Below are 475832 nucleotides of genomic sequence, written 5' to 3' on the forward strand. Positions count from 1 at the left end.
TGTTTTCTCTAACTTTTTATTTCTGCTGTGATTTTTGTGTGCCCCCAAAGTTCATGTGTTGGAAACTTAATTCCAAATGCAACAGTGGGGGGAGGTGGGACCTTTAAGGGATGATTAGATCAAGAGGGTACTTCCCACATGAATGGATTAATACATTATTGTGGGAGTGGGTTCGTTATTGCAGGAGTAGATTGGTTATAAAAGTGAGTTTGTCCCCCTCTTGCACATTTTCCCTTCCTCCCATGTATGCCCTCTTGTCCTTCCACCTTTCACCAGGTGATGAGGCCACAAGAAGGCCCTCACCAAATATGGGCCCCTTGACCTTGGACTTCCAAACCTCCAGAGCAGTAAAAAATCAATCTGCATATTTACGTAAATCACTCAGTCTCAGATGTTCTGTTATAGTAGCACAAAATAGACTAAGACAATATCCATTCAGTTTTATGTTTTTTATTGATTCATTTTGAAACAACCTTTGAATAATTTTCAAACTAAAACAATATTATTTTTTATTTTAACAAAAACCCATCTTTTCTGTCTCATAGTTTTTTTGTTTATTCATTTTTGTTTTTTTAGAAAGAGTCTTGCTTTGTCGCCCAGGCTGGAGTGCAGTGGTGCTATCTTGGCTCACTGCAACCTCCACCTCCTGGGTTCAAGCGATTCTCCCACCTCAGCCTCCGGAGTAACTGGGGTTACAGGCACCTGCCACCATGACTGGCTAATTTTTGTATTTTTAGTAGAGACATGGTTTCAACATGTTGGCCAGGCTGGTCTCGAACTCCTGAGCTCAGGTGATCCACCGCCTCAGCTTCCCAAAGTGCTGGGATTACAAGCATGAGCCACCGTGCCTGGCCAGTATATTTCATAGGTTTCAAAGAAAAAATACACCTTATTTTTCTGTTATGCTTTGCGTATAAAGTTGCTTCCCCTAATATTTCTAGAAATTCCAATTACATTAATATGATTAATTAATAAGAATTGTTAACTTTTAGTGTCTTTAATTTCCAGTGAACACTAGAGAACTAGAAGGTATGCAGTCATGAACTGTTTTCTTCCAAGTTTGCAAGCACACGATTTCATACTTTCTAGAAACACGATTCCTAGTCCTATGACACAGGACAGGAAATGGCAGAGGAAAGGTTTAATAGGCCCAAATATCTTTTGTTCTTCTGTAATAGGTAGGCAAAGTAAGTTCTAAATTTATGTTCAGCAATAAATGTTTCAGTATCATATTAATATCTTATTTGGAAATGATCTAGATATTCAATACATATTGCTATGGTTTGAATGTTTTTCTGCTCTGAAAATCATATTAAAACTAAATCCCCAATGTAACAGTACTCAGACGTAGGGGCTTTAAGATGTGATTCCATCATGAGGGCCCTGCCTTCATGAACAGATTAATCCTTCACAGATTAATGGGTTATCGTGAGTGTGAAGTAATTGCAATTTGTGCGTGATATGGTTTGGATCTGTGTTCCCACCAAATCTCATGTTGAATTGTAATCCCAGATGTTGGAGGTAAGGCCTGGTGGGAGGTGATTGGGTCGTGGGAGGCTTCTCATGAATGATTAACCACAATTTTGTGGTGCTGTTCTCCTGATACTGAGTGAGTTGTCCTGAGATCTGGTTGTTTGTAAGTGTGTGGCACCTTCCCCTCTCTACCTCCTGCTCTGGCCATGTGAGACAGCTCACTCCCCCTTTGCCTTCTGCCATGATTGGAGGCTTCCTGAGGTCTCCTAGAAGCAGAAGCTGCCATGCTTCCTGTACAGCTTGCAGAACCGTGAGCTAATTAACTTCTTTTCTTTATAAATTACTCAGGCTTAGGTATTTCTTTATAGCAATGCAAAACAGACTAATACAGTGTGACTCTGTTGTAAAAGGCTGTTTGTCTCTCAGTGAGTCCCCTTGCCATATAATTCCTGCACCAACTTGGGACGCTGCAGAGAGACTTTGTATTAGTTTGTTCTCACATTGCTATAAATTAGTACCAGACACTGGGTGATTTATAAAGAAAAGAGGTTTATTTGGCACACAGGTCCACAAGCTGTACAGGAAGCATGATGCTGGCATCTGCTTGGCTTCTAGGGAGGCCTCAGGAAAGTTACAATCACAGCAGAAGGCAAAGGAAGACAGCACTTCACATGGCCAGAGCAGGAGGAAGAGAGAATGGGGAGGTGCCACACATTTTTTAACAATCAGATCTCATGAGAACTCACTCACTGTCAGAAGGACAGTACCGAGAGGAATGGTGTTAAAACATTTATGAGAAATCTGCCCTCATAATCCAATCACCTCCACCAGGCCCCACCTCCAACACTGGGGACTACAATTCAACATGAGACTTTGGTGGGGCCACAGATCCAAACCATATCAGAGCCCATTAGCAAGAAGGCCCTCCCTAGATTTGGCCTGTTGACTGCCCTTGGACTTCCTAGCCCCAAGAACCATAATACATAAATTTATTTTCTTTATAAATTACCCACTCCCTACTCTGAGGTATTCAGTGATAGCAACAGAAAACAGACTAATACAAATAACCATCATTTAACTTAGGTTAATATAAGATTTTTAAGTTACCAAAAATTAAATATAAAAATATTTAAAAGTAGACATCTTGGCTAGGTGCAGTGGCTCACGCCCATAATCCCAGCACTTTGGGAGGCCGAGGTGGGTGGATCACGAGGTCAGGAGATCCAGACCATCCTGGTTAACACGGTGAAACCCTGTCTCTACTAAAAATACAAAAAATTAGCCAGGTTTGGTGGTGGGTGCCTGTAGTCCCAGTTACTCAGGAGGCTGAGGCAGGAGAATGGTGTGAACCCAGGAGGCGGAGCTTGCAGTGAGTGGAGATCGTTGCCACTGCACTCCAGTCTGGGTGACAAGAGACTCTGTCTCAAAAAAAAAAAAAAGGAGGTAGACATCTTATAAAAATATCAAAAATACACAAACATCACATAACATAAAAAAACACAAAAATAAACACATAAAAACACACAAAATACAAAGAAACATACATTGAAAACATATGGCTCTTTTCAATCTTCTTTTTCTTTCTTGTGTTTCATATATATCAAGAAATTTATCTTTTCCTTGTGCATTTTGTTCTTCAGTTGAATTTACAGTTTTATGATCTTAAAGACACATAAGTGTTCTTTTTTTTTGAGTCGGAGTCTCGCTCTGTCACCCAGGCTGGAGTGCAGTGGCACGATCTCGGCTCACTGCAAGCTCAGCCTCCCAGGTTCACGCCATTCTGCTGCCTCGGCCTCCCGAGTAGCTGGGACTACAGGCACCCACCACCACGCCCGGCTAATTTTTTGTATTTTTAGTAGAGACGGGGTTTCACCGTGTTAACCAGGATGGTCTTGATCTCCTGACCCTGTGATCCACCCACCTCGGCCTCCCAAAGTGCTGGGATTACAGGCGTGAGCCACCATGCCCGGCCACACGTAAGTGTTTTGATTAGTAAATCCAGGTAGAAGTTGTATGTGTGAACTGTAAATAATGTTGACAACTCTTAAGAATTGTCTGTTTTAATTAAACCAAGAAACTTAAACTAGCTTTCTATTTACTAAAGATTATCTCAGATCACGTGACCTTGAAAAACATTTAGATGGGCTCCAGTTTTTCTAAGAAAATGCTCCATTTATGGAAGCAATTCTTTTCTTTCTTTTAACCAAATCTTTGCATAGGTACCAAATAACACATTTGTTTAGGATGAGAGCTGCCCACTGCCCCCGCCAAAAAAAAGTACTTTTATATACAAAAGTCCAAATTTCCAAAGGTATATGTACTTTAATTGTGACTTGAACTCAAGGTAAATAAATTAAATAATTAATAAATTAACCTTAGCTTACTGGACGGCCACCATCTTATATGCTGTTCCCTTGACTGAAATGTTGTGGGGTAAATGACTATATATGAAATGGGACTTATTGGAGGAATTAATGCATCTGATAATGGAGGTTGAGAAGTTCCACAACAGGCCATCTGCACAGCAGAGACCCTGAAATGCTGGAAGCAGGACTTAATCCAGCCCAAAAACCTAAGACCCAGGGAAGCCGATGGTGTAATTCTTAGTTCAAGGCCAAAATCCTTAGATCCTTCGGGAGGCCACTGGTGTATGCCCTGGAGTCCAAGGGCTAGAAATCCTAGACTCTGATGTCCACAGGCAGAAGAGTGTCCCAGCTCCAGGAGATCAGATGGATTTGCTTTTCCTTTTTTTTTTGTTTTCTTCTATCTTGCTCCCCAGTCTGTCGGACGGTGCCCCCCCAAATTAAGGGTAGGTCTTTTCCACTCAGTCCACCCGATCGCATGCCAATCCCCTCTGGAAACACCCTCGAAGACATGCCCAGAAATAATGTCCCAGAAATAATGCCTTACCAGTGTTCTAGGTGTTCCTTAATCCATTCAAATTAACACCTCCAATTGACCACCATGATAAGGAAACACACGGAGGCCAGCTCAGGGGAGAACCAGATTTTCCTTTGGCATGTGAGCCTCAGTCGGGCAATAATTCTTTCAAGTTTATTTTATTTTATCTTGAGACAGAGTCTTGCTCTGTGTCCCAGGCTGGAGTGCAGTGGTGCAATCTCAGCTCACTGCCTCGTGGGTTCAAGTGATTCTCCTGCCTCAGCCTCCCGAGTAGCCGAGAATATATGCACACACCATCACATCCAGTTAATTTTTGTATTTTTTTGTAAAGACGGCATTTCACGATGTTGGTCAGGCTGGTCTTGAACTTCTGACCTCAAGTGATCCACCCGCCTCAGCCTCCCAAAGTGCTGGGATTACAGGCATGAGCCACTACACCTGGCTAAGAATTTACTTTGTATACATGTTAAAAAAAAAAAAAACCTAATATGTATTAACTCCTAACACCTAAGAGGAAACCTCTGGTAAAAAGAGTCTTTCACTCCAAGGACACGGCAGAGCCTGTGCCATCTTCTAAGTAGATGAACTTTCCAGAGTCCACCAAGAGGTCCTGAATCTTCTCTCTTGCATGTCTCTCTTCCATCCTCTCCAAGGCATCCAGCAGGGTGTGGATCGAGGCGTTCCGTCCAGTTTTGTTGACCCATTTCATCAGCATTGCATACAAGGCATCCCCTGGGCCTGCTGTACCAGCTCTGACCACATCGATCTCATTTTTCGTGAGGTCCAGCTGCCTCATGAGCTGGTCCCAGGAGTCAAAGGGCACGATGTTTGCAAACTTGTCAAAGAACAGCATCAGAGCTGGGTGGAGAAAGCCACAGAGACAGCCAGATGAGTTGGGACTCAGTTCAGAAGGGGCAGAGGATCCCACATCAGGCCCAGAACCCAAGGAGAGAACCTGGAGAGCCCCCTGCATGGGCAAACCTGTTGCTCCATTGCCCACCCACCTCCCATCCACAGAGAGCCCACCCACACTGCCTGGCCTCTGTGGCCCCCAAGGCGCTGACGGGCGTCAAGGTCACCAGAGAATCTGCCCTCAGAGAGGGCTGAGAACCCACCTGGGGAGGATGGATTGACCCTACGGAGGCAGAAAGCAAAGTGGGTGAGAGCCCGAGGGAGGGAGGGAGAGTGGCTGCAGCGGGAGCTCAGAGGATGCGGGCTGCCTGGGCTGCGCTTGTCATGGGAGCATGTCCCAGGGTGGCCACTTCTGCATCTGTGGAAAGTGCAGGGTCTGGGGCAGGGGACCTCTGCCCTCCCTGAGGCTGGGGCAGAGCTAGGTGGGGGCAAGCAGGCCCTGACCAAGAAGCAAACCTGAAGACAGAGCAAACCTGCCCAGATCTCAGGACTACCAGGGATTGAATGAAATGAGATGTGTGTGCAAAGCACTGCACACCACCATCCACAGGGATAGAAGGGGCCAGGAGTACCAAGCTATGTTTTCTAACAGCCTCATTTAAAGAACATAAAAAGAAAAAAGTGACATTCATTTTAATGTGTGGTACTGAATATGTGTAAAATATAATTTAATATGCAATGAGTATACAAAAACTGAAACTGACCCAATTGTCCCATAGAAAGGTTTTTTTGATAAACAGAAATTGACCCTTCTGGTCCTTAACGACTGGAAACTTAACATTTGTTTTATCTGAGTTACTTCCTCAGGAAAGACCTGCAAGCATCTCAAAAAAAGTAGCAAAGAACTGAAACTCACCAGATCACTACATCCAGACCATGATGGGATGTGGGACCCCTCATTCATCTTGATTGTTTCCTTGCCCCATTCTAGCTCCTACTTTCTTACACATTGTTACATTTCTTGCCTCCTATATAAACCCTTAGTTTTAGTTGGTCAGGGAGATACAGTTGAGACTGAGCTCCCATCTCTTCCACTGCAGCACCCTATTAAAGCCTTCTTGGCAATACTCATCATCTCAGTGACTGGCTTTCTGTGCAGCGAGCAGCGGGACCTAGACCAAACCCCTGAGGTTTTGGTAACAGGTTTTGGTTCCCTGGCTGGGAAAGTGTTGCTCATGGCTCTGCTGCCATGGGCCAGGAGACTCAGAAGCCCTCCCAAGCAGTTGCCCCGCTAACTTTGGCTGGAGGTGAGTTTCAGTCTCTCTCAGGTCCCACTGCAGCCGGCCCCAACCACATTCCTGATTACTTCCGAAGAACTGCCTTTGAAATTTGACATTTGCATCCAGACAGGTGATTGTCCTTTGTGGGCCCAGACAGCAGGATCTGCTCTTCTCAGTTTGAGAAATTTTTAAAGGAATTTCCATTTGCAGGTTGAACAGGCCCAAGTGACTGTGAGAGGGAAGCACTCTGCCTTTCAGTCTGGACACTCTTGGAGGCTTGTTTGTAATTGTGTGTTGTTTCAGGGCAAGTGAGTGTCTTTTGTGGGTACCAGGCAGCACGACTGGCTCCTCTCAATTTGAGAAATTTGAAAGCAATTTTTGTTGGCAGGTTGATCAAACCTAACCAATGGAGAGAGGAAGCACCCTGCCTGTTTCAGTCTGGACACTCTTGGAGCTTGTTTGTTGCTGCAGCAGTTGTATTATGTTTTGGTGATTATTTCTATGTGTTTGCTAGAGTCATGGGAAATTGGAATTCAGTAAACTTGGTATTCTTTTGTAATACTGTTTGGCTCCAATATTGCTTGGAAACTGAAGTTTGCTGCTGAATGAGAAAGTAGGATGGAGTTCCTGTATCCAGGCTTTTATGTTGCTGTTCTAAGCAGCATTGGGCCTGATTAGTTGGTTCTAGGTGGTGTTCTCTGCGATGCTGTTTGGAGTCTGCAGAGGTTTGGCCTTTAAAAATCAAACTGCCATGGAAACTGCTTTACCTAAAATTTGGGTTCACAACCTTCACTGAATTATCTATTGGAGCTAACAAATTTCAGCCATGTGAACATATTTGTAGACTGGTGAGTTTGTATTACTGTCTCATGGAGAGAGTTCAAAGGTAAAAGCTATTGGATCTTTGTGTGTGCATATAGGTCTAGATGTGTTTATGTGTATGTACATTTATTATTAAGTTACATGTTGTGTCTACCAAATTGACTTATAAGTAAAAGAGTACTCATAAATAAAGTAAATAATTCCAAGCAATTTTCAAGTTCATGTGACTTAAGTAAATCCTTACTAAACAAGTCAGCTTTAAAATTATTGGTAAAATAAGAAAACAGAAGTGTCTTCAGAATTGTCAGCATACATTTTTGTCTGGGCTTATATTTGTCTTTGCTAGATATTTTGAGATATCAGTTTGGCACAAAAACTTAAGACTACAAGCCCAACCAAAACAAAATGATCTTTGAGTCAAGCTTTTGATAAGTAAGATTAAATTAATGTTGTTGGTTTAATGAAAACAGCTGAGTCTTCTGACTTATTGGTGAAAATATCTATATATTTAACTTTGAAGCTCTTAGGTGAGCACCTGATGTTCACTGGCTATTAAAAAAATGGCTGACAAAGAAATTAACTAACTTTAAATGATGGTGTCTAATATCTCAATTTTCAGAAGCAATCTGGATAAACTTAAAAATGAAAGAATTGAGTAAATGTAAATGGGATGTTTTAAGTAAATTTTTCATATAATTAAAAATTGTTGTCATTGGATTACAGAGAAAACTTCCAGTGCAGTAACTGAAAGACCAATGTGTGGCCAGGCGCATTGGCTCATGTCTGTAATCCCAGCACTTTGGGAGGCCAAGGCAGGCGAATGTCTATCACTTGAGGCCAGGAGTTTGAGACCAGACTGGCCAACGTGGCAAAACCCTGTCTCTACTAAAAATACAAAAAGTACCCAGATGTGGTGGTGCACACCTGTGGTCCCAGCTACTCAGGAGGCTGAGGCGTGAGAATTGCTAGAACCCAGGAGGTGGAGGTTGCAGTGAGATGAGATTGCACCACTGCACTCCAGCGTGGGTGACAGAGTGAGACTCTGTCTCAAAACAAAAAAAGAAGAAAGACTGATGTGTTCATAAAGATTGTGATTGTTAACCAAACATGAAGCTGGGCAGGAGCTGATTGAGTGGACTGAACTAATAGAGGACTGAAATAATTCGTATGGCTTTTGTTGGTTTGAAATATTGCTGATTCTTTTGGTTTTGTTTTCCAGTCTGGAGAACTTTTTTCTTCTTTGCTATTTATAGCCTTTAAGTATACTTTAAGTATATTGAGTATACTTTTGTAAACAGAATTTGAGGCATATTTCTCTCTCTGCCTAATTTCTCTAGAATTTTTAAATTATTTGTGACTATTAATTCATGGCAATGTGTTTGCTTACATATGGTTAATAACAACGTTTTCTTTTACAATGGAACACAGTTGGATAAAATGGTTATTTTCTCAGGGCTTTGATTGCAATGGCCTCGTGAGAGGTTCCAGCAAAGCCAACTTAGGAGAGCCTATGTGGACAGTGATTTTTGCTGCACTTTGTGTGGGTAATCAGGCCACGTATATGGAACTAAACTTATTTTGCAGGTACATTGGTCCTGCTATAATTTGTCTTTGGTGGAAGTGGGGCCGAGAGAGAGAGATTGTGTTTCAGAAGAAACACAATCTTTTAGTATTAAATTAACCTTTGATTCCTGGGTGGCCATGAGGTCACCCATGGTATGTGAAGCTTCCCATGATGCCCCTCCTCAACCATGAAGCAGCCAGAAAGATCCAGGACCAGACTCTCTGTGACTGTGGGATTGATAAATAGAAAGGGAGAACTGAAATCAACCCAATATGTCCATCAAAAGGTTTTTTTGTTGTTGTTGTTGTTTTGATAAACATAGAAATTGACCCTTCTGTTCTTAAAGCTCAAATCTTACATTTGTTTTATCTGAGTTCCTTTTTCAGGAAATGACCTTCAGGCCTCTCAAAGTATCAAAGAACTGAAACTTACAAATCACTACATCCAATGGGATGCTGGACCCCTCATTCATCTTGATTGCTTCCTTACCCCTCCCTAGTTCCTGTTTTCTTACACATTGTTACTTTTTTGTTTTTTTGAGACAGAGTCTTGCTCTGTCACCCAGGCTGGAGTGCAGTAGCGCTATCTTGGCTCACTGCAAGCTCTGCCTCCCGGGTTCATGCCATTCTCCTGCCTCAGCCTCCCGAATAGCTGGGACTACAGGCGCCCGCCAATACGCCTGGCTAATTTTTTTTTGTATTTTTAGTACAGAAGGGGTTTCACCATGTTAGCCAGGATGGTCTCGATCTCCTGACCTTGTGATTCGCCCGCCTCGGCCTCCCAAAGTACTGGGATTACAGGCATAAGCCACCGTGCCCGGCCCACATTGTTACATTTTATCCCTACTATATAAACCCCTAGTTTTAGTCCATCAGGGGACATGAATTGGAGACTGAGCTCCCATCTCCTTGCCTACAGCACTCAATGAAAGTATTCTTCCTTGTCAATACTAATTGTCTCAGTGATTGGCCCTCTGTGCAGTGAGCACCAAGACCTAGACCCAACACCTGGTGTTTCGGTAACAAAATAATGAGTGGAATATTTTCCATTCTTTCTTGCATTAAGTCTTTGGAATCAGTATGTAGTTTATACAACAGCTCTGCAAATTGGGCTTAGGCACAGATAAAGAGCTATTAGCCCACTGAAGTCAGTGGTGCCATGCAGGACAGGGCAGCCCCTCAGGGCTGTTGTTCTCCTGAACAACAAAGGAGAAGAGAGGAGGTGGAGAAGAGGATAGACAGAGTGGCTAGTGTCATTAATAGGGTGCAGAAAGGATGAGGTAGAGTGGGAAGAAGAGATGGGAGAAGACAATTTAGGGTCTTGATGGTCTATAGCATAGGACCCCCAGTTTCTGGCATGGAATGCTCTGGAAGAGCACTCTCAGCAATGGGGACACCAGTTAGGACACCGTCCCTATTCCCACCATTTCTGCTGCATCTCCAGGAGCAAAACACTTACTCTCAGTGGGGTCAGCACCATTTGCTGGAACCAGCAGCCTCCTCCTCTGAGACCCTTCAGCTTCTGCCGGTCCCTGTAACACACAGTGGGGAATGCCTTGGTCTGAGTCAGGGGTCCTGCAGTCTAGTACTGACTCTGACCATCAGCCAGCCCGGAAACCTGCAGCACATCACTTTCCCCCTTGGGTCACCATGGAGATGGTGAAAAACCTCTGGTCCCACATAGCTCACAGCCACTCCCCATTGCTGGCATTACCACCTCAGCTCCACCCGGTCAGATCAGTGGCAACATTAGATTCTTATAGGAGTGCAAACCCTATTGTGAACTGTGCACGTCAGGGATCTGGGTTGCATACTCCTTATGAGAATCTTATGCCTGATTATCTGTCACCGTCTCCCATCACCCTCAGATAGGACCATCTCGTTGCAGGAAAACAAGCTCAGGGCTCCCACTGACTCTACATTATGATAAGTTGTATAATTATTTCATTATATATTATAATGTGATAAGAATAGAAATAAAGTACACAATAAACGTAATGTGCTTGAATCATCCCCAAACCATCTTCACCTCCCAGTCCATAGAAAAATTGTCTTCCACAAAACTGGTCCCTGGTGCCAAAAGGTTGGGGACCATTCGTTAATAATATAATGTCTTTTGTATACACATACACTGATGCATAGATTTGGACAAAGAATCACAAGAAATGATATCTCATAGTTACTTGAGGAAAAAGACCCAGGGCACTGCAGAGTGGAGGATGCTCTCTTTACTTACTGAGTACCTTTTGATAGTTTAAATTTTCTCATTTTAAATATATAAACTATTTGTTCATGTCAAAGCACCTTATCAAGCTGGAGATTATTGACCTTTTTAATGTTTGCCTTCTTTTTTTTTTAATTACATTTTTGGTTAGAATAAATGGGTACTAATGCAAGAAAGGAACTGAATGGAACAGTCTAGGTGGAAGGAGATCATTGTCTAGATGAGCATTTAACCTGTGATTAAGGAGGGACCCAAAGCAGAGGGAAATGGGAGAATCGGCAGCTCAAAGGGGTTGGAAAAACCAGACAGTGACTAGAACAATTCAGGGAGTGCCTCGCTTTGCACTGAAACACAAAACAAGTTCCATTTAGATTATAAAGTTATATGCAAAAATCACATCATTGAAAAAAATATCTCCATAAGAAGTTAGAGGAGTTCGTCTTGTGTTGGCAAAAGGTCTTTCTACAGTAGTGAGCAATGAAAAGGTAAAAGTATCTACAGATTTCACTGGTTAAAAATTAAAGCTTCTACACCTGAAAATATTAGAACAAAAAGGGGCAAGAAGAAATTAGGAATCTACTGTCTGAATGTGAGAAAAAGCATGAGTAGGAGAGCAGGCCTTCTCATAAAGACTCTGAGAGACAAGACACTGATCTTACGCAAAAACAGTGAAAACAAAGAAATGTTCGTTTAAAACAATGTTTTCCTAAATAGCAAAAAAAAGAAAAAAAAAGAAAAGAAAAAGCCCTTCAATGTCAAATCAAAATACATGAACTGGTACAAACCAACACTAGGGGGCTGTGTGCATGTGTGTACCTGTATGTGTGGGTACGTGCATGTGTGTGTGCATGTGTGTACATGCATGTGTGTGCATGTGCGTGTATGTGCGTGTACACAGTAAGCAGCACTGTTACAGGCTGACTTGGAAATTGTGCTTCTTCTTGGAATCCTCCATACAACCATATGCAGAAATTTGGGCAGAGATTTAGATCCAAATATGTTTAATGCAATAATAATTTCAGAGTAAATTTAAAATCCCTGCTGTTATGAGCAAGGGCTCCCTAACTTCTGTAGGAGCACACAGTGGAGACCGTGCAGCCTTATTCAGTCATCAACAAACCCTGTGACCCCCACTCTATTCCTCTGGAGCTCCAGTTTCTGAGGACATGGCAAGGACAGGACAGGGACTAAGAAGCAGACATTTGGAAGAGTGCCTGTCCCCTTGTGAGGGTGGCTGCTTTTTCCCACGCAGCCCCGTCCCCTGCAGTCCCATCTCCCTCAGGCTCCACTTCCCCTTTGACCAGGAGAGCCGAGGCATGGCCTTCACCCCCTGCCTACAAGGTCTTGGAGGGGCCTGTCCCCAACTCACCAGCAGACACTGTGCCTCCCCTGGGGACTGTACAGTGACACCTGTCAAATCTGCCGGCTCCTGGCTTTCCATTTGCTGCTCAGAGACGAAAGTGGACAGCGAGTCTGCGTTGCTCAGAATCTCGTTGTGAGCATTGTCCTCAGCCCCAGGCCCTCGTAGGAGACCCAAGCGCCAGAAACACACCTTAGGAAGGCAAAGAGCCAACTCAGAAGCCCACACCCAGGGCTCCCCACGGGGTCCGTAGGGCACGGCTGGACCTGCTGCCACCACCCCCTCCCAGTGAGGTCACTCCAGGAAGTCCATGCTCAGCACATCCAGGACCTGCTGCTGGGGCCAGGCCCTGGTGCTGGGCTTGGGGGCTCACCCCATCCCCAGGGTACAGGCTGTGGGGTAAGGGTCTCACCTGGGCTGTAGGAAGCACAGGGCTACAGAATGGCCCACCAGCCTGTATGATGCTCAAAAGGGCCTGTGTCCCCCATAGTCAATGCACAGCATCCAGGCCACTTCAGAGACTCAGGGCAGCCATGAGAGCACGGGGACCCACCCACCTGGACTACACTGTGGGCAAGAAGCAGTTCCTGAGCCCCTGATGCCCCCAGCTCCTGGAGAAATCAACTCACCCTGTCCATGCACTTGGGGTCCCCTCCACAACCTAGAAGAGAAGACGGTTCCCTTAGTGGCCAGGGAGGGGCCCATGCAGCACTCCTTCTTAGAGGGCAGTGTTGGGCAGGGGTGGGCTGGGGGCTGGGACACTGGACAAAGATCCCCGGGCCTGGGGATCCACATGAGGCCCTGCTAACTCGGGAGATCCTTCAGGAGCGGGGAGCATAAAGGGAAGTAGGCTAAAAACAAACAAGTGGAACATCACTGTTTTCTGCTCTGTGTTTTGCTCTGAACAAAGCTACATAAATCCCACAACCACTTCTCGTCTCGACTCTTGTCATCCAGTTGAGGAGCTGACTGCCCCCTGCCTGGATGGGCCTGACCAGTGGAGGAACTGGCCCTGCCTTCCCAGACTTGGCTGGGAGATGAGGGGACCCCCAGCCTTGGGAGAGGGACGGATGACACCAGGGCCCTAGGGTTGCACAGGATGGGAGGATGGGGGGTGATCACAAGGAGGAAGATAGAGCCCGGCCAGAGACACTAGGACTTGGGGCAGGGGTGAGCGTTTCTGTCTGTGGGAACAGAAGAAGGCAGGGCAGAGAGTGCCCAGAGCCCTTGCCCTCAGCCAGCACCTACCTGAGCCGATGCAACAACAGACAATCAGCACAGCCACCAACAGCAACGGAACAACCAAAGTCACAACCAAAATCACCCATATATTATGTCCATTGCCTGAGAAAAGACAGGAAAAGACAGGAGTCTCGGGCTGCTGGTCCCTGTCTCCTCTGCAGCTGGGGCTTCCCCAGTGGGCTTTGTACCTGATTCTTTGTGGACACACTCGATGTCACTCCAGGGCGTACAATCCTTGACCTTGACCATCCCTCTGGGGCACCTGGGTACACACAGGGAGGGAGGGGGGGGACTCTTGATGGAAAGCTGGCCAGGTGGGATGAAAGAGGAGCCACTCTCCCTGCCCAATGTCCCTGAGAAGGCGTCAGGGGAAGGATAGTCTCCTCGTATCTGCAGGGGGTCCCCCTATGCTCCCTTGTTTAGGCTGGGGAAGGGTCTGAGCATGCACACTTTACCCCCTTGGCCTCCCTGCTCTGGGGTCAGAGCTGCAGTTCCAGGAGCCTTCTGTGCTGGGCACACACTAATCTTCCCTGGGCTGCAGGGGAGGCCTGCGTTAGGAGGAATCACACTCCAGGGGAAGATCACAAGCCCGTGTGGCCACAAGCTGAGCCCCTTCCTCCAGTTAACCCACAGTACAAGTGAGCCCTCGCCCCCACCTGTCTGCTGGTTCCTCTCAATCACAGCAAACACTGGAGGACCAGAGAAGAGCAATTACTCTTTGCTTCCAAAACCAAAATAGGAAAAAGACAGGACTTATTGAGAAATCAGGGGCCAGGGGTGAGGCTGGCTGGGTGGGCTCAGGTCCTCATGGGAACTTGAAGGAGCTCCACCCATGGCCTTATTATGATTTTTGCGGGCTGTGGGCATTTCTGTCTTCTTGAATTAAAAGCAAATATTAAAAATTACATTTTATGACTCAATTTGTTTAAATATAAATATAACCCCAGCTGGATTCTATACCATTATTTTCTTATGATTTCAAGATAAAATATTTCATGTACCTCTGTTGTGGGCCCTAAGTCATGGCCTCCTGTGCCTAGTGAACAAGTCAGCCTGGCCAAGGGGACTAGTGCTGGGGAGGGGTGAGAAGGGGCCACTGCAGGGGACAGGGGTGGGGACAGGCAGATGGACCAGGAGGGGCAGGTTGCAGGCTCAGGAGACGCCACAGGCTCAGGGACACCTATGGGGGTGGAGGCACCATGGGGTCAGGGCTGATAGATACGGGTACAAGGAGACTCGGGTCTTTTTAGGGTTCCTTGCTTCTGTGGGTTCTTTGAGGCTGCTGGGAGCCCCTTGGCTGTTGTCTCACCCTCTGCTGCACTTCCGGCACATCTCAGCAGAATTGTCATTCCGGAAAGTTCCTGGTTTGCACTGACATGCTGTGTTCCTGGTCGTGGTGCAGGGACTTCTCTCTTCTTCATCTGATGACAGAGTACAAGGTTTTGGGAATGTGTTTCCCTGACGTGTCCCTTGACCTTTCCTCACCACCCCAACTCCCTCCCCCTCAGCTCAGCTCAACTCAGTTTGCCAAGGAGTTCTGAGGGCCAGATTCTGCACCAGCACACTCGGGCTCACACAGGACACCCACCCTTCAGCTGTCACCAACACTTGGAGTCATACAAAAGGACCATGATTCATTATTTATTACATCAGATTAGGGAAAAAGCACCATTTAGATCGCATGGTCAGTAGCAAAGGAGGCACATGGTATGTGAGAGAGTCTGCAAGAAGAGGAGCCCTTGGGTGACTTCCCAAAAACCCAGCCTGCTGAGGAAGAGGGAGGCGCCTGAGAAACTGAAGGCTGAGTGAGCCTGAGAACCTGCCAGGAGCACACAGCCCAGGGGGAGCGTGGCCCCAGAGCAGACCCGTACCACCGCTGAAACTCAGCCCTGTCCACTCAGCCAGGCCTTCTTTGTGCTGTAATGATGCCCCTACCCTCTTGGAGCTGATAGTTTGCACTACCAGGTGGCATGCATTATAAAAATGATTTCTTTCTGTTTCATTTTATGGACCTAAGACATAACCATGGAACAGGGTATGATGAAGACCAAGTTGGGCTGGAACTTGGTTCCCTGACTCACATTGGCTACCACTCCCACCTCACTGCCCCTCACTCCACCTCTGGACAAGAGGTCCACACATTCTGTACCTGATTTACAAGCTGTACATGGGAGGCAAGCAAACAAATTGTTGGAAGCATTGGTGTAACCCACACCCTCTGTGCACCGGTTACAGGCTCCAGGATGTTCTGATCTATGAGATCCTGGGAAGGGAGAGAAAAGCCAATGAATGAATTGCCACAGAGTTCCCAGAGGATCGTGGCGGTGGCTAGGAAACTCTTCTTTTGGCCATCAGTAGACCCCAGACAGAGAAATCCCATCTTCTTGGCTTGGTCTTGTCGTCAATTCTGCATCTATACACACCTCTGACTGGCGCTGCTGACAGAAATACAATACAAACCACATGCAAAATTCAAATTCTATGAGAGCCATATTAAAATAGTAAAAAGAGAATGAGGTCAAATTAATTTTAACAATGTACTTTTTGGACCTAAAATATCCAAAACATTAGCATTTCAACATGTAAACAAGATAAAACATTGAGATATTTTCTTTTATTTTGAATACTAAGTGTTCGAAACCCAGAGTGTATTTTTCACTCACTGCACATCTCAATTCAAAGTGGCTGTGTTTTAAGTGATTAATGGCCACATAGGCCTAGAGACCAGGGCAATGCCACCTGCATCCCTGGAAACTCACAAAAAGTCCTAATCCCTGCCCTCAGTGAGCTCTTGGTCAGTAGAAGGTACAAACAGGCGCAGAAACAATACAGCGATGAGGGGAAGGCTTCAGATACAGCCCATGCCACCTGCCATGGGAGGAAAATGGAAGGAAAAAGGGTCCTCCCTATACAGAGTCAAAGAATGATCCACAGAAAGAAGGCCTACCTCATGCTGCCCTGGATTGCAGAGGGTCTCCAGGCACTGAGGTGACAGCCTGCAGGAGCTGTCGCCAGCGGGAGCCCATGTCTGGAGGCTCGACCTTCACCTCCAGGGCTTCGCCCCTTCAGGTGACCTCACTCTCCCCTTTCAGTGCCCATTTATTTATCCCTCTCCTCTGATTCATATTTACTGATATTGAAAGATACTCTTAGAAAACCCAAACTGTGGAAAAAAAACTTCCTTGATAATGTGTTACGATGACGACACTACCAATTATAAAAATGTGGTTATTGAGTAATAGTGCTGGGGCAACTAAGGTTACTACTGAAAAATAATAAAGGCTTTTTTTTTTTTTTGAGATGGAGTCTCGCTCTCTCACCAGGCTGGAGTTCAGTGGCGTGATCTTGGCTCACTGTAACCTCCGCCTCCTGGGTTCAAGCGATTCTCCTGCCTCAGCCTCCCGAGTAGCTGGGACTACAGGAGCGTGCCACCACGCCTGGCTAATTTTTTGTATTTTTAGTAGAGACGGGGTTTCACTAGGTTTCACCAGGATGGTCTCGATCTCCTGACCTCATGATCCACCTGCCTCGGCCTCCCAAAGTGCTGGGATTACAGGAGTGAGCCACCGTGCCACTGTGAAGGAAAAACTTCCTTGCTGATGTGTTATGATGATGACACTATCGATGATAAAAATATGATTATTCAGTAATGGCGCTGGGGCAACTAAGGTTACTGCTGAAAAATAATAAAGCTTCTTGCTTATGCTCTCCCTATAAGGAAATAGAGACTAGGTCTATCAAGGTGTCAACTGTAAAGTATGAAATCACACAAGTACTGCATGAGAAATTTTTCTTACAAGTTTGGAGAGAGAAAGGACCTTCTCAGTCTCACGAGAAACTAAAAAGTTGCATAAAGTTAACTATATGAAAATTAGGAAGAAAACTGCATGGAAGAAATCTTGACTAAGATGAAAACAAAGTAGGAGAAAATACTTGCAATGAAAACCACACTGCAAAGCATAGTTTCCTTAACCTATAGGAATTCATACCAAAAAAATCTAGAAAGAACATCAACAAGAAAGTAGTAGACTTGAACAACACTATTAACAACTAGACTGGACAGATGTCTATAAAACACTCTACTCAATCAAAACAAGATACACATTCTTTTAAAGTGCACATAGAACATTCTCCAAAATAAACCATATGCTTGGCCATAAGATAAACCTCAATACACTTAAAAGGATAGAGATAATACAAAATACACTCTCCTACCACAATGGAATAAAATTAGAAATCAATAGCAGGAAGAAACTGGGGAACATCACAGCTATATAAAAATTAAATAGCACACTCCTAAATAACCAACTGGTCTAAAAAGAAATCAAAAGAGAAATCAGAAAATAAGACGAATGAAAATGAAGACACAACATACCAAAACCTATGGGATACAGCTAACGTAGCTGAAGTTTACAGAGAAATTGTCTATTAAGGAAGAAGAAATATCCTTCCTAAATGTCTATTAAGGAAGAAGAAATATCTCAATCTATAACCTAATAATCCACTCTAAGACACTCGAAAAAGAAGAGCAAACTATAGATAAAGCAAGCAGAAGGAAGAAAATAATACAGATTAGAGCAGAAATTAATGAGACGGAGAACAGAAAAACAACAGAGTAAATTAATGAACTCAAAATCTAGTTCTTTAAATAGATCGATATATTGGCACAACTAATTGTGTTAAAAAATTAGCACAGGGAAAAAATAAGACTCAAATTATAGTCACGCACTGCATGATGACGTTTCGGTCAACAATGAACCACATATGTGACGGTGGTCCCATAATATTATAATGGAGGAGGAAAATTCCTATCGCTTAGTAATGTCATAAGTCAATGCGTTACTCAGGTGTTTGTGGTAATGCTGATGTAAACAAACCTACTTCACTGCCAGTTAAAAGTATAGCACATATAATGAAGTTCTATATATAATATTTGATAATGATAATAAATGACTTACTGATTTATGTATTTTTGATACTATACATTGTAATGTTATTTTAGAGTGTACTCCTACTTACAAATAAAAAAGGTAACTATAAAACAGCCTCATGCAGTTTTCCAGAAGAAGGCATTGTTATCAGAGGACATAGGAGTTGACAGCTCCATGTGTGTCTGCCCCTGAAGATCCTCCAACGCGACAAGATGTGGAGGTGAAAGACAGTGATGTTGATGAACCTGTCCTTGTGTAGACCTAGGTTAATGTCTGTGTTTCTTTTTTTTTTTTTTTTTGAGAAGGAGTCACACTCCGTCACCCAGGCTGGAGTGCAGTGGCGCAATCTCAGCTCACTACAACCTCTGCCTCTCAGGTTCAAGCGATTATCCTGCCTCAGCCTCAGCCTCCCGAGTAGCTGGGACTACAGGTGCCTGCCACCATGCCCAGCTAATTTTTTGTATTTTTAGTAGAGACAGGGTTTCACTGTGTTAGCCAGGATGGTCTCGATCTCCTGACCTCGTGATCCGCCTGCCTTGGCCTCCCAAAGTGCTGGGATTACAGGTGTGAGCCACTGCGCCCGGCCAATGTCTGTGTTTCTATCTTAGTTTTTAACAAAAAAATTTTTAAGTAAAAAAAAGTTTAAGTTAAAAATACAAAAATGTTTATAGAATACGAATATAAAGAAAGAACATTTTTTGTACAGCTGTACAGTTTTTGTTTTTTAAGCTAAGTGTTAAAACGAGTGAAAAAGTTTTAAAAATTAAAAAGTTTATAAAGTAAAATAGTTACACGAAGTTAATATTGAAGGAAGGAAAAAAAAATTTACAGATTTGGTGTAGCCTAAATGTACAGTGTTTATAAAGTCCATAGTAGTGTACAGGAATGTCCCAGGCCTTCACATTCACTCACCACTCACTGACTCACCCAGACAAGATCCAGTCCTGCAAGCTCCATTCATGGTAAGTGCCCTAGACAACTACATCATCTTTTTTAACCTTTTATACCATATTTTTATTGGGCCTTTTCTATGTTCACATGTTTAGGAACTCAAATACTTATCATTGTGTTACAATTGTCTACTAGTACAGGTTTGTAATCTAAGAGCAATAGGCTATATCACATAGCCTAGGGATGCAGTAGGCTATATCATCTAGGTTTGTGGAGGTACACTCTATGATGTTTGCACAATGATGCACTTGTCAGAATGAGTTCCCATCATTAACTGAGGCATGACTGTATTAGAATCAGAAATGAGAGAGAGCACATTACTACAGATTATATAGAAATAAAAAAATTATAAAAGAATACTATGAAACCTGTACAACAAAAAATTAGGTACCTTGGATGAAAGGGGCAAATTCCTAGAAAGACACAAACTACTGAAACTGAATCAAGATGAAAGAGACAATGTGAATAGACATATAGCAAGTAAAGATTTTGACTTAGTTATCAAAACTACTCCTAAAGAAAAGTCGTTTTCACAAGATGGCACTGAAAGCAAAGAAGGAAGCTCCTGCCCCTCCTAAAGCTGAAGCGATGCAAAGGTTTTGAAGGCCAAGAAGGCAGTGTAGAAAGGTGTCCACTGCCATGAAAAAAAGAATATCCATACATCACCCACCTTCCGGTGGCCCAAGATACTGAGACTCTGGAGAGCACCCCCAGGAGAAACAAGCTTGACCACTATGCTATCATCAAGCTTCCACTGACCACTGAGTATGCCATGAAGAAGATAGAAGACGACAACAACACACTTGTGTTCATTGTAGATGTTAAAACCAACAAGCACCAGATCAAACAGGTTGTGAAGAAGCTCTATGATGTTTATGTGGCCAAGGTTCAACACCCTGATTAGGCCTGATGGAGAGAAGAAGGCATATGTTCGACTGGCTCCTGATTACCATGTCTTGGATGTTGCCAACAAAATTGGGATCATCTAAACTGAATCCAGCTGGCTAATTCTAAATACATGTATATGTTTTCACCAGAAAAACAAAGTTGAGGCCCAGATGCCTTTACCACTGAATGATACCAACCATTTCAAGAAGAATTAATACCAATTATTCAGAAACCCTTTTTAAAGACAGCAGAGGAAGGAGCACTTTCCAATTCATTGTATAAGGACAATATTACTGATATGATTTGGCTGTGTCCCCACACAAATCTCATCTTGAATTCCCGTAAGTTGTGGGAGGGATCCAATGGGAGGTAATTGAATCATGTGGGGCAGGTCTTTCCCTTGCAGTTCTCATGATAATGAGTAAGTCTCATAAGATCTGATGGTTATTATAAGGGGGAGTTTTCCTGCACAAGCTCTCTTTGCTTGCTGCCATCCATGTAAGACATGACTTGCTCCTCCTTGCCTTCCATCATTATTGTAAGACTTCCCCAGCCACGTAGAACTGTAAGTTCAATTAAACCTCTTTCTTTGTAAATTGCCCAGTCTTGGGAATGTCTTCATCAGCAGCACGAAAAAAAAAAAAAAAAACTAATACAGTAAATTGGTACCAGTAGAGTGGGGAGCTGCTGAAAAGATACCTGAAAATATGGAAGCAACTTTGGAACTGCATAACAGGCAGAGGTTGGAACAGTTTGGAGGGCTCAGACGAAGATAGGAAAATGTGGGAAAGTGTGGAACTTCCTAGAGACTTGTTGAATGGCTTTGACCAAAAGCCTAATAGTGATATGGACAATAAAGTCCAGGCTGAGATGATCTCAGATGGAGATGAGGAACTTATTGGGAACTGGAGCAAAGGTGACTCTTGTTATATTTTAGCAAAGAAAGCAAAGAGAGTGGTGGCATTTTGTCCCTTCCCTAGAGATCTGTGGAGCTTTGAACTGGGAAGAGGTGATTTAGGGTATGTGGCAGAAGAAATTTCTAGGCAGCAATGCATTCAAGGGGTGACTTGAGTGCTGTAAAAGGCATTCAGTTTTTTTGTTTATTTGTTTGTTTCTTTGTTTTTAACCAATGTTGCATTCCTAGGATAAAACTTACTTGGTCCTGGTATATAATTCTTTTTTTGTTTTGTTTTGTTTTTTGTTTTTGAGACAGAGTCTTGCTCTGTTGCCCAGGCTGGAGTGCAGTGGCATGATCTCGGCTCACTGCAAGTCCGCCTCCTGGGTTCACACCATTCTCCTGCCTCAGCCTCCTGAGTAGCTGGGACTACAGGCACCCACCACCATGCCTGGCTAATTTTTTTGTATTTTTAGTAGAGACGGGGTTTCACCGTGTTCGCCAGGATGGTCTCAATCTCCTGACCTCATGATCCACCTGCCTTGGCCTCCCAAAGTGCTGGGATTACACGCATGAGCCACCGCGCCTGGCCGGCATTCAGTTTTATAAGGGAACCAGAGCATTAAAGTTTGGAAAATCTGCAACCTGACAATGTGCTAGAAAAGAAAACCCATTTTCTGAGGAGAAATTAAAGATGGCTGCATAAATTTGCATAAGTAATGAGGAGCTGAGTGTTAATCCCCAAGACAATGGGGAAAATGTCTCCAGGGCATGTTAGAGGTCATCATGGCAGCCCCTCCCATCACAGGCCCGAAGGCCTAGGAGAAAATAGTTTCCTGGTAGGAGTCCAGGGTCTTGTGCTGTGTGGAGTCTAGGGACTTGGTGCCCTACATTCCAGCCACTCCAGCTGTGACTAAAAGGGGCCAAGGTACAGCTTGGGCTGTTGCTTCAGAGGTGGAAGCCCCAAGCCTTGGCAGCTCCCACATGGTGTTAAGCCTGCAGGTGCACAGAAGTCAAGAATTGAGGTTTGGGAACCTCCACGTAGATTTCAGAAGATGTATGAAAACGCCTGGATGCCCAGGCAAAAGTTTGCTGTAGGGGCAGGGCCCTCATGGAGAACCTCTGCTAGGGCAGTGTGGAAGGGAAATGTGGCATCAGAGCCCCCACACGGAGTCCCTACTGGGGCACTGCCTAGTGGAGCTGTGAAAAGAGGGCCATTGTCCTTCAGACCCCAGAATGGTAGAACTGCTGATAACTTATACACCGTGCACCTAGAAAAGCTGCAGACACTCAACACCGGCACGTGAAACCAGCCAGGAGGGGCGCTATACCTTGCAATGCCACAGGGGCGGAGCTGCCCAAGACTATGGGAACCCGCCTCTTGCATCAGTGTGACCTGGATGTAAGACAAGGAGTCAAACGAGATCATTTTGGAGCTTTAAGATCTGACTGCCCTGCTGGATTTCAAACATGCATGGGGCCTGTAGCCCTTTGTTTTCGACAATGTCACCCATTTGGAATGGATGTATTTATCCAATGCCTGTACCCCCATTATATCTAGGAAGTAACTAACTTGCTTTTGATTTTATAGGCTCATAGGCAGAAGGGACTTGCTTTGTCTCACATGAGACTTTGGACGGTGAACTTCCGAGCTAATGCTGAAATGAGTTAAGACTTTGGGGGACTGTTGGGAAGGCATGATTGGTTTTGAAATGTGAGGACATGAGATGTGGGAGGGGCCAGGGGTGATAGGGTTTGGATACATTCTCACTCAAATTTCATGTTGAATTCCCACATGTTGTGGGAGGGACCTGGTGGGAGATATCTGAATCACAGGGGCAGGTCTTTCCCATGCTGTTCTCATTATAGTGAGTAAGTCTCATGATATCTGATGGTTATTATAAGGTGGAGTTTTCCTGTACAAGCTCTTTGCTTGCTGCCATCCAAGTAAGATGTGACTTGCTCTTCCTTGTCTTCTGCCATGATTGTGAGGCTTCTGCAGCCACATGGAACTGTTAAGTCCAATTAAACCTCTTTCTTTTGTAAATTGCCAGCTTTGGGTATGTCTTTATCAGCACCATATAAACGGACTAATACAATTAGCTTAATATGAAGACCAGAAAAGGACCTCATAAAGAAAGAAAACTACAGACTAACGATTCTTATGAATATTGTTGCAAAAATTTGCAACAAAATACTAGCAAGTTGAATCCACAAGCATACAAAAAGAATTATAGGCTGGGCACGGTGGCTCACGACTGTAATCCCAGCACTTTGGAAGGCTGAGGCAGGCAGATCACAAGGTCAGGAGATCTAGACCATCCTGGTTAACACGGTGAAACCCCGTCTCTACTAAAAAATACAAAAAATTAGCTGGGCGTGGTGGCAGGCGCCTGTAGTCCCTGCTACTTGGAAGGCTGAGGCAGGAGAATGGTGTGAACCCGGGAGGCAGAGCTTGCAGTGAGCCGAGATCGCGCCACTGCACTCCAGCCTGGGCAACAGAGTGAGACTCCATCTCAAAAACAAAAAACAAAACAAAACAAAAAAGAATTATATACCAGGACCAAATAAGTTTTATCCTAGGAATGAAAGGTTGGTTCAACATCCCAAAATAAATTGATGTAACAAATTATATCAATAGAATGAAAACCAAAAGTCACATGATTATCTCAAAAACACAGAGAAAGCATTTTACTAACTCCAACACCCTTTCATGATAAAAATCACAAAATAATCTAGGAATAAAAGTGAACTTCCTCAACCTGATAAAGAATATCTACAAAAACCCACAGCTAACATTATATTTAATGGTGAACAACTGAAAGATGTTCTCCAAAAAAGATATCTGTTTTCACTACTTTTATTCAATATGGTACTGGAGGCTCTAGCCAGGACAATTAGGTAAGAAAAAGAAATAAAAAGCATCCAGATTGGAAAAGAAAAGGTAAAACTTTCTCTATTTGCAAATTATATTTTCTTATATAGAGGAAATCCTAAGGAAGCCATTATAAAAACATTAAGAATAACAAACAAGTTCTGCAAGGTTATAGAATACAAGATCAATGTACAAAAATCAATTATATTTGTATACACTCACAATGAATCCTAAAATGAAATTAAGAAAAGGTTTTATCCACAATAGCATAAAAAAGTATTAAATATCTAGGAATAAGTTTAACAAAATCAACCCAAAATTTATAGTCTGCAAACTACGAAACATTATTTTAAAAATTAGAGATGATTTAAATAAATCAAAAAAACTCATGCTTTGGGATCAAAAGACTTCTCATTGTTAAGATGCCAGGAACCTCTAAACTGAGCAACAGGTGCAACACAATCCCTGTGAGAAACTCAGCTGATTTTAGAAATTGGCAAGCTGATCCTAAAATTAATATGGAATTTCAAAAAGCCCAGCATAAACAAAATAATTCTGGAAAAGGAAAACAAAAAAGAAAGATTCATACTTCCTGATGTCAAAACTCACTACAAGACTGTGTGGCACTGGAAAGAGGACAGATATAGATCAATGGAAAAGAATTGAGAGTCCAAAAATACACCCATACCTTTATGGTCAATTGGTTTTTGACAAGGATGCCAAGGCCATTTAATGGGAAAAATCATCATTTCAACGAATGGCAACTGGATAGCCACATGCAAAAGAATGCAGTTGGACGCTTATCTGATGCCATTTACAAAAATTAACTGAAAATGCATCAAGAGTTAAAGTACAAAACTCTTAGGAGAAAACATGGGGATAAAGCTTCATAACCTTGGATTTGGCAAAGGATCAATAAGTATCTGTTGAATAGAAGAACCAGAAACTGTAGGAAACAGAAAACTTGAAGAACATGGAAAAGGAATGTTATTGATGAATTTTGAGATAATTTTTGTATATAGTATAGGGTAAGGAAAAGAGAGGTGTAAAGGATTAGAGATCAGTCTTAGAATGTACCTGGTGGACACAACTCTCCCAAAGGGCTATGTTCCCATTGCTGTGTGCCAATTGATTGATCATGAAGTTTGATGGTTGCAGCTGAGCTAGGTACGACCTGTGGGGACAAAGCAGGGACTGGCATGAGTGGCTTCCAGATCTCACCCATTACAAGATCAATCTCACATTCCATTCCCCCAAGCCTCCAAAATTAGACAGAACTTGCATCTTTCTCCCAGTTCTAAAACTCAACCATTTGTTTGTGCTCATCTTTGTCTCTTTGTCCCCATGCCCCCAGCCTGTGGCAACTACCATTCTACTGTCTGTTTCTATGAATTTAACTACTCTACATACTTCATATAAATGGAGACATACAGTATTTTATGGTTTTCTTGAGGCTGTCATATTTCAATTAGCATAAAATCATCACGATCCATCCATTCGGTACCATGCATTGGAATTTCATTCCTTTCCATTGTGTGTATATGTATTACGTTTATCCATTCATCTGTCAATGGGCACTTGGTTTGTGTTCACATTTTAGCTATTGTGAATAAAGCTGCTATGAACACGGGTGTACAAAATCTCTTTATGCCCTTTCTTTCAATTCTTTTGGATATATACCCCAAGGTAAAATTGCTGTTTTCTTACAAGAGTTGTATAATTCTTATAGATCTTACATTTGGAGGCCACATATGAAAAGCCAACAGCTACCATCCTACTCAATAGTGAAAGACTAAAGGTTTTTTCTCCAAGATCAGGAACAAGACATGGAGGCCTCCTTTCATCACTTCTATATTATCAGGGTAATGCGGGGCCCACACGAAGAGTTAGAAAGTGTTCCCTCCAACTCAGTTTCTTGGAAGAATTTGAGAATTCATGTTAGTTCTTTAAATGTTTGGTAGACGTCATCATTGAAGCCAACTGGTCCTGGGCTTTTCTTTGCTGGGAAGTTTTGGATTATGGATTCTATCTCCTTACTATAGTTCTGTTCAAAATCTCTATTTCTTCATGATTGAATATTGGTAGGTAGTGTGTTTTTAGTAATTTACCAGTTTTATCAATGTGCTCTAGTTTGTTGACATGCAATTATTTATAGTATTTTTTATAATCCTTTGGATTTCTGTAAAGTTGTTTTAAATGTCCCCTCTTTCATTTCTGGTTTTGGTTATTTAAGTTTTCTGTCTTTTTTCTTAGTCCATCTAAGTAAAGGTTTGTACATTTTATAGATCTCTCTTAAGGGTCAACTTTCAGTTTCTTTGAGTTTCTCTGCAGTTTTTCTATTCTCTATTTCTGTTATCTCTGATCTATTTTTTGCTGGTTTGGGCTTAGTTTGCTCCTCTTTTTTTTTTTTTTTTTTTTTTTTTTTTTGAGACAGAGTCTCGCTCTGTTGCCCAGGCTGGAGTGCAGTGGTGCGATCTTGGCTCACTGCAAGCTCCGCTTCCCAGGTTCATGCCATTCTCCTGCCTCAGCCTCCCGAGTAGCTGGGACTACAGGCGCCCGCCACCATGCCCAGCTACGTTTTTTGTATTTTTATTAGAGACAGAGTTTCACTGTGTTAGGATGGTCTCTATCTCCTGACCTCGTGATCCGTCCACCTCGGCCTCCCAAAGTGTTGGGATTACAAGCGTGAGCCACCACGCCCAGCTGTTTGCTCTTCATTTTCTACTTCATTATGTAAAAGGTAGATTGTTCATTTATTTCTTCTTTTAATGTGGTGAGCATTTACAGCTATCATTTTCCATTATAACACTGCTTTCATATCCTGTAACTTATGGTATATTGTTTTCATTTGTCTCAAGATATTTTCTTTTGAAACATTTTTCTAATTTCCATAGGTTTGAGGGTACAGCTGCTTTTTGTTGTTGTTGTTGTTACATGGATAAGTTCTTTAGTGGTGAGTTCTGAGATTTTAGTGTGCCTGTCATCTGTCTCAAGATATTTTCTTTCTTTTTTGAGGGGGGTGGGGCCTCCCACAATCTGCCCACCTTGGCCTCCCAAAGTGCTGGGATTATAGGCGTGAGCTACAGAGCTCAGCCTCCCAAGACATTTTCTAATTTCCCTTTTCATTTATTTTTTTACCCATTGGTTGTTTTAAAATGTGTTGTTTAGGCCGGGCGCAGTGGCTCATGCCTGTAATCCCAGCACTTTGGGAGGCCGAGGCAGGCAGATCACGAAGTCAGGAGATCGAGACCATCCTGGCTAACACGGTGAAAACCCGTCTCTATTAAAAAATACAAAAAATTAACCGGGCGTGGTGGCGGGTGCCTGTAGTCCCAGCTACACGGGAGGCTGAGGCAGGAGAATGGCGTGAACCTGAGAGACGGAGCTTGCAGTGAGCCGAGATTGTGCCACTGCACTCCAGCCTGGACGACAGAGCCAGACTGTCTCAAAAAAAAAAAACAGCAAAAAAGTGTTGTTTAATTTTCACATATTTGTGGATTCTCCAGTTTTCCTTCTGCTATTGATTTATAATTTCCTTTTATTGTGATTGGAAAAGATAGTTTGTTTTATTTCAATTTTTAAAATTGTATTAAGACTTGTTTTGTGGCCTAACATATAGTGTGTCCTGGAGAATGTTTCATGTACCCTTGAGAAAAATGGATATTCTCCTGTGATTGGGCAGTGTTCACATACACACAGACATACACACGCTTTTACTAATGAGGGTTAGGTGATGTGTAAATTTTTTAAAAAGCAGGATACTGAATCAAATATTAAATAATGAACTTCAGGTTTAAAAAGGCACTTTACAAACTGTCCCCCAAAACAGCCTGCCAATGTCCCATGAAATACTAGAGTCAGAAAAAGATGAAAGAGCAGTATAGTTATTCAGGACAGGATTTCTGTGCAATAAATTACATTATAAAGACAAGTGAAAACCATTGGGGTCTGAGGATTAGCTGGTAGTAATGTACTGATGCTTACTGTCTGATATTGAGGATTGTATTGTGGTTATACGGGAGAATGTCCTTATTTGTTGGAAATATCCACTCAAGTGTATAAGGGTGATGTGCGTTCTGTGGGTAGCTTGCTCTCAGGTGGTTCAAAGTAAAGGGTATAGTATAATTTTTGCATCTTTTCTGTAATTGGGAGATTTTTTAAATTAGAAAGTTAAATTAGAAAAGGAAGAGCAGGGGGGCCGGGCGCCGTGGCTCACGCCTGTAATCCCAGCACTTTGGGAGGCCAAAGTGGGCGACCACCTGAGGTCAGGAGTTCAAGACCAGCCTGGCCAACATGGTGAAACCCCGTCTCTACTAAAAATATGCTGGGCGTGGTGGTGGGCACCTGTAATCCCAGCTACTCCAGAGGCTGAGGCAGGAGAATCACTTGAACCCAGGAGGCGGAGGTTCCAGTGAGCTGAGATTGCACCACTGCACCCCGGCCTGCATGACAGAGCGAGACTCCGACTCAAAAAATAGCATAACTAAATAAATAAATAAATAAATAAACAAACAAAACAAACAATGAATTCCAATTCATAGACAGCTTTAGGAATATTTAAATTATCTTTATTTCTTGTGGCTATTTTGCTAAGTAGTGTTTTTTAAGAAATTTGTCTATTTAATCCAAGTTGTCAAATTGATTGGCATAAAGTTATTCATAAGATCCCACTATTTTCCTTTTAATGGCTGTAGAGTTTGTAATAACATCCCATCATTAATTCTTGATATTGGTATTTCATGCTGTTGTTCTTTTTTTCTTTTAAAGTTTGGTTTATTACTTTTTTTTTTTTTTCCTGAGATGGAGTTTTACTCTTGTTGCCCAGGCTGGAGTGCAGTGGCGTGATCTCGGCTCACTGCAACCTCGGTCTCCTGGGTTCAAGCGATTCTCCTGCCTCAGCCTCCGGAGTAGCTGGGATTACAGGCATGTGCCACCACGCCTGGCTAATTTTGTATTTTTAGTAGAGATGGGGTTTCTCCATGTTGGTCCGGCTGGTCTCAAACTCCAGACCTCAGGTGAATCGCCTGCCTCGGCCTCCCAAAGTGCTGGGATTACAGGGATGAGCCATCTCGTCCGGCCAGTTTATTACTTTTATTAATTTTGTTGATCATTTCTGAGAACCAACTCTTAGCTTGTTGATTCCTTTTATTGTTTGAATTCTATTTCATTGATTTCAGTCTTATTATTTCCTTGTCATGTTGTTACTACCTTTGAGTTTAATTTATACTTATTTTACGGGTAAGTAATGCACACCTCTGAGTCATTGATTTTGATACCATTCTTCTTTTAATCCTTAAGAACTTTACTGAGATATACTTTATATATGATGTAATTCTTTCCTTTAAATATATTTATAGAAGTGTATAACCATCAATAAAATCAATTTTTGAAGATTTTCATCATCATCCCCAAAAGAAACTCCAGGCCAGGCACGGTGGCTCACGCCTGTAATCCCAGCACTTTGGGAGGCCGAGGTGGGTGGATCACGAGGTCAGGAGTTCAAGACCAGCCTGTGCAACATGGTGAAACCCTATCTGTACTAAAAATACAAAAATGAGCCGGGCGTGCTGGCAGGTGCCTATAGTCCCAGCTACTCGGGAGGCTGAGACAGGAGAATCACTTGAACCCGGGAGGCAGAGGTTGCAGTGAACCGGGATCACGCCACTGCATTCCAGCCTAGGCGACAGAGCAAGAAGCCAATTCAAAAAAAAAAAAAAGAAATATTTTGAATTCTCTTTGATTTCATTCGTGAACTATGAGTTATTTATAAGTATGTTGCTTAATATTCACATTTTTGGAGTCCTTCTAGATATTGTTATTGCTTAACACTTTAATTTCATTGAGATCAGAGAACATATTTTATATTATTTTGTTTTAAATGTATTTAGATTTGTTTTATAGTTCACAATGTGGTCTATCTTGGTGAAGTACCATGTTCATAGAAGAGAAGGAATCTCCCATAGATGTTGCATATATGCTCTATAAATGTCAGTTAAGTCAAGGTGGTTGACAATGTTCAGATCTGTTATTTTACTGTTTTCATCTGATCGTTCTATCAGTTGCTGAGAAGGGGGTGACATGATCTCCCTTTAATCCTTTTGAGCGTTGCTTCATTTATTTTAAAGCTCTACTATTAGACATATACACATTTATGATTATTATGCCTTCTGATGAATTCATTTTTTTTTTCTTTTTTGAGACGGAGTCTTGCTCTGTTGCCAGGCTGGAGTGCAGTGGCACAATCTCTGCTCACTGCAACCTCCGAATCCCTGGTTCAAGTGATTCTCCTGCCTCAGCCCTCCCCAGTAGCTGAGATTACAGGCAAATGCCACCACACCCAGCTAATTTTTGTATTTTTAGTAGAGATGGGGTTTCACCATGTTGGTCAGGATGGTCTCGATCTCCTTGACCTCGTGATCTGCCCACCTCAGCCTCCCGAAGTGCTGGGATTACAGGGGTGAGCCACTGCGCCCGGCCTGAATTCACTTCTAACACTAAAAATAGTACCTTAAAAAAAAATCTCTACTAATAGCAAGTGAAAACCTGACAACGAGCTCCTGGTGACTCTGGACCTGGACAGTGCTCAGCCTTCTGTTCAGCTGTTCTTCCCACCTCTCACATGAAACATGTCTATGAAAGGCTGAGGACGTCACATCTGCATTGGTGCGGGCTTCCTAGAACCCATGTTACTCATTCATCCAAGGAGGGCATGTCGGCGCCTGGTAGAAACGCTGTGCAAGGAATCGTGGGGTATCAAGAAAAAGGCACGACCCTCCCTTTCCTTAGGACAGTTCCAGTTCCCAGGGAGATGAGGCACAGCCATCAATAACCCGAGTCACGAGGGGCTGCCCAGGCAGAGGTGACAAATGCCACTGGTGGCAGGGACACCGGTAGACATAGAGGGAAAGGTCCACATAGAGGGAAAAGTCCACACAGGCAGGTTCCTAGGCAGATACGAAGTCAAGGCAGTCGGGGAGGGCAGTCAAAACAAGTGATGCTGGGACACAACTCTGAGGTTTGTGGGCGTCTGATTAAGGGAGATGGAAGGTGAGGTCAGAGAAGTGAGGTTCTCAGTTCACAGATTTGGGCTCATGGGGGTGTGAGGTTGTGTGTGTGTTTGTGTGTGTGAGAGAGAGAGAGGGAGAGAGAGAAAGAGAGCAAGAGAGAGAGGTCTTGTTCCAGGTCTTCTCCTCCATAGACTCTCCTGACCCTGCCCTGCCTCTTCCTGAGATGAGTCATTCACCAGGGGGTTTCCTTGCCTTGTTCCTCTCGGATTAGCATTGTGTTAGGCTGTTTCAGAGGTAAGTTTGATATTCACACTGATTTCCTCTCTCAGGCATACACACCCTAAAAAAATGCCTTATTGATCTTAAAATGAGCAACTCAGAATTGTTCTGAGGTTGGCTGTGGTCGAAAATCTGCTTCCTTTGAGTCTTTCGTGGCTTTTTTATTTCTTTGTTCTTTTGGTATAAAAAGACCCCTGGGTTAAGAAGCAAGCCATCTGTCTTGTAGTCTCGGGCCAGCCTCATGGTCTGGGGGAAGCCACTTCTTCTCTAAACATGTCTATCATTCTGGAAATAAGAGGTGGCTTTACATGACTTCTCAGGTACCCCCAGCAGTGACCCAGCGCTGGGTGAATGCAGGCCTCATGAAAAAGCACCAAATACTCCCCTGGGAAAGGTCAGCAGAACCCAGTGACCCAATCACTGCTGCTGCCCCGAGGGTTGCTCATCCTCCTGCCCAGCCCCTCTACTGAACAAATGTTCTGAGTCTCATGCTGTTTGTCTAAAACAAAGACAATGAGGGTTCCTGTACAGTCTGGTTGTATGAGGATTAAGTGTGTTCATTTACATATGAAGTGCTAAGAACAGAGCTTGGCACACGCAAGTACTGTATTTCAGCACATGCTGTTGTTAGTACAATCATTCCCCTCAATGTTGATTTTAATGAAACCACATCCTCTAAGCCACCAATACCATGACCTGGGGCCTTGCAACTGCTGGAGTCAAGTAGGGAGGGATGGCATCCCTGGAGCCGGCACAGCCTCTCTGGAGGTGGGGGGTGGGGGAGGTGGCCCCCATGCTTCCTGATAGTTATTTAGGTCCCTAGTGACACCTCCTCCACCAGACTGTGGGCTTCAGGGAGCAGGACTGACACAGGGCTCATTTGTCCTCCCACCACCACCAGGCGCAGACATTCTCAGAGTAAAGTGCTCATCACCTACTTCCTGGGTGAGTGACTTTCCCTCCAAGCCCATGAGGTGAGCCCAGTGGTGGCCTCAGCTCACCGCCTCAGGTCACAGGTTCCAGGCTACAGCACAGGGATGGGACCCCGAAGAGTCCTGTGGACTCTGCTAAGGAACCCTAGGAGCTCCCAGAGGCCAAGTGCAGGGCAGAGATGTGGAGAAGCAGCTGCTCAGAGGACTTTAGCCCTGCAGAAGCCAAAACACGGCTGCTATTATACAGAAGGGGAGACCAAAAATGCTACAGACATGGCTCCGGCAGATTATTTTTGCCACCATCGAAGTGCTGAAACCACACTGTTAAGGAGAAAATCTTAAAAGCAGCCAGAGAACAAAGATCTCCTCCCCACAGACAAGCCAGGTGAGAGGCGCAGCCTAAGCCCTGAAAAACCACACAGGAAGAGGCAGCGGCAGAGGCCCCACCCCAGCCGGTGCTGCTCCCCTCTCCTCTTCATCAGGACTGTCCCCGCTCCCTCCACCCAGTGCTGAGACCAACAGCAGACATGGGGGCGAGGGTGTGATGCACTTAACATGACCTAAGCCACACAAATATATTACCAACAAACTCCAATGACTTAACTTTGAGATTCTCTTCATCTAAGTTTTTAAAGTGGTCATTCCTAGTTTCTCTCATTCCTACCAGTGCTCTGGACAGACTTGCCTGTGGCCAGGTGCACACACGTTCCCCCTCTGAGCTGCACACACTTTCCCTCTCTGAGCTTTGGTCCTCTCCTCTGTAAAATGTGATGATTCACATCCCCTCCTGGCCACAGGCGAGTGTCTGAGGTGCCGAGTGCACCCTGCTCTTCCCTACAAAGCAGACCCTTTCTCCTTTCCCCATTATCACAGATACCTGCCTGGGAATCCGGAAGAGGCCCTTCCCAGTCCAACAGGCAGCTGCTATTATCAAGCAGGCCAGGTCCCAAATGCTGGGGACTTCCTCCTCCTAAATCTCATTTTCTCCCCAGACAAAATGAGAGCAACAATCCCCACATCCCTGGGTTAGGAAAATACCCTGAATGAAGATGTGCAGTCTCTGGCTGGGCTGGCCCAATCTCTATGCCAGGTCCTTCCACCTCACCTCTCTCTTTAGCAAAGTAGAAATTGAGAAATTCTGAAGGCTCTGAAGCTTAGACACTCAGGCTATCAAAGAGCCCAGAGATTGGAGGCTGAAGACTGCCAGGGTTGGCCGTGCTCCTCTTCAGCTGTGACTCTGCTGTGGCCCCAGCTCCTTCCTATAAACTAGGCAGATATAAAATCTGCAGCGGCCCTTTATAAACCACAGTGGTCTGTGTTGGCAGATGTGTGCTGCCGTGTAGGAGGACAAATCACATGCTCAGGGCTGGTGTCAGTCACTCATGACTCTGGATCCCCAGGGCACCTGTCCTAATGAACTTGAAAGAGAACTGAAGGCACTGGCATTTTTCCAGACTAAGTGACACCAACTGCCCAACAGCACAGGCTCAGGGCATGGCACTGTCCCCATCTCCGACCTGGAAGCTAAAGCCTTGCTGCCCTGTCACTCCTGGATACAGGACAGAGGACCAGAACTGGGACTGTTGCCTCTCAGTAGGGGCTGGGTGAGCAGCCATCTGCAGCCACATGGATGGAGACCTTTCCTGCTCACTCTTCAAACTGCAACCAGTGCCGGGTGCCCACCAGAAGGACAACTGGAAGGAAACGTGGCAGGTAAGCCAGGCTGTGGCCCTGCAGTGACATCTTTGTCCTAACTTGAAGTCTGGCTCCTCTGTTCCTCCACGGCCCCTCCCCATGGCGCTCCACCCCATTCCTTAGAACCTTCTGCCCCAAGCTCAGAGAGCCAGTATGGAGGTGCAGGTGGGAGCAGGTGCAGCCTCTGCTGGGTAGAGGACAGGTGCTCTGGGGATCCAGAGTCCTGAGTGACTGACACCAGCCCTGAGCATGTGATTTGTCCTCCCACACGACAGCACACATCTGCCAACACAGACCACTGTGGTTTACACAGGGCCGCTGCAGACTTTTATATCCACCTAGTTTATAGGAAGGAGCTGGGGCCACAGCAGAGTCACAGAGCTGAAGAGGAGCACGGCCAACCCTGGCTGTCTTCAGCCTCCAATCTCTGGGCTCTGATAGCCTGAGTGTCTAAGCTTCAGAGCCATCAGAATTTCTCATTTCCTACTTTGATAAAGAGAGAGACGAGACGAGGTGGAAGGACCTGGCACAGAGATTGGGCCAGTCCAGCATTGACAGAGCCAGGACCTGGGGTGAGAAACTGAGCTCAGCTCCAGGCTCATCTGATGTCATCCTGACAGTCTGAGGACAGAGACATTATCTCCATTCACAGGCATGGCGGGTGGCAGGAACTGGCCCCAGCCGACCACAGTTTCCTAAGTGCAGAGGTGCGACTGCAGTCTTCCCTGCTCCCTCCCCAACGGTCTAATCTGGAGTCTCTAGGTCATCTACTCCCAGTCTCAAAAAATTCCTGGATCCTTGAAAATCTCTAATAACACTGAAACAAAAAATACAACATTGAGGTCTATCATTTTTTACCTCTTAGAGTAGCAAAGAATGAAAGTTCCATGTAGTAAGGGTGCAGGGACACGGGCACGCTTGTGTATTCTTTTTTTTTTTTCTTGAAACGGAGTCTCGCTCAGTCGCCCAGGCTGGAGTGCAGTGGCGAGATCTCGGCTCACTGCAAGCTCTGCCTCCCGGGTTCACGCCATTCTCCTGCCTCAGCCTCCCGAGTAGCTGGGACTACAGGCGCCCGCCACCGTGCCTGGCTAATTTTTTTCAATTTTTAGTAGAGACGGGGTTTCACCGTGTTAGCCAGGATGGTCTGGATCTCCTGACCTCGTGATCCACCTGTCTCGGCCTCCCAAAGTGCTGGGATTACAGGCGTTAGCCACCGCACCCGGCCACACTTTTGTATTCTTGGTGTGAGAGTAAAACTGGCACAATCTTCTCCCGAAGTACAATTTAGCAATATCCAAACAAAATTCTACATTGATGAGCTCATGTACCTAAAAATTCCTCTTCTAAAGGGCTGCCCGATACTTCAGGGAACATTGACATATGGACATATGACACATACAAGGGTTCTCACTACAATGCTGCTGGAATTAGAAAAAACAAAAGCAGGACATAATGTTAACAATTGCCCATGGGATGGAAGATTAAAATTAACTGTGGTTCACGCCATGTGTTTCACCCATGCACTAAATATTATGATGCTGTTAAAAAGAATGAGATACTTGCATGTACTGATAGAAAACATCCAATGCGATTTGTTCTTCAGTCAGAATTTTAAAAGTTAAGGTGCCTATAAATGCACAGGAAGAAGGCTGAGGGATGGTGGGATGAGAGGGTCCTGTGGGATGGCAGAAGGCCTTGGTGTCTGCTACGGGTCCTTTGTCCCTGCCAGGGCTCACGTTGAAATCTGAACCGTAATGTAGCTGGTGGGGCCTGTTGGGGTTTGGGGTGGATCCCTCATGAAAGGCTTGGTGCCATAACCGCCCCCTCCCACATTCCCCCAGGAGTTGTCAATCTTAGTTCCCCATGACACCTGGTTGTTAGAATGAACCTGGCCCCTCCCCGTCTCCCTTCCGGATCTCATCCCCCTCCTCCTGCCATCCTCCCCACCCCTTCCCCTGATGGGCAGAATCCAGCTGTCCTTCCCCTTCACCACCAGTGGAAGTTTCCTGAGGCCTCACCAGAGGCAGATGCTGGTGGCATGCTTCTTGTACAGCCTGCAGAACCATGTGCCAAATAAGCCTCTTTTAAAATTATCCAGCGTCAAGTTTTCTTTTTTATTTTTTTTCTTTTCCGAAACGGAGTCTCCCTCTGTCGCCCAGGCTGGAGTGCAGTGGCGTGGTCTCGGCTCACTGGAAGCTCCGCCTCCCAGGTTCACGCCATTCTCCCGCCTCAGCCTCCCGAGTAGCTGGGACTACAGGCGGCCACCACCACGCCTGGCTAATTTTTTGTATTTTTAATAGAGACGGGGTTTCACCGTGTTGGCCAGGATCGTCTCGATCTCCTGACCTCGTGATCCGCCCGCCTCGGCCTCCCAGAGTGCTGGGATTACAGGCGTGAGCCACCGCGCCTGGCCTCAAGTATTCTTTTATAGCCACACCAACGGACTGTGACATTTCCAAAACCACCAAATTCAGATGTTTCACCTTGTCTATACAGGTGAGCCCTACATCCACCTGGAATCGCACTAGCCTGTCAAAAAGAAAGCCATTTAATAAGCGTATTAAAAATAAGAGTCAAACGTGGGTTCCACCTAACATAAACTGACGTTTAAAACATAAATTCTGTAATTATTTGGAGATTTCAAAATGCTATTGGATTCCTGGATTTTGTTTAGTTTGTTAAACAAAAACACGTAAAATTTCCTGACACTTGTAAGACTGGTTTATCCTTCAGGTACTTAGCTTTCGTTTTGTTTTTCCTTAACATAGAAGGAATCTGGATGAGAACAATTGGTAGAGCCTTAATGAACTTGAAAGAGAACTGAAGGCATTGGCATTTTTCCAGACTGAGTGATTGCTTTCACAGGAAACGCTGCCTCCTGAAGGAAGGGCGTGCCCCGCTCCTGGCTGCCTGCCTCGTGGTGGTCAATTCGCTGCCCTGTACCTGTTGATGCGCAAGAAAGTGGCTGGAAGGAAACTGCTGCCGGTGTGCTCAGTGGACTCGAAACGGAAGACAACGAGCAGAGGAGAGAAAGTTACTTTTTCCTGCCGGGCTGCGTGTTTAACCAATTTGTCTAAGAAAAGAAGGATGGAGGGCCGGGCGCGGTGGCTCACGCCTGTAATCCCAGCACTTTGGGAGGCCGAGGCGGGCGGATTTGGCTAACACAGTGAAACCCCGTGACTACTAAAAATACAAAAAATTAGCCGGGCGTGGTGGCAGGAGCCTGTACTCCCAGCTACTCGGGAGGCTGAGGCAGGAGAATCGCTTGAACCAGGAAGGCGGAGCTTGCAGTGAGCCGAGATCGCGCCACTACACTCCAGCCTGGGCGACAGAGAGAGACTCCGTTTCAAAAAAAAAAAAAAAAAAAAAAAGAAGAGAAGAAAAGAAGGACGGGGGTGGGGAGGGAATCAGGGAGTGGGGAGAATGGCGCTCCCCTTCACGCAGCTGGTGTGGCTGGGAGTTGGCTTGGAAGTTTACACACTTGAGCTCTATCGATTCCGAAACTTCCCGATACATCGTGAGGTGTGGGCAGGAGGGAGACGCGCCAGGCAGCAGCCAACGGGGTGGAGTCCCCGGGCCCAGCCTCCTGCGGGAGGGGGCTCTGCTGCCTCCAGGCCCGGGTCGCTCCTGCCTGGCCCCGGGGACCCCGTTCTTCCTCCGACTCCGACGACGGGCTCCTCCTGCCCGGACATGCCCCGCCACAAGTGACCCGGGCCAGGCACCCCCGCCGCGTCCCCCTCTCTCTCTGCCCCCTCCCGGTGCCAGGCGCGCTTTTCCCCAGGCAGGACCGCGGTGGGGACTCACCTGCAGCAGGACCCCGACGACGACAAACTTGAAGGTCTTGTGGACCCGGAGCCGAGGGCTGGCTTCCCGCGCCGGCCTGGGTCCTGGGGCGCGCCCTGCCCGGGCCCGGGCACTGGGTCCGTGCTGTCCCATGGAGGTAGGGAGCGCTCCTCGGCCCCCGCCTCGTGGTTCAATCCTCCCCGCGGAAGAGCCCCACACTTTGCTGGGTGTGGCCGCGGCTGCCTCTGTCCCACTCGCTGCGCTCCCGGGATTCGGAGTCACTGCCAGGAACGCACCTAGATGTACTCTAGCTGGTGGTGGCGCCATCCTGCCAGGTCAATCCAAGAAGCAGCGTGCTTGGCTATGACAAGACAGAACTTCGCATTCGGAGTTCAGGGCACCCCTGACCCCGCCCCCTTTTCGGGGCACCTGCGGCTCCTGTTGGCTAACCCTGAACTTCCTTCCTCTGTGACCGCCCTTGCCGCTCTCAGCTTCTGTTCCTCAACCACGGCCGCCGCGTGGATGCCGCTGCATTCGGAGTCGTTTTGCCACTTGGTCCCAGCGCCAGGCTTCTCGGTCGGGAGTTGACCTCAGCCTTTCTGTGACCCAGTTCCTGGCACCCAGCAGGCGCTCGGTGGACGGATGGGTGGCGGAATGAAGGACACAGAGGCCACTGCGGGGTCTGGCCTCTAAGAGGCTTTTACGGCCTCCTCCGTCACTACCGGGCGAGTGATTCAGCCTGCCTTTTTTTTTTTTTTTTTTTTTTGAGATGGAGTCAAGCTCTGTCGCCCAGGCTGGAGTGCAGTGGCACGATCTCGGCTCACTGCAACCTCCGCCTCCCAGGTTCAAGCGATTTTCCTGCCTCAGCCTCCTGAGTAACTGGGATTACAGGTGCCCGCCACCACGTCCGGCTAATTTTTTTTCTATTTTTAGTAGAGACGGGGGTTTCACTGTTTTGGCCAGGCTGGTCTCGAGCTCCTGATCTCGTGATCCGCCCGCTTCGGCCTTACAAAGTGCTGGGATTACAAGCGTGAGCCACCGTGCCCGGCTCATCCTGCTTTTGGTTTCAGGTCTCCATGCCAGTGAAATGTCACCTCAACTCCACCGTCCCTGGTGTCAGGCAAGCCCGAGGGACCCAATTCTGCCTTTCTTCTGGATTTTCCTAACCTGTTAAGAGTCTTGAAAGTCCTTAAACCACGGGAGACTATCTGGCACATGACACGGGATGAGACTTGGTGGGGGTCCCACGGGGGACAGGTCCTTCCAGCGGTTCCTCTGCACCCAGCGCTGCACGGGCATGGGGCGTGGGTAATCAGCCTCCCGAAAGCCACGCGAGTCACGGTCCTGCCTGCGAAGAACTCCCAGGGCGACCTTGGGGCTGAGGAGTGGGTAAGAGAAAGGGGGCGCTGATTGATGTTCATTTTTCTCCATATTTTAATGGTGTTCCGGTACCATTTGTTGAAAAGACTCTTTTCGACCGGGCGCGGTGGCTCACGCCTGTAATCCCAGCACTTTGGGAGGCCGAGGCGGGCGGATCACCTGAGGTCAGGAGTTCGAGACCAGCCTGACCGACATGGAGAAACGCAGCCTCTACTAAAAATACAAAATTAGCGGGGCGTGGTGGCGGATGCCTGTAATCCCAGCCACTCGGGAGACTGAGGCAGGAGAATCGCTTGAACCCGGGAGGCAGAGGCTGCGGGGAGCCGAGATGGAGCCATTGCGCTCCAGCCTGGGCCACAAGAGGGAAACTCCGTCTCAAAAAAAAAAAAAAAAAAGACTTTTTTTCCTTATCCAATAGCCTTATCACTTTTGTTGAAATTAAATTGACCATATATATGTATGTGTCCATTTCCGGACTCTATTCTGTTCCGTTTATTTATTTGGCTATTCTCATGCTAATTACCACATTGTCCTAATTATGAGCTGTATAGTCAGTCTTGAAATCAGGCAGTTCAAGTCCTCCCCCTACTACCCACCTCCCAAATGGTTTGCATTTCCGTATATATTAAATATAGAATAATTTTTTTCAGTTAAAAAAGCCTACTGGAATTTTAATTGGGATTGCATTGAATGTAGAGATGAATGAGAATAATTGACATTTTAACAATTTTGAGTCTTTCAATCCATGAAATTTATTTATTTAGATATTTGTTACTTAAGCTTGACAATATTTTGCAAACTTTCCATGTACAAATCTTTCATATCTTTTGTAAACATATTTCTAACTATTTTTGTTACTATTGCTAATGGAATTGATTTAGCTTCCCTTATTTTCAAATTGTTTGTTGCAACTATACAGAAATACAGTTGATTTTTGTCCATCGGCCTTGTATGCTATGGTACTGCTAAATTGATATATTTCTAGTTGTTATTTTATAGATTATTTAGGATTTTCTATGTAAGCAATCCTATTGTCAGTAACCAAAAACTGTCTCAGTTCTTCCTTTCCAATCTTTATACCTTCTATTCATCTTTGTTGCTGAATTGCCCTGGATAGGATTTCCAGTACAATGTTAAATAGAAATAGTTAAAGCAGACATGCTTATCTTATTCCATATCTTAGAACACATCTAATTAATCACCATTAGATATGATGTTAGTTATAGTTTCCTCATAGATGCCTGCTGTAGTTTGAATGTCCTCTCCAAAACTCATGTTGAATTTTTTTTTTTTTTTTTTTTTTTTTGAGACAGAGTCTCACTCTTTCGCCCAGGCTGGAGTGCAGTGGCCTGATCTCGGCTCATTGCAACCTCCACCTCCTGGGTTCAAGCAATTCTTCTGCCCCAGCCTCCCCAGTAGCTGGGACTACAGGCACATGCTGCCGTGCCTGGCTAATTTTTGTATTTTCAGTAGAAACGGGGTTTCACCGTGTTGCCCAGGCTGGTCACAAACTCCTGAGCTCAGGCAACCTGCCTGCCTTGGCGTCCCAAGGTGCTGGGATTATAGGCTTGAGACACCATGCCCGCCAATTTTTTTTTTTTAGATGAGTCTCGCTGTGTTGCCCAAGCTAGACTGCAGTGGTGCGATCTCGGCTCACTGCAACCTCTGTCTCTGGGTTCAAGCGATTTTCCTGCCTCAGCCTCCCCAGTAGCTGTCAGTACAGGCACGCACCACCACCACACCCAGCTAATTTTTGTATTTGTAGTAGAGACGGGATTTCACCATGTTGACCAGGGAGGTGGGGCCTTTAAGAGGTGATTTAGCTTATGAGGGCTCCATCTTCATGAATGGATTAACGCTATTGTCTCAGGACTGGGTTAATTTTCATGTGAGTGGGTTCCTGATAAAAAATAATGAGTTTGGCATGATTTCCTCCCTCTCTCTCACCTAGGCCTGCTTCGGCCTTCTGCTCTTCTGTTGTGTGGTGACCCTCACCAGAGGACAGCTTCATGCTCTTGGACTTCCCAGCCTCAAGAACTGTAAGAAATAAATTTCTTTATAAGTTGCCCAGTCTGTGGTATTTGGTTATAGCAGCAGGAAATGGAGTGAGACAATGCCCTTTACCAGATCAAATTCCCTTTCATTTCTACTTTGCTGTTTTTACCATTAATAGAATGTGAAATATAACAATAAACAATAACGTTTGACACTTTGAAACGTATCAAATGTTATTTTTTGGCGTCTATTGAGATGATTATATTGTTTTTCTCTTTTATGCTATTCAAATGTTTAATCAAATTGACTTTCAAATGTTGCATCTAACTTGAATTCCTGGGTCAAATTTCACTTGTCATGATGTATTATCTTTTTTACATATTGCTAGGTTTGATTTGCTAATACTTTCTTAAGCATATTTTTGTGTCTGTATTCATGAGAGATATTGATTTATCATTGTCTTTTTCTGTAATGTCTTTCTAAGTTTGGGTATACTCATTATTCTGGCTTTATAAAATAAACTCAGTTTCCTGAGAGTCTTATAAGATTAGCATTATTTCTTCTTTCAATGTTTGATACCATTCACCAGTAACACCATCTGGACTTGGTGATAATTTTTGTTGTTTTTCTTTTGGGGTATGTATGTGTCTGAAGGTTTTTGATAATAAATTCAAATCCTATAATAGATATGAGTTTTTCAGATTTTCTATTATTTTATATGTCTCTTTTGGCAAGTAAAAATTTTCAAGTCATTTGTCTCTTTTATCTGAGTTCTTAAATATATTGGCATAAAGTTGCTCACAATATTCCCTTATTATCCTTAGCAATCATAGTGATGTCCTCTCTTTTATTTTGATAACTTAGTTTTGTCTCTCTCTCTTTGATGAGTTTCGCTAATGATTTATTATTCTTTTCAAATAGCCATAATGTCTGTGTTAACTTTATTACTTTCAGGGTTTTTCTGTTTTCTATTCTATAGATTTTCTCTCATTATTGCCTTTCTTATACTTATTCTGGGTTTATATTGCTCTTTTTTTTTTTCTAGTTTTTTTGAGACAGAGTCTCACTCTGTCGCCCAGGCTGGAGTGCAGTGGCGTGATCTTGGCTCACTGCAACCTCTGCCTCCCAGGTTCAAGCGATTCTCCTGCCTCAGCCTCCCGAGTAGCTAGGACTACAGGCGCCTGCCACCACGCCTGGCTAATTTTTTTTTTTTTTTTTTTTTTTGGTATTTTTAGTAGAGACAGGGTTTCACCACGTTAGCCAAGATGGTCTCAATCTCCCGACCTTATGATCCGCCCGCCTCAGCCTCCCAAAGTGCTGGGATTACAGGAGTGAGCCATTGTTCCCAGCCTGCTCTTCTTTCTTTAGCTTTTAAGTGGAAACCTAGATCATTGATTTCTATCCTTTTTTGTTTACTAATACGAGCACTCATACTCTCTATGTCCTTCTGTAGTTATGTCCTACAAATTTTGATATTTTGCATCATCATTTAGTTTGAAATATTTTCTGATTTCTACAGGCTTTCTCCTCTGACCCATGGTGGTTTAAACTGCAAATATGAAAGTCTTTTTTGTATTTCTTATTGACTTCTAATTCAATTTCACTGCAACTAAAGAAAGTGTTCTGTATGATTTCAATCCTTTTAAATTTATTAAGACTCTTCGTAGGCCCAGAATAGGGTCTACCTTAGTAAACATACTATGTGCACTCAAAAAGAATGAACATTCTACAGTTGTTGGGTATAGTATTCTATGAATGTTTATTAGGTCAAGGTGGTTGATAATTTTTTCAGATTGTCTGTGACTTCATTGATTTTTCTTTTTTTGTTTTTTTGACAGTCTTGCTCTGTTGCCCAGGCTAGAATGCAGAGGCACCATCTTGGCTCACTGCAACCTCCGCCTACCGGGTTCAAATGATTCTCCTGCCTCAGCCTCCCGAGTAGCTGGGATTACAGGCACCTGCCACCATGCCCAGCTAATTTTTGTATTTTCAGCAGAGATGAGGTTTTACCATGTTGACCAGGCTGGTCTTGAACTCCTGACCTCAAGTGATCCGCCAACCTCGGCCTCCCAAAGTGCTGAGATTACAGGCATGAGCCACCATGCCCGGCCTCCATCTTTTACTTTCAATCTATCTGAAGCTTTATATTTAAGGTGCATATATTTTAGACAGTTAATAATTTCAGCTTGCTTTTTTTTTTCCTAGTTGGGGAAACTCTGCTTTTTAATTGGATTGTTTATTCTGGTTACATTTGTTGTTGTGGTGAAATTTGGAAAGTTCAACCTGCCACAACGTCTTCACTTACTATTTTTAAAGGATATTCTCAATGAGTGTGAATAGTGAGTCAACAGCTTTCTTTCACCATTTCACACATCCTGAGCCTCCATTGTTTTGAGTCAGCTGTCGTTCATATCTTTGTTACCTGTGAATGCACAAAATTTGCTCTGTATGATGACTATGATGTGTCCAGGTAGGGTTTTCTTTACATTTATTTTTATGAGGGGTTTATGAACTTTTTGAATCTATAAGTTGATGTTTTTTCACTACATTTGAGACTATATCAACTTTTTTTTTCTTTCATCTTTTCCAGCCATTTCTTCTTGGTTCTGGTTCCGTGTGTACTGCATGATATTGTACCACGTGTCACGGAGACTCGCTTCCTTGTTTTCTTTCAGTTTCATTTTCCCTTGCACTTCAGATGGAATGATATCTATTGATCTCTTTTCAAGTTCACTCATTCTTTCTTCTGTAATGTTCAATCTCTCTTAAGAAAGTCCAAATAAATTTTTCATTTCAGAGAGTGGAATTTTCGGTTCTAAAATGTCCATTTGGTTCTTGTTTATAGTTATCATATGTATGCTGAAATAGCTTATCTTCCACTCATGTCAACAATCTTTTCTGTAGACCCAACATATATTTTGTAGCTCCTTAAAAGAGATTCTATTATGAATCAGCATTAAAAACCACTGTGAAGACAGAAACTCTACCTAGAAGAATGAGGTTTTTATGGTTTGGCTTTTGTTTTTTGGGATAGCGTCTCACTCTGTCACCCAGGCTGGAGTGCAGTGGTGCAATCATGACTCATTGAAGCCTCGACCTGCTGTGCTCCAGAGATCCTCCCACCTCAGCCTCCTGAGTAGCTGGGACTACAGTCATGGGCCCCCAAGCCCAGCTAATTTTTGTACTTTTTCTAGGGACAAAGTTTTGCTGTGTTGCCCAGGCTGGTCTTGAGTTCTTGAGCTCAAGTGATCAGCCTGCCTCAACCTTCAGAATTACTGGGATTACAGACGTGAGCCATTGTGCCCGGCCAGGAGTGAGTTATCTAATGAAGAGTAACAATAACAGAAAATGTTTATGAGCTCCTGCATACAATAATTTCACAAGTATTTATCGAAAATTGATTACATACCAGGCAAAATGTATGCAAAGATTAAAATCTGCAGTACCTGATCTAGGGGACTTGCACACTAGTAGGGAGACAGTAAAACAACTGTAATAAAATGTGATTTGGCAGAGCCTATTAAAAATGATTCTATCAGCCGGGCGCGGTGGCTCACGCCTGTGATCCCAGCACTTTGGGAGGCCGAGGCAGGCAGATCACAACGTCAGGAGATCGGGACCATCCTGGCTAACACGGTGAAACCCTGTCTCTACTAAAAATACAAAAAAATTAGCCGGGCATGGTGGCGGGTGCCTGTAGTCCCAGCTACTCGGGAGGCTGAGGCAGGAGAATGGCATGAAACCGGCAGGTGGAGCTTGCAGTGAGCCGAGATTGCACCACTGCACTCCAGCCTGGGTGACAGAGCGAGACTCCGTCTCAAAAAAAAGAAAAAAATAATAATTCTATCCCCAAGAACCTGTATTTTTAGTTTGGGGAATAAAATGCTTAGGATAATTAGGAGAAAGAAGGTAGGAGGGGAGAAGAGAGTGGAAGAAAGTGAAATGGGGAATGTCTCAGACCTTATTTACAAAGAAATCTTAAAGAAAATCCAAAGACAATAGGGAAGACAAAAAAGGAAAAAAAAAAAAAAAAAAGACAACAGAGGAAATTTTAGCCTATGACGGCCGGGCACGGTGGCTCCCACCTGTAATCCCAGCACTTTGGGAGGCCAAGGCGGGCGGATCACGAGGTCAGCAGTTTGAGACCAGCCTGACCAACATGCTGAAACCCCGTCTCTACTAAAAATACAAAAAAAAAAAAAAAATTGGCCGGACATGGTGGCGCATGCCTGTAATCCCAGCTACTCAGGAGGCTGAGGCGGGAGAACTGCTTGAACCCAGGAAGTGGAAGTTGCAGTGAGCAGAGATCGAGCCACTGCACTCCAGCCTGAGCGACAGAGGGATACTCCGTCTCAAAAAAAGAAAGGAAAAGAAAAAGAAATTTTAGTCTATGACAACAATAGCTACAGCACACAGTAAACACTCCGTAACTCCTAGTCAGAAATAAAACCTCCTACTAAAAGTTCTGTTTCACTAAATTCCTTTTATCCAATCCATCATGTTCATAATACAGGAAATAAACAGAATTGAAGGCAGAAATTTGCACTACTATAATAATAGTTGGAGACTTCAATTGTCCCACTTTCAAAAACAGAACCATCAGAATGAAGATCAATAAGGATGTAGCGTACTTGGACATCACTATATACTAATGGAAACTAAAAGACATAGAAAACAGTTCACCACAAACAGAAGCATACAATTTTTCTCAAAGATACATGGAATATTCTCCAGGATAAACCATAAGTTAGACCACAGAGTAATTCTTTATAAATTTAAAATAACTGAAAGTATCTCTTCTGATCACAATATGACACTAGAAATCAGTATCAGAAGGAAAAGAGTAAACTCCTCAAACATGTAGAAATCAACAAGCTTTTAAATAACCAACGAGTCAAAGAGGAACTCATACAAGAAATTAGAAAAGATCTGGAGATAAGTGAAGCAAAAAACACAACATACTAAAACTTATGGGATGCAGTAAAAGCAGTGCTAAGAGGAAATGTTATCATGGTAAATGCTTATATCAAAAAGGAAAAAAGACCTAAAATAAACAATCTACACATTAAGAAACTAGGAAAGGAAGAATAAACTAAATCCAAGGTAGCGGAAAGAAGGAAATAAAAAAAAATAGAGGAGAGATTATTTTAAAAAGAGAATAGGAAAACAGTAAAGAAAATCAATAAGCCCAAAAGTTGATTCTTTGAAAAGATTAACAAAATGGAGAAATCTTTGGCTTGATTTATTAAAAAATAAGAATCCTCAAATTACTAAAATCAGAAATGAAAGTGGGACATTATTGCTGATTCTACAGGAATAAAAAGGGTTAGAAGAGAGTACTATGAAAAAATGTATGCCAAAAAAACACATTTATCTAGCTAAAATGAACAAATTCCTAGAAACACACAACCTACCAAGACTGATTTATAATGAAATAGAAAATTGGAACAGACATAACTGGAAGGAGATTGAATCAACAATCAAAAACTTCCCTGGACCAGATTTGTGTCCAGCCAAATATTTAAAGAAAAATCGGCTGGGCACGGTGGCTCATGCCTGTAATCCCAGCACTTTAAGAGGCCGAGGTGGGCAGATCACAAGGTCAAGAGATCCAGACATCCTGGCCAACATGGTGAAACCCCGTCTCTACCAAAAATACAAAAATTAGCCGGTCGTGGTGGTGCACGCCTATAGTCCCAGCAACTCGGGAGGATGAGGCAGGAGAATCGCTTGAACCCAGGAGGCGGAGGTTGCAGTGAGCCGAGATTGCGCCACTGCACTCCAGCCTGGCGACAAGAGAATGACTCCGTCTCAAAAAAAAAAGAAAAAGAGAAAAATCAACCCCAAGTTTTCTCAAAGATGTGAAAAGGAGGGAACCCTTCCTAACTGATTCTATGAGGCCAGAATTGTCCTTACACTAAAGTCAGGCAAAGATACTACAAGAAAGAAAACTACAGACCAATATCCCTTATAAATTTTGCTGCAAAAATCTTCAACAAAATAATAACAAACTGAAACTAACATTTACAGATTTTTATTATTTATTTATTTATTTATTAAAGACAGTCTTGCTCTGTCAGCACGCTGGAGTGCAGTGGTGTGATCATAGCTCACTGCAGCCTTGAACTCCTGGGCTCAAGTTATCCCCTTCCCTCAGCCTCCCAAGTCACTGGGACTTTAGCTGCCTGTCACCACGCCCAGCTAATTTCTTGTTTTTTTTTGTAGAAATGGGGTCTTGCTATGTTGCCCAGGCTAGTCTCAAACTCTTCGGCTCAAGCAATCCTCCTGCTTCGGCCTCCCAAAGGGCTGAGATGATAGGTGTGAGCCACCATGCCTGGTTCTGAATCAAACATTTAAAAAAGTATTATACACCGGTCGGGTGCAGTGGCTCACGCCTATAATCCCAGCACTTTGGGAGGCTGAGGCAGGTGGATCACCTGAAGTCAGGAGTTTGAGACCAGCCTGGCCAACATGGCAAAACTCCATCTCTACTAAAAATACAAAAATTAGGCTGGGCACGGTGGCTCACACCTGTAATCCCAGCACTTTGAGAGGCCGAGGCTGGTGGATCACCTGAGGTCAGGAGTTCGAGACCAGCCTGACCAACATGGAGAAACCCCATCTCTACTAAAAATACAAAATTAGCCGGGCCCGGTGGGCATGCACCTGTGATCCCAGCTACTTGGGAGACTGAGGCAGGAGAATCACTTGAACCCACGAGGCGGAGGTTGTGGTGAGCCGTGATCGCACCATTGCACTCCAGCCTGGGCAACAGGAGTGAAACTCCATCTCAAAAAAAAAAAAAAAAAAAGAGCCAGACGTGGTGGCTCACACCTGTAATCCTAGCACTTTGGGAGGCCGAGGCGGGCGGATCACGAGGTCAGGAGATGGATACCATCCTGGCTAACACGGTGAAACTCCATCTCTACTAAAAAATAGAAAAAGTAGCCGGGCGTGGTGGTGGGCACCTTAGTCCCAGCTACTCGGGAGGCTGAGGCAGGAGAACAGCCTGAACCTGGGAGGCGGAGCTTGCAGTGAGCCAAGATCGCACCACTGCACTCCAGCCTGGGCGACAGAGCAAGACTCTATCTCAGAAAAAAAAAAAAAAAAAAATTAGCCGTGCTTGGTGGCAGTTGCCTATAATGCCAGCTACTGAGGAGGCTGAGGCAGGAGAATCACTTGAACCTGGGACGGGGAGGTTGCAGTGAACTGAGATTGTGCCACTGCACTCCAGCCTGGGCAAAAAGAGTCGAGACTCCATCTCAAAAAAAAAAAAAAAAAACGGATTATACACCATAATCAAGCGGGATTTATCGCTGGAATGCTGACATGGTTCAACATATGAAAATCAAAGTAATACAGCACATTAACAGAATGAAGGACAGAAACCACATAATCCTCATCTCTTTTTGTTTGTTTGTTTTTGTTTCTGGGACAGCGTTTCACTTTGTTGCCCAGGCTGGAGTGCAGAGGCTTGATCATAGCTCACTGCAGCCTCCACCTCCTGGGCTCAGGCAAGCCTCGTCCTTCAGTCTCCCCAGGAGTTGGGACTATAGGTGTGCCACCATGCCTGGCTATTTTTTTTTTTTTTTAGTATAGACAAGGTCTCCTTGTTGCCCATACTGATCTCAACTGATGCAGAAAAAGCATTTGACAAAATTCAATACTGTCTCATGATAAAAATGCTCAACAAACTAGGAATAGAAGGAAACTAGATAGACATAATGAAAAACATATTTGAAAAATGAAAACCAACATAAGGATGAAAGACTAAAAGATTTTTGTCTAAGATTAGGATCAAGACATGGATGCCTGCTTTCACCACTTCTATTCAAGATAGTACTAGAAGTCTTAGAGCAGTTATGCCAGAAAGAGAAATATGCTCATTCAAATTTGAAAGGAAGACATAAAATTATCTCTATTTGCAGCTGCCATGATCTTATACATAGAAAACCCTAAAGATTTCACAAACATTTATTAGAATGAATAAACAAATTTGGAAAAGTTGCAGAAAAAATCAATACACAGAAATCAGTTCCTTTTCTATTCACCAACAATAAACAATCTGAAAAGAAAATTAAGAAAGCAATTCCATTTACAATGGCATGATAAAAATACTTAGGAATAGACTTCACCAACAAGGCAAATAACTTGTACACTGAAAACTACAAAATGTTCCTGAAAGAAATTAAAGAAAACATCAATAAATGGAAGGACAGTCTGTGTTCATGGATTGGAAGACTTAAGATGCCAACACTACTCAAAGCAATCTACAGATTCAATGTGATCACGATCCAGATACCAATGATGTATTTTTGCAGAAATAGAAAGATCCATCCTAAAATGTATATGGAATCTCAAGAACTCTAAACAGCCAAAACAACCTTGAAAAAGAAGAACAAAGCTGGAGGATTCATACTTCCTCTTTTCAAAACTTAACTAAAGCTATAAGAATCAAAGTAGTGTGCTACTGGCAGAAAGACAGACATATAGACCAATGGAATAGTATAAAGTGCCCAAAATTAAACCCTCACAAATACGGTCAAATGATTTTTGACACAGATCTCATAACCACTTGTGTTAGGCCATTTTTGCATTGCTATATGGGTAATTTATAAAGAAAGGTTTAATTAGCTCATAGTTCTGCAGGCTGTACAAGCATAATGCTGGCATCTGCTTGGCTTCTGTGAAGCCTTAGGGAGCTTTTAGCTTTTATTCATGGGGGGGAAGGTGAAGTGAGAGCAGGCACATTATTTGGTGAGAGTGGGAGCAAGAGAGAAAGGAGAGAGATGCTGTAACCTTTGAAATGACTAGATCTTGCACGAACTAACTGAGCAAGAACTCACTTATCACCATGGGATGGTGCTAAACCATTTGTATTAGTCTGTTCTCATGCTGCTAATAAAGACATACCCAAGATGGGATAATTTATAAAGTAAAGAGGTTTAATTGACTCACAGTTCCACATGGCTGAGGAGACCTTGCAATCATGGCAGAAGGCAAAGGAGAAGCAAAGGCACATTTTATATGGCAGCAGGCAAGGAGAAGTGCAGAGCAAAGAGGGGGAAAAGCCCTTTATAAACCATCAGATCTCATGAGAACTTACTCATCATCATGAGAACAGCATGAGGGTAACCACCCCCATGATTAAACTACCTCTCATTACAAATCAAGATGAGATTTGGGTGGGGACACAGCTAAACCATGTCATTCCACCGCTGGCCCCTCCCAAATTTCATGTCCTCACATTTCAAAACACATAATCATGCCGTGGCAACAGTCTTAACTCATTTCAGCACTAAATCAGAAGTCCAAGTCCAAAGTCTCATCTGAGACAAGTTAAGTTCCTTCCACCTATGAGTCTGTAAAATTAAAAGCTAACTAGTTACTTCCTAGATACAAGGGGGTATAGGCATTCAGTAAATACACCCATTCCAAATGGGAGACATTGGCCAAAACAAAGGGGCCACAGGCCCCATGCAAGTCCGAAATCCAGTAGGGCTGTCATTAAACCTTAAAGTTTCAAAATTATCTCCTTTGACTTGATGTCTCACATCCACGTCATGCTGGTGCAAGAGGTGGGCTCCCAAGGCCTTGGGCAGCTCTGCCCCTGTGGCTTTGCAGGGTACACCCCCTTGTCCTGGCTGTTTTCACAAGCTGGTGTTGAGTGTCTGTGGCTTTTCCAGTTGCATAGTGCAAGCTGTTGGTGGATCTACCATTCTGGGGTCTGAAGGATGGTGGCTCTCTTCTCATAGATTCACTATGCAGCACCCCAGTGGGGATTCTGTATGGGAGCTCTGACCCCACATTTCCCTTCTGCACTGCCCTAGCAGAGGTTCTCCATGAGGACTCCACCCTGCAACACACTTCTGCCTGGACATCCAGGCATTTCCATACATCCTCTGAAATCTAGGCAGAGGTTTCCAAACCTCAATTCTTGTCTTCTGCACACCTGCAGGACCAACACCATGTGGAAGCTGGCAAGGATTGGGGCTTTCACCCTCTGAAGCCATGACCCATGCTGTACATTGGCCCCCTTTAGTCATGGCTGGAGTGGCTGGGTTGCAGGGCACCAAGTCCTAAGGCTGCAAACTGCAGGGGGACCCTGGGCCTGGCCCAGGAAACCAATTTTTCCTCCTAGGCCTCCAGGTCTGTGATGGGAGAGGCTGCCATGAAGACCTCTGATATGCCCTGCAGACATGAAGACATTTTCCCCATGGTCTTGGTGATTAACATTTGGCTCCTCATTACTTATGCAACTTCCTGCAGCCAGCTTGAATTTCTCCTCAGAAAATGAGATTTTCTTTTCTATTGAAATGTCAGTCTGCAAATTTCCCAAACTTTTATGCTCTGCTTCCTTTTGAATGCTTTGCCATTTAGAAATTTCTTCCTCCAGATACCCTAAATCATGACTCTCAAGTTCAAAGTTCCACAAATCTCTAGGGCAGGGGCAAAATGACGCCAGTCTCTTTGCATAGCAAGAGTGACCTTTACTCCAGTTCCATCAAGTTTCTCACCTCCATCTGAGACCACCTTAGCCTGGATGTCATTGTCCATATATCACTATCAGCTTTTTGGTCAAAGTTATTCAACAAGTGCCTAGGAAGTTCCAAACTTACCCACATCTTCCTGTCTTCTTCTGAGCCCTCCAAACTGTTTCAACCTATGCCTGTTACCCACTTCTGAAGTCGCTTCCACATTTTTGGGTATCCTTTGTGAAAGGAAAATATCTTGGGCCCCCAAAATCACTAAGCTAAAGTGAAAATTCAAGCTGGGAACTGCTTAAGGCAAAACCTGACTCCCATTCTATTCAAAGTTATCCCTCTGCTCACTGTGATAAATGCATATCTGATTGTCTCCTTTGGAAAGGCTAATCAGAAACTCAGAATAATGCAACCGTTTATCTCTCACCTATCTGTGACCTGGAAGCCCTCTGTGATGATTAATACTGCCTGTCCACTTGATTGGATCGAGGGATGCAAAGTATTCATCCTGGGGGTGTCTGTGTGGGTGTTGCCAAAAGAGATTAACATTTGAGTCGGTGGGCTGGGGAAGGCAGATCCACCCTTAATCTGGTGGGCACAATCTAATCAGCTTCCAGTGAATATAAAGCAGGCAGAAAAACATGAACAGGAGAGATGGGCCTAGCCTCCCAACCTACATCTTTCTCCTGTGCTGGCTGCTTCCTGCCCTTGAACATGAACGTCTGACTCCAAGTTCTTCAGTTTTGGGACTCGGACTGACACTCCTTGCTCCTCAGCTTGCATACAGCCTATTGTGGGACTTATGATCGTGCAAGTTAATACTTAAGAGACTCCTCTTTATATATATCCTGTTAGTTCTATCCCTGTAAGATAACCCTGACTAATACATCCCTTTTCCGCTTTTAGTTTTCCTGCCTTTGCTTCAAGTTGTCCTACCTTTCCAGACCAAACCAATGTACTTCTTACATATATTGATTGATATCTCATGTCTCCCTAAAATGTGTAAAACAAAGCTGTGCCCTGACCTCCTTGGGCACATGTCCTCAGGCCTTCCTGAGTCTGTGTCATGAGCACACGTCTTCAGCTTGGCAAAATAAACCTTTTTTTTTTTTTTTTTGAGATGGAGTCTTGCTCTGTTGCCCAGGCTGGAGTGCAGTGATGTGATCTCCGCTCACTGCAAGCTCTGCCTCCCAGGTTCACGCCATTCTCCTGCCTCAGCCTCCCGAGTAGCTGGGACTACAGGCACCTGCCACCATGCCCGGCTAATTTTTTGTATTTTTAGTAGAGACGTGGTTTCACCGTCTTAGCCAGGATGGTCTCGATCTCCTGACCTGGTGATCTGCCCACCTTGGCCTCCCAAAGTGCTGGGATTACAGGCGTGAGCCACCGCGCCCGGCCAGCAAAATAAACTTTCTAAATTAACTGAGACCCGTCTCAGATATTCTGGGCCCATATTTAATAACCATAAAGGGATTCTGAGTGGAATGCTCCCCACCTCTGACAAATCTAGCCTCTGACAAGCTAGATTTGACAAGCACCTATTGGTGCTTGGTACCAGCATGAGCTTACTTTATGGCTCAAACCTATGGGACAATTTGCTGAGGTCTGAGAGCAACCCACCCCTCACCCCTCCGCCCCACCAAGAGAATTACTATCTTCCCAAATTTGGTTGAAATCTAAAGTTTATTTTGCTATACAACTTTTTTTTTTTGGAGTTTTACTTGCTTCCAACAAGAAAGGCAAGTTTTCCTGCTTCCATGATGATGGAAGATAGGTAACTCCTTTATGGAGTTTGAGCTCACTTCCAACAGGGAAGGTGAGTTTGTTGTTGTTGTTGTTGTTGTTGTTGTTGTTTTGTTTGTTTTTCTGCTTCTAGGATGGTAGAGAGTGGTCTACAGCCTGAGATCCATTCCTAGATAAGCAACTGAATTGGGGTTTATCTTGGCTAAAGTTAAGATTAAAAACCAGCTGGTCTTTATTTCTCCTTACCATTACAGTGCTCAGGAATTATGTTAAGTTGTGAGATTGTTTGTTTTGCTTAACTTTTTTGTTGTTGTTGATGTTTATTTGTTTCTGTTTTTGTTGTTTCAGTCTTTCTCCCGTTGGGTTTGACCAACTCTGTCCAACTCAATCAAATCCGAAGGAAAGTTCCAAATTATGAGGAACAAGGCCTCTAAAGTGGCTAAATTCCCATACACAAAAAAAGGTGGTATAGTGAGGGGAGAAAAACGGCCAACAAAAGAAAAAAAATAAATAAAAACTTTTTTTTTTTTTTTTGAGACGGAGTCGCTCTCTGTCGCCCGGGCTGGAGTGCAGTGGCGCGATCTCGGCTCACTGCAAGCTCTGCCTCCCGGGTTCACGCCATTCTCCTGCCTCAGCCTCCCGAGTAGCTGGGACTAAGGCACCCGCCACTACGCCTGGCTAATTTTTTTGTATTTTTTGGTAGAGACGGGGTTTCACCGTGTTAGCCAGGATGGTCTGGATCTCCTGACCTGGTGATCTGCCTGCCTCGGCCTCCCAAAGTGCTGGGATTACTGGCTTGAGCCACCGCACCCGGCCGGCAAGAAAAATGTTTTATTTTTATTACTTAAGGGGTTTTATTTACATAACAAAGCCTCCTTTTTGCTAACCAGGCCAAACTGAAAGCAATGGCTGTCCCCCTACTCTGCAGTTCAATAGCTAAGGTTCTGCCTTTTTTTTTCTCCTGTCTTCATGACAGCCTAAGTTTGGTTCCTAAATCAAGTCCTTTCTGGTTTGATAGTTGGTACTTCTGCTTTTTTTTTTTTTTTTTTTTTTTTTTTGAGACAGAGTTCCGTTCTTGTTGCCCAGGCTGGAGTCCAATGGCGTGGTCTCAGCTCACCGTAACCTCCGCCTCCCGGGTTCAAGCAATTCTCCTGCCTCAGCCTCCCGAGTAGCTGGGATTATAGGCATGTGCCTTTTGAATTTCTTAGTAGAGATGGGGTTTCTCCATGTTGGTCAAGCTGGTCTCGAACTCCTGAGCTCAGGTGATCCACCAGCGTCGGCCTCCCAAAGTGCTGGGATTACAGGTGTGAGCCACCGCGCCGGACCAATACTTGGTACTTCTGAAATAGCAGCAATTTGTCCTAGCTGAAATATAATAATAAAATTTTGAATTTTTTTTTTTTGAGACAGAGTCTTGCTCTGTCGCCAGGCTGGAGTGCAGTGGCACGATCTTGGCTCACTGCAAACTCTGCCTCCCGGGTTCAAGCGATTCTCCTGCCTCAGCCTCCTGAGTAGCTGGGACTACAGGCGCGTGCCACCACACTCGGCTAATTTTTGTATTTTTAGTGGAGACGGGGTTTCACCATGTTAGCCAGGATGGTCTCCATCTCCTGACCTCATGATCCGCCCGCCTGGGCCTCCCAAAGTCCTGGGATTACAGGCATGAGCCACTGCACCCAGCCCAAGATTTTTTATTTTTAAAGACACTCAATAGTTAAAAGTCAACTTAATTAAAAGCTAATATTTAAAATGTATGTGTATGTGTATGTGTGCATAAGTGCATGTTCATATTTAAAAGGCCTTCATGGTTTTGTTTTTGTTTTTCTCTGCTAGGACCTTGTCTTTTTTTGAGCAAAAACTTTTTTTGTTCTCAATTGACTCAATTCTGTTTCCACTCGATTTTTTTTTTTTTTTTTACTAAAATAGTTATTGCAACAGAGGCTACTCTTGGGTTTTTAAGAAAGAGTATAGTTTAGACACTTAGAAATGCTTTGTTTACAAAAATGTTTTAAGTGCACTGTAAAAGCATCATGTGGTCTAGCCTCATAATAATTCTCCCTTTTTGGAGACCCAGGATTCAGTGTGGGCTCTGCCCAGAGCTCAGAGATCCAGTTAAAAAAGAATTGGTAGTCCCTATCTAAATAACAGTGGTCTCCTTATACAATCCAGTGATAAATTTCTATAATTTTATGTTCAATTGGCAATTAAATCTGTTTTAATTTCCCTCTAGCTCACAGAATTTCTCTTCAGACCTTATAATGTAAATTTTGCTATCTGACTTTCACCTGAGTTGTTTCCTTTAATATGCAAATTTAAGACTATTTAGCTGACTACTGCCTAGCACTGTGAAACAGGTTATCAAGAATCTGAAAGTCTAAGATAAAGAAAAAAGGTTTTTATGAATCTGTAAGATGTACTTCTTCTATCAGCATGCCTAATACATCTATGTATTTATATGTTATGTATACAATGTTGCACTCCTGAAAATATATCAAAGAGCTCTAATTAATTGTCTTAAAAAATAAAAGCATTTACATCAAATACTTTATTAGAAAAAGGAAAGACTAGTCAAATGCTTTTTCAAGTTATGTGACTTAAGTAAAATCTTTAATAAATAAGCTATCTTTAAAATTATTGGTAAAGTAATATTAGAAATGTCTTAGGAATTGCCAGCATACATTTTTATTTGCGTTTATTAATCAAGCAATTTCATACTTAACCCTGCCAAATACTATTAGGTGTCAAAATTTGGCACAGGCTATAAACCCAGCCCAAGACAGAATGATCTCTGCTCGTGTAACCATTAATAAATAAGACATTGATACTGGTTTAATGAAAATAGCTACATCTTGATTTAGTAAAATTACCATAACTTCTAATCTTGTGGCAGTCTAGGCAGTCTAGTCCACAGGCAGTAAGGAGTTTTGTTTTGGGAAAGGACTGTTATACTTTGTTTCAAAGTTAAACTATAAGTAAACTTGCATGGGAAGAGAATGTTTAATTTTGTGAAAAACGACCAAACTGTCTTCCAAAGTAGCTCTTAGAGACAACCTGTCCACAGAAGAACGCAGCAAGCCCCCTCCCCTAAATGCCCTGCAGCTTATTTCTTCTGAGATGCTGCCCCTACTTCACGTTACCAGAACTTAGGTACAGCTGTATCCACCCCCAGGCCAAACCACATCCTGGTACTCTAAGCCAGGTGGGGCAAGAAGTGACAAACAACTGCAGGATGTAGACTAACCTCAGAAAGCCCCTAGGCCCTCAAAGCCCTATATAAGTCCCTCACCTTAAACACCCTGGGCTGCCTCCTCTGACTGTTATGCAGCAGGCCGGCAGGTCAATAAACTTGCTTGCCTGACTTTGAGTATACTCGTCTTTTCTCTTGGCCAACCTTACGGTAGCTGTACCAGTTTGCATTTCCACCAGCAATGAATGAGAGTTCCTGTTGCTCTGCATCCTCACCAGCATTTGGTGTGGTCAGTATTTTGGATTTTCACCATTCTAATAGGTGTGTAGTAGTATGCTATTCTTGTCTAATTTGCTGTTCCCCAATGACATATGATGTTGGGCATATTATCATATACTTATTTGCCGTTGGTAGATCTTCTTTGGTGAGAGGTCTGCTCAGATCTTTTATCCATGTTTTAACTGGGTTATTCTTTTTCTTTTTTTTTTGAGTCTTAAGAGTTCCTCGTGTGTTTTGGATAACAGTCCTTTATCAGAGATGTCTTTTGCAAATAGTTTCTACCAGTCTGTGGCTTATCTTCACATTCTCTTCACAGTGTCTTTCAGAAAGCAAATAATAATAATAATAATAATTACGTCTAATTTATCAATTATTTCTTTCATGGATTATGCTTTTTGTGTTGTATCTAAAAAGTAATCATGATGCCCAAGGTCATCTAGATGTTTTGTCTTCTAGGAGTTTTATTGTTTTGTGTTTTTACATTTAAGTCCATGATCCATTTGAGCTGGCTTTTGTGAATGGTGTAAGATCTGTACCTGGATTTGTTTTTGTTTTTGCATGTAGGTGTACAGTTGTTCCAGTGCTCATTGTTGAAAAGACTCTTTGAACCATTGTATTGCCTTTCTTTTTTCGAAAGGTCAGTTGACTGTATTTACATGTGCCTATTTCTGGGATTCCTATTCTGTTCCATTTATCTATTTGTTTATTCTTTAACTAATACCACACTATCTTGATTACTGTTGATTTATAGTAATTCTTGAAGTTGGGTTGTATCCGTCCTCTGACTTATTTGTTCAATATTGTGTTGGCTCTTCTGGGTCTTTTGCCTTTCCACATAAACTTTAGAATTAGTTTGTTGATATCCACAAAATAACTAGCCATGATTTTCACTGGGATTTCACTGGATCTACAGATCAATTTGGGAAGAATTGATATCTTGATAATATTGAGTTTTCCTGTCCATGAATATAAAATGCCTCTGTATTTATTTAGTCCTTCATAGATTTCTTTCATCAGAATTTTGTAGTTTTCCTTATGTAGAATTTGTACATACCGTGTTAGATTTATACCTAAGTTTTATAGGGGGGTGCTAATGTAAATGGTATTGCATTTTTAATTTCATATTCCACTTGATCATTATAGGTATATGGGAATTGACTTTTATACATTAACTTTGTATCTGCAATCTTGTTCTCATTGCCTCTTAGTTCCAGGACATCGATTTGGCAATTCTTTCATAATTTTCTGCATGGATAATTATGTCTTCTATAAAGACAGACCATTTTATTTCTTCCTCTTCAGTCTGTACAACTTTTATTTCTTTTTCTTGGCTAACTGTGTTAGCTAGGATTTCCCGTACAGTGTTGACTAGGAATGGTGTGAGCAGACATTCTTGTGTTATTCCTGATTCCACTGGAAAACGATCTAGGTTTTCACCATTAATTCTTATGTTGGCTGTAAGGTTCCTGTTTATGTTCTTTATCAAGTGGAGGATGTGTCCCTCTATTCCTAGAGTGCCGAGACTTTTTATCATGAGCTGGTGTTGGATTTTGTCAAATGCTTTTTCTGCATCTAGCAATATGATCATATGATTTTTCTTTAGTCTGTTGGTGGATTATATTAATTGATTTTTGAACATTGAACTAGCCTTGCCTAGCTGTAATAAATTCCGCTTTAACCTGGTGTACAATTCTTTTGATACATTGTGGGTTTCAATTTGCTAACATTCTATTGATGATTTTTGCATCTATATTCACAAGATATATTGTTTTGTGTTTTTTCTTTCTTGTAATGTCTTTGTGTGGTTTTGGCGTTAGGGTAATCCTTGCCTCATAGGATCAGTTGGGAAGTATTCCTTTTGTTTCTATCTTATAAAAGAGATGGCACAGAACTGGTACAACTTTTTTCTTAAATATTTGGTAGAACTTATCAAATGAAACCATCTGGGCCTAATGCTTTCTGTGTGGATGTTGTTAATTATTGATTCAATTAATTAGATATAAACATATTCAAGTGGTCTGTTTCCTCTTGTGTGTTTTGGCAGAGTGTGCTTTCAAGAAATGTGTCCATTTCGTCTAGGTTATCAAATTTGTGGACATACAGTTATTCATAGTATTCCTTTATTATCATTTTCATGCCCATGGGATCTGCAGTAATGTCCCTTATTTCATTTCTGATATTGAGTATTTGTTTTTTCTCTTTGTTAGCCAGGCTAGAGGTTAATCAATTTCATTGACCTTTTCAAAAAATCAGCTTTAGGTTTTGTTGATAATCTTTTGAGTTTGTTTTCAATTTCATTGATTTCTGCTCTTTTTATTATTTTTTCTCTTCTGTTTAATTTGATCTTAATTTGTTCTTCTTTTATAGATTCCCAAGGTGGAATCTTAGGTTATTTTAGATCTTTCTTCTTTTCTGGTTTGTGCATTCATTGATATAAATTTCCCTCTATACAGAGATTCACGGATCCATCCGGGTGGTCCGGGCACCACTGGCGCCCCTCTGCGGCTATTCCCCAGTTCCATTTTCTGAAGCCACAGGTCAGAAGCCGCTGTACAACGCTTTGCCGAACTCCAGAATCTTGAAGGAGACGTAAGGTGCAGCCACCTGCCGCGCAGGCGCAAGCCTTTCTTTCGGCACAAAGACCGTGGGAGGAGGGGTCGGCGCAAGCGCTCGGTGTCTCTCTGAAAAGAACTTCATCATACTGCCTCCTGGCTGACGGAGCGCAGCGCAACGCATGCGCCTTGAAGACTTATGGAACTTATTTCACGCTCAGGGCGGCGGTGACGTGTGAACGAGAAGGAGGTGGTCAAGGAACGGAAGCCGGGAGGGAACGAGGGCGGAAGCGGACCAGGGCCAGGCTTGTGTTCGCAGCCTTGCCGGGGCTGGGGTTCCGATGTGGTCCCCGGAGCGGGAGGCCGAGGCCCCAGCCGGGGGAGACCCGGCGGGCCTTCTGCCCCCCGAGTGGGAGGAGGACGAGGAGCGCATGTCCTTCCTGTTCTCCGCTTTCAAGAGGAGTCGCGAGGTGAACAGCACCGACTGGGACAGCAAGATGGGCTTCTGGGCGCCGTTGGTGCTGAGCCACAGCCGCCGCCAGGGGGTGGTGCGCCTGCGTCTGCGGGACTTGCAGGAGGCCTTTCAGCGCAAGGGGAGCGTCCCGCTGGGGCTGGCCACGGTGCTGCAGGACCTGCTGCGGTGAGGGGCGGGCTGGGGCCAGGGCCGCGAGGGCGGGCGGGGGCAGCTCTCGGAGGGCCGGGCCCTGGTCCTGTTCTCTGCACAGCGCACTGCGCCCAGCCCAGTGTCTGGCCCAGAGAAGGCATCCAGTGTGTGTTCAGAAGGCGAAGAAGGAAAATAAGGAGGCTGGGCTAGGGAGGCTTGGAGGGAGAGGAAGAGGGGATCTGGGGGAAGATTGGGGGGCGGGGATAGTCCGATTAGACGAGTTCCAGAGAAGCCAGCCTAACAGAGGTGACAGTAATTTGCCTGGACTGGGACCCCGTTATGTTGTTGTTTCCTAAGGGCCTCCAAATTTGAATGGCCCGTGGAGCAGAAGGTCTAAGAGATAGGATTCATTAACCTAGGGAAGGTTAGAGCTAAAAAGCGGGCATTCGTGGGGAAGAGGCCTGTAGGCATCTTGCCAACAACCCCTGGCACAGCTCATTCGTCTGGCTTGTCCTTGGCACAGGCTTTTTGGAGCAGAGAGGACGTGAAGGAGAATGAGGGCTTTGCTGAGTATCTGAGTGCCCTTAAAAGGTCTGTAGGAGATACGTGTGCGACAGGTGCAGTTTTGGCGGTATCTGAGGGTAACATTGATAACTAATACATGTACAGTACTTCCCAGCATGCAGATACTTTGCATGCACCATTTGACCCACTCAGCGGTCTTGTGGTGAGGTGATAGAATTATCCTCAGCAGACAGAAGAGGAAACTGAGTTTCAGAGAGATCAAGTGACTTACTCAGAGTTACACAGCTAGTTAAAGGTGATACCGGGACTGGATCCCTGGTCTTTGGATAAGTCATTTGCACTTCAGTGTACTTATCATTCTGAGACCAGCCTAGCGTGATACCTCTCTCAGTGAGGGAAGGAGAAAGTCAACTCTGATGTTTTTTGTTTGGTTGGTTTTTTTTTTTTTTTAGTTTGCTGCTCTTTCTGATTAAGAGATCTCCCTTCTCTACTTTTGTTCCCAGTACCTTCCCATTGGACTGGACATTGATATTGCCCAGGATGGTCTCGAACTCCTGCACTCAAGCGATCCTCCCACCTCAGCCTCCCAAAGTGTTAAGATTACAGGCGTTGAGCCACTGCACCTGGCCAACGAGGCTTTCTGAGATGGCATACAGTGGAAACCGTTTTCGTTCATGCCTGAAGCAGGGAACAGGAGAAACAGTAGTTGAAGAAGTCAGTGAGGGAAGGGACCAGAATGGGCCTCCTTACTGTATTGGAAGTGGATCATCTTCCACTTCCAATTCAGACACTTTAATACCTCTATGGTGGTATTAAAGTCTCTTCTCCTGACTGCTGGTGCTCCACTGAAGCTTCCTGGTGCTTGCCTGGGTCCTGAAGAATTTCTGAGGATGATACTTCTCCACGGAGGCGACGTGGCATAGTATTAGTATTAAAAGCAGTGTCAAAAATCACAATTACTTTTGCACCAACCTAATAGTTAACAGCTTTTGCTTGAGGGCCGGCTGGCCTAGGCCTGAATCCTGGCTCTGCCATTTGCTAAATTATGTGGCCCTGCACAAATTTTATGCTGTCTTTAGCAATCAGTTTGACGAATTCTAAAATGGTGATGATAATTGTACCTAGGTTTATTGTGAGGATTTGAAGAGATATTCCTTATATAGCCTTCAGCGTAGTGACTGGCCCGCGGCAAGCATTTAATAAATTGAGCTGCTGTTACTGTTACCAGCACCACCAAATAGTTACATCGTATCCTCACCCTTGCCTTGGAAGAGCAAGAAGTCCTTCTCTGTACATCTTTGTTTTCTTTCTTATGTCTTGCACTCGACAGTGATTTATTTTCATTTTATTGTTTTGAGCACCAATTGTAAAAGGAGATCTCACCGAAGGCCCAGAAGCCGCCTGTGTTTCTGTTGCCTTAGTGGAGCACTTGCCTTTTGGTTCCAGACCTATCATGGTGTAAATTTGGCCTCTCTGCTTACCTTCTGAGTCCCTCAGTTTTCTCATTCGTTAAAATGCTCATAATACCGCCTCCCATGCAGAAGTGTTGTGACGCTTAGAGCTGGAGTATAAACAATGCTGCGTGTCGTTGGCACAGCGTAGGTGCTTAACAAATGGTCGTGATGATAATGATAAAATTCCTCTTTTAGGGTAAAGGGGGAGCTAGAGACTGGAATGGGACATTGCATTAAGTGCTACTACACGCCCTTCTTTTTCTTCCCTGCAGTCGAGGGGAGCTGCAGCGGGAGTCAGACTTCATGGCCAGTGTAGACAGCAGCTGGATCTCCTGGGGGGTTGGGGTCTTCCTGCTGAAGCCTCTCAAGTGGACTCTTTCTAACATGCTGGGAGATAATAAGGTTCCAGCTGAGGAGGTCCTTGTCGCTGTGGAGCTGTTGAAGGTGGGTACTCAGAAGGGGGTGTCTGGGTGTCACCTGGTGTGATCACAGCATCCTCCACGTCCCTTGTGTGCGTTCTTGAAAAAAGACCGTCTCTTTTTTTACATGGCTACTGAGTTGATAACTGAGTTTATCTGCTCTCCCTTGTACTTGCACTTTGTAATATTCATTAGTGGGACTTGTACATTTCAAGGGGTTAGCCTTTGTGTCGGAATTTTCAGTTAACAGTGGATTATTTTCTAGTATCTGTAGGGATTAATGTTAAGCAGCAGTTTAGGAAATGCTTTGCCTTCTGTAGTTTACTGACAAGAGTTTCTCAGGATTCCTGAGGACCTTGTGGCTTTCAGCATTGCCACCTCTAAACTGGCCCACTCAGCTCCACTTTCCTACTTTGTGACCGTGCCCTTTCCCCTTCCAGCTTTCTGATGGCCTGCCTTCTGCTGCACATGCTCTTCTCCCTCGAAGAGGCCACTGGGGCCATGGTCCCGTCCTAGCCTCCTGGTCAGTCAGCCTCCTCCCGGCCTGCCTTTCCCACAGCCTTGATCGCATGGCTCATTGCTCCACTCCCTTCCTCAGCAACACCCTCAGCTCCTTTGCATCTCCTTTGGTCCACACCAGGAGACTCCCAGCAGATCCGTAGCCCTCGATCAGCCACATGGGGTTTACCACCCCTGCTGGAGAAAATCGCCTGTCATCAGACTGCGGTCCCCTTCATGGTCCCCAGCTGTGGGAGGCCCTCGGAGCCACACCACAGCCTTATTTTTCTTTCTCTCTGTCCCCTCACACGCTCATTCCATCCTGTGTCCTCTTTGCTCTCTGCGGGCACTTCACTGAGAAAGTAGACTCAGCATTCCTGAGTCGGTCTACAGTTTTCTGTCCTCTTACCCCAAGCCTGACCTCCTCAGAGCCCACCTCCTCCTGTGCTCAGAGTGTAGTGTCCTTCCTCTGCCTCTCGTCTGCTCTGCGTCTACCCTGCCCCTCTTGTCCCTTTGTCCCATCGGCTGGCCTCTTGCCTGGTATGTTCCATCTCACTCTCAGCCTGTAAACCCAAACCCACTCAATGCTTTTCCGAACACCGATTGTCTCTTTTGTGGTACCTGGGCCCTGCCTAGTGACTGCTGTTTCCTTCTCAACCGACCTTTGTGTCACCACTTCCTACCTCCCATTCACTCTGTCATCTGGTGCAGACCTGCTTCAACCACCCCCTCCACCCAGACTGCTGTGGATGAGGTGATAGGGGCCTGTGTGTGTGTGTGTGTGTGTGTGTGTGTGTGTGTGTGTGTGTGTTGACTGAGCACCTGGTGACCAAAGGACACTGCAGAGAATAGTTATTTTTGAAATTCACAGACCAAGCCTGACCTCAGGGCCCTTGCATAGCCCTAGAGGCTTCACACAGCTGGAGCCAGCCCAGAATCCCCACGCCTCACCCCGGGAGAAGCACCCATTTCTCCTCACCTTGAGAGACTCCAGCCCACTCTGCCTCAGATTGAGGAAGAGGTCTCCAAAATCTGCCAATCTCTCCCTGTCTCCCAGGATTGTTGACTAAGCAGCCCACATTTTCTTCAGGGCAGCCCCTCTGCTCCATCTGCACCCCTTCCCCGCACCCATGCAGTTATTCCCCTGCCCAGTGGCCTGGTCTCCAGGGCTCAGTCAGGGTCCCCGCAAAGACTGCAGGATGGTTTGGGTGGTTCTGGGCCAAGCTCAGGTCCTCTCTGCGGTCTTTCTGTCATCTCACATTGTCCTGCAGCCTGGGGCAGAGGAGAGGTAAACCCATGGATCCCCACAGATGAGGTTTGTACTGGCAAACAAAGAAAGCCTGCTGTTGAGGTAAATTTTTTTTCCCAAGTCCAGACAGAGAAACAGCCAGTAACTTTTTACTTTTGGATGGTATTGAAAAATAAAAAAAGCAAAAATTGTCCATTATTTTGTTATTTAAAAAAAATACAAAGAAATGAAAGTTTTCTTTCTGTTCATCCAACTTTTCTCTCTTTGGGTACTCTCTTCCCATTTGTGTGAGAGTGCGTGAGTGTGTATGTTTACAGATTTATGTTTCCTTAATGGCTTTGTCAACTCTAGTTCTTCCTGAAAATCTTATTCACTTGTTTCTTGTCTGTCTTTCCTACTAGAAGGGAACAGTGCCATGGGCCCTGGGACCCTGGGAGCAGTGCCTGATACCTGGTAGACAGTCAATAAATACCTGTTGAGTGAGTGAATACACACGCACAGACACGTGTACACATCACTCCATTTTTTTCTAGAAATGGAATTGGTGTGCACCCTGCTTTGTTTTCTTTCCATTGCATTGTATCAGGTGCCTCTTTCCAGGCCCTACACAGTATGGATTTACTCGATTCTTTTTGATGCCTGCATGATAATCTATCGATATGCCACAATTTATGCAACAGGTGCTCCGCAGATGGACATTTCAATCATTCCAATTTCTCTCTCCATTTTTCCATTACAAAAAAATGCCACTTGTGCAGAGATCTATGTACTTCTCCCTTTATTTTTATGGAATTGATTTTTCGGAAATGCATATGTGCCTTTTCAATTTTAACAAAAATTGCCAAACTACTTTTCAAAAGTTTGTAATAAGTTGCACTTTCATCAAGACTGTATTAGGGAGTCCAGTCTCCCCACATCCTTGTCAGCACGGGATGACATCAGTCTTTTAAATCTTACCAACTTATTGGGAAAAAAAAAATGATACGTCCTGTTTGTGAATTGAGCATTTTTTTCACCTATGTACTAGCCATTTACATATCTCCTTCTGTGAATTGTCTGTTTATATCCTTTCCTGTTTTGTATTGTGTTATCTTTTTTTTTTTTTTGAGATGGAGTTTGTCACCCAGGCTGGAGTGCAGTGGCACGATCTCCGCTCACTGCAAGCTCCGCCTTTCGGGTTCACGCCATTCTCCTGCTTCAGCCTTCCGAGCAGTTGGGACTACAGGTGCCGCCACCACGCCCGGCTAATTTTTTGTATTTTTAGTAGAGATTGGGTTTCACCATGTTAGCCAGGATGGTCTCGATCTCCTGACCTCGTGATCCACCCGCCTTGGCCTCCCAAAGTGCTGGGATTACAGGTGTGAGCCACCGCGCCTGGCCTTATTGTGTTATCTTTTATGTTAATCTGTATTCTTTATGTGTTAGAGATAGATATATATAATGTATTTAGTATTAAGGATGTAAATATTGTTTCTCAGTCTGTTGCTTGCTTACTTTTTATTTATGATGTCTTTTACCCTATAGAAGGTTTCATATTTCTGTAGTCAGATCTCTCAGACTTTTCTGTATGGCTATTGAATTTCAGGTCTTGTTTAGGAAGGCATCTTCTGACTCAAGCTTAACTTATTACTTTGTACTTTAATTTTTTCCGTTTACATTTCCTTCAATACTTATTTTTGTGTATGTGGTGGGGAAAGCTCTATTTTCTTCCAAATGGATAGCCAGTTGTCTCAGTATCTTTTCTTGATGTCGTGTAACATTAATTTATTTGTGTGTGGTTACTGTGCAGTTACTGCAGTGGTTGCATATCTGGTAGGGCAGTCAAATCAATGAAAACTCGATGTCTGTGTCTTATTAGGCTCTTTTCTACCCTTTGGCACTGTTGACGAGTCACTTCTTGAAATGTCCAATTTCCTTGAATTTGTTTACATGACGCTGCAAGTTCTCCTTGATTCCCCCAAAGCAGTCCTTCTGTCTCTCTTTTGTGGCTTCCTTCACTTCCTAAACAGTGGTCTTCCTTCAGCTTATTACTTTCCTCCCTGAATGTCCTTGGGATCTTTGCTGTGGATATGCTGAGGACTTTCAACATTGTATCGCTGTCCTGCTGTCTCCTTTGAGTTTCAGATTTGTATATCCACTGATAGGTTGTATACATAATCTTGGATATAGCTCAGACATCTTATTTATGTATTTATTTATAGACAGAGTCTCACTCTGTTGCCCAGGCTGTAGTGCAGTGGCACAATGTTGGCTCAGTGCAACCTCCGCCTCCTGGGTTCAAGCAATTCTCCTGCCTCAGCCTCTCAAGTAGCTGGGATCACAGGCGCTGCCACCATGGCCAGCTAATTTTTTGTATTTTTTTTAGTGGAGATGGGGTTTCACCCTGTTGGCCAGGCTGGTCTCAAACTCCTGATCTCAGGTGATCCACCCACCTCGGCCTCATAAAGTGCTGGGATTAGAGGCGTGAGGCACACCGTGCCTGGCTTCTCTCAGACATCTTAAAACATCATAACCAAGATGGGATATTTTGTCTTTACTTTAAACTAGGCTTTTCCTCCTGAATTTTTTCCTATTAATAGCATCACATCCACCAGTCACTCAATCCATAGTGACTTTCCACTAGACTTTTTCTTCCAACCCTATATCCAGTTACCAGTGTTATCTTCTGAATTTTGTTTGTCTCCACCACTCCTCTTTCTATGTTTATTATTCAAATAGCCTGTTGTTCAGACCCACATAATCTCTTGTGTAAATGGTCTCCTTGCCTCTAATCTTAACTCTACAATCCATCGTCTCCCAATTGGCAGTTAGCTTTCTGTTAATCTAGCCATGTCAGTTTCCTTCAGTGACCACCCACCATCTACAGAATAAAGGATCATCATAAGATATTACACTTTCTATAATATAGGATATTACACTTTCTATAATATAGGAGTGCTTCTCCTCTCTCTCCTTTCCCCTCTACATTTGTACACGTGCCGCATTGACCCACCCTTCTATGCTCATGTTCCTCTCTCTTCCCGAGATACCCGTTTCACCTCTTCACCTAGGAACTTGCTCACTCTTCAGAATTCTGCTCAACTTTTTTTTTTTTTCAAGAAATCCTGAATCCCCAGGCAGTCCTTCCCTATATTTTCATAGCATCCCATGGACACCTCAGTCTTTCTTGTTTCTGGTAGTAATTTCCATGTATGAGCGAAATGGTGACATTATTTCTTGGAACTTATATTTCTTACTCTTGTCACTAATCTTATCCCATCTGTTTATTATGTACTTTTCTTTGTTTTTTGTTTTGTTTTGTTCTGTTTGAGACAGAGTTTTGCTCTTGTCGCCCAGGCTGGAGTGCAGTGGCGCGATCTCGGCTCACTGCAACCTCCGCCTCCCAGGTTCAAGTGATTCTCCTGCCTCAACCTCCCAAGTAGCTGGGATTACAGGTGCCCGCCATCACATCCAGCTATTTTTTTTTTTTGTATTTTTAGTAAAGACAGGGTTTTGCCATGTTGGCCAGGCTGGTCTCGAACTCCTGACCTCAGGTGATCCTGACCTCAGGTGATCAGCCTCCCAGAGTGCTGGGATTACAGGCATGAGCTGCCACGCCTGGCCCTTTTCCCTTAAGGCTTTTTACAGAGTCAATAATGTTTGTGTTTGCAGTATAGCCAATTGGCAGGAAAATGGAGAGACTACAATTGGAAGGGAATTAGATGTCATTTCATCCACCCTCTTCAGAGAGTGATACTGAGGACTAGTGAGGCTGTGACTGGCCCAAGGTCACCCAGGCTAGGCTGGAAATCAGGCCTCAGCTCTCGTTCACAGCTGTTCTACCTCACCTCACCTCCTCAGTCTTCCCTTGGGAAACCACAGGCCAGTGAGAGGCAGGAGTGTAAAATCCCCGATGGGCGTGCAGCGCAGAGCTGGCTCCCAGCATCTCATGTGCCTCATTTCATGTGGAGTCACCAAACTTTCCTCCAAGGCTTAAAAACACAGATCCTTCCTCCTTTTTGAAAAGCCGCTACTTTGGGGAGGATGGGGTTGGGATTCCCGGGTGCTTGCCTTGTGTGATCATGGTTTTGAAACTCAGGGTCAGGGTCCCTGCATCCCATGGCAGTGGCCAGGGCCTGTCAGCCAATGTTGCCTTTCCCACAGGAAAAGGCTGAGGAGGTGTATCGTCTGTATCAGAACTCGCCCCTCTCCTCCCACCCCGTGGTGGCCCTGTCAGAGCTCAGCACCCTCTGTGCTAACTCCTGCCCAGATGAGAGGACCTTCTACTTGGTGTTGCTGCAGCTGCAGAAGGAGAAGAGGGTCACAGTCCTCGAGCAGAACGGGGAGAAGGTATGGAGGCTCATCTGTTCATTCACTGACTCAGCAGTGATTGATTAAGTACATAGAGTAGTGAGCCCTTATCTCAGATTTTGGTTTCCAGAGTTTCAGTAACCTGCCGTCAACCACGGTCCAAAAATAATAAGTGGAAAATTCCAAACATTAACAGTTCCATAGATTTCAGTTGTGCACTGTTCTGAGTAGTGTGATGGGACCTCGTAGTATCCCGCCTGTATGCGCATCCCTGCTTTGTCCAGCATCTCCCCGCCTGAGTCACTTAGGAGTCGTCTCAGTGATCAGATTGACTGTCACAGCATTGCAGTGGTTGTGTTCAAGCCACCCTTATTGTACTTTTTTTTTTTTTTTTTGAGATGGAGTCTTGCTCTGTCGCCCAGCAATGGCGCAATCTGAGCTCACTGCAGCCTCCGCCTCCCGGGTTCAAGCGATTCTTCTGCCTCAGCCTCCCAAGTAGCTGGAATTACAGGCATGCGCCACGGCCCCTGGCTAATTTTTGTATTTTTAGTAGAGAAGGGGTTTCACCAGTTAGCCAGGCTGTCTTGAACTCCTGACCTCAAGTGATCTGCCTGCCTCGGCCTCCCAAAGTGCTAGGATTACAGGTGTAAACCACCGTGCCTGGCCTATTATACTTAATAATGGCCCCAAAGCACAAGAGCAGTGGTGCTGGCAGTCCAGATTTACCAAAGAGAAGCGGTCAAGTGCTTCCTTTAAGTGAAAAGGTAAAAGTTCTGGACCAAATAAGGAAGACCAAATATCATTTGCTGAGTTTGCTAGGATCTACAGTAAGAATGAATCTTCTATAGGAAAAATTGTGAAGAAGGAAAAATGTTTACATAGCTATATGTATAGGGTTCAGTATTCTCTGAGGGTTCAGACCTCCACAGGGGATTCCATTCACTGGAACATATCCCCCATGGATAAGGGGGGCCTGCTGTTCTCACATGCCCACCACCAGCGCTCCTGGTTGGGAATTTCTCAGCCTTTGTGGTAGCAGCAGTAGTAATTTCTCCCTGTCCCTCAGATTGTGAAGTTTGCCCGAGGGCCACGTGCCAAGGTCTCTCCAGTCAATGACGTAGATGTTGGGGTGTACCAGCTGATGCAGAGTGAACAGCTTCTCTCACGCAAAGTGGAGTCCTTATCCCAGGAAGCAGAGAGGTAACTTTTAACCCTGAACTGAGCCTCCTCCCCACTGTTGCTGGCCCCCAGAGCCAGCAAAATGTTAGTATATGTGGGCTTTTAAAAAATAGGTGGGTTTTTTTTTTTTTTAGCTAATTACAAAAGTACTCACTGCTCAATGCAGAAATCATGGAAAGCACAGAATATCACAAAAGAGAAAAAAAAATGAGGCCTCTTTTTTTTTTTTTTTTTTTTTGAGACGGAGTCTCGCTCTGTCACCCGGGCTGGAGTGCAGTGGTGCGATCTCGGCTCACTGCAAGCTCCGCCTCCTGGGTTCACGCCATTTTCCTGCGCCAGCCTCCCGAGTAGCTGGTACTACAGCCACCCGCCACCACGCCTGGCGAATTTTTTATATTTCTAGTAGAGATGGGGTTTCACTGTGTTAGCCAGGATGGTCTGAATCTCCTGACCTCGTGATCCGCCCGCCTCTGCCTCCCAAAGTGCTGGGATTACAGGCGTGAGCCACCGTGCCCGGCCTTTTTTTTTTTTTTTTTCCTCAATTGAGACAGGGTCTTGCACTGTCCCCTAGGCTGGAGAGCAGTGACATGATCTTAGCTCACTGCAGTCTAACTCCTGAGCTCAAGCAATCTTCCCGCCTTAGCCTCCTGAGTAGCTGGGACCACAAGTGTGCACCACCATGCCTGGCTAATTTTTAATTTTTTGTTGAGATGGGGTCTCACCATGTTGCCCAGGCTGGTCTCACACTCCTCGGCGCAAACAAGACCCCCACCTCAGCCTCCCAAAGTGCTGGGATTACTGGGGTGAGCCACTGTGCCCAGCTGAAAACGTGAGTCTTAATGCTTCCCCCACAGACCATGACTGTGAATGTTATGTTTATGCTCTTCCTTGCCAGTGTCCATTCAACTAATATTTATTGAGCCAGGCATTGTCTTAGGGACTGGGGATACAGCCGTGGACAAGACAGGTCCCTGCCTTTGCAGAGGTCTTTCTGAGGGGCTCTTCCCCTGCCCTTCCCCCTGAATGACTGTACAAGGAATCCCTAATAAAGACACACCCTCTGGCAGGAGAACACAGACATTGAAGTCTGTCTTCCAGGTGGGAAAGTCTAGCCTTGTTGGGAGGCAGAGGATATGTCCGAGGTCATTGTTGGTGTTAACAGTTCCTTCCCTGTCTCCCCAAAACAGGAAGATGTGTATAATGTGCCCTGTTTGCATGTTCTGTCCCTGTGGGTTGAAAAAGCTTATCCTTAGTCAGCCTGCTTGAGCCTGCCACAACAGACTGTCAACAGACTTGCCACAAGAGTTTTTGCCGTCAGCATCAGTTTTCTTGCCACTGGGTATTGGGTTTAGTCTTCAGATTTAAAACCACCTTAACTGAGTGCTGCTCTCAGGGACCCTTTGGGACCCTGCCACTCCCATCCTGTGGCACAGTAATCTTATCTGTCCCTTTGTTTCCAGGTGTAAAGAAGAAGCCCGCCGGGCATGCCGAGCAGGAAAGAAGCAGCTGGTGAGTTCTTGTCTCCTCCAGACCCATAGCAGTGCCCCAGGCAGGCCTGGAGCAATGCCCAGCAGTTCAGAGAGCAGCTTGCTGGGGTTTTGAGGGGGGTAGAGTCTGCAGGGGGCCCAGGCACCACAGCTTATTTTACAGATGGGAGGGAAGAAAGCTGGGACATCCTTAGCGTCTGGGAAGGGCTGTCTTCCTCTTGCCCTTTGGCTCGCCCAGTTCAGCACTGACCTAAGTCTCCATGCCTCCAGGCACTGAGGTCTCTCAAGGCCAAGCAACGGACAGAGAAGCGCATCGAGGCCTTGCATGCCAAGCTGGACACTGTTCAAGGCATCCTGGACCGGATCTATGCCTCCCAGACAGATCAGATGGTAGTCACTCCCCTCTACTCCAGCACTTGGCTGGTCTCTCCGTGTGTGTTGGTCACTTGCAGCTTCGGCTTGGCTGTTTGGAGGATCCCTGGGTTCTTTCGGGATGTGGCTGGGGTTGCCTTTGCCTTTCCAGTCAGGAGGTTTGGCCTCGGTGGGTATAGGGTAAATTGAGCTTGGGTGCCAAAAAAAACACCCCAAAGCTGCCTTTTGGAGTTGAAACAATATTGTATGTATTTTGCCAAATGTCTGTCATTTGCACTGATAGCTTTGCTTTGTCTTTAGGTTTTTAACGCCTACCAGGCTGGGGTAGGAGCACTCAAACTCTCCATGAAGGATGTCACAGTGGAGAAGGCAGAGAGCCTCGTGGATCAGATCCAAGAGGTACAGAAAGGGGCCAGGGAGGGACACACAGAGAAGGAGGTGACAGAGGACAGATTTGACTTCATTGCACATCCTCTTTAACGAAACCTGACTTGTGACCTTGTGAACTTGAGGAAGCTTTCCTTGATTCTCACTTGGGGCAGGATTGCTTTGTAACCCTAGATATTTTCCACCAAAGACTGAGATGCTCAGAGCCACCATGCCCAGCTCAAGGCTTTGCACTTGTCTCTTACAGCTCTGTGACACCCAGGATGAAGTTTCTCAGACTCTGGCTGGTGGGGTAACAAATGGCTTAGGTGAGTGGACAAGGTGGTTATTTTTATTTTTATTCATTTTTTTTTTTTTTTTTTTTTTTTGAGACGGAGTCTCGCTCTGTCGCCCAGGCTGGAGTGCAGTGGCGGGATCTCGGCTCACTGCAAGCTCCGCCTCCCGGGTTCACGCCATTCTCCTGCCTCAGCCTCCCAAGTAGCTGGGACTACAGGCGCCTGCCACTATGCCCGGCTAATTTTTTGTATTTTTAGTAGAGACGGGGTCATTTTTTTTTTTTTTAGATGGAGTCTCACTCTGTCACCTAGGCTGGAGTGCAGTGACGCATTCTCGGCTCGCTGCAACCTCCGCCTCCTGGGTTCAAGTGATTCTCCTGCCTCAGCCTCCTGAGTAGCTGGGATTATAGGCGCCCGCCACCACGCCTGGCTAATTTTTGTATTTTTAGTAGAGATGGGGTTTCACCTGTTGGTCAGGCTGGTCTGGAACTCCTGACCTCGTGATCCGCCGGCCTCGGCCTCCCAAAGTGCTGGGGTTACAGGTGTGAGCCACCACACCTGGCCCAAGGTGAGTGTTTCTTCCTTTCATCCTGGAAGACTTCGCTTCCCTGTGCTGTGATGAGTTTGACAGTAGATTTGCTTTTCCGGGTGCAGGCAGGCCTCTCCTAGCCTGCCCTCCCTGGGGCTCATCTGCGGGAGCAGTCAGGGAATTGCCATTTCCTCCTCGACAGCTGTGCTCATGACCCATCTGTGCTGCGGCATTCCTCATTCACAAGGCTTCTGACTGGAGGATCCTCCTTCAAGGGCAGTGGGAATCAGGGTCAGGTCCATGGTGTTAACAGAATACACCTCCTTGGTGACTTAGCTTGGAGTGTGGAAGAATCATCTCTGCTTGAAGCTACCCTCCTGACTTCCGGGATTTTTTTTTAATCTGCAAGGAGGCCTGGCATCTTTTGTAAAGCTAAGCGGGTTTTGGTAACCTCAGTCCTGTACTCATTAATGCATTTCTCCCTTGAGTTTATGCATCTTTATGTTGTCTTTTCTTTCCAGATTTTGACAGTGAAGAACTGGAGAAGGAATTGGACATCCTCCTTCAGGATACCACCAAAGAACCTTTGGATCTGCCTGACAACCCCCGCAATAGGCATTTTACCAACAGCGTGCCTAACCCTAGGATCTCAGATGCTGAACTTGAAGCTGAACTTGAGAAACTGTCCTTATCAGAGGGAGGTATGGAGCTGTTTTCCAAGGCCTTTGGAGGGCATATGGCCTTCTGGCTGACAGAGTTGATGGGCCCAAGCCCAATTACTCCATTTGCCAGAGTACCAGAGCCCTGTAGGGAGTTGAGGGTTGTTTATATTAAGACTCAGTCTCTTAATCACTGGAATGCCTTCATCTTCAAGATTTTCCTGTTATAGTGTTCAGTCATTTCTTTGCCTTGCAGGTTTGGTCCCAAGCAGTAAATCTCCAAAAAGGCAATTGGAACCGACTCTAAAGCCATTGTAGGACCCTCAAGTGAAGGACCCTCATGTAAAAGAGAGACCAGGCTTGCTGGGTGTGTACATAGTTATTTAAACAAGAAACTCTCAGAATGTGTTTGGAAGAGGAGAAAGGAGAACCACTGATTTTATCTGGATGCTACTACTTACTACAGGACAGATAGAATTTCTGGAAGCGATGCTCCAAAGGCTTGCTCCCAGCTGTATCATGGACCTGCCTTCTCATCTTTATAGTGCCACGATTTATACAGTCCTGTGTCTGACCTGTCATTTCATAGCCTGCAGTTCTTGCCATTGGCACACTTAGATTTGTCTTCACCCACCAGCTTCGTTCCAGCCCATGAAGGGGAAAGATTTGCAGCTTTGCCAAATCTGAATCAGTTCCCACTCCCCCCTGCGGTTTTTTAGAGGGGTTTATCCTGTCGCTAATGTCAGTTAAATAGCTTATTCCTGTCCCACTTGATTTCACTGGTAAGAATGAGAATGAAATACTTAAAGGTTTTATTTGAGGGGACTTAGCTGCCATTTTATGGAAAAACATGTAGTATAAAAGGTTTTTCTCCAGGGTCATTTGACAGAATTCTCCAGGTGTTCAGAGAAAGAGGTCGCCCCAAGTGGCCCAGAGTCGTGACAGTCCGGAGGGGCTGGTGTGGCCGGTGGGCGCTGCCTCTTCATCTGATGGAGCCAGGAGGTCCGCCGGTGGGGGAAAGGCTTCTTCCGAGGCTTCTGCACTCGCCTGGGAAGAGGCCCAGTCACTACAGGACCCTGAGATGTCCAGACCCCTTATGCAAAGAGGCAAAATTGTTGCCTTGGCCCCATCATGGAGTAACTTAAAAATACATATCTATCTTCCAGAACAAGCCACACAACAACACACCTCCCCTCCTTGAGCCTGGCACACAGCACCGGGCTCTCTGAATTTGGAAAGTGTTTCATTTTGTGGCCTACTGCTCGGGGCAGGGGGGCTGAGCCAGGATGTGCAATAGAAGCAGGGGTTGTCCCCTCTGCCAGATCTGTGGGGAGCTGCCCAGGCCACCCGTGCACCTGTCCTGCTTCCTGCAGTCCCCACTCCCTGCCTCCTTTGAGGGACTGGGGGACTTGGGGTAGGGGGACAGACGGGAAAGGGTCTGAATGCTCTGGCAATGGCGAGAAGAAGCGATCGCCACACTGCCACTCTGCTGCCCAGCCACCAGGATTTCTGCCTGGAGCCCTTTGCCCTGTCCCTGCTGCCTGAGGTGGCGTAGAGCAGAGGAGAAGAATTTGCTCCAGGCCAGGAGCACAAATCGTTGTTCAATGAATTTCTCTCCAACTCGACCTTGGTAAACGGAAATGTTGGGGGTGAAGAGAAACAATCACTATTTTTTTCTTTTTTATCTGGTAAATAATTAAAAGAAAAACCGAACACTTGTCCCGTCTCCTCTTTAGGTTTTATCAAGCGTCTTGTTCCTTGGTGCGTCCCCACGCTTCCAGCTTCTGCACACTTTGGTTCTTTCTCTTAAGGCCACAGGAGAATATGGAGAGCCTGACCGTGTGAGCTTTAAGCTGCGGCAGCTGCTGCTCCATCCAAGTGGCCGCTCTCACTGAGCTCCCCTGGGGAGGACTCATTCTTTGAATGGCCTCCCTGGTTTTAGCAGTGTGCCATTGCTACTGTTTTCCATTGCCTGGGCTCTGTAAGTGGCCTAATTTCTTCTGCCCATGTGATTGTATCATATTTTAGTCTGGCACTGGTATTTCTCAGCCCCTCCTCCAGGGATGGTGTTTGCCACACCCTGTGAGGGAGAGGGGCTTTGAGGCTGAGGGCAGCATTAGGAATAGGCTAAACAACTGGCCGCAGCACTAGGTCTGCAGCTCCAGGTAAGGCAGAGGTGAACTGGCCAGGAAAAGGTGGTGACAGCAGCGGCTCAGAAAGCCCTGGGAGAATCTAAAGGACCTGATGAGAAGGGCGAGGGACTGGAGCTCACAGGCCCTGCGGAAGAGAGGGCAACCGCTCTTCCATTCCTTCTGCTGGAAGGAAGTGGCCTGGACCTGGTGAACCTTGTTAATCTGATTTAAGGTTACTTTTTCTTTCACTGTCCTGAGCCACTGAAGAATCCTTGTTAAATGATCCAGACTTACTCTTTGCTGTGCTACAGGAAATTAAAAGGAGCTGTTGAGTCTGCTTGGAGCAGAGAACAAGAAGGGGTAATCTACAGGACTCTGGTGGTGGCGGCTACAGCTGCCAGCATGGAATTCCCATAGCTGGACAATCAGGGCTGAGTGGCCTCAGGAGTCGGCGCCATGGAGGGATTCACTCCTCTTGAGAGTTTTCTTTTTTAGTGTTTTTTTTTTTTTTGAGACAGGATCTTGCTCTGTCACCCAGGCTGGAGTGCAGTGTGAGATCAGGGGTCACTGCAGCCTCGACCTGGGATCAAGCAATTCTTCACACCTCAGCCTCCCGAGGAGCTGGTACTATAGATGTGCCACCACACCTGGCTAATTTTCTTTATTTTAGTAGAGATGAGGTCTCAAACTCCTGGCCTCAAGAGACCCTCCCACCTAAGCCTCTCAGAGTGCTGGGATTACAGGTGTGAGCCACTGCACCTGGCCAACTTCTCCCTTCTCTTGAATCCTTGCTGCCTCACGACAGGTGTCAGAGCGGCACCACCACACCGCAAAGTGAAGAGATGATGCCGTGCCTGGGAGGGTGGCTGGAGAGTCCCCCATCACTGCTAGTATGGGAACGGTGATGGTATGCAGAGAGGAGGTGTGGTTAGAAGGGTAAGTGGGTATTTGGAGGTGAGGGGAAGGGTGCTACCTGGGAATCTCCTGGGCCTGCCTAAAAGGGTTGTGTAACCAGAGTCCTGGGACCGGGGTGGGCTTTGCAGTCAGACATGCTGTTGTGAGAGAGACGAAAGGGTTACACTGCGGTTCTCACTGCCTGCCTGAAGTGACAGCCGAAGGCTGAGCAGACCTCCGGGAAGTGGTCATGAGGATCTGGCTCGATCTGCTGAAAATATAATCTAGGCCATCAGAAAAGAGGAGGGAAGAGCTGGAGCTGTGAAGAAAGATGAGATCACTGAGAGCTGCTGAGTCCCAAAGAATCAAAACGAAGCCCTGCTCTGAGGCTTGTGGGTGAGCCTGGTGACCTTCCTTTCTTTTGAACTGTCTTCATGTCTTCTCATTTTTACGTAGTTGTGGCTACTCTTTGGGGAAAGTGTGGCTGCTTTTCTCTGTCTGCACAGAAGCAATGCAAGGTTATAGACTCCGGAACATGAGAGCCAGAAGGAGCCACGAGAAGGGTAGGGGAAACGTCTGTTTTACAGAGGAGGACCCAAATCTTAGGCAGCTTGCTGAGGCCACAGAGCTCACAGGGGAATTTAGTTTGTTGACTTCCAGCTTGGAATTCTTTGTCACACAAGTGTTGGGGCTCATAAAATAATGCCCAAAATGTGGCACTTGACGAGCTGAACTAAAGCAGCAGCTTCAAGGTTTCTCTCTGGCTTTCCCCCGCCATCGTGTGTCTGTGACCCTTTCTTTTCTTTTCTTTTTTTTTTTTTTTTGACCCTTTTCTAAAGCACCAGGAGCATGCTGTCTCTCTGACCTTTTTCTTTTCTTTTCAACCCTTTCTTTTCTAAAGCACCAGGAGGACCTCTTTCTCTGGAAGTTCCCTTACCTGATTAAGAACACTTCTAAAATAAATGCAGCCGTCTTAAAGCCCCCTCCCTATGAATCTCATTAAATAACCAGGAATGATTAATCACCCAAGAAAAGACTGAAAAAGAAGCTACAGCCAGGATACCATACCCAGACAGACTTTTCGTCTTTTCTTCTGAGGGAGGTTCCAAGAGATAACCTGGGAGACTGTATCTGCATAATAAGACAACCTTAGTTCACAGTGCAGTACCACCCCTCACCTTCCATGACTTGTCCACAAGCTATTGTTTGTCCTTCAGTCCCATTCAGCATCCAAAGAGAACCATTTGCAAACCACTGTCAGGTATTTGGGTCCATTCATTTACAGCCCCCCAGCTCCCTTTCCCTAGTGAAGAGAGTATTTAAGTGCCAACCATTGGGCCTTTCTGTGTATGTTCATATTTTTTATATGGCTTCCCTGCTTCATGCATGTTAATAAATTTGTTATGATTTTCTCTTGTTAACCTGTCTTTTATTATAAGGGTGTTGGCTGTGACCCTTAATAAGGTGGAAGAAAGAGATCACCCCTTTCCACTCCTGCACCAGGCTACTCCTAACCACACTCTCAGAAACACATTCTCATGACCAGGTGCAGTGGCTCACACCTGTAATCCCAGCACTTCGGGAGACCAAGATGGATGGATCACTTGAGCCTAGGAGTTCAAGACCAGCCTGGGCAACATAGTGAGACCCAATCTCTAAAAATGGAAGAAGAAAAAAGACACTCTCAAAAGATAACTCCAAAAGTACTTTCTGTGGTGGGCATGTGCCCTGACCCCATGTCAGTGCTTTCAGTTGGCAGACCAGCTTCCTTTGGCTGACATTTGTGCAGTTTCACAGACTTCTACAGATTGGAAATTACAGGCTGGGTGCGGTGGCTCATGCCTGTAAACCCAGCATTTTGGGAGGCAGAAGCGGGCAGATCACTTGAGGTCAGGAGTTCCAGAGTAGCCTGGCCAATGTGGTGAAACTCCATCTCTACTAAAAATACAAAAATTAGCCAGGCGTGGTGGCGGGCACCTGTAGTCCCAGCTACTTGGGAGGATGAGCAACGAGAATCGTTGAACCCGAGAGGTGGAAGTTGCAGTGAGCTCACATCGCACCACTGCATACCTGCCTGGGCAATAGAGTGAGATCCCGTCTCAAAAAAAAAAGGAAATTGCCTCCCAGGAGATACTGGGTAGGGCTGTGCCTCAGAATCTCCCCATTTTTAGGGAAACCAAAGAAAGTATTAAGATTGTTTTGTTGTTGTTTTGCTGGTCTGCACCCTGTAGATAACGTTTTCATTGTATTTTGCAGCAGGCTCTTCAACTGTACAGAAAAGAGCTGGCTACTGGCTGCACAGCACTTCCTGCAGGAGTTGGTTCACAAAAGCAGTAAAGCTGTCTTTATTCACAGGTGATACAATTGTGTATGTGGTAATCCAAGGAACCTATAGAGAAACTACTTGAATGGAAAATTTATTTTAGCATGGTCACTGGATACAAGCTCAATATTTTAAATATTGAGTAGTATAGTTCAGTATTAAATATTGACTATTTAGTATAGTTCTATATACTAGCAAAATTATAAAAATTTAAAAGAAATGATCTATGCTAGCCCCTAATATATTGAATTCTGAGAAAAAAGTTTAATACCCTTTACCATGGCTTCTCAACCTTGGTGCTACTGATATTTTGAGCCTATAATTATTTGTTATGGGAATTGTACATTTTGGGATGTTCAGAAGCATCCCTGCCTCTAGGCACAAGACTCCATTAGCACTGTCCATCCCCTAGCATAACAGCCAAAAATGACTCCAGATACTGCCCTGGGGGACGGGGAGGATGGGAGCAAAATCACCCCTAGTTAAAAACCACTGCCTACACTGAAAACTATAAAATATTATAGAGAAAAAAAAAGTTAAAGATGTCCATCCATTCTTCCAAAATTTATCTATACGGTCAATGAAAACCCAGTCAAAATGCCAGCAGATTTTGTGCATGTGTGCACGTGTGTGTATGTATAAATTAAAAAGCAACTCTAGGCCGGGTGTGGTGGCTCACGCCTGTAACCCCAGCACTTTGGGAGGCCGAGGCGGGCGGATCACTTGAGGTCAGGAGTTTGAGACCAGACTGGCCAACATGGTGAAACCCTGTCTCTATTAAAAATACAAAAAATTAGCTGGGCGTGGTGGCTTGTGCCTGTAATCTCAACTACTCAGGAGGCTGAGGTGGGAGAATCACTTGAAACCGGAGCCGGAGGTTGCAGTGAGCCGAGATTGTGCCACTGCACTCCAGACAGACTGGGCGACAGAGCGAGACTCCGTCTCAAAAAAAAAAAAAAAGAAAAAAGAAAAGAAAAAGAAAAGACATTCTAAAATTACATAGAAAGGCAGAGAATGAAAAATAGCCACAGCAATCTTGAAGAAGTGAAATAAAGCTGGAGGACTGCTGGGCGTGGTGGTTCATACTTGTAATCCCAGCACTTTAGGAGGCCAAGGTGGAAGAATCAGTTGAGTCCAGGAGTTCAAGACCAGCCTGGGGGAACATAGGGAGATCCCGTCCCTACAGAAAATAATTTTTTTTAAAAATTTAGCCAGGCATGGTGGTGTGCATTTGTGGTCCCAGCTACTTGGGAGGCTGAGGTGGTAGTATTGCTTGAGCCTAGAAGGTCAAGGCTGCAGTGAGCCATGATTGCACCATTGTGCTCCAGCCTGGGCAAAAGTGAGACTGTCTCAAAAAAAAAAAAATAAAATAAAAAGCTGGAGGACACACTTTTCTCTATGTATGCTGTACTTCAACTTTTTAAAAAGTGAATAACACTAAAAGATGTTGAATGAATAACTTCCCAACCACTAGTGGGTATAAAAGGGCAATAAGAATAACAGTACAGGCCGGGCGCGGTGGCTCACGCGTGTAATCCCAGCACTTTGGGAGGCCGTGGCGGGCGGATCACAAGCTCAGGAGATCAAGACCATCCTGGCTAACACGGTGAAACCCCGTGTCTACTAAAAATACAAAAAAAATTAGCCGGGCATGGTGGCGGGTGCCTGTAGTCCCAGCTACTCGGGAGGCTGAGGCAGGAGAATGGCATGAACCTGGGAGGCGGAGCTTGCAGTGAGCCGAGATTGCACAACTGCACTCCAGCCTGGGCCAAAGAGCAAGACTCCGTCTTAAAAAAAAAAAAAAAAAAAGAATAACAGTACAAAGTACAATAGAAGACAGGAAAAATTTGAAACAGAAGTACAGAAACTCTTGTTTAATAGAAAGTACTAAATTAGACAGTAAAAGTTAATAAAAATATGTCAGTAATCACAAGGAGTGTAAATGAATTGAACTTGCGAGATAAAAGACAGATGTTGGTCCGGGCGTGGTGGCTCATGCCTGTAATCCCAGCACTTTGGGAGGCCGAGGCGGGCGGATCATCTGAGGTCAGGAGTTTGAGACCAGCCTGGCCAACATAGCAAAACCCTATCGCTACTAAAGATACAAAAATTAGCTGGGAATGGTGATGCACATCTGTAATCCCAGCTACTCGGGAGGCTGAGGCAGGAGAATCACTTGAACCTGGAGGCAGAGGTTGCAGTGAGCTGAGATCATGCCACTGCACTCCAGCCTGGGCAACAGAGTGAGACTCCATCTCAAAATAAAATAAAATACAGATGATTTTAGGTTTAAAAAAATACAATTAAATCCTGAGCTATTTGTAAGAGATATATTTAAGTTCATACAAAGATTTTAAATAGGCTGGGCACAGTGGCTCACGCCTGTGATCCCAGCCACTTTGGGAGGTCGAGGTGTGTGGATCACGAGGTCAGGAGATCGAGACCATCCTGGCTAACACAGTGAAACCCCATCTCTACTAAAAATACAAAAAATTAGCCAGGTGTGGTGGCGGGCGCCTGTGGTCCCAGCTACTCAGGAGGCTGAGGCAGGAGAATGGCATGAACCTAGGAGGCGGAGCTTGCAGTGAGCTGAGATTGCACCACTGCACTCCAGCCTGGGCGACAGAGTGAGACTCCGTCTCAAAAAAAAAAAAAAATAAAAAGATTTTAAATGAAAGTATCAAAAAAAGGACTGTATCTGAGGTAGGAAGTGGGATTGGACTCCAGAGGCGGTGTTTGGGTACTGGACCAAGTTGAGGATTAGCTAAAACAGGGACGAGGTGGAAGCAGCTTTTCATACGACATGTCCACCAATGTGCCATGTCAGTTTACCACTGCCATGCAGACACCCAAAGTTACCACCTCTTTCCATGGCAACAACCCAATGACCCGGAAGTTACAGCTCTTTTTCTAGAAATGTCTGCATAACCTGCCCCTTGATTTGCATATAATTAAAAGTGTGTGTAAATGACTGCAGAACTGCCTCACCTGACCTCAAATGATTTGCTCCCCTCAGCCTCTCAAAGTACTGGGATTACAGGCGTGAGCCACTGTGCCCAGCCCAGACATAATTTTTTAAAAGGTGAAAACGCAAGCCTAAAACCAGAAGGAAACAGTTTCAACTCATAATTGACAAAGTCCTACAAATCTAAAAGAAATAGAAAACCCCAAAGGGGATAGGGGGCCAGCAAGGTGCACGAGCAATCGATTCTCAAAAGGGAAAAGGCAATTTTCAGAGTGGGAAGCGGGAAGAGTGGTGAGGAGGGTGCCTTAGTCAGGTCTGGCTGCCTTAACACAATACGGAAGACTGGATGCTTAACTGAAATGCACTCTTTCACAGCCCTGGAAGCTGGCAAACCAAGGTCAAGGTGCTGGCAGGGTCGATTCCTTCTCAGGCCTCTCGTTGGCTTGTGGGTGACCACCTTCTCCCTGTGTCTTCACGTGGTCTCCCTCCTGTGCCAGTCTGTGTGCTAATGTCCTCTTGTAAGGACAGCAGTCATACTGGATTAAGGGTCACCCTAATGACCTCATGTTAACTTCATTACCTCTTTAAAGCCCATATCTCCAAATACAGTCACATTCTGACGTGCTGGGGGTTAGGACTTCAGCATATGATTTTTTTTTTCTTTGAGATGGAGTCTCACTCTGTTGCCAGGCTGGAGTGCAGTGGCGCGATTTTGGCTCACTGCAACCTCTGCCTCCCAGGTTCAAGTGATGCTCCTGCCTCAGCCTCCTGAGTAGCTGGGACTACAGGCGTGCACCACCACGCCTGGCTAATTTTTGAATTTTTAGTAGAGACGGGGTTTCACTGTGTTGGCCAGGATGGTCTCAATCTCTTGACCTCGTGATCCGCCCGCCTCTGCCTCTCAAAGTGCTGGGATTACAGGCGTTGAGTTACCACACCCGGCCACACCATATGATTTTTTTGGGGGGTGGGGAGACATCAGTCCATAAGAGAAGGTTTGCCTAAGTAGAGAGCTATAGGAGTAGCCAGTTCCCAGGTATACACTGGAGCCAGAACCCACAGGTTCCCGAAGGCTTAAGGTAGGGCGGGAAGGGAGAAATAAAGGGTGATGGATACACTGTGGGCTTGAACCAGTGGGTGGGCTCTGGTGCCATATATTGAGATGGTGAGAACCTGGGGAGGAATAAACTTGAAGGTCGGCCTGGGATGGAGCCTGAGGCATTCCAGCTGTTAGAGGTTGAGTAGGAGAGGAGGAGCCAGAAAAGAAAACCAAAAGGGGCTGGGGAGGAAAATGGAAACCCAAACCTGTAGGGTGATGGAAACTAAAAGAGAATGGCCATCATTGAGTTCTGCTGAGAACCAGGCAGTGGGAGCCCTCTGTTCCAGGGGCAGGCACAGAAGGAGGCATTGTTTGCAGATGACAGAAAAACAAGAAGAGAACCCAGTCTGCTTTTCACTATCACCGTGTGCTGACAATTCTAAACAATGTGGGTGATTTATTGTTCTAAGTTCCAAATAACTACTGTGGTTATCTGAGCTTCAGTGGGCACATTCCTATCTCTTGGGCTTTACTAACCCTTGTACTTGGAAGTTCATCCAGAGAACTCACAACGATACTGGGGGCTGCTCTCACATACTCACTTTGCAGGTAAGTTCTTAACGGTTTGGAATCACTAGAGCTCATTGTGGTTGCAGCTTGTGTCTTCAACACTTAGGATAATACGTATTCCTGTGTTTAAACAGTAGATTCAAAGTAAGCCAGGACAGTGTAGTAATTGTAAAGACCAAAGACACAGAGCATGAGTTACTGTAATTATGTCATTCTCTATGGCCACTTGGAGTTTTGCTTGTGTTTAACATTTAAAACAGTGGGCCGGGCGCGGTGGCTCATGCCTGTAATCCCAGCAGTTTAGGATGCTGCGGCAGATGGATTACTTGAGTCCAGGAGTTCAAAACTGACCTAAGCAACATAGAAAGACCCCATCTCTACAAAAATTAAAAAATTAGCCAGGCCAGGTGGCACACGCCTGTGGTCCCAGCTACTCAGGAGGCTGAGGTGGGAGGATCACTTGGGCCTGGGAGGTTGAGGCTGCAGTGAGCCATGATTGTGCCACTGCACTTCAGCCTGGGCAACAGAGCAAGACCCTATCTATCTCAAATAAATAAATAAATAATAAAACTGTGGAAAAGAACTAACCATGTGGTATACTTTTATTTGGTAAGTGAAAATTTTAGTTCATGCATGAAATATTTTACCAAATTTGAATATCTTTAAATGGAAATTTATTCTTTTCAAAGTGTTCATTGTTGTTCAGCTAAAGAACAAATCAAGACAGTGCTGATTATTACTTATTACTATGTAATTATTACCAAAAATAACTCTGTTGTATGGAGGAGGAAGATGTTTAAAAATGATCAGCTCCCCTGGTGTCAAATATGCTAGTTATGCCACCAAAATAGTCAATATTTTATCTTCAAATATAAATACATAAAGGCAAAGCTTACTATCTTCTGGAGGGGTATTTATCCTTTTATTTATTTGCTTATTTATTTTGAGACAGGGTCTCACTCTGTTGCCCAGGCTGGAGTGCAGTGGTGCAATCATAGCTCACTGCAGCTTCTACCTCCTGGGTCCAAGTGATCCTCCCACCTCAACCTCCTAATTAGCTGGGACCACAAGCATGTGCCACCTCACCTGGCTAATCTTTGGTATTTTTTTGTAGAGATAGGTTCTTGCTCTGTTGCCCAGGCTTGTCTCAAGTTCCTGAGTTCAAGTGATCCACCCGCCTCAGCCTCCCAAAATGCTGGGATTACAGGTGTGAGCTACTGCACCTGGCCTTATCCTTTTAATTGCAGAAGTTGGTGAGGAAAATAATTCAGAGGTTATTCTGGCCAACACAGAGAAATTCTGGGTGAGTTGAGGAAAACGTCATATGAACTGTGTCAGCGTTCATATTAAATTAGCTGATGGCCCCATCTGTATTTTCACAGAAATGACTCGTGTGGTGTTTTAGTTTATTGAGTTTCCTTGAATATTTTCTCTTTTTCCAAAGCTATAAAAACTAGTGATTTCCTAATATTTCCCTCTCAAAGCAGTAAAGGGGCTTTAGGAAATTGAAAGGAGGGAATTGGAAAGTTGGTCTCCAAGCCTCTCAGCCCAGCTTCCACCAGAACAAACCCCATTTAAACATTAAAGTCCAGGTGTTATGGGCTAAATTGTGACCCCTCAACATTCACATATTGCAGCCCTAACCACCCGCCAGTCCTCCTCCACTCAGAATATGACTGTATTTGGAGATCAGGTCTTTAAAATGGTGATTAGGTTAAACTCAGGCTATTAGTGAGAGGTGACAGCGTGCTGGCAGTCCTCAGAGCCTTCGCTTGCTCTCGGCACCTCCTCTGCCTGGGCTCCCACTTTGGCGGCATTTGAGGAGCCCTTCAGCCCACCACTGCACTGTGGGAGCCCCTTTCTGGGCTGGCCAGGGCTGGAGCCCACTCCCTCAGCTTGCAGGGAGGTGTGGAGGGAGAGGCGCGAGCGGGAACCGGGGCTGCGTGCGGCGCTTGCGGGCCAGCTGGAGTTCCGGGTGGGCGTTGGCTTGACGGCCGGCACTCGGAGCAGCCGGCCAGCCCTGCTGGCCCTGGGCAATGAGGGACTTAGCACCTGGGCCAGCGGCTGCGGAGGGTGTACTGGGTCCCCCAGCAGTGCCAGCCCACCGGCGCTGCACTCTATTTCTCACCGAGCCTTAGCTGCCTTCCCGCGGGGCAGGGCTCGGGACCTGCAGCCCGCCATGCCTGAGCCTCCCACCCACTCCATGGGCTCCTGTGCCGCCCGAGCCTCCCCGACTAGCACCACCCCCCGCTCCACGGCGCCCAGTCCCATCGACCACCCAAGGGCTGAGGAGTGCGAGCGCAGGGCGCGGGACTGGCAGGCAGCTCCACCTGCAGCCCCCGTGCGGGATCCACTAAGTGAAGCCAGCTGGGCTCCTGAGTCTGGTGGGGACGTGGAGAAGATTTATGTCTAGCTCAGGGATTGTAAACACACCAATCAGCACCCTGTGTTTAGCTCAGGGTTTGTGAGTGCACCAATCAACACTCTGTATCTAGCTGCTCTGGTGGGGCCTTGGAGAACCTTTGTATCTAGCTCAGGGATTGTGAATGCACCAATCAGCGCCCTGTCAAAACGGACCTCTTGGCTCTACCAATCAGCAGGATGTGGGTAGGGCCAGATAAGAGAATAAAAGCAGGCTGCCCGACCCTGCAGTGGCAACCGGCTTGGGTCCCTTTCTGTATTGTGGGGGTTTTGTTCTTTCGCTCTTTGCAATAAATTTTGCTGCTGCTCACTCTTTGGGTCCACGCTGCTCTTATGAGCTGTAAAACTCACCGCGAAGGTCTACAGCTTCACTCCTGAGCCAGCGAGAGCACGAACCCACCAGAAGGAAGAAACTCCAAACACTTCTGAATATCAGAAGAAACAAACTCCAGACGCGCCACCTTAAGAGCTGTAAGACTCACCTGGAGGGTCCGCGGCTTCATTCTTGAAGTCAATGAGACCAAGAACCCACCAATTCCGGATACATTAGGGTGGGCCCTAATCCAATAAGACTGGTGTCCATATAAGAAGAGGAAATTTGGGGATCCGGCATGGTGGCTCACACCTGTAATCCCAGCACTTTGGGAGGCTAAGGCGGGCAGATCCCTTGAGGCCAGGAATTCGAGACCAGCCTGGCCAACATTCCCCGTCTCTACTGAAAATACAAAAAAATTGGCCCAGCGCGGTGACTCAAGCCTGTAATCCCAGCACTTTGGGAGGCCGAGGCAGGTGGATCACAAGGTCAGGAAATCGACACCATCCTGGCTAACATGGTGAAATCCTATCTCTACTAAAAATACACACAAAAAAATTAGCTGGGCGTGGTGGCATGTGCCTGTAGTCCCAGCTACTCGGGAGCCCGGGAGGCTGAGGCAGGAGAATCGCTTGAAACCGAGAGGTGGAGGTTGCAGTGAGCCGAGATCGTGCCACTGCACTCCAGCCTGGCTGACAGCGAGACTCTGTCTCGGGGGAAAAAAAAAAAAAATTAGCCGGACATGGTGCATGCCTGTAATCCCAGCTACTCAGGAGGCTGAGGCACGAGAATTGCTTGAGCCCAGGAGGCAGAGGTTGCAGTGAGCTGAGATCGCGCCATTGCACTTTAGCCTGGGCGACAGAGCAAGACTCTGTCTCAAAAAAAAAAAAAAAAAAAAAAGGAAATTTGGATACAGAGAGACTCCAGTGGTGCACGGTGCACAGAAGGACCACCAAGTGAAGAGGCAGCAAATGGGCAGCCCTCTGCCAGCCGAGGAGACAGGCCTCAGAGGAAACCCAACCCTGCTGACATCTTGATCGTGGACTTCCAGTCTCTAGAACGGTGAGAAAATAGATTTCTGTTGTTTAAGCCACCCAGCCTGTGCACTTTGGTATGGCATCCCTGGCAAGCTCATTCACTAGGGTAATATTTGAGCAGAGGATTCCACAGCTAGTAACTGTTGGAAATCACTGGAATTGAGCACAAGCTTTGGGATGTTCACGTCGGTTGGAAGCACAGCATTGCTGTTTAGTAGCACATTAATATTGGGACCCAATTTTTATGTCTGTAAACTGGGGTAATAACACCTACTTTGAGGGATTTCCCTGGGGATTCTATGGGGTAATGGGTGTAAAGTGCCAGGTGCACAGTAGAAGCCCAATTAATGAGGATGCTAACCCTAGCCCTCCCCAGGACCTGGGCTGGGCGGACACTGCCCTAGTGACTTTAGTGACGTCATGTCCTGCCCAATGGGACTGCGCTGGGGAGGGTGGAAATCAGTGCACTTTGCAATTAAGGGAGGGTCACTTTAAAAAATGTTTGCTGAGTTAGGCCGTCCGAGGTGGCTCACACCTGTAATCCCAGCACTTTGGGAGGCCAAGGTGGGTGGATCACGAGGTCAGGAGATCGAGACCATCCTGGCTAACACGGTGAAACCATGTCTGTACTAAAAATACAAAAAAACTAGCTGGGTGTGGTGGCAGGCGCCTGTAGTCCCAGCTACTCGAGAGGCTGAGGCAGGAGAATGGCGCGAACCCAGGAGGCGGAGCTTGCAGTGAGCCAAGATCGCAGCACTGCACTCCAGCCTGGGTGACAGAGCGAGACTCCGTCTCAAAAAAAAAAAAAAAAGAAGTGTTTGCTGAGTTAATAAATTTTCAAAATTTTGCCAAATTTGCAAGTAGTGCTACTTTGAATGATTTGGGAAGAATAAAAAATAGGTATATCCTGCAGCTTATGAAAATCACATGCCTATATTATACATGCACTATAGAGATATACATTTGGATACATACATTACAGACAATTTTATGTGAAAAGAGCAGGAGTCTAGAGAGGAAACAACCGATCATCATAGCACTCAGAGACAACCACTGCCCACATTTCAGTATATTTTCCTTCACTGTCTTTTCTATTGCCTTTTTTTTTTTTTTTTTTCCTTGAAACGGAGCCTGGCTCTGTCACCCAGGCTGGAGTGCAGTGGCTCAATCTCAGCTCACTGCAACCTCCGCCTCCCGGGTTCAAGCGATTCTCCTGCCTCAGCCTCTGAGTAGCTGGGATTACAGATGCCATGCCTACCACCACACCTGGCTAATTTTTGTATTCTTAGTAAACATGGGGTTTCACCATGTTGGCCAGGCTGGTCTTGAACTCCTGGCCTCAAGTGATCCGCCTGCCTCCGACTCCCAAAGTTCTGGAATTACAGGTATGAGACACTGTGCCCAGCCTCTATTGCCTTTTGTTTAGTAAATGAGATCAATTTTGTTTCATTTTTTTCATAACCTTTAAACTTTTAAACATAGGTACTTTTTATGCCGTTACAAAGGCTTAATATTCATTTTTAGTATCTATTTTTCCTCCATCCCCTTGGGCCCCAGTGTGGCCACAGACAGGCTCGATGTGAGGTTGGCTTTCGAGCTAGGGAAAATAAATCTGGATTTTTTAAAAAATTATTTTATTTTATTTTACTTTTTGAGACGGAGTCTCACTCTGTCACCCAGGCTGGAGGGCAGTGGCACGATCTTGGCTCACTGCAATCTCTGCCTCCTGGGTTCAATCAATTCTCCTGCCTCAACCTCCTGAGTAGCTGGGATTACAGGCACCCACCAACACGCCCGGCTAATTTGTATTTTTAGGGGAGACAGGGTTTCACCGTGTTGGCCAGGCTGCTCTCGAATTCCTGACCTCAGGTAATATCCTTGCCTCGGCCTCCCAAAGTGTTGGGATTACAGGCATGAGCCACCATGCCGGGCCATAAATCTGCATTTGGAGGTAGTGTCCAAATTTCTGCAAAGTCATTTCATTGTAAGGAGACCTTCACAGGAGATCCCCTCACTCCATCTGAGTTCCCATGACTCTGCCCTTTAAGAAGAGGCTAGAACTCTGGAGAGGTTGAGGTCTCCTGGGAACTGAGGGACAACAAAAGTGTCAGAGATTTGGGGGGTGTGGCGGGGACTCTCCTGGCTGGCATGGCACACACACACAGGCTAATCAGGTAGAGCGAGAACTAGGGAAGATGACTCATTCCCCTCTCCCACCAGCCCCTGCGCCTCCGCACCCTCCCCTCTCTCCCACTTTCCCTCTCTAGTTTTGGCCCTTTCTCCACCATCTCTGCCTTTCTCTGCCCTTTTATCACTCCCACCGCCTTGGCTCCAGAATGGTCTTCACTTCTGGAAACAGCTGTGGCTTATAAGAGTTTCTTAGTTGATTTTCTTGGATTTTTTAGGTTAAAAAAAAAAAAAATCAAAGGTCGGGTGTGGTGTCTCATGCCTGTAATACCTGCACTTTGGGAGGCTGAGGCGGGAGGATGGCTTGAGCCAGGAGTTCAGGACCAGCTTGGGCAACATAGTGAGACCCCCGTCTCTACAAAAAATACAAAAATTAGTCTGGTGTGGTGGTGTGCATCTGTAGTTCCAGTTACCGGAGGCAGGAGGATGGCTTGAGCCCAGGAGTCCAGGTTACAGTGAGCTACGATCATGTCACTGCACTCCAGGCTGGGTGACAGAGGGAGACTTTGTCTCAAAAACAAACAACAAACAAACACAAAAACCACCAAAAACACAAATATTCTGCAAACAATGAGAAGTTGATCACCTCAAATGTCTAAACTTTCCAGTTTTTATGTCTTTTTGTCAATTTGCTTTTGTTAATACCTCTTTAAAAAAAGGTAAACACTAGAGGCATGGGTACATAGCCTTGACTTGTCCTGAAGTGAATATGGTTCCTCTGTGCTTCTCCATTTAGCCGTGTGTGGTGTTTTGATCATTTTATTTAGATCCTTAAATGAATTTGCGTAGAGTTGTTCTAACTGTGAGTTGGGTAAAGAACATATAATAATGTTTCGCTTTTTGAAACATTCTCTCTGTCACCCAGGGTGGAGTGTGCAGTGGCGCAGTCTCGGCTCACTGCAAACTCTGTCTCTTGGGTTCAAGCGATTCTCGTGCCTCAATCTCCCCAGTAGCGGGATTACAGACGTGAGCCACCACACTCAGGGTTTTGCCATGTTGGCCAGGCTGGTCTTGAACTCCTGACCACAAGTGATCCGCCCGCCTTGGCCTCCCAAAGTGCTGGGATTACAGGCATGAGCCACCACGCCCGGCCTCTTTTTAATCCATTTTAATGTTTGTAATATAATTGAATTATCCCACGTCTGGTTTGCTTGAAACACTTTGGTGTTACTTTTTTTTTTTTTTCTGGCTTCCTCTCCCTCCCCAGTTATATTTTTCTATATGGGCAGTGTTTCTTTCTTAACCAACTTCCCTAACTTCTGGCAATTATTTGGAAAACATAGCATTTACTGACTTTGCCATAGTTATACGCCTCTTCTCCTCCCCACCATACTTTGGAATGTACTCTGGGGTTCCTGTCCCAGTTTATGGCGATAAAGAAATTGCTTTTGTTTTTACATTCTGTAGTCTTCCTTTCAAGATTTATAATATTTGTATACCATTTTGTTGCTCTGATTATTTAAGTTAATTGAATGTTTTAAGTAAATGAATTATTTAGCACAAGGTCTCTTCTCCCAGGTCATCCCAGCTTGTGAGTCATTTATTTGAATTCATCTCTTGGTTGTGGGGACCATGTCTTCCAGTGGCTTTCTAGGAAGGACCGTGAATCTCAAAGCATAACTCAGAAATATTTCATGAGCTGGGTAACTAATTCACAAGCACACCAAGGAGACAGACATTAGATTCTTACCAAGGCACAAAGACCTAAATAAATAAACAAACAAACCAGTGGGAGGATTTATAAAGACAGAAGAAAAAGGTGCCAGCCTAGGCAGGGTGATTTTTCTAATGATTAGCTGGAGGCTATCAAAGAGGCTAGTCTGGGTGATCTGTTCTGGAAGAGATTGAAGAGGTCACTAGAGAAAAAAAAAGTTATCTGTGGATTTTGCAAGATGTCTTTTGAGTAAAGCTGTGCAGTACACGTGACAGGCTGTCCCTACACAGTGTCTGCCAGTATGGCCTGGCATCCCCACCTGACAGGCCAGCATCACTCCATTTCTCTTGGCAGAATGTGACTGCAGGTTTGAGAATATCTTTCTATTGCCATCACATTTTATAGAATTTCCCAGTCTTAACATTTTCCATCTAAAATTCTACAGATATTGTTCCATTGCTTTCTGGCAGATGAGTTGCTAGGAAAATCTATCAGCCACTTAATTTTTTTCCTTTGAATTTTGCCTAAATCAAAATTCATTTTTTTAATTATCAGAGAAAATATTTTTACCATAATCTGGATCAACCTTTTATTTATATATTTATTTTCTAGAACACCATTTTAATCTGTAGATTCACATTTTCTTTTGTTTTAATAAAATATTGTTGTATTTAACATTGTGTGTGTGTGTGTGTGTGTGTGTGTGTGTGTGTCTGTGTGAGACACAGGGTATCACTCTGTCACCTAAGCTGGAGTACAGTGGCACAACCACAGCTCACTGCAGCCTCAACCTCCCAGGCAAAAACGATCTTCCCACCTCAGCCTCCCAAGTAGCTGAGACTATAGGCATGCGCCACCATGCCTAGCTAATTTTTTTTTTTTTTTGGACGGAGTCTCGTTCTATTGCCCAGGCTGGAGTGCAGTGGCGATCTAGGCTCACTGCAAGCTCGGCCTCCTGGGTTCATGCCATTCTCCTGCCTCAGCCTCCTGAGTAGCTGGGACTACAGGTGCCCGCCACCACGCCCAGCTAATTTTTTTGTATTTTTAGTAGAGATGGGGTTTCACTGTGTTAGCCAGGATGGTCTCGATCTCCTGACCTCGTGATCTGCCCGGCTCGGCCTCCCAAAGTGCTGGGATTATAGACGTGAGCCACCGTGCCCGGCCATGCCTGGCTAATTTTTTAAATTTTTGGCAGAGACGGGAGTCACTCTGTTGTCAGGGCTGGTATTGAACTCCTAGGCTCAAGTGATCCTCCTGCCTTGGCCTCTCAAAGTGCTGAGATTACAGGTATGAGCCATCGTGCTCAGCCTGCATTTAATTTCTTTTTCCTGTAATTTTGTTTTTTTCCTCAGGTATACTAATTGTCCACGTGTTAAATCTCCAGTGTATGCCCCTGTATTTATGTTTTTGTCTAACTGCTTTAATCCCTTTGGCCTTTTCTTTGAATTCCATGTAATTTTCTACGTGGAGTTTTTCTTTTTCTTTTTCTCTTGTTTTTTTTGAGACGGAGTCTTGCTCTGTCGCCCAGGCTGGAGTGCAGTGGCGCGATCTTGGCTCACTGCAAGCTCCACCTCCCAGGTTCACGCCATTCTCCTGCCTCAGCCTCCCAAGTAGCTGGGACTGCAGGCACCCGCCACCACGCCCGGCTAATTTTTTTTGTATTTTTAGTAGAGACATGGTTTCACCGTGTTAGCCAGGATGGTCTTGATCTCCTGACCTCGTGATCCGCCTGCCTCGGCCTCCCAAAGTGCTGGGATTACAGGCCTGAGCCACTGAGCCTGGCCTCTATGTGGAGCTTTTCATGTCTGAGAGTGGCTTTTGTTCACAAAAGACTTTAGTTACTCAGATTTTAAGTTATATTAGTTTATAAAAATAACAAATTTAAGTACCTAGTTTTTACTCTGTTTTAAATTTTAATTTATAAATATTATAATTTTATTTATATATCTAATTTTTTTATAAAATGAGAGCAACTTTGACAAACTTAAGGTGACAGAACAAATTTCACTTAAACATTTGGTCCCAGTTTTATTATTAAACATTTCAACTGTATTTATAAATGTGATATATTTGATCTTTTTCCATTGAAATTTTTATTGAGAAACTTAGAGTCCCATGCAATTGTGAGAAATATACAGAGAGATCCCATGTACCTTTTACCCAGTTTCCCCCACTGGTAACATCTTGTAAGCTGTAGTATAATATCACAACCAAGATATTGACATCAGTGCAATTTCCTAATCTTACTCTGTCAATCTCCCCAACACACCCTGCCACTCACTACTCCCTGTTCCTGACCCTTGCAAACTCTAATCTATTCTCCATTTCCAAAATTTTGTCTTTTCAAAAAGTTTATATAAATGGAATGACTAAGTAGCACTCTAGGATTGGATATTTTCACCAAGTTGTCAAATGAATGTATGTAAAGTTCCTTATCAGACTTTTGCTGTCTGCAAGGTCTGTAATGATATCCCCTGCTTCAGTTCTGATATTTGTAATTCGTGTCTTCTCTCTTTTTTTATGTCAGTTTTATTAGAGGTTTATTAATGTTACTGATCTTTTCAAAGAACCAGCTTTTGTTGTTGATTTTTTCTACTGCTTTTCTGTTTCAATTTCATTGATTTCTGCTCTTTTTAACATTTTCTTCCTTCTCCTTTCTTTAGGTCTATTTTGATCTTTTTCTTTTGATTTGAGACTTTTCTTTTTTTCCTATTATATGTATTTATACTACAAATTTTCATCTTAGCACTGTTTACCTGTGCCCCACAAATTTTGATAAGGTCTATTTTCATTTTCATTTTATTCGGTGAATTTTCTTATTTTCCTCAGGATTTTCTCTTTGACTGATGGATTGTTTAGAAGTATGTTGTTTAGTTTCCAAGTGTTTGGGAACATTCTAGCTACCTTTCTGTTATTTATCGCTAGTTTGACTCTATTGTGATCAGAGAGCACACTCTGTATAATTTCAATTCTTTTAAATTTGTTGAGGTTTGCTTTATGGTCCAGGATATTATCCACCTTGGAGTATGTTACATACGCACTTGAAAAGAATGTGTATTCTGCTGTTGTTGGCTGGAATGTTCTATACATGTTGATTAGATCCTGTTTATTAATGGTATTATTGATTTCTTCTATATCTTTGTTGATTGTTTTCTGTCTAGTTGTCCTGTCCATTGTTGAGAAAGTCTTTAACTGTAATTATAGATTTATTTACTTCTCCTTTGAATTCTCTGAGTTTTGGCTTTACATACCTCGCAGTTCAGTTTGATGCTTATATATTTAGGACTGCTGTTTTCTTGGTAAATAGACTCTTTTATCATTGTATAATGTCCCTCTCTGTGTCTTGTAATTTTCTGTGTTTCTAAGTCTACCTTATCTGATATTAATATGGCCTCTCCTGCTTTTGTTTAATTAATGTTTGCATGATAGATCTTTTTGCATTTTTAAAATTTCAACCTGCCTATATTGTATTTGAAATGAGCTTCTTGCAGATAACATATACTTAAATTTTGTCTTTTTACACGACTATTCCAACCTCTGTCTTTTAATTGGTATATTTGGAACGTTTACATTTTATGTAATTATTGATATGTTAGAGTATAAGTCTGCTATTTTCTTTTCTGCTTGTTGTGTTTTTCAATTTTCTGTTTTCATGTCTTCCTGTGGGTTACTTGAAAATTTCTTTTAGAATTTTGCTTTGATTTTTCTTTTTTTCCTTTGTTTTTTTTTTGCTTTGATTTGTCTATTACTTTCAAAAAATATCTATTTATATCCTTTTTAAGTGGTTGCTCTAGGTATTACATGACTTATCACAATCTTTTGGTGTTGTCATTTTACCAGTTTGAGTGAAGTCCAGAAAGCTTACCTCCCTTTACATCCTTTTACCTTCCCCCATTTATAATTGTCTTAAATATTTTCTTGACATACATTTAGAACCACATTAAAGTTATATTTTTTAACTAGCAAACATAATGTAGAAGATTAAGAAGAGAAAAAATCTATTGTAATTACCCATATTTTTGCCTACTTTGTTCTTTCTTCCTTCCTGATATTCAAATATTTTAAAAAATTGTTTCTGTTTAGAGAACTTCTTTTAGCCATTCTTTCACGATAGGTCTCCTGCCAACAAATTCTCTTAGTTTTCCTTCATCTGAGAATACCTTGATTTTCTCTTCATTGCTGAAGCATATTTTCATGGGATATAGGATTCTGGGTTAGCAGTTGTTTTCATTTGGCACTTTCAAAATCTTATACCGTTTCTTTTGTTCTTCTGGTTTCTGATGAGAAATCGACAGTCATTCAAATAGCTTTTCCTCATAGGTAAAGTAAGGTAGGTTTTTGTTTTCTTTTTTTTTCTGGCTGCTTTCAGTTTTTTTTCTTTTGCCATTAATTTTCAGAAATTTAATAATGCTACATCTTGGCATGGATTTCTTTGGTTTTGTACTGTTTCAGGTTCACATAGCTTTCTAAATCTGTTGGTTTATTTTCCAAATTTGGAAAGTTTTCAGCCATTGTTTCTCTGAGTATTTTATTAACCTCACCCTCTTTCTCCTTTCTTTTGGGGTGACCAATCACAAGAATGTTAAATCTTTTTTGTTATGGTCCCGTGGGTCCCTTAGGCTCTGTTCATTTTTGTTTTCAGTCTATTTTCTCTCTGTTGTTCTGACTGGTGATTTCTATTGGTCTATTTCCCAGTTCACTGTTTCATATGGTTTGGCTGTGTCCCCACCCAAATCTCATCTTGAGTTGTTGCTCCCATAATTCCCAAGTGTCATGGGAGGGACCCGGTAGGAGGTAATTGAATCATGGGAGTGGGTCCTTCCCATGCTGTTCTCGTAATAGTGAATAAGTCTCCTGAGATCTGATGGTTTTATAAATGGGAGTTCCCCTGCACTTGCTGTCTTGCCTGCCACCATGTAAGACATGCTTTGCTCCTCCTTTGTTTTCTACCATGATTGTGGGGCCTCCCCAGCCATGTGGAACTGTGAGTCCATTAAACCTTTTTTTCTTTATGAATTACCCAGTCTTGGGTATGTCTTTATTAGCAGCATAAGAACAGACTAATACACTATTTCTTTTATTTTCCACTTCCATTTTGCTACCGAGCTTTTTATTTGTGATTGCATTTTTCAATTCTAAAATTTCTTTTTAGCTCTTTGTATCTTTCAGGTCTTTGCTGAAACTATTTTTACATTTGTTTCAAGGGTGGTCATAATTGCTTGTCGAAGCATTTTTATTGTGGCTGCTTTAAAATCTTTGTAAGATAATTTAACATTTCTGGCATCTCAGTGCTAGCTAGTATCTATTGATTGTCTGTTTTATTGAGTCCGAGATCTTTCTAGTTCTTGGTATCATAGTTATTTTTAGTTGAATGCTGGACATCTTAGGTGTTATGAGATGCTGGATCTTACTTGTACCTTCTGTTTCAGCTCTCTTTCTCTGACACTACCCAAGCAGAGGAATGGGGGGCAAGCCTTGTTACTGTCAGGTGGGATTTAAAGTCTAGGTTCTCCATGCAGCTTCCTTTGACACCTGAATGGGGGTTCCTCATTACTGCTGGGTGGGAGTGGGAGTTCTGGGTCCCCACTAGACCTCCACAGATACCTTCCTATCTGGGAGGGGTAGAAGCGCCTTGTCGTTTTTCCTCATGTGGCCTGCACTAACATCAAGAAGGTAAGGTGGCCTCTTGATTACTAGGTGGTGATAAAAGCCTTACTGTCAGCTAGACCTCCTCTAATGCCACCTCAAGGTGGAGTGGGAAGGGAGTTTTGTTATTGCCGGGTAAGGGGTGGAAGTCCAGGTTCTCTAGGGGTCTCTACCGACGTTGCAAGGGGCGAGGCTCATTAGTGCCTGGAGGGATTGAAAATCCCAGCTGCTACTTGGCCTTCTCTGACCTCGTCCTGGTGGACAGATTGTGGTGCTCATTACAACCTGGTGAGGGCAACAACCTAGGCTTCCCCTTGGCCCATGTTCACGTGGCTGGGGATGCTGTCTGGCTGGGGTAGACCAGTCATTTTTGCAGTGTTTTCTGTCTTGCTTGGCTGCCCCTTTCCTCACCCATTTCCTACAGGGATAAAGAGGGTTTTTATTGGGATTTTGCTTTTGGAGGGTTACTTGTGTTTATTTAGTCTGTATCCATTGGTATTGTTGAGTTTCTGGCTTCCTCAAGCTGCAAGTCTGGTGATTTAGGGCATAAAGAAAACCCAGGAAACTTAGCACTTTGTCATTCCTTGAGCCGTGAGGTCGCTCGCTGACCTGCTTTCTTCTCTCCACCTTTCAGAGTCTTCTTATGCTTGTTTTACATATGATATCCAGGAAGTTTAGTTGTATTTAGTGGAAGGAATAGGAAAAAGTATGTTTTTTCCATCTTCTACCAAGTCTTGATTTCCTTTTAAAACGCATTAAATGGAGCACCCAGCGGCTATGAAGCAAGACCTTCCTATGTGCCATACTCAGCAACCCTCACTGATTTAAAAATACTGTAAATCTAGTTCTCTTTAGTATTATAATAGTATTTACAACTTCATCAAATTCTTTTATATCTGCCCATTTAAAACTGTAAGCCTGAGATCCATTTTACTTTTAAAATTGAATCACTACCTAATGTATTAGACAGATTTCACTAATATGCCAAACACATGTGAACATTACAATGACGTCAAATAACAAACATAAACTGGATATTCATAAACCTAACTTTCCTGGGTTGGAAAGACACTTAAGCATGAAGAGAACAATTTGTCTTCTCAAACAAGCTGAGGTTACTGCATGGACAGTTCAATGCCTGTATTCATTACCTTTTCAGGCAGGCTGTGTTTGCTTAGAGTGAGGAGTTGTTAGACTCAAACCACAGACTTCAGAGCTGCAGGTGCCCAAGGTGATCCTGCCCACGGCAAGGAGAGTGTGCTGGCTTGTCATTTAGGGTCACTATGGCAGCGGGGGACTCCAGGTTCATCCCCTCAGCTGAGGCCGTTTGCAACCCCATGTGCCCTGGATTCAATCCTTTCATAATCTTTCAATCATACCTCCCATTTTGGGTAAAATTCTATAGCTCACACCCAGCCTGCTTCTCCCACTGATAAGGTCCATCTAATTTATTTAATCCCTGACCTTGGTGCCTGGCTATTGGCCACAGGATTAGGACAATTCTAGGCTGGCCACGGTGGTTCATGCCTATAATCCCAGCACTTTGGGAGGTCGAGGTGGGCAGATCACCTGAGGCCAGGAGTTCGAGACTAGCCTGGCCAACATAGTGAAACCCCGTCTCTACTAAAAACACAAAATTTAGCCAGGCGTGGTTGTGCATGCATGTAGTCCCAGCTACTCGGGAGGCTGAGGCAGGAGAATTGCTTGAACCCGGGAGGTTGCAGTGAGCCAAGATTGTGCCGCTGCACTCCAGCCTGGGTGACAGAGTGAGACTGTCTCAAAAAAACAAAACAAAACAAAACAATTTTAATGACATGCTAAAGTTGGAGAGTCTTCACCTTGCAGTGTTCAAGAGCAGGGGGTTGACAGGCTAGATCTGGGTTTGAGTTCCAAATCTCTGGGTCTCCCTTGGCTAAACCTCTGTTTATCCCCATACCATAAGGTTAACAATTTTCATCTGAGAGGGCTGCTACAAAGATTAAAGTGCAATTTGGTTTTTTTTGTTTGTTGTTAGTTTGTTTGAGATGGAGTCTCGCTCTGTCACCCAAGCTGGAGTGCAGTGGTGTGATCTCGGCTCACTGTAAGCTCTGCATCCTGGGTTCACGCCATTCTCCTACCCCAGCCTCCTGAGTAGCTGGGACCACAGGCGCCCGCTACCGCGCCCAGCTAATTTTTTGTATTTTTAGTAGAGACGGGGTTTCACTGTGTTAGCCAGGATGGTCTCGATCTCCTGACCTCGTGATCCGCCCGCCTCAGCCTCCCAAAGTGCTGGGATTACAGGCATGAGCCACAGCGCCCATCCCCACTAAAGTGCAATTTGTTTAGCAAGCTTTATGTCAATAAGTAGTAACTATCTTGATTTTTTGTAAGCCTTTACTCCATATCACTGATTTGTTTTCAGCATTGTTGACTCTAGCTTTGCTGGTTTGATGATGAACATGATTGCCTCTTTCACGTCTTTCCATAGCTCTGACAGTTCTCTTTCATCTCAATTCATGGCTTACCCATTGAACATGGAAATCAGGCTTTGACTTCCTTGAGAGTGTGAAGCAGTTATTAACTGGAAATTTCTTGTTTTCTCAAGAGAGTCTTCCAAAATATTCTTATCCTGTATCTGTTCCCTGCTCTGCTTTCTTGCTTTCTCTATCTCTTTCTCTTTCTTTCTTTTTTCTTTGTTTCTTTCTTTTTCTTTCTTTCTTTCTTTCTTTTTCTCTTTCTCTCTTTCTTTCTTTTTCTTTCTTTCAGTAGAAATTCTGCCCATCCTTTGTGCTGCTTTTGTTGCATTTACTCACCTTTGATGGGGACCATTCTACCTTATCTGCTGTTTGCCCTCAAAGGTGTGGGTAGATGTGCTTTGACTCCCTTCCCTGTTTATCTAGGAATCTCTAGATAACATCCACCCATGATGGAGACCTGGACACTGATACCTTTTTTCCTGTTTAACCTCTGAGTTGCCTAAAGAGGGTTTGGTAGAAACTAGATTCCTGGACAGCCTTCCCCCGGTGCTTGTCCCTACTGAGTCTCTCTCTGAATTTGTTGAACACCTCAATACCATGACCCAGCTCTAAAGAGGTGGGGACATGGCTTGCTTCCTGGGTTTTGGGTTTGTTCCTCCATTTTGGGGAGGTGCAGCCACTTTGTCGAAAAAGCTGGGCCTCTGTTTTCAGAGACAGCATGTGGTGCTAAGTGGACTTGCCTCTCAGCCTCACGCTGCCTAGTCCAGGGACCCTGGGCAGACAAAACAATGCCATGGTGTGGCCTGCTCCCACTTCCATTAAGCCAGCATGGAGTGTGGGTAGGGCTGGTGGAACCAGAATCCAAACGGGTGCTCTCTGCTCATCCTTTTTCCCCAGGAGTTGAATGCCCTCCAGTCTAGGGACTGGGGACCTGTCAGATCTCCCGAAACTCCTCTCACAACCATGCCCAGAAAGGAAATTCATGACTCAGCTCCCTGAGTTCTCTCTGCATTTTGGTTTTGTCTTTATTCTAGGTCATTTTTTATTCTTCTTGCTGGGTATCTGGAAAGATAGGTTTTGTAATATAATATAATGCCACTGTCATTTTTAGAAATGCGTTGGAAAAAATTGTGAGACAGCAAAATGCATCTAATTTTTTCTCCATTTCTCCATCCCCAAGCCACTTCTCCCAGTCAGCTTTTTGAGGGACAGCCCTCCCTCCCCCATCCCGCCTGTGCTTTATGTCAGAGCCCACTCAGACTGCCCCACCCCTGACCAAAACCTAGGTCTTAAGTGCCCTTAGGTCAGTGCTTCCGGATTCAGAGTGACCAAGGGACTGCATTTTAATTACTTTCAGGGAGCAGAACGATTTCAACCCTGGTCTCCTAGATTATAATCATCCATCCCACAGGCTGTCTGATGGCAAGAATTTTAAGCCCCATTTAAGGTGGACGCTAGAATTATTTCTGGATGGAGCAGAGTAGCACAAGCTGCTGAGCTGCAAATCACCGTGATAGTGGCTGCCCAACCCAGTAACCCACAAGGCTACCACGCCTTGTCAGTGCCACTGTGGTGTGAATTAGACCTTTTTACAGGTTACATCAATGCGGGAGAAGGAAGGGCAATGATGGGCAACAGTGCTGAAATATCTGGTGCTCAGAAACTTCCTTCCTCTTTATTCCTCTGTTAGGTCCCTGGGGAGGGGAACAATGAATGGGAAACCCTAGCACCGCCGTTAGCTAGCTTACAGTGCTATTAGGTTGGTGCAAAAGTAATTGCGGTTTTTTACTTATTAGCAAAACCACAATTACTTTGCACCAACCTAATAGTAGCTGAACAAAAGTGTTTGTTGAACTTAATTGATCTTACAAGACTGTGCCAACATGGAAGAAAAAAAGAAAAGAGCCCATCTTGGAATCAGACCTATCTTTGCTCAAAGTAAGACTCTAGAATGTACCATCTGTGCAACTTGAGGCAAGTTATTTCACCTGTCTGGGTCTCGGTTTTGCCATGAATATGAAAGCTAGTCGTGTCACTCTAGGAGAAGCGGTTTGTGTTGGTGGCAGGTGCGCCCCCTCCCAATAGGTGACAAGAACACGCACTCTCCCGTTCCTGCGTTACCTCCCCCAGGCCGCGCGGTGGCGCTGCGTCTCTGCAGCGGCCCGGGTCTCTCTAGGGCGCTCGGGCGCGCTGGCCCCTGGGGACGCCGAGGGCGGCTGCGACGCGCCGAGAGGCCGCGGTGAGTGCAGCAGCACTGGGGGGGTGGTCGTCCCGACCCCCGGGCTCCCGGGTGGGAAGGAGCAGCTGGGCTGCGCGGAGCAGGCCCCCGTGAGCCCCGGGAAGGAGCGCAGCGCAGGGTGTGGAGCCACCCTCAGCATCCGACCGCAGGCGGGGACGAGAGCCTTGGGCAGGAGCCAGGAGACCCCTTCCCTGACCCCTGACTTGCCGGGGGTCCCTGGCATCACTTCCCCGCCACCGAGCCTTGGACCAGAGGGTTTCTAAGGCCCTTTCGGTGCCGGCGTTGCGGGGTCGCGGGAGATCCGGGGGTCTGTGCTCTGATTCCCGGCCCTGCCCGTCTCTCTTACAGGCTCTCCCACCTGTCACCCTGGCCCTTCTCTGCTTGGATGGTGTCTTCCTCTCCTCAGCCGAGAATGACTTCGTCCACCGGATCCAGGAGGAACTGGACCGCTTTCTGCTGCAGAAGCAGCTGTCAAAGTAGGCTCATGTGAGGGGCGAGGGTGCCGCCTTGCTGGGAAGGGCAGGGTTCCCGAGCCGCCTGTGTGCCCTCCCCCAGGTGGTGCCTGGCAGCTGGCTCTGACCTTGGCCTTTAGTCTTTATAACGCCAGCTGCCTCTTTTAGCTGCATCTTTGTAATTGTGAGCATCACCCCCAGACTGATGGGGCCCGGCACAGGGATTGGGGATGGGACCTGTGGGTCCCTGCGATCACCTCTATCTATGCTCAGATCCTTTGCAGTCCATCTGGGACCCAGAGGGGCAGAAGGGAGCCCAGTGTTAATCCGCGATTAACCTGGGAGTGGACCTGGTAGGGGCCAGGCCCTGGACACCTGCTCAGCACTTCTTCCCCTCCCTCCCCAGGGTTCTTCTTTTCCCCCCACTCTCCAGTCGCCTCCGGTACCTGATCCATAGAACAGCAGAGAATTTTGATCTCTTGAGCAGCTTCTCCGTTGGGGAGGGCTGGAAGAGGAGGACGGTCATCTGTCACCAGGACATCAGGTGTGTAGCCTCCCACCTTGAAGTGCCTGCAGCGGTGGTGTGTGGGTGGCCAGCTAGCTGGTCAGCCTTTGGAAGGGCAGGGCTGGGGGGAACCAGGGCTGGGACCCCCGGCTGCTGCCATTCCTAGCTGCAGCTGCTCAGCCAGGGCTGCCTTTTGCATCAACAGTGGAGCAGATATGCAGTTTGTGGAATTCACTTGGCAAAATCAGCTATATGGTTGGGCCAAAAGAGAGAGAGAGATCTGTTTAAGTAGTGGGTGTGTGGCGGGGGGCCTCCCTAGCATTCCTCTCAGTGAGCTTGTGTCCCACAGAGACCAGAAAAGCACCTGCTGGGCTTCGGTCCCCTCTGTTCCCATGTGCGTCTCAGTGAGCATCTTACTTTAATGACTGTGATCCTAGTGTTTGAAGTGACATGTTTTTCTGATAGCATACTTCTTAAATGCAAGAGCTTACCTCCCCTGGTGTGTAACTGAAGATGGACTGATCTCTAATTTGGATCACAGCACTAGAGGGCAAGCTGGCTGCTCTGGGCTCATGCAAAAGTGACAGCCTCCACTGTGATGCCTTCCTAAGGGATTTTCGAGGGTCATTTTGGCTGTGGTTTTTGCCTAATGCTGACCCGAATGTCTCTCCTGAATGACAAGTGGCTCTAGTAAATCATTTTCCTTTGGGCCCCTACACACTCTGATTACCTCCTCCCATTCCTGCTCCAGGGTACCCAGTTCGGATGGCCTCTCTGGCCCCTGCCGCGCTCCTGCCTCCTGCCCCAGCAGGTACCACGGTCCTCGGCCCATCTCCAACCAAGGAGCAGCTGCGGTTCCCCGAGGTGCCCGGGCTGGCCGGTGGTATCGTGGACGCAAGCCTGACCAGCCTTTGTATGTGCCCCGGGTGCTGCGCAGGCAGGAAGAATGGGGGCTGACCTCTACCTCGGTGCTCAAGAGAGAGGCCCCAGCTGGCAGGGACCCAGAAGAGCCTGGAGATGTTGGTGCTGGAGACCCCAACTCTGATCAGGGACTCCCTGTGCTGATGACTCAGGGAACAGAGGACCTAAAGGGCCCAGGACAAAGGTGTGAGAATGAGCCACTGCTGGACCCTGTTGGCCCTGAGCCTCTGGGGCCTGAGAGTCAGTCAGGGAAGGGAGACATGGTGGAGATGGCCACACGGTTTGGGTCCACCCTGCAGCTAGACCTGGAAAAGGGGAAGGAGAGTCTGTTGGAGAAGAGGCTGGTGGCAGAGGAGGAAGAGGACGAAGAGGAGGTGGAAGAGGATGGCCCCAGCAGCTGCTCGGAGGACGATTACAGTGAGCTGCTGCAGGAGGTGATGAGGCTCTTGAGCCCGAAAAGGGAGGGCGGAGGTGAGGTGGGTGTGGCCGTGGGTGGATGGGGACCAAGGGTTATGGTGTGGAGAGCAGGGGATGTGCAAGGGGAGGTAGGGCTGGGTGTTGGGTGACAGGGATTCCTTAGGGAACTCAGGAGATGAGGTGTGGATTTGGGTCCCAGCCCAGCCATGTAGGAGCTGCTTGACCCTGGGCAAGTTATTTTGTTTGGCTGAGTCTCAGTTTCCTCATCTGAAACTAAAACCAGTTGATAATACAGCCTTCACTAGGTCATGGAGATGGACTCTGTGTGCAAGTACATCGTCTTGTGTTACGGATGCCAGTCATGGAAATTACTCTTTAGCCTGAAGTTTTATCTTATAAATCTTGTTTTCTTGGGACCGTGCGACTGCCCCTGAGACTGGCTGTGGGTTCAGTTGGGAGGGTGGCATCTTTTATGGCTATTTTATACATGAAGAATGCAGACCACAGACCTGCCAAATATCACATCACTAGTAGAGGAGGGAAAGTTCTTGGACTTGCCCAGCTCTGCCTCTTACTGACTTTGCACTTTGGGAAAAATTACTTAACTCTTGGGCCTTCAGTTTCCCCATCTGTAAAACAGCTTTCTAAAATATAGTTTTCAGGATTCTATGGAACATTATGTGTGTAATTGCCAGTCACTTAGTGGGGACTCCATACAAGTAAGTGCCCTCCCGTAAAACCCATGCGTCTTGACGTCTTGACCTTGCAGCCCAGTCTGCCTGCTGCTGCCTTTCCCAGACTTTTGCCAGGTGGGCCCCTTCTCCCTGCAGAGCTCTCAGCGCGTGGGCTAGTGGTTTGGGAGCTCTGCGTGTCCAAGCTCCCCTTGCTAAGGGTCCGATCTCTCCTAGATCACAGACAACCTGACGAAGAAGGAGATTCAGATAGAGAAGATCCATTTGGACACATCCTCCTTCGTGGAGGAGCTGCCTGGAGAGAAGGACCTTGCCCACGTGGTAGAGATCTATGACTTTGAACCAGCGCTCAAGACGGAGGACCTGCTGGCAACGTTTTCTGAGTTCCAGTGAGTGGTGGCTGGGGAGGTGCTGCCTTCAGAGAGGAGCTAAGATACTTCTCTGTAGCTGGGGGTGCTTGCCTGCCCCACACCCAGTGCCTAATGCTTCAGCAAGAGAGACAGAAAGTGGGTGTGTTGCCTGGGCTCTGTATTCCTGGGCAGTTCTCCCTGCCGGCCGTCCCTCGGGAAAGAGAGCACTGATTTGTTGGTTGTAGACACACCCTGCAGGCCCTAGACCTGGGCTGCCCCCCTGCATGGCCACACGCCTGCCAGGATGCCATGCGCCCTCCCTCAGTCTCAAGGGACATGGCAGCCTCCTCTTCTCCTCTTGCCTGCCTCCCAGCGGCTGCTCAGTGTGTCTCCAGCAGGCTACGGGCCAGCTCCATGTGGGAACTGTTTCTAGGGTGCACTGAGCAGCCTGCTGGGGCAGAGTGGAGGTCGGAATGGTGGCCAGAGGCTGTATTGAGAGACACGACTTCCCTCCTCCTCAGCTTCCCCACATGCCTTTAGATCCACCCTCCTGTCTTTCCTTCTTTTTTCTTTTCCTTTTTTTTCTCATTTTGCCTTCTCCCCTTCCCCTTCTTTGTTCCTGCTCAGGCTTTCTTTCTCCTCTTTTTTTTTGAGACAGGATCTTGCTCTTTTGTCCAGGCAGGGGTGCAGTGGTACGATCACAGCTTGCTGCAGCCTCAACCTCCTGGGCTCAAGTGATCCTCCCACCTTCGTCTCCCAAGTAGCTGGGACTACAGGCATGTGCCACCGTGCCCAGCTCTGCCTAGGCTTTTAGAAACCCCTTTCTGTGGCTGGGCACGGTGGCTCACGCCTGTAATCCCAGCACTTTGGGAAGCTGAGGAGGGCGGATCATGAGGTCAGGAGATCGAGACCAACCTGGCTAATATGGTGAAACCCTGCCTGTCTCTACTAAAAATACAAAAAAATAAAATTAGCTGGGCGTGGTGGCAGGCGCCTGTAGTCCCAGCTACTCGGGAGGCTGAGGCAGGAGAATGGTGTGAACCCGGGAGGTGGAGCTTGTAGTGAGCCGAGATTGTGCCACTGCACTTCAGCCTGGGTGACAGTGCGAGACTCCCTCTCAAAAAAAATAAAAATAAAAACAAAAAGAAACCCCTTTCCACGTGGCCCTTGTTAACTCTGCTTCCTAAAGCCTTCCGCTGTGCTCTGCTCCTGAGCAGGAGAGCCGAAGGGGTGGCTAGGGGCAACACGTTCTGCTCTTCTGTTCTCTACCTTGATGGTGCAGCCAGGCTGGGGCCGCTGTGCCTTTCTCTGCCCGGGTGGGGCCACACTGCCTTAGGCCTCTCACAAGCTGCAGGGTAGGTGGCACCTTCCTGAGCAATAGGAATAAAGCTGACAGGAGCATGGTGGCCCTGCTGGTTTGAGGTCCTATACCCCTCCCCCACCACAGAAACCCTTTCTTCCCCAGCCTCAGACACCATGGCCTTGGCTGGGCTGAGACAGGCCTGGTGAAGAGTCTCTTCCTCCTTGGTGTCGTGCCATATGAGCTCTTTGAGTCCTGGCTTCTTTAGTTCTAGAAACTGGTGACCTGCCTGACATTGACAGGAGTGACATTTGTCTTTCTGAAGCCAACCATATGGGCTTCAGAGGAAATTTGCTGCAAATGATTGTCTCCGTCCCAGAAGAGATGGGACCTTGCCTCAGGCTGGTGGCATCTGCGGGCTGGAGGCGAGGGGGTGTGGCTGCGGGATTCGAAGAGGAGTTTGACTGCTTGCTTTCCTGAATGTGCTGTCTCCTCTCTCGCCGCACAGAGAGAAGGGGTTCAGGATTCAGTGGGTGGATGATACTCACGCACTCGGCATCTTTCCCTGCCTGGCCTCAGGTAAGGCACCCCCAGTGGGCCCAGCCCTTGCTCGGATCCCTGTTGAGAGGGAGGACCCTTGGTTCCCTGGGTAGAGGCCACCATCTCCTGGGCGCAGGCTCAGCTGAGCCAGTAGGCTCTGGGGGTTTTGTTCCCAGCCTAAAACCCAGGGGGAGCTGAGCGGTCTCTGGCCCATAGTAATGCGCCTTAATGAAGAAGCCCTTCCTATTGTGTTAGTGCTTTCAATGAAAAGGCATCAGATTCAGGCGACCTTTGCTGAGGAAGGTCGTGAGCCAAGCCCAACGGATGTCCCTGTGTTAAATGAAACCACAGCAAAGTGCTGCTTTAACGGCCAAAAGCATTTGAATTCTGGAGATTTCATGTGGTTCAAGTAGACACATTCTTACTCGATTTTCGCTTCAGCCTCAAGATGTAGGTCAGGTTACCTCCATTGTACAGCTGGAGAGACTTAAGGGTCCCAGAGTGTCAGGGGTACACTCCAAGTTACACAGCCTCTCAGTGTCACAGCTCGGGGCACCACACTGCCTCATGACTCCAGTGCTCCTGTCTCCCTCAGTCACTTGCCTGCATTGCCCTGCCACACCACCGTGCTTACATTTGGTATAATTTATAGTTACCCGCGCCACGCCCCCTTTACTGGTCTTCCCAGAAACAGCCTTCTGAAAACCCGAGCTGGGGCCTGGGAGCGCCATTGCTGCTGGGGCCCAGTCCTCAGGAGGGAGGGCCCTGGCAGCATTTAGGGAGGGAACAGGGCAGGGTGGGGTCTCAAACCCCAGAGAGGGAGATTGTGGAAAGGAAGGCAGGGAGGGAGGCCAAGAGGCTGCCCTGTGCTGCGAGAGGAATGAGCTGTGGCTGGGGTTGGCCATGGCGTTCTGATCTCCACAGACTATGGTGAGAGCAGGTTCCCTTGCTTCAGTTTCCTCTTCTGTAGAACAGTGGGCAGCTTGGACCTGAAGCCTCTCCCAGCTCTGCTCTGCCATACTCTGTAAATAGTCGGGGTGCTGCAACACCAGGCATGACTCAGGGCAGTGAACGCATGTTCCCTGGAGGGTCTTGAGTGGTGAAAGGGGGAGAGGTTGTGTTTAGCCCTGGGGCTTTGGAAACTGGGAGCCCGCCTCTTCTGATGTCAGAATCACAGCCTCCCCAGTGCTCTCCCTGACCAGCCTGGGGTGGGAGTGTCCTCTGAGCGCAGGTGTCCCTGTGCGGGCCTGTGGGGCTCTGGGGGATGAGGCAAGCAGGCGGCAGTCGTCTCTTGCCCATCCAGGGCGGTGTCGGAGCAGCCCTGCCCTGAGCTTTGAATAGGTGCACAACACGGCTGCAGGGGTTCGGGGTGGTGGGTGTGCCGCGGGGTCCTGAGGAGGAGGGAGTGGCTCCACGCCTGCTTTCTTTCCACAGCTGCGGAAGCCCTGACCCGGGAGTTCTCGGTGCTCAAGATCCGGCCCCTCACACAGGGAACCAAGCAGTCAAAGCTCAAAGCCTTGCAGAGGCCAAGTAAGGAAAGCGCATGTCCCTGAATAGGGAGGCTGTGTGTGTGTGTGTGCGTGCGAGCATGTGTGTGTGTGCGTGTGTGTGTGTCTGGTTTGGGCAGGGTCTTCCCCTCTGTTAATTCTTCCCGCTTGACTTCTCTGCTCTTAGGGAGCCCTGGGCTGCAGTAGCCAGTGGGGCTGTGTTCCCCCTCCCTAGCAGGCCTAGGGGGGGTCTGGGGCAGGGGTCTCCCTTGGGGAGTGGCGTCTGCCAGCTGCTGTGCAGGGAGGCTCTCCTGCTCATACCCTCTTCTGGGCACAGGGAAAAGCTTGGTCCTTCTTCTGGAGGGCCCTGGAAACCGTATCCCATAGGGCCGGGAAGGGCCTGGGCTTTGGGGTCCGCTCCGGGACCCCCAAATGGCTCTGTCAGTTACTTCAGTTGGTCTCAGTGACACTGAGGAAGTCACTCAGTGTGTGAGTTGGTTTCTTCTTCTGTAAAATAAGCAGACTCTTCAGTCTGAAGGATTGAATGAGAGCCTGGCATACCTGCCTGGAGCCCTGAGGGCACATAGAAGGTACCAGATAACCGTTATAGCGCCTCCTTTTCCCCTTCTACTTCCAGAAACCATGGTGAGAGATTTTAGACACGAGTTTTCCATGACTTCAAAGTAGTAACTAGTAAAATGGACCTGCAAGAGGCCTGCCGAGGCCAGCTGTGCTCTCGTGGGTGGTTACGTAGCCAACATGGTCCAGGGTTTCTTGGAACAATAAATATCCTGTCCGTAGGTCTGTGAGCTCTGGGTGTTCCATCCTGACTTGATACCCCTCCCAAAGGACCCTAAAAAGCAGGGAGGTGTGCAGGATGAACCCCTCAGCCCCCTCACTGTAGAGACAGAGAAACAAGGGCATGTAGAGGCGACAAGTTTGGGTCAGCATCCCCTGGGGGGCCAGGATCCCTAAGTTGGCCCCCTCTCATGAGCATCCGGCCACACCACGGGCACAGCTGGGCCGAGGCCCCACATGTGTCACATGAGAGGCTGGCTCTGATGGCTTGTACGGCTGCTGTGTTGCTGGGGGAGAGGCAGCCACGACCTTGTGTTTAGGTCCCCACTGTGGGGCTTTCCTTCTAGAACTCCTGCGTCTGGTGAAGGAGAGGCCACAGACAAATGCGACTGTGGCCCGGCGGCTGGTGGCCCGGGCCCTGGGACTCCAACACAAAAAGAAAGAGCGGCCTGCTGTCCGGGGTCCGCTGCCGCCCTGAGGCCTGGAGACCCAACTGGCCTGGATCTGCGTCCCGACGTAGCTGGCGCCCCCAACACCATAAGCCTTCACAGACGCCAGAGCAGCCCCGCACCACCCTCGAGCTTCACCATGGGGTGTGGTGGGCTTTAGTTTAGTCCCAGAAATGGAGAAAAAATAAAAACTCACGTTGTTCTAATGTGATCACTTTGAAATGTGGTCTGTAGGGGACGCTAGGGGGTGCTATTCCACCTTGCAGTGCAGGTGGGCAGCTGCTGAAGGAAGGTCACTTGAGCTTAGCCGGGAGGATCCCCACTGGGCCTGCAGGGCCTCTGTGCACAGCCTGCCCAATTTTGGGAGCTGGGTTGCACCTGCTGTGTAGCACCTGCCCACACTCCTTTGGCAGTTCAGGTATCCAGCCTTCTGGCCTGTGCTGTGGGACAGTTCTGGGACCCCTGGGCTGGTCCTGGTCTTACCTGTCAGTCAGTGCCAGTTCCTGCAAAATAAATGTAAACAAAGGCAAGAGGTGAGATCTGAATGCGTGCCGACGCCCTCATTCAATTGTGGTTTGAGTGGAGTTGGTGCCAAGGTGGTCCTACCTACCCTCTAGTTTGCTGGGCCCTAGCATGCTGTTGACACAAGGGGAAGTCCCCTGTGTCTGGGTGAGTCGCATGGGCCAGCCACCCCCCCACTGCCACTGGGAATTGCTGGGAGCCCCTGTCCTGTGAACGGATGCCCTCTTGCTTTGATAAGCTGCCTGGTGGCTGTTGTTTAAATCTAGACTTCCCATCCAGCCCTCGCACAACTCCTATGCCTTCTGACAAGTTTCAGTAAAAACCACAGGAGTTCAAGAAAGATTATGACTCCTGTTCCGTTACTTTTTGTGATCTCCTTAGATTGCTTCTCCCAGATGGTAGGAGCTGCCCCTTTTGGAGTCTATTGAAGGAGGTGCCCTGGTGGCCACACTGGGCTGGAGGGGATCTGAGGACCCATGTCCACCGGAGAAAACCACGAATGTACCTGAAGCTCTGCTTCTGGCCACTGAACATAGGAAGCCTGCTGCTCAGGGCCCAGGTGCTGTGGGTCAAAGGAAACACAGACACGTTTCATAAATCTTTCTTTTATTCCAAGTTTCAAGTATGTGTAAGTGTCTGTGATGACACATGGTGCTCAGTGAGCGCCCTGTCACCCAGGACCCTGGTTATAGCACCGTTGAATCAAAAACCCACAGAATTGGAACAACAGGAAGATGAGTCACTTACACAGTGGGTTGGTTTTTCCTTAGATTTGTACTTCCAAGGGCCCAGATGTCCAATATTAAATGCCAATAAATTTGTGCTTCAAAAGTCTGTGAAAATATAATAATAGTATCTTGAAAAACAAGGGGTGGGGGCTGTGGATAGGGAAGCACCAAGTCTGAGCTCACCAAATCAGAAAACACGTGGCACCATTATCTATGTGACTATAATAGACTGGAGGGTTTCATTGGAAGAGAGGTCTAGATATTCAAGTTTGCTGAAAATGACCTAAGAGGAGGAGAAATGGGGTTCGGCCTGACCCTCTCTGGGGGGGCTGATGAGCCCGCATTTGTCCACGTGTCACTGGAGAAGAGCGCGGCTCCACTGTGTCTGTGGTGAGCTCGGTGGCTTGAATGGGACAAGCTGATGACAACCTGTCTGTGGGCCTCATCCCGGTCAAGACTGGCTCTTGGTGCTGCTCCAGCAGCTCTGTGGACAAACCCCACCCCCGCAAGGCCTTCTCAGGCCCCAAGGGTCAGGTAGCAGCCCCCCATGAATGATGGGAGGGTCCCTTTCCTCCTGAGCTTAGACACAGCTGTAGGGGTCTGGACAGGGTGGGGGCCGGGCTGGGTGAGGGCACGTGGCATTCGTTCAGACTCAGTTGTTGGGGGGAAGTCCCATGGAAGATGTGGTGTGGCCTGAAGACAGGAGTTGACCACGCAGGCTTCTTTACTGCGGGGACAGCTGGTTGTTTAAGAGCCCGCTGAAGTGCTCAAACTTTTTTTCCGTCTCTTCGCTGAAGGAACCACCTGAAGAGCGAGAATCGGGTAGAGAGAGTGGACAAATGAGATGCTCGGGCCTTGCCTGACCCTGAGCCAGGGGAGTGGGCCTCAGGGGCTGCTGGGGCCACCTGTGTGTGCCCTCCTCAAAAGGACAGGTGCCAGGCACTGGCCATCTCTAGGGCTGGGCACATAGCAGGTGCTCTGTCAAAGTTGAGTGAACGAGTGAATAAATATAGCGCCTTTAATTTTAACCTTTTGCCAAGAGTGAGGCCCATGACTTTTCCTGCAGAGGAAAAAGCTCTGCCTTCCCTTTTGTTCCCCAAGTCCTATCATCCAAGGAAAAAAGTGTCTTTATTGGAGACTAGAAATAACAGTAGTTTGCTAGCTTCCAGCTCTCGACAGAAAAACCTGATAGGCAGAGCCCACAGATTGCTGATGCCCACATTTTTGAGGTCACATACATAATGAGCCAGTGGCCTCAGCTCCAACCCTTAAAAAGCCTTGGGGTCTGCACTGGGCTGGCCTGGTCCTGTACCATCCTCTATCCGTGGCCGGAGCTGGCTGTAAAAACTCAGTCTCCATCCAGGCCTGTGTGTCTGTGGCTTCTGTCCTGAATGTGGAAATGTGATGCTGGCTGCATTCCCCGAGCTCTTTACCCAAATTAGGAAGCTGCCTCTGGGTCCTTGAGAAAGTAGGGCAGCTCCCGCCTGCTTCCTGGAGTGGGGGCGGCCTGGCCTTACCTATGTGGCAGTTGTACATCCAGATGCGGTGGCCGTCATAGCGGCTCCTGCATTTCATGATGTTGTTGGAGTAATCGGATTCTGCAACCTCGAAGTTGGGGTTAATAACAACCTAGGGAGAAGCAGGGCAGAGGAGGCTGCTTGTTCCCTCTGCGGCCACCTCCACCCAGGCCTGGGGCTCTGAGAGACCAGCACCTCAGGGAAGGGGAGCGTGGCAGGTGCCGGGACCCAAGACGGGGGTCTGTGGGTCTCAACAAAGTCCTTGGGGAGGGGAAGAGATGAGTCAGGGAGCAGAGGAAGCATGGCCTGGAAGAGGGAAACCCTGCCCTCTGTCCATATCCGTGTAACACACACCCCTCTACCCAGGGTGGGCCTTCGGAAGGGGGTCACCCACTCCTGGGAGTTCTGGGGAAGGCAGAAGTTGGGGTCTGGGGAGGCCCCAAAAAGAAGATGCTGAAGAGAAGCAGAAGGGTGCAGGGAGGACCTGGCGGTGTGGGAACCTGGAAGAGGGCTGCCTGGGCGTTGGAGATGGGACACTCGTCACAGGCGTGTGACTGTGGACATGTCCCTTCCTCTCTCTGTAAAGTGACAGGTGGGACTTGGGGATCCATGTCCCTGTCTGCTCTGCTGGCCGAGGGCCTGGCTCTGGGGCTGCTGGAGAAGTTGCACCCTCTCCCCATCCTTCCACCCACCCCTGTATCCGCATCCCCCCAGCTACAGCAGGAATAGGAAGGACATATTCTGGGAGAGTGTCTGTGAGGGAACAGAAAAGGGGAGGTTTACGGTGAGGACCCGAGGAGAAAAGAGAAAGGGAGGGAGAGGGAGAAGAGACAACAGTGGTGAACAGAGGGGCAGAGGACACAGATGACAGGCCTTCCCTCGAGGGTCCTGCCACATTTGGAAGGGCTGCGACCCACAGCAGGGGGGCGGGTACAGGCTGCTCGTTCAGGAACATTCTCTAAATTTGGGGCCCCAGAAGGGCCTGGACACGAACCTTTAGCAGGCCGCTGGGCTTGCCCAAAGAGGTGCTGTGGGAAGCCAAGGCCAGCCTGGCAGCCGGCCCTCTGCTCTGGCCCAGCGGGGCTGTTCTGGGGGCCTGCACCTGGCTCAGCTGTGTCCCGCTGGGGCCCTGTGCCTTTAGCTAAGGAGGTACATGCCCTGCTCCGGGGCGGCTTGAGTTTTTTCTTTTCCACCCAACCATTCTAGCTGCCCCCTCGTTCCTGGCCCACACATGGCATGGGGCAAACACAGCTCCACATGCCAAGGCCTCCAGCTGTGCAGGCCTAGGCAGCTCCTTGGCCGCCCAGGCGTCTCGACAGTGCAGCCGTGAGGGCGGCTGGATGCAGCAAGGGCTCGTGTTGGGGACACGAGGGCCAGTGTTACGTGTGGGGTGGAGGCGGGGCTGGAAATGTGTGTCCCCCACTGTTTCACCCCACTCATCTACTGCAGACCGACATCTCACGAGGGCCTGCGGGAAGTGGCTTTAGGTTTCTGTATGTCTGTGAATCTAGGAAATGATGAGAAAGCGGATAAAGCGGGGCCACCAGGAGCCAGGAGGCCCCTTCACCCCTGCCTCTGAGCTCTGCACAGGTCCCTCTGCGTGGACGGTCACTTCCTCCTCGCCCAGCTCCCTCCTCCTGTCCTTCACAGCACCACTGATGTCTGAAGTGAAGACCACCTCTTGTGTCCCGTGAGTCCCCAGGCCGGTGCTTGTGGCACCTAAAGAAGCTCCATGTCTATCTTAAGGGGAATGTTCTTTTTGATTAATCAGAGGTATTAACATGCCCCTAATGAGTCCATTTGCTAATTGTATTGTTTAGGGGTTGAGAAAACAAAATAAAGAGTTGATATGTCTGGGGTTGGGTGGCCGTGAAATGAGGGTAATGATGATGCCCCTTCCTTGGGAGATTAAATCAAACAATGCATTCCCCAGGCTTAGGCAATTGATAGTAGTTATTAAGTGGATGGCACTGGCCAGAATACAGGGAGATACACACTCACCCAGCAAAATGATAGCAAACCTCAAACAGAAACCACCAGGCACTGTATACGTGCACATGGCCACGGCTATTCATCTTTTAAAATAAATAACTCTCTGGTTAGGCCTCTCCAAGTCTGTGGTTCTGGGCTTGTGGGTGGAAAAGTGCTTGGCTGTCTGCTTTCCAGCCTCTGAAACTGCCCAGGAATTCTCTGAAAGCCCCTCTGTGGTGACTTCTCTGAAGGTGTTGTTTCTTCAGAGGACTGTCTGTAGGTGGGGACCGTGGGCCAGGCCCTGGGCTGGCTGAATGCCCCCTCAGGAAAGCTTTCAAGGTGGAATGACACATTTCTGGTCATCCACTTTGCTAGCCAACAGGGCAAGCTGGAAAACGAGATGGGTGAGGACGTAGGAGAGAGTGAGAGGGTGAGATAAAGCTTCTGCAGGCTACGTGTACCCGTGCACTGGGAGAGACACTAGGGACACAATGCCCCTTTTCTCCCCCAGTTAGAGCCCTGGCCAGAACATGCCGCTGTTTTCAGGAAGGAGGGAAGCCAAGGCCCCCTTGTTCCTCCTCAGGGCTGGCCTTCCACCCAGAGTATGTGGAAACAAATCTCGGCAACCCCTCTGACAAAGAAGTCACCTGGCCAGGCTGTGTCTCGTGTTCAGTATTTTATTCTTATAGATTCACTTTGCATTGAGAATGGCCCCTTCTGCAGATCCTCCTCTATGAGGCAGATATTTCCGGAAGAGCTAAGTCACAGATATTTGCAAGTGACTGGCTCTTTATGAGTTTGCTTTCAGTCTTGAAAGCACAGACCAAGGCAGCCTAGGGCACTAGGAGAAATGGGGATGGTGGAGACAAGAGCTCCATAGGAGACAAGAGGTGTGGGTTGCCTGAGCATGTATGGAATAAACTGGCCGGAGGAGCAAATCTAGCCTGCTGATGAGTTTTGATTTGCATGCACCAGGTGTTAACTCAATCAAATGTGAATGCCTGTGGTGTCTCTGGTCCTGTGCACGCCCTATTTCTCAGGCCCCCATGCCTGATATCTTTGGGTTAACTGATGGACCGTGATGGCCTCTGGGGGTAGCACCTTGCCCTTTAGACAGCCTGACTTCCATGCCCCTGTGTGGACACCAATGGGAAGGAGCCTGTGGAGGTGGCCTCCCCTCCTCCCCCTGCAGGGCTGGAACCCCTTCCCACCCACCTCACCTGGAACAGGTAGTCTCCAGGGGGCACGTCAGTGATGTCAACCCACTGGCAGTCGATGTCATGGCGGTACATGTCCCAGCAGCCCATGGTGATGCCCTGATCGCCGAAGTTGGCACACTCGTAATTCTTCTGGATGTCTGCGGGCAGGGTAGAGGAGAGCTCATCACCAGGGAACCATGGCCCCACTGCCGCACCCTCTTCCTGCTTCCAAGGCCCCTACCGCTGCTTCATCTGGGCTCGGCATCCCACCCCACTGTGTGGGCTGCTCATCTGTTCTCATTTCAGTAGAACCCCCCACTCAATTCCCTACCCACATCCTGCCTCTTCTCTCAGGCCAGGCTCAAGTTCCCCTTCCTCCATGAAGCCCTCCCTGACCACTCTGATCCACCCTGGCCTTTCTGTGACATCCTCAGCCTGGGGATAACTGCGTGTGTGTGGACCGAGGAAATCTCTGGTGCCTGTGGTTTAGCAAAACGTGGGGGGTCATACTGTCTGTCTCCTCTGGAGGATCGGCAATTAGAGTGTAGGCCCATGTCTCTCTGACACTTACATGTTATCTGCACATGGTAAGAGGTCAACACCTGTCTGCTGTGTGATTTCACGGCAAGTCAGTGGCGGGCCGCTTCAATGAATAACAAATTAAACACGCATTTACTGAGAAGCTGCCATGCCTGGACACTGCTGTAAACAGTGGGTCTAGCAAGAAGAACTGACATGTCTCCCCATGAAGAGCCCCCAGGGCTGCAGGTGCACTAACAGGTGATCACAGGGCAGGTGTGGTGACCTACCAGAAGTGTGAGCAGAGTGCCACACCTGCCGGGACGGGGGGGCGCTTCAGAGGAGGGCATTTGAGATATAATTGAAGGGTGACACCTGGTGTGGTAGGGACACTTGGCATTGGGACACCAGAAAAAAGGTTGGTGGCAGCCAGAGTGGGAGGGGCATACGCATCAGGGTCTAGGCTGCTAAGCCCAGATGGAGCAGGGTCCCCAGAGTCTGGATCTTGTCCAGGAGGCCCTGTGGACCGACCAGTGCCTGTCAGCACAGCTCTGGGGAATCCGGGTGCCCTTGGAACCAGGTCATGCCCATGCCCCCAGCGCCTCACTATAGCTGAGGAAGGTCCAGGTGGGGAAAGGTGGCAGTGGTCAGAGTGACACAGGGTCAGTGCCAGGCCTGGGCTCCAGCCAGGTGATCGTGGAGGCAGAGGCATTCGAGTCCCTCTGAGGCCTCCCATCCCCCCACTCCGCTCAGATACCTCCTTCACATTCTGTGTCCTCCAAGCAGAAGCTGGCCTTGTGGCCCTCTGCCACCTTGGTGCCATTGAGGTTCAGCAGGTCATAGTGGGTGAACACCTCCATGCTGTGGTAGTGCCTGGAGCGAGAGAGAGATGGCCTGGAGGTCAGTTTCTGGAGCAACTGCTGCTTGCAAGCAGAGGCCTGGCTGGCGATTTGCCTCTGGGAATACTTCCAGGGGACCAGAGGGGGCCGGGTGGGGAGAGGAGTGGATGAGAGGCCTGAGGAAAGGAAAGCCGGTGCTGCAGAGGCAGCTTCAGGGCTCTGGAGTCAGACCACTGCTCACCTTGCTAAGCCTCCGTCCTCTCCTCTGCTGAATGGGAATGATCATCGTAATGCATGGGGTGCTGTGGGTACCAGGGAGGTGAGCAGATTAGCCAGCACTGCATATGATAAGCACAGAACTCCAGCTATTGTTTTTAATAAGCGTGCAACTGGCTCTCACAGCCCCTTCCTGTTTGATGCACTTTCTTCAGGGTAATTAAAAAACTCCGCATTTTGACGTCTTTTGAAATGGAATATGGTAGGGAGAAAAACCAAAGGGTAAGAAGCATGATTAAGGGGGAGCAGCAGAAAGAACAGGAATAGTAAGGAATAGAACATGTGCCCTGCACAGGACACACACAGGTACCCCAAGGTCGTGCCTGTGCTTCAGACCTGGTCAGGAAGGGCCTGCAGCTTCGCCTCTGGCCCTGGGAGGTGAGCAGCAAGTCTGTGCTCCTCGCATTGTGCAAATAAAGCAGGGAGGAGCAGAAAGACAGCTGGGAGGCCCTCTGGGAGGGAGACACTGACTCATCCTCAGGGGCACACAGCAGCGGCAAAGGGAGGCACGTCCCCGGGGGTTCCAGAAAAGAGTTCTGCAGGAGAGCTTGTGCAAGCAGGCTGCAAATCCCTTGCCGCTGGTTTACATAACGAGGCTCCCTCTCTTCCCTCGGGAGGAATTGAGAACAGATGCAGAGTCTTGGAACACATGCGCTTGGTTTAGAATAGCCCTTGTTTCAGAATAAACAAGGGAAACGGGGCTGTCGCCTGTTGCTGCAGGGCCTTCCCGAAGCCTGCACTGCCCAGGCCCGGGGCTGAAGGAAGGAGGTTGTCTTAGCCCGATCCCAACCTGCAACGAGCATGTCACAAGTGTCTGCAACTATTCTATATGCTTGTCTCTGCCATTACAGGGACATTTGGAAAATGAGGGAAACTGAGGAACAAGGTGCCAAGTCATGGGAGCAGAGTCCCCTGTTTTGTTGCTGCAGGATCTGAGCTTCCTCTTCGGCAAAGAGGGGAGGGTGGCTTTGCCCGCTCTCGGGGCCGCAAGATTGAATAAGATGAACGGCGTCAAATAACTAATGCGAAGTGGTAGCACATTAGTCAGCACTTGACATACCTGTCCCCTTCCTCGTGACACTCCCATCATAGCAGTCACGGTGGCAGGATTTTTATTACATCCACTAACACTGCTGCTACAACGGCAGGCAGGAGCTCCTCACTTCCCCAGCCCCCTGCCCTTGGCCTCAGGTTCCCTCTGCTGTGTACGGGCAGTGGGGGCACGGGGAACGGGGAAGACAGCAATGAACAGGATAGGTTTCCTGCGAGGAAATTCGAGGCTCTTTTCCCTTCCTCCTGCATTTGCCTGTGCTAAAAATAATATCAGAAGTTGCTAAGTTGGGCTTCCCTCGGTCACTCATGTTTCTGGGTAAAATGACGCTAAGCCCGGGTTCCACTGAGAACATTCACAAGGAGGCATTTTGTGGCCGTGGAAGTGACGACTTTGAGAAAGTCTATTTTGGCTTCTTGAAGGAGCAAGAAGAGACATGAGGTCTGACTCACTGCCTAAAAAATGTCTGCATCGCTCAGAGAGGGGCTTATGTGACCATGTTTACCAGCTGGAAAGACTGAAGAGAAATAGGTTGATGCTCCGTTGTCTAAACAGAATTCAGACGGAGCGCACAGACAGACTCTTGTAAGGATGACCCCGTCCCACTGCTGGGCTTCCTGCAGACTTGATTTAAATCTTCCTCAGCTTCAGTTTTTCCCCTGCAAACACTCAGGGGAGCAGCTGGTTTCATGGCCTCCCAGTTTTCCCTGGCTTCTGTCCTGGGCATCTCGCTTTGCCTCTTAGGCGTATGCGGTCATCCCTCCCTAGGGCCACATCTCCTTCCCAGCTGCCTGGATTAGAGCCTAGAGCCCCCCCACACCCCCCGCCCACCAGCACTACCCACCCATTCCCCCCAGGAAATAGAGAGCAGGACTCTGGGAAGATGGGATGGTGAGTCCTGGCGAGGAAGGTATTCCTCCTCTTGCAGGCTGAGCTGTCGTGACCCTTGGGCATCTAGGAGGGGGCTGGATCCCTGGGGTAGAGTTAGGGAAGCATGGACTTGGAAGGAAAATCCAGAACGCTAAGGGGAGAGAGAGCCTGACACTTGGCGGAGGTCACTGTGATCTGGACAAAAGAAGACACAGCCTTCTACCGTGAGACTCCAGAGCTCAATGCTTTTTTGTTTTTGTTTTTTTTTTGAGATGGAGTCTTACTCCATCACCCAGGCTGGAGTGCAGTGGTATGATCTCGGCTCACTGCAACCTCTGTCTCCCGGGTTCAAGCAATTCTCCTGCCTCAGCCTCCCGAGTAGCTGGGACTACAGAGCACGCCACCATGCCTGGCAAATTTTTGTATTTTTAGTAAAGATGGGGTTTCACCATGTTGGCAAGGCTGGTCTTGAACTCCTGACCTCAAGTGATCCACTCGCCTCCGTCTCCCAAAGTGCTGTGATTACAGGTGTGAGCCACTGCGTCCATCCCAGAGCTCAGTGTTTTAAGACATGGCACTCGTCAAGGGAGGAGGTGTTGGATGCAAAACGGATGGCAGATAAAGCTGGTTCAGAGAAAGATGGGAGAAGCAGGTATGTTCTTTGCTGTCCTAGGTCATTGGTGGCCCCAATGAAACTCCCAGTCAGAGCCTTGGTGCCCTTTGCAGAGGAGATGCTTGCACTCTACATCTTTTCCCACCCCAGCCACGTGTCCGCGGGGCATCCAGAATGGACAGTCCTGGAGGTGCTCTGCCACGGTGGGGGCAACACTCCTGTCCTCGTTTCAGAAAACAGTGGGGATGTTTCCATCCCAGAAGGAGCTGCCAGAAAGGCAGAGGCCCTTCTGCTAGCTCCACGCCCCCATCCCCCTGTGCCAGGCAGCCCCTTGGCAGGAGCAAGCCCCACAGATGCGATGAGGGCCTCAGATTGGCTCCCAGGGGCCACGTCACATCTGTGGGCTTTGATCCTCCCAGGAAGCTGAGCCGCACATGTGGTAGGCAGGGTGGAGTGAAAGGGAGTCTCTCCTCTTTGCAGCAATGCCATCCCTGACCCGGAGGACTGTCATCTGAGCTGGAGCCCACACGCCCTGCTTCTCCAACTCCTAGCTCCTCTCCTGGGATTCCCCCGAGGTGGGAGAGCCAAGCCCCTTGGCCTGTGGAGCCTGTTGTGCATCTGTGCCCCATGCTTTGTCCTGTCAGAGCGTGGCACATCGTGCCAGTTGAGCAGCGGTGGCCCCACAAGAGGCAGGAGAGAGAGGCATGGAGACCATCGGCCAGGGCACAGTGCACATGAGACAGAATAACTCCGGGGGCACTTTCCTCCAGGTCTGGTTTTCGAGGAAATTTCCAAGGGGGCCAATCTTTGTGTTTCAGCCAAGGGCTTTCAAAGAACAGAGCTCTCTTCCCCGAGGTAGCGTCAATTAAACTGGAAATGGCATTTTTTCCCATTCCCACTAATTTGAGCCAGGGTTCTCAAGCCTGGCTCCAGATGGCCTTCAGAGTGTCTGCAAATCTGCTGACATAGGCTATTAAACTTCTAGAAATATTTGTTTTGAGGAGAGGAAGGGCCAGCTCTCATCAGCTTCCAAAAGGAACCCAACAGATGTTTGAGGCCAGGATCCTGTTCCTCCCACAGCACCTGGAGAAGTCACCTGGAGCTCGAGGTACTCCTCTTAAGGTCCCTAGGATCTTATGGTCATTGTTTCTCAGCTGTGGACCAGGAGGGGGAGACCAGAAGGTACATGTGCTCAGCATGTCCTTCCTTCCCTCCCATCCCCTCCCAAGCCACTGACTAGAACATCTGTAAACAAAGAAATAAAATAGACCACAGGAAAAGTGGGGGAGCAGGGGGTTGGGGAGCAGGCAGGGAGCCAGGGTCTCCAGATCAGAAGAACATTTCCAGGATGTCACCATGTGCCTATTCTTAGAGGAGACCAAGTCCTTGGAGCGTAAGTGTATGGCACAGGGAGGTTCCTACCATGTAATCTGTGGGTGGGCTGCCATATGCAGGGCTGGGATGCAATTATCTTCTGCTTATAGACCCATAGGCAGCGTCAGCCCCCGCCGCCCAGGGCTTCCACCCACACGTTCCCCGAAGGGAGCCAAGCACCAAAACCGTCATGACTTTAACTCTACTGACTTACAACCTGAAGAAGACTAGCCTGCTTCTCTATAAAGACCACACCTTCTTGGGCTAATTAGGACGTTCAGAATATTCAATTGTTTGAATGGAAAATCAGCACCCCTGAATTCTACCATAGTCCTTTCTTGTGAGACTAGTGGAACAACTATCCCAAAACTGATTTGAATGTGACTAGGTCATCAGCTGCGATATGAAAAAAAAAAAAAAAAAAAAGCCAAAGATAGATTTCTGATGAAGAGTCAGCAGACAAAAAAGAAAGAGCATGTAGTTTGGAGTCAGACAGGCCCGAGCCGGGATTCCTGCTCTCTGCAACTCCTAGCATTATCTTGGGCAAGAGACAACTCCAAGCCTCTGTGTCCTTTTCTAGGAGAACGAAGGTTCCCTAGGCCTGACACTTAGAAGGGGCCAGGACATGTTAGTTCTGCCCATAACAGTGATGACCACATTCCGGAGCTGCAGCGGAGCCTCAACATCATCTAGACAACGGCTTCTCACACTGCAGTGTGCACACGGTCACCTGAGAATCCTGCCAAATGCAGATGCTGATGTGTCGGTCTGCCACGGGCCCTGGGATTGAGCAGGTCCCAGGCTCTCAGGTGGTGGCAGATACCTCTGGTCCAAGGACCTCACTTTGAGAAGCAGGGATGTGGTGCAAAGGCCAGGTTGTATAGATGGCCCATCCAAGTGTGGAGAAGGGCAATGACTAGGCCACGCCTGTAGCCCCTCGGGGGCTTCCTGCTTTATTTAGTGGTAGAGGCCTGTCTCCCTTCCTTTCCAAGGGTGTGCCTGCTTCTCTTCCCTCTACCCACCCAGTTCAGGTCTGAGCAAAAAAATCCCTGGACATACAGAGACAGCAGGCTCTGGATTAGATTAAGAGTCCAGGCAAAAAAGGGAAAACAAAGAAACAGAGGGAAGGTAAGAGGATGAGCAGATGGCTTGTGGTGGCTCTAGCCAGGTCTGGCTGTAGGATTTCACCCTGTTCTTCTGTCCTTGTCTGGGATTTGCAGCGCTGGGATCAGGTCCACAGACTGACAGAGCTGGAAGGGACAGGCGAGGTCCCAGGTGATGCCGCCCAGCTGACCTGACATCATGCAGCTCGCTAGAGGCACGGCTGCGTTTAGAGACCAGGTCTCAGGACTCTTGGGCCTAGACTTCAGTCTCCACACCCATTGTCTTCCTAGAGGTATTTAAAATACATACCAGTACGTGGAATATATATATATATATATATTTTTTTTTTTTGAGACAGAGCCTGGCTCTGTCGCCTATGCTGGAGTGTGGTGGCGTGATCTCAGCTCACAGCAACCTCCGCCTCCTGGGTTCACGCCATTCTCCTGCCTCAGCCTCCCAAGTAGCTGAGGCTATAGGCATCCACCACCATGCCCGGCTAATTTTCGTATTTTTAGTAGAGACGGGGTTTCACCGTGTTAGCCAGAATGGGCTTGATCTCCTGACCTCGTGATCCGCCCGCCTCGGCCTCCCAAAGTGCTGGGATTACAGGCGTGAGCCACCGCGCCAGGCTGGGAATATTTCTAAAGGAATTTAGAGTCCAGCAACTGCACAGCCTGGAGTACCTGGCAGCACACAAACCTGTGGACACACTTGGAAACCATGGGCTGAAGGTCAACGAGGAGGGTATGGGCGCTCAAAACAAAGTGTGTTTCCTGATGTTAGAAGCATTGGAGGCAGGAAGAAGGGTGGCAGGCCAGGGGAACTTGGAGTGGAGAATGGCTTCGGGAAATCTGACAGCCAGTGTGGCAGATGCAAGCCCCCCACTTAGGAGGATCCTATCCCCAGGCCATGCAGCCTCTTGGCTCTAAGTGACCCTGGCAACTCTCAACTCCCATCTGAGGCCTGCAGGATGTCCGCCGGGCAGCTTAGTGGGGAGGGTGGCCAGCCAGGCCTACCTGTGACAGTCGTGCCAGATCCACGCGTGGCGGCCGTTCTTGGGCCGGAAGTCGGACTGGCCATTGTTGTGGATCTGGGAGGAGAAGCGCAGGAGCCGGCGGTAGCCCGTGGTGGGGTCGGTCTGCGCGGCTGAGGCCGAGAGGCAGTTCTCCTCCATGGCACACTGCAGCATGAACATGGGCCGGTCCTCCAGGTAGGTGGTCTGCTGCACCATCTCCGCATTGAGGACCAGGTCAGGGGCGGCTGCGGAGGATGGCATGCTGGTCAACAAGGCAAGAGACCCCTCCCCAGGGCTTCTACTTCTGATTCTTGAGCTGGGACAAACCCCCTCTCCTGCCTACCGCCACCTTCTGGAATGACTCAAGGGCTCCTCAAGGTTACCTTCTTGTTTAGCAAGACCCTGAATTCCTCTTTTCCTCTGCTGTGAGTCCTCTTTGACAACTCTTCAGTTATCGGTGCAGATGAGCGAGATGTTAAAATCTCACACACCTGGTCCTAGGCTACGAGCGAAGCACAGATCATGGTACGTTAACAGATCCTGTGCCTCATAAGCACTGAATGTGAGTGATGAGCACGTGGGGGTTGATTATATTATTCTACTTCAAGTGGCTTCAAGTTTTCCATAATAAAATGCAAAAACAACAATAACGATGTGATTGTGCTACCCAGAGAGAAAGAACACCTCTAATACCTTGGTCTGCTGCTTCTGGGAATGATGTATTTTCCAACATGTATAATATTGTCTGTGGATTTATGGTGCACTAATACAGTTCCCCTTAAAATACATCTTCACATATTTTCACATTGACATATATCCATTACAGCACATTCATTTCATGGCTACATAAGATTTAATTCCTAGCTCTAGCTCATATTTTTAGATATATTGGCTGTTTGGAATTTTTCACTTACAAGCTGTGATAAATACCCTGTAGTAAATCTGTGCATATAACTTATTTTTTTCTTTAGAATATATCTCTGTAAGTGAAAGTGCTAGGAGAAAGCATTGTCTGTTTTTAAGTCTCTGATTCCTACTGCCAAATTGCCTTCTTAACAGGGTCTTCCAGGTTCCACAGGACACACTGCTGCCCCACAGGAGAGTTTTCCCCAGGTGCCTGTCTTTTACAATGCTTGATTTACTCAATTAGTGCACTGCACATAGCAGGTGTTAAAAGAATGACTGATGGCTACAATCTACGTTTACTAAACAATTGTATTAGAAAGCTTAGCTTCTTTGCAAAAGGATTAACTGTAGGCTTTACCTTTAAAAGTGAGCTTTCAGTGAACACTTCTAGTACACAGAAAAATGCCATATATGAATCAGTGATCACAAGATCCTGCCATCTTTTATTTTGACAAGTTGCTTGTAAATTTTTTTCCCCCTAGACTGCTTTGCAGAATTGCTTATAAATTTTAAGCAAGCAGAGTCTGTGAGTTTTGCTTCCCTCAAGTTCACCAGCACGTGGAGTGAGCTCTGTCTCCCTTCTCCCCCTCCCCCTCCAGGCTTACAGGCTGCAGCAGAGTCCAGCGGGTTCTCAGTAAACCCTGTGAGTTCACTGGCACCTGATGGAGCTGGCATCCTCTAGAGAGCAGATCCACTCGCAAGAATTGGGTGTGGAACCAAAGGGTAGGGAAAAGGTGCACACAGATGGCACATGGGGTGGGGCACGGAAGCCGTAAATCAGGAGGCTCCCGTTTACTGACAAGTATTTCTTCTTGGAGGCTACGCCAGGATGCAGCATTGCCCTACACCGAGTGTTCTGGGCACGCTTATTTTTATGAGGGTGTCATGTGAGCCTCTTATTAGTTGACAGCCCCTCTGAATACCTCTGAGCTGAGCATGGAGGTCTCCACTTGGGCTCTCCCGCCAGCTCGCAAGGCGAGGGATCGTTAATGTACCATGGTTTGTGCTTAGCTGGTAGCCTGAGATGTGCAATCTCAACAGCTGCCATGGGTTGGGGACTTGGCCTCCCCTGCATCCAGCAGGCAGCAGAACTCCTAGGTGGCATCCTCCCACCTACCCATGGCTCGAGTATTACGATGCTCTGTGCTAGGTTCTCTGGACAGAGCTGAGCAAGGCAGAGGTGGAACTACCCTAGACTAACAAGAGACAGACATATTCAGCACATAATAATTACTACTGCAACAAGAGCTGGCAGGAGATATGATGGGAATTGTAACGGGAGGAACCTGTCGGGTAGGTGGTCAGGAGGCTGCTTTGGGAGAAGTTGTGTTTTAGTTTTTCTCTGAAGGAGGAGTGGGGATTCGAGGAAGTAACACTAAGGATGAGGCTAGGGCAAAACAAATAGCCTGTGCCGAAATACAAACTACCATCAGAGAATACTACAAACACCTCTACACAAATAAACTAGAAATCTAGAAGAAATGGATAAATTCCTCGACACATACACCGTCCCAAGACTAAACCAAGAAGAAGCTGAATCTCTGAATAGACCAATAACAGGATCTGAAATTGTGGCAATAATCAATAGCTTACCAACCAAAAAGAGTCCAGGACCAGATGGATTCACAGCCGAATTCTACCAGAGGTATAAGGAGGAACTGGTACCATTCCTTCTGAAACTATTCCAATCAATAGAAAAAGAGGGAATCCTCCCTAACTCATTTTATGAGGCCAGCATCATCCTGATACCAAAGCTGGGCAGAGACACAACCAAAAAAGAGAATTTTAGACCAATATCCTTGAGGAACATTGATGCAAAAATCCTCAATAAAATACTGGCAAACCGAATCCAGCAGCACATCAAAAAGCTTATCCACCATGATCAAGTGGGCTTCATCCCTGGGATGCAAGGCTGGTTCAATATACGCAAATCAATAAACGTAATCCAGCATATAAACAGAACCAAAGATGAAAACCACATGATTATCTCAATAGATGCAGAAAAGGCCTTTGACAAAATTCAACAACCCTTCATGCTAAAAACTCTCAATAAATTAGGTATTGATGGGACGTATTTCAAAATAATAAGAGCTATCTATGACAAACCCACAGCCAATATCATACTGAATGGGCAAAAACTGGAAGCATTCCCTTTGAAAACTGGCACATGACAGGGATGCCCTCTCTCACCACTCCTATTCAACATAGTGTTGGAAGTTCTGGCCAGGGCAATTAGGCAGGAGAAGGAAATAAAGGGTATTCAATTAGGAAAAGAGGAAGTCAAATTGTCCCTGTTTGCAGACTACATGATTGTATATCTAGAAAACCCCATTGTCTCAGCCCAAAATCTCCTTAAGCTGATAAGCAACTTCAGCAAAGTCTCAGGATACAAAATCAATGTACAAAAATCACAAGCATTCTTATACACCAACAAGAGACGAACAGAGAGCCAAATCATGAGTGAACTCCCATTCACAATTGCTTCAAAGAGAATAAAATACCTAGGAATCCAACTTACAAGGGATGTGAAGGACCTCTTCAAGGAGAACTACAAACCACTGCTCAACAAAATAAAAGAGGACACAAATGGAAGAACATTCCATGCTCATGGATAGGAAGAATCAGTATCGTGAAAATGGCCATACTGCCCAAGGTAATTTACAGATTCAATGCCATCCCCATCAAGCTACCAATGACTTTCTTCACAGAATTGGAAAAAACTACTTTAAAGTTCATGTGGAGCCAAAAAAGAGCCCGCATCACCAAGTCAATCGTAAGCCAAAAGAACAAAGCTGGAGGCATCACACTACCTGACTTCAAACTACACTACAAGGCTACAGTAACCAAAACAGCATGGTACTGGTACCAAAACAGAGATATAGATCAATGGAACAGAACAGAGCCCTCAGAAATAACGCTGCATATCTACAACTATCTGATCTTTGACAAACCTGAGAAAAACAAGCAATGGGGAAAGGATTCCCTATTTAATAAATGGTGCTGAGAAAACTGGCTAGCCATATGTAGAAAGCTGAAACTGGATCCCTTCCTCACACCTTCTACAAAAATCAATTCAAGATGGATTAAAGACTTAAACATTAGACCTAAAACCATAAAAACCCTAGAAGAAAACCTAGGCATTACCATTCAGGACATAGGCATGGGCAAGGACTTCATGTCTAAAACACCAAAAGCAATGGCAACAAAAGCCTAAATTGACAAATGGGATCTAATTAAACTAAAGAGCTCTGCACAGCAAAAGAAACTACCATCAGAGTGAACAGGCAACCTACAAAATGGGAGAAAATTTTGGCAACCTACTCATCTGACAAAGGGCTAATATCCAGAATCTACAATGAACTCAAACAAATTTACAAGAAAAAAACAACCCCATCAAAAAGTGGGCGAAGGATATGAACAGACACTTCTCAAAAGAAGACATTTATGCAGCCAAAAAACACATGAAAAAATGCTCACCATCACTGGCCATCAGAGAAATGCAAATCAAAACCACAATGAGATACCATCTCACACCAGTTAGAATGGCAATCATTCAAAAGTCAGGGAACAACAGGTGCTGGAGAGGATGTAGAGAGATAGGAACACTTTTACACTGTTGGTGGGACTGTAAACTAGTTCAACCATTGTGGAAGTCAGTGTGGCGATTCCTCAGGGATCTAGAACTAGAAATACCATTTGACCCAGCCATCCCATTACTGGGTATATACCCAAAGGACTATAAATCATGCTGCTATAAAGACACATGCACACGTATGTTTATTGCGGTACTATTCACGATAGCAAAGACTTGGAACCAACCCAAATGTCCAACAATGATAGACTGGATTAAGAAAATGTGGCACATATACACCATGGAATACTATGCAGCCATAAAAAATGATAAGTTCATGTCCTTTGTAGGGACATGGATGAAATTGGAAATCATCATTCTCAGTAAACTATCGCAAGAACAAAAAACCAAACACCGCATATTCTCACTCATAGGTGGGAACTGAACAATGAGAACACACGGACACAGGAAGGGGAACATCACACTCTGGGGACTGTTGTGGGGTGCGGGGAGAGGGGAGGGATAGCACTGGGAGATATACCTAATGCTAGATGACGAGTTAGTGGGTGCAGCGCACCAGCATGGCACATGTATACATATGTAAATAACCTGCACATTGTGCACATGTACCTTAAAACTTAAAGTATAATAATAATAAATACATAAATACATAAATAAAACGAAAAAAGAAAAAAATAAAAATAAAAATAAAAAAGGAGAAAAACAACAACAAAAAACAAGTAGCCTGTGCCAGGCCCCTGCGGCACCACGGAGGGTCAAAGCCAGTGTGGTGCAGTCACTGAGGATGGGAGGGGGTGGCCAGCGAGGAGGCTGGACAACACAAGCCCCGTGCGAGCCCCTGGTCACGGAAGTGCAGTGGGACCCTTGGGTGGGATTTAAGTGGGACGTGGCCTTGGCTCTGGCTTTGGGGAGGGGAGAGGAGGGGAAGCCACCGCAGGGCCACGTATCACTGTAGGGATCTCCTTTGCAGTGATGCTGTGTGGTCATCTGGACACAGGCAGCAACAGTGGCAGGGAAAGACATACAGAAGGTTGAGAAAATACTGAAAGGTAAAAATCAAGAGGGACTGGACATGGGGGTGGTGGGGAAGAGGGAGAATCAAGGAGGTTGTGTAGATTTCTAGCATATGCAGTTGGTGGGGTGAGAATAAGATATTATGAAGGGTTGCCTGAAGAATTACTTTATTTCCCTGAATACTCTAACGTGCATTTAGCCAGAGCAGCCAAGAGCTGTGTTCCTGGCCCCAAAGCCTACTGCCCCGCTGCAGACACACTCCCAGTGATGCTTCAGCCTAAGCTGTGGAGCATTCTGAGAAATCGCCCCATGAAACTCATTTTTGGATCTCCCATGAGGATCTGACGGCATGGCTCATCTCATAAATCTCAGTCCTCAGAGAGAAATTCCCTTTAATCTCTAGAGTGGTGGGCTTCTCTTGACTCACAGCCATATTTCTATCTCACAGGTACTGTTAGTTATATTAATGACCAGTATTCTCTTTGCTCTGGCTGCTAGGAAGCTCACTGTGAAATGAATGACCTACTCATAATAAATGCATAGAACCCCCTAGTACACATTTGTAAAATTAACCCCTCCCTGGCTCCATTTTAAGCCACTACCATTTTGCCAGCACCTGTCTATCTTTCATCTGTTTTTATTTTATGCTATCTTGAATTGTATTTAGGTTTGTATTATCTTCATTTCCTTCTGGAAAAGATGGGATATTGCAAATATAAATAAATTGATAAATAAAGAAAAGGCCCCCGACAGGGAAGTGGCTGTTCCTCTTTGCTGGGATGCTTTCCCCCGGGGAGCTGGTAAGATGGTGATCTCGCCATCTCTCCTCTCACAAGGATGTGATAGCTTGTGATGTCTGCCCAGCGAAGCCTGCCCTGAGGTCCTGCTTTGCAAGGGCTAGGAGATGCTAGTGAGTCTAAAAGGGGTTGGTGGGAGACGCAGCTGCTGTTCAATCCCGCGTTCTCCGTGATGGCAGGATGACAGTGCATCTTTGTTTATGAAGCCCTTGCACATATTAATTGTCACACTTGATTTCTAATTTCTAAGGAAAACTACAACTAAAGACCACAGAGGCTGACACGCTTTTCCAAGATCAGCCAATAAGGCAGGGTCTGGTCTCAAGTTCTCTGGCCAGCACCTGGGCCTCCCAATGGAGATGGCTGCGTGTGGGTTTATATTACAAGGCCAGGAAAGGGAGGGCTGGGTTTGGGCTCAGGAGGGCAGCATTCCAAAAGGTTGTCTACTGCTCCTCTTCTCTCAGCATGGGAGGGAGGCTTCAGGAAGTGGGTCATCCTGAATCCTGGCTGGCATTCCCTTCTGTGGGCTCAATCTCTCTAGGACTCCCAGCGAACTACCGGGCAGCTAAGTGACCTCCAGGGTCTGAAAACAGGAAATGCTCTACAGAGGAGGTGGAGGGAGGAAGCCAACACCCATGGAAGATGTCATCGACCTCATTTAACTGGCATGACGGAGGCACTCTCAGTCATGTAGTCTGCCCTGGGTCACTGCAGTAGCAGTGGTCCTGTGACTGAATCCGGGCTACAGACTGCAGCCCCTCCCTCCCGCTTTTCTCCCCACTACATCATAGACAGCGATCTGTGGTTGGGGTGGCGGTCATCTCTCTTGCCCCCAGTTTTTCTCCCTTAGGATTTCATTCTACCTTCCTCTATTGCTTGGCTCATGGCAAGGCTTCAGAGTCTCTTGAGGAATAACTGGTGGGACTCTGGTCCCCTTGGGAGCCCGGTGGGGAGGGAGGGGAGGAGCTCTCACTTTCTGAGCAGGCAACTCCGGCCCCGTACTGCACTCCGCCCTGGGGGCAGGCCACGTCCTCCCCGTCGTGGCGGCAGTGCGCCAGGGACAGCTCCGTTCCCGAGCACTTCACTCCACTCATGACCACTTTGTTGCTGTTGACATCTCCGTGCCAATACCAGGTCTCCTGGAAGAACCAACAAAACAAATGGTGGGTACATCATCTCAAACTGTCACTTTCTCATATCCTATCAACTTGCAGCCTCACAAAAATCCCAATGTTTCATGATCCCATTTTTCAGATCGAAACAGCACGGAGGGTCACCTATCCAAGCTGTGCAGTTAGTTGGTGGCAGAGTGAGTGGGAATCCAGGTCTCCTGAGTGTAGCACTTGGACTCTGTCACTCTCTCCCTCAGGGAAGTAGAGCTAAGGTTGTGGTCAGACACTGCAAGGCTGTGTGTCAGGAATGGCAGGTGCACACAACTCAGGTTGCCCACTCCCCAGTCCTGATCCAGGGCAGACATTGCTAATCAATCACAGCACTCTCTCCTCTAAGCCCGAATAGGATCTCAGAATCCTTCTCAACACAGTGCTCCAGGAAGATGTTACTGGTTGATTGGAAGTGGTGGGAGAGAAGAAGAAATCTATTTGCATAGGTCAATCATTAGACATGTTATAAAGACGAACTTCTGAATTTAGACTTTTCCCCAGTTTAAAGAGCAATTAATAGAGTAGTTCTGCACAGAAGCTGAGGAGATCCGAGGCTTAGGATGCTGGGATTTATTTGGCCCCTTTGCTCTATGGGCCTTCGAAATACTGTTAGGATTTACTCTCACACTTCAGAGAAGTTTCCAGCAGAGAAAAATGAGGAGCAGAATTGGGATCGTCAGGTACAGAAACGGGATGAGAACACAGGTGCTGTGTTCCTCAGGTCTCTCGGGCTTGGAGGCTGAGGCAGGATTAGAGCTCAGGGAGGTCTTCTCGGGATCGTCAGAGACAGACCATCAGGATAGGAAGGGCCTTGGAAGTATTAGTATCTCATCTAAACTCTCCTGTGATGGTTCATTTTACGTGTCAACTTGGCTAAGCCACAGTACCCAGATATTTGGTCAAACACTATTCTAGATGCTTACGTGAGGCTGTTTTTAGATGAGATTAACATTTTAATCAGTAGACTTTGAGTAAGGCAGATTACCCTCCATAATATGGGCAATTCTTATCCAATCGGTTGAGGATCTTAAGGGGTAAAAAAAAAAAAAACCCAAAAAACCTGAGGCCTCCCAAGGAAGAAGCCATTCTGACCACAGACTGACTTCAGACTCTAGCTGCAACATCAATGCTTCCAGCCGGCTGGTCTACTCTGCAGACTTCAGACCTGCCAGCCCCATAATTGGATGAGCCAATTCCTTAAAAGAAATATCTTTCTTCATGCTGTGTGTGTGAGAGATATACATACACATATATAAACACACATTCATACATCCTATTGGTTGATAGCACACACACACACACACACACACACACACACACACAAAAATACACATTCATACAACCTACTGGTTTTGTTTCTCTAGAGAACTTGACCAATACCCACCTCCATCCTCCAGATGAAAAAAATGAGGACTTGAGAAGGGATGGGGCTTGTAATCAGTGGCAGATTTGGTACAAATGTCAGTCCCAGGCCTATTTCAAGACCCCAGCTGAGGCCCAGGTGTCTTAGGAATGAGCTGACTGGGAAGAAAAATATCTGGTTGAAGACTCCCTTGAAATGTGGCACCGTTTTTCCACTCTCCTTGGAGATTTAGAGAGTGCCCTGGCTTGTCATAAACAATATTAGCAGAAACACTGCGTTGCCTGGGGAGGCCAAGCTCCCAGAGGGCGTAAGCAGCTATTTTAAAGGCCTGTCTCTTCTGGATGCCGGAATGAGGAGCCACAGGGCAGGGGATCCCAGGCAGCTTCTGCTCAGGGCTCAGGACCTCCCATTGGAGCAACCTGGGACCCACCCAGCCCATGGGAGACAGTCAGGCTCAGTAAGGATGCAGGAATTCTCCTCTTCTCTCCCTAAACCCCTTTCTTAGGCCCCAAGAAGGACCACTGGGGAAGGAGAGCTGGAGTCAGGGTTAACAACACAAGAGCAGGGTCTCCAAGCATCTTCCCGTTATGTAAGCTGCTTAATGGAAGTGTTTACAACCAGGATACTGAGGTCTTGGGATTATTCATTCCATGTCACAGGGAGGACAACTGAGGCAGGGAAGGGTGGCTGCTTTGCCTCAGACCATTACACAGCCAGCTGGTGGGAATGCGTCGGGATTAGACCCAGAGCCTCCTATTTTGTTGCTGCTCTGTGATGGGGGCGGGAGGGTGGGAACTAGGACCAGAGCTCAGCTGTTCTCAGCTGAGTCACTCTCTTTGGAGAGGGGGCAGTGGGAGGAAGTGCAGCTGATGTGACAAGGCTTGGAGATTCCCTAGCGTGTCAATGGGAGAATGCATTAGGCACAGATGCCAGCGGGGAAACGTGTTCAGACCAGAGCGGGTTTCAAGGGAGCAAGCTAAGGCGTTTAGCGGGGGTTGAGCCTTGGGCTGGGGGTCACCACCTCCCCGAAGGACTGAGTTGGTTCCTTCTGCACAAGGCACATCAGGAACCCCCAGGATCAGTCTTGAGCCCAGGGTGAACCCCAGTGTGCAGAGCAGGAGTGGACCATGAAAAGCAGAGCCCAGCCCCTCGTTCTGCAGCCGAGAAATAGAGGCAGAGATGGGAGCGACCTGCCCGAGGACTCAGGCCTGTAAGGAGCAGCGCTGTGGCCAGAGCGAGGCTCCCTGCCTCTGGGTCCAGGGCAACTTGCTCTGTCCTGCCTGCACGGCTAGGGAGGGTACGTGGGAGAGGGGGGCTGACTGAAGACAGTGTGGTCAGACTGCATGGGGGGTGAATGCGGGGTCTGAGGCCGGGGCTTCTCACCTGGAAGGCGTTGCTGGCGAATCCCAGGCCCAGCTGGCGGCAGACCACCATGGCCTCCACGATGCCCCAGTTTTGGCCACACACCATCCCCCACACAAGGGACCCGTTTCTCTCCACCAGCACCTCCACTCGGCCCTCGTAGGGATTGCGGCCGCCGTTCAGGCGCAGCTGCAGACACAAAGGCAGGCCACGGTCACCAAGAGGGACAAGGGAGCTTCCCCCCTACGCTGCCATCAGCCCCAGTGTCCTGGAGTCCTAAGCCAGGTGGTGCTGCCCGGGACACACTCAGATTCAGCAGCACCCTTGGGAGCCCCCGGTGGCAGCGCTGTGCCTAGCATGGTCTTATAGTGAGGTCCCCACCCCAGGCACCCTAAGCAGCTGGGGAGGCCCTGTGACTCCACTGAGCCCCACAGCAGAAGCTGACCCTGCTCCCCATGAGCCTATCAGTGGGGGGCTGCTCTTTGGGAGGATGGTGCCCTCGGGACCTTGACATGTTGGAATCCCACAAGACTCCTGCCTGGGCACTTTTCTCTTTGCCACATCCCCTACCTGGCGGGTTCCAGAGCCACTGGCATCTTGTCCCATGGCTCTCCTGCTGGTCTGAGGCCCACCTAACCAGCTGCCTGTTTGACAACCCCACTTGGTATCTCAGAGATCACAAATCTGAACTTGCTGTCTTTTCTCTTTACCCTAAATGACCGGGTGTGGCCATGTTCCGATACAACTTTATCTTAAAAAAGAGGCTGGGTATGGTAGCTCATGCCTGTAATCCCAGCACTTTGCGGGGCCAAGGTGGGAGGATCACTTAAGCCCAGGGTTTTGAGACCAGCCTGCGCAACATAGTGAGACCCCATCTCTACAAAAAAATAAGTTTAAAAAATGAGCCAGGTATGGTGGTGCATACCTGTAGTCCCCGCTACTCGGGAGGTGGGAGGATCCCTTGAGCCCAGAAGTTTCAGGTTGCAGTGGGCTATGATCATACCACTGCACTCCAGCTTGGGCAACAGAGCAAGACCGTCTCAAAAAACAAACGAATAAAAAACCAGGAGGAAGGGTGGGCTTGGCCACATATCATAGTTTCTTGGCTCCTGAATCTGCTGTTATTCAAGCCAGAAACAGAGGAGCAATTCTTGACATCTCCCACTCTCTTATCTCACATCCTGTCGGTCTTCACCTGTGGGTTTTATCTCTCGTCTCTCTCCAATGCATCCACTTCCCTCCAGTCCTTCCCTACCCTCCCTCATCTCTTGCCTGAGCCAGAGCAGTGTTCCTGCTCTAGGTCCTAAAGCCAAGGCAAGTCTCAGAGGCTCTGGCTGCGGAATGTGGCTGCCTCGTTGCCTCTGGGGCCAGGAAAACACATGGTCACCAAGGGCACCTGCCAAGGCTCCAAGGCGTTAAGGCTTACCAGGCCCGGGATGGCCTCTAGGACAGAGAGAAGGGTTTGACTGTTCTGGAAGGAATCTGGACACTTCATGCACTGGGGGGCTTTTCTCATTTTCTAGAGAAGACTGGAGCGCACAGTGTAGCTGGCATGCAGTTCTAACTCAGCAAAGGACACAGCTTGCCATTCCCAGAGCCCCACGTAGAGCGTCAGCATCCTGGTAACCGTGTGGCTTTCTGGTGAGCGGGGTCTGACCTCACCAGTGACAATGGAGCGTATGGGACCTCATGGTCAGCCAGGAGCCTCTGTCCTCACCCTCTCCACCTCCTCACCCAAGGAGGATGCCAGGGAAGGTCAAGCCCTTTCCAAGTCTCTTAAAACAGCCCAGGCATTTCCCTTTTCCTGTTCCTTTGGTTCTCAGTGGCAGCAGCACAGGGTTTTAAAGAAGGGAGCGAAGTGTGTGGCAGCCCAGTTTTTTTCTGAACATGAATAGAGGAAAGAGAACGCCTCCAGCCAGCAGAGCACAGCCAGGCTGCACCGTGTTTTGATAAGGTTGTGGCTAGCCGGTCCCACGCCTGTCTTTGGAGGTGGTGGGGCAGAGGTGAGGTAACTCACCTCAGATGTTAACATGCAAGGAGGCAGGGCCTTTCCAGCTCACACTGCACACAGGGGCTTGGGCCTGCTGCCGGGCCAGGGCCAGGCCCGAGGTTCGAGGGGGAACTAAACATTGCAAATGCCAAGTGGCAATGTCTGCAGCAGTACTAGCAGCAGCACCTGGTCACTTCCAGGGTTCACCCCAGAGCTCTGTGGCTATACTTTCTGCAGCCTCAGTTACAGTCCCCTCTAGGTGTCCAGTCCCATCACCTTCTTCTGCAAGCCCATGGCAGGGGTGTTGCATCTCACACCAGCATCCTCCTCGTGGTTGCAGCCCTGAGACTCGGCATTGAACTTGCAGTCTATAATGGACTTCTCATTGCCTGTGCACTGGATCTCGTTGAGGTGGATGGGTCCGATCCCTGCAAGGGGAGAATAAACATGCTCTATGAAAGCTTTGGAAGGAAACTTTCTGGAGTGGCAAGAAAGCCCTGGACAATAAGAACATGCCTCTCCCATCCTCAGAACTCTCCCCACTGCCTCTTGTAATCAGCTCAATGACCCAAGCCTCTTCTCCCCAGAGAGAACAGTGCTAATTCTCTTGGGATTCACTTATCCCCCAAGAGCAAATAAAGTTTGCTACTGATTTGCTGTGTGACCTTGGCCGATCACTCAGCCTCTCTGAATACCAGTTTTCTCTCATCCTTTTTCTAGTCCAAAGGAATTGGACTAGAAGTTGTATAAGTTTCCTTCCCGACTTTAATATTCCATGCATTTATGAATCTCAAAGGTACAACTATTGCTGTATCTGTCAAGGGTCCCTGCAGGAAACAGATGGCATGTACAAATTGGATTGAGTTAGAAAAAGGGATTTTAAAAATAAAGGTATGGATGGAGTGAAGGGAAATCACAGAGCACAGTCCAGTACTCAGGAGCTAGTGACACAGGCATAGATACCACGCCCGTTACCCTCTGCCTCCCTGCTAGGGGCTGAGGATTCAAAGATGGGTAAGGCAGGCCCCTGCCCCGAAGAGCTCCCAGTTCCTGGGGGAGGCAGAACTTACACAAATGCTTGTGATATGACATGGTCAGTAACAAAGATGAAGGTCACAACAGGTGCTCTGGGGCTTAAAGGAGGGCCCTCGACTCTGCCGGAGAGTTCTGGAGACAGCTGGTATCCAGGCTTACTGAGGCCAAAAACCAACTTCTAGATCAACCAATATTATCAGGCAGGAGCCAAGTTTCTATTTCCTTGGAAACTCATAAATGATGATGCTTCCAATTCTTTGGAATTTTATAAAATGCATAAAAATGCATCGGTGATGGTGGCTGGAAGCATCGAAGGACTAGCATGGAAAGGCTGTGACAAGGCACCGATCCTAATCAGAGCCCAGGAAGCAAGCAAGGCCCACAGCTCATGGGCACAGAGACAGTCAGGAGAGAAAACCCTATGTTAGGAAAGAGCAGAAGGTTCTGTCTGGGAAACAGCTGGGCTGATCTGGTCCAAACGCCCACGCTCTCCTCCCTCTAGGGAAGCCCTCGCTGTCTCCTGCCTCCTGCACTGTCCTCTTTCTGCCTCCACCTAAGGAGAAGCCTGCCTTGAAGAAAAACCTCCAGCTTCCTCCATGGTGCAGCTTGAAAGACCTCCCACTTGTCTGAACTTTTGCTTTTTACACATCTTGCTCAAGCGGCAGTGAGCTGGGCAGGCAGCCTGAGATTGAATTCAGCTTGAGGCTGAAGATTAGGTTGAATCCTTGGAGTGATAAAAGCTTTAGCTCTACCTTCCTCATTTGTAAAAGGCCAATTAATTATAATATGTGTTTTGCCAGATCGGGATTTTTTTTTTGGGGGGGTGGGGGTGGGACGAACTCTTGCTCTGTTGCCCAGGCTGGAGTGCAGTGACGCCATCTCGGCTCACTGCAACCTCCACCTCCCAGGTTCAAGCGATTCTTCTGCCTTGGCCTCCTGAGTAGCTGGAAATACAGGCACATGCCACCATGCCCAGCTAATTTTTGTGTTTTTAGTAGACATGGGGTTTCACCATGTTGGCCAGGATGGTCTCGATCTCTTGACCTTGTGATCTGCCCGCCTCGGCCTCCCAAAGTGCTGGGATTACAGATGCAAGCCACCATGCCTGGCCTGATTAAGGTTATTTCTTATTTCTGCCACTTGACATGAACTCCTGGAGAGCGGAGCATTTGTGGAATAAATGAATTCTTCATTCCAGGATCCAGGCTGAAAAGCACTCAAACAGTGTTTGTGGATTGCTAAGACTACAGCTCAAGACTGGACAGGACAGGTAAAGCCAACTTAAGAGCCTAGCATGCTTCAGACTCAACTGGTTGGTCTCCTTCTGGCTGAACTTCTGTGTAAACTTGCGTGGCTGTCTCAGCCATCTGGGGTCAGTCTCCTTGTGGCTGAACGTCTATGTAAACTTGCGTGGCTGTCTCAGACATCTGGGGACAAGGCTCCGGGGGGCAGGGCCTCCCTCCTGAAGCACACATACCCATGGTGCGTCCAAGGAAGGGCACAGAGAAAGAGGCCCAGTGTGGCTCACTCTCTTCCTGCCCCACTGAGTTCCGTGGGGGGTTGGGCAGGGTGGAAGAGGCTCCGAAGGACACTGGACTGGGTGTCTGGCTTCAGCGTCTGGGTGTCTGTGGACTTCTGGTTCCTTCTGCTGACCTGGGCTTGGCATTCTGCATCCTTGACCTGCAGCTGTCACCTACTCCTGTGTTCTGGAGCACCCCTGAATTGCTCCTCCTCATGGTGCCTTCCCCGTCTCCACCTTGGCTCTGTTCTTCTCCACATACAAACCCTGGCCTAGGTGACCACAAGGCGTGAGGCAGAATTAGGGCACAGTGGAAAAGCCGCGTCTAACATCATAGAGCAGTGTTACGGCTTCCATGGGTCCAGGCCAATGAGTGGGCTGAACTGTCAACTAAGCTGGTTACATTCAGATTGTAGGAAGCACAAGAGAACAGAATAGGACATGTCACGGGTTCTGCATATTGTAAAGCTAAGCTCTTGTTTAGAAAACCTTTGCTGGAGTTTTACATGTCACATGCATTCCTTCTTGGGGACTGCATGCAAAAGGGTTTTCAAGCCACTGCTGTAAAACTGGGGAGCTGCCCCCTCCAGTACAGGAGCCACCAGCTGCATGTGGCTATTGAGCACTTGAAATGTAGCCAGCCAGTTTGTCTACTCAGAAATGCAGACAAACTGAGAGGTCTGTTAAGTGTAAAATACATACTGGATTTCAAAGACTTAGCACCAAATATGCAAATGATCTCATTAATAGCATTCATATTGATTACATGTTGAAATAATATTTTGGATACACTGGTTTAAAGAAAATACATTATTAAAGCTAACGTCATCTTTTTAAAATTGTGGCTACTAGAAAATGCAAAGTTACATGCGTGGTTCCGGTTCTATTTGTTTTCTTTTTGAGAGACAGAGTCTCGCTATGTCACTCAAGCTGGAGTGCAGTGACATGATCATGGTTCACTGCAGCCTACCTCGAGGGCTCAAGTGATCCTCCCACCTCAGCCTTCTGAGTAGCTGGGACCACAGGTGTGTACCACCATGTCTGGCTAATTTTTAAAAAAATTTTGTAGAGAGGGGGTCTCACTATGTTGCCCAGGCTCGTCTTGAACTCCCAGGCTCAAGTGATCCTCCTGCCTCTGCTTCCCAAAGTCCTGGGATTACAGGCGTGAGTCCTGTTCTGTTTCTATCAGACAGCACCGGTCTAGTGTTGGAACTTCTTCACCAAGTATTTGTTCTACTGATCCTACTGATTCAACTGGAACACATTCATTCATTCCTTACAACTGAATAGCACTGGAGCGCTGCATGCTGGCGGACTCGGCACTAAGGACACAGAGATAAAGACACAGGTGCTCCCCTCATGTGGCATGCAGCCTTGCAGGGACATGGAGGCACCAACAGGCAGTTGGGGTCCCGATGCGGGCAGGGGTCCTAAGGCACAGAGCAGAGAGCCTGACCAGGACCTCATGTCTATGCTGGTGAGGCTGGAGCCAGTCAGAGCTGCAGGTGCTGTGCGTCCAGCCACCTTGTTTCACAGTGAAGAATCTGAGGCCCAGAAGGTTGCTCAAGGTCACCAAGCAAGCAGGTGGCTGGGCAGGGAGGAGGACTCAGATTGCCCGACTCACAGTCATTGCCCTTTCATGCCTCGTGGCTGTGGGTGTGGTCACTGAGTCCATCAGCTAGAGCCAGGGCTGAGGGGCTGACCCTGTCTGCTCTGTGACTTGACATTAAATGTGGTACTTTTCCCTTTCTGCCTACTAGAGTTGACCCTGCCCAGCATGACAGGAGATATCAATCATCCACTGCTTCTTACAAGGACAGCATCCAAAATGCCAAATGCCTCTTTCTCCCAGAGTTCTGCAGGCCCCTGGAAACCTCTGGCTGCTCTGGGCAGTGAAATGATTAGGTCACATAGCACACACCCATGATAAATGGAATGTTTATGTCATCGAGGGCCTGTTTATTCCTCAGAATGAGTGGTCTTTGTCCTGTAGGCCCTTGGAGAGCACAAACCCACACATCGGCCAATCAGTAAATGACTGCAGGGATAGTCAAGATCCAGGGAGGCCAGGTGCAGTGGCTCGTGTCTATAATCCCAGCACTTTGGGAGACCGAGGTGGGTGGATCACTTGAGGTCAGGAGTTCAAGACCAGCCTGGCCAACATGGTGAAACCCCGTCTTTACTAAAAATACAAAAATTAGCTGGGTGTGGTGGTGCACACCCATAATCCAAGCTACCTGGGAGGCTGAGGCAGGATAATTGCTTGAACCGGGGAGGCAGAGGTTGCAGTGAGCCGAGATCGCGCCACTGTGCTGGGTGACTGAGTGAGACTCTGTCTCCAAAAAAGATCCAGGGGATCCTGTGGAGCTCACCATGCCCAGGGAAGGAGCACTGTTATATGGCCCAATGGAAGCTGCCAGGTGGCATGATGTGACTCAGAGTGCACCCCAGACCTCCAAACTTCAGTGCACACCTGGAAGCTTGCACAGACTGGAGAACAGAGGCAGAGAGACATTCTGAATGTGAACAGGACTGGGCCAAGGTGGGCATAAGGAAGAAGCCCTTGTCTGAGAGTTAGAAGACTTGGCTTTCAGTCTTTCTCTGCCAGCAATGAATGGGGTGACCTCAGACTTGTTCTCCTCAACTCTTGGACTAGAGGACCTGAGGTCTCTCCAGCAGTACTGTCCATCATTTCAGGACTCTCTCGAGGCCACTGGAATGCGGGCTTCCTTCCAACGTCAGGGCACCCTGTAAGAGCTGACCCACTGCAGGCTAGGGCATGGGTAGGCCGTAGAAAGAACCAACCAATGGCACTAGACAGATGAGCTCCACTTCTAGAAGGAGGAAAGCTCTACGGTCTTTGACTCAGCTGGAGGTTAAGTTCAATGCAGGATTCTACAGTCTCACACAGAAAACCACTGGATGTGGTGTGAGGCCCTGGGCTAGTGAGGGCTATCATTTCTTCCAGGCTGTGATCAGTGACCTCACCACATTCCTTTCTGTGGGGTGATGGCCCAACATCTGACACTATGGAAATATCCCCTCCCCACTGGACAGGCCACCCCACCGCTTGTCTGTAGCCTATTCTGCTTCCTACCTATCCCTTCCCAGCCATAGCAGCCGACGGTCTGCAGCGGCCTCCCTGCTGGTCAAGGCTGAAAAGATTCCAGGAAATGACCATGACTTCCCTCACTCAAGTCACAGTTGTCTCGGGGAAGACTGGGCACTCCTAGACCGCACAGTCTGTTCGGGGTAAAATCTCCCCCTGTTGAATGACCAAGGCTCGCAAGGATAAATGGTGGTCGTGGGGCTTCCTGGGGAGGAGAAATGACCTCTTCTGTGTCGTCTTCTAGCTGCAACATCACTTTCCACCAACGGACCCACTTGAAAGCCTCCCTTCCGTTTTTTTGCTCACATGAAAGATTTGTTCAGGACAGTTAATAAAAAGCAGGCCCTTTCTCAATTAGTCTGAGGACATCCGGAGGGCGGCTTCTTGTTCCCTTTCTCTGCTGTCAGGGAGGGAGTGTGTGCAGGGCTGCTCCAGGGAGGAAAAGTAAGATGGCATTTGGTCCTTTTGTTGTACAGAGTGGTTCAGTCTGGTGAACTCGGAGGCCCTCTCCTGCAGGAGGGGCCTGAGAACCCTGGCGTTTTTTGGTAAGACAGCAGAGAGCACTGGGTTAGGAGCTGGGAGACCTACGGGGGAGTATTCATTGGCTGCTAATATGTTATCTCACCTTGGATGTTTACTCCGTCTTTTGGGCCTCTGCTTCCAAATCTATAAAATAGGGTCTCAGTGTTCTCTAAGGCCCCTTTCAACTCTGTCTAGGGAGAGGCCTGGGATTCTCTCCCAGGCAGCCACTAAAGGGAGGAGGGAAAGTGAGGATTTCCCGAGAGCTCACGGCCAGCAGCCAGGCTGGGCTCACGGCACCATGCTCCCAGGAAGAGAGGCCCCCTCTAGCCTCCCCATTCCTTACCTTGCCCCAGTCGGGAGCCAGTGACTGCCTCTTTGGCACTCCCAAAGCCCAGCTCTCTGCAGACCACACTGGCCGACACCAGGTCCCACTTGTCGTCGCAGACGGTCCCCCATTCTCCATTTTTGAGCACCTCCACGCGGCCCTCCCCGATGTAGGCACCGCCTCTCAGTCGCACCAGGGGTTGCTGAAGAGACACACGGTCCTGCTGAGTACAGACGCTGATGCACGTTCAGCGGGTGACCACTGTCCCCGCCCCCTCCCTTCCCTGCCACCCTGTTCCCAGGCCAGGCACTCAGTCTGGGAGCTGCAACTATGCTTGATGTATGGATGTGTGTGTGTGTGTGTGTGTGTGTGTGTGTGTGTGTCGTGGGTGTGTTGGGGTGTGGGAGCTTCCTCTATAGAGTCAGCTCTGGTGCAAGCTCCCTTTGCAGCCCTCGCGTGGAGCTTCTGTCCTGGTCCCCTGGGGAGCCCATTGGGGACCGTCGATCACTCATCACCCCAACCTTTGCGTGGCACAAGGATCCTTCCATCAGCACGTCCCCCACCAACTCCAGAGCCTCATGCTTCAGAGCTACAGAAAGAAGCGCCTACCCTCCAAAGTCTGCAGATTCCAAATGGATAATAATTCTTTCTTGTAACAAGGTTGCTTCTAAGCAAGTTTGGATCAACCTTGCTTATAACACAGTGCTACAGTCTAGGCCTGCAGAGACTCCAAAGTACTAGGCAGGCACTGGAACGATTCTGCTGTGCACACCAGCTAGAGGCAGGAGGGAGCAGAACGGGAAGACAGGCAGCTGGAAAGCCAACCTTCATACAGCCATGACTCAGAGAATGGATGGGGAGCCTCATACTGATTTGTCCCAGGGCTGGGGGCATGCCCAGCCTCCCTCAATTTGACTCCAAGTCCAAATTGGCCTGACTCCAGAAGATGCAGCCCAATCAGCTATGCAGAGAGGGTGGAGAATTAGAGTTTAAACACCCCCAGTGTTCACTGACAGTCTGGAAGCTTTAATCTCCTTGTGGGCTTTACTGAGTTAGACAGGAGTAAGACTCTCTACGTCTTGGCCACAGTGCATCATGTCTTACAAGATGGGAGCTGGGTCATTTGACTCCAGCTGTCCACATACCCAGGTTTGCATCTGTTTCTCTGCATGTGTGGCACGTGTGTGTGTAAGCTCACCTGCATGCATGCTGCATGTATGCGTGTGTGTGTTTTGGAGGAGGCTCAGAAGCCTATGAGGCTCTCAGCTACTGCTGATGCTCATTCAACTCCACAGAGGGAGTGAGGAAGACTGTGTAGCCATTCTAGGTGTGTCATATCAGACCAGAGTCATTGCCTGCCCTAGCCTATGTTGTCCTTAGCCCAGAACTGCCTTCACCCTACCACTGATGGCCACGGCGAGGCAGGCCTGGGTGGAGATGACCTTTTCAAGCATTCATGTCCACCAGCTACCTTCAGCGGGATGGCATCATACAAGAACCTGCCTCTCTACCAATTGTACCTTGGGGCTGGCCATGGCATGGTGGGGTGCTGGGACAGCACCCAGATTTACAGACCTCAGGGACTGCTCTGACCCCCGCAGTATGGGGAGAAGAAAAAAGGGGAAAACAGCCAGTGACTGCAGGATCTTTTACCCTAGCTTTAAAAAAAAACCCAAACAGGGCCAGGTGCGGTGGCTCACGCCTGTAATCCCAGCACTTTGGGAGGCCAAGGCGGGTGGATCACGAGGTCAGGAGATTGAGACCATCCTGGCTAACATGGTGAAACCCCGTCTCTACTAAAAAACAAAAAAATACAAAAAATTAGCCAGGTGCGGTGGCGGGTGCCTGTAGTCCCAGCTACTCGGGAGGCTGAGGCAGGAGAATGGCGTGAACCCGGGAGGCGGAGCTTGCAGTGAGCCGAGATTGCGCCACTGCATTCTGGCCTGGGCGAAAGAGCGAGACTCCGTCTCAAAACAAAACAAAACAAAACAAAACAAAATAAAACAAAAAAAATCCAAACAGAACAAAACACGCATAACTACTGGCTGGCTGCAACCTCTGTTTTCTGTAGAATGGTGGCCTCCTGCTTCCCTGACCTCCCTTCCCAAGCTGTCTTCCCACAGAATGGACCATCCATGACCTAAGCTTAATGGAGGCAGAGGTCAAATAACCTCGCCCCAGCCCAGCTATGGCCAAGCAGTCAGCTGGCCCCAGAGGAAAGAAAGAAACCAAGGGAAAATATGATGTAAGGCACGCTCGCTCTGTTTTAATTGGTTTGGTATGAACTTGATTCCTTTGCTTTAAACCGCACAGTAGAGGAATTCCAAAACAGTAGGATCTGGTATTCTGGATGACACACAAGGAAAGCTCAGAGGCTCAGGCTGAGGCTGTGGAAAGGATGTGGCCATCAAATCATACACAGGGGGCAAGCAGGGTGTGGTGGGGGTTTGGGGGGTGGTGGACTGATTGTCGGAGGAGAGGGACATGGCGCTGTCCAGGCGTGTCCTGGAGGCACACATATGATGGTGTGGTCCCCTCTGTGCTCTTCAGAGGCTCTTGAGGGGACTGAGGAGGCAGGGCCTCCTGAAATTGCCAGGAAGTCACTCCTGATAGTTCCCACTCCCTCTGGTTGAGGAGGGCTGGGCTCCCAGCATGCATTTCACTCCTCTCACTGAAGGCTCAGTCTTTTGTTCAAATCTCCACCAAGCCTGGGATGGGGGCACCCAGTGTGGTTTATCCGGCTCTTGTCACGGTGTCCCTTTTATATTGGAGGAGTGTAATAACCTCCTTTCCACAGCAGGTCTCAACAAAGAGGGGAGACCGGGGAGGGGAGAGGGGAAAGAGGGAGGGGACAGGAGAGGAGCCAAAAGGGCATGGCTGGGGGAAAGCTGGTTGGCTCAGCCTCTGCTGCTCCTGCCTGGCTGCCTGGACCTGGCTGACACACTCTCTGCCCCCACCCCAGAGCCCTTCTCCCTCCTCTGGCTCTCTCTTATCCCTGACTTGGTGACAGCCCACCTGGAACTCACCCCTGCCAAGGTGATGATTACTACGATCATCACGCTAATCAGATGCTGTCTCATCTACTCATGCCGCGTCAGCAAACAGTGCACTAAGTACTGAGGTTTTACCTGGCACAGGGCATCAGCCCCTGAGAAATGATCGGTCACTTCTCCTATCCCTCCCTCTCCTCTTCCCAGTTGCTATTCCCACCCACTCACAAGATATTCGCTGTTTCCTGAACACAGAAATCACAGAGACCCTTTGATGGATACAGGAAAAAGGAAGAGGAGGAGAAAGAAAAGCGAATCAAGAAGAGACAGATAGGGCATTTGCTCTTTGTCAGAGGCTGGGTCAAGCCTGCTGTGGTTGGACTACTTTACTTGTTCTAGGAAATCGGCCAGTGGGCTCACATCTGTAATCCCAGCACTTTGGGAGGCTGAGGCGGGTGGGCCATCTGAGGTCAGGAGTTCAAGACTAGCCTGGCCAACATGGTGAAACCCCATCTCTACTAAAAATACAAAAATTAGCGAGGCGTGGTGGCGGGTGCCTGTCATCTCAGCTACTTGGGAGGCCGAGGCAGGAGAATCGCGTGAACCCAGGAGCCGGAGGTTGCAGTGAACCAAGATCATGCCATTGCACTCCAGCCTGGCAACAAGAGTGAAACTCTGTCTCAAAAAAAAAAAAAAGAAGAAGAAGAAGAAAAGAAAAGAAAAGAAAAAAGAAATCGGCCCATTGAAATGGGGCTGTTACTTTATATGGGAAGATGTTCATCTGCATTTCAGGAATACACTCACACACACACTCACACTCTCTCACACACACACACACACCCCACACACACCCACACCCACCCCACACACCCCCTACACACTCACACCCCCACACACTTATACACACCACCCACACATACACACAACCCACACAGACCCCCACACACACTCATACACACCCCCTACACACATACACAACCCCCACATACACCCCCACACTCATACACACCCACACACACCCCACATACACACTCATACACACACACTCATACACACACCGCCACACACCCACAAACACACCCCACACACTCCTACAGACACACCCACACACATACCCCCCACACACTCCCATACCCCCCCACTCATACACACACATACACATCCCTACACACACCCCCACTCATACACCCCCACACACCCACACTCATACACACACACCCACGCACACATCCCCCCCAGACACCCCTCACAATCATACACACCCAACACACCCACTCATACACACCCACACTCACACGCTCATACACCCCCCCACACTCATACACACACTCATACACCCCCCACACACTCATACACATGCACTCATACACACACACTCATACACCCCCATAAACTCATACACACCCCCACTCATACACACTCATACACCCCCCCACACTCATACCCACACTCATACACCCCCACTCATACACACCCACACACTCACCCCCGCACACATACACACACACTCATACACACGCACAGACTCATACACACACCCCCATACACATACACCCCCCCCACAGAGGGGGGGTGTTTCACATAAGTATAATGTGACTAATGTATAGATGACTTAGGATAATGGCAGGTTTTCTACCTTGGTGGAAGCTTTTTAAAATTGTTACCCTTTCTGTTGCAAAATAAACCAAACATGCTTGCAAATGTGTCGCTGACTGCATGTGCTTTTCAGAGTTGGGTCACATTTCCAGCTGTCCTTTGGGAACTGTGCAGGGACACAAGGTCCCTGTCGCACAACCCTTCATCGTCTGCTCCTGCTGGGTAAGCGGACAGCGCACCAACAGCCTGTGACAACTGATGCTGGGGTATTCTTCTCCCCCAGGTGGTCCTTCTCTGCAGAGGGCGCTCAGGTCTCAGAGTAAAGCAGCCACAATGGTGATCTCCGCTGAGGCCACCCTTCCTCACTCTCCTGGGGGATCCTGCCTACTCCCTCAACACCCTCCCATCCCCTCCAGGTGCCAAGTGGCCACACCTCGTGCCCCGTCCTCACCTCTGGCTTGTACGCTTTCCGGAATCTTGAGGGTCCGTCAGGGCTGAAGACCTGCCCAGGCACACAACTCACCACGGCCGGTAGCCCATTCTCGCAGGTGACATTCTTCATGGGGTCCAGTGACACCTGGGGGCCCAGCTTGCAGCTGGAGATGTGGGCCTCTGTGCCGGTGCAGTCCATGGAGAATGGCCAGTAGCGCTGCTTCCTCCGTGAGGCAAACATTCTGCAGACGATGGGAGGGGACAGGGGACCAGGGCATCATGACGCCTACCCCGATTCCTTCTGCAACGAGGCAGAACATGAGAGACTGGGCCCTGCTCCTGGAGCTCAGCCCTGCTTCACAGAGGGTCCCAGCTCAGTCCATTCTGCCAGCATTCACTGAGCACCTGCTAATGCCTGCACCACACTAGGCACTGGGGGACAGGACGCAGAGGGTGGACAAGGCCTCCTGCCCTCAGGCAGCTTCCATTCTAGGAAAGAAAGGACTCACTCAATGTGGTGAAATAATAATAATAAAGCCCAGGAACACAGAATGCACAAAGGTATTTAAAACAGGTGAGATCCCTGGTCCTAGAAAACCCCTCACAGTCGAAGGTAAACCATGTTTACCCTAACTCTTCAGATAATTCCAACAAAATTTGTTGTCATTCTTTTTTTTTTCTGAGACAGAGTCTCACTCTATTCCCCCAGGCAGAAGTGCAGTGGTGCAATCACTGCAACCTCTGCCTCCCAGATTCAAGCAATTCTGCAGCCTCAGCCTCCTGAGTAGCTGGGACTACAGGTACCTGCCACCACGCCCAGCTAATTTTTGTATTTTTAGTAGAGACGGGGTTTCGCCATGTTGGCCAGGATGGTCTCAAACTCCTGATCTCAAATGATCTGCCTGCCTCGGCCTCCCAAAGTGCTGGGATTATAGGCATGGGCCACTGTGCCCAGCCTGTTGTCATTCTTTAGCTTTATTTTTCTTTGTCAATGAGCAGTACAAGCTGATTGCTAAACTCTCCCAACGATATACAAGATTAAATTTGTATTTCCAATGAGAAACAATGAAAACAGTCTTAAATTACTCCATCTGCTGAATCAAAGTACAATCTGCCTAGCAATAGAAATTATAATGGTAATGCAACTACTGCTTCCTGCACCCAGGAAGATCAGTGAGGTTGAGCTTGTCTCTGTACCATATCCTAAGGAAGCCCTTAGCCTGTATTGTTAACATGTGCAAAGTGTTCCTTTGTATGTTTTTTTTTAAAGGCAGAATATAGATGCAGGTAATTCAGTTTTTTTTTTTCTAAAACAGTAACCAACTGATAAGTAATAGATTGGCTACCAAAAAGGATACTGTACCTCAGTTTCTCATGTCCAAAATCAGAAGTAGTATCTGCTTCACTAGATTATTGTGACAGTTTATTTATTTGTTGTTGTTTTTTTTTTTTTGAGATGGAGTCTCACTCTGTTGCCCAGGCTGGAGTGCTTTGGCGCGATCTTAACTCACTGCAACCTCCACCTCCCAGGTTCAAGGAATTCTCCTGCTTCAGCCTCCCGTGTAGCTGGGATTACAGGTACCTGCCACCACATCCGGCTAATTTTGTATTTTTAGTAGAGACAGTGTTTCACCGTGTTGCCAGGCTGCTCTCGAACTCCTGACCTCAGGTAATCTGCCTCCCTCGGCCTCCCAAAGCGTTGGGATTACAGGGATGAGCTATCACGCCAGACCATAAATCTGTATTTGGAGGTAGTATCCAAATTTATGCCAAGTCATATCATTGTAAGGAGGCCGTGGCAGGAGACCCCCTCACCCCATCTGGGTTCCCATGACTCTGGCCCTTTAAGAAGAGGCTAGAACTCTGGAGAAGTTGAGGTCTCCTGGGACCAGGGTGGTCTCGAAGTCCTGACCTCTGGTGATCTGGCCACCTCTGCCTCCCAAAGTGCTGGGATTATAGGCATGCGTCAGTGCCTGGCCTGTTGTGACAGTTTAAATGAGTTAATACTTGTCACTTAAAACAGTGCCCAGAGATAGGAAGAGCTACATAAGAGTTTGTGAAATAAATAAGTAAATAAATAAAACTGTATTTGTTAAAGAAAAAAAAAGAAGAGTGACAGGAGGGAGGGATTCCATGGTTGGAGTGATGGGAGACTTTACGGAAGAGAAGCCTTTAAATTGGGCCCTGAATGATGGTGGGATCTGAAACAAAGGAGGTCCAGGAAGGCCCTGCTACCTGCTCATGTCGACCCAGCTTTTCAGGGCCCGTGTGCTTGTCCCTGCACGGCAGGACCCAGTAAGATGCCAGAAGGAGCCAGCAGAGGGTACTCGCTGGGCAGGCTGACCCCAAGACAGGGCAGAGGCGAGGTCCCATCCCTGCTGGTCCAGCAGCCCTGGAAGTACCTCCTTTGTCTCAGAGTGAATGGGGTGTGAAGACAGAGGAAGGGCAAATCCTACAGACACAGTTATCATCTCTCCTTAACCCAAATCTGAGACTTGTTACAATTCTAGTGTGCTTGTGAACACAATGACACGGAATCTTGCTGAGGACTATCCTGGCAAATTCAGGGTGCGTGCTCACCACAGCGGCAGCCCAGGGCAGAGAACTGCTCAGGAGGGCTATTAATAATTCCAGGAACCACTGCCCTCCAGACACACTTCCTGCAAGGCCCCTGCACTTGGAAGCTTACAGCATGTTCCATGACGCCCACACAGGGGCGGGAGAAGATACTCGGGGGAACACCAGCTGCTCGAGGATTGGTCAGACCTCACCGCCTGCCTTGGCTCAGGAAAACCCCTCTGCTTCCAGCCGTCAGTGAGCGCCACCCTCTCCAGGAACAGATGTCCTGCGTTCTAAATGAAGAGTGCAGAGCCCACAGCAAACAACTGTCCCCAGCAGCCCGGATCCCTCTGACATCAGCCCCCAGGAATGTGCTGCAGACCCTCTAGCACGTTCAGGCCTCCCAGGGGATACCCTCCCCTCCCCTCCTCCATCCCAGTGTTTCACTGGGGACAGGCCTCTGAGCTGCAGACGGAGGCCCACGGAGGGTGGAAGACAGCCCACCCCGCTCCAGACCTGGAGACTGGAGGAGTGACTGGAGTGAGTGAGGCAGCCTTGAGTGGAGTGGAGCGGGAAGCCTGCCTGTGAAAGAGGCAGCTAGGCCAATAGCTGGACTGTAGGAAGAACACGGAGCTGGACTGATTCAACCAAGAGTCCTACCGACCGGTGCTCCCCTTGCCAAGAGTGAAGGCAGATGCCGTGGGATTCTGCCAGCTGCTGAGTACATCTATTTCCATGATGCTTTCCGGAAGTGGGGAAATAGCACAGAATGGGTTTCAGATGGACGTAAGCTAAAAACCCATAAGCCCCCACTTTGATGTTCTGGGTCTCCTAGAATTACTGTCAGCTCAGAACCAGTGGCCAGTAGTCCAAAAGATCTGATTATTTCCTTTTCTCCAATGCACGCTCATCCTGGTGAAAGGTGTCTTTGGAGAACTGGGAGAAAGAATACAGTATAGATTTCTGGCAGGCTACGAGGGTGCTTCCTTGAGGGTACCCAGCCTTTCCCTCATTCAAGAGCTTCCAGTCTGATAAAACTGGCTCAAGTACGGGAATGGATTGAGGGGTCATGACTCTACTCTGCTTTTATGATTTGGGATAGACTTTTGTTTGCTTGACCTAGAAGTTTTCTGCTTATACAGATTAAGTACGAACTTAGTAGGCTTCCTGTCTATTTCACTTCGAGGAACATCATGATCAACCAGCCAACACCACAGGTCTGCAGCAGTCAGACTGATTTCTGCTTTGACTCCACTGTCCAATAGGGTCAGCACGTCCACCTTGCCTTTGGTAGTACTACAGCCACGGGGCCCCCGCCACCCTGGAGCCAATTACTCCGGTCGCATTCAGGTTACTGGTTCAGTGGCTGCTGTTCCTGCTGTGAGGTCTGGCCTTCAGAGAAGAGTGATCACAGCTCCTCAAGGAGGCTGGAGCTCCTTTCATATATTTACTTCTCACCATCAAGGTGAAAGGCATGTCTTCAGGAGCTTCCCAGCGTGGGTGAGGAGGTCTTAAAGGTAAGATCCACTCTAACATCCAACCTCCCTAAGCTTTTGAATTCTGTCCTCTACACACAACAGAGGCAGGGTCAGCATTTCTACTCACTCACTGTGGGCCACACTTTGGTCCACATTTCAGCCAACCAACCAGGCAAACCGCTGGAGGCCTTTCTAACTTCCTCAGCTGCAACATTAAATGCAGAATCTCTGCTTAGAGAGCTCATTTCAATTAAATGATGTCAGTATTGGGATCCTACTTTTGGGAGAACAAAATTATGACTACAAAATGCTCCCTCTTGGCACCAGGAATGGGGGCCTGAAGTTTAAGCTTCATTAGCTTTAAGGTACATGCATTGCACCCCAGCCCGGTGTGGAAGTCAGTGCCACGGCCACACCAATCAGAGAGCAGGCCTTGGTGAGGAGCCCCTGACTCTACTTTTGGCAAGCCTGTGGCTGCAGAGACCTCTGGGGTATGTGCAGGTAACTGGAGGGTATTAGTCCATTCTCATGCTGCTAATAAAGACATACCCGAGCCTGGGTAATTTATAAAGGAAAGAGGTTCAATAAGCTCAACAGTTTCACGTGACTGGGGAAGCCTCACCATCATGGCAGAAGGTGAAGGAGGAACAAAGGCACGTCTTACATGACAGCAGGCAAGAGAGCGTGTGCAGGGGAACTGGCCTTTATAAAACCATCAGGTCTCATGAGACTTATTCACTATCATGAGAACAGCATGGGAAAAACCCACACCCATGATTCAGTTACCTCCCACTGGGTCCCTCCCACGACATGTGGGGTTATGGGAGCCACAATTCAAGATGAGATTTGGGTGGGGACACAGCCAAACCGTATCACTAGGGGAAGCAGAGGTGCTGAGGAAGAGCTGCAGTTGGTGGCCAGGGGGCAGCTCTCAGGCTTCCGAGTGGCCACCAGCCCAGCAGGTTCACAGAGGGAGCCAGTCCAGTAAGGCAGCAGCGGGGTGGGGGGGCCCAAGGTGGGGGGCCCTCGGGGGTTAAGCAGGTGAGCTTCCGAGGCTATAAGGTCCTTCACGGGCCTTGGTGGATACATGGAGATTACTAACTCCACCCCAGACTGGGAATTACTTTGAAAATAATTTCCTGCAGAGTGGGCAGTGCTGCATGGCGGGAGGGAAGGGGGTCCCTTCTTGGGCCTCAGAGGTGTGCTGCCAGCAACAGCAGCCACAGGCTGTAGGAAGAGGGAAAGGGACATGGGAAAGATGCAACTGCAAGCCACTGCTTCAAGGGCCGGGCAGGGTGGTGGTCCTCAGTCTGCCTTCCAGACCTCTGCAGTCCTCAGCTTCTGAGCAGCGCCCATGGATATCCCTAGTCCCAGGCCAGTCCTGCCACAACCCTCAGACTGGCCAGAGCTTCTGAGCTGGCCCTACCCCCGGGAGAAGAGGAGCTGCAGCAGGGCCAGCAGGTGGAGACTGCTGGGTGGTGCTCTCCCTGAAGCAGACCTGGGCTGTCCTGCAGGCTCTGCTGGGTGTGGGCTGTGACACCCTGAGTCCACTGCCCTTCAGGCCTCTTCCATGTTCTCTTCCAGGCAGACCCAGGGCTTAGGCCAGTGGTCTCTGAGCCTTATCATTCCCTAGGAGTCCTAGCCCTTTGCTGGCAGCTCAGCCCCGACAGCCCACCGAGGCACAGAAAGCCTTCCCAGCACCTTTCTCTTTGGGACACATGTAGGCCTAACTGTCAACTGAGTCCCAGAGACGAACACAAAATGACAGGGCCAAGCTGAGAAGGTCGTGCTTCCCTTCCCACTCCTCTGCTAGGAAGGCAGCCCCACCTCTCCAGCTAGAAGGCTGCAGGAGGGGCTGGTTTCCAGCAGCTTCTGTTCTTCATCACCCATCCTGCAGACAGCACCACCCACCACCCCCTCCTTGGATCGCTCTCAGCCTTGGAAGCCTTATCCTCCCCGTCCTTGAAAAGGCAAAGCCACAGACGAGAGGGTGGGAGGGGCAGGATGGGGGTTCCAATCCAGCACGTGACAGGATTACCCAGGGCCCAGCTGCCGAAACTGGCCTGAGATCAACTCCTCAAAAGCCGAGAAGGACTCTGGACTGGCCACGGTTGGGAGATGGCTTCCAAACGCCATCTGAACAAGGCGCGTGCTGTCCAGCTTAGAACAGCAGCCAGGCTGGGGGCACTGGTAGGGCCAGCCAGGTAGGAAGCCTGCCAGGGAGGGGGTTTGCTTTTCTTGGCTCCGACTGGTAAGAAAAGCTGAGAAGGTATCACCAAGGAAGGAGTCGGGTGGGAGTTCTCCAAAGTATTCAGAGGACGGCGACTCCTGGTGCCAACAGGAAGGTCTGGGCCATGTCTGGGGACTGGAATCACCATCATGGCCAGCCTGGGGTGTTGTGTGCTCACCCAAATGGGCAGCTCTGCAGCTGCACTGACCCACCCATGTGAGGGGCTGGGGGCTGGGACAAAATTATGGCCCACCCCGTCCAGGCAGGGCTGGGCCAGGATCAGGGAGGGATATGTGGTCTGCCCGGCACCCCAGGGAGCTGGTGGGTACAGCTGGGGCTTCAAGCCAGGTCTCCTGACATGGAAGCCACATCTTTTCTTCCTCTGATTTGGAAGGAAAGAGACAGTGCTGTGAGTCTGCACCCTCTAAGAGTGTGGACCCTATAGCTGGACACAGGGGACCTCCAGAGGCCAGGGTGTGCGTGAGGCCTGGATCTGCCCCTTCCTGGTTCTATCACCTTTCTCCAGTTTACTCAACTCTAAAACAGACTCCTATTTCCCAGTGGTGGTGCGAGGATTAAATGACTGAGAATAGTGCCTGGCACATTATAAGTCTTTGGTAAAGCCAAGCCAGTATTCCTATCATTATTAAGAGGAGGGAGGAACACCCCATGACCAACCAAGTATACCCCAAGTATACGCCAGCCATCAGCTTGTTGGGGTGCTGGAATCCTTCCACTGGACACCCCTTAAGTCAAAATGACTCCAGGTTCTGTCCCTGTCTACTTCTTTCCCCTACTGGGAAATATTAACCTTAGCGATCATCACAGTATTGTCAGATTTAACTGGGATTGGATGAAGTGAACTGCACGGACCAGTGTCTCAATTACCTGCTGCAACTTCCAGATTTCTCAGAAGAATCATTTGCCAAGAGCAAGTAAATATTTCTTCTTAAGTTGGTGTTGTCTGTGCCCAGCCTGGCCAGGGTATTGCCCTAGCCTAGCTCGTGCAGTCCCTGAGCTGGCCGGCAGCACCCTGAGCTGGGGTTCTCTGGGCTGGGGGCAGCTTGCATCTCACTTCTGCAATACGCCTTCCCACAAGCTACTCTAGGGATTAGGGTCTATCTCCTGTAGATGTGTGAGTTCCTTAAGGGTAAGGATGCCACGGGGCACCCTTGAACTTGGCGCCTGGCCCGGCCCAGGGGCTCTGTGCAGGCTGCCTGCAGGGACACCAGCTTGCCTGGCCATGCCTGGCCAAGGAAAGGCCACCACCAGGGCGGACACTTTTAACTCTTTTAGGCAGGGCGGATACCCTCAAAGCCACCCCTTTGGTGCAGTCCTCTTACTTGTACACTTTGGTATTGTATGTCCTCTCCCCAGGGAAGCCAAACATGCCGCAGACCACGCGGGAATTCTTGGCCGTCCAGTGCTTGTCACAGATCTGCTTCCAGGTCTTGCCCTCCTTCACCTCCACGTAGCCCTCCATCACTGGGGTGCGCTTGCGGTAGGTTGAGAGGATGGCTCGAATCCGAATGTCCTCCACCTGGATATTCAGGTTCTGGGAAGAAAGAGGCGTGGAAGGAGAGGGTTACCCTACTGGCCTGGCTGCAGAGACACCAGGCAACCAGTACTTCTTTAGCGACTATGGGCCAGGCCTGCCGCGGGCCTGCCTGTGCCCTCAGGCCCTGCAGTGAGCTCTGGGCAACCCCGAGGGGCACACGGCCCAAGCTGCAGTTAGAAAGCGCTATGCATGGGAGATAGTGAGGCTGAAAGGACCCAACAGGGAGTGGGGTGACCTGGAACAGTCAGAAAAGACTCAGAGACCCCATGGGCTTCTCCTACATCCGAACCTAAGATCTTGGAGAGCAAAGGGCAGCAGCCTCCTCCTGCACAGGCCTCGAAATAAATGCACAGGAGAGAAAGTGTTCTTTGAATGCGGATTTTGCATTTCACTCCAAAGTATGTGTGTATGTGCCTGTGAGTGTGTCTGTGTGTGTCTCCCTGATTCATCTTTCAGTAAAACTTGAGTTTCAGATAGAGGACCCCCAGATGTCCTGAAGCTGGTGGTGCCACCCTGCAGACTACCTCATACCCCAGGGGTGGGCATTCCTCTCTTCAAAAATCCTTAGAGAGGCCTGAGAGAAGAAGCAGGGCTTAGAGAGAAACGAAGCAGATATTCCTGGTGTTGAGCGTGCTGTGTGCAGAGACTCACACCTGCCTGGCAGGGATCAGGGAGGTAGGGTTGGGGACAACTATTTGGCTGCAGCAAGGAAAGGAGACACAGCAAGGAAAGGAGACACTTTGAGCCCCTTAGAGGGTTCCCTTCCCACACCCACCCCACCCATCTATCTGTGGAGTAAAGGACAGAGGCTGGGGTCAGGGTTGGAAAGATTCATTGGCAGGGCCCTTTGGGAGGAAGTGGAGGAGGGCTGGAGGGGCATGGGCGAGAGGAAGGCGCCTGCCTCCCTGCCACGTGGGTGTTCCCCCTCCCTCGACGTGGAGCTGAAATATCCCTGTACCACCTAGACCTGAGTCCCAGGGATCGGGCAGGAGAGGGGGCCTCAAGAGGCCAAGCTGAATGAGAGGAGAAGAGGTTCCCTGGAGTTACAGTGGCACTTTTTAATGCCTTTCCAAGACATGCCATAACAGGCTCCAAACTCTATGGAAGCTCCCCCCTAAATCACTCATGGCCAGCCATCACCAGCTCTTGCGACAGTCCCTGACTGAGTTCCTGCCTCCGTCTGTCTGCCACAGGGCCAGCCACCAAAGAGCCTCTTTTTTCTTTTTCTTTTTTTTTTTTTTTTGAGACGGAGTCTCGCTCTGTCGCCCAGGCTGGAGTACAGTGGCGCGATCTCGGCTCACTGCAAGCTCCGCCTCCCGGGTTCACGCCATTCTCCTGCCTCAGCCTCCCAAGTAGCTGGGACTACAGGCGCACGCCACCACACCCGGCCAATTGTTTGTATTTTTAGTAGAGACAGGGTTTCACCATGTTAGCCAGGATGGTCTCGATTTCCTGACCTCATGATCAGCCCGCCTTGGCCTCACAAAGTGCTGGGATTACAGGCATGAGCCACCGTGCCCGGCCTTTTTTTTCTTTTAATTAATTAATTTTTATTCTTTTTTGAGGCAGGGTCTCACTCTGTTGCCCAGGCTGGAGTGCAGTGGTGTGATCAGGGCTCACTGCAGTCTCCATATCCTGGGCTCAACCGATCCTCCTGTTTCAGTCTCCCAAGTAGTTGGAAGTAGAGGTGTACATCACCACGCCCAGCTAATTTTAAAATATATTTCAGAGACGAGGTCTCACTATGTTGCCTAAGCTGGTTTCGAACTCCTGGCCTCAAGGCATCCTCCCACCTCAGCCTCCCAAAGTGCTGGAATTACAGGTATGAGGCACTGCAGCTGGCTCTTTCTAAAACACAGATCTAACCTTGTCCCTTGACTAGCTCCTCTTTGTCTATGTAATACCCTAATATTGAGCAAGATGCTCTCGGCCATTCAGGACTGATTCCACTTATGCCTCCAGCCCCCTCACTGTCCCCAGCTTCACATGGATCCACAAACACCATGAATTGCAGTATATAATAGCAACAGCTACCGCAAAGCATGCACCAGGTACCCAGCCCTATGTCAAGTGTCTTCCTTGCATTCTCCTACTTAACCCTCGCACGCTGTAATGAGGTGGTTGATAGCTACTGCCATCCCCACCTTACAGATGAGAATACCAGCTGACTCCAGTTCCCTCCCTAGGGCCACCCCGAGGTGCAGTGGAAGACACACACACTGTGGGCGGGCCAGGGACTGGGAGGTGGGGCTGGTCCAAGCCGGGCTGGAAGGCAGGAGGAACCCAGCACCCCGACTGCCCCAGCCCTGTCCAACTGAGATGCAAATGAACCACGAGTTTGAACAGAACCATTCTTTGGGTGCCCAGGGATTCACGTCTCCTCGCCATGGGCTTCAGGGTCCACAGCCAGGCCCTACTCTCAGGTCCTGCAAGGCGGTGGAAAGTATGTGGGCCTGGAGTGATGGCACTTGGCTCCGTTTCCTTTCCACCACAGCAGAAGGAATGCTGCCAGGGGCAGGATTATGCCTTCCAGCCTGGATCCTGGATCCTTTACAGCCCTCATTCAGGCCGCAGGACCCGTGCCACCAAGACACGTGGACAGGGGTGAGCCAAGAAAGGGCCTGAGGTCTAAACCCAGCCCACAAGCCGGCCCTCTTCTGTCTCTTCCCACCTCGGGAGGCTGGGCTGGAATTCCAGTGTGTAACTGTCATGCCCAGAAGGAAAGTTACTGCCTAGCATCAAGACTGCACTTCACAGGGCAGGCGGCCCGGGCTGACCTTCAGTTCACAGATCCTTTCCCCTGCGTTGGGCAGCAGTGCAGGCTCGCTGCAGGGAAGGTGTGACCCCCAGCACCTGGCCACCACAGGAGGAGGAAGAAGGCCTGGCTGGAGGAGCTCAGCAGACCCCGCTGGAAAGAGCTACGCGGGCCTGAGGCCAGCACACACCAACCCAAACGCCAAGGGAGCTTGCTCTCGTTCCTGCGATGATGCGGGACAGTTTCCTCCGCTGAATAGGGCTGGTGGGGAGAGCCCCGGGGGCTCCACGATGAAGGCAATGCAGCCTGGAGAAGAGAAAGGGCTAGCACCGGGGGTCATTATCCTCATTCTTCCACCGACTCACTGCATACGTGTTTATGCATCTCTGTGTATGTGCATGGTGGTGTGTGCTTGATGGTCTGTGTGTGTGTGGTGTGTATCTCTGTGTCTGTGTGTGTGCATGGTGGTGTGTGCTTGATGGTCTGTGTGTGGTGTGTATCTCTGTGTCTCTGTGTGTGCACGGGGGTATATGCATGATGGTGTGTTTCTGAGTGTCTGCATGTCCATGTGTCATATGAGCCCCTGTATATGTCTCTGTGTGTGTGTCTCTGGGATTGTGTGTCTCTGGGATTGTGTGTCTGTGTGCATGATGATGTATGCATGACAGGGTTGTGTGTGTGTGCCGGTGTGTCATGTGGATCTCTGTGCACTCTCCCTGTATGTGTCTATGTCACATGGGTCTCTGTATGTATAAAGTGTGCATCTGTTTATGTGTCTTGTGGTGGAGGAAATTCTGAAAGGATCGTGTTCCTTGCAAGGCCTTAGGAAAACAGTCAGGACACCATTCGCACTCATTCCTTCAAACTGGACCGTCTTCTCTTCTTCTCCCTCCAAAGAACCAAAGCCTTTCCAGTCTTTAAGGCTCAAATCTACCGTATGCATTCATTTAACAAAATGCAGTCTCTGCCCTCCTTGGGCCTTGCTGGGCTTCCTCCTTACACCCCAACCACAGCGCCCTGTGTCAGCTTTGAATAATGACAGCTATGGGCATCATTTATCAAACACCAATTAATTGCAGGCTAGGTTCCATACAGAAAACTTTACATCCACTCCATTATTCAATCCCCATGGCAGCTTTCAAGATGGCTCATGGTCCACCTGTTTAGAGGTAAAAACATGATAAATCTTGGCAAGCTTTTGGAAGTTATCCAAGTTCACACAGCCAGTAAGTAGGTAAACAAGTATGCAAATTGAGTTCTGACCCCCAAACCCGTGCTCCAGGCTCATAATGACCACTGGTCTCTGAGCAGTCCTCATCTCATGCCTGTGTCCAATACATTGCCTGGTACTGAGGGTGACTCACCCAGGGCAGGGCCTGGAGCTCAGAATTCTGGGTGTCCCCTTCAACCAGCTGAAGGGTGCTGGTGCTGTGCACATTGGAAGCCCAGCACCCCATGTCGAGGGGCAGTGAGTCAGACTGGATTGTGTACGTGAGGGGAGAGCTGGGCTCCCAGCATTCTTGTCTTCAGGCCAGCGGGAGGAGGCAGGGAAGCCCTCTGGGGCACACATTCGGTGCTCACACTAGCTAACCAGCTCATGGAGACTGAGTTAGACCTCTTAGAAAACACGCCCACACACATAACCTCTCTCTTTACTTCACTGCTGTGGAATCCCTTCCATAACCACAAGTGTTAGGATACATTTTGCCCCAGGAGTTCAGCCCCAAAAGTGAAAAGAAAGTGTGAAATATTAAAATATACACACACTTTTTTTTCTTTTTTAAATGAAAGGCAGTCTAGACTTGCTAGTTTAAAATTCAGCCCCAGCCGGGCTCAGTGGCTCACGCCTGTAATCCCAGCACTTTGGGAGGCCGAGGCAGGCGGATCACGAGGTCAGGAGATTGGGACCATCCTGGCTAACACGGTGAAACCCTGTCTCTACTAAAAATACAAAAAATTAGCCAGGCATGGTGGCGGGCGCCTGTAGTCCCAGCTACTCGGGAGGCTGAGGCAGGATAATGGTGTGAACCTGGGAGGCGGAGGTTGCAGTGAGCTCAGACCACACTACTGCACTCTAGCCTGGGCGACAGAGCGAGACTCCGTCTCAAAAATAAAATAAAATAATAAAATAAAATAAAATAAAATAAAATAAAATTAAAATAAAATAAAATAAAATAAAATAAATAAAATAAAATAAAAAATAAAATAAAATAAATAAAATAATAAAATAAAATAAAATAAAATAAATAAAATAAAATAAAATAAAATTCAGCCCCAAATGCCAGAAGCTGGTCAAGCACCCTGCACATATTAAAATTCAAGCTAAAACCTGATGCTATCCCTCTTGCCAGAGACAACAGTGCACCCAGGACTCCAGAAAGCTTCCCTCCAAGAAAGACACAGAAACTCCAGGATGTGTGGTCCTCAGAGCTCATCACATCCTCTGGCAGGGCCTGAGACTCTGGGAGTGATTTGCACCCGTTCCTAGAAGGGAAAACCAAGGCACGACCATGCAAGGGACTTGTCACGTCAGCCGGAGAGGAAGGGAGCTCTGAGCTCTGACTCTCAGGTTTATGCCTAAATGACATTTCATATTTGCAGCATCTGTCCATGACTTGCAAATTCCAGAATGCGATAGTCTGGGGCTGTCGCCAATGAGGAAAAATCACCCATTTTGAAAGTCTAGCTGGAAGTTGCATCAGGGAAAGGTACAAGGAGAAGCAAGTCAAGCAAGCCAGCCTACATGAATCCACATCACAGTCGCTCTAAACTCTCAGCACCAGGCACGTTGTCTTAGCTCAGTGGTTGTTCTCCTTCCCCCTGTTCTAGAAGTCATAATTTAATATCAGCCCAGGCTTTCTGACCTGAGAAGTCATCCTGAGGGTGAGGAGGGGTGGCAGGACAATGCTGGGAAGACATAACATCATGCCAACATCTCAACGAGAATGCATGAGTGTCAACTCTAGCCAGCCTCTGCTCACCTCGCATGCAGCCTCCCACAACCACCAGCAAGTTCCTGCATCTTCCTCTCAGAGCCTGCAGCTTTCTTACTTTGGCTATTTAAAAACAAAACAGGGCAGGGCATGGTGACTCACGCCTCTAATCCCAGCACTTTGGGAGGCTGAGGTGAGCAGATCACTTGAGGTCAGGAGTTCAAGACCAGCCTGGCCAACATGGTGAGACCCTATCTCTACTAAACACACACAAACACACACACACACACACACACACACACACACACACACACTAGCTGGGTATGGTGGTGCATGCCTGTAATCCCAGCGACTCAGGAGGCTGAGGCAAGAGAATCACTTGAATCTGGGAGGTGGGGGTTGCAGTGAGCCGAGATTGCGCCACTACACTCCAGCTGAGGTGACAGAGCAAGACTCTATCTCAAAAATAAATAAATAAATAGGTGGGGCACGGTGGCTCATGCCTGTGAACCCAGCACTTTGGGAGGCCAAGGTGGGCAGATTATTTGAGCTCAGGAGTTCGAGACCAGCCTGACTAACATGGTGAAACCTCGTCTCTACTAAAAATACAAAAAAAAATTAGCCAGACATCTGTAATCCCAGCTACTTGGGAGGCTGAGGCAGGAAAATCGCTTGAACCCAGGAGGCGGAGTTTGCAGTGAGCAAAGATTGCACCACTGCACTCCAGCCTGGGCGAAAGACTGAGACTCCGTTTCAAAAAAATATAAATAAATAAATAATAAAAACAAAACAGGCTGGGTGTGGTGGCTCACATCTATAATCCTCGTGCTTTGAGAAACTGAAGCAGGAGGATAGCTTGAGGCCAGGAGTCCAAGACCAGCCTAGGCAACAGAATGAGACCTCATTTCTAAAAAAAAAAAGTTAAAAAATTAGCTGGGCACCAGCGATCCCATTACTGGGTATATACCCAAAGGATTATAAATCATGCTACTATAAAGACACTTGCACATGTATGTTTACTGCAGCACTATTCACAATAGCAAAGACTTGGAACCAACCCAAATGTCCTTCAATGATAGACTGGATTAAGAAAATGTGGCACATATACCCTAGAACTTAAAGTATAATTAAAAAAAAGAAAGAAAAGGTGGCACATATACACCATGGAATACTGTGCAGCCGTAAAAAAGGATGAGTTCATGTCCTTTGCAGGGACATGGATGAAGCTGGAAACCATCATTCTGAGCAAACTATCACAAGGACAGAAAACCAAACACCGCATGTTCTCACGCGTAGGTGGGAATTGAACAATGAGAACAGTTGGACACAGGGAGGGGAACATCACACACCGGGGCCTGTCGTGGGGTGGGGGGAGGGGGGAGGGATAGCACTGGGAGAAATACCTAATGTAAATGATGGGTTGATGGGTGCAGCGGGCCAGCATGGCACATGTATACCTATGTAACGGGCCTGCACATTGTGCACACGTACCCTAGAACTTAAAGTATAATAACAAAAAAAAAAATTAGCTGGGCACGGTGGCACCTGCCCATAGTCCTAGCTCCCAGGAGGCTGAGGTGGGAGAATCACTTGAGCCCAGGAGTTTGAGGCTGCAGTGAACTAGGATTGTGCCACTGTACTCCAGCCTGGGTGACAGAGCGAGATCTTCTAAGAAACAAAACAAAACAAAACAGTGGCCTCGGCCGGGTGCGGTGGCTCACGCCTGTAATCCTAGCACTTTGGGAGGCCGAGGCGGGTGGATCACGAGGCCAGGAGATCGAGACCATCCCTGCTACCACGGTGAAACCCCGTCTCTACTAAAAATACAAAAATTTAGCTGGGCATGGTGGCGGGCACCTGTAGTCCCAGCTACTCAGGAGGCTGAGGCAGGAGAATGGCATGAACCCGGGAGGCGGAGCTTGCAGTGAGCTGAGATCACGACACTGCACCCCAGCCTGGGCGACAGAGCAAGACTCCGTCTCAAAAAAAACAAAACAAACAAACAAAAAAACAACAACAGTGGCCTCCCAGATACAGACCCATGTCCCAACTGCCAGCTTGACACCTTCCTCAGCACCTGAGACCAAACACATCCAAGATGCCCTCAACTCTTCCTCTTTTCATCGAGTCATTGAGGGATGCTCCTGCCTCTAGCTTTGCAGACCTTCGTGACCCTCTCTCTTCTTCACTCATGCGCCCATTAAGCCCTAGCCAGACCTTCTTTGCCCTTCTATCAGCTTGCCATTCCCACTCCCAATTCCCAGTCAGCTGTGCAAGGAGAATCATGGGAACATAAGAAGGGCGTGATAATGTCGTCATCTCACCTAGGCCTGTGCTGTCTCCTCGCCTCTGGTTTCTTCTCCCATCCGTTCATCCTCTTTGACCACAGTGCATTCAAGGGTCTCGCTCAGATCTTCCTGGTGGTGCCTCCGCGTTAGGCCCATACCCTGCCATTCTCTGTCCCTTCTTTCTATCTATCAGAATCCTGCCAATCCTCAGGGAAAATGTTATTCATCCATTCAAAAATATTTGTCCAGTGCCACCATGTCCCAAGTGCTGTGTGAGACCCTAAAAGGACAGATAGGCATGGTCCTCGCTGTCATGTGGTCCCTAATCTAGAGGAGGAGAGGCAGCACCAGCATCTCTGTGAAGCCCCCTCCCCTGCCCCCAAATAGGACGTCCACACGTTTGATTTCTTCTTTATTCCTCCAGCACTGGCATTCTGGTGACTCATTGAGTTCTTGGCTTATACTGACTATCTTGCACTAGGGTTTACTTTTCCACATCCTTTTGCCACTCAATTGGACTGTGAATCCCCTAAGGGCAAAACTGTGCCTTATTCATTTTTGTATTACCCACACAGTAAGAAATTATTACTGGTTCCTTCCAACCATGTTTGAGGACCCACTATAGCCAGACACAGAGTGGGTCCCCAAACATATTTGGAAGGAACCAGTAATGATTTTTTCAAAATCCAACAACAGGAGTTTAGCTTAGCTAGACATGCTGAGTGCCCAAGTCCAACATTTTAATAAAGACTCTTTTTATTCTTTGTTTAATGCAAAATAAAGTTATGCAGTCCTCATCTCTCTTCCTAACATAAGCACGACTTGTGTGACTTATGGATAGACAGGAGAACATCTGTGCTTTGTCCAGGCATCCTTTTGTCACCTGAGCTCCCTAACACCCTCTCCCCTTTTCCCTTGAGATCTGACACCAACACATAGTTACTGAACTGAATTAAAAGCCGTCTGATCCTCAGCACGCAGTTAGATGGCTTGGCTAAGTGTGTATTATCTGCACACAGTATGAGGCATGCTGTACTCCAGGAGTCTGGCTATGTTGTAATTATCCCCTTTTGATGATCCAATCAGAAACTCTTAGTTTAAGAGGCTGCTGGGGGACTGGGCACAGTGGCACGCACCTGTAATCTCAACACTTTGGGAGGCCGAGGCGGGCAGTTCACCTGAGGTCAGGAGTTTGAGACCAGCCTGGCCAACATGGGGCTCTACTAAAAATACAAAAATTAGCTGGGCGTGGTGGCACGCACCTGTAATCCCAGCTACTCAGGAGGCTGAGGCAGGAGAATCACTTGAACCCAGGAGGCGGAGGTTGCAGTGAGCTGAGGTCACGCCATTGCACTCCAGCCTGGGCAACAAGAGCGAAACTCCATCTCAACAAAAAATAAGCTGCTGGTAACATTCTTTAGCCTGTGACTTCTTGATGGAAGAAAGTGACAGAGGAAAGGCATTTCAACAATTTCTGTTCCTCAGCTCTAGGCAATAGAGGCCAGTGGAGGCCTGGAGAGCTGAGGTCATGCTGACACCCCCAAAGGAAAGAGCCGGTAGTCTGTTGGGGTCTTCCTCCTATAAATCAAAAGCTTTGTAACACTGCTGGAAAACTGAATGCTCTGTGTTTCATTTTCCAAGCAGGCAGCCACTTGGGTAGGTAACAGAGGCTGCTTTTTTGGAGAACGGGCAAGCCCTGCTGTCAGCAGGAAGTCGGCGGGACACCTGCTCCAACAACCAGCCCCTGTGACCCAGCAGTTCCTCCTGTCCTGGTCAGGCCTGACCACCCACCACACAACCTCATGGTGAATCTGGTAGTTCTCTTCACAGCCATCATCACCATGGTAACACAGTCATGAGGCATGAGACTGTTTCTCCACTGCTGGATGGTAAGCTCAGGATGGGCAAGACGGTCCGTTCCATCACTCCCTTTATCCTCATGTCTAGTGTAGGGTCTGGTGCTGAATCAAAATGTATTGAGTGAATGAATAAACAGATCCTTAGCAACGGACTCCTGGGGATGGGGTCGGGGGATTCCTTGGCACTGACACCCAGCATGGCTGAGGTGACTCAAATAAGCCACTTAGGCTCATTGCAGAACCAGGCTGACCGCTGCCCACTCTGCCCTAGTCACATCACCAGACCTCCCTGCAGAGCGGACCTGCCCATCTAGGGCAGGGAGAGGCTTCCTCCAGCCCAGCTCAAGCCCCCACTTCCTCCAGATAGCAACTGTCCCACAGGTTTCCTCATTCACCTCTCTCTTCTCCAAACTGCCATGCCATTAAGCACCCAATCACATTCTTCAAAGTTTGAGTACATCCTGTTCATTTATTTATTTCATCTAAAACAAATTATAAGCCTCCTTATTCATGTGTGCAATCTAACAAATAAATAGAATGTTATGTATTGGTTTATTTCATCTCACAGAGTTATAATGGTATTTATACTTTTCAAAGCATTGTATCTGCAACACCTGGGCCAGAAACCAGGTTCCCATCTGTTATCCACATACACACCCTTTTGCATTTCAGATTTTCAGTTGGGAAAATAGGTCACCTTAGAACTACTTGCTTTGTGTGTCCCTTTTGGTAGCTGGCAAGCCCTGGCTACATATAGACTCTTAGTAAATAGAATCGCGGAATGTGAGGGCTAGACAGGATCTTTTTCTCTCTTTTTGAGATGGAGTCTCGCTCTGTTGCCCAGGCTGGAGTGCAGTGGCTGCAACCTCTACCTCCTGGGTTCAAGCGATTCTCGAGTAGCTGGGACTACAGGTGTACACCACCATGCCCAACTAATTTTTTGTATTTTTAGTAGAGATGGGGGTCTCGTCACGTTGGCCAGGCTGGTCTCGAACTCCTGACCTCAAGTGATCCCCCCCACCTTGGCCTCCCAAAGTACTGGGAATACAGGCGTGAGCCACCGTGCCCAGCCCTGGACAGGATGTTATACATCCTCTTGCCCAAGAAGGGCGAGAGACAAAACCCAGGAGAGCTACATCTAATTGTCCAGCCAGACAGTTGAGCAAAACTGAGAGTTCAGAGGCTGTGGGCCTCCACCATGGGTCCTTGTGCCCTTGCTGAAAAGTCCGGCACAAACTACCCCCTGGCTACCATTTCTCTTCCTCCTACAGAGAGAGGCCATCCAGCTACCCCGTGACCATCTGGGAATGGGGCCTCTATTTAGGCATGGGGGGACCACTATCTTCTAAACTGCACAGAGGTGAAAATAGGCCCCCTTTTTTCCCCAAACCACCCAGTGCAACCTCTCTGGTGGGAGTCAGGAGAAGGATGAGATTCCTGGCTGGGAAGGGTTCAGACTTTTCAGAAGTCCTTCTAGAGACCTTTCCCTTTTAGGCTGAAGCCCTCCACCCTCTGCCGCCCCCAGACAGACAGAGCTGCTGCTGGGAGGGCAATGCTGAAACATTTGGCAGCTAACTGTGACTAATAAAAACCTGGACCCAAGGCATTTAAAAAATTCACAGCAGCCTCAGTCTCTGTGGTTAAGATGAGAAGAAAGGGCTTTTTCAGGTCTCAGCGTCCTTCCAGAAGAACGCGAGAGAGCAGAGAATGGGGGACCAGGTTCTCCCCTTGGGTGGAAAGAAATGGCTTTCTCCTCGTTCTGTCCTCATCGTCCCTCTGTTGGCCCCTCAAGACCTCCTGGGCTGCCCACTTTCACAAACGGGAAACTGAGGCTTGGAGGTCACTCAGGGGATAGGCAGCACCTAAATCTCACAGCCTGGGGATTTTCCAATCAGTTCCGGCAATGGAATTGCTTTTTGCAAAAGAGCCTTTAAAGGATAGGTAAGGAAGGAGGTGGGGTGGGGTGGGGAGGGGTGGAGTGGGGTGGGGTGAGGTGGGGAGGGATGGGGTGAAGAAAAGAGAAAAGATGAAAACCTTCCCTGATCTAACGACACACAGCCCAGCCACAAGGCTTCCTGTGAGCACATGACTGGGCAACGTGCGGAGCAGCCGGGGAGCAGAGGTTTACTGAGTAGGGCATCTGGATTTGTCATCTTTCCTTATCTAATGCTTTTTCCAACTGGTCTACCCGCCACAGGCAGGAAACAAAGCCTCTCAATTTAAGAGGCTCTGAAATCCTGGGAGGTTTGGTTGGGGCTCTGTTTGCCAGGTTTAAAAGAGATCTGTTCGTTTGGAGCCAAGAGTGTTTCACATTTGCTTATTTGCTCCTACTTACCTCCTTTTAAGAAAGTTTTGAGGATTGACCTAAAACTGATTTTCTTTATATCCAGACAAACTTCTGTTTTATAGGACAGTGTCCAGAGGCCCAAGAAGGGTCAGTGACTGGACATAACAGCTGTGAGCTCCAGTCTCCACTGGGACTGGAACCCGGGGGTTCTGCCTTCAATTCTGGAGTCCGAAACTGAGAATATACAATAAGATATGATGGCACAGCCTGTATCAGAAAAGGGGAAAACTGAGAACCTGCCTGGTTAATTTCCTGGATGAAATAAACCAAGCCTAGTGAGTGATTCAGTGGTAGGACTAACCCAGGGCAGCACTTCGAAGTCTGCAAAGCACTTTTAGAGAAATCATCTGATTTTTTTCCCCTACAGAATATTTAAAACTACCTTGTAAATGATGAATGCACACTATGTCATTCTGATGAAGAAACCATTGCCACTGAACTACAGGCCGTCACAGCTGGAAGGGATTGAATTCAACTCACTCGACACTTGCCCAGTTGTTCTGGATGCTGGTCAAAAGGCAGGTTAGGGTACAAACCTTGGTGGGGTCACTTATATGAAGAAGGTGTGATTTTTTTTCCTCCTCTAGAGGGGAATTTACAAACTATCAGGAGCCCCCAAGGATGCTCCAAGCAGCTGTAGGAGTCCAGGGAAGCACAGTTAGCTCATTAAGTGAAATTCCATCAGCCAGGCTCCAGGGCTTAGTGACTCATGCCTCTGGCATTCCAGAGTAGGATGAATTTGGTCTAGACTGATGCAGTTTTCTTCCATTCTCTGCTTTGGGAATTCCAGTGCACTCTGGAGGAAGCATGGGTTGTGAGAGTCATCTGTAATGATCTGTGACCTGTCCCCAATCTCCAGGGGTTAATGAGGGTGAATGTTACAGAACCCAGCCCACAACCTTGCAGACAGAGTAGGCATGGGAAGGGACGCGGGTGCCCTCATCACATTCATTAGCCCAGTGGTCTACGACCAGGGTCACAAGACACAGAGAAATCATTCACTGACGTTTCATTCCTGGCCGCTTTTGAATCTGCCCCTTCCAAACTGGGGAAAGTCGAGGGAGGGCTTTAACTCTCACACTTTGATATGAAGAGTGAAAAGTCTGCACCTGGTTTCAAAGTCAAGGCCATCAGGGGCTGGAGAAAAGGCAAAGAGAGAACCCAAGCACACAATACACATGCTGGTTGGCATCCCTTCTCTGTGTGTGTGTGTGTGTGTTCTCACACACATGTGATGCCAGTTTACACATGGTGCGCGATGTCAATATCCAGCTGGGCACACACTATGTGGGATGAGTGCATTTTCCCAGACACTGAATAACAAGGGTCTTGAAACTTGGCAATCACTTAATCCCACTTCCCTCCCCATGTAGGCATCTGACCACAATACTCCTGGCAGGATGTTGTCCAGTTCGTGCTTGAATTCCTCCACTGACAAGGAGCTCACCACTAACTTAGGGTAGAGCTATCTACTGTGGGGCTTCCACTGAGCCTGAGATCTATCTTCCATCACGCTCCTCTCCGCCTTGGCTCTGGGAGTTGGAATATATATATATATATATTTTTTTTTTTTTTTTTTTTTTTTTTTTGAGACAGTTTTGCTCTTGTTGCCCAGGCTGGAGTGCAATGGCACCATCTCGGCTCACTGCAACCTCCCTCTCCCGGGTTCAACCTCAACCTCCCAAGTAGCTGGGATTACAGGCGTCTGCCACCATGCCCAGCTAATTTGTATTTTTAGTAGAGACGGGGTTTCACCATCTTGGCCAGGCTGGTCTCAAACTCCTGACCTCACATGATTTGTCTGCCTCGGCCTCCCAAAGTGCTGGGATTACAAGCGTGAGCCACCGCATCCGGCCGGGAGTTGGGATACATTCTAAACATTCTTCTGCATGGTAGTAGTTCAAGTATTTGAAGAGAACCATCTCCCCCCATATCTCTTTTCTTGACAAAAAACTTCATTTCCTCATGATATGGTTTCCAGATTTGTCTCCATCCTGTTGGCCTTTCCTCTGGTGACCTGGTTAAGATCTGGATCCAGAACTGAACCCTGCAGTCAGCGACTGGTCCAAAAGGCAAGGAGCTTAAGGAAATAATTCTTCTATCTGTAAAGCAGTTGACATTCACTTTTTTTTTTTTTTTTTTTTTTTTTTTTAGCAGCCCTATCATACTCTTGGCTGATACTGAGCTTTTAGTCAACCACTGCCGCTTCAAAGATTTGTTCTTTTTTTTTTTTTTTGAGACAGGGTCTCGCCCTGTTGTCACCCAGGCTGGAATGCAGTGGCACCATCATGGCTCACTGCAGCCTCCACTTCCTACGGTCAATCAATCCTTCCACCTCAGCCTCCCAGGTAGCTGGGACCACAGGCACATGCCACCATGCCACGTTAATTTTTTTAATTTGGTAGAGACACGGTCTTGCCATATTGCCCAGGCTGGTCTCAAACTCCTGGGCTCAAGCAATCTGCCCACCTCTGCCACCCAAAGTGCTGGGATTACAGATGTGAGCCAACCCAACAGGCCTTTTAAAAAAAAAGATCAATAGTTTTTCAGTTACTCTCCCTAAAGTCTGCACTCTGTGACTGTTTTTTTCCCCATGAACTTTGATATAGGACCTTCTATTCATCCCTAATATGTTACAGCTTGGGCCCATTATTTCAACCTACAGCAGTTTTTCTGAAAGTTCATTCCATAATTTTATACTCCAGCAATCTCTCCTAGTTTTGTATCTCCCATAGATTTTATCAGTATACCTTTTAATTTCCATGAACATTCCTGATACATGATGGGGAGGCCGGAACAGAGCCCTAGGGCTCACCATCAGAGACCATCCACTCTGTTTACACAAATTAGTCAGCAGTTCACCCTGGGTATCATTAGTCAGTATGTTCATGACTTCACCCAACTGCACGTCCACAAGCTATGTCTCTTCCTCTTATCCACAAAAATTTAATAGCAGGCATTTCTTTAGCTGGGAGGAATGATCCTATGACTTCAGCTACTGATACAGGCCATTCCAGAAGGTATTTTGGAGAAACGTCTCAGCATCCCATAAATATCCCACGTAGGTGGTCCAGGCGGTTCTCTACCCATCAGGCCAGCACTGCCAGTAAGCATGAGCCTTAGCCACAAAGCCCTGGATGCAAGAATCTTCTGGCAACTCAAGGAGGTTCTCCCCAGACATCCTGAGGTCTAGGCCCTTTCATGACCTACTTTCAGCGGCTACCAAAGGGAAGAAGTTGCAGGGGACTGATCATCAATGAAAGTTCCCTAAGTCTCTGTGGTTGGGCCAGAAAGCGTCCCCCTGGCTCGTGGTCACCAGCCTGATCTGTCTGACAGCCAGAGGGAGGCCTTCTAGGAAAATGCAGAGTGTGTAAGGCTGTGGATGTCACCTGGCCCTTTAAGCCAGACATCTCCATAGGTTGCCCTCTCTGGGTTTCTGGAGATTTGTGAGGGCCCATGCTCCTTGCCTTGGAAGGATCTCCAGCTTTCTCCAAGGCGTACATCTTGTCTTGCAGGTTGTAAGGGCTGGAGGACAAGGGCCATGTTTTCTTTCCCTGCTGGTATCCCAAACCAGCAGGTACCCAACAAATGCCCAGAATAAAGGTGGGGCTAAGCTTTCCCATCATGGAATCTCAGCCCTTCCACAGTAAGAAAGTCGTCTCCAACATATTTTTTTTCAGTCTTCTTTTTTTTTTTTTAGACGGAGTCTCGCTGTTGTTGGCTCAGGCTGGAGCGCAATGGCAGGATCTCGGCTCACTGCAACCTCCGCCTCCCAGGTTCCAGCAATTCTCCTGCCTCAGCCTCCTGAGTAGCTGAAATTACAGGCACCCACCACCATGCCTGGCTAATTTCTGTATTTTTAGTAGAGATGAGATTTCACCATCTTGGCCAGGCTGGTCTTGAACTCCTGACCTCAGGTGATCCACCCACCTTGGCCTCCCAAGTGCTGGGAATTACGGGCATGAGCCACTGCGCCCGGCCTTTTTCAGTCTTTTCTGTGTTTATTCCACCCCATGAAAATTCTGCTTTTGAAATGACCCATCTTATTTCGCCCTGGAATTATTAAGCATTGGAACTGGCACTTAGTAGGTATTCCACAAACAGTGTGTGTTAATTTAATTGTTTGGGTAATCTAATCTAATCTAATGAAGTGCCACTCAGAGTCCTTTTTCCAAAATCATTTTTTTTTTCCTAATGGCAGATGAGCCTTCTCATCATTTTCTCAACACAAAGCTCACTGATGTTTTGGCCTGTCTTATTTTTTTTTTTTCAAGCCATCAATGATCAATGACTTTCTTATGCCAAGAAGGCTGGGTCTTCACTGGACACTCCAAGTAGATTATCCTGAGGTTCAGGTTGAACAGAGGCCCATCTAAGATGTTACAAATCAGCTCATGGTCCTATTAGGCAGAACAAGCTGTGAAGAAATTATTTGCTTCCATGTGCTTCTCATTGCTGTTTAGCTTAATATTTTATCCTGGGAGATTCTCCACCTAAGGGGATAATAATTTCTGGCTCACATTTCTGGGGAGAAGAGAATTTGGGAGTTGGAGATGTTGTTCCCATTAGGTACCTAGAATTTATCTATTGCATACAATGATACATAAGATATAGCCCCTGCCCTCTGGGAGCTTCCAATCTCATGGGAGAGATAAGATCCACATAAGTGGGGGCTAATTATTGCTCATGAGGTTATAAGGAATGAAGATGGAAAATTTTGTGAAACTGGGTTGGACAAGCCCATCCGTCAGATCATAAACTTCATGGTAAAGAAAGCAAAGCTGTCATCAGTGACTGAAGACTGACGAAAGTATATCAACTCCATCACAATCTCTCTAGTTATCTTCAATAAAATAGCAGCATTTGACAGGTGTCAACCATAAGCAGTCTCCTCCACAGCTGAGAGAAGCCTGGAAATCCTTTCCTATGCTATACAGCAGGGTTGGGCAAATTCCCAGCACGCTTGGGAACATATATGGAGAGAGAAGGACTGTGTGAGCCATGACAGTAAAGGCCACAGTCTTGGGAGAACTTCCTCTGGAACCCAAGTAGGGCAATTTCAAGTCACCTTTCTTCTGCATTAGTGCTGGGTTCAGCTGGAGGCTGAAGCACAGCGAAGGTTCCTTGGTCTGGATTTGGGGCAGATCCCATAATCCCTTGGGGGTGGCATCTGACATGTTCCTTGAGGACAGGAGTGTTAGCTGCCAATTCCTCCTGTCCTAAGCCCCACATATGTTGCACATAAGAGTAATGTAATAAGTGTGTGTTAACTGTTTGGATAAAGAATTTGCTGGAAAGCTAACCCTGAAATTTAGCCATAAATGTGGATTTTCAAATGCTGAAATTATCAGTCTGGCAACATCAGAATCAATCTGGGGCTGCTTAAAGAAAAATAACCTAGTCCCATAGCAGGATATTTTGAGTCAGCGGGTCAGTGGGGAGGCCCCAGTACCTGCATTTTTTTTTTTTTTTTCAGACAGTCTCGCTCTGTCACCCAGGCTGGAGTGCAGTGGTGCGATCTCAGCTCAGTGCAAGCTCCGCCTCCTGGGTTCACGCCATTCTCCTGCTTCAGCCTCCTGAGTAGCTGGGACTACAGGCACCCACAACAACGTCTGGCTATTTTTTTTTCTTTTTTTTGTATTTTTAGTAGAGACGGGGTTTCACCGTGTTAGCCAGGATGGTCTCGATCTCCTGACCTCGTGATCTGCCCGCCTCGGCCTCCCAAAGTGCTGGGATTACAGGCATAAGCCCCCGCGCCCGACCCAGTACCTGCATTTTTAAAGTGATTCCAACCCTCAGCTACATTGGCCAGTGGTAGCCAGCTTCCAAGATGGCCCCAGCAACCCTACCTGGTGTCACACATTTGTGTAATCTCCTCCCACTCTCTACCAGAGTTAGTCTGTGTGATCCATAGAATACAGCAGAAATGATGGCCTATCACTTCCAAGATTAAGTTATGAAACATGACTTCCATCCTGTGTTCTTTCTCTCACTCTCCTTTGCCTCACTCACTCTGAGGGAAGACAACCACCATGTCCTGAGGCCACTCAGGCAGCCTACGAAGAGGCCACATAGAGAAGAACAGAGGGCTGCAGTCTACAGCTAGCAAGGAACCACAGCCTGCCAACAACCATAAGAGCCTGCGTGGGAGGGGACCTTCCAGCCCCCATTGACAGCCTGAGTGCAACTCCATGAGAGACGCTGAGGAGAATCAAGTAGCTAAGCCCTTCCTCAATTCCTGACTCTCACAAACTGTGCAAGATAATAAAGATTCACTCTTTTCAGCTGCAAAACCTGGGGGCAATTTGTTACGCAGCAATTGATAACTAATACATTTTCCCACCCAAAGGGCAAGCTCCTGAGCATGGCACCGGAGGTGTTTCATGCCCATCTTTCCAGCTTCAGTTAACCCTACTCCCAGATGCACTCTCCCTGAGATCACGCTCTGCTTACCCCAGCCCAACCTTCACACCTCTGTGCCTCTGCCCATGCTGTTCCTTGTGCCTGGAATGCCCTTTCCCCATGGATGGGATTCCCTTCTCCAGAAATCCTTCCCTAAACTGCCCTTGTATCTAATCCCATTGGGTGAGGTACCCTCCTTCCTGCTCACACACACTTCTTGAAATCAATACGCAAAAAGCGAGTTGCATGGAAGAGGAAAAATGTTTGCATGAAGGAAACATCAAGAGCACATGACTTGCCTCTATCTGGTTGATCAACGAATTGTCAAATTTGAACCCAGGAATCCTTTTGTCGCTGCACACCACACCGACATCCTCCGTGTGCTTGCAGTCAGTGACGCCCCAGCCATTGGAGGTGCATGCTGCAAGGGTCGCCTCGTTGCCAGTACAGTGGAGATTGTCTAACCAGATGGGCCCTGAAGGAGGCAGAGAGGAGAGAAACCAAGTGCTGCGTCAATGCAGGTCTGAGTCTTTGCGGGGCACCAGTGTCTCACATGGAAAGAGAATTTTTCTCTAATTTTGGCAGCTGTGTGTGGCCATCCATTTTTATTATATTAAGATATTGCACATAACTCTAAACCATGGGGATTCCTGGACCACAGTAAGCACCTGATGTGATCTGGGAATGTAGTAGATTTAACATGATTAGGATAGAAGTTAGATTTAAGCCCAGAAGTTGCATGGGATAGTGGAAAGAGCGGGGCTTTGGGTACCAAGCTGGGTTTGAGTTCTCGTTCAGCCACTTAGCTGTATAACCTTGGTCAAGGGCCCTTTTTCTTATCAGTAAAGTGGGGCTAACAATGACACTTCAGCTGCACAGCTGTGTGCAGATTAGAGATACTACGAAGCCTGTGCCTAGTTCATTGCTGGTCACAGTTACTAAAAATAGTGATGATGATGATAATGATGACGATGATGATGATGTTTTAGTGACACTGATTATGGCATAAGCCAGTCTCACCTTCCATCCATAGCAGAGGCTGAACTTTGACCCTTCAGGGAAAAAGTAAACTCTCCTGCCACTGAAGGTTTGAGGTTTGTGGGGTTTTTTTTGTTTTTTGTTTTTTTTTTAGACAGAGTCTTGCTCTGTCGCCAGGCTGGAGTGCAGTGGCGTGATCTTGGCTCACTTCAACCTCCGCCTCCCAGGTTCAAGTGATTCCCCTGCCTCAGCCTCCCAAGTAGCTGGGACGACAGGCGCATGCCACCACCCCTGGCTAATTTTTTGTATTTTAGTAGAGATGGAGTGTCACCATGTTGGCCAGGATGGTCTTGATTTCCTGACCTCGTGATCTGCCTGCCTCAGCCTCACAAAGTGCTGGGATTACAGGCGTGAGGCACTGCGCCCGGCCTGGTTTGAGGTTTTTAAGGCATTTTCACATGTAGTATCTCCTTGGTTTTCCCATAGCAAGAGGACGAAGTGGCATGATTATCCCACCACCCCTTGAACCCAGAAGCCTGGGCCTTGACTTCCTATTCAGCTCCTCTTACTTCCCAATATTTCCCATCGCTGGCTCAGAGACAGCCCAGCCAGACTGGCCCACGGAGCCACCTCATCATGTTTCAGAAGGCCGCCAAGGGACTCTGCTTACCTCCTGTTTTTTTGCCTCACTTGCACTAAGTAGAGAATTCAGCGTGCAAAGTGTTAGAGGGTGAACCACAGTGAAACACCACCTCACACCCTTAGGATGGCTACTATCAAAAAAACAGAAAATGGGCCAGGCAGTGGCTCACGCCTGTAATCCCAGCACTTTTGGAGGCCAAGGCAGGTGGATCACAAGATCAGGAGATCGAGACCATCCTGGCCAACATGGTGAAACCCCGTCTCTACTAAAATACAAAAAATTAGACAGGCGTGGTGGCACGTGCCTGTAATCCCAGCTACTCGGGAGGCTGAGGCAGAGAATCGCTTGAACCCGGGAGACAGAGGTTGCAGTGAGCTGAGATCACACCACTGCACTCCAGCCTGGTGACAGAGCAAGACTCCGTCTCAAAAACAAAACAAAACAAAACAAAACAAACAAAAAAAACAGAAAATGACAGTGCTGGCAAGGGTATGGAAACTGGAACCCTTGTGCACTGTTGATGGGAACACAAAATGGTGCAGCTACTATAGAAAACAGTACGGTGTTTCCTTAAAAAATTAAAAATAACATTACCATATGATCCAGCAAAAGAATTGAAAACAGTGTCTCTAAGAGATATCTACACACCTGTGTTCATAACAGTATTATTCGCAATAGCCAAGAGGTGGAAGCAACCCAAGTCTCCATTAACAAAATGTGGTCTATCCATACGATGGAATATTAGTCAGCCTTCAGAAGGGAGGAAACTCTGAAACCTGCTGCAATAAAGACACTATGCTAAGTGAAATAAGCCCATCCCAAAAGACAAATATTGTATGGGGTATCTAGAGGAGTCAAATTCATTGAAACAGAAAGTAGAGTGGTGGCTGCCAGGGCCTGGGATGAGAAAGAAATGGAGGTGGTTGTTTAATCGGTGCAGTTTCAGTTTTGCAAAATGGAAAAGTTCTGCTGATGATGGTTGCACAACAATGTGAATATACTTAACACTACTGAACTGGACACTTAAAAATGTTTAAGGCTGGGCTGGGCACAGTTCATGCCTGTAATCTCAACACTTCGGGAGGCCAAGGCGGGAGGATCATTCAAGCTCAGGAGTTCGAGACCAGCCTGGGCAATATAGCGAGGCCTCATCTCTACTAAAAATCAAAACATTTAGCTGGGCATGGTGGCGCACGCCTGTAGTCCCAGCTATTCAGGAGGCCAAGGTGGGAGAATTGCTTGAGCCCAGAAGGTTGAGGCTGCAGTGAGCTGTGATTGTGCCATTGCATTCCAGCCTGGGTGACAGGGAGACCCTGTCTCCAGAAAAAAAATCCAAAAAGTTAAGGTGGTAAATTTTATGTGATGTACATTTGGCCATAATTTTTTTTTAATTATAAAGTGCTAGAGGATTTTCAAATAGTGATTTTTATAAGTGCCACTGCAAAATGAAAGAAAACAAATCTAAACCTCTCATTTTTCTCACCGCTCCTTTTAGGAGTCTAGAGCAGCAGACATAGTCAAACAAACCTGGGTTCAAGTTCCATCTGCCACACACTGGGGCACTGTGTGATGTGGTCGACTACCTCACCACACCTGCTTCTCATTTCTAAAGGCAAAATAATGATGCTGAGCAAACAGGTTGCCATGGAGACTCAATGAGGTAATGTATGTGCCTGGTACGCTTTCAACCTCCCTTTCCCTTTCCTTCTTCCAGTCCTTCAGAAAAGCAATGCATTCTACTGCTTCCACGATGTAAGAGAAAAGCAAATAAAAACATTCCCATTGGAGAGATTAGAAAACCAAGGAAAGAAACGGAGGCTCTTCAAGGTCGATAAGCACCCCGGGGCCAGTCTCCTGACGTCCAGGCCCTGCTGAAACGTGTCTGTTCTCACGGCTGCTGGTCAGGGCTCAAACGACAGCACCTTGGATCCATTGTGGAGAACAAAGAGCTAATTGAAAACATCTGGGCTGAGGTTTTCCAACTGGCTTCTCATTTTGGCCCGGTTTCCAAGCAGTCAAGCTCCACTGAAACATACACTCCCTAATCGATTGCTGTCTCAACAACAAACCAATGTTTGTCTTGCTAAGTTACTAGCAACAGGGAAGACCCTCCATGTTCTAAGCGGAATGTTCTGTCGCAAAGCTGCCAAAGTGACAGAGATGGTGAAAAGCAGTGGCACCCTATTCCATCTGCAGTGAGAGAAACCCCCCTCGCTAAGGACCTGGAAGTCGACCAGTGCATCATCAAAGGAACTGAGAACAGCTGCAAACCAGAGACCCTAAGGAGCCTGCCCCAAAGAGCTGCTCTCTTATGAAACTTCCATGGACCCCCAATAATCTTCCATGGACCCCTTCCACATATGCTTGGTCAATTTCTACTTAGATGGCAGATATGTGAATCTGTACTTAGCCCAAGACAGCATCACCATGCATGGTATACTCGTTTGGCCTGATTTCATAACAAAATTTTTTTTGTTTTTTGAGACAGTGTCTCACTCTGTCACTCAGGCTGGAGTGCAGTGGTGCAATCATAGCTCACTGCAACTTCCGCTTCCCAGGTTCAAGCAATTCTCCCACCTCAGCCTCCCAAGTAGCTGGGACCAAAGGCGCATGCCACCATGCCCAGCTAATTTTTGTATTTTTTGGTAGAGATAGGATTTCACCATGTTGGCCAGGCTGGTCTCGAACACCTGACCTCAGGTGATCTGCCTGCCTCAGCCTCCCAAAGGGCTGGGATTACAGGCATGAGCCACTGCAAAGGGCCCTTTTTTTTCCCTCTACAGGCTTAGTGCTTATTAACTAGACTACTCCGATTCCAATGCAACCAGCTTCTGGGTCTGCCTGCTGAAAAGCAGGGCGGTTCTAGGTACAATCCAGTAGATGCCTCCTCAGAGCTGCCAGGAAAGCCGTGTCCTTGGGACACAAGATGACAGTCAAACTTTGGACACAAGAAAGCCATTCAATCAGAAGCCAAATTTTATGTTACTCTTTGCTTCCAATGCCTCTCCTGATGAAAGAAGAGATAAATATATATATACAAGTTAACAGATCATTAGGAAGGTGAAAATCATAAATGAAATTCAGTTGGAATGCCAGAGCCCAGGACAATGGATATTATTCAAGTTAGACTGTGTGGGGTCACAAATGGGTGCAGTGGGTCACGCCTGTAATCCTAGCACTGTGGGAGGCCAAGGTGGGCAGATCACTTGAGGCCAGGAGTTTGAGATCAGCCTGGCCAACGTGGGAAAACCCCGTCTCTACTAAAAATAGAATTAAAAAAATCAGCTGGGCCTAGTGGCGCACACCTGTAATCCCAGCTACTCGGGGGGCTGAGATGGGAGGATCACTTGAATTCGGGAGGCGAAGGTTGCAGTGAGCCTAGATCCCACCACTGCACTCCAGCCTGGGTGATAAAGCAAGACTCTGTCTCAAAGAAAAGGAAAGAAAAAAATCTGTGGGGTTACAACAATGTGGTTATCGCTGGCTTCGTCGCTGTGGTCTAAAGAATGAGGGATGTGACTGGGAATAGGCTTAGCCTCCTGATTCTGAAGACAGGTGAAGGAGAGCAACCACCTTAGCTTCAGCTGCTATAACCTCGAACAGGGGTTGAGAATCAGGACAGCTGCTCCCTCCAGAACTCCCTAAAAGGGCCTGTGGTTTACCTGAGCTCAGAGATGCTTTGGGAGAACAGTCTGTGAACAGGCCAGGCTAGAAAACCCAGAACGTCCCTGGTGCCCTCCCTGGTTTCACTGCTCCAGCCTGAAGTTCAGAGGAGCTTGAGGGGTCCTGGAGGGGCAGTCTTATCCACGGTCTGACCGGCACGTTAAGCCCCTAAGCCCCACCGGAGCAAGCCCTGGGCGCTGGCCACTTTCTGTGCTCACTATACCCAGAACTCTTTTGCCAACTCTTTTTCCTATTCTGCCAAATCAAAATGAATCAATTAGCTAATATTCACTGAGTGCCCACCATGTACCCAGTGATAAAGATCTGGACTGATGCTGGTGAAATTCAAATAAATTTAGATGTAAAAAGGTCTCTCATGTCATAAACGAAGCACCACTTCACGTAAGCAGCTTAACTCGTAAAGCCGTGAACACAAGACAGAGTTTTTTTTTTTTCAAGCATCTGTTTCTTTCTCCTCTCTTTGATGTTATTCCTTTTATAAACCTTGATGATTTCCATGTCCACAAAGATGACCTTTCCAGTACTCCTGGTCTCTTCGTTAATACACCTCCTCTCTCAGAGACTGTCCTCCATCCTGCTCCAGCCGCTGTCCCATGGTCATAGCTCAGGTCTCTCATTACCAGAGATTGCACCCACCCTTCAATCTCCATTTCACCTTTCCTGCTCTGCACCCACACACAGCTCCCTTCATCTTTTAGTAAACTTCTTGTATCTCCATCTGAACAGAGACTCGCAATCCAGTGATCACAGCAGCTATGCACAATCCTTCAACTTCTCCACTTATTACAACCCTCCTTACCCAGCACAGTCTCCTTGGACCATGAGTTTAATCCTTCCCTTTCATATTCCCTCCACTCCTTGGAACTTTTCACTCTTCACCACGCTTGGATGGCAAAGTCCCACCTGGGTAAAAACCTGTCTCCTACTACCCCGTGCCTGCTCCTGATAGGGAAAAACCACAACCCCCTTGTCTGACAACAGGTGTTTTAAATTGAGGTTGAAATAAAATTAAGTTGTCACTGGAAAAATACCCAGTCACTGGAAAGCATTTGTTATAAAATAATGAGCGTTGGAAAGCCTGGAATGGAAAACATGAATCTGAGGTTACCCCTGGATCGCTCAGCCAGCCGGATAAACAGAGATGTGGAAGTATCGGACGTTTGTTTAAAGAAGACAGGAAGTGGGTTCTAAAGCCCAGCATTTGCTAACTTCACTGCTGTGGCTCTCATCGCCCAGAGCAAGCTGCAGAGAACATTTGACTCTGTGCTGTCTCCTGATCCAGTTACCCCAAAAGGAAATTTTCAATTGCATGGAGGTGAGATGTGTATGAGATGGGACTTCCTTTCTCCTATAATTTCTAGAATAACAGAAAAGTTGGAAGGGAGGATAACAGTTATCAATTTCAATGACTCCCAAACCTGTCACTTTGCAGACTTCCAAAAGAGACAGAGTCCTGGGCTCCAGCCCAGACCTTTTAAACTAGATTATGGTGGGTTGAGGTCTGCGCTATTCTGTACTTTTAAGCTCCCTTGGGCGATTCTTACGCAGTCAGCATGGCATTAGCCCTTTAGTCCAGGACAGGAGTATAGGCAGCTCTGCTTTAGTCCAGTAGCCAGACTTGTGCTGAGGTCTGGGCTGCAGCTCAGCCGGGCGGGAGGGTGTGGGAGCTTCCTTTGCCTGGCTGACCCAGAGATAGGAAACTCTTAGCTCCTGGAAAAATGTTTAAAAAGAAACAATTCCCTCCACCCTTATCTCTTTCCTATTTGGGAACATACACTGTCAGGGTTTCAGGGGTTCTTAGCCCAACTTCCAGATGGGGAAAATGAGGCTGGAGAGGACATGCGTCTTCCTACAAAGTGTGGTGTCAGAGGTCAGTACAGACTGAGCTCTAGGTTCAGGGCTTCAAACTTTGTCCTGCCTCAAAGCTGTTAAAGCAATTTTTTGGGTTTTTGTTTTGTTTTTTGTTTTTTTGAGATGGAGTCTCGCTCTGTCACCCAGGCTGGAGTGCAGTGGCGCGATCACGGCTCACTGCAGCCTCCGCCTCCCGGGTTCAAGCGATTTTTGTGCCTTAGCCTCCTGAGTAGCTGGGACTACAGACACTCGCCACCATGCCCGGCTAATTTTTGTATTTTTAGTAGAGATGGGGTTTCCCCATGTTGGCCAGGCTGGTCTCGAACTCCTGACCTCAAGTGATCATCCCGCCTCCGTCTCCCAAAGTGCTGGGATTACAGGTATGAGCCACTGCGCCTGGCCAGCTCTTAAAACAATTTTTAAAAATAAACTAATAAATTTGAACCTCACAAGGGAGGAAAGAATAGGCTAACCAACGGTGAAAAACCCAAAGCATCTGTGTGCCTATTGTGACCAAGCCCACAATAGCAGGTTAGTGTGAAAACGATGAACTCCACATGCCAGGAAGGTGGGGGGCGTCAGGGAGCTCCAGCATGTGGGAGCCATTGTGAGGAAGAGCAAGAGGCTTTCCTAACAGGGAACGATTTGGAGTAAAGCGCAACTTCCTCTGGGCTGACGCAGCCCCCAGGCAGGGCATATGGGGCGGAGAGAGGAGCACAGGCCGATTTCACCCCCTACCTGGGGTCACCAACTGTCCTGGTTTTCCTGAGGTTTTCCCAGGATGTGAGACTTTCTGTGCTAAAGCCAGGAAAGTCTTGGGCAAATCAGTATGGTTGGTCACTTACTGTGCCCCTCCTCAAGCCCCCCGACCCCGCCTTCCTGCAGGGTGCAGCCTGAGTGGGCACAGAAGGATGCCAGTCCCTGGATGGGCATCACCAAGAATTTACACTTCGCAGTGCGTGCAGCCTCCTCTCCCAGGCTGACCTCAGGGAAGGCCACTCCGGGCCTTGCCAGGTGACAGCACTCAGATCCAAAGCACAGAGCGTTTACCTTCTCCCTTGCCGTAGGAGGAGCTGGCAGTCCAGGACTTGGCCTCCACGTAGCCCAGCTCCCGGCAGACGACGTGGGCAGCGTGGATGGAGAAGTCGTCATCGCACACGGTGCCCCACTGGCCATCATAGTACACCTCCACCCGGCCCTCGCTGTGCTTCCTCTTCTGCCCAGCCAGGCGCAGCTGAATCTTGGCCACGTTGGCGGGGGCCTGGGGCTGGTGATACTCAGGAGCCGGTTGCTGGAAGTACTCGGGGTAATGGGGCCAGCTGTCATACTGTGCCAGGCTCAGGGGGGACAGGAGGGCCAGCATAGCCAGGCAGCTGCAGAGGTGGGAGCACAGAGGCCTCTCCATCCCTGTCTTCGGGCTGATGATCCCACGAAGGGGCCCTGCGCAGCTGGGAGGGACAGGCGGGGTACAGAAGCAGCAGGAGCTTTCTGGAAGAGAGGAGAGATGCGTTAGGATGGGAACGTGGGGCTACGGAGACCTACATAGAGAACCAGCGATTTCATACCCCTTGGCTTAATATGGAAAGCTCGTCCATTCTCGACGCCAATCCAGCCCCACTCCTACATTTCCACCATGCAGGGCTGGGAGGTCCCACCTCCTTTACCTACTGCCTTGTCATCTCTCTAGAATGCTTTTTCCAGTAGAGTTCCTGGCAGGGAACAGAACACACTCCAACTTAATTTAAGGAGAGTTTTTTAAGACTACGGACATGCCGGCAGAGTTCTGCAGAACTAACAAAGGCCGGTGTCACACCCTAGGGCTGGCGACTCAGAGGGGGCTGTGACCACCCTAGGCTTGAAGGGAGCCTGCGGGGGTGAGAACTGGAGACTGGCAGAGGGAGCTGTCTCTTAGGAGCTGTGGCCCTCACTGGAGGGTCTCAGAGCCAACCCATGGCAACGGCGGGGACATGGGAGGGAGAATAAATACCTGACTCCCTTTCCTCCCGTCTTTGAATCATTCTGGTGCCTCCTATTAGGCAAACCCAGCCCCCTTCAACTCGAAGCCACTGGCAAGGGAGCTGAGCCCATTGAGGGAGCCCGTGTGGGACAGCCTCCTGGAACATGGGGGCCGGTGGAGAAGGAGCGGGTCTGAAGGGGTGAGGGCAGGATGTTCAACACACCCACCCTCCATTAAATGAATGGCACCCCAAAACACTACAGGAACATTTGCTAGATGAATTATAATTTTCCCGTCAGCTTTGAGGGCTGCAATGCTAAATGAGTTTTAAAATCCTCAAGGTCCTGGTCATCGTATCTGGTGGAGCCTACCTCTAAGAATTCCCGAGTGAAATCATGTAGCAAGAGACCTCGTGTATCTTGGTCCTCCCGTAATTCAGAGAAAAGAGGAGACGATTTTAAAAGGAGCACACGTGTGTCTTGTGGAGAAACATGCAGGGCCCCAAACCAGGATGAGCAGGTGGAAGCTTAGGTGGGGGCATAAGGTATTTTATTTTAACCCTATGCAGAGGAGTAGGCTAATCATATTCTTCTGGTCATGGCACACTACCTTTGAGGAAGGACTGGCTAACTTTCCTGTAGTCAGAGCTGTCCAGAGCTGCCCATGGAGGGATGATCTGCCTTGGAGTGAGGCAGTTCCATGTCTGTTGGGTGACCAGCAGTGCTCAGTGCCCCGAAGAGGATGCTGGGGTGGAGATGTTAGAGCCTGGGGGACAGTCAGAACTGAGGATTTTGGAAAGCTTTCTGATGTCACCGGAGAGCCAGCCATGCTCATCCTGTGACTAACAAACAAGGCCAGAAAGTGATGGAGGGTTCCTGTGATAGCTCCTGACCAACGGACCAACGCACAGCCTGACCCCCTAGTAGTGTGGCTCTGAAGGGAATCAGGGTCCTGGCCACTCATCATTCCCATCAAAGCACATCTGCATCCTCAAGCTTACCTATGCCTCACAAGAACCTTGGGGAGTAGAAGAGGCAGGTATTATTAGGATTCTTATTTTACAACAAAATCAAGAACCAGAGAGGGTTAGAGATTTTGCCAGAGTTGCACAGTTACTGCAAGCAAAGCCAGAATGGGTCACTCCCAATGTGCCATCCCATATAAAAAGTCCTGGTTCAGCTTGGATACAAAAGCCTTTATGTGTGGCACGTGCCTACCTTCCCTGCTTCGGTTCCCACGACGGTGTCTCCCTTCTCTCACCCCAGCCCTGCCCATGGCACACATCCCATCATATCAGCCTATACCAGCTTCAGCTTTTGACACCTAGAACAACGCGCCTCCATCCCCTCCCCTCCCCTCCAAATGGCACCTGGTGCAATCCTTCCTGTTCTTCACAGAGACCTTCCTAGGTCCTCCTATCAGATTGAATGTATTTCTGCTTCCCTTTGACATCACATTTTGCTGGTGCTTTACATTGTTGTCATGTCTGGCTCTGCCACCGGACCCTCAGGCCCAAGGGACAGAAACCACCTCTTTGTCATTTCTGCTCAGCAACACATCTGCCTCTGGATGTATCAGGCTACCTTGCAGTAGATAAAGCTACCTGCCAAGAACAACTAGAAAAGGAAGGTAAAATATTAAAAACATATGTTCGAAGACACGAGAAAGCTACCGAGGCACCAAGGACTGAAGGAACCAAGAATCCAGAGAGATGGGAAGGGCATTGAGGTGAGGCTCACTTTTGTCTCTGCTTTCCCCCGGAAGATACTCGCCAATTCCACGGCAGTGATCAACAGGCTGAGAAGCTAAGCAAAGCTGCAGGCAGCCTCCAGGGACTGGGGAGACCGGGAGTTCAGAACCTGCCAAGGACAAAGGGACCTGTTAAACAGCTCCAGGCTCTCAGATGCATTCCTGAAGAGCTGCACTCTAGAAGCCAGGGCATAGGAAGGTCTGACATTCCCATAAATGGAATCCCAAAGAAGAGGAGAGAAAGGATGTGCAGAGGAAATAATGGAAGAAATAATGGCCTAGAATTTTCCAGAATGACAAAAGACATCAAGCCCACACAGTATAGTTTACAAGGAAAACCACATCTGGGCACATCGAAATCCAACTGCAGAGAAGACAAGATAGAAAGAAAAATCTTAAACACAGGGTAGAGGAGCTGAGTTACCTTAGAAAGAGCAGCAGAAAGACTAACAGCTGGTCCCCTCAACACAAATAAGGAGACAAGACTTCAACAGCGCAACATTTTCAAAGGGCGGAAAAAAATAAGTCTGCCTAGAATCTGTGCCCAGTGAAGAGAACGAAGGTAAAATAAGGACATCCCAGATAAACAAAAGAGGAGCGAGTCTGTCACCAGAATACCCACAAGACGGAAATACTACAGGGAATTCTTCAGGCAAAAGGAAAAATCATCCCAGATGTCAGTAAGGAGGCGTAGGAAGGAATGAAGAGTATGAAGTAGGAAATGATGTAGGTAAATCTCAATGAAGATCGAGTGTGTAAAACAGGAAGAATGTCCTGTGGGGTTTAAAATACATGTATGATTAAAATGCATGGCAACTGGCTGGGTGCAGTGGCTCACGCCTGTAATCCCAGCACTTTGGGAGGCTGAGGCGGGCGGATCACAAGGTCAGGAGATCAAGCCCATCCCGGCTAACACGGTGAAACCCCGTCTCTACTAAAAATACAAAAAATTAGCCGGGCATGGTGGCGGGCACCTGTAGTCCCAGCTACTCGGGAGGCTGAGGCAGGAGAATGGCGTGAACCCAGGAGGTGGAGGTTGCAGTGAGCCGAGGTCACGCCACTGCACTCCAGCCTGGGCGAAAGAGTGAGAGTCTGTCTCAAAAAAAAAAAAAAAAAAAAAAAAAAAAAAAAAATGCATGGCAAGCGCAGCACGAAAGGCAGGAAGGCATTAAATGGAGCTCAAGTGGTTTGAGGTTCTTGTGTTGTCTGGGAAGTGGTAAAAGTACTATTGTCTATTAGACTTTAGCAAGTCTAATAAATGCATGTTGTAATCTTTATAGGAATCATTGTAAGAACCATATACTGAAAGAAAAGTACAACTAACAGGTTAATAAGGGGGTTTGGGGGAGAAATGGTAGAATTAAAAAATACTTGATTAATCCAAAATTGAAGCAATAAAACAAATAAAAAGTAACATAAAACAATTGTTACAAATAGAAAAAATATTAGATGGTGGGTTTAAACTCCAATATATCAGTAATTACATTAGATAAAATAAATACTCCAATTAAAAGACAAAGATCATCAGAACGAATATAACAAAACAATTCAGCTTTACATTTCTTTTTCTTTTTTTTTTTTGAGATGGAGTCTTGCTCTGTTGCCCAGGCTGGAGTGTGCAGTGGCGCGATCTCAGCTCACTGCAACCACTGCCTCCTGGGTTCAAGCGATTCTCCTGCCTTAGCCCCTCGAGTAGCTGGGATTCCAGGCATGTACCACCACGCCTGGCCAATTTTTGTATTTTGAGTAGAGATGGGGTTTCACCATGTTGGCCAGGCTGGTCTCAAACCCCTGACCTCAAGTGATCCATCCGCCTCAGCCTCCCAAAGTGCTGGGATTACAGGTGTGAGCCACCACGCCCAGCCCAATCCAGCTTTATATTTCTTAGAAGAGACACAGAGGCTTAATGTAAAAGGATGGAAACAGATATACCATGCGTACATTAACCAGAGGGAAACTTGTACGATCAAGCTGACCTTAACACAAGAAACATTACCAGAGACAAAAAGGGACAGTTTACGATAATGAAAGTCAATCCACCAGGATAATGTAACTCTTCTAAACGTACGTGCATAGCTTCAATATATATAAAAGAAATATTGATAGAACTAAAAGGAAAAAATAGACAAATTCATAATCAGAGTGGGAGATTTTTACACACCTCTGTCAGTAACGGATAGAAGACACAGAAAAATCCTGGGGTTGAAGATGTGAATGACATAATTAACAAACTTAACCTAATTCACAAGTTTCTATAAACTGTACTCAGCAACTGCAGAAGGCAGCTATGCTCCAGGGACACATGGAACATATAATGATACAAACATATTAAGATATTAAGATACAATGATATTATGCAGAATATGTTGTTTGACTACAACAGAATTCAGCTATAAACCATTAATAAAAGAACAAGTAGAAAATCCCCAAATATTTGGGAATGTTGGATGAGGAAATCTATTATCATGCATCTCCATCCAGCTCACAGTACTAAATTGATTTATTCATTCAACAAGAATTCATTGAGCTCCTACTATACCTCAGGCCCTGCTGGGAGTAGAGGTCTTCTTTCCCATGGAGCTGACTGCCTAGCTGGAGTTCGCCTACAAGGTATCAATGATTGTTCATGGTCTGAACTACCTGAGCCAGCGGAGGGGGGGCCTAACTTTGAATTCAGGAAGGTTTTCCTCTTCTACACTGCCTGGCAGGGTCTTGCCGTGTCACCCAGGCTGAAGTGCAGTGGCGTGATCATAGCTCACCGCAGCCTCGAACTCTTGAGCCCAAGAGATCCTCCTACTCAGCTGCCCGTGTAGCTGGAACTACAGGCAAGAGCCACCATGCCTAGCTAAGTTTTTGGGTTGCTTTTTAATTTTTAAATGTATCCATCTTGTGGAAATTAAAGACAGAAAGCCAATGAATTGCCAAAGGTCACACAGAGTGCTTGGCAAGCAGCTAACATTAATAGAGCACCCCCATGTGCAGGCACTGTTCTCAACGCTCTAGTGTTTTAATTCACTTGATGTGGTAGGCACTGTTATTATCCTTGGGAGGAAACTGAGGGACAGAGAAGTTTGATAACTTGCCTAAAGTTGCGCAGACGGTAAATGCAAGCCAGGATCTGAAGGTGGTGGCAGGCTGACCTGGGCTCTGTCCCCCACCGCGAAGCTCTACTACCCCCAGCCTGGCACTGTCTCTCTCCCTCCCCTGACTTTCCCACCCCCATCCCCCAAGGGCTTCAGAGACTTCCAGATCCTCTAATCCTGTCCCAGAAAGAAATGAAAAAAATATGTGGTCTTGCAACATTTCTTTTTTTATACTGTAAGTTCTAGGGTACATGTGCACAACATGCAGGTTTGTTACATATGTATACATGTGCCATGTTGGTGTGCTGCACCCGTTTACTCGTCATTTACATTGGGTATATCTCCTAATGCTTTCCCTCCCCCCTCCCCCCACCCCACAACAGGCCCCGGTGTGTGATGTTCCCCTTCCTGTGTCCAAGTGTTCTCATTGTTCAATTCCCACCTATGAGTGACAACATGTGGTGTTTGGTTTTTTGTTCTTGCAATAGTTTGCTGAGAATGATGGTTTCCAGCTTCATCCATGTCCCTAAAAAGGACATGAACTCATCCTTTTTTATGGCTGCATAGTATTCCATGGTGTATATGTGCCACATTTTCTTAATCCAGTCTATCTTTGATGAACATTTGGGTTGGTTCCAAGTCTTTGCTATTGTGAATAGTGCCGCAATAAACATATGTGTGCATGCGCCTTTACAGCAGCCTGATTTATAATCCTTTGGGTATATACCCAGTAATGGGATGGCTGGGTCAAATGGTATTTCTAGTTCTAGATCCTTGAGGAATCGCCACACTGTCTTCCACAATGGTTGAACTAGTTTACAGTCCCACCAACAGTGTAAAAGTGTTCCTATCTCTCCACATCCTCTCCAGCACCTGTTGTTTCCTGACTTTTGAATGATTGCCATTCTAACTGGTGTGAGATGGTATCTCATTGTGGTTTTGATTTGCATTTCTCTGATGGCCAGTAATGATGAGCATTTATTCATGTGTCTGTTGGCTGCATAAATGTCTTCTTTTGAGAAGTGTCTGTTCATATCCTTCACCTACTTTTTGATGGGATTGTTTTTATTTTCTTGTAAATTTGAGTTCTTTGTAGATTCTGGATATTAGCCCTTTGTCAGATGAGTAGATTGCAAAAATTTTCTCCCATTTTGTAGGTTGCCTGTTCACTCTGATGGTAGTTTCTTTTGCTGTGCAGAAGCTCTTTAGTTTAATTAGATCCCATTTGTTAATTTTGGCTTTTGTTGCCATTGCTTTTGGAGTTTTAGACATGAAGTCCTTGCTCATGCCTGTGTCCTGAATGGTACTGCCTAGGTTTTCTTCTAGGGTTTTTATGGTTTTAGGTCTAACATTTAAGTCTTTAATCCATCTTGAATTAATTTTTGTATAAGGTGTAACGAAGGGATCCAGTTTCAGCTTTCTACATATGGCTAGCCAGTTTTCCCAGCACCATTTATTAAATAGGGAATCCTTTCCCCATTTCTTGTTTTTGTCAGGTTTGTTAAAGATCGGATGGTTGTAGATGTATGGTATTATTTCTGAGGGCTCTGTTCTGTTCCACTGGTCTATATCTCTGTTTTGGTACCAGTACCATGCTGTTTTGGTTACTGTAGCCTTGTAGTATAGTTTGAAGTCAGGTAGCTTGATGCCTCCAGCTTTGTTCTTTTGGCTTAGGATTGACTTGGCAATGCAGGCTCTTTTTTGGTTCCATATGAACTTTAAAGTAGTTTTTTCCAATTCTGTGAAGAAAGTCATTGGTAGCTTGATGGGGATGGCATTGAATCTATAAATTACCTTGGGCAGTATGGCCATTTTCACGTTATTGATTCTTCCTATCCATGAGCATGGAATGTTCTTCCATTTGTTTGTATCCTCTTTTATTTCCTTGAGCAGTGGTTTGTAGTTCTCCTTGAAGAGGTCCTTTACATCCCTTGCAAGATGGATTACTAGGTATTTTATTCTCTTTGAAGCAATTGTGAATGGGAGTTCACTCATGATTTGGCTCTCTGTTATTGGTGTGTAAGAATGCTTGTGATATTTGCACACTGATTTTGTATCCTGAGACTTTGCTGAAGTTGCTTATCAGCTTAAGGAGATTTTGGGCTGAGACGATGGGGTTTTCTAAATATAAAATCATGTCACCTGCAAACAGGGATAATTTGACTTCCTTTTTTCCTAATTGAATACCCTTTATTTTTTTCTCCTGCCTGATTGCCCTGGCCAGAACTTCCAACACTATGTTGAATAGGAGTGGTGAGAGAGGGCATCCCTGTCTTGTGCCAGTTTTCAAAGGGAATGCTTCCAGTTTTTGCCCATTCAATATGATATGGGCTGTGGGTTTGTCATGAATAGCTCTTATTATTTTAAGATACGTCTAATCGATACCTAATTTATTGAGAATTTTTAGCATGAAGGGCTGTTGAATTTTGTCAAAGGCCTTTTCTGCTTCTATTGAGATAATCATGTGGTTTTTGTCTTTGGTTCTGTTTAGATGCTGGATTACGTTTACTGATTTGCATATGTTGAACCAGCCTTGCATCCCAGGGATGAAGCCCACTTGATCATGGTGGATAAGCTTTTTGATGTGCTGCTGGGTTCAGTTTGTCAGTATTTTATTGAGGATTTTTGCATCGATATTCATCAGGGATATTGGTCTAAAATTCTCTTTTTTTGTTGTGTCTCTGCCAGGCTTTGGTATCAGGATGATGCTGGCCTCATAAAATGAGTTAGGGAGGATTCCCTCTTTTTCTATTGATTGGAATAGTTTCAGAAGGAATGGTACCAGCTCCTCCTTGTACCTCTGGTAGAATTCGGCTGCGAATCTGTCTGGTCCTGGCCTTTTTTTGGTTGGTAGGCTATTAATTATTGCCTCAATTTCAGAGCCTGTTATTGGTCTATTCAGGGATTCAACTTCTTCCTGGTTTAGTCTTGGGAGAGTGTATGTGTCCAGGAATTTATCCATTTCTTCTAGATTTTCTAGTTTATTTGCATAGAGGTGTTTATAGTATTCTCTGATGGTTGTTTGTATTTCTGTGGGATCAGTGGCGATATCCCCTTTATCATTTTTTATTGCATTTGTTTGATTCTTCTCTCTTTTCTTCTTTATTAGTCTTGCTAGCAGTCTATCAATTTTGTTGATCTTTTCAAAAAACCAGCTCCTGGATTCATTGATTTTTTGAAGGGTTTTTTGTGTCTCTATCTCCTTCAGTTCTGCTCTGATCTTAGTTATTTCTTGCCTTCTGCTAGCTTTTGAATGTGTTTCCTCTTGCTTCTCTAGTTCTTTTAATTGTGATGTTAGGGTGTCAATTTTAGATCTTTCCTGCTTTCTCTTGTGGGCATTTAGTGCTATAAATTTCCCTCTACACACTGCTTTAAATGTGTACCAGAGATTCTGGTATGTTGTGTCTTTGTTCTCATTGGTTTCAAAGAACATCTTTATTTCTGCCTTCATTTTGTTATGTACCCAGTAGTCATTCAGGAGCAGGTTGTTCAGTTTCCATGTAGTTGAGCAGTTTTGAGTGGGTTTCTTAATCCTGAGTTCTAGTTTGATTGCACTGTGGTCTGAGAGACAGTTTGTTATAATTTCTGTTCTTTCACATTCACTGAGGAGTGCTTTACTTCCAACTATGTGGTCAATTTTGGAATAAGTGCGATGTGGTGCTGAGAAGAATGTATATTCTGTTGATTTGGGATGGAGAGTTCTGTAGATGTCTATTAGGTCCGCTTGGTGCAGAGCTGAGTTCAATCCTGGATATCCTTGTTAACTTTCTGTCTCACTGATCTGTCTAATGTTGACAGTGGGGTGTTAAAGTCTCCCATTATTATTGTGTGGGAGTCTAAGTCTCTTTGTAGATCTTTAAGGACTTGCTTTATGAATCTGGGTGCTCCTGCATTGGGTGCATATACATTTAAGATAGTTAGCTCTTCTTGTTGAATTGATCCCTTTACCATTATGTAATGGCCTTCTTTATCTCTTTTGATCTTTGTTGGTTTAAAGTCTGTTTTATCAGAGACTAGGATTGCAACCCCTGCCTTTTTTTGTTTTCCATTTGCTTGGTAGATTTTCCTCCATCCCTTTATTGTGAGCCTATGTGTGTCTCTGCACGTGAGATGGGTCTCCTGAATACAGCACACTGATGGGTCTTGACTCTTTATCCAATTTGCCAGTCTGTGTCTTTTAATTGGAGCATTTAGCCCATTTACATTTAAGGTTAATATTGTTACGTGTAAATTTGATCCTGTCATTATAATGTTAGCTGGTTATTTTGCTCATTAGTTGATGTAGTTTCTTCCTAGCATCAATGGTCTTTACAATTTGGCATGTTTTTGAAGTGGCTGGTACTGGTTGTTCCTTTCCATGTTTAGTGCTTCCTTCAGGAGCTCTTGTAGGGCAGGCCTGGTGGTGACACAATCTCTCAGCATTTGCTTGTCTGTAAAGGATTTTATTTCTCCTTCACTTATGAAGCTTAGTTTGGCTGGATATGAAATTCTGGGTTGAAAATTCTTTTCTTTAAGAATGTTGAATATTGGCCCCCACTCTCTTCTGGTTTGTAGAGTTTCTGCTGAGAGATCTGCTGCTAGTCTGATGGGTTTCCTTTTGTGGGTAACCTGACCTTTCTCTCTGGCTGTCCTTAACATTTTTTCCTTCATTTCAACTTTGGTGAATCTGACAATTATGTGTCTTGGAGTTGCTCTTCTCCAGGAGTATCTTTGTGGCATTCTCTGTATTTCCCGAATTTGAACGTTGGCCTGCCCTGCTAGGTTGGGGAAGTTCTCCTGGATAATATCCTGCAGAGTGTTTTCCAACTTGGTTCCATTCTCCCCGTCACTTTCAGGTACACCAATCAGATGTAGCTTTGGTCTTTTCACATAGTCCCATATTTCTTGGAGGCTTTGTTCGTTTCTTTTTACTCTTTTTTCTCTAAACTTCTCTTCTCGCTTCATTTCATTCATTTGATCTTCAATCACTGATACCCTTTCTTCTGGTTGATCGAAACGGCTACTGAAGCTTGTGCATTCGTCACGTAGTTCTCGTGCCATGGTTTTCAGCTCCATCAGGTCATTTAAGGACTTCTCTACACTGGTTATTCTAGTTAGCCATTCATCTAATCTTTTTTCAAGGTTTTTAGCTTATGTTGGGTTTGAAATTCCTCCTTTAGCTTGGAGTAGTTTGATCGTCTGAAGCCTTCTTCTCTCAACTTGTCAGTCATTCTCTGTCCAGCTTTGTTCCATTGCTGGCGAGGAGCTGTGTTCCTTTGGAGGGGGAGAGGTGCTCTGGTTTTTAGAATTTTCAGCTTTTCTGCTCTGTTTTTTCCCCATCTTTGTGGTTTTATCTACCTTCGGTCCTTGATGATGGTGACATACAGATGGGGTTTTGTGGTGTGGTTGACTTTTATGTTTGTTAGTTTTCCTTCTAACAGTCAGGACCCTCAGCTGCAGGTCTGTTGGAGTTTGCTGGAGGTCCACTCCAGACCCTGTTTGCCTGGGTATCAGCAGCAGAGGCTGCAGAACAGCGAATATTGCTGAACAGCAAATGTTCCTGCCTGATTGTTCCTCTGGAAGCTTCGTCTCAGAGGGGTACCCAGCCGTGTGAGGTGTCAATCTGCCCCTACTGGGGGGTGCCTCCCAGTTAGGCTACTCGGGGGTCAGGGACCCACTTGAGGAGGCAGTCTTCCTGTTCTCAGATCTCAAACTCCATGCTGGGAGAACCACTACTCTCTTCAAAGCTGTCAGACAGGGACATTTATGTCTGCTGAGGTTTCTGCTGCCTTTTGTTCGGCCATGCCCTGCCCCCAGAGGTGGAGTCTACAGAGGCAGGCAGGCTTCCTTGAGCTGCGGTGGGCTGCACCCAGTTCGAGCTTCCCAGTCCCTTTGTTTACCTACTCAAGCCTCAGCAATGGCGGGCGCCCCTCCCCCAGCCGCCTTGCTGCCTCCTTGCAGTTCGATCTCAGACTGCTGTGCTAGCAATGAGTGAGGCTCCGTGGGCGTGGGACCCCCCGAGCCAGGCATGGGATATAATCTGCTGGTGTGCTGTTTGCTAAGACCATTGGAAAAGTGCAGTATTAGGGTGGGAGTGACATGATTTTCCAGGTGCCATCTGTCAGCCCTTCCCTTTACTAGGAAAGGGAATTCCCTGAACCCTTGCGCTTCCTGGGTGAGGGGATGCCTCGCCTTGCTTCGGCTCACACTCTGCGGGCTGCACCCACTGTCCTGACCCCACTGTCCTACGAGCCCCAGTGAGATGAACCAAGTACCTCAGTTGGAAATGCAGAAATCACCCATCTTCTGCGTTGCTCACGCTGGCAGACGTAGACTGAAGCTGTTCCTATTTGGCCATCTTGGAATTGCCCCCTCGCAACGTTTTAAAAGACATCTTAGGCCAGGCGTGCTGGCTTACGCCTGTAATCCCAGCACTTTGGGAGGACAAGGCAGGCGGATCACGAGGTCAAGAGATCGAGACCATCCTGGCCAACATGGTGAAACTCCATCTCTACTAAAAATACAAAAATTAGCTGGGCATGGTGGCGTGTGCCTATAGTCCCAGCTACTCAGGAGGCTGAGGCAGGAGAATTGCTTGAACCCAGGAGGCGGAGGTTGCAGTGAGGTGAGATCATGCCACTGCACTCCAGCCTCGTGACAGAGCGAGACTCCGTCTCAAAAAAAAAAAAAAAAAAAAGACATCTTAATCTGTGGATTTGTATATCTGTAAACTGCTCTACCCATTTTCCTGGATTATCCAATCTGTGGGAATGCTTTAGTGTTCAACTCCTAAATCTTTTCTAGAACAGCGCTCCTGAATTTTTTGCCTCTTTTGTAGGGCCCTCTCCTACTCCCTCCTCTGGGGGATTGTAACATATTAAACCCAGCTGCTTTTCTCTTCTTTTAAAAATTACTCTTAAAGTTTTTTTTTGTTGTTGTTGTTCTTTATAGTGAAAGTTACACAAGCTGGTGAAAAAAAATCTGGAAAACACAAACAAGTGAAAGGAAGAAAATAAGGGCTGGGCACAGTGGTTCAAGCCTGTAATCCCAGCATTTTGGGAGGCTAAGGTGGCCAATCGCTTGAGGTCAGGAGTTAAAGACCAGCCTGGACAACATGACAAAACCCTGTCTCTACTAAAAATACAAAAATTATCTGGGCATGGTGGCAAGCGCCTGTAATCCCAGCTACTAGGGAGGCTGAGGCAAAATAATTGCTTGAACCTGGGAGGCGGAGGTTGCAGTGAGCCGAGATTGTGATACTGTACTCCAAACAGAGAGAGACTCTGTCTCAGAAAAATAAAACAAAAGGAAGAAAATAACTTGTAATACCACTGGGGGGCGGGTAACCATGATCAAAACTGTGTTGTAAACCTCTCCAGTCTTTTTTTTTTTTGTACACATTTCCTTTTAAAAATTGGAATCATTTTCTACGTATTGCTTTGTAAACTGCTTTTCACATTGAACAGCATATTGCAAACATTATGCTTTATGGAACATTCTTTCATAAGATTTTTATAACATAGTATTCAATCTTATGGATACATAATAATCAAGTTTCTAAATTTCTTACTGCTGTAAACATTGTTGTAGCTGAAACTTGGCACAATCTTGGTATAAATTCCTAAAAGTGAAATTGCTGGGCCAAAGGGTTTGTACAAAATCAACACTTTTGCAAAACTATATGAACCACCTTCCAGAAAGACTGTGCCAATTGAAACCTCCACCAGCAGTATGTAGGTTTCCCCCAAACCTCAAAAACTCTGGCTATGACCATGTTTTCAAACTTTCCTCCATCTGATAAGCAAAAAAGGGTATTTTGTTTTAACAAGCATTCTTTTTATTACTAAGGAGGTGGAGCTTTTTCTCTCCCTTGCCCCGTGCTTACTGGCCACCTGTATTTCTTTTTTGGAGATTATGTCTCCCTGCCTTATACCCCTTTTTCTACTGAGCTTTTCCCTTGTTGCTTTGTAAGATTCATTTTTCACATTGGTATCCTTCCAACCTCAGGGAGGAAACACTGCCAGGCTTTCTGGGTGACCGCGCTGCCTCCTGCAGGTCAGGATGGGGACGGCGAGGCCATGCCAGGCTCCATGGGCACCAATGTTGTCCCCTCTCTCTGCTTACATTGCTCACACGTAACTGGGTGTTATAGGTGAATGGGCACCTGACTGGGCCCCCAAGCCTAACACAGTGCCTGGTGCACGTTAGCTGCTTAATCAAAATGGGTTGGATAATAACAGGAGATGCATGGCTCGGAGTAGACCCCTCATTCTGGGAAAGACAGCAGAGGGGACCAGGCAAACCACAGCCTTGCTGATGATGCTGGAGACAGCCACAGTGTCATTTATAAACAACTGAGAGCTCACAAAGGAGCTGGAATGAGCACAGGCAGAAGTTCTGAAATTATAGTTCGGTTGCCATAATGAGTGGGCTCCATTACACCCAGAAAACCATGTCCCCTTTTTCAGTTTTTATCTCTGTGAAGTAGACACATTCTGACCTGTGATAAAATGCAATCAGCGGCCAGGCACAGTGGCTCACACCTGTAATCCCAGCACTTTGGGAGGCTGAGGCGGGCAGATCACGACGTCAGGAGTTCAAGACCAGCCTGACCAACATGGTGAAACCCCACCTCTACTAAAATTACAAAAATTATCCGGGCATGGTGGCACATGCCTGTAGTCCCAGTTACTCAGGAGGCTTGAGGCAGGAGAATCGCTTGAACCCGGGAGGCAAAGCTTGCAGTCAGCCAAGATCGTGCCACTGTACTCCAGCCTGGGTGACAGAGCGAGACTCCATCTCAAAAAAAAAAAAAAAAAAAAGTGCAATCAGCGAATGAACACAGTGGCAAAGCAGAGGAGAAACTTTCTGACTTTATCCTCACTTTTTCCCAGGAGGTGGGAGCCCTATTCTGGGCCTTTATAGAACCACTGAAGTCCTAAAAGTCCTAGGTGAACAAGACTATTATTATGGGCTAAACTGTGTCTTTCTGCCCTGCTCTGGTCAGTCTGTCTAGGACCTGAATCCCTCTCTCTGGAAACCCTGCTCCAACATCAGTGGTCCTGGTCCTGATTCTGCTGCTAGAACTCCGTAATGCTTCCTGCCTGGATCTTTCAAGACTGTCTGATGATGCTCTTCTCTGGGGTGGACCATTCTCTCTACGTGCTGCATCTGTTGGAGGTGACTGTACCCGATTAGCATGGCTGAACCCACCCCAAACACCTGCTCCCACCCTCAATTCCATGTGTGTTTACTCTGGGCCCTGACTTCTCCAGGGCTGCTCCACCCACACCCAGCTGATCTGACCTGGTGGTCCTCTGGTACCTAACATGCCTCTCCGTAGCGGTTTTAAACAAACTCGACCCTATAAGCCTAGGTCAAAGGGCTAGTAGAGTGGGACCTGTGGCCTTCCCGTCTTCCATCGTGTGGGCCCTCTTGCCTCTCCACAACCCTCCTCCTTGAGGAACTTACTGGCGCCAGGGCTTCCCTAGAGAGGTGATGTTGGGTGTCTTGGAATCAGAACACGCTGTCTGAATCCTGCCTGCCCCACTTCCTAGCTATATTAAGAGCCTCAATTTCTTCTTCCAAATATAGAAATTACCTTATGGGTGTGTGTGTGTGTATGATGGTTAAATGAAATAATGTGAAGATCCCTAGCACACAGCATCGAATCAGTCATGTTAATTTGCTTCTTTCCTTCCTTTGAACCTAGAACCTGATTGTGGAGCTCTGTGCTTCATACTTAGTAAATATTGGCCGAGTGAATAAATATAAATTTCTATTCCAATATTCACATCCTATCAATACTACCTTTCCCTCTGACCTAATTACATTGGAATGCAAGCTAACAAATTCATTCCTTGTCATTTTTCATATTAAGACATTTAAGGCTTAAGGAATAGATTAGTTATTTCTAAGAGGGCACTTTTACGTTTTTTTTTTGTTTTTTTTTTTTTTTTTTTTTGAGACAGAGTCTTGCTCTGTCGTCCAGGCTGGAGTGCAGTGGCGCAATCTCGGCTCACTGCAAGCTCTGCCTCCCGGGTTCACGCCATTCTCCTGCCTCAGCCTCCCGAGTAGCTGGGACTACAGGCGCCCGCCACCACGCCCGGCTAATTTTTTGTATTTTTAGTAGAGACGGGGTTTCACCGTGTTAGCCAGGATGGTCTCGATCTGCTGACCTCGTGATCCACCCGCCTCGGCCTCCCAAAGTGCTGGGATTACAGGCGTGAGCCACCGTGCCCGGCCCGATGTGAATTTCTAGATATGAATTTTACCTATTGTGCAAGGCTAGAAGTAAGAACGTTAGGATTTTTCATGAGTAGTTGGACCTGACCCGTGCCCTTCAAAACAGCTCGCCTACATACCTGTTTGCCTCTGAAATTCACTTGTATAGTAAAGGCAGTAGGCAAATGTCGAGGTAATTTATGGGATACGAAGATCTGGGATCAGAAAATCTCACCCTAGCAGATAATCAAGGCTTATGTCTAGACAGGAATTATGGGTTATAAGGTTGGACCAAGGAGGTGCAGAGCAAGGCATGATCCCAGCGAAGCACAGCTGACTTCCAAGGCAACGTGCCAGCTCAGCTGCACACACCTGCTTGCCCTGAAGGAAATGAGCCTCTAAACACATGCTGGACATGGGTGCTCCAGAGGGGCTGTCAAGGCCTGAGGCAGTGAGCGTTGCTGACACAGAGGGGAGAACAGGCTACCTGCAGTTACTTCAGCAGAACCAACAGGGAACGGCAATTCCTCAAGTCTCACCTCCTCCTAGAAGTCCACTCAGCTTACTTCCAACAGTACCTGCAGCTGGTTCAGGAGGCTCGAGGAGTTGGACAGACTTCATTCCCTATCTGAGTCCATTTCCAAATAGATGTCTCAGGAAGGCAGAAGGAGGGAGTAACTTAAAAGGCTCCAGCGGCCGGGCGTGGTAGTTCATGCCTGTAATCTCAGCCCTTTGAAGGCCGAGGCGGGCGGATCACCTGAAGTCAGGAGTTCAAGACCAGCCTGGCCAATGTGGTGAAACCCCATTGCTACTAAAAATACAAAAATTAGCCGGGCATGGTGGCAGGTGCCTGTAATCCCAGCTACTTGGGAGGCTGAGGCAGGAGAATCGCTGGAACCCAGGAGGCAGAGGTTGCAGTGAGCCGAGATTACACCATTGTATTCCAGACGGAGTGAAACTCCGTCTCAAGAAAACAAACAAACAAAAAGCCTCCAGCTTTCCCAGCATTCAACATGGACAGTGAATTAGTGAATTAGAAGGTGCAAAGAGGCAATTTGCTGTAACCTTTGGGGTTCTGGTAATTTTATCGTGCAAAGACTGGAGGGAGCAATTCCACAGCAGTTTCCTTCAACTATGGATATAAAGACTTTCCTATTCTCTGCCTGTTTTATGTATTTATTTACCACTCCCTGCGCCCCCGTCCTGTTCGAACAGGATCACCTCTACTTTTATACAGCAACCTGGACACCACATGGGCTGGTGTTGAAGGTGGGCTTCTGTGGAAGAGAAAGTTGGATTTTTTTTCTTTTTTTTTTTTTTTTTGAGACAGAGCTTTTCACTCCTGTTGCCCAGGCTGGAGTGCAGTGGTGTGATCTCGGCCTACTGCAACCTCTGCGTCCCAGGTTCAAGCAATTCTCCTGCCTCAGCCTCCCAAGTAGCTGGGATTACAGGCACACACCACCACACCCAGCTAATTTTTTTTTTTTTTTTTGGTATTTTCAGTAGAGAAGGGGTTTCACCATGTTGGCTAGACTGGTCTTGAACTCCTGACCTTAAGTGATCCGCCCGGCTCAGCCTCCCAAAGTGCTGGGATTACAGGCATGAGCCACTACACCCAGCCAAAGTTGGATGTTTAAAAGTAAAACAGAACTTATATTTATTAATCATTAATCAGTATCAATCTGATTTTGATCAGTATCAATCAGCATGTGAGAAGTGCTAAGACAGGTATTTCATCCTCTCGTCTGGATGAGCACTGCCCAACAGAAACGTAATGAGAGCCACATATGAAATTTTAAATTCCCTCGTAGCCACTTTCCAAAAGTAGAATAAAATAGATGAAATCAATGTTAAAGATATATTTTATTTGATGCAATATATTTCAATATGGAATCAATACAAAAATTATTAATGAGATGTTTTGCGTTCTTTTTTCTTTTTGTACTAAGTCTTTGAAATCCAGCACGTACTTTGCGTTTGCAGCGCATCTCAATTCCAAGCAGCACATTGCAAGTGTTTGGTGGCCCCATATGGTGGTGGCTGCCATACTGCACAACACAGCTTTGGACAACCCCCTGAGCAAGGTATTATCAGCATCCCTATTTTCCTAAGGAAAAACCGAGAGACAGAAAGGCTACATGATTTTCCTATAGTCACACTGCTAAAAAGTGATCAAGCTGGAATTTGTAACCAGGCCAGCCAGATACCAGAGCAGACACCCTTATTCACTAATTGTTGAGGTCAGGAGTTCGAGACCAGCCTGGCTAACATGGTGAAATCCCATCTCTACTAAAAAATACAAAAATTAGCCGGGCGTGGTAGCACACACCTGTAATCCCAGCTGCTCAGGAGGCTGAGGCAGGAGACTTGCTTGAACCCTGAATGTGGAGGTTGCAGTGAGCTGAGCTCATGCCACTGCACTACAGCCTGGGCGACAGAGCAAGACTCCCTCTCCAAAAAAGAAAGAAAGAGAACAAAATATAAGTGCTCTGTGTCTCTTACGATGTCTTAGAATAAACAAATATGTAAGTTCTCCATCTACCCTTCCAGACATTTGAGGACATCTAGACTAATATGGCAGACACATTTCTCTTCTCCATACCTGTTCTATTAGTCCTTGCTCAGAGATCTTAATTTCACAAAAGAAATAAAAAAGCCTGGTGGAGATACCACAGTGGGGAGAGTTTTTAGAAAACAGGCAGATCTATTCTCAGCATTCACCTTGGAAGACCTCCAAGGGTGTCTCAACATTGACAGTCTAAGAAGCATCTGCTCCAGTGAAGTCACCTCAGTCCACATCATGGAAATTCCAGGACCCTCCTCTACGCTGAATGCAAGCAGAGAGCATCTGCCAACTGGGTCAGCAGAACATGGGAGAATCAGGCCAAGGATCTCCGTAGCTCCCTCCACACGCTCCAAATAAATGCGGCTTTCACAGGCACGCAAGGGTCCGCAAGGGGAAGGCCTCCCAAGGTGCTGGGATTGCAGGCATAAGTCAAGGTGAGAGGCCCACCTTGGAGAGTATCCTGTTCAAACCTAGTTTGAGTGAGGTCTGGGAGCTGCCGTGGCAGATGGCCTTAATTATTCACACAGTTGAGCCCAGGAGTGGGTCGTAATTAAAGGGACAAGGCAAGGTGCCGAAGGACTGAAGTCTCTGACTGACACAAATAAAAGCCAGAGACTGCCAGGAAAAGTTGGTTGTGCCTGGCTCTTCAGAAAGGGAGAAATTATCCCCCAATATGGTCTCACTGGGCTTTTGACTGCACGGCTGAGAACCCTCTTACATTCAATGCAGTCCATTCAAGGTTACAACATTCACACAGATGATTCTAGTATAAGCTTTGCCAACAAGAGGCACTGTGTCCTCGGGGGGTATCAGAGAGAGATCAGGAAAGAATTCCTTCACATTAGAGGGACTCGGGGATCGAGGTATTCCTTATAAACATCAGGTGGGATCAGCTTACCCTCCCCAGGGTCTCGGGCACCTCCCAATGCAGGGGCCCACTCAGACAGCCCACAGCACACCCTTCCAGGAAAAACAGGCGGGATGCTCTGCCACCTCTTTACTGACCATAAACGGCATGGACTAGCGGCTTAGTCATGCAGAATTTGGTTCAAATCTTATTTCTTAGCTTATTAGCTCTGTGACCTAGGCCCACTTAGATTTTTCTAAGTCTCAGGATTTCATCTACCAAATGGAAACAATATGTACTTAAAAACAACTTTTTAGGCCAGGCACGGTGGCTCATGCCTGTAATCCCAGCACTTTGGGAGGCTGAGGCAGGTGGATCACTGGAGGTCAGGAGTTCGAGACCAGCCTGGCCAACATGGTGAAACCCTATCTCTACCAAAAATACAAAAATTAGCTGGGCATAGTGGTGGGCACCTGTAATCCCAGCTACTTGGGAGACTGAGGCAGGAGAATCACTTGAACCCGGAAGGCAGAGGTTCAGTGAGCCGAGATCACGCCATTGCACTCCAGCCCGGGCGACAAGAGCGAGACTCTGTCTCAAACAAACAAACAAAAAAACTTTTTTAAGGAAAAATATGAAACATCTTTTCAGGCCTGTTGTAAAAATCAAAGATCATGCTTCTTAAGTTCCTAGACCATAGCAGGTGGCCAATAAAAATAGCAGCTAATATATCTTGGTTCAAACAGGTGCTGCCTGCTAGATTCGAGTCAGGTTATTCAGGCACCAACTACAGTTCTGAGTGATACTAAGCTGCATAATGCAGTTGCTTACATTTAATTTTGATCTTCAGCTTCCCCAGGTGTTATTTGGGGAACTGTGAGCTGCCAAGGCTGAGCCTAGGTAGTTCCTTCTGGATCCCGCACCTTGCAACAACTTAAAATTTAGAAATGGGCTGGGTGCTCATGCCTGTAATCCTGGCACTTTGGGAGGCCAAGGTGGGATGATTGCTTCAGCTCAGGGGTTTGAGACCAGCTTGAGCAACATAGGGAGATCCTGTCTCTACAAAAAAATTTTTTTTTTTAATTGGCTGGGCATGGTAGCAAATGCCTATTGTTCCAGCTACTTGGGAGGCTGAGGCAAGAGGATCACTTGAGCCCAGGAGGTTGAGGCTGCAGTGAGCAGTGACTGTGCCACTGCACTCCAGTCCAGCCTGGGCGACAGAGCTGGGACTTGTCTCCAAGAAAAACAAAAACAAAAAGCAAAAAATATACTCACACACACACACACACACACACACACACACACACACACACACACACTAGAAATGTACATTTACTCCAAAGAATATACAATATTAGCAAAAAGCTTAATTATCTAAATAAAAAGGTGTCTTCTCATATACTGTATACATTAGGTATGTGCAAAATTGTGCCAAGTCTGCAAGTAAAGCTTTTAAGGAGGGTAGGGGAAAAAAAGACTTTTAAGCAGGGCTTGTATCAGCCAGTGCTTGCTGATCTTGCTGAGAGCTGGGGAAGAGGGCTGGGTTGGAGGGAGAGAAAGAGGTTCAGAACCTTGAACTTACTCAAGGTTCTGAGTTGGTCATAAGCAGTACTGTTACAATTGTCCAACAAGCATCATTCATTGGAAGACATTGTTAGCCCTTGAAGCACCTGTCACCCTAAGAACTTTCTGCTACACTCCAGAATCCCTGATTTTTCTTATCCCAGTAGTAGTATTGTCCTGATAATGGATGAGTGTTTGAAAATCCTTCATGAAGCCTCACTTAATTTTGACCCAGCAGAGCTAACAGAGGAAAAGAAGAAAATGTAAAACTGGCCTTTCTAGGGTCCTTTTCTTAGTGTCCTTTTCTTAGGCTACTACCTTGATAGCTGAGTCAGTCTGCCTAGGAAGGAATGTGAAAGGCCTACTCCAAAAAACTCTCCAGTATCAAGATTTTTATTGAAGCTACTGAAATTTTTTTCTTCCTCCAAAAGCAATCCGTTTTGAATCATTTCATCATCCACCTAAAAAGGCATTCTGTGTTATAGAATTCACCTGCTTAATGGTACCTTCTGGAAAATCAAGGACAATTGGCTTCCTAGTTCATTCTTAAACACAGGAGAAACCCAGAACATGACCTCTGATCAATGACACTTGACCTTGTGGCACGCAGTCGAATAATGCCCCATGTGACTAACTGATTCCTAGTCAATAGCAACAATTGTTTTTATTGCCAATAGCAATAAAAATTCCTAGTCATGCACAGATAAAGGGGAAAACACATTGTAAAAATTATACAGTGTTTGGACATCATGCTTTTAGATTTTCAAGTGCCCTGACACAACCTGATCCTGATGTGATGCTCATAACTGTCCCCTTCCCTAATATGAGTATGTGGGGCATAGGACTCTCACAAAGCAGGCTTCAATGGGACCCCACTTTGCTTGCCTGGCCTCCGGCAGGCCCCCAGTAAATAGGGAAGTGATTCATTCCTCCCAGCACTGGCTCCACATCTTGTGCCCTGGAGCTCCCAGCAACAGTCCTGCCTGCCCCGGATTTGAAGCATCTCATAAACAACCTGGCAGTTCTCAGCCAGGAACAGTGCCCTACCCTGCCAAGGACACTTGCTTGCAACAGTGTGGCCCAGAGCTCGGCTGAATTTCTTCCTTCCAGACAGAATGTTCCGCTTGACATTTCTGCCAGATGCCTGCATTCACATTTGGGGTCAGGGGCTAGGGTGGGGTCTCTCTCCTCCATCAGACCCTCCCTGCCTGGGATTCCTGCTTGGACCAACAGGAGAGATGAATGGTCCTCATTCATGGCCCAGAGCACACTGTGGAGTGGCGATCTCAGCTGTGGTCTGGGGCTGCTTCTGGCCCCACGGGGAACACATTCCTTTGTGGAAACAGGCTGTCTTGGCTGAATGGGGTTTGCTCAGAGAATGAGGGAAGTGGCTCGGGGGCCATGGGACCCTTTAGAACCACCTTAGACAAGAATGGAGACTTTAACACCAGGCTTGGTCCGGGCTGTCTGATCCACTTGGCCCCTGGCCAAAGAGTCTACTTCAGTCTCGTCTATTTCTGGCCACAAAGTGGGAATGTTCAGGGCACAGTGAGATGGTGAGAAGGTAAGCATACAAAACTGCATTTTTTCCCCCAGCCTCCAAAAAGAGGTCTTTGTTGGCATAATTTGTTGTGACCAATGGGGGTTCCCCGCAGCCCACCGCTGGCTCTGGGTGGAATCTCATTCTGACCAGGCTGTTTCCTGGGAAGGCTGAAGGTACAGTTTCAAAGACTTTAAAATGTGCCTACCAGAGACTCTCAGATCGGATCAGAGTGCAAAAGCCAAATACATTAGTCTATAAGACACATCTCTTCTCTGCAGCTCATAAAGGGGCAGGGAAAATCCAAAATTGGTGATTTTGCTTAAAGGCAATTCAGAAAGTGATAGAGACAAGGATGCCTTATTAGTCTGTTTTCACACTACTGATAAAGACATACCTGAGATGGGGTAATTTATAAAGAAAAAGAGGTGTAATGGACTGACAGTTCCATGAGGCTGGGGAGGCCTCACAATCATGGTGGAAGGTGAAAGGTGAAAGGTGAAAGGTGAAAGGCACGTCTTACATGGCAGCAGACATGAGAGAATATGAGAGCCAAGCGAAAGGGGTCTCTCCTTATAAAACCATCAGCTCTTGTGAGACTTATTCACTACCACAAGAACAGTATGAGGGAAGTTGCCCCATGATTCAATTATCTCCCACTGGGTCCCTTCCACAACATGTGGGAATTATGGGAGCTACAATTTAAGATAAGATTTGGGTGCGGATACAGCCAAATCATATCAATGCCTGTTGGGTTCATATTACCCGATCCCTACAACCTTAACAAACAAACAACAACAAAACAAGAGACATGGTTTGACTATAAGATAACACATAACAATTGGAAAAACATGGCCAGCATCTGAGAGTGGTCTCAGATTCAAATCTGGCTTCTGCAAATGGGGAAGAGTTTTAGGTTCTTCACGGGCTACATCAGAAGTTAAAGTGCCCAGTATAGTGACTGGCTCAGTCACCACAATTATAAAATCAGCAACAATCTGGACAAAATCCAGGAGGCGTATCATCATTCCCATCAAGCACTCTTGGGTAACAGGCTTTAATCATCCTCCCCCACTACACACACACTCTCTCAGACACACTGTTTCTCAGAGCTAATAATCTATGGCCAAATCGGTCTGAGTTTCTGTGCCACTTTCAAGGCGATATTGAAGTCCACAAAAGGCAGGCAAGGGGAAGGTGAACAGAAGCCAAATCCAAAATGGCATGCAAGCTTGGTAGGAAATGAAATCACTGCAAGCAAGTCCAGGGATTATAGGGATGGGGCCCGTGGCATGAAAATTCCTGGAGGGGGAGTGCTGAGATTTGGCCTAGGCACAGACACTGAGGTCAGGAGGGGTTTGGGTGGTTGGAAATAAGATGAGTGTACTGGGTGAAAGATGGTGGGAATCCTGGGCTGGAGGGAGTACAAAACCAGTTTTTCTGAGATGACCCATCAAAAGTGGCCAGAGAGGCACCTTCTGAGCTCAGTCCCCAAGTGACATCCTCCCTATGCCCTTCCTGCTTAGCTTGTCACATGCCTCATGTGAGGCTCATGACAGCAGACCTCGCCCTTGGCTCTGTATACCTTTCGCATCTCCAGAAGCTGCCAGGCCAAGCTGTCATCCAAGCAATGCAACCTGGGCTAATAATCAATCCTTTAGGCCTGTGCTTGTCCTATGACAGCCAAACCCAGAGAACCCAGTGATGGCAGGGGCAGCTGGCACAGAGACCACAGCCACATTTTCAGCTTGTCTGGAAATTTCTGGCTCCATAAGGCAGTCAGGTAGGAGTGCTGGTCTGAAGTTCACTAAGAGCCCATGATCTGGATCCTGTCCAGAAGCCTAAGGAGCAATAGCAGCAGGCATCAAGTGTCACATCACTGAAGCTGGCCGGGCTTGGCTGCTACAATGCCAGCTGGTGCTGGGTCACCAGGGACCATTCATCAAGGTAATGTCATCCACAGGGTAGTGGCATATAGAGAGAGACCTGCAGGTCCTCGCTTTTACTGAGGGAGACAGACCTTGTCAGCTACTTGTGAAGCTGATCAGTTTCATTGGTGCTGATCACATGCCTCTTCTGGGCCTCTTTTTAAAGAATGATTCTAATAGTCTTACTCCATCTCCAGACTGGCATGGCTCCCACTACCAGTGACAGGATGTCTCCATCCTCTTTAGCATGACACAAACTAGCTTCAACCTGCTACCCTGAGCTTCAGCCATGCTGACCTGTGCACATGTGGTTCCAACTGCTTTTACACCCCCCTGCCCTTGGACTTGCCATTTCCTGTTCTAGAACATCACATATCCACTTCATGAACACCTACTCTTTAAGAATCGACTCACGTGTGTGTATAAAACATCCTAAGGAATCTGCTAAAAAACTATCAAAACCAGTAAATGAGTTCAGCAAGGTTACAGGATACAATATCAACATACAAAAATTAACTGTATTTCTATACAGTCACAATGAAAAATTCAAAATGAAATAAAGCAATCCCATTTACAATAGCATCAAAAATAATAAAATACTTGGGAGTAAATTTAACAAAAGAAATATAAACTTTATACCCTGAAAACTACAAAACATTGTTAAAAGAAATTAAAGACGATCTAAATAAATGGGAAAACATCCCATGTTCATGGACTGGAAGACTTAAATGGTTAAGATGAGAATACTCCTCAAATTGATCTACGAATTCAACACAATTTCTATCACAATCCCAGCTGACTTCTTTGCAGAAATTGACAAGCTGATTGATTCTAAAATTCCTGTGGAAGTGCAAGAGACCCAGATTAGCCAAAACAATTCTGAAAAGGAGAACGAAGTAAGAGGACTTATACTTCCTGTTTTCAAAACTTACTACAAAAGTCAAGGCAGTATGGTACTGGGATACGGAGAGACATATAGATCAATGAGATAAAACTGAGAGTCCAGAAATAAACTCATATATCTATGGTCAATTGGTTTGGACAAGGTCCCAAGACCATTCAATGGGGAAAGAATTGTCTTCAAAAAACAGTGCTGGAACAACTGAATAGCCACATGCAAAAGAATGAAGTTGGGGCCCGACCTCATAGCATTTACAAAAATAAATGAAAATGGATCAAAGACCTTAATGTAAAAGCTAAAACTGTAAAACCCTTAGAATAAAACATAGAGTACGTCTTCATGGATTTGGCAGTGATTTCTTAGACATTACACCAAAAGCACAAGAAACAAAAGGAAAATATACGTAAATTAAACTTTATCAAAATAAAAAAACTTCTGCACATCAAAAAAAAATGTTTTGAAGATGCTTTATGAACCAGGGCAGCAGTGGTGAGGGTGAGAAAAAAGGGTGATGACCAAATATTTATCGCACTTATTCTACTGTTTTGTCATTGTCTATTTGCATGTCTGTTTCTCTTTTAAGCTGGTGATCCCTCTAGAGGGTAAGCATCTGTAGCTTATACACTTCTGGATCCCCTGTGCTCAACACAGAATAGACGTTGAATAAATGTGATTTGAACTGGAAAGAAAACAGACACTGTCAAGAAAGGGAAAAGATAACCCACAGAATGGGAGAAAATATTTGTAAATCATATATCTGCAATGGTCTAGAATTCAGAATATGTAAAAATTGTTTATAATTTAACAATAAAAAGACAAGAAACCCAGGCTAGGCACGGTGGCTCATGCCTGTAATCCTAGCACTTTGGGAGGCCGAGGTGGGCGGATCACCTGAGGTCAGGAGTTCAAGACCAGCCTGGCCAACATGGTGAAACCTTGTCTCTACTAAAGATACAAAAATTAGTCAGATACGGTAGCGCGTGCCTGTAGTCCCAGCTACTCGGGAGGCTGAGGCAGGAGAATCGCTTGAACTCGGGAGGTGGAGGTTGCAATGAGCCGAGATCGTGCCACTGCACTATAGCCTAGGTGACAGAGTGAGACTCTGTCTCAGAGAAAAAAAAAAAAAAAAAAAGACAACCAACCCAATTAAAAATGGGCAAAAACTTAAATAGACACTTCCCCAAAGAAGATATACAAATGGCTTACAAGCACATAAAAAGGTGTGATACATCACTCGTCATCAAGCAAACACAAAGTACCATGAGATACCACTTCATACCCATAAAGGTGGCTGGAATTTTCTTAAGGGGAAAATAAAAAGTGTCCCCAAAGATGTGGAGAAATTAGAATCCTCATACGTTGCTAGTGGAAATGTAAAATACTACAGCCACTGTGAAAAACAATTTGGTGATTCCTCAAAAAGCTAAACATAGAATTACTATATGACCCAGCAACCCCCCTCCTAAGTATATACCCCCCCAAAATTGAAACACATTGAAACAGGTGTTCAAACAAAACTTTTACATGAATGTTCATAGCAGTATTATTCATAATACTCAAAGGGTGGAAACAACCCAAATGTCTGTCAACTATAAATGGATTAACAAAATACGGTATGCCCATACAATAGAATATTATTCGGCCATAAAAAGTAACGAGATACTGACACATGGTGAGGCTTAAAAACATTAGGGGAGCACCGTGGCTCCCGCCTGTAATCCCAGCACTTTGGGAGGCCAAGGTGGGCGGATCACGAGGTCAAGAGATCGAGACCATCCTGGCCAACATGGTGAAACCCCGTCTCTACTAAAAATACAAAAATTAGCTGGGTATTGTGGCGCACGCCTGTAGTTCCAGCTACTTGGGAGGATGAGGCAGGAGAATCGCTTGAACCTGGGAGACGGAGGTTGCAGTGAGCCGAGATGGCGCCACTGCACTCCAGCCTGGTGACAGAGCAAGATTCCGTCTCAAAACAAAACAAAACAAAGAAACAACAACAAAAAAACCATTAAGGGAAGTGAAAAAAGCCAGACCAAAAAAAAAAAAAAAAAACCACATATTATATGATTCTATTTACACAAATTATACAAAATTGGCAATATAGAGACAGAAACTAGATTAGTGGCTGTTTAAGGCTGGGAGGATAGGCGGTGGTGGCTAACGGATATGGACTTCTCTTTGTGTTGATGAAAACATTTTAAAGTTGACTGGGGTGATATTTGCACATATCTGTGAATATACTGAAATCCATTGACTTGTACATTTTAATGGGTGAATTGGATGATATGCAAATTATATCTCAATAAAGTCTTTTAAAAAAGAATCTACTTCGATGACACTTGAAAGTGTCATGCAGGCAGCCTGGGGGTGGTTGCCAGGCATCAAAATATTACTCTTGACTGAAGACTTTATTATTATTATTTTATTATTTTTGGAGGCAGAGTCTTACTCTGTCGCCCAGGCTGGAGCACAGTGGCACAATCCTGGCTCACCGTAACCTCCGCCTCAGCCTCCTGAGTAGCTGGGATTACAGGCGTGCACCACCATGACTGGCTAATTTTTGTAATTTTAGTAGAGATGGGGTTTTACCCTGTTGCCCAGGCTGGTCTCGAACTCCCGAGCTCAGGCAATCCCCCAACCTTGGCCTCCCAGAGTACTAGAATTACAGGTGTGAGCCACTGTGCCTGGCCTTATTTCTAAATACACACATAAACTCTTAGAGTCACTGATAAATCGTTCTACTTAAGAAGAGAGAGAAGTCTGGGCACGGTGGCTTACACCTGTAATTCCAGCACTTTGGGAGGCTGCGGCAGGATCCTGAGGTCGGGAGTTCGGGAGCAGCCTGACCAACATGGAGAAACCCTGTCTCTACTAAAAATACAAAATTAGCAGGGTGTGGTGGCACATGCCTGTAATCCCAGCTACTCGGGAGGCTGAGGCAAGAGAATCGCTTGAACCCAGGAGGTGGAGGTTGCGGTCAGCCAAATCGTGCCATTGCATTACAGCCTGGACAACAAGAGCAAAACTCAGTCTCAAAAACAAACAAACAAACAAACAAACAAACAAACAAAAAAACGAGAGAGAGATCAGGTGGGAAGGGAAGGAGGGAGGAAGGAAATGAGGAGGGCAGGCAGGATACGGCCAAAGAATGGGCTTAGACTTGTGCTCCAGCAGAAGCTGCCAGAAAGGCAGGAGTTCTCCAGGTGGATTTGAACCCTACAATGGCCAAGGGGCAGCCTGGAATGATCCTAGTGGTGATACCCTAACACAGCTACAATTGCAAATCTCAACAGGTTGTACTCCCATCCCTAGACGTTTTAAGGAAAGGAGCTACTTAAATCTCATAACTAATCTGTGATTATAAACTGACTCTTTCAAATCACAGATTATTAACTGTGTTCTTTCAAATATCTCTTCCAAACCCCCTCATGGTAGAGAAAATCAATATCCAGTCCCAAGATCTTGAGGTGTAATTGAAGCAGCCATGTTTGGGCATGAAACGTATTTGAAATCTCCTGCTTTGCCTTTAAATTCATGCATTCTTGCTAATGTTCTATTCTTGATGTAGTAGCAAGGGCATGTTCACTTTGTAAAAGTTCATCCATAACAGGCATTTGTACACCAATGTTCACAGCAGCATTATTCCCAGTCACCAAAAGGTGGAAACAACTCACATGTCCACCAGTGGAGGAGGAGATAAACAAATGTGGTCTATCCATACAGTGGGATATTATTCAGGCTCAACAAGGAAGGAAATTCTGACACAGGTTACAACGTGAAAAAACCTGGAAGCCATGCTAAGTAAAATGAGCCAGACACGAAAAGACAAATATAATATATTCCACTTATATGAAGTACCTAGTTCAGTCATAGTCACAGAGACAGAAAGTAGAATGGGGGCTGCCAGGGATTGGTCGGAGGGGGAGAGTGGAGTTAGTGTTCAATGGGTACAGAGTTTCTGTTTTGGAAGATGCAAAAGTACCAGAGATGGCTGATGGTGATGGTAGCACAGCAGTGTCAACACACTTAACGCCACTGCACTGTACACTTGAAAATAGTTAAGATGGTGAGTTTTATGTTACGTATATTTTACCACAATAAACACAAAAGCAACCCAAAAAGCCTATGTGGGTATATACTTAGGATCATGTGATTTTACCTAGATATGCTATTCTTGGGGTGGGTGAAATCATCTTTAGAAATATGCTTTTCCGGCCAGGCACAGTGGCTCACGCCTGTAATCCCAGCACTTTGGGAGGCCCAGGCGGGTGGATCACGAGGTCAGGAGATCGAGACCATCCTGGCTAACACGGTGAAACCCTGTATCTACTAAAAATAGAAAACATTAGCTGGGTATGGTGGCGGGCGCCTGTGGTCCCAGCTACTCAGGAGGCTGAGGCAGGAGAATGGCGTGAACTTGGGAGGCGGAGCTTGCAGTGAGCCGAGATCGCGCCACTGCACTCCCAGCCTGGGCAACAGAGCAAGACTCTGTCTCAAAAAAAAAAAAAAAAAAGAAAGAAATATGCTTTTCCGTGGGCATAGTGGTGCATGCCTGTAATCCCAGCTACTCGGGAGGCTGAGGCAGGAGAATCTCTTGAACCTGGAAGGTGGAGGTTGCCGTGAGCTGAGATTGCACCACTGCACTCCAGCCTGGGTGACAGAGTAAGACTCTGTCTCAAAAAAAAAAAAAAAAAAAAAAAAAGAAATGTGCTTTACTCAATTTTATATTTGTAATTGTTTTAGAAAGATATTTAGAAAAGTATCTTTCTCACTACATCTTCGAGTCATGCAGGCACTCTGAAGAGCTATACTGTGTTTACCTTGGTACCCCAGTGGTATATCAGGACAAGCCTGGGGGCAAAAGAAGTTCATGGATCCAAGTTCCAGAAAGATATTATAAAGAAACTGCAAATTAAGTTGTTCACAAGTCATCACCATAAGTTATCTTGTCGTAAGTGTATGTTTTATAGGCAAGTGGCATCATTTTTGCAGAAGATACCCTCAGCACTTTGTTGGCAACACATCAAGGAGGATATGTCTGTTGCCACAGGACATCCAGAGGGCCAGCTGTGTCTGCTTGTCTGACGTGGATCGTAGGAATGAAAAAACTAAAAAGAAAACATCACTCTTTGCTTAGAAGACTATAATTAAATATAATACTTAAGGTATCCCAAGTGAAGGGATCAAAAGCCCTGGACAAGAAGAACCTACTAACTGTGTTCCTAACCACAACCTCAGCATCTGCTGAGTTAGTTCTTGTTCTCATCTGCCACACACACTACTTGCCTGGTAATAGTATTTCTGCCACAGAAAGTGCAAAAGATTTGTTAAAACTCTGGACAGAAGTCTGAACTACACAGTCCCCAGCATCCTTTATCATCATCAACCAAGTGGCTATTCTTTCTTTGTTTTTGAGACAGGGTCTCACTCTGTCACCCAGGCTGGAATGCACTATAGCCTTGACCTCCTGGGCTCAAGCAATCTTCCTGCCTCAGCCTCCTGAGTAGCTGGGACTATACCATGCCTGGCTAATTTTTTTTTTTTGGTAGAGACTGGGTCTCCCTATGTTGCCAGCTATTCTGAAAAGGCGCCTAGAGACGTCCCTGACGCTGGTCACGGTAGAAGGGCTGCCAATACGCTTGGCCAAGAGGTGCTCCCTGCTGAGCAAGCACTGCATTGGACAGCAGTGGGTGCATGTGTGGAATTACTCAGGTGAGAGATTTCTGATGTCTTGCTTCAACTTACACAGGACTGAAGACTTAAGAGACTCAGCTGTGTGTTGCTCTGGTTGCATCTCTGTGAATGTCTGGTTGGCCCTTCCTTTTCTAGCCTGCAACTGCTATTCCCGCCTTGTCTGTGGGCCTAGAGCAGAGTGGCCTCGGGCCACTTCATCTGAGGCCTCATGGACCACCCAGGGTGTGACTGCCATGCAGACCGACCACAAAAGCCTTTCTCCAGGGGGAAATGGACGATGACAGTAACAAGCTGCTCTTTTAAAGCCAGGCAGCCCCTGGGAATGGGAAATCATATCTCCTGCTGTGGTTTGAATAGGTGTCCCTCCAAAAAATTCATGTTGAAATTTAATCCCCAATGTGGCAGTTTTGAGAGGTGGGGCCTTTAAGAAGTGGTTGAATCATGAGTGCTCTGCCCTCATAAACTGATGAATCCATTCACCAATTAATAGATGAATCGGTTATCATGGGAAGGGAATTGGTGGCTTTACAAGAGGAAAAGAGACTTGAGCTAGCATGTTATCATGCTCAGCCCCCTCACGATGGTCCTGCATCACCTTGGGATACTGCCAAGTCCCCACCAGCAAGAAGGCCCTCACCAGGTACAGCTCCTGGACTTTGGACTTCTCAGTCTCCATAACTGTAAGAACTAAATTCCTTTTGTTTAATAAACTACCGAGTTTCAGGTATTCTGTTATAAGCAACAGAAAATGGACTAAAACACCTCCTAAGGCTCCCCAAACTTTAAAATGAAGGAAGCAGTCATGCTTGTGCAACTGCAGCTGCTGGTGTGGAATCACCTAGAAATTCTTCCTCCATGGAGACAGCCTATTAGCTAAGGAAAAAGAATCTATGGCCGTCAGAAGGCAGGGTGATTTAAGGTTAATGTCTTGCCACTTCGGAGTTCCTCCCGTTGGATGGAATCGGGTTGACCAGTTTCTCTGCCTCTAACTGGCTATTTTATGGAAGGTCTGTTCATTCCCTGTTTCAAAGCAACAAGCGTAACAGCAGAACATCTAGGAGTCCTGTGCCAAGAGATTCCTTTTTCCCACATGATCTGCCAAGAAAGGAGAATTCCAACTTATGAGTCTCATTAACAAGGTGGAGAAATTTCTTCTTCGCTCCATTTCAAAAGCAAATAAACTTAAGTAATGAAAATGCTAAAAGCAGAAGGCTCTGGTGTTGTATTAGTCTGTTCTCATGCTGCTAATAAAGACATACCCGAGACTGGGTACTTTGTAAAGGGAGGAGGTTTAATGGACTCACAATGCCACATGGCTGGGGAGGCCTCACAATCATGGCAGAAGACAAAGGAAGAGCAAAGGAACATCTTACATGGTGGCAGGCAAGAGAGCATGTACAGGGGACTCCCATTTATAAAACCATATCTCACGAGATTTACTTCTCAGGGGAAAGATCTACCCCCATGATTCAATTACCTTTCATCGGGTCTTTCCTACAACACATGGGAATTATGACAGCTACAATTCACAATGAGATTTGGGTGGGGACACAGCCAAGCCATATCAGGTGTTGCATATCTTCATTGGTCAAATGCAGAATAAAGTCATGCATAAACTAAGGGCTTCAATGGGAAGCCTATATACCCCTACTTCTCTGTCATAGGATTTGAGGGCTTCAGCATGAAGGTACCAGCTGTCAGAGTACTCAGGTGATGCTCAGAGAGGGGAGATTGTCCTCTACTAGATTTCTTTCTGGGGCCTTTGTTTCTTCCAGGAATCCCAGCAACAGTCATTTCACTCATCCTATTTTTACACCTTGGAGTCAAATAATGAGGAAGTACACTGCTCTCTAGTTCAGAGAGGGCAGCTCTGAGCCCTTACAGTTTTGCAATGAGCTAGGAAACAAACCCTGGCTTCCTGATTTTGCAGTTCATTTATCTCAAGCACCAAATGTCCAATTACTAATATTTACACAGGGATTTCTGACAGCAGGTGTATAGGAAGTGATAAGCCCAGGATGAAGCCTGAGCCAAGAAGAACTCTTCAGAGAGCAGCTGAGAGTCCACGAGTAACATGGAGAACCAGAACCACCGAAGCCCAGCCATGAGGAGGCTGGGTTAGACCCTGGCTCCCTGGGTCACCAGCTGTGCCCTCTGGACAGCTTATCTGTTTATCCATTTCCTCAGCTGAGAAATGAATTTGAAAATACTCACCTAACTCTTTAGTGGGACCTTGTAAGAATCAAATGACATAGTGGACAGAAAAGTAGTTTGAAAGGAAGAACATAACAATAGGAATGTAACAAGTTACACAAATCAACAGAACTCAGATCAACTATAAAAAAAGACATTTTGAGGAAAATTGGGAAATGCTTAAATATAGACTGCTATTTGGCATTAGATGATACCAAATATTTTTTTTTTAGTTTTCTTAGGTCTAAATATGGCATCATAGTTATGTAAAATCTTTAGAAATCACACTGAAATATGTAGCAATGAAATGACATGATGTATAGGATTTGCTTTAAACTACTTCAATGACAGAAACAAAGGGACAGATGACGTACATGTGGCAAAATAACTGTTGAAATTCAGTGAGAAGCTTATGAGGCATCATTATACCCTTCTCTCTACTTTTTTTGCATACTTGAAATTTTTTGAGAATAAAAAATAAACAATGTAGTGTTTTCTGGGACTCAACACCTTCGCTGATGGTCATGTCTATCTAGAGCACAGAAAATCTGTTTCCTTCACAAAGCCCTTCCACACTGGCCATCTAGAGGTCAAAGGACAAGGACTTGGGAAGAGGCCAGGAGAGGCCAGTTGGAAAGAAAATAAAAGGAAGCATCTTTGCAGAATCTCCTATCTGTGATACTTAAAATGTCAGCCAATGTGTGGTGTTAAGTACGTTTTGTTTTCAGACCTGAGTTTCATACTCAACTTTGCCACTCAATGCCTAAGTGACCTTAGACTAAGTCACTTTCTAACACAAAGTTACAGGGAAGCAAATGCACATGCATGCACAAACACACATATACATATACACACGTGCACACATGCGTGCACACACATACACACAAGTGCACAAACGCGCACACACACATACACATGCAAACATGCACACAAACACAAATACACATATACACATACAGGTGTGCACACATGCACACAGGAATACATATGCACACACATTGCGTGCACACACACGTGCCCGCGCACACACACCTGTGTGCGCATATAAACACACACCGGTGCACACACATACACAAACACACTCGTGTGGAGACACACACATGCACACATACATGTGCCCACACATACACGTGCACACATGCATACACAAACGTGCGCGCGTGCACACACAGATTAGTGAGACTCAATTTCCTTGGGGAGAGCCTTGGTAGCCACTGGGGCCCATGGGGAGCACGCATCTTGTCATGGCTCTGGTGGCCATTCCAGGGCAGATACTAGGGACCAGGAAGAGGAACGGGACAAAGGTGAGGAGAAAGATTAAAAATTTAGTCAAGTTAGGATCCAGTGAGTCAGTCACTTATCTGGGAACTGACCAGGGAAATGAACTCTTCCTCTTCCACCCTAAACCCCAACCCTGACCATTAAGTACATGATACACCATCAATAACTAATTCATTCCACCAAAGATGACAAATGTTGTTTTGGGGTTCCAGGACGGACAGGCTAGCAGTGGTGTAGGGGAGGGGCCTGGAGTAAGAGGTATGGGTTTCAGTCCCCACATTGACTAACTCAGTGACCGTGAGCCTCAGCGTTTTTCTTCCTCTGGGAGAAAAAAAAAAAAAGTATTGTTTTTGAGATCTCTGCAGTTTCAAGATCTTAGGGACGAAACTAATTTGGAGCATGTTTCTGTCATGCACATCTCTCCCCTCATCAGGACTTGGGGTTTCCTAACCATATTGAGTAGTTCAGCCCCCTCCCTCGCCGTGTTCTGCGGTGTTCTCTTCCTCACACCCTCGCCCCGCTCCGCCCCGCACTCCGGCTGTTTTTTGATGGTCTTAGCTCGGGCACGGAGAGGAGGGAACCTCGCTTGTTCTCCCAATCATCTCTATTCCAGCGCTGATTCCTGGGACACCTCGAGCAGGCAGCCACACCCAGAGGGCTTCCAAATTTGGGCTGGTGAGAAGGGGCGCGGTGGGCAAAGCGCCTGCGTAAAAGTTGTAGGCACTTCAGACCACCGGACCAACGGCTCAAGATTGGGATCAGCTGTAGCCGTGGGTTCGCTCGTGCCCGTTCTTTCCAACTCCAGGGCTTCTAGGTGATGAAGGCGGGAGAGGGTCCCTGGTCCCCGGAGAGGCAGGGCGACTTGGGAGTGCATACCTGGCGTGCCGAGAGCGCCTCTGCTCCCGCAGGACTCACGGCGCTCCCGCGCTCCCAACAGCCTTTCGAGCAGGCTGGGGGTTGAACCGGGTTCAAGCAGTGGACGCTACAGCTCCCGGGCGCAGCCCCCGGGGTCCCCGCCCCCACTCCGTCCCAGCCCAGCACGCTCTACATCCCCAAAACCACAGCCCCGAGGGCAGTCACTGTCTCCCGACCCGTCCCCCGCGTGCCCCACTCCTCAAAGCCAGAATTCCGGAGACGCTGTCCCTGGAGCCACGCTGCACTCTCCAAGACGCCCAGCACACACCGAGACTTGACGGGCTCTGTCCCGCCTGATTACGGGCGCTCGGGACGATCCAGGGACCCAGCGCCTCGCTCCCCGGGCGCGCCAGCAGCCGCGCCGCGCCCGGCCCGTACGAGGTGGGGTTGGGCGGGGCCGCCCGGGGCGGCAGGAGGACCCGTTAGCCTGCACGTCCTCGCATCGCTCCCCGCAAGAAGTCTTTGGGAACCCCCAGGCACTGTCGAGAGGCAGCCCCGCGCAGGACGAAGCCTGGAGACCCCATAGGGACGCTCCCGCTTTCTCGCGAACCGCTTCGGGGAGGGGGTGGCGCGGGAAGCGCTCTTACTTGGTTTCAGGGATCCGCAGTGGCCGGGCTGGGACCGCGCTCTCCACGGTGGTCCCCCTCCGCTTCCGCCGCCGCTGAGCCCCTTTCTCGAGCAGAGGGGGCGGCTCTGGTCTCCGATGGCTGGAGAAAGCAAGCACCAAGCGTAGGTAGCCGCGCGCTGGAGTCGCGCGTTTACTCTTTTCCCCCTTACTTTTAACTAGAGGAGGATGGCAAACCCCTCCCCGGACCCACCCCCTTCCCCGAAGGCGGCCGCCGCAGCAGGCCCGGCCTCCGGCCTCTTTTGTTGTAATTCGAGAGCGGCCACTCCCAGGGCCAGAGGGAGCTCCGCGGGGGAGGCCAAGGCCTGCGGGGCAGCCCTTCCCAGGCTCCTCGCGCCCGGGTTTCCGGAGCCTGAGATGCCGGGAAGGGGGCCTTTCCTCGGGAGATTCCTCTACCCTTTCCTCCCTGCAGCCGTCCCAGAATTTAACCCTTCGATGTCCTTATCCACCAGCCTTAGGGCCCGTGCCTTGTCCACCTCCTATCCCGAAAACCCTGGCCCTCCTTGGCACATAATACACGCTCAATTAAAGCTGCCGAATGAAAGTGTTCAGAAACTTGCACCCATCTCGCCTGGGTTTCACCTCCCTTTTCCTGTAGGGGGAAAACCGATCCTGAACCAGTAAATAAACAGCCCCCTTTCGGCCAGCAGATCACGTCTATGGCCTTGGCCAAGCCTCTTCTCCGAGGACTAGTTTTCTTCTTTGTAAATTCAACGCTTTGGATTCCGTGACCTCTGGGGTCCTTCCTGGAATGGTAGGGCTGGGATTAACAAGCCCTGTGCTTGGGGACTGAACAGGACACAGCTAATGCGTGGCCATTGTGCAGAAGGACCTCCTGTGCCTGGCTCTGAGGCTCCGGGTGGGGGATGGGCATGCTGGGAGAGCCCTCTGCACAGAGAGGGCTCCTTAAGCAAGAGCAGGGCTTTGCCAGTCCCAAGGAGGCAGCGAGCTGCAAAACAAGGGACCCCTGTGCAGAAGTAGACTGTCACCTGAAAGGCGGCTCCTTCCTCAGTCCTCTCTTACTCCACTCCCTGAGGAGACAAACCCCTCCCAAATCTCACCTCCAGCCCAGGCTTCTCTCCTAAGCCATGGATATTTAAATCCATTGGCCCCGAAAGACTTTCACCTGGACATTCCCATGGCCGTAGCTAACCTGGCAAGCCCCAAACTTGGCACTGCAACTCACGGTCCACCTTGACTCCTGTGAGCTCTCCCAGGCAGATATGGGGTCTTCTCCGTTGCCTCCTCCTTACCCTCCCCACTGATCAGTCCCTGACTCTGGTGGGCAGTAGAGGGCAAGGGTCAGAGGAAGGGGGTGTAGTTATCAAAGGCAGGAGGAGGGATCTTTGTGGTGGTGGAACTATTCAGTGTCTTGAGATACAGAAAACCACACAGGTGATAAAATTGTATAGAACGTAATACACCCAATAAAATTTCAATTAAAAATTTAAAAAAATCCTCCGTGGCTCCAAGGTCCTCAAAATGTAATCTGAATCCTGGCTGGGTGCGGTGGCTCATGCCTGTAATCCCAGCACTTTGGGAGGCCGAGGCAGGCGGATCACAAGGTCAGGAGATCGAGACCATCCTGGCTAACATGGTGAAACCCCGTCTCTACTAAAAATACAAAAAATTAGCCGGGCGTGGTGGCGGGCGCCTGTAGTCCCAGCTACTCGGGAAGCTGAGGCAGGAGAATGGGGTGAACCCGGGAGGCGGAGCTTGCAGTGAGCCGAGATCCCGCCACTGCACTCCAGCCTCGGGGACAGAGCGAGACTCCGTCTCAGAAAAAGAAAAATGTAATCTGAATCCCTTGATTAAGCTGACAGGGCCTCTGGGGCATTTCCAGCCTGCCCAACTGCCAACCACATCTCACCTCTCCCCCTGGGCCTTACTTTCTGTGCTCCTATAAGCCTTCTATTTCACACCCCAGGACCTTTGAACGTGACATTCCCTTGGCTTCTCTGCACAGTAATGCCTGGTTATTGAGCTTTCACTCAGCTGTCACACCCTACACAGTGCCTGGACGTACCAGATGCTCAATAAATGCTGGTGAAACTGAGCTCTCCCCTTTCCCCATCTCCCATCCTTCCACTTCTAGTCCTACCCTCTCTTGCTAAAGCATTCACTAATAAGGTAGAAAATGAAAGGAGACCAACTTTGTAAATAATCTTTTGTCTGTTATAAAGAAAAGCAAACTTCTTGTGAAATATTCAGAAAATATGTAAAATGTAAGGAAGAAATTGTCACTCTGGTGTCTTATCACCCATAAACACCTACTGTTTGGAGTCTTTCCTTCAGAATATTTGTTCAACCAAATTGTAGTTACAGTTTTTGTATCCTGATTTTTTTTTTTTTTTTTTTTTGAGACAGACTCTAGCTCTGACTCCCAAGCTGGAGTTCAGTGGCGCAGTCTCGGCTCACTGCAACCTCCCCCTCCCAGGTTCAGCTTCCCAAGTCTGTCTCAGCCTCCCGAGTAGCTGGGATTACAGGCATGTGCCATCACGTGTGGCTAATTTTTGTATTTTTAGTAGAGACAGGGTTTCACCATGCTGGCCGGGCTGTCCTTGAACTCCTGGTTTCAAGTGATCCACCCACCTCTGCCTCCCAAAGTGCTGGGATTACAGACGTGAGCCACTTCACCTGGCCTCTGATTTTTTTTACTATATCATTTTGTGTTAATTTTTCAATGTAATTTTTAATGGTTTTAGACAGTTCTGGTCTGAAATTATTGTGCAATGGAGTCATTTCTCCATTATTGGATATTCAGTTGTTTACAGCTTTTTGCTAGTGTAAATTACGCCATGACAATTACCCCTGTGAAAGTAATATTTATTGATTGGGTACAGTGTGGTTCCTGCTAATTGTTACAGATGAGAAAGCCCTGGCTCAGAGAAGTGATTTTCCCAGCGTCACAGAGGCAGGGAATGGCCGAGCTGGGAGAACCAAAAGGAGCTTGACTCGTCCAGCAAGTATTAGTGGCCCACACTGGAGGCCTCAGTAAGTCCATCTCTGCCTTACCATGTCCTCACTTCCAAGAGGAAATGAGTAGAGTATCTGAAGTTTGCACTGAGTGTTTTATTGATGCCCTTTTGTTGAATTGAAATCAAGACCTAGGAGACTACTTCAGGACAACAGTAGACCCTTGTCCCAGATGAAACAAAATGATGGCGGGATGCCTTATGTCTGTAAGTCTGGATACACCTCCCACCCTGCCACCTCCACCACTCAGGTCCTGCACTGCTGCAGAGGCAGAGTCGTACAGTAGGTTCAGGGCATGCTTGTGCAGTCAGGGGGCCTGGGTTCAAATCTTGGCTCCACCATTAACTGATGTGAACTCCCTTTTCCTTCACATGCTTCATCTGTAAGAAGCGCCTCAAAATGCTCCTAAGAGGTTGAGTGGAGTGGCTTAAGCTTGTAATCTCAGCACTGTGGGAGGCCAAGGTGGGTGGGTTGCTTGAGTCCAGGAGTTTGAGACCAGCCTGGGCAACATGGCAAAACCCTGTCTCTACAAAAAATATAAAAATTAGCCAGGCGTGGTGGTATGGGCTTGTAGTCCTAGCTACTTGGGGCGCTGAGGCAGGAGGATCACTTGAGCCCAGGAAGTCAAGGCTGCATTTGAACTGAGATCATGCCACTGCACTCCAGCCCGGGTGACAAAGCGGTATCTGTTAAAAAAAAAAAAAAAGCTCCAAAGGAGTAAAAGGACTGAATGGGCTCAGACTCAGAACAGTCCCTCGTATGGTACTTGGACAATAAATGTTGCGTTGTGAGGAGGGCATCTTTGAGGAGGGCACAGTGACTCCTTGTCCCTCAGGGCTTCAGACCCCACACAGGGAGAGGGAAGGCAACACCTCCTGTCCACCCCATCCCCAGGGGTCATGTGAATTACTGCATTAGGATCCATTCCCAGAATGTGATTACTGAGTCAAAGGCTAGAGGCGATTCTTTCTTTTTTTTCCCTTGGCTTTTGCACTCTCTTGCCAAATCACTCTCCTACCAGTCTGGACCGACTTAGATTGAAAGAAGCATAGCATGTCCCAGTAGGCATAGCCTGAGGCTCCAGGGAGGCCCAGCCAATGCTGTAGCCGGTCTGTGCCTTCATGGTGCTTATATGCCAGAGTAGGAGACTGACAAGACACAAAGACACAGAAATGAGGAAATGTGGGAGTCGGTTGGTGACAGAGTGCTACAGAGAAGACTAAAGCTGGTGAGCACAGAAGGTGAAGGAGGCTCAGGTGCTAGTCCAGTAGGGGTGGCCAGGGAAGGCCCGTCTGATGAAGTGGGAAAGTAGGAATAATTTTAGTAGGTATTAGTAATGATTACTTAGATGAATAAAAATGCAGAAACGAGTAGTTAAATTTATAGAACTGCAGAAGAGGCTCCATATGGTCTATTTGTTGAATTAAATGGGGAACCAATCAACCAACCAAACAAACATTGATCCAGCCATCTGGGAAGGTGATTTGGAAATATTGTCACGTGCCGCATAATGCCATTTCAGTCAATGATGGTCCAGGTATATGTTGGTGGTCCCGTATCACTTGGTGGTCTCATAATGTTATAATAGAGCTGAAAAATTTCTCTCTCCTATTGACGCCATAGCTGTTGTGACATTGTCATGCAATAAATTATTCATGTGTTTGTAGTGATGCTGGTGTAAACAACATACAAGCTGCCAGTCATATGACAGTCTAGCACATGTCACTACGTATAGTACATAATAATTGATAATGATAATAAATCACTATGGTACTGGCTTATATATTTACTATACTATACTTTTAATTGTTATTTTAGGGTGTACTTTTACTTATTAAAAAAAAAAAAAAGCTGTCCGGGTGCAGTGGCTCATGCCTGTTATCCCATCACTTTGGGAGGCCAAGGCAAGCGGATGACCTGTGGTCAGGAGTTCGAGACCAGCCTGGCCAATACGGTGAAACCCTGTCTCTACTAAAAAATATAAAAATTAGCCCAGGCATGGTGGCGGGCGCCTGTAATCCCAGTTACTTGGGAGGCTGAGGTGGGAGAATCACTTGAACCCGGGAGGTGGAGGTTGTAGTGAGACGAGATTGTGCCACTGCACTCCAGCCTGGGTGACAGAGTGAGACTCCATCTCAAAAAAAAAAAAAACAAAAAAAAACAAGCCTAACTGTAAAACATCCTCAGTCAGGTGCTTCAGGAAGTATCCAGAAGAAGGCATTGTTATCCTAGGAGATGACAGCTCCATGTCTGTTAACGCCCCTGAAGACCTTCCTGGACCAAGATGTGGAGGTGGAGGACTGACATTGATGATCCTGACCCTGTGCGGGCCTAGGCTAATGTGCGTGTTTGTGTCTTCGTCTTTAACAAAAAAGTTTACAACACAGACAAAAGTAAATAATTTTTAAAATAGAAAAAAAGCTTACAGAATACTAAAGAAATTTAAAAATTTGGTACAGCTGTACAAAGTGTTTGTGTTTGAAGCTAAGTGTTATTACAAGAGTCAAAAAATGTTTTAAAAACTAAAAAGTTTATAAAGTAAAAGAGTTACAGTAAGCTCAGGCTAATTTATTATTGAAAAAATAAGTATTATGTATAAATTGAGTGTAGCCTAAGTGTGCAGTGTTTATAAAGCCCACAGCAGTGTACAGTGTACATTCACTCACCACGCACTCCCTGACTCAGCCAAAGCAACTTCCAGTCCTGCAAGCTCCCTTCATGGGAAATGCCTTCCCTAAACCGGTCTATCTTTTTTGTTTGTTCTTTGTTTTTTGTTTTTGAGACGGAGTCTGGCTCTGTTGCCCAGGCTGCAGTGACGCGATCTTCGCTCACTGCAAGCTCCATCTCCCAGGTTCACCCCATTCTCCTGTCTCAGCCTCCGGAGTAGCTGGGACTACAGGCGCCCGCCACCACGTCCGGCTAATTTTTAGTATTTTTAGTAGAGACGAGGTTTCACCGTGTTAGCCAGGATGGTCTCGATCTCCTGACTTCGTGATCCGCCCACCTCGGCCTCCCAAAATGCTGGGATTACAGGCGTGAGCCACCGTGCCTGGCCTTATCATTTTTTTAAATTGTATCTTTTCTATGTTTAGATATGTTTAGATACCCAAATACTTACCACTGTGTTACAAATGCCTGCAGTATTCAGAACAGTCATATGCTATACAAATCTGTAGTGCAGGAGCAACAGTCTATCCCATATACCCTAGGAGTGTAGTAAGCTATATCACCTAGGGTTGCATAAGTACATTCTGTGATGTTTGCACAATGACAAAATCGCCTAATGACGAATTTTTCAGAATGTATTTCCTCGTGTCATTAAGCAATTAACGTTGGTATATGTCAAGGGGTGGGTGTTCGATCTGGCCTTGGGAAGGGGATGGTCACATAGATCACATATTCCAGTGTTCCTGTGTTGGCCAGATATCTATCAGGTCCTATGATGTGGCTTCCGTGTTTCTCATCATTCCAAATCTGAGCATTCTGTCACAACCACTTTTGATGAGTGTGGTTTCATCAGAGGAGAGAATGCGGAGGAGGAGGAGAACTCCCGCCTCCTCCGAGGAAGCAGCGCCCCTTAGTGGTCTGTCTCTCACACGGCAATGTGCGCTTGCTCTCTTCAGGGCCAAGCTATACCAATGGGGTTGAAACCCTAAAATTCTAGAGATTTAAAGGGTTAAGATCTAAAGAGCCGCCAGGTAACTTGAGAAATTGTGCTCCAAGCATCTTGTTTACAGACATGGAACCAGAGGCCCAGAGAGCTGTCAACCCGAGCACCTTCCCTAGGAGGCTTTAGCAGGGGTGCTGAGACCAGACCCAGACCAAGTCAGCTAAGCCCCAGGAGAGTTCCAAATCTGCTCAGAAAGTACAATTGTAAATTGCATATGTATGCAATCAGGAGTGGTTAGGACGCATCTGCCTTTTTCCCAGGAAACACAACGTTTTTACATTGAAAAGTGTAATTTCATTTAATCTATTTTCTAGGATGTAAAATTATTCTGTCAACCACAGTGTGCTAACTTCATCCCTTTCCTTTTCTTTTGCTTACTTTATTATTATTATTGTTATTACATATATTTTTTAAGACAGAGTTTCACTCTTGTTGCCCAGGCTGGAGTGCAGTGATGCAATCTCGGCTCACTGAAACCTCCACCTCCTGGCTTCAAGCCATTCTCCTGCCTCAGCTTCCTGAGTAGCTGGGATTACAGGCGTGCGTCACCACGCTCAGCTAATTTGTGTGTGTGTGTGTGTGTGTGTGTGTGTGTGTGTGTGTGTGTGTGTGTATTTTTAGTAGACATGGGGTTTCACCATGTTGGTCAGGCTGGTCTCTAACTCCTGACCTCAAGTGATTGACCTGCCTCGGCCTCCCAAAGTGCTGGGATTACAAGCATGAGCCACTGCACCTGGCCTTCTTTTGCTTAATTTATTATTAATCATCATCATTAACAGCCTGTTTGAGAGTATGAAACAGTTTACTTGGAGGAGCTCAAAGCTTCTCATAGCTTTCTCTAATGAAGAAGGCTATGCAGGGCAGTCCTGTGTATTCAGCAAAGAAGGAAATTCAGTCTGGGAGGGAGAAGCATTCCATGAGACCAGGTTACATGACTAACTTGCCCTTTCCATCACCCGCTTGAGTTGGGAGTGACTCAATCCCTCCAACAACTTCCTGTGCTTGGAGCCCATTTGGGGTCCAGTTCAGGGTGATGTCACTCAGTGCCTCCCCTGCTTTGAAGTGGGACCAGGATCAGTACAACTCAAGCAGCCTGGGAAGGTCCTAGTCATAATAATAATAAAAAAAGTGTGCTTTCCTCTCCTGGGGATTAACATATCTGAAATCTTGCAATTAGAAATTAGTTCCTTTGAGTGAACTACCAATACATGCAACACTGTTTTAGTCCATTTTCTGTTGCTATAACAGAATACCACAGACTTGGTAATTTAAAATGAACAGAAATATATTTGACTCATGGTTCTGGAGGCTGGGAAGTCCAAGGGCATGGCACTTGGAAGGGAGAGCAAGCAAGAGAGCAAGAGGGGGCCAGAGTCCCCTTTACAAAAAGCCCACTCTTGAAATAACATTAATTCATTCATGAGGACAGAGCTGTCATGACCTAGTCACCTCTTATCAGACCCCAACACCCAGCTCTGATGCACTGGGGGTTAAGTTTCCAACACATGAACTCTGGCGGACACATTCAAACCATAGCAAACAGTATGGTTGAATCTCAAACATATCAGGATGCCTGCCCCCAACTCTGACATGCACAAAAAAGCCAGCCACAAAAAGGAGACATACTGTATGATCCAGTCATAACTCTAGAAAACTCTAGAAAAGTCTAAACTAAACAGCAGGGACTGAAAGCAGATCACTGGTGGCCTGAGGCTGGAGGTGGGTGAGGTGGCCTGGGAAGGAGCATGAGGAAGCTTTCTGTAGTGATGGAAATGGCCTATTCCTTGATTGTGGTGGTGTTTATATTAGCATATGTGTTTGTCCCAAACTCATGAAACTGAACACTTAAAATGGGTGACTTTATTTTAGGTAAATTACTCCATAATAAAGTTGATTTTAAAAATTAGTCCCTTGGGTGCCCCTTTTCTATCCTCTTTCAAAATGAAAAGTTTGGTCCAGGCTTGATGGCTCATGCCTGTATGTAATCCCAGCACTTTGGGAGGCTGAGATGGGAGGATAGCTTGATCCCAGGAGGTGAAGACTGCAGTGAACTATGATGATGCCATTGCACTCCAGCCTGGGCAACGTAGCAAGATCCTATCTCTAAATAAATAAATGAAATAGGCTGGGTGCGGTGGCTCACGCCTGTAATCCCAGCACTTTGGGAGGCCGAGATGGGCGGATCACGAGGTCAGGAGATCAAGACCATCCTGGCTAACACGGTGAAACCCCATTTCTACTAAAAATACAAAACATTAGCCAGGCATGTTGGCGGGCACCTGTAGACCCAGCTACTCCAGAGGCTGAGGCAGGAGAATTGCGTGAACCCGGGAGGCGGAGCTTGCAGTGAGCCAAGATCGCGTCACTGCACTCCAGCCTGGGTGACAGAGCCAGACTCTGTCTCAAAAAAAAAAAAAAAAAAAAAAAGAAATAAAATAAAATGAAAAGTTTGGGGAAGAGTAATGCGGGGTAATATGTGGTTTAGAGTATAGTAGCTGGAGCAACACTGCCTGGGTTTGAATCGCAGCTCCACCACTTACTAACCATAACTGAGCAAGTTATTTAACTTCACTGGGCCTCAGTTTTCTCACCTGTAAAATAGGGAGGGACCTCATAGGATTCTTGTAAGGCTGAAATGAATGTATGCGTGTGAAGTGCTCAGAGCCCAATGCCTGGCAGACAGCAAGTGCCACTCAGTTTGAAACTAATTTACATGGACGTGACTTGTTAGCTTCAAATTGACAGCTTTTTTCTAGTTATGATTCTTTAAAAATTTTAAGAGCAGTTTTAGATTTACAGAAAAAAATAAACAGAAAATGTAGAGAGCTCCCATATGCCCCTCATACACAGTGAGTTTCCTCTACTATTTTCATCTTGCATTTCGGTGGCACATTTATCACAATTGATGAGCCAGTATGGACACATTATTATTAACTGAAGTCCGCAGTTTACATTAGGGCTTATTCTTTGTGTTGTACATTCAATGGGTTTTCACAAATGTATCCATCATTGCAGCATCATGCAGAATGGTTTCATTGCCCTAAAAATTCCCTGTGTTCCACCTTTTTACCCCTCCCTTCCCCATAATCCCTGGCAACCACGGATCTTTTCACCGTCTCCATAGTTTTGCCGACTCCAGAGTGTCCCATAGTTGGAGTCATACAGTATGTAGACTCTCCAAGAGGGGTCTCTTTCACTTAATTATGTACATAATTATTTATTTATGTTTAGAGACAGGGTCTCACTATATTGCCCAGTGATGCTCCCACCTCAGCCTTCTGAAGTGCTTCGATTACAGGCGTGAGCCACTGCAACCGGTCTCACTTAGCGATAGACATTTAAGATTCCACGCCTGCTCATGGCCTGATAGCTCATTTTTCTTTTTCTTTTCTTTTTTCTTTCTTTTTTTTTTTTTTAGACAGAGTCTCAAGAGCAGTGGCACGATCTTGGCTCACTGCAACCTCTGCCTCCTGGGTTCAAGTGATTCTCCTGCCTCAGCCTCCCGAGTAGCTGGGATAACAGGCGCTCACCACCATGCCCAGCGAATTTTTGTATTTTTAGTAGAAACGGGGTTTCACCATGTTGGCCAGACTGGTCTTGAACTCCTGACCTCAAATGATCCATTCACCTCGGATTACAGGCATAAGCCACCGTGCCCGGCTGAGAGCTCATTTTTCAAATTGCTGAATAATATTCCACTGTTGGGATGTACCACAGTTTATTTACCCATTCATCTATTAAAAGACATCTTGGTTGTTTCTGAGTTTGAGCTATTATGAATGAAGCTATTGTAAACATTCATGTATAAGTTTTTGTGTGGACTTAAGCTTTCAACTCCTGTGGGCAAATATCAAGGAGTACAAACACCAGTTGCTGGATCTTATTGTAAAAATACGTCTGGTTTTGTAAGAAACTGCCAAACTGGCCGGGCGTGGTGGCTCACGCCTGTAATTCCAGCACTTCGGGAGGCTGAGTCAGGCGGATCACAAGGTCAGGAGATCGAGGCCATCCTGGCTAACATGGTGAAACCCTGTCTCTACTAAAAATACAAAAAATTAGCCGGGCGTGGTGGCGGGCGCCTGTAGTCCCAGCTACTCAGGAGGCTGAGGCAGGAGAATGGCGTGAACCTGGGAGGCAGAGCTTGCAGTGAGCCAAGATTGCGCCACTACACTCCAGCCTGGGCGACAGAGTGAGACTCCGTCTCGAAAAAAAAAAAAAAAGAAGAAGAAAAAAAAGAAACTGCCAAATTGTCTTCAGAAGTGCCTGTACCATTTTGCATTCCAACTAGCAGCGAATGAAAGTTGCTGTTACTCTACATCTTTGTCAGCATTTGGTGTTGTCAGTGTTCTGGATTTTAGCCATCTATTAGAATTAGCCATTCCAACAGATGCCCAGTGGTGTCTCATTATTGTTTTAATTTGCAATTCTAATAACATATGATGTGGAGGATCTTTTCATGTCTGTGTTTGCCATCTGTACATCTTTGGTGAGGTATCTGCTCAGATCTTTTGCCCCCCACTTTTTTTTTGAGGCAGAGTCTTGCTCTGTCACCCAGGCTGGAGTGCAGTGGTGTGAGCTTGGCTCACTGCAACCTCTGCCTCCCGGGTTCAAGCGATTCTCCTGCCTTGGCCTCCTGAGTAGCTGGGATTACAGGTGCCTACCACCACACCCGGCTATTTTTTGTATTTTTGTTCATTTCTAAAAATTGGGTGTTGACTTTTAAAAGTTCTTTGTATCTTTTGGACAGAAGTCTTTTATCAGATAATGTGTTTTGCAAAATTTTCTCCAAGTTCGTGGCTTGTCTTTTCATTCTCCAAATTGTTTTCCACCAAGCATCTAGAATGCCATCATACCTCCCTGTCTACGAGTGTGTGTGTGTGTGTGTGTGTGTGTGTGTGTGTGTTTGTGTTTGTGTTTTGTGGGGTGGGAGTAGGAGAAAGAAGGACAACATTCGGAAGGAAGGGAGGGTACTAGGAATGAATAACACTTGATGTAGTCTTCAAGGGGCTTCTTATATTCTGATTTGAGAGAGACGATCTCATATTCAATAACAAGAAAAAGCAATGTGAGATTCATTGCAAATGCCTGGCACCCTGCAGCAAGCAGAGATCTGAGGGATTGGAGATGGTGGTAGGGGCTGCATGGAGTCTGGAGGGGGCGCCCATGTGCAGGAGGAGGAAATTGAGGTGAGAGGAGGAATGACCTGGAAAGAAGAGCAAAGCATTCCAGACTGGAGTAGGTGCTGGGTGGCATGAGAGAGTCACAGACCAGGGAGGCCAGCTTAATCCTTCCTCCTGCAGGAGCCCCAGGACATCTGGGAATGGGGCAGGTAGGGAGGGGCTACAGCGGATGGACCCTGGCAATTTGAACTATGCTCGGAACATGGGGTGACAGATTCTGAAGACAAGCTGGGCCAATATTCTCATTTTGCTGCTTCTCCTAACTTCCCTTTTGCCCCCTCCACATGGAAAGTCTCCTGCTGAGAGAAAAGGGAGACTTTCACCTAGCACAGTCATGCAGAGGGGAAAAAAAGCTGATTCAAATCTCATTCCCAGACACCTGGCTTCTGCCAGCTCTGACCACCTTGTCTCAAAGATGCAGCTGAAAGAGGGAAGGGGGAGCACCAGACAAAAATGGGAGCTTTTCTGCAGAGAGATGGGCTGGCGCTTGGCAAGGCCCACGCTCCGGGCTGCAGCCCAGCACAGCCTCACTGGTCTCCCAGAAAGCATATGAGATGCCTGCTCAGGGCGCTCAGGGTTGGCTGAGGACACAGCCTGACTGCTCTGTTCCAGTCACTGGTATTTATGAGCCTCCTGTGAGCCCAGACCCAGGTCTGCACCACAGGGGAGGCGGGAAAGGTACAAATTCTGCTCTGCCCGCCAGCCCCCTGCACTCCAGGAGGTGCCCATGGTGGGCAGAGGATGAGATGTTCAGAGGAAGCCATGGTTCAGGAAAAAGAGCCCCCAGACCTCAATAGCGTTAGCAGCAAAATAGGACGAACACGTCTCTGGACTGAATTATGTCCCTTCAAAATTCGCATTAAAGCGGTAACTCCCAATGAGATGTTATTTGGACATGAGGTCTTGGGGAGGTAATTAGGGTTAGATGAGGTCATGAGGAAGGGCCCTCAGGATTTTATTTTATTAGTGGCTTTCTATGAAGAGGCAGAGAGAGAAATCACTCTTTCTGTTTGCCAGGAAAGGTCCAGTGAAAAGATGGGTCTATGAACCAGGAACCAAATTGGCCAGCATCTTGACCTTGAACTTCCCAGCCTCCAGAACCATGAGAAATGTCTGTTGTTTATGCCACCCAGTCTGGTGTTTTGTCATAGCAGCTGAGCTGACTGAGACAAACATATGAGTGGTGTTCCCTTCCCAGCCTTCCAGCCACAGCTGGCTGTGACCAACACTGGGACACTGGAGACTTTGCTTCTCTGTTCACCCCCTCCACAGTTTACCTTCCTGCTCTGGGCCAGCGGTTGTTCTAGAAGTATGGTTGGGGACCACTGGGAGTTACCAAGACCCTTTCAGGGGGTCCACTGGATCAAACTATTTTTAAAATAAAACTAAGACCTTATTTGCCCTTTTAATTTCATTTTTTTAGAGCTGGTGATATGTCAGGAGCAGCTGGAGCCACTTCCTCCAAACTGACCAAGACTTATCATTGGGGAGAGCTCCAGGGACATCAGGCAACTTGGATTCCAGTCTTAGATTTCCCCTCAGGAAATGGGGCATTGACTTAGATAACAAAGCCTCCTCCTCACTGTAAAAATGGCATTGTCCCATTTTCCCTGAATCTTGGTGTTCTTTTTCATAGATTGAGATATAATTTTATATCCCCTACATATCTCACAAAGCTGTTAAGGAAGCCAAATAAATTAAATGTGAATGTTCTCTAACAAGAGAACATTGTTCCGTCATTATTAGGTGTAATTATTAAGAGAGGCGCAATGCAAGGAGAATCAGGAAATGAATATCCCTGCCATCCCAAACCACTGACTTGAAGTGAATTCCTCTCCAGCCTGTGACTCACGCCTCACCAACATGGGCTAAAACCTGCCTGTGTGAGAGTGAGGGACCCTGGGATCTGCCCACCCACAGGTCTTAAGCCAGCCTCTGCTCTGGCAGGGTGTAAACACCCAGAGTAGACAAACACCAGAGGAAGAGCCCTGGATGTAGACACCCAGGGGAACTACTATCCACGGGAATAAATTGGTCCCATTACCCCATCCCTGTGGCCCCTCCAACAGTGGAGCTGCAATGAGAGGTGGAGGAAAACTTCACCTTTCTTGTCTCTTCCACTTTGTAGAGTTCACCCAGTATCTCTGTATTTCTGCTATAAAATGACTACTTTTGGCAGTGATTATGCTGCAAAGGTCACATTGTCTTTTCAGCAGGGCAGTTCAGGTTGGAACTAAACTGGGTTGCGCAGCCACTGGGTGGTGACATTGTTTCTCTGCAGGTGACCTCCAACTCCAATCATGGGATGCCCAGACCTGCCCAGACCTTGGCTGGGCTCTGAGGCAAACCTTCCAGACGGGATGACCGAGGCTGCAGTTGAGGCCTGAGTCAGGAAAGATGGAGCAGGAGATAAAGTCCTGGGCTGGAAAAGAATGAATGTCACAACTCTCTCCATTTTACAGACAGTGGCTCCGAAGGGCTTTCATCACACGCATCATCTTGGAGCCCCTCGACCTCTCTGTGAGGCAGGTATGACAGGAGTTCTTACTCACATTTTATAGGATTGGAAACTGAAGTCCAGAGAAGTGACATGGCTTGCTGAAGGCCACATTTGAAGTGACAGAGGCAGGGCTTGGCTGGGCCTTCTGACTCCAGGCCACAGCCAGGGCTTTCTGAGTGCAAGCTCCTTTCATCAGATGCTTACTACAAATGATCCAGGGCGCTGGGCCATGGGGACACGGAAATAAAGATTACGTGGGGTCCCTGTTCTTAAAGAACTCAGCAGGCCGGGCACGGTGGCTCACTCCTATAATCTCTGTGCTTTGAGAGGCCAAGGTGGGAGAACTGCTTGAGCCCAGGAGTTAGAGACCAGCCTGGGCAACATAATGAGACCCTGTCTTTACAAAAAATGAAGAACTTAGCTGGGTGTGGTGGCATGCACCTGTAGTCCCAGCCACTTGAGAGACCTAGGCGGGAGAATTGATTGAGCCGGGAGTTTGAGGCTGCAGTGAGCTATGATTGCATCACTGCACTCCAGCCTGGGTGACAGAGCAAGACTCTGCCTCTAAAGAAAAAAAAGGAAAGCTCATAGTCTTGGAGGTGGGACAGAGGGCAGGGTGACAAGTATATAAACAGACACTTCCAATGACAAATTCGATAAAAAGATGCCATGCGAGCAGAGAGAAGGACCTGAACTCAGTCAAGCAAGACTTCCAGTTGGGGGTTGACGTGTGTTCCCCCAAAAGTTATGTTGAAGTCCTAACTCTGGGAGCTCTGAATGTGACGTTGTTTGAAACTGAGTCTTTGCAAACGCAGTAAATTTAAGATGAAGTCATCAGGGCAGGTCCCTATCCAATATGACAGGTGTCCTTATAAGAAGAGGAAAATGCCACGTGAAGACCGAGGCAGAGATAAAAGTGACACAGCTGCAGGCCAAGGACCATTGAGGATCGCTGGTCACCGCCAGAAACCAGGAAGGGGCAAGGAAGGATTCTGCAAGGTCTCAGAGGGAGCGTCGCCCTGCGGACTCCTCAACTTGACTTCCAGCCTGCACAACTGTGTCTGTGCTTTTCCACATTGTAGGCCCTGCCTTCGTGCTGTTAATTCTGCCCACCGCGTTTTCCTGTACGGTCCCCTCTGAAAGCTCCACAGCCTTTCCTATTGAGCTCAAGTGTCCCCTGCTCTTGGTAAGTATATTCGCCTCCTAGGGCCCTCATGACAAAGCACCACAAACTGGGTGGCCTCAATAGCAGACACTTATGCTCTCACAGTTGTGCCCCTAACACAGGAGAAGCTAGATACCTCTGGTGTTTCAGCTTAACGCTTACAGCTAATTGCAGTCATTCAGGTTTTACAGCTCACAGCCTCAGATCCTATTAACTTTGTCTGTGATTCAGCTTATGTTGTAAATGTAGCCAGTCGCATAGAAACTGCCACAATTAAAAGTACACTAGACCCAGAACTGCTTAATTAGTTAATTAATTAATTTATTTTTGAGATGGAGTTTTGCTCTGTTGCCTAGGATATAGTGCAGTGGCACAATCTCAGCTCACTGCAAGCTCCGCCTCCCGGGTTCACGCAATTCTTCTGCCTCAACCTCCCGAGTAGCTGGGACTACAGGCGCCCGCCACCACGCCCGGCTAATTTTTTGTATTTTTAGTACAGAAGGGGTTTCACCATGTTAGCCAGGATGGTCTCGATCTCCTGACCTCATGATCCACCTGCCTCGGCCTCCCAAAGTGCTGGGATTACAGGTGTGAGCCACCATGCCCAGCCGCTTAATTTATTTTTAAGACTTCAACAAGTTATTCGTTCTCATGCAGCTCCTTTTCATATTTCTCATATTTGCTCTCACACACAACTTCCTGGACCCCTATCTCTAGGTAATGAGAAAGCAGACAAACTGATTGGTTCTGTGTTTCGGCAAGCTCAAGCATCTCATGCACTTCTGCACCAAAATACTTCCACCCTTACTCGCATGTTCCATTTATCTCATAGCCAAGCTAGGGCTATAATACAAGCCTGTCCTACTTGCCAGCATGTCCCTGGAACTATACCTGTAGAAGGCTGTAACCCACGAAGTTTGGCTCCAAATGAAATTTGGCAAATGGATGTTGCACACATAGCAACCTTTGGTAAGCTTAGCTACGTTCATGTGACTATAGACACTTATTCTCATATGCTGCATGCTACATGCCAAACAGGTGAGACAGCTGGTCATGTATGGCCACATTGTCTGTCATCATTTGCTCACATGGGGATACCTAAACAATTAAAAACTGACAATGGACCCACTTATACTAGTCATGCTTTTCAAAATTTCTTACAGCTTTGGGCTATAACCCATAAAACAGGAATTCCTTATAATCCTAGAGGACAAGGCATTATAGAGCAGGCACATCAAACATTACAACGCATATTGAAAAAACAAAAAGGGGGTATAGGAGACCAACTACCACCTCAATCAAAACTACATTTAGCCTTACTTTAAATTTTCTGACTCCTGGTATGGAAGGTAAAGACTCCAGCAGAAAGACATTGGCAAGTGTTAGAGGAAAAGAGGAAAGTTTATCCGAAAGTGTTACGGAAATCCCCGGAAGAAGGCCAATGGAAAGGTCCAGTGGATTTACTAATGTGGGGAAGAGGGTATACTTGTGTTTTTGCAGGAGATGGATGAACTGTGTGGGTGCCCTCAAGGTGCGTGCGACCATGGAATGGGAGACTGGAGGAACCCAGGGTGGCCAACCATGGACCCGGTCCCGGTATGAGCCATGAGTCAGCTGAGCCTGAATGCAAAGACGGAGAGAAGGCCGACCGGAGTCACAACACAGTTCTAAGGTTACATTTGTAAAGAATATCATCACTCAATTTACAGTTTGTGTTTTTAATCCTTATGTCTTTTTGGCAGCTAAGAAGGACCAGCTCCAGGTAAACAATACCCAATTGACCTGTAAATCTTGCCAGTTATATCACTGCACTAATCATAGCACATTGCAAACACATAATATCTCTACTGTGATGATTTTAGGTGGTATCCCTGGGCTAGGGATTCCTGTTAATCTGTCTGAGCCTTGGGCTGCCACACCTGCTTTGCATTTTGTGAAACTTCTAACTCAGCTGACTCATCGTGCCCGTAGAGCCTTAGGCATGATAATTTTTGCTACTGTTTACTTGGTCATGCTAGTAACTTCTGTTGTGATATCTTCTGTAGCTTTGCATAATTCTATTCAAATAGCTCAGTACGTGGAGAACTGGACGCGCACAGCTGACCAAGCGTGGCGACTTCAGAATAAAATTAACACTGAGCTACAAACTGAAGTGGCAATGCTGAAATCCACGGTTCTGTGGTTAGGGGCACAAGTACAAAGCTTGCAGTTGCAGCAGTAATTGCGCTGTCATTTTAATCACACTCATATTTGTGTAACCAACTTAGAATACAACCAAAGTGAGTATCCGTGGGACCTTGTGAAAGCCCATTTGCAGGGAGCGTTCACATCCAACATCACCTTTGATATTGGTGAATTACAAAACAAAATTCTTGATTTAAATAGGCAAACTCAAGAATTTCAGCCTTCTTTAGAAGACGGGACCAAATTCCAGCAAGGCCTGGAGAGCCTCAACCCTTGGACCTATCTAAGGCACCACATTAACATCTTATATGTAGTTCTTGGAATAATGTTGTTTCGTCTCTGTCTTCTGTTTATAGTCTGTAAAATCGGATGGACTGCCAATCGGAGAATGAGAGCTGCCCAGCCTGGCCTTACATTTTTTCAATTAATTCATAAACAGAAAGGGGGATATGCAGGGAGCCGAAGGCCCATGGGATGTGACCAACGCAGCATTCCACTGGAGGCTATATGATCCAACAGCAAACTGTTTATCATGAATGCAGGATGTGAGAAAACTGACGACTGCTCCTGCCGACAGAAGGTTTGCTGGAGGCAATCACTCCCTGGCGCTGAGGTTATCTACTGCAACATTTAGCCTGTTGTTCGAGGAATGCAGTCTTGCAAGCCTGCTCTAGACTGAGCAGCTGACCCCTTCTTCCACCCCGCTTCTCACTATCTCTTTTGCCTAATAAATAAGGAGGGCTGTATAAAGCTCAGGGCCCTTGTCCACTAGGGGCAAGGTACCCCCTGACCCCTTCTTCAAAATATACTCTTTTGTCTCTTGTCTTTTATTCCCGTGTTTGCCCCGCTTTGTTCAGTCCCCCTAGGTCCGTGCAGGTTACAGTGGAATCCGTATTCACGTGCATATTCTGGCTCATTTCATACTACAGAAGCAGTGAGGTGAGTTTTGGACAGAAGTCATGTGGCCTGCAAAGTTAAAATGTTTATTATCTGGCCCTTTAGAGAAAAAAATTGCTGCCTGGTCTGAAGCGGCATTTTTCAAATGTGAGCATGCATTATGAGTGACCTGGAAGGCTGGCAAAATGAAGAATTTGATTCAAGAGGTCTGAGACCAAGCCTGAGATCCAGCACTTCCGTCAGGCTTCAGTGATGTTGATGCTGCTGATTCAAGGACCACACTTTGAGAAGCAAGTACCGAGAGCAGCTCCGTCTGACGGAAATATACTGTGAGCCACACAGGCAATTTAGAGTTGTCTAGTGTACACATTAAAAAGGTAGAAGGAAACAGGTGATGTTAATCCAATAATATTTTATTTAACTCAATATACCTAAAATATTGTCATGTCTCATGTACCCAATGTAAAGAAACTGAGATATTTCATATTTTTTTTACATGAAGTCTTTGAAATCTGGTGTGTCTATATCTATATATAGACAGACAGATATAGATATATATTTTTTTGAGACAGAGTCTCACTCTGTTGCCAGGCTGCAGTGCAGTGGGGAGATCTCAGCTTACTGCAACCTCTGCCTCCCGGGTTCAAGCGATTCTCCTGCCTCAGCCTCCCGAGTAGCTGGGACTACAGGCGCCCACCACCATGCCTGGCTAATTTTTGTATTTTTAGTACAGACGGGGTTTCACCATATTTGCCAGGATGGTCTCAATCTCCTGACCTCGTGATCCGCCCGCCTTGGCCTCCCAAAGTGCTGGGATTACAGGCATGAGCCACTGTGCCCGGCCTGAAATCTGGTGTATATTTTATACTTACAGCTCATCTCAGTTTAGATTGGCCTGTTTCATGTGGCTAGTGGCCGTCATACTGGACAGTGCAGCTCTAGAGTACAGAATGGAGCCAGGCTGCCTGCGTTCAAATCCCAGCCCCACCACTGGCTAGTTCGGTACCTTGGGCAAGTTGTGTGCCTTTTCCACATCTGTTTCTCCACCTGTAAAGTGACGGTAATCAAAGCACCTCCTCATGGTGTCATTTTGGGGACTGACATGGTTAGGCTTTGTGTCCCCACCCAAATCTCATCTTGAATTATAATCCCCACAATCCCCACATGTCAAGGGGGAGACCAGGTGGGGGTAATTGAATCATGAGAGTGGTTTCCCCTGTGCTGTTCTCGTGATAGTGTTCTCAGGAGATCTGATGGTTTTATAAGTGTTTGGTAGTTCCTTCTGCATTAATTCTCTCTCCTGCCACCTGCCAAGGTGTCTTGGTTCCCCCTCTTCACCTTCCGCCGTGATTGTAAGTTTCCTGACGCCTCCCCAGCCATGCTGATCTGTGAGTCAATTAAACCTCTTTCCTTTATCAATTACCCCGTCTTGGGAAGTTCTTTATAGCAGTGTGAAAACGAACTAATACAGGGATTATGTAAGCTAACAAAGAGCTAGAACAGTGCCTGGCGTGTAATAAGCTATCTTTCTGTTATGATGACGGTTCTGCACAAGAAGCACCTTCTTTCCCTCTAATAAAGCAAGGAGGTGGTGCCATCTTTCCTGCCCCCATCCCTGGGGCCAGACTGTGGAGTTTAGCATGCTCTCTCAGTTCTCAGCCTGGTCATTCCCCCTCGCTTTAAGGATCCTGCCTTGTTCATTCATTCCACAGATATTTATTGAATGTCTACCGCCTATCAGATCCTGTGCCTGGGGATACAACATGAAAACACACAGACAAAAGCCCCCTGCCCCCTGGCTCATGTTCTAGTAGGGTAATAGGGAGAGTCGTACATAGAACGTAATGAAAACAGAGTGTACTAGATCTAAGGTCATAAGCATCATGGGGGAAAGTGAAGCAGGGTGAGGGGGATGGAAAGTCCTGAGAGGGCCCTGAGGCCAGGGTGGCTGGAGCGGAGTCTCGGAGAAATGAGGACTGCGGTCAGAGAGGTGTGGAGTGGGAGGCCACGGTGCAGGGCTGTCTAGGCCATTATAAAGACTTCAGTTCTTCCTGAGTCAAATACAGAGCCGAGTGGAGAGCTTTTGCCTAACAACTTCAAGGTCTGAATCACAGCTTATCAGGCTGCCGTGCTGAAAACAGCCTGGGTTGGGTTGGGGTGGGGTAACCAATCAACCTCCCTGGCCCTGAATTGAGGGGCTCACTGGGATGTGAGGTCACCCTAAAACAAGGAAATCAGTTTTATCTTTTCTCCTCCTTTCATAAATAATCTGTGTCCCCATAACGTCCATTTTAATGTATTTGAATCAAAATATGCACATCCTCATAGGACATACAGTGCCGTATGCCCTACATTAACATAATGGCATTATACAACAATTCTCATGTCTTGCTTTCAGTATTCAACACTATTTTTAAGAGCCACCCGCTTGCTGTTCATAGTTCTAGGTCTGTCTCTCATGGCTATACAGTATTCCATGGTACGCACCTGCCGCCTTTGACTTGTCCAAGACCTTGCTTGCCTCCATCAACACAGTCACTCAGAATCATTACCAAGGAATCCTTCCGTAAGTCCATTCATGGACCCAGGTAGAAATCTCTCCGGAGAGCCACGCGCAAGTGGCTCTCTGAATCAAAGGGCACACACGCTGCTAACTTTTAAGCTGCCAGCTTCCCTTCTGGGGTACGCATTGCAGTTTGCACCACCACCAGCAATATTGAAGTCCAGGCCCCGCATCACTGCCAGCACTTGAAGTCTGGCAATTCTGAGGGGCATAAGGTAGTGGGTCTTAATTTACATTTGCATTTCTTCAGCTTAGTTTATCTCTTGTTCACCATTTGGGTTTCCCCTGCTGTGAATCACCTATTAATATCCATGGCCGGTTTTTTCTTTTGGATTTCCTTTTTCTTGTTGTTTTGCATGAAACTTTGTACATTTTAATCCCTTTTCAATTTCAGTCACTGCAAATACCTTCTTAGTCTGCCATCTGTTAGCTTTGATGAACAGAAAGTCTTACTTTAGATGTAGTCAAATCCATCCTTTCCCCCTTACATTTGGTGCTTCTTGTGAGGTTTAAAAAGTGACTTTTAAGGACAACTTAGAATGAAAAACAATCTGAAGCTATGTTTAGAATAAAATAAATATGCAGGAATTATTTTCTGTAAGCAGGGCTTCAGAAAATATCAATCTCACTTTGCCTCTATTATTACTACCTAATTCTGGGATTTCTTTTTCCTTTCTGTCAAGGCTGAACAGGTTGCGAAAAAAGGAAACCACTTGAGGTAAACTTGGTTTTCCTAAGTTTTTCTAAATAAAGCTTTAAAATGCAACACTCCCTTAACAAACTCTGGTGGAGGGAAGTGAACAGAGAACTGAGACTCAGAGGCCTGGGTTCCATCCCGCCCTTCACGGCACATTGCATATGGTTTTAAAACCACACACAACTCTGCACATCTGGAAAGAACAGCAAAAATTGAGAATAAAATATATATATATTTTAGACAGAGTCTTGCTCTGTCGCCTAGACTGGAGTGCAGTAGCACAATCTTGGCTCACTGCAAACTCCGCCTCCTGGGTTCAAGTGATTCTCCTGCCTCAGCCTCCTGAGTAGCTGGGACTACAGGCGCCCGCCACCTTGCCCAGCTAATTTTTGTATTTTTAGTAGAGACAGGGTTTCACTATGTTGGCCAGGCTGGTCTCAAACTCCTGACCTCGTGATCCGCCTGCCTTGGCCTCTCAAAGTGCTGGGATTACAGGCGTAAGCCACTGCACCCGGCCTAGAATAGATTTTAAAAGATTTCTTTCATAAATTTTAGAAACCTAAAGAGGTGATTTGTGAAAGAAACCAGATTTTCATTAGTTTACAAATATTTACAAAATACTATGTACTACTCGGTGTCTTCTTTACTGGATTATAAATGTAGAAACATGGAAAGTAAACACAGGACCTGTCATGGTCCATGTTCAAGGACATTTGGGCCAGAAATAGATACACTGATGGAAAACAGGGCCACGGGAGGTGGGAGAGAATTTAAACGTGTAATTTGAACATTAAACAGCCAGGAACTTCCAGAAAATTCTCTTGTGCTGCCATGACCAGTATCAAAGAACTTTACAAGGCTGAGGAGAGCCCACCAAATGTTTTAAGTGTTTTGAGTCTAAAATCTGGGTATTAAAGCTTGGGCCAAGTGGGAGAAAAAGCAATCTTAGGAAAAGAAAGTGCTAAGTCTGGTCCCTGGAGTTTAAGGCTTGTGTAATGACAGGCAAGAATAAGGTGATTAGGCCCGGTGCGGTGACTCACGCCTGTAATCCTAGCACTTTGGGAGGCCGAGGCAGGTGGATCACGAGGTCAGGAGATCGAGACCATCCTGGCTAACACGGTGAAACCCCGTCTCTATTAAAAATACAAAAAATTAGCTGGGTGTGGTGGCAGGCGCCTGTAGTCCCAGCTACTAGGGAGGCTGAGGCAGGAGAATGGCGTGAACCCGGGAGGCGGAGCTTGCAGTGAGCCGAGATCGCGCCACTGCACTCCAGCCTGGGCGACAGAGTGAGACTCCGTCTCAAAAAAAAAAAAAAAAAAAAAAAAAGATGATTAATATTTTCAGAACTGTCCACTTCAAACTCTGATTCTCATGAAGGCAAAAAGGGTGAAAGGTAGTATTCACACTCCCAATTAGAAGCCTGAGAGAACAGCAAGAACAGCTGGCACAAGGATGTTGTAGAAATAACACAAGAGAAGACCCACACTGGGGATTCTAAAGCTGCTCCTTTGTGTTTCGATGGCGTTGCCACCGACAAACCTTTCCCCTTCCAGTCACACAGGGGCCACTGGAATCCCAATCCCTTGACAAAACACCAGATGCCTGAGATGTTTATTTGATGACTGGTTGAACGGGAGGAAAAAAACTCCTTTTCTCTCGTCTTTGGAGTTCACCTACTTAAACAAGAAGTCTGTCTTTTGTGCCTGTCACCATCGTGTTCTGTGAGGAGGTTTCAGTCCTTTACTCAAGGCAGAAATCCTTCTTAAGCCTTGATTTTCTTGTTTGGGCCTCTTACATGAAACAGACACAGGCTGTTGACAGAAATGTTGAAGTGGCCATGAAGTCTGGAGCCCGGATGTCGTTCACCTGCCAAACAGTGTCAAGGGTGAAAGGCAAAGATCGAAGGCCAAAGTGCCCCTAGCGTCCCCTGCAGCAGGTCTCAGTCAACCTTAATAGATCTATTAATAGAAAGAGGCTGGACTGCGCAAGGGCAGGGGGACTAGCCTGGCTAAAAGCAAAATAAAACACATCAACAGACACACTCTTCTTTTGTTAGGAGGAGGTGGGATCACAGGCCCACATGCTCCCAGACGAGGTGGGGCCAGGAAGACTCTCACAGGATTGCCTTTCATGCTGCCACGGATGGATGCTCCAGGCAGATCCACTCTGCCAAGGCGTGCTTTGGGATTAGCCGGGCACTCCTTTGTCTTTTCATGACGTTTCCAAAAGAAGACACTGTGACTCTGACAGAGGTGACCTGCACCTCACGACCCCCTCTGTGCAAACCATTAGCATTTCCGGATCTCAAAAAAACCAAAAAAACCCACAGGGCACATGCCAATTCATAGGACAAATGGAAACAGACTGAAAACAAAAACACAGAACCATGGCTTTTCAGACCTGTCAACATGGTTAGTGTTGGAAATAGGCACTGACTTCTCTTCCACCAAGTGGAATAAAAATTTAGATGTCTTTTAACATCTTAGATATTTTAACGTATTTAAAGTCAGGCAAAAAGCCCTATAGTCATTGCACTGCCTCAAAAATTATTTACGACAGTTCTATCTTAATGCTGTGTCCTGTTTTCCTAGCGATCAATGGCTTGAGGACCTCCCTTGAGCTCACTTTGCTGGCTCTGTTCTCTCATTTTGTTTTTGCGCTTCCCTCTCCTCTCCGGCATGTCTCAGGCCTTTATTTTTGTTGGTCCTAACAGCTGGTCCCCTTCCCTTCCCATCTGTCTCTATCATCTATTTTCAGGTTATGGCTCAGGCCCACCTTCCTGCTCCAGGAGAACATCTATGTATTCTCCAACGGCTGAGAAACATGCTGAGCGTCTAATGTCATCCTCCATATTGGTAACACGTAACATTAATAATGACAGTCATAATTTTCTGGAAGTAAGCCAAAGGTTCTAAGCTTAGATCGAACTGCAAAACAGTGTAACATAAAGTCAGCATTTGCTGTTACTATTAAATACATAAAAATTGGTTAATTTTATTACTTTTCCTTGTCTATATACAAGTAGGTACTTAAAATGGTGACCTTATAAACAGTCATCTCAGAGTGGCAATTATTGTTGGTGAATGGCTTAACGTCGTGGGTTGGTCACTACTTGTGAAATATCTGCTTTCTGAGCTGCAGAGAGTGTGGACGCCCTCTCCACAACCCCACACAATTGTGCTTCACTGTATGCACACCCAACACAACACATGCAAAGAGTGTGCGTCAGACTCAGACAATGTATTTCACTGAATTTGGACTCAAGTTCAACTCATCATTCTAATGAGTAAGAAGATTCAAAGATGACAAGGAAGCAAGCCCACACAGTCTACGGGCCATGGGATGATGAACTTTCGTTTTATTGATTTTTCAGTACCCAAGTGTGGCACTGTAAGGCTGCCACATACAGCAAGTGACATGACACCAAAAGGACCTTCCGAGAGTATTATTCTTACTTTGGATGGAAGACATCGCTTAAACAAAAAACATTTAAAGATGCTCCCTTGCTTTTTATAATTCCTAACTGTAAAATATAATTTTAGTACAGAACAAACAAATTCTCCTTGGTTGGTCACATCATTCATTATTGAAAGGGAAACTTAGTATCAAAAGAAACAAAACACTGAAATAAATAACTAAGTAATTTACTGAAAGGTAGTTTTGTTGCATTGCACACAACTGACCGCAGAGAATTCTAAAGCTGATTTTTTTCTTAAAGGATGAAAAACTCATTTGCCATTTTTAGTTTCTTGCTAAGTGATACATGCTCCTTATAAGGAAAACTACTCTGTGTAGGCCTGAGTTTAAAATGTAAATATCTGTTTATCCAGAGTTTGTTAATCTAGAGTACACAGATGTGGAAAACTGGTGGTGAAAAGAGGGACCTACCCAGCCTTCAGGGTGGCTGGGCAGGGGCCCCATGTTACTGGCCTCAGCCACCAGCAGCGTCTTCACTCCGCCCAGGTCAGAAAGCACTGCCTAAAGCCGGAGCTTAGGATGAACATGGGCAAAAAGCACTGGTACAGTTCCATGTGTTTCTCTTCTACTGTAATGTCCCCAGAGGGATTGTGAAATGTCTGAGAACATCCCCTGGAGGAGGTTTAAAAGTGAGAAGCCCATGATATGGCTATGGAACATAAGCACTTATTGCTGGCATGTTTCTACCAAGATTGAACACAATGCTTTTCTTTGATAAAGCTTTGGGCAAGTTCCTAGTCCAATTTCTTCTGCTACAAGTACACAGAATTTACTGCCTTCTTGGTCAGCTCTTGGTATGAATTCTTCTCTTGAATTAAGATCCTCCCTGGCTTGTCTCTCACCCACCCTGTATCTCTTAGAGAAAGCACCTGGCTGTCTTCACCTACGCGAGACCTTCTCTGGAATGTGATTTGCTGCGACTGCAGACATCTCCATACGGCATAATGAACTCCCTTGAGTGGTCTCTTTTTAAACAATTTTGGGTGAGGGGCAGGTTTCTTGGTTTGTTTCAAAACTCATCTTGAAAATAATCTAGACGGAAAAATCCGAAGTGAAATTCTGGTGCAACAAATATTTTAAGATTGAAGTTTGGTTACTTCTCTTGTCCATCTTTTCGTGCCCACAAATGGAAACTACATTCCTGATTTAAGAGGATGCTTCTGTCTGTATCCTTTTTTGAACTGCATTGTTCTCACAAGGACCAGCAAACTTTTTCTGTAAATATTTTAGTAAATATTCTAGGCTTTACAGGCCACATATAGTGTCTGCTGCATATTCTTCAACGTTTTTTCTTAGGCAACTGTTTAAAAATGGCAAATCCACTACTACCTCTCAGCTGGAGCAATGAGGTTTTCTCAGCCCTTGTTTCAGGATCCTCAGGTATGTGACTAACTCTTCTATGCCCAGAGCTGGAAGGCGGGGTCCCCTAACTCCCTGGGTGCCCACCTGCCCACTTCAACCATTTGTGGCCCCTTCCTTTCCTTTCTTCCCTCTCTGCTGCTGACACCAGTGGCTCCATCGCCAGCTCCCTGCAGCCTCCACCAATAATCCATGGCTCCTCCAGGAAGTGTCGCAGGCAGGTGGCCAAGACCAACTTATTAGGTAGCCAGAAGCTCACCCCTTTCTTAACAACTTTGACCACGAAGCGCAAATACGATGCAGGTAAATCCAGAGGCAGAGCCTGGGTCCCCAGGCTGCTGGTAACACGCTTTGAAATCCAGGTGAGGGAGCCATGCCCCCACAGCTCTTGCCTCAAGGATCAGATGCATTTTACCTTCCAGAGACGCAGGTTAAGCTGCACCTGAGGCAGTTTGAGCCACAACTGGGACAGAATTCCCTTGGTCTTCTCTTCTGATCCCTCAGCAGAACTGCCCCTAATGCTCAGTTCATGGCAATACAGGCCTTTTCTCTCCTGTTTCTCCAAACTCTCCCAGCCTCTGCCCAGTACCTAGTTCCAAAGCCACTTTTATAATATCCTCAGTTATCTGTTATAGCAACAACCCCACTTCTGGGTACTAATCTGCTACCAACTACAGGAATTTAACTGTTCTGGAGTTAGGGAACAGCACACACAGACACTCGCACAAAACAAACTCCACCTAAAAAAACTGTACGAGAATTCCCCAAACTTCTCAACTAAATAAATAGGTGAAAAAACACCAATCTCACATATGCCAATCCAATTGTCCTTTTTAGATTTTGGCTTAAATTGTCGAATTTTTTCCTTCAAAATGTGAATTTATTTCCTGTATTGGATGCAGACTCTTCCCTTCTGGATTTACAGTGGTGCTGCCAGCAACAGCCTCAGTCAATGCGGTTAGGAAGAGGACTCGGCAGGCTGTGCATGGGGTCTCCCAGTACGATTAAAAGCTGAGATGACTTTTAATTAAGGGGGGTGGGGGAAACACCAATTGGAAGCTGGAAGAAACTGAGGCACGATTAAGCAGAAACACTGAGGAATACTGAGCAAGAAGTGGGCATGTGCTCTAGTTCCAATAAAACCGAAACTGGTGAAACTAGGAATTTCCAATTCTTTCAAAACCACAGTGTTCTAATGCCACTGAAATATGGAATAAGGAGCGTAATTACCTGCGGTCAGGAAAAGATAACAGTAACGAGGATTTTTCTAAATAAAATGTACCAGTAAATTCTGAAGTGTGTGTTTTTAAAGAACCAGCATTGCCTCCCCTCACGCTGGTTTCTTGGGATTTTTCACACACTCGCACAAAGCTGTAGTCGATAGTTCACTATCACTTTTATAAATGGTTATCTCCTGGTGCCCATGTTTCTCTGTTTTGGATATAAATGGTTTAAAAAATTTAAATTTGCAAAGAAAACATATACAGTAACAGACCTGAACAATAAATAAAAAAAAAAATCACCCTCTTCAGGTTAGAGCTTTCAAGATAGAGAAAAAAGAGGATTATCATTTCAGGCAGTAAGTTTTTTGGTTCTATGAAAGCATCACTATTCAGTCCCCTCTCCACTGACAGAATGCATCTTTCCACCTCCCTCCAGTATCAAAGTGCATGTGTTTAAATTTAACATTCCTTAGAGAAACCCCAGAAATCTCATTTATTTTTGGCAGATATCCTGTGCAGCAAAAATCAAGTGAATTTCCCTCTTCCCCACTCCTCAATTTAATGCTGTACTCAAAATGGCTAAACGCAATACTTCTAGACAGCAGGGCTTATAAACAATGCATTTTTTTTTTTTGAGACGGAGTCTCACTCTGTCGCCCAGGCTGGAGTGCAGTGGTGTGATCTCGGCTCACTGCAAGCTCTGCCTCCCAGGTTCATGCCATTCTCCTGCCTCAGCCTCCTGAGTAGCTGGGACTACGGGCGCCCGCCACCACACCCAGCTAATTTTTTGTATTTTTAGTAGAGACGGGGTTTCACCGTGTTAGCCAGGATGGTCTCGATCTCCTGACCTCATGATCCGCCCGCCTCGGCCTCCCAAAGTGCTGGGATTACAGGCGTGAGCCACCGCGCTCGGCCTGCATTTTGTTTTTGTTTGGAGGAACAAAAAAGGGAAAGAAAAAACAAAACCACAGGAAAATAAAGAGGAGAAACCCTGAGGCAAAAATGGCTTTTCCTTTTGAGTCTTCGTGGAGCTGTGAGCTGGATCACAAGGTCCCCGGGGCATTCTGGGCGGGAAGGCCCTCCTCCATCCAGAGGGCGGCGGCCGAGCTGCTCCGGGGAGTGCGCCTGTGGATGCGCCGCAGCCGCAGCAGGTACAGCAGGATGGCCAGCAGCACCACCAGGAAGCAGCCAGAGAACAGGTAGTGGTTGTAGACAAAGGAAACGCCCCGCCAGTGGGTGTGACTGGCTCGGAAGGCCTCCTGCTGGATGTCTCTGCCCATGTGAACACCAAACAACAAACAGGACAGTAAGCAAGGAAAGGGGTGGAAAGGGTGCACAGGGGGACGGCGGGACCCAGGCCCCAGAGCTGCACTTTAGGAACTGCAACCCTACCTCTGAAATGGAGAACGGAACAGCCCAATGCAGGGGGCTTCTAAGTATCAGTGAGATAACATGTGAAAGTATACTCTGAAGTCGGTCATTATAATTTGGGCAACCAAAATCAGAGGAATTTAGAAGAGCCGTGAAGGTTTCGCTGATACAAAGAAGTCAACATGTAAACAAACTGCATGCTTGTGATCAGTAACACCCATGACTCACCATTTTTACAGTTAACCCAGTTAAAAGGGTTGCTGAGAAATGCTCAATTAAATGGAGGGGGTGGGGGGAAGAGCAAATGTCTCATCTATCAGGTAACTCAGGTTCTTAGCACAGGTCAACTGACAGCAGATCTGCAAACGTGAATGGGGAAAAACGCACATCTTTGTTCTACCCAAGCGCTGACTGAGATGTAGCATTTCTTTGACCATGAATGCAGACAACAAACTATCATTAGCGTTGGCAGCACCTGCAACTTTGTTACTAACGAAAATCACAGATCTTTCATGTCCCATTATGGTATCATCAATGCCTCAAAATATCATTGACGCTCATTGACTACACTGAAATTACAGAAAGTGCTAATTCTGCTGCCAGATCCTGTTATTTAATGTGTTAATAGAGAAGAACACATATTACAGTATCACAAACTTGTTTTCTGTAATATTTTGGTATTATTTCAATATGATGGTTTCTTCTGTAATCCTATGTATTTATACATGCATTTAAACAGTATTTGGAGAAGAGGCCTGAGTCATAAAGGTTAAGAACCCCGGAACTGACCCTTTTGCCGGGGCTGGGGAACAGACAGTTGAGAATAACCAAACACAGGGCAGTAGGACAGGAGTGCTGTGTATTACGGGATGGTAGGGTGAGAAGGGAGGAAGCACTTGTGGGGAGGGGGCAAGACCAAAAGCAAACGTCACTGTCCCTACAATTCTGCCGTGGCCGGCTCTAACAGCAATGCCCCAAACAGCCACAGACCACAGCTGCCATGAGGTGCTGTAACTGCAGAAAAGCATCTTTTTGATTCTCGTTCCCAAATTCACAGCCCTACCTTAATGGTAGAAAGCGGGTCCTGTAGAGGATGGCTCCAAGGGTCCACTGAACCTCCTTGTCGTAAACTTGCAAGGCAGTCTTTAAGCTTTTATAGTTGACAGGAAACGAAAAGCCCCTATGAAACACCTCAAACATCCAGGCCGATTTGAAGCACTGATACCTACAAACGGCAAGCACAAAGGCAAGTCAGACTGACTCACTCTGTCAAGATGGCACACACACACACACACACACAATCCTTCCCTCTGTGGGCAGCCTTGGGGCAGGGGCTTCCTCAGGCCGGCTCTCCCAAACCAACTGCGCGCGTTTCAAGGTTGATGTACTTGCTTCACATCCCTGGTCCCACAACATGGAGCAGTTCACCTGTCAAATCAATCAGTGCATGAACCCGGTCTCGGCATAATGTCATATATCCCTGAGATAGGTTTCTTTTCCAGCTGGCATTTCACCATGTACTCCTTGAATGAATACTGAACAGGTTCCAACCTCTTTGTACCTCAGTTTATTATAAAATGAGATGGTAGGAAGGTTCTCTTCAGCTCTGATATTCTATGACTCTAAATATTTATTAGAGGTTTATTTTTTGCCAAGCACTGTGCTAAGCAAGTAATAAGATACAATAATTAGTAAGATACAGTGTCTGCACTTAAGTGACTTACAATGAAAGGGGATTTTTAAAAAGCAACAGAAAAAGCAGAACATGATAAATGCATTGGCGAGGTAGGATGAATTCTTGAGACTCAGAGAAAGGGATGAAGTCTGATTGAGGGGACAGAGGAAGACTGGAAAGGGACAGCCTCTGGCTGGACTCTGATGTCTGGGCAGGACTTGAACAAGCAAAGGTATGAACAGGGGAATTTCAGGGGTAAGAGACAGTAAAAGTGACCAAAACAAAAAAGATACGGAATATGTCTGGGCACAAGTATTTGTCCCGTTTGAAAGGGGCCCAGGGTAGATGGGAAGAACAGTGAGTGAGAAGAAGCTGGACTGAGGCCAGGGTGTGGCAAGCCAGTGGGGCCAACACTGCATTATGGTTCTTAAGAGTGCCCTGGGCTTGACCTTCTAGTACTTACTTAAGCCTGTGGAGGTCAGCATGAGAGGCGTACAGTCCTCGGTCAAAGCGTTCCCGCAAAATGGACCACTTTGTTGCACAATAATCCTGAAAACAAATTCACCAAAATAGATCACTAGTAAAGGCTTATTAAAATTCTCACTTTAAAAATGGTTTACCAAATTTATATTTGTAACAAGCATATCCTTCCCATTAGGAAACACACAAGCTTAACTTATACAACAAATGGCAAGACACACAAACACTCAGGGAATACTTACTGATTCGCAAACACAATGCCTTGCCTTAAAATTCTGTCCAGGGTATTGTTAAAGAGAGCTTTGCTGTCCACAACCAACCTCTCCAAAACTGTTTAGTTTCTCCCTCCATGACTGCATGGTACGGGCATACATTTTTGGAAAAGTGAAGCAGTATTTTAGCTACTTCAAACTAAGTCCTACATCTGTGGAGGACACAGTACAAGCTACTGGGATAATAACTGCAAAAGGTTTTTGTCTTTAACAGAAGGGAAAGAGATCCCACTTTTCTTGAAGTTATTTGTTATAATAACTTTTATTGAGCATTGTGTAAGTGTGTCTTCTCAATGTAATACTTAACTCCTCGAGGTGGCTACCATCCCGACCTCTATTTAAAGGATGAAGACACTGCTGAGAGGTGGGAGATGGGCCTGGGTGTGTGACAGGGAGCACAAGGAAAAAGCACTTGGCCTGGGGAACGGGCTCGGCATAGGCACTTCAGGAACATGGACATGGACACAGAGAAGTCGCGGAGAGCGTGAGGGAAGCCAGCTGTCTGACATGATTACAGCATACAGTGCTCTGCGCTTCGAGATGGGTTTGAGAAATACTTGGAAGATAAAATACCACACTTGTGACTGATTACACTGGGGTGTATAGGGAGAGATGAAATGGTTAGAGGGAGAAGTCCATGACTCCTAGGCTGCAGGGAAGGGGACTGGATGGTTGGCGATGCCATTAACCGAGAGAAGAACAGGAACAGAATGGAGAGAGGATGGTGGGTTTGTCTGGAGTTGTGGAATCTAGCAGGCAACCGGGCAGGGGTCAGGATTGGAGCCTCTTCTTGAGAGGCAGCAGCAAACCCTGAATATGGATGAGACCATCCAAGAACCTGAAGATCAGGGGCCAAGTGTGGAAGTCTGGCATCACCTAAGTTTAAGGGGTGTCAGGAAGGCAGAGAGAACACAAGAACAGGAGTATCCTGGCAGGTCAGGGAGGGGGAAGGCTAGTAGGAGAATTGTCACATGCAGCAAAGCACAAAAATGACATAAAAGACTGTAATTTGGAGCTAACTGATGACCAGGGTAGCTAATGGAGTGGTGCAGAAGTCAGCGTACAGTACATTTTTTACTTCTGCTGTGACTATTCAACCTCCCTCCAAGCAAAGGGAACAGGATCCCAACATGCTGCAGTGCAGCCTTCTATACTCCGTCTTTCCCTGTCAATGTGAAAGGAGGACATAACCCGTCACCGTCCACACTGGTCTCTCAAAAGCATGCAGAGCAGACGGCGTCTCTCAAGGGTACCTTTGCAGCTTTAGTAAATTTAGCAGCATTGTAGTCTCCCCCCATTCGTAACACATCCTCGGTGCAGTAGTAGAATTCGGAGAAGCCATAGAATTCACTGTTCTGGAAGTGAATTGGGGGCTGGTAGACCCCATTGAGGGAAGTCTGGGTCTCGTTTGTTTTATTCATGAAAGGCTGGATAGTCTCTCGACACAGGTCAAAGTCTCCAGTCCCTCGTAGGTATATGGTTTGTCCATTTTGCTGGATTTCATCTTTAATGTCTAGGGGTAGGCAGGGGTCCAAGTACGGCATATCAGGAGTCAGACCAGTCTGTTTACCCAGGAGCCTATGGCAAAACAAGAAACTTCATCGTGAGTCCTACAGAAAACTGTGTTTTCAGGAAGTGGCTGCAAACCAGTGTTTCTCAAAATACGCTCTGTGGGACATGAGACCTGCAGGACCGTGTCTGTGGAACAGAAAAGGGTTCCGAGATAATTAGTTAGGAAAATACACACTTGAGACTTTCTTGGAGAGTCAGGATACAAACTTGCCTGCAGCAGACAGGCTACCAGAGTCCAGTTGGATAACCTACCCGATTAGCCGACGATCCTGGCAACAAGGCCTGATGTTCCCAGCTGCTGGGCACAAGGCAACTGTGTTACCAGCCCCATTTTTGCACTAGTGCTTGTGGTTTTACCTAATACAGATGGAAGGAACGTGACTGTGACAAGATCCGGTCCTGGGCAAAGCAGGTTAGATGCTTTAGAAAAGTTACTAGAAAATTATCAAACTAGGTGTGGGTAGGATTTTTAAAACTGGGAAAAATTAGCAAACATCTAGAAGGATTTGGTATCAAATTGCCTTGCAAATCTCTTTTAAGTCCTCAGTATTCTTTAAACAAAGACAAACTGGTATCTCAATGAGGGGTGCAGTGCATGCCAAAGAAAGGATGGAGTCTAAAAACAGACCTTGGTTCAGAGGAAAAGATTAGCAAATGAATACAGAAGTTAAGACAGAATGTCTAAGGCTTGGCTCTATTTTTATCATTCTGTTTCAACTTATTTCTTTCCTTGATCAGCTATGGGTCCCAACTGCAGCAGACAGCAGTTTCCATTGTACAATGGGCTCTGAGATGCCCTGTAGAAAATAAACATTAATTTTGTTAACTGAAAGGCACTAGGCTTATTACTTGCTAATGAAATTTCTGGGAGTTAACATCTGTCATCCTATTGTGTGTGCATGCCTTCAAGCAACAAGAAACAGAGAAGAGCTCACAAAATCTCAAGTGATGTTGGTGTTGGATACTGTGAAATCACAGGGGCCTGACAGGTGTTGAACTGTTAAAGGGTTAAGCATGGTCAGAATTCAATATTCATCACCGACAGTCAAGTTTTCACTTTTCACTCAACTCACAAGTTGTGTATTCCTCAGATCAGGGTTACTCATCATGCAGTTGAATGTAATAAATTAAGGTCTTTGCCATAAAAATGTTCGCTTAATTTAAAAAAATTAATCACCACTACAAATGGCGAAGAGATAAATGTGTACTTCAATGCTCAATTCATGACATATGAAACACCTGTAATTACTATAAAAGTCCAAGAGTAGTCAAATATATATTTCATGCTATTATTTTTAGTTGTCCTATATCTAAATTAAGAAGTACCACTAAACTATCCATTATATAAAGCTTTCTGACATTAAAACCAATGAGTAAAAATTAAGGTTTCGGAAAAAATATGTTACAAATGTTGTCTATAAAATATTTCTAGTTTAAGACTACTATAAAAATGATTATACCAAAATGTGCTAAATACCAATTAAAAATACAAAATCATGGGACTACCAATCTTATAATTAAAACTATTCAGTTAACTTTTGGAAGAGACACAGGAAAAGGTTTTTATTGCTTTTCCTATTTACACACATGACTTTGTGGTAAATGTACTGAATAGCTCCAACTTGGTCTTTTTTCAAGTTCAGGCCTTCACAGGTTTATTAAGATTACATTAATCAAGGAAGTATACAATCTCTTAGCTCTATGAACTAGGATTTTTTTCCCTCAAAATTGTTTCATCAAAATAAACAAATAAAACACAGTAATAAATAGGATAGCTTACATAACCCCAGATTCAGATTTTTTTATTTATCCAAATAGCTTTTATGTTCTTACAAATTTCAAATAAATAAGTGCTATATACTTACACTTATACAGTCAATTTAAACCAATAGAGTGCTGTTTTGTTTTATATATTTTCTATACCACAATTCTTCATACACTCATTTTTTAAAGCTTCATTGCTAAATTCAAAAGCCACTAACTCTGACTCTTCTAGATAATTTATTTCTCTTGAATAATTCCCTTCACGATGGTTCTTATCCACTAACTAGCTGCACTGGCTGCTTCATCCACAGAGTCTCCAGAACATCACATATTTCAATCTCCTCAGCAACAAGAGAACACACTACCTGAGGCCTCCAGGACACCACGAGTGCTCCAGATACTGGGTTTCCCAAGGACTCTGAATCATGAATAGCACCACCCAGGGCTCCAAACTATTCTATAGCTTGATGGTGAAATTTCTAATCCATCAGTTGAGATGCGGGTGAGAGAGCGCACGCACACACCTCCTTCAGGGCACGGTGGGACAGAGGGCCAAAGGCAGGACCCTGGTGTGCTTTCATCTCTTCTCCCTGCTCAGCTAGTGGGGGAATAAAAAGCTAACAGTGCAACACACTTTTGCTAATTGAGTTCTTCCCACTTTGCCTGGGTCTGTTTTTTATGAGGAGAGACCTAGGTTTGCAAATGACTGCCAAGTAGTGAAAGGTGCTTTACCTGTTCTTTTGAATGGTGTTGGCAAATATTCTGTCTTCGTATCTCTGTCGAGCAGCATTGCCACCAAACCCAAGAAACGTGGCCACATAGACTCGATACACATGCTCAGTTTGGTGAACATCACATCCCAAGTTAAATTCAGCTAACAAGTTTTTAGCTACTTCTTCCTGCAGACATAAGCATAACAAACCTTAATAGCTTAAGCTACTTTAGCCTCCTACTAAAAAGAAAAGTCTAAAAATAGTCTCATCTAAAAGGGACAAAAATGTCTGCTTCTGCACTTCCCAAGGACCCTTCTAAGCATCACTCATAATTCAATATGACAATTCTGATTTAGGAAATTTCAGATGGGCTGCAAATTTGTGATACTGTTATGACTTTTTGAAAGAGAAAGTCAGCAAAATAGTTCATACCCTCTGACATAATTTATTTCTGGAATCCTATGCTGTGGAAATACACCTAAACATGGAAATGTTTCTATATGCAAAGATGTCCTTTGTCATTCTGTGACAGAAAAAACTAGATGTCATCTAAATATATAATAGCAAGGGAAGGTTAGTTACAGTAATCAATAGCTTATGGAGGAACATGCTCATGCACTGTTAAATAAAGGACAAAAATCATATAAACTAAGATTATAACAACCATATTTTTTAAAACTATGAGTAGAAAAAAAAAGAAATTCACTAAAAGGCTAACAATGGCTTTTTTAGGTGATGAATCCATGGGAAATTTTTAATCTTGATTTTTCAGTATTTATTCCAAACGTTATTTCTATGTATTTTTTACTTTATATTGAGAGGGAAAAACATGATTTTTTACAAAGAGTGTAACAGTCTCTAGAGGCATGTCTGGAATGGGAGGTAGGAAAAACAAATTGTAATACTTGAATTTACAAAGCATTTTTCCAAGGAACTTAATAAAGATGTCAGTAACATTTATTGAGAACATACTAGCTGCCTGGCAGTGCATTAGATATACTGGATGCATTATCTCATTTAAACCTTCTAATAACCCCATGTTGTAGGTACTTTTGTTCACGTTTACAGATGAAGAAACCAGCTTAAAGAAGGTACATGACTTGCACAAGGTCACACAACTAGTGAGGAGGAGGATGATGAAGAAACCCAGGCCTGTCTAGCTCCACGGTCTCACTTTGAACCGTCCCCCGCCGGCCACGCTATGCTGCCGCCCACCTTTGAGGGGAAAATCCAGAAAGCTAGGCTTTGGTGTTAATCTACAGCTGAACACAAATGGAGTAATAAAGACGTGTAGCAATTCAGAAATACATCTGGAAACCGTGCCGGGGTTCTCTAGACAAGGCTGCCCAGGCAGCAACTGAGAGGGCACAGAACAGGGTGGAGAACAGTTCGAGTAAACCACCAGTTGAAAGATGTGGAAGCAGTGGATACAAACCTCAATCTTCCCCAAGGAAGCTCAAAGTCTGAACCATTAAAAAAAAGAATTTCCCCCAATTCTAACTTAAAAAATCAGATGTTATTATTTTACATTTCATAAAACCTGTTGAGAAAAGACGTGATTGAAGAGAAAATATAAACTGAAACTCAAGCATGCGACTGCGTATATACCAAAGAAAAACTCTACGTTCAGAAAACAAACCAGCTGATTTCAATGAACACACACAAGCGGCTCAGCTGAGGTCTGCCTTGTTCGTCCTGTCTCCTTTCTCCTGGGTTGAGAGGCGGCACCTCAGCCAGCACAGTAAAGATGTGTTCAGACTCAGAAAACAAAACAAGAACGATGGACACACGTTAAATGAAAACCAAACCAAACAGAAGGAAATTTGTACAGATAATGACCTGCTGTGAGGACGCAAAGCTTACAGTTTTGGGGACTTCGTACGCTATCTGAGTCGACACGCCGCCCATGTCGAGAATGCCCGCTGTCCTTTTACGGACAATGGCTTCGCTGCTTTCACTTCCAGGAATGTTAACTTCCACAACGGCCTCATCATCTAGAAAGAACAGAAAGTGTTCACTGGAACAGAACTAATCCAGAGAACTGGGCTCTTCTGAAGAGTCACCTTCTTTTCATGGTCTATTTCAAGCATATTCAGGCAAACCCAGTCTACTCCTCCCAACTAAAATCAAGTTGAATTACGTTCAACTGCAGCTGCTCTCATTCTACTCCTACACGCTTAGGAGTGTCACAAAGCTTAGCTCTTTTTTCAGCCTTTGGATTAAACAGAAAAGCACCAATTTCCAACTAGATACATTTGTTGGAACCATGACACTTACCATCTTCAATATGCTCAAATCGTCCAAGGACAAAATTAATGCCAATCCAAGCATACACACCTATAGACATTTTACAGGGTGAAGAGAAGAAAAAGTTTTAAAACATTTTGTGTAACTCCTATCTGCGCAGTCTGTGCAAACGTCTCACTTATTTCACTCCCTGATAACCTGTAAAATCATCTGAAATAACACCTTGCTACTGATGTTTTTATTACTCCAAATGGCTTTCCAAGAACTCTCAACTTTAATGTTTATAGTTTTATACCATCTACACAGGTTGGAAATACAATACGCTAGGTGCCAGTTTTCTTTTGAAATTTATGTTTCAAAATACTATAATTTTCACTTTTATGATGTTAAACCTGTCAAATCCAAGGTTTTAAAAATTCAAGGTATCAGCTGGGTGCAATGGCTCATGCCTGTAATCCCAGCACTTTGTGAGGCCGAGGCAGGCAGATCATGAGGTCAAGAGATTGAGACCATCCTGGCCAACATGGTGAAACCCCGTCTCTACTAAAAATACAAAAATTAGTTGGGCATGGTGGCGGCGCCTGTAGTCCCAGCTATTCGGGAAGCTGAGGCAGGAGAATCACTTCAACCCGGGAGGTGGAGGTTGCAGTGAGTCAAGATCGTGCCACTGCACTCCAGCCTGGTGACAGAGCGAGACTCCATCTCAAAAAAAAAAAAAATTCAAGGTATCTTCTGCTCTTTCCTTTATCCCTCCATTCACTCAGCTGCCAAGTCTGATTCTATTTTCACATTCCCTACACCTGGGTTTCATTGTCACCTTGGGTAGTCCATCTAATCCATCCCTGCCCCTATTCCTCTGCTGCAACCTGCTCTACTCTCTGCTATTGGACTCATCTACAGAAAGAAGTCCAAATTCCTGGACTGACAATTCAAGAGCCAGCCAACTGTTAACATTCCCGCCACTCCTTCCAGAAGGGCCACCACCCAGTCAAACTAAAACATTTGTGTTTCTCTGTCCACAGTGCCCTCTTTCCAACCTGTCCTGAGTCAAGTCCTTTCTTCTGCCTGGTGTGTGCTTCCTGCCCCTCCCTCAGAGCCCCACCCTTCCCATGCTCTGGCATGTTCTATTTAGAACTATCCCTTCCCTTGAGGTGCAGTTCAGATGTCACTTTCTCCATCATGGCCCTAGCTGGAAAAAAAAAAATGCCTCCCTCTTAAGAACTCCTGTGATATTTTTTCCTCATCTTTTTTCTGGTACCTAAAACCCTCATAGAACAGCTAACTGTGTAGCTCAATTGTCTGTAAGCAGCTGAATAGCAATGTGTAAATTTCACCCCATTTCTGTATTCTCTACAGTCTCTTTCACATAGGAAGTATTAATGCTGAAATGACAGACGGCTTTTGAAATACTTTTTGGTATACATTTCTAGCAAGCTATACCCCAAATAATTTCATTGACTTGACATTTCATTCTCAAGGAGAATCATTTCTTTGAAAATAGAACAAAGATTTGATATTTCTCAGTGTATCAAAGTCGAGAAGAAGCTCCAACAGCTCAATAATGATCAACGTCCCAGGAAGCCACACAACTTAGGCAAGGCACACAAGCCTTTTCTATCAAAGTGAGTTTATATCAAGCTATGTCACTACATGTGGTGAAGACAAACGGTTATCTTTCAGTGGCTTAATGTTAGGGCAACAAAGACTAGTCATATAAGAAACTGATTTAGTAATTTAAAAATTGTAATATTTCAAGGCTATTATTTCCCAAATGTTAAGACAATAGGAGTATAACAAAGGGTACATTGGTGAAAATGGGGAGGATTTAAAGGAACAGCTTCCCAAATTTTAAACTGAAGACCAATATACCAACCTTCTTGTTTCCCAGAAATTACTTCTGCATGAGAGTCAGAAAACAGAAAGTCAAAGTGCACGGGGATATCGGTCAGAAGGTCTTCCAGAATAGCTTTCTGCTGGCTGTAAAGTAATAAAAACATTTACAAATCAAAAGATTACAGCTTGGTATCTTCTGTTTAGAAAAGGAAAAAAATAAACAAACAAAAAACAAAACCAGGGATCTGGTATATCTTGTATGAAACAGTTAATTTTTTTAAAAAAGAAATTCGTTGGAAAGATTATATTAGGAATGAATTTTCAAAATGAACAAGTTGTGTGAATTATGTGATTTCTAGATGTAAAACTACAACTGCAAGCATTCCTTAACTACGTAAAATAGATTAGGTTTTTAAAAATGACACCTTTACCGTTGCCTATAGTCCTAAGTCAATTAAAGGCTATTTGGTGGATTCTGGCTAAAGGAATAGTTCTGGTACTGTTACAGACTTGAAGAAAGAATTTTGAATATTTTCCTTTCAATGATGATGATGATGATGGAGAGGAGAAGGAGGAAGGGGGAGAAGAACACCCCCTCTCCCCTCCAGGAACCCACCCTCACCCTTGCCCTTCTGTGGAGGATCACCTTTCGGGGAGGATTCTCATTCCAGCCGTGCAGAGAATGTAGAGAGGTGTCTCTTTGTGTTTTGCCCGTGGCACATGCTCTGCAGCAAAGTTCAAAAGTGGAGAAATGTAATCACTGACTTTCTCTGGAGAGGTAGCAAATTCTGAAATGCCTAGAGAAACAGGATACTTTAGTTAAGAAGCAGATATTTTAGCTATAACATGTGATGTTTCTTCAGAGTGGCTAATTTTAGGGAAATCATGCTACACATTACACTTCCTTAGTTTTTCCTATCCTTCTAGCAACTTCTTCTGCAGACCTTACTTAAATGTTGGTGGCACTATTCAGTGCTATGTCCTTTTCTTCTTCATCAAAGCACACAGACCTGACTGAGCATCTGCTGTGTGTCACTGCCATGCGCATGGGCTCTTGCCTGCCCTCGAGAAACGTGCTCCCCCTCTCCTCAGGTGAGCTCAGTCCCTCCTGAGGCTGCTATCACCATCAGCATGCCATGAACTCCGAACTGTGCCACCAGCCATGCAGCACTCATTAGCCTCCAGGTGAGCGTGGGGTAACTGTCCACCAGACACTGCCCTTGCTTGTCCTCACAGCCACCCCCAATGCATCATGGCAAAATCTGAACTCAACTTTCACTACAAACCTGCTCTCACTGCTGGTTACCTCCCTCCGAGGCCATCAGCGCTGGGCACCCAGCAGCCCAAGCCAGGGTCTTAGATGAAGTCCCTCTCCCTCATCCCAACACACAACCTGGGTTTCATAGATCGCCTCTCCTTGGTTCCTCTCACATGACTTTACTCCTCATCCCTTTGGACACGCCCTCTGCCAGCCTGCCACAGCACATCCCACCCTCTGATCCTGACCATCTCCCCACCATTCCCTACCCAAAGGATGCCTCTTCAGGCTTCCAATTCTTTTGTGGCTCAATGTCCTCCAGGTAAGGCTCAACTCTAGAACACCCTGCTCTGCATAACTCACCCACCCTTATCTCTTCCCATGTTCCTTCCATTGCCTTCAGCTACACTGAACTAACATTTCCATAATGCACCTTACTGTGGCCTTAGGGCCCTGCTCCTCCACCACCAAGAAGAGTCTTCTCCATCCACCTCCCTACCCCTTTTCACCTGGTTAATTCCTGCACACCCACTTGGCTCCAGCCTCCATGGAAGTCACCCTAACAGAACCCTGAAGACAACTCTTGTTAAATTCCATGCTTACTTCCTTTTGCTAGATGTACATTCATTACACCATATCAAAATTACCTATTTACTTGCCTGTCTCATTACAACTAAAAGCTTCTCAAGGGCACAAAATGTGTCTGTTCAAACTTATATTCATAGCACCTAACACAGTGCCTAGCAAATGGCAGGTGCCCAGCATGTATCTGCTGAATGAGTACACAAATGAATATTTCTAGGTGTCATTTAGCCTACAATATTAAAAATGAGGGGCGCTTTAGAAGTCTAAAAATACCTTATTTCACACATTAGAAAATTACAAACCCAAAAAGATTAAGTGATTCATCAAAGGAATTAGCAAAAAATTGACTAAACTGTAAGTTTTTGACAACACATACAATTCAATTTCAATGCACTCGAAGCCCTAAACTAGCCAGACCCTATTAAGAAATTTCTAGAGCCTTGCTGCAATGTTATACACGGAAGTCCATGCTTCAGGACAGAGTAGTGCAATAAAAAGGTATTTTGATTTCCATTTCATACACTTTGTATAGTGCAAGACAGACCAATGTTAAGCCTGATTTTAATGAGATTCTAATGTATACTCTAGGATGATAATGTAGTTGACCCTTTGTTCTAAAAGGACAACTCCAAGGCATGGAAGTTTTCATCTTATTCCATGAGATCTGTTTAGTCACTGATGGGACCTGGTACGTGAAGCTAGATGAAATGTAAAATGCTTTATTTTTTCAGTCTTCTCGTAAGTTTTTTATTTGATCAATATTACTTTAACTGAAAATGTTTCTAGGTTAGGGATACATAAAAATTTAAGGGGTAGAAATACATAAAACTAAAACTTAGAAGACACTCACTAAAAAATTAATCTTTGTTCATGGAAATGTACTCTGATAAAATAATGCTGGTATACAGACACACAGTAGGTTGTCTCTCTTTAACCTGAAAAGTGAGGTACAGACTTTAGATTTTCTGAGTAATATGCTGGTTCCTAGCTGCCCATACATCAAAGGATAATCAACTTGTTGAGGGCTGCCTGAAGGAGGAGGTGGGGTCTGAATTATTCCGTAAAGAATGAGGACTCGAGGGGTCACCATTCTACATGGTTGGAGACTCTTCTATGAGGATATGTATTTTTCTCATGTTAAACTGAATATTCTTTTAAATTTTATTTCTGAAATGGGGATAATAAGCTATAATAATTATTATTTATCAATATTCTCTAATAATTTACCAGATAAATTTCTTGGATTGTTTGCATTTGATATTTTACTATTTTAATACATTAGTAAGATGACATAAAAGTGCTGCATCTCTATTAAGATCTGTGGTCAACTGTTTGAAATCAGTGATCAACTATCAAGACATAAAACTTGTTTCAAGGCACTCCCGGTATCTCCCATTCTAAATGCTCCTGACAGAAGCTGCTGTCCATGGAAATGGTGATGATACAGAAAAAAGAGCATCACTGATGTAAATTACCTAATAAGGAAGCCAAACCTAAACTTTTACATGTCACACTGGCTTAGAAATTACAGTATCTTTAAAAACTATACATAATTATGATTAGCTCTAAGTTCTGTGGTCACACTCACCAAATAATCTAGATGACTAGAACTACATGTGGCCAGCAATTTTTAAAAGTGACAAATATATGCCAATATATTACAGATTTTCATGAGTTATCTGAAATTACCTTGTCATTAAGGATAGAGACCAATGGTTACTAAATAGGAAAAAACTCTCCATAATTAATGCCAACCAGCAACATCTGCGTAGATACCATGAGTAAGGCACTATTTAAAATGCTATGGGAGACAAAAAGACATGTCTGTTTGGATGTTTTATCAAGGTGTTAGTCACCCTTTGCAAAATGGACAGAAAAGGGAAAAGAAAGTGAAACAAGGAGACCCATCAGGTCCTGGTGTGAGGTTTGACTCAGGGCCATGGTGTAGAAAGGGAACGATATGAAAGACGCCACAGAGAATGAAGGTACACACCCTGGTTACCAGGCAGATGTTCTCATTTACATACCCGGTTTTATCTTCATGACCACTGGCTTTCGGTTTTTATCCCTCATTTGCCTGATATCCAACAGATCATGTGGATTGCCATTATGCCTTGGCCAGCAGTAAACAAATACTCGAGACCCACTGCTACCACAGTCCACCACGATCCCATAGTTCACATTGGGGTTATTGGTGTCTGTAGCTTCAATGTCGGTAACTCGTGCCAGGTACCTTGTATAGAAACACACGTATGCTTTGATTTAGACAAAGAATATCACCTGAAGTCTAACAGAGAAAATGCAGCAAATACCAAGTCAGTAATTTCTAAGCTATGTAGCAGCACCACTATAACATCAATACAACTGTTGAATAATTGAAGAGTCAAAAGAAAACAAAACAAGTGATGATGATAAAGATCATCTAAATCAGACACACACTCCATTACAGAAGTTCAAACAAATTCCAAAATGCAAAATTCTATTTCTAAACTACCAACTCAAAAATCAGCTTAAAACATATTACACGAGACGCTTATGTATAAATAATTATTCCAGGACCTCTTATGATATGGATTTGGTAGTTAGCAGTTAACTAGCTTCAAATGGTTTAACTGTTCATGCCATGATGAACATGGCACAGAATCTAGTTCCTACAGTTCCTTAAATTCCAATCTAAAGCCAAACGTCGTGAAGCCATGAAATGATGGTGTTATGGTCTGAATGTCTGGGGCCCCCCAAAATTCGTATGTTGGAGACCTAATCACCAATGCGATGCTATTAGGAGGTGGGGCCTCAGGGGGATGATTAGTTCATGAGGGCAGAAACTTCAGGGAGCCCCCTCACCCCCTTTCCATCATGTGAGGAAACAGCAAGAAGACCTCCTCATCTCAGAACCAGGAATCAGGCCCTCACCACACACAAAACCTATGGCACCTTGATCGTGGATTTCCCAACCTCTAGAACAGTTAGAAACAAATTGCTGTTGTTTATAAGCCACCCAGTCTATGGAATTCTGTTCCAGCAGCCTAAAACAGGTAAGACAGAAGGTAAGGCTTCTGGTCTAGAAAGCAAATGTTTTTATCTCTTACCTTTGAAATTTCTTGTCTCTGGTTAGTCGCCCATACTTATTTCGGATTATGACAACAGAAAAATATAAAAGTGAAACAGCAGCAGCCAGGACACTAATGACCATAATTTGGCGTAAATTGGTATTCAGAATTCGAGGACACCCTACTGGAGATATGCTAAAATGCCAAGAAGCAGGAAAAAGACAGGAGATGCCAATCCTGAAATTAGAAGGAAAAAGATTTTAAAGCAATCTGCTCCAATGAGGCTTCCTTCACCTAAAGTGATCCTAAAATAAGATATTTGGCTTGAGCTACCTGGATTTCCCTAACTGTAGGTATCTGTATACTGGCATCTTGCATATGCTACACAACAGCTACAAACCCCTTATCATAAAATCATCTGAATGAGAATCAGGCCCTGAAGGTTACGACACTTCTGGGTTTTCCCCTTCTCTTGACAGTATTATGTAGATTTTTAATTTTACCCTGCTTTGCTCCAACATAGATACAGAATTAGAGACTGCTTACGAGAATAACTTCAATAACATAAATATATAAATCGATCATGAAATCGAGTGTAAGGATGATGAGACCAAACGGGAATGCAGTATGGAGAAAGGCATGTCGTAAGCTGGGCCTGCTGCAAATACGACTGAGCTCATTGCCCATTACACCAGAAATATACAAATAGCTCAGGAGGAACAAATTTTCTCAACACTGAAGTCCAAGGCAAATTTCTCCCAGATGACTTGAGTAATGGGAGAAAACAGCATTTTAACAACATCCCCATAACAAAGTCAATAAATGAGTTTTCTATGTCCTGTACTTTTAGAAATATTCCCACAAGACATTTCTGCAAATAATCAAGAACTTTTCCCCTCAGTTTATGTCAAGAATGAGAGGCTCATTCTAGAAATATGATTAGGATTTAAAAAAATTTCACTGCCTTTGGGATAAATTCTATTATTTTACAGTTAATTTCTTTACTCTTCACCTTGAAGAGTGCTTCATGCATTAAAATACCTCACTGGGCCCTGGAAGAAAAAAGGTCTTAAACAGAAGCACAGCACAACTTCACATTTTTCACTTGCGATTTAGATTTTTTTTCTCTCAAGACCTGTTTTTGCATCACCAAGATTTCATGTTTCATGGTGATTAGGCCCATCACTTACCTCCCCATACTGAAAGGTCAGCAACAAGGCAATGCTCTGGGATTCAGTCCTTCTCACAAACAATTATAGAAATAATGCTGGGGTCCTCACGGAGTTAGAGCCCTCCTGTTCCAGGAAGTGAGACAAATCACAAAGATAGCATCATCAAAGAAAACATCTACGTTCTTTAAGTGTGTGCTTAAATCCAACCACATATAATCTATACATGATCCTTGCACTGAAGCTGTTGGAAGGGTTTATTCTGAGCAACACACTTCTAAGTTAATTTCATACTGTCCAATATAGACCTAAATCAAAAGAGATGATAATCGTCTGGTACTAGTTAGTGCTGTCTAACCTAAAGTGTCTGTGACCCCAAAATATCAGGATATCAAATAGGCCTTAAATACCTTATGGTACAAGGGAGATTTGGGGTGGAGGTAGGAGAAAGGCAGAATAAGCTGAATGTGAACCTGAAATATCCATTCACTTGATAAATGTCTATTAGACTGCCCTTTTATGTACAAAGTACTGTGCAAGGCACTTTGTCCCTAGTCAGTTCTCCGACTCCACCATTATCACTCCTCCTCCAGCCTCCAGGCCTCAAATTGCAGAGCAGACAGATGCCTTTAGCCAGGGCCTCCTTCCAATCTGCTGAAGCCAAAGGACAAGCGGTCTCTATCTTTCCTCGGTCTCACAAAGCTGCTTGACCTCTCAAGACAGCTGTCTCGTCTGGTCTGCTTCTGAGCTCTGGAATAACTGCTGCTCAGGATCCTTTAAGCGTTGTTCTCTGCCAACCCCGACTACTCTTATGTTTCCAGGCTCTCTGTCTAGCCTCATTCTCTTCTAACTACAATCATTACTGAGGCTTCAATGATCAGGTAACTCAAATTTTTCTTTCTCCACCCCAGGCTTCTCTTCTACACTTTTTCAACAGCCTATGAGCCATCTCTATCTGAATGTTGCACAGAACCATGAGAAAATTCTAAAACTGCACCCCTAACAACTGCAATCTTCTCCCCTTTTTCTCCTAATCTGCTCTGCCCCCGCAGTCCCAATCTTGATCCCACCAAGCTACACAAATCGGAAACCAGATTCACGTGTGATCCCTCTTCCTTCATCTTCCAAATGTAATTTCTTTTTTTCTTTTCTTTTTTTTTTTTTTTTGAGACAGAGTCTTGCTCTTGTCGCCCAGGCTGGTGGAGTGCAATGGCACAATCTCAGCTCACTGCAACCTCCTCCCAGGTTAAAGCGATTCTCCTGCCTCAGCCTCCCGAGTAGCTGGGACTACAGGCGCCCGTCACCACTCCCAGTGAATTTTTGTACTTTTAGTAGAGACGGGGTTTCGCCACGTTGGCCAGGCTGGTCTCGAGCCCCTGACCCGGTGATCTGCCGGCCTCAGCCTCCCAAAGTGCTGGGATTACAGGCGTGAGCCACTGTGCCTGGCCCCAAATGTAATTTCTTACAGATTCCTTTAATTTCTTTAACCTCAGCTTATCTAAAATCCCTTTCCTTATCATCTTTGCCTGAGATCAGGCTCTTATCTCTTGCCTGCTCTAAAGAGCAGCCTAACTAGTCTTCTACCGGCAGTCTCAACCAGTGACCTCGCCTTTATCACCCTCGGGCAATGATACTTTCTTGGAAATTGATAGCTCCACACTCCCACCCCTTGCTCAGGACCCCGATCAGATTACTTCTGTACTCAGAAATCCTCCAAAGACTCCAATCTACAAAGCCCTACAGGATCTAACACCTGTTAAGGCTCTGACCTCATCGTCTGCTCTCTCCTCCTTTACACTGCATTCCAGCCACACCAATGTTCCGAGTGGTCTTCAAAAATGCCAGGCACTCTCTGGTCTCAGGGTCTCTCAACTTGTTGCCCCCTCTACTAGGAAGTAATCTGTATGGCTCACTTTTTCATTCCCTTCAGGTCTTTACTCAAATAATGTCACCTTCTCAAGGAGGACTTCCCTGGTCACCTGATCAATAACTGCAATGCCTACCCCCTCCCCAGCAATTCCCTTCCCTGATTGATCTTTTCTCCTTAGCATTTATTTATTTATTAAATGCTTTTATAGTGCTCATTATGTACCAGGCCTTGTTCCAAACATTGTACAAATACTAACTTCATTCCCCTAACAACTTACAAGACAGATACTATTATCACAACACTTTATGGATGAGGCAGAGAGGCTAAGTAACTTGTCTAAGGTCACACAGCTCCTGGGAGGGAGAGGTGGGATGCAAGTGTGAGAATCCACCCATCCTTGTCCTCTAACATAATGCGTGTCTTGTGTTTCTCTTTTTTGTCTCTTCCCCCAGAATGGGAGCTCCCCCAGGCCCAGGTTTTGGTCTGCTCAGTTGAGTGCTGCAGTTGTAGCTTTGCAGACCCTAGGAAAGGGACTGGCAAGAAGTCAAGTTTTAGAGTTCTGGGACCCAAAAGGGTTAAGAACTCTACACTAGAGTGACATTTCCAAAACAAACAGGGAATCATAACTCCCCATCCCCCAACTTTTCTCTCTCACTCAGGAAACAGTCAACTCCTTAGGGTGTAAAAGAGGTCCCTCATGATTTAGTCCGGTGCTGTCCAATGAGGCAGCCACTTGCCATGTGTGGTTATTTAAAGTAATTAAATTTAAATAAAATTAAAAATTGAGTTCCTCAGTTGTACTAGCCACCTTTGAAGTGCTTAATAGCCACATATAGCTTCTGCATTAGCCAGTCCACACATAAAACACTGACATCATCGCAGAAAGCTCTTTGCACAGTACTGATCTGGGGCCTATCTTTCTGTCTCATTCCCTGACAGACCCCTCCTACGTACCCTAGGCTCCAGCCACATGAAACACAAGCTACAGATCACTGAAATGCCTCGCATTCCTTGGCATTAGCAGAATGAACCTCTTCCTTGTGTTGTCAGTTGCATTCCTAAGAATCAATGCTGACACAAATCAAGCATGAGTCCTCGGTGAGTTTCCCTAATCCTCATATCCCCAGAGTATTTGCTTATCACAGCAGTGGGCTAAAGTATTATACGTGTGGTTGGCTTCCTCATTACATGACAAGCCCCACTAGGGCAGGGACAGCCTCTTATTCTTCTGTTTCCCCCGTGACCAGTGCCTGCCACACAAATCATGAGTAACTATTGCAGGTTTCACAAATGGCTGGAAATGGGAGACACAAAGATGAATTAGATATAGGCCCAGACCTTAAAGAATCTATAAGGCAGTGGAGGAAATAAAACATACACACAAAGATATTAGAGAGTAAAAAGTATTAATAATGCCTACCTGACAAAGGGGAAAAAATCACTTTAATTAGTTCAAGTTTTAATATGGTGTCCATATTGTACCATGTACCCCAAATTTAGGACAAACAATGTCTGTGATTTAAAAGTTTACACAAAAAGTAAAAAGAAAAAAAAATCAATGATCTAGACGTTTAAATGGATTTTAATGTTTTTATAAAATAGCTACACAAGTTTAAAACTTCTGTGTGCTTAAAACAAACAAAAAAATCCCTCCCTGCTATGAATACACACAACTTGGGAAAAGTACTTGTAAAGTGCATGACAAAGAGTAAATAACCTTTACATAGCCAGTTATTATAAAGAAATAAGAGAAAGACTGAACAGAAAAATGAGCAAAGACAATTTGAGATTATTGAAATAAATCTCATTGAAATGGCTGATAAAATAATCAGTATTCAGATAAATAGAAATAAAAACAGCTATCATATTGACAGACATGAAGGCCTGGTGATACTTGGCTAACAGGGGAAGGGGAAAAGGTCGATGAGTACTGCTGTGAGACTCTGGACAGGCACATCACTAACCTTCTGGGGGTACTGGGGTGACACACACGAACACTTATGCATGCCTATCCTCTGCTCTACCCATCACACTTCCAGAAATTCATCTTTAGGAAGTCATCAGGAAAATTCACTAAAAAATCTATAGGATGGTCATCATAGTATTGTGTGGAACAGCAAAACACTGTTACTAATGTCCACTGTGGGGTACATTTATGCAATGGAATACAATGTGACTATTAAAGGTGATGACATAGATCTATTTATTGACATGAAAACAAGTTCATGATATATTAAGTGAAAAAATGTCCCCATGCATGGGGGGATAAAATGTTAGGAAAGAAACCAAAATATTAACAGTGCTTAGTTATTTCTGGGCAATGAGATCAGGTATCATCTTTATTTTCTTCCCTAGGCTTGCCTATATTTTTCAAAGGACATATATTAATTTTATCATCAGAGGAAATAACAATTTTTAACAAGCTACCTTTGACGGATGAAACCTTGTTTCCAGGATCAAATACTTTTCCGAATATATTGAGAAAGCCTATCTTAAAAGCCTATCAGGACACAGGAATTCCAATCTGAACATTTAAAAAAAACATCAGTGATAGTTGTGTGATAGCTGAACTGAGAACCAAAGAAAAGACAGTTTTATTTAACAGCTTAAAGTCATGGTTAAAGGCAAACTGGTCCTTGAGGAAGAAAGTCAGGACTACGAAGGTGACATGAGGAGTAACAAACCCAACTCCAAATTTCATGGAGTTTGCAGATTGCTACAGAGAAAATACTAATGCCCAGAAAATAGTCAAGATACTAATTAAAGGCAATGTTAAATTACTGGGATTCTTGTTATAAGAGCTCAGAGAAGAGCACAGAGAAGGCTAGCTTTAGCAGGAAAAGATTCCTAGAGGTGGGAGGTCAATTCTAGATGGGGTGAGAAAGAACACACTTCGAAGAGGAAGGTGACCGAGAGAATGATCACAGCGCACTTAGGAAACTTTGTGTCATCTGAGGTTTGTCTCAGGAATTTTTTTTTTTTGAGATATGTGATGATTTTGATCAAAAGGACAAACAGATATTTTAAGTTACAAAGCTTGTGTTTAAAAGCAGAGAAAATAGGACAGCTTATAACTGCTGAAGCACTGTAATTTTAACTCAGGACAAAAGTACAATGGATTATTGCCTAAGAGTTAAATGGTAATTTGATCTTCAAATGTAAACTCCAATTGTCCTTCTAGCTAAGAATCTTCGCACCAGGGCACTGGGAGGCAAATTCAGTAATACCACATAAAACTGACATGTTTTAAAAAAGCCTAAATTGTGTTAGACCTATCACCAGAGAGATGCATTAATTCTCATGATTTCAGCTAGTGGGGCCCTACTTGGCTGAACATTATTGGAATAAAGCCTACAGTCAGGTGTCAATGTCTTTGTCAGTCTCTCACTGACAGTTCTACAGATAACGACGAAAACAATGCAAATCAACCACAAAGGGAAATGGTTCCTCTGGTGGAAAAACACAAGATGCAAGGAAACAGATGTTAGTGAACTCAAATCACAGGCAAACAAAATCACAGAGAAGTCAGCCTCTGGGAGAGCTCAGCTTCTGAATAAGCAAAGGTACCACAGGGAAGGGTACTTCAGAAAAGAATGATTTGAATATCAAAGGATTCAAGAGAACCTGGAAAAATTAAAGATGCTCTCAACCATTCCGGCAGCGTTTTGCAAGAAACAACTGTCTTTCTGAGAGTGAGAGGCTGATGTGGAGGCTGCCGGGTGGCACCGTTACTCAGTAGTGACAAAAGATACATGAAGACAACTTGATTCATTCTTTAAGAAGATATGTATGTAGTTGCATTTATGATCTGTATGTTCAATATTTATCTTACACATTTTAATTTTATTTTTCAATATAAAATCTTAACCTCTTCCTCCCTCTATTAATTTGCAAAATTCTGGTTCCCATTTTAAGTAGTCTTTTTCTGGTCACTTTTCCTGAATTAACTCTGACTTTCCTCAAGTTCCAGTTCCACGTTCCAAGCTCATTGAAGCCCTGTTACTGCAAGCTCAACTAGTCCAACTCTAGGGTTGAAATCTTCTAATGCAAACTCTAATACCACCCTCCAAATTCTCCAGGTCTAAGACGGGTACCACCAATCCCCATTGACCTGGATTACCTGGTTCTCAGCTTTGATTCCCACATCCGGTGTTGACAATCTTCTATCATTCTCCAAGCCAGTCGATTCTTCCTCAGATATCCCTCATATCTAAGATGACCACAGCAGGCACCACTACCTCAAGACAGATCTCTTGGCGACTCACCCACCTTCTGCCTTCACTGTGCACGCCACACTTTACAAGCAACTCTTTGTAAAACACGGCCTTCAAAATATGATCAGCTAAGAACCTTCTGGAAGGCCATGGATCAACACCAAGTTTCCTGTGTGGCACCTGAAACCTTTTATCCATCAACTGGTCCACCTTATCTCACCAACCTATCCTCTCATCAGTCCCAGATACCATCTCTCAGCTCCAGTGCAGCAGGTCTCTCTCTTCTCTCCCACACAAGCTGTCTCCATGCCTGCCTCAGGCATTTACTAACAGCACTTCCTCCGAGCCACCACCGTGTCCTCCTCTCAAGACTACACTTCTTTCAAGGCACAAGTCAACATGTTTCTTTGTCAAGATTTAACCTGTTACACATCCTGATGTTTTCTTACAATTGGAATCGTCTCTTTATTCATGAGTAGTCTATTTTAAATAAACATGCTGAGTAAATACGTAGAGAATATAAATCCTTAGATAAATGTTCATTTTTGTCTCCTTCCTAGACTATATCCTCAAGGGCCTCAGTCACACATTTCCTATTAGAGGTAGAAGAATATAAGCCATAGATTCAACATGCAACAACTACAAGACCTCTGTTAAGGTAAACAGAGAAATAAACGATTCAACTACACGAATTAGTGTTCCATTTTATAATTCTACTATGTCAAACAGAATTAACAAACCTGATACAAAAACATCAAATATATGGTAACACAAATAATATAACTCTTTTAGGCCTCTCTAAAGCTGGATAATTTGGTATTTTCATCACAAAAAGGAGACAACAAAGACTGCAATGCGAAATTAGCCTGGGCTTTGAGTGTCTAATTTAGAATTCTTCCATTACCTCTAGTTTACCTTCTAGCCTGAAAGTTCCTGAATCATAAAGGATCTCTTTAGTTTCCTTCGTGATAAGTGTTCTCTGAAAACGCTCTGCACTAGGGTTCATCTAACTGGGGTCTGAAGCACCCTAAGGGTTCTGGGACACATTCTAGACCATGAGAGAATTGTTCCTTTAAAAGGGGTCCGCGCATTACTCAAGTTCAGAAACAATGCTGTGCATCATCACTTTACTGCCCAATAAGCTCCATTTTTCCAAGAAGAAATCTAACATGAAATCTGGCAAAAGCAAAGCAAAGCGAAAACGACAAGACGAGCGAATGTCATCATTTAAAGCGGCAGGCAGGGCCGGCTGGGTCCCGGGTGCAGCATCCCTGCTGCCCGGTCAAGCTCCGCCCATTCGAGGGGGGGATCCCGAGCGGTCACCCGAGGCGCGCGACCGCCAGGTGTCCCCTGCCAGGGGCTGGGGGAGCGCGCCGGCCGCCAGGGCTCACAGGGGTTGGTCCCGGGGCGCTCGGATGTGGCCGCGCGGCAGGGGAGGCGGGAACCGGTCCGCGGGGCTAAGCAGGCGGCTGTGGGGGCCTGGGGCAGAGAGGCTCGTCCGCGGCCCGCTCGCCGCGCCGCCGGCCCCCGCACTCCAACCCACTCGCCGGCCCCTTCGGCCGCCCGCCCTCCCCTCACCCACGCTCGGAAGGCAACCTCACCTGCTTGGCCGGCCGGGGACCCCGGGAGCGGGGGACCACCAGTGGGCAGCATCACGGCCAGCCGGCTTCCTGGAGGCCGCGCTCCTTTCCTGGAGCCGCACCCCCGCCCGGCCCCCGCCGGCAACACGTCACCGCCTGCGCCCGGAGCGCGCCCGCTGGCGGCGGGAGCGCGCACGCCGAGGGGCGCGTTGAGCGCTGGGGGGCGGAGCCTGATGCGGGATGATTGGCGTCCGAGCGCTGGGCTGTTCCGTGGACCCGCGCGGCCACGCCAGTGTGCTGTGCACGGGAAATGTGGACGTGGGAGCACGGAGGCACCCAGTACTGTGGCGTGGTGCTCGTCTGGTCGTCAGCGAGCCTCAGCGTACTTAGGACACCGCAGTTTATCTTTCCTTAGCGCTCCTAACGGTTATGGAAAATAGCGCTTGAAAACCTGGTAAGGACTAGGCATTGTTGCTCAACTCTTGACATTTACACCTTTGCCGGTAACTCTCCCTGTTTCACAGATGGGGAAACGGAGGCTCACACTTATTCAGTCTCTCTTGAGATCCACCTGATTCGTGAGAGGTAGAGCCAGGATTTCATTCTTGCCCGTCGATGGCATATGTTAGTGCCTATGTTGGGGGAGGCAGACTGCCCCAGCCCTCCCCAACACACGCAATGGTTATGAGAAGAAATAAAGCGAAGGGTGTTCCTGAGATTGACCCCATGACCTACACTTAGTACAAGGCTAAGCTCTCTTAGCTCTCTGGCTTAGCAATAAACTGCTTTGAAGACACAGAACTTTGCACTTGAGAGCCGGAAGAGACCTTGGGAATCCCGGGTTCCATCCTTTCTTCCACCTTGTATACAGGTGAATGCACTGTGGCCCAGAGATAGGAAGTGACCAGCAATCCAGCCACTTTAAAAGATTTTTAAAAACAAGAGCCCTAGAAACGTCTACTCCATTCCATTTATCAAGTAAAACAAGCATAGACAGAACTGGCAGTTCTACATCTTAACACAGAATCCTTCTTGGTCCAGCACCCGCCTGGGTCACCTCCTCTTCCTGGATTCAGCTACTGTTAACGGAAGAAACCATGAAGCCTCAGAAGGTTAGAGCCAAAGGGACTCTACTGTGTAGCCCCAATCACCTTCTTTTACAGTTAAGAGCCTGGAACCCAGAGAGGTTGAGTGACTTGGCCAAGACCCCCTGGAGGCAGAGGAGAGCAGAACCAATGTTTCAGACTCCCACATGACTTGCGCATCAGTGTCTTTTTTTTGACAATCTGTTGCTATAAGAAATTACTCGTTTGGATAATTTTCACACTAGAAAACCCTGTGACCCAAGGCTAGCATTGAGAAGCTAAAGCTGGCCACTGACATACTGTGATTTTAAGGACAGTCTCCTTCGAAATTATCTGCCTTTCAAAATCTTTGCCATTGGAGACACTGGTTGGGGTTATGTTAGTCTTCCTTAAGGAGGGCTCTACTAAAATGCCAGACTAGGCCGGGCATGGTGGCTCATGCCTGTAATCCCAGCACTTTGGGAGTCCAAGGCAGGTGGATTGCCTGAAATTAGGAGTTCAAGACCAGCCTGACCAACATGGTGAAACCCCATCTCTATTAAAAATACAAACACTAGCTGGACATAGTGGCTTTTTTGTGCCTGTAATCCCAGCTACTCAGGAGGCTGAGACAGGAGAATTGCTTGAACCCGGGAGGTGGAGGTTGCAGTGAGCCGAGATCACGCCAATGGACTCCAGCCTGAGCAACAGAGTGAGACTCCATCTCAGAGAGAGAGAGAAGAAAAGCCAGACTAGTAAGTATTATCACACCATCCATATTTCCTGATAATTTATATGTAATAATTGTCTGATAAGAGCTAGGAAAGAAAAATATAGGAAAGTATGGAAACGTGTAACTTGGCATATTACATTCTAGAGCTGCAGTGACAAATTGCCCTAAACTGGGTGGCTTAAAGCAAGATAATTTATTGTCTTCCAGTTCTAGATGGTAGAAGCCTGAAATGAAGGTGTCAGCAGGGCTGTGCTCTCTCTAAAGATCTAGAGGAGGATCCTTCTTTGCCTCTTCCTAGCTTCTGGTGGCTACTGGCCATCCTTGGCCTTCCTCAGCTTGTAGATGCATCACTTTGGTCTCTGCCCCTGTTGTCACATGGTATTATCTCTGTGTGTCTGTGTCTCTGTCTCCAAGTTTCTTTCTTCTCATAAAGACACCAGCCATATTAGATTCAAGGCTCACCCTCATCCAGTGTGATCTTATGATCTCATATTAACTTGATTATATTTGCAAAGATCCTATTTCCAAATAAGGTCACATTCATGGGTTCTGGGTGGACATGAATTTTTTGGGGGTGGTCACTATTCAACTTAGTACATGAGAGGACCATCCTGGTCTGGTTCATCAGGGAGAGCTTCTTTGAGGTAACGCTGTCTGAGGTCACACCTGCACAATGAATGGGAATTTATTAGAATTCTGGGCCTATATGAAGGAATAGTATTTCAGTCAGTGGAAACAGCAAAGAGGCTCTGAAGGGGCCCATTCTCACTTGTTAACAAGAGAAACAAAAACTGGAGCTAGGCTGGGCGCGATGGCTCAAGCCTGTAATATCAGCACTTTGGGAGGCCGAGGCGGGTGGATCACGAGGTCAGGAGATCGAGACCATCCTGGCTAACACGGTGAAACCCTGTCTCTACTAAAAAAAAATACAAAAAATTAGCTGGGCGTGGTGGCAGGCGCCTGTAGTCCCAGCTACTCAGGAGGCTGAGGCAGGAGAATGGCGTGAACCCGGGAGGCGGAGCTTGCAGTGAGCTGTGATCGCACCACTGCACTCCAGCCTGGGCGACAGAGCAAGACTCCATCTCAAAAAAAAAAAAACAAAAACTGGAGCTAACAGGAGGGAACACTTACTAAGTACTTTATGCCAGGCATGGTTGTAAGAACGTTAGAAAACACGGCATACAGAATGATAATGAAACTGCATCAAAATATGTGGAATGCAGTCAGAACAGTCCTTCAAGAGAAATTTATAGCTTTAAAAGTTTATTTTAGTAAAGAAAAAAGGTTTGAAATCAATTATCTAAGTTTCCACCTTATGACATTAGAATAAGAAAGTGAATTAAACTCGAAGTGAATAGGAGGAAAAAAATAATAAAAAATAATATGAGACATTAACCAACTTACAAGTTGGTTCTTTGAAAATATTAACAAAATTGCTAAACTCCTAGTGAGATTGAGCAGGACAAAAAAACACGAATAACAAATATCAAGCATAAAAGAGGAAGATCCCTACAGATATACAGAAATTGAAAATATAATAAGAAAACATTATGAATAACTTTATGCTGATCATTTCGATAATTTACATTAAATGGAAAAAGTCTTTGAAAAATACAACTTCCCAAAACTGGCACAGGAAGAAATAGAACATTTGAATCACCCCATATCTTTAAGGTCCTAAAAAGAAAATTCCAGAGCAAGATGGCTTCACTAGTAAATGTTTATCAATCATTTAAGAAAGGTAATATTGATTTTATATAAACTCTTTTGAAAGAACAAAGGAAGAGAGAACACTTTTTAATTTATAATTCAGAATAATCCTGATACCAAGAAATAAAAAGGAAAGAAAATCACACACCTATATTTCTTACATAGGTGCAAAAATTTTAACAAAATATTGGCCAATCAAGGTCAGGTGTAATGACTCATGTCTGTAATCCCAGCACTTTGGGAGGCCGAGGCAGGTGGCTCACCTGAGGTCAGGAGTTTGAGACCAGCCTGGCCAACATGGTGAAACCCCATCTCTACTAAAAATACAAAAATTAGCCAGGCAAGGTGGTGGGCACCTTTAATCCCAGCTACTCAGGAGGGTAAGACAGGAGAATTGCTTGAACCTGGGAGGTGGAGGTTGCAGTGAGCTGAGATTGCGCCACTGCACCCAGCCTGGGTGACAGAGTGAGACTCCATCTCAAAAAAACAAAAACAAAAACAAAATTGGCAAATCAAATCCAGCGACATCTGAAAGAGCAAGATAGCATTACCAGGTGGGATTCTTTTTTGAGGAATGCAAAATTGGCTCAACATTTGAAAATCAATCAATGTCATTCACTACATAAACAGAATAAAGAAGAAAATTCATATGATTCGTATGATCTCAGTCAATGCAAAAAAAAATTTGGCAAAATTCAACACCCATTCATAATTTTGAAAAAAAGCCTTTATCAACTATAAAGGGTATGATTTTCCTCAGCTTGATGGAGCATCTACAAAGAATACAGCTATCATGGTTGTAAAATCAAAGTAACTCATTTTGTGCATGGGACTTTAAAAGTGTTAAATGAAATATTGAACAAATATGTGATACCTGGAGATACATGACCATTTTGCAACCATGGGACAACAGTCATCCTGATAAGAGCCAACAATAAATACGATGGAACTGAAAGATAGAACTGTTTGGGTCCATGATGGCATCATTAAACCGCTGAACTAGTACCAGTGACTGTGTCTACCCCCTGACTTCTTATTAGGAGAGAAAAATAAGCTCTTTATTTGTTTAAATTTCTTTTGGTTGGATATTCCATTACTTGTTGTTAGGTCTTTAAAAATATTTGTTGACTGGTTGGGTGACTTGCTCAAGGTTATAAAACTAAATGGGAGACAGGATGACTTAATGTAAAAAGTACCAAGCCGGGAGGCAGGAAACCTGAATCCTTATCCTCAATAGACTGTGTAAGCTTAGAAATTGTAGTTTGCCTTACTGGTCCTCACCATCCATATATAATTTGTAAAAGGAAAGGGGTTTGTGGAGATGGCTAAGCTGACCTTTAACGTTCTTTCCAGGTCTAAAATCTATGATTTCTAAGAGGCAAAAGAGAAGACTAGAAGTAAGATTTTCCCTTTCTCTCTTCTCCTTTCCCTCCCTGCTGTGGTCTGAATGTGCCGCCCAGTTTTCATGTGTTGAAACGTAATGACCAATGTGATTAGCATTAAGGGGTTCTGCCTCTCAGCATTAATTAAGTCATGAGGGTGGAGCCCTCATGGGTAGGATTAGAGACCTTATAAAAGGGCTTGAGGAAACGTGTTTACTCTCTTCTGCTCTTCTGCCCTGTAAGTACTTAGCACTCAACCCCTTTCTGTCTTTCCATACCTTCTGTCAGATGAGGATACCTATATAGCTCAATCTTTGAGGAACAGGTTTTTACCAGATAGAAAATGTGCTTTGGACTTCCCAGCCTCCAGAACTGTGAGAAAATATATTTCTGTCCTTTATAAATTATCCAGTCTGTGGTACTTTGTTATAGTGGCACAAATGAACTAAGACAGTCTCTTCTTCTCCCTCTTTTTTTCCGTCCTTCTCTTTCTTCTTCTTCTTCTTTTTTTTTTTTTTTTTTGAGATGGAGTCTAGCTCTCTCACCCAGGCTGGAGTGCAATGGCACATTCTCAGCTTACTGCAAGCTCACCTCCTGGGTTCACGCCATTCTCCTGCCTCAGCCTCCCGAGTAGCTGAGACTGCAGGAACCCACCACCAGGCCCGGCTAATTTTTTTGTATTTTTAGTAGAGACGGGGTTTCACCATGTTAGCCAGGATGGTCTCGATCTCCTGACCTCGTGATCCGCCCGCCTTGGCCTCACAAAGTGCTGGGATTACAGGTGTGAGCCACCATGCCCGGCCTCTTTCTTCTTAAGAAACAAAACATAAGGACCAGGCACAGGGGCTCATGCCTATAATCCCAGCACTTTGGGAGGTGAAAGTGGGAGGATTGCTCGAGCCCAGGAGTTTGAGGCTGCAGTGAGCTGTGATCGCACCACTGCACTCCATCCTGGGTGACAGAGCAAGATCCTGTCTCCAAAGAAAACTTAAAAAAAAAAAAATCAAACATAAGATAGAAGACCTCTTTCCTTCTCTTGTTGAACTTGAGATTTCTTTGTAACAGTGTATATGGGAATGTTGATGAATGGAGTAGGGCAGATGAACAACCATCAATATCTAAAACCCAATTATGATTTCTCTTTAATTATCTTTCTAGAAAACCCTCTAACATGGCAATTGCTTGAAATTCTGCTCTCCAAATGTTTTAATCCATCATTCCAAGGAAGCTAAATTGGCTCACCTGTCCCTCCTGGCTGTGTGTGGGTGTTTGGGGAAGGTAACCATGCTAGATGTCAGGAAACAAAGGAATCCTGCAGCGCTTGGAAATGGGGAGTTCTCTTACTCTTCCTTGGACCTGTTTGCTTTCCAAGACATTCATGCACAGACTATTTTTGAGTGGCTTGGCTAATAATCCTATATATTTACACAGCCTTTGTCTTCAGGAAATCATGTCACTTTACAGGCATGGTCTCATTTATGAGCCCAGCATTCCTAAGGCAAAGGGATTTTTATTTCATGGTGTTTTGTTGTGGAGAGAAAGAGAAAGTGACTTGTTCAAAGCAACATCAAAATCCAGGGTTTCCTCCAAATTTTTTTAAAAATTATTTATTTATTTATTTTTTGAGACCAAGTTTCACTCTTGTTGTCCAGGCTGGAGTGCAATGGCGCGATCTTGGCTCACCATAACCTCTGCCTTCTGGGTTCAAGCGATTCTCCTGCCTCAGCCTCCCGAGTAGCTGGGATTACAGGCATGCGCCACCACGCTGGGCTAATTGTTATGTATTTTTAGTAGAGACGGGGTTTCTCTATGTTGGTCAGGCTGGTTTCGAACTCCCGACCTCAGGTGATCTGTCCGCCTTGGCCTCCCAAAGTGCTTGGATTACAGGCGTGAGCCACAACGTCTGGCCCTAAATCCTGGGTTTACTCCAAACTTTTCTCATCAAAGCAGAGTGATCAAACTGTACCATAAAGGAGTCACATGGGAGATGGGTAATTGAACACACAAACACATGCACACACACACACACACACAAAACACACACACACGTAGGCAGCAGACATAGTTGCTTTTGCTGCTCGGGCCCCATCACTCTAGTTTTGGTAACAGTACCTCAGATTTCTGAAGGAATATACTCAGGTCATATTTGGTCCATTTGGGTCAGAAATTATGACCCTGGCCTGGTTAAGCAAGGTAATTTTGTCTCCTGATCATGATGACTGGCACGAGTCAATGTTGTTCTGATTAGATAAAAGCTCCATTTTTCAATATCAGCTTCATCTGTGATAAAGATGATACTTTGGTTTGTAAACCCAGAAAATCAGAGACAAGTCTCAGTTAATTTAGAAAGTTTATTTTGCCAAGGTTGAGGATGTGCGCCCATGGCACAGCCTCAGGAAATCCTGACGCCATGTGCCCAAGGTGGCTGGGGCACCGCTTCATTTTATACATTTTAGGGAGACATGAGACATCAATCAATATATGTAAGACATACATTGGTTCCATCCAGAAAGGTGGGGACAACTCAAAGCAAGGAGGGGTCTTCCAGATCACTGGTAGGTGAGAGAAAAGGGGTTGCATTCTTTTGAGTTTCTGATAAGCCTTTCTAAAGGAGGCAATCAGAATATGCCTCTATGTCAGTGAGCAGAGGGATGACTTTGAGTAGAATGGGAGGCAGGTTTGCCCTGAGCAGTTTCCAGCTTGAATTTTCCCTTTGGCTTAGTGATTTTGGGGCCCCAAGATATTTTCCTTTCACAGGTTTTCATATAGTTTTTGTTTCATTTCTAAAATTATTCAGACTTAAGCAGGAAGCAGTGGGTAGTTTATTGGACACCTTAAACCTCTCTCTGTTCCTTTCTCACACCAGATAACATACCATTCTTCCTCTCACCATCCTTCCCTACTGCACCATCACCTTTAAGTTAAGGTTGAAATTCCTGAGCAAATCAACTGCAAATCGATGAGGTGACCAGATGTCATGGACAGGATGGCTTCACACTAGTCTCCTTGGCATGACACCCCAAGGCCATGGTTAAGTTGCTTTCAACTTTTAAGCCTGATGTCCAGACACTTCCCTATATATATTTTCGCTGTGTTCTAACATGTTTAATGGACTATTTGCTTGTTTCCCAATTGTGCCTTCTTTTCTTTTCTTTTCTTTTTTTTTTTTTTTGAGATGGAGTTTCACTCTTGTTGCTCAGGCTGGAGTGCAGTGGTGTGATCTCGGCTCACTGCAACCTCTGCCTCCCGGGTTCAAGCAATTCTTCTGCCTCAGCCTCCCGAGCAGCTGGGACTACAGGCACGTGCCACCATGCCTGGCTAATTTTTGTATTTTTAGTAGAGATGGGGTTTCACTATGTTGGTCAGGCTGGTCTCGAACTCCTGACCTCATGATCCGATCAGTGCAGGGCTTTTCTAAGTGCCAGCCATCTGTGACTGACTGCACAGGTCCCACGCCCTAGAAGCAGCTCTGTAGCTACCCCAGGAAAATGTAGCCCTATGGCCTTGACTGTAGAAGCCTCTGCTGTTGCCCAAGGCTGTGGGCTGGCCTGAGCAGCTGGGAGGATGAGTGGGGAGTGTGGGGCTTCAGGACAGAGCTTGAGCCTTGATACTTGCCTGACTTTCAGTCTTACAGAAACCACAGTATTACAGACTTTTCCATGTTGTTGTTACAAAGATATATAGATTTAATATATAGATTTAAAAATAAATGCAAAAAAGTAAAAATTAGAGGGGCTATAACATTTGATTTACTAGTTTATCTGAATTTATCATTTTAAACATCTTAAAACATGGGTGTGTCCTCTTAGCCCTGACCCTCCAAATGTTTGTGGCAATCCCAGAGTGGAGAACGCAGAAGGAATGAATAAACCTCCTGGAAGAGGTGGCATGAGATGTGACTGAAGACACAAAGAGAACGATAAATGTGAAGAGGAGGAAGGATTCCTCTTTTGTTAAAAAAAATTGTGGTAAAATACACATAACATAAAATTTACCATCTTAAATTTATTTATTTATTTATTTATTTATTTAGAGACAGAGTCTCTGTCACCCAGGCTGGAGTACAGTGGTACAATAGTAGCTCACTGTAACCTCAAACTCCTGGGCTCAAATGATCCTCATGCTCCAACCTCCCAAAGTGCTGGGATTACAGGCGTGAGCCACCGCACCCTGCCCATCTTGATCATTTTTAAGTGTACACTTCAGTAATGTTATGTGTATACATATTATTGTGCCACCAATCTCCAGAAGTTTTTCATCTTGCAAAACTGAAACTCTGTACCTGCTAAACGACTCCCCATTCCTCTCTCTTCATCCCCCGGCAACCCTCAGTCTGCTTTCTGCCTATAAATTTGACTACTCTGGATACCTTATATATGTGGAACTCTACAGCATTGGTCTTTTTGTGACTGGCTTATTTCAATTAGCATAAAGTTCTCAAGGTTCATCTGTGTTGCAGCATGCGTTGGAATGTCTTTCCTCTTTAAGACCAAATAATATTCCACTGTATGGATATACTGCATTTTATTTACCTATTCATCTGTTGATGGACACTGGGTAGCCTCCACCTTTGAGTATTGTGAATAATGCCACTATGAATATGGGTATACAAATGTGTCTTTGGGACTCTGCTTTTAATCCTTTGGATGTATACCCAGAAATGGGGAATGTCTTAGTCCATTTTGTGTTGCTCTAACAGAATACCACAAACTGGGTAATTTATAATGAAATTTAGATTTTAAAAGAAACAAATTTATGGCCGGGCGAGGTGGCTCATACCTATAATCTCAGCACTTTGGGAGGCTGAGGCAGGCGGATCACTTGAGGTCAGAGGTTCGAGACCAGCCTGGCCAACATGGCGAAACCCTTTCTCTACTAAAAATATAAAAATTAGCTGGGCATGGCGACACACACCTGTAGTCCCAGCTACTCAGGAGGCCGAGGTGGGAGAATCGCTGGAATCCAAGAGGCGGAGGTTGCAGTGAGCCAGATCGCACCACTGCACTCCAGCCTGGGTGACAGAGCAAGACTCTGTCCCAAAAAAAAAAAAAAAAAAAAAAAAAGAAGGAAAGAAAAAATGTATTATCTCATGATCCTAGAGACTGGGAGGTCTAAGACCAAGGGGCTGGCAGCAGGGACATCACATGGGCAGCAATCACAGATCACAGAGACACAGAGCACAGAAGGCTGGAGACTGGTTGGAGTTGGGGCAGTGGGAGGGAAGGGTGGGCTGTTTCATGTGCTGGATTTGGAAGAACAAGTAGAAATAACCAGACACAAAGTTCCAATTGTAATGACAATGCATGAAGTCCTCAACCTGGACTTCCAAGAACTGAACCATTAGTCACTTATGAGACATTGGGCAAGTTATTACTTTTTTTTTTTTTTTTTTTTTTGAGACAGAGTCTCACTCTGTCACCCAGCTGGAGTGCAGTGGCACAATCTTGGCTCACTGCAACCTCCATCTCCCACATTCAAGCAATTCTCCTGCGTCAGCCTCCCAAGTAGCTGGGATTACAGGTGTGTACCACTACACGCCGCTAATTTTTGTATTTTTAGTAGAGATGGGGTTTCACCACGTTGGCCAGGCTAGTCTCAAACTCCTGACCTCAAATGATCCACCCGCCTTGGCCTCCCAAAGTGCTGGGATTACAGGCATGAGCCACTGTGCCTGGCCATGTTATTACTTTTTTAAGCTCCCATTTTCTCAATGGTAAATGGAGATAGCATTATCCACCTGTTTGGATTGCTGTGAGAATTAAATGAAATAATCCAAATGAAGTGCTAAGTACAAAGCTTGATATGTAATAAGAATTGATACAAAGTCCACTGTGAATCATTATTAAACCGCGCCTCCTAATATGATAGTGGATGGTAAGTCAAGGGAGAATAACACATCTCTATAAATGCCCTTCCTAATCAAACTATGCTACTTGTTGGACAATTAATGTACATTGCTAACGAGTCTCTCTTTCACTCATGTCATTTGCTCCATAGTTGTTTGGTGATCCAAATGTTCTTCATGTCTGTACCATCCTAAAGGTGTCTTCAGATTCGAATCCAGTGGTCAGGGGCTGTGCCTACCTGGGTTTCCTCTTACTTGGCCTAGAGCCCAGGACAGCTCCGGTAGCTGCAGTTTCAGAAAGCACTTTAGAAATGAACAAGCTCACCCTGTAATCCTAGCACTTTGGGAGGCTGAGGCTGGTGGATCACCTGAGGTCAGGAGTTTAAGACCAGCCTGGTCAACATGGTGAAACCCCATCTCTACTAAAAAATACAAAAATTAGCCAGGCGTGATGGTGGCTGCCTGTAATCCCAGCTCGAGCAGCTGAGATGGAAGAATTGCTTGAACCCGGGAGGCGGAGGTTGCAGTGAGCCAAGATCATGCCATTGCACTGCAGCTTGGACGACAGAGGGAGACTCTGTCTCAAAAACAAAACAAACAAACAAAAAAGAAACGAACAAGCTCAGAGTCTCCTTGTCCACTAAGGGAGATGGAGGGCAGTGTATGTGGCTTGCCCCACACCGACAGCAGCATAAAAACGATGATGAGCAAGGCAGCACGTCTGCTTTCTTTTTTTTTTTTTTTTTTTTTTTTGAGACAGAGTCTTGCTCTGTCGCCCAGGCTGGAGTGCAGTGGCGCGATCTTGGCTCACTGCAAGCTCCGCCTCCCGGGTTCATGCCATTCTCCTGCCTCAGCTTCCCGAGTAGCTGGAACTGCAGGCGCCTGCCACCACACCTGGCTAACTTTTTGTATTTTTAGTAGAGACAGGGTTTCACCATGTCAGCCAGGATGGTCTCGATCTCCTGACCTCATAATCCACCCGCCTCGGCCTCCCAAAGTGCTGGGATTACAGGCGTGAGCCACCATGCCCGGCCAACACATCTGCTTTCATAGTTATCCTCTCAGCAGCTGGGGGACAGGCAGAGACAGGAGTTACTGTCTTTCAGGGCCATGCTTAGTCAGTCCTATGAAAGTTTCCCAGATACACATACACAGAGGGTGTCAGTTCAGGCTCAAAGGTGGCCTCCCAAAGCTGACCACCCCCTGGGAGTGACCTGTGTGTACAGCTGGCTTCCTGCTCCCCTGCTGGGGAAGAGGCTGTTGTTTGTTGTGTTTCTAAACAATGCTTTCAGGGCCGGCTTCCTCAGTGAGGAGTCCACTGCATCGTGACTTGGATCAAGAGGTCTGTGTTTTCTTTCTGCCCTATGCTTTAATATAATTATCATAACTGAAAAGGTAATGTAAGAAAGTTAATTAGAATATTAACTATACTCTAACAAAACAACTTGCTTGTTTTTTTTTTTTTTTTGGTATGTCACTGGCCACCTGAATAGATCACTTTACATTTTTGCCATTGTGGCATACTTCAATCTACAAGGGCAGTGAATGTATTTATTTTGGTGCCCTTTCATTACTTGGTGCTTGGTGCAATACTTGATACATAGCATGTGGCCAACAAATGATTATTGAATAAATATTTTTTTTTTTTGAGACAGAGTCTCGCTCTGTTGCCCAGGCTGGAGTGCAGTGGCATGATCTTGCCTCACTGCAACCTCTGCTGGCCAGGGTTCAAGTGATTCTCATGCCTTGGCCTCCTGAGTAGCTGGGATTACAGGCACTCGCCACCTTGCCTGGCTAATTTTTGTATTTTTAATAGAGATGGGGTTTCACCATGTTGGCCAGACTGGTCTCGAACTCCTAGCCTCAAGTGATCTGCCCACCTTGGCCTCCCAAAGTGCTCAGATTACAGGCATGAGCCACGGTGCCTGGCCTGAATGCTATTTTTTAATACACTGCTTTCATTGAGTGTAATAGGAACATTTCCCTATGCTTCTAGAGTAAAAACAATTATAATTTTTAATGTTTCCGTACCAGCAGAGAATCATAATTTATTAAAGGTTTCATTTAGTTTGAATTTTGACTGTTTCCTTTGCTGTTTTTACTATTGTAGATAATATTATCATAAAAATTTGCATGCACATTTTTTAGAACCTTTGAAATTAAGTGCCTTAGAATGAATTCCCAAGAATGGAATTACTGCATTTGGGAGGTGTGGACAATTTTATGATTCAGTGTGTGTTTCTCAAGGGTTTGCCCTCTCTACAGAACATATTCACGGGATATGTTCTAGTTAACCATAAAAGGCACAGAGGCCATTTCCAAAGGCCCCTAGCTGAGATCTCTTTGAAGGGTCTGAAGACATTCATTGGAGCACTAGCGGCCATCTCCGTTAGGTGGAACAGAGTAGATCTTCTGGTTTCTGAGTAATAAAGTAGATTATTAACAGAAATGATGCCTTTCCTCTTAGGTCCTGAAGCAAAATCCAAAAATGTGGCCTACCATAATGCAAAGTCTCTGAGAGGCAGCATAGCTCCAGGCAGTTCGTGCTTTGATGTTAAATGAAACTGTGTGATCGTAAAGCCTAAGTGAGACCTCTATTAATAGCTTTGATTGCTTCTCTAACAAACTGTCACAAACTTAGTGGCTTAAAACAATGCAAGTTTATTACCCTACAGTTAGGTTGACATGGGCCTAAAAGGGTCTCACCAGCCACAAGGCTGCATACCCTTCTGGAGGCTGTAGCGGGAATCTGCTTCCTTGCCACTTCCAACTTCCAGAGACCACCCTTGCCACTTCCAAATTCCAGAGATCGTTGCTTGGTTGCTGTTTGGGCCTCTTCCTCCATCTTCACAGTCAGCAAAGGTCAACTCTCTCTTCCCAAAGCCTGGAAAGTCTCTCCGATGTTAAAGGACTCACGTGATTACATTGGGCTCACCTGGGTAATCCAAGCTAATCTCCCATTTCAAGGTCCTTAACCTTAATCAATCTGTAAAATCCCCTTTGTTATGTAAGGTAATGTATTATAGGATCCAAGGATTAGGTCAGGGACGTGCGTGGGAGTGAGAGAGGTGGAGAGAGGGATTATTTTGGCTACTACAAGACCTAAAATGGGAATATATTTCTTTAATTAAAAATATATGCATCCTAAGAAAGACATAATAGACTTCGGGGACTCAGGGGGAAAGGATAGGAAGGGAGTAAGGGATAAAAGACTATAAATTGGGTTGAGTTAGACTGCTTGGGAGATGGGTGCGTCAAAATTTCACAAATCACCACTAAAGAACTTACTCATTTTACCAAATAGCACCTATTCCCCCAAAACCTATAGAAATAAAAAATTAAAAATGTATATATATGCACCCATGGAACATATAACATTATTTATCCACTTATATAACAAGTGACTAAATTGGGTGAGTCAAGTATTAAAATGAGCTCAGAGAACTCTTCATCCCCTGGAGGCATTCAGAGAAAGCTCTCTGGGATACCGTGCAGCCTGGCTGTCCATAACCTGTGACCCCAGGGCCAGGCCTGCCTCCCTTCTTCAAGCTCGGCACAACTGCCTGCTACTGTGGGAAGGTGGGGCTAGGGCAGAGGCATGACCTGGCATGGCGTCAGGCAGAGAGAGGGGATGAGAGTAGGAGCGAGGCCCTCAAGGTGGACCTGCTTAGAATGTCTCTGGTTCCTAGGCTCTGTGTGCAGAGCTTCCTTTTGCAAGGACATCTTCCTCCTTGGTGGGCCTCATCCATCCGCCTCCCCAGAGTATTGGATTTTTCTCGCCTAGATCTTGTATTTAGCAAAAGTTCCCCTAGAGAGGCTGCGTGATGAATGATCCTGCCACAGTTGTAGTGTGTGTGTGTGTGTGTGTGTGTGTGTGTGTGTGTGTCTGTGTGTCTGTGTGTCTGTGTCTGTGTGTCTTGGAGTTGCAAGACTTGGTTAGCTGAGGCTTTTGTTTTTCACTTGTGACTAACATGAATGGAAGTGTAATACAAACAAGGATAAGGAGAGCATCTCTCCCAGAAGCCTGGAAGTTAAGGGTGTGGGTGGAGAGAAGCCACTGAGCTCCGGAATATGGAACTGAGCGCAACACAGGCAGCAAGTGGCTTTCTTTTGGGATGCTATGATGGGCTCTGACCTGGGATTCAGGACCCACTGCATTTGACTCTGAATCCCAGCTCTTCGCGAATCATGAACGCATGTTGGCACCAGATCCTCTTTGAGCCCTCCAGTGAAGCCTCGGACTCACCACTAGATGGCGTCCGAGCTCGCGCTCTCCACCGCGGGGCAGCAAGGCGGCAGGAAGCGGTCCAGAGGTGCCTCAGTGGCCAGGGACAGGGAGGTGACAAGAGTCGCCTCCATCAGACACGGCCACTCCCACCCCTGGTTTTGCCTGATTCCATTGGAGTATCCATCAAGACTAAACTAGAAAGTTTTTGCTTCTCCATTCCCTGGGTCCAATCCTAGGGAAAATGTGGTCCTTTTGTTTCTGGGGACTCCCAAAAGGAAACGTGCACCTTCTCCAGTAAAAACTAATTTGTTTTGTAATTTATTTTGTTTATTTGTTTATAGGAAAAGGAGAGGCATACTAAATTGGGCTTGAGTTTTGGCTCTTACTTTCTAGGCAAAGTCCTCTCCGGGCCTCAATTTCTAGTTTATGAAATGAAACTAGAAATCCATCCCTGCCTCATGAAACTGCCTGAGTAAAATGCAGTAATGCTGTGTCATGTGTGTGGCACAGTTTCTGGCACTTAGTAGGCGCTTTATATCTTACTTCTATTCTAGGTGAATTGGAGCTCTATTTATTCACCTTTACATGTTCTTGTCTATCACAGCGCCTGACATCCTCCATGCAGAGGAACAAACTCACTAATGGAATTTGCAAACATTGATCTTCATCAACTATTCTATTACTGAAACACCAAATTTTGTGGAGGATTCAGAAGATTATATTACAAACTGTTGCCCACAGGGTCTAACAAAATAACTGGAGGAGACAAGATTAATGAAAACACATTTAACAGTGAACACAGAAGCTACTAAATGAAAAGTAATTAAAAATGTATGATCGGTCGTGCATGGTGGCTTATGCCTGTAACCCTAGCACTTTGGGAGGCCGAGGTGGGCAGATCATTTGAGGTCAGGAGTTCAAGACCAGCCTGGCGAACATGGTGAAATCCCATCTCTACTAAAAATACAAAAATTAGCTGGGTATGGTGGTGGGCACCTGTAATCTCAGCTACTAAGGAGGCTGAGGCTGGAGAATCACTTGAACCTGGAAGTGGAGGTTGCGGTGAGCCGAGATTGTACCATTGCACTCCAGCCTGGGCGACAGAGGGAGACTCTGTCTCAAAAAAATAAATTAAATAAAAATGTATGATATTGGCTGTTTATAACTAAGTTTATAGCTCCTCAAACAGAGCTCCGTTTCTTGAATTCTGACATTCAAGAGGCGAGTTGACATCTGGATTATTTGTTGATCATAGGCTGTATGTCAGATCCTAGAAGTTTTTATGGGAAGAAGAGGATGAATTTTGCAACGGGGATATTATTATGTCTAGAAAGCAAGCCTGGGAGCCGGTAGACCTCATGAGAGCTTCGAGCTTCCAAGTATGAAATAGAGGTGCCTGGAGACAGGAAAAAGGAGCCCCAAAAAGGAGGCGAAAGGACACTGAAGACAAAGTTAGCTACTGCACCATTCGGTGAATGATTTCTTCCTCATTCAGAGTGTGAATAACTCATATAATTATAATCTGGAAGCTACCTTAAACGTGTTGTGGCTTGATCTTGCACTCAATATAGGAGACTTTATATCGTATCTTTGACTAAAGGCATCCAAATCACAGCTTAAACACTTTCAGGGATGGGAATTCATTCCCTCGGAAGAAAGCCCGTTTCTTCATTAGACAGTTCTAGTTGTCATCATTCACCCCAAATTTCCTCTAGCTCCCCTTAAGGGTGCTAGTTCTGTGAGTTTCATCCCTCTCCCAGAGGTCAGTTCTTCAAATAGCCAAGAACTGCCATTGTATCTTCCTTAGCTTTTTCTCTCCAAATGTCCCCGCTGCCTACAAATATTTGTCAAGCGGCCCCTTGCCCCTCGTAGACCACGCTGTTTGGAGCAAAAGGAGCTCAAGGGGGCATCTTCCCCCTTGGCTTCCCGGCTACGTCATGACATGGCACTAGATGGCGCTGTGACCACGGCCCCACCCAGGTATTCCAGGTACTCAAGAGTGACTTGAGGGTTTCCCTAAGAAGCCAGTGCCAACCTCATCTTGCCCCATATGCCTGTCTTCCTCAGTGACCACCAGAAGTCCAAATCCAGCCTCTGGAGGGACTCAGTATCACCTTCACTCTCGTTCCCGACCTCTGTGTCTGTCTGATGAGGGTATCTGATATTATGTCTATCCAGTACCCTGCACTCCTGCTTTTTTGAAACAGGGTCTCGCTCTGTCACCCAGGTTGGAGTGTAGTGGCACAGTCACTGCAGCCTCGATCTCCTGGGCTCAAGAGAGCCTCCTGCCATAGGCACGTGCCACCACGCCTGGCTAATATTTAATTTTTTTGGTAGAGACGGCGTCTCCCTATGTTGCCCAGGCTGGACTTCAACTCCTGGGCTCAAGCGATCCTCTGCCTTGGCCTCCCAAAGTGTTGGGATTACAGGTGTGAGCCACCATGCCTGGCCTGCCCTCCTCTTGATGTCAGCAAAGCAGTTTTCCTTTGAAGGGCCACTTCCCCGCTTGCCAACATGTGATTCTGGTGGGTTCTGCCCACCCAGAGTGGCCACTAGAGATGCAGCCTCACTAACCACCATGGATGGCTCAGGCTGAAATTTCCCTGGTGCCATAAGGGAGGTCCACACTCCCCAGGGTTGTTGGGCCACCATCTGCTGCTGCATGGGGAGAGGCTGCCTGGGAGTGTGGCCAACACAGAGGACAGCAAGGCAGGGAGACCAAAGGAGAGCCCCTGGAGGACATGGCTTGGGTCCCTGAGCTGATCAGCACTGAAGCCAGCAAGCAGCCCCACTACACTTCCAGTTATATGGACAAACACATTCTCTTCTCTTTTGCTAAATCTAGCTTGAGTTGGATTTCTGACATTTGAAAATGGAGAGTCCTAATATAATCCCTAACCTGACTTGATCTCCCACGCCTCCTCTGGGGTGGAGGGTTGCACATTTTTATAATCCCTAATCTGACTCGATCTCCCACGCCTCCTCTGGGGTGGAGGGTTGCACATTTTTATAATCCCTAACCTGACTCATTCTCCTACGCCTCCTCTGGGGTAGAGGGTTGTATATTGTATTGTCCTCTCTTGGAGCACTTACGGAGTGATCAGCACATTCTCTGGTATTCTTTTTTTCTTTAAAGAGACAAGGTCTCACCCTATTGCCCAGGGGGCAGTGCGATCATAGCTCACTGCAGTCTCGACCTCCTGGGCTCAAGCAATCCTTTTGTTTTAGCCTCCTGAGGAGCTGAGACTACAAGTGTGCACCCACCATGCCTGGCTAATTTTTAAATATTTTGTAGAGACAAGGGTTTCACCATGTTGCTTAAGTTGGTCTCGAACTCTTGGCCCTAAGTGATCCTCCCACCTCAGCCTCTCAAAGTGCTGGGATGACAGGCGTGAGCCACGTACCCGGCCGTGTAGTCTCTCTTTCCTGCTACCTGCTTTTGTTACCTGAAATCTGGCTCCTTCCTTCAGGACACTGGTTCCCCTGCAGCCCTCTCAGAAGGGTGGAGTTTTCCCCCTCACCTTCATGTACCTGAGGGCCAAGCTGCCGCCACCCGTCCTCCCTACTGTGCCTAACAGTCTACTGGCCACTGCCCCAGTGCTTACTGAAGACCTCAACTCAAGGCTCATTGACTCTGTCTGCCCAATCCTAGCCACTGTACCCAGCTATTTCAACATCCACATGGATGATTCTTCCAATGCCCTGGTCTCCATCACTTTAGCTGCCTTACACCTCATTATCACAGGTTTCCATGTCACAATATCCAAAATCTCAAGTTCAAGCATGCCACTCTGACCATCATCTTTTACGCTTACAGCTCACTGACTCTACCACCCACAGTGTCTTTGACCTTGAGACTGCCAATGTATGGGGTCCCTGTATTCTAGATTCTGTGATCCCTCGTCATAATTTCACATCCCTGAAAACACCCTAAATCCCTTTGTCTGTCTTTTCTTCCATTATACTCACCATACCATATTTTTTCTATTGTGACTTCTTTACACTGGGAGCTGTTTCTCAGATCCCTTCCTCTGAAAAGGTCAGAGTTAGATTTGGCCAACAGTGAAAACGTGCAAGATTTTGGAGTCAAGGTGAAACAGCAGCCATTATTCTGAAGGTTGCCATTGATTAGAGGTAGACACCCAGGCTGGTGTCTGTCATTGGTTAGGGGTAGACACAGGAGCACCAGAGATTCCAGGGTGCACTCCCTCTTTCCCTCGCTGGGACTCTCTTCCTAACTGCTGCTCTACTGACCAACAGTGACCTCAGGCCCATCTCCAGGTACTTTGATGTGAACTTGCAGAGCAGCAGCACTCTTCTATGAACTTTGACACCAGCCCCTTTTGCAGTCCGCTTTCAGCAACTGAATGTGGCTAGCTTCCACATAGCCTGCAGTTCCAAGCCGTTCTCCAGTGCAGGCCTGTTTGGTGGCTTTTCTCTGATCCTTCAGTTCCATATTTGGATTCTTACTTCCCTGGCTCCTCCTACAATTGTGTAAGTTCTAATTGCTAGAATAAGCTCCTTATTCCACAGTACTCACCTCATTCAATCTCAGTGATTTGCTTTTCTTTGAGCTTGCCCCAGATAGACTGAGTATTGCTGGAGAAAATACACAACCCTACTGACTGATTACACTTTAATTAATAACTGCATAGTAGTCATCCAATTTTGTCTGTGTAGACCCTTTCCTTCTTCTGTAAGTAATAACGCACGATGTTGCTGGAGGAAGTCTCCAGACCCAACTGAACACAGTCTGGGGGCTATTCTTCTTTGACTCAGTCTGGCCAATCAGTTACTCTCTCCTTGGAATCAGGATGCAGAGCAATGGAACTCTTTCATCCTAACAGCTGCAATCTATGACTGCTGTCCATGTGTTCCTGCTACCGAGAACTCTGCTCCTTCAGCTTTTTCCTTCACCATGTGAACTACTCTTCATTCTTCCAATAGATTTGTCGTTGAACTTAGCCAGACTCCAAGTCTAAGGCTTGCCTGCTTTATCCATTGTCATCCCAGTGCTGGACAGAATAGAGTCAAAGCTAGAGACCTGTGACACACCAGGAGAGACCTTCCCTTCCCTCAGGCTGATACCGAATAAAGGATCAATCTTTCTCTAGGTTCTCCTTACCATACCATCATGGCATGCTTTCCTAGTATTCACAATACTCAAGACCCAGAAATGTTTCAGAATAACAAGATCTCATTGAATCACCTGGGAAAGAGCCTTGGACCCAACACATTAGCTTTCCAGTTGTTTTCTTTGATACGTCCCAGATCTGTGAACTTGCACAAGCCACTCCCATTCTGCTTTTTTTTGTTGTTGTTGAGACAGAGTCTAACTCTGTCACCCAGGCTGGAGTGTGGTGGCGCAATCTCGGCTCACTGCAACCTTCACCTCCCAGGTTCAAGCGATTCTCCACCTTAGCTTCCTGAGTAGCTGGGATCACAGGCGTGTGCTACCACGCCTGGCTAATTTTTGTATTTTTAGTAGAGACCGGGTTTCGCCATGTTGGCCAGGCTGGTCTTGAACTCCTGACCTCTGGTGATTCACCTGCCTAGGCCTCGCAAAGTGCTGGGATTACAGGTGTGAGCCGCCGTGCCTGGCCTCCACTCCCATTCTCCTAAGTGCAGGATACTACTGCTGTAAAATGAGTATATAGATACACTTTGAGATTAGTTGCAGGGTCCTGGGTAAGTGAATCTCTCAAGGTGTATGAGTGCTCAAGATCTATAATTCTGTGACTTCCACTAAGGACTTCATCATAAATGTGGTGACCTTTTAGCATCTGCTGTAGTGTCATTTATAATACTGAAAAATTCTGGGAAAACCTGAATAACCACCAATAAAGGATAAATTTGGATGTACACATGTAATGGGCCATTTGGTGGTAGCTAAAAAATCATGTTCTAGAAGGATTCTTAATGATGTGGAGAAATAAGTTAAAATAAGAGAAAAATACAATTTTTTTATATACAAAGTGGTCCCAGAACAATGTGGGAGGAAGGGAATATATGAAAATATCAAGGTGATTATTTGGAGGTGGCAGGGTTGTTAATCATTTTTTCCATTCCATGTACTTGTCTCTGTGTTTTAACATTTTTACAATGAATATGTGTGACATATACTGTAAGAAAAAAGACCTGGAAAACATTTTGAGATACCTGATCTATATATTCTAAATTCTATGCCTTATACATGTTTATGTCCTTTAACTATATAAATTTCATTTTGGAGATTTACTATCAGACAGTAATTCAAATTATAGAGTATGCTATAATACACAGATGTTAATGTAACATTCTGTGTAATAGTGTAAAATTGAAAAAAGCCTAATAATGCAGGAATGCTCAGAGAAGGATACGCCATCTAATTAAAATCAAAGGTGGACTTTTAAAATTGTGTATATGAAGTCTATAATAACAAAGAAAGTTTATGAAGGAATGTTAAGTGAGAAACAATAAAATTATATTCTGATGATGTCTATGGCATTTGAAACAAACAAAAATAATACATTGAAATAATCTGCAATAAAGGTAATTATTTTGGGTGCTGAGAGTTCAGGTAATTATAAAATATGACTTGGCTTTTCTACGCTTGCACCAACCTAATAAATAGTCGTTATTTATGTAAACAGGAAAAACGTGCAATTATTATTATTATTTTTCTGCAGTGAAAACATTTATTTTACAGCAGTAATCTTTATTTCAGGTCAACATTCAGACATACAAGACGGAGATCACCATGCGAACCCAGCCTGGCCCTTAGATGTGTGTGCTCGAGCCAGGATCATCCAGAGTCTGATAGCGCCTGCACCCCAACACGGTTGGATTCCAGGACGCCAGTGCCAAACCCAGAGAAAGGACAACCAGCTTCCATGCATTTGCATTTAATTTTTAAAAACAATACATATTTCAGTGTTAACTTCCTCCCCTCACCTGGCTTGAAATATTTTCCCCATTTTCTAGGGAAACAAAATCTACCAAAAGGTGCCGCCTGCAAGACCCCGGGCCCAGCCACTTCTGGAGGGTGGTGCTGTGTGGACTCCTCTGGGGCCAGGACAGGGCCCCTTCCTGGGCTCCTCTTCAGATGCAGCTTTGCCACTGTTTGTATCTGTTGCTTAGAAAATCGTCTTTAATGTTTCAAGTGAGGAAAGGGTTTCCAGTCACCTCCTAGATTTCACACCGGGACACACACCTGGGTCAGGTGAGCATGACAGAGCCCCCAGGATGGGCACCTGACTCTGCAGACCAGAGGCCAGTGCCGGTGGGGGCCATGGCAGTGCCCTGGGCACACACACTCTGCACACTGTGGGCTCAGTGGTTCCTTCTGTGCACCTGCTAGGAAAGCTCCTGAAGGTCCCTGCCCGACTTGTCAAGAAATCAGAAGCCGTTTTAGAGCCACATTTTATTGTACTTGTTGCTTCACCGCTGGACAGCAGCATGACATGCTTTGTGCATGATGTATACATATACATACATGTACACACAAGGACACACCACAGCCTGCACTCACAGCATGTGACAACACGAACCGTTGCTGGTAAGGACAGTAAAAATGTAGCTTTTGCCAATTCCACAGGACAATGACTCACAACCAAAATAACAGGCACAGATCAGTCCTGCGCCACACTATTTGGGTTCCCAGCTCCAAATACTGGGAGTGAGATCAGTGACTTCGTGTCCCCTCATGAGATGTCCCCACAGTAGGATGCACTGAGCCAGAGCTAAGGGAGGGCGGACAAGCCCCACGTTGAACTCTGCCTGCAGCACCTGGACCCTCCCGGGGCAGCCTGCATGCTGATGCCCCTGCAGCACAAGGCTCGCCCGGAACAGAACGCCCTGGGCTCGGCAGGACAACGGGTGCCACCACTGGCAACACGTAGCACCTGAGAGCAGCCTCGACTGCGTGAGGCTCCAGGGCCTTCCCTGGATGGCAGCAGCTGACGTGGAGATGAAGCTTCCTGCTGGGCACATGCACATGCCAGTTTCTTTTCCTAATAGGTCCCCACTGGGTGCTGGCTGCATCAACTGAACATCAGAGAACTAGGAAAGTTCACAAACACTGAGCAGTAGTATCTAAAGCAGTTTAAAAATAAAGCCAAAAGGAAGACCAAAAAATCCCTCATCACTGAGCGGAGACAAATCTACATACCAGCAGCTGCCTTGAAAGGGCCGGCGGGGCCGCTCCCATGCCTCCTGCAGGTCAGAAGCAATCAGTGCTGCCTGGACCCCCTTGTGAACCGAACATGCCTCAAAAACACGACGACCCCAGCAGGCCCCTGGCAGCACCCAGCAGCAGCGTCCAATGGGACGTTCTGTGCCCATGGCCACAGTGGCTCACAAGCATCATCCGCAGCCCAAGAGTGAGGAGTCAGGGTCCTGTCACTGCCACCAGCAGGCAGGGGTGCTGGGGGCATTCTGATCTGTTAGCATGTGGACAAGGAGGCGCGTAAGCTGCCCCCGGGGACTCACCACCTCTTTTAATTAATAGGGAAACAGTCCACTCAAGAAAAAGAGAAAACCTGGGAAGTTCTTTTTCCTGAATTAAGACAAGGCCTTAAAACCTAAAGGGCAGAACACCGGAAACAGTTTTGCTTCCAGGTCAGGCAGTGGGAGGAACTCCAGGCCCCGAGTGTCTGGGCTTCCTAGGTGTCTTATAATCACAATCACCACTGTGAGAATTTTCATGGCCATGATTTATTTAGGTTTTACAAATTCTGTAGGAACTGGGTTCCACAAACCTCCAGACCTGCTCCTCTTTCCCACCCTACCCCACCCTTTGCGGGGAGCTGCATGGTTCTAAAAAATGGTCCATTGGACTCTGTAACTGAAAAGCCACCTGGCAAGGGGCCCACTTTGATGGGTACCAAAGGGCCTTGGAGTGTTCTAGCCACAGAGCTGTGTGCAGGCACAACAGAGGGCCTGGTGGGGCTGAGCCAGGCCCCCTGACAGGTGGCTTTCTACTTTAGGTCCAAGCTTAGAACCTGGCTCTTGGCCAGTCTGGGGAAAAATAACTCACTTCCTAAGCTACATCTGCAAAAATTGCAAAGGCTGAGTACAGCCAGCATTTGAGGCTGAACTTGCTGCTGTGTTGAACGGCACGGAGGCACCCCAACGTCTCGCTGCCTCGCATTTCAGGATGGGCCAAACAATGAATTTCTTATTCTTTTAGGAGAGGTCTGATTTTGACAAATTATTTCTAATTTAATATCACAGTGCATAGCTCTCCTCTCATCAAAGGTCTTCATGATCATTTTAGGGAGAAAAACCAAAGAAAAGTGAGACAAACAAAACTGCCCCAGGACTTGGTGCTGGCAGCCAGCTCATCACCCACATGGGGATCCGCAATAGGGGTCAGCTGGGGGCCCTCAACCAGCACCCCGCTCCTAAGCACGTCCAGATTTGTCCTCACCCATGTCCCTTCTGGCAACTTCCTGGTCAACCTCAACCCACCCCTCTGCACAGCCTTGGGTGGGCCGCTGAGGGCCATGAGTGAGCTGGGGCCATGAGTCAGCAGGCAGGCCGGGAAAAAGGGCCTCAGGAGACTCATCTGGTTGGTCCCAGCCAGAGCCACCACACACAGCCTCTTCCTCAGCTTCATCTCTGCTGAGAACTCTGCAGCGGCCACCATGGATGTTCTGCAGAAGCCAGGCCCACTGAGTCTGCAGCATGGGGCCAAAGGCAGGCCCAGCATATCCCGTGAGCCACAGAGTGGGGGCAGCTCTGAGCCCTCGGCCAGCACAGGGACATCAGACCCGTTTCCCCCACTCCTCTACCCAGGGCGCCACCAACAAGGTCTAGGACAGACAAAAGACTGACTTCCAATGGTCCACACGTGGATTCCGTGGTCTGGCTGCTGGCCTCCCAGGGACCCAACCCTTCTGAGCCAGAGGGGTCACTCTGGTCCAGTCAGTCCTTCCTCCAGGGACATAACGAATCTGGCTCTGCCTGAATCATCGATGACAGGGCAAAGGCAACTGGAGCAGATGGGAGCTCTGGCAAACACGGGAGGAGGGTCTTGGAAGAGCCCCCGTCCCCAGCGGCTAGATGCTTACACATGGACGATCTACTCTCCTGACTGTGGCTCATCAGGCTGGTGCTACCATCTGTGGTTGTAAAGGTCCAAAGAGGGCTACGGAAAGGACAGGTGGGCTGGAAGGAATGTGGAGAATGACCCCAGGACAGGGGAGGAGGAGACTGGCCCCATCAATCCAGTTCACAGCCGGGAAAAGTGCAGGAAGACAGACAAACGACCCCAATGTGGGCGAAGGACACACCTCCAAGGACTGGAGCCGCAGAGTCCACGTGACAAGGAGACCCAGGATAGAAACACTGTGCGGAGGACACGGTGTCAACCTCGGAAGGGGCCTCCTATGCTTTCCACACCAAATTCCCCCACGGGAGAAACCCTGCCACAAGGCCCAGGAAACCACAGACCCCAAGCCAACTGTGCCTAGCACAGACACCAAGGAATGACAGCGATGCCAGTGACGCCAGGAGGACTTGGCCCCTAGCCCCATCATCGGCTGTATGATGATCGGTGTGTCTGCGGCCTCCCTCTCGTCAGACTGCAGCCTTGGGGGACACGTAGAACTCTGTCTCCTCGCCCTCAGGGGCCTTGAGCTTACACTTCCCGCAGCACAGCAGCGGTTGAAGCAGCACCACAGACAGCAGCAGCAGTAGCAGCAGGTGAGGAGGCTGCAGAAGACAAACAGGGCCTTGGCCCCCCCGGCTGGACAGCACGAGGTAGGTGTTCACGTTCTCTTCCCCAAACTGTTCGGCCAGGTAGAGCCCCAGCGAGCCGTAGTTGTCATAGATGTTCCTTTATGTGGTGTCCGTCAGGATGGCTTGGGCCTTGTTGATCTCCTTAAACTTGTCTGCGGCCTCCAGGTTGTCAGGGTTCTTGTCGAAGTGATATTTCAACGCAAGTTTCCGATAGGACTTTTTAATGTCATCTGAGGTTGCGTTCTTGTCCAGCCCAAGACTGTGGCACAATGATTCCCCAGAGGTAGACAGTGAACGCTGTCTCTGGTCTGCCCTGTTAGGCTAATCTGCCCATCCGCCCGCCCTCCCGCCGGCTCCATGGCTCCTGCTCCCCGCTCTGCGACGCTGCTGGGCAGTGGCCAACGCAGTCCTCAGCCTGGAGACCCTGGGTGGCGGCCGCAGCGGCAATGGCAGAGGGCGCCGGTGCAGCGCTCACAGCGGCAGCGGCAGCGGAGACGCCGCAATTATTTTAAAATAAAAAAATACCTACTCTATGGAAGGGAGATTGATGAGTTGAGTTTCTCTCTTCCTGGGGTTGGGTGGAGACAGGACTGATAAACTGCTGTCCTTATTCAAGGGCCTCAAGGCCCTACCCCCAGAGTAGAGGCTCCCTCGTTCCGAGTTGTCACATAAAACAAACTCCCTCCAGCCAGATGCAGCCTGGGCCCTTGAAAGCTCAGCTCAGGATGTGGGTCTCTCCTAGGGTTGCTGGAGATCTTCAGGAAGATAGGGAGTGGCCTTCTCTCAGCACTTTCTTCCCCAGCCTGCTCCAGCCACAAAAGTCCCCTGTCAGGTTCATTACCACCTTCTCCTATTCCCTTCCTGTGAATGCTTCTGTCAGCAGTTTTTTTGGTAATGATGATGGTGATGGGTGATAATAGCTTCCTGAGTTCTTATGACAGGCCAATCATGTTACACAGAGCATTTCTGAGAATCTTCACAACGTTCAGTATGTACACACCTTATGAGACATGCACAGTTCTCCTCATTTTACGGAGGAGAAAGCTGAGATTTAGAGATAAATTGATTTCCTCCAGATCACATTGACAGTTACTGGCAGATCTAACTGACTAGCTCCAAGTCCTTGCTCTTAACCCTGTCTTGATGTCTTAACCCTCCACTTGAACTCTAGCCTGTAATGCTGTCTTCTCCTCCTGCAGGAACCAGCCCATTATTTAAGGTGGACATGACTTTTTTTTTTTTTTCCCCAGGCTGGAATGCAGTGGTGCGATCGCGATCTCGGCTTATTGCAACTTCTGCCTCCTGGGTTCAAGCAATTCTCCTGCCTCAGCCTCCTGAGTAGCTGGGATTACTGGCATGCGCCACCATGCCTGGCTAATTTTTGTTTGCTTGTTTTTGTTTTTTGTTTTTTGTTTTTTTGAGACTGAGATTTGCTCTTGTTGCCCAGGCTAGATTACAGTGGTGCGATCTTGGCTCACCACAACCTCCACCTCCCGGGTTCAAGCAATTCTCCTGCCTCAGCCTTCCTGAGTAGCTGGAATTACAGGCATGCGCCACCATGCCCAGCTAATTTTGTATTTTTAGTAGAGATGGGGTTTCTCCATGTTGGTCAGGCTGGTCTCGAACTCCTGACCTCAGATGATCCCCCAGCCTCGGCCTTCCAAAGTGTTGGGATTATAGGCGTGAGCCACTGCGCCTGGCCTGTTTTTGTTTTTTTTTGAAATGGAGTCTTGCTCTGTTGCCAGGCTGGAGTGCAGTGGTGCCATCTTGGCTCACTGCAACCTCTGTCTCCTGGGCTCAAGTGATTCTCCTGCCTCAGCCTCCCGAGCAGCTAGGACTACAGGCGCGCACCACCACACCCAGCTAAGTTTTGTATTTTTAGTAGAGACGGGGTTTCACCGTTGGCCAGGATGGTCTCGATCTCTTAACCTCCTGATTAGCCCGCCTCGGCCTCCCAAAGTTCTAGGATTATAGGCGTGAGTCACCGCGCTGGGCCTAATCTTTTATTTTTAGTAGAGATGGGGTTTCGCCATGTTGGCCAGGCTGGTCTCAAACCCCTGACCTCAAGTGATCTGCCTGCCTCGGCCTCTCAAAGTGCTGGGATTACCAGCATGAGCCACTGCGCCCGGCTTGGACGTGACTTTCTTATATCATTCTCCAGCCATCATTCTCCAGGTACCCTTCTTCCTGTACCTCCCTGAGATCTGGGGCAGCAGTTTCAGTAGCGTGTGTGTGTGTGTGTGTGTGTGTGTGTGTGTGTGTGTGTACACCTCTGTATTTCATATACACACTCCAATTATAGCTTCCCATTATCCACTGAATGACATTTAAAGGATGAAATTGAAGTGACTTGGACAAAAGTCATAAAGCTTCTGTGCACAAAATACATATTTGTTGTTGTCTGTATAGGTGTCTCATGTGGGCAGAAGGTGCCCGACTTTTCCCTGTGTCAGCCTGCAGCACCTCAAGGAGTGCCTGGCACATCACGTGGACTCAATAAAAATTTTCTAAATAAATGAATGAAAGAAAAAACATGAATATTTTAATGATATCAGAATCTTAAAGTTTCAGTTTCTTCATCTGTAAAATAGGTATGATTATTTTCTCTCCCACTAGATTAAAAGCTTCTTAAGGGTGGGGAATGGATTGTATTCCGGGTCGTGTCCCTAACACCAGGCGCACTGCTAGGGACATAGGATGTACTCAATCAAAGTCAACTGGCCAAAGTGAATTCCCTGAAACTCCCAGGAGAGGTCTGAGAATGGAAGAAGTAAGGCCTAGAACATGCCCTGGACCCACCTTCCTTCCTTCCTCCCTCCTTCCCTCCCTCCCTGACTCTCTTTCTCCCTTTCTCCCTTCTTTCCCTTCCTTCCCTTTCTTCCCTTCCCTCCCTTCCCTCCCTTCCTTTCCTTTCTTTCTTTCCTTTCTTTCTTTATTTGCTTTCTTTCGACGGAGTCTTGCTCTGTTGCCCAGGCTGGAGTGCACTGGCGCGATCTCTGCTCACTGCAACCTTCACCACCTGTGTTCAAGCAATTCTCCTGCCTCAGCCTCCCGAGTAGCTGGGATTACAAGCATCCGCCACTACCCCTGGCTAATTTTTGTATTTTTTTTTTTTTAATAGAGACGGGGCTTTACCATGTTGGCCAGGATGGTCTTGAACTCCTGACCTCAGGTGATCCACCTGCGTCAGCCTCCCAAAGTGCTGGGATTACAGGCGTGAGCCCCTGGGCCCAGCCGCCCTGCACATTTCTTAGAGAAGAGCATTTTGGTGTTAAATTATTGAAATGAATTGTATTATCTGCCCCCTTACTGCAGAGTCTCATGTGCGAAGTCCAGGGAAAAGTGGTCCCTGGAACCCAAAACCAAGCCTTGTGGATCCCAAAGCCAATTTCCTCATTCCTACTGGTTTCCTTCTTATTCTGCCTCCATTAAAATGTCAGATGCCTCCATTGTGATCATTATCTCACTGCTTATTATCAGGGATAAGCAGAGCTTCACTGAGTGCAGGTAGAAGGCACAGGATTAACACCTGGAAGGGGGCCTGCTTCAGGAGTTGGAAGAAACGCCTGCCAAACCTCACCTGTCAGCCAGGGCCACGCGGCCAGAAGCTGTTTTCTGAGCTCACCTAGGCATTAGCACCTTGGTTGTTGACCCCTGGGAGGAGATTTCTTAAAAGTACCTTGCAACCATTTTATCCCTTTGCCATTATTTTTTTTCCAGGGGTGAGAGGAGAATTCTGCCCCCATAGCTTGTCAACATCTCTTCAGCTTGGTGGCCCACCCAGTCCACCCAGCAGAGCGACCTGCCCCACACCAGTGGCTCGCATGGGCCTTCTTATCTCCTTGGCCCAGCTGAATCTTGGTGAGCTGGTAGCGAGTTATGATCTGGGCATCCTGGAGGAGCCAGCTTCCAGGGTAGCATCAATTGCTGGGAGGGGTCTGTGGTCTGGAAGTCACATCTAGAGGTATGCAGCAAAGCCAGGTCAAGGCAAACACTATTGCCTTGTAGTTGCCTGAAGGGATAATCAGCGTGGCAGGAGGGTGTGGGAGGAAAAGGGAATAGTGGCCCCGCCCATTTCACCTTGGTGCCAGGGTGGAGTTCACAGACTAATTACAGGTTAAGGAGCTTAAGGCTTTCCACATTGCTTTCTTCCTCCTCTGTCTGCCTCACCTTCTCCTTCAGAACCACCAGGACCTATAGCAGTCCCACGGTGCTCTCCAGTCTCAGGGTTGGTGGCCAGCGTGGTGTCCCTGTGCTTTACCATGTCTTTCCATTATGTTTTCATTGTTTCTTTTCCTGCCCCATCTTGGTGCCCAGTAAGCCTACCCCCCCATTACAAAAATAACTACAACAAAAATAATTTAATACTGATGAGGCACGTCAGGCATGCAGTATCTTATTACATTGTCAAACCACGTGGATTGGGTATGTCATGCCCATTTTATAGCTGGGGAAATTGAGCCCTGGAGAAATTGAGAAACTTGTCCAAGGCCACCCAGCTGGTAAGTGGCTGGCCAGAGCCCCCACCCACACCTGCCCATGTGGGCCTGCTTCAAGGTCTGGATCACTCTGGCATCTTCCCAACTCAAATCCACCAGTTCTTCATTCCATCAGTCAGCCCTCCCAATCAGCAAGTGACCAAGGAATCCCACCATGGGCCTGGGCACTTGAGGGGACATGAAAGAAGGCCAAGCCATGGCCTCTGCCCAAGAGGAGCTGAGGAGCTGGCTGAGGAGAGAAGAAAAACACCCATAGAACAGTGAGGGAAGAAGCCAGACAGTGCTGAGATGATTTGATTTGCATTTGATGGCTACAGAGCTGGAGTCAGAGACTTAGCTTCGCACACATCCCCTGTGTGAGCGATGCCAAGCCACTGCCCTTCTCCGGATCTCAGTTTCCCTGTCTGCAAAATGAGGGGGTTGTTCTAGAAGATTGTACGTATACAAATCATACTTGCCTGTGATCAAGGGAGCATAACCCTCTTAACGGGAAAGTGGAGAAACTGAGGCCCCGGGATTAAGACTGTCCCAGAAAGTAACTGGAGCAAAGCCAGAAAAGAAAACCAAACCGAGATTTGGCCCATAGGAGAAAATCGTTGTGTTGCTAAGAATAGGACTCCACACCCAAGAGCAAGCCCTGGGAGCCCTGCGAGTTGCGGAAGAGACTCACTGACTTCTCAATGCTTTTGTGCCTGACAAAGCCCTGAGGGCGTCATCCTGGTGTGGATTTCCCTTGGTTCTTGGGCACTCAAGGAGAAGCAAATTGGTTGATTCTGATCCTTTCACTGCCAGGGTGCTGCGGGGTACCCTGGGAGCGACCAGGCTCCCATGAGCCATTTCTAAGTCATTTTCCTTAGAAACAGGAAACAGTGTTCAGGTTTGGAAGAGTGACTGAAACGAGACACTGAGAGGTTGGGGGTTGGAGGATGGGCTTCATCTGTCAGGCTGTTTTTCCTTCAAGGCAGCTGGATACAGATGCACACACAGCTCGCAGTGTGTCCTAAAGAAGGAGGCATTTGTATTGGCTACACAGAGGGGAGATCTAGAGTGGTTTTTTGCATTCTATTGTTGCAAAGTCCTGTTCTTAGCTGTATTGCCTGTTTCTTCCAGGCTGACACAGGCCTGCTGATCCAGGATGAGTGTGTTTTGAAGTTGGATGAATGTCACTGCCCCTCCTTGCCATGTTTCATAACAATAATTGGTTATGGTGCCAGCTTAAATGTGCACAGCATAAAAACCACTTCCACAACACTTCACAAACATTACCTCAACTTGTATGTAATTGGAGCAAGATGGGATATACTTCATAATGTCCATTTCACAGATAGGGACATTGAAATTCATGATTTTTTTTTCCACCAAAAAAGGTCTGTTCATGATAAAAATCTTTACCTAAATTCTATGGGTGAAGACATTCTCTATCACTTGAGGAACAGACATCCATATAGTACGGTATTGAGAAGTGAAGCCAGCTGGATTTCCTGGGTCGAGTGGGGACTTGGAGAACTTTTCTGCCTTACAAGAGGATTGTAAAATGCACCAATCAGTGCTCTGTAGCCAGCAAGAGGATTGTAAAATGCACCAATCAGCACTCTGTAAAACGCACCAATCAGTGCTCTGTAGCTAGCAAAAGGATTGTAAAATGTACCAATCAGAAGGATTCTAAAAGTAGCCACTCTCGGGGAGGATTGAGAAAAGGGCATTCTGATAGGACAGAAACGGACCATGGGAGGGGACAAATAAGAGAATAAAAGTTGGCCACCCCCCCAGCCAGCAGTGGCAACCCACTCGTGTCCCCTTCCACGCTGTGGAAGCTTTATTCTTTCACTCTTCACAATAAACCTTGCTACTGCTCACTCTTTGGGTCTGTGACATCATTAAGAGCTGTAACACTCACCGTGAAGGTCCACGGCTCCATTCTTGAAGTCAGTGAGACCACGAACCCACTGGCAGGAACCAATTCCGGACACAGTATGATACGCAGGTGACAGAGGTGAACTCAAATGACCCTTCCTGTCTTCCTAAGTCCCATGATCCCATATTATCTCTTTTCTTTCATCTTCTTTTCCCTCTTTCATCGCTTTATACCCAAAGTCATTCTCTATATGAACTTTCACTTTCCACTCCTGCTAAAGATCTGGTAGACCCAGGGCTTTCTATACCCAAAACCCTGTTCTCCTCCCAGCTTAGGACGGAAACAATAGGAGGGTGGGCTACATGCACCTTGTCTCTTATAACAGCATAAATTTATATGTGTGAGATGCTGTCAGCTTTTATAAAGTTAAAAAAAAGCTGACAAGCATGACTTCATACCTGAGATTGGGGGTGGGAAGGGCAGTCATTTCTTAAAACACTTACTGTGCCAGGTATTTTGCATAGAGTAATCCATTTATAATCTCAGGGACAGCCCCGCCCGGGAGGTTTCATTACTCCGCAGATGAGTAAAGCAACTTGCCCAAGGTCACTCAGTTAATAAGTCAGATCTGGGATTTCAAAACGGGTCCATGTATTCTTAACCACTACACCCTGCAGCCGTGGAAGAGCAGGACTCGAACTCCGGCTTCCTCACCGTTCATCCAGCACCTTTTTCACGATCAGGGCTCCCCATTCTGAAGTTTATCTTTGTGCTATCTCTAAAAGAAGGCCTTTGTCAGTGCTCACTGCAAATAAGATCAGATGAGCACTGGGGCAGGCTGAATAATGCCTCCCTCCAAAGACGGTCTCATGCTAATCCCTGGAACCTGTGTCTGTTACTTTATATGGCAATAAGGACTTGCAAGGGTGACTAAATTAAAAATCTTGAGATGGGGGACTATCCTGGATTATTTGGGTAGATTCTAAAGGTAATCACAAGGGTCTTTTTAAGAGGGAGGCAAGAAGGTGAAGGAGGAAGTAAGAGGTGTGAGAATGAAAGCAAGAGGTTGCAGTGATGGCAGTCATGGCTGGAGTCCAGGTGGCTCCGGGAACTAGGAGAAAAAGGAAACACTCTCCCCTGGAGTCCCAGGAAGCAATCATCTGGGTGGTTGATTTCTGCTCAGTGAAACTGATTTCAGACTTCCTGCCTCCAGAACTCCAGTAAGAGAATCAGTTTGTTATTTTAAGCCCCCAATTTGTGCTAATTTGTTAGGGTAGCCATAAGAAACCAATATAAGTACTAGTTACCTGCCAAGGGTATTAAACTATTTAAAGCGCTTAAATGTATCCTTTTGTATGTAAATAACGTCCAGTAATTCACTATAAGCAGAAGCCATGATTGTTCTTAGGCTGGCGCTTGGGTATTTGAATTAAAATGTATCTTGTTACTCATTAAAGCCAAAGCTATACTAGGTCAGGCTTTGCAAGCCTAATTTTTTTGTTGTTGTTGTTAAGACAGAGTCTCCCTCTGCCACCCAGGCTGGAGTGCAGTGGTGTGATCTTGGCTCCCTGCAACCTCTGCCTCCTGGGTTCAAGCAATTCTCCTGCCTCAACCTTCCGAGTGGCTGGGCCTACAGGCGAGTGCCAACGCCCGGCTAATTTTTTGTATTTTTAGTAGAGATGGGGTTTCACCATGTTGGCCAGGCTGGTCTTGAACTCGTGACCTCAGGTGATCCTCCCACCTCGGCCTCCCAAAGTTCTGGGATTACAGGTGTGAGCCACCTTGTCCGGCCTGCAAGCCTACCTTTTATTGGAAATATGAAAGTTTGGTTCATGTACAGTATTTGAAAGTAAGAAATTTAAAATCTCTATACCAAACGTCTACTAATATTCAATGTATCAGCGAAGGAAATATACTTTAATACATGCAACAAACACTAATATTCTTAGCAAAGTGGAAAAAATTCATAAATTAATTGGTATCACCTTTGTGTTCAATTCCATTCTGTTGAAGAATTATTCAGTCATATATTTCTGTCTTGAGTAGAGATGTATACATAGAAATATATATATCTTTTGGGCACATAATATAATTTATCGACTTCATATGCATTATATATATATATCACTTATCATTCTAAGTTTTGTAACAAGGCAAACTTATCAACTATTAGCTATGGGACCTGGTGTGTAGATGGAAAGAAAGTTTTTCTCATTATTCTCCCAAAAAGAGTTAGCATGTGGGTTTCAGCCTCAAAATATTTCTTGAATGTATTTGTGCTCTTTGGGTAATTTTTGTTCTTGAAAACGATGTTTACTATACATATTATTTTGTTGAAATTACCACTGACTACACAAATTACTATTTATAATAATGACTGTTTTGATTGTAAACTTTGTGCCCATGAACATGGGTATGAACAATGTATTCCAAAAATCTAATTGACACAGGCTAAGGTACAAATCATGGCTATCACTAGGTATTGATCCAATATGCCTATGAAAATTTTCACCAGACTTCATTTAATAGTTGGTTAAATGTTAGAGTACAATCAGTAGATCCTGAGAATGGTGTTTACCCTTCTTTTGCTGATGACAGGACCGCCGAGCTTTGCTGAGGCATCATGGTGGGACTTAAAGAAGTATCTTGGCCGGGCGCAGTGGCTCACACCTATAATCCCAGAACTTTGGGAGGATGAGGCAGGAGGATCAATTGAGTCACGGAGTTCAAGACCAGCCTGGGCAACAGAGTGAGACTCTGTCTCTACAACAAATTTTAAAAAAATTAGTCAGGTATGGTGACGTGCACGTATAGTCTCAGCTACTTGGGAGGCTGAGGTGGGAGGATCACTTGAGCTCGGGAGGTGGAGGTTGCAGTGAGCCATGATTGCGCCACTCACTCTAACATAGGTGACAGAGTGAGATCCCGTCTCCAAAAACAAACACAAACAAACTAAAAGAAGTATCAGCTGCTACACATCTGGAATGACAACATATGCAGAATACAAATGTAAATAGAAAACATAGAATATAAATTATGAGTTTTAGTTGAGTAACGCTGACTTGGAATTGGAAGAACATTTGCAGGCATCAGTAATGGGAGAGTAGAAAATGTGAGAAAGAAACCTTAAGTCAATTAAGAGAATACACTCTGCAAATTAGGGGTGGATCCTTGGGTTAATCTGCAGCCTGCAGTTGTACCCTGCTAGAAGCAGCTTCGATGCCACTGAAGTTAATCTTGGGTCCCAGTAAATATCTTCTCTCCTCTCTATTATCCACTGTGCAAGATATATGTAAATACTGCCAGATACATTTTTTAAAAGGCCCGGGTGCTATCGTGTATAGGTTGACATTAATGTACTCCCAGAATGCCCAGGCATGGTATGGGGTGGCCACCCTATGGTTCCTGTTTTCTTAGACGGAAGACCACTCCTGCAGAACATTTATTATCAGCCTAGGCCAGTGTGAACATACTGGGTACATTTTAGGATTCAGTTTATCTGTTTTGTTTAGGGTTGGTGCTAATTTGGAATAAGCAAACCATTCATGATCTGTATCACATAATTTGGTTTAGAATCTGTCACCTTACCTGTTGCGGTCACTCCCTCTGAATTTGGGGACCCCAAGACCAAGTTTTACTCTTCTGCTCTTTCCACCTCCAGTGCTAAGGCCTAGAGGGGCGCACCTTAAATCTGAATCAATCCACAAAGCCCGACGGACGCCAGTGGCAGGGTTTGGTGGGATTTTAATAGTAACCTACAAAAAAAGTCAGGAAGATAGGGAATAGGGACGAATTATTCTCTTCTACTCTTCAAATTTTCAGTGTTGCTCTCATTGCATATTCTCACCTTGAAATCACTGCTAGAGACTTCCCAAGTCCAAAGGGTAAGAAACTACCTTCAGACTGGCTTGGGAAATGTTTAGAGCTGCCAGGGTTGTATGTAAAATTTCCATGGCAATAAACCACTGATACATTTTTTGTTCTATTCCACCTAGGAAAAACAAAGATCCCCAAAGTCCATTTCGCTCCGAGGTCAGTGGACACAGCTCTGTGACTGTCCTGTGCTGTGTGGGTCTGTAGAAGGGCCAGTCATGGGCCATCGAGCTACTCACAGCCAACTGCACCCAAGTCCAAGCCTGGCTCTGTTCCCATACACAGAGACAGGATGGGGGCTGCTGATCTGGCCTGAAGCCTTGCTCTGGGCACTGAAAACGGGGGCTATTTCCTTACCTGAAGATCTGGAAGCAGCATGTTGACAAAAGCACCAACTGCTCTGCCATCACGTCCCACTGGGTGTCAGTGGGAAGGCCTAACCAAGGCCTGCCTCCAGTGGCTATCAGGCAGACGGGCCAGCAGTTCCCCTCCAGGAGCAAGGGACCCTTCTTACCCTTTTGATCACATTTCCCTCTCTTAAAGGGGCACTGCTGTGGGAAGGGGTCATGCCTTGGATCCTACAGTCATGGACTGTGGGTGAAACAGGGGCTCTTGACTCTTCACTTCCTAGCCATAACTCTGCCCATTGGACCACCCACCCTCCCTGCTGCTGGTCTCCTGGCTCACCCATCAAATCCAACTGCTTTATCTAGAAAATACTTTTCTCCATTCTCATTTCCCTTTGCTTTCCCACTCACCTCTGTTTTTGTTTCTGTTTTATTTTGTTCCAGACACCCTTTTCAGGGAAGTAGATCAGGGAGGCCCAAGAGATTAGGCCTGGGTGGGCTGCTATCGCTTAAGAACACGTCTGCCTCTGGGGCTCCTCCCTAACAGCTGGCCTCTGGAGCTGGGAGATGCAGCTGCCTGGCAGTCTGCAGAGGCAGATTGTGTTGTTACGTGCTGGTCACCGCCTTGAGCCTTAAACCACAGTCAGCAATGAACCTGGAGGCAGGGCATCTCTGGGGATGATCGACCGCATCTGCTCAGGTTCTTGCAGGGCAGGGCAGGCAGAGATGTGTGTTTGGAGCCAGAAAGCCTTCCTGCCAACCTGCCATGCCTCAGTTTCCCTATCTGAACCACCTTCATAAAAACAACTTACGGCTCTCAGAGCAGCACATTTGTAAAAACCTGAAAAATATAAAGAAAAACGTCACTCACATTTCTCCCATGAACATTTTCCTATTTTATGTATCTTTTATGTAACTGAATCACATTGCATATACAATTATGTGTTCCATTTTTAAACAATAAGCTTCCCTTGTTTTAAAAGTAATAATCCATGTTTATTATGTGTTATTGCATAGAAATTTCAGACACAAAAAAAGAAAGGAAAAATGACTCCTTATTGCTCCATTGAGAAATAATAAATATGAATATTATTCTGATAAATATCTTTCTGGTCTCTTTAACAAGCATAATATACCGAAAGGAAAAAAAAGCTCAGTAGATTCATACTTTACTTACTTTTTTGTAACTTTCCTTTTTCACATAACTCAGTAAGAACAATTTTTTTTTTGAGATGGGGTCTCACTCTGTTGCCAAGGCTGGAGTGCATTGGCACAGTCTCAGCTCACTGCCACCTCCGTCTCCCGGATTCAAGCAATTCTCCTGCCTCAGCCCCCCGAGCAGCTGGGATTACAGGTGTGTGCCACCACACCCGGCTAATTTTTGTATTTTTAGTAGAGACAGGGTTTCACCATGTTGGCCAGGCTGGTCTCGAACTCCTGACGTCAGGCGAGCCACCCGCCTCGGCCTACCAAAGTAATTTTTATATCATTAAGCGTTCTCTTGCCTTAATTATGATGACAGCAACATACAGATGTGCCATATCTTATTCAACCAATGTCCTATCGTTAGACCTTTGTTTTGGCTCTCAATTTTCCCCATCATACACAGGGCTCATTGTAGCTAAATCTTTTGATTCCTCCTGTCCTGCTTCTGAATCCCCTGGGGCTGTCCCATGCATAGATTATGTCCAGACTGCCCCTGACACTGTGCACAAATGTGCTTTGAGAAATATCCACTATACTATGCACATGTGAGGGGTTATCATTGTTTGTTACTTAATTCAGAGACTTAGTGGTATTGGTAGAAATGGTGTATATATTAAGCAAAGAATAACAATTTTAAACACCACTTACATGGTACTTCCTATGTGCCAGGTACTGTTCCAGGTGCCTCATGTAATTATATTTTAAATATACTTTATTTTTTAAGAGCAGTTTTAGGTTCACAGCAAAATTGAGCAGAAAGCATAAGGTTTCTATTCACTCCTGACTCCTGCACAGGCATAGTCTCCCAAACTTTCAACAGTCCCCTCCAGAGTGGTGCATTTGTTACAATCAATGAACCTTTATCAACACATCATCACCCATAGTTTACATTAGAGTTCACCCTAGGCGTACATGTTCAATGGGATTGGACAAACACATAACGACAGGTACCCACCCTGATCGTATCACACAGAGTAGTTTCAGTGCCCTAAAAATCCTCCCAGATTCACCTCTTCATCCCTCCCTCCGTCCTAACCCCTGACAACCACTGATCTTTTTGTTTGTCTTCAGAGTTTTGCCTTTTCTGGAATGTCATATAGTTGGGATCATACAGTATGTAGCCTTTGCAGATTGGCTTCTTTCACCTAATTATATGCATTTCAGTTTCTTTCATGCCTTTTCGTGGCTCGATAGCTCATTTAGTTTTGGCACCAGATAATATTCCATTGTCTGGATGTTCCACTGCTTCACATGATTTCAACGTATTTTAATCCTATGGCAACCCAATGAGGAAGCACTATTAATTAATTTAGCTTTTAGATGAGGACACTGAAGCATGGAGAGGTGAAGCATCTTACTCAAGGTCACAGACCTAGGAAGGGGTGGAGCTCAGATTCTGTTTACATCAGTCTGGCTTCAGAGTTTATGCCTCTCTTAAGTAGCCAATGCCCCTGAGAGCAAGGTACTGGGAAATGTGGGGAGGAGTGGAGCTGTAGGGTGGGTAGGCAGGAGGAAAGATTTTGGTGTTCCTGTGGAATGATGTTGTATAGAGGGCTGACCGTCATCTCAAAGGAGCTCAGCAGCCTCGAGTCTTTGTCTCAAAGATGCTGGCATGGAGGATTTAAAACTAAAGTTACTATCTTTTGGAGATGCACACTGTAGATTTAAGGATAAAGTGACATGACCTGTTTTGTTTGCTTCAAAATAGTTCTTTTGTGGGGAGCAGTAATGAATGAATGAAGTACTAGGGATATCTAATCAGCCACGAGTTGAGTTTGTTGGAACTGAGTGGTGAATATATGCAGGCTCTCTCTTCTCTTGTATTTGGCTACATTTTTCCATGCTAAAATGTTAAAATAAAAAAAAGGAGGGGAGACATATTGTACCACTGGGTAGTTTAGGAATGCCTTTTGCAGGGATATTCCAATCCAGAGTGTAAAGATTCAGAGTAGAGTAGAAAGACACACCCAACTCTACTGCAGCATTCGAAAAAGCTTTGCTAGTTTCAGTTAGTTTGGGGAAACATCCCTTAAGGGCCCAGCTTCTCCTAAGGAACTTGTGGAGTGAGCATGATAAATGCATTCATTCATTCAAGAATGGTTGTTTTTCATCTTGAGCCACAGGGTGAGCCATGAGAGATGCAGCTGAGTTTTGAGAGGTGAGACAGGTGCAGGCGAAAAGTTACCTGACAGTAAGGTAACTGCTCAGCAGTGCTCTCAAGCCATAGAGAAGGCTGAGGTGGGAAGGGAAGGGGGCTTGGAGTGCGACTGGTTCACAACTCTGCCCCCTGCCCAGGGCTTCCTGGAGTTCAGGGAGGAAAGAGAGGTAAGATGCCCAGAGCAGATCTCTTCTCCCCACTCACATCTTTGCATTGGAGAGTCATGGGCTGAGGCCCACCCAGCTGAGCCTGGGTCCCAGGCAGGATCCAGGGTGCTGACACCCTTCCCACCCCACCCATCTAGTTTTAGAACCCTGGCCTTGTGCTCCACTGCACACTTTGCAAAAGGAGACCTTCTTTCCAGCTGCATGAACCAAAGAAAGGGAGAGAAAGCACCTCTCCAACACCTTCTTGCTGCCTTATTTGTGGGCAAAAGACAAAGCAGGCCATTTTGTATTTCTTCTGTGACTGAATTTACCAGGAAGTATAGCAGTGTAAGGAGATATAGGCAATCAATTCCAAAATGATTTTTACATTCTAAAAGAGAGATTATAGAAAACAAATCCTCCCCAAAAGGTGAAGGGGGCTGGGCCCAATGACAATGAACTTGTTGAAGAAACTTCTATGTGGCTGGGGAAGATCCTGGCACTCTTAGGCCTCCCATGCTCCTCTCCTGCCAATAGAAGCTCCATGAGCTTCCACCCACCCCAATCCCCTCCTCCCTTCCACCAAAGCCAGAGTTTAATTCCTAACACAGCTCGCTGTGATCTATGCCAGGGATTGAGGGTGACAACAACAACAGCAACAACGATATTGAGATGCATAGCTCTATAAGTAAGCCTCCTTCTGGATTTCAAGCAAGGCTGATTTGCTAATATTCCTGATCTTTCCAGTCTGGAGGCAGCAGGAGAGGGCAGATCAGATGCAGCTAGGGAGGCTGCGATTTCCAATTTCTTAATCTGCCCCCTCTGCTGTGGTCTACTCAGGCCTCTAGGTCTAACGCTGGACTCACCACAGCCTCCTGCCCATGTACACAACCAGCCTGGCTGCTGACAGCATTTGCTTTGTTGGGTAGGGAGGAGCCCCCAGGGGTTAGGCTCTCTGTGCTGTGGACTAGAAAGAAGCTGCCAGGAGGGCCCTGGCTAAAGCTCTCCAGGACCCGAGGATACTAGGCGCAGAGTAACTGGGATCTTGAGTGTTAACTTCCAATTTGCATGGCTGGATATGCACATTGGCATACACAAGACAGAAATTTAAGCAGTTTAAGCTCTCACAGCTCACAACGAATCCTGAGAAACAGGAAGCAAGACTGACAAGTGGCTGAGGCACGATTATCACATGCTGTCTGCCAGTGCAGTGACTGGTGGCTGGAACAAGACACCCTAAGAGGACACATCCATGGGTTTTTTCTTGATGGGCAGCCACCCGCCTTCCCTAGGCATGGAAACTTTCACAGCACTCAAAATTACACAACCCTGATGGTTCACTTTTACATCGAAGGGGCTTTCTTTTTCTATCTTGGCTTTCAAGACTTCTCCCACTGAAACCTGTGGCTCACGCCTGTAATCCCAGCACTTTGGGAAGCTGAGGTGGGTGGATCACTTGAGGTCAGGAGCTCGAGACCAGCCTGGCCAACATGGTGAAACCTCGTCTCTACTGAAAATACAAAAATTAGCCAGGCATGGTGGCAAGCCCCTGTAATCTCAGCTACTCTGGAGGCTGAGGCAGGAGAATCAGTTAAGCCCGGGAGGTGGAGGTTGCAGTGAGCTGAGATCACATCACTGCACTCCAGCATGGGCAACAGAGCCAGACCCCATCTCAAAACAAACAAACAAACAAACAAAAAGTAGCTGGGATTTGGGATTACAGGCACCCGTGACCACACCCAGCTAATTTTTTTGTGTTGTTAGTAGTGACGGGGTTTCACCATGTTGGCCAGGCTGGTTTCAAACTCCTGACCTCAGTGATCCACCTGCCTCGGCCTCCCAAAGTGTTGGGATTACAGGCGTGAGCCACTGCAGCCGGCCAGGAGTTCATTTTTACCTATGAAATTTGGTCTCTAGTTTATGTGAAAAAGCGAAAGCTGTTTTGTTGACAAGACCAAATAGTAGCTAAAGCCCAAGTCTTTCGTCTCTGAGAGGAATGTAACCTTAGAAGCATTCATTTAAAAAATGCAAAGTAAGGGATGAGATTCTCTCAATTTACTTCACAGCTCAGATGGAATCTGGAGAATGATGTCAACTTCTGAGTTTCACCTTTAAAATAAATATTGGCTATTTTGCAAGGTTTCCATAGGAGACACCAGAGCTTGAGAGGTCTAGAACTATGTCCTAAGAAAATAAGGAATCAGGAGCAATAAGCCTTTGAAAGATAAAACTGAACAGGGAAGATAAGAGCCACCCTCAAATCAGTGAAGGCCTCTGATGATTCTAAAGGCACAATCAGGGCTAAAGTCAGGGGCAGGTGGAGGTGGGATACTGGGAGGGAGAATCTGACTTTCTAAACTAGCAAAAACTTTCTAATAATTAGAGCTATTTAAACACAAAAGAATTCAATGACATAGTGTCAGGGGTCACCTAAGGCAGTAGCCAGGCAGAGGCTGGATGGCCACCCCCAGGAGAACTGCTGGAGGGGGATTCCTGCACTGGGAGGGAGATGAACTCTAAGAATCTGGTATTCTGTAATTCTCTGAAATACAAGTTCTGTACACCATAAATGAGACCTATTTTAGAGGATATACTAAAACATGTCTGTGGCTTCTTAGAAACATTTAGAATTTATGTTTGTTTACAAAAGTGAAAAAAGAGTAAAAGTGCACAAAAACCATGAATAATTCTTCTAGGTTCCTTCGGGCATTTTAATTTCATGTGTCTTTGTGTTGCTCTTAATTTCAGATCCTGTGTTTTGTTTCACCTTTACTCATATTTTCGTTAGCTCTCATCCATGCCTTTCACTTAGAAGGTTCTAATTTGTGCCTTGGGTGGTAGGGCTTTGGAATCCACTGGAGGAGTTTCAGGTCTGGCCGTTTGTCAAATGGCTAGAGCAAGAGTCCATTAATATTGTACCTAGTTCGGTATGTATTTCCTTATACTTTTTTCTCCAACCATCATCTTCTGGTCAAGTTTGGCCTGACCAAGTTTGAGTTTAAGAAAAAAATTTTAAACTTGTTTTTGTTTTTTAAAAATTTATTTATTTATTTTTAGAGACAGGGTTTTGCTCTCTTGCCCAGGCTGGAGTGCAGTGGCTCCATCATAGCTCACTGCAGCCTTGAACTCCTGGGTTCAAGTGATCCTGGCTAAAAGAAAAATTATTAATTATATGAAAATGCTCATAATATTACAAGTAAAGAAAAAAGTAGAATTGCTAGAATGATTCTGGAAGAATGAACATGCAGGTACAACCAAACTAATGTAGAAACCAACCAAACAACCAAACAAACAAAAAACCAGAAAAGAAATAATGAGGACTTTCCATAATACCAGAAACGATATATATCATAATTCCAATAATTAACATAATGCTGGCAAAAGAATATACATCAATTAAAACAGAAGAGGAAAGCCCACAAACAGACTCAGTGCAGTATAAAATTGAAAGTCTCTGCTGGGCGTGGTGGCTCATGCCTCTAATCTTAGCACCTTGGGAAGCCAAGGCAGGAGGATTGCTTGAGCTCTTGAGTTTGAGACCAGCTTGGGTAACATAGCAAAACTCTATCTCTACAAAAATTACAAGAATTAGCCAGGTGTGTTGGCATGCGCCTGTAATTCCAGCTACTTGGGAGACTAAGGTAGGAGAGGATTGCTTGCACCTGGAGGTCAAAGCTGCCGTGAGCAGTGACCACGCCGCTGACTCCAGCCTGGGCAACAGAGCAAAATCCTGTCTCAGAAGTAAAAAAAAAAAAAAAAAAAGTCTCGTTTAAAATCACTAAGAAAAAAGATGGCTTATTTATGAAATGGTGAACTTTTTGGATAAAAAAAAGAAGTAGAGGCCCACTTTAGCCTTTAGACTAGAATAAATCTCAAAAATAAAACCATGGAAATATTGAGGAAAAGGGCAGGTGAACATTTATGTAATCTTTGGGGAAAAGGTACTAAAAAAAAACACTGAAGACAGAATCTGAAATGAAAAACATTGATATTTTTAACCAAAAAATGTCTGTATGTAAAAAACACAATAAATGTGAAGTCAACTGGCAAAGTAGAAAGGAAAATATTAATATTACCAACATACAGGGAAAAGGGTTAATATAATAGATAAGAGGCTCTTAGTAATCATAAGAGAAAGAGGAATGCCTCAGTAGAAGACAGAGCAAACCAGGTAAATAGTAAATCAACCAAGAAGAAATACAAGTGTTGCCTATAATCCCAGGACTTTGGGAGGCCCAGGCGGGCGGATCACTTGAGGCCAGGAGTTTGAGACCAGCCTGGCCAACATGGTGAAACCCCGTCTCTACTAAAAATACAAAAATTGGCCGGGCGTGGTGGTGCTTGCCTGTAATCCCAGCTACTAGGGAAGCTGAGGCATGAGAATCGCTTGAGCCTGGGAGGTGGAGATTGTAGTGATCCGGGGTCGTGCCACTGCACACTGCACTCTGGCCTGGGTGACAGAGCGAGACTGCATCTCAAAAAAAAAAAAAAAAAAAAAAAAAAAAAGAAATGCAAATATTCAGTGAACATAAGCAATTCAGCCTTGTTACTGATGAGAAATTAAAGCTATGAGAGACTATCTTCGGTCTCTACAATGGACAATGTATTTTTGTTTAATATAAGCATCTAGTCTTGGCTTCAGTTTGAGGAAGCAGACGCTGTCATGTACTGATGTGTATGTGTGAATTGACGCAATCTTTTTGGAGGTACATTTGGCAACATAGCTCAGAAACAGAAAATATTCAGACTCTTTCACAAATGAAGTCCACTTATGGGAAATGTTTTTCCAAAGAAATAATTAGGGCTGTGTGTCAGGGTTTAGCTGTAAGAATGCTTGCTACAGTATCGCTTTTAATGAGTGGAAACTGGAACTAATCTAAATGTCTAAGAGTATTGATGGGTTCCATAAATTTTGCCATGTCCATAAACTGTAGTACTGTGCAGTATTAAAAATGTCATGGAGGAATATTTAACGGAACGATGTTCATGTTGTTGGAATGACTGTCATTTATTTGATGTTGTTTTATTTGATTTTTTAAAATGGTGTACACTTTCAGTAAAAGAAATTGAGACTAAGTCTAGAATGTTAAAGAACTGAAGCAAATTTGGGGCTCCCGAGTGCCTTGGTTTCTCCTTGATCTACCCCCTAAGCACTCAGCTTTTGGCCTGGGGAACTTCTCTAGACAAGCATTGGGTTTTGTGGGCTCTGTGACAGTGTAAAGGCCCACTAGTGCTGGAAGAATTGGTTGAGGCGTGCAGTATGGCAGCTGGTGGCATTCCTGGGAACTGATCACTATCAGATGGCTTCTGTTCCAGCTCCTCTAGACCTGGCACTGTGCAAGGTACTGAACTGTGAATCAAGTCCAATACAATTGCGATCCCACCCTCTGGTTTCCAATAAACATAAGTTCCAGGCACAGGTGCCCAAGAGCTGGCCAATAACACCATGGTATTGAGAAACTCTCAGTCTTTTGGAACAGGCTCTGTTTTCTTCTCCGCTTCTCTTCCCTATTTCCCTCCCCTGTCCTCCCCATCCCCCACCTACAGATAGGCCTGAAACCAATACAGTTTTCAAGAGGAGAGCCTTTTTTTTTAAGAAAAAAAAAAAAAAAAGTTTAAAATTAAGAAATCAAAGACCAGGTGCGGTGGCTCATGCCTCTAATCCCAGTACTTTGGGAGGCCGAGGCAGGCGGATCACGAGGTCAAGAGATCAAGACCATCCTGACCAACATGGTGAAACCCCATCTCTACTAAAAAAAAATACAAAAAAAAGAAAAAAAAAAAAACTACTCGGGAGGCTGAGGCAGGAGAATTGTTTGAACTTGGGAGGCAGAGGTTGCAGTGAGCTGAGATCATGCCACTATGCTCCAGCTTGGGTGACAGAGTGAGATTCTGTCTCAAAAAAAAAAAAAAATTAAGAAATCAAATTTAAGTATAGGACCTTGAAAGGGATCATGTATGTAAGGGGTCTGAGCTTAAGCTTCATATGCTTCATGGTAAATCTACCTCTAATTCTGACTTTGGTTTCTCTCATTTGCATGAATTTTCTTTTAGGTTTTTTTTTTTTTTTTTTTTTGCATATTTCTTTCGTTTTTTCTTTTGAGACAGATTCTCACTCTGTTGTGCAGGTTGGAGTGCAGTGGCATGATCTTGGCTCACTGCAACCTCTGCCTCCTGGGTTCAAGCGATTCTCCTGCCTCACCCTCCCAACTAGGTGGGACTACAGGCGTGCGCCACCACACCCAGCTAATTTTTGTGTTTTTAGTAGAGACGGGGGTTTTTACCATGTTGCCCGGGCTAGTCTCAAACTTCTCAAGTGATCCGCCCACCTCAGCCTCCCAAAGTGCTGGGATTACAGGCATGAGCCACTGTGCCCAGCCCGCATATATATTTCTAAACTGTGTGAAATATTGCCTTACAGATTTTAAACCAGTATGTAAATGGCACCCTGACATTTTAACACAATTTGTTTTTTACACTCAATTCTTTACTTGGGAAATATATCCATGTTGATATACTAAGATTTGGTTTCTTTTCATTGCTATGTAATATTCCATTGTGTGACTACCAGAATCACTCTATTCTCCTGTTGCAGTTTTTCAGTAAAAATAGCAGGTTATAAGACAGAAGCAGGATGTAAACACACACACACATTTTCGTGCTGTAGGGCAGTTAAATTAGCCCCATTTTGTTGTAATATTAGAATAGAATTAGGTCAATAAAACATTATTCCAAAAAAAAAAATCCAGAAACAACACTACAAAAATGGAATGTGATGCAGGCAACGTTTCGAATCAGTGAGGGAATATGGACTATTTAATAAATGGTATTGGCCGGGTGTGGTGGCTCATGCCTGTAATCCCAGCACTTTGGGAGACTGAGGCGGGTGGATTACCTGAGGTCGGGGGTTCAAGACCAGCCTGGCCAACATGGTGAAACCCCATCTCTACTAAAAATACAAAAATTAGTCTGGCATGGTGGCAGGCGCCTGTAATCCCAGCTACTCGGGAGGCTGAGGCAGGATCATCACTTGAGCCCGGGAGGCGGAGGTTGCAGTGAGCCGAGATCACGCCATTACACTCCAGCCTGGGCAACAGATTGAGACTCCGTCTCCAAAAAAATAAAAATAAAAATAAATAAATAAATAAATAAATAAATAAGTGGTATTGACAGAATCAACTCTGTGTACACAAAATAAATAAAACTAAGTCGCTACCTTATGTGGTACACAAAATTATACTACAGATGAATTAAAAACCTAGCCCTTCAATATAAAAATTTCAAATTGTTAGCTAAAAATGTATAAGAAAATACTATGATCCCAAGTAAATGGAGATCTTAAATAAGTCACAGAAAATAAAACTCATGCAGTAAAAGGCTGAACATTTTAATTAGGTCAGTGAATAAATGTCATCCAAATAGTAAAAAAGGAACCATACAATAAGATACCCCAATGTTAAAGACAAGCTGAGGGCTGGGAGAAAACTTTGCAATGTATGTTTCAAAGAATGAGTAAAACAGATGAATTTTTAAAAAAGCCCTTTAGAAAAATGATCTAAGGGATGGGCACAGTGGCTTACACCAGTAATCCCAGCACTTTGGGAGGCCGAGGCTGGTGGATCACCTGAGGTAAGGAGTTCAAGACTAGCCTGACCAACATGGTGAAACCCTGTCTCTACTAAAAATACAAAAATTAGCTGGGCGTAGTGGTGGGCACCTGTAATCCCAGCTACTCGGGAGGCTGAGGCACGAGAATTGCATGAACCTGGGAGGCGGAGGTTGCAATGAGTGGAGATCTCACCATTGTACTTCACCCTGGGCAATGGATCGAGACTCCGTCTCAAAAAAAAAAAAAAGAAGAAGAAAGAAAAATGATCTGTGGATATGCATAGGCAATTCACAAAAGGGGAAATACACATGGCCACAAACACATAAGAAGATGCTCAAACACATTTTTTATCAGGCAAATACCAATGAAAACAATGGCGAGATACTGTTTACACTTACTCAGCTGGCTACCTTGAAAGATCTGGTAGGTGAAGGGTTGTCAAGATCGCAGGGGAACAGGAACGTTCATACTCTGTTTTCATATTTAAAATGGCGAGGACAATTTGGGCATACCTCAGACCCACAATTTCCTCTCACAGGAATTTAGAATAGAGAAAGGGAAAACACAGACGTTTACTGCAGTGTTGTTTGTAGTAGTGAAAAGTTGTTAATGATATTAACTGTCCGCTAAAAGCTTAAGAGGTCAAATAAAATATGGTATATCCATATAATGGAATGTTATTCAACACACAAAAATCCTTATATATATTATTTATATGTGAAATTATATATGTGTATACATATATATACATGAATGCATATGAAATTCTGGAAGGAAACACTTCAAACTCCCAAGAGCGGTTGGGCACCAGAATAGCAGGGAAGGGTTTGGAACTGTGGGAGGTGGTCAATGGGTAATTTAGTTTTGTATATGATGCCTGCTTTTGTTTAAAAGGGGCATGTATTTGTGTATCTCTTTTTCAATCAAAAATAATTTAAAATATAAAAGACTGGAAGGATGCATTGTACGTTCACAGTCCTATCTCTTGGGAACGAAATTATCAGTGACTTTTAGCTTGTTCTTTTTTCTTATCTGCATTTTCTAAAATTTCCACAATGTTTGTCTACCACATTTGTAATAAGAAAACTGTTATTTTTTAAGGATTATGGAAAGTTTAAAAAATTCTCAAAAAGTTAGTTTTAGGTTATCTTAAATATACTACCACTCTCTCCTCCATCACTTAGATAAACAGCACTGTATTTGGGAGGGGTGGCCGGTTTTTTATTTTTTTGAAGTTTGAGACAAGGTCTTGCTCTGTCACCTAGGCTGGAGTGCAGAGGCACAATCATGGCTCACTGCAGCATGGACCTCCCAGGCTTAAGAGATCCTCTCATCTCAGCCTCCCAAGTAGCTAGGACCGCAGGCATGCACCACCACTCCCAGCTAATATTTATTTTTGATTTTGGTAGAGATGGAGTCTCCCTCGGTAGCCCAGGCTGGGCTCAAACTTCTGAGCTCAAGCAATCCTCCTGCCTGGGCCTCCCAAAGTGTTGGGATTACAGGTGTGAGCCACTGTGCCTGGCTTGTGTGGCAGCTTTTATTGCAAAATTAGATAACTCCCCAAACTTTGGAAGTATTTTTTTAAAAAGCTTCCAAGATTCACTTAGCCAAGGCTGCTCACGGGGTTTAAGTAAATGGCTCTTCCACTTTTCACTGATGTTCTATTAACCAGCATACTCCAAGGATTTGACTCACTGACAATAAATATTTAACTCCAGTTAAGCATAGCTACTTTCTGGAAATGTGTCTTCTTAGATAGCTGAGGGTTTATCCTTTTAAATTCTTTAAAATTTTTACGTTGTAATAATTTCTAGAATATTTTACCTACTTTCCTGCCTCTGAACACAGAGCATCTAGTTCTAGCCTTCTCAGCCTTGCCATTTCTGAAGGCTGTCATGTATTTATACTGTCAGTATCTGCCTTCAAGCACCATTTTTTTCTTCCAATTCACCGTGGGTTTAGAAATTAACTTTTTGGGTTTGTTTATACAATAATCAGCATGACAGCTCATACCAGAGGATTCCCTAAGATCAAAGAACACACAGACTTTACGAAATCTATTTTGGCTGTTTCCCAGCCCTTTTTGTTTGTTTGTTTTACTGCTTTCTGATTTTCAGTGGTGTTCTGAAGTGCTGGCTTCAAGTTTGGGAGGCAGTAGAGGGTAGAGAGGAAAGAACAGCTTCATTCCTTGCTAAACTGTGATCTCTCTAAGGTCAAAAGTTGTGCCATGACCCCAAGGCTCTTGTTAAAGAAATTAGATGCCAATAGATGAAATGTGAGAATAGCGCTATATTGAAACAGAAACTGGAGTCATACAGTATCTTCTATAAGATTTTGTGATTTTATACAAGAATTCCCCAAGACAGATCAGGTGATTATTAATAACCCCTGAAAGTCACAACTCTATGCAGCTGAGAAGGTAGGAGCCCAGGGAGGTGTGTGCAGAGCTGAGGCTGTCATCATAGACCTATTCTTTGCAAAATCTGAAGGGGGAGGGAAGGGAGAATGTAAAACTGGGCTGCAAAGCTCAAGTCTCACAAATAAGGACTTTTCTTATTTGTATGTCACTTCATACTGCGATAACCAGGCAGTAACATCATGGGTGGTGATTCACAACTGAGTTCCAAGCCTCTGAGTCCAGGAAGTTATGGCTTATTAGATGTTATCACTTCACTGGGAGGGGATGATGATCAGATGTAATAAAAACACAAAGGATGAAGATTCCAAATTCCTTTAAGAAGGAGAGCTTTCCTTCTCAAGAGTGCAGGGCCTGGGCAAATTGCTCCTATGGCAGGTACATGCAACAAAAGCTCAGAGCAAAATAGTAAAGAAAAAGGGGTTGGCCTGTTTATAGGTCTCCTCCAGGGTCCGCCATTCATTCTGACAGATGACAGCTCCTCATGAGTCAATGTTATGCAGGAGACTCGAGGACGAAGCACAGGAGTTCGGGAGAGATGAGCTGTCCATGTCTCTGAGCTTTTCCATCACTCTGTGCCTCAATGTCCCTTCAATAAGGCAAGTTTCACCCTTTGCTCTGCAGGAAGGCAGAAATAAATGACTGTGCTCGAGGAAGTACTTAGAGTCAGCAGGGGGTTGTGTGAGATCAGAGTATAGCCTTGTCTCCCCTAAAAGGCCTAATCCTGAATGGGGGAGTCAGGTGACCATCCTCTTTGGGGTATAGTTCATTCTGGTGCTTGACTTCCACCATAGGAGATTTGGAACACCCATTGCGAGGGCATTCAGAATGTGCTTGAACTCCTGGAATATTGGTCCTGGAAAGGGCCTTAAGGTTCAGTTCCCTCATTTTCTAGACACAGAAATGGCGGCCCAGAGAGGTGGAGGAATTTATTTAAGATCACACAGCTATTCCCAAATCCAAGCCTGCAGATCATAAGCCTGGTACTCTCTCTACAGACTTTCTCAAAGTGGGGTCCCCTGATACTGCACCTCAGAATCACCTGGTGTGCGTATGCGCGTAAGGGAGATGTTGGTAGTGGTGAAGAGAGTTGCTAAAAATGCGAATTCCTGGGTCCTACCTTAGACCTACAGAATCAGAATCTCTGGGAGTGGTCCCTGGGAATCTGTATTTTAGCATCAAGTGACTCTTAAGCTAGTCCTGCTTTATTTCAGCAACACCTGGAAGTGCTGGCTTCTAAATGATCTATGCAGCATAGCTATCGTTGATGAAACGTCTCCTAGAGAACATAAAAAGAGCATATCCTATTAGTAGCCACTGGACAATGCCATGTCCTCGATTGTTTACAGTGTATGATAATTAGTTTAATGTCCTATAAGCCAAAATCATACCAGACAATGTTTTGAACAATCAAAGCAAGCTGGAGAAACAAACATACCTCATATTGGCCCTTTAAGAGCCTCGGTTCCCCTGGGTTCTAATGAGGGTGTGTGCTGGGGACAGGTCACTCCCAGCTTATCCTACCATACCCACCACCTCTCTGAGAGATCTCGCTCCGTACATGCGGCTCTGGCCTGAGAGCAGATGGTTTCCGATATAGGACTGAACCCGCCCTCTCTCTAATCAACCAGAAAGGACCTGGCAAGTCAGTGGGAGATAAATATAGCTGAGCTCTCCTGGGAGGAGCCCCCAGGAGGGTTAAATATGGTATGTGAGCAAATGATGAACAGATCAGCGCTTCCTCCTACTGTCCCCCGAAGGTCGTTTTCACAACAGGATCAGCTGCACAACACTCACAAAACAGAAATGGACTCAAAGATAGAAACTCCAAAACCGGCTGGATTCCTGTTACTCCATAACAGCTGGCCCCTCAGGGAGGACTTGCCTCTTGGGTGGCCGTGTACCTGATTCTCCCACCTGCCTTGCAGCTTGTCCTTGCCTGCCTCCAGAGGCTTCCGTGGAGTCAGAGCCTTTGAGGCCCTCTCTTGCTCTTATGTCCAGGTAACATGGAGCAAAGATAGAGCTGAATTTTAAGAACCGCCCTGTCAGGGGAAACCACTCATTAAAGTCAAACTCCTTGGCCGCAAAACCGCAGGTGGGGGTAGAACAGGACCACAGAGGTTGCCTTCATCCTGCACGTATTTACTTTTTTCAAAGGTCATCTTTTGGCTTGAGAAGAGGAAGGAAAGCACTGTTATTTTAATTTCTCTAAAAGTTACAGTAGAAAGCAAAACCAGAGGCACCAAAAAAGCAATTCCCAAAACTCAGCTCAGTGCCCTCCAACACAAAGTGTTCAGATAACATTTCTCCAATAAATAAGCCGCTCTGGGGGTGCAGCCACTGAGGCAGGGCCGCTTCCTGCTGGGTAGCATGGGTGGCCTTTGGTGACTGCCCACACATTGTGCAGGGTGTGGACCAAACAGACTCAGAACTCTGCTTTTGTTGGTGCCCTGAGAGTACTTTGATCTCTCAGGGCCTGGTTCATATTTATCAAACTCTGAAGATTAATGTACGGAACTAGAGTTCCAACCTGTTCGTGAATTTACAGTGAGGAATAAATAACCGGGCTCCAGAGCCTGGACACATTCCCTCTCTAAAGGGAAAGCATTGTAGAAACCAAAGCGTGGCCTAGATGGTTACCTGATGAGCACAAAGCCACACTCAGGGAAAACTAGATAAATCAGGCGTTTCGCAGCATCAGTATAAACAGTAGGGCATTACACACCTGTCCAACCAAAGGCCACAGGATACTGGCATGCCACCTGTGCTCACAAGCCCTGTGTGTCCCAGCTCCAGGAGGCTGTCAGCAGATGGGACCTCTGGGCCTTGCTAGGGCTGTGTCCTTTCCGATCTCTGTGGGGACAGGCACTGCTGAAGTCTCTAGGTGTGACTCTCCTTTTACTCCCAGACTTCAAGACTCTTTTTCACGTACCCATTTTTATTTCCTTCTCTAATGAAGCATTGCTACTTGCAATCCATTATCAGTCAGACTTCATGCGCCTGAGTATCCTCCTCTCTCTTTGAGGTGGCTATGCAGCTCCGATGTACTCTATGCAAACTCTCAGCTTTGACCGTCAGAGGAAAGCCAAATTTCCCTCATTGCCAGGGTTGAGAGAGGCACCACCCCATGGCCCCCTAAGTACTAACTGATAGCAGTTATAAATCAGGCTTTGAGGAACGAAGACCGGATTGGGGATTTTTGTTGTGTTTGCCTTCTTCTCTCCTATGCTCCCAGTGCTCTGGTGTATAGTTCAAAGAGCTCTGATGGGTATTGGCCGAAACCTCCAAATGGAAGCTAAGGAGGCCACTGTACTGAGAAAATTCCTGAGTAGAAAAGTGCAGTGGGCACAGCTGTGGCCCATCCTGTCGGTGATCATTCCCTCTCTGGTATGGTTAGGCTCTGTGTCCCCACCCAAATCTCATCTTGAATTGTAATCCCCAGGTGTTGAGGGAGAGACCTGGTGGGAGGTGATTGGATCATGGGGGCAATTTCCCCATGCTGTTCTCATGATAGTGAGGGAGTTCTCATGCGATCTGATGGTTTTATAAGGGACTCTTCCCCCTTCGCTTCACACACACGCTCTCTCGCCTGCTGCCCTGTAAGACATGCCTGCTTCCCCTTACGCCATGATTGTACGTTTCCTGAGGCCTCCCCAGCCATGCGGAACTGTGAGTCCATTAAACCTCTTTTCTTTCTAAATTACCCAGTCTCAGGTAGTATCTTTATAGCAGTGAAAGAATGGACTAATACCTTCTCCTCCCTTTCTTGGTCACTAGCAGGGACTATCTGGGCTGCCTGAGGAGCCTCTTGTTTGGTTTGGGAACAGAAAATTTCAGCCTGGGAGATCCAGCACGTGGCAGCAGAGCGAGGGTTACCCAGGAGTCACAAGGAACACAAAGCAGAATCAGAGGGAGGTGACAATCAGAGAGCAGCTCAAACCTCGTGGGGTGCTTATTAAGTGCTTAATACTTACAGAATGACTTATTGACTGACTAACTGAATGAATGAATGAGTACCTGAATAGTTGGACCATCTCATTTTACTAAGGAGAGCTGGAGCCATAGAAGGAAGCTGATTTGCCGCAAGTCCCATAGTCGAGCAGTGGCACCTGGGATGGGTTTGTAGGTGACATGAGTCCTAGCTCTTTTGTTGTGATATCGCAATGATGGCAATTGGATAAATGAGGGACAACAGGGTGGAGAGAAGGAAATAAGGGTGAAAACTAGAAATCCTATAAAAAGAGTAAAATGATTTTGAGTCCTCTTATAGAAGAGTTTCTATAGAGGTTGAGTTTCTTGTAGAAGAACTTGATCAGCGCTGGCTCCAAAGCTTGCCCTTGTCTTGGCCCTTGATAGCACACCTTCTGTACTCCTCCCACCCCCATCCACCCCAGTCAAGCATCTTCCTGGAGAAGGCACCATTATTTATTTCCTTTCTTTTCTATCTTTAGTCCCTCCCCTCTCTATGCCCCATAGGTGACATGTATGATCAGCATCTCATTCTAAGTAAAATTTTCACTAGATGTAACTCCCTTATTTCTCTTTTATACTTCAGCATCAAACTCCTAGAAAAAAGTGCCTAAGCTGGGCATAGTGTAATCCTAGCACTTTGGGAGGTCGAGGTGGCAGATTGCTTGAGCCCAGGAGTTTGAGACCAGCCTGAGCAATGTGGTGAAACCTCGTCTGTACTAAAAATACAAAAAAAAAAAAAAAAAAAAAAAAAATTAGCCGGGAGTGGTAGCACATGCCTGTAGTCCCAGCTACCTGGGAGGCTGAGGTGGGAGGATTGTTTAAGTCCAGGAGGTGGAGGCTGCAGTGAGTCATCATTGCACCAGTCTGCACTCCAGCCTGGGCAACAGAGTGAGACCCTGTCTCAAAAAAAAAAAAAAAAAAAAAAAAAAAGAGCCTAGACCTGCGCTGTTTAATATGGTAGTCACTGGCTCCATGTAGCTGTTAATCACTGGAAATATGGCTAGGCTGAATTGAGATGTGATGTAACTATATATAAAATATGTACTGACTTCAAAGATAGCATGAAAGAAGAATGCAAAAATCTCATCAGTAATTATTTTGGATAAATTGGGTTAAATAAAATATATTATTAACATTAATTTCACCTTTTTCCTTTTACATTTTTTAAGGTGGCTACTAGAAAGTGTAATATTACATAATGTAGCTTGACTTCTATTTCTACTGTCTAGACTCTGCTTCAAAGCACCAACAGACCATATCAAACACAAAGCACGGTGCTCCTGAAATTAAAATGGGCACTGGGTTTATGGAAGCGCTTGTGTTCTCAAATCATCATTTACAACTGCCTTTTAAATGAGGGAGCGCTGAGGTTTTGACATGGGAAATTGTGATGAAAATAACAAGGTAACTTACTTGTTAATCAGGAAATTGGGCTCTGAAAGGACAGTGATGGTGCCGCCAACATTGGCCCAGTCTTTATGTCTCTCATGAGACATCCTGGCCCAGTAATGTTCTCTGAGGCTGGGCATGTGCCTTCCTGAGGACAGTTAGAGCCTTCTGTGACCAAATAGGATGCCCACAAAGCATTTGATGCCCCAAGCAGAGGAGGAAAGAGTGGGGAGGGAGCGTAGAGTCATTGAGGAGCCCCTGACAGCAGGAAGGACCTGAGCCCTGATGCCGGCTCTGCATGGTCTTGTGTGAGTCACGGAACCCTCTCGGTTTCCCCATCAGTGAAATCCATGCCCTGTAGCTTGGTGCTGTCTCTGGAGTTTCTGCCCTTCTTTCTTACATTTAGAATGTGGCAGGCCTTGAGCAAATTGCTTGAGAACTCTAAGCCTGGGTTTCCTTGTAGGTAAAATGAGGACTATGATAGTGATGACTCGGGGAGTGGTAGAAAGTCAGTGATATACTTCATACTTAACATAGTTACGACATACTGAGTGCTCAACAAATGTTCAAAACAGACAACTAAAAACTCAAAAATTAAAAAGGACCTGAAGGGCCAACCTGTCTAACTCCCACCCAAATTCAAGAATGTCCCTATATTTTCTTTAACCTCTGCCTCAGCTCATTCGCTGCCATTGTCTCACAGGGCAGAGCCTTATTTGTTTGCTGATTTTTTTATTAACCCATTTAAGCCTAGAGTTCCGTAATTGCAACGCTAAGCATGTGGGAGTTATTTATATCCTACTGCTCAAGGTCATCACCAAGGTCTGCAAAAATTCCAAAAATTGCATAACCTCAGGCATAAATGGGTTAAAAATTTAATTTTTCCATTATTTATTGTGGTAAACGACACGCAACATAAAGTTTACCATTCTAACGATTCTTTTTTTCTTTTTTTTTGAGATGGAGTCTCACTCTGTTGCCCAGGCTGGAGTGCTGCAGTGGCTCGATCTCAGCTCACTGCAACCTCCGTCTCCTGGGTTCAAGTGATTCTCCGGCCTCAGCCTCCTGAGTAGCTGGAATTGCAGGCACACACCCCAGGCCCGGCTAATTTTTGTATTTTTAGTAGAGACAGGGTTTCACCATGTTGGTTAGGCTTGTCTCAAACTCCTGACCTTTTGATCCACCTGCCTCAGCCTCCTAACGTGCTGGGATTACAGGCGTGAGCCACAGCACCCAGCCTCTAACCATTCTTAAATGTACAATCAACCGGCATTAAGTACCTTCATGTTGCTGTGCAACCATCACCACCACCATCTTTAGAACATTTTCATCTCCCCAGACTAAAACTCTGCACCCATTAGCACTAACTCCCCATTCTCCCACTCTCCCAGCCCCTGGTCACCCCTACTCTGTTTTCTGTCTCTATGAATGTGACTCTTTTAGGTACCTCATGTGAGTGCAATCACATATTGTCCTTTTGTGACTGGCTTATTTCACTTAGCATCATGTTTTCAACGTTCATCCATGTTGTAACATATGTCAGAATTTCATTGCTTTTTAAGGCTGAATAAAATTTCATTGTATGTATAGAGCACATTGCGTTTATCCATTCATCTGTTGCGAGGCCCTTGGGTTTTGAAATTTTTAGTATTTCTAACTACTAGTTCCTTCTTATAGGGAACTGAAATCTGCCCTTCTAGGACTTAACTCTCACCCCTCAGCTCTGCCCTCAGGCCCCACTGCACCAGATGAGTCCTCTTCCCACAGGAATCCCTGGATTTGAAGGGAGATCCTGAATTCCCACCCCAACTCTTCAAAGGCTGAGAAGTTTCACTAACTATTCATAAATTGCAGACTCATTGCCTTTGTGGTTTAAGTCTTCAGACCCACTTCAGTGGACTGATGTCTTTTTGAAAACGAGTCATCGTAAACTGAGCTGACCTGTACCCTACGCTGGAGAAATTGGGATAAATACAATATATTATTAACATTAATTTCACCAGTTTCCTGTTACATTTTTTAAGGTGACTACTAGAAAATTTAAAATTATGTATGTGGCTTATAACAGCCTCTCTTATCTTGACACTTTATTAATGCAGCTTAAGAACACATTCTCCTCTTTTTGGCAGCCATATTTCATGGATTTATTTATTAAACAATTTTTATTAAGTGTCCTGAGAAGATGAGGCACTTCAGCGTAGTAGTTTAGAACTTGAGCTCTGGAGCCAGATTTCCTAGGTCAGAATCCAAGATCCATCTCTTGCTGTGTGCCACTGTATACATTTCCTAAATTTTCAGGGCCTCAATTTCTTTATCTATAAAGTAGAGATAGCAGTAGTACCCACCTCATTGAGTAGTTGTGAGGGTTAAATGAATTAGTGCCTGTAAAACACAGATGAGTGCCTGGCACTTAATGCATGTGCTATGTCTCTCTACAGAGCACTGCCCCAAGGTGTTGGGGGTACGGCAGTCAGCCAGGCTGACCGGCTATGGGCTCTTTGTGGTTTGTAGTCTAGTGAAATGGTCAAACCATTACGTGACAACTGGAATTTATTCATGGGCAAAGGTGTAATGAAAAGATAGTTTTTGTTTGTTTGTTTGTTTGTTTGTTTGAGATGGAGTTTCGCTCTTGTTGCCCAGGCTGGAGTACAATGGTGTGATCTCGGCTCACTGCAACCTCTGCCTCCTGGGTTCAAGCGATTCTCTTGCCTGAGCCTCCTGAGTAGCTGGGATTACAGGCATGTGCCACCATGCGTGGCTAATTTTGTATTTTTAATAGAGACGAGGTTTCTCCATGTTGGTCAGGCTGGTCTCAAACTCCCGACCTCAGGTGATCCACCCACCTTGGCCTCCCAAAGTGCTGGGATTACAGGTGTGAGCCACCACACCTGGCCAAAAGACAGGTTTTTATGTAGAAACAAACCTCTGTCAATTACATGACAGGATACAAAATCTTATGATGAGAGAATTCAGAGTGATACAGGAGTACCGAACATTTATCTGCTCATTTATAAAAAATAAATACTTTTTAGGTTTCTACCATGTCTTACAAACCTCTGTAGATTCTGGAAAGTATCCGTAAACAGACTGAAGTTCTGTCTCTCTTGAGACACATTTTTTGGGGGGAAACAGTTAATAAACACCAACAAATAAGCACAATAAATAAAACCATAAATAATCCAGTTAGACACTTAAAAAGACTATATACAGCTATACTGTATATTGGAAAGGAACACTTTGGAGGTAGAGCTGGCATGATTCTTGACTGATGGAATTTTCTGTGTGAAAGACAAGGACTTAAGAATGACTCCAGGGTTTTCGGCTTGAGCAACTAGAAGCAAACCTGTGAGGTCAGCATGTCTTCCCAGAGGAGGTGACATCTAAATGGGGACTGGAAGGACGAGTAGCAACCATCCAGGTGAAGAGAGCCAGGGAAAATTGTTCTAGGAGCTGGAGTTTGTGCCAAGCTTGGGGGGCGAGGACAATGCCATGTGAAGTTTTATCTGCTTAGGAGTGCTGAGTCTCGTCCAGTAATTCCCTAATGTTTAGGATTTAAGGGTAAAATTTTATACTTTTAAAGATTTTAAAAATAATTTTGAGGCCAGGCGCAAGGGCTCACATCTGTAATCCCAGCTCCTTGAGAGGCCGAGACAGGTGGATCACCTGAGGTTGGGAATTCAAGAGCAGTCTGACCAACACGGAGAAACTTCGTCTTACTAAAAATACAAAATTAGCCGAGCATGGTGGCAGATGTCTGTAATCCCAGCTACTTGGGAGGCTGAGGCGGGAGAATCGCTTGAACTCTGAAGGTGGAGGTTGCGGTGAGCCGAGATGGTGCCACTGCATGCAGCCTGGGCAACAAGAGCGAAACTCTGTCTCAAAAAAAAAAAAAAAAAAATTGAATTTTAACATTCTAAGAAGTGACTCCCCCTAGCTTTGTCTTCTAAGAGGTTGATAAATCTGCATCCCAGGACTTTTTCTAGTAGTTGATTAAAAAAAAAATAGTTGAGTTGAACCTAAGTCAAGGACAGAGTCCTTTGTCCCACCCCCTTCCTGCTGATATTGTCACCATTAATCAACCCTCCTGGGGTGCAGCAACAAATGGACCCAAGTATCATAAAATTACACGGCCTGCATTTCTCCAGCTTACTCCTTAATAACAGCCCTAAGAAGGAAGGGAGATAAGATATCTGAAAGTGCTGGAAAGTTATCAAGTTGCTATTTTTTAGGATGACTTGGCCACCAACTTCCAGGAATGGAGAGACACTGAAACTAAGGGAGTTCACTGCTCTCCTAGGACAGTGACAGAAGGACAGAGGGGAATACAGCAAAGCTACAAGAAGGCACTCTGTGTTTCTACCTGTGTAAATGTGCTCGACTGTAACACCCTTGTGCCTGGGTGAGTGCACAAGCCTTTTAAGAGAAACATAGTTTATTTGTGCCAAATTGATCAATTTTGAGAGCCTGCTAATGCCCTTAAAGTAAGTTTTATGGATGTGACACAATTGATGGGAATTTGAATTGATCTATATCTTAAAATTAAGTTCATTAAACTGAGCAAATCATGTTCATGTCCTGATTTTATATACTTGCATTTATCAAATAGATTTTGATTTTTGGAAAAAAAAAAAAAAGGACAATTTTTTTTTTTTTTTTTTTTTGAGACAGAGTCTCCCTTTTGTTGCCCAGGCTGGAGTGCAGTGGTGTGATTGCAGCTCACTGCAACCTCCACCTCCAGGGTTCAAGTGATTCTTGTGCCTCAGCCTCCCTGAGTAGCTGGGATTACAGACGCCCGCCACCATGCCTGGCTAATTTTTGTAATTTTAGTAGAGATGGGGTTTCACCATGTTGGCCAGGCTGGTCTTGAACACCAGACCTCAGTTGATCTGCTCACTTTGGCCTCCCAAAGTGCTGGGATTTTATTTATCCATTCTGCTACTGATGAACAGTTGGGTTGTTTCCAGGTGTGAGCCACTGCGCCTGGCCAGAGGACACTTAAAAAGCAGAATTAACTGCTGATTAAGAGACAGATCTTTGGTGAACATAAACATGCTATGAAAAATCTCTATGGCAGACCAGGCATGGTGGCTCATGCCTGTAATCCCAGCACTTGGGGAGGCCGAGGGTGGATCACCTGAGGTCAGGAGTTCGAGATCAGCCTGACCAAAATGGTGAAACCCCATCTCTACTAAAAATACAAAAATTAGCCAGGCGTGGTGGTGGGTGCCTGTAATTCCAGCTACTCGGGAGGCTGAGGAAGGAGAATTGCCTGAGCCCGGGAGGCAGAAGTTGCAGTGAGCCGAGATCGTGCCATTGCACTCCAGCCTTGGCGACTGTCTATGGCTACAGTAAATGCTGACAAATATTAGCCAAACACTAAGGGGAAATTGACAGTTTGGCATATATATATCACTATTATATGTATTATATGTTATACATATAGCAGTAGCCTATATATGTATAATAGCATTAATATATATCAGGTGCCTTCTGTAATTTGTCATTTAATTCTGCAATGTAGGAATTCTTTGTGTTCATTTTATAATTGAGAACCAGACTCAGAGATGGTAAGTAATTTTTCCAAGGACATGCAGCTAGGTAGCAGGTGGTAAGTCAGGAGTTCTGACTTCAAAGTTTACCTTTCCTGTAAACTTCAAACTTTCCTGCTATTCTCTGCTTCCTCCTCAATCAATTAAACAAATATTTACTATATTTTTTCTCCAGAATATATAAATATTTCTACATTTATAGTTATATATTGACTTATAACATATATGTTATAAAAAGTGTAGAAATCGTAAGTGTCCAGTTCAATGAATTTCCATGAAGTAAACACACCGAATAAAAAAACCCAGAACACAACCAGATTCCCAGGAGGTCTCTCACACTTCCCTGCGGCCACAAGGGTAATGACTATGCTGGTTTCTAACACTATCAATTAGCCTTTTTTGTTCTTGAACTGTATGTTAAATGAATCATATTGTCTACTATTTTGTGTCTGGCTTCTTTTGCTCCACATTGCGTTTGTCATATTGAACCATGTTGTTCAAAGTTGAGAATCATTCCTTTCTGTTGCTGTGTCACATTGCATTGTGTGAACATACCACCATTTATTTATCCATCCTGCTACTGATGAACAGTTGGGTTGTTTCCAGCTTGGGACTGTTGTGAATTGTGCTGATGTGAGCATTTTTGTGAACGTCTTTTGGTGCACAAAGTAGGTGTTCCTGGGGTATATATTAGGAGTCGAACTGCTGAGTCATAAGTCATGTGTATATGCAGCTTTACTAGATATTGCCAGACCGTTTTCTAAACTGGTTGCATCAGAGCTGGTTAGTTTTAAAAACTGGACTAAAAATACTCTTTCTGATTATGTACACCAAATGTCCTGATTCTTGAAAATCTGTCCTGAGTAGGCAGATTTCTTGGGGAAAACTGCTACGTAGCATCTTGCTACATAGACAAATTTTATGAATTACCACATTTGGGCTCAATTGAGAAGGGTGTGTTTATTACATCAAGGAGGACTCTGGAAATTAATAAAGCAGAATTAAGAACTTCACAGTGTGTATGTGGCTGAATTTCCCCATAGCCTGGAGCTTTGATGTAGGGAAAAGGTGCCATCCAGCCCATTCTCGCACAGCCACATTGGGAGTCTCAGATACTGGGGCTCCATCTACCAACACAGTAGCTGAAGTGTTCAGCCTGGGAGCCTGAGAGGAGAGGGAAGATCTGGCTGCTCTCTGAGGCCACTCCCAGGGTTCCTCTCTGCTACCCAATGTTTCTGAAGGCCTGTCTCCACAGGCCACCAAGTGGAGATCCTTGGTTAACCCTTCTCTCCCACCTGAGAGACTCTCGGTGCTAACTTTGCCCCCCCCCGCTTTGGTAGGTGGCAACCTGGCACCCTTTGCACATCTTTCTCCTGCAAATTCACAATCACTCTGCAATTGCCCCCCAACAGCAGCTGAAACAGAGGTCCAGACTTGAGAAACACATATGACTAAAGTCAGGAGAGACCAGCAAGGCATAATTAGATGCTGTGGACAGAGAAAACACGTGGAACGCAAATGGAAAACCACAGTGGTTGGTGCTTCTAACTGCAAACGAGCTGCTTCTCCCAAGGGCAACTCTTGGAAGCAGTGGGTTTTACTCAGTCCTGATCTGTCTCCAAAGCACATGCTTGTTATTTTTATGCGACATCATCTCCATCCTCCTACAGAGGGGCATCTTCTCTGCTCAGTAGTCTATTTGAGGCAGGGAAATACAGAGACTTTGCTACCTGAAGGATCGTGGTCAGTGAACTCTCTTATTCACTGTGCATAGAGCTCAGTACAAAACTGTGCAAATGTGGCCATGTGCTAATGTGCTGTGTCAGGTGAACCTGACCAGAGTGGAGAATTGATGACTATTGATTTTTACAGAGCAGGCATCTGAGATATGACAAATGATAGCAATAAAGGAGTTTTATCAGGCTCTGAGTTTATTTCAAAGGTGAGTAAGTGAACGGGTATTGAATGACACACCTGGGGTTTTATCCCAGCTCTGCCACCAACCACTTTTGTGTCCTTGGACACGTTACTTTACCTTGGATCTCTTTTGTCCACCTGTAAGAAAGGACTTATAGACTATATCATACTCTAGTTCTCTTCCAGGTCCCCAGCTTAGTAACTCCATGTTGTCCTAAGAAAGGTAGTCCCCTGGCCGGGCGCGGTGGCTCACGCCTGTAATCCCAGCACTTTGGGAGGCTGAGGCAGGTGGATCATCTGAGGTCAGGAGTTTGAGACCAGCTTGGCCAACTTGGTGAAACCCCACCTGTACTAAAAATACAAAAATTAGCCAGATATGGTGATGCGTGCCTGTAATCCCAGCTACTCGGGAGGCTGGGGTGGAGAATCACTTGAACCTGGGAGGCGAAGTTTGCAGTAAGCCGAGATCACACCATTGCACTCCAGCCTGAGTGACAGAGCAAGACTCCATCTCAAAAAAAAAAAAAAAAAAAAAAAAAAAAAAAGAAAAGAAAAGAAAAGAAAGGTAGCTCTCTAATTTAGTGTTTGTGACATATACTTTGGAAGAAAAAAAAAGTCACCTTTTTCTCTCTTCTACACAACCTGTGCTCAGAATCTCCAGCTCTGAGGTGCAACATGTTCTTTAACTCCCTGGGAATCATGGACGTCTGCAATATTTCATGCTGTTATATAGGAAGATGAAGCTCTTTTCCAAAGAAATTCTGACTCATTTAATAATATGTACTGTTTATTCATTGTGTGTATTCAAGGAACTTAGAGTGTAATGGGAGGGCTAAGACATGGCTTCCAGAGCTGCAATATAAAGTGCAAGGTTCTAAGTAAGAGCTGTGGAAGAGGCAGGGAAGAGCTCCAGGGTTCCTCCTACTTTTTAGGGGTCAGAGAAGACTTCATGGAAGGTGAGGTGTCTGAGTTGAGAAATGAATGTTGAGCATCATTTCAACAGTGGAGATGTGGAGAGTCTTCCCTTCCAAGAGGATATAAGAAGAGACAAGGGCCATAGGTTGAGGGACATGGTTTTGGGGGTGACAAGCAAGGTCTGGCTATAATTAGGTGACTCTATGTCCTGGTTTTCCCAGGATAGTCTCAGCTTATACCCTCTGTCCTGGTGGAATTGTTAACAGTGACCCTTTCCATTCTCAAAAAGTGTCCCAGTTTGGATGATAAATTACAGAGTCACTATAGCTATAGATGATGCTATCTCAGAGGCTGGATCCAGATGTGGCTAATAGGATCTAAGAGTCAAAAAAAGAGAGAGATGACTCTATGCTTGGCTGCAGGTTGGTAAAAAGGAGGTAAATGCAAGGGGAAAAAATGGCATTAGAAAGAGTTGGTGGCCAGGCGCAGTGGTTCACGCCTGTAATCCCAGGCGGACCACTCGAGGTCAGGAGTTTGAGACCCGCCTGGCCAATATGGTGAAACCCCCATCTCTACTAAAAATACAAAAACTAGGCCAGGTGCGGTGGCTCACGCCTGTAATCTCAGCACTTGGGGAGGCCGAGGCAGGTGGATCACCTGAGATCAGGAGTTTGAGACCAGCCTGGCCAACATGGTGAAACCCCATCTCTACCAAAATACAAAATTTAGCCGGGCGTGGTGGCGGGCGCCTGTAATCCTAGCTCCTCGGGAGGCTGAGGCATGAGAATCGCTTGAACCCGGGAGGCAGAGGTTGCAGTGAGCCGAGATCATGCCGCTGCACTCCAGCCTGGGTGACAGAGTGAGACTTTGTGTCAAACCCGTCCCCCCGCAAAAAAAAAAACACGAAAAAAACCCCAAAATTAGCCGGGAGTGGTGGCGGGTGCCTGTAATCCCAGCTACTCGAGAGGCTGAGGCAGGATAATTGCTGGAACCTGGGAGGCGGAGATTACAGTGAGCTGAGATCACCCCACTGTGCTGGGTAACAGAGTGAGACTCCGTGTTAATAAAAAAGAAAAAAAGAAGGAGTTGGTGATTGTGAAGAAAGATTAGAAGGACAGAGCTGGAGGGGTCTGCATACCAGTGAGTCCAATCCAGATAATCATTTCACAGATGAAGGAACGAGAAAAAGGAATGTTAGGACAGGAACGCAGGCCTCTTGGTGCTCTTGCCTCACTGGACTGAGTTGAATAGTGTCTGTCCCTCCCACCCAATTCATGTACACCCAGAACCTGTGAATGTGACCTTACTTATAAATACAGTCTTTGCAGATGTAATCAATTTAAGACAAGGTCATACTGGATTAGGATGGGCCCTGAATCCAATATGACAGGTATCTTTATAAGAAGAGAGGAGTTGGACAGGCACAGAGACACACAGGGAGGGTGCCACATGGCAACAGAGCAGGGGTCAGAGTGATGCGTCTACAAGCCAAGGAGGGACCAGAAGCTGGGAACTGGCAGGGGAGGGTCCTCCAGGATAGCTTTCAGAGAGAGCATGGCCCTGCTGACACCTCCATCTCAGACTGCTGGCCTCCAGACCTACCTACCTACCTACCTACCTACCTACCTACCTACCTTCCTTCCTTCCTTCCTTCCTTCCTTCCTTCCTTCCTTCCTTCCTTCCTTCCTTCCTTTCTTTTTCTTTCTTTCCTTCCTTTCTTTTTCTTTCTTTCTTTCTCTTTCTCTTTCTTTCTTTCTTTCTTTCTTTCTTTCTTTCTTTCTTTCTTTCTTTCTTTCCTTCCTTCCTTCCTTCTTTCTTTCTTTCTTTTTTTTTTGACAGAGTATTGCTCTGTTGTCTAGGCTGAAGTGAAGTGGCACGATCTCAGCTCACTGCAACCTCCACCTTCCGAGTTCAAGCGATTCTCCTGCCTCATCCTCCTAAGTCGCTGGGATTACAGGTGCATGCTACCATGCCCGGCTAATTTCTGTATTTTTAGTAGAGATGGGGTTTCACCATGTTAGTCAGGCTGGTCTTGAACTCCTGACCTCGTGATCCGCCTACCTCGGCTTCCCAAAGTGTTGGGATTACAGGCGTCAGCCACCGCGCCAGGCCACATTTCTGTTGTTTTAAGTCACCTAGTTTGTGTCATTTTGTTAGAGCACTCCCAGGACACAAATATTTTACGCTTTCTGAGCTTTAGGTGCAGCAGAATATTCAGGTAGAGCTGCCGGGAGGCACATGAATACGTGGGTGGGACTGGAATGAGGAGGAGCTGGGGTTGGTAACTGGGGTGTGGGAATAGGAGAGATGACCAACGGGAGGACAGGACAGCAGCTGCCAGGACGGGGTTGCAGGGAGGGAGGAAGGAGAGGGAGAAAAGGCAGAGGGCCCCAAGAAAGCGAGCGGAAGTGAGGAAGGGATTCCAGAGGAGGCGGAGGCTGAGAGGTTCATGCTGGGAGGAGCAGCTGATGTGGCTGGCACGCAAAAATTCCTGTAGAAAACTGCAAGGGTTAGAAACTGCCACGCAATGGTGGCAGGCGCCTGTAATCCCAGCTGCTCAGGAGGCTGAGACAGGATAATCACCTGAATCCTTGGGGCCGAGGTTGCAGTGAGCCGAGATTGCGCCACTGCGCTTCAGCCTGGCGACAGAGTGAGATTCTGTCTAAAAAAAAAAAAAAAGAAAGGAAAAGAAAAGAAACTGTCACGCAAAGGGTTAAGGACTGAGTGCATTTTTAGCAGAGACAGCAGGGAGAGTCCTCTCCCGAGGACTTCAGGATGGAGGAGAGACTTAGGGTACTAGCTTCAGGTAAGGAGCAGGGAAGAGAGGTTCTATTAGGTGATGGGGGCACCAATTGTATTTGTGGAAACAGGCGAGGAGAGGGAAAAATGCAGATGTCAGCTCTTGCGGTGGCCCACCCACGTCACGAGGCATGATGATTGGTAGAGTCAAGCAGCAGAGTGGGAGGACGCCAGGGCACAGGCGGCTCCTGGGAGGCAGATCAACGCTTCTCTCTCAAGTTACTGATTACACCCCAGCTCTGACCCTTGCCAGTCACCACTGGTTGTACAAGGATGCCTGGTAAAGTGAGGCAACCCTGTGTTCTCCCATCTGATGACTCTTTCCCATCTCTTCTTTATTTGACTTGGGGTTTGAGAGGGAGGCTAGCTTTTGCCTCCATTTATTCGTCCATCTCATGGGGAGACTCATTTCTGTATGAGTCTCGGATAGATTTAGAAACACAGCACTGTCCCAGGGAAAGCAAGGAATCTGGGGCTACAGGACAAGACCTGTATGAGGGAGGGAGGGACTGTGTGCCCAGAGTCCTTTGAGGCCCTCCCAACATGTGCACTCCACTTAAAATTACCCAGGATGGGGATGAGAGTGCATTATAAAAAACAGGCCAGGTGCAGTAGCTCACACCTGTAATCCAAGGACTTTGGGAAGCTGAGGCAGGAGGATTGCTTGAGTCCAGAAGGTTGAGATCAGCCTGGGCAATATACAGTGAGACCTTGTGTCTACAGAAAAATTTAAAAATTAGCCAGGTGTGGTGACAAGTGCCTGTAGTTCCAGCTACTCAGGAGGCTGAGGCAGGAGGATTGCTTGAGCCCAGGAGTTCAAGGCTGCATGAGCGGTGATCATACCACTGCACTCCAGCCAGGGTCACAGAGCGAGACTCTATCTCAAAAACAAACAAACAAACAAACAAACAAACACACAAACCAGAAAAACCCACAAAACATCAAAGATCAACAAAGCCTGAAAGCACACCACACTACCAGGTGCCCTAGTTGACATAATGCTAGCTGCAGTTGCTCCGTGGCCAAGAGTCTTCTCTCTCACACAAAGCAGAGGAGTGCTGGGACCCAGGGAGACACCCAGCACTGGCTAAATTATAAGTAGGGTAGTAATGTACCTGTGTGTTGCATGGAGCAGATGGATGTCAGGGCTAGAGTAATTCTTATGAAAAAAAGCAGGATTTGGGAGAAAGCCTGAACCTCTTCCCTCTGCAACCCTCATTTTCTGTCCTCTTTTCTCCCAACTCTCCAAAATTATATCTAAACTTCACCATGAGCTTCCATGGTGCAGCATATATAATTGAGATATATACTCTTCCAAATATAGAGTTTATTTTCCTCTATATTTTGTTCACCATGTAGTATGAATGACCAAAGTCTACAGAGGAGGAAGCTTGCCAGAAACAGGCCAGAGCCCCTCAGCTAGTGAACACTGGAAGCAGGGCTTGCACAGGTCTACACCTCCAAGTCAGGTGCTTCTTGCCCTGCACATTCTACAGCTTCCTCTTTCTAAATGGAGCTTGGCTTCCAGTTAGGCCAGGGCTGCATGACGACATCTTCAGAACTACAACGTTCAGGAACTTTACGAAAGACTCCGATAGAAGCAACAAGTCATTCTGAGCTTCCTGGCCTGCCCCATGGGAGAGGACCAAATGAGCTGCCACTCCTCTGCTCCTGGTTGCCATGTTCTTGCCTTTCAAAGAGAGAGCTGCTCCCTTCCTGATGGCAGTGTGGCCCAAGCACTGGGTTATGCTGTCTGGGATGCCACCCTCTCGCAGCATGCCTTCCCTAGAGGTCTGGGAGCTGGACCGGCTGCTGCCTTGTGACATCCGGGATGGCGCCTTCATTACTATGCCCTTTCACTGCTATGCACAAAACCGTGGGGAGGGGTTTAGGCACAGATCCACACTGCCAAACTGGCTTCCCAAGGGACTGGCTACCTCTGCCATGGCCTCAAAGGCAAGGAATCAGAAGGCCACCTACAAAGTCACGGTGCGGGGATCGGGAGGCTGCCACTTATCACTGCTGCACCCCCTCATTCCATAAATACCTCTCAGCATCCATGAATCTGGTGACCAAACACTGCCATGCTGTTGCAGTGGGGAACCCACTGCCCGCCCCAACTGTTCCTGCCTCAAGTGTCTGTGACCTTGCTAGGCAGCAGAAAACACCAAAGAACAGGAAGGGAGCTTCAGCTCATGTTCACTTTCCAGATCTTTCCAATTCATCTATTGCCAGAATATAATTCATGGCTAGACCCTTGGCTGCAAGAAAGTCTGAGAAATGTGGCTTTACATGTTCTGGCCACTGCAGTCCAAGGAGGAGTGCAAGATGCTAAGTGCCAAACCACCATATCTACCATAGGTGGGGAGAAAAAAATATTGAATTCTGTTAAATAATCAATATTCCAAAGATTTTCAACTGTTTCTAACATTTATTTAATGAAATTAAACAAAAATCACGTCTGTGAAGATTATGGGCATATTCACATTTGCTAAGAATTCTCTTAACCATCAAAAGGCAACTTCTTTCCACTGGTATCACCATTGCAAAGTTCAGGGGGTTTCTCATCCATTAGGAGGTGTGTGTGTGTGTGTGTGTGTATATATATATAAAATATATCTTATACATATGTATTATATATAATATAGGTATACATATAATATACATACATATATAACAGGTGTATATATGTACATAGATGTATATATGTATACATAGGTGTATATATCATATATACATAGGTATATATTAAATATGTGTAAAATATATAGACGTGTATATATCTTATATATAAAATATAAAATTTATATAAATTATAAAATATATATAAAATAAAATTTATATAAATTATAAAATATATATAAAATATAAAATATATATAAATATATATAAATATAAAAAATATATAAATATATATAAATATAAAATCTATATAAAATATATAATATAAAATTTATATAAAATATATATAACATAAAATTTATATAAAACATACATAAAATATAAAATTTATATATATAAAATGTACATATTTATACATAAAATGTATATATATTTTATATATACACATGGATATGAATGCTGAGAGGCTAAGTAAAAAAATACATTTATATATACACATATATCTATATATATTTATATACACAAATCAACATATTTTATATATGTACATATGTGTATATTCTATATCCTATCTATATATCTTATACATATGCACATATCTATATTCTATACATATATACTTCTATATATAGATGTGTGTATGTATGTGTAAATATGGTATATATTTCCTAAAAAGAATGGTTTTTTATTTTTAAATTACAGAAATAATAAAAGTATTATTTAAAGTCTGAAAAATAAAGTCAAAGCAGTTGCCTATAAGCCTCCATCACTAGCACAGTAACCATGCGATTCTTTTCCTGAGCACATTTACATCTTTGTGAATGCAATGGTTATAGAATTTCGTTTTGTTTTTTTCACCTAACATTACATTATAATCATCGTCCATGTCGTGTAATGTAAATTCCACTTGTAAAGGCTGCATAATATTTCACTAATATTATGCACACATCATAATTTCCTTAGCCATTCCCTTCTGGTTGACCATTTAGGTTGTTTCCAATGATTTACTGCTCTAAGGAATGCTTTGAAGAAGAGCTTCCTGTGTATTTGGGTTTTTGTTACATTCCCAGAAGTGGGGCAGTGGGTTCTTACAGACTTAATGCTTAAAGGGCATCCACTTAAAAATAAGGATCAACAGCTTCTGATCAGTATTTCTTAAAAACGACCTTTGACAAAAGTAGAGTTTTCTCTAGCCATTACAGAGATGGCTAAGTAAAAACACAGAGCCTGTTTTTACTTATCACATCCTTAGCACTCAGCTTGCCAGCTACTATCTGCAGCTACCAAAACTAGGCAAACAGTGCTCTTGGTCCTGACGCCTCTATTGACCTCTACCCATGCTCACATTACTGTATCTCAAATCCCTAAGAGCTGCTTGGGATGCTGATCACGGTGAGGGCAGAGAGTAGGCTCAGCCTCTTCAGGGTCTTCCCCACCCTTTCATATCTCAGGATCCAGCTTTCCTGACGAGAAGCCTTGTCTAGATAAGGCAGGGAGGCCCTGGTGCCTACAAGTTGATCAGCCCAAGTCATCTTAAGCCCTGGAACACGCAATTTAGACGGACACTTCCAGAGGCAGACAGGTCCCTCCCCTACTTTCTGATTTCTCCCTTTTTCCCCAGACTGGAGCAAAACAATATTAAAACAGCCTGGGTTACACTTTATTGAAGAGGCCAGCTTAGGACGACTTTAAGAACTAGGTGACCACAGTCTTAAGACAGGCAGGGGCAAGGCTGTAAGATTTTACTCTCAGCCAGTTCACACTCCTAACTGTGAGATCAGGCCTCTACAGACCTTATGGGCCTATCAAACCCAAAGAAAATTTCCTGGAGGTGCCTACTCAGAGGGGCTCCCTCCTGGTCACTCCTTATAGCCTTGCTCGGTCCAGGGCAGGGTGGGTTCGGTCTCTCGGTGAGAACAAGAGGAACACATTTAGCTCTGCATTATGTATTTAGGTTGAGAGAAACAATTTCGAATGAATGGGGGTCTCTCCAACAAAGCAGTCTAGAACGGGCCCCTGAGGTTTGAATTCAGGCCTTAGGAATGCCAAAGCTCACTGAGCGATTCTGTTTGCAAACCCACCCGCCACGGGGACGGATTTTCCCCGAGACACTGTCACCCATGCCTCCAGCTCTGGGCATACCCCACTGCGGCCCCTCCCCAATGACCTCCCCTGCCCCTCGCGGACCAGCCCATCCTCAAGATAGTACAACTTTCCGGGCCACCCCACGTCTCCTCTCGCCCCCGTCCGGTTGCTTGGAAATGTGCACGGGACGGTGACGTCACACAGGGAGGCGGGTCCCCACTGTCCCGCACACCAATGGCGCGGCGGCCGCCGGCCTCTTGGTTCCCGGCGATTGGTGTCTCTGGCCGCTGCGCTCCACCCCAGCCCGCCATGGCGTCAGGCGCCGCGGCCCCGGGGAGGTGGCTCCCACTTTAAGAAGTGAAGTTTTGCGCCCCTCCCCCTCCCTGCCCACCTCCTGCAGCCTCCTGCGCCCCGCCGAGCTGGCGGATGGAGCTGCGCAGCGGGAGCGTGGGCAGCCAGGCGGTGGCGCGGAGGATGGATGGGGACAGCCGAGATGGCGGCGGCGGCAAGGACGCCACCGGGTCGGAGGACTACGAGAACCTGCCGACTAGCGCCTCCGTGTCCACCCACATGACAGCAGGAGCGATGGCCGGGATCCTGGAGCACTCGGTCATGTACCCGGTGGACTCGGTGAAGGTGAGGCGCGGGGAGACTTCGGGGACGCAACGAGCGGAGAAGGAGCGCGCGCGCGCATTTGCATCCCGCGCGCCGGCAGCCTCGGGGCAGCGTCCCGAAACCGAGCTCTCCCCAGGACCGCGGCTGGCCGGGGTCGCCCCAGGAGCAGCTGCGCGCAGCCTGGGCGCCGCGCCTTCCGCCGACCCCGCGAGGGTGCCCGGTCCTCGCCCCGCACCGCCCGCTGCTCCAGCCGCGTGCCCGGCCCCGGCTGCTGGCGGCGCTGAGGCGGGGGAGGCGGAGTGGCGAGCACCGCTGGCTTCGGCGGCGACTGGGCTCCCGGGGGACGCGATCGCTGAAGCTCTGCACAGTCTTACCACGCTGGCCGTTCGGGCTGGCTGGGGCCGCCCACACGTGCGCGGTTTCCGAGGGAGCTCCCCGCAGGGGAAGCCCTCACCACGCTGGAGCTGAGAAACGTGTGGCCCTGGCCCGGCCGCGCGCCCTCGGGACTTGGTGTGTGGCTGCTGCTCCCCGGGTTATTTCGGGAACTTGGGGCCGGCAAGTCTTCTCTCGACTAGTGGCAGCTCTTTACCGGTTCGACAGCGGCCCGTGGGATCCCCTTTCTGAGGGTTCCTGCACTTCTTCCCCCGACTTTGGGTCGCCGAGCCGCCGGGAGGCAATGACGTTTGCCTTCTCCTTTTGCTTGCGGGGAGGTGGGTGGGCTTGTGCCTTACAGCCCTTGCTGTGGATTGTGTGAGAGGCACTCAGTTTCCTTTAAACCCTGTCTGTCACTTGCCCCGGTAGTTTTAACTGCATTTCTGTAAAGAGGCAGCGTTACTAGGTGCGTTTTGCCTGGTAGACTGAGACCTGCCCTCTGTCAGCCTGCCCAGAACACCCCAGGGCCAGGATAGAGTAGTGCAGGAAGTAATGCCAGTATTGACTGTTACACGTTGCACTTTTATAGGCATAACTCGCCTAATTCATGCAACAGCCCTGGGGGTTAACAGATGAAGAAACTGAGGCGCAGAGAGGCGAACCGATTACCTTGCCCAGGCTCCTACACCACCTCCTATCCTCTGGCTGCAGCTGCAGTGTGCTTTGGAGGATTCGGAGGCCTCTCTAGGTGGCAATTATTTTGCAAGGCAGGTCCCACAGAGGCACCCCCAGCAGCTTTATCTTGTTGCTGATGCTGGTCCTGCATGAGCAGGTATGAAGGCCAGAAAGTATAACTCAGAGGGTTTTCCCGGCTCCGGGGAGCTCGCTTGGAGCCAGCAGTCAGTGTCTGGACAGGCAGAAGTCCAGTGAGGAAAGACATGGGCTTCCAAGGTGCTGCTGGACCTAAGCCTGAGCCATCACCCATATGTCCCTCCAGTGTCCCAGTGGGGAGTTAGAGGAATGGTTCTCATCTCCAGGAAAGACACTGGACTGATACCAGGTGGCATTTGTATGGGAAAGAATCCCTCAAATGTAATAAAATTCTCCATGATTGAAGCTGTTGTCTCAACTGCCCTGGGCAGAGTCTGGGGAAAGTTAGGAGCAGGGAGGTGTTATCTGAGCAGGCCCTAGTCCTACTGGTGTCTTGAGATGAATGTTCTATTCGGGAACCCCACAGTGAGTTCACTTTAGAGCATCATTTTAGCTTATTTTTAGGATTAGAAATAATTAGTTGTGCCTTCTGAGCACCCTTTGACACTCTCAAGAGGCGTTTCTCACACGTTTAAATTGTGTGATCTGTGTTTAGTTTCTCCCTGCCCCATACATGTTGATATGTTTTGGTTCAGATGTCACCTGTATACTTAGTATTACTTTCCATAGCAGTTTTCACCTGTGGACAGGTTAACATGGTGTGAATGGTAGAAGGAGCCGGTCTGGTTTTCCTAGACAAGTCTGTAAAACAAGGCGTGGGTTAGCTAATCAGTGAAGTCTTCTAGGTTCTGGGATTATAACTGACCCTTAGGGGCCCTTCCATGCTGAAGTGTGCAGGGTTGGTTTTGAGGCTGCCACTGAGTGCCAAGGTCTGCCAACATCAGCACAGTTGTCTGCCAAGCATGAGGAGTCAGGGGTGCATCCTCCATCATGGAAAGGCTTGGGGGAGACCACACCTGTGTTCCTCTTAAGTATTTTGGATGATGGCGAAGACCGGGAGTAACTGAGTCAAGAAACCCGGGTTGGGCTTCAAGCCCTGCTCTCACTTGCTTCATGCCTCGGGCACTGTTCTGTGCCTTAGTTTTGTCACTATAAAGTGGGGACAGTGGACCTGCTCAGTCCCTCTCCACATTTTTAACCCATGCCTCGTTTCTCTGAACACACAACACCCATCGTCCTCTTTTATGTTACTTGAAATATCAAAAGAATTATTACAGCTGAAAACAAATCTATGTAAATCGGATCTTGAAAGAGAGAAAGCTTTCTCCAGTTTTGAAAGGCGCCATTTTTAACTTTGATCTTGTAATGACAAATAAGAATGTTGAATCGGCTGGCTTTTTTCTATCCTAGGTAATGTGGACTGTGGAGCTCTGTGCTGGTCACTTTCAACCCTGAACCTGATGCTACTTATTTTGCAGTTCTAAGTGCAAAGTCGGCCTGGTGGATGCTTCCCATTATAATATTAAATTTGCTTCTTCGTGAGGTCACACCTCACATCCCCAGTGTCACTTTAATAACTAGTGTTTTTTACATGGTGGGCCATGACCCATTAGTGGACTCTGCATTTAAAAATAAATAAATAAATAAAAGAAGTTATTAGTGAGAGTGTAAAAATACGGGTGTGCCTGGCATGCAGTGGGAGAAATGTTGAAATTCTGTTTGGGTTGTGTGTGTGTCTCTGAGTGCATTTTACAGACGTGTACAATGTACTTCTGGCTGGGAGTTGTGGTCAAACAAATATGAAAACCACTGAACCTGAGAAAATATCTCTGGAGCCCCAGCAGGCAACACTGAGATTATGAAATGGGTATTTGGAAGACCTTTGGCAACTTTCCTGCTGCTTCCTGTGTCTTCTTCTTTCCCTTGGTCCTCCCATGGTGGGATGTGAGCACTCATTCATCCATAAAGGGCCAGTCTACTGGGACCTTTGGCTGCCCCTGCGATGACAGTGAGCAGCAAAGTGATACCCAGGGAGGGAGTATAGGGTCTCTGCAGGGCTCTCACCAAATGGTGGCAATGACTTACTCCTGTCTAGGCGGGGTCTGGTGGCAGGTTTTCCATGAGCCTCTTTCTGGTGTTCCAGAGTGGCAAGGGGCACTTGGGGTGGATACAAGAACCCCTGGTCTGATCAGGAGAGCTCAAGACTTGAGGAGCATGCCAGGTGGGTGGAGGAGGAAATTCCAACCAGATTAGGCACACCACTCGGAGACCATGCCGAGTCCCGCCTGGGGAAAGCAGGGGCAGAAGGAAACAGGAAAGATTTGAAGCCGGGGGACTTCCGCTGACCCTTTCACAACCCTTCTTTTGCTTTGCTGTTGGGGGAAACCCTGCCTGTGACTCTCCTAGGATGAGCCCTCCTTCCCAGGTTGGTGCACCACGGAGCGTTCCCTCTAGGAGCCTCCTGGCTGACCTTATGGTGTGCACAGCCAGCCTGCCCAGCTCAGCAGAGCATTACCTCAACTTCTGACTTCTCCTCTTCTGAGTTTTCTCCTGGCTGCAGGCAGACTGGTAGGAAGGGTGCTGGGGGGCAGTGCAGGCAGCTGCCAGAGTCCCCTCCCACCCACTTCATTGCTTTCCAAACAAAGTGCAGTTCGGTCCATGCCATTCAGCTTCAGAAGGGCGTGAAATCCCAAATTGCTCTAGTTCCTGGGACAAAACTATAATGATTTTTCTCTCTCCCTTCTTGTCTCCTCTCCCTCACATCCCCCTGCTCCCTTCTTTTCTCTCCTTTGATGAGAGGTGATTTTCTTAAAAGGCGAATTTGGAACGAGGAATCAAAAAAGGGGTATTTGTGAGCTGCAGTCCTGTTCCTTGTTTCATGAACCCCCAGGCAGCCATGGCCTGTACCCCTCAGGCCTACCCTGAGGAGTGTGAGAACCTCATCCACTTTTCTCTGCCCTAAATTGGGGAGGGGCAGGCTGGAGCGTGGTTTGGAGGCGCGTGCCCAAGAGTACTGTGAACAGCAAAGGGGGCCTCAGCTTTTTAGTAGGGAGAGGTATTTGGGGTTGAATGGGAGGATTTAATCAGCTGCTTTGCTTAAACTATACAGGGGTGTGCACCTGGGGTGGGGGATGTGCGTGTCACCTGGAAGGGAGGAATGTGCTTCCCAAACCTTTTCCTGGCTTCCACTTGGGCACGTTTCAGCTGCATGTGGCCATCTCATTAGAGATGAGTTTTGTCCTGTCTTGCAGCAGTGACCAGTCTTGGGGAATCAGTTCCACTTTCTCTGTTTTTTAGTCTTGGGCTTCTGACTCTCTCTGACTTCAGGGGTTTCCTTCTTCTGACTCATCGGATGAACTCACCTGCTGGTGTGGAAGCCTTCAGCATCTTTCTTGAACCCCAGAGCTTTTTGGCTCTTTTCCTGTCTCCACTAGTACGGAACCTTTTCTTGTCAAAGAATTTGTGTTTTTGTTTTTGTTTTTAATCCGAAATACCGGCTGTCATGTCCCATCCATGCTGGCCACAGACATACCCCTGTGATCATGGTGTTGGCTGGACCATGCCAGGATGCATGGCTTTGCCACTCCCATGCCCACCTTGAATGTTGTGTCTGATGTTTGTCATAGGAGGGGTATATCCAATCTCTTTCTCTTTTTTTTCTCCCTCTCTCTCTCTTTTTTTTTGTTTTTTTGAGACAGGGTCTCGGTCTGTCACCCAGGTTGGAGAGTAGTGGTGTGATTGCAGCTCACTGCAGCCTTGACCTCCCAGGGCTTGAGTGATCCTCCCAGCTCAGACTCCTGAGTAGCTGGGACTACAGGCACATGCCACCATGCCTGGCTAATTTTTTTGTATTTTTTTGTAGAGATGGGGGCCTCAATTTGTTGCCCAGACTGGTCTTGAACTCCTGGGCTCAAGCGATCCTCCCACCTTGGCCTTCCAAAGTGCTGGGATTACAGGCATGAACCACCATGCCCAGCCTCTTTCTTTTTGTTGAACTGGAAACCTTCCCTAAAGTTCCCTCAACCTTCCCTCAAGTTCCTACTGAGATGGATTTCCCACCCTTAGAGAACTATCTTGGGGTTCAAATTCCAGTCTTTGACTTACTGGTTGGGCAGGACACTTAGCTTCTTCATGTCCTTACTTGTCAAATGGGGATCCTGATTTTCTTCCTGCTTTCTCTTTCCTGACCCAGCTTTCCATTGCTTCTTTCCCACTTCTCTCATTTTTCCAGTGGGCCTTGTGGAAGTTCCTTGTTAACAAGCTCCCTTACATCTTCCCCTCTTTACCGAATGTTTCTTTCACTTCCCCCTCCTGATGGAAATCCAGCTCCTCTTGCTAAGGGTTGGGAGCATGGACCCTTGAGTCCAAATCCCTGGACCGGGTCCCATTTCCCAGTTAGGTGTGACCTTGGGCAAGTTTCTTAACCTTTCTGTGCTATTTCCCTATCTGTAAAAAGAAGAAGAGATGGTACCGATCTCCCAGGGTGGTTGTGAGGAGGGTTAAGCCCTCGCTGCACTTCACATGCCTGGTACACGCACAGAACAGTTGATACTCTCTGATGTCTGCTCTCATCTTTATCTTCATCATCATCAGCATGATTGCCATCACTTTCTCTCATTCCCTGAGGACTCTGGCATCTGATGCACAGACTTCACCTCCACAGATCCCGTCCTCACCCTGAGGATGGCCCCTCTTCGTCCCCACCCGACTCAAGTCCAAATCACTCCATTCCTTACACCTCTGAGTCAATGGCCTTCACCTCCATGGTCCCTTGACCTAACTCAGAATCTTCCTGAGATCTTAAATCCAGATTATTATAGCCTGGACCCCAAGATTGACTGCTGCAGCTGCTGGGGCCTTTAGTTTCTCTGCCTTTGGTTCTTCCAACCCTGGCTTGCCCCACCTGGGTCCTGGACAGCCCATCTGTCCCTTGGGCAGCGAAGCCCTTCAGGGGACATTCACACTGCCTCCAATGCGCATGCTCCCTGGCCTCAGCTCCACATGTCTGGGCAGCTGCTTGCATCCTTCACGAGGGTCCTGTTGCCCCTTAGCTCCCCACCCTATTGTTGTCAGCCTCAGCCTGGCATCTTGCTTCCATGTCATAGGGAAACCAGGACCTCAATCAAACCCATCTTCCTGTCACTGTCCTTCCAAACTCTCTTGCCTTCTACCCCCACTATAAGGGAACAGGTGTCTTCATTCCTTTAAGGTATATCAATGTGGCAGAGAAGGGAGATGTATACAAACCACCTTGACACCAGGATTTGAATACTGGCTGCACACCTGGGCACATTACCTAACCTCTCTAAGCTCAGGTTCCTTCTCTGCAAAGTGGGGATATGAATACTGTATTAGTCTGTTTTCAAGCTGCTGATAAAGACATACCTGAGACTGCGTAATTTATACAGAAAGAGGTTTAATGGACCCACAGTTCCACGTGGCTGGGAAGGCCTCACAATCATGGCAGAAGGCAAAAGGCACATCTTACATGGTAACAGACAAGAAAGAGGACAGAACCCAGTGAAAGGGGTTTTCCCCATATAAAATCATCAGATCTCGTGAGACTTATTCACTACCATGAGAACAGTGTGGGGGAAACTGCCCCCATGATTCAATTACCTCCCACTGGGTCCCTCCCATAACACGTGGGAATTATGGGAGCCACTATTCAAGATGAGATTTGAGTGGGGACGCAGCCAAACCATATCAAATACCAAGAGCTATTTTATAGGGTTGTTGTAAGAATTAAATGAGGCAACATATGTAAAGTTCTTGCCACAGTGCGTGGTGCGTACGTTGTCAATAAATGGTGATGGTGATGTCATTTTTGTCCCCTCACTCTTGAGTGACTCGGTTCCAGGATCTTTAGGCTTCCTGCTCCATTGAGTTTTTCTCAAAAGTGTTTCTACAGATCCAAGCCCATCCTGTCTTAAATAAACCCCAGACTTCTCACCTTGACCTCACATGCACCCCCAATGTTTCTTCCCATAAACAAACTGTTGCCCCTTTTTTTCCTCCTTAAAACAACACATGTTCTGAAAGAACTATTGACACTGGTCTCTACTTCCTCACTGCCACCCCTGCTTCCTGGCTTTTGCACTGCCCAGCCGCAGCCTCACAGAGACTTCTGGCTACCCATCATCTTCCTGGCCCACCCTGCTGCCTCTGTTCCTGCCAGGGGCACCTCCGAGAGGGGGTTGGCCCTGCGATCCTCAGTTTTCCTCTTTGGGCATGGCTTCTCCTCAGGAATGTGCCCTTCCACCTCATTTTCCCCAGCACACATGCCTCAGTTTCCTCCTGGGACCTGATGGCTCCCAGATCACTATCTTGGGCCCAGACTTTCTGGAGCTGAATCTCCAGTTGCCTCGGAGCCTCCTCAGACTCAGTGTGGCCAGAATGGTGGTCCTGGCTTCCCCTCGGGCCTGCCCTTCTGCCTCCTTCTGCACCCTGGGATGGTCATCAGCTTTTCTCCCACTGCTGCCCTGTATGCAGGGAAGGCCTGCCTGTGGCTGTATCTGTAGTACTTCTTGAATGTGTTTCCTTCTCTCCCTCCCCACAGCTACTTACTGCCTTGGTTCAGGGACCTGGATGTCTCCTCTTCCTTGAGATCCCAGACTGCCCAAGTTAAAAGTGAGTTTAGGCCGAGCTCAGTGGCTCACGCCTGTAATCCCAATACCTTGAGAGGCCGAGGTGGGAGGATCACTTGAGGCCAGGAGTTGGAGACCAGCCTGGGCAACATAGCGAGACCCCATAGGTACAAAAAATAAAAACATTAGCTTGGTATAGTGGTATGCGCCAGTGGTCTCAGCTTCTTGGGAGGCTGAGGTGGGGGAATTGCTTGAGCCTGGGAGGTCGAGGCTGTAGTGAGCTATGATTGGACCACCGCACTCCAGCCTGGGCAACAGAGCAAGACCCTGTCTCAAAAAAAAAAAAAAAAAAATGAGATTACTCTCCCCTGCCTCACATTTCCCTATTGCCCATTGCTGCTTTGTTTTTCTCCCCAGCAGTTGTTACTTCGTAACACACACCATCGTTTATTTATATTGTTTACATATTTTACTTATATTTATAGTATTATTTGTATTGTTTATGGTCTCTCTTCCCTCATCAGAATGTAGGCCCCAAGTGGGCAGGGATGTATGCTCTTCTGTTCACCACTGTATTCCCATTGCCAGAAACACAGTAGGTGCTCAGTAAGTATTTGATGGAGGAGCTTCTGCAGTTCATTCTGCACGTCAGCCATGGCTGGTCCTGCTCTTCAGCCTCCAAGCCCAGCAGCTTCCTGGTGGGCTGCAGTTTTCTCATCGGAAATAGAGAAGAGTAGCAGTGCCGATTCTGCCTCCCTTGCAGGTCGTTTTAGTGCATCTAGTTGGAAAATACAGGCAGGTTTGCAGGGAACACAGTTTTCAAAGTGTAAAGCTCAGTGCAGGTGCTAGGTCATGGTGTTTTTTGTCACACTGGGATCCTGCGGGAGAGGTAAGTTTAGCTGATTGGAGTGGAAGATCCAGCCCATTCTTCGTGGTGCCTGCCGCAGAGCCTGCAAGCCTGCAGAAAGACAGGGAGTAGCCACGTCTTTCTGTAGTTCACACCTGTGTGTCTCCCCACCTGATAATCCCTCAGCACTTCTGTTTGCCTTGCATGTAAAGCCCGACCTTTGCATGGCAGGCACACAGACTGAAACTCTTTCCTCCTCCAGCCTTTCTTGGACTCATCCACAGAATGACAAAGAAGTATTCTGTGAATATTGGTTGAATGAAGGAAGGCACGGCTTTTTAAAAAAGATGAAAAAAAAAAAAGTTATGAAAAGCTTTAAAACTTGCTATTGGCTGGGCGTGGTGGCTCACACCTATAATCCCAGCACTTTGGGAGGCCGAGGCGGGCAGATCACCTGAGGTCAGGAGTTTGAGACCAGCCTGGCCAACATGGCAAAACCCCGTCTCTACTAAAAATACAAAAATTAGCTGGGCGTGGTGGTGGGTGCCTGTAATCCCAGCTACTTGGGAGGCTGAGGAAGGAGAATCACTTGAACCTGGGAGGCGGAGGTTGCAGTGAGCCGAGATCGCGCCATTGCACTCCAGCCCGGACAACAGAGCGAGACTTCATCTCAAAAAAAAAAAAAAAAAAAAAAAAAACCAGAAAAAAAAACTTGCCATTAAACAAATTCCAGTTTTGATTTTTGTTTTGCATTGGTTTTGAATCCATGCATGTTATGGCCACAAAGAAGACTTTCTTGGCTCCGTTGTTTGTCGTGTGTGTGTGTGTGTGTGTGTGTTTGTGTGTGTGTGTAGAACCCAGCAAGCAGCAGCTATACCCCGATGAGGCAATGTCTTCATTTGGCCACTCATGTCATTCCACGTTTCCTGAGTGCCCTCTTGGCTAGGCACTGTGCTAGACACTGGGCTACAAAAATAAGAATGCCTGGTCCCCGTTCTCAAAGTAAGCGTGCTTCCTATAATTAGACCCTGAGCTAAGGCGACAGAACCAGCTCCCTTTCAAGACAAGAGTCGCCTGTCTTGACGGACTTTCAGATGGGCTGGAAGAACAAGGTCTGGCGTGTATGGACTCTGAACTGCTCAAGCTGCTGCCGTCTTGCAGGTCTAGAGCCTACAGGGTAGCGTCATTCTAGTTTCTTTGCTGGGCACTCTGGAATTTGTTCTTTCTCCTGCGAGAGACAGTGGTCCTCAGTTGTGTTCCCTCCCCACCATCCTCACCCTCCCTCCCACGGTGGTTAGTCATTCTGGAGGCTCAAGTTGGCTCACAGAAGGTGCTCTTGAAAACATCCCCCACCCTCCTCGTAACCCCAGACAGTCAGGAAGGGCCGTTGTCGGGTACTAAGAGGTGTTATGGTTTCACATTCATGCTTTCTCTCTGAAGAGAAAACAAAACATGTTGAAATAGGGAGAAATCCCAGCAGCAGCTTGCTTGAAGCAAGGGTTGCATAACAGGTCTAGGAAACGTCTGGCCGTGTGGGTCAAGTTGAGGGACTGCAGCCTTGTGTCACTGAGGGAACTTCTTCCGGGTCCACCGAGCCTCTGGATCCATTAGATCCATCCAGAGAGCCACTTGGAAGGCTCTGGGACCTTGAGTTCTGGCTGGCCACGTGGTCTGTGATGGCTGTCACTGGTGAAAGAGAGACCCTGGCTGATATTTAGCCAACAGTGTTTATTCCCTGGCATGACCAGAAAGGGTGCATTTGAGACACTGCTGTGGGTGGGGGACCCGGAGGAGTGTTTGTGTGTCAGACTTATGCTGGTGTTGAGGCCCTAGAAAGGTCACCAAACTGGGGCGGGGTGTGGGCCCCGTGAATTTAAGTCCTGGTCCTGCCATTAACCAGCTTGGAAACCTTGGGCTAATCATTTCTCTGGGCTAGTTTTCTCCTTGTGAATCTAGACTAGTGTCATCTACTTTACCTTTTTGACAGGGCTGTTGGGAAGCTTAGGTGAGATAGATTTGTGAATGGCTCTTGCAAACCTTAACATGCAAAGCTAATGACAGATTGTATCAGAGGCAATGTGCTTGATTATTAGAGCTGTTTAGGTTAACAGCACAACCTCTGCAGCCAGACTGCCTGGAGTGGCACCTGGTCAAGTTCCTGAAACCTCTCTTTGCCTTATTTTTCTCATCTATAAAATGGGGCTAATAACTTTACCCATTTCAGTGTTGCTGTGAGAATTAATTGAGATGATACACCTAGAATGTTAAGGCACATGGCAAATGCCCCATTAATATCAGCTCCTCTTGTTATTTCTAAAAGTATTACTTCAATGCCTGGGTATGTTTATATATTGCTGGTGCAATTGTTAATTTTATATTATTTTTGTATTGTTAGCTTTTATTTGGTCATTTGATCCTCTTAGCTCTCCTTTGAAGGTGAGAAAAGGCAGGTGTTGTTTCTCATTTCATATTTGAGAAAACTGAACTTCAGAAAAATTACATGCCCTAGAACTCGGGCCTTTTTCTGCTCCAGAGCTGAAAGCGAGAGAAGAGAGGAAGGGAATTAGGCTGGAGCAAGCCAGTAGGATGTTGGATGCAGACTCAGATGTTAATGGCAGCAGAGCCCTTGAGCTGGATTCTAGAATATGAGAAAGGGCTGAGATTGATGATGGGGCCCAGCTGCATTGTTGGGATGGAGGAACCAGAGTTGAGTCGAGGGAGTAACTCCAGGAAATCATGGCACCCAGAAAGTGTGGCACAGAATGCAGGGCTCTAACGTATAGTTAGGAGTTCTTTGGGCAAGTACTCCAGCAAGCAAGGAAGAAGGATGATGACATATGGTTATTGCCACAGGATATTTTTGGCTGCGTCTGGCTTCTCTCTCTGAAACAAATTGCAGTTGCTGTGACACCTTCTCATTTCAGCAGTGAGTCGAAGTTGCACTCAATATAGTGTTTTGAATTCGGACTAGTCGTGAAGATTCCTTTCCAGATCATAGTATATGTATATAAGTCACTTACTGGGAAGAGCACTACATCATAGTTCCGTGGTCCACTAAGGCTGCAGTTTTCTTATCTGAAATAAGGAGGGGTAACGGTGCCCATCCTGCCTCCCCTGGCAGGTCCGCTTACGCATGTAGTGAGAAAATACAGGCAGGCTTGCAGGGAACACCGCTTTAAAAGTATAAAGCTCTCTGTGCAGGTGCTAGGTCATGGTATTTATTATCACACTGGGATCCTGTGGGAGGGGTAAGGTTAGCTCATTGGAATGGAAAATCCAGGCTCTCATTCCAGCACTAGGACTCAGTGCAGCTGCCTGGCCTTGGGCACTTAACCTCTCTCCTTACAGTGTCTCCCATCTGTTGAGCCAAGACAGGGTGGCTGTCTGCTGCCGCCCATTTGGCTGGCTAATGAGGAAGAGCCAGTGCTGCTCACAGCATGCTCATTTCGTGGTAATGTAGACAGGGGATAGTAGTGGCTGCGTGTAGCAGAAACCAGCAGGGTAGGACCGGATGAGCCCACCTTCAGGGAGGTGTACCCAGGGCTGTTAGTTTGAGGACGTCTGTGGGATTTTATATCCTTACTCTTATTTTCCAAGAAAGTCTGTCCCTTTGAGCACCAGGCAGATGAGTCTGGGGACGCTGTGAGGAGGGGTCCCCCAGGAGCAGGAAGGTGACTAATGATCCCGGAAGAATGACTGTGTGTGTTTGCAGACGCCTGGGCTCTTCCCCAGTTTGGCCTTTCCCGTCACTGTTTTCCTCACTTGCTTAAGAGGAGAAGGAGGTAACGCACACAAGTGCCTTTGTCTCAGGGTCCCCACGGTGCCCATCTTGAGGGTTTTGCGGGCGCCTTGCATTGCCTAAGGCCTGGCTTTAGAAGCAGAACATGGAGAGAGAGGTTTGCAGCCTGCAGGAAGCTGGCCAGCCAGACCTGCCGGGCAGCGGGACCCGCGGGCAGTGCCTCTGACTCACGGCACGTCCTTGATACGCAGTGCTCCCCTCCCCACTTTCTCTGCCCTCCTGTGGATCACGGGTGTCCTAGGGCTGTTGGGAGCCTGGATTAAAGTTGCTGAGTGGCCGGCTGATGATCAGATCCAGGGAGTCAGACCAGAGGTGGGGACATCTTTTCAAAGGCAAGAAGATGCTGCCAGTGCGTGTATATACATATGAGGGTGGAAGGGGTAAACCCAGGGTGTGTCTTTAACTGAAGAATCAAGAAAGCTGCTTTCCTTAGTCACCCGCCTCTGTGGTTCGTTTGCTAAACGTTGGCTTGCGTTAGCCTGATTCACAGTAATGTGGCTCCCAAGGAAGATTCACATGGTATTTGTGAAAATGTAGCTTCATCCCCTGCCCTTCATTGAATGACTGAATTACAGTCAGCACCACATAACGATGTTTCGGTCAACTATGGACTCCATATGTGATGAGACAGTGATCCCATAGATTATAGTGGAGCTGAAAAATTCCTATTACCTAGGGGCATCACAACGCATTGCATTTCGCCCGTGTTTGGGATGATGCTGGTGTAAACCTACTATGCTGCCAGTCATGTAAAAGTATAGCACACACAATTAGTAGGTAATGCTTGCAAATAATAATGAAAGACTCTGCTACTGGTTTATGTATTTACTATGCTATACTTTTTGTCATTACTTTAGAGTGTACTCCTACTTTTTTTTTTTTTTTTTTGAGATGGAGTTTCACTCTTGTCCTGTAGGCTGGAGCGAAGTGGCGCGATCTCGGCTTACTGCAACCTCCACCTCCTGGGTTCAAGCGATTCTCCTGCCTCAGCTTCCCAGAGTAGCTGAGATTACAGGCATGCACCGCCACGCACGGCTAATTTTGTATTTTTGGTAGAGACAGGGTTTCACCATGTTGGCCAGGCTGGTCACCAACTCCTGACCTCAGGTGACCCGCCCTCCTCAGCCTCCCAGAGTGTTGGGATTACAGGTGTGAGCCACCGCCCCTGGCCTTTTTTTTTTTTTTTTTTTTAAGTTAATTGTAAAAGAGCCTCAGGCAGGTCCTTCAGGAGGGATTCCAGAAGAAGGCATTGCGATCACAGGAGGTGCCAGCTGCATTGGGACAAGATGTGGAGGTGGAAGACAGTGATATTGATGATCCTGACCCTCTGTAAGCCTAGGCTAATGTGTATGTTTAAGAAAAAAGTTTAAAAAGTAAAAAAATAAAAAATGTTAAAAGGAAAAGCTTATAGAATAAGGATATAGAGAAAAAATATTTTTTGTAGAGCTGTACAATGTGTTTTGTGTTTTAAGCCAAGTGTTATTACAAGAGTCAAAAAGTCAAAAAATTGAAATTTATAAAACAAAAACATTACAGTAAGCTAAATGTAACTAATTAATTTTATTTATTTTTTTTTTTAGAGACAGGGTCTTGCCTTGTCGCCTAGGCTGGAGTGCAGTGTTGAGATCATAGTTTACTGCAGCCTCGAACTCCTGGGTACAAGGAATCCTCCCTCCTCAGCCTCCTGAGTAGCTGGGATTACAGGTGCGCACCACCACACAGCTAATTTTTAAATTGGTGTAGTGAAGGAGTTTCGCAATGTTGGCCAGGTGGTCTCAAGCTCTTGGCCTCAAGCAGTCCTCCTGCCTCGACCTCCCAAAGTGCTAGGATTACAGGTATGAGTCACCACGCCCAACCTTGAAATTTAATTTATTATGGAAGAAAGCAAAAGTTTAAAAAATAAATTTAGTGTAGCCTAAGTGTACAGTGTTTTTAAAGTCTACGGTAGTGCACAGGAATGTCCCAGGCCTTCACATTTACTCACCACCACTCACTTAAACTCACCCAGAGCAACTTCCAGTTCTGCAGGCTCCATTCATGGTAAATGCCCTACACAGGTGTACCATTAAAAAAAATCTTTTGGCTGGTTGTGATGGCTCATGCCTGTAATCCCATCTCCTGGCTTCATGCCATTCTCCTTCCCCAGCTTCCCGAGTTGCTGGGACTACAGGCGCCTGCCACCACGCCCAGCTAAATTTTGTATTTTTAGTAGAGATGGGGTTTCGCTGTGTTAGCCAGTATGGTCTCGATCTCCTGACCTTGTTTTGATCTGCTTGCCTCGGCCTCCCAAGATGCTGGGATTACAGGCGTGAGCCACTGCGCCCAGCAAAAAACGATGTGGTATTTTCACTGTACTTTTTTTTTGTTATTGAGACGGAGTTTCACTTTTGTTGCCCAGGCTGGAATGCAGTGGCAGAATCTCGGCTCACCGCAACCTCTGCCTACCGGGTTCAAGCAATTCTCCTGCCTCAGCCTCCCGAGTAGATGGGATTACAGGTGTGTGCCACCACGCCCGGCTAATTTTGTATTTTTAGTAGCGATGGGGTTTCACCATGTTGGCCAGGCTGGTCTCGAACTCCCAACCTCAAGTGATCCACCTGCCCTAGCCTCCCAAAGTGCTGGGATTACAGTTGTGAGTCACCGCGCCCAGCCTTCACTGTACTTTTGGTATATTTAGATTCATTTAGATAACAAATACCATGGTATTCCAGTTGCCTGCAGTATTCAGTACAGTAGCATGCTGTACAGGTTTGTAGCCTAGGAGCAACACACTATAGCGTACAGCCTAGGTGTGCGGTAGCTATCCCCTCTCAATTTGTGTAAGTACACTCTGTGATGTTCACAGAAGGATGAAGTCACCTAACAATGCATATCTCAGAACATATCCCCGTCATTTGCGATGCGTGACTGTAATTAAGGAATGGGGCCTATGGGGTATGACTGTGGGTGCTGGGCACTAAGGAGACGGAGGCTTGACACAACCCAGGCATTCCCCATGGGAGCCCCTCTGTGGCAGGAAGGACAGATCTCCAATGAATCATTCCTTTCAGGAGTGATGAGCTCAGTCTTCAGGGATCCTGCACCTCACGGGGAGGAGTTGGGAAAGGCCCCCCGAGGAAGGAATATCTCAGTATCTCTATCTAGACCTGAAGGAGATGTGGATGTTACAACTAAACTGTATGATTCTCTGTGTCCCTGAGAACATCACAGCCTATTTCCAAGGTGCCTGGCCATCCCCAGGGTGCCTGCATGCCACTGACACTCTAATCTGGGGTTCTGCTCTGAGCTGAGAAAGTGTCTGTGGTTTGGGGTCATCAGGTGGCAGCTCTTCTCCTCTCTGTTCTGAAATCTTAATTCCCTGTTTGACTGCCTGGTGGCTTTCAGAGAAGCCCAGCCTCCTCCCAGGTGGGAACTTTCACTGTCGAACTAAGGACCCGAGGAGGGTGGAAACAGGAGGAAGGGAGGCTAAGCGGTCACATCAGAGGCATTTCTGCTCATCGTTGGCTCATAATAGGTGGCAGTAGGGGCTGGTGGAGCAGTGGCCAGGTAAGTTGCTAAAAATAAAACATGCTCATGTGACGTGTGCAGGTTTAGGGTTTGCCTGAGTGAGCTTTCCTGGTCCAGGTCACAACTTGTAGGGCAAAGAGAGACTTGAGGATGGTGTAGGCGACAACTGTGCCTTCCAAAGGTCAGAGATGGACCTGGGATCTTGTAGTACCAGGGCCTGCTCTGGAGGCTCAGATTCGTGTGTCACTTCTTGTCTCTTTTGAAAGGTAACTGGAGAGCTGGACACTTTCCTGTCCTCTCTCTTTCCTTGTAGCCTTCCTCTCTCAGAGATGGCCTGCTATCAAATGCCAGGGGCACAGTCAGCTGGGCTTGGTAAAGGGCCTGAGATGAGAGCTTGGGGACTTTCCCACTGGAGTCCATGATAGTCCAGGGTGTAGACAGAAGCTCTTGGATCTCACAGCTTTGGAAACCGAGTCCTGTTTCTCCAACAGGCCAGTGCGGTGACGGGCACAGACCTGCTGTCCTCTCTATTTGTGTGTCCACTGATTCCCTGGCACAGGGGGTCTTTGTTACAAAATCTCTTTGCTGGGTGCTTTGAAGGAGCACGTGTGTGGGCCTTTTTCAGGGTGGTTAGACAATGCCAAGCTGTCACTCAGAAGAAATGGTCAGGATAGAAGCATAGAAAATGCCCTGTGGAAATGTAGATGAGTGTTCTGGCTCACACCTGTAATCCCAGCTACTCAGGAGGCTGAGGCAGGGGGATTGCTGGCGGACAGCAGTTCGAGACCAGCCTTGGCAACGGAGCAAGACCCTAACTCTAAAAATAAAAATAAAAAAATAGGCCGGGCGCGGTGGCTCATGCCTGTAATTCCAGCACTTTGTGAGGCCAAGACGGGTGGATCACGAGGTCAGAAGTTTGAGACCAGCCTGGCCAACATGGTGAAACCCCGTCTCAACTAAAAATACAAAAATTAGCTGGGTGTGGTAGCAGATGCCTATAATCTCAGCTACTTGAGAGGCTGAGGCGGGAGAATCACTTGAACCCGGGAGGCAGAGGTTGCATTGAGCTGAGATCATGCCATTGCACTCCAGGCCGGGCAACAAGAGCAAGACTCTGTCTCAAGAAAAAAAAAAAAATTGGTTTTGTGTGGTGGTGCACACCTGTAGTCCCAGCTACTCAGGAGGCTGAGGTGGGAAGATTGCTTGAGCCCAGGAGTTTGAGGTTGCAGTGAGCCGTGATCATGCTACTGCACTCTAGCCTGGGTGACAGAGCAAGATCCTGTCTCTAAAAATATTAAAATGAATAAATAAAAGAACAGAAAATGACCTGTGTGGGGAGAAGGGTTATCTGTGAAAGGAGTTAGAAACCTCAAGTGTACATAAGTAAGACTGGAGATCTCTCTGTTAATGAAATTGTGCTTAAAAATTTTTTTTTCTTGAACCTTGGCTTCTCAGGCAATAACTGAATTTTAAGGTGTGTGTGTATATATATATATAGGTATATATATATATAGGTGTATATATATATATATATATATAGTGTATATATATATATATATATATATATAGTGTATATATATATAGTGTATGTGTGTGTGTGTGTGTGTATATATATATATATTTGGGCCAGGAAGGGTGAAGTGTTAAATTGCCTTACTTAGAAAATTAAGGTAGATTTGTATTTAGCCCTTAGAGCTTCAAAAATATCAGCTCAGAAATGACTTTTAATTGTGCAGGTGATAAAATCACAAGAAAAAAATTCATCTACAAGTTGGAATGACTCTTAGCTACTTATTTGTTTTTAAATTTTTTTTTCAAATTTTGGAAGGAAGTAGAGAAGGAGTTAGAACTGTAATTTGCTATTATGGGGGTTGGGGTGCAGTGCGTATTAGTACAATGTTAGGTGGTGGCAGGTTCCGTTTATCCTTGGAATTAGCACTGCTCCCCCCACAGGCTTCTGGGAGTTGGGAGCAGGCTGGTTGGTGACGCTTTGCCTGGCCTTGGATAAGAACTCTTGTTTTCAAATTCCCTTGAGGTCTCTTCCAAGAATCTTTTGCATTTTTTCTGATAAATCAATCATAAGGAAGTTTCTGAAATTCTCTTTCAGACCCTACAACCCACAAGTTACTGCAAAGCTGGGCTTCTACCAGAAGTGAGTGATTTGAAATTGAAAACAGATTTCGGATCTCACCTGAGTAGCTCGAGTGTAAGGGAGGGACTGGGAGAGCCACAGAGAACATTTGTCAATCCAGAACCAACCATTCATGGTGTTGCTTGACTGGAGGGCAGGGAAGGAAAGGACTAGAAGCAAGGCGAAAGCAGATCTTTCTGTAGATACACACATATAAGTCTTGGATTTGCATTTTAGGGTGAATTGTAATTAGCTTGAGATGACCAGGGGCCCACCAATCAAGCAACTCTGGGAAAAACACTTGTCTACATCTTAAGTTTCTTTGTCTATAAAATGTCAAGATTGAACTAACACTACATGATTCTCTCGGGAACTCACCAGTTCTAAAATTTCCACTCCTTCTTTTCACAGGGCAGTGTAACTTTAACTCCCTGTTTCAACTTTGGGTGTAAAATACAGGCTCACAAGCACTTTTGCTTTGCAGCGGAAGCTAGGAAGACCCTGCTGTGGAATTTTGCAGAGGGGCTGAGCAGTGGTGGGAAGGACCAGCGGCCCATGTACCATGTTGGGCCCCTGCATTCCAAGGTGTCTGCCTAGAAATAAATGATAGTTTATTTAACATACTTGTAACTTCCAACGACAACACTTCAAGACTGCAAATCATCCATCCGGGCAATTACAGAAATGCTGAACGGCCACAGCCCCGCCCTGGAATCAAGGGAAGAAGTGTGGCAGATGCTTCTGGAAGGCTCTGTTTACAGCTCTCTGACTCCTTCCTGCCAGAACCTTTCACAAGTTCACTACCAGGAAGCTGAGTCATCCAGGGGTCAGCCGGCATGGCCAAGGTCACCCCGCACTGCCAGCAGCACAGATGGGGTTAGCCCATCATTCCAGAGGAGCATCCGTGGGAATGATGGGGTTGGGGAGCTGGGGAGCCTCCCTGCAGCATCTCCCTGCCATGGTGTTTTGCATTTCCTGTAGATTTCGCAGTGAGAAACGGTCTCCTCTTATATTCACTTCATTTCTTCTCTCTTTCTTTCTTTCTTTTTTTTGAGATGGAGTCTGTCTCTGTCACCAGGCTGGACTGCAGTGGCGCGATCTCGGTTCACTGCAACCTCTGCCTCCCGGGTTCAAGCGATTCTCCTGCTTCAGCCTCCTGAGTAGCTGGGACTACAGGCATGTGCCACCACGCCCAGCTAATTTTTTGTATTCTCAGTAGAGATGGGATTTCACCATGTTGGTCAGGATGGTCTCAATCTCCTGACCTTGTGATCCACCCGCCTTGGCCTCCCAAAGTGCTGGGATTACAGGCGTGAGCCACCACGTCCGGGCTTTTTTTTTTTTTTTTTTTAGACTTGTTGCCCCCCCAGGATGGAGTGCAGTGGCGCAATGTCGGCTCACTGTAACCTCCACCTCCTGGGTTCAAGCGATGCTACTGCCTCAGCCTCCCAAGTAGCTGGGATTACAGGCATACACCACCACACCCGGCTGATTTTATAGTTTTAGTAGACACTGGGTTTCTCCATGTTGGTCAGGCTGGTCTCAAATTCCCGACCTCAGGTGATCTGCTCACCTCAGCCTCCTAAAGTGCTGGGATTACAGGCATGAGTCACTGCGCCTGGCCAAAGGCAAGAGATGAGGACCATATAGATGGAAACACAGCATTAAGGGTAAAACACTCTCTCTCTGCTCTGTCTGGTGTTCAGGGCCCAGCATGGGCTGTATGTCCTACACTTCGTTTCAGGCTCATCTTCAGGTGACACCAGCCTTCTCGGAGCCTCTGTCCACATCCCACCTGTCACTACCTCTGCCCTAACTTCACCTTCAGTGGTCACTGCCAGGACCCCTCCCCAAATCTAAATGAGGTCCCCCTGCATTTGCCCTCATTGCACCTTCTACTTTTGCTTCATGGCATTTAGAGTTTGGAATTTTTTATCGATAGGATTTTTAGTACTCTCTCTCTCCTCTACTAGACTATAAACTCCTTGAAGGCAAAGACGACACCTGCTCCCTCAGTTCCAGCAGCCCCTAACACTGCGCTGACATTTAGGTAGTAGCAGCGTTTTCTTGCAGAACGATCCTGTAGTTTTACCAGCTGAGACTTCTGTGGTCTGGGGAGTCACTCATCTCTGGTCCCTGCCTCCTCCTCTCACTTTTGGAAACCCTTCTGGCCAGACGGCTTTGGTTTAAATTGTATGCCGGAGCTCTTGGTTCCAGGGAGAGGGTTTTAGCGTAAAAATCTCACTCATGATGGAAGGTTCCTGCTATTACCTTTTGCATCCAATACAACTTAAATTGACTCCTCCAAAAGCTTCGGAAGTAATTTGTACCTATTGTCTAGCATAAATTCAGCAAGTGGGTCCCGGAGGCTGAAAGTCGAGTCTTGCGGTTGTTTCCTCTGGTGTTTCTCCCTGAGACCCTTAGAACGGCAAGCCTGGTGCATCTGGTGTCCTGTCATCTTTCTCTGTGATTGTCATCAGTGTGAAAGGTGAAAGGTGTGTGGAGAAAGAACATCCCTTCGAGCTGTGGCTTAGAGCTGTGACTTGGCACCACGTGGTTAGTCACTATCAAGTTAGAAGCCTTTGTGGGAAATCTGGCTTTGGTAGGATCTGGGAAATTTGGACCCCTCATTTGCCCCCTGGCATCTCTAAATTCCAGAGCCCAGCTTTGATGGGGCTTACATCCCCAGCTGTTAACCTGTGGGGTGGGCCCCAGACTGTGGCCAGGTGCATTGCGCTAGGGGAGACAGATCCACAGCAGGCAGAATTTGAGGAGGACTTAAAATACCTGCTTTGGGAGGCCAAGGCGGGCAGATCCCCTGAGGTCGGGAGTTTGAGACCAGCCTGACCAACATGGAGAAACCCTGTCTCTACTAAAAATACAAAATTAGTTGGGTGCGGTGGCACATGCCTGTAATCCCAGCTACTTGGGAGGCTGAGGCAGGAGAATCGCTTGAACCCGGGAGGCGGAGGTTGTGGTGAGCCGAGATCAAGCCACTGCACTCCAGCCTGGGCAACAAGAGCGAAATTCCGTTTCAAAAAAAAAAAAAAAAAAAACACAAAAAAACAAAAACCCGCTTTGTTACCTGCCTGTGGGTGGAATTGAGTTCATCTCTGAATCCGTGGTAGTCATTTATTGAGCACGTGTTTTAGTGAGCATGGCATGGCGCTGGCTCCGAGATCACAGTGCTGCCGCCCTCCTTCACGTTTCTCTGACCTTTCATGGGAGTCACATGCAGACGCATCACTTGGTATAATTATACGTGGAGGAATGAGCAAGAGGAGGCTGGCGACGGGACTGCTTTAAAAATCCCTTCTTCTGTGGATAATAGGCTAATAGCGGGGTGTGCTTTAGAAGGTGTGGCCTCCGCCAAGGGCGTGGGAACTGCATTTGTAGAAGCTGGGAGGACCACACCTGGCTTGGGAGACGGCATGGGTTTCTGAGGTGCCTGGCTCCCTGGCCTGTCCAGTGTGGACAGCTTACGCGCAGCTAGGTGAAATGATTGTGCAGTTGCTGAGGGATTGGGTGGCAGAGCTGGACAGAATTTAGGTCTTCTAACTTGGAACAGGGCTGTGTCCATCTTACCTAGGTGTACAGTTTGGGGAGCACTGCTGTTTGGTCTAGTGAGACACACTTGGTGTAAATATCTGTGCCCTGTAGTACCCAGATTCCAAGGGACCAGAGAGCATGCCCGCACCCACGGGCTGGCGGGAGCCCAGGTCCTCCAGGGCTGCTGTGGAGCATGGGCTTCTTGGTGCCCAGTCCTATAGCTGAACTTGGGCGGCCTCTGGCTGTTGCCCCCAGGGCTGGTCTCCCTATAGTTCAGAGGCGAGCCAGCTCTCAGCAGCAGGGAGGGCCTTTTCCATAGTATGAACTTGGCCACACCAGACCAGTCAGCAGTGTCGGGAATCTTGGCCCTCAAGGTCCCTGCCTAGCCCTGGCCTGGACTTCAGCACTGGTCAAAGGTCCCCAGAGCTGCCCTTGGCTCTGAGCAGGTGAGTGAACTTCCCAGAGCACTTTTGTCTGGGCCTCTGTGCCAGTGTAAACTGATAATAGTGATTTCCCTGCCCCACCTCTCTGCCAGCTATCTAAGTTTTCTTTGTTACATAATCAGGATTAATTTAAGCAGCCTAGGCCATCCATTTAGAAATGGTTAGTGAAGAAAGGTGAATGGGGAGGGGTCAGAGTCCCTTAGGGGGCCACCAGGTGCGAGTCCCCTTGCTCTTTGGGGCCTTGGTTTCCCTTCTGTGAGTTGGGGCAGCTGAAGGGAAGGGCTGCTCAGGTGGTCCTGCCACATCCCAGTGTTGTGTCTAGTGAGTACAGGTGAGAGTGCTCCCAACCAGGGCAGATCCTGCTGCTAGGCAGTGAGTCAGGAAGGAATTGGTAAAAATGACGTCATTGCTAAGAATGACGTCTTTTTTGCTGTTTATCCAAAGGAAAAAAAAAAAAGCAGAAATAAAAGCAGCAGGCAGCTGTCCACCAGACCCCATGCAAAGGGCTTTTCCTTGAATCCTCACAGAGACTTTAGGCAGTAGGTGCCATTAGGAGCCCCACTTACAGATAAGAAAACGGGGGCAGAGAACTGAAGTGAGTCGCCCAAGGACACACATTGAGGAGGAAGCAACAGAGCTAGGATTTAGATACAGAGGGGTCTCCAAGCCTGTCCTTCCAGCTTTGAGGTCCTGGGCCTATATATTCCATCAGAAACTGAAAGGTGTGTTGGGGGGTACCTAGGGTCAGGATGGGGTTTTATTTCTGTCCCTTCCTTGTGATGCTGCAGGGACTGTGACCTGGAGTTCCCAACACCAGTGCCCTGTGGCTGGTAGCCTCCTCCTGGGACTCCAGGATCTATTGTTTGATTTAGCCATTTTCTTCTGTAGTCCGATGGGAGGGATTCAATTCAAACCTGCAATACTGTTCTTTGGGCCATACAGGCCATTTATCAGCAAGTAGAGAAAAACACCCACACCTTCTAGCAAGATTAAGCTAGTTCTGTGGTTCTTAATGATAATTTAAGCCATTTTGATTAACCTAGGTGGTGGTTTTCTCCCTACCAGGTAGGGAATATACTGGAGCCTTTCTAAAAATAGTTCCGGTGAAGATAAACATTTATTGAGTACCTACTGTACTCCACTAGGTGAATACAAGGATTTCTCGTTCATCTCAGGAAGCATGGTTAGGGGATTTTACAGACGAGGGAACTGAAGTTCAGGGAAGTTAAGTTACTTATCCAAGTTCATATAGCTGAAAAATAGAATAGGATTTCGACCTTGTGGTAGGTGGAAACCGGGGTTGTCTTTGTGCTCTCAGGCATGTGGCTGGCGTGGGGTAGAAGCTCTCTATATAATGGTTGAGTGACTGGATGAGCTTCAAAGCTGGTCCCTCTGGCTTTTCCTGCTACCCCAGGCCACGTGCCCAGAAGGAACGCTGTCTTACCTGGGAGGTCTTTATTGACTGTTTGACGCCCTTCCCATCCTATCCCAACCCCTTCCCCATGGCACCTAGTTTCCCCAACCAGAACGTACGTTACTTATGGGCAGAGACGGTCTTTGAGCATTGGGTGGGTGGTTGAACGCAGTTTCTTTGAGATTCTGTGATTGGGATTTTCAGCAAAATATGGTAGCAAGTTGGTCAGAGGGGCGAGTCTGGCAGTGGGGGAGCCCGGGCAAGTCTAACTGTTTGCTCACTGGCAGAACAAAGTTGGGGAGGTTGGAGGGGTAGGGGAACTGAAAGCAAAAGAAAGCTCACAGGGAGCCCCATCGTGCAAAACCGATGATGGCAGAGCTGCCGGGCTGCAGCGTGGAGCGGGGCGGGAGCCTTGTGTGGAGTCTGTGAACATACTCTAGGTGCCTGGATACTCCTCTTATCTCCCCACACATGGGTTGATGTGCATGTACGGTGCTTTGATGTGGACTCTTGTGTTAAATTTGTTCTTCTGCGCAGCTTTGTGACGCTTCAGTGAGTGTGTCTATATACAAAAGGAAAACAGTTTTGGCTGGGTGCAGTGGCTCACGCCTGTAATCCCAGCACTTTGGGAGGCCGAGGTGGGTGGATCACCTGAGGTCAGGAGTTTGAGACCAGCCTGGACAACATGGTGAAACCCAGTCTCTACCAAAAAACACAAAAATTAGCCATGTGTGGTAGCATGCGCCTGTAATCCCAGCTACTCAGGAGGCTGAGGCAGGAGATGGCTTGAACCCGGGGGCTGGAAGTTGCAGTGAGCCAAGTTCACGCCATTGCACTCCAGTCTGGGCAACAGAGTGAGACTCCGTCTCAAAAAAGAAAAAAACAAAAAACAAAAAAAAAACCAACAATTTTGAGGATGAGGCATTTCTTCCTTACTTATGAGTGGGATGTTTATGGGCCGGTGACATTGACAAGGCTGGCAGAGTCAAGGGGAGGCCCTGGGTAGTCTAGCTTACTAGCAGTGAATTCAGTTCTCTCTTGAAAGCACCGTGACTGTTGGAATATTTCAGCCTTAGCCTTTGAATACTGACGGAGTGCCAGGCTTTCGTCTGTCAAGATGCCCCTCTGTGACCTCAGCTGGTTAATGTCTCAAGCGCTTCTTTAGGAGACAGAATGGGTTGGTATTGAACCAACCACTATTGCCCAGTCTTGTGATGACCAGGGTTGTGGAACAGATAAGTTGTGTGACCTCCACGGGTCAGGGCTGTTGACTTTGCCTGTAAGTTACACTCTTGCAGCTGGGCATAGACACAGTCCTCAGGGGTTTTGTGGACATTAACAAGTAAGGATTTAGGTGACTCTGACATAGGGTCTTCCCCAAGGTCAGGCACAGAGGAGGTGGCATCCATGGGACTTAGCATGTTGTAGAAACAGAGCATATTGGGACAAAAGGGAAGTTGAAGATCACCTGGGATCCTTTAGCGTCCATCCCTTTGTGAGAGATAGGATAGCCTAGTTGTTAACAGCATGACTCTGGCCGACCGCCTGGCTTCTTTCTAGTCTTCCTTCTGTACTTTGTGACCTTGAGGCAAGTCATTTGGTCTCTGTGCCTCAGTTTCCCAATTTGTGGAATGGGGATAACTGGTTGCTAATATTGCTGTTTTTATTGTTATAATTATTTTGTAAATAGAAGGGTTGAAGGTTCAGGGAAGCAAGTTGATTGACCTGAGGCCATACAATGTATCAGTGCCAGATGCAGGATGAGAAAGAACTGTGACTCAGGCCCTGTCCCTCTTACCAGGGCAGGGCAGGACAGGGAAGCTGGGCAGGAGAGACTGGCAGCTCAGTTCCCTCTCCAGTCCAGGGTAGTCCCTTCCCTTTCTGTCTCGCAGTGAGGTCACCAGTTGCACTCATGAAATCTTAGTCCTGTTATCTGGCATCTTTGGAATTTGCCCCACCTGTAGGGCAGAGATAACTTAATCCTTTTTGGTGGGCCACATATGGGATATTCTGGGTGTGTTCTGGGTACACTGGGCATGGGCCAGGCACAGACCCTTCCATCCATTGGAGGCTTTTCTAGAGAAGGGGTGGAGACCAGATTGGGTTCCTAGGGTCGGGGGATGTGGGAATGGCACCCTCTGAACTACAGGCAAGGCTGGGAGCTGCTGCCAGTGGGCGGAGAGGGAAATCTAACTGGTATGTGATGTTAGTGGTGGCCTGGCAAGCAGCTGTAGCTTTGGAGAGAGCGACCAGCCTGTCCAGGGGCCTGGTAGGGAAGGCTTCTGTTGCACGGCCTGTTGCTTTCTCTCAGATACTGGAGAGCCCATCTGTCTTGCTTACTGCATGGCTTTTCATAGCTCCCATCATATTGCTGTTGGGTGCGATTCATAGCCATGGAAGACACCTGATCATAAAGTAAATTCCACACACTCCAGCAAGGTATTCAGGGCCTTGCATGGTCTAGCCCCACCCTACCTTTCTTCCAGCAAACAATAATTGATCATCTAAGGTGGCAGCTTCTCTCCTAAGTCTGAGGCTGCTTCTCTACCCTCACCTGACTGCTGTCTTCTCTGCACACCAGACCTTCCGGCCACAGGTCCTCATTCCCCAGATGCACCAGCATGTTCACATCCTCCTGCAGCGGGAATTGTTTTCTTCCTCTCCATGCCAAATTTGTCTTTTTCTTTCCCAGTCAAAGTAACATATGTACATAGTCACAAAATGAAATAGTGTAGAAGAGATTGTAGTGACAGCTCTAATTCTTACAGCTTGACATACTCTTCCTTTTTCTAGGTGGCTGTTCAAATGGCTTCCTTCCAGCCACCTTCTCCAGGTTGGATGTGATCTGGACTCTGGATCTCTACCCTATAGCACATCCTGCTGTGACCTATTCCAAGGAGAAGGGGGGTTTGGTGCTGGGGCTTCTCTCCTAGGAGGCTGAGGAACTTGGTTATTGCTATCTTAGCAGAATTGTTATTTTCTACCAAATGTGCAATGAAAACTCTTCACTGAGTCTTTTGCCCCTAGCAATAGCAGTGCTTCCTGAAGCCCCAGTAGACCCTGAAGGTTTCAGGACTGTGTCTGGAGAGCATCAGTGACAGGTGGCAGGAATCCTCTGTGGTCCACTTCAGAGGCGGCAGATGACCAGGAGGTCAGACTGTGGCTGGTCTTTTCAGAAGGACAAACGTGACCCTTCTGAAAACTGGGACCATTCGGGGACATTGGTGGAAAGACAGAGGAGCCTTTATGGTTTGTTCTCACACATATGAATCCACTTTCTCCCCCCTCCAACATCAGGGTGACCTGAACGCTGAAGGAAGTCTAGGCCTTCCTGTAGGTGAGGCAGGGAAAGCCACGTAGACCTGATTTAGTTGAAGTGTTTTCCACCAGGTCTCAACTCTTCATTTTGTCTTGGTATAGCTTTTCTGGCTGACTTTCTAGCAAGCTGGTTGGGCTCTTTGCTTGTTCCAAAATGGTAGTTTTCACCAGAGACTTTTCAGATGAGCAGGAAGCTTTTTTCAGAATGTATGTTCTTCTAACTCTGCTTGAGTCCCCCGCCATGTATTCTGATAGGCATTTGTTTTCCCACCCCATCCCCCACTTTTTTGAAGTGGGGGCAATGACTACTTTTAGGGGAATCATTTTTCTGTTGCTGGTTTCAAAACATTAAGAGCACCAATTTTTTTTTTTTTTTTGCAACAGAGTCTTTCTCAGGCTGAAGTGCGGTGACATGATCATAGCTCACTGCAGCCTCAGTCTCCTGGGCTCAAGTGATCCTCTCACCTTAGCCTCCCAAGTAGCTAAGACCACTGGCACCCACCATGCCTGGCTAATTTTTTTAAAAAATTACTTTCTGAAGAGATGGGGTCTTGCTATGTTGTCCAGACTGGGCTTGAATTCCTGGCAGCAAGTGATCCACCTGCCTTGGCCTTCCAAAGTGCTGGGATTACAGGTGTGAGCCACTGCACCCAGCTCAAATTTTCCTTTTCATTAAAAACATACATATATGTATATGTATGTATATACATATGTATATATGCATGTGTATATATATGTGTGTATATGTATATATGTGTGTATATATGTGTGTGTGTGTATGTATATGTATTATATGTATATTCTCTTTGTGTATTTATTTTTGCCAGTTTGGGAGATGTTAGAAAAAGACACGATTTGGAAACTTCAACTTAGGGATAAAGTTAGTTATACTCTGAGAGCTGCAGTTAAAGGATTATTTGTGCTGCTCTGCTCTTGCCTGCGACGTGTGGGAATGATGCTGAGTGATGTCCTCCTGCTTATTTTGCGTGATTTTTTTTTGAGACAGATTCTCGCTCTGTCACCCAGGCTGGAGTGCAATGGTGCGATCTTGGCTCACTGCAACCTCCACCTCCTGAGTTCGAGCGACTCTCCTGCCTCAGCCTCCTGAGTAGCTGGGATTACAGGCGTGTGCCACTACACCTGGCTAATTTTTATATTTTTAGTAGAGATGGGATTTTGCCATGTTGGCCAGGCTGGTCTCGAACCCCTGACCTCAGGTAATCTGCCCGCCTCGGCCTCCCAAAGTGCTGGGATTACAGGTGTGAGCCGCCACACTTGGCCAATTTTGCATGATTTTTACATGGCTTTTCAAAGGGCCAGGGTGGGACTATCCAAAGCCCTGTTAAGAGTCCCTCTTCTGCCAAGGAGCCTAGGAAGGGAGCAGGTTTGAGTGAGGAAGGCTGGTGGTTTTGGACGGGGAACGGGTGGTTTTGGACGGGTAGTGCCAACGGTTTTTGTGTGCGTGGTGCTCCTTGATGTGGTCTGGGTTTCTGCATTTGTAGTGTGTGCCTTCTAAGGATGCTGGAAGGTGAGACAGGGCTTTCCAAGGCCTAGATGGGGTTTGTGGCTTTACTTAGGAAGACAGTCCTTTCCATAAAGCGTGGTGCCAAATGCTTTTCCTCCTGGGCCTCCTGCTGTGATTTGTGGCGTGGAGTTTCAGTGAGGGAGGGCTCTGCAGGAACCAGCTCCTTGGTCTGATCCTTTCTGGACAATTGTGGATGGGAGTTGGCTTCTTGGTGTCTTGAGAGTGTCCTCAGCAGACCCCAGTGAAGCAGGAGCATAGAGCTCTGGATGGGCTCATGGTGGACATGGGAGAGCTGCTGGCCAGGGGGCTGCAGGGTGAGGCTTGGAAAACAGGGAGGGGGCTGGGCTTGGCCCCGCATTTTACTGTGGTTTATTTAGTGAATGTCAGTGCTAGCTGGGGACAGTTGACAGACAAGAGAAAACACTGGTTTGATTTTGAATTCTGAAGCAGACATTGGGCAGCAGAGGCTAACATTTGGCATTTATCCTAAACTTTCGAGGTGCCCGAGCCTTATTTCCTTTCTCTGGGAGAAAGTCTGGAACAGAGACGGTGCGGAGCAGCCTCTAGGGCTCAGCCCTGGGCCCCCCTGGAGTTGTGCTGCTCATGGTATCACAGTGCTTGTTTGTTTCCTGTTTGTATCCCCATTGCACCTGGCTCAAGGTAGGTGTAAGGCAAATGCTTTAGAATGAGCCAGTGAGTAGATTTCACATGATCGTCTCCTCAGTCCTAGAAATGCCACGTGAACTTCGAACATGGAAAGTTTTTTATTTTTGAGAGATTGGAGAGGTGGGAGTTACAGGCTGTCTCCAGGTCAGGCAGGGAGTCAGTGGCTGAGTTTCTGATGCTACAGATGGCTGGCTTGGGTGGCATGACCTCTGCAGGACCCCTAGAAGGGCCTGAGGCCCACTACCAGGCTCAGCTTGCCCCCTTCTCTTTTCTTTTTTGGTCCTAGGCCTGGATCAGAGGCTCCTTACCCACAGGATCTTGGACAAGTCATTTTCCTTCTTGGGCCTCAGTTTCCCATCTGAAAAGGCAGGGGCTGGGCTGGATGTGGTCTCCCTAGGGCCATTGTTGCTTCTGTTACATGATCCCGCCAGCTCACCTGGGACAGAACGTGCATTTTCCACTCTCCCTCCTCCCCGCAGTGAGAGAACGGGCCAGTGAGACAGGCCTTTCCTGTTTTGTCATCTTAGGGGAGAATTGGTGTCAGGGGCTGACCCTTCACTTTGTTCTAGCTTTGCTAGGAGTTTGTGGAGACAGTGGATGCAGATACAGACAGAGTTCATATCACTGGGAGTTTCACTGTCCTGGAGCAGATCTGGAGCTGGAGGGGACTTGCTCAGGTCACACTGGGAGTGGCAGTGTCAGGCCAGAGACCCTTGTCTCTTGATTCCCCGGGCAGGACACGTTTCTCCATCCTGCAGGCAGGTGCAGAGGAGGAATGCTTATTCATAGGCAGCACGTGAGGGCTCCTCTCAGCTGCTTATTTGGCACCCTCTTTCCCCTCCAGGGGCCAGCCACACAACCACCTGCCTCCGGCCTGCTCCCCACACAGTTGCCAGAGGGGTCTTTCTGACTCTCTCTGACACCTGGATGTTCTTGGCACTTGCTGCTTCAAGGGCATAGGTTCCCATTGGCTACGGCTGTGTTTTCACACGTGTGTTTGGTCAGGTGTCTCTGGTTATTAAATGAGACAAGGCTTGCATTGCTAAAGACAGAGGTTTAGGAAGTGCCTTGGAAAACCAAGTGAAACAGGTTTCTTTCCGGAAGGATTTCCCAGAGGCTTTAGTATGGTAATGTGCTTATGCATTTCCAAGAGGGGAGAACTAAAATGCAAACGTGGAAACTGATTTTACCGAACAGGAGGAGACTAGAAGCTAGGTCTTGGGCAGGAACTGAAACCTGGACAGGAAAAGAAATTTGTGAAATTCTCTGTCTCCGGTTGTGTGTGTGTGTGTGCGTGTGTGTGCGCGCGCGCGTGTGTGTGTTTATTTTTAATCTCTGCCCTGTCTCTGCATCCTGATTCATTCATTTCCTTTTTCCTCCTCTCCACCCTCACTTCCTTTTCTTGTATTTTTAAAAATTGTAGTAAAATATACATAACAAAATTTCTCATCTTACCCATTTTTAAGCATACAGTCCAGCGGCATTAAGTACATTCATACTATTACACAACCATCAGTGTCATGCATCCACAGAACTCTCCTCATCTTGCAAAACTCAAACTCCTGTACCCATAAAACAAGAACTCTCCGTCCTGTTCCCTCCTCACCCCAGCCCCTGGCTACCCCCATTCCACTTTTTGTCTACAAATTTGACTACTCTAGGCACCTCATATCAGTGGAATCATACAGTATTTGTCTTTTTGTGACTGGCTCCTTTCACTTAGCATGCTGTTGTCAAGAACTATCTATGTTGTAGCCTGTGTCAGAATTTTCTTTCCTTTTTTAAGGCTGAATAATATTCCACTGTATGGATATATTACATCGTGTTTATCCCTTCATCTGGTGATGGACACTTGAGTTGCTTCCACTCACTCCCAGATGTTTTTTCCCCTCTCTGATCCTCAAGGAATAGAAAATGCCCAGCCTTCATTTTTACATTTTACAGGTAGTGGAGCTTTAAAAAAGAGAGTACTTTGGGAGGCACAGATAGGAGCATCACTTGAGCCCAAGAGTTTGAGACCAGCCTGAGCAACATAGTAAGACCCAGTCTCTACAAAAATCAGCTGGGTGTGGTGGTGCGCACCTGTAGTCTGAGCTACTCAGGAGGCTGAGGTGGGAGGATTGCTTGAGCCCAGGAGGCTCAGGCTGCAGTGAGCTATGATCGTGCCACTGCACTCTAGCCTAGGTGATAGGTGAGACCCTGTCTTAAAAAAATAAAAATAAAAAATAAAAAAGAGACTAAATTGATTATTGTCTCTCTGGCTGTGGCCACTTCTGCCTGCCTTCCTAGCCGCCTGCCTTCTGCCTCTCTTGCCTCTCCTGAGGCTGCTGCAGGGTTGATCCCTCCTTGCCTCTTCCTTACACTCCTTCGAGGCACCCTGGTGGTTCGTTTCCTCCTCCTGTTATCATACACTTTCCTTGTTTTTCCCCATTGTTTTTTCTCCTCTGTATCCTGGTGCCAACCTCAGTGGGTGCTCCCTGCAGGCAGGTGGAAGAAATGATGGTGCTGCAGGATGAATGAGGCTCTGGCCCCAAACTTGGCTGCTGTGACTGCAGTGGTCCCAGCGGGGGCCTGACCAGGCCCATCTCTGCGCTTCTGGGCCACTTGCCTCTGTCTGGGGCTTGTGTCATTAACTAAGACCTGCCCTTGAGTAAACCACCCTGAGGACAGAGAAGTCCACTGAGGTGCGGTGACTGAGGCAGAACTCAATCTTTTAGAGGTTTATTCTATCAGGGTTGAGGATGCACCGGGGAAAAGAAACACAAGTTATAGTAGGATCTGTGTTCTGTGCTTTTTCCAAAGAGGGCTCTGGTAACGTCAGTATTTAAAGGGGAAAGAGCAAGCAGGAGGGAGAGAAGAAAAATAAAAGAAGGAAGGGTAGGCATTAGGCAAGTGGTACCATTCTTGTGAGGCTCTGATTAGCACTTAGTGAATCTGCATTTTACATGTGAAAAGAAGGGAGTTGGGGAAAGTGAATCATGGTCTTGCACTCAGTAAATCTACGTTTTACATAAGATAAAGTAAGCTTATGAAATTAGAGCTGTCTGTTTGGGAACAAAAAGAAGGTCAGTTTTTGCATGACTCACTTCCCAAGCTTAACTTTCTTTTTCTTTGACATAGTGAGTTTAGGGCCCTGAGGTTTTATTTTTCTTTCACAGCACAAAGATACCCAGTTGACCTTTTTTTTTCATAACAGAATGATGCATTTTGGTTCAGTAGTGTTTCCTCCAACTGCTCTACCCCTAATTTAAAAAGGGGAGGGGGTGAGAAATCAGTCCCAAATGTCCCTGTAAGTTTTGGTGTGATGCCAGCCTCCAACTGGCTGACATGAGCAGTTTTGTAAAGGAGAGACCCTCTTGATGGCTTCACGTATATCATGGGGTGGGATGGGGACAGTCATTATTGACAGCCAGCCTGTGCCAAGTGTTTCCCAGCAGCTCTCTGGGCGATTATTCCAGCCAAGGATGGCCATGCCCTAAGGTTAAGGAACCTGCTTGAGGTCCCAGAGCTGGAATTGAGATTGACAACCTCAGGCTGGGTGGCTGTACAGCCTGGGCACTCTCTGTGCCCCCTGCCCTCACTCAGCCACTCCCTCCATAGGTCACCAGGGGTAATTCCCTACTGCCCAGGCAGAGGGCTGGGGCTGGAAGGGGTCTAGATGGTCACTTAGTGGTTCCCCAAGCTGAGTCCTGATCAAAATCATCTGGGGAATTTTAAAAAGAAAAAGAAGACTTGAATCAGTGTGTGCTAGGGTGGTGTCTATGGATGGGTATTTTCAAACATTTCCCGGGTAACTCTGATCTTCAGCCCCTGCTCTGATCCTCCCTTTCATTTTCCAGTCCAGGACACTGGGGACCGGAGAGATGAGATGCCGTGACCAAGGTCACTGGGTTGTAGCCAGAGCCAGCATCAGGTCCAAAGTGCGATCTCAGTAGCCAGTTCTCCATGCTCTGTGTTTGTTCAGACTGCCAGCCCTGCTCAATGGGGCTCTGGAACTTAAGGAAGGCCTTTGACCATAGGCTGGGCTTGCAAAACCTTGGTAGGACCCTGCCCTTGGCTGGAAACCTCAGGGCTCCAGCCAGGGCTCATCCCCAAGAAGATACACTGCCATTCTCCAAAGTGTGGGGGCCTCTCCCCTGAAGGGCGCTGCCTGGAGCCACCTCTTGTTCACAGGCCCATGTTAGGCCCCCTGGGACAGGTTGCCTTGGCTCCATATGTGGTTCTGCAGATCACACCCAGGCTTGAGAAATGCGGTGACACGTGAACTTTGCATTGATGTGAAAAGGTCCAAATTAAAGGTGATGGCAAGCACAGCTAAGTCCAAGAAAGTGTGGCTCCTATTTAGGGGTGGTGGGCTAAGAGACAAGACACAGTACCCTTTCACCCCGGTGGGTATTCTAAGTTGGGTTAGTTTGTTCATCAATTCATTCATTCAACAAATATTTATTGGGTTCCCAATAAATCATCTTACTGGTCCTTGGAGATCTGCTGTGAACAAGACAAACACAACCCCACCTCTGTGGCCTGCACAACCCTGGAAGGTCACACACTAGAACCCTATCACTTGGCCTCTCCATGAATCACCGTCATGTAGCCCCTCGACAGGGGACTCTTGTGTTATTACTGACAATATTGATGGTTTTAGACACATATTATCCCATTTAATTTTCCCAACCATTCTCTCAAGTGGGGAAACTCAAACTTAGAAAGTTTAATGACCTTGCCCAGGGTCACACCATGAGTGATGGCATCTGAATTCAGCCCCAGTTCTCTCTGATTCCAAAGCTGGGGTTCTTGACAGCCACATTGTACCACCTGGTACCCTTGCTTTTTGTCAGGGGCAAGTATAAGAAGAAGGCAGGTGACACGTGAAGCTTTATTTGCTCTAAAACTTGAGCGATTTCATATGTCCTAAAGGAGGAGTTTTGCCTCTTCCTTCCCAGCATGAACACTTGGCATGGTGTGTACATCTTCATTCGTTTGGTCTGGCCAACAGCCACTCGGGAGCTGAATGAGGTGTTGTGACCATGACCTGGGTATTCTCTTGGTTCAGATACCTTCTTGGTTGGCACATTCACTTTCTCGTCCTTCCCTTGGTCTTTCTTGCTTATAATATATCCCTTTTTTAATTTTTAATTTTTTTTAAGACAGGGTTTTGTTCTGTCACCCAGGCTGGAGTGCAGTGGCACAAACATAGCTCACTGCAGCCTCAAACTCCTGGGCTCAAGGGATTCTCCCACCTCAGCCTCCCAAATAGCCAAGGCTACAGAGGTGTGCCGCCATGCCTGGCTAATTTCTTATTTTTTTGTTGAAATGAGGTCTCAGTATATTGCCCAGGTTGGTCTCAAACTCCTGGCCTCAAGCAATCCTCCTGTCTTGGCCTCCCAAAGCGCCAGGATTACAGGTGTGAGCCATCACACCTAGCCTAATGTATCATCTTATTAAATCAGATCAAATCCTTTTTGAAAAGACTTAAAATTGAAATCACTTTAAAAAACGAAAGGATGCAGGGCTACCCTCCCTGGGACCCTGGGGCCCAGGTGTCTTGGCAGCTGCCTTGGGCTGGGCCAGAAGATGTTTTTGCCAGTCTGTGGTAGGAAAAAGGGTGCAGAGTAGCGAGTTTTTAATAAAGCTAAACTGGCCGGGTGCAGTGGCTCACGCCTGTAATCCCAGCACTTTGGGAAGCCGAAGCAAGTGGATCTCGAGGTCACGAGTTTGAGACCAGCCTGGCCAACATAGTGAAACCCAATCTCTACTAAAAATATAAAAAATTAGCTGGGCGTGGTGGAGGGCGCCTGTAATCCCAGCTACTCAGGAGGCTGAGGCAGGAGAATCGCTTGAACGTGGCAGGCGGAGGTTGCAGCGAGCCGAGATTGTGCCACTGCACTCCAGCCTGGGCAACAGTGTGAGACTCCGTGTCAAAGAAAAAAATAAAAATAAAGCTAAATCTAATTTAAAGTACCATTTTATAATCAGAGGTAGTCTTCCTTACTTTTTTTTAAGCATTAAAAATGCCCTTTCTTTTACAAAATCATGTTTGTGGTGGAGGGCAGTGGTGATTGTTGCTTATATTGTTATTGTTTTTGCGTCCTTTCTGGGCAAAATAAAAAGTTTGCCTTGGTGTGTCCATTTCCTTTGTGGTTTTAATAGCTGGTGAAATCTGAACTATGAAAATGACCACTAATTCAGGTGATTGGTTTTCACCGTTCCTCCAAGCCCTGGGGTACCTGGGGCTCTCTGTCCCGGTGAGTGAGAGGGAGCCCCAGAGAGTCCTTTGCCCATCTTCAATCAGAGAAGCCCTCCTTTTTTATATGTAGGATTAGATTTTTTTTATGATTTTGTTTGGAGATAAAAGGATACCCCTGCCAAAAGTTGAAAAGCTTCTCCTCTAGGATGTGTGTTGGGGGGGAGTGGGGGAGGGAGGGAGTCGGGGAGGGAGGAAGGGAAGGGTGGGAGGAAGGAAAGGAGGGAGGCAGGAAAGAAGGAAGGGAGGAAGAAGGAAGGAGGGAATGTAGTGACTTTGGTGGGACTGAGCCATGGTGGATCTTCTACTTGGCGAGTATTTCTTGCCTATATACTAGTCAGAGTTCTCCAGAGAAACAGGTAATAGGATGTGTAAAGTCTACTTGGGTTTGTAAGACCAGCCTTTGGTTGAAGACCTTCCTTGGGTCCTAGCAGACAGAAACCAGGAGAGACAGAGACATCTATATCCGGCTACATAGAGAGGTTATCTGTCTAACTCTCTGCCTGTTCTCTATCTATATCTGTCTGTCTGTCTGTCTGTCTACCTACCTACCTGTCTCTGTCTGTCTGTCTGTCTACCTACCTACCTATCTAATCTACCTACCTACCTACCTATCTGTCTGATCTACCTACCTACGTACCTACCTACTTAGAAATTGAGAGATTTACTTTGAGGATTGACCCACATGATTGTGGGGACTAGCCAAGTCCAAAATCTGCAGGCTGGAGATTTAGGGAGAGCTGATGTTACAGTTTGAGTCTGAAGGCAGTCTGGAGGCAGAATTTCTTCCTTGAGAGAGACCCAGTTTTTTTCTCACGAGGCCTTCAGCTGATTAAATGAGGTGTATGTACCCACAGTATACAGGTTAATCTACTTTATTCAGAGTCTACTGATTTAAATGTTAAACTCATTTAGAAAATCCCTTCATACATACATCTAAACTAGTGTTAGATCAAATATCTGGGTACTGTGGCTCATCCAGGCTGACCCATAAAATTAACCATCACACCTGTGCAAGCGCTTTTCCCTCCTGGATGGTGTCCTAGGGATGACAGAGGAGGGGAAAGCCAGGTCTCTGCTTCAAGGAGACAAAATTATGCATACGAAGAAATTAAGAATGCTGCTGTGTCTGTGGAGTAGCCATTCTTTTATTCCTTTACTTTCTTAACAAACTTGCTTTTACTTAAAAAAAAAAAAAGAAATTAAGAACAAGACCATTTATATTTAAGTGCCAACTTATGAAATGTAAAAAGGGATTTAGAGGTGACAAGGCAAGTGAGGGCTGGAGGATTTGGAGAGATTTCATGGTGTAGGGACTGAATAGGAGCTTCCAGAACATGGAGGTTTCAGATAAGTGAGGACACAGAAGTCTTCACAACCAGAGTGGGCACCACAGGACAATTCTACATCTATCTAGGACTCTGAGTTTTTGAAGGGTTTCCATATGCATTGTTTGGTTTGCTGCTTGCAACAACCCTGTTGTTTTAACTGAAGGTCTTAGGGCCTAGGGATTCCCCAGAGGCCACACAACTTGCCAGTGGCAGGGGAAGGTCTTACTCTTCCACAGCCTTCTCTGTCTTTCTCCCTTTATGGAGCATAATGAAATGTACGTGCACACATTCATGTAGATTTCATTATGTCCATGTAGAATTCATTTTGATTTCAAATATGTTTCCTTCCCAGAGAAATCCTGTGAAACTATGACATTGTTTTTCTCTCTCTCCTTCTCCAGGTCTTATTTTCCTTCTTTACCATCCTGATTAACTCTATTTTTGTTTGTTTTCTCTTCTTGCCCGCTCCCAGACACGAATGCAGAGTTTGAGTCCAGATCCCAAAGCCCAGTACACAAGTATCTACGGAGCCCTCAAGAAAATCATGCGGACCGAAGGCTTCTGGAGGCCCTTGCGAGGCGTCAACGTCATGATCATGGGTGCAGGGCCGGCCCATGCCATGTATTTTGCCTGCTATGAAAACATGAAAAGGACTTTAAATGACGTTTTCCACCACCAAGGAAACAGCCACCTAGCCAACGGTATTTTGAAAGCGTTTGTCTGGAGTTAGAAAGTTCTCTTCTTCAACACGTCCCTCCCCAGGGTGTTCCTCCCTGTGACCCAGCCGCCTCGACTTCGGCCCGCTTGCTCACGAATAAAGAACTCAGAGTTGTGTGTGCAATGCACACCCAGACACACGCACGCACACACACGCGCGCGCACACACATGCTTTTTTCTGTTCCCCTCCGCTTTCTGAAGCCTGGGGAGAAATCAGTGACAGAGGTGTTTTGGTTTTATTGTTATGTGGGTTTTCTTTTGTATTTTTTTTTGTTTGTTTTGTTTTTAAACATTCAAAAGCAATTAATGATCAGACATAGGAGAAACCCTGAATAGAAACAAAACTTTTGAATGCTGGATTCAAAAAAAAAAAAAAGTTATCTGGACAGCTTCTTTGAGACTATTTAAAAACTGGTACAACAGGTCTCTACAACGCCAAGATCTAACTAAGCTTTAAAAGGTCAAGAAGTTTTATGGCTGACAAAGGACTCGCGCAACGCAGAAGGCCTTTCCCACCTTAAGCTTCCGGGGATCTGGGAATTTTACCCCCATTCTCTTCTGTTTGTCTGAGTCTCATCTCTCTGCAAGCAAGGGCTGAAATCATTTTGTTTGGTTGTTTTGAGGGAGAGAGGCGGGGTGGGGGGGTGCAAATCTGCCAGCAGCTCTTACGTAAGGCATGTTTTATTGGGGAGGGCTGAGCTTTTATTTTCTCCTCTCCAGTGGGGTTGGCTTTTATTGTTTCTTGTTTGGGTTTGGAATGGAAATATGGATAGCAGCATAAAGTACTTTTATTTTGACAAAATTCATTTTTTTCAACAATGGAGACATAGATTTGACCCACAATAACTTCTCCCCCTCTCTTTTTACTCTGCTCAAAAAGCATCTCTCCTCCCATTACCCAACCTTGGTCATAAGTGTGCCTGGCTGGTTTGCAGATATTTGTTCTGCTTTGTAAAAATTGGCCATTAGTGCATTTATTGAGATGATCTCTAAAGAGCTATGCCCTGACCTACCCCTGATTCTATGACATTGGGGCCCTTCTTTTGCTGAAACTGCCTTACGTAATGGTTTTACTCCTTGAAAGAGATTTGACGGAATCCATTTTATGCCAAGTGCTGCCCTGCACTGTTTCTGCAATATGTGGTGTATGCTGTGGTGATCTTGCTGGGAATGATTATAAGTGTGTGTGTGGTGGGGGAGTGGGTATTACATGCATTGCTGAAGAGTCATCCTGGTGTTCCTCATTCCTCCCACCTTCCCGTGGTCATTTTAATTACGGGGCAGTGTCACCGCAAAGGGAGGAAACTCAAAGCCGAAAGCAAAATTCCAGGCCTGATTCTGGCTTTTGAGGTTCCTGGTTCTTGAAGCCAGGCCTGACCCGACTCTCAGATGGGGTCAGTCCCGTCGCTTTGCAGACTGACCCTGGAAATCTACAAAATGCAGATTTTCCTGATTTCCTCTTCTCTTGCCCAGTTTTTTTTTTTTTTTTTTTTTTTTTTTTTTAAAGCCTGGATTGTAACCAGATTTTCTTTTTTCCCCCTTCTCAGCTGTAGATATGATATCTCCTTTCAGGGCCCCAGCTTAAGGGCAAAGTGAGTTAATGTGTAGACAAAGGCGAGGGACAAGAGAGAGTTAACATCTAGACAGTGGAAAAAGCCATGGTGTGTGGTTTCTGGGAACCACCAACACTTGCAGGTTTAGCTTTTTCCCAGGGTTGACTACAAGAAAGAAAACCATGTTTTTGCAAGATTAAAATGTGGTTGAGTGTGCCTAAATTAACCATCCCCATTTTTATCATATTTCCACCATCACTTCAGGGTTTTAAGAGTCAGTGCTCACCTGGGCGGAGCTGGTAGTACATTTTGCTTCTTAGAAAGCTAAGTCCTGGGTTCCGTCTGATTTTAGGTTCCAGGAACTTCCTGAGAACACCCGATCGCAGAGGGTAATTTTCTGGAGTTTGTTTTGCAGGGATAGCTGGGAGTATGGCCACCCTGCTCCACGATGCGGTAATGAATCCAGCAGAAGGTAATGTTTCATGGTCCCAGGGAGGGGCAGTAGGGGATGTGCAAAGGGGCACAAAAAATGGTTGTGGGAGAGTGGAGAGGACTGAAGGTGGGCAGAGCGGCTCCTAGTCTCCAGTCAGAGCAGACAGGAGAATTGAATTTTTTACTACGTTATCAAAGGCCTCAAGAAAGGACGTGAACATAAGAGTTTTTGGTATTCCTGTGCTCGGAGCTACTCAAAGTGTGTTCTACAGACCAGCAGCATCAGACATCTTGAGGGGTGTTGGAAATGCTAATTCTGAGGCTGGGTGCAGTGGCTCATGCCTGTAATCCCAGCATTTTTTGGGAGGCCGAGGTGGGCAGATCACTTGAGGTCAGGAGTTCGAGACCAGCCTGGCCAACATGGAGAGACCCCCATCTCTACTAAAAATACAAAAATTAGCCTAGTGTGGTGTGTGCACCTGTAATCCCAGCTACTGGGGTGGCCGAGGTGGGAGAATCGCTTGAACCCAGCAGGCAGAGGTTGCAGTGCACCGAGAGTACGCCACTGTACTCCAGCCTGGGCCACAGAGCCAGACTCCATCTCAAAAGGAAAAAAAAAAAAAAAAAAGGGAAATGCTAATTCTGGCCGGCATGGTGGTTTAAAACTGTAATCCCAGCACTTTGGGAGGCCAAGGCAGGCAGATCTCTTGAACCCAGGAGTTCAAGACCAGCGTGGGCAGCATAATGAGACCCCGTCTCTATGAAAAATACAAAAATTAGCCAGGTGTGGTGGTGCATGCCTGTAGTCCCAGCTGTTCGGAAGGCTGAGGTGGAAGAATTGCTTGAGTTTGGGAGGTTGAGGCTGCAGTGAGTCGTGATTGCACCACTGCACTCAGCCAGGGCGACAGAGCAAGACTGCCTCAAAACAGAAAAGAAAACAAAGGCTAATTCTCAGGCTTTACACCGAACCTACTGGATCAGAATCCCTGGAGCTAGGGACCAGAATCTGTTTATTGGTGATTCTGTTGCATGCTTTTGCACTATTCTAAAACCTATGTGTGCATACACACACACACACACACACACACACTCACTCTCTTAGCCCTTGTTAACCCTTATCGATCCTAGACAAATGTATGGGGAACCCATCAGAGGCTATTCTTTAGGGCTAGTGTTCAATTTGACTGTTTTTAATATGAAAGATTATGGATCACATTTCAAACAGATGTGAACGTGGAGAGAATAATACGATGTACCGCAGTGTGTCCATCACTGTTCTTCAGAAATTCACATTGGGTCATTTTGTTTTAGCCATCTCTTTCCACATTATCTTCTTTTTGTTCTTTTAAATTTCGGGGGTAATATGAAGCAAGCCTCAGCTGGGCAGACCAGAGTCTGTTCCCTTTTTATATATCCCGGCGTCTTAGCCGGGTACTCGTGTCTGAATAGTGAGTACCTTTTGGGCCTGGCACTGGGCAGGCCTTCAGCTGGGTCATTCTCTACCTGGCGATGGCTTTAGGTGAGTTGTGGAGCTCTTTTCACCTTTTTGCCTCATCTGAAAATAGTTCCTGGCCAGAAGGGAGAATTGGTGAGAAAAGTTTCAACATTTTAAGTCTCATGCTATAAGTTTGCCTGTCTTTTGTCTTTCAAGGTGAAGCTATTAAATTTGTTCTCAGCTACCCTCCATGTCCTAGCAGATAGAGGACTTGGTCTGACCTTCAGGGTTGTGATGGGGCAGGTTGGGAGGTGGGCGGGGAGTCTCTGTGGTCTGGGTGCTGAGGTTGACCCGATGGGCAGGTGAAGAAAATCACCTTCTCCATTCCCCTTGATTTCTTTATCGTGTGCCGCACGAGGCATGCTGAAGGGACACACACCTTTCCCCCTTTTTATTTACAAAGTAGAGAGCTGAGAAAGACAGCTCATGTTCTGTTTTGTTTTGTACACATTATCTTTCTCAAGAGATGTGATGTCCTTAAGTAAACTGACCTGCCTTCATGGCTTGTCCTGTAATGAATGCGTTCAAGACAGTGTTTTGGGGACAGGAAAGAGGCATTCTTAGGTAAGCGGTGGTGGGGGGTGGGGTGGGGTGGAGAGGAAACCCTTCTAGGAAGTAGTTCAATGAAAAACCTAAAAATGCCCAAATAAACATTCGCTTACATATTATATATCTTGGGCTTCTTTTTATGACAGTTCATTCAGGGACCCAGTCAGTAAACAGGTAGTTAACTTCGTGTAACCAAGCAAGGGTTTTGTTTATCTTTTTTAAAGTAGAAAAAAGTGAGGCTCAAACTCTCTCTTTCTCCTTGTCATAACTATTGGTTTACAGTCTTTATTTGTTTAAAAGTAAAGCACATTGTATGTATTTATTTGGCAATACATGAGGCCATTAAAACCCTGAGCCTAAGGTACCACAGTTAGTCTCATTTGCCTCTTGTCCTGTGAACTCCACTTAGAATGTCATTGAACTTGGGCAGACATAATTCTAGTGTCTGTTCCAAACGCACTGTGTCACAGAAGCTAGAATTACCATTAGAGGCACAAACCCCTGAGAATACACAAGGGGGCACGCTTCCAGTAGATGTGTTGGGGAAGGAGGAGGGCAGAGGGGACAGGGGACAGGATTCAGCTTTGTGGTGGGTCCTGAGGGTTCCTACCAGGGGTAGCCAGGATCTGGGAAACAGATCAGCGACTCTAGTCTGAAGTGGCTGCCTGGTTCGGGGGCTGCCTTCAGCAAGATTCAGGCAGGAGAGACGGAAATAGCCACCTTCCAGGCGTGAGTCCTGGAGATAAAAATGGATTTTAACCTAGGACTGCCGGGAGCTGGCCCTCCGCGGCTGCTCAGACTAGGGCTGTGTGTGCTGGCTCTCGCCTGTTTCCGGTGTCTAACTGGCTTGTTTCTCTTTATGGCTTGGCTTCATTCCGACCTGGGGTGGGGCCACATCCAACCCACTGCCCACTGGCTGTCCGTCTGGCCTGCCCCGCGGTTCCAACCACAGTGGTGAAGCAGCGCTTGCAGATGTACAACTCGCAGCACCGGTCAGCAATCAGCTGCATCCGGACGGTGTGGAGGACCGAGGGGTTGGGGGCCTTCTACCGGAGCTACACCACGCAGCTGACCATGAACATCCCCTTCCAGTCCATCCACTTCATCACCTATGAGTTCCTGCAGGAGCAGGTCAACCCCCACCGGACCTACAACCCGCAGTCCCACATCATCTCAGGCGGGCTGGCCGGGGCCCTCGCCGCGGCCGCCACGACCCCCCTGGACGTCTGTAAGACCCTTCTGAACACTCAGGAGAACGTGGCCCTCTCGCTGGCCAACATCAGCGGCCGGCTGTCGGGTATGGCCAATGCCTTCCGGACGGTGTACCAGCTCAACGGCCTGGCCGGCTACTTCAAAGGCATCCAGGCGCGTGTCATCTACCAGATGCCCTCCACCGCCATTTCTTGGTCTGTCTATGAGTTCTTCAAGTACTTTCTCACCAAGCGCCAGCTGGAAAATCGAGCTCCATACTAAAGGAAGGGATCATAGAATCTTTTCTTAAAGTCATTCTCTGCCTGCATCCAGCCCCTTGCCCTCTCCTCACACGTAGATCATTTTTTTTTTGCAGGGTGCTGCCTATGGGCCCTCTGCTCCCCAATGCCTTAGAGAGAGGAGGGGACGGCACGGCCGCTCACCGGAAGGCTGTGTGCGGGGACATCCGAGGTGGTGGTGGACAGGAAGGACTTGGGAAGGGGAGCGAGAAATTGCTTTTTCTCTTCCTCCCTGGGCAGAATGTAGCTTTTCTGCTTCACTGTGGCAGCCTCCTCCCTGGATCCTTAGATCCCAGAGGAGGGAAGAAAATTTGCAGTGACTGAAAACAGTAAAAAAAAAAAAAAAAAAAAAAAAAAAAAAAAAAAAAAAAAAAAATTTATGTATATAAAAGTTGCATTACACAGTACAAAATAGATGGATAATGTTTATCCTTTATTTTTCTATGTAGAAGTTTTTGAATTTGTGTGTGTGCTTGTGCGTGTCTACACCTAGTATTACGGCTGGGACTCTCCAGCTGTTTTTGTTGTTGTTATGTTTTTAAGAGGGTTGAATTCTTCCATCAGGTGAACGAAAAAGGCAACAAAGTAATAAATCAGTGAATGTGGCCGGCAGCTGTGTTTAGCCCCTCCAGATGGAAGTTTCACTTGAATGTAAAATAATAAAGTTTATATTTTGAATTTCTCTTTTCATGGGGGAAAAAAGGTACGTTAAAAAAATCAAAATAATGATATGTCACTTGCAGCTACCTTTTTTTTTCTTTTAAATTCAATCAGCCACCTTCATGTGCCTTTTTCCTTTGTCTTTCCCCAAAATTCCAGGACCAGAGATCTGGCCCTGGCCTATTTTCTCTTGCTGTGTACACACACGCACACATGCTGGGTGGCAGGATCTCGCCCGCTGGAGGGTGGTGGAGCCCAGTAGAATTGGGGTGACTGGGCATAAACCTGCTGAGACTGCTTCCTTCCCTGGTTGTGAGTGATGTGAATGCCTGCCTTCCCCGGTCAGCACTTAGAAGCCCTTGATAGGCAGCATTTGGCGACTTGTGGGGCAGGTGTTTGGGATAAATCCTACCTTCATCCTAGGACTTATTTCTGCATCAGCCTTTTAACTCAGGCACTTCAGGTAACGTGATCTATGTGTGTTTTGACTGAATCTCATCTCCTGTGTTTCCCTGTGCAGTCTAGGGAAGCATGTCTCCAGTCTTTGTCCCTGTCTTGTCCCAACCATTAATTCTCATGTCACAGCTTCTCACTGCATGTGACAAGAGCCAGGCCTATCTGCTAGGGCCCTGCGGCTGAGGTCTGACCTGGACCCTCATGCCCGAGTCGGAAGACCCCTCTCCAGAAGCCATTCTGCATCCTTGTCTGCTCTGCGTCACCCGAGAACACAGGCTTCGCAGCCTCGCTTTCTGAAATGGTGTGTGCCGAGTCAGATTGCCGCTCAGAGAAAATACAAGCCCGTTTTCCCTAGCTGTGCCATTTGGTGCTCTGCCAGGCTGCCGTGCAAGGGAATACCGACGAGACGAGCTGCACTGTCTCTGATTTGGAGCCCTCACCGGAGCTTGTCTTTAAAAATGAGCAGGAAGCTCATGTATGTTTGCATTTCAGTGAGCCGGGTCCTGACCTGCCGCCACCCATCACGGTCAGCGTGGTGCATCTTACCGAGGAGGCGCAGGCCTGGATTCTTTTGAGTGGTGCTACTGCCTAGGAAGTAACACGTGGAGAATTTCCATCTTGGGACCATGCACACAGTGCCTTGGGGAGTAGATTTTGCCCTAATAGCGATGAAGAATTTTATCAGTCAGTGGAGTTCCTTTTTCAGATCAGGGATGGGAAAGAGCCAAACTGGGTACCTCCCACGTGTGCCCCGTGAACAGCCCTTTGCAGCTGGGCTGTGGGGCTTGGCTGCTGCCCTGTCCCATCTGGCAGTTAACGCCTTCTCCCTGCTCTGCCCCCCACTCCCCAAAACCAGTTGCAGCCTCAACCCACATGGGGATGTAGAAAGCCGTAAAGTCCACGCTACTGTTGAAAATGTTTACATCTCCGCTCTCAACCTGCCTTGGGTTCGTGTTAAATGGTGTTAAATTCTGCAAATGGAGGGGAAAAAAATCAAATTCTAAATTTCAAAGTAGAATTTAAAGCAAATTTGTAAAAAAATTATCCTACCACCCCTTTTGGTCCACTTAAGATATGCCACGCTGAAGCAAGGTATTTCCTACTGGATTTTGCTTTCACTGGTGTTTAGAAAATAAACTTGATTTCTCTAGGAGCACTCCTTTGGTTAGAGGGATGCAAGAAGGAGAGGTGAAGGTGGCGTGTGGTGGCTCATGCCTGTAATCCCAGCACTTTGGGGAGGCCGAGGCAGGCGGATCACTTGAGGCCAGCAGTTTGAGACCAGCCTGGCCAACATGATGAAACCCCATCTCTACTAAAAATACAAAAAATTAGCTGGGCATGGTGGCAGGCACCTGTAATCCCAGTTACTTGGGAGGCTGAGGCAGGAGAATTGCTTGAACCCAGGAGGTGGAGGTTGCAGTGAGCTGAGATTGTGCCACTGCACTTCAGCCTGGGCGACAGAGTGACTCTGTCAAAAAGGAAAGGCAAAAACCGGACCCTGGAGCTCTGTGGGCCCTGATTGCAGGCCCCTCCCTGTGTGATGAGGGATGAGTCAGCTTGGGGAGCCACTTGGCCAGCCTGCATGCCTGGTCATCAGGAGGTTGAGAAAAGCCTTGAAAGTTGTGAAGCACTGAGCAGATACAAGTGTTTGTTAATTTTGTAGAAATTAACTTTCCCATCTGGCCTTTATCTCCAAAGTTGGTATTGTTGCTCCACGCAGACTGCAGTCCGGTTTCTTATTGTGACTTTGACAATGCAAAGTGCAAAATAGGAAGAGGCCTCCCCACCCCACTATCCCACCCTGGTGACCAATTCAGTGTAACCTTTGCACGTACTCAGTCATTGGTGTCTTTGGAGTGACATCTGCAGCCAGTTAGTGCCACCTGAGTACAGCACTCGTACTTTTACATGATGTGTGTGTGAGTAGCTCTTCTGTCCAAACCATGATTTGAGGTTCAACTACCTGTAGATCAAAGCTTTATTTTAGAACGATAAACTGATTTTTTCCAAATGGGTGAAATCTTCTCCCCATGACTATGTTTTCTTAACTTTGCATTGAATCTATTTACTGGGTTACATTCTATGTGTAGTTTGCTTTCTTCATTTTTTTTTCTTTTAAAATGCTCATGTCTTATTCCAAGCACCTTCCTCCAAAGTCCCCATAAAGCTGCATCTCCAACACATTGTTATGCCAATAAGGTTTTATTTAACTTTATTTAAGGATGATTGTGTCTTTGAATGACAAATGTACTGCTGCTTCCTACCTGCAAGACGAACAATGTATGTTTCAAGGGTGAGCAAGTGTTATTTCTTAAATTTCTCAAATGCCTGTAGTAACTATTGTTTCTGCCTCTCAATTGTTGCCAGCTCTTTGAAGAAGGGGAGAATTGTGTGTTTTTGTGTGGGGATGTTTCTGATATGCTGCTACAGTTGCAAAACACTGGAGCTAGAGAAAATAAAGTACTGATCTTCGAAGTGTTGTGGGCTCTGTGGTGGGAATCCTGAAATGAGAAGGGAGTGGATGGCAAGAGGGGACGTCCTTCACGGGGCCTATGCTTGTTCCTCTTGAGCACTAAGGACCAAGGTCTGCAGCTTTGATAGGAACAGCCCCTGCAACCCCATTTCCCCAGGGCAAGCAGATTGATGGTGGTGTTTGCATTGTCTTGCTGGGCAGGAGCGGGAGCCCTCCCACTGGCTTGGCTCACCATGCTGGCGAGGGTGGCACTTTTCTTTCTCATTGTGAGAGCCTGGCTGTGTGTGGCAGGCTACAAGTGGTTCTTTGGAACGTGCTGTGCTCATGCCTGTTTTCTCTGTCTTACACCTCAGCTTAAGCAAGAGAACGTGACCTCTTTTGGAGGTGGGAGGAGGGAAGGTTTGGACCCCTTTGAGAAGCCAGGGATGACTCTGATGCTTCCCACAAGTTTGAAAGTCTGAGCACCCACCTTCAGTATGACCACTGAAGCCCTTGGCCTGCCATGGTCAGGGTCAGAATTGAGGTCAGGCCTGAGACCTGGCCAATGCAGGGGTGCCTGGAGGTGGAAAGGGGTGGTGGTTAGCGGATGGGGAGCGTTGGGATAAACTCCCTGTTTTGTAATTTACCTATGGCCAATGCTGTGCTACTCCAACTTGTGGTTGCTTCCCCTCCTCTGGGGTGGGCGGCACAGCTGGTCTGCTTCCAGTAGATATGGATTCATTCAACAGATATCCCCCCTCTCCCTCCACCATGGAATCAGTCAGCCAACAAATTGGCTGTGCCTCCCATGAGCAGAGCCTCATGCAGGTGCTGGGGACAGAATGAAGTATATGATGTGGTCCCTGTCCTCGAAGGCCTTACAGCCTAGTAGAAGAGTACAAGGGGAGATGCAAACTCCTTAAGACAATCAGATCTTGACCCATCAAGATGGTAGCAAAGTCAGCCATGGAAGCAAAACAGTAGCTTTGTGCCCATTAGACCAAGCTTCATGAGACAGTGGCCTTGTCTGTCCTATTTGCTGCTTTATTCCCAGCCAGTGGTGTGCTGGGGCTGGCCCTGCACCAGCTCTCTAGGTTGTACAGCGCACATTCCTTCCCAGCTTCACATTCCATATTACCATGTTGGTAGCTTGAAATCAGCAACAGTGGGAATATTTACACCACAGAAATCGTCAAGCGCTACTTATCAAGGCCTTTGCTTTTCCAATAGCTGGTTCATCAGCACACCACTGCTGGCACATAGCATAGTGCTTGGTATGTGCTAGGTGTTCAGTGAAGATTTGCTGAGAGGAAAATATGAAAAGTAGAACCCAGTGTCAACCTAGGGGGCCCTTCTGTGGTGCCCCTCTTAGTTTGCCACCTGCCTCCTCATGGAGGCATCTTTCTATCACTCAAGAGCCCTCTCCAGCACGACCACATTCAAATTCCAGCCCTAAAAAGGCCATGAAAGGAAGGTATACCTTTCCTCTAGGGGCAAGGTCTCCTTACTGAGTTGCATGTTTTCTAGTTATCAGCTACCTCTTCCAGGAGAGACCTCTGCTCCTACCCAAGGAGGGGACTTAATGTGACAAACATTTCAGAGAAGAAGTAATGAGCCTAGTCTTGTACAAGAGAAAGACACAGCCAACTGGGCAGATGTGGAGGTGGGTTATGATTGCTTGCAAGGGAACAAAGCATTGCCTCTGGTCTAAGTCTGAATGCAGTGAGTAGCCTAAGAGAAATAAGAGCAATTTGGGAGAAAAGAGCTTGGTTTGCATCCATAAGGGCTTTGTAGGAGACACCCTCATGGTAAGTAAGCTGCACATAAGAGCTTTGACTGCCATTGTAAGAAGTTTGACCTTTAAGCAGTAGGTAATGGGGAGTCTTATGAAGAGTATTTGAGCAGGGGACACCATGATTGGAGCTTGGTTCTAGGGAAACTCATCTGGCTAAAGTGTACAGGACCAAGTGAAGAAGAAATACGGAGGAGGCCAGGAGATGGTCAGTTCCATGTCACAGTGAAATTGTCCAGAAGAGGGATGACTAAGAGAAAGGTGAAGGAGACTGAAACAGAATGAGTGGGACTGGATCGATGAGAGTGTAGAGGTGAAGTCAACAGAGGCCTGGGGGCGCAGGACTCTAGGGCATGCTGAGAACAGGCTGGGCTGTCTGAGAGGAGTAGGAAGACCTGGCGGTGAGGACTAATACATGGCGGCAGAGAAGATCCCTCATCTCTAAGTCCATGGGTCTCTCCTTAGTCCTCCTCTTCTTTGGGCATGGAAAACTCATCTCAAGTCCATGGGTCTCTCCTTAGTCCTCCTCTTCTTTGGGCATGGAAAACTCATCTCAAGTCCATGGGTTTCTCCTTAGTCCTGCTCCTTCTTGGCATAGATGCCTGATCTCCAAGTCCATGAGTCTGTCTTTAGTCCTCCTCCTCCCTGGGCATAGACTCCACATCTCTAAGTCCATGGGTCCCTCCCTAGTCTTTCTCCTTGAACATGCACAACACTTGAGGGCTCTCTCTTTAGCTCCCCTACTTGACTTCCATTTCCCTGCTTTCTGCTGGCCTCCCACCTCTATGACTACCTTCTCTGGCCCTTCACCAGCTTCAGCTCCTTTCCGGGCCACCTAAGTATGGCTGCTTGGAAAGGTTCTGCCGCTGGGGATCCTGTCTCTCCACACCCCCTTGGTGCTGATCTGCCCTCCTCTGGAAGATGATTCTTAGATATGGGGCTGTAGCACCCCGATTCTTCTCCTGAACTCCAGATTTCAATGTCCAGTGGCCTGCTGGAGATCTCTTGGATCTCAACTTGTCCTCCATTCTTAAGAGACTATCCCCCCTTGCTGCCAGAGGCTTACCGTGTTACTCAGTTGCTTAAGACCTTCAAGGGCTCTTCATTGTTGATTGAATTTAATAGGCTTTCCTGCATATGGCAGTTCCCAGTTTAGCTTCGTGTGTAAGGAAATGACTAGAGAGAAACAGAATAGGTCAGCAGGATGGTTGTGTAAGACCCTGAGGTCTTAATCTTCTTAACAGGGTGGTGCTGTGCTCTTTGCAGAACTTTGTTCCCATTGGAATGTCTTCCTTTCCTGCCACCTCCTCTCTGCTCATTCAAGTCCCCTTTTCAGGCTGCCTTGAAGATAGCATTTACTACCACATTGTGGAGCTCCTCCTAATTTGCCTGTCTATGTGATCTTTCTTTCCTCTTTGTCAGTATCTACAGCCTCTTTGACAGGCCTCCAACCTGCCATGGCTGACCTCACTTTGCATTTTTGCTGCCTTCTGCCCAGAATTATGTGCCCAGTGAGGGCAGAGACTGTGGTTTATTCACTCCTGTTTTCTCCATAGCCCTCCAGCCTACTGTTTCCCGCATTCTGCATAAGAGTGACAGTTATTGTTCGTTGTATGTAACAAACTTCTGATGTCCTGTTAAGCTTGAAACTCCTGTGGGACATCCAGGTGGAGACCCCCAGAAGGAAATGCAATATTGGTGGTCAGGAGAAAGGCTGGAACTGGAACAAAGGACCTGGCATATAGGCCAAGGGATGTGGTGGCCAAAGCCATGGGCAGAGGAGAGTCCCTAGGGAGAAAAACAATCTCGTGGAAGGCTTACATTTAATAGTGAAGAGAGAAATGGGAACCAGGAGAGGCTGGAGTGGTCAGAGAGTTATGAAGTAACCAAGAGGTGAGGCTTTTACAGAGGAGGGGTAGTAATCAGTTCTACAAGCTTAGGAGTGAAATATAAGCAACCAAAGCTATTAAAAAAAAAAAAACAAAAACCTACATTGTCTCTCCCTGCTCTTGTCTTCTTTGTTCCCGGTTTGTTTTTCCCTGCACTTACTCTCTTGCCTTTTTGGATTCCCTTTTAAATGTCACCTTCACCAAGTTCAGCTGCTTCCACACCTCCCCCTCCCCTGACCCCCTGCACCCAGCACCATTCCTACTGTATCTAGCATAATATTTCAGAGGCTACCTAAAGGCAATAATTAGACAAACACTCAAAACTGCACATCCCAGGCTTGTTCATGAAAGTGAAAAGCTGGAAAACAAACGATATCTATCAAGAAATTAAATGGTTTATAGACAATCCTGGCTGTCCTGGTATTTTTGTAGGAAAGAAATTTCTTTAACGGTCCCCAGCAACATACCATAAGATCTTTATTCCCAATACATTTATCAAATTTAGGATACTTCTGAGCTTCCCCATTTCTCTGGCCTTGCCTCCTAAAGGTAATGTTATTTTGGTAAACATGTGACCTCTCTTTTATGAAGCCATGGATATTACACAATTCCAGACTTCCAGGTTCCTGTTGCCATAGCTTCTTTAAGAAGCTCTTCTTTCCTTATGCTCATACTTACCTATGGTAGCTTTGATGTTTCATTTTCCATAGTAAGTGAGACTCTGGGCAGAGCACCCAGCACTACTGCTAAGAGGACACAAGGGCCACTTTAGCAGAGACAGACAGCCCAACCCCTGTCCACTGTCAGCAGAAACTCGTCTGTGACAAAAAGTATAAATCAAAATCATACCAGTGATGTTTTAGTCTTCAACCTGAAGCAGTTGAAGCTTGGGTGTCGCCTTGGAGTCCTGGTGTATTTCTATTGTTGTGAAGTGCTCTCAGTGTTGAATGGGCACCCGACTGCAACCTCATGAAGCCCAGAGCTGCAGAAAGAGGGACTGTGGACATCTGGCTTCTTCATTATTGTCATGCTGCCCCTTGGGGTGGCTGCCTTTAAGGGAAGAGGGAGTTTAAAAAGAACAAAGGGAGATATGTACCAAGGGTGTTTGTCCTCATCAGTATGTGAGTTCGTGGAAGGAGTTCTTGCTGCCTGCTGAACAGTGAAAATATTCTCTTGATGGACACCTTTAGCTTGGATTGACAGGTGATAAATATATATCCCAAGATTTCTACGTTGAGCCTAATGCAAGCAGCTGGTGAAATATACCAGCACATCCTCAATCTTTCCCTGATTGTGTCTGCATAAAGTTTAGAAATAAATAATGTGTGTATTAGTTCATTCTTGCACTGATGCTATAAAGAAATACCTGAGACTGGTAACTTATAAAGAAAGGAGGTTTAATTGGCTCACGGTTCCACAGGCTGTACAGGGAGCATAGCCAGGGAGGCCTCAGGAAAGCTACAATCGTGGCGAAAGGTAAAGGGGAAGCAGGCTTGTCTTACATGGCCAGAGCAGGTGGAAGAAAGAACGAGGTGGGAGGCACTACACACTTTTAATCAACCAGATCTTGTGATAGCTCACTATCATGAGAACAACACCAAAGGGGAAATCTGCCCCTATGATCCAGTCACCTACCACCAGGCCCCACTTCCAACATTGAGGATTACAATTTAACATGATATTTGGGTGGGAACACAAATCCAAACCATATATATATATATATATATATATTTTTTTTTTTTTTTTTTTGAGATGGAGTCTAACTCTGTTGCCCAGGCGGGAGTGCAGTGGCATGATCTCAGCTCACTGCAACCTCCGTCTCCTGGGTTCAAGTGATTCTCCTGCCTCAGCCTCCCAAGTAGATGGGACTACAGGTGTGTGCCACCACGCCTGGCTAACTTTAGTATTTTTAGTAGAGATGGGGTTTCACCATGTTGGTCAGGCTGGTCTCAAACTCCTGACCTCAAATGATCCGCCCGCCTCGGCCTCCCAAAGTGCTGGGATTATAGGTGTGAGCCACCCCGCCCAGTCCCAAACCATATCAATGTGCAAATTTTAATGTAAATAGTTATGGATATTCATAATGTCTTCTGTCTGTAGCTCTGGGCTTCATGAGACTTTAATGGGCGCTGCTTTCTATTAGCACTTTCAACATTGAGAGTCCTTGACCGCAACAGAAAAACCTGAGGACTCAAGGCCAATGCCCAAGCTTCAGCGGCTTTGGTCTAAGACTACAAAAACATCACCAGCCTGGAAACTGGTAATACCTAAGTGCTAGGAGCTTCCTTGGGTTTTTGCATAGTCTCTAGCACATCCAGTGATCCATTCAGGGTTTCGTGTATATCCATAACAATGGAACTCCATGGTCATTTCACAATCTTTAGGTAGGGTCCAACGTCTGAGGGCAAATTGTCCTGCATGACTCCCTCTCACATTTCCCCTCAAGCTCACAAATGAGTAAAATCTGGATAAATTACACATGAAGGGGGTTATGGTTAACGAGACTGAGAGGCAGTCATACTGGGAAGAGCAGCCAGGAGAAAAGAATGTTCTAGATGGGAAGAATGAACTAAACCCTGGGCCTATTACTCATCATGGTAGAAAAACTTCCTTTACACAGAATGGAACATGAAGTTCTAAGCCTCCTGGTGTTCCAATGAGCTTGGGTTGTCAAGAGCACTCATTTAACAAACGTCCTTAGACTCTTACTGTCACACTTAATCTGATCCAGCTTCCTATCTTGAAGAGATTATTTTTGCTGATTTTGACTTCCATCAAAATCTTTGTTTCTTGATGCTCTCTTGAATGTCCACCTTGGCTTCTATAATTCTTTTGTTTTTAAGATCAGCAAGTTTCTCAAAGCCACATTTGAAAAGCATACAATTACCTTTGAGAGGATTCCAATGCAAGGATAATTTTCTTATTGGTTCATATAATGAAGTGATTTGTTTGCTCTGGTCCATTTTAGCCATTGAGCATATAACAGATGGGTCAGAGGCCTAGATGCTAGTCCTGCAGGTCACTAAACTGGTTGAGTGATCTTGGGTGATGTTGGGTATATCACTTAATCTCTCTGGTCTGCAGTTTCCTCAGCTGCGAAATGAAAGGATTGGGCCAGATGATGTGTAATAATAACTCCTCTAGCTTCTCTAGCCTGTAATAATGTCCACAGAGTACAGGCTCTATCTAGCCTCTAAGTCTATGATTAAAATATGATTACATGCTTTTTAGATGAAATTAGAAGGAAAATCTCACAGGCCTTTTAACTTACCTACCATAAAGAATCATTCATTACCATTTTGCTTTACTTCTTCTCACTTCCCTCTTCCTAAACTACTCTACAAATAAAGACTAAAATCCAGGAACTTGATATAGGAGAATGATGGATGTGACTATTTCACATCCTTTTCTTTAATATGTTTTTAATTACTTGCAAGTAAATAATTTATTTGCCTATATATCTTTCTGAACTCTGTGTGGGGACTGTTGGTCTCTGGTACAGTCCAAGCCCTCCAGCCTAGTGCTTGAAACAAAATGGGTCTTGTTTGCCAGCAGCTCATGGAATGTGATGCCCTTATTTTCCCACAGTCTGTTACTATAGGAAGGCACATTGTATATTCTCCATGTTTTTTTTTTTTTTTTTTTTTTTTTTGAGATGGAGTCTCATTCTATTGCCAGGCTGGAGTGCAGTGGCGCAGTCTCAGCTCACTGCAACCTCCGCCTCCTGGGTTCAAGCGATTCTCCTGCCTCAACCTCCTGAGTAGCTGGGACTGCAGGTGCGTGCCACCACGCCCAGCTAATTTTTGTATTTTTAGTAGAGAGGGGGTTTCACCATGTTGGCCAGGATGGTCTCGATCTCTTGACCTTGTGATCCACCTGCCTTGGACTCCAAAGGTGCTGGGATTACAGGCGTGAGCCAGTGTGCCTGGCCTCCATGATGTTTTTTATTGTAGGGTCTATATGTCTAAAACTTTTTTAAAAAATAGACTTTATTTTGTTAGAGCAGTTTTGAGTTCACAGAAAAACTGATAGGCAGATACTAGATTTTTTCCATAACGCATTCCCATGTACGCATTATCCCCCCACTGGCAACATCCCTCATCGGACCGATGCATTTGTTATAACTGATGAACCTATATTGACACATCGTTATCACTCTGAGTCCATGGTTTCCATTAGGGTTCATTCTTGGTGGTGTACATTTTATGTATTTGGACAAATATATAATGGCTTGTATCCATCACTGTACTATCATTCAGAATAGTTTCACTGTACTAAAAATCCTCTGCAGTCTGTTTATTCTTTCCTCCTTCCCGGTAGCCCTTGGCAACTGCTGATCATTTTATTGTTTCTATTGTTTGGCCTTTTCCAGACTGTCAGGTAGTTGGAAACATACAAAGTATGTAGTCTTTTCAGATTAGCTTCTTTAACTTAGTAACATGCATTTAAAATTCTTCCATGTCCTTTCATGTCTTGATAGCTTATTTCTTTTTGTTGTTGAATAATGTTCCCTGGTCTGGATGTACTCCATGTATTCATTCACCTACTGAAGGACATCTTGGTTGCTTTCAAGTTTTGGCAATTACAAATGAAGCTGCTATAAACATCCATGTGTAGCTCCTGTGTGAGCATAGATTTTCAACTCCTTTGGGAAATGCTAAGGAGGGCAATTGCTGGATCTTAGGTAACAGTCTGCTTAGCTTTGTAAGAAACTGCCGGGCTGGGTGCGGTGGTTCACGCCTGTAATCCTAGCACTTTGGGAGGCCAAGGCAGGCAAATTGCCTGAGCCGATGAGTTTGAGACCAGCCTAGGCAACATGGCCAAACCCCGTCTCTATTAAAAATATAAAAAATTATCTGGGTGTGGTGGTGCACGCCTGTAATCTCGGCTACTTGGGAGGCTGAGGCATGAGAATCACTTGAACCCGGGAGGCAGAGGTTGCAGTGAGCCAAGATCATGCCACTGCACTCCAGCCTGGGTAACAGAGCGAGACTTTGTCTCAAAAAAAAAATAAAAAAATAAAAAACCTGCCAAAACTGTCTTTCAAAATGACTGTGTCATTTTGTTTTCCCATCAACAGCAAATGGGAGTTCCTGTTGTTCCACATCCTCATCAGCACTGGGTGTCATCAGTGTTCTGGATTGTGGCCATCTAATAGGTTTTTACTGGGATCTCATTCTATTTGTATTTCCCTGAGGACATATGATGTGCAGCGTCTGTTCATATGTGTATTTGCCACATGTACATCTTCATGGTGAGGTGTCTGCTAAGGTCTTCGGCCCATTTTTTAATTAGGTTGTTTGTTTTCTTATTGTTGAGTTTTAAAGATTCTTTGTATATTTTGGATAGTAGTCCTTTATCAAATATGTTTTTGCAAATATTTTCTCCCAGTCTATGGCTTGGGTTTTCATTCTCTTAACAGTGTCTTTTGCAGAACAGAAATTTTTATTTTAATAAAGTCCATCTTATCATTTCTTTCTTGGATCCTGCCTTTGGTTTTTATCTAAAAAGGCATTGCCAACCCCAAGGTCGTCTACATTTTCTTCTATGTCATCTTCTAGGAATGTTGTAGTTTCTCATATTACATTTAGGACTGCAATCCATTTTGAGTTAATTTTTGTAAAGGGCATAAGGTCTGTGACTAGATTCATTTTTTTTTTTTTTTTGCTTGTGGATGTCCAGTTGTTCCAGCACCACTTGTTGAAAGCACTACTTGTTTCTATTGTATTGCCTTTGCTCCTTTGTCTGAGATCAGTTGGCTATAGAGTCATACCTCAAAGATATGGCAGATTTGATTCCAGGCCACCATAATAAAGCAAATATTGCAATAAAGTGAGTCAAACAATTTTTTGCTTTCCCAGTACATATAAAAGTTATATTTATACTATACTGCAGTCTATTAAGTGTACAATAGCCTTACGTCTAAAAAACAATGTACACCCCTTAATTTAAAATATTTTATTGCTAAAAGTGTTAGTGATCATCTGAGTCTTCAGGGAGTCACAATATTTTTGGAGGTGGAAAGTCTTGCTTTCATACCGACGGCTGCTGACTAATCAGGGTGGCGGTTGCTGAAGACTGGGACTGTCGTGTCAATTTCTAAAAAAAAAATAAAAAAAGACAACAATAGAGTTTGCTGCATCAATTGACTCTTCCTTTCATGAAAGATTTCTCTGTAGTAGGCAATGCTGTTTGATAGCGTTTACCCACAAGTAGAACTTCTTTCACAATTGGGGCCAGTTCTCTCAAATCCTGCTGCTGCCTTATCAACTAAGTTTGTGTAAGATATCTAAATTCTTTGTTTTTATTTCAACAATGTTCATAGCATCTTTAACAGGAGTAGATTATTCCATCTCAAGAAACCACTTCCTTTGCTCATCCATAAGAAGCAACTTCTTGGTCGGGCATGGTGGCTCACGCCTGTAATCCCAGCACTTTGGGAGGCTGAGGTGGGTGGATCACGAGGTCAGGAGATGGAGACCCGTCCTGGCTAACATGGTGAAACCCCTTCTCTACTAAAAATACAAAAAATTAGCCGGGTGTGATGGCACGTGCCTGTAGTCCCAGCTACTCAGGAGGCTGAGGCAGGAGAATCGCTTGAACCTGTGAAGTGGAGGTTGCAGTGAGCCAAGATCACACCATTGCACTCCAGCCTGGGTGACAGAGCGAGACTCCGTCTGAAAAACAAAAACAACAACAAAAAAAACTAGAAGCAACTTCTCATCCAGTAAAGTTTTATCATGAAGTTGCAGCAATTCAGTTACATCTTTAGGCTTCACTTCTAATTCTAGTTCTCTTGCTGTTTCCACTATATCTTCAGTGATTTCCTCCACTGAAATCTTGAACCCCTGAAGGTCATCCCTGAGAATGGAATCAACTTCTTCCAAACTCTTGTTCATATTGACACTTCAAAATCTTTTCATGAATCCTAAATGTTCTCAGTGGTATCTAGAATGGCGAATCCTTTCCAGAAGGCTTTCAATTTACTTTGCCCAGATCCATCAGAGGAATTACTATCTATAGCAGTTATAGCCTTATGAAATGTATTTCTTAAATAATAAGACTTGAAAATTGAAATTACTCCTTAACCCATGGGCTGCAGAATGGATGTTGTATTAGCAGGCGTAAAATATTAATATCCTTGTACACCTCCATCAGAGCTTTTGGGTGACTAGGCGCATTGTCAATGAGTAGTAATAGTTTGAAATAAATCTTTTTTTCCTGAGCAGTAGATCTCAACAGTGGGCTTAATACCTTCAGTAAACCATGCTATAAACAGATGTGCTATCATCCAGGCTTTGTTGTCCCATTTATAGAGCACAGGCAGAGTAGATTTAGCATAATTCTTACGGACCCTAGAATTTTTGAAATCATAAATGAGCATTGACTTCAACTTAAAGACACCAGCTGCGTTAGCTCCTAACAAGAAAGTCAGGCTGTCTTTTGAAGGCTTTGAAGGCAGGCATTGACTCTCCTCTATAGCTTTAAAAGTCCTAGATGGCATCTTCCAAAAGAAGGCTGTTTCATCTACATTGAAAATCTGCTGTTTAGTGTAGCAACCTTCATCAATTATCTTAGCTAGATCTTCTGGATAGCTTGCTGCAGCTTCTACAACAGCACTGGTTGCTTTATCTTGCCCTTTTATGTTATGAAGATGGCTTCTTCTCTAAACCCAGGAACCAACGTCTGCTAGCTTTAAGCTTTTCTTCTGCAGCTTCCTCACAATTTTAAGACTTCATAGAGTGGAAGATACTTACAGCCTTGCTCTGAATTAAGCTTTGATTTATGGGAATGGTGTTGCTGGTTTGATCTATCCAGACCACTAAAACTTTCTTCATATCAGCAATAAGGCTGTTTGCTTTCTTATCATTTGTGTGTTCACTTGAACAGCACTTTAAATTTCCTTCAAGAACTTTTCCTTTGCATTCACATCTTGGCTAACTGTTGGACACAAGAGGCATATATTTGGGCTTACCTTGGCGTTTGACGTTCCTTTCTCACTAAGCTTAATCATTTCTATGTTTTGACTTCAAGTGGGAGATGCGCAACTCTTCTTTTCACTTCAACACTTATAGGCTTTTGTAGGGTTATTAACTGGTCTAATTTCAATATTGTTATGTCTCAGGGAATAGGGAGGCCTGAGGAGAGGGAGACGAGATTGGGGAACAGCCGGTCAGTGAAGCAGTCAGAACACATGTAATATTTGTCAATTAGGTTTGCCATCTTATATGGACATAGGTCAGTAATTACAATAGTAGTATCAAAGATCGCTGAACACAGCTTGCCATAACAGCTATGATAATAATGAAAAAGTTGGAAATATTGTGAGAATTACCAAAATGTGACACAGAGACATAATGGGAGCACATACTGTTGGGAAAATGACACTGAGAGACTTGCTGCATGCAAGGTTGCCGCAAACCTTCAATTATAAAAAACACAACCTCTGCAAAGCACAGTAAAGTGAAGTGCAGTAAGACAAGGTCTGCCTGTAGTTATGTGGATCTGTTTCTGGGCTCTATTCTGTTCCATTGATCTATTTGTTTATTCTTTCACCAATACCACTTGGTGAAAGAGTGATTTTACTGTCTTGATGACTGTAGCTTATTAATAACACTAGAATTTGCATCATGACAGTCCTCTGACTTTGTTCTTTTCCTTCAATGTTTTGTTTTATTTTTAAATTTAATTTAATTTACTTTTTTTGAGACAAAGTGTCACTCTGTTGCCCAAGCTGGAGTGCAGTGGTGCAATCTTGGCTCACTGCAACCTCCACCTCCCAGGTTCAAGCGTTTCTCCTGCCTCAGCCTCCCGAGTAGCTGGAACTACTGGCACGCACCACCATGCCCGGCTAATTTTTGTATTTTTAGTACAGACAGGGTTTCACCATGTTGGCCAGGATGGTCTTGAACTCCTGACCTCGTGATCTGCCTGCCTTGGCCTCCCTAAGTGCTAGGATTACAGGCGTGAGCCACTGAGCTCAGCCCTTCTCCTTCAATATTTCAATATTGAGTTGGTTATTCTGGATCTTTATTCTCTCCACGTAAACTTTAGAATCAGTTTGTTGACATCCACAAAATAACTTGCTGAGACTTTAATTGGAATTGCATTGAATTTATAGATCAATCTGGGGAGAACTAACATCTTGACAGTATAAAACATTCCTATCCAAGGACTTGAAATATCTCTTCATTTATATAGTTCTTTTTAAATTTCTTTCATCAGAGTTTTGTAGTTCTCATTTAGATTTTGTATGTGTTTTGTTCGATTTATACCTAAGTATTTTATTTTGGCAGGTGCTAATGTAATGGTTTTGTGTTTTTAATTTCACATGTTATTTGTTTGTTGCTGCTATATAGGAATATGTTTGACTTTTGTATATAAACCTTATGTCCTGCAACCTTGCTTTAATAACTTATTTATTCCAGGGTGTTTTTTTGTTGATTTTTTTAGATTTTCTACATCAACAATTATGTGATCTGTGAACAGAGACAGTTTTATTTCTTCCTTCCCAATCAGTATAGCTTTTAGTTTTCTATTCTTTTCTTGTCTTATTGCATTCACTAGGACTTCCGGCCAACACAATGTTGAAAAGAAGTGGTGGGAGGGGACAGCCTTGCCTTATTCCTGATTTTATTTAGAAAGCTTCTAGTTCCTCATCATTAAATATGATATTAGCTGTAGGTTTTTTGTTGATTTTCTTTATCAAGTTGAGGAAGCTTTCCTCTATTACTAGTTTATTTAGAATGTTGATCATGAATGCATATAATTTTGTTAAATGCTGTTTCTGTATCTGTTGATATGATTATGTGATTTTTCTTCTTTAGCCTTTAATGTGCTGGATTACATTAACTGATTTGTAAATGTTGAGCCAGCCTTGCACATCTGGGATAAATCCCACTTGTTAATGGTGTATATTCTTTTCATGTTGTTGGATTTGATTTGTTAATATTTTGTTGAGGATTTTTGCATCTATGTTCATGAGAGTATTGGTCTGTAGTTTTAAAAAAGTTTAGGAATCTGCAATAAGGCATGATTATGTTTATTTTGATCTTTACTATTCAGTAGCTCTTAGTTTGTGAGAAATCCTAAACTTCCCAGTCCTGTCAAAATTGGTCACTTATATATGCCTATAAAATATTGGTTAAAAATGATTTCATATAGCCAACTTTTTGTAAAATATTCATTCCCTTGTCTCTGAGAGTTTATTTGCTCTTGAAAGAAAATTGTGTTTCACCCAATTTCCCTGAAAAATATCTGTGATGTCATCTTTATTCTTTCAGAGATCAATATTTCCCTGAGAGTTTGTTGGGATAAATCAACACTGCATTTTAGCTGAGGTGACAGCTGGTCCTATCGATTAGAGCAGGGCTTTTGGAAGCTTTTGAGTGTAGTACGTGTTTGACTTAAGGATTATGGCTATAAGGAGGTCATAGATTACAGCAAAGAAGTCTTTTGAGGGTAAATGTGAGTATACAGTGTCTTCACTAGGATAATCTGTGTTCCTTGTGGAATGCAGTTTTCTATTTGATTCTCAACAGCACTCAATTCTTTTCCCCAGCAAAATCCCTGAATTTTGATTTCTGGCCACAAGGTGGCATCTGATTTTCATTAATACGGGAGCCACACCCCTTCATCTCTCACTTCTCAAGCTGGAAACTTCCATCTGTCTCAACTTCTGGACTCTTATTGTAACAGATTTTTGTCCCCATGGCAGCATTTGTAAAGGAAATTACATTAACTTGTGTTTGTCTAGGGGCCTAGAACTAAACCTTCCTGTATTTAGTTGAGTCATGTTTGTGTTAAGGCATCCTCCTACGTTTTTAATGTTTTTAATTGATCATTGTGTAGAAAACTTATCATAGCTTTTCCCATGTATTTCTATGGCTGAGAGTGGGGTCATGCACTTTTTTAACATATGCTTATCCTATGCTGCATGTTGTTTTGCTTGCAAGTAGGAAGGTGCAAAGAAGCCCTCTTCAAAGACCTAGCTTTTAGGTGGGGTAGACGCAAAGTGCATGCATAAAATAGCCGTAAAGGAAAAACTCACAGGCACGTTGTCTAAGTCTCAGACCAGTAGTACGAGTAAGGTCTCTAGATCTGTGAGAAAAGGCATTAAGAGAGATAGGTTCACCATTGCACAGCACTTGAACAGCACTGGCACAGCACTGGCACATACTAGATACTAAATATATATATATATATATATATATATATATATATATATATATATATATATATATATATATATATATGTTGGCCAGGCACAGTGGCTTATATCTGTAATCCCAGCACTTTGGAAGACTGAGGCAGGAGGGTGGCTTGAAGCCAGAAGTTTGAGACCAGCCTGGACAATATAGTGAGACCCTGTCTCTACAAAAATAAAAAATATAATCAGCCAGGCATGGTGACGCATGCCTGTAGTCCTAGCTACTCAGGAGGCTGAGGTGAGAGGATTGCCTGAGCCCAGGAGGTTGAGGCTACAGTGAGCTATGATTGTGCCACTGCATTCCAGCCTGAGTGACAGAGCGAGACCCTGTCTCTAAAACAAAAATTAAAAACAAACAAACAAAAACCTACGGAATGAGTGTATGAAGAGGCCTAAGAAGCATTGCATGGAAGAATGGGGTGAAACTAACTTGAAAATGATGAGTGTGAGTTGGACGGAGGAAGTCAAGGAGGAGGCGTTGCCACGTGGAGAGACAGGGTGCAGGAGGCGCAGGAGCAGTGTGAGGGGCCAGAGTGTAAGAGGAGGAGAGTGGTCTGGCCTGCACTGGGATAGCCAGGTCTCCACCTGGGCAGGGCCCTGAGGTCATGCTGAGGTGCCTGTAGTTTCCCCAGAGGAAGTTGAGAACAATTCTTATGGATTTTTTAAAAAGTGTGAGTCTAAAATTCAGCTGAAAAAAAAAAAAGTGAAGCACAAAGCCCTGTGGTCAGTGGGGGACCCTGAAAAACACACAAAGCACCTACATAAATAATAACCTGGGCAGCATGGGACATGTGTCCTTAGGTGGTGTAAAACTTGAGCTGGATTTTTCAGAGAAGGAAGCAAGATCCTGTCCAGCTGGCACAGCAGGGATTGCTGCAGGGCAAGTATCTGGGACCCAAATCTGCTGTAATAATAGCTGACATTTGAATGTCGGTTTACAGTTTGCAAAGTCTTTTCAAACATTACCGTATGTGATGCTCACATTATCCCTGTGGTGTCAGCACAGTTACCGTCCCTGCTTTACACATCGGGACGTTGAGGCTCAGACAGGTTAAATGACTTGACTTCCCCAGAGTCAGTCTGGTCATTTGGGTCTGACCTTGCTTCTTGAAGGACTGGCAAGATGGGGGCCAGCAAAGGATCTAATGGAAAAAGGTGTGATTTCTCTCACTTTTCTTCTGAATTAAAGATGGTGATAGACACAGTTGCTGCTACTATGAATGAAGGCACAGCTTTTCCTGTATTATTTCCTTATATGATTTTGCCATATAATGCTATGGTTTTGCCATATAATGCTATGGTTTTATTCCTCAGTGAGAACATAGGGGAAAGGGACTGATAAAATGTCATCAATTGAAAACAACCAAGAGCAAACTATCTCAAGGTTTTAGCCAAAATGATGTCAGTCTACAGTTGAAGCCATCTGCCTGGTTTTCTTTCTCCTTTTATGATCTTTGCATTCCAGGAGCTTATGATCTTGTTGCCAAGAGGAAGCATGTGTGTGCTCACTGCAGCAGATCTTGGGGTGACTTGTGGTGCATCAAACTGATTCCCATGGATTCGCAGCCTCAGGGCTTTCTCTGAAGCCCAAGGAGGTGTGTCACACCAAAGAGGTGACATACACCATTGTGTGAGTTGTGACCTGAAAGCACAAGAAAAGGGGCAAGATAAAGCCTCCAAAGGCAACCCTAACAATGAAGGCAAGACCATGGCCATATGGTCCAGCCACCTGTCTTCAGTTAGGACAATTCCCAGGCACATTCTATGTGGTTCCTCAGAGGATTCCAATGTGGTTGAGGCCCAGTTGCTCACGATGTAGACCATTAATAATGCATCCTTGGTTGGTTCCTTCTTCCCTGTCTCACGTCGTATACTCTTCTGCTTTCTGGCATCGTCTTCCAAATAAACAGCCTGCACTAAAGTCCTTGACCCATGTCCTTGACTCAGGCTCTGATATTTGGGGAACTCAAACTAGAAACACATGCATATTTGCTCACTTGTGTTTCTAGAAAAGCTTGCTCTACAAGAGATGCATGCACCAAGTCTTCTATGATCTCAGTGGAGTGGGGCATTCCAAGGTACTGGGGTGGATGGAGTAGGCTTTGTGCAGGAGGAGAGACTTGCCCAGTTGTCAAGTGCAGCCATACTGGCTTTGAGTGGGATATACCAAGGGGGGGCCATTCTAGGAAAGATGGATGGACTGTTGTGAACAAAAGCTAGGGGCTTTGGAAAGAGCTGAGAGAATGAAGAGGCTTGCTGGCCATAGTAGGTATTAGACTAGGGGACAGGGAGATAGGTTTTAGACTGGGAGTGGTGGGCTAGCCTTGGTGATGTTAGATCTTGACAGCCCAGGTGTCTTTCTTTGCTTGCAATTTATTACAGGTGGTGGCTTTGCTTCCATTTTGAGCTATACTGTGGAATAGCTTAGTATGTGGAAAAGGAATGTACTATTCCTTTTCCATAGCAAGCATTTCCCCAGTGAATTGTTAAGCCCAGATTTACTAGTTGAAGCATCTGATTTTTCCCTTCTTGCCCCTCATCCTGGGCTTGGAGCCTCCTTCCCTCTCAGTCTCTCCCCAGCCTCAGCTTCCTCCAGAACTATTCATTGTGCTTTAGCCCATTCAACTCTCACAGCTTCTTCACCTTGACAATTTGGGGCTTTAAGAAAAGATTTGGCAAAGTGCCTTTTCCACGTACCAGCATCTGTGCTTGCCCCTTTGATGTTTTGTTAAGGTAAGTGCTTGAGTGTTGGCAATAGCTCTCGGTATATTCTAGGTGTCTGGTGATCCAATGGTACCACTCAGGGATTGAGTTTTTGAAGGGACCAGGAGATCTGCTGGCTCACAAGAGTGTCACTGCCTGGTAATTTTTCCTTGCTCTCCTAGAAGGCTGACTGCCAAATCAACTCTCGCATCAAATCCAATCCATTGGTTCATGTACCTGCTGTGATCTTGGGAAGCCTAGTGCAGTAGTGGTCCCTGTCACAGTTTATAAACTCCTTTGTTTGGCAGGAGACCCTAGCGACCTACTCCTCCCCATATCACTCAGCAATACTTTTGGCTAATAACCCTGTATAATTGCATAATATTTCTAGATTGCAAAGCACTTACCTAGACATTGACTTGCTGTCTCATCTCTGTAATTGCATAATATTTCTAGATTGCAAAGCACTTACCTAGACATTGACTTGCTGTCTCATCTCTGTAATAATCCTGTGAGGTAAGCAGGACAACTATTGTTTCCATTTCATGAATAAAGAGACTGAGATGTTTGGTGACTTGCCCAAGATCACATAACTGGCTAGCATCAGAGGGATCTGGAAACCAGGACCCATTTACTATTAGACCACACTGCTAAGGGAGACAGCAAGAAGCATAAGATTCAGTCTTTGCTTGGAGGATCCCAGAGTGCTGTTTGAGAGAGATCAGATCAGCAGGAATGAAAAGGAGACATTGGGTTCCAAGTGCCAAGTGAATTCTACAGACGGCATGCGATCTAGGTATAAAGAGGAGAGATTGCTCATGATAGGCAAGGCTAAGAAGGAACACAGAAAGTAGTTAAAAAAAAAGCAAAATAAACAGCACTTACATGGGAGTACCTTTTACAGCTTGAATAAGGGCCATTTTGGGCAATAAGATACAGATGTAAAAAGAATGAGTATCTCCTAAATGATACAAACAAATCTAAGAATGGCAGAACATTAAATAATCATTGAAGTTGGCCAATATTTATCTAACTTTAAATGCCAGGAAAGATAGCCATGACTTTCTGCTGTGCCTGCAGGAGTCATGACTAAGCTGAAGATGGTGCAATTCAGAGCCATGAGACCTGGGTTCAAAAGCCCACTTTCTAGAGAAGGGACATTGGGCAAGTTGCTGAGAACCTTTGTGGTTATTTTCCCTGTTTGGAACATGAGGATACTAATTTTCAAGCTCAAAAAGTGGTTGTGAATATGGAATGACTAATACAAGTGAAACTGACTGATGGTGTTAGAACTCTGGGTTCCTCTTCTCTTCAAATATTTTGGGCCATGGGTGGTAAAAGCATCTTGAGTTTGGTGTACCATGGATTTGGCCAAGAGGTGCCATTCCTGTGTCCCTCTGTGCAAGGCCATTGTATCCATTAAGCACAAGAGAATCAACTCCTTACGTGTACCAGCTTTACAGGGGACAATGGGAATGTTTAAAAACCCAAAAGAAATGCATTGATCTCAAAACATGAAAGGAAAACAAAAGAAAACAGAAATTAATGAACACCCAGTTAGATGTTTACAAAACTGTATCAACTAGTTAATTGCTTCTAATGCTTATGTAGCCATGTATAAATTATATTTAATGTGACATGCTGGCAAATTTTATTTTATTTATTTTATTTTTTAGTGAGAGTACAGAGATTTTTTGCAAAGTAAAAAGTACACACTTAAGAAAGTGGAGTGCAGATGTACTTAAGACAGAGTCTTGCAATGGGGTTTGGGGTTTCTATCTTTATGGTATTTTTTTAAACCAAAGGGTGGAATATTCATGAAAATTCCTGGAAGAAGATGAGCATTTGTTGGAACTGTGGTGCCACTCATTTTTACACCAAATATGGGTGTTCCTGGAACTGTCATGGCGCTAATGTGTATAGGATTTTGTGTGTTAATGAGCATATAAAAAGGTCCTAGGTGAAATCTGGGTCAAATTCAGCACCATGTTGGGTCTAGTTGCTGTTAGTCAGTTTGGTCCACACCCTGGTTTTCAGGGTTTTATCAGCCCATAGCCTTTAATCATACAGGTGTGACCACCCTGTATTATTTCTGTCTCATTCCCCCCCCCCCCCACCCCCCGCTCCCAGAGATTCCTTACCTTATTCTTAGGAATTGATGAGGGAGGAAGTCAGTCTTCTGAATCTACTTCCTGTTGATCAGGGGCATTGACTCTGCATAGTGAGGACATAGAAATTTCTGGCTACCTGTCTAAGGGTCCCAAGGGTGGATCATCAGTTGAATCCAAGGCAGGGACTGGCTGGAATCCTAGCATAACCATAGTTTTGACGTGGAACTGTTGCAACCTGGAAGACACAAACTTTGCAAGGAGGTTAAACAAAGACCAAAGAGTAGCCATAATACAATAGCAATTAAAGGTCTCAGGAAAGGTGGGTACCATGTCACACTTGGTAGATATCCTTTGATGGAATCCAGATAGTTTGAGCAGTGGGGTTATTGAAATTATGAGGCCAGGTAGCCTATTGGTAAGTCTTTTGAACTTGCAGTTCAACTAAATCCTGAATTGTTGATATAAGAACAACATGTGTGGTTTATTTCTATGCAAACCCCTCGAGAGGTTCATGCTCTGGCCCTGTCAGGGCCTCATATAGTGACTTAGTAATGAACCCAAATCCTAGGATTCAAATCCTGCAAAATCCTGTCATACCCAGGAAGGCTCTGAATTATTTCTTCATTTGTGGAGGTGTCACCTTTTAAACAACCTCCTTTCGTTTGATGGACAAGGTCTGATTTTCTGGTCTTAGGATGTACCTCAGATATTTTGCCTCTGGTTTAGAAATCTGGGCCTTGGATGGAGAGCTCCAGTACTCTTTCTCCTAGGAAGTCTAAGACTTGAATGCCATTCTTATCTGAGTCCTCTTTAGTGGGACTGCATACCAGGATGTCATCTACATATTGGAATATTTGCTCCCCTGTCTAACTCTAGCTCCCTTAATTCTCATGCCAAGATGTTTCAGAACAAATTAGGGGTATCCCTAAAGCCCTGAGGCAGTACTGTTCAGGCGTACTGCTGGGAAATACTAGTTTCAGAATAGGGTCACTCAAAAGCAAATAATTGAGAGAATATTGAGAGTTGGGGAGCAAAGGGATACAAAAGAAAGCATCCTTAAGATCTAATATCGTGAACCAATTGGTGTCTCCCAGTATTTGGGTAATTATAAGTATTAGACACTATAGGATGTAAGGGAGTTATGGTCTCATTAATGGCTCATAAATCTTGAACTAGATGATATTCTTTGGTTTCTGAACAGAGGGGACAGGAATATTGCAAGGAGACTGACATGGAACCAGGAGGCCATGTTTTAAAAACTTCTCAGTTGGAGCCCGTCTTTGCCTGGCTTTTGGTTTGAGGGGATATTAATGCTTCTATGGGAAATTATTTTTGTCTTTTAAAGAGGGGCTCACTGGCTGATCCTGTATTGCTTTCCCAGGGGTTTTTTGATTCCATACTTGTGGGGCTATTTGGGACCTTATTTCGAGGAGGTGGATCTCCTGTTTTTCTCAGGCTGGCTTAGAAACAACAATCATTGCCAATAAGGCTCCCCAGGGCCTCATAAATGTAAAGTGGCTCCAAGGGTGGCTAGGAAGTCCCATCCCAATAAAGGAGCTGGACATTCTGGCATAACTAGAAACTCATGAGTGACCATATAGTTTTCTAGCCTGCAGCTCAAGGGTAATGCAAAGCATTTTTATTTTGGTGTACTGGCAAATTTTAAAATTTTTATTTAATATGGGATGAGAACTCCAAAAGTAGGAAAGTCCGAGGCCTATGACGTTCCTAAAATAGCTCTGCTCCTATGGCTGGTATGGTCATGGAATCCTTAAGAAATGAGCCATAGTATGGCATGCCAGGTGAGGCAGGGTCTGAGGGGTATTCATTGGTCCCCCTGACCTGTTACTCTCCTTTGATAGGTAGAAAATCAGATAGCATAGGATGAGTGTCTTATTGGGCTGCTATACCAAAATACCATAAAACGAGCAACTTATAAAGAGTAGAAATTTATTTCTCACAGTTCTGGAGGCTGGGAAGTCCAAGAACAAGACACTGGCAGATTCAATGTCTGGCGGAGGCCAGCTCTCTGGTTCGTAGATGGCGTCTTCTTGCTGTGTCCTCACATGGTGGAAGAGGCAATAGGTCTCTTTCAGGCCTTTGTTTTAAGGGTACTAAGCCCATTCATGAGGATACCACCCTCATGACCTAATCGACCCAGAGGCTGCACCTCCTAATATCATCAGGGTTAGGATTTTAACATAGGCAATTTGGGGAGACACAAACATTCAGGCCAGAGAAGGGATCCTGGCAGAGACTGAGGGATGAACTGGACCAGGAGTCCATGAACTCTTTCTTGTTAGTGGATGCTCTTTGGTTTTTCAATAGTAAGACAATTAATGACTTAACTTTGATTTATGCTTAACTTTATTTTAAATTTTAGCAGTATTCACTGATCCCTTCCAGTTGCAGCAACAGCCCTAGAGAAAGAAAATGAACTCTTGTAGTATTTTGGCAATAGGAGAGGACATTTGTGTTACAACTTAACATCTCTCTCTTTTTTTTTTTTTGAGATGGATTCTCACTTTGTCTCCCAGGCTGGAGTGCAGTGGTCCTAGCTCAGCTCACTGCAACTTCTGCCTCCTGGGTTCAAGCAATTCTCCTGCCTCAGCCTCCCTAGTAGCTGGGATTACAGGTGTGTGCCAACATGCCTGGGTAATTTTTGTATTTTTAGTAGACACAGTGTTTCAACATGATGGCCAGGCTGGTCTTGAACTCCTGAACTCAGGTGATCCACCCGCCTCAACCTCCCTAAGTGCTGGAATTACAGACGTGAGCCACAGGGCTTGGCCCAATCTCTTCTTATTTACTAAATGCATACTTTAAGTATATCATCCCCTTGTGTTGAGGTATGTATAGTGCCATCTTCTTCTTCCATGAAAGACGCATCCTGTCAGTGGGGAGTGCTAGATAAACCAGTAGGGGGTACTGTGTGGAACTGGAAAAAAAAAAAAAAAGAAACAGAAGCAGCTCCTGGTATGGAAAGAAGAGGAAATGCTTCTGTTGGGAGTTTGAGGCTCCCAGAAGTGGTCTGGATATCCAGCAATTCAGTTCAAGCTTATTCCTCTCAGAAATACCGGATGAAAGCATTTGTATTTTTAAGAGACTCAGGAGAATAACTGCCAGAATGCTCACCAGTCCAAAAAAAAAAAAAACACACATTATGTCCAATGTGGATTTAGTAGCTAGAGAAGTTGGCAAGTGTGTGTGTGTATATATGTGTGTGGCTCAGGAGGGGGATGGGATTTGGTTCTTTTCAAAAGGAGACTTCAATTTGTAGAATAAGCCACACTAGGCTTGCTTTATAAGAAACTTCCTTGGCATTTATTATGCCCCGTGATTGATAACAATGAGTTTTGCATCCATTGTTTTTTCAGGAAGTTATTGAGCAAAGGTGTTCCTCACCTTCCTAGGAGGGGCAAGGCAGAGTTGTCTGTGATTTTTTTGAAAGACTACTGAACCTGAAACACAGCTTAGGAAAGTGAGGCCTGTGGAAATGTGAGCAGGATGTGCAAACTTGCCGAATGGAGCACCTGAGCTAACTGCAGAGCTAGAAAGAAGCCAAGAACAGGGAGCGTAAAGTTTACCTGGCTTATTGAACATGTGTCATCTCTGACATACATCACTAAACACGAAGCTGAGACAAAGGCAACTTCCTCCTTCTCATGGTGTTGCTGTTTGCTCTTGACATCAGGGTATTCTTAGGCTGGCAGTGTGAGAGAGGGATGTGCCTGTGATCTGGCTCATGGGGACTCAGGCCCCAGTGACCTTCAGCTGTGAGCCCAATCTAAAAAAAGGCAAGTTACAGCACACCTGGGTGTGCAAGCCCCATCTCCCGGTATCCTTTTCACTAAATCAGGGGAGGATGTTATGTTTCTCTGGTGGCAGGTCCTGAGGGACTTGAACTGCCCTTCAGGGCTCCCACTCTTTTTCTTCCAGCTCTGCCATCTCACTTTAAAGAGATGATGAAATCCAAAACTCTACTTTACATAGCTAGTAGCAGGTATCAGGTGTGCTAACCAAGTTTTCTATGATTCTCTTAAAAGTTAAGCTCCCCTGGTGAATTTTCAAATATTTAGATTTTACAAGAATTCAATTTCCATTCAGCTTTTAGATACTGTATATATTGACTTAAGGGAGGGACACATGAAATTGAAAATTTAACAGATGACTACATTTTTAAAAATGTCTAAAATTATGTAAAGAACAATTATTGTGTTGGTGTTCAGTTCTGAGTTTTGAGAAATGCATAGTCATGTAATCACCACAATAATCAGGTTCACAATAGTTGCATTACCACTTCCCCAAATTTCCTCATGCTGTTTTTTGTTTTTGTTTTTCTTTTGGATGGGGTCTTGCTCTGTTGCTAAGCTGGAGTGCAGTGGTGTTATCTCAGCTCACTGAAACCTCCAACTCTCTGGTTCAAGCAATTCTCCTGCCTCAGTACTCTCAGCTACTCAGCTACTCTTCTCCTGAGTAGCTGGGATTACAGGCATGCACTGCCGGGCTCAGCTAATTTTTTTTTGTATTTTTAGTAGAAACAGGGTTTCACCATGTTGGCCAGGATTGTCTTGATCTCCTGACCTAACAATTCACCTGCCTCAGCCTCCCAAAGTGCTGGGATTACAGGCGCGAACCACCATGCCTGGCCATGCTGCTCTTTTTTAGTCACCTCCTCCCGCCGTTCCTAACCCTTGACAAACAGTTCTCCATCTCTATAGTTTAGCCTTTTTCAGAATGTCACAAATGTCACATAAATTGTAGACTATTGTCTATTGTATGAATGTACCACAGTTTGTTTATTCATTCAGCAACAAAGGGCATTTAGATTGTTTCTAGTTTTTGGTGATTATGAATCAAGCTACTCTTGTTATCTGCACACACATGTTTGTATGAACGTAAGTTTTCATTTCTGTAGGATAATTACCAATAACCAGCAATAATTGTGCCTTGGATAAACCTCATTGGCTATGATACTGCCACTATGCAAAGCTAAACAATTCTTGTTTTCAATAATCATACATATTTGGAAAAACTTAAGAACAAAAAAGTCTATTATTTTTATCCATTTAAAATAATTTCTGTTGCTCTTCGTTTTTACAAAATTACTAAAGTTATAGGTTTCCCTTTGGTATCATTTTCCTTCAGTCTGAAGAACTTCCTTCCCCATTTAGTTTAGAGCAGATCATCTGGTGGCAAATTCCTAGTTCTCCTCCCTCTGAAAATGTCTTTCTTTTTCATTCTGGAACAGCCTGGGTTGACAATTCTCTGTTAGCATGTTAGAGATCCTGTTCCATTGTCTTCTAGCCTCCATGGTTCCGGATGAGAAATCTGCAGTCATCTGAATTGATATCTCCTACATGTAATGTGTCATTTTTCTGTGGCTGTTTTCAAGGTTTTTTTTCCCCTTCATATCTGGTTTTTATCAGTTTGATTATAATTTGTTGCTTTTTGTTGAGTTTGTCTTGCTTGAGATTCACTGAGATTTTAAAATTTGTAAAACGTTGTCTTTCACAAAATTTGGAAATTTTTCATCCTATTTCTTTAAATATTGTTTCTGCACCAATCTCTTTCTTATTCTGGGACCAGTGACATGAATGTTGGAATTTTTGATGAATGTTAGAATTTTTGATATCATCCCACAAGTTCCTAAGGCTCAGTTTGTTTGTTTTATAATCCGTTTTTTTCTCTCTTTTTCAGATTTGAAATTTACGAGTGATCTATATTCAGATTCACTCACTCTTTCATCATCTTTAATCTATTTTTGGGCCCTTGCAATGAATTCTTTACTTCAGATATTATATTCTCAATTATAAACTTTCCATTTTGAAAAGATAATTTTCCTCTGATGACTATGTTTATCTTTACATTTTTGTCAAAAGTGTTTATTTGTATTTCATAGTGTTTGGTTAATAATACTGCTTTGAAGCCTTTGTCAGATAATTTGGATTATCTCATATTTGGCATTTTTAATTGTCTGTTCTTGAGATTTGGTGACATTTTCCTGGTTGTTGGCATGTTAAGTAGCTTTGGATGGTATTCTAAACACTTTGAATATTATGTGATAAGAGTTTGAATTATAGTAAAATACTCTAGAGGATGTTTTTGTTTGTTTGTTTTAGCAGGCAATCAACCTGATTGTGTCTGAACCGTAAGTTCTGTTTCACCCTCTGGGGATGGGCCCAATGTCAGTTTAATTTTCAAAGTCTTTCTTATGCTATGTAAATCTGCCCCATGCATGGTGCCTCAGAGTTTAGTTTGGACTTTTCAGTGGTTTGTATGATAGTTCAGTTCTCAAGTCTTTACTATGCTTCATTGGATCTGTTCTATGCATGTGAGGTTCAGTGGTGAGCTTGAGATTTGTGTTAGTTCCTACACAGAATTACAGTATCTGCTTCTCCAGCTCTTTTCTCTACATAATTTCCCACATACTGTATGATCCTATGGGTTTCTTTCCTGATTCCTCTGGCCAGAAGTATGGGTTTCTTTAAGAGTTTTAGCCCTGTCCCCATCCTAGAGGAAAAGTGGTGAGAGAAAAGGGAGGGAAAAAATAGTAGAAAAAAAAATAGTAGGAATTGTCTCCACTCTTAGGCTCACAGGAGCTTTTCTTTTCTTTTTCGAGATGGAGTCTTGCTCTGTTGTCCAGGCTGGAGTGCAGTGGCGTGATCTCAGCTCACTGCAACCTCCTCCTGCATTCAAGCAATTCTCCTGCCTCAGTCTCCCTAGTAGCTGGGATTATAGGTGCATGCCACCACACCTGGCTAATTTTTGTATTTTTAGTAGAGACAGGGTTTCACCATGTTGGCCAGGCTGGTCTTGAACTCCTGGCCTCAAGTGATTCACCTGCCTCAGCCTCCCAAAGTGCTGGGATTACAGGTGTGAGCCACCATGCCCAGCCAGGAGCTTTTCTCTTCAGTCTTATGTGCCCTTGCCACTGCAGTGACAGTGCAGCTCTGCAACTGGGCTGGCTTCAGGAGAGAGTGCAGAGAGAAAAGAAAGGGGGAAAAAGGGAAAAGAATGGGAATTACTCCAATGCTTTCTGGCTCACAGGACCCTTTATCCTGGTATGGCCAGAAAGAGGAAGTTTCTCCCAGTTTTTGCTAACTGCATTAACCATACACCTCCAGCAATGTGGTCCACCTTCAGGTTAAAGCTGGGAGGTAAAGGAGACAGCCAAAAAGCAAAACCAAAGCAAAGCAAAAAACAAAGAAACTCACAATCATACGGGTCACTCTTTTTTTTTTTTTTTGAGACAGAGTCTTGCTTAGTCACCCAGGCTGGAGTGCAGTGGTGCAATCTCGGCTTACTACAACCTCTGCCTCCTGGGTTCAAGCAATTCTCCTGCCTCAGCCTCCTGAGTAGCTGGGATTGCAGGTGCGCGCCACCACCCCTGGCTAATTTTTGTATTTTTGGTGGAGACGGGGTTTCACCACGTTGGTCAGGCTGGTCTCAAACTCCTGACCTCATGATCCATCCTCCCCGACCTCCCAAAGAGCTGAGATTACAGGCATGAGCCACCGTGCCTGGCCCCTGGTCATTCTTTAAGTTTGATCTTTCCTCCCCAATCCACCTGCTATTATTTAGTTTTTAGAGTCCTCAGTAGTTGGTTTTTATATTCCTCAGAATTGTTGTTGTAATTAATGGAAGCTACAGGCTGTAGTAAACCTACTCCATTTTAGCCAGCACTGGAAGTACTTGAACTGCTGAATTATAACATTTGCTGGTCTTATTGCTTGTCTACCCTCCAGCATTGGAACCCTCTTAGAAGGCTAATCAATTCCCATCGTGGCAACTTCTCCCCAGTGCCACAGTTGTTTGTGCTCTAGAGGACTCTAACACTGCTCCTTTTAGAAACTTTGCAGCAACCAGCAGGTCCATGCCTCACAGCTCTGTTATCCTTGGTCAGGTTCCAGTCGGACGCCTCCCTGGTCATCTATCTCTAAGACTCTCATGTCCATAAGCGTTGGAGCTGTCTCTCCATGACCCACACTTCTATTTCTTCATTTACTCTAAACTGTTCCCTTTTGCCCTCTGCGAACACACTCCCCTACATCCTAGCCTCTTCTCATAATGTTTTCTTTTTTACCTTCTTGTCTTAATTAAAACCTTGTTCTTATCCTGAGGACACTTACTTCTCTGCATTCCTCCCAAGAAGAGGGTGCTTCATTTCCCACTTCCTTGCACAGTTTTGTCCTTTCTCCTTCTTGCCTCAATGGAAAGATAAGTTTATCTCCCTTTCTAAAGTGAGGCCCCTCTGTTTGTGCACTTGATTCCCTCCTTTGCCCATCTCCTCAGTTCTGGCCAATGCAGTAAAATAAGAAATTAAAACAAGAGCAAAAAATATTTAAAAGGAGACAAAATTATTCTTATTATAAAACATAATACAAATATAATGATTTACCTAGAAATTCAAGAAAAATCAGCTGAAAAACCAATGGAACATATAATGAATTTATTGAAATATTAAGTTGTCCCCAAAGCACTAATATTTACAAGCAAGATCAATTTAATAGAATTGCCCTTTACTTCTCTCCTGGTATGCACTCTGCCTTTACTATATACTAAATTTATATTCCTACTTGGGGGGAAGAATTATTTAACAAAAGATACTATAATCGGGAACTTTCATTAACAATTTTTTGTTTGTTTGTTTTTGAGACGGAGTCTCGCTCTGTTGGCAGGCTAGAGTGCAGTGGTGCGGTCTTGACTCACTGCAACCTCCACCTCCTGGGTTCAAGTGATTTTCCTGCCTCAGCCTCCTGAGAAGCTGGGACTACAGGTGTGCGCCACCATGCCCAGCTAATTTTTCTATTTTTAGTAGAGATGGGGTTTCACCATGTTGGCCAGGATGGTCTTGATCTCTTGACCTCATGATCTGCCCACCTCGGCCTCCCAAAGTGCTGGGATTACAGGTGTGAGCCACCAGGCCTGGCCAACACTTTTTAAAATTAAGTTATATTCCCACCTCATACCTTATACCATATACTGAAACAAATTCAGATGAATTAAAAAATTGATGTAAAAGATAAAACCAAACCAAACTAAACAAAAATAATGGATTTTTTTTTCTGCAAAGGTAGAAACTACAAAGCAAAACATAAGTAGAGTGACTACATAAAAATGGTAAATGTCTGTATATCAAAAAAATGCAATATCATAAGGTGTATATAGAAACTCTGGATTATGCTGGCAACTTTTCTGTAAATCTAAAATTCCTCCAAAACAAAAAATCATAAGCACACTTTCACATACACTCACATACACAATATCTACAAATATTACAAAATTTATCCTTTCCACTTCTGGAGTTTATCTTCCAGATATACTTGCACATGTGCAAAATGGCGATTTTGGTAACTTCTCCAGGCTCCACCCTTGCCAGATTATTTGAAATGGCAAAAACTGTATAAAACCTAAATGACGATTACAAAGGACTGATTAAAAAATTATGGTACATTCATATAATGGAATACCGTCCATTTGTTTAAATTACAAAGAAACATCTAAAGAACTAAAAGCAGAACTACCATTTGATCCAGCAATCCAGCTACTGGGTATCTACCCAGAGGAAAAGAAGTCATTATACAAAAAAGATACTTGCACACCCATGTTTATAGCAGCACAATTCACAATTGCAAAAATGTGGAACAAACCTAAATGCCCATCAATCAATGAGTGGATAAAGAAACTGTGATACACACACACACACACAAAATGAAATACTACTCAGCCATAAAAAGGAATGAATTAATGGCATTCATAGCAGCCTGGATGGATTGGAGACTATTAGTCTAAGGGAAGTAACTCAGGAATGGAAAACTAAACGTCGTATGTTCTCACTCATAAGTGGAAGCTAAACTATGAGGATGCAAAGGCATAAGAATGACACAATGGACTTTGGGGACTCAGGGGGAAATGGTAGGAAGAGGGTGAGAGATAAAAGACTACAAATTGGGTTCAGTATATACTGCTCGGGTGATGGGCACACCAAAATCTCACAAATCACCACTACAGAACTTACCCATGTAACCAAATATCACCTGTTCCCCAATAACCTATGGAAATAAAAATAAATTAATGAATCACAAGGAAACATCTGAAACAGAAAGGTATCAAACACACCTGTTTTTTTTAAGTAAAAAAATTGCTAAATTTTGTTTAAACTAAAAAACTCACACACAAAAAAATAAAACAGAGTGTTACAATATGCTATCTTTGGGTAAGATGGGATAAGAATATATATTTATATTGCTCATCTGTGCAAAAAGAAACCCTCAAAGGATACACAGAACCCTCACAACAATGGCCAGGGGAGGTTATGACAGCAATGGTGGTGAAGGTGAGGTGTGGAAGGGAGACCGTGCATATATATAAGTCAATTCTAAAGTTAGGTCTGTGACTTTTGAGTCATGTGAATGCATTATTTTTGTTTTGTTTTGTTTTGTTTAAGAAACAGGGTCTTGCTATGTTACCAGGCTGGCCTTGAACTCCTGGGCTCAAGTGATTCTTCTGCCTCAGCCTCCCAAAGCGCTGGGATTATAGACGTAAGCTACCACAGCTGGCTGCAAAATCTATTTTAATACTTAAATTAAAAAACAAGCTCTTTCCCCAATAAAATCCTCCAAAGTGCCATGAACAGCACTGAAGGCAAACAGAGTGGGGCTGTCATGGCAGAACTTCAGGCATCTGTCAGAAGCACGCATGGAAGACATTCTTGTTAAGTCCTGGGACTTTCCCTCAGCACTCAGAACCTCTGATTATATCAACAAGTATTTAGTCAGCCTTCCTGAAGGTTCTGTTTTCACTTTTACACCAGGCTGGTTATTCCACATGCCATCAAGACTGGAAACCCCAGGAAAGGAAAATCAACGAAATTCCTCTCCAAGTGTTGCAGAGGAGGGCTCCTACGGTGAGCCCACTGGCTACTTCTCTCCACTGCTCAGGAAACCACCCACAATATAAGTAGTCAGCAGTGGGATTTCCAGCTGTCTAGAAGTGGCTATGTCCTCTTGGTGAACTCAGTAAATCCAGTCATCTGCACACACGCCCATGTTTCCCAGGAATAACCATCTGGTGTTGGGATGTACAATAGAGCCTGAATATTTGCAACAAACCAGTCTTTCTTTGGCTTAATCTCCTTCTCAAAACTTCAGGTATTCCAACTCCTCATTCCTTCCTGTTGTCCTTCAGAGTTCCTGGAGTCTCCTATGGGCTCAGGAATGGCCATCTGGATTTGTCCATGTTGTCCTCCTCTGTGGTTTGATCTTATCAAGCAGCTTCCAGGGTCTCTACAGTAATCTCCTCCCCAGAACCCTGCAGTGTTGCTGGGGCCCGACAGGAGGAGTTGCCAACAGTCTTTGCATTTCTGTGGCCTTTTGACACCTCCATTCTGTACTCCAACAAGTAAATGCTAAAGTGTGGAAACTGCCTTCTACCTTCACAACCTTTCATTGTGACAGGACTGCCAAGCTTTGAGCCCCACCATGAGCACTGAGAGTCCTAGGAATCCTAGGCCCCCAGCAGCAGTCACTGGAGGCTGGCAGAGAGAATAATCCTAATGCATGCCTTTCTGTATTTAAAATGACCTCACCCCCCAGTTCCAGCCATTTCCCCCAAATAGTGCTGTGATCCTCAGCCTCACCATGCCCCTGACCCTGATGGGTTCCTTTTTTATCCATTTACCTTTCCAGTGAGTAAAGGGGAGGCTTTCATTAGAGAAGGGTTAAGAGTCTTGGTCTTGGGAACTGGGAGTCAAGAAGGCATTAAAAAGCTTCCAGGGATGTCTGGACATCGCTGGATTTACAGTGAGAACATGACTTAGGCCTTCCTTCTGATGTTTCAATACACACATACACACACATGCACACAAACAACACACACAAAGCATGCAACAATTGTACAATTATGGAACTGGCAGAAATGCAAACAGCCTCAAACAGCTTTAGTTACAATCATGGGGTGAACTCATCCCTGACATCTTGAATATCTTTCTCATTTTTTTCCCTTCTTACTGCATATCTCTAGATTTAAGACTTAATTGAGGCATGTGGGCAGCCAAAGCAGGCTAATCAATTTGATGTCTTTTAAAACTAATATTCTTCAAATTTTTTTTCAGTGTCTATTTAGGGGAATGGCTGATGGCTGCATGAAGTGGGGGACTCAGAGAATCAAAGAAGAAGAATGGTAGTGGCAAGAGTATCCCCCTGACTAACATCCTCAGCCATCCAGCTCTCACCTAAACCTGCTTTTACCCAGCCCTGCCCTTTTAAAGGAAGTCAAGTGGCCGTGTGTTGTTATTTGAGCATGTGTCTTTGGGGTTTCCTCCTCACTCCAATAGAATCATCAGAGTTTTATTTCCAGTTACATCCTTGAAAGAAATACAGGCACACGTAATCACACAATTATCCATTTGGTTATGTTTCTGGTAACATTTTAGTGGCTCTTATAGATGGGCAGTCTAGACAGTTATCAATAGTTCCGTCTTCTCAATCTAGTCTTGGTTTTTTGTGGTCTCATTCTTGCATAGCTGATTGGGTTTCTCTCTCCCTACTGTGTAGAAGACCCTTACTTAATTGCTACTTCCTTAATGATGCCTTTCCCAGGAACAAAACTCCATGGTGACTTTGTGTTGCTCTGATAGCCCTTCTCATGGGTGGTAACTCTGTCATTTGTTTTCCATCTGTCCATCCATTCCACAGACAGTGATTACAACCAGGATTGCTGCTGGGCTGTGAAAATACTAAAAACAATGAGGCAATGTGTCTACCTTCAAGAGGTTTACAGTCTATAATCTGTGCTATACTGTAATGATTTCTGTGACTGCGTTTGATATTTCTAGCTAAATTGAGTCTTGAAATCAGGGACCTTACCTTTTTTTTCTTCGGCCAGTGTTGCACAGCTGGGTTCCCCGGAAGCAGAGGCTGCAATGGTTCATGTGCAGGAGGTTTGGGGATCAACCCTTAAAGAAGTGAGGACACACGATTGGGTGAGGGAAAACTTGAGCTGTGATGCAGTTCCAAAAGAAGCCATCGCCAACCCTGGGGGGATTCCTGAAAGTAGGATGACCCTTCAGAGCCATCCTAAGTTGGGAATAACTGGTTTATCCTAAGTTGGGGGTAACTGGGGCCATGTCATATGTAGCTTTTCAAAAATTCACACTGAATAGAAATCCATTCCAATGGGGATCACTTCTTGATAGCTGTAGTATGGGGTAAGAATGGTCTGAAATTGCTGCCTCTTAGCGTCTCATTCACTCTGAATCTACTCAGCTATAACAGGTGCACCTTTAGGTGAATCTGTGTGCACACCACTCAGCTTTCTATCTGGGGCCTCTCAGCTCCAGAGAACAGCTGCAGCCACATTCCTGAATTCACATTTGGAAACCTCCTGTATGCTCTGTGTGCGGCAGGTCAGAAAATCTACTTGTCAAGTCCGGGATGTTGGAATTATGTAATATTTTCTGCAATGGAATTTCTTGGTATTATCCCTAACAGTACTATAATAATCTCCATTATCGTCTCTATTCTCTGCCTACTTAGACCATCTCATTTGTTAAGGCCCAACTAAACTGCACTTTAATCAAATAACACTGAGCAACTACTGGGTGAATAGAACAAGAAGGTGGAGGAAGTTTGAATTTGCTCTTTCTCATTAAAGTGGGTCATCCATCCTGTTGCTGCTCTCTGATATCAGTGCTTCTGGTTCCCAGGCCTTTGGACTCAGACCAAGACTTACACTATTTATAACGCCCAGACCCCCGCCAGGTTCTCAGGCCTTCAGACTTGGACTTGGACTTAAACCATTGGTTCTCTGGGTTCTTGGGCCTTTGTCCTTGGATTGTAAATGCACCAACTGCTTTCCTGGGCCCCCAGCTTGCAGATGACAGATCATGGAACTTCTCAATCTCCATAACTGTGTAAGCCAATCCTTCATAATAAATCTATTCTACATATCTCTCTATATCCTGTTGGTTCTGTTTTTCCAGAGCACTCTAATACAGATATCTTTTGTCTTAGCTCAGACTGCCATAACAAAATACCATAGACCAGGTAGCTTAAACAACAGACATTTATTTCTTTTTTCTTTTTTTTTTTTTTGAGACGGAGTCTCGCTCTGTCGCCCAGGCTGGAGTGCAGTGGCGCGATCTCGGCTCACTGCAAGCTCCGCCTCCCGGGTTCATGCCATTCTCCTGCCTCAGCCCCCCGAGTAGCTGGGACTACAGGGGCCCACCACCACGCCTGGCTAACTTTTTGTATTTTTTCAGTAGAGACGGGGTTTCACCGTGTTAGCCAGGATGGTCTCGATCTCCTGACCTCGTGATCCACTCACGTTGGCCTCCCAAAGTGCTGGAATTACAGGCATGAGCCACCGCGCCTGGCCCAGACATTTATTTCTTACAGTTCTGGAGGTTGGGAAGTCCAAGACGAAGGTGCTGACAGATTTTGTTCCTAATGAGGGTTCCCTTTCTCTGGCCTGTAGACAGCTGCTTCTCACTATGTTCTCACATGGCCGAGAAGTGAGGGGAGAGAGTGAGCGAGCGAGCTCTGGTCTTTCTTTCTCTTCTTATGTTAGAATACTTAGGTTTCTTCTTCCTCTTCTTAGGTTAGAACAGTAATCCCTTTGAGGGGCCTGCTACATTTTTTATGTGTCTCCTCCAAAATTCAGACAAGGCCAATGTAATAGTATTAAGAGGTGGGGTCTTTGAAAGATGATTAGGCCATGAGAGCTTATCCCTCATGAATTAGGTGCCCTTATAAAAAGACTTGATGGAGGAGTTCTGCCCTTTTACCTTCCTGTCTTCGGGCATGTGAGGACACAGTGTTCCCCCTCTTCAGAGGATAGAGTGTTCAAGGCACCATTTTGGAAGCAGAGACCAAGCCTTTGTCAGACAACAAACCTACTGATGCCTTAATCTTGGACTTCCCAGCCTCTAGAACTGTAAGAAAACAAATTTCTATTCTTTATAATTTACCCAGTCTCAGGTATTTTGTCGGAGAAGCATAAGCACACTAAGACAGGGCCCCACCCTCACGACCTCACCTAAATCTAATCATCTCCCCAAGGCCCCGCCTCCTAAGACCATCACATTGGGGCATAAGGCTTCAACATATGGATTTTGAGAGGACGCAAAGATTCATTCCGTAATACCTTGAAGCTCTTTTCAGCCTTATATCATCACTTGCTGGAAGGAGCCAGGCAGCAGGGATGATGGTTCTGGGGAGCGTTATGGTTTCCTCTATGCACTCTCTCCTTTACAAAGAACCCTAAGCAGAATCATTAAAATTAATCCCCATCTTAAGTGTACCTCTTAATTGTACCAGAACACACTTTAAAATGGGCGAGTCTTCTCCCTGGAATGTACGTTTTGGATTAGGATCAGTTTTAGACATGTCATTTCTTTAGCTAAAGTGAAGGGAAAACAAATTTTTATTTAATCTTCCATAAGATCTTTCCTCAGTGTCTTTTACTTCTTCTCCTGCCATCAGATTCTTACCTTGATTGAAAAGCCATGTTAAGTGCAAGGCAAATTCTTTACGTCTTTATACAGAGATTAACAATCTCTGGGTGATGGGAGCGTTAAGTGATTTAGCTTTGTCACTAGTAGATGTGTGAGGTTAGAAAAGTTGCTGTCCTTTTTGGGTCTCAGTCCCTCAGCTCTGCAATTACAGGCAGTCTTCATTATTTGGTACAAATTCTATGTAAAATTGATAACACATATCCAGATTAAAAAGGATGGTTAGTGGCAAAAAAAAAAGAGAGAGAGAATGAATAAGACCTAGTACTTGATAGCACAACAGGGTGAATATAGTCCATAATAATTTGATTGTACATTTGATAATAACTAAAAGCATAATTGGATTGTTCGTAACACAAAATATTAATGCTTGAGGGGATGGATACCCCATCTTCCATGACGTGATTATTACTGATTGCATGCCTATGTCAAAATATCTCATCTGTGTCATAAGCACAAACTAGGTACCCGCAAGAATAAAAAAAAAAAAGATAAAAAAATAAAAATAGTAGTAATAAAGCAAAGGAGACTGTATTTTGAAGAGTTGTAAAATAAGTTCCTATTTTGAATATAAAAATATATTTAAATTAAAACTCTTAGAATGAACAAAGAATAGCATACATATTCATTATTTTTTGGGACGGTGTGATTTTTCTGGCAAAAGTATATGCTGGCATTATACAGTAGCCTCCAGTTCTTGTTTGAGTTTCATACTCCAGTGATGATCATTTTTTGAAAAATATTTGAGAACTACATCCATTTGCCCAAGGGCCTCTCTTGATTCCAGGATATCAGCCCATTCTTCTTTGAAGTAACTTATGTCACCATCCTTGCAATTTTCTCTTCTTCCATTGACTATTTTATTTCTAGCAGCCCTTCATTCATCAACAGCTTTGCATGTGATTGAACAGTGCTTCGACATCAATGCGATTGGCTTTATGGATTCTTTTCATAAGATACTCAATTGTATTTTAAAAGTAATTGGCATTGTGTTGATGTTTATTGTGATTAAGGAATGACTGACCAATAAAGATGCTGACTCAAAGGGTGAAAGTAAAAACCAGTGCTGAGTGAGGTGGCATGTTTGAGAGGGTACAAATTTTAAAAGGTGACAATTCATTTAGTGAACATTTTCTTATTAAAAACATATTGGCTTCCGTACATAGCTTCATAGCTTGGATACTTGGATAGTGAGGATCTTTTTTAGTGGGTGGACTGAATAAAAGCTGCAGTGCCTTCCAGTTCTTTTATTCTAGGTTTAAGGATCTGAAGCACATTACGGCCATACTCCTTCAATTGAGTTGGTTAAGACAAAGTGGGAGTGGTATGGATAGCAGATCTAATTTTTTTTAACCAAAAGTATTAAATATTAACTATTTAACATTTTTAAGAGATATACCTATGAGCGTTCTGCACCTGCTTGAATATAAACTCCTTGAGAAAGTTTTCCATCTTAGGAAATCGAGAGGCAAGAACATGGAAGTTCCTGATACAGAAACACTCAAGAAATGTCAGTTGACTGCTCACAAATGTGGCAGCCTGCTATAGAGATCCTTTCATTAATTAACTATGTTGTCTTTATAATCTGTTCACCTGTCAGAATCTCAACTGGACAATGAAGAAATGGGGCTGACTCATCTCCAAGACTCACGTGCAGCTCTAACATTCTATGATCCCATTCCATCATAGGTATTTCAAGAGAACCACTTTTTAATACATTTTCTAGAATTCCAGAGTAAGTCTTAATAGTAGTGATTTGGAAAGAATATAAGATTTATTCCTAGGCCAGTGAATTAGCCACATTAGAGTTGACATTTATTAATTTGTTTATTCATTTTTTAACCTTGATTTTGAGTAATGAAAATATATTTAAACTGCATGGAATTTGATTTTCAAAACTGGAAACCACAGGTGTAAATGGGAAGATCCTGACCATGATAGATCCTTGCGCCTGGAACAAAAAGCAGCCCTCACACCATCTCACCAAAAGAAAACACTGTACAGCATATAGGTGGCAACGCTTTTCATTCACTGTGGGGATTTGTCCTGCACAAATAAAATGCACATTTGAAGAATTTCTCAGCACAAATATGCATGACTGCCTGCTTTTCTCAGCCTGTCATTTGTTCTGGGGGAATGATGAGGACTTGATTGGCTGGGGCGTTTTAGTATCTGCTCAAGTGTTCAGGGCCAATGTTGAGTTTGTTTTGGCCAAGACCCTGCATTCGTGTCAGGCCATAGCTAAGCAAGGGTGTGATAGGATTAAAGCTTCACAAAGCCCCCACCTCCCCATAACCCAACTGGTTTGAAGGTTTAGTTGCATCACAGTTCATAGCCTGAGAAGCTTTGTCTGCCACCTGGTCAGTGAGTATTGCTAGAATCAGGAACATTTCCTCAATGCTTATCATTCAGCCAGCAGGTCATTGGAATAGAGGGTTTTGTTTTCTGGACACTGTCTCATACTTTGGATATAGGACCTGTAGGCAAACATTCTACAGGCTCTGTTTTCTTCTTTGTAAGTCCTCCATTTGGCACTGGATTACACGTGGTCTCACTTTGTTTCCTAACAACTTCAAACGTGTGGTCTTTTCTACCCCCACCAGGATTTAAAAAACCTCCAGAGTAGTGGCTGTGTTTTCTACCCAAGTACTGTACCCAGTTAACACGTCTAAATTATAGACAAATGGTCTCATTGGGGCAGTGAAAATGTCAGTACTGTTTTCTTATTTTTTTAATTTTCCAAGATTAAAAATGTATTTTATTATTGTATTAATACCAAGACAAACTAAGTATCTGCAATGCCTTTGTTGTTCTGTTGTATTCTATCATTTTGCCCCCACTCCCAGCTCACATAGCCCCATGTTAGCTGTAATAAGAGGTATGCAACAGTCTTGGCCTTTTCCAGAATTTTATGGAAGAGTTAATCACAAATTAATACTCTTTTTTTTTCCATCTTAAAACGTTTTGTTGTTGGAAAGCACCCAATGAAAACATTCTTTTGGAAGTGTTTGAATCCTTGAATCCCCGATTTACATGTCTTAAGATATTTTTAAGCACCTAATTGCCTGTGGGAAACTGCAAAAAATAATTGCAAAGACACCTTCTACCGAGACACTAAAAATATGTAATCTAAGGCAACCATGGGGATGTGAACATAGAAGGAGAAAAGGGAAAATAAATGTAAATGTTAAACCAATTCTGTAAACTGTTGATGTCAAATATGAGTCAGAATTCAGAAAAATTTTGAGAGAGGGGAGCAACAGCATTTTGAGAAGAGAATAGGGATGAGGGTTGTGGGAGTTTGCAATCTACCCTTCATGAGATCAAAGAGAAGCCATCAGACCTTTTCAGGATAATCAGGAATATCTTTGGGAATTTGTGGGATTTTAGAGATTATTTTAATTATGTAGAGAGAAGATTAGTAAATTTTTCAGAGAAAAAGGATGGCATCCATGTATATAATACAACTTTGAAGAAGACACAGGGATCCCTACATCAGTAATAATTCAGGTACTCCTTGAGCTGCACGACGCTTTGAGATCATGTATTTGACTGATACTAGTTAAGCATCAGCTGTGTGCTGGGCACATTAGTTGAGCACTATGCATGGGATCTAGGAACTTTGGTCTTTAACCTAGACTATGCTCATGTGAGGGTGGTGTCTTAGTCTCATGATACAGATGACGATGATTGTATGAAAGTTACAGAGAAGTACATGACCTGGTCTCAAGGAGCTTCTGTATAATCAATAACAGAACATTTACACATATGAAATAGCTGCTAGATAAAAGATACTATAGCAAGCATCATCAGCTCTTCAGAACTGTCAAAAGTTGAGTCATTCTGGAGAGTTGAGTTTTCTGGACATCTGAGAGATTGTCTCTTAAAACATAAGATCGTAGCATTAATAAAATTTGCAGTTGTACTTAGCTCCAATAACAGTAGTTCACTGAGGACCTACTGAAGTATGTACATAAGATAATTTATTTTCTACACTAGAATTATTTGTATTTTATTATACCTGTATTTTATGATTTTTCTATCTCCTCCTTGTAATTGGTTTGTGAATGTACCTTTTAATTTGCTGATAATTATCTACCATGGGCTTAAGAACAAACTAATCTTGTTAGGTTTGGATATAAAATTCCCAACAAATTAACTCTAAGTAAGTCCAAGGGTTTCTCCTTTTAGGCAAATGCTCATCCTTGTAGGTAGGCTATTCAGAATCCTTTCTTCCTTCTTGTTTTAAAGCTGATTTTTGGATCCTAGATTGTACTCTAGAGAATTAAGAAATCAAGAGACCTGGTTGCTAGATGGATGCAGTATTATTGTACTAAACTGAATATTACTCATCCCTAAAATATTACAGGCACAGTTTTTGAAGTTATGTATGAAAAGCAGATGGACAATTTTGAGCAGCAATATGAGAGAAGGGCAGCAGGTGTGGAGGAGTGTTTCCTCTGGAAAGTAAGGAATCAGATTTTATTGCAAGCATTTTAGGGATTGTTGATCTTCATCTATGAAGAATGACATTGAAGCCAAGAGAGGTTAAGCTGGTGGTTCACTTCTTCAATCTCACTCAGAACCAATTCTAGAGACCTGGTCTTTTTACTCCTAAGTCCTGTACTTGATGTATTTATCATCACTGATAAATGAATAGATGTTTCTGAATTGAACCAAGGAAAGTGTGTCAGGAGAGCCAGACTTAAACATTTATTTACATGAGAAAAGAAGGAAAGGAAGGAGAGAAATGCCACCATCACAACCAAAGCCTCCTATGTTCCCCCTATCTACTGAGGAAGCCAAAGGCCCTCATGTTCTGATCTTCTCTTGTAGACCTCCGCATTGAGAAAATCAATTACTCGCTCCCATTTCTGGCAGTGGCAGCCTAGAGCATTTGACCAGCCATCCAGAGCTGATTTTGCACTAAGGTATGACCAGGCTAACAAAGGAAGGGAAAAGGGGATCTATAGAAAGAAGACGGTTGTTGGAAACTACTTTTGCCATGAGGGCGTTTGGGCCAAAAATTTTAAAAAATCAACATTAAAGGTATAATTTACATCCAATGGAAATCACCCATTTTAAGTGTTCAGTTTTGATAAATTTTGACAAATGTCACAAAACTACTTTTACTCTCAAGAACTGTAATATTTCCATTAACCCCCTTTCTTGTCCTCCTTTGTAGCCAGTCCTCCTTTTCTTGTCCTCCTTTGCAGCCAGTCTTCTTCCTCCATCCCAGGCCCAGACAGTCATTGATCTGCTTCTTGCCACTGAAGTGTTGCCTTTTCTAGAATTTCACATAAGTGGAACCATACAATATGGAATCTTTGGTTTCTTTTATTAATGTGTTAATAAGGTGAATGATATAAATTGATTTTCAAAGGCAAAAATAACATTGCCTTCCTAGGATAAACCACACTTGGTCATAATGGATTGTTATCCTTAAATTGATGGATTTGATTTGCGAATTTTTTAAAGAATTTTTATCTATGTTGAGGAAGGATATTGGTCTGCAGTGTCCTTTTCTTGTAATATGTCTTTGGTTTTGATAGCAGAGTAATGCTGGACCCATAGCATTTGAATTAGGAAGTATTTCCTCCTCTTCTGTTTTCTGGAAGAGTTTATGTAGACTTGGGTTTATTTCCTCCTTAAGTATTTTTGTGGAATTCATTAAAATATCTTGAATCTTTTTTTTTTTCTTTTTGGAATGGTTTCTGATAATGAATTACATTTATTTAATAGATGTAAGGCTATTCATGTTATGAAGAATACTGTAGCGTTAAAAGCTAGATTTTGTTGTATTACTTTCACAAGTGTTGGTCCTGAGCCTGTAATCTCAGCACTTTGGGAGGCCCAGGTGGGCGGATCACTTGAGGTCAGGAGTTCAAGACCAGCCTGGCCAACATGGCGAAACCCTGTGTCTACTAAAAATACAAAAATTAGCCAAGTGTGGTGGTGCACGCTTGTGATCTCAGCTACTCAGGAGGCTCAGACATGAGAATTTCTTGAACCCAGGAGGAGGAGGTTGCAGTGAGCCAAGATCACACCACTGACTCCAGCCTGGGTGACAGAGCAAGACTTTGTCTTAAAAAAAAAAAGTGTTGGGCCTTCATTGAAGTTATGTTGCTTATAGATGAGTTTGACCCTTTTGAGGCTTGCTCTTGGGCTTTTGTAGGGTGTGGGTTCAGCGTAGCTTTTGTTCTAGGATTAGTTTATCCTTACTACTAAAGCATGATTCTTCTACAGACTACCCAATGCCTAGTGGTGTGCTAGTAAATGTTTAACAACTGGTTCTCAGAAAAAATAAAAACCTATTTGTAACATTTGCTGACTTCCTATCATGGCGAGTCTCCATCTACCAATGTGACATCAAATAGCTCTCAAAATTCCTGAAAACTTAGCAATTAGCTGTCTCAAACAGGGACAAACCTGCCCCAGTACATCATTGCCAATGCCTACATAGCATGAGGTCTCTCCACCCTGTCTGGTCAAAACATGAAATGTTCCTAGCTTTTCATAAACTCTGGAAATTGTTTCATCTGTTGTTGCTTTCCGGTGGTTCCTTCTGCAGCCTCATGGAGTTTTACTCCACACGTGTGCAACTAAGGGAGCAGCCATAGGCTCAAGTAGAAACCTCTGAATACCCCCAGGGCACTATTCTAACATCTGACATCTTCACCATTCTGACACCTGGAAACGGTTGTCCAATATCTAAAAACGGTTGTTCAATACCTGAAAGCAGTTATCCAATATCTAAAAACAGTTGTCCAATATCAGAAAATGGTTGTCCAGCATCTGAAAACGGTTGTCCATTATCTGAAACAATTGTTTCATGTGTTTGGTCCAGTGTTCTGATTATTTTTGGTAGAAAGCCAATTCCTATAGCAGTTAATCTTCAATTTGGACAGATTTTAACTTTGGTATTAGCTAGGCGTGGTGGCTCACGACTGTAATCCCAGCACTTTGGGAGGCCGAGGCGGGTGGATCGCCTGAGGTCACGAGTTCGAGACCAGCCTAGCCAACATAGTGAAACGCCGTCTCTACTAAAAATACAAAAAAATTAGCTGGGCATGGTGGCAGGCACCTGTAATCCCAGCTACTAGGGAGTCTGAGGCAGGAGAATTGCTTGAACCCTGGAGGTGGAGGTTGCAGTGAGCTGAGATCGCACCACTGCACTCCAGCCTGGGCAATAAGGTCAAGGTCTCAAAACAAGGTCACTCCATCTCAAAAACAAATAAATGAATAAATAAATAAAAATAAATAAACTTTGGTATTGACGACCTCACTTCGTTAGGTTACCAAACACAGGTTAACAAGGAAAGCAAGACTGTCCAGTGTCTTCTACCTTCTCTCCTTCTATCTTTGTCAGGGACAATGATCTTCCTACATAAACTTTAAGAGGAATTAAAATTAAAGAAGCGTAGGAAATATAAGATAACTTCTCTCAATGACTGCAAGTCTTCTAGCCTAAAAGATGACATCGTGTGCCACGTAGAAAAACTTGTGGTTGAGAGTGTCCAGCTCTTGTTGCTGATGATATTTGAAGGACCATAAACAATGACAGTGGTATCAGAAGTTTAGAGATAGACAGCTGTGGTTCTAAATTTTGAAACAATGAAGAAAATATGTTGATCCCATTATAGACCAATGAACTTGACATTGATTTTAGAAAGGTTCGAAAGTATTAGGCTCTGAATAAATTATTAGAGGAATCATTCCTGAGAACCTAAAAAAGGAATTATCCATACTAGGCATCAGCTCATGACCAAAGACATAAGTCATATTGGGCAGAATACATGTGTAATGTCTGTCACATGGTGGAAACTCAGAAGATACTGATAAATGAGTGAATAAATGAATAACCCAATTCCTTTCTTTTGATGGACTACAAAATTCATAGTTCAGGAAAGTGCAGCAGAGAGTGTACCTGGCTTTTGGCAAAACACTGGATAATTCAGTAAACAATTGACCTATCTGAAGAAGCTGTTATGGTCTATCGGACCATAACAGAATGGTCCAATGGAAGACCTGCAGTGGACCAACCATTCTGCCAGTTTCAGGAGATGCAAACAGGACTAGCACGTGGCCCATACAATTTAGATTTAGACTTAGATCTAGAAACTGATAATATCAATATGATGTGTGGGTGATATGGTAGAAGAATGCAGATGCTGCACTGAGAACTCAGACAACAGGCAAAGAGACACCTGGGTCAGCTTGAGGGGTTACAGGAACGCTTTTTAGAGGAGGTGACCCCTAAACTGAGACTTGAATGGTGATGACCATGTCTGTAGTATTCATTCTGCTATTTACTTCTTCCTGTGTGGGTTTCAATTTTGGTGCTTTACATTTTTAAGTTCTATATCATGCTGGGTAGGTTTTTCCTTCACGTCTGCTCCAACCGCTTTATCTTGTGGAAATTCCTCCCCGATTTGGTTATTCAAGTACCAATCAGCATGCAGTTTTCATTTTCATACTTTTCTGAATCTCCTTGGATATGTTAACAGGAAATTGAGAGAGACAGAATCAGAGGCTGCATCTAATTGCTAAGTGATTGTTACTATTATATTAAGACTATAGGCCAGGTATAGCATCTCACACCTGTAATCTCAGAACGTTGGGAGGCTGAGATGGGGGAGTCACTTGACCTCAGAAATTCAAGACCAACCTGGGTAGCATAGTAAGACTTGTCTCTACAAAAAAAAAGAAAATCATCAGGTATGGTGGCACACACCTGTAGTCCTAGCTACTTGAAAGGCTGAGGAAGGAGTATCACTTGAGCCCAGGAGTTTGAGGTTGCGGTGAGTTATGATGGTGCCACTGGACCCCAGCCTGGGCAAGAGCAAGAGCCTGTCTCTGAAAAACAAAAAAGAAAGACTACAATGTTTTACAGGACTGGATTCTCTGGATATTCTTTCATGGTTTGGATACTGTGTCAACATGAGAATCATTAAAAACAAGCAAGAGAATCTTAAAAAAAAAGAAGGAAAAATGATCCCCAGCATTGTCACCACCAATGACCCCGTCTATTTTTTCCATTGCAAAAATCAGGCTTTAAGAGATATCTTATAGATAAATAATATTTAATGATTAATAAGAATTAATTTGAGACATATGCCATTGCAAAGCAGAGTTTCTGGTTAGCATAAAATGTCTGGTTGGAATTCATAAAATTTAGCTAAAAGCAAAAAGTCTTAATAAGCATTTCTTGAGAACTGACTATCTGTCAGGCACTACCCTAAGTGACTTCCCTGCATCAAATCAGGTGAGCCTCAGAAGCAACCTATGCTGTAGGTACTATTATCACCCCTATTTTACCGATGAGGAAACTGAGGTTCAGGGAAGCTGAGTAAACTGGACAAGGTTTCACAGCTGGTGAATTGTGATGCTGAATGAAATTCAGACAGTCTGGCTCCAGACTCTAAACTCTTAACTTTGTAATGCACAATTGACCCTTGAATTAGACCTTGTGGTGGTTTGAATGCAAATGAATAATTTCTGATAGTTTCTGAAACAATTAAAATAGCACACAGACATCAATTACTACCTGTGGGGGCACCCACGTAGAAGCCTCTGCTCTAAAACTAGAATACTGATTTGTGTCCTGAGCCCTGCATTGAACAAATGTTACATACTCCCCATCATTATTACAGGGCCCAAAGATTGCTAAGACATTATCAGATACAACCATGATATATTAATTGGCAATACATAGAGATGGGGCAGTGCTATCTAGCGGGCTTGTAACCCAACCAGAGTTTCATTTTTAAAAGCTGGGCCTATTAAAAGAGAAACACCTCATCCAATAGGCTATTATCCTGCAAATATGTATTTAGGGACATTTGAAATTGTTCTATTTACCTAATCATCTTTAATGGCTACTTTGGATCTATGACAGCTATATGTGTAAATACGGCTCTTAGATCTTTCTCAAGGTATGATACTGGTCCAATAGACCATAACAACTTCTTCAGGGAACAGGATTTCCTTGAAGCAGAATCTATGGAGTATCAAACAGGGCTCACAGTGCTTTAGGAGTTGCTTCTGAGGTCATTTCAGAATGCTCTCCTCAGAACTCCTTGTCAAAAATTATTAGGACATGGGTACGGACCACTAAGATCTGAATATCAATAAACGTGAAAGCCAAACATTGATTTAAAAAAAAATAAGAACAGGGTCAGCATGATTCTTCATGGGCAATAAACCGATAATAGGCAAGGAGAAGTAATTAAAAAAGAGTTTGTGCAGCCAAACCAAATATATTAAGCAACAAAGCTATGATAATACCGGTTACTATATAGTAAAGTAGAAATTGCTGATTTTAGACAGAGGGAACACAGATATTATTCCAATATATTCTAGCATATTGAGAAATGATTCACTTGACTGGTGAAGTTCATCCCTCACTGTGATATAACAGGACATGCATAATTGCCTCTCCCCAGCTGTGCCTATGGGACTATGGCATAGCTTACAAGACCCTGCTCAACTTTTATATTAGTTTCCTGTGGTTGCTATAACAAAGTATTACAAACTGGGTGGCTAAAAACGACAGAAAGGTATTCTATTGCCATTCTGGAGGCCAGGAGTCTGAAATCAAGGTGTCCACAGGGCCATCCACACTCCCTCTAAAACCTATGTGAGAGTCTGGGCCTGGTGGCTCACGCCTACAATCCCAGCACTTTGGGAGGCTGAGGTGGGCGGATCACTTGAGGTCAGGAGTTTGAGATCAGCCTGGCCAACATGGTAAAACCTCTACTAAAAATACAAAAATTAGCTGCGCATGGTGGCATGTGCCTGTAGTCCCAGCTAATCAGGAGGCTAAGGCAGGAGAATCGCTTGAACCTGGGAGGTGGAGGTTGCAGTGAGCCGAGATCATGCCACTGCCCTCCAGTCTGGGCAACAGAGTGAGACTCCATTTCAAAGCAAAAAACAAAAAACCAACCAACAAACACTGTATTGGAGGATCCCTGCAGGCTTTTCCTAGCTTCTGGTGATTTGCTGGCCACCCGTTACCTTTCTTGGTTTGCAGGTGCACAGTTTAAGTCTCTCTTCCCTTTATCCTATGTCATTCTCTGCACGTATGTCTTCGCTTGGCATTCTCTTCCTTGTCTCTCTCTTTCCCCTTCTGGTAAGGACAGCAGTCACATTGGATTAAACACCTACCCAAATCCAGTAGGGTTTTATCTTAACTACATCTGCAGGACCCTATTTTCCAAATAAGGTTGCCTTCTGAGGTACTGGGGGTTGAGTCTCTAACATACCTTTTTGGGAGTCATATGCAACCTGAAACAGCTCCCGTCCCTTTAATATCACTCTTCACTCTGCATTTGTGTAGTTGGCAGGTCTCTAGCCACCAACTTGCACCTGCACCACCATCCTGACCCTTACCATAGGCCACCTGATACTATCATCTGTTCTGCACTGTGCCATCTGCTCTATGTCTTGCCTCCCTAATTGTATTGTAACTCTTTGGTAAAGAATTCTTACTCAAACTTATTTCTCACAAAGCACTTAAAACAGTGATTTGATATCAATAGCACCTTCTACTCTTAGAGCAACTTTATACTTTTAAAAATTATTTCACATACATTATCTGGCATGTTTCTTTCAACCTTCCCACGTGGTAGATTGGATTGATGGTATTATCCTAAATGTCAAAGGGAATTAAGATCCAGAGAGGCGAAGTGACATGCCAAAATGCTGAGACAGTGGGCTTGGGCTAGTCTCAGCACCTTGTATTGAAAAACTTCTCCTTCTTATTCTCATTCTCTGTAATTTGATTTGTAATGAACCAAGAGTCCTTCTGGGAAAACAAAACAAAACAAAGCAAAATAAAACTCCTTACTCTCAAGGCAAGGCACCTGCAATGAGTGAGAGGAGGGAGGGGATAATGGATGAATCTAAAGTCTGTCTTTTCTGTGAGTGGAACTGGAAGAAAGTTGCAAAACCACACAGCCTTCCTGTTTCCTCAATCAGGCCTTGCTTTTTTCCTCCAGCATAGCAATGAAAAACTTTGACTTTTCTTAAATTTCTGACCCCATGACCTATTCCCGCAGTCTGAGATGGCTGTTTCTCCTCCTTTTTTTTTTTTTTTTTTTATAAAAAGTATCCAGTGGAAACTCCTTCAATATCCTTCCACCTACCTGAAAAAAGGCTAGAATTGGGGAGGAGAGGAGAAAGGGTGAGTGTGAGCGGGGACAGAAGTTAGTGGCATCTGACTAAGGGTCAGCTGACTAGAGCTGTGTTAGCTGGAAAGACTGCGCCGCCTCTTTGTGCACAAGCATTGGAGGGTCCCTAGCCCCAGGGAGCCGCGCGGGGATAGGAGGCAGACTGCTTTGAGCAGGAAGGTGGCAGAGGAAGGAGCCCCTGTTTGAGAAGAAGCTCTCACGCTGTGAACACCTCTTTCCACTTCTTTCTGTCTTTACTGGGACTCATGAAGGAGAACTTGGAAAATCATAATTAGCTTGGAGAAGATAAAAGAGGTCCTCCTTGGTGGGAGGGTGAGGAGAGCGATGGAAAGGGAAAATGAGATAGGGAGGGAGAGGAGGAGGAGGAAGAGGAGGAGGAAGAGCAGACAGAGAGAGAGGGAGAGACAGAGAGAGAGAGAGAAAGCTGGCACACAGAATAAAAGACATAGATAGTCCTAAGGAGAAAAACTTAGCAACTTTTCTCTGACCATGATAAGCTGCTAGTTACAATGTGAGGTGATGCTTGCTACTCCAAATGGATGTATTGTAACCAGGCTTTTATACTGTGAATTCTCTCCTCGATACTTTTGCTTCCAGACTTTCTCTCTATTCCTATAGGCTAAGTACCATCTAGCAGGGACTAGGGAGGTGGTTTCACAATTAAATTGAGAGAGGAGAAGGGGGGAGAGTAAGAGAGATCATATCAACAATCAGGGAACAACTTAGGTTGAAAGGCACTCCAAGTTTAGACATTCAATCTGTTTGCATAAATGAGGAATGCAAAGAAAATATGGGGACAGATTCTTCGAGTGTGTGACAAGCTAAGCTGGTGGTTTAGGCTCTTAGAAGAATGCAAAAACCCCACACGAAAAGCCACGCAGAAGAAGAGCAAGGTTTGCATGCAAGATATTTCTATCTGCTCTACATACCCACCCTCTCCTCATGCCTGTGTGCTCTCTGTGACACACACACACACACTTGCCCACACGCACACACATACACACACCAGTCTTCTCTAACACTCCTAGACCTGAAGTTTAGCCAGAATCTAAGGACTGGAGCTCTGAGCAGGGGCAGGGGAACCTCCACTGCCCTAGTTCAGCTGTAATCCAACGATCATCATTCACAAGTGAACTAGGGGGTCTTGAAAATATATGTCACGAGTCTTGAGGATTCCAGGAGCCTCAGGACTCTAAAAGCAATGAGGGATTCAGGCCATGTGTCCATGTGCTACCATGATAAAATAGACCAAGGGTAATGAAAGGTTATTAGCGTGGAATAAAAGTTGAAGCTTGGAACTTGGGAGGCCTGTACCTCTTCTCTAAGCAACCTGAACCTCTTCTCTAAGCAAAGTGCTGTCTTCTGGATCTGTTTCCCCTTCTGCAAAGAAATGTGTTTTCCTGTGTTTTAGGCCAGTGTTTCTCAAATTGTAATGGGCATACAAGGTACCAGGGATATTGCTAATGGGAAGATCCTGATTCAGCAGTTCTGGGGTAGGCCTTGGGGGTCTACATTTATAATAAGATCCCGAGCTGCCAGTAACCTACCTAACACCTTTGCCTGAATTAGAAAAAGTGTCTCCCTCTGGGTAGATGCAGCCCTGTGGTTGCCTTTGTAAAAGGAATTCTTTTCCTGTGCAGTTTTACTAGTGATGTGCAGGATGTATTTCAGCCCCTGCATTTCTTCGGACAGTGCCTTTGAGCAGTGCACAAGTTGCCCGTCTGCACATGGCAGTCCTCACCAGGTAGACAGATGTCTCCTGGACTACTGCGAAGACAGCCTTGCTTCTGATCCTTCTGAGATGTTCTGCTACTCTCCTTCCTTCACAGCACAACTCAGCCAAGCCCATCAAGGCATTTATTCTAACTCTCATTCTTTTAGAAATACCTGTTTTGTTTTGCTTTGTTTTTCAGAGACTGCCAGAATGACATGTAGGAATGAACTTATTCCTTCTCTACTTAAAAAAGAGAGCTTGGCCCTTGGTTCCTCACTCTCCAACGTACCCCTACTCAGCCTAGAGTTCTCTCTAGGGGCTGCACGGCCGATCCCCTCCACTGCTTCTGCTGGAGTTCTTGCCTCTGGGGTTTAATATCTCACATCACTTATTAATTCAGGATCTAAACAACTAAGCTCCTGTACCTAGTCTCAGTACGTGATTATTATGTGGTTTTCTCAGATCTTTTGTTTTTCATCAAATATTACCCCTCCTTTACAGGGGATCAGACATAAAGGCAAATAGCCAATTGCTTGAGATTTCACTAAGCTTGGTGTTTACCTTGGATGGCAGCATTCGGCGAGGTGTCCAGCTCTGAAAGGTTTTCTTAGCCACACCCCTGCGTGGGCTGCCTTGTTCTGTCCTGTCTATCATTGGGGAGAAATTTAAAAATATGTGTTTGTCTCCCCAGCGTTGCCGAATTCTTTCCTTTATAAGAGCTTAAGGTCAAGGTTGGGAGAACAATGGACCCAGTTAGGAGAAGCACCCACAGCAAAACTTTGAGGTCAGCTGTCCTGAGCTTTCTTCGAAGGGTTTGCTGCTGCTTATTCACGTATCTCTTGAAAAGAAACTTTCTGCCAAGGACAGAAAATTCTGATTTGTCTAAGTAGCAGACTGAGAGGAGCAACAAAGTGGCATAGGAAGATCACTGTGCTGAATCTGGAGAGTTAGGTTCTATTAACTCTGGCTGCTTGCTTGAATTTTCTGTTATATCTATACAATGTTGCAAGAGAATTAATAACTTTAAAGGTCCCTTCCAGTTTTAAAGTTGTAATACTCTATGAAATTTCTTGGCTTTAACAGTGTATTTTCTGTTAAGCTAAATTTATGGGGTTAAAAAAACCCCTGCATTTTGAAACAATGGACTAATTTGTAATCTAATTTATTTAACTGAGGATACCTTTGTAAAAGTTAGTTATGATGTATTTTAGTTCAGAAATAATGGATTTGGGGCTTTAAGAAGTTTTAATTTCATTGCTATTTGGCCCCCGAGTTTAGAAGTTGAATTCCTACCAATAACAAAAGACCATGGCGTTGAAGTATGGTATATGAACAGTTGTGTTTGACACAAAGTGATCAAGTTATTTTTAATTTAGTTTTTATACTGGAAACAAGTCAGTCATTTGAATAATATTCAAATGTGTATAAATCAAACTGATGTAAGTGAAAAAATGATCTCTCTCAAAATAAAGACCAAAACCAAATAGAAAAAAGATATTAACAGACTGGACTGCACACAGAAAGGAAAATACAAATGGTTCTTGAACACATGAGTAGATGTTCAATTTCACTCGTCATAAGATAGATGCAAAATAAAACTATCCCAGGCTACCACTTATCACCTATAAGGTTATCAAGGATCAGAAAGTTTGATAACACAGCCTAAATTATCTACCAATAAGAGTGTGTTTAAATAAATTATGATGTATCAATACAATGAAATAATATTCAGATGTAAACAAAAAAGTGAAAAATAAAAAACACTCCAAAAATGAGAAAGCTTTTCTATGTACTGATAACAGGGAAGTTTCCAAAATGAGGTTGAAATATAGGATAAGAAAGCAATGGTGTGTACAGCATGTCATCGTTTGTTTGGTTTGTATAAATAGTTGGGATGGATTTCTTCTTTAGTTACGTACATCTGTTTTCTCTCTGGCTTCTTGCTGAGGGTGGTACATGTTATCAACCATGATGTACTTCACCGTGTAAATGAGATGCAGGCACAACAAGGAAGGCTATTCTCTGGTGTGTTGGACATTTGTGTATTTCCTTCCTTGAAGGAGATCCTCCTTTCTTTATTCCTCCATGTCTGCTGCAGCAGGTGGTATAGACTAGAGTCCCTTTCAGTGCTACTCTGATGCTCCGTTAGTCTCTCCCACCCACTGCTTTTAGAGTGCAGTTACGTCTTGGGCATACAGCATGCCCAGAGGGATGAAAGTGGGGCTGGGGGTGGGAGGAGCTTAACTGGCACAGTTACTCCAGGAAGAGCTCCAGAGCTAGACTTTCCAATCAAAGGGGCATAGAGTTATTGCAAGAAAAATATATATCACTGATGGAAACACAGGGAAATATATTACAAGGAACTTGTGAGCCAAATTTCAGAACTTTCTGGATCAATTGAAATTAAGAAAATAGTTAATTCTCTTTCATTACGTGCCCCCATAATCGCCCCCAAAGGCTCACAATTTTTCTTCCTATTTGCCCCAAGCTTGGAGCTTCTCCGATACTCTCTAGGAAGGGGTTGCATTTGCTTCTGGTATTTTGTTTTGTGACTTTCCTGCTTTCCTTTCTCTGACCATGCAATCTCATTTTAAAAATTTTCCAGCACCGTCATTGTTCTGATCTTTCAAAAATATATTTTCTGACCTTTCAGTAGGGACTTGGGAGGGAGGAGGGTTATGACTGACAGAACTCTTTCTGGCATAATGGTGCATCTTGAGGGTTTGAAGTGTGGGGGCCAGAGGAACACAAGGTTGAGATATTACTTTCCCTGGCACCTTCTCTGCCAGGTTGCCCACACCTTTGTAAATAGCTCCTTGACTAAACTCTCACACTGCCCATTTTGAGAGTGCTTCTTGCAGGGCCCCTGACTGATACAGACCCCATTTATAAGACAAAGAATAATTGACAGCTGTCAACATTTGTAAGATTTTTGGTTCACGTGGTTTTCTTAAAGCTCAGCTTATATACAGTATTACCCAGACTATAGAGAGTATGGAGAAAATATTTTACTTTTGTCTGGCTACTATGAGCTAGAGTTTAGGCAGTGTATTAGTCAGGGCTCTCCAGAAACAGAACCAATAGGATCTTTATAGACATACAGATATTGGCCTGGTGTGGTGGCTTATGCCTCTAATCCCAGCACTTTGGAAGGCCGAGGCAGGTGGATCACTTGAGGTCAGGAGTTGGAAACCAGCCTGGTCAACATGGTAAAACCCCATCTCTACTAAAAATACAAAAATTAACTGGGCATGGAGGCATGCACCTGTAGTCTCAGCTACTCAGGAGGCTGAGGCAGGAGAATTGCTTGAACCCAGGAGGCAGAGGTTGCAGTGAGCCAAGATTCTGCCACTGCACTCCAGCCTGGGCGACAGAGCGAGACTCTGTCTCAAAAAAATTATCTATCTATCTATCTATCTATCTATCTATCTATCTATCTATATTTATTAAGAAGGACTGGCTCAAGCAATTGTGGAGGCTGAGAAGTCTCTTGATATGCCAACTGTCTACAAGCTGGCAGCCCAGGAAAACCAGTGGCATTATTCCAATTCAAGCTCAAAGGCCTCAGAGCCAGGGGAGTCAATAGGGTCAATTCCATTCTGAGTCTGAAGGTCCAAGTAACCAGCAGTGTTGATGTTGGCGGGCAGGAGAAGATGGATGTCCCAGCTCAAAAAGATACAGCAAATTCCTTCTGCCTCTGCCTTTTTGTTTAATCCTTGACACATTGGTAAGGGTGGATCTTCTTAACTCAGTCTATTGATTCAAATACTAATCTCTTCTATAAACACCTTCAGGGACACACCCAGAAATAATGTTTTACCAGCTATCTGGACATGCCATGGCCCAGTTGAGTTAATACATGAAATTCACCATCACAGGGAGATACAAAGTCATTCATTCACACATTCACTCTGCAAAGCCCTTACTTGGCTCCTGTCACACTGTAAACTCTGGTTAGACCACAAGGAATATATAAAAGAAGGAGTGTATGGGATCTCTGCCCACAATGTGTTTCGAACTGTTGATGAAAGCAAGACATTCACAAAAGAAAGAAACAAAAGGTAATATAGGAGATGTGATTATAAAACCGGTTTATTAAAATAAATTCTAGCACATAAAAGCTCGAAGAGTCGGCCGGGCATGGTGGCTCACTCCTGTAATCCCAGCACTTTGGGAGGCCGAGGCGAGCTGATCACTAGGTCAGGAGATCGAGATCATCCTGGCTATCACGGTGAAACCCCATCTCTACTAAAAATACAAAAAACGAGCCGGGCGTGGTGGCGGGTGCCTGTAGTCCCAGCTGCTGGGGGTGCTGAGGCAGGAGAATGGCGTGAACCCGGGAGGCGGAGGTTGCAGTGAGCCGAGATTGCGCCACTGCACTCCAGCCTGGGTGACAGAGCAAGACTCTGTCTCAAAAAAAAAAAAAAAAAAAAAAAGCTCGGAGAGTCATCAAGTATGGTTTTCACATTGGCGGATGAGGTCCCAGAGGTTAAGTGACTAGTCTGGGGTTGGAATCAGAGCTGATACCTTGAGCCCAAGTCTTCCATCGTGTTCTTTCAGGGTGCCGCCACCTCCCTACCCTACACTGACTACCTCCCCTTTAACAAATATTCCGTTGGTGTCATATTTCAGGAAGTTAATCTAAGGCAGGCTTATGGCTAACTGAAACTTTTAACAAGTACACAACAACTTGTACATATCTGAATTATGGTAGCTTATATGTAATTTTAAGATATTGCAGCCACAGTTACTTTATAATCACAGGTGTGATGTCCAATGTAATTAGGGTGGATCAAGAACCAAAGAGAGGGAGAAGTTTGGTCTTCTGACACCCAGGGGAATCCCTCACCACAACTCCTTGCATGGGGCAGCCCTTTTTCTGGCTCCTAAAGGGCCATGTTCAGCATTACTAGTGGTTATGTATCTTGGTGTGACCTCTCAGAAGTGCAACCACTCTTGTGTGGCTGTATCATCAGGGAGATCCTGTTCCCCATGGGAGCTTCAGAAATATACATGTCTTTAGAGCAAGAGAGCAGAAGCAAGAAGGACCAACGCCCTCCTGAAGGTCCCAGTCACTACTGACTTCCCAGTCTCCCTTGTGGTAGTATTTCTCATTAGAATCCGCAGCCCTTCTCTGATCTTCAGAGAACTCCTGTTATTTCTTGATAGAATTTCCAATGACTCTTGGGCTTTCAGACATTAACAACCCCAAACACTGACATCCAGGAAGAAAGTGGTGTTTGGAGATCCTATATGGCTCCATCTGTGACTGGTACCAGGTGAGCTGATGATGCAGCTCTTAGAGGACACCCTCTGGGCCTGTGTCCCTGCATACACGTGGGGACAGCTTCTGCCATCCACTAACACCTCGACAGGACACCTCAGGGCTTCACTCATGGGATCTGATAGCAGATATTTATGTAGATAAAAATACAGTTGTATTTCTGCTCCCTAACTGAGGAGAGAGAGACACAGATATAAAAATATTTATTTGTGACTATTTCTATTTTCCTTGATACGCAACACAATATTTTAAAATGTGATCATAACTTTTAAATCAAGGATATAATAAATAAGATAAAAGGAGTGAAAAACACAACTAAATATGGTTTATCACAGGAGTGTTGGAATTGTTTAACATTAAAAGATTCTCCAATGAAATTGACCATAGTAGCATATGGAACAAGACAAAAGAACATATAATTATTTTTATAGATTCTGATCAAATTTGGTATAAAAGTTGACATCATACATGATGAAAGCAAACACAAAATCAAAATAGTGTTTTCCCAATTATGAATAAAAAGTAATTTGATAAAATATTTTAAACAAAATGTCAAAGCAAACATCATAACGAATGGCCAAACAGTAAAAATATTTCTGTACAATTGGAAACAAGTAAAGGATATCCCCAGTTACTACTTTTATTAATCATTTTACTGAAGTTCCTACCAACTTAATGAGATAAAGAGTATAAATAAAGGGAATATAGACTGGAAAGGAAAAAATAAAATTGTCAACGCAGACAGTACGACTATACACAAAGCATTCCAGCGACTCCTACAAACTGTTAAAATAATAATTATTGGATGTTTTGTCAATTGCCCCCAAATACACAGCATTCTGTACACCAGCAACACAGAAGTAGCAAAATGCAATTTGAAAAAAGATACCATTTCAAAACGTAACAAAAAACAATAAGGTACCTGGGAATAAATTTAACAAAAGGTGTTTAAAAACCTTATGAAGAAAAGGATAAAATGTTCTGGAAGGAAATAAGTAAAATGCAAGTAAATTAAGTAAAAATGACAATCCTCTCCTAAACAAATCCCCAAATGCAATGTAATTTCTTTTTTATTTTATTTTATGTTTTTATTTCCATAGGTTTTTAAGACTAGGTGGTATTTTGCTACCTAAGTTCTTTAGTGGTGATTTATGAGATTTTGGTCCACGCATCACCCGAGCAGTATACACTGAACCCAATTTGTAGTCTTTTATCCCTCACCTGCTTCCCACCCTTTCTCCGCTGAGTCCCCAAAGTCCATTGTATCATTCTTATGCCTTTGCATCCTTGTAGCTTAGCTCCCACTTATGAGTGAGAATATACAATGTTTGGTTTTCCGTTCCTGAGTTACTTCACTTGGAGTAATAGTCTCCAGTCTCATCCAGGTGTCTGTGAATACCATTAATTCATTCCTTTTTATGGCTGAGGAGTATTCCATCATATATATATATATATATATATATATATATATATATATATATATATATATATATATACCACATTTCTTTATCCACTCATTGATTGATGGGCATTTGGGTTTGCTCCACATTTTTGCAATTGTGAATTGTGCTGCTATAAACATGGGCGTGCAATGAAATGTTTTCGTATAATGACTTCTCATCCTCTGGGTAGATACCCAGCAGTGGGATTGCTGGATCAAATGGCAGTTCTACTTTTAGTTCTTTAAGGCATCTTCACACTGTTTTCCATAGTGATTGTACTAGTTTACATTCCCACTAGCAGTGTAGAAGTGTTCCCTTTTCACCATATCCACACCAACATCTATTATTTTTTTTTATTATGGCCATTCTTGCAGGAGTAAGGTGGCATCCCATTGTGGTTTTGATTGGCATCCAAATGCAATGTAATTGCAAGCAAAGGTTTTGTTGAGGGTTGTATGGTATATTCCTAACAGATAAGGTAAAGTCCTAGCTCCCAGGATCTGTGAATGTGACCTTATTTGGACATAGTCTTCACAGATGTAATCAAGTTAAGATGAGGTCATATTAGATCTCACCCTAATCTTTATAGGAAGGCCACATGAAGACACAGAGACACATACAGGGAAGGAGGCTGGGCGATGTTGGCTGTGTGAGGATGGACACAGAGATTGGAGTGACACAGCTACAAGCCAAAGAATGCCAACCATTGCTAGAAACCACCAGAAGCTCAGGGAGAAGCATGGAACAGATTCCCTGCTCCTGGTCCCCAGAAGGAACCAACCCTGCTGATGCACCCTTTTGGACTTCTGGCCTCCAGAAGTGTGAAAGAACAAATTTCTGTATTTTTAAAAAAATTTCTAATAAGACTGGACTTATTCAATTCCCTAGTAAAAGTTTTGATTATAAGTAGCCAACAGTATAAAAAGTACAAAATAGATCTGTAGATTTCTAATATATTAATACAAAGTGCATGACTACATATAGTACATCCTACAGGTGAAGAGAGGTGGAAGAGGAAGAAGAAGACTGTGGTTGAGGTCTAGCAATAAACAAATAAATACAGGAGTAGAGATGATCCATAGCATAGTATATTCTACCACTAATGCTGCAGCCAACATATACAAAAAAAATTTTCAAAATAACTCAGGAGGATGACAATGGCTGGACTTTTGTAATTCGCCTCAAAGACTGAGGGAGAGCTGACCCAGCTCACTGTATAGTCTGTGCATATGGTGGCTTGTAGCATGTAGGTTTTCTCCAAAAGAAGGAAATATAAAATGTTTAGATTAAGAACTATAAATCTACAGGGTGCCCATAAAAGGTGGCTCACTCCTTATTGTTATACTATCCGATTTTTAAAATTCAGTTTGAAAAATAAGCACTGAGTCTTGTTATTACAAGGCAGGCAAGTGCTTCTCCCTCATTATGAAAAGACTGAACTGGTGATACTTTTTCCTGAACATTTAGAAAAGAGGCAGTAAGAGTGCTTTGGTTTGGGTTCGAGTGAGAGGCTTTTCATGAGGATTTTAGGATTGAAGGGCTCTAAGTTCAGGTTAGTTATCTCAATGTTCAGAAAGCCTGAATAAAAGAAGCCAAACAAAAACCTACCCGCTTAACGTGAACAGAAACCTCTTTTCTTTTAGAAAAATTTGCTTTTAATACAGAGTAAAAGAAAATAAAAACCTAATAGGCTGAAACAAGTCAAACACTTGCTCTACACAGGTAAAAGCCTTCACAAAGGTCAACTGAAGTAATCCAGAGCTGAAACTGAATTGTGCAGATTTTCAATGAAGTCATCAAAGTCATGTAACACAAGCAAAAGCTGATTATTTACAAACTCAGCAAGCCCTCTAAGAAATGTGCCCCAGGTAGCATTAACCTTTGTTTTGTGCCATCCTGAAGACTTGCGCATTGTATTTTTCAGATAGTTTAACATTTTTAATAGGGTGTGTTCTCTACCATGTGATAATGCCTTGGCACTATTCCTGCAGGGTCTCACCTGTCTTGCCATTTCCCCAAGAGAAGCTTTGATTCTGCTTTAAAAGTTTCACGTACATTAAAATCTTTGTCAAATATTAATATGAAGGGAGGTAGCACAGGACGCAACGTATACAGTCAAGTTACTTCTCTATATATTGAGAAATTACTTTCTCCTCCAAGGTATTTGCAACAGAAAGCTCAGTCTGTCCTGCTTAATAATCAGTAGTACAGGTTGAATCATCAGAACCTAGGCAAGACCTTAATATTTCAAAATTATTAACAGCTACCTCTAGGGGAAAGTCCATGTTACTGAGTTATGACAAATTTATTATCATAAGGGAAAACAAGTGTAGCTAGCCATCTTAAAAAATGCCCCAACCACTGCTTCTCAATACAGAAAGACTAAAAGTTACAGTTTATCATAAACAAATCCTGCCTTTGTCCCCTGAAACTCCCCTAGTTTCATTCATTAGAAGGGGATTTTAAAACAAGACTTAAAGAGTACTTTACAGCAGCATTCAGCTTTCCTATGAAATAGCATCTTAAATATTAAATATTATGTGCAACTCTTTTTTTTTTTTTTTTTTTTTTTTGAGACGGAGTCTCGCTCTGTCGCCCAGGCTGGAGTGCAGTGGCGGGATCTCGGCTCACTGCAAGCTCCGCCTCCCGGGTTCACGCCATTCTCCTGCCTCAGCCTCCCAAGTAGCTGGGACTACAGGCGCCCGCCACTACGCCCGGCTAATTTTTTGTATTTTTAGTAGAGACGGGGTTTCACCGTTTTTTTTTAGCCGGGATGGTCTCGATCTCCTGACCTCGTGATCCGCCCGCCTCGGCCTCCCAAAGTGCTGGGATTACAGGCGTGAGCTACCGCGCCCGGCCGTGCAACTCTTTTTTTAGTGAGCTAGACACTGGCTTCAAAGTTTGTGGGACTGGGGGAAAATCAACCCATTCAAAACTATTCTAGAAATTGTCTTTTGGCAGAATAGCAGGTATCCAAGTGAAAAATAGGAGGGTCAGATTGTTGCTTTGTGGTCTTTTCAAAATTTAGATTTTTTTGGTTCCCCTTTTACATGAAAACTTCAGTCTCTACTCCTGAGTGGGGATGGACAGAGGCTTTGGCCCCTGCTCCTCTGGCTTCTCAGCAGCCCCTTCCCTTCCCTTCCCTTCCCTTCCCTTCCCTTCCCTTCCCTTCCCTTCCCTTCCCTTCCCTTCCCTTCCCTTCCCTCCCCTCCCCTCCCCTCCCCTCCCCTCCCCTCCCCTCCCCTCCCCTCCCCTCCCCTTCCTTTCTTCCCTTCCTTCCTTTCTTTCCTTCCTTTCTTTCTTAGACAGGGTCTCACTCTGTCACCCAGGCTGGAGTGGGTGAGGTGGCGTGATCTCAGCTCACTGCAACCTCCGCCTCCTGAGTTCAACTGATTCTTCTGCCTCAGCCTCCTGAGTAGCTGGGATTACAGGTGCACCACTATGCCCAGCTAATTTTTGTACTTTTAGAAGAGACGGGGTTTCACCATGTTGGTCAGGCTGGTCTCGAACTCCTACCTTAGATAATCTGCCCACCTTGGCCTCGCAAAGTGCTGGGATTACAGGCGTGAGACACAGTGCCTGGCCCAGCTGCTTTCTTATGACTGCAGCAAGACTTGAAGAGATGTGTGTTGATGAGGACTTCCCCAAAACAGCCTTTATAGATGACCCCACAATGTCTCTTCTGTCTTTTCCAGTATGTGAGCTCTAAAAAGGAAAAAAACTGGCGTTCTGTTAGAACCAGAAACCATTTCTGTATCTGAGCTATCATCTAACTGGTTACTGTTACAAGGAGATTGAGCTGGGGGCGCATTTGAGGTGGTATTGTGAGCATCAGAATTATGACGTTCAAATTCCTTCTGCAGTTTACTGATCTGGATGCTTTTTATCCTGTTCTCGGATAGAGTTTTCACTTTCTATGGTTTCAATGTACTCTTTATACTGGGTCCAGGCCTTGTAACTACCACATGATTCCAGTTTTTTTTTTTTTTTTTTTTTTTTTTTTTTTTTTAATCCTGCTCTCACCTTCTTCCGTCTTTTTACAAGCAGGACACAAGCATTGCAGATGTCTCCTGAGCAAGTCTCATGTAATCCAAAATGGCTCTGGAAGTCCTTTTCATAGCATTTACTGTCAGTGCATCGAGAACTGGAGGACTTAGCTCTGCAAATACAACAGCCTTCTATACTTTGGTACGTCTTTTGCTTATGAAAATCAAACATCTTTTCTTCTGGGCAATAGTCTTCCAAAAGCAGCTGTTCCACGCGAAATAACGTCCCCGAGGTGCGGAGTGCATGCCGGGTCAGCCTCGCCTCAAGCGCCCCCTCCTCCTCAACTGCCTTGTCTAGCCAAATTTCTGTAGTTTTTAAGCCACCCAGTTTGTGATGCTTTGTTGCAGCCATTCTAGGAAACTAGTACAGGTTCCAAACTTGACAAGCTGATTATAAAATCCTACAGAAGAATAAAAGACTAAAAATAAACAAGAGGGAAGAAATGGAGGAGAACTTGCTCTATCAAATATCAAGACTTGCTGTAAAGCTATGGTTATTGGAACAGTTTTGATATTGACACACGGTTTCTAGGACAAATGACCTAGGCACAGGCTTATGAGTAGGTGGATACTTGAAATATGACAGACGAGGCATCAAAATTAATGGAAAAGGATGAATTAGTCAATAATAGTATTGAAACATTCATTGTAAGTGGATCTATAAAATCAGATCCTTATATCCTACACAAAAGGAAACTCTAAATAGATTAAATACTTAAATGTGAAAAGCAAACTCTGAACCATGTAGGAGAAAATAGAGAAAATCTTTAACTTCAGATAGGCCAAAACAAAAAAGATTCGACTATAAGCAAAAAACAAAATGCCTTTAGTAAATTTTGTGCATGCAAAAAAGAAAAAAGATTTGACTATAATGACAAAAATAATAAATTAGGCTATATTAAAATTGAAATGTCTTCAACAAAGGATAGCATAAATAAAGTGCAAAGAAAGAAAATCCACTGATCAGGAGAAGAAATTTGTAATCCATGTGACTAGGATCCACGGAGAATGACTAAAAATAGATGAGGCAAAGCAAAAAAATCGAATAGAAAAATAGACAAATGACATGAAGAGGCAAGATATAAAGGAGAATCCCTAATGCTAATGGCTAATACATTTATAAAATTATTCTCAACCTCACAACAATCTGGAATAAGAAAATTAGAATAACAATGAGATCAATTTTATTCCTGTAAGATTGAGAAAATGAAAGTCTAATTACACAAAGTGTTAGGGAAGATGTATGGAAAAAGGAACATTCATCCTTTGCTGGTGGGTGGGTGAACTGAAAGAACCACTTTGGACAAGAATTTGGCAACATCTAATACAGTTGAATAATGAGCACCCCCTCGGACTCAGCACTTTCATTTCTTGGCATCTGTCTTAAGAAACTCACAAACTGGAACATATGCAAGGATTCTCATCACTTTAGTAGGAGAATGAATACGCAACATATTGGATTCTACCAGGTAGTTAAAAATTACTGATGTGGATCTCTTTATTTACAGATACATCCTAAAAACAATACTGAATGAGGAAAAAAGAAGTTGCAAAGGTAGATGAACAGTATGATTTCACTGGAAACTCACCTGGGGCTGGTTGGTCTAGGATGGCTCATTCCCAGATCTAGTGGTTGCTGCTGGCTGTTGGCTGGCTGATCTGGAGGGTCTCACTGTGACAACTCATCTCCGCTCCATTTGGTCTCTCATCCTCTAGATCAGGATGGAGTATCAGGGAAGTTTTCCAAGGTAGTGGGAGTACAGGCTATTGAGGCTTAGGCTTGAAAGTCACCTAGTGTCACCTCTGCCACATTCTCTTGGTCAAAGCAAGTCAAAAGACTCTTCCAGATTCAAGAGATGGAGAAATAGCTGTCACTTCTTCATGGCATGAGCAGTAAAACCACATTGCAAAGAGGCCTGCATAGAGGGATGAGAAAAAAAATTGTGGTCATTTTTTGCAATCTCCCTCAATGTACAAAATGGAACTCCTAAACTTCCCCCTAAAAATGTGTTGTCCCTGTTCATCCCTATCTAAATTGATGGGATTTTGAGCCTTCTGGTTGCTCAAGTGAAAAACTTTGGATTTATTCTTAACTTTTCTCTTTCTCTCAAATCCCACACCCTACCATTATGAGATAATGTTCACACTATATCAGAAATATATCCAGTGTCCTACCACCTCTAACTACCCCCATTGCTATGGGTTTGATGGGAACCACCATAAACTCTCACTTCGATGATTGAAATAGCTCCCTAATTGCTTTTCTTACTTCCACCCTTGCAAAATCCCTTTGAGAAAAATATTCAGTTGGGCATGGTGACTCATGCCTGTAATCCCAGCTACTTGGGAGGTGAAGGTGGGAAGACTGCTTGAGCCAAGGAGTTCAAGACCAACCTGGGCAACACAGCAAGACCCCATCTCAAAAAAAAAGAAAGAAAAGAAAAGAAAAGAAAAGAAAAGATTCAATTATGTTTCTTGCAGTAGGTTGAAACATGTCCCTCTCTCCCAGACATCCACATCCTAATCCCTGGAACCTGTGAATATGTTGCTTATATGGCAAAAGAGACTTTGCAGATGGGGAGTGTATGTAAGTAAACCCACAAGGGCCCATATAAGAGGCAAGCAGTAGACAGATGCTGAGGACAGCTTCATGACGAAAGCAGAGAAAGGCTTGAAGATACCACATAGCTGGCTTTAAAGATGGAGGAAGGGGACCTGGTGTGGTGGCTCATGCCTGTAATCCCAGCACTTTGGGAGGCCGAAGTCGGTGGATCACCTGAGGTCGGGAGTTCGAGACCAGCCTGGCCAACATGGTGAAACCCCATCTCTACTAAAAATACCAAAAATTAGCCAGGCATAGTGGTGAGCACCTGTAATCACAGCTACTCAGGAGTCTGAGGCAGGAGAATCGCTTGAACCCAGGAGGCAGAGGTTGCAGTGAGCCAAGATCGCGCCATTGCACTCCAGCCTGGGCAACAAGAGCGAAACTCCGTCCCCCCCAAAAAAAAAAAAAAGATGGAGGAAGAAACCCTGAGCCAAGGCATGAGGACTGACTTGAGAAGGTGGAAAAGGCAAGAAAGCAGATTCTCCCCTGCAGCCTCCAGAGAGACTGATTTTGAACATCTGACCTCTAGAACTATAAGATAATAAATCCAAATTTCTTAGAACCACTGTTTGTGGTAATTTGTTGCAGCAGCAATGGGAAATTTATATATCATTCTTTGGCTCAAAATCCATACATAATCTGTAGTCCCACTTCTCCTCCTCCCTCTTCTTCTCCCCCTCCATCCAGTACCTCCCTGAGCACATGTTCTAGTCCTTCCCCTTTGCTCACTTGATCTCAACCACACAAGCCTCCTAGCAGTTCTTTATACTTCAAGACGTCTTCCTGCCCTAGAGCCTTTGCTTGGCTCTAACTTTTTACCTAGGTTACTCGTCTCCCAGATATTTTCTTGGGAAAACTGCCCATCGCACCCTACCATTCTCATTTACCTGGCTCAACATTTTCTTTTTTTTTTCTTTATAGCACTTATCATATTCTAACATGCTATATGGTTTGCTTACTATAATGTTTATTGTTTATCATTTGTAATGATATGCCACTGCCCTCCAGCTGGCAGGTAAGCAGCGAAGGACTTCATTGGTTTCATTCACTGTTGTATCCTAAGGCCCTAGAACAGTGCCAGAGCCATAGTAGCGACTCAATATATATTTGTTGAATGAATGCTTTTTTTTAATTGCTGTAACTGAACATGAAATAGATGAACAATAATATCTAGATATAAATATCAATACAATAAATACTGTATCCACTAGCTAGTTTACTAAAAAATAACATAACTGTCACCTTTGAAGACCTCTGTGTACCTCCCTCAGTTATATCCTGTTTTCTTACCACTCAGAGAGGAACCTTGCATTTTTATTTCATCATTTCTTTGCTTTTCTTCAGTTTTACCAAATATGTTAGCATTCCTAAACAATATAATATTCAGATTTATGCTTATTTGTTGTATATGTAGTATATATGTATATTTGTGTATATTTACATCATTACACGATAGTATAGGCATTCTTTTTAGATTCGCTTTTCTTTTTAACATTAATTTCTCTTTTATTATTACTTTTATTCTATTGTGGTAAGAACACTTAATGTGAGATGTGCCCTCTTAACAGATTTTTAAAGTATACAATACAGTTTGGTTAACTGTTGGTCCAATAGCATACAGTGGAGCTCAGAACGTATTTATCTTGCATAACTGAAACTTCGTACCTATTGATTAGCAACTCCTTATTTCTTCATCCTTCCTATCCCCAGCAACTATAATTCTATTCTTGACTTCCTTTTCTTGCTTAGTATTATGTTCCCAAAAATTCAACCTTGCTGTGGCATGTAACTGTAATTCAATTGCTTCTCTGCAATGAAGTACTTTATTATAAGAAAATCACATATAATAATATTTTAGTTAACATTGTTGAGGGAGACATTTATTTCTGCTTTGTTGCTCTGAGAGATGTCTCCTATGTCATTCTTTCCTATGCATCCCTGGGTTATGTGAGCATGAATTTCTGTAGGGTACAGCCCTAGGAGTGAAATTGCTGAGTCATATAATTTCAACATCTTTAGCTTTACCAATAATGCCAAGTTGTTTTCCAAAGTAGCTGTACCAGTTTACCTACCTTTCAGTGGTCTGGTTGTTCATATCTTTGTAGAAACTTGATGTTGAAAGACTTACATTTTTGCTTGTCTTGTGGGTGAGAAATCTCTCTCGTTGAAGTTTAAATGTTCATTTCTCTGATTACTAATGAAATTAAGATTATCTTTTCTCTTATGTTTATTGACTCCTTGGCTTTTCCCTTCCATGAACTACCTGCTTGTGTCTTTTGCCCGTTTTTATTTTGTATCATTTATGCTTTTTCTTTAATTTGTAGGAATTTTTTAAGTATTCTTGATATATATGTTGAAAGTATCTTGTCTTGGTTTGTGGTTTGCCTTTTAATGATTTTTGTAATTAATTAGAGTTTTAAATTTTAATGTAGTCTTTCATAGTTTGTAGTTTTTCTTTCTTGTGTAAGAAATCCTTTCCCACCCCAAGATAATAAATATATTAGCCTATATGCACCTCTGAAAGTGTTATCGTTTTGCCCTTCACATTTAAGTCTTTAATCTACCTGGAATTGATTTTTGTGAATTGTGTGCAATAGGTGTACAATTTCAGTTTTTCTATATGGATATCCAATTTTCTATCCAGTCCCCATTGATCTGCAGGGCCAGTTCTGTTATAAATCAAGTTTTCATTATTCTGTTCTCTTTGTCAATTTGTCTATCCACTGCCTTAAATATTATAGCTCTATATTAATTCTTGATATCTAAGAATTAGGAGTAGATGCAACTTCTACTTTGTTCTTCTTCAAGAGTTTGCTGGCTATTATTGGTTCTTTGCTCATCCATTGATGTTTTAGAATCATTTTATTAAATTTGAAGATAGCTAACACTTTTGTGAGATTAACTTTCTCTCCACAAATATAGTTTATCTCTCTACTAATGTAGGCCTTCTTTAGTGTCTATCAATAATATTTCTATATTTTTCTTTACAAAAGAATGGACATCTTTTGTAGATTTATTCATAGGTACATCTTTATATTTTTAGGCTGTGGTAAATGTTATCTCTTTTAAAAAATTATATTTCCTCTCTGTTTGCTGCTGATATATAGAGCTATCGTTATTTTGTTTCCTAGTCACAATTCAACTCAAAGACGTGGGGTGTATAACTGATTTATTAAATGGACTTTATTTTTTAGAGCAGTTTTAGGTTCACAGCAAAATTGAGCAGACGATACAGAGAGTTCCTTTCTACCCCTGTCCCCACACAGGCACCACCTCTGCCACTGTCAACATCCCCCACCAGAGTGGTCCATTTGTCACAGTCAATGAACCTACATCAACACATCATTACCACCCAAAATCCATAGTTTACATTAGAGTTTACTCTTGGTGTTGTACATTCTATAGGTTTGGACAGATGTATATGGATATGTATTCATTATTACAGCATCATACAGAGTAGTTTCACTGCCCTAAAAATCCCCTGGGCTTCCCCTATTTATCCCTCCCTCCCCACAACCCCTCGCAACCACAGATTTTTTTTTTTTTTTTTTACTGTCTGTCTCCACTTGTGCCTTTTTCAGAATGTCATATAATTGGAATTCTACAATATGTAGCCATTTCAGATTGGCTTCTTTCACTCAGTAATATGCACCTAAGGTTTCTCCATGTCTTTTCATGGCTTATTAGCTCATTTCTTTCCAGCACTGAATAATATTCCATTGTCTGGATGCACCACAGTGTATTTATCCATTCACTTACTGAAGAGCATCTTGGTTGCTTCTACATTTAGACAATTATAAATAAAGTTGCCATAAGCATTCACATGCAGGTTTTTGTGTGGATGGTGTAATTGATTTTTGAACATTGACTTAGTATCCAGCAACATTCCTAAATTCTCCATAATTCTAATGATTTGTCTGTACATTAGGGTTTTCTACATAGATAAGCATATTATCTATGGATAACATGTTTTTTATAATACAGTTTGAAAAGTTTAAAATTTTAACTGAAGGATTTATTCCTTTTATATTTATTGAAATTGCTAGTACATTTGAATTTCAATCTACTATATTATTTTGTGCTTTCCATGTCTTATATTTTTTGTTTCTTTTATATTTTAAATGTATCCCCTCTATATTAATTCTCTTTCTCTCTCTTGCTCTCTCTCTGTCTCCCCAATCCCTCGTTATTTGGAAGTTGTACAATATTTCCTTCCTTTTAGATAATACCCTATAAAATTAAGATGTATAATATAACTTGCAAAGTCTAAAGTTAATCGATATTTGCCATCCTCCACATCAATATAAGAACCTTAGAACACTCATTCATTTAACTTCAATCCTGACTAGTAAGTCATTATTGTCTTTATTTTACTATTTTGTTTAAAGCCCACTGACATTATTATTACTGTCTTAATCAGTGGTATGATTTACTCACATGATTGCATTCTTTACTCATCATTCTTTTTGCATCTCAGAATTTCTATTCAGGGTTTCTTTCTGCCTGAATTACACCCTTTAGAATTATTTTTATGAAGAAAGTGTTGTATTCCCCTTAGCATATTAAAGGTAGTCATTCATTGGCTTTTGCACTCCTATTTTTGTTGAGAAATCAGCCGTTGTCAAATAAAGTTGACAAACTTTATTTGAAGGCAATCTGCTTTCCACTTTATTCTTTTTCTGGCTACTTTTATAATCTTCTCTTTGTCTTTGGTTTCTGCAGTTCGCTCATGTTGTACTTGGGTTAGATTTCTATTTTTTTCTGATTCTTTTTTATCCGAAATTATTTGGACTAGGGCCTTTGTATAAGTTCTGGAAAATTCTTAGACTTTATTCCTTCAGATACTGTCTCTCTCCCGTTATCTCTGTCCTCTTCTCTTTGAACTCTGATGACACATCTGTTAAATCTTCACACTTCTTCCTCCATGTCTTTTGATCTCTCTTTTGTATTTTCCATCCCTTTGACTCCTTGTGCTGTATTTGGATAATTTTTATGATCTAAGTTAAACAAATCTGTCTTCAGTTGCATTCAATATGCTGTAATCTGATTTATTAAATTTTAAGTCATGAAATTTTTATTTCTTAAAGTTGTAGTTGGTTCTTTTTCAACTCTGACAATCGGTTCAGATCTGATTTAGCTGTGTGTTGTGTGTGCTTGATGTCACTCACGATTCCTTATTTTCTTGTGTGTTTTGTAATTTTAACTGTCATATTGATTGTCATGAGCCCAGTTCATTCTTTGGAATTTTATCTTGGGGAATTTCTACACTACAAATTAAAGTTGCCCAATTTTCCTTCTTTAAGGATTCCCCTTTGACTTGGATTTTAGATGTTTATCGTTAGAGCTTTATTCCTTTGGCATAAATCAAATGACTTTGTGTTCAGTTAAATACCTGGTAGACCTCATGTATAGAATCACTATCAGTCATTTATATGTTAAAGTAAATGAGTGTATTGTGTCTTTTTTATGGGAGAGTTTTGTCAAAGGGGTTATAAAGGAAGAAGTGGGTATAAAGAATCTGAACTCTTCCTCCCCTCAAATAAATTGGATCAAAAGCCTGAACATGAGTGAGTTCAGGAGAAAAGACAAAAAGGTCAGATGAAAAAAGGCAAATTTTCCCCATCTCACAATTTTGTTAGGCTTGGCTTGGATCTTGCCCAAGACACTTTTCTTATTGACTCTTAGGTCATACTATGCTGCCTTAGTTTACTCACAGAAGACGAACAAGGTTTCAAGCAGAAATCACGAGCCCAGTTCAATAGTAAAGCCAATCTGGGAGACTGGCAAAGAGCATCTAGGGATTTGGGAGGGAGGTGATCGGTTCAAAAGTACATGAGGCTATATTGGGTAAGTAAGCAAGTTTGCTCAGGAAGTGCCTAAGAGAGAAGATAAACAGAGGGGATCAAGATGACCTCGATATGATAAGTTCAACCCTCTGGCTTGGGCATGTGTTCTTAGCAAAAGAACTTTTGCTGGTGCTCAGCTAGGAGGGAGGCACTTGCCAGGTGTTGGAGGGCTTGGCTCTCTTCCCACCCTCCCCATCTTCTCTGGACTTGGCAATCTCCCACAGCCTTGATAGTCACCAGTGAGCCAGCTCATCTCATCTTCTGCCATGCAGGAGAATGTTGTATTGAAGACTATGAGTTTGGAGTCAGAGAAATTGGCCTCTAACCCCACCTCCATCATTTGCTTATCTACCGAGTGACTTTGGGAAAATTATATTAATAAAAACTTTCTCTTGGGCACAATAATTGGGCATGCTATTCGGGTGACAGGGACATGAAAAGCCCAGCTTTCACCAGACTATTCATATATGTAGCCAAAACCACTTATACACCTAAAGCTATTGAAATAAAAAAGTTAAAAGTAATAAATACAATAAAATGGGTTTTTTTCTCTATTTGTTTTTATTTCCCTGACAAGAAAAATAATGGACTAAATCTTTATCTGCTTTACATTTTTAATAGAAACAATAAGTCAGAAACCAGATATAAGAATAATTAACAAATTGGTCATTCTTACCTATATTTACTCTTATCACAATCAGATGAGCTTATTGTTTTTGTTTAGCTAACTTTGTACTTTAATTAGAGGCTATTAAATCATTAATAATATTTTTGAATTATAGAAGTCTGACAAACCAGGAAGCTAAGTTTAATCCACACATTCAGTGGAACATCTCTGGCTAAGATAATAAAGCATAATTAATTATTTTTATTTTGGAACTTTTAAGTTCAGGGGTACATGTGCAGATTGCTACAGAGGTAAACTCATGTCATGGGGGTTTGTTGTGCAGATTATTTCATCACCCAGATATGAAGCCTCATACCCATAAGTTATTTTTCCTGATCTTCTCCCTCCTCCCACCCTCCACTCTCCGATAGGCCCCAATGTGTGTTGTTCCCTTCTATGTGTCCATGTGATAAAACGCTTTAAAAAGTATAAAAATAAAAACTCTCTAAGACTCAGTGTTTGTATCTATAAAAACACGAGTCATAATGGTCCTAGGGTACCATTATGTCTACCTAGTGGGGCTGTGAGGATAACTCAGGTGACTCTTTTAAAGTGTTAAACACAATGCTTAGAACACAGACTGTGCCTTGTAAACATGAATTAGATTATTGTACTTGGTTTTTCTGCGGCCTTGTCTATTCCCATGCATCTAGGCACAGGACGCCAAGATCTTCAACTGTGGCTCCAGCCTTCTTCCAGAGAACTAGAATCCTCTATCTCTGCACTGGACATCTAGTACATTTTTTTTTATTATACTTTAAGTTTTAGGGTACATGTGCACATTGTGCAGGTTAGTTACATATGTATACATGTGCCATGCTGGTGTGCTGCACCCACTAACTCGTCATCTAGCACTAGGTATATCTCCCAATGCCATCCCTCCCCCCTCCCACCACCCCACAACAGTCCCCAGAGTGTGATATTCCCCTTCCTGTGTCCATGTGATCTCATTGTTCAATTCCCACCTATGAGTGAGAATGTGCGGTGTTTGGTTTTTTGTTCTTGCGATAGTTTACTGAGAATGATGATTTCCAATTTCATCCATGTCCCTACAAAGGACATGAACTCATCATTTTTTATGGCTGCATAGTATTCCATGGTGTATATGTGCCACATTTTCTTAATCCAGTCTATCATTGTTGGACATTTGGGTTGGTTCCAAGTCTTTGCTATTGTGAATAATGCTGCAATAAACATATATGTGCATGTGTCTTTATAGCAGCATGATTTATAGTCCTTTGGGTATATACCCAGTAATGGGATGGCTGGGTCAAATGGTATTTCTAGTTCTAGATCCCTGAGGAATCGCCACACTGACTTCCACAATGGTTGAACTAGTTTACAGTCCCACCAACAGTGTAAAAGTGTTCCTGTTTCTCCACATCCTCTCCAGCACCTGTTGTTTCCTGACTTTTTAATGATTGCCATTCTAACTGGTGTGAGATGGTATCTCATTGTGGTTTTGATTTGCATTTCTCTGATGGCCAGTGATGATGAGCATTTTTTCATGTGTGTTTTGGCTGCATAAATGTCTTCTTTTGAGAAGTGTCTGTTCATGTCCTTAGCCCACTTTTTGATGGGGTTGTTTGTTTTTTTCTTGTAAATTTGTTTGAGTTCATTGTAGATTCTGGATATTAGCCCTTTGTCAGATGAGTAGGTTGCGAAAATTTTCTCCCATTTTGTAGGTTGCCTGTTCACTCTGATGGTAGTTTCTTTTGCTGTGCAGAAGCTCTTTAGTTTAATTAGATCCCATTTGTCAATTTTGTCTTTTGTTGCCATTGCTTTTGGTGTTTTGGACATGAAGTCCTTGCCCATGCCAATGTCCTGAATGGTAATGCCTAGGTTTTCTTCCAGGGTTTTTATGGTTTTAGGTCTAACGTTTAAGTCTTTAATCCATCTTGAATTGATTTTTGTATAAGATGTAAGGAAGGGATCCAGTTTCAGCTTTCTACACATGGATAGCCAGTTTTCCCAGCACCATTTATTAAATAGGGAATCCTTTCCCCATTGCTTGTTTTTCTCAGGTTTGTCAAAGATCAGATAGTTGTAGATATGCGGCGTTATTTCTGAGGGCTCTGTTCTGTTCCATTGATCTATATCTCTGTTTTGGTACCAGTACCATGCTGTTTTGGTTACTGTAGCCTTGTAGTGTAGTTTGAAGTCAGGTAGTGTGATGCCTCCAGCTTTGTTCTTTTGGCTTAGGATTGCCTTGGCGATGCGGGCTCTTTTTTGGTTCCATATGAACTTTAAAGTAGTTTTTTCCAATTCTGTGAAGAAAGTCATTGGTAGCTTTATGGGGATGGCATTGAATCTATAAATTACCTTGGGCAGTATGGCCATTTTCACGATATTGATTCTTCCTACCCATGAGCATGGAATGTTCTTCCATTTGTTTGTATCCTCTTTTATTTCCTTGAGCAGTGGTTTGTAGTTCTCCTTGAAGAGGTCCTTCACATCCCTTGTAAGTTGGATTCCTAGGTATTTTATTCTCTTTGAAGCAATTGTGAATGGGAGTTCACTCATGATTTGGCTCTCTGTTTGTCTGTTATTGGTGTATAAGAATGCTTGTGATTTTTGTACATTGATATTGTATCCTGAGACTTTGCTGAAGTTGCTTATCAGCTTAAGGAGATTTTAAGCTGAGACAATGGGGTTTTCTAGATATACAATCATGTAGTCTGCAAACAGGGATAATTTGACTTCCTCTTTTCCTAATTGAATACCCTTTATTTCCTTCTCCTGCCTAATTGCCCTGGCCGGAACTTCCAACATTATGTTGAATAGGAGTGGTGAGAGAGGGCATCCCTGTCTTGTGCCAGTTTTCAAAGGGAATGCTTCCAGTTTTTGCCCATTCAGTATGATATTGGTTGTGGGTTTGTCATAGATAGCTCTTATTATTTTGAAATACGTCCCATCAATACCTAATTTATTGAGAGTTTTTAGCATGAAGGTTGTTGAATTTTGTCAAAGGCTTTTTCTGCATCTATTGAGATAATCATGTGGTTTTTGTCTTTGGCTCTGTTTATATGCTGGATTACATTTATTGATTTGCGTATATTGAACCAGCCTTGCATCCCAGGGATGAAGCCTACTTGATCATGGTGGATAAGCTTTTTGATGTGCTGCTGGATTCGTTTTGCCAGTATTTTATTGAGGATATTTGCATCAATGTTCATCAAGGATATTGGTCTAAAATTCTCTTTTTTGGTTGTGTCTCTGCCTGGCTTTGGTATCAGAATGATGCTGGCCTCATAAAATGAGTTAGGGAGGATTCCCTCTTTTTCTATTGATTGGAATAGTTTCAGAAGGAATGGTACCAGTTCCTCCTTGTACCTCTGATAGAATTCGGCTGTGAATCCATCTGGTCCTGGACTCTTTTTGTTGGTAAACTATTGATTATTGCCACAATTTCAGCTCCTGTTATTGGTCTATTCAGAGATTCAACTTCTTCCTGGTTTAGTCTTGGGAGAGTGTAGGTGTTGAGGAATTTATCCATTTCTTCTAGATTTTCTAGTTTATTTGCGTAGAGGTGTTTGTAGTATTCTCTGATGGTAGTTTGTATTTCTTTGGGATCAGTGGTGATATCCCCTTTATCATTTTTTATTGTGTCTATTTGATTCTTCTCTCTTTTTTTCTTTATTAGTCTTGCTAGTGGTCTATCAATTTTGTTGATCCTTTCAAAAAACCAGCTCCTGGATTCATTAATTTTTTGAAGGGATTTTTATGACTCTATTTCCTTCAGTTCTGCTCTGATTTTAGTTATTTCTTGCCTTCTGCTAGCTTTTGAATATGTTTGCTCTTGCTTTTCTAGTTCTTTTAATTGTGATGTTAGGGTGTCAATTTTGGATCTTTCCTGCTTTCTCTTGTGGGCATTTAGTGCTATAAATTTCCCTCTACACACTGCTTTGAATGCGTCCCAGAGATTCTGGTATGTTGTGTCGTTGTTCTCGTTGGTTTCAAAGAACATCTTTATTTCTGCCTTCATTTCATTATGTACCCAGTAGTCATTCAGGAGCAGGTTGTTCAGTTTCCATGTAGTTGAGTGGTTTTGAGTGAGATTCTTAATCCTGAGTTCTAGTTTGATTGCACTGTGGTCTGAGAGATAGTTTGTTATAATCTCTGTTCTTTTACATTTGGTGAGGAGAGCTTTACTTCCAACTATGTGGTCAGTTTTGGAATAGGTGTGGTGTGGTGCTGAAAAAAATGTATATTCTGTTGATTTGGGGTGGAGAGTTCTGTAGATGTCTATTAGATCCACTTGGTGCAGAGCTGAGTTCAATTCCTGGGTATCCTTGTTGACTTTCTGTCTCGTTGATCTGTCTAATGTTGACAGCGGGGTGTTAAAGTCTCCCATTATTAATGTGTGGGAGTCTAAGTCTCTTTGTAGGTCACTCAGGACTTGCTTTATGAATCTGGGTGCTCCTGTATTGGGTGCATATATATTTAGGATAGTTAGCTCCTCTTGTTGAATTGATCCCTTTACCATTATGTAATGGCCTTCTTTGTCTCTTTTGATCTTTGTTGGTTTAAAGTCTGTTTTATCAGAGACTAGGATTGCAACCCCTGCTTTTTTTTGTTTTCCATTTGCTTGGTAGATCTTCCTCCATCCTTTTATTTTGAGCCTATGTGTGTCTCCGCACGTGAGATGGGTTTCCTAAATACAGCACACTGATGGGTCTTGACTCTTTATCCAATTTGCCAGTCTGTGTCTTTTAATTGGAGCATTTAGCCCATTTATATTTAAGGTTAATATTGTTATGTGTAAATTTGATCCTGTCATTATGATGTTAGCTGGTTATTTTGCTCATTAGTTGATGCAGTTTTTTTCCTAGCATCAATGGTCTTTACAATTTGGCATGTTTTTGCAGTGGCTGGTACTGGTTGTTCCTTTCCATGTTCAGTGCTTCCTTCAGGAGCTCTTGTAGGGCAGGCCTGGTGGTGACAAAATCTCTCAGCATTTGCTTGTCTGTAAAGGATTTTATTTCTCCTTCACTTATGAAGCTTAATTTGGCTGGATATGAAATTCTGGGTTGAAAATTCTTTTCTTTAAGAATGTTGAATATTGGCCTCCACTCTCTTCTGGCTTGTAGGGTTTCTGCTGAGAGATCTGCTGTTAGTCTGATGGGCTTCCCTTTGAGGGTAACCCGACCTTTCTCTCTGGCTGCCCTTAACATTTTTTCCTTCATTTCAACTTTGGTGAATCTGACAATTATGTGTCTTGGAGTTGCTCTTCTCGAGGAGTATCTTTGTGGCGTTCTCTGTATTTCCTGAATCTGAACGTTGGCCTGCCTTGCTAGATTGGGGAAGTTCTCCTGGATAATATCCTGCAGAGTGTTTTCCAACTTGGTTCCATTCTCCCCATCACTTCAGGTACACCAATCAGACGTAGATTTTGTCTTTTCACATAGCCCCATATTTCTTGGAGGCTTTGCTCATTTCTTTTTATTCTTTTTTCTCTAAACTTCCCTTCTCACTTCATTTCATTCATTTCATCTTCCATCACTGATACCCTTTCTTCCAGTTGATCGCATCATCTCCTGAGGCTTCTGCATTCTTCACGTAGTTCTTGAGCCTTGGTTTTCAGCTCCATCAGCTCCTTTAAGCACTTCTCTGTATTGGTTATTCTAGTTATACATTCTTCTAAATTTTTTTCAAAGTTTTCAACTTCTTTGCCTTTGGTTTGAATGTCCTCCCGTAGCTCAGAGTAATTTGATCATCTGAAGCCTTCTTCTCTCAGCTCGTCAAAGTCATTCTCCATCCAGCTTTGTTCCGTTGCTGGTGAGGAACTGCGTTCCTTTGGAGGAGGAGAGGTGCTCTGCGTTTTAGAGTTTCCAGTTTTTCTGTTCTGTTTTTTCCCCATCTTTGTGGTGTTATCTACTTTTGGTCTTTGATGATGGTGATGTACAGATGGGTTTTTGGTGTGGATGTCCTTTCTGTTTGTTAGTTTTCCTTCTAACATACAGGACCCTCAGCTGCAGGTCTGTTGGAATACCCTGCCGTGTGAGGTGTCAGTGTGCCCCTGCTGGGGGGTGCCTCCCAGTTAGGCTGCTCGGGGGTCAGGGGTCAGGGACCCACTTGAGGAGGCAGTCTGCCCGTTCTCAGATCTCCAGCTGTGTGCTGGGAGAACCACTGCTCTCTTCAAAGCTGTTAGACAGGGACATTTAAGTCTGCAGAGGTTACTGCTGTCTTTTTGTTTGTCTGTGCCCTGCCCCCAGAGGTGGAGCCTACAGAGGCAGGCAGGCCTCCTTGAGCTGTGGTGGGCTCCACCCAGTTCAAGCTTCCCGGCTGCTTTGTTTACCTAAGCAAGCCTGGGCAATGGCGGGCGCCCCTCCCCCAGCCTCGCTGCCGCCTTGCAGTTTGATCTCAGACTGCTGTGCTAGCCATCAGGGAGACTCCGTGGGCATAGGACCCTCCGAGCCAGGTGCGGGATATAATCTCGTGGTGCACCGTTTTTTAAGCCAGTCCAAAAAGTGCAGTATTTGGGTGGGAGTGACCCGATTTTCCAGGTGCGTCCGTCACCCCTTTCTTTGACTCGGAAAGGGAACTCCCTGACCCCTTGCGCTTCCCAAGTGAGGCAATGCCTCGCCCTGCTTCGGCTCGTGCACGGTGCGCGCACCCACTGACCTGCGCCCACTGTCTGGCACTCCCTAGTGAGATGAACCCGGTACCTCAGATGGAAATGCAGAAATCACCCCTCTTCTGCGTAGCTCATGCTGGGAGCTGTAGACCGGAGCTGTTCCTATTCAGCCATCTTGGCTCCTCCCCCCATCTAGTACATTTGAATGCCACTTCCAACTCAGTTGATCCCCAATCAAACTTCCAAATCTTCTCAACTTCTTATTTCTGGAGAAACCCTGGTACTACTTTTGAGTCTAGAGGCTTTTGCCTTGTTGCCCACATCCAGTGAGTTACTAAATTCTCTTAGTTTTTCGTTTTTTATTGTCCCATGCCAGATCATTGCAATAGCTCCCCATCCACAGACTTCCTTTCAGTGAGTCTTTCTCCTCCTGCCTTTTTTTTTTTTTTTTTTAAGACAGAGCTTTGCTCTGTCACCCAGGCTGGAGTGCAGTGGCACAATCTTGGCTCACTGCAACCTCAGCCTCCCAGGTACAAGCGATTCTCCTGCCTCAGCCTCCCTAGTAGCTGGGATTACAGGGGTGCACCACCACACCCAGCTAATTTTTTGTATTTTTAGTAGAGACGGGCTTTTGCCATGTTGGCCAGGCTGGTCTGACCTCAGGCAATCCACCCACCTAGGCCTCTCAAAGTGCTGGGATTACAGGTGTGAGCCACCACACCCCACCCCTTTTCCCTTTTAACCCCCTCTAATCCAGCCCCAAATAGCTATTTGAAGACTTTCCTAATTGCTCCAACTTCAAGAGATTTGTGTTTCTTTTAAACCCCTGTAGTGCTGATTTTCTGCCCCTGCCCCCCAATTTAGTATTCCACTTTATCTTTTAGTTATCCTTTTAAAATGGATGGTTTGATTTCCCAATAAGCTGTGAACAGGAACTGAGTCTTAGGCTTATTATATCTCCCCCAGTACCTAGATCTCTGGTGAACATATACTAGTTGCTCAGTAAATATGTATTGGTTGATTGAATGTGAATCCATCCCATCAGGGTTTGCTGCCTGTCTTGAGACTGTGTGAGGGGGCTGTGTTCTGAGTTTAGGGCCCATGCATAAAGCTCTGCTTGACCTGCAGGTGTTGGAAATGAGTTAATTTCTTTTTAATTAGGGCATTACTCTCAACTCAGAATTTTCTATATTAAAGCCCCAGTTTTCTGTATTAAAGATCTCATCTTACCACTTAGCGTTTGACAATGGCCATAATAAGCAATGCCTCAGCACAGATTTGTTTACTATCCCTGGACCTTTAGGGCTCTGGACAGTGGAGCTGACCATCGTGGAAACAGCACACTGGAAACATCAATCAGATACTGGTCTTTTGACTTCATGACCAATCATGGTCCTTTCTCTTTTTCTTTTCTTTCTTTCTCTTTCTTTCTTTCTTTCTTTCTTTCTTTCTTTCTTTCTTTCTTTCTTTCTCTTTCTTTCTTCCTTTCTTTTTCCTTCCTCCTTCCTTCCTTCCTTCCTTCCTTTCTTTCTTTCTTTCTTTCTTTCTTTCTTTCTTTCTTTCTTTCTTTCTTTCTCTCTTTCTTTGTTTCTTTCTGTGGGTGACTTTGGGTAATTTACTTGACCTCTATGTCCATAAAATTTAAATTAAACTGTCTATTTTAAATTAACCAAGTAGGATGTTGGAAAATACTCATTACAGTGCCTAGCATGCAGTAGCCATTCAAGAATGGTGGTTGAACATGAGTTCAATAGCAGCAGTTAGGGAGGCTATGAACTCAGCTCCTAGGAAGGGCTGGGGGTAACTTAAAGGCAACAGGAAAGTTCCTCCCTACTGTCTTTGAATAGATCCTCCACTAATGCCTGAAATTCCACTTTCAGAAGACTGAAGATTCTGAAGATTTGTTCCTCTAATCTATCATTGCTGTCTTCAAGCTGCATTTTAAAAAATGCTCCTTAATAATACCTTTAAAATGTGAGGAGTTACATATTGAGTCCTAACACCATAATACGTATTCATTTACAGGGAAACAGCAGTCAGCATGATCTTATTTATGTGCTGGGCAGCTGTGGGTATTGGATATGGGGGAAAAAAGGAAGGAGAAAGGAGTTTGGGGGATGTGGGAAGCAGACTCCCAAGTGAGCAAATTTGTAAGTCAGTATGAGCATGGCCTACTGGCACCCCTGTACTTTAGTGTATTAGAAGAAAGTCAAGAAGATGGCAATGAATTACAAACATCTGAGCTTCCACTGGCGTTTTTCATGAACGTTAGATAGTGTGACTTTTTTTTTTTTTTTGAGACGGAGTCTTACTCTTGTTGTCCAGGCTGCCGTGCAGTGGCACGATCTTGGCTCATGGCAATCTTTGCCTCCCAGGTTCAAGCAATTCTCCTGCCTCAGCCTCCTGAGTAGCTGGGATTACAGGCGTGTGCCACCACGCCTGGCTAATTTTTCTATTTTAGTAGAGACGGGATTTCACCATGGTGGCCAAGCTGGTCTCGAACTCCTGACCTCAGGTGATCTGCCCACCTCTGCCTCCCAAAGTGCTGGGATTACAGGCGTGAGCCACCACGCCAGGCCGATAATGTGACTTTGAGTTTCCAGATGGAGGTGGGACTCCCTCAGATGATGAGTCTGCTCTGGTAGGTCTTCCAGGAACCACAGATAGGTCCCATTCTCATTCTCTCCTATAGAAAATGAAGTACTCAGGGGAAGACGTGTCCCTAAAGAAATAACAAGAGCAGTTTTTATTGCAGTTTATGGGTTCCAAGTCGCAGTTCCAGCCAATAGCATATGATTCAGTATCATCTCTCATTGTGAGCTTGTTTTCATTCTATTTGAAGTCCTCCTCTCCTGTGTTTCTTTGAAAAGGGGTTTATGTGAACAGGGCTATGCTTTCAATGCCCTAGGTCTGCCATGCAAATAAGACACTTCCATCTCAGTGTGTTCACCTGGAGAAAGATTTTATTAGGTAAATAAAGCAGTAAGTCATCTTTACATCAGAATAAATACAAAGACGTCCAGCCTTTTGTCCTTTCTCCTCCTTTGCCAAAGAAGACGACCCACTCACCTCACCGAATTGTTCCTCATGTGGGTTCATGGGAGACAAAATGTTTTTAGCAGGAGATGAGGCATTTGCTTGACAAGAACATTTCTGAGCTGAGGCTTCTGGTTTTAACTTTGTCAACCAGCAGGCAGCATTTCTCTGACTGTAAATCTGAGTTAATTTACAGACATGCTCCTAAGGAAGGAAAAACTGAATCAGTACCCTTGCTCCTGACACAGAGAGAAAGTCACCACCAGGAGAAAAAGAAAAAAAAGATCTCAGGTTTCAATGAGATAATGAACTTGTAACCACCTGAATATATCAACGAGGTAAAGTTAATGGTCTCTTTTCTTCTTTTCACAGACACCTCTTGAGCTGTGTGTTTTTATTGCTTTTCCCCCTTTAAATTTACCTGGAAGCTCATTGAACCTTCCCTTAAATAAAAACGTTGTGGAGGTGAAGGATCAGAGAGCAACGGGGCATGATTTGCTTTTGACCCTTGGAGTCTCTTGGAACAGGCTTGGGCCCTGGGGACAAACAGGGCGGGGTGGGATGGGGAAGAGAGACAAGAAAGCAAATCTCTCCTCTGGCTCCCTGCTCCTTCCGTGAAGACGAGAGCTGATGGTGGAAAACGGAGTCTCTTCTGAAGGTAGGCAGCTGACATAGAAGACCGAGTGAAGATGTGTTGTGTCTGATTGTTTCTGAAGTGAGTCTCTGAATCACAAGTCACAAGTGGTCTAAGAGAAAAAGAAAGTGTCGGAAAACAGCAGGCCTGGAGAGGAGCTGTGTAATAGTCTACTGTCCTTCCCCTCAAAGGCCAGCAGTTGGCTGTCCCATAAAGCTGACTAAGGAGAAGAGGGGATGTTGTGTCTGTGGAATGCCACTCAAAACCTGATCAATTTCTCACGAAGGTGACAGAACTCCAAAGAACACTCATAATTTCCAATAGCCAAGCCACTGGCAAGAAAAAAAATTGTTGCTAGTTTACCCTGGTTGCTTTTCTCACTAAATGTTGCCTCTTTTTTTTTTCAAAAGTACAAACAGGAGCACTCCTTCCTTCCTTATAGCCTGCAAAGAGATGGTGTCATTGAGAAGAGATTACTGTTTGGAGGAGGGGTCAGGAGACCTTTTCTGGAAAGGGCCAGACAGTAAGTATTTTAGGCTGTGCAGGCCATATAGTCTCCTGCCACTACAGTCTGAAAGCCATGCCTGTGGCTGTGCTCCAATAAAACTTTACTATTATTGGAATGACACATATATTTTATGTGTCATGAAATAATGTCTTTCTTTTATCTTTTTTTTTTTCCTGCCGTTAAAAAATGTCAGAACCATTCTTAGCTCACAGTCATCCAGGTGGCAGGCTGGATTTACCCTGTGGTCCAGAGTTTCTCGACCTGTCTGGTCTAGGGTAAAGAAAGTCAAAATGAGTAAGAAAAACACTTTTGAAGTCAACTGTATTGAGGTATACTTTACATACAATAAAATGTACTCATTTTAAATATACAGGTTAGTAAATATTGACAAGTAATACAGTCATGTAACCACCTCCACAATCAAAATGGAGAGCATTTCCATCACCCCAGAAAGCTCCTTTGTGCCTCTTCTCAATCAATCTCACCTCCACCACAGCCAAGGTCAAGAATGGCCTGATTTCTGCCACTTAACAGGCCATACCCTCTTTTCTAGAGCCTGATAGAATTACACAGCACGTCCTCTGTTGTGTCTGGCTTCTTTTGCCTAGCATGATATTTTCGAGATTCGTCTATGTTGCTACATGAATCAACAGTTTGTTTCTTTTTACTGCTGAATACTCTTCCATTGTATGGATATACCACAATTTATTTATCCATTTACCTCCTGATAGACTTCTGTTTTTTTTTCTATTACAGACAAAGCTTCTAATGAACTTTCATACACAAATCTTTGTGTGAACATAGTTTTCCTATATCTTGAGTAAATGCCTAAGAATGGAATTACTGCATCATATATAAGTGCATATTTAACTTCTTAAGAAACTGTGAGATTTTCCAAAGTGGTTGTACCACTGCTGGTGAGTGGATGTACATTCTTACCAGCAGTGTCTGAGAGTTCTCCTTACTCCTCGTCCTCACTAACACTAGTGGATACGTGGTGGCATCTTATCACACTTTTAATTTGTATTTCTCAGAGGAGTAGCTATATTGGATGTCTTTCCATGAACTTATTAGCCATTTGTACATCTTCTGTCTATTGACATCTTTTGCCAATTTTTAATTGGATTCTTTTTCTCCTATTGATTTATGAGTTCTCTGTGTATTTTGTATATAAGTTTTTTGGTTAGATAGATGTATTGCAAATATCATCTCCCAGTCTGTAGTTAGGCTTTTCAATTTCTTAACAGGGTATTTTGATGAGCAGGTGTTTTAAATGTGATAAAGAACAGTTCACCAATTTTTTCTTTCATGGCTCATGGAAAAAGACTCTTTTAACATGTAAAACTTCATGGATTCTCATGTGATAGTGGATATTAATTCTGTATCTAAGTTTGAGAAAATTACATAGCACAAAAGCCACTGTAAACTTTTCTTAACAGCTTTTTTGAGATATGATTCACATGCCGTACAATTCGCCCATTTAAAATGTACAGTCCAATGGTTTCCAGTATAATCAGAGCCGTGTAACCATCACTGTGGTCAACTTTAAAACATTTTATTTACCTCAAAAAGAAACCCTGTACCATTTAGCTAACACTCCTCTCTTTCCATTCTCCCCACCTCCCCGGATCTATGCAAACAGTGATTTACTTTCTGTCTCTATGGATTACCCTATTCTGACATTTCATATAGATGAAATTGTGGTCTTCTGTGACTGGTCTCCTTCAATTCACATAATCATTTTAGGGTTTATCCATGTTGTAGCTTTTATGAATACTTCATTTCTTATTTATGGCTGAATCATAGTCTGTTGATGGATATATCAGATTTTGTTTATCCATTCATCAGTTGACAAACATTTGAGTTCTTTCCACTTTTTGTTATTATGAAGAATCCTGCTACAAACATCTGGGTACAAGCTTCTGTACAGATATATGTTTTCACTTCTCTTGGGTATTTGCCTAGGAGTGGAATTGCCGGTTCATATGGTAACTCTATCTATATTTGTTTGAGAAACTGTCAGACTGCTTTCCACAGAGTGTGCATCATTTTACATTTAATATACAATCAGAGGGTTTTCTGATTTCTCTATATCCACATCGAGACATATTCTCTGACTTTTTGATTCTGGTCATCCTGGTGGAGATAAAGTAGCATCTTATTGTGAATTTGATTTGCCTTTCCCTGATAACTATACAATCTTTCTTGGAGAAATGTCTATGTAGGTTATTTGGTCATTTTAAAAATTATGTTGTCTTTTTATTATTGATTTAGAAGAGTACTTTATATATTCTGGAAAAAAGTCCCTTATCAGATATATGATTTGCAAATATTTTCTCCCATTTTGTGTGTTGTCTTTTCACTTTCTTGATGAACTCCTTTGACACACAAAAGCTTTAAATTTTGATTGTGTCCAGTGTATTTGTTATAGTTACATAGTAGTTGTACATTTGCTGCTTATACTTTTGGCATCATATCTAAGTATCCTTTATTGAGTGTGAGGTCATGAAGACTTAGCCTTATATTTTCTCCTAAGAGTTCTAAGAGTTTTAGAGTTTCAGTTTTTATGTTTAAGTCTTTGTCCTATTTTAAGTTGCTCTTTTTATGGTGTGAGGTAGAGGACCAACTCCACTCTTTTACACATGACTATCCAGTTGTCCTGGCATCATTTGTTGAAAAGGCTATTCTTTCCCCCATTGAATATTCTTGATGCTCTTGTAAAAAAAAATCAATGGACTGGAGAGATATGTAGTTAATTCTGTACTCTCAAAGATATGCCATTGATTTATAAGTTTGTTTTTGTGCGAGCATCATACTATCTTGATGTCAATTGCTTTGCAGTGAGTTTTAGAATCTGGAAGTGTGAGTCCTCCTACTTTGTTTCTTCTCTTTCAAGATTGTTTCAGTTATTTAGGGTCCCTTATAATTCCATATGAATTTTAGAGTCAGCTTGTGAATTTCTCCAAAGACATCAGCTGGGATTTTGATAGAGACTGTGTTGAATCTGTAGATCAATTTAGAAAGTATTGACATCTTAACATGTTAAGTCTTCCATTCCATGAACATGGGATGTTTTCCTATTTACTTCTGCCTTCTTTAATTTCTTTCAACAATGTTATGTAGGTTTTAGAGTATAAATTTTGCACTTCTTTTGTTAATTATTTCTAAGTATTTTATTTTTTCGATCCTATTATAAATGGAATTGTTTTCTTAACTCCATTTTCAAATTATTCCATTGCATGTATACAGAAATACAACTGATTTTTGTATATTAATCTTGTATCCCACAAACTTGCTAAACTTGTCTAGTAGTTCTAATAGTTTTTAGTGGGTTCTTTTGGGTTTTCTGTATATAAGATCAATGTCATCTGCAAATAGAGGTAATTATATTTCTTTTCCAATGTAGATGCCTTTTACTGCTTTTTCTTGTCTAATTACTCTAAAACCTCCCAGAGTAATACTGAATGGAAGTAGTGAGAGTAGACATCCTTGTCTCTTCCATATAATAGGGGGAAAGCATCCAGTCTTTCACCATTAAGTATAATGTTACCTGTGGATTTTTCATATATGCCCTTTAATGGATTGAGGAAGTTTCCTTCTAGTCCTATTTATTTTGTGTGTGTGTTTTTTAAAAAATCATGAAAGGGTATAGAATTTTGTCTGATGCTTTTTCTGCATCAATTGAGATGATCATGTAATTTTTGGGTTTTGCTAAATTTTTAATAACTTTGTGTTATTAATTACAATGGCACTTATGTACTCAAGAAACTATTCATCATTAATTCAGACTGCTTGATTCACAGTGGAGTTCTTGGTTATTTGAAAAAGATACTGTAAACCTCAAGTGTCTATAATCTGAAGTTCAGAGTCATTGGTCTGGTAACTTGCTATCTACATAATAAGTGGAGTGCTCACTGCTTTCTCTGTGAAATGGATTCTAGTGTGATAGAATCCTGGCATTAGGAGAGGCTTGATTGTGTAAGTAGTCTGGTCTTCTGCCCAGTGAGAGAGTCTCCTCCACAGTATGTCCAACAGGTGGTCATCAGCTTGGAATCCACTCAGAAATTAAAGCAGGCCTTTTGGAAAAGGAGGAGGGGCACTGTGTTATAAAGTTTCAGTATCATTTTTTACAAAAACACAGATTGGATTTTCTGTATTTAGTTATTTACTAGACTAAGGGTCAGGAACCCAGGGTTTTAGTGCTGGTTTCAATCCTGACTTGTTATGTAAGCCCGCCAAGTTTTTGCTCCACTGAGCCTTAATTTCCTTCTCTGTTAAATGGCAACAATAATAATAACAATGCCTTATAGATTTTATTTGTCCTAGCTTCTTCACAGATGCTGGAAGGCTCAAAAAATAAATTATATGAAGACAACTAAAAAAAATAATTTCATAAATTTAAATTATTAATATCAGACAACCTTGGTATTATTTGTAACTCAAGTAATAAGAGTTAATGCCTTAAAAAAAGTAGGCAGGCCAGGTGTGGGGTTCACACCTATAATCATAGTGTTTTGGAAGGCTGATGCAGGAGGATCGCTTGAGCCCAGGAGTTCAAGACCAGCCAAAGCAACATAGTGAGACTCTGTCCCTACCAGAAAATTTTAAAAATACACCCAGCATGGTGATGCACACCTGTAGTTCCAGGTACTCAAGAAGCTGAGGTGGGAGGATCACTTGAGCCTGGGAATTTGAGGCTACAGTGAGCTGTGATCACACTGCTGCTCTCCAGCCTGGGTGACAGAGTGAGACCCTGTCTCAAAAAAAAAAAAAAAAGTAAATAAATAAATAAACAAACAAAGAATAGATATTCAATATTTACATTTGTTCCTTAAAATTTCAGAAAAGCAGAGCTCAGGGATTTTGTCTGTTGGTGTAAATGAAAAGTTCAGTAGATAACTTGGGTTGGAGTTGAAACCCAACTAAGCTGGTTGCACAGGTGTTAACTGAAGAGCTTAAAGGTAAGAGAGTCATATAGAACAGACACGAGACCCCAAACTCCATTCCAGGGTAGAGCTAATCTGTAAAATTGAGATTCTGCATTCTTCACTCCAATGCGAGGCAATACACTAGGAAGAAATCTCGTCCACAAAACACTCACGTTCTCAACATTACATAGTTTTGAAGGAAGATTATAAATAACAGCCTGACACTAATAGAGTGGTTTTGGAGACCAGCTGTGTGGCTAGTTACTTTAGAGAATATTTATCTCTGTACTGACCTTCTCAGGAAGTGGATACGGAATGGAGATAGAACACTCTCCTCCCAGAGCCTGAGGTTTTGGAATTCCCTGGCTCTTCTCTATCTTCTTCTGTGTTGGCAACTTCTCTGAAAGACGTGTGAGTTACTGCAATGTTTGTGTTTCAGGAAAGAGACTATAAGCCTCCAAGACATTTGTTTCTTCAGTCCTCTTTCCCTTCTATTCCCTAGAATCCCAAATCTGAGTACTCATGGGCTCTAAAAAGAAAAAAGCTTATTTCTACACTTGTACAGAACACTTCTGACTATGCTCCTCTCATCATCAAATGTGTACGTTTTCCTGCACCAAGCAATTGCCCAGTTTTCTGCAGACACCAACTGGGTGTCCTATAATTCAATTGAATTCTGACACCATTTATCTGGAGTTAATGCAGACCCCACAGGGCAAGGGCTCAGTCCTAAAGACTGCCTCCAATTCAGATGCCAATTGCAAGTCCCAGGTTAATACCTGTGCTTCTGCCTGAGCTGGCTATAAATTGAGTTCTCATGATGGCCTCCTCAGGTTCGATAATTTGTTACAATGGCTCACAGAGCTCAGGGAAATATTTTGCTTACTATTACCAGTTTTATAAAGCAGCAGTCCCCAACCTTTTTGGCAGCAGGGACTGGTTTCATGGAAGACAATTTTTCCACAGATGGTGGGGGGATGATTTCAGGATGAAACTGTTCCACCTCAGATCATGAGGCAGTAGATTCTCATAAGCAGTGCGCAACCTAGATCCCTTGCATGTGGAGTTCACAATAGGGTTCATGCTCCTATGAGAATCTAATGCAGCCACTGACCTGACAGGAGGCGGAGCTCAGATGGTAATAGGAGTGACAGGGAGTGGCTGTAAATACAGATGAAGTTTTATTTTCTCACCTGAGGCTCACCTCCTGCTGTGCAGCCCAGCGGCAGGGAGGTGGGGGGTGGGGGCAGGGGTTGAGGACCCTTGTTATAAAGGACATAACTCAGGAACAGCCAAATGGAAGAGATACAGAGGGCAAAGGATGGGGAAGGGGCACGGAACTTCCATGCCTTCACTGGGCGTGCCATCTTCTTCAAACCTCCATGTGTTCACTGACCTAGAAGCTCCATGAATCTCATAGTTCTGAGTTTTTATGGAGGCTTCATTATGTAAGTATGCTTGATGAGGTCATTGGCCACTGGTGACTGAACTCAATCCCTAGCCCTTCTCTCCTCCCCAGAATTCCAGGGTGGGGGTGAAAGTTCCAGTCCTCTAATCACATGGTTGGTTCCTCTGGGGTCCAGATCCCATCCTCGAAGAGTCACTTCATTAGCATAAACTCAGGTATAGTTGAAAGGGGCTTATTACGAATAACAAAAGACGCTCCTCTCATTACCACTCAGGAAATTCCAAAGGTTTTCAGAATCCCAGGCAGAGACCAAATATGTATTTCATAGTATATCCCAATATTACACGCTCTCACCCAATTTAGACCTTGGGCATCTGTCTGTGTAGCCATGGAAATATTGGAGCTAAAATCTCCCAGGCAGAACTGAACATCCTTGCCAGAATTCACTTGGTTTCCCCTTTCAGGTACTGTGTTTTGATTTGAATAGCATCAGAAACCAGATTTGAAGTTCTTCCTGCAAACTACTCTTCTGTTCCAGGGCAGAAAGAAGTTTAATGGGAGCCTTTTCCTGCCCCGGAAAATGACTTCTTTGGGGAGAGGATGACAGCAGAGGGTCCATCTCCTTGACCCACGGCAACAGGCCCTGGTTTGGAAAAAAGCAAGGCAACAAGGAACTGTTGCTGAACTGGTCATATCAGCTGGAACCCCTGCTCCCTTGAGGAGCTGAGGCTAGCAGTTGTGTTTGTTACTCTGTTGCTGCTGGAGATGGCTGTAGAACAGTCTAGCATTATAAGGAGCTGGGTGCGTGGGAGCTGAGAGCTCTTGACCAGTTCTGTAATTAAAAGGGGACATGCATTAAAAGCAGAGCACATCCTGCACATCCCTGGTCCTTTGCCAGGGGCCACAGATTGCATTGTCTGCACTTTGCTTCTTCACTCTGATGGGGTTTGGCAGTCTCTGGGGCAGTGGGAGGTGCAGAGCCTCATAAATACAGTGTTTGCTTGGAAGCCCAAAGTTCCTAGGTTCTATTTCTGCTTTGGCTCCATTTAGGAACCAAACTGGAAATGGT

At 45.4% G+C, this 475832-nt stretch overlaps 6 protein-coding genes, 4 long non-coding RNA genes and 4 pseudogenes across 24 annotated transcripts, besides 55 other annotated features; 7 read left to right on the forward strand and 7 right to left on the reverse strand.

Moving 5' to 3' along the window:
- Positions 3671 to 38321, reverse strand: TNFRSF10A (TNF receptor superfamily member 10a). Its single transcript, NM_003844.4, has 10 exons — positions 37975 to 38321; positions 25335 to 25431; positions 15867 to 15980; positions 15027 to 15138; positions 13906 to 13979; positions 13724 to 13819; positions 13105 to 13136; positions 12485 to 12667; positions 10351 to 10423; positions 3671 to 5232 (listed from the first exon to the last, which is right to left on the reverse strand). The coding sequence occupies exons 1-10, from the start codon at positions 38278 to 38280 to the stop codon at positions 4913 to 4915; spliced, it is 1407 nt and encodes a 468-aa protein (NP_003835.3). The 5' UTR covers positions 38281 to 38321; the 3' UTR covers positions 3671 to 4912.
- RPL23AP55 (ribosomal protein L23a pseudogene 55) lies at positions 20127 to 20635 on the forward strand (annotated as a pseudogene).
- Positions 31439 to 31638: an enhancer, noted in NCBI's record as "active region_27109". NCBI's record gives its function as "activates an Ori minimal core promoter by ATAC-STARR-seq in GM12878 lymphoblastoid cells {active_cell/tissue: GM12878}" and the evidence as "EXISTENCE:reporter gene assay evidence [ECO:0000049][PMID:35858748]".
- Positions 32669 to 32738: an enhancer, noted in NCBI's record as "active region_27110". NCBI's record gives its function as "activates an Ori minimal core promoter by ATAC-STARR-seq in GM12878 lymphoblastoid cells {active_cell/tissue: GM12878}" and the evidence as "EXISTENCE:reporter gene assay evidence [ECO:0000049][PMID:35858748]".
- Positions 32919 to 32978: an enhancer, noted in NCBI's record as "active region_27111". NCBI's record gives its function as "activates an Ori minimal core promoter by ATAC-STARR-seq in GM12878 lymphoblastoid cells {active_cell/tissue: GM12878}" and the evidence as "EXISTENCE:reporter gene assay evidence [ECO:0000049][PMID:35858748]".
- Positions 37813 to 37892: a transcriptional cis regulatory region, noted in NCBI's record as "p53-BS region". NCBI's record gives its function as "mediates induction by tumor protein p53" and the evidence as "EXISTENCE:deletion mutation evidence [ECO:0005510][PMID:15289308]".
- Positions 37813 to 38849: a promoter, noted in NCBI's record as "pB-DR4/p53BS promoter fragment". NCBI's record gives the evidence for it as "EXISTENCE:reporter gene assay evidence [ECO:0000049][PMID:15289308]".
- Positions 37813 to 40083: a biological region, named in NCBI's record as "TNFRSF10A 5' regulatory region". NCBI's record gives its function as "regulatory_interactions: TNFRSF10A".
- Positions 37914 to 38163: a silencer, noted in NCBI's record as "silent region_19021". NCBI's record gives its function as "represses an Ori minimal core promoter by ATAC-STARR-seq in GM12878 lymphoblastoid cells {active_cell/tissue: GM12878}" and the evidence as "EXISTENCE:reporter gene assay evidence [ECO:0000049][PMID:35858748]".
- Positions 38278 to 38931: a promoter, noted in NCBI's record as "-596/+63 promoter". NCBI's record gives the evidence for it as "EXISTENCE:reporter gene assay evidence [ECO:0000049][PMID:12082627]".
- Positions 38278 to 40083: a promoter, noted in NCBI's record as "-1733/+63 promoter". NCBI's record gives the evidence for it as "EXISTENCE:reporter gene assay evidence [ECO:0000049][PMID:12082627]".
- Positions 38331 to 38522: a silencer, noted in NCBI's record as "fragment chr8:23082625-23082816 (GRCh37/hg19 assembly coordinates)". NCBI's record gives its function as "represses an EF-1alpha promoter that drives an FKBP-Casp9 reporter gene in an ReSE screen in phorbol 12-myristate 13-acetate-treated (for megakaryocytic differentiation) K562 erythroleukemia cells {active_cell/tissue: K562(+PMA)}" and the evidence as "EXISTENCE:reporter gene assay evidence [ECO:0000049][PMID:32094911]".
- Positions 38440 to 44145, forward strand: TNFRSF10A-DT (TNFRSF10A divergent transcript). The gene is made up of 3 exons (NR_033928.1): positions 38440 to 39342; positions 41285 to 41372; positions 43167 to 44145. It is a non-coding gene; the product is annotated as a TNFRSF10A divergent transcript (long non-coding RNA).
- Positions 38574 to 38713: an enhancer, noted in NCBI's record as "active region_27112". NCBI's record gives its function as "activates an Ori minimal core promoter by ATAC-STARR-seq in GM12878 lymphoblastoid cells {active_cell/tissue: GM12878}" and the evidence as "EXISTENCE:reporter gene assay evidence [ECO:0000049][PMID:35858748]".
- Positions 38675 to 38697: a protein binding site, noted in NCBI's record as "AP-1/I". NCBI's record gives the evidence for it as "EXISTENCE:protein binding evidence [ECO:0000024][PMID:12082627]".
- Positions 39689 to 39712: a protein binding site, noted in NCBI's record as "NF-kB site III". NCBI's record gives its function as "positive regulation of promoter activity" and the evidence as "EXISTENCE:protein binding evidence [ECO:0000024][PMID:18421578]".
- Positions 56548 to 57049: an enhancer, noted in NCBI's record as "NANOG hESC enhancer chr8:23100842-23101343 (GRCh37/hg19 assembly coordinates)". NCBI's record gives its function as "activates a minimal SCP1, AML or CMV promoter by ChIP-STARR-seq in naive H9 embryonic stem cells {active_cell/tissue: H9 hESC(naive)}" and the evidence as "EXISTENCE:reporter gene assay evidence [ECO:0000049][PMID:30033119]".
- On the forward strand, positions 56856 to 75218 carry CHMP7 (charged multivesicular body protein 7). Of its 5 annotated transcripts, NM_152272.5 has the most exons (11): positions 56856 to 57063; positions 59475 to 60213; positions 62429 to 62600; positions 68466 to 68651; positions 69679 to 69812; positions 71252 to 71300; positions 71549 to 71668; positions 71951 to 72049; positions 72285 to 72345; positions 73363 to 73542; positions 73757 to 75218. In NM_152272.5, exons 2-11 carry the CDS (start codon positions 59915 to 59917, stop codon positions 73816 to 73818), a joined length of 1362 nt encoding a protein of 453 aa, NP_689485.1. In that variant the 5' UTR covers positions 56856 to 57063; positions 59475 to 59914; the 3' UTR covers positions 73819 to 75218. The 5 variants fall into 5 exon arrangements, with proteins under 5 accessions (NP_689485.1, XP_047278372.1, NP_001304828.1 ...); XM_047422416.1 differs by lacking the exon at positions 72285 to 72345; NM_001317899.2 differs by lacking the exon at positions 56856 to 57063 and having other exon boundaries at positions 59860 to 60043.
- Positions 59619 to 59868: an enhancer, noted in NCBI's record as "active region_27113". NCBI's record gives its function as "activates an Ori minimal core promoter by ATAC-STARR-seq in GM12878 lymphoblastoid cells {active_cell/tissue: GM12878}" and the evidence as "EXISTENCE:reporter gene assay evidence [ECO:0000049][PMID:35858748]".
- Positions 59889 to 60398: a silencer, noted in NCBI's record as "silent region_19022". NCBI's record gives its function as "represses an Ori minimal core promoter by ATAC-STARR-seq in GM12878 lymphoblastoid cells {active_cell/tissue: GM12878}" and the evidence as "EXISTENCE:reporter gene assay evidence [ECO:0000049][PMID:35858748]".
- Positions 60672 to 60721: an enhancer, noted in NCBI's record as "active region_27114". NCBI's record gives its function as "activates an Ori minimal core promoter by ATAC-STARR-seq in GM12878 lymphoblastoid cells {active_cell/tissue: GM12878}" and the evidence as "EXISTENCE:reporter gene assay evidence [ECO:0000049][PMID:35858748]".
- Positions 78642 to 78842: a silencer, noted in NCBI's record as "peak6945 fragment used in MPRA reporter construct". NCBI's record gives its function as "represses an SCP1 promoter by STARR-seq MPRAs in K562 erythroleukemia cells {active_cell/tissue: K562}" and the evidence as "EXISTENCE:reporter gene assay evidence [ECO:0000049][PMID:32103011]".
- Positions 85395 to 85932: an enhancer, noted in NCBI's record as "H3K27ac-H3K4me1 hESC enhancer chr8:23129689-23130226 (GRCh37/hg19 assembly coordinates)". NCBI's record gives its function as "activates a minimal SCP1, AML or CMV promoter by ChIP-STARR-seq in naive H9 embryonic stem cells {active_cell/tissue: H9 hESC(naive)}" and the evidence as "EXISTENCE:reporter gene assay evidence [ECO:0000049][PMID:30033119]".
- On the forward strand, positions 101311 to 109498 carry R3HCC1 (R3H domain and coiled-coil containing 1). Of its 3 annotated transcripts, none has more exons than NR_125897.1 (9): positions 101311 to 101376; positions 101725 to 101852; positions 102235 to 102372; positions 103085 to 103438; positions 103554 to 103688; positions 104580 to 104752; positions 106522 to 106592; positions 107988 to 108083; positions 109186 to 109498. NR_125897.1 is itself a non-coding variant. In NM_001301650.2 (9 exons), the coding sequence occupies exons 2-9, from the start codon at positions 101743 to 101745 to the stop codon at positions 109314 to 109316; spliced, it is 1197 nt and encodes a 398-aa protein (NP_001288579.1). In that variant the 5' UTR covers positions 101327 to 101376; positions 101725 to 101742; the 3' UTR covers positions 109317 to 109498. The 3 variants fall into 3 exon arrangements, 2 of the variants coding, with proteins under 2 accessions (NP_001288579.1, NP_001129580.2); NM_001301650.2 differs by having other exon boundaries at positions 101327 to 101376; positions 103085 to 103144; positions 103271 to 103688; NM_001136108.3 differs by having other exon boundaries at positions 101327 to 101376; positions 103085 to 103688.
- Positions 101348 to 101557: a silencer, noted in NCBI's record as "silent region_19023". NCBI's record gives its function as "represses an Ori minimal core promoter by ATAC-STARR-seq in GM12878 lymphoblastoid cells {active_cell/tissue: GM12878}" and the evidence as "EXISTENCE:reporter gene assay evidence [ECO:0000049][PMID:35858748]".
- Positions 109517 to 109616: an enhancer, noted in NCBI's record as "active region_27115". NCBI's record gives its function as "activates an Ori minimal core promoter by ATAC-STARR-seq in GM12878 lymphoblastoid cells {active_cell/tissue: GM12878}" and the evidence as "EXISTENCE:reporter gene assay evidence [ECO:0000049][PMID:35858748]".
- On the reverse strand, positions 110116 to 217339 carry LOXL2 (lysyl oxidase like 2). Its single transcript, NM_002318.3, has 14 exons — positions 217173 to 217339; positions 181216 to 181653; positions 173309 to 173484; positions 154211 to 154422; positions 146620 to 146842; positions 141601 to 141784; positions 135349 to 135500; positions 133104 to 133271; positions 130168 to 130333; positions 122887 to 123130; positions 116501 to 116616; positions 115246 to 115382; positions 112055 to 112166; positions 110116 to 111341 (listed from the first exon to the last, which is right to left on the reverse strand). Exons 2-14 carry the CDS (start codon positions 181568 to 181570, stop codon positions 111262 to 111264), a joined length of 2325 nt encoding a protein of 774 aa, NP_002309.1. The 5' UTR covers positions 181571 to 181653; positions 217173 to 217339; the 3' UTR covers positions 110116 to 111261.
- Positions 114800 to 115300: an enhancer, noted in NCBI's record as "H3K4me1 hESC enhancer chr8:23159094-23159594 (GRCh37/hg19 assembly coordinates)". NCBI's record gives its function as "activates a minimal SCP1, AML or CMV promoter by ChIP-STARR-seq in primed H9 embryonic stem cells {active_cell/tissue: H9 hESC(primed)}" and the evidence as "EXISTENCE:reporter gene assay evidence [ECO:0000049][PMID:30033119]".
- Positions 115301 to 115801: an enhancer, noted in NCBI's record as "H3K4me1 hESC enhancer chr8:23159595-23160095 (GRCh37/hg19 assembly coordinates)". NCBI's record gives its function as "activates a minimal SCP1, AML or CMV promoter by ChIP-STARR-seq in primed H9 embryonic stem cells {active_cell/tissue: H9 hESC(primed)}" and the evidence as "EXISTENCE:reporter gene assay evidence [ECO:0000049][PMID:30033119]".
- Positions 133116 to 133681: an enhancer, noted in NCBI's record as "H3K27ac-H3K4me1 hESC enhancer chr8:23177410-23177975 (GRCh37/hg19 assembly coordinates)". NCBI's record gives its function as "activates a minimal SCP1, AML or CMV promoter by ChIP-STARR-seq in naive H9 embryonic stem cells {active_cell/tissue: H9 hESC(naive)}" and the evidence as "EXISTENCE:reporter gene assay evidence [ECO:0000049][PMID:30033119]".
- Positions 137709 to 138209: an enhancer, noted in NCBI's record as "H3K4me1 hESC enhancer chr8:23182003-23182503 (GRCh37/hg19 assembly coordinates)". NCBI's record gives its function as "activates a minimal SCP1, AML or CMV promoter by ChIP-STARR-seq in naive H9 embryonic stem cells {active_cell/tissue: H9 hESC(naive)}" and the evidence as "EXISTENCE:reporter gene assay evidence [ECO:0000049][PMID:30033119]".
- Positions 149222 to 149471: an enhancer, noted in NCBI's record as "active region_27116". NCBI's record gives its function as "activates an Ori minimal core promoter by ATAC-STARR-seq in GM12878 lymphoblastoid cells {active_cell/tissue: GM12878}" and the evidence as "EXISTENCE:reporter gene assay evidence [ECO:0000049][PMID:35858748]".
- On the forward strand, positions 149427 to 179344 carry LOXL2-AS1 (LOXL2 antisense RNA 1). Its single transcript, NR_038323.1, has 3 exons — positions 149427 to 150676; positions 154245 to 154368; positions 176345 to 179344. It is a non-coding gene; the product is annotated as an LOXL2 antisense RNA 1 (long non-coding RNA).
- Positions 151536 to 152036: an enhancer, noted in NCBI's record as "H3K4me1 hESC enhancer chr8:23195830-23196330 (GRCh37/hg19 assembly coordinates)". NCBI's record gives its function as "activates a minimal SCP1, AML or CMV promoter by ChIP-STARR-seq in primed H9 embryonic stem cells {active_cell/tissue: H9 hESC(primed)}" and the evidence as "EXISTENCE:reporter gene assay evidence [ECO:0000049][PMID:30033119]".
- Positions 165617 to 166199: an enhancer, noted in NCBI's record as "H3K27ac hESC enhancer chr8:23209911-23210493 (GRCh37/hg19 assembly coordinates)". NCBI's record gives its function as "activates a minimal SCP1, AML or CMV promoter by ChIP-STARR-seq in primed H9 embryonic stem cells {active_cell/tissue: H9 hESC(primed)}" and the evidence as "EXISTENCE:reporter gene assay evidence [ECO:0000049][PMID:30033119]".
- Positions 192338 to 192930: an enhancer, noted in NCBI's record as "H3K4me1 hESC enhancer chr8:23236632-23237224 (GRCh37/hg19 assembly coordinates)". NCBI's record gives its function as "activates a minimal SCP1, AML or CMV promoter by ChIP-STARR-seq in primed H9 embryonic stem cells {active_cell/tissue: H9 hESC(primed)}" and the evidence as "EXISTENCE:reporter gene assay evidence [ECO:0000049][PMID:30033119]".
- Positions 192931 to 193521: an enhancer, noted in NCBI's record as "H3K4me1 hESC enhancer chr8:23237225-23237815 (GRCh37/hg19 assembly coordinates)". NCBI's record gives its function as "activates a minimal SCP1, AML or CMV promoter by ChIP-STARR-seq in primed H9 embryonic stem cells {active_cell/tissue: H9 hESC(primed)}" and the evidence as "EXISTENCE:reporter gene assay evidence [ECO:0000049][PMID:30033119]".
- Positions 194815 to 195109: a silencer, noted in NCBI's record as "tiled region #9444; K562 Repressive non-DNase unmatched - State 20:ReprD". NCBI's record gives its function as "represses a minimal TATA promoter and a strong SV40 promoter by Sharpr-MPRA in K562 cells {active_cell/tissue: K562}" and the evidence as "EXISTENCE:reporter gene assay evidence [ECO:0000049][PMID:27701403]".
- Positions 223555 to 223849: a silencer, noted in NCBI's record as "tiled region #13358; K562 Repressive DNase matched - State 12:CtcfO". NCBI's record gives its function as "represses a minimal TATA promoter and a strong SV40 promoter by Sharpr-MPRA in K562 cells {active_cell/tissue: K562}" and the evidence as "EXISTENCE:reporter gene assay evidence [ECO:0000049][PMID:27701403]".
- Positions 223715 to 223834: an enhancer, noted in NCBI's record as "active region_27117". NCBI's record gives its function as "activates an Ori minimal core promoter by ATAC-STARR-seq in GM12878 lymphoblastoid cells {active_cell/tissue: GM12878}" and the evidence as "EXISTENCE:reporter gene assay evidence [ECO:0000049][PMID:35858748]".
- Positions 229088 to 229608: an enhancer, noted in NCBI's record as "H3K4me1 hESC enhancer chr8:23273382-23273902 (GRCh37/hg19 assembly coordinates)". NCBI's record gives its function as "activates a minimal SCP1, AML or CMV promoter by ChIP-STARR-seq in primed H9 embryonic stem cells {active_cell/tissue: H9 hESC(primed)}" and the evidence as "EXISTENCE:reporter gene assay evidence [ECO:0000049][PMID:30033119]".
- Positions 235441 to 235941: an enhancer, noted in NCBI's record as "H3K27ac hESC enhancer chr8:23279735-23280235 (GRCh37/hg19 assembly coordinates)". NCBI's record gives its function as "activates a minimal SCP1, AML or CMV promoter by ChIP-STARR-seq in naive H9 embryonic stem cells {active_cell/tissue: H9 hESC(naive)}" and the evidence as "EXISTENCE:reporter gene assay evidence [ECO:0000049][PMID:30033119]".
- On the reverse strand, positions 242381 to 270866 carry ENTPD4 (ectonucleoside triphosphate diphosphohydrolase 4). 2 transcript variants are annotated; one of them, NM_001128930.3, is made up of 13 exons: positions 270776 to 270866; positions 263112 to 263216; positions 261961 to 262158; positions 260899 to 261104; positions 257675 to 257825; positions 257069 to 257172; positions 255226 to 255285; positions 254812 to 254942; positions 252968 to 253134; positions 250153 to 250477; positions 248611 to 248696; positions 247536 to 247697; positions 242381 to 246373 (listed from the first exon to the last, which is right to left on the reverse strand). In NM_001128930.3, the coding sequence occupies exons 2-13, from the start codon at positions 263117 to 263119 to the stop codon at positions 246145 to 246147; spliced, it is 1827 nt and encodes a 608-aa protein (NP_001122402.1). In that variant the 5' UTR covers positions 263120 to 263216; positions 270776 to 270866; the 3' UTR covers positions 242381 to 246144. The 2 variants fall into 2 exon arrangements, with proteins under 2 accessions (NP_001122402.1, NP_004892.1); NM_004901.5 differs by having other exon boundaries at positions 254788 to 254942.
- Positions 263854 to 264561: an enhancer, noted in NCBI's record as "H3K27ac-H3K4me1 hESC enhancer chr8:23308148-23308855 (GRCh37/hg19 assembly coordinates)". NCBI's record gives its function as "activates a minimal SCP1, AML or CMV promoter by ChIP-STARR-seq in primed H9 embryonic stem cells {active_cell/tissue: H9 hESC(primed)}" and the evidence as "EXISTENCE:reporter gene assay evidence [ECO:0000049][PMID:30033119]".
- Positions 265855 to 266149: a silencer, noted in NCBI's record as "tiled region #8456; K562 Repressive DNase unmatched - State 14:Gen5'". NCBI's record gives its function as "represses a minimal TATA promoter and a strong SV40 promoter by Sharpr-MPRA in K562 cells {active_cell/tissue: K562}" and the evidence as "EXISTENCE:reporter gene assay evidence [ECO:0000049][PMID:27701403]".
- Positions 265855 to 266683: a biological region, named in NCBI's record as "Sharpr-MPRA regulatory region 8456".
- Positions 265977 to 266683: an enhancer, noted in NCBI's record as "OCT4-NANOG-H3K27ac hESC enhancer chr8:23310271-23310977 (GRCh37/hg19 assembly coordinates)". NCBI's record gives its function as "activates a minimal SCP1, AML or CMV promoter by ChIP-STARR-seq in naive H9 embryonic stem cells {active_cell/tissue: H9 hESC(naive)}" and the evidence as "EXISTENCE:reporter gene assay evidence [ECO:0000049][PMID:30033119]".
- Positions 268033 to 268534: an enhancer, noted in NCBI's record as "NANOG hESC enhancer chr8:23312327-23312828 (GRCh37/hg19 assembly coordinates)". NCBI's record gives its function as "activates a minimal SCP1, AML or CMV promoter by ChIP-STARR-seq in naive H9 embryonic stem cells {active_cell/tissue: H9 hESC(naive)}" and the evidence as "EXISTENCE:reporter gene assay evidence [ECO:0000049][PMID:30033119]".
- Positions 270400 to 271079: a silencer, noted in NCBI's record as "silent region_19024". NCBI's record gives its function as "represses an Ori minimal core promoter by ATAC-STARR-seq in GM12878 lymphoblastoid cells {active_cell/tissue: GM12878}" and the evidence as "EXISTENCE:reporter gene assay evidence [ECO:0000049][PMID:35858748]".
- Positions 270990 to 308114, forward strand: ENTPD4-DT (ENTPD4 divergent transcript). 3 transcript variants are annotated; one of them, NR_186533.1, is made up of 5 exons: positions 270990 to 271208; positions 272433 to 272573; positions 292423 to 296459; positions 305391 to 305584; positions 306788 to 308114. It is a non-coding gene; the product is annotated as an ENTPD4 divergent transcript (long non-coding RNA). The 3 variants fall into 3 exon arrangements; NR_186531.1 differs by having other exon boundaries at positions 270990 to 272573; NR_186532.1 differs by lacking the exon at positions 305391 to 305584 and having other exon boundaries at positions 270990 to 272573.
- Positions 282447 to 282946: an enhancer, noted in NCBI's record as "H3K4me1 hESC enhancer chr8:23326741-23327240 (GRCh37/hg19 assembly coordinates)". NCBI's record gives its function as "activates a minimal SCP1, AML or CMV promoter by ChIP-STARR-seq in naive H9 embryonic stem cells {active_cell/tissue: H9 hESC(naive)}" and the evidence as "EXISTENCE:reporter gene assay evidence [ECO:0000049][PMID:30033119]".
- On the reverse strand, positions 294206 to 296935 carry LOC646708 (DnaJ heat shock protein family (Hsp40) member C5 pseudogene; annotated as a pseudogene).
- Positions 294819 to 295787: an enhancer, noted in NCBI's record as "H3K4me1 hESC enhancer chr8:23339113-23340081 (GRCh37/hg19 assembly coordinates)". NCBI's record gives its function as "activates a minimal SCP1, AML or CMV promoter by ChIP-STARR-seq in naive H9 embryonic stem cells {active_cell/tissue: H9 hESC(naive)}" and the evidence as "EXISTENCE:reporter gene assay evidence [ECO:0000049][PMID:30033119]".
- LOC105379327 (uncharacterized) lies at positions 304696 to 307421 on the reverse strand. The gene is made up of 3 exons (NR_188142.1): positions 307023 to 307421; positions 306381 to 306547; positions 304696 to 305555 (listed from the first exon to the last, which is right to left on the reverse strand). It is a non-coding gene; the product is annotated as an uncharacterized LOC105379327 (long non-coding RNA).
- Positions 321842 to 322698: a transcriptional cis regulatory region, noted in NCBI's record as "candidate enhancer chr8.847 targeted for multiplex CRISPR interference". NCBI's record gives its function as "positively regulates SLC25A37 gene expression with high confidence in K562 cells {active_cell/tissue: K562}" and the evidence as "EXISTENCE:mutant phenotype evidence [ECO:0000015][PMID:30612741]".
- Positions 322226 to 322455: an enhancer, noted in NCBI's record as "active region_27118". NCBI's record gives its function as "activates an Ori minimal core promoter by ATAC-STARR-seq in GM12878 lymphoblastoid cells {active_cell/tissue: GM12878}" and the evidence as "EXISTENCE:reporter gene assay evidence [ECO:0000049][PMID:35858748]".
- Positions 341869 to 341918: an enhancer, noted in NCBI's record as "active region_27119". NCBI's record gives its function as "activates an Ori minimal core promoter by ATAC-STARR-seq in GM12878 lymphoblastoid cells {active_cell/tissue: GM12878}" and the evidence as "EXISTENCE:reporter gene assay evidence [ECO:0000049][PMID:35858748]".
- Positions 342049 to 342408: a silencer, noted in NCBI's record as "silent region_19025". NCBI's record gives its function as "represses an Ori minimal core promoter by ATAC-STARR-seq in GM12878 lymphoblastoid cells {active_cell/tissue: GM12878}" and the evidence as "EXISTENCE:reporter gene assay evidence [ECO:0000049][PMID:35858748]".
- On the forward strand, positions 342175 to 388682 carry SLC25A37 (solute carrier family 25 member 37). 6 transcript variants are annotated; one of them, NM_001317814.2, is made up of 5 exons: positions 342175 to 342431; positions 350053 to 350123; positions 379327 to 379555; positions 381541 to 381597; positions 384554 to 388682. In NM_001317814.2, the coding sequence occupies exons 3-5, from the start codon at positions 379333 to 379335 to the stop codon at positions 385072 to 385074; spliced, it is 801 nt and encodes a 266-aa protein (NP_001304743.1). In that variant the 5' UTR covers positions 342175 to 342431; positions 350053 to 350123; positions 379327 to 379332; the 3' UTR covers positions 385075 to 388682. The 6 variants fall into 6 exon arrangements, with proteins under 6 accessions (NP_001304743.1, NP_001304742.1, NP_001304741.1 ...); NM_001317813.2 differs by lacking the exon at positions 350053 to 350123 and adding an exon at positions 356307 to 356430; NM_001317812.2 differs by lacking the exon at positions 350053 to 350123 and having other exon boundaries at positions 379327 to 380032.
- Positions 342459 to 342708: a silencer, noted in NCBI's record as "silent region_19026". NCBI's record gives its function as "represses an Ori minimal core promoter by ATAC-STARR-seq in GM12878 lymphoblastoid cells {active_cell/tissue: GM12878}" and the evidence as "EXISTENCE:reporter gene assay evidence [ECO:0000049][PMID:35858748]".
- Positions 343209 to 343278: an enhancer, noted in NCBI's record as "active region_27120". NCBI's record gives its function as "activates an Ori minimal core promoter by ATAC-STARR-seq in GM12878 lymphoblastoid cells {active_cell/tissue: GM12878}" and the evidence as "EXISTENCE:reporter gene assay evidence [ECO:0000049][PMID:35858748]".
- Positions 355490 to 356271: an enhancer, noted in NCBI's record as "H3K4me1 hESC enhancer chr8:23399784-23400565 (GRCh37/hg19 assembly coordinates)". NCBI's record gives its function as "activates a minimal SCP1, AML or CMV promoter by ChIP-STARR-seq in primed H9 embryonic stem cells {active_cell/tissue: H9 hESC(primed)}" and the evidence as "EXISTENCE:reporter gene assay evidence [ECO:0000049][PMID:30033119]".
- Positions 363563 to 364064: an enhancer, noted in NCBI's record as "H3K4me1 hESC enhancer chr8:23407857-23408358 (GRCh37/hg19 assembly coordinates)". NCBI's record gives its function as "activates a minimal SCP1, AML or CMV promoter by ChIP-STARR-seq in naive H9 embryonic stem cells {active_cell/tissue: H9 hESC(naive)}" and the evidence as "EXISTENCE:reporter gene assay evidence [ECO:0000049][PMID:30033119]".
- Positions 365988 to 366157: an enhancer, noted in NCBI's record as "active region_27121". NCBI's record gives its function as "activates an Ori minimal core promoter by ATAC-STARR-seq in GM12878 lymphoblastoid cells {active_cell/tissue: GM12878}" and the evidence as "EXISTENCE:reporter gene assay evidence [ECO:0000049][PMID:35858748]".
- Positions 372195 to 372284: a silencer, noted in NCBI's record as "silent region_19027". NCBI's record gives its function as "represses an Ori minimal core promoter by ATAC-STARR-seq in GM12878 lymphoblastoid cells {active_cell/tissue: GM12878}" and the evidence as "EXISTENCE:reporter gene assay evidence [ECO:0000049][PMID:35858748]".
- Positions 372595 to 372654: a silencer, noted in NCBI's record as "silent region_19028". NCBI's record gives its function as "represses an Ori minimal core promoter by ATAC-STARR-seq in GM12878 lymphoblastoid cells {active_cell/tissue: GM12878}" and the evidence as "EXISTENCE:reporter gene assay evidence [ECO:0000049][PMID:35858748]".
- On the reverse strand, positions 413245 to 413357 carry RNU4-71P (RNA, U4 small nuclear 71, pseudogene; annotated as a pseudogene).
- Positions 448094 to 448868, reverse strand: SINHCAFP3 (SINHCAF pseudogene 3; annotated as a pseudogene).
- Positions 463589 to 464216: an enhancer, noted in NCBI's record as "NANOG-H3K27ac-H3K4me1 hESC enhancer chr8:23507883-23508510 (GRCh37/hg19 assembly coordinates)". NCBI's record gives its function as "activates a minimal SCP1, AML or CMV promoter by ChIP-STARR-seq in naive H9 embryonic stem cells {active_cell/tissue: H9 hESC(naive)}" and the evidence as "EXISTENCE:reporter gene assay evidence [ECO:0000049][PMID:30033119]".

This window comes from Homo sapiens, chromosome 8, assembly GCF_000001405.40.
Source record: "Homo sapiens chromosome 8, GRCh38.p14 Primary Assembly".
NCBI lineage: Eukaryota > Metazoa > Chordata > Mammalia > Primates > Hominidae > Homo > Homo sapiens.

Coding starts and splice junctions, on each gene's coding strand:
- TNFRSF10A (NM_003844.4), bottom strand. CDS start 38,280: ATGGCGCCACCACCAGCTAGAGTACATCTAGGTGCGTTCCTGGCAGTG. Junction 13,980..15,026: donor TGCCGGAAGTGCAGCAGAGG/GTGAGACAACAG, acceptor GTGTGTACCCAG/GTGCCCCAGAGGGATGGTCA. Junction 5,233..10,350: donor TGGTGCTGACCCCACTGAGA/GTAAGTGTTTTG, acceptor TTCTCCACCCAG/CTCTGATGCTGTTCTTTGAC.
- CHMP7 (NM_152272.5), top strand. CDS start 59,915: ATGTGGTCCCCGGAGCGGGAGGCCGAGGCCCCAGCCGGGGGAGACCCG. Junction 72,050..72,284: donor TCGTGGATCAGATCCAAGAG/GTACAGAAAGGG, acceptor TGTCTCTTACAG/CTCTGTGACACCCAGGATGA. Junction 72,346..73,362: donor TGGGGTAACAAATGGCTTAG/GTGAGTGGACAA, acceptor TTTTCTTTCCAG/ATTTTGACAGTGAAGAACTG.
- LOXL2 (NM_002318.3), bottom strand. CDS start 181,570: ATGGAGAGGCCTCTGTGCTCCCACCTCTGCAGCTGCCTGGCTATGCTG. Junction 173,485..181,215: donor CTCCTACGGCAAGGGAGAAG/GTAAACGCTCTG, acceptor TGCCTCCTTCAG/GGCCCATCTGGTTAGACAAT. Junction 135,501..141,600: donor TGGCTCCCGACTGGGGCAAG/GTAAGGAATGGG, acceptor CTCCCCTTGCAG/GGATCGGACCCATCCACCTC.
- ENTPD4 (NM_004901.5), bottom strand. Junction 254,943..255,225: donor ATTTGAGCATATTGAAGATG/GTAAGTGTCATG, acceptor TGTTCTTTCTAG/ATGATGAGGCCGTTGTGGAA. Junction 248,697..250,152: donor AATTTACTAAAGCTGCAAAG/GTACCCTTGAGA, acceptor ATTTGTTTTCAG/GATTATTGTGCAACAAAGTG.
- SLC25A37 (NM_016612.4), top strand. CDS start 342,222: ATGGAGCTGCGCAGCGGGAGCGTGGGCAGCCAGGCGGTGGCGCGGAGG. Junction 342,432..379,326: donor ACCCGGTGGACTCGGTGAAG/GTGAGGCGCGGG, acceptor GCCCGCTCCCAG/ACACGAATGCAGAGTTTGAG. Junction 381,598..384,553: donor GGTAATGAATCCAGCAGAAG/GTAATGTTTCAT, acceptor TTCCAACCACAG/TGGTGAAGCAGCGCTTGCAG.